Genomic DNA, 576,716 nt, shown 5'->3' with positions numbered 1-576,716 from the left:
ATCCGCCATGTGGGCCAATGTTCCAGTTGTCAAGTCACTGGTTGTGCTGGGTTGAGGAGCACTTTCGGGCAAATCAACATCACTTGTCTCCCTCAAAAACCCTGAACCTGGCCTTGCAATGCCACCAGTTTCTATTGCCCCCTGAGAAGCTTCCTCATCCAAAAAATACTCATCCCCATCATCCTCCTTGTCCTCCTCCTCTTCGCCCGCCACCTCGTCCAGTAGACTTCCCTGACCAGACAATGTCTGACTGTCATCAAGGATTACCTTGTCCTCGGCTGCAGACGCCTGCTCTTTTATGTGCGTCAAACTTTGCATCAGCAGACGCATTAGGGGGATGCTCATGCTTATTATGGCATTGTCTGCATTAACCAGCCGTGTGCATTCCTCAAAACACTGAAGGACTTGACACAGGTCTTGTAGCTTCGACCGCTACACACCTGACAACTCCATGTCTGCTATCCAACTGCTTGCCCGTGTATGTGTATCCTCCCACAAATACATAACAGCACACCTCTGTTCGCACAGTCTCTGAAGCATGTGCAGTGTGGAGTTCCACCTTGTTGCAACGTCGATGATTAGGTGATGCTGGGGAAGGTTCAAAGATCGCTGATGGTTCTGCATATGGCTGGAGTGTACAGGCGAATGGCGGATGTGCGTGCAAAGTCTGCGCAGCTTCAGGAGCAGGTCGGGTAACCCCGGATAACTTTTCAGGAAGCACTGCACCACCAGGTTTAAGGTGTGAGCCAGGCAAGGAATGTGTTTCAGTTGTGAAAGGGCTATGGCAGCCATAAAATTCCTTCCGTTATCACTCACTACCTTGCCTGCCTCAAGATGTACACTGCCCAGCCATGACTGAGTTTCTTGCTGTAAGAACTCGGACAGAACTTCAGCGGTGTGTCTGTTGTCGCCCAAACACTTCATTGCCAATACAGCCTGCTGACGCTTGCCACTAGCTGTTCCATAATGGGACACCTCGTGTGCAACAGTGGCAGCTGCGGATGGAGTGGTCGTGCGACTACAGTCTGTGGACGAGATCTTGCTTCTGCTGGAGGACGAGGAGGAGGAGGAGGTGGGTGAACGCCTACAGCCAACTGTTTCCTAGACCGTGGGTAGGCAGAATTGTCCCAATATTGCTGTCCCATATGGACCCTGCATCCACCACATTAACCCAGTGTACCGTGAAGGACACGTAAGGCCCCTGGCCATGCCTACTGGTCCATGCATCTGTTGTCAGGTGCACCTGTCTACTCACAGATTGCCTGAGTGCATGGACAATGCGGTCTTTTACATGCTGGTGGAGGGCTGGGATGTCTTTTCTTGAAAAGAAGTGTCGACTGGGTAGCTCGTAGCGTGGTACAGCGTAGTCCATCAGGGCTTTGAAAGCTTTGCTTTCAACTAACCTGTAGGGCATCATCTCTAACGAGATTAGTCTTGCAATTTGGGCATTAAAACCCTGTGTACGCGGATGAGAGGATGAGTACTTCCTTTTCCTAACGAGAGTCTCTTGTAGGGTGAGCTAGACTGGAGAGCTGCATATGGTGGGACTAGCGGGGGTGTCGGTGGACATGGCAGACTGAGAGAGGGTTGGTGATGGTATTCTTGCTGTTGGCCTACATACAGTTTTTCCTACCATGAAACAGGTGATTCCCTGACCCTGACTGCTTTGGCCTTGCGACAAAACCTCCACAGTTGCTGCAGGTGGTGTGGTAAACGGTGTTCTTACAGTGAGGGAAGGGATGTAGCGTTGCTGACTAGCTTCATTGTGAGAGGGTGCAACAACGTTAAGGGACGTTTGGTAGTTTGTCCAGGCTTGCAAGTGCATGGTGGTTAAATGTCTACGCATGCAACTTGTATTTAGATTTTTAACATTCTGACCTCTGCTGAAGGTCCTTGAGCATTTCTTACAGATGACTTTGCATTAATCATTTGGATCTTGTTTAAAAAAGTGCCAGACTGCACTCTTCCTACTATCGGATACCTTTTCAGGCATTGCACACTGAGCTACTTTAACCGGATGGCCACGCTGTCCTACAACAGTTTTAGGTTTTGACACACGTTTTTGGTCAGATACGGGCCTGCCAGATGGAAGCTGTTGCGATGTTGATGCCTGCTGCAGCTACTCCTCCTCCGCTTCAGAGTTACTGCCGGCTGCACCCTGTTCCCCCAATGGCTGCCAATCAGGGTCAACAACTGGGTCATCTATGACCTCCTCTTCTATGTCCTGTGCACCTTCCTCTGTGTCACCGTGTAAGCCAGTGCTATAGCGTTCGTGACGGGGCTCCATAGTCTCATCAGGGTCAGATTCTGGATCAGTACACTGCGAGGGTAATGTTGTGATCTGAGTAGTGTTGAGCGATACCTTCCGATATCGGAAAGTATCGGTATCGAATTGGATCGGCCGATAGTCAAAAAATATCGGATATCGCCGATACCCGATACCAATGCAAGTCAATGGGACGAAAATATCGGAATTAAAATAAACCCTTTCTTTCCTTGTAGGTTCATTCTACATGAAGGAAAACAACTAAGAATAATGTAGGATGTATTGGGGGAGGTGGCGGAGACATTAAAGGCATAGAGGTTTAGCCCAATCAAATAGAATAGCAGGAATGTTTTTTTTTTAAGACGTTCGGAGTTACAAAGATATTGACTATGTTAAGATTTTTTTTATTTTGTCAGATATTGATGTTTCACTACTTCCACACCCTTCACCTTCTTCTTCATCATCATCAGCATCTTTGACATCAACTTCTTTTTCACCTTATTCATATTCTTCATCTTCTACCTATTATTTTTTTGTTACATTCTTCATATTCTTTTTATTCAACTTTTATTCTTCTTCATGTTCTACTTCTTCATCATATTCTTTTTTGTGACAGGCATTCCTGTAGTTGTTATCTATAAAAGTTTGAAGATTACACCTTCCGTTCTGCCTGTCACAAAAGAGTTACATTTGTCCGTGTTCTGTTTGGCCTGCAGCATCAGGCTTTATCCAGGGGCACCACGAGGAGGAACAGACTCACCCCCATACACTGCTTAGTCTTCTTCTGCTTATAATTTAGATAATATCTTTTGCTCTGATACTTAGTGTTATGCTTAATGTTCTTCCGCTCTTTGTTCTGCAGCCTCTTGTTCTTCTGCTTCTCGGTCTTCCATGTCGTCGTCTCCAGGGTCGTCGTCTCCGGGGTCGTCGTCGTCGTCATCGGGGTGGTCTTCAGCGTCATCGTCTCCAGGGTAGTCGTCATCTCAGTGGTTGTCGTTTCTGGTGTCGTCGTCATCTTAGGGGTGGTCTTCCGGGTCGTCATGTTTAGGGTCTTGAACTTGGAAATGTAGGTACAAGAAGGCTGAGAAAATGCCGAGAACCAGCTGAACTGGAACTCGGATGGCTACCCGAAGGTCCAAGAGCCAATGGAACTACCGAGGACCAGCTGACGTTACTGGAACCCGGTTACTAAGCAGGAGGTACCCGTGCCAGAAAGCACTACCGAGGACCACCTGACGTTGGTGGAACTCGGATACCCAGAAGAAGGCACCTGATCCAAAGGCTCTGCCCGGAACCAGCTGACGGTACTGGAACCAGGATGGGGAGCAGAATGTACAAGAGCAAAAGACACTGCCGAGAACCAGCTGACGGTACTGGAACCCAGATGGGTAGCCGAAGGTCCAAGAGCCAATGGAACTACCGAGGACCAGCTGACGTTACTGGAACCTGGTTACTAAGCAGGAGGTACCCGTGCCTGAAAGAACTACCAAGGACCACCTGACGTTGGTGGAACTCGGATACCCAGAAGGAGGCACCTAAGCCAAAGGCTCTACCCGGAACCAGCTGACGGTACTGGAACCAGGATGGGGACCTATTCAAGATTGCCTTCCTAGAGCCCCAACTAGCGGTGTTGGAGCAAAGGGTCAGCAGGGGGAGCAGAGTGTAGGCTGAAGCCTGCACTGGAGGCAGTTTTAGGTCTATTGTGTCTGCATGGCGTTTGCAGGACACGATGCCACCTACACAGCAGGGGAATAGCTGGCGTTGCTGAACCCCACTGACACAATGGCGGGTGTTTTTCTCTGTGCAGCCAGCACTTCCGGGCACCAACTGGCGGTGTTAGAGCCCAGGGTCTGCAGGAGGAGCAGAGTGTAGGCCGAAGCCTAATTGAACTAATTTTAAAGGGAACCTTTAAACTACCCACTCAGGTGTTACAAACTAGAAGAGCCACCTTGTGCAGCAGTAATGCTGCACAAGTTAAAGGTTGCTCTTTTAATTTTGTTCCTTGCACATGCTGAATGAAACACGTATAAAAGTTAGCCCCTTATACAGTCAATCTGTCTTGGAGGCGGGAGTTTCCTTCTTAATGAGACGCAGCGCAGCTGTCAAAAATCCCACCTTGGTGCTGGGTGCGGCCTCCTGAGCATCGTTTTTTGTTGTACAGGAGTCTGCGCTGTTGTGTTATCCCTTGGCCATGCGCTGTTAGCGCTGCCCGTCTTCTGACATCATTTGATGTCGGCCGGTGCAGTTCGTGATGCCCATGAATCCCAGCCCCGCAGTGTCTTTTCATTTATTCACACTGCGGGGCTGGGATTCATGGCCTTGTGCAGTAAATATGTTCGCCGCTCACAAATGTCCTTACACCTGCTTCAGACTGTGCGGCGTCAGCTAATTCCTTATCGCATGCCACGGCCATGAAGCCGCACAGTCTGAAGAAGGCGGAAGGAGATGAGTGACAGTCGAAAATATGCACTGCTCATGCCCATCAATCACACCCTCACAGTCAAAATAAATAAAACACCGACAGGCGTTGTGTCGGGCAGGGCGGCCGCAGAGGCGCAGCCAGCCAACCAAAGATGTCAGAAGACGGGCAGCGCTACCAAGGGGGTTGTTGCGTGTCATTACAAAGGAAAGTCACACCTCAGGGACGGTTTAATGGTCTCAGGGGACACATTGTATACCTGTTGAGTTCGACGTGTGCAAGGAGCATAACTTAATGAGCCACCTTGTACAAATGCAGCATTACTGCTGTACAAGGTGGCTGTTATACATACAAACGCCTGGGGGGGACAGGTTCCTTTTAATTTCAGTTGTTGTGTCTGCGTGGCGTTTGCGGGACATGATGCCGGCTACACAGGAGGGGAACAGCTGACGTTGCTGAACCCCACTGACACATTGGCTGGTGTTTTTCTCTGTGCAGCTAGCACTTCCGGGCACCAACTGGCGGTGTTAATGCTCAGGGTCAGCAGGAGGAGCAGAGGAGCAGAGTGTAGGCCGAAGCCTGCACTGGCGACAGCTTTGTGTCTGCGTGGCGTTTGCAGGACACGTTGCCGGCTACACAGCAGGGGAACAGCTAGCGTTGCTGAACCCCACTGACACATTGGCTGGTGTTTTCCTCTGTGCAGCTAGCACTTCCGGGCACCAACTGGCGGTGTTAGAGCCCAGGGTCAGCAGGAGGAGCAGAGGAGCAGAGTGTGGGCCGAAGTCTGCACTGGCGGCAGCTTTGTGTCTGTGGGGCATTTACAGGACACGTTGCCGGCTACACAGCAGGGGAACAGCTGGCGTTGCTGAACCCCACTGACACATTGGATGGTGTTTTTCTCTGTGCAGCTAGCGCTTCCGGGCACCAACTGGCGGTGTTAGAGCCCTGGATCAGCAGGAGGAGCAGAGCAGCAAAGTTTAGGCCAAAGCCTGCACTGGCGGCAGCTTTGTGTCTGCGTGGCGTTTGCAGGACACGTTGCCGGGTACACAGCAGGGGAACAGCTGGCATTGCTGAACTCCACTGACACATTGGATGGTGTTTTTCTCTGTGCAGCTAGCACTTCCAGGCACCACCTGGCGGTGTTAATGCCCAGGGTCAGCAGGAGGAGCAGAGTGTAGGCCGAAGCCTGCACTGACGGCAGCTTTGTGTCTGCGTGGCATTTGCAGGACACGTTGCCGGCTACACAGCAGGGGAACAGCTGGCATTGCTGAACCCCACTGACACATTGGATGGTGTTTTTCTATGTGCAGCTAGCACTTCCGGGCACCAACTGGCGGTGTTAAAGCCCAGGGTCAGCAGGAGGAGCAGAGGAGCAGAGTGTAGGCCAAAGCCTGCACTGGCGGCAGCTTTGCGTCGGCGTGGCATTTGCAGGACATGTTGCCGGCTACACAGCAGGGGAACAGCTGGCGTTGCTGAACCCCACTGACACATTGGATGCTGTTTTTCTCTGTGCAGCTAGCACTTCCAGGCACCACCTGGCGGTGTTAATGCCCAGGGTCAACAGGAGGAGCAGAGTGTAGGCCGAAGCCTGCACTGACGGCAGCTTGGTGTCTGCGTGGCGTTTGCAGGACACGTTGCCGGCTACACAGCAGGAGAACAGCTGGCGTTGCTGAACCCCACTGACACATTGGCTGGTGTTTTTCTCTGTGCAGCTAGCACTTCCGGGCACCAACTGGCGGTGTTAGAGTCCAGGGTCAGCAGGAGGAGCAGAGGAGCAGAGTGTAGGCCAAAGCCTGCACTGGCGGCAGCTTTGTGTCTGCGTGGCATTTGCAGGACACGTTGCCGGCTACACAGCAGGGGAACAGCTGGCGTTGCTGATCCTCACTGACACATTGGATGGTGTTTTTCTCTGTGCAGCTAGCACTTCCGGGCACCAACTGGCGGTGTTAGAGCCCAGGGTCTGCAGGAGGAGCAGAGTGTAGGCAGAAGCCTGCACTGGAGGCAGTTTTAGGTCTGTTGTGTCTGCGTGGCATTAGCAGGACACGATGCCGGCTGCACAGCAGGGGAACAGCTGGTGTTGCTGAACCCCACTGACACATTGGCGGGTGTTTTTCTCTGTGCAGCTAGCACTTCCGGGCACCAACTGGCGGTGTTAGAGCCCAGGGTCTGCAGGAGGAGCAGAGTGTAGGCCGAAGCCTACTTTGAGAAAGTTGAAAGGGAACCTTTAACCCCCCCCCAGGCGTTTGTTGCTGAAAGGACCAAATTTTGCATCACAAATGCTGCAAAAGGAAAAGGTGGCTCTTTTAATTATGCTCCTTGCAAACGCGGAACTAAACACTTATAAAATGTGTCCCCTGATACCGTGAAATCGGCCCGGAGGTGGGACTTTCCTTCTTGGTGGGGCGCAGCACCGACGTTATTCCTACCCCCCTTGGCGGCGTGCGGTGCATCCTCAGCGTTGTTGGAATCTGTCACCGAGACGGCACTGTTATGCTCAACCTCGGTCATGCCCGTCTTTTGGGGAGTGTGAGGCGAGGATATGCACTGCGCATGGCCATGGATCCCAGGCCCGCAGTGGGATTACATTAGACTACACAGCGAGGTGGGATCACGGGCAGCACGACCGCACAGGCCCAGTCCACCTGACACCAAATGATGTCACAAGACGGGCAGCGCAAACAGCGCATGGTCAAGGTTGAACATAACAGCGCCGGCTCGGTGACAGATTCCAACAACGCTGAGGAAGTGGCGCACGCCATCAAGGGGGTTAGGAATAACGTCGGTGCTGCGCCCTACCACGAAGGAAAGTCCCACCTCGGGGATGGTTTTACGGTATCAGTGGACACATTTTATAAGTGTTAAGTTCTGCGTGTGCAAGCAGCTAAAATAAAAGAGCTACCTTTTCCTTGTTCAGCATTACTGCTGCACAAGGTGGCTCTTTCAGTAACAAATGCCTAGGGGGAAGGGGGACAGGTTCCCTTTAATTTCAGTTGTTGTGTCAGCGTGGCGGTCGCAGGACACATTGCCGGCTACACAGCTGGGGATCAGCTGACGTTACTGAAACCCAGTAACACTGGGTCGTATGTTTTGACTGTGCAGACGGCACTTCTGAGCCTCAACTGGCGGTGTTGGAGTCCAGGAATTCCAGTTCAGGTGGTAGAAAGATGAACACAACAGGAGACCTGGATACTGTAGACACCCAATTATTTAATCAGTAAGAGGAGTGGCAAATTCCTGTGAGATCCAGGCCTGGTTCATTTTCAGAAAAGTAAGCCGGTCAACATTATCGGAGGATAGTCGCATGCGACGGTCTGTTGGTACACCACCTGCGGCACTAAAGACGCATTCCGATAAAACACTAGCCGCAGGGCAAGCCAGCACCTCCAATGCATACTGGCTTAGCTCTGGCCATGTATCCAGCTTAGGCACCCAAAACTTGAAAGAGGAAGAGCCGTCTGGGAGTACAGTAAGAGGGCAAGACATGTAGTCTGTCACTATCTGACGGAAGCGTTGCCTCCTGCTGACTGGAGCCGTGTAGACATTTGGGGCGGGCACACAAAACTGTGCCACAGTTGGGCCATACTGGTCTTGCCTTGGGCAGTGCTTCTGCTCCCTCTTTGTGCAGAGCCTCCTCCACTGCTTCGACGCACTGAGCTGCTTTGTAAAGCACTAGCAGCACTGCTCTCAGTTGGACTGGAGAAGATGATGGAATTCACCAGTGTGTCTTGGTACTCCCACATTTTACGCTCCCGGGTCAACGGTGTGATGAGGTTTTGTACGTTGTCCCGGTAGCGAGGATCGAGGAGGGTGTACACCCAATAATCAGCCATGTTGAGAATATGGTGGATGCGGCGGTCGTTTCTCAGGCACTGCAGCATGAAATCAACCATGTGCTGCAGACTGCCAACTGGCCAAGAAACGCTGTCCCCTGCTTGAGACGTGAACTCTGCCCGCTCTTCATCACCCCACCCTCACTGTACACACTGACTACTGGACAATTGTGTAACTCCCTCTTCTGGACGGATGTTTTCCTCCTCCATTGACTCCTCCTCATCCTCCTCACAAAGTGTCACATGCCTACGCCTTTGTGAGGAACCACGTGGCGCTGACTGTCCAGAAGCTGATTGAAATGGTGACTCCTCATCATCCACCTCTTCCACAACATCATCCCTTAGCGCTTGCAGTATTTGTTGAAGCAGGCAGGTAAGGGGGACAGTCATGCTGACTAGTGCATCATCTGCACTCGCCATCCGCGTGGAATAATCGAAGGGATGAAAAACCTGGCAGACGTCCTTCATAGTGGCCCACTCTGTGGTTGTGAAGTCTGAACGGCGCGGATTGCGACTTCTTTGCGCCTGATGCAGCTGGTACTCCATTACTGCTTGCTGCTGCTCACACAACCGCTCCAACATATGTAACGTGGAATTCCGCCTGGTAGGTAGGTCACATATGATGCAATGTTCCGGAAGGCGGAATCGGCTCTGCAGAGCTGCAGTGCGCGATCTTGCCATGCTGGAACGCCGCAAGTGAGCACACTCTAGGCGGACCTTGTGCAGCAGTGCATCAAGATCCGGATAGTCCCTCAGAAAACTCTGCACAACCAAATTGAGCACATGTGCCAGACATGGGATGTGAGTGAGGTTGCCAAGGGCCAAAGCTGCCACCAGATTTCGGCCGTTGTCACACACTACCATGCCTGGCTGGAGATTCGCTGGCACAAACCACACATCGCTCTCCTGCTTGATGGCATTCCAGAGCTCCTGCGCTGTGTGGCTTCGATTCTCCAAAGAAACTAATTTCAAGACGGCCTGTTGACGTTTGGCCATGGCTGTGCTCATGTCGGTCGTAACAGGTAAACGTACACAGGTCCATGTGGAGGTGGACTGTGACGGCTCATTCAGAGATGATTCTGAGGAACTTGTGTATGAGGAGGAGTCAATGTGTACAGACTGGATTCCTGCAATCCTTGGAGTGGGCAGGACACGTCCTGCGCCACTCGCACGATCTGTACCCGGCTCAACAACATTAACCCAATGGGCAGTGAGGGAAAGGTATCGCCCCTGTCCATATTGACTGGTCCACGCATCGGTGGTGAGGTGGACCTTGCTACTGATGGCGTTCAGTAGCGCGTGTTTTATGTGTCCCTCCACATGCTTGTGCAGGGCAGGGACGGCTTGCCTGCTGAAATAAAAGCGGCTGGGCACATTGTGCTGTGGGACTGCCAATGCCATCAAGTCCCGAAAGCTGTCAGTCTCCACCAGCCTGAATGAGAGCATTTCCAGTGACAGAAGTTTGGCAATGCCTGCATTCAGAGCCTGTGCTCAGGGGGTGGTTTGCCGAGAATGGCCGCCTTTTCTCCCATGCCTGTACTACCGATGGCTGTAGACTGGGCTGGGAGTGTGAGGATGACTGGGAACGTGGTGCTGTGGGTGGAATTACAGTGGGTCTCAGTGCCAGAGGTTCTTCCATGGCGATCCTGGGAGGAAGCCGAACCAGCTGTGTGTGAGCTGGAGGAAGAGGCAACATGAGCTGAAGAGGTGGTAGCTGCTGCTGTTGGTTGGCCTAGGTCTTCAGTGTGTTTTTGTAACTCCACCGCTTGCCTGTTCCGCACATGTTTCCACATATTTGTGGTATTGAGGTTGCTGACACTTTTCCCTCTTTTGACTTTCTGATTACACAGCTTGCATTTGACAAAGCAAATGTCATCTGCAACTGTGTCAAAAAAGGACCAGGCACTGCAAGTCTTGGGAGCGCCCTTTTTGGCTTTTGGAAGAGACATGCTCCTAACGGGTGCCAAAGTGGAGGCTACAGGCTCCGCAGTCTTCCCCCTCCCTCTCCCTCTTTGGCCCGTTCAGGGAATCTCTTCCTCAGAGCTGCTCCCACAACCTTCCTGTACCTCACGCCACGATGGGTCAAGGACCTCATCATCTACACTACCCTCTGCCACCAACTGCTCCTCCTGGGTAGTCTTGGCAGCACAGTATGCACCAGAAAGTGGCACCTGAGTCTCATCATCAGATGCGTACTGCGGTGTGGTGACCGGAGGCTCTGGCCCACCCGCCTCTTCAGAGACAGAGAGACAAAGCTGTTGGGCATCACTGCACACTGCCTCTTCTTCCATTTCTCCAATGCTGCTTGGCTGGCCCCCTGTTTCCAAGCCAAGAGATTCAGAGAACAGAAGTAGAGACGGCTCCTGTCCTGTGCTCTCTGACTGCCTGGGCAATTTGGCAGGTGGTGAAGAGACAGATGGCTGCTCTCCAGTGCTCTGTGCCTGGGAGGATGTGGCACTAATTGAAGTCGATGCGTTAGCTGCCATCCATCCGACAACGGCTTCAATTTGATCTTCACGCAGCAGCGGTGTACGGCGCTCTCCTACAAAGCTGCGCATGAAGGACTGTTCCCTGCTGAAACTGGGTGATGATGAGTCACCGGTGCCCGCAGCAGGCACAGAATCACCACGTCCTCTCCCTGCTCCGCGCCCACGCCCACGTGCCTTACTCCCTGCCCTCTTCATCTCGGTTGACAGATAAATATAAGCAGAAAAGTACTAAGGCCTTAGTGTGCTTATTCCTGAACAGCTCCTCCTAACAGGTATAAGAAACACTAATTTTCTAAAGTGTGGACTAGACTTTAATATAAGCTAATGTGGCCTACACAACTGTAAAATGGTGTGTTTGGTGAACTTTATTTATTTATTTATTTTTTTGGTCAGATCTGACTACAGAGCGAGTTGCACTCACACAAAGACCGTGCAGACAGCCGCAAACGGTGCTGCAAGGCCCAAAAACCCTCCTCTATGTTATCCTATGTAGTGTTTTTCCACAATTTAGCTGGATACGGGTGGAAAGCCGCTAATAGGAAATTTTTGAAAAAAATGTGCAGCAGGCTGCACTATTAGCAAAAAAGGACAATGTATTTTACGGTATGAGTCAGTAACACACCCTGAGCTGAATACAGCCAGCTGTGGCTGCACACAGACTACAGGGTGAGCTGCACTCACACGGAGACCGTGCAGACAGCCGTAAACGGTGCTGCAAGGCCCAAAAACCCTCCTCTATCTTATCCTATGTAGTGTTTTTCCACTATTTAGCTGGATACGGGTGGAAAGCCACTAATAGGAAATATTTGAAAAAAATGTGCAGCAGGCTACACTATTAGCAAAAAAGGACAATGGACAGAACAGTATGAGGCACTGTGAACCCCCCTGAGCTGAATACAACCGGCTCTGGCTGCATACAGAATACAGAGTGAGCTGCGCACACACACACACAGAGAGACCTTGCAGAACGCTGTGAAAACAGCGCTGCAAGGCAAAAGCAAGGTGAACACACAGCGGTTGCTAAATTAGCCTGGGAAAAGCGCAATGAAGCAAATCACTATCTCAACTGGCCCTCAGTCAGAACACAGCATCCTGTCCCTACCTGAATTCACAGCACACAGCAGAGTGAGCCCAAAATGGCGGCAGCGTGTTTTATATTGCATCATGACATCATTTCAGCAGCCAATCACAGCCTTGCCAGTAGTTACATGCCCACCATGCTGAACAGGATGTGCCCACACTTGCAATCATTCCTCATTGGCTGAAATCGTGCAGTTTGAATTCTGGGTACTTCCGATTGCGGTATCCGATATGCGGTAAATATTGGAAATCGTTATCGGAATTCCGATACCGCAAATATCGGCCGATACCCGATACTTGCGGTATCGGAATGCTCAACACTAGATCTGAGTCAAAGGAACAGCATAATAATCTGGCTGTGGCTGTGCATCTGTGCACTCCATGTCTGATTCATTCTGTAATGGGCATGGCCTGTTAACAATTTCCCTTTCTAACCCAGGCACGGTATGTGTAAAGAGCTCCTTGGAATAACCCGTTGTGTCGCCTGTTGCATCCTTCTCTGTTGTTCTGGGTGAAGAACACAAGGAAGCGACTTGTCCCTGACCGGGAACATCCACTGATAACGCTCTGCTTTTACATTTTGCACTTTCCGAAGAGGAGGCGAAAGAGCTAGAGACTGAGTCAGCAAGGTAAGCCAAATCTTGTTCCTGCTGCTCCGGCTTTAAAAGCGGTTTTCCTACTCTCAGAAAAGGGAGGGTTCAAGGCCTTGTGTAGCCAGACAATGACGGTGGCTGAACAACTCGAAACTTAGGTGCTATATTGCTTTTCCCACGACCACCTGATGCTCCACCACCACTGCCATCATTACCAGCTGGCAATAACCCGCCCACGGCCACGACCTCTTCCACCAGTCTTCCTCATTCTTGGAAAAATGTAACCAAACTAACAAATGGTATTTGGTACTGTAAAACAAGTTAGAAGATGGACGCAAACTTGTTGTGAATTTAAATCTCCCTTTATAGGTGTGTGAGACTGCAGGGAAAATCAGGCCCACTGTATTACAGTACACAGCTTCAGTGGCAGACAGTGGCTGACAGATATACCACTAACAGGACTGACGCAGATGCACACACTGGAAATAAAAATCTCCCCTTTTTTATATGGAAGACTAGTGAATAAATCTGGCCCACTGTATTACAGTATATTTTCTGTGGCAGAAAATGAATGACAGAGCTTCAGCTTTGCTGAACAGAGGTGTCCACATTCACCCAGGCATACAGACATTGGCCTTCGGTAAGTGTTCACATTTGGACAGGGGGGTCAGGGACCCATCAGTTTTATGAGACCACTTTGACGACGGTTGATGGGCTCACACTATTTGATTATATCTTATTCTGTGCAAAGCGTCTCTTAAGTGTTTTCCTAATGTTCAAAAGCCATTTTGCTATTCATATTTCATATATTTCAGATTAGACATGCTTTTGCACAATAGAGTGCAACCTATCTACTATATAAAGCTGAATGTGTGTGTGTGTGTGTGTGTGTATGTGTGTGTGTATGTCCGGGATTGGCATCTGCACCGTCGCAGCTACAGCCACAAAATTTTGCACAGTCACAAGTCTGCACCCCGAGAGCGTCATAGGCTACGTTGTGAGGTGAAATTTTAACCCCGCGCGTTCCAATTCACCAAACAATTTTGCTCCTATCTACATAATGGGGAAAAAAGTGAAAGGAAAAGTGTTGGAGGTGTCGCAGCTACAGAAACAAAATTTTGCATAGTCACACGTCTGGACCCTGAGAGCGTCATAGGCTACGTTGTGAGGTGAAATTTTAACCCCGCGCTTTCCAATTCACCAAACAATTTTGCCCCTATCTACATAATGGGGAAAAAAGTGAAAGGAAAAGTGTTGGAGGCGTCACAGCTACAGAAACAAAATTTTGCACAGTCACACGTCTGGACCCTGAGAGCGTCATAGGCTATGTTGTGAGGTGAAATTTTAACTCCGCGCTTTCCAATTCACCAAACTATTTTTTCCCTATCTACATAATGGGGAAAAGTGAAAGGAAAAGTGTTGGAGGCAAATTGACAGCTGCCAGATGTGAACAAGTGGGACTTAAAGAATGAGAGCGATGGCGCCAAAGAATATATACCGTACAGTTGCTAAGGTAGGACCCCGACATGGGATACTCACCACACGGGGATATGAACACACACACAAAATGCGCCACACACTACCACGTGCTTGAACACATATACCACCCTCAGCACACATTTCACCACACATACGCCAACCTCGCCACATAAAGGTCGAAACACAAAAGTCGCCGCTCAAAACTCACCACGCGCAAAACTCGCCACATGCAAAAAATAGGCTCACGCAAAACTCGCCACAAGTGCAAAACTCACCTCATGGAAAACTCGCCACACGCAAAACTTGCACATGCGGAAAAATTGCCATATGCACAAAATTTGCAACACATGCAAAAGTTGCCTCACACAAAACTTGCACATACTCAAAAGGCACCAGACATAAAACTCACCACGCGCAAAACTCGCCATGCGCAAAACTTGCTGCACACAACTTCAGGGAATTAGGCTGCAAGCTGAAAGCAAGGACCTCCAACGTGGTATTTTCCGAAATACTGCCGGTACCACGTGCCACACCAGAGAGGCAACGGGAGATTAGGGAGGTTAATAAGTGGCTCAAGAATTGGTGTAGGAAAGAGGAGTTTGGGTTCCTGCAGAACTGGGCCGACTTCTCAGTTGGCTACAGGCTCTACGCTAGGGACGGGCTGCACCTCAATGGGGAGGGTGCAGCTGTGCTGGGGGAGAAAATGGCTAGAAGGTTGGAGGATTGTTTAAACTAGGAATTGGGGGGGAGGGTATTCATTTTATAGGAGGGGAAGATAGTGCAGACAGAGACCTGGGCACAAATAAGGAAGTTGGGGGTGGCGGTGGCATGGGGGGTGGGGTCAGAACAGTTAACAATTTAAGAAATAGAAGTACAGAGAGGAACATAAAGTGCATGTATACTAATGCCAGAAGCCTCACCAACAAAATGGACGAATTAGAACTAATGTTGTTGGAGCATAATTATGACATGGTGGGGATATCTGAAACGTGGCTGGATGAGAGCCATGACTGGGCTGTTAACTTGCAGGGCTATAGCCTGTTCAGAAATGACCGTACAGATAAGCGAGGGGGAGGGGTGTGTCTATATGTAAAATCATCCTTAAAACCCATCCTGCGCGATAATATAGGTGAATTTAATGAAAATGTAGAATCCCTGTGGGTGGAGATAAGGGGAGGGGGAAAAAATAATAAATTACTGATAGGGGTTTGTTATAAATCTCCAAAAATAATGGAAGCAATGGAGAATATCCTCGTAAAGCAAATAGATGAAGCTGCGACTCAAGGAGAAGTCATTATTATGGGGGACTTCAACTACCCTGAAATAGATTGGGGAACAGAAACCTGCAGTTCCAGCAAAGGTAATCGGTTTTTGACAACTATGAGAGACAATTACCTTTCACAACTGGTTCAGGACCCAACAAGAAAGGGGGCACTGCTAGACCTAATATTAACCAACAGGCCAGACCGCATATCAAATATAAGGGTTGGGGGTCACTTGGGAAATAGCGATCACAAAATAATAAGTTTTCATGTATCCTTTAAAAAGATGTGTAGTAGAGGGGTTACAAGGACACTAAACTTCAGGAGGGCAAATTTCCAACGGTTGAGAGAGGATCTTGGTGCAATTAACTGGGACGATATCCTGAGACACAAAAATACACAAAGAAAATGGGAGACGTTTATTAGCATCCTGGATAGGACCTGTGCACAGTATATACCGTATGGGAATAAACATACTAGAAATAGGAGGAAAACCAATATGGCTAAATAGAGCTGTAAGGGGCGCAATAAGTGACAAAAAGAAAGCATTTAGAGAATTAAAGGAAGTAGGTAGTGAGGAGGCATTAAATAAATACAGAAAATTAAATAAATTCTGTAAAAAGCAAATCAAGGCAGCAAAGATTGAGACAGAGAGACTCATTGCCAGAGAGAGTAAAAATAATCCTAAAATATTCTTTAACTACATAAATAGTAAGAAACTAAAAAATGATAGTGTTGGCCCCCTTAAAAATAGTCTGGGTGAGATGGTGGATGAGGATGAGGAAAAAGCCAATATGCTAAATGACTTTTTTTCATCAGTATTTACACAAGAAAATCCCATGGCAGACAAAATGTCTAGTGATAAAAATTCCCAATTAAATGTCACCTGCTTAACCCAGCAGGAAGTGCGGCGGCGTCTAAAAATCACTAAAATTGACAAATCTCCGGGCCCGGATGGGATACACCCTCGAGTACTGCAGGAATTAAGTACAGTCATTGATAGACCATTATTTTTAATCTTTAAAGACTCCATAATAACAGGGTCTGTGCCACAGGACTGGCGTATAACAAATGTGGTGCCAATATTCAAAAAGGGAACAAAAACTGAACTCGGAAATTATAGGCCAGTAAGCTTAACCTCTACTGTGGGTAAAATCCTGGAGGGCATTCTAAGGGACGCTATACTGGAGTATCTGAAGAGGAATAACCTCATGACCCAGTATCAGCACGGGTTTACTAGGGACCGTTCATGTCAGACTAATTTGATCAGTTTCTATGAAGATGTAAGTTCCGGATTGGACCAAGGGAACCCAGTGGATGTAGTGTATATGGACTTTTCAAAAGCTTTTGATACGGTGCCACACAAAAGGTTGATACATAAAATGAAAATAATGGGGATAGGGGAAAATATGTGCAAGTGGGTTGAGAGCTGGCTCAGGGATAGGAAACAAAGGGTGGTTATTAATGGAGCACACTCTGACTGGGTAGCGGTTAGCAGTGGGGTACCACAGGGGTCAGTATTGGGCCCTCTTCTTTTTAACATATTTATTAATGACCTTGTAGGGGGCATTCAGAGTAGAATTTCAATATTTGCAGATGACACTAAACTCTGCAGGGTAATCAATACAGAGGAGGACAATTTTATATTACAGGATGATTTATGTAAACTAGAAGCTTGGGCTGATAAATGGCAAATGAGCTTTAATGGGGATAAATGTAAGGTCATGCACTTGGGTAGAAGTAATAAGATGTATAATTATGTGCTTAATTCTAAAACTCTGGGCAAAACCGTCAATGAAAAAGACCTGGGTGTATGGGTGGATGACAAACTCATATTCAGGGGCCAGTGTCAGGCAGCTGCTACAAAGGCAAATAAAATAATGGGATGCATTAAAAGAGGCATAGATGCTCATGAGGAGAATATAATTTTACCTCTATACAAGTCACTAGTTCGACCACACTTAGAATACTGTGCACAGTTCTGGTCTCCGGTGTTTAAGAAAGACATAGCTGAACTGGAGCGGGTGCAGAGAAGAGCGACCAAGGTTATTAGAGGACTGGGGGGTCTGCAATACCAAGATAGGTTATTACACTTGGGGCTATTTAGTTTGGAAAAACGAAGACTAAGGGGTGATCTTATTTTAATGTATAAATATATGAGGGGACAGTACAAAGACCTTTCTGATGATCTTTTTAATCATAGACCTGAAACAGGGACAAGGGGGCATCCTCTGCGTTTGGAGGAAAAAAGGTTTAAGCATAATAACAGACGCGGATTCTTTACTGTAAGAGCAGTGAGACTATGGAACTCTCTGCCGTATGATGTTGTAATGAGTGATTCATTACTTAAATTTAAGAGGGGACCGGATACCTTTCTGGAAAAGTATAATGTTACAGGGTATATACACTAGATTCCTTGATAGGGCGTTGATCCAGGGAACTAGTCTGATTGCCGTATGTGGAGTCGGGAAGGAATTTTTTTCCCCAATGTGGAGCTTACTCTTTGCCACATGGGGTTTTTTTGCCTTCCTCTGGATCAACATGTTAGGGCATGTTAGGTTAGGCTATGGGTTGAACTAGATGGACATATAGTCTTCCTTCAACCTTAATAACTATGTAACTATGTCACTATATAACTTGCTACACTAACCTGTCACATGCAACTCGACACACAAAAAGTTGCTACACGCATGTTGCCACACAAAACTCATCTCACAAAAGTCGCTACATGCATGTCGCCACACACAACTCAACACACACAACTTGACAAACGAAACTCGCCCTAAAACACACACAAGTCTGGTATTAGCCTTCAAAAATAAAAATCTGTTTAATAAGCAGACAAACTACAAGAGCAACAAATGTACCATATAGGAAATACGGCAGCTGTCAGTCACATGACCTGTCTATTATGTGTATGTGTGAGCTAATATATACTGCCAGGGGGAGGGCTTTCTGTTGGCTAGGGATTTATCAGGCTGCCAATTTATCTTACAAATACTGAGGTAAAAATACTGAGCAAATAACGTGTTAACGAGGTCTAATACAGGAGATCACACAGGTATATACTATATACAGGGGAGATGACACACAGATTTATACTATATACAGGAGAGATGACACACAGGTATATACTATATAAAGGAGGAGATGACACACAGGTATATACTATATACAGGAGGAGATGACATACAGGTATATACTATATACAGGAGGAGATGACACACAGGTATATACTATATACAGGAGCAGATTACCTACAGGTATATACTATATACAGGAGGAGATGACATACAGGTATATGCTATATATAGAAGATGACATACAGGTATATACTATATACAGGAGGAGATGACACACAGATATATATTATATACAGGGGAGATGACACACAGGTATATACTATATACAGGAGGAGATGACATACAGGTATATACTATATATAGAAGTAGATGACATAAAGGTATATACTATATATAGGAGGAGATGACATACAGGTATATACTATATATAGGAGGAGATGACATACAGGTATATACTATATACAGGGGAGATGACACACAGCAGGTATATACTATATACTGGGGAGATGACATACAGGTATATACTATATACAGGAGATGACATACAGGTGTATACTATATATAAGGGAGATGACAAACATGTATATACTGAGGTGAAAATGAGGTGTGAGGTGAAAATGAAAAGGTGTGAGTGCAAAATGAGAGGAGTGAGGGAAAATAGTGTAGTGATCGGAAAATGACAGATGTGAGGTCGAAATGACAAGTGTTAGGCGGGAATGAGAGGAGTGAGGGAGAAAATGAGAGGTGTGAGGGAGAAAATGAGAGATGTGAGGGGGAAAATTAAAGATGTGATTGGGAAAATGAGAGGCGTGATGGGAAAATAAGAGAAGTGACGTGCTATAACTAACCACAGATATTTACTATGCCCAGGCAACGCCGGGCTCTTCAGCTAGTTTTGTATATTTATGTATGGAGGTAGCTGCTCCTGGTATGCACCTATTCACACTAGTTTGGATGTGCGAGTCTTTTTTTGTCATTTTTTTTGTCATTTCTATGGTAGCTGACTGACTCAGCACTCCTCCCATCACCATGTGGTTTTTAATTGCATCTCATCACACTTGGTCCCGGCTAACTCATATGTAGACTTTGCTGAACAGAGGTCTCCACATTCACCCAGGCATACAGACATTGGCCTTCGGTAAGTGTTCACATTTGGACAGGGGGGTCAGGGACCCATCAGTTTTATGAGACCACCTTGACAACGGTTGATGGGCTCACACTATTTGATTATATCAAATTCTGTGCAAAGCATCTTTTAAGTGTTTTCCTAATGTTCAAAAGCCATTTTGCTATTCATATTTCATATATGTCAGATTAGACATGCTTTTGCACAATAGAGTGCAACCTATTTTTTATATTTATGTATGGAGGTAGCTGCTCCTGGTATGCACCTATTCACACTAGTTTGGATGTGCGAGTCTTTTTTTTGTCAGAAAATGAATGACAGCTACCACAAACAGGACTGGCGCAGATGCACAGATTTGCCAATATTAATCTCCCCTTCTTTTTTTTTATGGGAGACAAGTGAATAAATCTGGCCCACTGTTTTACAATATAGTTTCTGTGGCAGAAAATGACTGACAGATACCACAGACAGGACTGGCACAGATTAGCCAATATTAATCTCCCCTTTTAATATGGGAGACTAGTGAATAAATCTTGCCCACTGTATACAGTATATTTTCTGTGGCAGAAAATGAATGACAGCTACCACAGACAGGAATGGCACAGATGCACAGATTTGCCAATATTAATGTCCCCTTCTTTTTTTTTAAGGGAGACTAGTGAATAAATCTGGCCCACTGTTTTACAGTATAGTTTCTGTGGCAGAAAATGACAGACAGATACCACAGACTGGACTGGCACAGATGCACAGGTTTGCCAATATTAATCTCCCCTTTTTTCATATGGGAGACTAGTGAATAAATCAGGCCCACTATTTTACAGTATATAGTCATGGACAAAAATTTTGAGAATGAGACAAATATTAATTTTTCCAAAGTCCACTGCTTCATTTTTTCTAATGGCAATTTGCATATACTCCTGAATGTCAGAGTGATCAGCTTAACAGCAATTACTGTACTTGCAAAGTCAATATTTGCCCAGAAAATGAACTTTAACCCCCAAAACACATTTCGACATCATTGCAGTACTGCCTTAAAAGGAGCAGCTAACATCGTTTTAGTGATTGATCCATTAACACAGGTGTGGGTGTTGATGAGAACAGGGCTGGCGATCAATTAGTCATGATTAAGTAAGAATGACATCACTGGACACTTTAAAAGGAGGCTAGTGCTTGGTATCATTGTTTCTCTTCAGTTAACCATGGTTATCGCTAAAGAAACACGTGCAGCCATCATTGCACTGCACAAAAATGGCCTAACAGGGAAGAGTATAGCAGCTACAAAGATTGCACCTCAGTCAACAATCTATCGCATCATCAAGAACTTAAAGGAGAGAGCTTCCATTGTTGTCAAAATGGCTCCAGGGCACCCAAGAAAGACCAGCAAGCGCCAGGACCGTATCTTAAAACTGTTTCAGCTGCGGGATCGGACTACCAGCAGTACCGAGCTTGCTCAGGAATGGCAGCAGGCTGGTGTGAGTGCTTCTGCACGCACTGTGAGGCGGAGACTCTTTGAGCAAGGTCTGGTTTCAAGGAGGGCAGCAAAGAAGCCACTTCTCTCCAGAAAAAACATCAGGGACCGACTGATATTCTGCAAAAGGTACAGGGAGTGGACTGCTGAGGACTGGGGCAAAGTTATTTTCTCTGATGAATCCCCTTTTCGATTGTTTGGGACATCTGGAAAACAGCTTATTCAGAGAAGAAGAGGTGAGCGCTAGGGTTGAGCGACCTTGACCTTTTTAGAGTCGAGTTGGGTTTCGCGAAACCCTACTATCTCAAAAGTCGAGTGGAGTGGAATCGGCCGATTATCGCGAAAAGTCGGGGATCGACCGAAACACGAAACCCAACGCAAGTCAATGGGGGAGCATAGTCGGCAGTGAGTAGAGGCCAGGAAAACATGTACAGAGCCCATTTTAATGGCAAAAACATCCATTCTTGTTACTGAAGCTTGTCAATCTTAATTTAGCTTATAATAATTGTAAGGCATTTGAAATTGGGGGTCATTTGGCTAAAGTTGTGGGGGGTAGGGCTGGTTCAAGTAATTAGTGGGCCCAGTAAATCTGGACCACGTCACGGCAGTGGAGCAGGGAGAGGTAAGTATTTCAACTTTGCAAGTGCTGTGATCCTGAGCAAGCAGGGGGGGCCCCACTCGTTGGCATTGGCACTGGCACAGGGCCCCTCAAAGTACAGCGGTGTGTTTGCACGGCGGGGGTGCCTCCCACCGGCAGCAACACTTTTGCGTACTATGAGGGGCCCTGTGCCAGTGACGTCGCCAACGAGTATTCCTCCCCCCACCTGATGAAGGAACCTGCACCTTCATCTGCACCTTCCTCTTTGTCCCCGTGTAAGGTGGTATGGTATGCGGGAAGGGGGACCTGACTTTCAGCAGGGTCACAGTCTTGCAGTGTAGCGTGCACGGGGAATGTTGCGTTATGGGTCAATGTACCAGCAGACTCATCTATCACTGGCTGGGCAATGGGCAGGATGAGGGGGAAACAGATATGGGCCCAAAGAATAAAGTGGGCTAAATGCAGTTCAAAATTGGTAACAGGACTAACCAGGGGGCATTGTTTTGTTCAGTGGAGGACAACTGGAATGAGAGGCTGACACAGAGAGTAGGCCCAAATTAGTAAGCATTCTAAATGCAGTTCAAAATTGGCAACAGTAGTAAACCGGCGGCACAGCTTTGTTCACTGTAGGAGAACAGCAAGGAGCGGCAGACACAGATAGAAGGCCCCAACCCAACTAGTAGGCCTAATGCAGTGTTGTTTTCAACAACTACTAAACGAGAGCTAGAAGATCGAAGCAATGGAGACGAAACCTGGGGAACACCTTGGAGTGGAACACACCGTCTCTACACCCCAGACCCAACTAGTAGGCCGAATGCAGTGTTGTTTTCAACAACTACTAAACAAGAGCTTTAAGATTGAAGCAATGGAGAGGCAACCTGGAGAACACCTTGGAGCGGAAGACACCGTCTCTACAACCCAGACCCAACTTGTAGGCCGAATGCAGTGTTGTTTTCAACAACTACTTAAGAAGAGCCAGAAGATCGAAGCAATGGAGAGGCAACCTGGGGAACACCTTGGAGTGGAACACACCGTCTCTACACCCCAGACCCAACTTGTAGACCTAATGCAGTGTTGTTTTCAACAACTACTAAACGAGAGCCAGAAGATCGAAGCAATGGAGACTGGAGAGGAAACCTGGGGAACACCTTGGAGTGGAACACACTGTCTCTACACACCATACCCAACTAGTAGGCCTAATGCACTGTTGTTTTCAACAACTACTAAACAAGAGCTTTAAGATTGAAGCAATGGAGAGGCAACCTGGAGAACACCTTGGAGCGGAAGACACCGTCTCTACAACCCAGACCCAACTTGTAGGCCGAATGCAGTGTTGTTTTCAACAACTACTAAACAAGAGCTTTAAGATTGAAGCAATGGAGAGGCAACCTGGGGAATAGGGTTGAGCGAAACCGAACGTTCATTTTCAAAAGTCGCCGACTTTTGGCATAGTCGGGTTTCACGAAACCCGACCCGATCCCTGTGTGGGGACTTTCTCGCCAAAGTCACGTTTCAATGATGCTAAAAGCGCCATTTCTCAGCCAATGAAGGTGGACGCAGAGTGTGGGCAGCGTGATGACATAGGTCCTGGTCCCCACCATCTTAGAGAAGGGCATTGCAGTGATTGGCTTGCTGTCTGCGGCGTCACAGTGGCTATAAAGAGGCGTTCCTGCTGACCGCCATCTTACTGCTGCTGATCTGAGCATAGGGAGAGGTTGCTGCCGCTTCTTCAGAAGCAGGGATAGCGTTAGGCAGGGTCCATTAACCACCAAACCGCTTGTGCTGTAGCGATTTCCACTGTCCAACACCACCTTTTGTTTGCAGGGACAGTGGAAGCTACATTTTTTTTTCCTCAGCGCTGTAGCTCATTGGGCTGCCCTAGAAGGCTCCCTGATAGCTGCATTGCTGTGTGTACGCCGCTGTGCAAACCAACTGCTTTTTTCAAAGCACAAATCTTGTTGTTCCTTCCTTTCTGCACAGCTATCTTTTTTGTTTGTCCACACTTTTGATGTAATTTGTGCAGCAGTCCACTCCTTCTTATTGCTGCCTGCCATACCTGGCTGAGATTACTGCAGGGAGATAGTAATTGTAGGACAGTCCCTTTTTTTTTTTAATTCTCCCTAAAAAAATAAGTTGTGCGAGATTAAGATTGGCATTTCTGCTAGAGTGCCAGTCCTGTGCGTGCCATCTCTCTTAAATAGTGGGCCATAGAAAGCCTTTTATTTATTTATTTTTTTTAATTTGGTATCTACATTCTCCCTGAAAAAATTTAAAAAAAAACGTGGGAGATTAATATTTGCCTTTCTGCTTGTCTGAAAAAACACCAAAAAACAGGCAAAGATGCTTACCTGTCTAAATAGGCCTCAATACAAATGCACAAGCAGGGTGCAGCGGACCCAAACAAAATAGCAAATGCACATGTGCAATACCTAATGAAACAGCCTTGTGTGAACACGCCACATACAGAGTATTTTATCTTAGTGCATTGGTGTACCACACGGCCAAACCCTTATTGAAGGCTGGCTGTTTCATTAGGTATTGCACCTGTGCATTTGCTATTTTGTTTGCGTCCGCTGCACCCTGCTTGTGCGTTTGTATTGAGGCCTATTTAGACAGGTAAGCATCTTTGCCTGTTTTTTGGTGTTTTTTCTTGAATGTGTCCTTTTTTGGTGTTTTTCCTGTTAGAGTAGGACTGGCAATACGTAAGGACCCTTGGCGTGGGTTGCCAGCTTCCATATTATGGCCCTAATATCAACTAATACCTTACATATATTTATATGGTTTTTTTTTGCACGTATATTTTTTGCAGGGTGCAGCTGGGCCCAAATTGTTCTGTACACTGTGGCCTCTGTTCACACGGGATGCATTTTAGCACTGGGCAGCCCGCCATAGGGCGTTATTAATAGGCTGTAGCCAGATGCTTTGTATTCCTTGTGTGAACACGCCACATACAGAGTATTTTATCTTAGTGCATTGGTGTACCACACGGCCAAACCCTTATTGAAGGCTGGCTGTTTCATTAGGTATTGCACCTGTGCATTTGCTATTTTGTTTGGGTCCGCTGCACCCTGCTTTTGCATTTGTATTGAGGCCTATTTAGACAAGTAAGCATCTTTGCCTGTTTTTTGGTGTTTTTTTCTTTCTGCTTGTCTGCCAGTCCTGAGTGTGCCATCTCTCTTAAATAGTGGGCCATAGAAAGCCTAGTTTTTTTAAAAAAAAATTTGGTATCTAAATTCTCTATGAAAAAATAAAAAAAAACCTGTGGGAGATTAATATTGGCCTTTCTGCTTGTCTGCCAGTCCTGATTGTGCCATCTCTCTTAAATAGTGGGCCATAGAAAGCCTAGTTTTTTTTTTTTAATTTGGTATCTAAATTCTCCCTGAAAAAATAAAAAAAAACCCTGTGGGAGATTAATATTGGCCTTTCTGCTTGTCTGCCAGTCCTGATTGTGCCATCTGTCTTAAATAGTGGGCCTAGTTTTTTTTTAAATTTGGTATCTAAATTCTCCCTGAAAAAAAAACCTGTGGGAGATTAATATTGGCGTTTCTGCTTGTCTGCCAGTCCTGAGTGTGCCATCTGTCTTAAATAGTGGGCCATAGAAAGCCTAGTGTTTTTTTTTTTAAATTTGGTATCTAAATTCTCCCTGAAAATAAAAAAAAACCTGTGGGAGATTAATATTGGCCTTTCTGCTTGTCTGCCAGTCCTGATTGTGCCATCTCTCTTAAATAGTGGGCCATAGAAAGCCTAGTTTTTTTTTTTTTAAATTTGGTATCTAAATTCTCCCTGAAAAAATAAAAAAAAACCTGTGGGAGATTAATATTGGCCTTTCTGCTTGTGTGCCATCTGTCTTAAATAGTGGGCCATAGAAAGCCAATTTTTTAAAAATAAAATTTGGTATCTAAATTCTCCCTGAAAAAATAAAAAAAAACCTGTGGGAGATTAATATTGGCCTTTCTGCATGTCTGCCAGTCCTGATTGTGCCATCTCTCTTAAATAGTGGGCCTAGAAAGCCAAGTTGTTTTGTTAAAAAAATTTAGTATCTAAATTCTCCCAGAAAAAATTAAAAAAAAACATGGGAGATTAATATTGGCCTTTCTGCTTGTCTGCCAGTCCTGATTGTGCCATCTCTCTTAAATAGTGGGCCATAGAAAGCCTAGTTTTTTTGTTAAAAAAATTTGGTATCTAAATTCTCCCAGAAAAAATAAAAAAAAAACATGGGAGATTAATATTGGCATTTCTGCTTGTCTGCCAGTCCTGATTGTGCCATCTCTCTTAAATAGTCGGCCATAGAAAGCCTAGTTTTTTTTTTTTTTTTAAATTTGGTATCTAAATTCTCCCTGAAAAAAAAAACAGTGGGAGATTAATATTGGCCTTTGTGCTTGAGTGACAGTCCTGCGTGTGTGGCATCTCTCTCATTTGGTGCCACAGAAAACAGTGTGTAACATCGTGCCTGATTTTCCTTGCGGTCTCACCCACCTATAAAGGGATATCTAAATCATACAGAAGTTAGAGTTCACCTTGTAAGTTGTTTGTCAGTAACAAATACCGTTAGTTTGGTGATGTTTTTAAAACAATGAGGAAGTCTGGTGGAAGAGGTCGTGGCCGTGGGCGTTCATTGCCAGCTGGTAATGATGGTAGTGGTAGTGGAGCATCGGGTGGTCGTGGGAAAAACAATATAGCACCTAAGTCTCGAGCTGTGGAGCCAGGTTCGTCGTCTGGCTACACCAGGCCTCGAACGCTCCCTTTTCTGGGAGTAGGAAAACCGCTTTTAAAGCCGGAGCAGCAAGAGCAAGTTTTGGCTTACCTTGCTGACTCAGCCTCTAGCTTTTTTGCCTCCTCTTCTGAAACTGGTAAATGTAAAAGCAGCGCGTCGTTAGTGGATGTTCACGGTCAGGGACAAGTCGCTTCCTTGTCCTCTTCAGCAAAAACAGCAACAGAGAAGGATGTAGCAGGCAACACAACGGGCTACTCCATGGAGCTCTTTACACATACCGTCCCTGGCTTAGAAAGTGAAACAGTTAACAGGCCATGCCCATTACAAGTTGAATCTGACATGGAGTGCACTGATGCACAGCCACAGCCAGACTACTATGCTGGTCCTTTGACTCAGACCACAACATTGCCCTCGCAGGGTACTGATCCAGAATCAGACCCTGATGAGACTATGTTGCCCCGTCACGAACGCTATACCACCGACTTACACGGTGACACAGACGAAGTTGCACACGAGCTAGAAGAGGAGGTTATAGATGACCCAGTTGTTGACCCCGATTGGCAGCCATTGGGGGAACAGGGTGCAGGCGGTAGTAGTTCTGAAGCGGAGTAGGAGGGGCCGCAGCAGGCATCAACATCACAACAGGTGCCATCTGCAGGGGCCGTAGATGGCACAAAACGCGTGGCAAAGCCTAAACCTGTTGGAGGACAGCGTGGCCATCCGGTTAAAGCTCAGTCTGCAATGCTTGAAAAGGGATCCGATGCTAGAAAGAGTGCAGTCTGGCATTTTTTTAAACAACATCCAATTGATCAGCGCAAAGTCATCTGTCAAAAATGTTCAACTATCTTAAGCAGAGGTCAGAATCTGAAAAGTCTAAATACAAGTTGCATGCATAGACATTTAACCACCATGCATTTGCAAGCCTGGACTAACTACCAAACGTCCCTTAAGGTTGTAGCACCCTCGGCCAATGAAGCTAGTCAGCAACGCTACATCCCTTCCGTCAGTGTAAGGCCACCATTTTCCGCACCACCTGCAGCATCTGTGCAGGTTTCTTTGCCAGGCCAAAGCAGTCAGGGTCATGGAATCACCAGTTTCATAGTAGGAAACACTGCATCTAGGGCACCGGCGGCAACAATACCGTCTCCAACCGTCTCTCAGTCTGCCATGTCCACCGGCACCCACGCTAGTTCCACGATCTCCAGCTCTCCAGTCCAGCTCACCCTACATGAGACTCTGGTTAGAAAAAGGAAGTACTTAGCCTCGCATCCGTGTACACAGGGATTGAACGCCCACATAGCTAGACTAATCTCGTTAGAGATGATGCCCTACCGGTTAGTTGAAAGCGAAGCTTTCAAAGCCCTGATGGACTACGCTGTACCACGCTACGAGCTACCCAGTCGACACTTCTTTTCGTGAAAAGCTATTCCAGCCCTCCACCAGCATGTTAAAGAGCGCATCGTCCATGCACTCAGGCAATCTGTGAGTACAAAGGTGCACCTGACAACAGATGCATGGACCAGTAGGCATGGCCAGGGACGTTATGTGTCCATCACGGCACATTGGGTGAATGTGGTGGATGCAGGGTCCACAGGGGACAGCAATTTTGGGACAGTTCTGCCTAGCCCACGGTCTAGGAAACAGTTGGCTGTAGCCGTTCGCACCCCCTCCTCCTCCTCCTCGTCCTCCTGCAGAAGCGAGAGCTTGTCCACAGACCGCAGTCGCCCAACCACTCCATCCGCAGCTGCCAAAGTTGCACACCAGTTGTCCCATTATGGGGCAGCTACTGGCAAGCGTCAGCAGGCTGTATTGGCTATGAAGTGTTTGGGCGACAACAGACACACCGCGGAAGTTCTGTCCGAGTTCTTGCAGAAAGAAACGCAGTCGTGGCTGGGCACTGTAGATCTTGAGGCAGGCAAGGTAGTGAGTGATAACGGAAGGAATTTCATGGCTGCCATCTCCCTTTCCCAACTGAAACACATTCCTTGCCTGGCTCACACCTTAAACCTGGTGGTGCAGTGCTTCCTGAAAAGTTATCCGGGGTTATCCGACCTGCTCCTCAAAGTGCGCGGACTTTGCTCGCATATCCGCCGTTCGCCCGTACACTCCAGCCGTATGCAGACCTATCAGAGGTCTTTGAACCTTCCCCAGCATCACCTAATCATAGACGTTGCAACAAGGTGGAACTCAACATTGCACATGCTTCAGAGACTGTGCGAACAGAGGCGTCCTGTTATGTATTTGTGGGAGGATACACATACACGGGCAGGCAGTAGGATGGCAGACTGTTATGACCTGGTGGTTAGGAGCACTCGGAATGACCTGATAGTTAAAACTCACACAGGACAAGCTCTGGGATGTGGGAGCTCTGCTGACCGCAATCCCTAATCCTATCACACACACTAAAAATAGCCATGGAGCGCTCCTGATGCTCCCTAGGCGCCTCTTCACAGCCTAAGAGCTAGCTAGCCCTAGAGAAAGAAAATAAAGCCTATCTTGCCTCAGAGAAATTCCCCAAAGGAACAGGCAGCCCCTCACACATATATTGACTGTGAGTAAAGATGAAAGTCACAAACGCAGAAATGAAAAAGGTTTCAGCAAAGGGAGGCCAGACTTACTAAATAGACAGAGGATAGGAAAGGTAACTTTGCGATCAGCACAAAAAACCACGCAGAGTGTGCAAAAAAGACCTCCGCACCGACTAACGGTGCGGAGATGCCACTCTGCATCCCAGAGCTTCCAGCTAGCAAGACAAAATCATGATAACCAGCTGGACAAGAAAACAATGAACGAATTAGATACTATCAGGAACTTAGCTTCTGCTGGAGTAGACAGGTCACCAGAAAGATCCAAGAGCGAACTGAACCAATGCAGAAACATTGACAGCTGGCATGGAGTAACGATCTAAGTGGAATTAAATAGAGCAGCCAACCAAAGGATAAACCACGTCACCTGTGTAAGGAACCTCAGAAGCAGCAGCTCCACTCACAGCCACCAGAGGGAGCCCACGGACAGAACTCACCGAAGAACCATTCACGACCACAGGAGGGAGCTCGACAACAGAATTCACAACAGCAGACATGGAGGTGTCAGGTGTGCAGTGGTCGAAGATACAAGACATGTGTCAAGTCCTTCAGTGTTTTGAGGAATGCACACGGCTGGTTAGTGCAGACAACGCCATAATAAGCATGAGCATCCCCCTAATGCGTCTGCTGATGCAAAGTTAGATGCACATAAAGGAGCAGGCATCTGCAGCAGAGGAAGAGGAAAGCCTTGATGACAGTCAGCCATTGTCTGGTCAGGGCAGTGTACAGGACGAGGTAGCGGGTGAACAGGAGGAGGAGGACGAGGAGGATGATGGGGATGAGTATTTTTTAATGAGGAAGCTTTTCCGGGGCCACGGGAAATTGGTGGCGTGGCAAGGCCGGGTTTTGGTTTTTTGAGGGACACAAGTGATGTAGATTTGCCAGAAAAAGCCCCTCAACCCAGCACAACCGCAGATTTGACAACTGGAACTTTGGCCCACATGGCGGATTATGCCTTACGTATCCTCAAAAGGGACACACGCATTACTAAAATGATGAACGATGACGATTACTGGTTGGCCTGCCTCCTTGATCCTCGCTATAAAGGCAAATTGCAAAATATTATGCCACATGAGAACTTGGAACTAATATTAGCAACCAAACAATCAACTCTTGTTGACCGTTTGCTTCAGTCATTCCCAGCACACAGCGCCCGTAATCGTTCTCACACGAGCTGCAGGGGCCAGCAGACCAGAAGTGTTAGAAGTGCAGAAAGCAGAAGTGGCGTTGGACAGAGGGGTTTTCTGACCAGGTTGTGGAGTGATTTTGCTATGACCGCAGACAGGACAGGTACTGCAGCATCAATTCAAAGTGACAGGAGACAACATTTGTCCAGTATGGTTACTAACTATTTTTCATCCCTTATCGATGTTCTCCCTCAACCGTCATTCCCATTTGATTACTGGGCATCCAAATTAGACACCTGGCCAGAATTGGCAGAATATGCATTGCAGGAGCTTGCTTGCCCGGCAGCTAGTGTCCTATCAGAAAGAGTATTCAGTGCTGCAGGTTCAATAATAACCGAAAAAAGGACTCGTCTGGCTACCCAAAATGTTGATGATCTAACATTCATTAAAATGAACCACAACTGGATTTAGAATTCTTTTGCCCCACCTTGCCCGGCTGACACCTAGCTTTCCTATGAAAAGGTCTTGATTGTGGACTACTCTGACTGACTTTTCCAATCGTGTAATTTGCAGCAGCTGATTGTCCAGCATACGACATGTTTATACCTCCCTAAATGGCCACAATCCCCCCACGGGGCCGTGGTCTCGCCACTTGGCGCAAGCACCCGTGAGAGTGCCGTTTGTCTGAAGAGGTGGGTGTGCCCGCATTTGGTCGACCGCACTGCCACTGGGTCCCTCATAGTACAATAAAGTGTCTCTGGCGGTGGTGGTGCGCACCCAACGTCAGACACACTGTTGTAACATGAGGGGCCCTGGGCCTGTACCGCCGGCCACAAGAGAGTTCCCCCCCCAGCTCAAACATTGCTCTACCACTTGCACAATTATCTCTCACAGTTCCACCAATGTTTAGTCTATGCGCTGACATCATTCAATGCCTGGCACTGACAATACCAATGTGTTGACATGTATGATGGTACTTAACATAGTCAGGGGCAGTGTCCTATATTTACACCAGTAAATAATTAGCGCCAAATTACTAGGTCTAAAACTCAGTAGAGGAGCCCACCCCTGTACTTAAGTATTCCACCCTTTTGTATTTTGGTTTTGTTGTAATGCGAGACATTAACATCTATTTATTTTTTTGGAGTACTAACTGGCAGACACTCATTACAATCGGCCTCCGCTGACAACACCAATGCTGCCTGCGTACCCCTGCAAGAGAATGCAAGTGCCTACAGCCAAATTTTGTTATGTTAGGCCTACTACGCCTGTCTGCGGTCCGTCCTGCCACTAGTCCTCGAGTGACCGTTCTACTGCTGCCCGTGTACCCCTGGAACCAATTTAAAAGTGCCTACAGCCAAATTTTGTTATGTTAGGCCTACTACGCCTGTCTGCGGTCCCTCCTGCCACTAGTCCTCAAGTGACCTGTCTACTACTGCCCGTGTACCCCTGGAACCAATTTAAAAGTGCCTACAGCCAAATTTTGTTATGTTAGGCCTACTACGCCTTTCTGCGGTCCCTCCTTCCACTAGTCCTCCACTGACCAGACCACTGATTCCCGTGTACCCCTGGAACCTATTTTAAATTGCATAGAGCATCCTTTTTTTAATAGTAGGCATACAAACTCTGTCTGTGGCCCATAATTGAAATTGTCCTCCACTGAACAGACCAATGCTGCCTGTGTACCCCTGTAACCTTTTTTAAACTGCATTGAGCCAAATGTTGTGTTTAAGGCCTACTACCTGTGTCTGTCTGCGCCACTCAATACAGCTGTCCTCCTTTTAAAAAAGCTGAGCGTCAATAGTCTGGTTTTCAGCCTATAGGAATTTGAAAACTGCATTGGGGCTACTACTACTACTTCGGTAGGGCCTACTAACGGTGTCTGCCGCTCCAAGGTGTTCCCCAGGTTTCCTCTCCATAGCTTAGAGCTTCTAGCTCTCGTTTAGTAGTTGTTGAAAACAACACTGCATTCGGCCTACAAGTTGGGTCTGGGGTGTAGAGACGGTGTGTTCCACTCCAAGGTGTTCCCCAGGTTGCCTCTCCATTGCTTCAATCTTAAAGCTCTTGTTTAGTAGTTGTTGAAAACAACACTGCATTCGGCCTAAAAGTTGGGTCTGGGGTGTAGAGACAGTGTGTTCCACTCCAAGGTGTTCCCCAGGTTGCCTCTCCATTGCTTCAATCTTAAAGCTCTTGTTTAGTAGTTGTTGGAACAACACTGCATTCGGCCTACAAGTTGGGTCTGGGGTGTAGAGACGGTGTGTTCCGCTCCAAGGTGTTCCCCAGGTTGCCTCTCCATTGCTTCGATCTTCTGGCTCTTCTTAAGTAGTTGTTGAAAACAACACTGCATTCGGCCTACCAGTTGGGTCTGGGGTGTAGAGACTGTGTCTTCCGCTCCAAGGTGTTCCCCAGGTTGCCTCTCCATTGCTTCAATCTTCTGGCTCTCGTTTAGTAGTTGTTGAAAACAACACTGCATTCGGCCTACAAGTTGGGTCTGGGGTGTAGAGACGGTGTCTTCCACTCCAAGGTGTTCCCCAGGTTTCCTCTCCATTGCTTCGATCTTCTGGCTCTTGTTTAGTAGTTGTTGAAAACAACACTGCATTAGGCCTACTAGTTGGGTTGGGGCCTTCTATCTGTCTGCCGCTCCTTGCTGTTCTCCTACAGTGAACAAAGCTGTGCCGCCGGTTTACTACTGTTGCCAATTTTGAACTGCATTTAGAATACTTACTGATTTGGGCCTACTCTCTGTGTCAGCCTCTCATTCCAGTTGTCCTCCACTGAACAAAACAGTGCCCCCTAGTTAGTCCTGTTACCAATTTTGAACTGCATTTAGCCCACTTTATTCTTTGGGCCCATATCTGTTTCCCCCTCATCCTGCCCATTGCCCAGCCAGTGATAGATGAGTCTGCTGGTACATTGACCCATAATGCAACATTCCCCGTGCACGCTACACTGAAAGATTGTGACCCTGCTGAAAGTCAGGTCCCCCTTCCCGCATACCATACCACCTTACACGGGGACAAAGAGGAAGGTGCAGATGAAGGTGCAGGTTCCTTCATCAGGTGGGGGGAGGAATACTCGTTGGCGACGTCACTGGCACAGGGCCCCTCATAGTATGCAAAAGTGTTGCTGCCGGTGGGAGGCGCCCCCGCCGTGCAAACACACCGCTGTACTTTGAGGGGCCCTGTGCCAGTGCCAGTGCCAACGAGTGGGCCTCCCCTGCTTGCTCAGGATCACAGCACTTGCAAAGTTGAAATACTTACCTCTCCCTGCTCCACTGCCGTGACGTGGTCCAGATTTACTGGGCACACTAATTACTTGAACCAGCCCTACCCCCCACAACTTTAGCCAAATGACCCCCAATTGCCTTACAATTATTATAAGCTAAATTAAGATTGACAAGCTTCAGTAACAAGAATGGATGTTTTTGCCATTAACATGGGTTCTGTACGTGTTTTCCTGGCCTCTACTCACTGCCGACTATGCTCCCCCATTGACTCCCCCATTGACTTGCATTGGGTTTCGTGTTTCGGTCGGTCCCCGACTTTTCGCGATAATCGGCCGATTCCACTTGACTCGACTTTTGAGTCGCGAAACCCGACTCTAAAAAGGTCAAGGTCGCTCAACCCTACTGGGGAACACCTTGGAGTGGAACACACCGTCTCTACACCCTAGACCCAACTTGTAGGCCTAATGCAGTGTTGTTTTCAACAACTACTAAACGAGAGCCAGAAGATCGAAGCAATGGAGACTGGAAAGGAAACCTGGGGAACACCTTGGAGTGAAACACACCAACTCTACACCCCATACCCAACTAGTAGGCCTAATGCAGTGTTGTTTTCAACAACTACTAAACAAGAGCTTTAAGATTGAAGCAATGGAGAGGCAACCTGGGGAACACCTTGGAGTGGAACACACCGTCTCTACACCCCAGACCCAACTTGTAGGCCGAATGCAGTGTTGTTTTCAACAACTACTAAACGAGAGCTAGAAGCTCTAAGCTATGGAGAGGAAACCTGGGGAACACCATGGAGCGGCAGACACCGTTAGTAGGCCCTACCGAAGTAGAAGTAGCAGCCCCAGTGCAGTTTTCAAATTCCTATAGGCTGAAAACCAGACTATTGACGCTCAGCTTTTTTAAAAGGAGGACAGCTGTATTGAGTGGCGCAGACAGACACAGGTAGTAGGCCTTAAACACAACATTTGGCTCAATGCAGTTTAAAAAAGGTTACAGGGGTACACAGGCAGCATTGGTCTGTTCAGTGGAGGACAATTTCAATTATGGACGACAGACAGAGTTTGTATGCCTACTATTAAAAAAAGGATGCTCTATGCAATTTAAAATAGGTTCCAGGGGTACATGGGCAGCAGTAGGCAGGACACTGGAGGACTAGTGGAAGGAGGGACCGCAGACAGGCGTAGTAGGCCTAACATAACAAAATTTGGCTGTGGGCACTTTTACATTGGTTCCAGGGGTACACGGGCAGCAGTGGACAGGTCACTTGAGGACTAGTGGAAGGAGGGACCGCAGACAGGCGTAGTAGGCCTAACATAACAAAATTTGGCTGTAGGCACTTGCAATTCTCTTGCAGGGGTACGCAGGCAGCATTGGTGTTGTCAGCGGAGGCCGATTGTAATGAGTGTCTGCCAGTTAGTACTCCAAAAAAATAAAGAGCTGTTAATGTCTCGCATTACAACAAAACCAAAACACAAAAGGGTGGAATACTTAGGTACAGGGGTGGGCTCCTCTACTGAGTTTTAGACCTAGTAATTTGGAGCTAATTATTTACTGGTGTAAATATAGGACACTGCCCCTGACTATGTTAAGTACCATCATACATGTCAACACAATGGTATTGTCAGTGCCAGGCATTGAATGATGTCAGCGCATAGACTAAACATTGGTGGAACTGTGAGAGATAATTGTGCAAGTGGTAGAGCAATGTTTGAGCTGGGGGGGAACTCTCTTGTGGCCGGCGGTACAGGCCCAGGGCCCCTCATGTTACAACAGTGTGTCTGACGTTGGGTGCGCACCACCACCGCCAGAGACACTCTATTGTACTATGAGGGACCCAGTGGCAGTGCCGTCGACCAAATGCGGGCACACCCACCTCTTCAGACAAACGGCACTCTCACGGGTGCTTGCGCCAAGTGGCGAGACCACGGCCCCGTGGGGGGAGTTTGGCCATTTTGGGAGGTGTAAACATGTCATATGCTGGACAATCAGCTGCTGCAAATTACACAATTGGAAAAGTCAGTCAGAGTAGTCCACAATCAAGACCTTTTCATAGGAAAGCTAGGTGTCAGCCGGGCAAGGTGGGCAAAAGAATTCGAAATCCAGTTGTGGTTCATTTTAATGAATGTTAGATCATCAACATTTTGGGTAGCCAGACGAGTCCTTTTTTCGGTTAATATTGAACCTGCAGCACTGAATACTCTTTCTGATAGGACACTAGCTGCCGGGCAAGCAAGCTCCTGCAATGCATATTCTGCCAATTCTGGCCAGGTGTCTAATTTGGATGCCCAGTAATCAAATGGGAATGACGGTTGAGGGAGAACATCGATAAGGGATGAAAAATAGTTAGTAACCATACTGGACAAATGTTGTCTCCTGTCACTTTGAATTGATGCTGCAGTACCTGTCCTGTCTGCGGTCATAGCAAAATCACTCCACAACCTGGTCAGAAAACCCCTCTGTCCAACGCCACTTCTGCTTTCTGCACCTCTAACACCTCTGGTCTGCTGCCCCCTGCAGCTCGTGTGAGAACGATCACGGGCGCTGTGTGCTGGGAATGCCTGAAGCAAACGGTCAACAAGAGTTGATTGTTTGGTTGCTAATATTAGTTCCAAGTTCTCATGTGGCATAATATTTTGCAATTTGCCTTTATAGCGAGGATCAAGGAGGCAGGCCAACCAGTAATCGTCATCGTTCATCATTTTAGTAATGCGTGTGTCCCTTTTGAGGATACGTAAGGCATAATCCGCCATGTGGGCCAAAGTTCCAGTTGTCAAATCTGCGGTTGTGCTGGGTTGAGGGGCTGTTTCAGGCAAATCTACGTCACTTGTGTCCCTCAAAAAACCAGAACCCGGCCTTGCCACGCCACCAATTTCCAGTGGCCCCGGAAAAGCTTCCTCATTAAAAAAATACTCATCCCCATCATCCTCCTCGTCCTCCTCCTCCTGTTCGCCCGCTACCTCGTCCTGTACACTGCCCTGACCAGACAATGGCTGACTGTCATCAAGGCTTTCCTCTTCCTCTGCTGCAGACGCCTGCTCCTTTATGTGCGTCAAACTTTGCATCAGCAGACGCATTAGGGGGATGCTCATGCTTATTATGGCATTGTCTGCACTAACCAACCGTGTGCATTCCTCAAAACACTGAAGGACTTGACACATGTCTTGTATCTTCGACCACTGCACACCTGACAACTCCATGTCTGCCATCCTACTGCCTGCCCGTGTATGTGTATCCTCCCACAAAAACATAACAGCCCGCCTCTGTTCGCACAGTCTCTGAAGCATGTGCAGTGTTGAGTTCCACCTTGTTGCAACGTCTATGATTAGGCGATGCTGGGGAAGGTTCAAAGACCGCTGATAGGTCTGCATACGGCTGGAGTGTACGGGCGAACGGCGGATATGCGAGCAAAGTCCGCGTACTTTGAGGAGCAGGTCGGATAACCCCGGATAACTTTTCAGGAAGCACTGCACCACCAGGTTTAAGGTGTGAGCCAGGCAAGGAATGTGATTCAGTTGGGAAAGGGAGATGGCAGCCATGAAATTCCTTCCATTATCACTCACTACCTTGCCTGCCTCAAGATCTACAGTGCCCAGCCACGACTGCGTTTCTTTCTGCAAGAACTCGGACAGAACTTCCGCGAGGTGTCTGTTGTCGCCCAAACACTTCATAGCCAATACAGCCTGCTGACGCTTGCCAGTAGCTGCCCCATAATGGGACAACTGGCGTGCAACAGTGGCAGCTGTGGATGGAGTGGTTGGGCGACTGCGGTCTGTGGACGAGCTCTCGCTTCTGCAGGAGGACGAGGAGGAGGAGGAGGGGGTGCGAACGGTTACAGCCAACTGTTTCCTAGACCGTGGGCTTGGCAGAACTGTCCCAAAATTGCTGTCCCCTGTGGACCCTGCATCCACCACATTCACCCAGTGTGCCGTGATGGACACGTAACGTCCCTGGCCATGCCTACTGGTCCATGCATCTGTTGTCAGGTGCACCTTTGTACTCACAGATTGCCTGAGTGCATGGACGATGCGCTCTTTAACATGCTGGTGGAGGGCTGGGATGGCTTTTCGCGAAAAGAAGTGTTGACTGGGTAGCTCGTAGCGTGGTACAGCGTAGTCCATCAGGGCTTTGAAAGCTTCGCTTTCAACTAACCGGTAGGGCATCATCTCTAACGAGATTAGTCTAGCTATGTGGGCGTTCAAAGCCTGTGTACGCGGATGCGAGGCTAAGTACTTCCTTTTTCTAACCAGAGCTTTAACCGGATGGCCACGCTGTCCTCCAACAGGTTTTGGCTTTGCCACGTGTTTTGGGCCAGATACGGGCCCGGCCGATGGAACCTGTTGCGATGTTGATGCCTGCTGCGGCCCCTCCTCCTTCGCTTCAGAGCTACTGCCGCCTGCACCCTGTCTCATCAGGGTCTGATTCTGGATCAGTACCCTGCGAGGGCAATGTTGTGGTCTGAGTCAAAGGACCAGCATAGTAGTCTGGCTGTGGCTGTGCATCAGTGCACTCCATGTCAGATTCAACTTGTAATGGGCATGGCCTGTTAACTGTTTCACCTTCTAAGCCAGGGACGGTATGTGTAAAGAGCTCCATGGAGTAACCCGTTGTGTCGCCTGCTGCATCCTTCTCTGTTGCTGTTTTAGCTGAAGAGGACAAGGAAGCGACTTGTCCGTGACCGTGAACATCCACTAACGACGCGCTGCTTTTACATTTACCAGTTTCAGAAGAGGAGGCACAAGAGCTAGAGGCTGAGTCAGCAAGGTAAGCCAAAACTTGCTCTTGCTGCTCCGGCTTTAAATGTGGTTTTCCTACTCCCAGAAAAGGGAGCGTTCGAGGCCTTGTGTAGCCAGACGACGAACCTGGCTCCACAGCTCGAGACTTAGGTGCTATATTGTTTTTCCCACGACCACCCGATGCTCCACTACCACTACCATCATTACCAGCTGGCAATGAACGCCCACGGCCACGACCTCTTCCACCAGACTTCCTCATTGTTTTAAAAACGTCACCAAACTAACAGTATTTGTTACTGTCAAACAACTTACAAGGTGAACTCTAACTTCTGTATGATTTAGATATCCCTTTATAGGTGGGTGAGACCGCAAGGAAAATCAGGCACGATGTTACACACTCTGTTTTCTGTGGCACCAAATGAGATGCCACACACGCAGGACTGTGGAGAATTTAGATACCAAATTTAAAAAAAAAAAAAACACTAGGGTTTCAATGGCCCACTATTTAAGAGAGATGGCACACTCAGGACTGGCAGAGAAGCAGAAAGGCCAATATTAATCTCCCACGTTTTTTTTTTTTTTTTTCAGGGAGAATTTAGATACCACATTTTTTTTTTAAAAACACTAGGCTTTCTATGGCCCACTATTTAAGAGAGATGGCACACTCAGGACTGGCACACAAGCAGAAAGGCCAATATTAATCTCCCACGTTTTTTTTTTTTTTTTTCAGGGAGAATTTAGATACCAAATTTAAAAAAAAAAACACTAGGCTTTCTATGGCCCACTATTTAAGAGAGTTGGCACACTCAGGACTGGCACACAAGCAGAAAGGCCAATATTAATCTCCCACTGTTTTTTATTTTTTCAGGGAGAATTTAGATACCAAATTTAAAAAAAAAAACACTAGGCTTTCTATGGCCCACTATTTAAGAGAGATGGCACACTCAGGACTGGCAGACAAGTAGAAAGGCCAATATTAATCTCCCACAACTTATTTTTTTAGGGAGAATTAAAAAAAAAAAAAAATGGACTGTCCTACAATTACTTACTATCTCCCTGCAGTAATCTCAGCCAGGTATGGCAGGCAGCGATAAGAAGGAGTGGACTGCTGCACAAATTAAATCAAATGTGTGGACAAACAAAAAAGATAGCTGTGTAGAAAGGAAGGAACAACAGGATTTGTGCTTTGAAAAAAGCAGTTGGTTTGCACAGCGGCGTACACACAGCAATGCAGCTATCAGGGAGCCTTCTAGGGCAGCCCAATGAGCTACAGCGCTGAGGGAAAAAAAATGTAGCTTCCACTGTCCCTGCAAACAAAAGGTGGTGTTGGACAGTGGAAATCACTACAGCACAAGCGGTTTGGTGGTTAATTGACCCTGCCTAACGCTATCACTGCTTCTGACGAAGCGGCAGCAACCTCTCCCTATGCTCAGATCAGCAGCAGTAAGATGGCGGTCGGCGGGAACGCATCTTTATAGCCCCTGTGATGCCGCAGACAGCAAGCCAATCACTGCAATGCCCTTCTCTAAGATGGTGGGGACCAGGACCTATGTCATCACGCTGCCCACACTCTGCGTCCACCTTCATTGGCTGAGAAATGGCGCTTTTAGCGTCATTGAAACGCGACTTTGGCGTGAAAGTCGCGTACCGCATGGCCGACCCCACACAGGGGTCGGGTCGGGTTTCGTGAAACCCGACTGTGCCAAAAGTCGGCGACTTTTGAAAATGAACGATCCGTTTCGCTCAACCCTAGTGAGCGCTACCACCAGTCTTGTCTCATGCCAACTGTAAAGCATCCTGAAACCATTCATGTGTGGGGTTGCTTCTCAGCCAAGGGAATCGGCTCACTCACAGTCTTGCCTAAAAACACAGCCATGAATAAAGAATGGTACCAGAATGTCCTCCAAGAGCAACTTCTCCCAACCGTCCAATAGCAGTTTGGCCCCAAACAATGCCTTTTCCAGCATGATGGAGCACCTTGCCATAAAGCAAAGGTGATAACTAAATGGCTCATGGAACAAAACATAGAGATTTTGGGTCCATGGCCTGGAATCTCCCCAGATCTTAATCCCATTGAGAACTTGTGGTCAATCATCAAGAGACGGGTGGACAAACAAAAACCAACAAATTCTGGCACAATGCAAGCATTGATTATGGAAGAATGGACTGCTATCAGTCAGGATTTGGTCCAGAAGTTGATTGAGAGCATGCCAGGGAGAATTGCAGAGGTCTTGAAGAAGAAGGGTCAACACTGCAAATATTGACTTGCTGCATTAACTCATTCTAACTGTCAATATAACCTATTGGTACTCATAATATGATTGCAATTATATTTCTGTATGTGATATAAACATCAGACAAACACTAATAAAAACCAGAGGACAGCAGATCATGTAAAAATATAATTTTGGTGTCATTCTCAAAATTTTTGGCCATGACTGTAGTTTCTGTGGCAGAAAATGACTGACAGATACCACAGACTGGACTGGCACAGATGCACAGATTTGCCAATATTAATCTCCCCTTTTTTTTTTTAAATGGGAGACTAGTGAATAAATCAGGCCCACTGTTTTACAGTATAGTTTCTGTGGCAGAAAATGACTGACAGATACAACAGACTGGACTGTCACAGATGCACTGATTGGCAATATAAATCTCCCTTTTTAGGTGTGGGACAGTGCAGAAAAATGCAGGCCCACTGTTTCACACTACACAGTTTCGGGGGCAGAAAGTGGCTTGAAGATATAAAAAAAAAAAAAAAGAAAAAGGGACTGTACTACAATTACAATCTCCCTACAGTAATCTCAGAAAAGTATGGCAGGCAACAATAAAAAGGACTGCTGCACACAAGTGTGGACAAACAAACAAGATAGCTGTGCAGAAAGGAAGGAGCAACAGGATTTGTGCTTTGAAAAAAGCAGTTGGTTTGCACAGCGGCGTACAAACAGCAATGCAGCTATCAGGGAGCCTTCTAGGGCAGCCCAATAAGCTACAGAGCTGATGAAGAAAAATCTAGCCTCCACTGTCCCTGCTAAGAAAAGGTGGTGTTGGACAGTGGAAATCGCTACAGCACAAGCGGTTTGGGGGTTTATATTCCCTGCCTCACGCTATGCCTGCTTCTGATGAAGCGGCAGCAACCTCTCCCTATGCTCAGATCAGCAGCAGTAAGATGGCGGTCGGCGTGCACGCCCCTTTATAGCCCCTGTGATGCCGCAGAAAGCAAGTCAATCACTGCCATGCCCTTCTCTAAGATGGTGGGGACCGAGAACTATGTCATCACGCTGCCCACACTCTGCGTCCTCCTTCATTGGCTGAGAAATGGTGCTGAACAGGTCATATGAAACGCGACTTTGGAGCGAAGGTCGCCGACCGCGTGGCCGACCCCACACAGGGATCGGGTCAGGTTTCATGAAACCTGACTTTGCTAAAAGTCGGCGACTTATGAAAATGACCGATCCGTTTCGCTCAACCCTAGTAATGATCAACGATCTCTATCTTTGGTGAACACAAATGTAGTCAATATGATTCTAAGGGTGCGTGTCCACAGTCTGGATTGTCGGTGCTTTGGATGGAGTGGAAAACCCGCTCCTCCCAAAGCACCGCCCCCTCCTGTATGCACGGTGATTCCGGATGTGTTCATTGCACACATCCAGAATCACCGCACGCTATACATAGGACGGAGCCTCACCGCAAGGTAAACAGACATGCTGCGTTCTAAAAAGACACGACTCATGTCCGTTAACGCAGAGCTGCCGGATACGTGTTCGCACGCATAGTGGAGACGGGATTTCATAAAAACCCCTCCACTATGCTGTAACATCTAGATGCTGCGGGTTGAGCGCTGCGGTTGTACGCAGCGTTCAATCCGCAGCTAATCCGGATGTAATCTGGCCCGTGGACACATAGGCTTATAGGCCTCATTTGGTGATATCCATGTCATACAATTGTTATATAAAGTTACCATTGAAACCAGAACTTTACTTAGACTATATAAAAAGATATGTTTTTCTGAATATCTGACATGAAATCAGAATAAACCTTTCTCATTTATGGTCAATTAGGATTACCATAATTATTAATATTTGCCAAATGCCAAAATAATGAAATAATGAGAGAGAATGTTTTTAAGGCATTTTTATTACTTACTGCAAAGTCAAAAGTTTACATACACTAAGATTACTATGAGAAAAAACAACAAAAGAAAGGGAATAGTGCCTCACCGTGTGGTATATGGTAGACAGTCTCTGATACTGCAGTTAGGATCCAGGTTCCGTTTGATCATCGGATGAATTAGAAAAAAAAAATTGGATCAGCAAACTGAATTTCAATAAAAAAAATTATTCTTTATTTCATTCTTTTAAAAAAAAGTGGTCCAGACAAATTGTAAAATCATGTAGCATTCTTACGCGTTTCTGGCCGTAGCCCTTAGAATGACGACTTTTAATGGCAGCAGTTAGGGCGCCTTAGTCCTCCTGCACCTCATGCTCCTTTTTACACAGCTTCCTCCTGCACCTCACGCTCCTCCTTTATACGCAGCATTTTTCTGCAGCACAGCTTTTCTCCTTTATAGTCGCCTCTTCCGGCAGCACCTCACACTCTTCTTCCATATACAATTGGAAACACTTGATCCCGAGAGAAATTGCATTAATTGCAATAAAGCGTATCGTATACACAGCCTACTTCTCGTGCAGTACCACACTTTTCTCCTTTAGACCTTGTTCACACGTTATTTGGTCAGTATTTTTACATCAGTATTTATAAGCCAAAACTATGAGTGGGAGAAAAATACAGAAGTGGTGACTTGTTTCTAAAATACTTTTCTCCTGATTGTTTTACTCCAAGTTTTAGCTTACAATCAGGAGAAAAGTATTTTAGAAACAAGTCACCACTTCTGTATTTTTCTCCCACTCATAGTTTTGGCTTATAAATACTGAAGTAAAATATTGACCAAATACTGAACGTGTGAATGTGGCTTTATACACAGCCTCCACCTGCACTCTTCTCTATACACAGCCTTGTACTGTAGCAGCAACTCACTTCTCTCATTCTCCCATCATGCCTCTCATTTTCCCCCTCACATCTCTCATTCTTCCCCTCATCTCTCATTTTCCCCCTCACTCATTTCATTTTCCCCCTCACACCTGTCATTTTGACCTCACACCTGTCATTATCCAATCACTCCACTATTTTCCCCTCACTCCTCTCATTTTCCACTCACACCTCTTCATTTTCACGTCACATCTCTTCATTTTCACCTCACACCTCTCATTTTCCCCTCACACCACTATTTCCCCCTCCCTCCACTATTTTCCCCTCACTTCTCTCATTTTCACCTCACTCCTCTCTTCCTCTCACACATGCACAGCAACTTCCTGTTATGAGCACAGTGGTGTAATCCATGAGGCTCCTCCCTTTCCCTTGACGTCATGCCTCACAGGAGCAACTCCATTTTAGACATGATGGAGCTAGATGTGGCCTGTGCCTGCTGTGCACTAATACTCTGAAAGCGGCGGCCTTGTTTGTAGCTTGCAGCAGCTGGGTGGGACATCGCAGCCGGTGAGTTTTACCAGGTGGCTATCAAGGTGAATGCATCTCCGCCCGTGTGACCTTTCCTGGCGCCTGCGCACTGCAGTACTTTGCTCTGCCCTCAACAGGGCAGACAAAGTACGCCTGCGCTGGAGCCGCAGCGTGAAGACCAGAATAGGACGTTATCTGATGAAGATGGGAGGTGCCAGACCCGGACCAACAGCGGGACCGCCCCAGGGTGAGTATAATCTAACGTCTTTTTCTCATCTTTTAGGATACCTCAGGGGCTTATCTACAGCATTCCAGAATGCTGTAGATGAGTCCCTGATGCCGGTGGGCTTACCTCACCCGCGATTTTGGGGGTGACAGGTTCCCTTTAAAGCCCATGGCACTCTGGCTAACCTCCCTAGATGTGGACGGAAAAGAAAAATTGACAAGAGATTTCAATGCAAGATTGTGTGGATGTTGGATAAAGAACCTCGACTAAGGTCCAAACAAGTTCAAGCTGCCCTGCAGTCCAAGGGTACAACAGTGTCAACACGTACTATCCGTCGGCGTCTGAATGAAAAGCGACTGTATGGTAGGAGACCCAGGAAAACCCCACTTCTTACCCCGAGACATAAAAAAAGCCAGGCTGGAGTTTGCCAAAACTTACCTGACAAAGCCTAAAACGTTTTGGAAGAATGTTCTCTAGTCAAATGAGACAAAAGTAGAGCTTTTTGGGCAAAGGCATCAACATAGCGTTTACAGGAGAAAAAAAGAGGCATTCAAAGAAAAGAACACGGTCCCTACAGTCAAACATGGCGGAGGCTCCCTGATGTTTTGGGGTTGCTTTGCTGCCTCTGGCACTGGACTGCTTGACCGTGTGCATGGCATTATGAAGTCTGAAGACTACCCACAAATTTTGCAGCATAATGTAGGGCCCAGTGTGAGAAAGCTGGGTCTCCCTCAGAGGTCATGGGTCTTCCAGCAAGACAATGACCCAAAACATACTTCAAAAAGCACTAGAAAATGTTTTGATAGAAAGCACTGGAGACTTCAAAGGTGACCAGCAATGAGTCCAGACCTGAATCCCATAGAACACCTGTGGAGAGATCTAAAAATGGCAGTTTGGAGAAGGCACCCTTCAAATATCAGGGACCTGGAGCAGTTTGCCAAAGAAGAATGGTCTAAAATTCCAGCAGAGCATTGTAAGAAACTCATTGATGGTTACTGAAAGCGGTTGGCCGCAGTTATTTTGGCTAAAGGTTGCGCAACCAAGTATTAGGCTGAGTGTGCCAATACTTTTGTCTGGCCCATTTTTGGAGTTTTGTGTGAAATGATCAATGTTTTGCTTTTTGCTTCATTCTCTTTTGTGTTTTATTTCATTTAAGACAAATTAAATGAAGATAATAATACCAAAGAATTTGTGATTGCAATCATTTTCAGGAAGAAACTTAGTATTATCTGACAGAATTGCAAGGGTGTCAATACTTTTGGCCACAACTGTACACACACACACTCATACACACACTCAGCTTTATATATAGATTACGATAATCCTAATTGACCTAAAATTGGAAAGGTTTATTCTGATTTCATGTCAGACATTGAGAAAAACAGGCATATGTGTTTTTTATATGTTGTATGTAAACTTCTAGTTTCAACTGTACATAAAAATGTGAATCGAGTTTTAGATTTGAATTAGTATTTGCATTATGTCATAAAGCAATTACATGGGACATCCAATAAATATATCATACAATGTTTGTGATGCAGGCAGAATGACAATAATGCTGAAGCATAAAAGATAACACTGAAAATTTCTATAAACTTCATTAGGAACTTTTAGGCTAAGATCCCAGCTGAAGATCACCTTGACTATCATATGCATCAGCTTAATACAGAATGTGTGTGATATTTATCACCTAAAGCCTTTATTACTATTCGAAGTGAGGCTTCCAAAAAATACTTTGATTAATACATGTAGTTGCATTTACAAATTACCATGCCCAATTATATTTGCCAGTTCAAAAGCTGTGGCTCATTTAGCGGGCAACTAAAAGGAATTTGATGCAATTATTTTCAGCTGCAAAATGTCAAGACAGCAAAAATAAAATAAATCTACTTTAAGGTTGGCAGTGGCACTTTAGAAATTTAAGGTACAAACATTAATTTAATGGAATTTTCCAACAAAGAAAACATTGAGGTTTTTCCCCAGACATTACCAAGATTTCTGCAGCAGTTTCTTGGGCTGTAACTTGAAAGACGTACAGTATATAGCTAGTACACATTTCTAGAATGTGGATATTTACTGTCTATTAAATGTCTCCTGTGCAGAGATATTTTTGCTGATTTGTCTTGTAAAATTTGCAATGTAGTAGTAGCCAGAAATGTTTAATCACTCATTATGAGCATGCAAATTTTCATCCCATATTAAATGCTATTTATAAAGGGAAACAATGGCTGAACTACAGTTCTTGCGGGAAGTCTTCACAAAAAATGAACCTGTATCAGCCAAAAAATATTGGTAAACATTTTTATTTCCAATTTACTGCAAATCTTTGCCTAGTCAACTGAATAGTATGAATCCAATAAACACCCAATTTATTCTGCAGAAGCACAATGAACCCAAGCATAAAGCCACGTTCATTAACCCTTTGCCACAAAGGAGGTTGTATTAAAGGGGTTGTCCACTACTATGACAACCCCTTCTTTATCTAAATTTTTGGCCCTGATAAAATAAAAAGGCTTATACTCACCTCCTGTGCTAGTGTTGCTCCAGCAGTGTTTGTGTAAGGAGGTGGCGGGGACCCTCATGTACCTTCTCTCTCCTATACACCGAGCACATGTGTCACCTGCGGCACCCTGATGGTTTCCTAATGTTTTTAGAATATAATGTGCAGTTTTTTCATGTTCTTGTAATGTGTAATGTGCTGTATGTGTTCTCTTAATGTTTTACACTGTAATGTGAATGTATTTTTAGCTTAGGGATAGAGAGTTAAGAGTTAACTAGTTGGGAGGAGTTAAAAGGGGGATGGTGCAAAGCCTCTGGACTAAGGAAGAGGACTTCCTGCTCTTACCGCAGTGCCTGAGCAGGCTTGCCCAGGGCAGGACATGTACCACAACCAGGACAGAGGATTCCCCGGTTGGGGGGATAAAAGCTGCCCTAGGTTGACGGGCAGCGTGGATGGACACTGGCTATGTGGATCAACCCCAGGAGAAATACAGGGTTTGGGACCAGGACAGGAACTGCTGTCGAGCAGTCTAGTGAAGTTGCAGGGAAATCACAGGAAGCATTGTTTTGTTTGCACCATGTTCAGTAAAGTTTTGCTGTTGGAACAGAACTTTGGATCATGGTGTTTCCTGAAACTTCATCCCCTGCAACCTGAGGGACTGTGTGCTGTACCAGTGCATATAAATATAGCGTGATTAAAATCCTTGCTCAAAGGTGGATGCAGTCATTAGGATAGACAACGCATTTCAATCTATGCGATCTTTATCATGTCTAACAGCATATGAACATTGCCAGTATTTATAGTACTAAGAAACCAATCACTGTGGATTTCACAATCACATGACTGAAAAGTCGCAGGTCCTACTACATAACCATCTAACAATAAAACTAAATATAGATAAATAAAAATCATTCAACAATATTGATATAATATTTTGTTTTTCTTATTTAAACCTAACGGTGATCTTGTTTGTAAAGTGTATACCCAATACGCCTCCCTGGTAAGGAGGTACAGGCACAACAAAAAATGTTTATTCTTGATCTTGAATTGGAGGGTGAGTGTGGTAAATCTATTCATAGTAAAATGCAAATTAAAAGGGAGGTGCCGTGATTTTAGTTTTTGTATTAATAATTATTGATTATATAATCAATTATTTTTAATACAAAAGTAAATGTACTACTACTTTCATACTTTTTTATTTATTCACTTTTACTTTTGCCACTGGAGGCTGCCATTTTCATTAGTGTGGATGTAAGTGTCTGGGCACGACACTTGCACACCTCACTTAGAACCAAAAAAAAAAAAAAAGAAAAAGACTATGCACACAGTGGGATCAACTGCATATAATAAATTTTATTGTACAAAACACCTCACTCCGCACAAAGGCACAGTAGGGAAAAACACACATTAAAAACAATTAAAACAGAGACAACCTATCCACATCCCCCTCAAAAATAATCCCAAGGATCCACATAGTCATATATAAATCATATAACAGACATTCAAAAGTTTAGGCAGAATAACATCAACATAGATGATTATTTAATTCCTAATACTGCCCACTAAATAAGTCTGAATAAAGGGAATATCTCAGTTAAATCCTGCATGCAACCAGTATGACCTAGTCACATCACTGGCCCGTGATAAGTGTATAATATTGTCCAAAAGGACGTCAGACACTGAACCAGAAAAACTCACTGACATAACCCATAGATACCATGCCCCTAATCTGGCACCTCATCCAATACGTTACCAAGTCTGGCAAAGCCTGTTACAGAAGAATAAATCCCTCATGAATATCCAGGGGGGAAAAGGAATAAATGTGCCTTAAAGGAAAATATGGGCACAACAGACTGGCACTGACCGGTACTATCCAATAAAGCTGGGTGATCCAGAAAACGGAGCTGGAATGAGAGGAGTCCAAAGCATATATATATGGGAGGAGGGGGGGAGCGGATAGGAACCCAACGCGTGTCGACGCTGCTAAGGCGTCTTCGTCAGGGGAAGATATTGAACCTGGCCTCCAAACAGGCCTTTTATGCGCGGTGTATATTATATGATCTACATCACCTGTGTGGCTGCTGGCGATTTCTCAGAGACCGGCAATTCCGTGACGCTGAGTAGACACTACCGGGCCTGCGCACTACAAGCGCAACCCATACCCTCCAGCGTGGCAGCCAATCAGCTCTAGCGTGCCATATCATGTTACCGGAGGGCTAAACACCAATAGGAGGTGTGCTCCCGTGGGATGAATGCGCACGCGCACTGATCCCACACATCGGGGATAGTGGCATCCATCTGCGCTCGCTCGGCTTCCCAAACGAGGGAGACCCTAACATGCGTAATGGTAGTGGCACGCAGATGCATTAACAGTGCGCGCGCACGCCGATGTACTGTATCACATAAGATCTGTGTCCTACAATTGCCATCCAATCACGGATAAATGTACCATGCCTAAATAAGTCCATACATGTCCGATAGTAAGAATATTAATACACACTCGCCTGAGGTAATATATAGCGAGCGCTAAGAGAAAAACAACAACAGAGATGTCAAGGAGATAAACATTTAATGCTCATCCAAGAGTGTCCATATAGGAATTAACCCTATGTGTGTACACATAACTTGGTTAGAAGGGTCCAGAAACGTATCAAAGGCCCATATACAGGAGCCAGTACCCATTTTGTATACGGTAATAGTGTTGCTTATGCACACACATACTTATTGTACTATTTTCCCTAAGAAATATATAAGCAAAAAACACAGAGATATGCCCATACTGGGTATACAGAGTATGGAATAGCAATTGTTACACAGGCAATCTGGTACCACAATCATGCCACACATACCCGTCATGCTTCAAATAAAACTCATACTTCGTACCTTGACATCCAGCTACCCCTATAAGAAGTAGCAGGACCCAGAGCATAGGCCAATATGACATGAAAGGGGTGCGTATAAAAAAAAAAAAAAAAAAAAAAAAGGATAATCCAAAGTGGGCACATATGATGAAATAGGTCCATATGGGGCAAGACGATCTATGTAAATGAAAGGATAATCCAAAGTGGGCACATGAGCTAAAAGGGGCCCATATGGGGCGAGGCGATCTATGTATGGAGTGTTGGTGATCAAACAAGACCGTCAACATGATGCACTATGGTGGGTAAATATATCACCACCTGAACTGGTAACATAAACTTCACCAGTCTCCACACTTCGGGGCTAGACCTGTTTGTAAAAGCCGGTAAATAACAGTTCCTCGTTGATCCCTACAGGAGCCCGACTATCCAGATTGTAAATCCACTTGGACTCTCTCCTAAGTAGGTCCAACACAATGTTACCACCCCGAATATCCATTTTAATTCCCTCCAGCCCCATAACCCTCAAGCTCGCCGCAGAACCACCATGAATCTGCAGGAAATGTCCTGCTACTGATGAGAGCTGTTTACCTTTCTCCCGATCTCTTTTAGCAGTATTAATGCTAGACAAATGCTGTTGCACCCGGCGCCTAAGCTCCTGTGTCGTATACCCCACATAAAGTTTTGGGCACCCACACACCAGGGCATACACCAGATTCCTGGTACGGCAGTTGAAATACGCCAAGGGTTCAATCTTTTTTGATAAGTGTGGAAGCGATATACCCGTATCTGATATCATGAAGCCGCATATATTGCATCCACCACATGGATAGGACCCAAAGATGCGACCACAGCTGCCACTTCTAGCCGATGCCCGTTTAAAGTGGCTAGATACCAGCTCGTCCTTAAGGTTCCGTGACCTTCTGGCCACCATTCTTGGTGCAGGAGCAAGCCAGGGGTGAAGTTTGGGTTCTGTGAGTAGGATATTCCAATTTTTCTTAAGAATCCCATACACATCCCCCCATTGATTATGGTACACAGTAATCAGATCTATTGTCCGTGCATCCTTCTTCTGTTTAGGTTTAAGTGTCTCCTCCCGTTCACACTGCTGGGAGTGCTGGAATGCTCGTGAGATCACTTTTCGCGGATACCCCCTGGTTTGGAACCTGTCAGTAAGTTTCTTAGATTCTGCCCGAAAGTTATATGCAGTTGATCCCACTGTGTGCATAGTCTTTTTCTTTTTTTTTTTTTTTGGTTCTATGGATCTTATATATGCACGTGGCTGATCCTCTCAAGTATATATTCTTTTGTGCGGTGCCCGCCTTTCTGCTCTTTAGAAATTGCTTGTGTTGTACCTGGTGTAAGTGTTTTGACCAGGGTTTCTTGGCGGTGGCACGCCTAGGATTAAATAGATATTTATATAGATTTGGAAACTCGTGAGGCTGCTTGGCGGGACCAGGCTTCGGATGTTTTTGGCGCTGGGGAGGATGTAGCAGGCAGTGCTGTGGCGTGTGATGAGGGTTTTTCTAAATTGTGTAATGAGATTACATACTTACATAAATCTTTAACTAAGGTCTGGTGGAATACAAAAAGCCTGGAGGAGTATAAAAGGCTGGGTCTTATTCCCAGGGGACTACGTGTCCAGATCTTCCCGGCCTGGGAAGTGGATTCCACATTCAAAAAGACCTGGGAGGATGGCCTATCCAAATGTTCTAGTATACTTATTAATATGCTGTTGGAACACGATTGTGCTTTATTAACCCGGCTGAGGGAGGAAATTAAGTCCAAAGAGGGGAAACTCCAGGCCTTTGACCTGCAGAATCAGGTCACTCCCTTCAAGCAACGTTTAAAAACATCCATTGATACCTTTGAGAAAGAGGTGATTAAGGGTAAAAAGCACAAGTTCCAACGGGACAAGCAGGACTTTGATAATTCGAGAGCTTATAGATGGTCACATCGTGGCAACAATAGAAGAGTGGCCCCGATCACACAGGGCGACAAAGTACAAGTTGAGCAGATCGAACCCGTCTCCAGTGATTTTTTATCTTCGGATATAAGCGACCAGGAAGGAGGGGCAGGAGGGGGAGACGTAGGCGTCCCCAATCTAAGATCGAGGAGGGGACCCCTCCAGGACTGGACAGTAGGCCGCAAGAGGACTACGAGGAGGAACAATCGGAGGTTCTAAGACAGGACGGAGCACGGGGCAATGGGCCGGGTAAGTTGCAAATTGTCAACTTGTCAACATACCCTCTGTCACCGGGAGAGATCTCTTTACTTTCTAAGGGACTGTCCTTCTCACCTACAAATTCACTTAATAAATTTGAACTTACTAAAGATCTGTACCTATTTTGTAGGCAACTCATGTTCAAATTACTCTATCACAAACCATCGGTGATCGACAGCATGCCGGATGAGGATAGACAAGTATTCCATGATTTGTTGGAGCTCCTTGATGAAAACGAAGGGGATGGTGGTAAGTCTCGCAGGTTTGCGGGGCGTATTCCGTCTCAGGCCTCACCCCCCTTCTCCCTTTTCCCTGTAATACAGATTTTCTTTGAAACGGTTAGCAGGGATATTTATGATCTTAAAGTAAGGGATTGGGGTACTAGGAATCTTACTCGGGAGGAGGCACAGTCTTTGAAAAATCTGAAAAGACAAGACTCATTCGTGATCAAGGAGGCCGACAAAGGGGGCAATATTGTCATCTGGCCTAAGGATATGTACATGACTGAGGCGAAAAGGCAGCTATTAAATACCTCTCATTATCAGGTTTTACCATCGGACCCCACGGAGACTTTTAAGAAACACCTCGATGGACTGATTTTGACCGCCTATGGTTTGGGAATTATCAGCAAGAGAGAGAAGGACTTCCTAACTTTGGAGACGCCTAGAGTACCTACATACTATATGCTCCCCAAGGTGCACAAAAGCTTGGACAACCCTCCAGGTAGGCCCATTATATCGGGGATCGGGGGATTGTTCGAGAAACCTTGTATATACCTGGACTATTTCCTGCAGCCTCTAGTCTTTGCCCTGGGGTCGTATATTCGGGACTCTATGCATTTAATAGAAAGTATTGGGAGGTTGGAGACTCCGAAGGACACCCTCATTGTTACGCTTGACGTAGAATCATTGTACACTAGTATTGACCATGGGCTGGGACTGGAGGCTGTTGCATATTTCTTGGATAAGAAGTCGAGTAGGGACAGGGACCATGACCGCTTTGTGTTGGATTTGCTTAAAATAGTTCTGGAGAAGAATTATTTTATTTTTGATCGTGTCTTTTATAGACAGGCGTCTGGCACCGCTATGGGTGCCAGGTGCGCGCCATCTTATGCAAACCTCTACATGGGGTGGTGGGAGGAGACATATGTGTATGGGCTCGAACAGTATCATGAACATGTGCTGGAATGGCACAGGTTCATCGATGATGTTCTCTTCTTTTGGGTTGGGACCCTGGAGACATGTAATGACTTTATTGATCTGCTCAACAGGAATCCATGGAACATTAGACTCACATCTAAGATAGCCCCTGATAGGGTGGACTTCCTGGATTTAAATGTCATCATGAAGGACAACCGGATCATCACGAATCTACATAGAAAAGAGACGGCCACTAACAGCTTACTCCACTACGACAGTGCACACCCGATTCACCTTCGTAACAGTATACCCAAGGGACAATTTTTGAGAGTCAAAAGGAACTGCTCAACTGAGGAGGACTTTCGGGCAGAATCTAAGAAACTTACTGACAGATTCCAAACCAGGGGGTATCCGCGAAAAGTGATCTCGCGAGCATTCCAGCACTCCCAGCAGTGTGAACGGGAGGAGACACTTAAACCTAAACAGAAGAAGGATGCCACAAGAATGGTGGCCAGAAGGTCACGGAACCTTAAGGACGAGCTGGTATCTAGCCACTTTAAACGGGCATCGGCTAGAAGTGGCAGCTGTGGTCGCATCTTTGGGTCCTATCCATGTGGTGGATGCAATATATGCGGCTTCATGATATCAGATACGGGTATATCGCTTCCACACTTATCAAAAAAGATTGAACCCTTGGCGTATTTCAACTGCCGTACCAGGAATCTGGTGTATGCCCTGGTGTGTGGGTGCCCAAAACTTTATGTGGGGTATACGACACAGGAGCTTAGGCGCCGGGTGCAACAGCATTTGTCTAGCATTAATACTGCTAAAAGAGATCGGGAGAAAGGTAAACAGCTCTCATCAGTAGCAGGACATTTCCTGCAGATTCATGGTGGTTCTGCGGCGAGCTTGAGGGTTATGGGGCTGGAGGGAATTAAAATGGATATTCGGGGTGGTAACATTGTGTTGGACCTACTTAGGAGAGAGTCCAAGTGGATTTACAATCTGGATAGTCGGGCTCCTGTAGGGATCAACGAGGAACTGTTATTTACCGGCTTTTACAAACAGGTCTAGCCCCGAAGTGTGGAGACTGGTGAAGTTTATGTTACCAGTTCAGGTGGTGATATATTTACCCACCATAGTGCATCATGTTGACGGTCTTGTTTGATCACCAACACTCCATACATAGATCGCCTCGCCCCATATGGGCCCCTTTTAGCTCATGTGCCCACTTTGGATTATCCTTTCATTTACATAGATCGTCTTGCCCCATATGGACCTATTTCATCATATGTGCCCACTTTGGATTATCCTTTTTTTTTTTTTTTATACGCACCCCTTTCATGTCATATTGGCCTATGCTCTGGGTCCTGCTACTTCTTATAGGGGTAGCTGGATGTCAAGGTACGAAGTATGAGTTTTATTTGAAGCATGACGGGTATGTGTGGCATGATTGTGGTACCAGATTGCCTGTGTAACAATTGCTATTCCATACTCTGTATACCCAGTATGGGCATATCTCTGTGTTTTTTGCTTATATATTTTTTAGGGAAAATAGTACAATAAGTATGTGTGTGCATAAGCAACACTATTACCGTATACAAAATGGGTACTGGCTCCTGTATATGGGCCTTTGATACGTTTCTGGACCCTTCTAACCAAGTTATGTGTACACACATAGGGTTAATTCCTATATGGACACTCTTGGATGAGCATTAAATGTTTATCTCCTTGACATCTCTGTTGTTGTTTTTCTCTTAGCGCTCGCTATATATTACCTCAGGCGAGTGTGTATTAATATTCTTACTATCGGACATGTATGGACTTATTTAGGCATGGTACATTTATCCGTGATTGGATGGCAATTGTAGGACACAGATCTTATGTGATACAGTACATCGGCGTGCGCGCGCACTGTTAATGCATCTGCGTGCCACTACCATTACGCATGTTAGGGTCTCCCTCGTTTGGGAAGCCGAGCGAGCGCAGATGGATGCCACTATCCCCGATGTGTGGGATCAGTGCGCGTGCGCATTCATCCCACGGGAGCACACCTCCTATTGGTGTTTAGCCCTCCGGTAACATGATATGGCACGCTAGAGCTGATTGGCTGCCACGCTGGAGGGTATGGGTTGCGCTTGTAGTGCGCAGGCCCGGTAGTGTCTACTCAGCGTCACGGAATTGCCGGTCTCTGAGAAATCGCCAGCAGCCACACAGGTGATGTAGATCATTTATATTATACACCGCGCATAAAAGGCCTGTTTGGAGGCCAGGTTCAATATCTTCCCCTGACGAAGACGCCTTAGCAGCGTCGACACGCGTTGGGTTCCTATCCGCTCCCCCCCTCCTCCCATATATATATGCTTTGGACTCCTCTCATTCCAGCTCCGTTTTCTGGATCACCCAGCTTTATTGGATAGTACCGGTCAGTGCCAGTCTGTTGTGCCCATATTTTCCTTTAAGGCACATTTATTCCTTTTCCCCCCTGGATATTCATGAGGGATTTATTCTTCCGTAACAGGCTTTGCCAGACTTGGTAACGTATTGGATGAGGTGCCAGATTAGGGGCATGGTATCTATGGGTTATGTCAGTGAGTTTTTCTGGTTCAGTGTCTGACGTCCTTTTGGACAATATTATACACTTATCACGGGCCAGTGATGTGACTAGGTCATACTGGTTGCATGCAGGATTTAACTGAGATATTCCCTTTATTCAGACTTATTTAGTGGGCAGTATTAGGAATTAAATAATCATCTATGTTGATGTTATTCTGCCTAAACTTTTGAATGTCTGTTATATGATTTATATATGACTATGTGGATCCTTGGGATTATTTTTGAGGGGGATGTGGATAGGTTGTCTCTGTTTTAATTGTTTTTAATGTGTGTTTTTCCCTACTGTGCCTTTGTGCGGAGTGAGGTGTTTTGTACAATAAAATTTATTATATGCAGTTGATCCCACTGTGTGCATAGTCTTTTTCTTTTTTTTTTTTGGTTCTATGGATCTTATATATGCACGTGGCTGATCCTCTCAAGTATATATTCTTTTGTGCGGTGCCCGCCTTTCTGCTCTTTAGAAATTGCACACCTCACTTACCGCAGCCATGGGCATAGGAGCTAACGGTCGGACTCCGACCGCATCTCTTTCATTGAGGCCGCTCCTACTGCTAGTAGTGTATCTTACATATTACTCATCAAACTCAATTTGACAGGTGGACCCGCCCCTATCAAAGTGTATCAAAGTGTGTAACCTCTCCCCTCCTTGTCAGGGCATCTGACTCCCTTCTCTTTTGATAATGTTTGATATTGTTATCACAGTATTTGATACAGTGATTATTATCACAGTATTTGGTTGTTTTTATATTAGATTTTTCATTTTATACGTAGTTGTTGTGAGCTTGCTTCTGTAAGATGTATTTTAGAACCAGTGTTTCTGTCCATAATGCGCAGCATATGGTTATCTCATTTACATAGAGTAGCTGTCTACTCCTTACTTAACTACTACCAGATGTAGTTCTGCATGACATACACCAAATGGTTAGGCAATCAACCCAGCAAAAGAGACGGCTCATAAACTACAGCCAGAGTTTCACATGTTATTCAACACCATACATAACAACAGACAAATGGGGACTAGACATTCAGAATTTCTGCAGGCATCAAACAGCTCCATACAAACAGAAAGGTCAATACACAACTGTGACCAAAGCAGCAAAAAAACAGATGTAGAAGCACACAGAGAGCGGCTTAAAATATTTATTGTCACATACCACAACTACAGGAAAAGCACATTATAAGGCAGTTTTAACTAATTGCTAGCATATGTTAGCTAGCAGTGTGAAGCGGACAGACAAGTACATTTTTGATTAAATTGGTAATTTCTAACAGAACAAAGGGTTAAACTTGAAAATTTTGATGACACAAAATCTGATACGATTCTATCATTACTCTGCAAGTCAGAAGTGAAACGCTGTAAAAGCTTCTTGAATGGTAACCCGCGCGCTAAATGGTGTAATACATATATGCAATAATGTCCGCATACACTACTATACAAATCCTGGATTTGCGCGTTTTGATAACAATAAGACTCACAATTCTTGTTCAGGAATGTCACAAATTCGCGTGGAAAGATAATATTGGCCGGACAAAAGCCGTAGCTATCAAAAAATATGCCCGTCTTTTCATCGCAGAGTACGATTAATACCCAGTGGTGTCCAGCTTGATTCGCCGGGTCTGTATTCACCACATATGCCGCGGGTCTCTGAGTCACTCTTTCTTCCGGATGCAAATCACACGGAAACACACCGGCGAATATACGTTCTGTATAATTATCGGCCTTCAGCATCGCTGTAAGCTGTAGACTGTCCATCGTTACTTAATTAAAATCATACAAGATCTCTCGCCTATTATTAATTTCCAGAATAGTGTGGTTGACTGCAAAAACAATCATATTTATCGTGTGGGGTGTCGCTAGCGCAAAGCTGACTTCAGCACGTAGGTTGCCTGTTTTAATGAGCGAGCAATGGCCTCCAGGCTCTTGATCAGGCGACAAATCAAAAGCAAATAGAGTGAATCCAGCCATAAATTCTTCACGATCTATCGCCATGGCACAATCAGCCTTCTGCTTGCCAGATATATGGGCAAGCGCCATATACACTCTGATGGCTAAATCAACATTAAAATTAGGATTATAAGGTCTCGCGGGTATCTGTTGGCCATCCAGATATAAAGCCACGTGGTTGACGTGGTAGTGGTGGAAGTGCAATGGGTTTTTCGTGTAAGAACCGCTAAAGCCCTCATTATCTACAAACCCCAATATAACAGTTTTTGTATCTGGCCTAAGAAGAGGTTCTCGTGGTTCGTGATCCGTGTCCCTGCGGCGATGCTGTACACTTTCATGCATGTTCGGTCAATAGCGTACTTGGCTGTTGCGGATAGGAGGGCCTGGCTGTGACCGATTCGGACAGTCGGAGATACCTGCACTCTTTTCACATAGAGAGCCGCTTGCGAGATTTTCACCTTCAGCGGCTCGGCTTCTGCGGACATGAGGCAGAAAGCATCCTTATTTCTTGTTAACTTAACCTTAAGGTCTAGTCCATTCAATATTAACTTTGGTTAATTAAATATATCCCCAAAAATGGGCCCCAAGAGGTCGACCGGCTTTGAGTGAGAAGTTGCATTGGCTCTTTTGATAAACCCTGCATTTGCGCCATCCAAGCTCCTGTCATTATGATGGCCCGCAGTGTCTTTATAGATCAAACCGTCTGTAAATTGTGATGACAGCGTCTGCAAGCTGTAATTTAAAAGGGTCTCTATGTACGCTCTATAGCTGTAGAGATTGTCCGATTGTGAGATAAGTCGGTCTCCCAGAGTAATATCGACCTGGTTAAAAAGCGTGGCTAGAAGGTAGTTTATGAGTGCCACACGCGCGCCATCGGCGATAGCCGTATTATCATGCTTCACGATGCGACAGCTTATGTACAGCAGCGTGTTGTTCAGATCATAATAATAATCGCCGCTCCCAGATATGAAAAATTCCAACGAGCCATTGTCTGACAGCGCCGCATTCGGTTGTACTTCTACAAATAGAGATTTCTCCATACTTGTTTGTGTCGGTGGTACATCAAAAATATCCAGTTCAGATTTTGCGAACTCTACAGAAGCGTCATGCAGGAAAGCCATGATAATTGATTAGAAGATGTCGTCCACAGAGCGTCCTACTCGTTTCTGACGGGGGCGTCTCTTGGTTGTAGTTTTATTCATGAGCATCGGAGGTAAAGGCGGGCAAGCGCGCCTCTTTATTTTTTGGGCTTTTTTAGCGACATAAATTATCCCAGATCCGTCTTGCTGAGTTTGTGTATTTATCCTATTCATAAGGGCCATTGAGGCGGTAGTTACCGCGTCTTTTGCGATGTTCCGGACAGCAGTCGTAACATGTGGTTTTACTAATTCTAAGCCTTTTCTGAAAAGCGATACGGCGCGGCGAAATAAGCCTTTAAATATCCCGGCCAGGCCAGAGCCATACATGTACTCACTCCCGCTGAACCCCTCTAGCCCGTGCCCTGACTGAGCAATATAGTAGCGGGCATAAACAGCGGGGTCTCCATACACCCTTTGAGACATCATTTTATCGTGGCAATACTGTCGCGGTCTAAAATGTAATCGCACAATACTTTTTCTGTACTTGAATTTAACCGGTGTGCCCTGGTCTGATAAGATAGAGATTGTCACAGAATCAAAATGCTGCTTGCATAAGGGCACGTAATCGGGTCTTGTGTACTGAAGGGTAATAATCTCACCACTCTTGCCGGTTACCTGAGCGGTTCTCAGAAGTTGGACATAGCTGTCCCCCACAAGCTGATGCTGTATTATATCTGAGTACACAAACAATGTATAAAATCCATCTTTTATATCTGCATAAATCTTCTTCCGTTCAACCGGGTTATGACCTACAGAAGCCTCAATGTATGGTTGGAGGCCTAAAATGTGCGCCAATTTGTGGCCGGGGGCAAAATGTATTGACGGCGAATCCGATAGGGTGACGCTCCTCTTCATATCATCATAACGCAACTTAAAACCGTCGCTGGATATCTTCAAAATTTCAATTCTCTCATTAATAGCGCATATGCTTAACCCAGCAGGAAGTGCGGCGGCGTCTAAAAATCACTAAAATTGACAAATCTCCAGGCCCGGATGGGATACACCCTCGAGTACTGCAGGAATTAAGTACAGTCATTGATAGACCATTATTTTTAATCTTTAAAGACTCCATAATAACAGGGTCTGTACCACAGGACTGGCGTATAGCAAATGTGGTGCCAATATTCAAAAAGGGGACAAAAACTGAACTCGGAAATTATAGGCCAGTAAGCTTAACCTCTACTGTGGGTAAAATCCTGGAGGGCATTCTAAGGGATGCTATACTGGAGTATCTGAAGAGGAATAACCTCATGACCCAGTATCAGCATGGGTTTACTAGGGACCGTTCATGCCAGACTAATTTGATTAGTGTCTATGAAGTGGTAAGTTCTGGATTGGACCAAGGGAACCCAGTGGATGTAGTGTATATGGACTTTTCAAAAGCTTTTGATATGGTGCCACACAAAAGGTTGATACATAAAATGAGAATAATGGGGATAGGGGAAAATATGTGTAAGTGGGTTGAGAGCTGGCTCAGGGATAGGAAACAAAGGGTGGTTATTAATGGAGCACACTCGGACTGGGTTGCGGTTAGTAGGGGGGTACCACAGGGGTCAGTATTGGGCCCTCTTCTTTTTAACATATTTATTAATGACCTTGTAGGGGCATTCAGAGTATAATTTCAATATTTGCAGATGACACTAAACTCTGCAGGGTAATCAATACAGAGGAGGAGAATTTTATATTACAGGATGATTTATGTAAACTAGAAGCTTGGGCTGATAAATGGCAAATGAGCTTTAATGGGGATAAATGTAAGGTCATGCACTTGGGTAGAAGTAATAAGATGTATAATTATGTGCTTAATTCTAAAACTCTGGGCAAAACCGTCAATGAAAAAGACCTGGGAGTATGGGTGGATGACAAACTCATATTCAGTGGCCAATGTCAGGCAGCTGCTACAAAGGCAAATAAAATAATGGGATGCATTAAAAGAGGCATAGATGCTCATGAGGAGAACATAATTTTACCTCTATACAAGTCACTTGTTCGACCACACTTAGAATACTGTGCACAGTTCTGGTCTCCGGTGTATAAGAAAGACATAGCTGAACTGGAGCGGGTGCAGAGAAGAGCGACCAAGGTTATTAGAGGACTGGGGGGTCTGCAATACCAAGATAGGTTATTACACTTGGGGCTATTTAGTTTGGAAAAACGAAGACTAAGGGGTGATCTTATTTTAATGTATAAATATATGAGGGGACAGTACAAAGACCTTTCTGATGATCTTTTTAATCATACACCTGAAACAGGGACAAGGTGGCATCCTCTGCGTTTGGAGGAAAAAAGGTTTAAGCATAATAACAGACGCGGATTATTTACTGTAAGAGCAGTGAGACTATGGAACTCTCTGCCGTATGATGTTGTAATGAGTGATTCATTACTTAAATTTAAGAGGGGACTGGATACTTTTCTGGAAAAGTATAATGTTACAGGGTATATGCACTAGATTCCTTGATAGGGCGTTGATCCAGGGAACTAGTCTGATTGCCATATGTGGAGTCAGGAAGGAATTGTTTTCCCCAATGTGGAGCTTACTCTTTGCCACATGGTTTTTTTTTGCCTTCCTCTGGATCAACATGTTAGGGCATGTTAGGTGTTGTGAATTCTGTTGTCGAGCTCCCTCCTGTGGTCGTGAATGGTACTTCGATGAGTTCTGTCCGTGGGCTCCCTCTGGTGGCTGTGACTGGAACTGCTGCTTCTGAGGTTCCTTACACAGGTGACGTGGTTTATCCTTTGGTTGGCTGCTCTATTTAACTCCACTTAGATCGTTACTCCATGCCAGCTGTCAATGTTTCTGCATTGGTTCAGTTCGCTCTTGGATCTTTCTGGTTACCTGTGTACTCCAGCAGAAGCTAAGTTCCTGATAGTATCTAATTCGTTCATTGTTTTCTTGTCCAGCTGGTTATCATGATTTTGTCTTGCTAGCTGGAAGCTCTGGGATGCAGAGTGGCATCTCCGCACCGTTAGTCGGTGCGGAGGTCTTTTTGCACACTCTGCGTGGTCTTTTGTAGTTTTTTGTGCTGATCGCAAAGCTACCTTTCCTATCCTCTGTCTATTTAGTAAGTCTGGCCTCCCTTTGCTGAAACCTGTTTCATTTCTGCGTTTGTGACTTTCATCTTTACTCACAGTCAATATATGTAGGGGGCTTCCTTTTCCTTTGGGGAATTTCTCTGAGGCAAGGTAGGCTTTATTTTCTATCTCTAGGGCTAGCTAGCTCTTAGGCTGTGACGAGGCGCCTAGGGAGTGTCAGGAGCACTCCACGGCTATTTCTAGTGTGTGTGATAGGATTAGGGATTGCGGTCAGCAGAGCTCCCACATCCCAGAGCTTGTCCTGTGTGAGTTTTAACTATCAGGTCATTCCGGGTGCTCCGAACCACCAGGTCATAACAGTACAGCTGGCCCAAAGTATTAATGCATCTCAATAGAGGGATAAGAGAAGTTCTGAGACCATTTTTTTTCTTTGCAGTGTGTTTTGTCTTTCTTTTCCCCTAAACCTTTGGGTGGTTCAGGACACAGGTGTAGATATGGACATTCAACGTCTGTCCTCTTGTGTGGATCATCTCACTGCAAGGGTACAAAACATTCAAGATTTTGTGGTTCAGAATCCGATGTTAGAGCCTAGAATTCCTACTCCTGATTTATTTTCTGGGAATAGATATAAGTTTCTGAATTTCAAAAATAATTGTAAACTGTTTCTAGCTTTGAAACCCCGCTCCTCTGGTGACCCCGCTCAACAAGTAAAAATCATTATTTCTTTGTTGCGTGGTGACCCTCAAGACTGGGCATTTTCCCTTGCGCCAGGAGATCCTGCATTGCGTGATGTTGATGCGTTTTTTCTGGCGCTTGGATTGCTTTATGATGAACCAAATTCAGTGGATCAGGCAGAGAAAATCTTGCTGGCATTGTGTCAGGGTCAGGATGAAGCGGAGGTGTACTGTCAGAAGTTTAGAAAGTGGTCTGTGCTTACTCAGTGGAATGAATGTGCCTTGGTGGCAATTTTCAGAAGGGGTCTTTCTGAAGCCCTTAAGGATGTCATGGTGGGATTTCCAACGCCTGCTGGTCTGAATGAGTCTATGTCCTTGGCCATTCAGATCGATCGGCGCTTGCGTGAGCGCAAAGCTGTGCACCATTTGGCAGTGTTCTCTGAGAATAGGCCTGAGCCTATGCAGTGTGATAGGACTTTGACCAGAGCTGAACGGCAAGAACACAGACGTCGGAATGGACTGTGTTTTTACTGTGGTGAATCCACTCATGCTATCTCCGATTGTCCTAAGCACACTAAGCGGTTCGCTAGGTCTGCCACCATTGGTACGGTACAGTCTAAATTTCTTTTGTCCGTTACTCTGATTTGCTCTCTGTCGTCCTATTCTGTAATGGCATTTGTGGAGTCAGGCGCTGCCCTGAATTTGATGGACTTGGAGTTTGCCAGGCGCTGTGGTTTTTCCTTGGAGCCCTTGCAGTATCCTATTCCATTGAGAGGAATTGATGCTACGCCTTTGGCCAAGAATAAACCTCAATACTGGACGCAATTGACCATGTGCATGGCTCCTGCACATCAGGAGGATATTCGCTTTTTGGTGTTGCATAATCTGCATGATGTGGTCGTTTTGGGGTTGCCATGGCTACAGGTCCATAATCCAGTGTTGGATTGGAAATCTATGTCTGTGTCCAGCTGGGGTTGTGAAGGGGTACATGGTGATGTTCCATTGTTGTCAATTTCGCCTTCCACTCCTTCTGAAGTCCCTGAGTTTTTATCAGATTACCGAGATGTATTTGAGGAGCCCAAATCCGGTGCCCTACCTCCTCATAGGGATTGCGACTGTGCTATTAATTTGATTCCCGGTAGTAAGTTTCCTAAGGGCCGACTGTTTAATTTATCTGTGCCAGAGCATGCTGCTATGCGGAGTTATATAAAGGAATCCTTGGAGAAGGGTCATATTCGCCCATCGTCGTCACCATTGGGAGTAGGGTTCTTTTTTGTGGCCAAGAAGGATAGCTCTTTAAGACCTTGTATTGATTACCGCCTTCTTAATAAGATTACAGTCAAATTTCAGTATCTTTTGCCGCTGATGTCTGATTTGTTTGCTCGGATTAAGGGGGCTAGTTGGTTCTCCAAGATAGATCTTCGAGGGGCGTATAATCTTGTGCGGATTAAACAGGGCGATGAATGGAAAACAGCATTTAATACGCCCGATGGCCATTTTGAGTACCTGGTTATGCCATTCGGGCTTTCTAATGCTCCATCTGTGTTTCAGTCCTTTATGCATGACATCTTCCGAGAGTACCTGGATAGATTCATGATTGTATATTTGGATGACATTTTGGTCTTTTCGGATGATTGGGAGTCTCATGTGAAGCAGGTCAGAATGGTGTTCCAGGTCCTTCGTGCTAATTCCTTGTTTGTGAAGGGGTCAAAGTGTCTCTTTGGAGTTCAGAAGGTTTCATTTTTGGGTTTCATTTTTTCCCCTTCTACTATCGAGATGGACCCTGTTAAAGTTCAGGCCATTTATGATTGGACTCAGCCGACATCTGTGAAGAGCCTACAGAAGTTCCTGGGCTTTGCTAATTTTTACCGTCGCTTCATCGCTAATTTTTCTAGTATTGCTAAACCGTTGACTGATTTGACCAAGAAAGGTGCTGATGTGGTCAATTGGTCCTCTGCGGCTGTAGAGGCTTTTCAGGAGTCGAAGCGTCGTATTTCTTCTGCCCCTGTGCTGTGCCAGCCAGATGTTTTGCTCCCGTTTCAGGTCGAGGTTGATGCTTCTGAGATTGGAGCAGGGGCTGTTTTGTCGCAAAGAAGTTCTGATGGCTCGGTGATGAAACCATGTGCCTTCTTTTCTAGAAAATTCTCGCCTGCTGAGCGCAATTATGATGTTGGCAATCGAGAGTTCTTGGCCATGAAGTGGGCATTCGAGGAGTGGGCATTGGCTTGAAGGAGCTAAACATCGCGTGGTGGTCTTGACGGATCACAAGAATTTGACTTATCTCGAGTCTGCCAAACGGTTGAATCCTAGACAGGCTCGATGGTCACTCTTTTTCTCCCGTTTTTATTTTGTGGTTTCGTACCTTCCGGGATCTAAGAATGTGAAGGCTGATGCCCTGTCAAGGAGTTTTGTGCCTGACTCTCCGGGTGTTCCGGAGCCGGCGGGTATTCTTAAAGAGGGGGTAATTTTGTCTGCCATCTCCCCTGATTTGCGGCGCGTGCTGCAGAAGTTTCAGGCTGATAGACCTGACCGTTGTCCAACGGAGAAACTGTTTGTCCCTGATAGATGGACTAGTAGAGTAATCTCTGAGATTCATTGTTCGGTGTTGGCTGGTCATCCTGGAATCTTTGGTACCAGAGATTTGGTGGCTAGATCCTTTTGGTGGCCTTCTTTGTCATGGGATGTGCGTTCTTTTGTGCAGTCCTGTGGGACTTGTGCTCAGGCTAAGCCCTGCTGTTCTCATGCCAGTGGGTTGCTTTTGCCCTTGCCGGTCCCGAAGAGGCCCTGGACGCATATTTCCATGGATTTTATTTCTGATCTCCCTGTTTCTCAAAGGATATCGGTCATTTGGGTGGCTTGTGATCGCTTCTGTAAGATGGTCCATTTGGTACCCTTGTCTAAATTGCCTTCCTCCTCTGATTTGGTGCCATTGTTTTTCCAGCATGTGGTTCGTTTGAATGGCATTCCGGAGAACATCGTCTCGGACAGAGGTTCCCAGTTTGTTTCAAGGTTTTGGCGGTCCTTTTATGCTAAGATGGGCATTGATTTGTCTTTTTCTTCGACTTTCCATCCTCAGACTAATGGCCAAACCGAACGAACTAATCAGACTTTGGAAACATATCTGAGATGCTTTGTTTCTGCTGATCAGGATGATTGGGTGTCCTTCTTGCCTTTGGCTGAGTTCGCCCTTAATAATCGGGCCAGCTCGGCTACTTTGGTTTCTCCTTTTTTCTGCAATTCTGGTTTCCATCCTCCTTTCTCTTCAGGGCAGGCTATACTGTCATGATCCCAATGGCAGGGGATCACAAAAGGACAAGCACAAAAACAAAACAAGCTCTAGGGTGATGGAACCTGAGCTGACCGCGATCCTGAACCTAAACACACAACTAGCAGTAGCCGGGGAACGTGCCTACGATGATTCCTAGACGTCTCGTGCCAGCCGAAGGATTAACTTCCCCTATTAGAAGAAACACAGACCTCACTTGCCTCCAGAGAAACACCCCACAGAAATAGCAGCCCCCCACATGTAATAACGGTGAAATGAGAGGAAAGCACATACGTAGTTATGAAAATAGAATCAGCGAAAATGAGGCCCGCTAAAGCTAGATAGCAGAGGATACAAAAGTAAACTGCGCGGTCAGCGAAAAACCCTTCAAAAAACCATCCTGAAATTACTTGAACTCATGTGCCAACTCATGGAACATGAGGAGTAATTTCAGCCCACTAGAGCAACCAGCAGCAAGGAATCACATATCTGCAAGCTGGACTAAGACAAAAATAAAGCAAAACGTGGAACAGGAAAATCAAAACTTAGCTTGTCCTGAAGATAACAGACGCAGGGAGCAGAGGTAAAAAGACAAGCTGATTTCATTGATAGCCGGCGAGGAAATGACAAAAAAGCCAGGTTAAATAGGAAACTCCCATAACCTGATGGAACAGGTGGACACCAGAGACCGCAGAGAACACAAGTCACCCAGTACCATCAGTAACCACCAGAGGGAGCCCAAAAACAGAACTCACAACAGTACCCCTTCCTTGAGGAGGGGTCACCGAACCCTCACGAGAACCACCGGGGCGACCAGGATGAGCCCTATGAAAAGCACGGACCAAATCGGCAGCATGAACATCAGAGGCAATCACCCAAGAATTATCCTCCTGACCATAACCCTTCCACTTGACCAAATACTGGAGTTTCCGTCTGGAAACACGAGAATCCAAGATCTTCTCCACAACATACTCCAATTCACCCTCCACCAGCACCGGAGCAGGAGGCTCAAGCGAAGGAACAACGGGTACCTCATACTTCCGCAACAACGAACGATGGAACACATTATGAATAGCAAACGATGCCGGGAGATCCAAATGAAACGACACAGGGTTAAGAATTTCCAAGATCCTATAGGGACCGATGAACCGAGGCTTGAACTTAGGAGAAGAGACCTTCATAGGAACAAAACGAGAAGACAACCACACCAAGTCCCCAACAAGAAGTCGAGGACCCACGCGGCGACGGCGATTAGCAAACTGCTGAGCCCTCTCCTGGGACAACTTCAAATTGTCCACCACATGACTCCAAATCTGATGCAACCTATCCACCACCATGTCCACTCCAGGACAATCAGAAGGCTCCACCTGACCAGAGGAAAAACGAGGATGAAACCCCGAATTAGAAAAGAAAGGAGAAACCAAGGTAGCAGAACTAGCCCGATTATTAAGGGCAAACTCGGCAAGCGGCAAAAAGGAAACCCAGTCATCTTGATCAGCAGAAACAAAACACCTTAAATAAGTTTCTAAAGTCTGATTAGTTCGTTCCGTCTGGCCATTCGTCTGAGGATGGAATGCAGACGAAAAGGACAAATCAATGCCCATCTTAGCACAGAACGTCCGCCAAAATCTAGACACAAACTGGGATCCCCTGTCAGAAACGATGTTCACCGGAATGCCATGCAAACGGACCACGTTTTGAAAAAACAGAGGGACCAACTCAGAGGAGGAAGGTAACTTAGGCAAGGGTACCAGATGAACCATCTTAGAAAAGCGGTCACACACAACCCATATGACGGACATTTTTTGAGAGACAGGGAGATCCGAAATAAAGTCCATGGAAATGTGCGTCCAAGGCCTCTTCGGGATAGGCAAAGGTGACAACAATCCACTGGCCCGAGAACAGCAAGGCTTAGCCCGAGCGCAAACTCCACAAGACTGCACGAAAGAACGCACATCCCTCGACAAGGAAGGCCACCAAAAAGACCTGCCCACCAAGTCTCTAGTACCAAATATTCCAGGATGACCTGCCAACACAGAAGAATGGACCTCGGAGATGACTCTACTGGTCCAATTATCCGGAACAGTCTTTCCTGTGGACAACGATCAGGTTTATCCGCCTGAAACTCCTGCAAAGCACGTCGCAAGTCTGGGGAGACAGCCGACAAAATCACCCCATCCCTAAGGATACCAGTGGGCTCAGAATTTCCAGGGGAGTCAGGCACAAAACTCCTAGAAAGAGCATCCGCCTTCACATTCTTTGAACCTGGCAGGTATGAAACCACAAAATTGAAACGGGAGAAAAACAGTGACCAATGAGCCTGTCTAGGATTCAGACGCTTGGCAGACTCAAGGTACATCAGATTTTTGTGATCAGTCAAGACCACCACACGATGTCTAGCACCCTCAAGCCAATGACGCCACTCCTCAAATGCCCACTTCATGGCCAACAGCTCCCGATTACCAACATCATAATTCCGTTCAGCGGGAGAAAATTTTCTAGAAAAGAACGCACATGGCTTCATCACTGAGCCATCGGAGCTTCTCTGTGACAAAACCGCCCCCGCTCCGATCTCGGAAGCATCAACCTCAACCTGAAAAGGAAGCGACGTATCTGGCTGACGCAACACAGGAGCAGAAGAAAACCGGCGCTTAAGTTCCTGAAAGGCCTCCACAGCCGCAGGAGACCAATCAGTAACATCAGCACCCTTCTTAGTCAAATCCGTCAAAGGCTTAACAACACTAGAAAAATTAGTTATGAAGCGACGATAAAAATTAGCAAAGCCCAAGAACTTCTGTAGACTCTTAAGAGATGTAGGCTGCGTCCAGTCACAAATAGCCTGAACCTTGACGGGATCCATCTCAATAGTAGAAGGGGAAAAAATATACCCCAAAAAATAAATCTTCTGGACTCCAAAGAGACATTTAGAACCCTTTACAAACAAAGAATTGGCCCGCAGGACCTGAAACACCTTCCTGACCTGCTGAACATGAGACTCCCAGTCATCAGAAAAAACCAAACCATCATCCAAATACACGATAATAAATTTATCCAGATATTCACGGAAAATATCGTGCATAAAAGACTGGAAGACAGAAGGAGCATTAGAAAGTCCAAAAGGCATCACCAAATACTCGAAATGGCCCTCAGGCGTATTAAATGCGGTTTTCCACTCATCACCCTGCCTTATCTGCACAAGATAATACGCACCCCGAAGATCAATCTTAGTGAACCATTTGGCCCCCTTAATGCGAGCGAACAAATCAGTCAACAATGGCAAAGGATACTGATATTTGACTGTAATCTTATTCAAAAGACGATAATCTATGCAAGGCCTCAAGGAACCATCTTTTTTGGCCACAAAAAAAAACCTGCTCCCAAAGGGGACGAAGATGGACGGATATGTCCCTTTTCCAAAGACTCCTTAACATAATTCCGCATAGCAGCATGCTCTGGCACTGACAGATTGAACAAACGACCTTTAGGGAATTTACTGCCAGGAATCAAATCTATAGCACAATCGCAATCCCTGTGAGGAGGAAGCGAACTGAGCTTAGGCTCCTCAAAAACCTCCCAATAATCAGACAAAAATACCGGAACCTCAGAAGGAGTAGATGAAGCGATAGAAATCGGAGATGCATCATCATGAACCCCCTGACATCCCCAGCTTAACACAGACATTGTTTTCCAGTCCAGGACTGGGTTATGAGTTTGTAACCATGGCAGACCAAGCACTAAGACATCATGTAAATTATACAGTACCAGGAAGCGAATCACCTCCTGATGAACGGGAGTCATACGCATGGTCACTTGTGTCCAGTACTGAGGTTTATTCATAGCCAAAGGTGTAGAGTCAATTCCTTTCAAAGGAATAGGAACTTCCAGAGGTTCCAGACTAAACCCACAGCGATTGGCAAATGACCAATCCATAAGACTCAGGGCAGCGCCTGAATCCACATAGGCATCGACGGAAATGGATGATAATGAACAAATCAGAGTCACAGACAGAATTAACTTAGACTGTAAAGTACCAATGGCAACAGACTTATCAACCTTTTTTGTGCGTTTAGAGCATGCTGATATAACATGAGCTGAATCACCACAATAAAAACACAATCCATTTTTCCGCCTATAATTTTGCCGTTCACTTCTGGACTGAATTCTATCACATTGCATTATCTCAGGTGCCTGTTCAGAAGACACCGCCAAATGGTGCACAGGTTTGCGCTCCCGTAAACGCCGATCAATCTGAATAGCCATAGTCATGGACTCATTCAGACCTGTAGGCGCCGGGAACCCCACCATAACATCTTTAATGGCCTCAGAAAGGCCATCTCTGAATTTTGCAGCCAGAGCGCACTCATTCCACTGAGTAAGCACCGACCATTTCCGAAATTTCTGACAATATATTTCTGCTTCATCCTGCCCCTGAGAGAGAGCCAATAAAGCTTTTTCAGCCTGAATCTCTAGGTTAGGTTCCTCATAGAGCAAACCCAATGCCAGAAAAAACGCATCCACATTGAGCAACGCAGGATCCCCTGGTGCCAATGCAAATGCCCAATTCTGAGGGTCACCCCGCAGGAAAGATATAACAATCTTGACCTGCTGAGCAGGGTCTCCAGAGGAGTGAGATTTCAAGGAAAGAAACAACTTGCAATTGTTCCTAAAATTCAGAAAACTAGATCTATCTCCAGAAAAAAACTCTGGGATAGGAATTCTAGGTTCAGACATAGGCGTATGTACAACAAAATCTTGTATATTTTGAACCTTAGCAGCAAGATTATTCAGGCTGGAAGCCAAACTCTGGACGTCCATGATAAAAAGCTGAGGTCAGAGCCATTCAAGGATTAAGAGGAGGAAAGAAGCAGCCAAGCTGCAATTAAGGCTAGGCAGCAAACACTGAGGAGGGGGAAAAAAAAAAAAAAAACTTCCTCAGACTACTTTTCCTCCTACTTCAGCCAAAACGATGACCAATTTTTTTTGGGCCGGCTATACTGTCATGATCCCAATGGCAGGGGATCACAAAAGGACAAGCACAAAAACAAAACAAGCTCTAGGGTGATGGAACCTGAGCTGACCGCGATCCTGAACCTAAACACACAACTAGCAGTAGCCGGGGAACGTGCCTACGATGATTCCTAGACGTCTCGTGCCAGCCGAAGGATTAACTTCCCCTATTAGAAGAAACACAGACCTCACTTGCCTCCAGAGAAACACCCCACAGAAATAGCAGCCCCCCACATGTAATAACGGTGAAATGAGAGGAAAGCACATACATAGTTATGAAAATAGAATCAGCAAAAATGAGGCCCGCTAAAGCTAGATAGCAGAGGATACAAAAGTGAACTGCGCGGTCAGCGAAAAACCCTTCAAAAAACCATCCTGAAATTACTTGAACTCATGTGCCAACTCATGGAACATGAGGAGTAATTTCAGCCCACTAGAGCAACCAGCAGCAAGGAATCACATATCTGCAAGCTGGACTAAGACAAAAATAAAGCAAAACGTGGAACAGGAAAATCAAAACTTAGCTTGTCCTGAAGATAACAGACGCAGGGAGCAGAGGTAAAAAGACACGCTGATTACATTGATAGCCGGCGAGGAAATGACAAAAAAGCCAGGTTAAATAGGAAACTCCCATAACCTGATGGAACAGGTGGACACCAGAGACCGCAGAGAACACAAGTCACCCAGTACCATCAGTAACCACCAGAGGGAGCCCAAAAACAGAACTCACAACAGTTGAGCCTTTGGACTGTCCTGGTGTGGATACTGTGGTGGACAGGTTGCAGCAGATTTGGACTCATGTGGTGGACAATTTGACATTGTCCCAGGAGAAGGCTCAACGTTTCGCTAACCGCCGGCGCTGTGTTGGTCCCCGACTTCGGGTTGGGGATTTGGTGTGGTTGTCATCTCGTCATGTTCCTATGAAGGTTTCCTCTCCTAAGTTTAAGCCTCGTTTCATTGGGCCATATAAGATTTCTGAAGTTCTTAATCCTGTCATTTCGTTTGGACCTTCCAGCTTCTTTTGCCATCCATAATGTGTTCCATAGGTCGTTGTTGCGGAGATACGTGGCGCCTATGGTTCCCTCCGTTGATCCTCCTGCCCCGGTGTTGGTTGAGGGGGAGTTGGAGTATGTGGTGGAGAAGATTTTGGATTCTCGTGTTTCAAGACGGAAACTCCAGTACCTGGTCAAGTGGAAGGTGTCACGATTCCCCTGACCGCTGTCACCAATTGGTCAGGATTCCTACAGTGACCGTCACCCCTACGTCACGGATTGAGGTGACTTTAGGCCAACAGACGGCTATCACATGTGCAGGGGGGCTTATCTTAGTTATCCCTCCACTCCACGATGTGATGAAAAAACACACACAAGGCTATTGACCTCTTAGTTTACAGCAGGGGCTTATTCTAGGTATCTCACTGCTTTTCTATATACCACGAACTGCAGGGATTTATGTATATCCCGCTTACAGTTCCACTTAACACTTGCAGCTCTCTGGCACCCCCTTAATCTCAGGTCAGATTAGGTACTGCACCCTGGGTAATTAGTCGCCAGAAAGGCTGCCTGCTATGTACTGGCTATTGGGCACGCTGCAGCGACGCGATAACTACTCCCACTCAGGCAGGAACAATAATTATTAACGCCGCAGCCGCTACAACCTAACCCAAAAATCTGCACACTTCTCGCTGCCACCAGCTTCGATTAAACGGGTCCGAAGCTAACCCAACACAGTAGCGTAATTCTCTTCAAGAGACAGGGTACGTTTAGAGCATGGATGAACGAACTAATATGAAATATTATATCCCATAAAAATAATTAGGCAGTGCTTTATCAAAAATAGTTTATAAAGATGTTACAAATGAGACAATTGCAAATATGTACAAGGGTAATTATAACATAAAGGGAATAAATGAGAAAAAGCAACACTTACATGTTCAAAGCATGACAGGCAAGCAGGCTAGTGGAGTTTTCCATATGTCCCAGCTCATTAGGACGGGCTGCTGGCTTCAGGAGAAGACAAGAAGTCCAGAAGAAGAAATCAAGCAGAGAGACTGAGCTGGGGATGTGTGCAGCCAGTTATAACTTCAAGGCTGTGACATCACAGAAAGGCTGGCTTATCCAGACCCTCCTCTCTCTACATTCTGCTTAAACTTTAAACTATTCTCTCTAATTTCTATAACTTCACTACAAAACATGTCAGAGTCCTAACATACTCCTCATTCATCTCGGATTAACGTGAGCATTCTAATGAGATCAAATATGTCCTATCTGGGATACATATTTACAGAGAAAACCCTACTTCTTTACCAGATGGAGTTAGAAGCCCGAGTTTCAAGGGATGGGTACATACACCGAGTGGGAATACGAATATATATTTTCGTGTTCTTAACGTAAACATGGTGCATAATATCGTACAAAAACCAAACAAAGAATCTTTCATGAATTTTGGAGCCATTTTTCCAGTTCTAACTGGTGAAGGTGGGAGGGTTGAGGGACTTTCCTCTGAGCCTGGAATTTATGACCCCAGGGCAATAAAACCCCCTTCTAGCATACAGTCTGTAGCCCAGAGAGAAACAAGTAGAGTCAGCTAGTGAAGGGGGGGTTTAACCCACCTCATGAGCTGAAGAGCAACTAAACTTATATGATATTTCATACCATATCGTGACACCTCCCCCTTTTGGTGTGCGCTAGGGAGGCAGTACCCCACGGTATGCCTCCATGGGCACCTCAGTAGGTTCACCCTGGCGGGAGAGTCCATCTGCATTCCCATGCTCTTTGCCCGTTTTATGTTCAATGGTGAAGTCAAACTGCTGAAGGGCAAGGCTCCAGCGTAGCAACCTGCCGTTGGTTCCACACATGGCGTTTAGCCAGCGCAGAGGGTTGTGGTCGGTCACCACAGTGAAGGGGCGACCGTACAAGTAGGGCTGCAAGCGCTGCAGGGCCCAGACTATGGCCAGACACTCCTTCTCGATGGTGGAGTAGGCCACTTCCCTCGGCAAAAGCTTCCGGCTCAGGTATAACATGGGGTGTTCTTGGTCCTCTGAGTCAACCTGGCTGAGCACAGCACCAAGGCCAAACTCGCTGGCGTCGGTCTGCACCAAGTACGGTCGACTGCTGTCGACTGCTTTCAACACCGGTGCGTTGCACAGTGCGGTTTTCAACGCCTTGAAAGCCCCCTCACAGCCATCTGTCCAGTTGACGATGTGGGGTAGCTTCTTCCTGGTGAGGTCCGTCAAAGGTTTTGCCAGGCTACTATAGTGCTGTAAGAAGCGCCTATAGTACCCTGCAGTGCCCAAGAAGGACATCACCTGTTTCTTGGTCACGGGAGTGGGCCAGTTCACGATCACTCCCACTTTGTCTGGCTCTGGCTTCAGGGTGTTCCCGCCTACCCGGTGCCCCAGGTAGTGAACCTCCCTCATGCCCATCTGACACTTTCCCAGCTTGATAGTCAGTCCTGCTTGGTGAATTCGCCTGAGCACTTCCTCGAGATGCTGCAGGTGTTCCTTCCAGGAGGGACTGAAGATGGCAATGTCATCCAAGTACGCCACGGCGTACGTCTCCAGTCCCTGAAGCAGGAGGTTGACCATCCGCTGGAAAGTGGCAGGGGCATTCTTCATGCCGAAGGGCATGACCGTGGACTCGTACAGTCCAAAGGGTGTGATAAAGGCAGACTTCTCCTGCACCTCGGGGCTCAGGGGAATCTGCCAGTATCCTCGACTCAGATCCATTATTGTTAGGTAATTTGCGCCAGCTAACTTCTCAAGCAGCTCCTCGATGCGCGGCATTGGGTGCGCATCCGAGGCTGTGATGGCGTTGAGCCCCCTGTAGTCCACGCAGAACCGGGTGGTCCGGTCCTTCTTTGGCACGAGAACTACAGGTGATGCCCACGCGCTCTTTGACCTTCGAATCACCCCCAGCTGTAACATCTCATCGATCTCTTGGCGCATAACCTGCTGCACGTGGTCAGAGATTCGATAGGGTGTTCGCCGTAGTGGGGCGTGATTCCCGGTGTCCACCTCGTGGACGGCTAACTCAGTCCTCCCAGGTCGGTTGGAGAAAACGACCCGGAAGGGTTCCAGTGTGGTTTGCAACTGCACCCGCTGGGGTTCAGTTAACGAGGCGCTTACCTCCACGTCCTCGATGGACCCATTGGCCTTGGCTTGGGCCAGCATGTCCAGAAGGGTGTCTTCCTCCCCGTCTTCGGGCAAGCTGCAGACCGGTAGGACGAAAGGTTCACGTTCGTGATGAGCCTTCATCATGTTGACGTGAAAGGCCTTTCGCCTACCCTGAGCGTGGTCAAGCGTGACCACGTACATGACCTAGTTGAGCTGTTGGTGGACGACGTACGGGCCCTCCCAGGCTGCCTGAAGCTTATCCGTTGGTACGGGGACCAGCACCCACACCTTTTGACCCACGTGGTAGGTCCGCTCCCGGGCGTTCTGGTCATACCAGTGCTTCTGATCAGCCTGAGCCTGCGTCATGTTGTCATGCACCAACTGCGTCAAGGTCTGCATCTTGTCACGGAAGCGCATGACATACTCCACTATGGACACTTCAGAAGGGTTCTGCTCCTCTTCCCAGGATTCTCTTACCAACCCCAGGGGTCCCCGGACTCGCCTGCCGTACAGGAGCTCGAAGGGGGAGAACCCCGTCGAGGCCTGCGGAACCTCTCGGTAAGCGAACAGCAGGTGTGGGAGGTACCGCTCCCAGTCGCGCCCTTGAGTCTCAACCAGCATCTGTTTGAGGGTACCATTGAAGCGTTCACACAGGCCATTGGTCTGTGGATGATACGCACTCGATACCAGGTGCTTCACCTGCATTCTCTTACAGAGAGCCTCCATTAGGCGAGACATAAATTGGGTCCCTTGATCAGTAAGCATTTCCCTGGGAAATCCTACACGTGAAAAGATGGCCAACAGGGCATCCGCCACCTTATCTGCCCTAGTTGACGACAGAGCTACTGCCTCTGGGTACCGGGTAGCGTAGTCTACCACAGTAAGGATATATTGCTTTCCAGAGCTGCTGGGGACGGCCAGCGGGCCCACAATGTCCACCGCGATCCTCTGGAAAGGCTCTTCTATCACTGGCAAAGGGATCAGGGGAGCCTTAAGAGCAGGCCCCGCCTTCCCCACTCTTTGACAAGTGATACAGGAGCGGCAGTAGTTTGACACATCTGTCCCCATCTTAGGCCAATAGAAGTGTTGAGACAGCCGGGCCTTAGTTTTGCTGATCCCCAAGTGTCCAGCTAGAGGGATCTCATGGGCAATCCGCAACAACTCACCCCGGAATTGCTGCGGGACGACCAGCTGTCTTTCCCTCAACCACTCCTTTTGTGATTCTCCGGGTACTGTCTCCCGGTACAACCTTCCTTGTTCCCAGAACACCTTCTCCTTATCAGTCTCGGAGAAGAGCGTCCCGGCAAGTTGTCTCAAACTCTCTAGGCTCGCATCTGTGTGCAGAGTGGCCTGAAACTCCTGGCTAGGGGAAGCCAGAAGTGACGTCAGGGTCCCTTCCCTACAGGAACCCTCTGGGACCTGCTCTGGGTCCACCTCTGGTTCAGTCACAGTGGTGACTGAGGAGGGTCCGGAAGGCTGACAGTTATCTGTGTTCCGGGCACTCTGACTGCGGGTGACAGCAGCTACGTAGGCTGTCTCCCCGGGGGTTTCTACAGGCCCATCAGCCGGCGCTGCTATGGGCTCTACCTCTCCATCCACCCCCAACACTCCAGGGGCAGTGCTACTTATGGGCCAGTTACCTTCCTCGGTGGCACTGGTCACTTTCATGGCATCACCTTCCTCACGGTTCCCATGCATCTCCCCATTTCCTGTAGCACCGACACTTGCCCCTGTTAGGGGTTCCTCAGCCGTCTCACTCCGCAGAGCGACGTGGCTGGGCACGCCTGTACCCATGGACACATTAACCTTCACAGAAAAATCATTATCAGGTTCAGCTGGCACACGTACAACATTTTCACCATCAATCCTAGGGAAAAAATGGTTATTAGATGCATCATTACAAGATAAAGCATGGTCAGGTAACACATGCGATCTCCCATCATCATCATCAGGGTTAACGTTACCCTTATTAGTAGATTGGGGAGGGGTATCAGTGACGTAGTATGCAACCATCCTCCCCAAATCAGTCCCCAACAAAACATCAGTGGGCAAATTATCCGACAGCCCCACTTCCTTCACCCCGCTCCCAGCACCCCAATCAATAAAAACCCGGGCCATCGGTAAGGGACAGCTGATGCCCCCAATCCCAGTGACAGTTAGGGTTTTCCCCGGAATGATTTCTTCAGGGGCCGCCAGTTCGGGTCGGATGAGGGTTCGTTCAGCCCCGGTGTCCTTGAGGCCTGTAGCAACATGGCCTCCCACAGTGACGTGCTGTACGTTGTCACACACCCTCCCAACCATACCACCCACCAAAAGAACTGCTGCATTAGGCCCTGGGGCCTTGGCTGGGGTGTTCTTCTGCTTGGCTGGGCAGTAGGTACTGATATGATCAGTCTGATTGCAGTGGTAACACTTGCGAGGTTCGGTGGTAGGTCTGGTGCTGTTGGCTACGGGGACAGGACCTCTGGTGTGCTGGCTGGCAGGGGTACTGGCGTTGGTTGCAGGCTTACCCCCTCTCCAGCTGGTGGTGACTGGCTTCCGCGCTTCCGATCTACGGTTGGCCTCATAGGCATCGACAATCTGCGCTGCTTTCGTCACGTCTTTGGGTTCTCTGTCCATCACGAACTATCGCACCTCAGCTGGGCAAAGATGAAAGAACTGTTCTTTGATCATCAGGTCTCGCAGCTGTGCAAAGGTGGTCACTGACAGTCCTTGGGTCCACTGGTCAAAGTGGGTCCCCAGTCAATGCACCACATCACTGTAACTGTCGTGTGGGCCACGTTGGAGGGTCCGGAACTTTCTACGGTACACCTCGGGTGTAAGCTGGTACTTTGCTATCAGGGCCTGCTTGATGGCCTCATAGTCACCATCTTGTTCTTGAGGGAGGGCAGCAAACGCCTCCAGAGCTTTACCTCTCAGCCCTGGTGTCAGGTATCGTGCCCATTCATCTGTAGGCAGTCGGTACTGTCTGCAGGCTTTCTCAAAGGCCTGCAGAAAAGTGTCCAAGTCTCCGTCCTTCTCCATAACAGGAAAGTGATCGGGCCGGGGCTTAGGTATCTGAGCGCTGCTGGGCTCACGGCTGGACTGGGACGACCCCTGCATTTGCAGTTGGGCTAACTGCAGCTGGTACTCCCGCTCCGCTTGCCGCTCGGCTCGCTGGGCCTCTCGCTCGGCTCGCTCATGGTATTGCTGAATCAGCTGCCGACGTCCCTCTAGGTCATCTGCGGCCCATTGTTGCAGAGCCAGCTGCAGGAGGAGGTCTGCGCCCCCCTGGTTGCCAGTAGGGCCCGTATTCAGTGGTTGGACCTCTGCTGCAGCACCAACCGCTTGTGCTGGCTTCTGCGGCCTCTGGGCTCTGTGGCCTGGCTTGGTCTGCTTCAAATTGCACCAGTTCAGCGACCATTTGAGTCTTGGTCTTACCCTGGGGGTTCAGGCCATGGCACGTGCATATCCCAGCAAGAAAGTCCTTCTTCTGCTGGTTGTACCAGGCTTCCCCTTTCGCAGCCATGGTTGCCAAGTAAAAGATAGGATATAAAAACGAAGAGAAAGGGAGGGGATAATTACCCGTACACAATTGTCTCAAGACTAATAAAACACTGAGTTCGTTCTCCAAACTTATTTGCGCAGAGTCCTCGCAAGAACTTTCTGCAAGTTTTTAGTGAGAGGAATGATTACTCAAACCAAATCACTAATGCTCTAAGATATCCCACCGCCTTGCCACCAATTGTCACGATTCCCCTGACCGCTGTCACCAATTGGTCAGGATTCCCACCGTGACCGTCACCCCTACGTCACGGATTGAGGTGACTTTAGGCCAACAGACGGCTATCACATGTGCAGGGGGGCTTATCTTAGTTATCCCTCCACTCCACGATGTGATGAAAAAACACACACAAGGCTATTGACCTCTTAGTTTACAGCATGGGCTTATTCTAGGTATCCCACTGCTTTTCTATATACCACGAACTGCAGGGATTTATGTATATCCCGCTTACAGTTCCACTTAACACTTGCAGCTCTCTGGCACCCCCTTACTTTCAGGTCAGATTAGGTACTGCACCCTGGGTAATTAGTCGCCAGAAAGGCTGCCTGCTATGTACTGGCTATTGGGCACGCTGCAGCGACGCGATAACTACTCCCACTCAGGCAGGAACAATAATTATTAACGCCGCAGCCGCTAGAACCTAACCCAAAAGTCTGCACACTTCTCGCTGCCACCAGCTTCGATTAAACGGGTCCGAAGCTAACCCAACACAGTAGCGTAATTCTCTTCAAGAGACAGGGTACGTTTAGAGCATGGATGAACGAACTAATATGAAATATTATATCCCATAAAAATAATTAGGCAGTGCTTTATCAAAAATAGTTTATAAAGATGTTACAAATGAGACAATTGCAAATATGTACAAGGGTAATTATAACATAAAGGGAATAAATGAGAAAAAGCAACACTTACATGTTCAAAGCATGACAGGCAAGCAGGCTAGTGGAGTTTTCCATATGTCCCAGCTCATTAGGACGGGCTGCTGGCTTCAGGAGAAGACAAGAAGTCCAGAAGAAGAAATCAAGCAGAGAGACTGAGCTGGGGATGTGTGCAGCCAGTTATAACTTCAAGGCTGTGACATCACAGAAAGGCTGGCTTATCCAGACCCTCCTCTCTCTACATTCTGCTTAAACTTTAAACTATTCTCTCTAATTTCTATAACTTCACTACAAAACATGTCAGAGTCCTAACATACTCCTCATTCATCTCGGATTAACGTGAGCATTCTAATGAGATCAAATATGTCCTATCTGGGATACATATTTACAGAGAAAACCCTACTTCTTTACCAGATGGAGTTAGAAGCCCGAGTTTCAAGGGATGGGTACATACACCGAGTGGGAATACGAATATATATTTTCGTGTTCTTAACGTAAACATGGTGCATAATATCGTACAAAAACCAAACAAAGAATCTTTCATGAATTTTGGAGCCATTTTTCCAGTTCTAACTGGTGAAGGTGGGAGGGGTGAGGGACTTTCCTCTGAGCCTGGAATTTACGACCCCAGGGCAATAAAACCCCCTTCTAGCATACAGTCTGTAGCCCAGAGAGAAACAAGTAGAGTCAGCTAGTGAAGGGGGGGTTTAGCCCACCTCATGAGCTGAAGAGCAACTAAACTTATATGATATTTCATACCATATCGTGACAGAAGGGTTATGGTCAGGAAGATAATTCCTGGGTTTTTGCCTCTGATGTTCATGCTGCCGATTTAGTTTGTGCCTTTCATTTGGCTCATCCTGATCGCCCTGGGGGCTCTGGTGAGGGTTCGGTGACCCCTCCTCTAGGGGGGGTACTGTTGTGAATTCTGTTGTCGAGCTCCCTCCTGTGGTCGTGAATGGTACTTCGATGAGTTCTGTCCGTGGGCTCCCTCTGGTGGCTGTGAGTGGAGCTGCTGCTTCTGAGGTTCCTTACACAGGTGACGTGGTTTATCCTTTGGTTGGCTGCTCTATTTAACTCCACTTAGATCGTTACTCCATGCCAGCTGTCAATGTTTCTGCATTGGTTCAGTTCGCTCTTGGATCTTTCTGGTTACCTGTCTACTCCAGCAGAAGCTAAGTTCCTGATAGTATCTAATTCGTTCATTGTTTTCTTGTCCAGCTGGATATCATGATTTTGTCTTGCTAGCTGGAAGCTCTGGGATGCAGAGTCTTTTGTAGTTTTTTGTGCTGATCGCAAAGCTACCTTTCCTATCCTCTGTCTATTTAGTAAGTCTGGCCTCCCTTTGCTGAAACCTGTTTCATTTCTGCGTTTGTGACTTTCATCTTTACTCACAGTCAATATATGTGGGGGGGCTGCCTTTTCCTTTGGGGAATTTCTCTGAGGCAAGGTAGGCTTTATTTTCTATCTCTAGGGCTAGCTAGCTCTTAGGCTGTGACGAGGCGCCTAGGGAGTGTCAGGAGCGCTCCATGGCTATTTCTAGTGTGTGTGATAGGATTAGGGATTGCGGTCAGCAGAGCTCCCACATCCCAGAGCTTGTCCTGTGTGAGTTTAACTATCAGGTCATTCCGGGTGCTCCTAACCACATAACAGTTAGGTTAGACTATGGGTTGAACTAGATGGACTTATAGTCTTCCTTCACCCTTAATAACTATGTAACTATGTATGAGGTCTGCGATTGTTGAATAAAACCCCGACTTTATGTAATATTCCTTTAGCACATCGCCACGTTTTCCTATATAGAAATTCCCGTCATTCTGTTCAAATGTGTACCATGTATGCGGATATTGAATTTTCGTTAGCGCAACTTCGTACGGGCATCCAAGATGAACCGGCTTAGATAATTTATTGGTATACTCTGCAATTGTATTGTCTGGAAAAATGGCGCTAGACGCGTTTGAAGCTACTGTGATAAAAAACGAACCAGCTTCCATGGTTATATATCTGTCAACTCCGAAGCCAGGATCCAACCATTAAATTTTTCGGGGTACCCCAGCCATTTGACAAAGCAGTGACTCACACCCCTGACACTTTTTTTCTCAAAATCTTTTCTACTCTGTAGAAACGATTCTCATCCATAGGTATTTTTTGCAGCTCTTCCTTACAAAATGACCCCTCTACAGCGTCACCGGCTAAATCACTAATTTTATAAAGAGGTTTATAAAATTTATTGGAGACGGCGGTAATTAAAAAAAATCTCTTCGCTGTACGATTTTTTATAGCCCTTACAGAAGGTCCCTTTATAGCGGGAAATTCTGACATGATCTCCAATCTTTAAAGTCGGTTTAATAGGCTTATTAGTAATAGTAGAACTGTAAATATTGCGCCAGATTTGCATCGCGTTTTTCTCTGTCACAGCAGCGAGACTACAGCGTATCGTTGAGTGGTACGTATGGTTGTAGCTATGCACCAAATCCGGTAAAATATTAATATACCTAAAGGTATTATGCTGTGTAAGATAGCGCCACATACGGGTTTTTAATGTGCAATTAAAGCGCTCTACCATAGCGGCCTTTACGTCATTGTTGGTAAAAAAAGTGGTGAATATTATGCATCTTACATAGTTGCTTGAGTGGTGAATTTATAAATTCTTTGCCGCGATCCGTCTGCAATTTCTTCGGTATGTGCTTATCATTTTGAAATATTAATTCGAATGATCTGGCTACACTCGCACCGGTCTTGTTTGATAAGGCCACGCACCATGCGTATCTCGATAGAGTATTAATCACTGTCAGGATGTATTTTACATTATCATTTTCCCTTGAATAGTCAATTAAACTTACGAGATCCGCCTGCCACTGCGCATCAATGTCCGAGACGTAAATTTTATTTGTCAAAAAGCGTTTTCTAGCAGGTTTGTGTAGCGTGTAGGTGTCTTGTTTATTCAACCAGTCAGTCACATCAGATTTCTTTCTTCCGCAGTCTCTTGTCTCTCTAAATAATTTGTCAATTCCGTTGAATGATCCGGGGGCCTCAGGCGTAAAATAATGCTTCTCTAATATGTGGTCATAGGAATTAGACGCCATGATTGAATAAAATGATTGTGTGTCGATAATCAACAACCGCCTGCTTCTTTCAGAAATTCAATTGTATAAAATATCATATTAAATGCTATATTTATTCCAAATATTCCAGACCTAGATAATATATTTCACTCCTAGATAAGTTATTTATTTTAATACAACAGCTGCAGCTCATTAGTGTAATCCGATACTGCCTGGCTGAAATCACTGAAGAGCTGAACACAGCCATGGTGGGTAGTGTTTTCTCTTTAACCCCTTAGTGACAGAGCCAATTTGGTACTTAATGACCAGGCCAATTTTTGCAATTCTGACCACTGTCAATTTATGAGGTTATAACTCTGGAACGCTTCAACGGATCCCGCTGATTCTGAGACTGTTTTTTCATGACATATTGTACTTCATGTTAGTGGTAACATTTCTTCGATATTACTTGCGATTATTTATGAAAAAAACGGAAATATGGCGAAAATTTTTAAAATTTTGCAATTTTCAAACTTTGTATTTTTATGCCCTTAAATCAGAGAGATATGTCACGAAAAATAGTTAATAAATAACATTTCCCACATGTCTACTTTACATCAGCACAATTTTGGAAACAAAATTTTTTTTTGTTAGGGAGTTATAAGGGTTAAAAGTTGACCAGCAATTTCTCATTTTTACAACACCATTTTTTTTTAGGGACCACATCACATTTGAAGTCATTTTGAGGGGTCTATATGATAGAAAATAATGAAGTGTGACACCATTCTAAAAACTACACCCCTCAAGGTTCTCAAAACCACATTCAAGAAGTTTATTAACCCTTTACATGCTTCACAGGAACTGAAACAACGTGGAAGGAAAAAATGAACATTTAACTATTTTTTGCAAACATCTTAATTCAGAACCATTTTTTTTATTTTCACAAGTGTAAAAACAGAAATGTAACCATAAATTTTGTTATGCAATTTCTCCTGAATACGCCAATACCCCATATGTGGGGGTAAACCACTTTTTGGGCGCACCGCAGAACTTAGAAGTGAAGGAGGCCCGTTTGACTTTTTCAATGCAGAATTGGCTGGAATTGAGATCGGACGCCATGACACGTTTAGAGAGCCCCTGATGTGCTTAAACAGTGGAAACTCCCCACAAATGACACCATTTTGGAAACTAGACCCCTTAAGGAACTTATCTAGATGTGTGGTGAGCACTTTGAACCCCCAAGTGCTTCACAGAAGTTTATAACGTGGAGCCGTGAAAATAAAAAATCGCTTTTGTTTACACAAAAATTATATTTTCGCCCACAAATTCTTATTTTCACAAGGGTAACAGGAGAAATTAGACCACAAAAGTTGTTGTGCGATTTCTCCTGAATACGTCGATACCCCATATGTGAGGGTAAACCACTGTTTGGGCGCACCGCAGAGCTTGGAAGTGAAGGAGCGCCGTTTTACTTTTTCAATGTAGAATTGGCTGGAATTGAGATTGGACACCATGTCGCGTTTGGAGAGCCTCTGATGTGCCTAAACAGTGGAAACCCCCCACAAGTGACCCCATTTTGGAAACTAGACCCCTTAAGGAACATATCTAGATGTGTGGTGAGCACTTTGAACCCCCATGTGCTTCACAGAAGTTTATAATGTAGAGCCGTGAAAAAAAAAAATCACATTTTTTCTACAAAAATGATCTTTTTGCCCACAAATTTTTATTTTCACAAGGGTAACAGGAGAAATTAGACCACTTAAGTTGTTGTGCAATTTCTCCTGAGTACGTCGATACCCAATATGTGGGGGTAAACCACTGTTTGGGCGCACCGCAGAGCTTAGAAGAGAAAGAGTACCGTTTTACTTTTTCAATGTAGAATTGGCTGGAATTGAGATCGGACGCCATGTCGCGTTTGGAGAGCCCCTGATGTGCCTAAACAGTAGAAATCCCCACAAGTGACCCCATTTTGGAAACTAGACTCCCCATGGAACTTATCTAGATGTGTGGTGAGAACCTTGAATGCCCAAGTGCTTCACAGCAGTTTATAATGCAGAGCCGTGAAAATAAAAAATATTTTTTTTTTCCACAAAAAAGATTTTTTAGCCCCCAAGTTTTTATTTTCACAAGGGTAAAAAGAGAAAATGGAGTATGCTGGTACCCCATATGTGGGGGTAAACCACTGTTTGGGCGCACGGCAGAGCTCGGAAGGAAGGAGCGCCGTTTTGGAATGCAGACTTTGATAGAATGGTCTGCGTGTATTATGTTGCGTTTGCAGAGCCCCTGATGTACCTAACCAGTAGAAACCCTCCACAAGTGACCCTATTTTGGAAACTAGACCCCCCAAGGAACTTATCTAGATGTGTGGTGAGAACTTTGAATGCCCAAGTGCTTCACAGAAGTTTAGAATGCAGAGTCGTGAATATAAAAAATATTTTTTTTTTCCACAAAAAAGATATTGTAGTCCCCAAGTTTTTATTTTCACAAGGGTAACAGGAGAAATTGGACTGCAATAGTTGTTGTCCAATTTATCCCGAGTACGCTAATGCACCATATGTGGGTGTAAACCACTGTTTGGGCGCACGGCAGAGCTCGGAAGGGAAGGAGCGCCTTTTTGGAATGTGTTATGTTTGCTAATGACAGGTGTTATGAAGGCAATCCAGAAACACAGTGTGCTTAGAGATCAGAGCGCACACAGTGATCTGACAAATACCCAAAAATACAAGAACGAGCTCTGAGACGTGGAAACTCTGTAGACTGCACACCTGATCCTATCCTAAACACAACTAAAAGCGGCTGTGGATTGCGCCTAACAACTACCTAGGCAACTCGGCACAGCCTAAGAAACTAGCTAGCCTGAAGATAGAAAAATAGGCCTGACTTGCCCCAGAGAAATTCCCCAAAGGAAAAGGCAGCCCCCCACATATAATGACTGTGAGTAAGATGAAAAGACAAAACGTAGGGATGAAATAGATTCAGCAAAGTGGGGCCCGATATTCTAGGACAGAGCGAGGACAGTAAAGCGAACTTTGCAGTCTACAAAAAACCCTAAAGCAAAACCACGCAAAGGGGGCAAAAAAAAACCACCGTGCCGAACTAACGGCACGGCGGTACACCCTTTGCGTCTCAGAGCTTCCAGCAAAACAAAAGACAAGCTGGACAGAAAAAAAGCAACAAAAAAGCAAAAAGCACTTAGCTATACAGAGCAGCAGGTCACAGGAACAATCAGGAGAAGCTCAGATCCAACACTGAAACATTGACAAGGAGCAAGGATAGCAGCATCAGGCGGAGTTAAGTAATGAAGCAGTTAACGAGCTCACCAGAACACCTGAGGTCGGAAGCTCAGAAGCTGCAGTACCACTTGTGACCACAGGAGTGAATTCAGCCACAGAATTCACAACAGGAATGCAAACTTTGATAGAATGGTCTGTGGGCATTATGTTGCGATTGCAGAGCCCCTGATGTACCTAAACTGTAGTAACCCCCCACAAGTGACCCCATTTTGGAAACTAGACCCCCCAAGGAACTTATCTAGATGTGTGGTGAGAACTTTGAATGCCCAAGTGCTTCACAGAAGTTTAGAATGCAGAGTCGTGAAAATAAAAAATATTTTTTTTTTCCACAAAAAAGATATTGTAGCCCCCAAGTTTTTATTTTCACAAGGGTAACAGGAGAAATTGGACTGCAATAGTTGTTGTCCAATTTATCCCGAGTACGCTGATGTGCCATATGTGGGGGTAAACCACTGTTTGGGTGCACGGCAGAGCTCGGAAGGGAAGGAGCGCCTTTTTGGAATGCAGACTTTGATAGAATGGTCTGTGGGCATTATGTTGCGATTGCAGAGCCCCTGATATACCTAAACTGTAGTAACCCCCCACAAGTGACCCCATTTTGGAAACTAGACCCCCCAAGGAACTTATCTAGATGTGTGGTGAGAACTTTGAATGCCCAAGTGCTTCACAGAAGTTTAGAATGCAGAGTCGTGAAAATAAAAAATATTTTTCTTTTCACAAAAAAGATATTGTAGCCCCCAAGTTTTTATTTTCACAAGGGTAACAAGAGAAATTGGACCCCAGAAGTTGTTGTCCAATTTATCCCGAGTACGCTGATGCCCCATATGTGGGGGTAACCCACTGTTTGGGCGCACGGCAGAGCTCAGAAGGGAAGGAGCACCATTTGACTTTTTGAGCGCAAAATTGGCTGTCGTGTTTGGAGACCCCCTGATGTACCTAAACAGTGGAAACCCCCCAATTCTAGCTCCAACCCTAACCCCAACACACCCCTAACCCTAATCCCAACCTGATCCATAATCCTAATCACTAACCCTAACCATAATCACAACCCTTACCCCAAAACAACCCTAATGTCAACCCTAACCATAACCCTAATCAAAACCCTAAATCCAACACACCCCTAATCCTAATCTCAACCCTAACCTCAAACCTAACCCTAATCCCAATACACCCCTAATCACAACCCTAACCTTAACCCTAATCCCAAACCTAACCCTAATCCCAAGCGTAACCCTAATGCCAACCCTAACCCTAATACCAACCCTAATCCAAACCATAACCCTAATCCCAGCTCTAACCCTAACTTTAGCCCCAACCCTAGCCCTAACTTTAGCCCCAACCCTAACCCTAGCCCTAAGGCTACTTTCACACTTGCGTCGTTTGGCATTCCGTCGCAATCCGTCGTTTTGGACAAGAAACGGATCCTGCAAATGTGCCCGCAGGATGCGTTTTTTGCCCATAGACTTGTATTGCCGACGGATCGTGACGGATGGCCACACGTTGCGTCCGTCGTGCACTGGATCAGTTGTGTTTTGGTGGAGCGTCGGCACAAAAAAACGTTCAATGAAACATTTTTTTGTACGTCGCATCCGCTATTTCTGACCGCGCATGCGTGGCCGTAACTCCGCCCCCTCCTCCCCAGGACATAGATTGGGCAGCAGATGCGTTGAAAAACTACAGCTGCTGCCCACGTTGTGCATAATTTTCACAACGTGCGTCGGTATGTCGGGCCGACGCATTGCGACGGCCCCGTACCGACGTAAGTGTGAAAGAAGCCTAACCCTAAATTTAGCCCCAACCCTAATCCTAAATTTAGCCCCAACCCTAGCCCTAACCCTAGCCCTAACCCTAGCCCTAACCCTAGCCCTAACCCTACCCCTACCCCTAACCTAACCCTACCCCTAACCCTAACCCTAACTCTAACCCTACCCCTTCCCCTAACCCTAACCCTAACCCTACCCCTAACCCTAACCCTACCCCAAACCCTACCCCTAACCCTACCCCTAACCCTACCCCTAACCGTACCCCTAACCCTAACCCTACCCCTAACCCTAATTTTAGCCCCAACTGCTGTTCTCCTGCCGGCCGGCAGATGGAGACAGATGGCGGGCGCACTGGGCATGCGCCCGCCATTTTCTTCTGCCGGCGGCCAGGAGGAGCAGCAAGAGGATCCAGGGACACAGGTGAGTATTGTAGGGTCCCCGAATCCCCCTATTTCTCTGTCCTCTGATGTGCGATCACATCAGAGGACAGAGAATTACACTTAACTTTTTTTTTTTTTGCGGTCGCCGGTAAACAGTTAATTACCGGCGATCGCAAAACAGGGGTCGGTAAAACCGACCCCGATCATGCTCTTTGGGGTCTCGGCTACCCCCGGCAGCCGAGACCCCAAAGATTCTCCCGATGCCGGCCGGGAGACACGAGGAGCATCAGGGGAGCTAGGTGAGTATTGGGGGGCCACCTGGGACCCCTTTTCTCTGTCCTCCGATGTGCGATCACATCGGAGGACAGAGAAATTAAAAAGAGATCGCTTTTTTTTTTTTTTTGCGATCGCCGGTAAACGGTTAATTACCGGCGATCGCAAATGCGGGGTGGGTTAAAAAAACCCCGAATCATGTTCTCTGGGGTCTCGGGCAGCCGAGACCCCGGAGAAAATCGGCCTCTGGGGGGCGCTATGTACTTTTTCCACAGCGCCGTTAATTAACGGCGCTGTGGTTTAAGTACCCTTAGCGGCCGCCGTTAAAAGGCGTATCGGCGGTCGCTAAGGGGTTAAATACAGGTCAAGCTCCTCCAGGTTTGACACACAGAATCTTAAAGACAGTTTTTCTGCACATCTGAACAGCTGCTCTACTCTTTGAAAAAGTAAGTGTTTACTGATTTATTTGCTCCCTGATATTATCATTGTCTGTAACGTATATATTTGTAACATAGTTTTAAACTGTATTTATCATCGGAATAGATATAGATAAAACTTTTCCCCTTTTTATTTAAGATGGAATCCCAATATGCTTGCGATCAATACAGCCCCCTTCTTACAAGCACACCGTTAGGTATTATACGAATATAATGTACAGAGTATTGGCTCATTCTGATTAAGTCATTATATTATAAGTAATATATATTAATTATATATTCTTGCATTCGTTCTTATTTAAGAGGAGTGTATGTCTCCCGATTATCGCGATAATTTCGTCACGCAGAATTATGAACTCTTTAAATCCGTAGCTGTGGAACCGTTAGAAGATAATGAGCCTGCTCTTCACCTTATCACAGGTAATTAGGTTCTCCTTTTTGCATTTAGATAGGGAAAAATGTCATTGTAACACGGTACCAAGATATTTATCTTTCCTATATCACATGTAAGAAAGCTATATATATATATATATATATATATATATATATATATTATCTATGTTAATTCCACACCACCACAGACAAACACGATTTATACACCGCAACAACTAAATTTACGCCTACTGCATAAATATGTTTATACTAAGCAATACATAGGTAATACGGAATAAGTCTTGCTATATTAATTTTACACCACAAATATGGTTTATACAGTAAAACTATTTTATACACCTCAACAACTAAATTTACGCCTACTGCATAAATATGTTTATACTAAGCAAAACATAGGTAATACGGAATAAGTATTGCTATATTAATTTTACACCACAAATACTGGCTATACCATAAAACTATAACAGCTATTAACTATTGTATTACACAAATTATGTCATAATAAATATATGGTTAAATTATTAAAACAAATAATGCCGCTAGCCACCAATATAATACTAAATTATTAAAACAGATACACCATAAACAGGGGTTATACCGTAAAACTATATTATACTATGTCAGCTGCTTTAATCCTTTGTATGTAAACACGAACTATGTGCAATTTCTCATACAGATTCTGACATGCATCCATCGGTCTATATGCCGGAAAACTGGTGTGTTCCCGAACCATGTGAAAATCTGGATTCAGACATCGAGATCATAGATGTCAAGAACAGTGTAATTTCACCGCTACCTGATGCTCCTAAAAGATGTGGAAATTCGTTAAGCAGGTGTCTCAAGAATAGAAAAGGTAACGGTTCACTTGAAATACATACGATTCTCACTTTTGTGTAATAGTCATATTTTATTTACATCTGCTAAACTAGACAGAAAATTCATTTTGAAAAAGAGAATATCACCGTCTCAACGAGACAGTTTTGTGTAGAAAATCAATTCTGTTAACCAATAGTCATATTTTATTTACATCTGCTAAACTAGACAGAAAATTATTTTTGAAAAAGAGAATATCTCCGTCTCAACGAGACAGTTTTGTGTAGAAAATCAATTCTGTGTTAACTAATAGTCATATTTTATTTACATCTGCTAAACTAGTTGCCAGAAAAATTCAATTTGATAAAGAGAATGTCCCCCTCTCAATGAGTTCGAAGAATGCGCTGTCCATTAAACCAGGAGCTGCGGAGGTGCAATTCCCGGTTCATACTTGTAAGTATATATCGGGTCTGCTCTATACTGGATTTATGCAAATATTGTTACAATGATTTCATGGATAACTCTCACAGTTAACTTTTCAAATATTACGCAGGATCATGGATAAGTGTTGGCGTGTAGCTTTTCCAATTTTACACCGGTTTCGCGGATAACAGACACTTGTATCTTTTCTTTTATATACGCCGGATCTTCAACCACAAGTTTTGCATCGGCATAATTACGGATCTGCACAGAATCAACCACAAGGAGCTAATGCGGCTATGAGAACAACTCCTCTTTCGCCCATCTGTGTTGTGGATCGTGAGGAAAAGTACGTGGCACCCAAACACACAGGGAATCCAAGCCCCAAGATTCCACATCAGAAATATAAGAATGTTTCAAGAGAGAGATTTGCATCGCAGAACGCTAGTCCCTGCATAACTCAGGAAGCCAATAGCACAATCAGCATTCCACAAGTTACTCCTGAAAACAGAGAAATTGCGCAGCTTGTCGCGGGTAAGAAGAGTAATAACCAGGGCAATAGACGTGTGTGCCAAACTGTACAATCTGCAGATACTGCTCTTGCAGGATCTTCTAGCGATTTTGGCAATGTATTACCTCTAAAGAAACGATCAGTATCACGATGCTGTGTGAGTAAAAAACAGAAAGTTGCTGAACATTCATCTTAAACAGGGAGCCCTGTGTGGGATGATGACCATGTCAAAATGTTTACTGCCTTGTCTGCTCAGTACGTCCATACCAAACTCACACAGATCAAACTAAAATCTTTCTGCGATAGGTATGAAAAACTGATAAATGCCTGTCCAACACCTGACATTATCGCCGAGCTGTATGATATTAAACTAAATCATGCATGTGTACATACACCCCCTGTGAATTTAAATAAATCTAAATCCACCTGACTAAGCTTGGTTGACTATGGTTTGAAAAAATCCAGAAGATCGCGAGCCGCTAGAAGGGGGCGAAAGACAGTTTACAGCGCTATAACTACACAATATCCCCAGAGGCTGTTACATGATCCAACTACAGTTTTACACACCCAAGACAACCCAGGAAGTGTCAACAGCAGTGGTGATCCAGATGCTCAGAGCAGTGGGCATCTTGAAACACATACTGAAAATGCGCATGATGCAGCCTCTGTGGGTAATGGTGTTTATGATAATGAAATGTCCATAGATCGTTCAGACGTTTTACAGCATTTTTATCATCATGAAAGGGCTCTCCGCAATTTCAACGGACATATACATACGGATCATTTTAGATTTGTAAATTTGGATCGTTTACAATCATTTGTAGAGGCCGTAAATATTGTTCATGATGGCGTTCAGTCATTACTGGATAGAATCATCAGGGACATTGAACCTGGTGACTTTGTACAGTTAAGGCTTGAATGTGGCGATACTTTAGACCCTATTTTCGCTTCAAAACAAACCCGGGAAGATTTTAATTCTGCATCTTTTTTAAATGCCGTTGCCCGCCCACTGCAAAGTAACGTTGAATGTCTAGCATCCAATTCATTAAAGCTAGTTGTCACCATCATTAAAAATAGCGGTGGTGTAAAAAAGGCGCTTGAAATCTATAGCGAACAGTCAGATCATTAAACAAAAGAGGCAGCGGCTGTATGATTTTTAACACAACAAAAACACAAACATTTTTATAGCGTGTTTTACAACAGCGTATGCCCGGCTAGAGCTCTATTCGCTGCTGGCCCGGCTGCAGGAGAGGTGCCTTTATCATGACACAGATTCAGTTATTTTTGTACAGAGAGATGGTGAGTGGCAGCCGCCTTCAGGCGATTACCTGTGGGGAACTGACCAGTGAAATACCCGGTGGTACACACATCACAGAATTTGTATCCATGGGCCCCAAAACTTACGGATATAAACTCAACACCGGTAAAACTGTCTTAAAAGTTAAGGGGATAACAGTAAATGTTGGTAACTCTCAATCTATTAATTTCAACAGTCTAAAAGATCTAGTTCTGGACTACCCGCGCAATTCTGACACAGATACACAGAAACGTATTGTCGTACAGCAGGTGTCCATTGTGAGAAATAAAAAGTACTGGTATATTGAAACAAGGCCATTATGCAAAACACAAAAGTGCGTTTATACAAAGCGGAGACTATTAGATGATTTCACCACATCACCTTTTGGGTATTAGTCGCGTATTGTGATGGATACACGTCTGCAACACCCTTTCTCATGCATTCTAGCTGGACCGTCTAATTCTGGAAAGAGCTATTTTGTAAAATAACTGCTATATAATATTGAAACTAATTTTTCTCAGAAACCTGATAATATTGTTTGGTTTTATTCGGGTTGGCAAAAACTATATGATGAAATCTCTCTCTCTTTTCCCCACGCCAGATTTGTGGAGGGTCTGCTGAATACATTCGTAGATGACGAATTATTCCCGCCGGAGAAGGTGAATTTGGCTATTGTTCATGATCTCATGGAGAGTGCTAGTGAAAATTGTGAGATAGAAAAAGCCTTTACCAAGTATGTGCACCACAGAAATTTCATCATTTTCTACCTGGTACAAACATATTTTGTCAGGGTAAGAAAAGTCGCACGATAAATTTAAACATAAAATACATGGTGCTTTTTAATAACCCCCGAGATAAATTGCAAATTTTAACTCTAGCTCGTCAGATATATCCCAGAAAAACACGTTTTTTCCTAGAAGCTTTTGAGGATGCCACGCGGGAGCCTTATGGGTATTTAGTATAAAACAAAATGTCACCGGTGCTCGGCACCTAAACCTACTACAAGAAATGGGGATAGCCTAGTACAATAACCCAGCTGTTGGTAGCCACAGAACATGTGCCACTCTCTGTAAAGACCAAATCAATATATAAACTAACGGCACCGCGCTTAGGTTGCTAGAATGACCTACCCTGACTGCAGGGGCGCAATTACCCCAAGTAGGCTGGTAAGTACGTGTGTCACACTGCAAACAAAGTACCGGAAGTTGCGCTACTACTCAGGCGCTGCACTGATACGTGCTAAAATGTGTACCCCCTAAAGAACAATACTAAGAGACTAAATAGAGAAAGTCGATTCCTTACCGGGGGTAATGTAAATGAGCACCCTCCGCTGGTGGTAGATGTAAGTGCGGCTGTAGTACGGGTCGTACAAGTGGCGATAACCGGAGGGTGAGCACACAGGAGCGTGTGAGGACGAGAGCGGTATAGAGCGCCGCTACCAAGTGCAGAGCCAGGGAACGTCCCGGCCGGAGGCGTCCCTGGTTACACTGGAAAACAAAGATGGCCGACGCTGACACGCAGTGTGTGACGTCACGGGCCTACGGAGGCACCCAAGGACCAAAAAGGTAAACCGACGCGTTTCGAAGGGTAGACGCCCTTCTTCATCAGGGTTATGGCCCTGCAGGAGAACTCCACTTAACTATATACCTTATCTCATCCTATATCCCCGCCCACTGAGATACATTGCCCGCCCCAGTCCCTGATGACCGGTGCCCTATTCTAACCCATTCACATCTAGTGCTCATCACTCTGTCCACTCGGCACATTGACCTAAATGATAAAGTGTTATTAGTCATTAGGACATATGACCCACATATATAAATGGCATATGCATGCTGCATATTAGGAGAAAATAATCGAAAAAATATATATAAAAAATATCTGAAAAAAAATGGAAAATGAGTGAAAAATGAGTGAAAAAAATCCAATTTCTTGAATAAAAATTGCTGCTAAAATTAAAGACTTTATTATTAAGACATCTATTGATGAAGCTTAAAACCTGTAGATATTTCACTGCAATAAAATAGTGTGAACACTAATTCAATAAAATAAAATCCATATAATTAAAAACATATAATTAAAAACATACATGGGCCTGTTCATATATTACAGATTATGCGCCATCCTATCTCTGCACCATACAAATGCATGAGAATGGTGTATTAGAGCTTGTAAGTGTACTCCACCTCATCACATCTAATGAGGCTACTTATATACATTATAAAAAATCTAAAATGCATTTAATGCTACATGACGTATCTAGCTACTACTCCCGCCATTAAAAATCATGTAATTCAAAATCATGATTCAGGCCCCTAGGGGTAAGGGAGGGTGCTCATTTACATTACCCACGGTAAGGAATCGACTTTCCTTATGGGTATTTGCTTGTAGATTTGAGAGCTACCCCTGAGGATCTTCGCTTAAGGACTGGATTGTTTCCACCAGCGTTGCCTGCTGTCTATGTTTAAAAGAAAAACACTTCTAAAAAGTGAATTTTATGTGGAATCAGACATTCTACGCTGTGTGCGTTGTGATGTAAAGATGTCTGAGAGGCTCCGGCGTAACTGGGCGCTCTTAAAAACTCTGGTGAAAGCAACCCCCGCTGTCAGAAAGTCTAGTTTGCGCAATGCAAGCAATGATTTAATTACAGCCATCGGCGAGATTGCTTTAAACATCTTAAAAGGCAGGATTCTGCTGAAAGAGCGTCAAAAGGGCATATTAAAGAAGTGGCGTAAAGATAAAAGAACCCTGAGCGACAGGTCTCAGCCCATAAAGAAAAAGAAGCGCCTACTAAAGCAGGCCGGCGGGTTTATCGGCCCTTTTAGCTTTTACAATTCCAATAATAACAATTCTGCTCGCAGGAAAATAATGGAGCATGCAGAGAAAATGTATTTAGTCCCCAAACAGGAGCTAGACAAACTAAGACCCAGTGCTACAGATAACATACGCGACAGTGCTATTCGACGGCTTGATGGTGAGATTAGCGCCATTTTACAATGTCATGACATTCCCGATTATGTGAAAATTAAAATGTATAGCTCCGTGCTACAGCGCTACTTGGTAAATACGCGACACAGCTCAAAAGAAGTAATGGCTTTAAATCTTGTTAGCACTCCTGATCCTGATCAGCAACAATTGTCAAATACCGACTCTGATAAAAATCAAGAGGTCGCTGAAATTGTCAGCCATATAAACAAAGATATAAAAAGAATGCTGAATTTTTACTAAACAGGTTACTGCAGAATAAAAATGTTACAGCCTGGAATAATAAAGCTGAATTTATTTTCAAAGGATCCGTAATATCAGGGTCTAACTTACTGGATTTGGTACGTAGTACAACGCAGAGTCATGCTCTGTCCAGCAGAAATTTACCTCCGGGTTGGTAATCATTTATGCAGGCTATGGCCGAGCTAAATATGCCGTCTACAGTTGTGGGTAACCCCACTACTAGGAAGCTTTTAGATGAATTAAAAATTTCCAGCAGTGAGACACACGCTGTATCTACACCACAGAAGCTAGCCCCAACGCCACGTACAATTCAATCTTTACATTCCCCGTCATTAGGAACCACACGCGGAACTCTGCTACCTAAAAAAAAGGTATCTACCGATACTATAAACAATGTGGCTCACGATGTAAAGAATGTACTGGATAAATGCTGTACTCGGCTTGTAACACTATATTATTTATTTTGTAAGAAGTGTAATGATGTATGTTAATTGTACTTGTGATACTATTTACTTATTTATTTTGTAAGAAGTGTGTTGGTGTATGTTCATTGTACTATTTAATGTTTTTGCTTTTATACTTTAAGAATTTTTATATTATTGAAATGTCTTTGAGATGTATTTATTTTACTACAATAAAATCTTTTAAACTTTTACAATATCGTGTCTTTGCTTTTTTTATGTAGTAATAGTAAGCACGGCACTCTCGGCTTCTTGGAGGTGCACAAGTTAGGTATCCAACCCGTCAGCTTTTTTTATAATCGTATAAAACACACCGCTTCATACTTGCGTGTGTTGTAACATGGCCATATACACAATATGCCCATATAATGAGCCTGGTGTTACAAACCACATGTAAAAAATGAGAATCCAGTATCAAATAAATACACTGCTAGGATATAAAATTATATAAACGGCCTGGTGTGTTATAAAACACAATTTTGCACTATATGTGAACAATGTGAATAAAATACATTGCTCTGATTACAGAATGCAATCTCACAGCAGCTATATATAAAATGAAAATCTAATAGGATCAAATAAATACACTGCTAGGATATAAAATTATATAAACGGCCTGGTGTGTTATAAAACACAATTTTGCACTATATGTGAACACTGTGAATAAAATACACTGCTCTGATTACAGAATGCAATCTCACAGCAGCTACGTATAAAATGAAAAATCTAATATAAAAACAACCAAATACTGTGACAATAATCACTGTATCAAATACTGTGATAACAATATCAAAAGAGGAGGGAGTCAGATGCCCTGACAAGGAAGGGAGGGGTTACACACTTTGATACACTTTGATAGGGGCGGGTCCACCTGTCAAATTGAGTTTGATGAGTAATATGTAAGATACACTACTACTGCTTCTTAGCTGTGACCTGGGCAAGCCCACTGGGCTGCTAGGTCACAGCTGGGGGAGGAGTTCGTGGCCATTTTGCTGCTTTATTTTCCTCTGTCTTCGCACGCACACACAGCTCAGACTCAGTGTGTACGACAGCATGAGCTGCCTGTTGTGAATTCTGTTGTCGGGCTCCCTCCTGTGGTCATGAATGGTACTTCGGCTGGTTCTGTCCATGGATTTCCTCTGGTGGGTGTTTCTGAGTTTCACAGGTGACGAGGTTAATTCGTTAGCTGCTGCTCTATTTAACTCCACTTAGATCTTTGCTCCATGCCACCTGTCAATGTTCCAGTATTGGTCTGTTCTCTCCTGGATCGTTCTTGTGACCAGTCTTCCCATCAGAAGCTAAGTTCCAGCTTGTATTTCTTTGGTTTGCTATTTTTCTGTCCAGCTTGCTATTTAATTTGTTGTCTTGCTTGCTGGAAGCTCTGGGACGCAGAGGGAGCGCCTCCGCACCGTGAGTCGGTGCGGAGGGTCTTTTTGCGCCCTCTGTGTGGTCTTTTTGTAGGTTTTTGTGCTGACCGCAAAGTAACCTTTTCCTATCCTTGGTCTGTTCAGTAAGTCGGGCCTCACTTTGCTTAATCTATTTCATCTCTGTGTTTGTATTTTCATCTTTACTCAGTCATTATATGTGGGGGGCTGCCTTTTCCTTTGGGGAATTTCTCTGAGGCAAGGTAGGCTTTATTTTTCTTTCTTCAGGGTTAGCTAGTTTCTTAGGCTGGGCCGAGTTGCATAGGGAGCGTTAGGCGCAATCCACGGCTATTTCTAGTGTGTTTGATAGGTTTAGGGATTGCGGTCAGCAGAGTTCCCACGTCCCAGAGCTCGTCCTTATTATCAGTAACTATCAGGTCATTCCGTGTGCTCTTAACCACCAGGTCCATTATTGTACTGACCACCAGGTCATAACAGCTGCCAGGGAGACGCTGCTGCTGGGAAGCGAGGGACCTGGGTAAGTATCTGCAGCGAGGAGCGGTGATTGCAGCCTGCCCTTAGTATTACAGTACAGGCTGCAATTACTGCTCACTGCTGACCTGTTCAGAGCACAGCAGGGAGAGCGTCACACTGCTCTACCCTGAACAGGATGCAGCAGTTCCTGGGAGAGGACGGAAGGTAAGTACAGGGTTTTTTTTTCTTATGCATCTACCACTGCTACCTGCCCCTATATACCACCTACCACTGCTACCTGCCCCTATATACCACTGCTACCTGCCTCTATATACCACCTACCACTGCTACCTGCCCCTATATACCACTGCTACCTGCCTCTATATACCACCTACCACTGCTACCTGTTTCTATATACCACCTACCACTGCTACCTGCCTCTATATACCACCTACCACTGCTACCTGCCCCTATATACAACTGCTACCTGCCTCTATATACCACCTACCACTGCTACCTGCCTCTATATACCACCTACCACTGCTACTTGCCTCTATATATCACCTACCACTGCCACCTGCCCCTATATACCACTGCTACCTACCTCTATATACCACCTAGCACTGCTATCTGCCCCTATATACCACTGCTACCTGCCTCTATATACCACCTAGCACTGCTGCCTGCCTCTATACAGCACCTACCACTGCTGCTTGCCTCTATATACTACCTAGCACTGCTGCCTGCCTCTATATAGCACCTACCACTGCTGCCTGCCTCTATATACCACCTACCACTGCTATCTGCCTCTATATACCACCTACCACTGCTACCTGCCCCTATATACCACTGCTACCTGCCTCTATATACCACCTAGCACTGCTACCTGCCCCTATATACCACTGCTACCTGCCTCTACATACCACCTAGCACTGCTGCCTGCCTCTATATACCACCTACCACTGCTACCTGCTTCTATATACCATTGCTACCTGCCTCTATATACCACCTACCACTGCTACCTGCCTCTATATACCACTGCTATCTGCCTCAATATACCACTGCTACCTGCCCCTCTATATTCCACCTACCACTGCTAGCTGCCTCTATATTCCACCTACCACTGCTACCTGCCTCTATATACCACTGCTATCTGCCTCAATATACCACTGCTACCTGCCCCTCTATATTCCACCTACCACTGCTAGCTGCCTCTATATTCGACCTACCACTGCTACCTCCCTCTATATACCACCTACCACTACCTGTCTCTATATACCACTGCTACCTGCCTTTATATACAACCTACCACTGCTACCTGCCTCTATATACCACCTACCACTGCTACCTGCCTGTATATACCACCTACCACTGCTACCTGCCCCTATATACAACTGCTACCTGCCTCTATATACCATCTACCACTGCTACCTGCCTCTATATACCACCTACCACTGCTAGCTGCCTCTATATACCACTGCTACCTGCCTCTATATACCACCTACCACTGCTACCTGCCCCTATATACCACTGCTGCCTGCCTCTATATAGCACCTACCACTGCTGCCTGCCTCTATATACCACCTAGCACTGCTGTCTGCCTCTATATTGCACCTACCACTGCTGCCTGCCTCTATATACCACCTACCATTGCTATCTGCCTCTATATACCACCTACCACTGCTACCTGCCCCTATATACCACTGCTACCTGCCTCTATATACCACCTACCACTGCTACCTGCTTCTATATACCATTGCTACCTGCCTCTATATACCACCTAGCACTGCTATCTGCCCCTATATACCACTGCTACCTGCCTCTATATACCACCTAGCACTGCTGCCTGCCTCTATACAGCACCTACCACTGCTGCTTGCCTCTATATACTACCTAGCACTGCTGCCTGCCTCTATATAGCACCTACCACTGCTGCCTGCCTCTATACAGCACCTACCACTGCTGCTTGCCTCTATATACTACCTAGCACTGCTGCCTGCCTCTATATAGCACCTACCACTGCTGCCTGCCTCTATATACCACCTACCACTGCTATCTGCCTCTATATACCACCTACCACTGCTACCTGCCCCTATATACCACTGCTACCTGCCTCTATATACCACCTAGCACTGCTACCTGCCCCTATATACCACTGCTACCTGCCTCTACATACCACCTAGCACTGCTGCCTGCCTCTATATACCACCTACCACTGCTACCTGCTTCTATATACCATTGCTACCTGCCTCTATATACCACCTACCACTGCTACCTGCCTCTATATACCACTGCTATCTGCCTCAATATACCACTGCTACCTGCCCCTCTATATTCCACCTACCACTGCTAGCTGCCTCTATATTCCACCTACCACTGCTACCTGCCTCTATATACCACTGCTATCTGCCTCAATATACCACTGCTACCTGCCCCTCTATATTCCACCTACCACTGCTAGCTGCCTCTATATTCGACCTACCACTGCTACCTCCCTCTATATACCACCTACCACTACCTGTCTCTATATACCACTGCTACCTGCCTTTATATACAACCTACCACTGCTACCTGCCTCTATATACCACCTACCACTGCTACCTGCCTGTATATACCACCTACCACTGCTACCTGCCCCTATATACAACTGCTACCTGCCTCTATATACCATCTACCACTGCTACCTGCCTCTATATACCACCTACCACTGCTAGCTGCCTCTATATACCACTGCTACCTGCCTCTATATACCACCTACCACTGCTACCTGCCCCTATATACCACTGCTGCCTGCCTCTATATAGCACCTACCACTGCTGCCTGCCTCTATATACCACCTAGCACTGCTGTCTGCCTCTATATTGCACCTACCACTGCTGCCTGCCTCTATATACCACCTACCATTGCTATCTGCCTCTATATACCACCTACCACTGCTACCTGCCCCTATATACCACTGCTACCTGCCTCTATATACCACCTACCACTGCTACCTGCTTCTATATACCATTGCTACCTGCCTCTATATGCCACCTACCACTGCTACCTTCCTCTATATACCACTGCTATCTGCCTCAATATACCACTGCTAGCTGCCCCTCTATATACCACCTACCACTGCTACCTGCCTCTATATTCCACCTACCACTGCTACCTGCCTCTATATACCACCTACCACTGCTACCTGCCTCTACATACCATTGCTACCTGCCTCTATATACCACCTACCACTGCTATTTGCCTCTATATACCACTGCTATCTGCCTCTATATACCACTGCTACCTGCCCCTCTATATACCACCTACCACTGCTAGCTGCCTCTATATACCACCTACCACTGCTGCCTGCCTCTATATACCACCTAGCACTGCTGCCTGCCTCTATATACCACATAACACTGCTGCCTGCCTCTATATACCACCTACCACTGCTGTCTGCCTCTATATACCACCTATCACTGCTGCCTGCCTCTATATACCACCTACCACTGCTGCCTGCCTCTATATACCACCTACCACTGCTGCCTGCCTCTATATACCATCTACCACTGCTACCTGCCTCTATATACCAATGCTACCTGCCCCTCTATATACCACCTACCACTGCTAGCTGCCTCTACATACCACCTACCACTGCTACCTGGCTCTATATACCATTGCTACCTGCCTCTATATACCACCTACTACTGCCATTTGCCTCTATATCACTGCTATCTGCCTCTATATACCACTGCTAGCTGCCTCTATATACCACCTACCACTGCTAGCTGCCTCTATATACCACCTACCACTGCTAGCTGCCTCTATATAACACCTACCACTGCTGCCTGCCTCTATATACCACCTAGCACTGCTGCCTTCCTCTATATACCATTGCTACCTGCCTCTATATACCACCTACCACTGCTAGCTGCCTCTACATACCACCTACCACTGCTACCTGGCTCTATATACCATTGCTACCTGCCTCTATATACCACCTACTACTGCCATTTGCCTCTATATACCACTGCTATCTGCCTCTATATACCACTGCTAGCTGCCTCTATATACCACCTACCACTGCTAGCTGCCTCTATATACCACCTACCACTGCTAGCTGCCTCTATATACCACCTACCACTGCTGCCTGCCTCTATATACCATCTACCACTGCTACCTGCCTCTATATACCAATGCTACCTGCCCCTCTATATACCACCTACCACTGCTAGCTGCCTCTACATACCACCTACCACTGCTACCTGGCTCTATATACCATTGCTACCTGCCTCTATATACCACCTACTACTGCCATTTGCCTCTATATACCACTGCTATCTGCCTCTATATACCACTGCTAGCTGCCTCTATATACCACCTACCACTGCTAGCTGCCTCTATATACCACCTACCACTGCTAGCTGCCTCTATATAACACCTACCACTGCTGCCTGCCTCTATATACCACCTACCACTGCTACCTGCCTCTATATACCATTGCTACCTGCCTCTATATACCGCCTGCCACTCCTACCTGCCTCTATATACCACTGCTATCTGCCTCTATATACCACCTACCACTGCTACCTGCTTCTGTATACCACTGCTATCTGCCTCTATATACCACTGCTACCTGCCTCTATATACCACCTACCACTGCTAGCTGCCTCTATATACCACCTACCACTGCTACCTGCCTCTATATACCACCTACCACTGCTACCTGCCTCTATATACCACCTACCACTGCTACCTCTGTCCTGTGTAGCTAATCCAGTCCGGTGTAGCTAATCCAGTCCTGTGTAGCTAATCCAGTCCTGTGACACTGACTGCTGAGTTCTGTATCTAATCTAGTCCTGTGTATCTAATCCTGTCCTGTGTACAGTATCACACAGGATAGGATTAGATACACGGCTCAGCACAGTATCACACAGGACAGGATTAGATACACGGCTCAGCACAGTATCACACAGGACAGGATTAGATACACGGCTCAGCACAGTATCAAACAGGACAGGATTAGATACACGGCTCAGCAGTCGGTATAACATAGGACAGGATTAGATACATGGCTCAGCAGTCGGTATCACACAGGACAGGATTAGATACACGGCTCAGCAGTCAATATCACACAGGACAGGATTAGATAAACGGCTCAGCAGTTGGTATCTAATCCTCTCCTATGCACTCCTCTCCCCCCTGCATGTCTTTCTCCATTGTGGTTTATTATTTTTGTTGTAGGAGACGAGGGAGTCAAGGATTATGCGTTCGGTAAGTATGGTTTAAAAAAGATAACTAAAGGACTTTATTCTGGCCGAATCTTTATTTACAATGCAACTATAGGATTAGTAATGGATGGGTGCCTTATAGACGCCTCTCCATTAATAAGCCGTGGGCTTGATGTCACCGGCCAATATGAAGGTGACATTAACCCCACAAATATGAACCCCACTTGCTACCGCTACAGGGCAAGTGGAAATTGCCAGGCAAAGCGCCAGAAAAGGCGCATGTAAAAGGCGGCTGAGAGCTGATCTTTTTAGCCTGGGGGGACAATATCCGTGGCCCCTTCCTAGGCTCTTAATGTCAGCCCGCAGCTAAGGGATGATTCCACGGATTTATTATCAAGAACGCTGGAACAACACATGCAGGTAGATCTACAGAGTCCACAATTAGTCCAACGGAACAGGTTCGGGGGCACCTCCCGATAATCCTTGTGCCAGCTAACAAAGCAATAGTCCACACGAGTCCAAGGGATCCCAAAACAATCTCACGAACGACGAGATATGTCCTCAGCTCAAGTCTCGCCCCGTTCGCTTCCGCAGTCCCAGATTGGCGTGGGGTCTTGCCTCAGCTAAGAATCCCCACTCCTTCTCCTTCAAGGATCAACTCACATCTGATCTCAAAATAAGAATGGATTGTCTGAGCTCCTGGGATCCGCCCATGAAGGGGGGTAGGGGTCACACCTTCTATTCAATGGTTGGGTCCACCAGAAAATTCTAGACTGGTGGGCTCTACTTAGTCTATGTAGTATGTAGATTTGACTAGCCACCTGCTGTGAGGAAGAATGGCTATTCTTTCACTAGTGGTGTTGACAAAGCTTAATTACATTATAGCTTAGGGCTGAAAGTATTGGGGGAAGGAGACATATTGTTACAGGTAAACTCCCAGCAAAAGAAAATACATAAATTATAGCTAATTGAAACCAGAGAACAGTTACATACATCAAATGGCATATTATTCAAATACAGGACAGGGCAAAAGTACATATCATGACACCCACATCTTTTTTTGGGGGGGTGTCCCCCATTGTAATAGCCAGTAAAGGCGAAGTATACAGTTGTTTGAGTGTGAGCACACTCCCCCCCATAGACCAGTACACTACTATCCTGAAATACTCTGTGCTCCTGTAACCCTGCTCCTTCCACCATACATCTCTGTGACATCCCTAGAGCAGCACAATACCATATGGATCACGTATAATGCCGCCATATATATTTATCATAATACTCCCATAAAGACTACACATTATGCCGATATATCTAATATATAAAGCTGAATGTGTGTGTGTATGTGTGTATGTATGTATGTTATTATTATTATTTATTGTTATAGCGCCATTTATTCCATGGCGCTTTACATGTGAGGAGGGGTATACATATGTATGTGTGTATGTCCGGGATTGGCATCTGCACCGTCGCAGCTACAGCCACAAAATTTTGCACAGTCACACGTCTGGACCCCGAGAGCGTCATAGGCTATGTTGTGAGGCGAAATTTTAACCCCGCGCGTTCCAATTCACCAAAAATTTTGCCCCTATCTACATAATGGGGAAAAAGTGAAAGGAAAAGTGTTGGAGGCGTCACAGCTACAGCCACAAAATTTTGCACAGTCACACGTCTGGACCCTGAGAGTGTGATAGGCTATGTTGTGAGGTGAAATTTTTACCACGCGCTTTCCAATTCACCAAACAATTTTGCCCCTATCTACATAATGGGGAAAAAGTGAAAGGAAAAGTGTTGGAGGCAAATTGACAGCTGCCAGATGTGAACAAGGGGGACTTAAAGAATGAGAGCGATGGCGCCAAAGAGTATATACCGTACAGTTGCTAAGGTGGGGCCCCGACATGGGATACTCACCACACACAGGGATATGAACACACACACACAAAATGCGCCACACACTACCACGTGCTTGAACACATATACCACCCTCAGCACACATTTCACCACACATACACCAACCTCGCCACATAAAAGTCGAAACACAAAAGTCGCCGCTCAAAACTCGCCACACGCAAAACTCGCCACATGCAAAACTAGGCTCACGCAAAACTCGCCACACGTGCAAAACTCACCTCATGGAAAACTCGCCACACGCAAAACTTGCACACGCGGAAAAATTGCCACATGCACAAAAGTTGCAACACATGCAAAAGTTGCCTCCCACAAAACTTGCACATACTCAAAACACACCACACATAAAACTCGCCACGCGCAAAACTCGCCATGCGCAAAACTTGCTGCACACAACTTGCTACACTAACCTGTCACATGCAACTCGACACACAAAAAGTTGCTACACGCACGTCGCCACATAAAACTCAACACACACAACTTGACACATGAAACTCGCCCTAAAACACACACAAGTCTGGTATTATCCTTCAAAAATAAAAATCTGATTAATAAGCAGACAAACTACAAGAGCAACAAATGCACCATATAGGAAATACGGCAGCTGTCAGTCACATGACCTGTCTATTATGTGTATGTGTGAGCTAATATATACTGCCAGGGGGAGGGCTTCCTGTTGGCTGGGGATTTATCAGGCTGCCAATTTAGCTTACAAATACTGAGGTAAAAATACTGACCAAATAACATGTGAACGCGGTCTAATACAGGAGGAGATGACATACAGATATATACTATATACAGGAGAGATGACACAAAGGTATATACTATATATAGGAGGAGATGACACACAGGTATATACTATATACAGGAGGAGATGACACAGGTATATACTATATACAGGTGGAGATGACACACAGGTATATACTATATACAGGAGGAGATGACACACAGGTATATACTATATACAGGAGGAGATGACTTACAGGTATACTATATACAGGAGGAGATGACACACGTATATACTATATACAGGAGGAGATGACACACAGGTATATACTATATACAGGAGGAGATGACACACAGGTATATACTATATACAGGAGGAGATGACACACACGTATATACTATATACAGGGGAGATGACACACAGGTATATACTATATACAGGAGGAGATGACATACAGGTATATACTATGTACAGGAGGACATGACACACAGGTATATACTATATACAGGAGGAGATGACACACAGGTATATACTATATACAGGAGGAGATGACACACAGGTATATACTATATTCAGGGGAGATGACACACAGGTACATACTATATACAGGGGCGATGACACACAGGTATATACTATATACAGTGGAGATGACACACAGGTACATACTATATACAAGAGGAGATGACATACAGGTATATACTATATACTGGAGGAGATGACACACAGGTATATACTATATACAGGAGCAGATGATACACAGGTATATACTGTATACAGGAGGAGATGACTTACAGGTACATACTATATACAGGAGGAGATGACACACGTATATACTATATACAGGAGGAGATGCCATACAGGTATATACTATATAAAAGAGGAGATGACACATAGGTATATAGAGTAGGAGATGACATACAGCAGGTACAGTATATACTATATACAGGGGAGATGACACAGGTATATACTATATACAGGAGATGACATACAGGTATATACTATATATAGGAAGAGATGACATAAAGGTATATAATATATACAGAAGGAGATGACACATGGGTATATACAATATACAGGAGGAGATGACATACAGCAGCCATATACTATTTACAGGGGAGATGACATACAGGTATATACTATATACAAAAGAAGACATACAGGTGTATACTATGTATAAGGGAGATGACAATCATGTATATACTGAGGTGAAAATGAGGGGTGTGAGGTTAAAATGAAAAAGTGTGAGTGCAAAAAGAGAGGAGTGAGGGAAAATAGTGGAGTGATCGGAAAATGACAGATGTGTGGTCGAAATGACAAGTGTTAGGGGGGAATGAGAGGAGTGAGGGGGAAAATAAGAGGAGTGAGGGGGAAAATGAGAGGTTTAAGGGAGAAAATGAGAGGTGTAAGGGAGAAAATGAGAGGCATGATGGGAAAATAAGAGACGTGAGGTGCTATAACTAACCACAGATATTTACTATGCCCAGGCAACGCCGGGCTCTTCAGCTAGTTATAATATATATGTATATATATATATATATATATATATATATACACTAGATGGTGGCCCAATTCTAACGCATTGAGTATTCTAGAATATGTATGTATGTACAGTTATATGAAAAAGTTTGGGCACCCCTATTAATCAGAGAAAAGAAAAAAAAAAAGTTGAATTCCAGCTCCTTAAAACATGACGTTTATTGTATCCAAATAAAAAATCCAAATGTCCATGGTGTGCAACCTCCCACCGGTAAGTGCCTGGGATGACAGAGATAAACGGCTACGCGTTTCGATCGGAGTGATCTTTATCAAAGCCATACCTGGATCAGGCAGCTTCTCCTACTTATAAGGAGGCTCACCCAACCAGATCATTCATTTGAGTCACATGGCAATTTGACAGGTCCTTTCATCTAAAATCATTGTTCTATATGTAACAACATAACAAAAATAAAGGATTAAAATCACATTCAGCAATAATGTAACATAACTTCATGTCTTTTATTCAATCCTGTTGGGACACAGGTGTTCAATTGGAAAATCCAATATGCTTCTCGTGTGAGAAGCCGGCGTCTAATGTCACCACCCCGACTAGGGGTATTAACCCGTTCTATGCCCTGAACCTGAAGAGTGACAGTGCTGCGTGCATGGTGCCTAACAAAATGTTTGGATGCTGCTGATATATTCCTGTCATTATTCTGAGTGTTACCTATGTCATATAAGTGTTCCCTAATGCGTGTTTTCAATTTTCTGGATGTACAGCCCACATACGACAGGTTACACTCTATACATTTGATTTTGTATACCACATTGCAAGAATTACAATTGATGTACTGCTTTATATCAAATTTGATAGTTTCATCCGCATTATAAAATGTCTTTTCAATACTGGCGAATTTACATGTGCTACAATTTCGTGTGCCACACCTGAAAAATCCTGGATAATTTAACCAGGTTCTGATGGATTTATTTTTGGAGCAGAACAAGCTAGGGGCTATTTTATTACCAATGGTCGGGGCTCTTCTCGACACCACATTAATGCCAGAATTTAGTATGTTATACAGCTGCGGATCTTCATATAAAATAGGTAAATATCTGTTGACAATATCTCTAATTCTAGCGAACTGCGGGCTATATTGAAAGCATATGTATGGCTTTTGTTCCATTTGTAAATTTCTATGCTTTTGTGCTGTAACTAGTTCTTTACGATCTTTTCCTGCTACTATTTTTTTGGCCCGATTAATTGTCCATTGAGGGTATTGTCGATGTGTTAATTTATTTGCTATTTGCTCGATTTCACCCTTGAGATCTTTTTCTGAACTGCAATTCCTTTTAATCCTGGTGAACTCACCCACCGGAATTGATTTAATTGTATGCCTGCTATGGCTGCTTTTGGCATGCAGTATTGTGTTACCCCTCACTGGCTTGTGATGTGTTCTGGTGACGATATTTGAATCTATTTGCCCCGTGAGCTCCAGATCTAGAAATGATATACTTTTGCTATCTGCCCTATGCGTGAATCTAATATTGTACTCATTCTGATTCAGGTACTCCATGAAGCGCGGTATGGCAGACACATCACCCTCCCATATCATGAGCGTATCATCAATGTATCTGCCATACCACGCCACATATTCCAAATACGGATTGTTCACGGAAAAAACGCACTCCATCTCCCAGACGGACATAACCAAATTAGCAAGGGAGGGAGAGTATTTCGCACCCATGGCCACTCCAGCTTGCTGCATATAAAATTGATTATCAAATGCAAAAAAATTACTAGTGAGCAAAAAATGTATTACCATCAGCAGATATTCAATCAAATCCTCAGAATACTGACTGAATTTGACAAGGTGATATTGGATCGCTCTGATTGCTAGATCGTGCGGGATGCATGTATATAAAGATATAACGTCGCAGCAGAGCCAGGAATAATTTTTTTGCCATATCTTACCATCAAAAATACGTAATACCTCCTTAGAGTCTTTTATATATCCAGGGGAACGTTTTACAAGTGGCTGGAGGAGAGAGTCTACCCATTGACAGAGTCTTTCATTGCAGGACCCGATTCCAGATACTATGGGTCGCATTGGGGGAATCCCCTCTTTTTTATGTATTTTAGGGACCCCATATATTATAGGAGTGACTGGACATTCAACTATTAGATATTCCATTTGTATTTTAGTTAATACCCCCAGATCGAATCCCTCCTTGATAATGACATCTCTCTTTTTGATAATTTCTTGTGAGGGATTATTTGTTAGTTTTTTATACGTGATTTGATCAGATAATAGTTCCAGCATTTTTTTCTGATAGTCCACTGTGTCCAATACCACTACCACCCCTCCCTTATCTGACATTTTAATTGTAAGATCTGGCATATTTTGTAGCTCTCTTATAGCGTTACGTTTTTTTATAGATATATTCTTAGGGTTGTATTTATTATTAGTTTTTATTTCCTTGTTTAATTGTCTGAGTTCCCTTTCTATGTTTTCTTGAAATTTGTCCATACACTCAGATCTGGCCTGGATTGGATAATAGTAGGGATTTTTTGTAGTAAAATTCTTGGAAACATGCACCCGGTCACTATCCAGCAATGTATCTGAGCTGAGATCTTGTAGCGCAATTAGTGCTACTTGTTCTTTAAAGTCCATCTGTGAGTACTCATTATCCACCATAGGTGGTGCTACAGATCCTTCCTGACTTAATTCCTCTTCAGTATTTTGCTCCTGATAAAAATGTTTTCTGATGGTCAGGTTGCGGATAAATTTATTAGTGTCCATAATTGTTGCAAATAGGTCAAAATCCTGGTCAGGAACAAAATTTAATCCCAAGGATAAAACTTGGACCTGTTCTGATGATAAACTTCTGGATGACAGGTTAAGTACATTCGTATATTCATTTATCTTTTGTGCAGTTTCTTGTTGCGTGTAGTCATTCCCCCGTCGTTTGTGTTTTCTCCCCCCCCGCCTGCTGCGTTTTTTGGCTGGCGGTAGTTATTTCTTGGGGTGTATACTCTGTTTTCATTCAGGGAAATGTCTGACGCACTGGCCTGATTGTCTGATGAGTCAGGGTCTGACGAAGTAAAATATACATGCGATTTTTCTTTGCTCTTAGCGTTTTTTCGTTTATGGCGAGATTGACTATACTTCAGTATCGATCTCGGGGTTTTATTTATATTAGTCCAGTTACCCCAATCATACACTTTATTAGTCGCATAATCGTCAGAGTCTCTAGTAAATTTTCTTTTTTTCCGATCCATGATTTGTTCCTCCAAACCCATTATTTTTTCTTTGGTTTGTATCATAAGTGCATCAAACTGTGCACCTGTTTTATAATCATTCAAAAGAAGATTTACTTCATCTATTTCCTGCTGTATATTTTTCAATTTGTCCTCCTCGTGTTTAATAATAAGATTCATCAAATCCTTCGAACATTTGCTTAGAATAGAATTCCACTCCTCCAAGAATTCTGCTGAGTATACGGTTGTGGGTATTTTTCTAATTCGCAGACCTCTTGGGATCATGTTCTTAGCCACATAATTATTCAATGTGGTTTGATCCCACCACACTTTTGTTTCCTGCATCATAAGTGTTTCCAATTTACTCATATTTTCATTCAGAGTGGATATACCCACATCTTCATTTTCATGAGTAGAGAACACCTGAGCAGCTTTACGCAATCTGTCTCTTGTTAAGTCCATAGCCATGCTGATATGTGAATAATGATAAAAGAAAAAAGGCTCTGTATCCCTTGGCAACTAAACCGGTAATAGACAGTACATGTGTCCGCAATAACTTTATCAGGGAGTAGTACCAGGAGCACGGCAATCCAGCATTATAAATAGTAACAAAGAGAAAAAGAGTTTGTAGCCAGCTCACCGGTAAATCACCGCAGGTGCACGGAACTCCGCTGCAGGAAGACGATCCAATCATCAGAGAAAAGAAAAAAAAAAAAGTTGAATTCCAGCTCCTTAAAACATGACGTTTATTGTATCCAAATAAAAAATCCAAATGTCCATGGTGTGCAACCTCCCACCGGTAAGTGCCTGGGATGACAGAGATAAACGGCTACGCGTTTCGATCGGAGTGATCTTTATCAAAGCCATACCTGGATCAGGCAGCTTCTCCTACTTATAAGGAGGCTCACCCAACCAGATTAACACATCGACAATACCCTCAATGGACAATTAATCGGGCCAAAAAAATAGTAGCAGGAAAAGATCGTAAAGAACTAGTTACAGCACAAAAGCATAGAAATTTACAAATGGAACAAAAGCCATACATATGCTTTCAATATAGCCCGCAGTTCGCTAGAATTAGAGATATTGTCAACAGATATTTACCTATTTTATATGAAGATCCGCAGCTGTATAACATACTAAATTCTGGCATTAATGTGGTGTCGAGAAGAGCCCCGACCATTGGTAATAAAATAGCCCCTAGCTTGTTCTGCTCCAAAAATAAATCCATCAGAACCTGGTTAAATTATCCAGGATTTTTCAGGTGTGGCACACGAAATTGTAGCACATGTAAATTCGCCAGTATTGAAAAGACATTTTATAATGCGGATGAAACTATCAAATTTGATATAAAGCAGTACATCAATTGTAATTCTTGCAATGTGGTATACAAAATCAAATGTATAGAGTGTAACCTGTCGTATGTGGGCTGTACATCCAGAAAATTGAAAACACGCATTAGGGAACACTTATATGACATAGGTAACACTCAGAATAATGACAGGAATATATCAGCAGCATCCAAACATTTTGTTAGGCACCATGCACGCAGCACTGTCACTCTTCAGGTTCAGGGCATAGAACGGGTTAATACCCCTAGTCGGGGTGGTGACATTAGACGCCGGCTTCTCACACGAGAAGCATATTGGATTTTCCAATTGAACACCTGTGTCCCAACAGGATTGAATAAAAGACATGAAGTTATGTTACATTATTGCTGAATGTGATTTTAATCCTTTATTTTTGTTATGTTGTTACATATAGAACAATGATTTTAGATGAAAGGACCTGTCAAATTGCCATGTGACTCAAATGTATGATCTGGTTGGGTGAGCCTCCTTATAAGTAGGAGAAGCTGCCTGATCCAGGTATGGCTTTGATAAAGATCACTCCGATCGAAACGCGTAGCCGTTTATCTCTGTCATCCCAGGCACTTACCGGTGGGAGGTTGCACACCATGGACATTTGGATTTTTTATTTGGATACAATAAACGTCATGTTTTAAGGAGCTGGAATTCAACTTTTTTTTTTTTTCTTTTCTCTGATGATTGGATCGTCTTCCTGCAGCGGAGTTCCGTGCACCTGCGGTGATTTACCGGTGAGCTGGCTACAAACTCTTTTTCTCTTTGTTACTATTTATAATGCTGGATTGCCGTGCTCCTGGTACTACTCCCTGATAAAGTTATTGCGGACACATGTACTGTCTATTACCGGTTTAGTTGCCAAGGGATACAGAGCCTTTTTTCTTTTATCATTATTCACATATCAGCATGGCTATGGACTTAACAAGAGACAGATTGCGTAAAGCTGCTCAGGTGTTCTCTACTCATGAAAATGAAGATGTGGGTATATCCACTCTGAATGAAAATATGAGTAAATTGGAAACACTTATGATGCAGGAAACAAAAGTGTGGTGGGATCAAACCACATTGAATAATTATGTGGCTAAGAACATGATCCCAAGAGGTCTGCGAATTAGAAAAATACCCACAACCGTATACTCAGCAGAATTCTTGGAGGAGTGGAATTCTATTCTAAGCAAATGTTCGAAGGATTTGATGAATCTTATTATTAAACACGAGGAGGACAAATTGAAAAATATACAGCAGGAAATAGATGAAGTAAATCTTCTTTTGAATGATTATAAAACAGGTGCACAGTTTGATGCACTTATGATACAAACCAAAGAAAAAATAATGGGTTTGGAGGAACAAATCATGGATCGGAAAAAAAGAAAATTTACTAGAGACTCTGACGATTATGCGACTAATAAAGTGTATGATTGGGGTAACTGGACTAATATAAATAAAACCCCGAGATCGATACTGAAGTATAGTCAATCTCGCCATAAACGAAAAAACGCTAAGAGCAAAGAAAAATCGCATGTATATTTTACTTCGTCAGACCCTGACTCATCAGACAATCAGGCCAGTGCGTCAGACATTTCCCTGAATGAAAACAGAGTATACACCCCAAGAAATAACTACCGCCAGCCAAAAAACGCAGCAGGCGGGGGGGGAGAAAACACAAACGACGGGGGAATGACTACACGCAACAAGAAACTGCACAAAAGATAAATGAATATACGAATGTACTTAACCTGTCATCCAGAAGTTTATCATCAGAACAGGTCCAAGTTTTATCCTTGGGATTAAATTTTGTTCCTGACCAGGATTTTGACCTATTTGCAACAATTATGGACACTAATAAATTTATCCGCAACCTGACCATCAGAAAACATTTTTATCAGGAGCAAAATACTGAAGAGGAATTAAGTCAGGAAGGATCTGTAGCACCACCTATGGTGGATAATGAGTACTCACAGATGGACTTTAAAGAACAAGTAGCACTAATTGCGCTACAAGATCTCAGCTCAGATACATTGCTGGATAGTGACCGGGTGCATGTTTCCAAGAATTTTACTACAAAAAATCCCTACTATTATCCAATCCAGGCCAGATCTGAGTGTATGGACAAATTTCAAGAAAACATAGAAAGGGAACTCAGACAATTAAACAAGGAAATAAAAACTAATAATAAATACAACCCTAAGAATATATCTATAAAAAAACGTAACGCTATAAGAGAGCTACAAAATATGCCAGATCTTACAATTAAAATGTCAGATAAGGGAGGGGTGGTAGTGGTATTGGACACAGTGGACTATCAGAAAAAAATGCTGGAACTATTATCTGATCAAATCACGTATAAAAAACTAACAAATAATCCCTCACAAGAAATTATCAAAAAGAGAGATGTCATTATCAAGGAGGGATTCGATCTGGGGGTATTAACTAAAATACAAATGGAATATCTAATAGTTGAATGTCCAGTCACTCCTATAATATATGGGGTCCCTAAAATACATAAAAAAGAGGGGATTCCCCCAATGCGACCCATAGTATCTGGAATCGGGTCCTGCAATGAAAGACTCTGTCAATGGGTAGACTCTCTCCTCCAGCCACTTGTAAAACGTTCCCCTGGATATATAAAAGACTCTAAGGAGGTATTACGTATTTTTGATGGTAAGATATGGCAAAAAAATTATTCCTGGCTCTGCTGCGACGTTATATCTTTATATACATGCATCCCGCACGATCTAGCAATCAGAGCGATCCAATATCACCTTGTCAAATTCAGTCAGTATTCTGAGGATTTGATTGAATATCTGCTGATGGTAATACATTTTTTGCTCACTAGTAATTTTTTTGCATTTGATAATCAATTTTATATGCAGCAAGCTGGAGTGGCCATGGGTGCGAAATACTCTCCCTCCCTTGCTAATTTGGTTATGTCCGTCTGGGAGATGGAGTGCGTTTTTTCCGTGAACAATCCGTATTTGGAATATGTGGCGTGGTATGGCAGATACATTGATGATACGCTCATGATATGGGAGGGTGATGTGTCTGCCATACCGCGCTTCATGGAGTACCTGAATCAGAATGAGTACAATATTAGATTCACGCATAGGGCAGATAGCAAAAGTATATCATTTCTAGATCTGGAGCTCACGGGGCAAATAGATTCAAATATCGTCACCAGAACACATCACAAGCCAGTGAGGGGTAACACAATACTGCATGCCAAAAGCAGCCATAGCAGGCATACAATTAAATCAATTCCGGTGGGTGAGTTCACCAGGATTAAAAGGAATTGCAGTTCAGAAAAAGATCTCAAGGGTGAAATCGAGCAAATAGCAAATAAATTAACACATCGACAATACCCTCAATGGACAATTAATCGGGCCAAAAAAATAGTAGCAGGAAAAGATCGTAAAGAACTAGTTACAGCACAAAAGCATAGAAATTTACAAATGGAACAAAAGCCATACATATGCTTTCAATATAGCCCGCAGTTCGCTAGAATTAGAGATATTGTCAACAGATATTTACCTATTTTATATGAAGATCCGCAGCTGTATAACATACTAAATTCTGGCATTAATGTGGTGTCGAGAAGAGCCCCGACCATTGGTAATAAAATAGCCCCTAGCTTGTTCTGCTCCAAAAATAAATCCATCAGAACCTGGTTAAATTATCCAGGATTTTTCAGGTGTGGCACACGAAATTGTAGCACATGTAAATTCGCCAGTATTGAAAAGACATTTTATAATGCGGATGAAACTATCAAATTTGATATAAAGCAGTACATCAATTGTAATTCTTGCAATGTGGTATACAAAATCAAATGTATAGAGTGTAACCTGTCGTATGTGGGCTGTACATCCAGAAAATTGAAAACACGCATTAGGGAACACTTATATGACATAGGTAACACTCAGAATAATGACAGGAATATATCAGCAGCATCCAAACATTTTGTTAGGCACCATGCACGCAGCACTGTCACTCTTCAGGTTCAGGGCATAGAACGGGTTAATACCCCTAGTCGGGGTGGTGACATTAGACGCCGGCTTCTCACACGAGAAGCATATTGGATTTTCCAATTGAACACCTGTGTCCCAACAGGATTGAATAAAAGACATGAAGTTATGTTACATTATTGCTGAATGTGATTTTAATCCTTTATTTTTGTTATGTTGTTACATATAGAACAATGATTTTAGATGAAAGGACCTGTCAAATTGCCATGTGACTCAAATGAATGATCTGGTTGGGTGAGCCTCCTTATAAGTAGGAGAAGCTGCCTGATCCAGGTATGGCTTTGATAAAGATCACTCCGATCGAAACGCGTAGCCGTTTATCTCTGTCATCCCAGGCACTTACCGGTGGGAGGTTGCACACCATGGACATTTGGATTTTTTATTTGGATACAATAAACGTCATGTTTTAAGGAGCTGGAATTCAACTTTTTTTTTTTCTTTTCTCTGATGATTGGATCGTCTTCCTGCAGCGGAGTTCCGTGCACCTGCGGTGATTTACCGGTGAGCTGGCTACAAACTCTTTTTCTCTTTGTTACCACCCCTATTAATCTTAAGCTTAATGTTTTATAAAAATTGTTTTTTTGCAACAGCTATTTCAGTTTCATATATCTAATAACTGTTGGACACAGTAATGTTTCTGCCTTGAAATGAGGTTTATTGTACTAACAGAAAATGTGCAATCTGCATTCAAACAAAATTTGTCAGGTGCATAAGTATGGGCACCCTTATCATTTTCTTGTTTTAAATACTCCTACCTACTTTTTACTGACTTATTATAGCACTTTTTATGGTTTTCTAACCTCATTGAGCTTTGAACTTCATAGCCAGGTATACGCAATCATGAGAAAAGCTACTTAAAGTGGCCACTTTCAAGTTGTTCTCCTGTTCGAATCTCCTCTGAAGAGTGGCATCATGGGCCCCTCAAAACAACTGTCTAATGATCTGAAAACAAAGATTATTCAACATAGTTGTTCAGGGGAAGGATACAAAAAGCTGTCTCAGAGATTTAACCTGTCAATTTCCACTGTGAGGAACATAGTAAGGAAATGGAAGAACACAGGTACAGTTCTTGTTAAGGCCAGAAGTGGCAGGCCAAGAAAACATCAGAAAGGCAGAGAAGAAGAATGGTGAGATCAGTCAAGGACAATCCTCAGACCACCTCCAGAGAGCTGCAGCATCAACTTGCTGCAGATGGTGTCACTGTGCATCCGTCAACTATGCAACGCACTTTGCACAAGGAGAAGCTGTATGGAAGAGTGATGCAAAAGAAGCCGTTTCTGCAAGCGCGCCACAAACCGAGTCAGCTGAGGTATGCAAAAGCACATTTGGAGAAGCCAATTTCTTTTTGGAAGAAGGTCCTGTGGACTAATGAAACCAAGATTGAGTTGTTTGGTCATACAAAAAGGCGTTATGCATGGCGGCCAAAAAACACAGCATTCCAAGAAAAACACTTGCTACCCACAGTAAAATTTTGTGGAGGTTCCATCATGCTTTGGAGCTGTGTGGCCAATGCCGGCACCGGGAATCTTGTTAAAGTTGAGGGACGCATGGATTCCTCTCAGTATCAGCAGATTCTTGACAATAATGTTCATGAATCAGTGACAAAGTTGAAGTTACGCAGGGGATGGATCTTTCAGCAAGACAATGATCCAAAACATCGCTCCAAATCTACTCAGGCATTCATGCAGAGGAACAATTACACTGTTCTGGAATGGCCATCCCAGTCCCCAGACCTGAATATCATTGAACATCTGTGGGATCATTTGAAGAGGGCTGTCCATGCTCGGCGACCATCAAACTTACCTGAACTGGAATTGTTTTGTAAAGAGGAATGGTCAAAAATACCTTCATCCAGGATCCAGGAACTCATTAAAAGCTATAGGAAGCGACTAGAGGCTGTTATTTTTGCAAAAGGAGGATCTACTAAATATTAATGTCACTTTTCTGGTCTGGTGCCCATACTTATGCACCTGTCAAATTTTGTTTAAATGCAGATTGCACATTTTCTGTTAGTACAATAAACCTCATTTCAAGGCAGAAGCATTACTGTGTCCAACAGTTATTAGATATATGAAACTGAAATAGCTGTTGCAAAAAAGAACAATTTTTTATAAAACATTAAGCTTAAGATTAATAGGGGTGCCCAAACTTTTTCATATAACTGTATATAGCAGCCACATAGTATATAGCAGAGACCACGTAGTATATAGTAAATACTACGTAGCCTGTGATATATACTTTGTGGCTGCTATATACATACATATTGTAGAATACCCGATGCATTAATACAGGCCATGCAGTATATAACACAGCCCATATACTATATAACACAACCCACGCAGTATATAGCAGCCACGCAGTATATAACACAGGCGACGTAGTATATAACACGGCCCACTGAGTATATTACACAGCCCACGGATTATAAAACACAGCCCAAGGAGTATATAACACAGCCCACGGAGTATATAACAGTGGCCACGTACTATATAACACAGCCCACGTACTATAAAACACAGCCAACGTACTATATAACACAGCCCATGCACTATATAACAGCCCACACAGTATATAGCAGCCACGCAGTATATAACACAGGTGACGCAGTATATAACACAGCCCACGTAACATATAACACAGGGCATGTAGTATATAGAACAGCCCACGGAGTATATCACACAGCCCACGGAGTATATAAAACTGCTCATGTAGTATATAGCAGCCACGCGGTATATAACACTGCCCACGCAGTATTTAGCAGTGTGGGCACCATATCCCTGTTAAAAATATAATTAAAATATAAAATAGCTATATACTCACTCCCTGGGATCCAGCGAAACTGGCAATGCACGCGCGGCTGCTGCCATCTTCCATTCCCAGGATGCATTGCGAAATTACCCAGATGACTTAGCGGTCTCGCGAGACCGCTATGTCTTCTGGGTAATTTTGCAATGCATCTCTGGGAACGGAAGATGGCGGCCGGGGCGAGCGCATCGTCGGACAACTGAAGGTGAGTATAGCAGGTTTTTTGTTTTTTCATTTTTAACATTACATCTTTTTACTATTTATGCTGCATAGGCAGCATCAATAGTAAAAAAGTTGGGGACACACAGGGTTAATAGCAGCGGTAACGGAGTGCGGTACCCACGGCCCGTTACCGCTGGCATTAACCCTGTGTGAGCGGTGACTGGAGGGGATTACAGAGCGGGCGCCGGGGACTGACTGCAGGGGAGTAGGGGACGGTGATTGGAGGGGATTACGGAGCAGGCGCCGGGCACTGACTGTAGGGAGTAGGGGAGGGACTAAATGGACTGTGCCAGTCGCTGATTAGTCGCGGCAGCCATGACAGGCAGCTGGCGAGACCAATCAGCGATGCTGGATTTCCGTTACGGCGGTTATGCCGCCAAGTATTGTGTGATTTATGTGACGGTATTATATGTGATCTATATGGCAGTATTATGTTTGATCAGTATTGTGGAATGATGTAAAAACTATATGACGGTGGTATATGAGAACTATATTGTGGGATTATGTGTGATCCATGTGGCAGTACTAGGTGAGAATTATACGTTGGCTTTATGTGTGATCCATATGGCGGTATGTGTGAAAAGTATATGGTGGTATTATGTGAGATCTATATGGCGGCATTATGGGTGATCTATATGGCGGTATTATGTGAGAAGCATATGGTGGTATGTGAGAACACTGGCGGCATTATGTGTGATCTATGTGGTGGTATGTGTGATCTATTTGACAGTATTATGTGTGATCTATTTGACAGTATTATGTGTGATCTATATGGCGGTATTATGTGTTATCTATGTGGTGGTATTATGTGTGATCTATTTGACAGTATTATGTGTGAGCTATATGGCGGTATTATGTGTGATCTATATGGCGGTATTATCTTCAGAAAGGGGACCCATTCTAGGGTGGTTCTGGCTGAGCACCTCCACACGGGTCTGGGGTAATAGAGGGGGCAGCATGACCTACAGTTAGGTGCAGTCAGGGAAGGGCTGAAGAGAGGGGTCTCATTTTTATTGTTACTATATGGCTACATTTCTCCCCAGCGTCACCCCGGACTACGCCTGTCGCCTCGCTTTCACACATCGCCAGGACAGGATGGAGAAGACAGGATCTGAGGAGGGAAATGGGGTCTTTGCATGCGATGTCTAGATCAGAACAGGCCATCAATCAGCAGAAATGTTTCCTGGATTTTTGTGGAGCAGACGGTCCATCCATGTGTATAAAAGACAGCGCTCTATGTACAATCCCTGGCTGCTCCACACACCGAACAGGGGGCCCCTATAGACCAGCACACTGCTCTCCTGAAATACTCTGTGCTGCGGTCACCCTGCTCCCTCCACCATATATCTCCCACAATTCTTGCTGCCTGCCATCCTCTGTGATTATTTACTTGTCAGTATAACTTTGCAGTCACCAACAAAATGGCTGCTCAATGTGTTCCTGAATCCTCTCTTATCCCTTAGCAAACACCCAGAAGGAGAGGAGTGACATCACACCCATGTCAGAAGACTCCGCCCATAATTACTGCAGTGCAGTAATGTGAGCTAGTTGTACACTAGGTTTTTGTCAAATTTCAGTAGCTGCTCCCCCTAGTGTTTAAAAGTGGAAATGCCAAACTTTTTTAAATGATTTTTCATATTTTACTAAATTATAAACAAATGATAATATTTTTTTAAGAAAATGTAAACATTAATTCTTTACATTTTTCAATTGTTGGAATTTTTTTTATGGCACCTTCCTTTTAAACCCATGAGTGGAAATACGGTTCTACACGCCAAGAGTAGTCTCCCCTCCCACACAATTAAATCCATACCGGTGGGAGAATTCACCAGACTCAAGAGGAACTGCAGCAAAGCAATAGATAGAGAACGAGAGTTTGACAATTTGGAAATACAACTTGATAAGCGCGGTTACCCTAAATGGTGTCTAAAAAGAGCCCGAAACATGGTAGATAAAAAAGATAGAGAGAATTTATTAAAATCTAATCTTAAATCTTAAAAAAATAGGGCAGTCAAGCAAAACAAACCATATGTTTGCCTTCAGTATAGTTCCCATTTTAATTAGATCAAATCTATTACACAGAAGCGGCTATCAATTTTAGAACATGATGACATTTTGCCAAATATACTAAATGACGGCATAAATATAGTAGCCAGAAGAGCTCCAACCATAGGGGACATAATTTCTCCAAGTCAATATACATCCAAATCCAGATCCAATACATGGTTGGAATGCAAAGGCTTCTATAAATGCGGCACTATCGCATGTAGCACATGTGCATCAAGCCAATCAGGCAATATATTTACTAATTATGACAACTCCAAAAGCTATAAAATTAGAGACTTCATAAATTGCCACTCTAAAAACGTGGTATATAAGATCAATTGTACACAGTGTAAAGTTTCATATGTGGGATGTACCAACAGAAAGCTCAAAACAAGAATCTCTGAACACATAAGAGACACAAGTAATTTTTATGGTGGTAATAGAAATGTATCTATGGTTGCCAGACATTTTGCTACTTGCCACGGAGGTAACATTGCAGCGATGGCTGTTCAGGTCATAGAATTGGTTAAATGCTCTAATTGTGGTGGGGATATCAAAAGACGCCTCCTTACCAGGGAGGCGTATTGGATATACACTTTACAAACAAGATCACCGTTAGGTTTAAATAAGAAAAACAAAATATTATATCATTATTGTTGAATGATTTTTATTTATCTATATTTAGTTTTATTGTTAGATGGTTATGTAGTAGGACCTGTGACTTTTCAGTCATGTGATTGTGAAATCCACAGTGATTGGTTTCTTAGTACTATGAATACTGGCAATGCTCATATGCTGTTAGACATGATTAAGATCGCATAGATCGAAACGCGTTGTCTATCCTCATGACTGCATCCACCTTTGAGCAAGGATTTTAATCACGCTATATTTATATGCACTAATAAAGATTTTATGGAGCTGGAGTGCACACTTTTTTCCTCATCTTCCATTGCTGCACGTCTTGGTCGGGACGAGATCTCCGTGCTCCTTCGGTCTGTCGGTGAGCTAGCTATGGCTTTTTGTCTTATTTTTCTATATATTTGTAAACTGACTGTACCGCAGGACTGGGACTTCACCTGTCATTTCATGTGCAAAGTGCTGAGGTGCTCACTGACTGTGACTTAGGGAACTTGCCCACGACTACCACCATGTGCCACCTTGTTACGTTGGCATTCCCGTTCCTGGCAACGTCCGGTTGTTATGACACGTGAGCCCTGCATCAAATTAACACTGGCATCACTGTCTCCACCGTCGTACGAATTGAACATGAAGAGGAAGTCAGTATTGCAACTCAAGACAGTGACGTCAGCGCGGATTGGGTGCCAGGCTCACGTGTCATAGCAACAGCATGTTAGCCCCGGGCGCAAGTATCGACATCGCTTAAACTGCACTGGCACGGGAGATTTGCAGCAAGTTGGTGAGGTGGGAGCTCAAGAGATGAGCTCCCTCCACTTACGGTAGGTCTTGGCTATATTATTAGCTGGCTCCTGTCTCTAACAGTCTAACAGCTGCAATTAGCAATGAGTACTGGCTGCAGATGTTAACCAATGAAATGCCACTATCAACCTCTAACAGCGACATTTAGATAGAATGTGCACTTGCTCCCTTGGGCCCCCCACACCTCAAGGGACTTATGGGTTACTATGACAGGCTATGACAGGCAAGGGTCTGCTGAAGACTCCCATCGCTGTCAACTCTGTCTTCCTGTGAAACTCAGGCTTCAGCATCACTCACATGTCTGTATTTTGCATCAGTATTTGTATACCAAAGCCAAGAGAGGAACTTATAGAAAAAACTATCATTGAAAGATTGGGAGACACTCCAGGTTGTGGCATTGAAATACTGATCAAAAATACTGATGTGTGAATGAGGCCTTAGACTGAGCTCCAATTCTCACTACATGCTGCAAGCTCTCACTTATGAACAAAAATATAAAAATGTTATGGCTCAGAAAATAACAGCACAAAACAAAAATGTACTCTTACAATACTCAGAATATTTTCTCATCACATAAATAGAAAAAAAATGTATGCATGTTTGGTATTGCCGTAATTGTACTGACCTGGACAATGAGTGAGATAAAAACAAAAAACCCAAAATATTTGGGGTGATGATGGAATTACATTTTTTCCATCATTTCATCATGTGCTTCACTACATTATATGATAAAATGAATGTTGTCATTCAAAACTACAACACACCCCGAAAAAATAAGTTCTCCCGTGTCTAATCAACAGAAAAGTAAAACAAAAACTGAGCTCCATAGGAGAATACACTGTGTGCAGAATTATTAGGCAAGTTGTATTTTAGAGGATTATTTTTATTATTGATCAACAACTATGTTCTCAATCAACCCAAAAGACTCATAAATATCAAAGCTTAACCTCTTAATCCCATATGACGTACTATCCCGTTGAGGTGACCTGGGATTTAATTCCCAGGGATGGGATAGTACGTCATAGGAGATCAGCCGTGCTCACGGGGAGATCGCTGCCAACTGATTTTTACAGCTGACATCCGGCACTATGTGCCAGGAGTGGTCATGGACCGCTCCCGGCATATTAAACCCCGGAACACTGCGATCAAACATGATCGCAGTGTTCTGGCGGCATAGAGAAGCATTGCGCAGGAGGGGGCTCCCTACGTGATTCTCTGAGACCCTCGGAACAAAGTGATGTGATCGCATTGTTCAGAGGGTCTCCTGCGTCCTCCTCCCTACAGGCCCCAGATCCAAAATGGCCAGAAAGCCTCCCTGCAGTGCCTGTCAGATCGCTGATCTGACACAGTGCTGTGCAAAGTGTCAGATGAGCGATCTGACACTATACTGTGATGTCCCCCCCGGGGCAATGTTATAAAGTAAAAAAAAAATACTTACATGTGTAAAAATAAGATAAAAAATTCCTAAATAAAGAAATATATATATATATATATATATATATATATATAATATATATATATATATATATATATATATATATTGTTCCAATAAATACATTTCTTTATCTAAATAAATAAAAATTTAAAATAAAATAATAATAATAATAATAATAATAATAATAATAATAATTCCTAAATAAAAAAAAATATATATATATATTATTCCAATAAATACATTTCTTTATCTAAATGAAAAAAAACTATAAAAGTACACATATTTAGTATTGCCACGTCCGTAGCGACTTGACCTATAAAACTGTGCCACTAGTTAACCCCTTCAGTGAACACCGTAAAAAAAGAAAAAAACGAGGCAAAAAACAACGCTTTATTATCATACTGCCAAACAAAAAGTGGAATAACACACGATCAAAAAGACAGATATAAATAACCATGGTACTGATGAAAACGTCATCTTGTCCCGCAAAAAACGAGCCACCATACAGCATGATCAATGAAAACATAAAAAAGTTATACTCCTCAGAATAATGCAATGCAAAAATAATTTTTTTTTATATACAATATTTTTATTGTATAAAAGCGCCAAAACATAAAAAAAGATAAAAATCAGGTATCGCTGTAATCATACTGACCGGAAGAATCAAACTGCTGTATCAATTTTACCAACTGCAGAACGGTATAAACGCCGCCCCCAAAAGAAATTCATGAATAGCTGGTTTTAGGTCATTGTGCCTCATAAAAATCAGAATAAAAGGCGATCAAAAAATGTTAAATGCCCGAAAATGGTACCAATAAAATGTCAACTCGTCCCACAAAATATAAGTCCTCACATGACTCTGTGGACCAAGATATGGAAAAATTATAGCTCTCAAAGTGTGAAGATGCAAAAACTATTTTTTGCAATAAAAAGCATCTTTTAGTGTGTGACAGCTGCCAATCATAAAAATCCGCTAGAAAACCCGCTATAAAAGTAAATCAAACTCCCCTTCATCACCCCCTTAGTTAGGGAAAAATAATAAAATTAAAAAAATGTATTTATTTCCATTTTCCCATTAGGGTTAGGGTTGGGGCTAAAGTTAGGGTTAGGGCTACAGTTAGAGTTGGGGCCAAAATTAGGGTTGGGGCTAAAGTTAGGGTTAGGGTTGGGCTAAAGTTAGGGTTAGGGTTGGGGCTAAAGTTAGGATTAGGATTGGGGTTAAAGTTAGGGTTAGGGTTGGGGCTAAATTTAGGGTTTGGACTACATTTATGGTTGGGATTAGGGTTAGAGTTATGGTTGGGATTAGGGATAGGGGTGTGTTGGAGATAGGGGTGTGGTTAGGGGTGTGTTGGAGATAGGGATGTGGTTAGGGTTTGGATTAGGGTTAGAGGTGTGTTAGGTTAGGGATGTGTTAGGGTTAGGGGTGTAGTTGGGATTAGGGTTAGGGGCATGTTCGGGTTAGGGTGTGATTAGGGTTATGGTTAGAGATGGGATTAGGGTTAGGGTGTGTTTGGGTTAGGGTGTGTTTGGGTTAGGGTTTCAGTTAGTATTGGGGGGTTTCCACTGTTTAGGCACGTCAGGGGCTCTCCAAACGTGACATGGCATCCGATCTCAATTCCAGCCAATTCCACTTTGAAAAAGTAAAACAGTGCTCCTTCCCTTCCGAGCCCTCCCATGCACCCAAACAGGGGTTTACTCCAACATATGGGGTATCAGCGTACTCAGGACAAATTGGACAACAACTTTTGTAGTCCAATTTCTCATGTTACCCTTGGGAAAATAAAAAACCAGAGGCTAAAAATAATTTTTGTGGAAACATTTTTATTTTCACAGCTCTGCGTTATAAACTGCAGTGAAACTCTTGGGGGTTCAAAGTTCTCACAACACATCTAGATGAGTTCCTAGGGGGGTCTAGTTTCCAATATGAAGTCACTTGTGGGTTGTTTTTTACTGTTTAGGTACATCATGGGCTCTGAAAATGCAATGTGACGCCTGCAGACCATTCCATCTATATCTGCACTCAAAACGGCGCTCCTTCCCTTCCGAGCTCTACCATGCGCCCAAACGGTGGTTCCCTCCCACATATGGGGAATTAGCGTACTCAGAACAAATTGTACAACAACGTTTAGGGTCCAATTTCCCCAGTTACACTTGGGAAAATACAAAACTGGGGGCTAAAATATATATTTTGTGAAAAAAAAGGTTTTTTATTTTCACGGCTCTGCGTTGTAAATAATGTGGAGCGATACCTTCCGATATTCGGAAATATCGGGATCGGATTGGATCGGTCGATATCCAAAAAATATCGGATATCACTGAGACCGATACTGGAAACCAATGCAAGTCAATGGGACGCAAATATCGGAATGAAAATAAGCCCTTTTTTTCCTTGTACATCCTGTTCCGGAAGGGGGAAGAGTGTAGGCGGTGCATGGGCGAAGTCTACATGTCTGTGTGGGACCGTGGGGGTCTGTGCGGGCCTGCCGGGGGTCTGTACGGGCCTCTTGGGGGTCTGTGCGGCCTGCCGGGGGTCTGTACGGGCCTCTTGGGGGTCTGTGCGGCCTGCCGGGGGTCTGTGCGGGTGTGCAGGCATTGTCCGATGGGACTACAAGTCCCATCGGGCTATTCCTGCTACAATGGCAATGATTGACACATTAGCCAATGATGGGACAGTAGTAGTCCCATCATCCGGCTAATGTGTTGAATGTAAAAAAAACAAAAAACAAACAAAAAACATACATATTACATACTACATACATACATACAACATACTATATACTACATACATACTACATACATACATACTATATACTACATACATAAATACATACATACAACATACATACATACTACATACATACAACATACATACTACATACATACTACATGCATACTACATACAATACATTCATACATTACATACAATACATACATATAGACATACAGTACATATAACATAGAGTACATACTCACCATCACTTGTCATTTTGATCCCCGAAGCCAGTATCATCTGTAAAAAATATGAAAATAACAAACACTATACTCCCTGATCCGCAGAAATCCATGAGTGTCCCACGACGATCTCCCATGGAGAACGGCAGCATCAGCTGATGCGACCGCTCTCTAGGGGCTCCAGGAACCCAATGACAAGAGGAAGGTATCCTTCCGCACTGCATTCCTCCGCCGCTGTAAAAAAAATAGTCCCTAGTCTCACTTTTGGCATTGCTGTGTGAGAAATTTTCCTTCGCAGCAATTGCCATAAAGTGAGACTCTGAACTCTAGTAACCTCTCAGTGATGCACTGCAGGAGCCATTGTCTCCTGTCAGTGTGCCACTGAAGGTGCTATAGAGCAGTGACATCACCCGATGTCACTGTTCTATAGGGTAGATCGTCGTGGGACACTCGTTATTAATTGGACTACGGCGGACAGGTAGTATACGGTTTGTTGTTTTATGTTTTTTACAGGCGCTGAAGTATGGTAAGTATGGTTAAATGAAGACTATTAAAATACTTTGTTCCTAATGTGTGTGTTTTATTAACCATTTACTAGTATTGGAATAATAAGGGATAGGCGTCTCATTGACGCCTCTCCATTATTAACCTGGCTTAATGTCACCTTACAATAGCAAGGTGACATTAACCCCTTATTACCCCATATCCCACTGCTACACGGGAGTGGGAAGAGAGGGGCTAAGTGCCGGAATTGGCGCATCTTACAGATGCGCCATTTCTGGGGCGGCTGCGGACTGGTATTTGTACCGGGGGGGCAATATCAATGGTCCCTCTCTAGGCTACGAACATCAGCCCGCAGCTGTCTGCGTAGCCTTTCTGACTATAAAATATAGGGGGACCACATGTCTTTTTTTGGGGGGTCCCCCTATTTTAATAGCCAGTAAAGTCTACGCAGACAGCTGCGGGCTGATATTCATAGCAGGCTACAAATATTGGCCCCCGGCCATCGGCTTTCCCCCTCTGGTTCAAAAAATTGCGCAGGAGCCTATGCCGTTTTTTTCCGTTTTTTTATTAACCCCTTTACCCCCAAGGGTGGTTTGCACGTTAATGACCGGGCCAATTTTTACAATTCTGACCACTGTCCCTTTATGAGGTTATAACTCTGGAACGCTTCAATGGATCCTGGTGATTCTGACATTGTTTTCTCGTGACATATTGTACTTCATGACAATGGTAAAAATTATTTGATAGTACCTGCGTTTATTTGTGAAAAAAACGGAAATTTGGCGAAAATTATGAAAATTTCGCAATTTTCCAACTTTGAATTTTTATGCAATTAAATCACAGAGATATGTCACACAAAATACTTAATAAGTAACATTTCCCACATGTCTACTTTACATCAGCACAATTTTGGAACCAAAATTTTTTTTTGTTAGGGAGTTATAAGGGTTAAAAGTTGACCAGCAATTTCTCATTTCTACAACACCATTTTATTTTAGGGACCACATCTCATTTGAAGTCATTTTGAGGGGTCTATATGATAGAAAATACCCAAGTGTGACACCATTCTAAAAACTACACCCCTCAAGGTGCTCAAAACCATATTCAAGAAGTTTATTAACCCTTCTGGTGCTTCACAGGAATTTTTTGAATGTTTAAATAAAAATGAACATTTAACTTTTTTTCACAAAAAATGTAATTCAGCTCCAATTTGTTTTATTTTACCAAGGGTAACAGGAGAAAATGGACCCCAAACATTGTTGTACAATTTGTCCTGAGTATGCCAATACCCCACATGTGGGGGTAAACCACTGTTTGGGCGCATGGCAGAGCTCGGAAGCGAAGGAGTGCCATTTGACTTTTCAATGCAAAATTGACTGGAATTGAGATGGGACGCCATGTTTCGTTTGGAGAGCCCCTGATGTGGCTAAACATTGAAACCCCCCACAAGTGACACCATTTTGGAAAGTAGACCCCCTAAGGAACTTATCTAGAGGTGTGGTGAGCACTTTGACACAACAAGTGCTTCACAGAAGTTTATAATGTAGAACCGTAAAAATAAAAAATCATATTTTTTCACAAAAATTATCTTTTCGCCCCCAATTTTTTATTTTCCCAAGGGTAAGAGAAGAAATTGGACCCCAAAAGTTGTTGTACAATTTGTCCTGAGTACGCTGATAGCCCATATGTGGGGGTAAACCACTGTTTGGGCGGATGGGAGAGCTCGGAAGGGAAGGAGCGCCGTTTGACTTTTCAATGCAAAATTGACAGGAATTGAGATGGGACGTCATGTTGCGTTTGAAGAGCCACTGATGTGCCTAAACATTGAAACCCCCCACAAGTGACACCATTTTGGAAAGTAGACCCCCTAAGGAACTTATCTAGAGGTGTGGTGAGCACTTTGACCCACCAAGTGCTTCACAGAAGTTTATAATGTAGAACCGTAAAAATAAAAAATCATATTTTTTCACAAAAATTATCTTTTTGCCCCCAATTTTTTATTTTCCCAAGGGTAAGAGAAGAAATTGGACCCCAAAAGTTGTTGTACAATTTGTCCTGAGTACGCGGATACCCCATATGTGGGGGTAAACCACTGTTTGGGTGGATGGGAGAGCTCGGAAGGGAAGGAGCGCCGTTTGACTTTTCAAAGCAAAATTGACAGGAATTGAGATGGGACGCCATGTTGCGTTTGAAGAGCCACTGATGTGCCTAAACATTGAAACCCCCCACAAATGACACCATTTTGGAAAGTAGACCCCCTAAGGAACTTATCTAGAGGTGTGGTGAGCACTTTGACCCACCAAGTGCTTCACAGAAGTTTATAATGCAGAGCCGTAAAAATAAAACAAAATTTTTTTCCCACAAAAATTATTTTTTTAGCCCCCAGTTTTGTATTTTCCTGAGGGTAACAGGAGAAATTGGACCCCAAAATTTGTTGCCCAATTTGTCCTGAGTGCGATGATACACCATATGTGGGGGGAACCACTGTTTGGGCACATGGGAGGGCTCAGAAGGGAAGGAGTGCCATTTGAATGCAGACTTAGATGGAATGGTCTGCAGGTGTCACATTGCGTTTGCAGAGCCCCTAATGTACCTAAACAGTAGAAACCCCCCACAAGTGACACCATTTTGGAAAGTAGACCCCCTTAGGAACTTATCTAGATGTGTGCTGAGCGCTTTGACCCACCAAGGGCTTCACAGAAGTTTATAATGGAGAGCCGTAAAAATAAAACAAAAATTTTTTCCCACAAAAATTATTTTTTAGCCCCCAGTTTTGTATTTTTCCGAGGGTAAAAGGAGAAATTCGACCCCACAATTTGTTGTCCAATTTGTCCTGAGTGCGCTGATACCCCATATGTGGGGGGGAACCACTGTTTGGGCGCATGGGAGGGCTCGGAAGGGAAGGAGCTCCATTTGGAATGAGGACTTAGATGGAATGGTCTGCAGGTGTCACATTGCATTTGCAGAGCCCCTAATGTACCTAAACAGTAGAAACCTCCCACAAGTGACACCATTTTGGAAACTAGACCCCCTAAGGAACTCATCTAGATGTGTTGTGATAGCTTTGAACCCCCAAGTGTTTCACTACAGTTTGTAACGCAGAGCCGTGAAAATTAAAAAAAAAAATCTTTCCCCCCAAAATTATTTTTTAGCCCCCAGTTTTGTATTTTCCCGAGGGTAAGAGGAGAAATTCGACCCCAAAAGTTGTTGTCCAATTTGTCCTGAGTACGCTGATACCCCGTATGTTGGGGGAAACCACCGTTTGAGCGCATGGCAGAGCTCGGAAGGGAAGGAGCGCCATTTGGAATGCAGACTTAGATGGAATGGTCTGCAGACGTCACATTGCGTTTGCAGAACCCCTAATGTACCTAAACAGTAGAAACCCCCCACAAGTGACCCCATATTGGAAACTAGACCCCCCAGGGAACTAATCTAGATGTGTTGTGAGAACTTTGAACCCCCAAGTGTTTCACTACAGTTTATAACGCAGAGCCGTGAAAATAAAAAATCTTTTTTTTTCCCACAAAAAATATGTTTTAGCCCCGAGTTTTGTATTTTCCCAAGGGTAGCAGGAGAAATTGGACCCCAAAAGTTGTTGTCCTATTTGTCCTGAGTACGCTGATACCCCATATGTTGGGGTAAACCCCTGCTTGGGCACACGGGAGAGCTCGGAAGGGAAGAAGCACTGTTTTACTTTTTCAACGCAGAATTGGCTGGAATTGAGATCGGACGCCATGTCGCGTTTGGAGAGCCCCTGATGTGCCTAAACAGTGGAAACCCCCCAATTATAACTGAAACCCTAATCCAAACACATCCCTAACCCTAATCCCAACAGTAACCCTAACCACACCTCTAACCCTGACACACCCCTAACCCTAATCCCAACCCTATTCCCAACCGTAAATGTAATCTAAACCCTAACTGTAACTTTAGCCCCAACCCAAACTGTAGCCCTAGCCCTAACCCTAGCCCTAACCCTAGCCCTAACCCTAACCCTAGCCCTAGCCCTAACCCTAAACCTAGCCCTAACCCTAGCCCTAACCCTAACCCTAGCCCTAGCCCTAACCTTAGCCCTAACCCTAGCCCTAACCCTAGCCCTAACCCTAACCCTAGCCCTAACCCTAGCCCTAGCCCTAACCCTAGCCCTAACCCTAGCCCTAACCCTAGCCCTAACTCTAACCCTAGCCCTAATGGGAAAATGGAAATAAATACATTTTTTTAATTTTTCCCTAACTAAGGGGGTGATGAAGGGGGGTTTGATTTACTTTTATAGCGGGTTTTTTAGCGGATTTTTATGATTGGCAGCCGTCACACACTGAAAGACGCTTTTTATTGCAAAAAATATTTTTTGCGTTACCACATTTTGAGAGCTATAATTTTTCTATATTCTGGTCCACAGAGTCATGTGAGGTCTTGGTTTTTGCGGGACGAGTTGATGTTTTTATTGGTAACATTTTCGGGCACGTGACATTTTTTGATCGCTTTTTATTCCGATTTTTGTGAGGCAGAATGACCAAAAACCAGCTATTCATGAATTTCTTTTGGGGGAGGCGTTTATACCGTTCCGCGTTTGGTAAAATTGATGAAGCAGTTTTATTCTTCGGGTCAGTACGATTACAGCGACACCTCATTTATATCATTTTTTTATGTTTTGGCGCTTTTATACGATAAAAACTATTTTATAGAAAAAATAATTATTTTTGCATCGCTTTATTCTCAGGACTATAACTTTTTTATTTTTTTGCTGATGATGCTGTATGGCGGCTCGTTTTTTGCGGGACAAGATGACGTTTTCAGCGGTACCATGGTTAGTTATATCTGTCTTTTTGATCGCGTGTTATTCCACTTTTTGTTCGGCGGTATGATTATCAAGCGTTGTTTTTTGCCTGGTTTTTTTTTTTTTTTTCTTACGGTGTTTACTGAAGGGGTTAACTAGTGGGCCAGTTTTATAGGTCGGGCCGTTACGGACGCGGCGATACTAAATATGTGTACTTTTATTGTTTTGTTTTTTTTATTTAGATAAAGAAATGTATTTATGGGAATAATATTTTTATTTTTTTTTTCATTATTTTGGAATATTTTTTTTTATTTTTTTTTACACATTTGAAATTTTTTTTTTTACTTTTTTACTTTGTCCCAGGGGGGGACATCACAGATCAGTGATCTGACAGTTTGCACAGCACTCTGTCAGATCACTGATCTGACATGCAGCGCTGCAGGCTTCACAGTGCCTGCTCTGAGCAGGCTCTGTGAAGCCACCTCCCTCCCTGCAGGACCCGGATCCGCGGCCATCTTGGATCCGGGGCTGGAGGGAGCAGGGAGGGAGGTGAGACCCTCGCAGCAACGCGATCACATCGCGTTGCTGCGGGGGGCTCAGGGAAGCCCGCAGGGAGCCCCCTCCCTGCGCGGTGCTTCCCTGTACCGCCGGCACATCGCGATCATCTTTGATCGCGGTGTGCCGGGGGTTAATGTGCCGGGGGCGGTCCGTGACCGCTCCTGGCACATAGTGCCGGATGTCAGCTGCGATAAACAGCTGACACCCGGCCGCGATCGGCGGCGCTCCCCCCGTGAGCGCTGCCGATCGCATATGACGTACTATTGCGTCCTTGGGAAGTAAAGCCCACCCCACATGGACGCAATAGTACGTCTAATGGCAGAAAGGGGTTAAACGCTTATTAAGGCCTCTTTCATGCTTGCCTCAGTACGGGTCTGCCACTATGCGTCGGGCTAACGTACCTACGCACGTTGTGAAATTTGTGCACAATGTGGGCAACGGATGCAGTTTTTCAACGCATCCACTGCTCATTCTGAAGTCCGGGGGCCAATATTTGTAGCCTGCTATGAATATCAGCCCAAAGCTGTCTGCGTAGCCTTTACTGGCTATTAACATAGGGGGAACCCCCCAAAAATGACAGCTGCGGGCTGATATTCCTAGCCTAGAGAGGGGCCATGGATATTGCCCCCCCCCCCCCCCCGGCTACAAATACCAGTCCGCAGCCGCCCCAGAAATGGCGCATCTGTAAGATGAGCCAATTCCGTCACTTAGCCCCTCTTTTACCACTCCCATGTAGCAGTGGGATATGGGGTAATAAGGGGTTAATGTCACCTTGCTATTGTAAGGTGAAATTAAGCCGGGTTAATAATGGAGAGGCGTCAATGAGACGCCTATCCATTATTAATCCAATACTAGTAAATGGTTAATAAAACACACACATTAGGAACAAAGTATTTTAATATTCTTCATTTAACCATACTTACCATACTTCAGCACCTGCAAAAAACGTAAAACAATAAACCGTATGCTACCTGTCCGCCGTAGTCCAATTAATAATGAGTGTCCCACGACGATCTACCCTATAGAAGTGACATCGGGTGATGTCACTGCTCTATAGGAACTTCAGTGACACACTGACAGGAGACAATGGCTCCTGCAGTGCATCACTGAGAGGTTACTAGAGTTCAGAGTCTCACTTTATGGCAATTGCTGTGTGGGAAAATTTCTCACATAGCAATGCCAAAAGTGAGACTAGGGACTATTTTTTTATAGCGGTGGAGGAATACAGTGCGGAAGGATACCTTCCTCCCATTATTGTGTTCCTGGAGCCCCTAGAGAGCGGTTGCATCAGCTGATGCTGCCGTTCTCCATGGGAGATCATCGTGGGACACTTGTGGATTTCTGCGGATCAGGGTGTATAGTGTTTGTTTGCTATTTTCATGTTTTTTACAGATGACACTGGCTTCGGGGATCAAAATGACAAGTGATGGTGGGTATGTACTCTATGTTATATGTACTGTATGTCTATATGTATGTAATGTATGAATGTATTGTATGTAGTATGTATGTGTGTAGTATGTGTGTAGTATGTATGTAGTATGTATGTATGTATGTAGTATGTATTGTAGGGGTTGTACTCGCTCAGGTGCGACGGCTGGCACTCAGGAGGCACGTTTCATTCAGGGTATGTGCACACGTTCAGGTTTTGTCATGTTTTTTTCACAATAAAAATGCTATAAAAACTCATTAAAAATGCATACATTATGCATCCTATCATTTAGAATGCATTCTGCATGTTCTGTGCACATGATGCTTTTTTTTCAGCGAAAAAAACGCATCGCGGTAAAAAAAGCAGCATGTTCAATAATTTTGCGGATTTTCTGCGTTTTTCCCAATATTCTATGCATTTGGAAAAAAATGCACAAAACGCACCAAAAACGCAAAAAAAACGCATGCGAACTTCTGGCAGAAATGTCCGTTTTTTGTCAGGAAAATTTCTGCAAGAAATCCTGGCATGTGCACATACCCTGAAAGTTCACAGGGTTTATTGCTCCATAAACCACATAGTAAATAACAGAAAACAAATAGCCTTTAGCTCAGGAAAGGAAAATACAAGTGTCCAGTCCTTCAGGCTCAGTCCTGGAGCCTTAACACACTCTGGAGGCTTTAACCTCCACACACACACACACCCCCTGTGTTAAGCATTAGCCTTTATTTTATAGATCTAACCACACCCAGGAACCTATCACATGATTAGACATGTGGTTATGACATCACCACAGGTCCTTAAAAACATATAGATAGGTATGGTTATGCCCCTTACCCAGGGGTGAGGTATATGGGTAGTCAGACCCTCCCATTATGCGCATCATAGAAAACACTCCGGGTTACATCACAGCGACAAGTGGTCTATGTGACACATACTTCCCGTCGACTATACAACCTTTAGCCACGCTACATACTTCCCCCTCTGCCTAAAGCCGTGGGGCTTGGCACTTTCCCCATTAGACAAAGGATTCTTGATAGGGCATCAGAGTTACCGTGCAGCTTCCCGGCCCTATGATCCACATGGAAACTGAAGTCCTGCAGGGCTAAGAACCAACGGGTGACCCTAGCATTTCTACCCTTCATTTCCCTCATCCATCTAAGTGGGGCATGGTCAGATATCATTCTAAACTTACGTCCCAGCAGATAGTACCGTAACATGTCCACCGCCCACTTTATGGCCAAACACTCCTTCTCTACGACTGAGTAATTCCTTTCACACGAGGACAGCTTCCTACTCAGATAGAGAACAGGATGCTCCTCCCCATGTATCTCTTGGGAAAGGACTGCTTCTACCCCAACATCTGAGGCATCTGTCTGAAGAATAAACTCTTTCTTAAAGTCTGGGGCCATCAGAATGGGTTGCTTACACAGAGCCCCTTTGATTTCTTGGAAGGCTGACTCTGTCTCTTCGGGCCATTTAACCATTACTGATTTTGTCCCTTTTAGAAGATGAGTCAGAGGGGCAGCCACCATGGCAAAGTTTGGGATGAACCTCCTGTAATATCCCACGATCCCCAGGAAGGCTTTAACTTGCTTTTTGGAGAGTGGTTTTGGCCATGTTTGAATTGCCTCTACTTTACTGATTTAGGGTTTTATTTCTACACGACCCACTACATATCCTAGGTACTTAGCTTCTTCCTTACCCAAGGCACACTTCTTCGGGTTTATTGTAAACCCCGCCTCCCTTAGAGCTTCAAACACTGCTTGGACTTTTTCCAGATGACTCTCCTAGTCCGGGCTAGAGATGATGATATCATCCAGGTATGCAGCAGCGTATGGCTTTTGGGGTGCAAGGATTCTATCCATAGCCCTCTGGAAGGTCGCCGGAGCTCCCTGTAGGCCAAACGGCATCCGGACATACTGGAAGCATCCATCTGGTGTAGAAAACGCCATCTTCTCCATGGCTTCCTGTGCCATGGGGATCTGCCAATACCCCTTCATCAAATCCAAGGTGGTTATATACCTGGCGGGCCCAAGTCTTTTGATGAGCTCATCAACGCGTGGCATGGGATATGCGTCGAACTTGGAGACCTCATTCAACTTCCGATAGTCGTTGCAAAACCTCCACTCCCCATCAGGTTTTGGGACCAGAACAATTGGGCTCGACCATCCGCTCTTGGATTCCTCAATGACTCCAAGCTTCAACATGTGCTCCACCTCCTTGGAGATTACTTCTCGACAGGCCTCAGGAATTCGATAGGGCTTCACGTTCACCCGCACATGTGGCTCTGTCAGGACCTCGTGCTCTACGAACTTCGTGCCTGGCAACTCTGAAAACAGGTCCCTGTTCTTCTGGAGTAACTCCCGTCACTGCTGTTTCTGGGCCTTCGATAGCATCTCCGCTATAGTAACCCCTCCAACCTCACCTTCTGGGTTGCCCAGCAAAGATGGAGTTACTGCTAGCTCTCTATGTTGCCATGACTTGATGAGGTTGACATGGTAAACTTGGATTGGTTTCTGTCTTCCTGGTTGGTGAATTTTATAGTTTACCTCACCAAGCTTCTCGGCCACCTCATATGGCCCTTGCCATTTGGCCAAGAACTTGCTCTCCACCATTGGAACTAACACAAGAACTCGGTCACCCGGATTGAACTCCCTAACTCTTGCAGACCAGTTGTAGACCCTGGCCTGAGCCTCTTGTGCCTGGCGGAGGTGTTCTTTCACGATAGGCATCACCTTTGCAATCCTCTGCTGCATCAGGGCCACATGCTCAATGACGCCTCTGTGGGGCGTGACTTCGGCTTCCCAGGTTTCCTTGGCTACATCCAGGAGACCTCATGGATGTCGGCCATACAGAAGCTTGAATGGTGAGAACCCTGTGGAGGCCTATGGAACTTCACGAAGGGAAAATAACAGATATGGTAAGAGACAGTCCCAGTCTCTATCGTCTTTCTCTATGGCTTTTCTCAGCATGCTCTTCAGTATCTTGTTAAATCTCTCAACAAGGCCATCTGACTGAGGATGGTACACCGAAGTCCTCAATTGGGAGATTTTCAGGACTTTGCATAACCAACTCATCACCTTGCTCTTGAAAGGTGTCCCCTGGTCAGTCAGGATCTCTTTCGACAAACCTGTCCGGGAAAACACATGGACCAACTCACGGGCTATACTCTTCAAGGAAGAATTTCTCAGGGGAATTGCCTCAGGATAGCTTGTGGCATAGTCCAGGATGACTAATATATACTGATGGCCCCGGGATGATTTAACAAAGGGACTGACCAAGTCCATGGCAATTCTCTCGAATGGCACCTCAATAATGGGCAATGGCACAAGGGGGCTCCGGAAATGAGGAGTGGGGGCAGTTAGCTGACATGTAGAGCAGGACCTGCAATAGTTCACTATTTCCCGGTGACACCCATGCTAATAGAACCTCTGCACAACCCGTTCCTGCGTTTTTTCCACCCCTAGGTGTCCACCCAAGATGTGTGAATTGGCAATGTCCAACACCTTCCGTCTATATTGACCCAGCACTACCAACTGCTCTACCAAGTCCTCCCTTATTTTCGTGACCCGGTACAACAACTCCCCACTCATCAGAAAATAGGGAAATCTTGTGTCTGGCTCCTGTACAACCCAATTAATAACTGTGACATTATTAAAGGCTTCCCTCAGAGTGGGGGTCCCTAATTTGGGCAGTCACAAAATTTTCACCGGTCACCCCTAACTCCAGAATGTCAGATGCAGGGGACACTTCCTCCTCATCCCCTACCAGGATACAAAATGGAAACTTGTCTGTGTCTGGGTGTAGCAATACCTTTTTAGGGTTCATTGGTTCCCTACTTTTGCTAGCGACCTCAGAACCCTTTCCCCACAAATCCCAAAACAAACAGAAATCCCGGCCAATAATTATAGGGTGCAATAAGTCCCGAACGACCCCGACTTCATGGGACTCAGTGCCACACGCCGTTTCAATATCCATCCTGGCCATAGGATAGTCCTTTGGATCACCATGTATGCATCGCATGCCGACCTTCTTTCCCGGGAGTAGGTGGAGAGGAAAAGTGTCCCTCACCAGGGTCACTAAGCTACCCGAGTCTAACAGCACCGTTACTGCTCGACCGTAGGGTTGAGCAACTTTTACTTTTTTAGGATCGAGTCGGGTTTCGCGAAACCTGACTTTGTCAAAAGTCAGGTCGGGTGAAATCGGACGATTATTTCGAAAAGTCGGGGGCCGACCAAAACACGAAACCCAATGCAATGCAAGTCAATGGGGAATCATAGTCGGCAGTGAGTGGAGGACAGGAAAACACCTAAAGTGCCCATTTTAATGCCAAAAACATCAATTCTTATTTCTTAAGCTTGTCAATATTAATTTACTTTATAATAATAGTTAGGCATTGAAAACAGGGGGTCATTTGGCTAAAGTTGTGGGGGGGGGGGGTAGGGTTGGCTCAAGATTTTCGTGGGCCCAGGAAACGCGGAATACGTCACGGCGGTGGAGCAGGGAGAGGTAAGTATTTCAACTTTGCAAGTGCTGTGATCCTGAGCAAGCAGGGGGGCCCACTAGTTGGCACTGGCACAGGGCCCCTCATAGTATGGCGGTGTGTTTGATGGCGGGTGGCGCCTCCCACTGCCAGAGACACTTTTGCATACTATGAGAGGCCCTGTGCCAGTGCCAACAAGTATGCCGCCCCACCTGATGAAGGAACCTGCACTTTCATCTGCACCTTCCTCTTTGTCTCCATGTAAGGTGGTATAGTATGCGGGAAGGGGAACCTGACTTTCAGCAGGGTCTGATTCTGGCTGGGTAGAGTGCAAGGGGAATGTAGTGGTCTGGGTCAATGTACCAGCAGACTCATCAAGCAGTGGCTTGGCAATGGGCAGGATGAGGAGGAAACACAGATATAGACCCAAATAATAAAATAGGCTAAATGCAGTTCAAAATTGGTATCAGGACTAAACAGGCGGCATAGCTTTGTGCAGTGGAGGACAATTGTAATGAGTGGCGCAGACACAGGTAGTAGGCCCAAATACAAAATTAGGCTAAAAGCAGTTAAAAATTGGTAACAGGACTAAACTGGTGGCATAGCTTTGTTCAGTGGAGGAGGACAACTGTAATGAGTGGTGCAGAGAGACTTAGTAGGCAAAAAAATAAAAAAGTAGGCTAAATGCAGTTCAAAATTGATAACAGGAGTACACAGGCGGCATTGCTTTGTTCTGTGGAGGAGGACAACTGTAATGAGTGGCTGACAGCCAGACACAGTTAGTAGGCCCAAAATAAAAAGTAAGCTAAATGCAGTTCAAAATTGGTAACAGGAGTACACAGGCGGCATTGCTTTGTTCAGTGGAAGAGGACAACTGTAATGAGAGGCTGACAGCCAGACACAGGTAGTAGGCCCAAATGATAAAATAGGCTAAATGTAGTTCAAAATTGGTAACAGGAGTAACAGGCGGCATAGCTTTGTTCAGTGGAGGACAACTGTAATGAGTGGCTGACAGCCAGACACAGGTAGTAGGCCCAAATAATAAAGTAGGCTAAATGCAGTTCAAAATTTATAACAGGTGTACACAGGCGGCATTGCTTTGTTCAGTGGAGGAGGACAACTGTAATCAGTGTCTGAAAGCCAGACACAGGTAGTAGGCCCAAATGATAAAGTAGGCTAAATGCAGTTCAAAATTGGTAACAGGAGAACACAGGCGGCATAGCTTCATTCAGTATAGGACAACTGTAATGAGTGGCGCAGACACAGGTAGTAGGCCCAAAATAAGAAAGTTGGCTAAATGCAGTTCAAAATTGGTAACAGGACTAAACAGGCAGCATAGCTTTGTTAAGTTGAGGACAATTGTAATGAGTGGCGCAGACATAGGTAGTAGGCCCAAAATAAAAAAGTAGGCTAAAAGCAGTTCTAAATTGGTAACAGGACTAAACAGGCGGCATAGCTAGGTACTGGGGTGGGCTTGTCTGCTTCTCAGCAGAGAGTGATAGTAGGCGCAAAGTATTAACTGGTCTAAATGGAGGCCAGGGCCCCTGTATATTTTAACTATCATCTATCATTTCAACAAATTTGTATTGGCAGTGCCAGTGAAGGATTTGTATTGGCAGTGCCAGTGAAGGATTTAACAGCACAGACTACACAGTGGTGGAGCAGGGAGATGTAAGTATTGCAAGTGGTAGAGCGCTGTTCGAGCTGGGGGGAACACTCTCTCGTGGGCAGCGGTACTGGCACAGAGCCCCTCATATTACGACGGTGTGTCTGACGTTGGTTGTGCACCACCACCATCAGAGACACTTCATTGAACTATGAGGGACCCTGTGCCTGTGCCGTCGCAAAAGAGTGGGCGCACCCACCTGTCCAGGCAAACGGCACTCGCACGGGTGCTTGCGCCAGGTGGTGACCACGGCCCTGTGGGGGGAGTCAGCCCATTTAGGGAGGTACAAAAATGGCCTAGGTTGGACATTCAGCAGCTGCAAGTGGCAGAATTGGAGAAGTCAGTAAGAGGAGGCCAAAAGCAAGACATTTTTCAGGCAAGCTACGTGTCAGCAGGAGAAGGTGGGGCAAATTAATTTGAAATCCATGATTGGTTCATTTTAACCCCTTCATGACCAGGGGATTTTTCGTTTTTCCGTGTTCGTTTTTCGCTCCCCTCCTTCCCAGAGCCATAACTTTTTTATTTTTCCGTCAATTTGGCCATGTGAGGACTTATTTTTTGCGGGATGAGTTGTACTTTTGAACGACATCATTGGTTTTAGCATGTCGTGTACTAGAAAACGGGAAAAAAATTCCAAGTGCGGTGAAATTGCAAAAAAAGTGCAATCCCACATTGGTTTTTTGTTTGGCTTTTTTGCTAGGTTCACTAAATGCTAAAAATGACCTGCCGTTATGATTCTCCAGGTCATTACGAGTTCATAGACACCAAACATGACTAGGTTATTTTTTATCTAAGTGGTGAAAAAAAATTCCAATTTTTGCTAAAAAAAAAAAAAAAAAATTGCGCCATTTTCCGATACTCGTAGCGTCTCCATTTTTCGTGATCTGGGGTCGGTTGAGGGCTTATTTTTTGCGTGCCGAGATGACGTTTTTAATGATAGCATTTCGGTGCAGATACGTTCTTTTGATCGCCCGTTATTGCATTTTAATGCAATGTCGCGGCGACCAAAAAAACGTAATTCTGGCGTTTCGAGTTTTTTTCCCGCTACGCTGTTTAGCGATCAGGTTAATACTTTTTTTTATTTGATAGATCGGGCAATTCTGAGCGCGGCGATACCAAATATGCGTAGATTTGATATTTTTTTTATTGATTTATTTTGATTGGGGCGAAAGGGGGGTGATTTAAACTTTTATGTTTTTTTTTATTTTTTTCACATTTTTTTAAACTTTTTTTTTTAACTTTTGCCATGCTTCAATAGCCTCCATGGGAGGCTAGAAGCAGGGACAGCACGATCGGCTCTGCTACATAGCAGCGATCTGCTGATCGCTGCTATGTAGCAGAATTGCACGTGTGCTGTGAGCGCCAACCACAGGGTGGCGCTCACAGCGACGGGCAATCAGTAACCATAGAGGTCTCAAGGACCTCTATGGCTACAATGGAGACGCATCGCCGACCCCCGGACATGTGACGGGGGTCGGCGATGACGTCATTTCCGGCCGCCCGGCCGGAAGCGGTAGTTAAATGCCGCTGTCTGCGTTTGACAGCGGCATTTAACTAGTTAATAGGTGCGGGCAGATCGCGATTCTGCCCGCGCCTATTACGGGCACATGTCAGCTGTTCAAAACAGCTGACATGTCCCGGCTTTGGTGCGGGCTCACCGCGGAGCCCTGCATCAAAGCAGGGGAGCCGGCATCGGATGGTATAGTACGTCCGATGCCGGTAAGGGGTTAATGAAGGTTAGATCATCAACATTCTGGGTAGCCAGATGTGTCCTTTTTTCGGTCAGTATTGAACCAGCAGCACTGAAGACTTTCTGATAGCACACTAGAAGCTGGGCAAGCGAGCTCCTGTAATGCATATTCTGCCAATTCAGGCTAGGTGTCTATTTTTGATGCCCAGTAATCAAAGGGGAATGACCTGCGAGGGAGAACATCGATAAGGGAGGAAAAGTAGTTCGTAACCATACTGGACAAATGCTGTCTCCTGTCACTTTGAATCGATGCTGCATTACCTGTCGTGTCAGCGGTCATTGCGAAATCACTCCACAACCTGGTCATAAAATCCCTCTGTCCAACGCCACTTCGGATTTGTGCACCTCTAACACCTCTGCCATGTTGGCCCCTACGGCTCGTGTGAGAACCATCACCGCCGCTGTGTGCTGGGAATGCCTGAACCAAACGGTCTACATGAGTTGCTTGTTTGGTAGCCAATATTTGCTCAAGGTTCTCATGTGGCATGATATTTTGTCCTCCTTTATATCATGGATCCAGGAGGCAGGCCAAGGGGGTTAATGTTTGACACAGTAGAGCCTATGTTTTGATTTTGGAGAAATAGGAGAATTCCAACCCTTTTTAATTAGGAAAGGCATCCGAATTGAGCCTCTATCCCTGTGAGCATGGAATTTAAAGGGATTATTCCTTTCCATAATATTTTGGGCTTTGGGTGCAGTTTGTTATAAAAAAAAAAAAGAGAAAACCCACATTGCTTTTTCCCCTGTGAGTCTCTCCTGCGGCTCTTGTTATCTGATATTGGTTCAGAGTTTTTAGATTTGGCATCCAGCAGAGCTATAGACAGTGAGCTGCTTATCTAAGAAGGGAGTGGAGTCGGACCAGGAAACATGGGCTTCTGTGGCCCAACAATGATAGTTACAAGGTAATAAAACTTTCAGTCTAAAGGTACCGTTACACTGAGCGACGCTGCAGCGACATAGACAACGAGCCGATCGCTGCAGCGTCGCTGTTTAAGTCGCTGTAGAGACGTCAAACACGGCAACAGCAGAACGATGCAGGAGCGATCCAGTGACGTACTTATCGTTCTCGCTGGTTGTTAGCTCCATGTAAAAACATTGCTGGCATCGTTGCTTTTGCTGTCAAACATGACGAATCACGCCGACCTGACGACCAAATAAAGTTCTGGACTTTCAGCTACGACCAGCGATGTCACAGCGGGATCCTGATCGCTGCTGCGTGTCAAACACAACGAGATCGCTATCCAGGACGCTGCAACATCACAGATCGTTGTTGTTCTCATTGTAAAGTTGCTCAGTGTGAAGGTACCTTAAAGGGAACCTGTCACCCCGTTTTTTCAGATTGAGATAAAAATACCGTTAAATAGGTCCTGAGCTGTGTGTTACAAAAGTGTATTTTGTGTACCCTGATTCCCCACCTATGCTGCCGAAATACCTTACCAAAGTCGCCGTTTTCGCCTGTCAATCAGGCTGGTCTGGTCAAATGGGCGTGGTCACAGCGCTGTTTCTCCCCCACATCTTGCTTATCTTCCCGTTGGTGGCGTAGTGCTTCTCGCATGCGCAAGTGCCGAATGCACTGTGCAGCTGTAGAAAAAGAGCGCGATCTGCGCTATTCAGCAGTTTATCGGTGGGCGCGGCCATCTTCCTGAGGCCGCGCGTGCGCAGATGGAGTGCTCTGCTGCCCGGGGCTTCAGGAAAATGGCCGCGGGATGCGGCGCGTGCGCAGATGGAGATTGTGGCGGCCATTTTTCTGAAGCCAAGTTTGCATCTCGGCTTCAGAAAAATGGCCGCCGCGATCTCCATCTGCGCACGCGCGGCATCCCGCGGCATCTTCACCTGTGCAGTAGATTCGGCAGTTGGGCATGCGCAAACCACTACACCACTAACGGAAAGATGAGCAAGATCTGGGGGAAGAAACAGCAATGTCACCACGCCCATTCGACCAGACCAGCCTGATTGACAGGCGAAAACGGCGACTTTGGTAAGGTATTTCGGCAGCATAGGTGGGGAATCAGGGTACACAAAATACACTATTGTAACACACAGCTCAGGCCCTATTTAACGGTATTTTTATCTCAATCTGAAAAAACGGGGTGACAGGTTCCCTTTAAGAAAACAACACACAGCCTGATGTGTGACACATAGTTGAGTTCAGTATGATTTTAGCATTATCTCCTGCTGTCCTCAGATTACATAGCAAAAACCTGTTGGCAAATTCCTTTTAAATAGCCATATTTTTTCAGTTTTTTTCTATATCTTCAACATAATTGCAATCTTCCTTAAAAAGACCAACCTAAAAAATGATAAGTTCACAGCCAAACAGTAACAGTTAAATGTTTTGTTAAGGTCCTGCTCTATATAAACATTTTGGTACTTTTCAGGAGGCATAAGTTAAATTTGACTTATAAAACAGGTGTGCAACAAATTACTAGTTTGAGATAGCAGTTTTCAATGGAGCAAAGTTTGAATAGCACAGTGTTTTTTCATATTTGGAGTCATTGGGTAAGTCAAACTGTTCTGTAGAGTGTCAGCTCTTATGGTCAGAAGGGTCCTCTCTCTCACTTTTGCCTGTAGAATTCAAGGTCTTTTAGTCACCAAGATTCTCTCTCTTACTTTTCACCCCTCTCTCCCTATCCGCTTTCCTCTTCTTCTTCACCTTTTTCTCCCTTTCCCTCTTTCTCTCTTGTAGGCCAGTCTCACACGTCCAGATAATTCCGGTACCAGAAAAATCGGTACCGGAATTATCCGTGTCCCGGTGCGTTTCTGTGGTACATCAGTGTGGCACACGGGCGGCACATGTGTGCCGCCGGTGTGCCCACTGGGTACCACACGCACCGTGCCGGAGACAGCGCTAAAGTTTAGCGCTGTCCCCTGCATCGTGCTGAAGCCCCATTCATATCTTCCCTGCAGCAGCGTTTGCTGCAAAGAAGATATGAATAATAGTGTTTAAAATAAAGATCTATCTGCCCCGCGCCCTCCCGCCCCCTGTGCGCCCCCCGCTGTTCTGAAAATACTCACCAAGCTCCCTCGTTGGCTGTCGCTGCTTCCTCTCCTGGCCGCAGCTTCTTCTGTATGCGGTCACGTGGGGCCACCGATTACAGTAATGAATATGCGGCTCTGCCCCTATGGGAGGTGGAGAAGCATATTCATTACTGTAATCGGCGGCCCCACGTGACCGCATACAGGAGAAGATGCGGCCAGGAGAGGAAGCAGCGCCAGCGAGGGAGCGAGCCGGGTGAGTATTTTCAGAACAGCACGGGGGGGGGGGGGGAGGCGCACAGGGGAGGGGAGGCGCACAGGGGGTGGGAGGGCGGGGGTCGGATAGATCTTTATTTTAAACACTATTATTCATATCTTCCCTGCAGCAAATGCTGCTGCAGGGAACATATGAATCGCGGCTTCAGCACCAGTGGGGGGGAGAGCACTTAATGTAGCGCTGTGTATTACACGGACCCATTGACTTTAATGGGTCCGTGTAATCTGTGCGCTCCCACGAACACTGACATGTCTCCGTGTTTGGCACACGGAGACACGGTCCGCAAAAAATCAATGACATCTGAACAGATGCATTGATTTTTATGTGTCTACGTGTGTCAGTGGCTCCGGTACGTGAGGAAACTGTCACCTCACGTACCGGAGCCACTGACGTGTGAAACCGGCCGTAGATTGTAACCTCCCATTGTGAGCAAGGTCCTCTCTCTCTCTCTCTCCTGTAAAAAAAAATAGACAAAGTCCAGTTTAAAAAAATGAAAAAAAAATACCAAAGGTTAGGAAAATTATATAAATTTCTGCTGCCATCTCTATAATATCATGTACCATAAATTGAATGCAAAGAAATATGAATATTGCCAGAGCTGTTGTTTTTTCTACTTTTCCGGCTTTTCAACTTAAGAAACTTGCTGTGAATTCAGCAACAAAAAACAAATGTTTGTGTAAGAAGTGTTTTTAACGTGCTGTAATTGGAAATTGATATAGCTGCTAAATCATGAAAAAAGTAGAAGAAAAATAAATTATTGGTACTGCTTTTTACTTTATGTACAGTGCAATCAGATCAAAAGATAACAAAAAATTAGTGAAGGTCAAAATTAGCTGCATCTTTGAACAGTTCATTTTCTTCCTATGTATATTGCCAAGGCTGATATTTTCAATCTAGATGACTTTCACAGTGAAGAAAACCTTACCAAATAACCCTGGTTTCAAGATCTGACATGAATTCTAAATAAGATAACACTACATTACTGACATAGTGCATGGCTTTCATACAGTTTTCTTGACATGACATCCCAGCAGAATGGTATAAATTCATTTTAAGCTATTTAACTGGAACATTTTTGTATCTAGAAGCAGTAGAGGCCAATTCGGCGTTCCCTATCATCAATGAATAATTTATGACCTGTTGCCGTAAAAACATTGACCCAAGACAGAACTTAAGCTTACTTACTCCCTGAAGCACTTGCTCTCAAACAAAATTTTGTCAGAAATCCTGACATTTTCTGTAGCAATACTGGCTTGCTCACCTTAGTGAGATTCCTTCAAAAAAAGACAGTGTTGTTTCAGTAGATGCCACGATTTTATATTTTCAACAGGGTGTTTTTCAACACAACTAGCGCTCACAACTAGATTATCTTATTATTTCTTCATTTTTTTATCTTGTTTGCAGATTCTTAACCCCTTTCTGACCTCGGACGGGATAGTACGTCCGAGGTCAGAAGCCCCGCTTTGATGTGGGCTCCGGCGGTGAGCCCGCACCAAAGCCGGGACATGTCAGCTGTTTTGAACAGCTGACATGTGCCCGTATTAGGCGCAAGCAGAATCGCCCGATCTATCAATTAAAAAAAAGCATTAACCTGATCGCTAAACAGCGTAGCGAGAAAAAAATTCGAAACGCCAGAATAACTTTTTTTGGTCGCCGCGACATTGCATTAAAATGCAATAACGGGCGATCAAAAGAACGTATCTGCACCAAAATGCTATCATTAAAAACATCATCTCGGCACGGAAAAAATAAGCCCTCAACCGACCCCAGATCATGAAAAATGGAGACGCTACGAGTATCAGAAAATGGCGCAATTTTTTTTTCACCACTTAGGTAAAAAATAACCTAGTCATGTTAGGTGTCTATGAACTCGTACTGACCTGTAGAATCATAATGTCAGGTCAGTTTTAGCATTTAGTGAACCTAGCAAAAAAGCCAAACAAAAAACAAGTGTGGGATTGCACTTTTTTTGCAATTTCACCGCACCGCGACGTCATCACATGTCTTGCGCTCATACCAACCCTGGGGACCGGAAGCTGCCGCGTGCACCACACACAGGCGCCAGGACTTCAAGATGCCTAGTCATGGTAGGTGTTTATGAACTCGTACTGACCTGTAGAATCATAATGTCAGGTCAGTTTTAGCATTTAGTGAACCTAGCAAAAAAGCCAAACAAAAAACAAGTGTGGGATTGCACTTTTTTTGCAATTTCACCGCACTTGGAATTTTTTTCCCGTTTTCTAGTACACAACATGTTAAAACCAATGATGTCGTTCAAAAGTACAACTCGTCCCGCAAAAAATAAGCCCTCACATGGCTAAATTGACGGAAAAATAAAAAAGTTATGGCTCTGGGAAGGAGGGGAGTGAAAAATGAACACGGAAAAATGAAAAATCCCAAGGTCATGATGGGGTTAAAAAGTTATAGAAATATTAGCTGTATGACTTGGACTGAACACATGCATGAGTTACTCCTAACAATAATTATTGTAAGATTTTGCACAAATAGTATTCATACAGAGATACAATCAGCATTACAAACCCCTTTGGGACCCCACCTATCAATAGAAAAAAAGCCCATTACACAAGCCAATAACTGAGATCGCAACTCACCACGCGACTATTGTCGCCCTCCATGTGCGCGGACACACTCAGGATTCCTCTTCGCATCCAGGCTTTTTTGAAAACTCTGTTGGAACCAGTTTTGACAGGATATATGTATTTCCCAGTATACCAGTATAATTGTTCTGATGAAGGTCTGGATGTTGACCAAAATGTTCAGCTTTTGTCACTATGGATGCACATCTACTATATAATTGTCTAAGGGTCACTTCCGTCTGTCTGTCTTTCTGTCTGTCTGTCTGTCACGGATATTTATTGGTCGCGGCCTCTGTCTGTCATGGAAATCCAAGTCGCTGATTGGTCGTGGCAAAATGCCCACGACCATTGCCACAACCAATCAGCGACGGCCATAGTCTGGTAGCGAAATGGCCGCTGCTTTACTGCCCTGCAGTCAGCGCTGAGCGCTCACACAGGGTTAATGCCAGTGTTAACGGACCACGGTGTAACGCACTCCGTTCACGCAGCTATTAACGCTGTGTGACCAACTTTTTATTATTGATGCTGCGCATGCAGCATCAATAGTAAAAATATCTAATGTAACAAATAATAATAATTAAAAAAAAGGTTATTCTCACCTTCCGACGTCGCAAGCTGTCCTCGGCAGTGCAAGGGGCAGGTTCCGGTGCCATGGATGCTATGCAAGAAGGATCTGCCATGACGTCACGGTCATGTGACCGCGACGTCATCACATGTCCTGCGCTCATACCAACCCTGGGACCGGAAGCTGCCGCGTGCACCGCACACAGGCGCCAGGACTTCAAGATGCCTTCGGAAGGTGAGTATATGTTTATTTTTTATTTTAAGTCTTTTTTAACCACGCATATAGTGCCCACATTGCTATATACTACGGGGCTGTGTTACATACTGCATGGGCTCTGTTATACACTACATCTCTGTGCTATATACTATGTAGCTGGGCAATATACAACATGACTGTGCAATATACAACGTGACTGTCCAATATACTACGTGGCTGTGCAATATACTACGTGCTCTGTGTTATACACTACGTAGCTGTGCAATATACTATGTGGTTGTGTCGGTTTTGTTATATACTACGTCGACTGTGCAATATACTACGTGGCTTTGTAATATATACTACATGGCTGTGCAATATACTACGTAGCTATGCAATATACTACGTGCCTCTACAATATACTACGTGGCTATATTATATACTACGTGGCTCTGCTATATACTACGTCGCTGACCAATATACTACATGGCTGTGCAATACACTACGTAGCTGTGCAATACACTACGTGACAGTGTTATATACTACGTGGCTGTGCAATATACTACGTGCCTGTGCAATATACTACGTGGCTCTACAATATACTACGTGGCTATGTTATATACTACGTGGCTCTGCTATATACTACGTGGCTGACCAATATACTACATACCTGTGCAATACACTACGTGGCTATGTTATATACTACGTGGCTGTTATATACTACATAGCTCTGTTATATACTACATAGCTATGTTATATACTACGTTGGTTGTGTTGTATACTACATCACTGTGCAATATAGTACGTAGTCTGTGCTATATACTACCTACATATTCTAGAATACCCTATATGTTAGAATCGGGCCACCATCTAGTTGAATAAATAACTATCCACGCTAAAGTACTTTTTGAGTGCCAAGTTTCTCTATTGTCTGGTCTGCATAGCCATGCTGCCAATCAGCCAATGAACAAGCTAAATGCTTGTAAGTGAGATGATCAGATTGTACATGCCAGCACAAAAATCATAGATGTTGGCACAACATCACTATGTAAATCAGAGAAGTGTGGGTAAAACCATGGATGCTATGAGGAGACAGAGCAATATTATTAACCGTACTTTAACTCCCATAAATTTGTATAGGTCCTTTTAGAACAAGCCATTAACCCCTTTCTGACCTCGGATGGGATAGTACGCCCGAGGTCAGAAGCCCCTCATTGATGCGGGCTCCGCGGTGAGCCCGCATCAAAGCCGGGACATGTCAGCTGTTTTGAACAGCTCACATGTGCCCGTAATAGGCGCAGGCAGAATCGCGATCTGCACGCGCCTATTAACTAGTTAAATGCCGCTGTCAAATGCAGACTACCGCTTCCGGCCGGGCGGCCAGAAATGATCGCATCGCCGACCCCGTCACATGATCAGGGGTCGGCGATGCTTCTGAATAGTAACCATAGAGGTCCTTGAGACCTCTATGGTTACTGATCGCCGGTAGCTGTGAGCGCCACCCTGTGGTCGGCGCTCACAGCACACCTGCATTTCTGATACATAGCAGCGAACATCAGATCGCTGCTATGTAGCAGAGGCGATCGTGTTGTGCCTGCTTCTAGCCTCCCATGGAGGCTATTGAAGCATGGCAAAAGTTAAAAACAAAGTAAAAAAAAATGTGAAAAAAAATATAAAAAAATATAAAAGTTTAAATCACCCCCCTTTTGCCCCATTCAAAATAAATGTCACGGGGCTACCGCAACAGAGAGGTTCGAGAGAATCGCAGCGCTCTGGGCCTCGTTCACACACAGTGAACAGAAGCTCTTCACCTGTTTTCTGACCTGGCTGCTTTGTGCCAGCAGTGCAGGAGTTAACCCTTATTTCTAGTTGCTGAGAGCTGGGTCTCTCTCAGCTGAACTGGATCTTGTAATCTGATCGTCTATATAGACCCAGTCCTGACTTCAGCTAGTGTCAGTGTTCAGTTCTGCTGCCTGGCTGGAGGTTGATGGAGAGAGGTGTTGGTGTTGGAGGTTTACATACAGAGGTTGGTGTCTGCAGTTTTGGTTGCGTGTTAAACCTGTTTTCCTTCCTAAGTTTATTCCTTCTCTTCCCTTCTCTGTTCCCTCTGTGGTTGTGTGAGTATTTGGTGAGTTTGAATCTTTTAGTTACCTTGTCTGTTTACCCTGTTATTTGTTGTATTATTATACGGGTGCACTCCACCTCCTTTGGGGGGAGAGGGGGCCACTCTTAGGGCCTGCACAGGAGACGGGGATACGCTGGCGGCTTGGGCCTCCTAACCTTCATAGGTACCCCCGAGATAAGGGAAAGCCAGGGCCCCATTTAGTGGTAGGGTCAGGTGCGGGTTCCAGTACGCCGTCCTGCCGCTTTGACGTCGTTTATGGCGTGACAATAAATCAATAAAAAAAAAAATCGAACCTACACATATTTGGTATCGCCGCGTTCAGAATCGCCCGATCTATCAATAAGAAAAAGCATTAACCTGATCGCTATACGGTGTAGCGAGAAAAAATTTGAAACGCCAGAATTACGTTTTTTTGGTCACCGCGACATTGAATTAAAATGCAATAACGGGCGATCAAAAGAACGTATCTGCACCAAAATGCTATCATTAAAAATGCTAGCTCGGCACGCAAAAAATAAACCCTCACCCGACCCCAGATCATGAAAAATGGAGACGCTACAAGTATCGGAAAATGGCGCAATCTTTTTTATTTCGTTTTTTTAGCAAAGTTTGGAATTTTTTTTCACCACTTAGATAAAAAACAAACCTAGTCATGTTAGGTGTCTATGAACTCGTAATGACCTGGAGAATCATAATGGCAGATCAGTTTTAGCATTTAGTGAACCTAGCAAAAAAGTCAAGCAAAAAACAAGCGTGGGATTGCACTTTTTTTGCAATTTCACCACATTTTTTTCCCGTTTTCTAGTACACGACATGCTAAAACCAATGATGTATTTCAAAAGTGCAACTCGTCCCGCAAAAAATAAGCCCTCACATGGCCAAATTGACAGAAAAATAAAAAAGTTATGGCTCTGGGAAGGAGGGGAGCAAAAAATGAACACGGAAAAACGGAAAATCCCAAGGTCATGAAGGGGTTAAACAAATGCTGGTCAGGTACAAAGTCAATCAGAGCTTGTAACAGGCCTAAATTGACCAGTGTAAACAGGTCTTAAGTGACCCCAATTGCCCTGTTAAATTTAACTGATATGGAAAGATAGAGAATAATAAAATCAATGTGACAATGAATGTTAAAAGTAAAATTATTTTTTATAGATTGCACATTTAGGCAATGTTTGACAGCCTTTCCTCAGGGAGTTATCGGTTCTTGATGAGGAAAGAAGCTTATAGGGAATGCTCCATAGCAGAAAGTATTTAAACTAGCTTTCCTCTACAAGGATGAAAACTCTAAGGTCACCCAAGGCAACTACCCTGCAAATTTATGTATGGCAACTAACACTGACAAGGGGCAAGTGCAACAGGGGAATACATAGATGTCTAGATGGTTAATATATCTAATATGTGTAATGGTTTGATAAAGGGTCAGGCATTACAGGGTAGCTCACTTTAATAGCTGACTAGACGGACAATTTTCTATCTTATGGTGAATAACTAATTTGCACACTAAGGGCAGTCCCACATGTCCAGATAATTCCGGTACCGGAAAAATCGGTACCGGAATTATCCGTATGCCTGTGCATTTCTGTGGCACATCAGTGTGGCACACGTGTTCCGCCCGTGTGCCCACTGGGTACCACACGCACCATGCAGGAGACAGAGCTAAAGTTTAGCGCTGTCCCCTGCATCTGGTGCTGAAGCCACCATTCATTTCTTCTCTACAGCAGCGTTTGCTGTAGAGAAGATATAAATAATCGTGTGTAAAATCAAGATCCATGTCCCCACCCCCTGTGCGCCCGCCCGCTCTTATTAAAATACTCACCCGGCTCCCTCGCTGGCTGGCGCTGCTTCCTGTCCTGGCCGCACCTTCTACTGTATGAGCGGTCACGTGGTGCCGCTCATTTACAGTAATGAATATGCGGCTCCACCCCTATGGGAGGTGTGTGTCTGCTGCATTATACTGCGTGTGTGCATTATAGTGTGTGTATGAGTGTCTGCTGCACTATACTGTGTGTAGGTGGACTGCAATATACGGTGTGTCTGCTGCATTATACTGTGTGTGCATTATAGTGTGTGTCTGCTGCATTATATTTGTCTGTGGGAGGACTGCACTATAATGTGTGTGTGTGTGCTGCACTATACTGTGTGTCTGCTGCACTATACTGTGTGGGAGGACTGTACTATGTGTGTGTGTTTGCTGCATTATACTGTGTGTGCATTATAGTGTGTGTGTGTCTGCTGCATTTTACTGTGTGTCTGCTGCACTATACTGTGTGTGTGCCTGCTGCACTATACTGTGTGGGGGGGACTGCACTATACTGTTTGTGTGGGGGGGCTGCATTATACTGTGTTGGGGGCTGCATTATACTGTGAGGGGACTGCATTATACTCTATCAAGAACCATGGAGACTGCATTCTACTATATCTACTATATGGGACCTGCATCATACTGTATCGAGGACTATCTGCACCCATCATTCTTCCTCAGCCGAAGTAAGGGTATGTTCCCAAGATCAGTAAAACCTCCGGTTTCGACGCTGTGTAGTTGTTCAGCGTCTAATCCGCAACGTCTTGATGTTACAGCACAGTGGAAATCCCATGCCCACTATGCGTGCACAGATGCCCGTGGATCACCCGCCGAGACAGACATGTACTGCGTCTCTCAAGACTGCAGCATGTCTATTTATCTTGAGGAGATGCGAGGATCTGAAAGATACATATCACCAGTGCAATGTATTGGCCGTGGTGATTCTGCACGGTTCAATGAACACATGAGGATTCCCCTGCATTCAATAGTGAGGAGCGCTTTGGACGGAGCGGACATGTTCTGTGTCCAAAGTGCAGCCAGCTACAGGGTGCACATACCCTAAGGAGGCTGGGAAACAAGTGTCAAATGACTTCAATATTGTCGATCACACTCGTTTAGCAGCCTGAACTGAGCGCAAGTAAATACATCTGAAATGTTTCTATCTGATGGTGCAAGATGTTAGCATTTGGGGACCCACTTTAACCCCTTTACCCCCAAGGGTGGTTTGCACGTTAATGACCAGGCCAATTTTTACAATTCTGACCACTGTCCCTTTATGAGGTTATAACTCTGGAACGCTTCAATGGATTCCAGTGATTCTGACATTGTTTTCTCGTGACATATTGTACTTCATGACAATGGTAAAAATTCTTTGATAGTACTTGCGTTTATTTGTGAAAAAAACGGAAATTTGGCGAAAATTATGAAAATTTCGCAATTTTCCAACTTTGAATTTTTATGCAATTAAATCACAGATATATGTCCCACAAAATAGTTAATAAGTAACATTTCCCACATGTTTACTTTACATCAGCACAATTTTGGAACCAAATTTTTTTTTTGTTAGGGAGTTATAAGGGTTAAAAGTTGACCAGCAATTTCTCATTTTTACAACACCATTTTTTTTTTTTAGGGACCACATCTCATTTGAAGTCATTTTGAGGGGTCTATATGATAGAAAATACCCAAGTGTGACACCATTTTAAAAACTGCACCCCTCATGGTGCTCAAAACCATATTCAAGAAGTTTATTAACCCTTCTGGTGCTTCACAGCAATTTTTGGAATGTTTAAATAAAAATGAACATTTAACTTTTTTTCACAAAAAATTTAATTCAGCTCCAATTTGTTTTATTTTACCAAGGGTAACAGGAGAAAATGGACCGCAAAAGTTGTTGTACAATTTGTCCTGAGTACACCGATACCCCATATGTGGGGGTAAACCACTGTTTGGGCACATGGGAGAGCTCGGAAGGGAAGGAGCGCCGTTTGACTTTTCAATGCAAAATTGACAGGAATTGAGATGGGACGCCATGTTGCGTTTGGAGAGCCACTGATGTGCCTAAACATTGAAACCCCCCACAAGTGACAACATTTTGGAAAGTAGACCCCCTAAGGAACTTATCTAGATGTGTGGTGAGCGCTTTGACCCACCAAGGGCTTCACAGAAGTTTATAATGCAGAGCCGTAAAAATAAAACAAAAATTTTTTTCCCACAAAAATTATTTTTTAGCCCCCAGTTTTGTATTTTCCCGAGGGTAAGAGGAGAAATTCGACCCCAAAAGTTGTTGTCCAATTTGTCCTGAGTACGCTGATACCCCATATGTGGAGGGAACCACCGTTTGGGTGCATGGGAGGGCTCGGAAGGGAAGGAGTGCCATTTGGAATGCAGACTTAGATGGAATAGTCTGCAGGCGTCACATTGCGTTTGCAGAGCCCCTAATGTACCTAAACAGTAGAAACCCCCCACAAGTGACCCCATATTGGAAACTAGACCCCCCAGGGAACTCATCTAGATGTGTTGGGAGAACTTTGAACCCCCAAGTGTTTCACTACAGTTTATAACGCAGAGCCGTGAAAATAAAAAATCTTTTTTTTTTTCCCACAAAAATTATTTTTTAGCCCCTAGTTTGTTTTTTTTCCCAAGGGTAACAGGAGAAATTGGACCCCAAAAGTTGTTGTCCTATTTGTCCTGAGTACGCTGATACCCCATATGTTGGGGCAAACCCCTGTTTGGGCACATGGGAGAGCTCGGAAGGGAAGGAGCACTGTTTTACTTTTTCAACGCAGAATTGGTTGGAATTGAGATCGGACGCCATGTCGTGTTTGGAGAGCCCCTGATGTGCCTAAACAGTGGAAACCCCCCAATTATAACTGAAACCCTAATCCAAACACACCCCTAACCCTAATTCCAACGGTAACCCTAACCACACCCCTAACCCTGACACACCCCTAATCCCAACCCTATTCCCAACTGTAAATGTAATCTAAACCCTAACCCTAACTGTAGCCCCAACCCTAACCCTAATCCTAGCCCTAGCCCCAACCCTAGCCCCAACCCTAGCCCTAACCCTAGCCCTAACCCTAGCCCTAACCCTAGCCCTAACCCTAGCCCTAACCCTAGCCCTAACCCTAGCCCTAACCCTAGCCCTAACCCTAGCCCTAACGGGAAAATGGATATAAATACATTTTTTTAATTTTTCCCTAACTAAGGGGGTGATGAAGGGGGGTTTGATTTACTTTTATAGCGGGTTTTTTAGCGGATTTTTATGATTGGCAGCCGTCACACACTGAAAGACGCTTTTTATTGCAAAAAATATTTTTTGCGTTACCACGTTTTGAGAGCTATAATTTTTCCATATTTTGGTCCACAGAGTCATGTGAGGTCTTGTTTTTTGCGGGACGAGTTGACGATTTTATTGGTAACATTTTCAGGCACGTGACATTTTTTGATCGCTTTTTATTCCGATTTTTGTGAGGAAGAATGACCAAAAAACAGCTATTCATGAATTTCTTTTGGGGGAGGCGTTTATACCGTTCCGCATTTGGTAAAATTGATAAAGCAGTTTTATTCTTCGGGTCAGTACGATTACAGCGACACCTCATTTATATCATTTTTTTATGTTTTGGCGCTTTTATACGATAAAAACTATTTTACGGAAAAAATAATTATTTTTGCATCGCTTTATTCTCAGGACTATAACTTTTTTATGTTTTTGCTGATGATGCTGTATGGCGGCTCGTTTTTTGCGGGACAAGATGACGCTTTCAGCGGTACCATGGTTATTTATATCCATCTTTTTGATCGCGTGTTATTCCACTTTTTGTTTGGCGGTATGATAATAAAGCGTTGTTTTTTGCCTCGTTTTTTTTTTTTTTTTTTTTCTTACGGTGTTTACTGAAGGGGTTAACCAGTGGGCCAGTTTTATAGGTCGGGCCGTTACGGACGCGGCGATACTAAATATGTGTACTTTTATTGTTTTGTTTTTTTTATTTAGATAAAGAAATGTATTTATGGGAATAATATTTTTATTTTTTTTTTCATTATTTTGGAATATTTTTTAAAATTTTTTTTTACACATTTGAAAAATTTTTTTTTTACTTTGTCCCAGGGGGGGACATCACAGATCGGTGATCTGACAGTTTGCACAGCACTCTGTCAGATCACCGATCTGATAGGAGTGCAGGCTGCTTCACAGTGCCTGCTCTGAGCAGGCTCTGTGAAGCCACCTCCCTCCCTGCAGGACCCGGATCCGCGGCCATCTTGGATCCGGGCCTGGAGCAGGGAGGGAGGGAGGTAAGACCCTCGCAGCAACGCGATCATATCACGTTGCTGCGGGGGGCTCAGGGAAGCCCGCAGGGAGCCCCCTCCCTGCGCGGTGCTTCCCTGCACCGCCGGCACATCGCGATCATCTTTGATCGCGGTGTGTCGGGGGTTAATGTGCCGGGGGCCGTCTTTGACCGCTCCTGGCACATAGTGCCGGATGTCAGCTGCGATAGGCAGCTGACACCCGGCCGCGATCGGCGGCGCTCCCCCCGTGAGCGCTGCCGATCGCATATGACGTACTATTGCGTCCTTGGGAAGTAAAGCCCACCCCACATGGACGCAATAGTACGTCTAATGGCAGAAAGGGGTTAAACTATTGCCCAGGGCCCTGCTTTGTCTAAAACTGGTCCTGGTTGGCACGTGACTATAACTATGCAAACTCATACTTGCAATCACTACGCTGGGAACACAGAGGAATCGTGACAGTGTGTGCACAGCGCTCTATCACGATTCAGTAACCTGCCGTAACACACAGACTGACTGCAGAAATTTGTCTTGAGTCCAGAAATCAGTGTTGGAAAAAAAAGTGTGAGGCTTGGCAATTTCTTATTGTCCTTATAGAACTAATTCAAATATACTCACCTCCATTGTGAAACAGACAAAACAGTCCAGCTAAAGAAGCCGCCATTAACTTGTTTTCTCCAAACCTGTGTACAGTTTAGTTTAGTGTAGTTTCAGTGTGGTAATATACTCACTGATAGCAGCGTGTCGGTGTGGTAATATACTCACGGATTGCAGCGTGTCAGTGTGGTAATATACTCACGGATTGCAGCGTGGTCGGTGTGGTAATATTCTCACTGATAGCAGCGTGTGAGTGTGGTAATATACTCAAGGATTGCAGCGTGTCGGTGTGGTAATATACTCACTGATAGCAGCGTGTCAGTGTGGTAATATACTCGCGGATTGCAGCGTGTCGGTGTGGTAATATACTCGCGGATTGCAGCGTGTCGGTGTGGTAATATACTCGCGGATTGCAGCGTGTCGGTGTGGTAATATACTCGCGGATTGCAGCGTGTCGGTGTGGTAATATACTCGCGGATTGCAGCGTGTCAGTGTGGTAATATACTCACGGATTGCAGCGTGTCGGTGTGGTAATATTCTCACTGATAGCAGCGTGTGAGTGTGGTAATATACTCAAGGATTGCAGCGTGTCGGTGTGGTAATATTCTCACTGATAGCAGCGTGTGAGTGTGGTAATATACTCAAGGATTGCAGCGTGTCGGTGTGGTAATATACTCACTGATAGCAGCGTGTCAGTGTGGTAATATACTCGCGGATTGCAGCGTGTCGGTGTGGTAATATACTCGCGGATTGCAGCGTGTCGGAGTGGTAATATACTCGCGGATTGCAGCGTGTCGGTGTGGTAATATACTCGCGGATTGCAGCGTGTCGGTGTGGTAATATACTCGCGGATCGCAGCGTGTCGGTGTGGTAATATACTCGCGGATCGCAGCGTGTCGGTGTGGTAATATACTCGCGGATCGCAGCCTGTCGGTGTGGTAATATACTCGCGGATCGCAGCCTGTCGGTGTGGTAATATACTCGCGGATCGCAGCCTGTCGGTGTGGTAATATACTCGCGGATTGCAGCGTGTCGGTGTGGTAATATACTCGCGGATTGCAGCGTGTCGGTGTGGTAATATACTCGCGGATTGCAGCGTGTCGGTGTGGTAATATACTCGCGGATTGCAGCGTGTCGGTGTGGTAATATACTCGCGGATTGCAGCGTGTCGGTGTGGTAATATACTCGCGGATTGCAGCGTGTCGGTGTGGTAATATACTCGCGGATTGCAGCGTGTCGGTGTGGTAATATACTCGCGGATTGCAGCGTGTCGGTGTGGTAATATACTCGCGGATTGCAGCCTTCTCCTGTGTCTAGAGTTGCTCCACTCCTATTCCAAGTCGCCTGACGGCTGTTCAGAATCTCCAGGTCACGCTGGGCTCTATGTGACACATAGGTGGCTTTTACAATATATGTCTACAGAGCGTGAGATTGAGGCTCACAATGAGGATCCATAGGCTTACATTGTAAAGAGACGTCCAGGTCACATAAAGCATGACGGGAGCCGGGGTCTGAAGAGTGAAGACGTCACTCAGAGGAGAAGCCGAGCGGTGCTGGATACCGGAGAACATGGCGCTAGGTGAGTACATTAACACACTGACACTGCTCTAACATGTACACAGGAACCAGGGGAAAAAACGTTAATAGGAGGATTACAGGCAACAGATGGTATGTGCTGGATAATGTTACTTGTATATTGTACTATGAGTACAGACATGATATGATATATTATACTATTCGCACTTTATCCAGCATATAACATCAGATGTTTATGCACACAGTATATTACATAAAATATACTGTACAGGACAATATATGACTGCTATGTTATATACAGACATCACACATTACATTAGTTACGTATTATCCTGTACATACCATCATATGTCTCTGCACATAGTATGGGCGAATCATTTTTCAGAGGGGCCACATGACACACCACGAGTGTCATGGAGGCCAAACCAAAAGACTGAAGTGAATTCTGCTCAATATTATTATTAACATATTAATTAGAATTATTATACTTTAATATGAATTGTATCATATAATATTAAAGGTTATGTGGTGGCTCTGCTTCATGTGGATGACACGTCCTACATCATCCACACAGTGTTCCCCATCGTGCTCCTGTGCAGACGGCAGGGGCACTTCTATCTACCCTGCCGAGGGAAGAGCCAAGTGCTGTTCTGCACATGTGCAGGGAAAGGCCAAAGAGCGTCGGCGCATGCGCATTGCAGTACTGTGCTTTGCCCTCGATAAAGCACATAAAAGTGTGCCTGCTGCCTGTGCAGAAGTACGATGGTGAGAACTGAATGGATGACGTAGGACACGTCATCCAAATGAAGCAGGGAAGGAGAATGTCATCGGAAGAAGACAGGAGGCACTGGAACAAGGCCAGCGACATCTATCGGTCTGGACCGCACCATATGTAAGTATAATAAAACCTATTTTTTTACCTTACAGGTCATCATATATACAGCATTCCATAACACTGTCACATGGGGTTGAAAGGTGGTGGCCATACGTTATATGGGAAAAACCTGGTGACGGGATCTCTTTAAGTATTCTGACATCTCCCCTATATACAATATGAGTCCACACACAGCCCCCCATATGCAATATGAGCCTCCATATAACCTATCTACACTATGAGTTGTCACACAGCCTCGTGTGTGAGCCCCACCAGTCCCCCTATATTCAGCATGAGCCCTCACATAGCCTCTCTATATACAGTATGAGCCCCATATAGCCCCAATATACAGTATGAGTCCTGAAATGGCCTCCTAGACACAGTATGAGCCTTCACGTAACCTCTCTATGTACAGTACGAACAGCCACATAGCCCCTTATTTACAGTGTGATTCCCCACATGTTCCTCTATATACAATATGAGCCCTCACTTAGTCTCCTATATTCAGTATGGGTCCTCATATAGCCTCCTATATATAGGCGTACATCCTATACACATAAATAAATGAACACACTCATCTTGCTCCCATTCCCCTGGAGTCTGTGCATAGCAGACACTTTGAAGTGACATCATCACGTCTGCGCTCTCAGTCCCACACATTAATTGGTGGAAGAAGAGTTGGCGGCTCTGTGATCCACCAATGTATTGTGTAGAAACGATATACGGCACTCCTTGCTGTGAGATGAGGTGCCAAAGTAGGGTTTCAACCCATAGATAATGTAATAGAAATACTTGGCACTGAGGAAGATGCAGTGAAAGAAAGCAAATTTCATTTGGCAATCCTTATTATTCTTGACATTTTGGTGCTAATAATGGGCTTTCATCAGAACTGGCTGCCTCTTGAGATAAGAATGTTTATACCGTGTGTAGCAGCATGTGGTATTGCGCCATTAGCTAGTGACGAGCGTTGCATTACAATGCACTGTTACATGCGGTCTAAACATCCTTGCCTCAAGAGGCAGTCAGTTCTGATGAAAGCCCGTATGTAGGACCAAAACGTCAAGAATAATAATTGCCAAATATAATTAGCTTTCTTTCACTGCAACTTCCTGAGTGCCAAGTATTTCTATTGCATGCTCCACCAATGTATTCACCGCTGTCTGAATCCTGAGGGATGCAGGCCTGGGAGGGCATAGTGCAGCCCGTGGACCTCCGTTTTCAGCCCTAAGGCCGGGGTCATATTTGTGAGTGTGATGTGAGAAACTTGCGCGAGTCTCTTGCATCACCACCCGATGCTGCCACCGGCACTCAGGACCGGAGCGTGCAGGTGTATGTATTTCTATGCAGTCGCACATTCCGGTCCCGAGTGCCGGCAGCAGATGTGCTTGCAAATGGGACCCCAGTCTTAGGCTATGTGCACACATTGCGGATTGTATGCGTTTTTGCCGCGTTTTTTCGCAGCGAAAACGCATACACAACACAACCCATTGAATTAAATGGGATTCCGCAACGTTGTGCTAATGCTGCATATTGTTCCGCAGCGGAATTGCATCACGAAAAAATACGCAGCATGCTCATTCTTTGTGCGGAATCACGGCTATTCCGCAGACATAGGCATGCATTGATCCGCTTACTTCCCGCATGGGGCTATGCCCACCATGCGCAAAGTAAGCGAATCATGTGCGGATGGTACCTGAGTGTGGAGGAGAGGAAACTCTCCTCCAGGCCCTGGGAATAAAAAATAGTTATATACTCGCCTTCTGGTGGCCCACAGATCCAGCCCAGGCCTTAGCGATGCTCCCGCCAGCTCCCGTTCCCAGCGATGCCTTGCGACAATAACCTGTGATGATGTAGCAGTCTCGCGTGATGCTACATCATCTGGGGTCATTGTCGTGAGGCATTACTGGGAACGGGAGCTGCCGGGAGCATCGCGGGGGCCCACGGAAGGTGAAAATATCACAATTTATTTTTTTTTATTATTATTTTTAACATTCTATCTTTTTACTGCACAGGCAGCATCAATAGTAAAAAGTTGGTCACACTTGTCAAGCACTATGTCTGACAAGTGTGACCAACCTGTCAATCAGTTTTCCAAGCAGTTTTCCAGATTGCTTGTAAAACGCTAGCATTCTGCAAGCTAATTACGCTTGCAAAACGCTAGCATTTAGCGGGAATACGCATGCCAATTCCGCATGCATTTTACCCGCGGCAGGGAGTTGCGGAATTGCCACAGAAATTTCCATGGCAATTCCGAATGTGTGCACATAGCCTTAGACTGCACATTGCCAAGTCTAGTGTATGATATACTGTGACTACATTCATGAGACACCTGGTGTCTGTATCACAATTTATTACATCCCAGTCATACACTAATCTGTGTACTTATGTACTACTAGATGGTGGCCCGATTCTAACGCATCGGGTTTTCTAGAATATGTATGTTCACGTAGTATATTGCCCAGCCACGTAGTATATTGCCCAGCCATGTAGTATATTGCCCAGCCACGTAGTATATTGCCCAGCCACGTAGTTCACGTAGTATTTTGCCCAGCTACGTAGTATATTGCCCAACCAAGTAGTTCACGTATTATATTGCCCAGTCACATAGTATATTGCCCAGCTTGCCCAGTCACATAGTATATTGGCCAGCCACATAGTATATTGCCTAGCCACGTAGTATACAGCACAGAGTCACGTAGTATACAGCACAGAGCCACGTAGTATACTGACCAGTCACGTAGTATGCACCATATCCCTGTTAAAAAAAAAAAAAAAAGAATTAAAATAAAAAATAGTTACATACTCACCTCCTGGAGTCTCCGGATCGAAGCGGCCGGTTCCCGATGCTTGTCGCGCTCCGGTCTGAAGATTGCATTGCGGTCTCGCGAGACCGTACGTCATCATCTCACGAGACCGCAATGCATGCAGCATTCACCGGTGCATCACGCGGAGCGGGAAAGGCCGGTTCCTGATCCGGGGGGCCACCGGAGGGTGAGTATGAAATTATTTTTTATTTTTTTTAATTATTTTTAACATTGGATATTTTTACTATTCATGCTGCATAGGCAGCATGAATAGTAAAAAGTTGGTCACACAGGGTTAATAGCAGCGTTAACTGAGTGCATTACACTGCGGTCAACGCTGCCATTAACCCTGTGAACCCAATCGAGATGGTTTGGGGTGAGCTGGACCACATAGGGAAGGTAAAAGGGCCAACAAGTGCTAAGCATCTCTGGGAACTCCTTCAAGATTGTTGGAAGACTATTTCCGGTGACTACCTCTTGAAGCTCATCAAGAGAATGCCAAGAGTGTGCAAAGCAGTCATCAAAGCAAAAGGTGGCTACTTTGAAGAACCTAGAATATAAGACTTAATTTCAGTTGTTTCACACTTTTTTGTTAAGTATATAATTCCACATGTGTTAATTCATAGTTTTGATGCCTTCAGTGTGAATATACAATTTTCATAGTCATGAAAATACAGAAAAATCTTTAAATGAGAAGGTGTGTCCAAACTTTTGGTCTGTATTGTATAGGAATTAACATTTTATATAACAACAAAATGTGCCCAAGAAAATGTAATACCAGATGTTTGAACAATATAATACCAGTAAATTTTTGACTGAGTCTTTTGAGGCTTATATATAAACAAAATGCACTCCAGACCATGGAATAGTCCAAGTGAGCATTATAATACTGTTCAAATTTTAACAAGTTTTTTGAGCCACTTAAAGCAACAAAATGTACCCAAGAAGATGTAATAACCTGTGGGTGAATAATATGGGAAATCAATCTAACAATAAAATTTATAAAAATATTTTGGAGAGTTAAATACCAATGTAACCAAGAACACATAACACTGCATGGCTTAGAAATGTTACCCAGTGAAATTTTGAAACATTTTTTTTCAGTCTTATATGTTACAAAAATGTACATAAGTACACGGAATAGTGTATGGTTAAGAAATGTGAAGAAACAAGCAAAATTTTCAAGTACTTTTTTCTACTGTTATATACTACAAAAATGTGACATAAAGCACTTAATACTATGTGGATGAGTAATCTAATCCTGGACTATTTTTCCATGTTTCATGTACATTTTACATACCACTGTAATGCAACAATAACTTTGTTAAACTGCATGGATGAATCATTGAATCCATACCAACATTTTTATGACAGTGAGTCTGTATGCATTCTCTGTAGACAGTTGAAAATGCCTGTCTGTTATCACTCCCCTGGCAGCACTAAAAACCCACTCAGACAAGGTGCTAATGGCAGGGAAGCACAAGAACTCCAAAGAATATAGTAATAGCTTATGCCAGGTGTCCAGCTTCAAGACCCAATAGTTACAAGTAGCAGAGGAATTAGGGAGTATGCTGGTTTGGTAGGCCAGGTATTGCTTGACCATCTTTAAAAACTTTCCCTTCCTTGTCAAAAATACCCTGTCATCAGGCCCATGATTCTTGGCTGATGTCAAGAAATTTGTCCATGCCTTTGACAGTGTATCCCTGCCTCTGCTGTGTGTCTCCCTAGCCTCTCCTCCTGGATTGGGCTAGGAAGATTGTCTCCTGCCCCTAGCGTTGTCTGATGGGAATTTTTTCAACATATTTTCCACAATGGCCTCCCCACCTCAGGAAGAAAAGATGCAAAGTTTTGCTTGTAGAGTGGGTCCAGCAGGATGAACAACCAATACTCTTTTTTTGCCAAGATGAATGTAACACGAGTGTCATATGAAAAGCAGCGGTACATAAAGTTGGCCCTTTGGGCCAAGCTCACTACAGCAAACACTTTCCTGTCTCCACCATTATAACAATTCTCCATCTCCTCCTCCTCCTCTCTCTATCTCCTCATTCCCACCTTCAGCCCATCCATGTCAGAGAGACAGGACGAAGGTTGTGTGACTACTAGCCTCTGCTGCGCTAGCCTCCAGCGCCTGTTCTTCCTCTTCCTCCTCCTACTCAGCGTCCACCTCCTCCTTACTCAATTCACACTGAACAGATGAGATGAGGCTGGACAAACTGTAATCTCTCTGTGTTATGACTTCCTCCATCCCCACCTGGTCGGAATGCAATACGTACTGTTCAATTGTGAGCAGTGACTGTTTAAGTAGGCACAGAAGTGGGCTAGTTGCACTGACTATGGTGTAATCGCAGCTCACCATCTTTGTGGAGTCCTCAAAGTCTTGGAAAACCAAACATATGTTAGACATCCATGCCCACTCTTCAGATGCTATGAATAACGAAGTGCGTGTTGGAGCTGGTACAAAACCACTGGCCTCTTCTGCTCACAAAGCATTGCCAGCAGTGTGGCGTTTCAGCATGTGGTGACATTGTATACCAGTTGGAGAGCCATGCACTCCTGCAGTACTAAGAGAGCAGTGGCAGTTAAAGCCGACTTGCAGAAATGGATGCTGATGGGGCGTGCCTTGACCAGAAGCTCTGGCAAATCAGGATATGTTTTCAGAAACTGATGAACTACCAGATTCAGTACATGTGCCAAGCATGTTACATGTGTGAGCTTGCCATGGTTTTCAGCTGCCAGCAGGTTACGCCCTTTTTCACACTCAACCATGCCTGGTTGATGGTTCAGCGACAAAAAACACACATCTGTCTGGCCTATTTTCCTTTAAGTAACTCTGCCGTGGTGTGTGGTTTGTCTCCAAGACAAATTAGTCTCAGCAGAGCAGATTGCAGCTTTGCTGAGAGTCAGTGCTGCAGAGCTTCCAGCTTCTGGCTGATGTGGACGATGTGCTCTGAGATACCACATCGGAGATGGAGGATGAGAAGGGGCAGGAGAGGGTGCAGTAAGAGGTGGAGAAAACCCTAATAGAGGTAGGGCCAGCAATCCTTGGTGTTGCGAGCATATGCGCTGTAACAGGGTGTAACTCAGCCCCAGCCTCCACCATGTTCACCCAGTGTGCTGTCAGGGAATGGTAGCATCACTGGCCACAAATGATCGTCCACGTATCGGTCCTTAAGTGGACAATGTCGGTAAATGTGTTGGTAAGAGCATGTGTGATGTTCTTGGACACATGCTGGTACAAGACGGGGATGTCACACCTGGAGAAAAAGTGGCAGCTGGAGACTGAGTAGCGAGGGACAGCTGCCGCCATGAGTATGCAGAAAACCTCCATGCCTTCCAGCCTAAATGGCAACATTTCCATGGCAAGAAGCCTAGAAATGTGCAATTTAGCATTTGGGCCTGTGGATGAGTGACTAGAAACTTTCTTTTTTGTTCCAGGACCAAGGGTAGGGGCAGCTGATTGCTGGGCTGGAACAAGCATTTGGAAGTCCCTGATGATGGTAAGTCAAAGCATGCAAGGATAGGTACAGGGCAGGAGGCATCTGTGTCAGTGTTTTTGACAGGGGATTGGAAACCACCTAGAACAGGGGAAGAGGCAGTAGTGTCACCTGATGGCACCAATCATGTACCCAGGCATTCTGCCCACTGAGTCAAGTGCTTAGATGACATGTGTCTGATCATACTGATGGTGATTAGGTTCTTAGTGGTCAAACCCCTGTTGATCTTTGAATGCCATAGGTTGCAAATGGCCATTTTGTTTGTCTCAGAACTCTCATTAAAAATGTTTCAGACAGGGGAACACTTAACTTTTTGATGGAGAATTTCAGGACAGTTGTCCGCCTTCTCCCTCTGGTCACCACACTGCCTCTTCCTGTCTGTTTCAGTTTTTCCAGTCTCTCCCCCTCAGCGCTGCTGGCCTTGCTCTGCATGACAGCTTTCCAGGTTGGGTCAGTGACTTTGTCATCCATCACCTCATTTTCCACCATTGCACCCTGGTCCTCCTGACTGTGACTTAAAAACAACAAGAATTAGCAGCAACTGTGTTTCATCATCTTCCTCCTCTTTATCCCAAATTTGTCATTCCCCACCATTATGTTCTTGTGTCTATGGCAGCTCTAAGTTTTGTGCATCACAAAACGGCATGTTGTCCTGTCCCTCTTGGAGCATGGAAGTTGAGAGACGCAATCAAAAAAGTTGTGGTAAACAGCTCTTTGGAGTGTTCTAGTGTTGGATAACTTGTCTACTGGGACTCAACATGGTGGGAGGAAAGAGCATCAGGGTGAGGATTACGTGATCCAGACTTTAGGCTGGTGAGACTGGACCGTGTGGAAAACTGTGTGGATGGGTGTGTTTCTTTTGCTCCAGCAACAGGCCCAGTCACTCCTGCCCCATGTTATCGGCATCTGCGAGCACCATCATCAGCACTTCCACTTCCTTGACCCTTAATCCACACCTTATGCATTTTGCAATTGATAAGTCTCTTAGAACCAAGTTTATTTTAATGAAATAAAAAAAATGATCACCTGCAGCAATCAAAGTAGTTTTTGTGAGTTTAATCCACTGTAATTTAAAAGAGAGAATGCAAAAGTGCATGGATGACAATCAAATTCAATCCAGAAAAATGTTTCAATGCTCAGTTTCGAGATCACAGGAATGTTCTAAGACCATGTAACACTGTATGTCTAAGAAATGGAGGTCTACTAAAATTTAGATAAAGATTTTTAGCAGGTTTACATATCACAGAAATGTTCACAGACCATGTAACACTATGTCTGAGATGTCTGAGAAATGGAGGCCTATAAAATTTTTTAAAGCTTTTGTTCACTTTTAGACCTTACAGAAATATTCACAGACAAAGTAACGCTGTATATTAACAAAAATCCCAATCTCATAGCGCTAGTCTGAACCGGCACACAAAAGAAATTTTTCTGTGCCCCCAGACAGATCAAAGAAACTCCATAGAATACATGTATAAATCGGAGAACAAAAGGAGCATGAAGTAAGAATATTTTGTAATAAACAAATGTCTTTATTGGTACAAAAAATAGCTAAAAATGTTGTGAATTCTGTGGCTGAATTCACTCCTGTGGTCACAAGTGGTACTGCAGCTTCTGAGCTTCCTCCCTCAGGTGTTCTGGTGAGCTCGTTAACTGCTTCATTACTTAACTCCGCCTGATGCTGCTATCCTTGCTCCTTGTCAATGTTTCAGTGTTGGATCTGAGCTTCTCCTGATTGTTCCTGTGACCTGCTGCTCTGTATAGCTAAGTGCCTTTTGCTTTTTTGTTGCTTTTTTTCTGTCCAGCTTGTCTTTTGTGTTGCTGGAAGCTCTGAGACGCAAAGGGTGTACCGCCGTGCCGTTAGTTCGGCACGGTGGTTTTTTTTTGCCCCCTTTGCGTGGTTTTGCTTTAGGGTTTTTTGTAGACTGCAAAGTTCGCTTTACTGTCCTCGCTCTGTCCTAGAATATCGGGCCCCACTTTGCTGAATCTATTTCATCCCTACGTTTTGTCTTTTCATCTTACTCACAGTCATTATATGTGGGGGGCTGCCTTTTCCTTTGGGGAATTTCTCTGGGGCAAGTCAGGCCTATTTTTCTATCTTCAGGCTAGCTAGTTTCTTAGGCTGTGCCGAGTTGCCTAGGTAGTTGTTAGGCGCAATCCACAGCCGCTTTTAGTTGTGTTTAGGATAGGATCAGGTGTGCAGTCTACAGAGTTTCCACGTCTCGGAGCTCGTTCTTGTATTTTTGGGTATTTGTCAGATCACTGTGTGCGCTCTGATCGCTAAGCACACTGTGTTTCTGGATTGCCTTCATAACACCTGTCATTAGCAAACATAACAGTACAAGGAGCCAAACTAATGATTCTCAATAGAGGGAAAGAAAAAGTTCTGACATCATTTTTTTTTTTTCCTGCTCTGTGTTCACTTTTTTTTTTCCCCCTAGACATTTGGGTGATTCTGGACACAGGTGTGGACATGGATATTCAGGGTCTGTGCTCTTCAATGGATAATCTCGTTATAAATGTACAAAAAATTCAAGATACTATTGATCAGAAATCTATGTTAGAACCAAGAATTCCTATTCCTGATTTGTTTTTTGGAGATAGAACTAAGTTTCTAAGTTTCAAAAATAATTGTAAGCTATTTCTGGCCTTGAAACCTCATTCTTCTGGTAATCCTATTCCACAGGTTTTGATTATTATTTCTTTTTTGCGCGGCGACCCTCAAGACTGGGCATTTTCTCTTGCGCCAGGAGACCCTGCATTGAGTAGTGTCGATGCGTTTTTCCTGGCGCTCGGATTGCTGTACGATGAGCCTAATTCAGTGGATCAGGCTGAGAAAAATTTGCTGGCTTTGTGCCAGGGTCAGGATGATATAGAAGTATATTGTCAGAAATTTAGGAAATGGTCAGTACTCACTCAGTGGAATGAATCTGCGCTGGCAGCTTTGTTCAGAAAGGGTCTCTCGGAGGCTCTTAAGGATGTCATGGTGGGATTTCCTATGCCTGCTGGTTTGAATGAGTCTTTGTCTTTGGCCATTCAGATCGGTCGACGCTTGCGCGAGCGTAAATCTGTGCACCATTTGGCGGTACTGCCTGAGGTTAAACCTGAGCCTATGCAGTGCGATAGGACTATGACTAGAGTTGAACGGCAGGAATACAGACGTCTGAATGGTCTGTGTTTCTACTGTGGTGATTCCACTTATGCTATTTCTGATTGTCCTAAGCGCACTAAGCGGTCCGCTAGGTCTGCCGTCATTGGTACTGTACAGTCCAAATTCCTTCTGTCCATTACCTTGATATGCTCTTTGTCGTCGTTTTCTGTCATGGCGTTTGTGGATTCGGGCGCTGCCCTGAATCTGATGGATTTGGATTATGCTAAACGTTGTGGGTTTTTCTTGGAGCCTTTGCGGTGTCCTATTCCATTGAGAGGAATTGATGCTACACCTTTGGCCAAGAATAAACCTCAGTACTGGGCCCAGCTGACCATGTGCATGGCTCCTGCACATCAGGAAGTTATTCGCTTTCTGGTGTTGCATAATCTGCATGATGTGGTCGTGTTGGGGTTGCCATGGCTACAAACCCATAATCCAGTATTGGATTGGAATTCCATGTCGGTATCCAGCTGGGGTTGTCAGGGGGTACATGGTGATGTTCCATTTTTGTCGATTTCGTCATCCACCCCTTCTGAGGTCCCAGAGTTCTTGTCTGATTATCAGGATGTATTTGAAGAGCCCAAGTCCGATGCTCTACCTCCGCATAGGGATTGTGATTGTGCTATCAATTTGATTCCTGGTAGTAAATTCCCTAAAGGTCGATTATTTAATTTATCCATGCCCGAACACGCCGCTATGCGCAGTTATGTGAAGGAATCCCTGGAGAAGGGACATATTCGCCCATCGTCATCACCACTGGGAGCAGGGTTCTTCTTTGTAGCCAAGAAGGATGGTTCGCTGAGACCGTGTATTGATTACCGCCTTCTTAATAAGATCACTGTTAAATTTCAGTATCCCTTGCCATTGTTATCTGACTTGTTTGCTCGGATTAAGGGGGCTAGTTGGTTCACTAAGATAGATCTTCGTGGTGCGTATAATCTGGTGAGAATCAGGCAAGGAGATGAATGGAAAACTGCATTCAATACGCCCGAGGGTCATTTTGAGTATCTAGTGATGCCGTTCGGACTTGCCAATGCTCCATCTGTGTTTCAGTCTTTTATGCATGACATCTTCCGTGAGTATCTGGATAAATTCCTGATTGTTTACTTGGATGACATTTTGATCTTCTCAGATGATTGGGAGTCTCATGTGAAGCAGGTCAGAATGGTTTTTCAGGTCCTGCGTGCTAATTCTTTGTTTGTGAAGGGATCAAAGTGTCTCTTCGGTGTGCAGAAAGTTTCATTTTTAGGGTTCATCTTTACCCCTTCTACTATCGAGATGGATCCAGTTAAGGTCCAAGCCATCCAGGATTGGATTCAGCCGACATCTCTGAAAAGTCTGCAAAAGTTCCTGGGCTTTGCTAATTTTTATCGTCGCTTCATCTGTAATTTTTCTAGCATTGCCAAACCATTGACCGATTTGACCAAGAAGGGTGCTGATTTGGTTAATTGGTCTTCTGCTGCTGTGGAAGCTTTTCAGGAGTTGAAGCGTCGTTTTTGTTCTGCCCCTGTGTTGTGTCAGCCAGATGTTTCTCTTCCGTTCCAGGTCGAGGTTGATGCTTCTGAGATTGGAGCAGGGGCGGTTTTGTCCCAGAGAGGTTCTGATTGCTCAGTGATGAAACCATGTGCTTTCTTTTCCAGGAAGTTTTCGCCCGCTGAGCGTAATTATGATGTGGGCAATCGAGAGTTGCTGGCCATGAAGTGGGCATTCGAGGAGTGGCGTCATTGGCTTGAAGGAGCTAAGCATCGCGTGGTGGTATTGACTGATCATAAGAACTTGACTTATCTCGAGTCTGCCAAGCGCTTGAATCCTAGACAGGCCCGTTGGTCGTTATTTTTTGCCCGCTTCGACTTTGTGATTTCGTACCTTCCGGGCTCTAAAAATGTGAAGGCGGATGCTCTGTCTAGGAGTTTTGTGCCCGACTCTCCGGGTTTATCTGAGCCAGCGGGTATCCTCAAGGAAGGAGTCATTGTGTCTGCCATCTCCCCTGATTTGCGGCGGGTGCTGCAAAAATTTCAGGTGAATAAACCTGATCGTTGTCCAGCAGAGAAACTGTTCGTCCCTGATAGGTGGACTAATAAACTTATCTCTGAACTTCATTGTTCGGTGTTGGCTGGTCATCCTGGAATCTTTGGTACCAGAGAGTTAGTGGCTAGATCCTTCTGGTGGCCATCTCTGTCACGGGATGTACGTACTTTTGTGCAGTCCTGTGGGATTTGTGCTAGGGCTAAGCCCTGCTGTTCTCGTGCCAGTGGGTTGCTTTTGCCCTTGCCGGTCCCGAAGAGGCCTTGGACACATATTTCGATGGATTTCATTTCTGACCTTCCCGTTTCTCAAAAGATGTCAGTCATTTGGGTGGTCTGTGATCGCTTTTCTAAAATGGTCCATCTGGTGCCCTTGGCTAAATTGCCTTCCTCCTCTGATTTGGTACCTTTGTTCTTTCAGCATGTGGTTCGGTTGCATGGCATTCCTGAGAATATTGTTTCTGACAGAGGTTCCCAGTTTGTTTCAAGGTTTTGGCGAGCCTTTTGTGGTAGGATGGGCATTGACCTATCCTTTTCCTCGGCTTTCCATCCTCAGACTAATGGCCAGACCGAACGAACCAATCAGACCTTGGAAACATATCTGAGATGTTTTGTTTCTGCAGACCAGGATGATTGGGTGTCCTTTTTGCCGTTGGCTGAGTTAGCCCTTAATAATCGGGCCAGCTCGGCTACCTTGGTTTCTCCATTTTTTTGCAATTCTGGGTTCCATCCTCGTTTCTCTTCAGGACAGGTTGAGTCTTCGGACTGTCCTGGTGTGGATTCTGTGGTGGATAGGTTGCAGCAGATCTGGACTCAGGTAGTGGACAATTTGATCTTGTCCCAGGAGAAAGCTCAACTTTTCGCTAATCGCAGACGCCGTGTGGGTCCCCGACTTCGTGTTGGGGATCTGGTTTGGTTATCTTCTCGTCATATTCCTATGAAGGTTTCCTCTCCTAAATTTAAACCTCGTTTTATTGGTCCGTATAGGATTTCTGAGGTTCTCAATCCTGTGTCTTTTCGTTTGACCCTCCCAGACTCCTTTTCCATACATAATGTATTACATAGGTCGTTGTTGCGGAGATACGTGGCACCTATGGTTCCATCTGTTGAGCCTCCTGCCCCGGTTTTGGTGGAGGGGGAATTGGCGTATATTGTGGAGAAGATTTTGGATTCTCGTGTTTCTAGACGGAAACTCCAGTATCTGGTTAAATGGAAGGGTTATGCTCAGGAAGATAATTCCTGGGTTTTTGCCTCTGATGTTCATGCTTCCGATCTTGTTCGTGCCTTTCATGCGGCTCATCCTGGTCGGCCTGGGGGCTCTGGTGAGGGTTCGGTGACCCCTCCTCAAGGGGGGGGTACTGTTGTGAATTCTGTGGCTGAATTCACTCCTGTGGTCACAAGTGGTACTGCAGCTTCTGAGCTTCCTCGCTCAGGTGTTCTGGTGAGCTCGTTAACTGCTTCATTACTTAACTCCGCCTGATGCTGCTATCCTTGCTCCTTGTCAATGTTTCAGTGTTGGATCTGAGCTTCTCCTGATTGTTCCTGAGACCTGCTGCTCTGTATAGCTAAGTGCCTTTTGCTTTTTTGTTGCTTTTTTTCTGTCCAGCTTGTCTTTTGTGTTGCTGGAAGCTCTGAGACGCAAAGGGTGTACCGCCGTGCCGTTAGTTCGGCACGGTGGGTTTTTTTTGCCCCCTTTGCGTGGTTTTGCTTTAGGGTTTTTTGTAGACTGCAAAGTTCGCTTTACTGTCCTCGCTCTGTCCTAGAATATCGGGCCCCACTTTGCTGAATCTATTTCATCCCTACGTTTTGTCTTTTCATCTTACTCAGTCATTATATGTGGGGGGCTGCCTTTTCCTTTGGGGAATTTCTCTGGGGCAAGTCAGGCCTATTTTTCTATCTTCAGGCTAGCTAGTTTCTTAGGCTGTGCCGAGTTGCCAAGGTAGTTGTTAGGCGCAATCCACAGCCGCTTTTAGTTGTGTTTAGGATAGGATCAGGTGTGCAGTCTACAGAGTTTCCACGTCTCAGAGCTCGTTCTTGTATTTTTGGGTATTTGTCAGATCACTGTGTGCGCTCTGATCGCTAAGCACACTGTGTTTCTGGATTGCCTTCATAACACCTGTCATTAGCAAACATAACATAAAAAACAGTAATACAGTCCAATAGGAGGTGTGCCCAAACAAGCACAGGAAAGGGGACCACCCCCCCGTAACCCCCATACAGATACTCAATGAATACCAGAGGGAAAACAAGAGAAAAACCCCCACATCTCATCACATGATGAGTAAACCCAAATATCCCTCAGCTAATATAACAGGGTGACCAAGTAACAAGCTATATAGATAATAATGGCAAGACAGAGCTGAAGGGTAGGCTTACCAATGGAGGGCACAGGAGGGGGGTCCCACCGGACAAGAGAAAACGCCCCGACGCGCGTTTCGCGGCTAGAAAGCGCCGCTTCCTCAAGGGGATAGACATCCGGTGGTGCAGGACCTTGTAATAACCCCCCTGACCCCGGTCACATGGGAATAGGCGGCCAATCCGAGCGGCGCCAGCGGCGCATGCGCACTGCGGCGGACAGGCCAGGAGTGAGGACCCGGCGTCAGGCCGAGTGCGCAGGCGCCGGGAAAGACCCGGAGACCACGCACAAGGCACATAGACGCCCGTCCACACACCAAAGCCGCCCGTGCACAGCGCGATGCGCACAGCCGCACGGGTGAGCAAATGGGAGGAGCAATCTGGCCGATATATACATATATGGAGACAATAGAGGAGGGTGTCATTATGTGGTAGGGACAGTATGATGGTATCCAATTATCCACAAATAAGTGCCTAAACTATACAATAGGTCGCCAACCTGCCCACCCACCAGAGTAGCGTCCACAAGTAATAGGCGGGTACATATGTCGGCAACATATAAAGCAGGGCAATGCCAACGCATAGCGCAACCATACCATATATAAACCCACCTGACCCCCTGACACATCCTAAATAAAGTATCCCACCAGTATATAATATACAAATGGAGGTGAGGGGGAGGGGGAGAAACGAGAGCAGCAGTACATAATACACGAATATCAACAAAGACACCCGCACAGCCATAAGATGAGCAAAATGAACATATGATATGATAGATGGTACAATATGTACATACAATAATCGTATATTGAGAGAAAACAAAATGGCCGATATATAAAGCTGTAAAAACAATACAGAAGGGTGTCATTATGTGGAAAGTATGAAAAGCCGCCAAACCCACCAACAAGTCCACAATAAAATAATCCACTAGTGTGTAGTACACACGTGGAGATGGGGGGAGGGGACAAAAACAGAAACAATAGTGCATAATACATAAATGCCACCAATGACACCCGCACGGCCATAAATAAACAAACTGAACACATGATATTATAAATACCACGATATGTACATACAATGGTCATATATGAAAAAGATATAGTCCATATAAAATAAATAACTTGCTCCAGGCTGTCACGACTCCATGTATGCGAGCAGCAGGATGTAAAACAGTATCTATTCCATGTGAGAACAGGATCAGGAGGGCCCATAAATGGAAAGTGTTACTGGAGATAAAAGAACAAAAAATTAAAATCATGACAAAAAACACACAAATAAAAATCATTAAAAACAAAAAGTCCGGAGGGACAATGATGGGACACAACAAGAGCTAAACTCAAAGTGCGCTAAAGATAAGGGGCGAAGCTCAAGGATTCGTTTAGACCCTTAGGGGCCAAAGTATCAAGTAGAACAATCCACTTAGATTCGATCCTAGCCAGACATTTTTTATAGTCCCCACCTCTTATACCAAGGTGGAGTGCATCAATCCCCCTGATGACAAGTAATTTGTCATTACAGTTATGATGCTGTCTGAAATGGCGTGGAATTGTTTTGAGATCAGCTACTGTGGGCGCCGTCTTGGCCGCGCCAATGTCCCGCACGTGCTCACGAACACGGACCCTAAGCTCACGGGTCGTGAGCCCGACATATATCTTTGGGCACGGACAGGTCGCATAATAGATTATATTAGTAGAATTACAGGTTATGCGCTGTCTAATCTGAAATGTTTTTAGGCCATCACTTGAGGCGAAGTCAAAGCAGCGAAGGACATTGGCGCAGGCAAGACAGCGCCCACACGGAAAGCAACCCGGACGGGGACCCCCAGTGCCTAAGAAATTTGTAGGAGCTGGAACATAGTGGCTCCTAACCAACATATCATTAAGACTCCTACACCTTTTGGGAGTCATCAAGGGAGAGCTACCCAGAACAGCACGCAGGGAAGGCTCAGTGTGAAGCACGGGCCAATGTTTGGCAAAAATGGAGCGCATGTTCTCCCACTCGTGGTTATAGGTGGAAATAAATCTTATTAATCCACCTTTGTCCCCATTTCGACGTCGAGAGGTACCGTGCAAAAGATCACTCCGTGGGGTAGTCCTTGCACGGTCATAGCCGGCTTTGATAGACCTGTGGCTGTAGCCGCGTGCCCTAAATCTCTGTCTGAGATCCCCTGCCTGTTGTTCAAATTTAGTCTCAGAAGAGCAAATTCGCCGCATCCTGAGAAACTGTCCGACCGGGACAGCCCTCACAGTGGCAGGATGGTGAGCAGAGGTGGCATGCAGTAAAGCATTAACGGAGGTCGGCTTCCTAAAGACGTCGGTCTGGATGCGCCGATCAGAATCAATTTCCAGACGGACGTCCAGGAAGTCGACCCTAACTGTGCTGAAAGTATGTGTCAGACGAATATTCAATGTATTGTCATTCAAGCACCTCATGAAATCCTCAAGCTGGTGGACAGACCCCCCCAAAAAAACAGAATGTCATCGATATAGCGATGCCAGCACAGCACATGGGCAACGGACGGTGGGCCCCCGTCACCAAATATCTCCCTCTCCCAGGCGCCAAGGAAGAGGTTAGCGTACGAGGGCACACACGCCGCGCCCATGGCTGTGCCACGTTTCTGTAGATAGAAATGATCCTTAAAAATAAAGAAATTATGGGTCAGGATGTACTCCACCAGCTCGAGGATTAGCTCACATAGAGGGCCATCCAGGTCGGAGGCACTCAGGAAGCGGCGAACAGCGTCTATCCCATGGGAGTGATCCATGCACGTGTACAAACTCTCGATGTCGGCCGTCACGAGGATCGTATCACTGTCCACAAGGATGCCGTCAACCCTCGACAGGACGTCCGAAGTGTCCTTGACATATGATGGTAGAGTTTCAACCAAAGGTTTTAGATAGTAGTCAATAAATTGACATATAGGATTACATATCCCATCAATACCAGACACTATGGGACGTCCCGGAGGGTCGAGGGCATCCTTGTGGACCTTAGGCAGTAGATAAAAAGTAGGAACTCTAGGTGACCTGACCATCAGCCCATCAAACACTTGTTTGGTGATAATATTACCCTCCAGAGCCTCAATGAGGATATTTTGTAAATCCTGCAAAAAAGGTATCGTAGGGTTGGAGGAGAGCCTGAGGTACGTTTGCGAATCCTTAAGTTGCCGAAAGGCTTCCCATTCGTATTTCACGCACGGCCAGATCACCACATCCCCCCCCTTGTCCGCCGGTTTAAATATAACATCTTTCCATGACTGTAGTTGTTTAATGGCTGAGCGTTGCTTGGCTGTCAGATTGTCATACATCCGGCGAGATGACAACTTTTTGAGATCCTCACTAACCAATTTAGTGAAGATCTCTACTGCCGGAGATAAGGACAAGGGGGGGAACCTGGCCGATCTGGGACGGGCGGAAGGGGGAAAATTACTTGGATCAGACGTATGTTGTTCCTCAAGCAAATCCTCCAAATCACGGAGAGTATCCCTCTCAATATCACTCAGTTCTTCATTTGAAGTCCTGCTAGTATGGAGCTTCTTGAGGATATGTTTACGGGAAAATAAGTGAAGGTCCTTAACTGCTGAGAAATAGTCAAAGGAGTTGGTAGGGGAGAAGGTCAGGCCCCTACTGAGAACATCGACCTGATCCCTAGAGAGAACATGTGCAGACAAATTAAGTATCTGTATGCCCCCCTGTGTGCTTACCTGGGCAGGTCCCCCAGTGGTTTTAGTTTTGGTGAGTTGTCTGGTAATCATTCTTTTATTAGAATATCCAGAAGTGGTAGAACCGCCACTTTGGGAGGTTATAACAATATCATCATCCCGGATAGATATGTTGGAACGTGTAGAGGCCGACCTTGATCTAGATTGGTAGCCATTTCTGGATCTAGCATGGGACCGACCGGGTGGATTTTGCCATCTGTAGACCCTCGATAGCTGTTTGTCTTGAGCATCACGTTGGAACTTTTTCGCTTTGGTGGTTTGGATATCGCTGGCCCATTTCTGGAGCTCAGCGTCCACCTCATCGTTTAATTTTTTGAGGGCATCTCCAGTCATTTCTTTTTGTAACGTGGCCTGCAGGCCATCAATTTCCACCTCAATGGACTCTAACGATTTCTGATTCATTTGTTTAAGGAGGGTCATGAATCCCCTTGAACAGGTGTTAGTCAGGTCTTCCCATTTACTTTTAAATTCAACGTCATCAATAGGGAACGACGGAAAGACCTGTACTCGGAGTCCTCTCGGAATGAGGTCCTTTTGGAGGTATTTATCCAAGAATTCGTAATTCCACCAAATGCGTGTTCTTTTGCGCAATAGATCTTTGAAACGTGAAACGGTCTCCTGTAACTCTTTATTGGGCCCCTCATCGCCCCCTTCCGTGCTAAAATGGAACACCTCATTAAGCTGTGCACGCCAGGTGCGATCGCGTGCACGAAAATCCATGCTAGTAATGGGAGAAGCTGTGAAACACACAGAAATGATCAATATTAACAAAAATCCCAATCTCATAGCGCTAGTCTGAACCGGCACACAAAAGAAATTTTTCTGTGCCCCCAGACAGATCAAAGAAACTCCATAGAATACATGTATAAATCGGAGAACAAAAGGAGCATGAAGTAAGAATATTTTGTAATAAACAAATGTCTTTATTGGTACAAAAAATAGCTAAAAAACAGTAATACAGTCCAATAGGAGGTGTGCCCAAACAAGCACAGGAAAGGGGACCACCCCCCCGTAACCCCCATACAGATACTCAATGAATACCAGAGGGAAAACAAGAGAAAAACCCCCACATCTCATCACATGATGAGTAAACCCAAATATCCCTCAGCTAATATAACAGGGTGACCAAGTAACAAGCTATATAGATAATAATGGCAAGACAGAGCTGAAGGGTAGGCTTACCAATGGAGGGCACAGGAGGGGGTCCCACCGGACAAGAGAAAACGCCCCGACGCGCGTTTCGCGGCTAGAAAGCGCCGCTTCCTCAAGGGGATAGACATCCGGTGGTGCAGGACCTTGTAATCAGGGGGGGTTATTACAAGGTCCTGCACCACCGGATGTGGGACCCCCTCCTGTGCCCTCCATTGGTAAGCCTACCCTTCAGCTCTGTCTTGCCATTATTATCTATATAGCTTGTTACTTGGTCACCCTGTTATATTAGCTGAGGGATATTTGGGTTTACTCATCATGTGATGAGATGTGGGGGTTTTTCTCTTGTTTTCCCTCTGGTATTCATTGAGTATCTGTATGGGGGTTACGGGGGGGGGTGGTCCCCTTTCCTGTGCTTGTTTGGGCACACCTCCAATTGGACTGTATTACTGTTTTTTAGCTATTTTTTGTACCAATAAAGACATTTGTTTATTACAAAATATTCTTACTTCATGCTCCTTTTGTTCTCCGATTTATAAAAGTAACGCTGTATGTCTGAGAAATTGAGGCTTATCAATTTTTTCAACTCTTTTTAGCGGTTTGACAGATCACAGAAATTTTCACAGACCACTTAACACAGTATGTCTGAGAAATGGAGCCGCCTACAAAATTTTTAAATTTTTTTAGGAGGTTTGCAGATCAGAGAAATGTTTACAGACCACGTAACATTGTATATCTGAGAAATGAAAGCATAAAATTTTTTGAAAAATGTTGTTCACTTATACACCTCACAGAAATATTCACAAAGTAACACTGTATGTCTGAGAAATGGAGGCCTACAATTTTTTTAATCTCTTTTTTACAGTTTGACAGGTCAAAGAAATGTTTACAGACCAGGAAACACTGTATGGAGGGCTACAACTATTTTAAAAATATTTTTAGCAGTTTTAGAGATCATAGATATTTACTGCACTCTTTGGAATAGTGCATGGCTGAGAAATGTAGCCAAGCAAAATGCTTCAATTATTTTTGGGTGTGTTATATAATGCAAAAAAAACTCAAAGCACATAATACTTGATGGATCAAAATATATTACATTTTTTGAGGCCCCTCAAAAAAAATGTAGCTATATGTTTGACTACACAGGCCTAATCCATCTCTACAGACTGGATTCTATCACTCTCCCTGCTCCCGTGACTTTGTCTCTCTCCCTAGGCTAAATGCAGACTGTGTGTGCTGCAAGTGATTAGCCCTTAGATGGGCTGTTAGTATGATAGCAAAGCTTCAGCACCAATATCAACACTACAGGCTTCTGATTTGTTATACTTTGCACACAGGGCTTCACAAGCACTCTCTCTCTCCAATATGAAATGTCACAGAGCTATGCAAAGGCATCAGTGTGCCGAATTGGTCAGTGCCTGCCCTTTTATAATCTCTGATGATGTCATACGTCCAGCCAATCACAGTAGTACCACAACCAAGATGGCTATAGCATTACAGTGACAAACTGCTTATTGACTGCATAACAGGACCCACAGATGTGGGGCGGGGATTCAAGTTTTCACAAGAGCATTGGCATTGCTGGCCGAGTAACGAGTACATCCAAGCATCGTGATACTCGAATGATAACCAAGTAACACTGAGCGTGTTTGTTCATCCCTACTAAATATTTATCCATTGATTTCAGAGTCAATGTTAAGGGTGGAAGCAGGGAATTGATTGCCCTCATTTTGAGCTGCAAGGATTGCCATGGTCAAATTTTGGCAACAGTGTCAAACATTTCAAATTATTTTGTTAATTCTCCAGTCTGATAGGCAAAGAAAAAGATTTTGAATGTTTTGGAATCAATAACAAATTTCTTCATTTAATAGGGCAAGAATGTCTACAATATTACATTTTAACCAGATCTTTGAAAGAGGTTGGTTTTGCTCTGCCAAAGTTGCATTTATATGTTATTTCTACATAAATGTAACAGTCAATAGGATTTAGTCACACAATAATAATAATAATAAATATGGCAAATTCAGGTATACAATACAGAAACAATTTATGAGAAATAATAGGATATAGTTCATTTTTAAAGTAAGGAAATTGTCAGCTTACCAAACAGCTGTTATCTATTGGAATCCAAAGGGAACAGGAGTGGAAGACTGAAGTGCATTCAGTTGCAAATTACAGAAGGTGGAACTCTTGGATAAAAACACATTTTTATTGCATATAGTTAACATCATGAGTACACACTGTTAGGGTTGGCGGAACGCACCGAATATATTTATTAGATGTGATTGGTGCGTTTGCAACCCGGGATCCACCTTGTAGGAAAGAACCTGCTGCTAAGCAAGGCGGCGAAGCAAATTAGTACAAACGAACTTTGTTACTTCACAGAGCCCGTAGTAAAGAGAACGCTGTGCCCTGTTTAGCTCACAGGGGACACAGCTACTGTGTAGCACAGACAGTTGTCATGCAGTGCATCCAACAAGCAGCTCCTCTCCGGTGGAGCCAGAATTCTAATGGCTATTAGCCAGCCCTGAATTCAAACATAAACTCCTTACCAGAGGTGCCAGCATACTAGGGGCTTATTTCAGCTGGGTCCCTGACTGCATAAACAAAACTCCTTGCCGGAGGTGCCAGCATTCTAGGGGCTTATTTCAGCCGGGTCCCTGACCACACTGGCGCAGAGCTTGTACATATTTGATACTAGCGCATGGCCGTGCGGTCATGAGAACCTTTTATAGCTGTAGCACCTACAGGACCTTCCAAGAAGGACCAATGGAAGGCTGCCACAGAATTTGATCAGGTACAGGACCTTCCTGGAGGACCAAAGGAAGTTGCTGCAGTACCTGAGCATGTGACCTTTGATCTCCACTGAGAGATTTTATCCTGGGCATGCTCAGTGTGTGCAAAGCAGGACTTAGTCCCAGAAAAGCCTGCTTGCCGCAGACCAGTGCAGGGTACAATAGTAGAGCCTGGAGAGGCAGCAGTATCCCTTTGCACAGTATCAGATTCAGTGAGACGCTGGGACCGGCGTCTCCGCTGAGCAGGCTCCACTGCGGCCGATGCAGAATGGGAGACCGCAGCAGACATGGCTCGAGATTCACAGTATCCACAGTTAGTTATCAAGAGACCGGTGCCGACGCGGTATCCACCGCTGGTCTGCAGACTAACTGTGGACACTATAACCCGGACTTCATTACCTTGAGCAGCTCATACTGCACTAGTGCCGTACATCCCACATCACGTCCAAGGGACGCTTCTATATCTTCCTTATGGAAATTATTACTGAAGAAGGCCAAGCATTGAGGCTGAAACGTTTATCTTGATGACTACAATAAATTTCAAAAAACTCCATTTAAGTTGAGTGCCTAAGTTTATCTTTCAACATAAGCAGACCCATCTTGTTTCATGTACGAAGAAGGGACTCTTAAAATCACAGAGCTTATTTTTACTGGTGCATCAGGCGGCATTATTCTTCTTAAAGGGCCATTATGAAACAGTGGGTCTCCTAAGCTATTGTAACCTATGCTGTGAGTGGATGGGCTGCCAAGAATTACGATGCACCACAATATCCCTGTCATAAGATGTCCAGGGGGGACTCCTGAAAAAGTGTTGCATTGAAGGCAAGGGCTGCCCTGCTACCAATACATATGCACCCCAATAAGCCTTGGAACCCACATAGTGGATGGGCCCACTTCACAATTCACTTCACAATATGCATGTTGTACTCCGTACTCCTTTGTTTTACACATTGGCAGTAAGGCCAGCCCTGCTGCATAATCAGTCATATGCACCCATTAGGCCTTGGAACCCACATACTGGATGTGCCCATGAAAATCCACTTCACAATATGCATTTTGTACTCCCATACTCCTTTGTTTTACAAATTTGGGGGCAAGGCCAGCCCTGCTGCATAGTCATATGCACCCCATTAGGCCTTGGAAGCCACATACTAGATGGGCCCATGAAAATCCACTTCCCAATATGCATTTTGTACTCCCGTACTCCTTTGTTTTACACATTGGCAGTGCAGCGCCCCAGAGATCTGGTCGTTGCAGTAACGTCGCTCTGCCACTATGGGGAGTGATGGTACGTCTGATGGCACTAAAGGAGTTCTTCTGACCAGGTATCACAGCACACATTACACTTCACACTCCGGCCACTAGGGGGAGCAAAGGCCTATTTATTAAGTCACTCCTCACACTGGTAAAACTAGGGGTTGGACAGGAAGTCAGGGAGAACGCAGCCTGGGAGAGCTCCAGGGAGGACCTGTCAGAACTGGAGAATCTGGCAGGTACCTAGCCGAAAGGACAGATTGTTATGGAACCGCGCCTGCACTACCTTGCGGCGGTATCTAAAGAAAGGACACGAAGTGAAGGATATTGTGGACAGTGAAAAAAGAGATCAAGTACAAAGGAGAACCAGTAGGAGTCGTGCCCCGAGAACGGCAACATCCTACTGAGGCCCATAGCCGGTGGCCGGAGCACCGAGGAAGTGACAGTCTCCACGCATTACTTCAAACAGCGGCAGGACAGTTAATTACAGGTTGGCTGTCTACCATACATCACCTAAGAAGGACATAGGGGACAATCGTGGGAGAGGGGCGACACTAGGGTCCCAGAATAACTCCAGGCCTACCTGTCATAAAGGTGCGTCCTAGCCATAACAAACCTGGGGGATGGCGAGAGAAAGATCTAGAAAGAACGAGAACAGAAGTTGTGAGAACTATCCCGAATGCCCAGCAGGGAAGAACTACAACACAAAGGCGCTAGTTGGTAGGCACTGATTTCCACCTGCAAAGGGAACTCTGGATGTGCCTTCAGACCGGCCGGTCTCAGACAGCCCTGTTGACAGTGCCATGGATTGAGGATCCTGAAACCTTCAGTAAAAGGTAAAGAGACTGCAATTCTGTGTCCTTGTTATTCATCGCACCTTGCACCACGCACCATTACCTTTCATTGGACGCCCCTTAGCAGGGTCACGGACCGGGTCTAGCCATCGTGACAACCCGGACCGAGTACCCGCAGCCCTGCGTTTGGGGGTGCTTTAGCAGCAAGGCTAGCCCTGCTGCATAGTCAGTCATATGCACCCCATTAGGTCATGGAACCCACATACTGGATGGGCCCATTAAAATCCACTTCACAATATGCATTCTGTACTCCCGTACTCCTTTGTTTTACACATTGGCAGCAAGGCAAGCCCTGCTGCATAGTCATATGCACCCCATTAGGCCTTGAAACCCAGATACTGGATGGGCCCATGAAAATCTACTTGACAATATGCATTTTGTGCTCCATACTCCTTTGTTTTATACATTGGCAGGGAGGTGAGCCCTGCTGCATTGTCAGTCACTTGCACCCCATTAGGTCCTGGAACCCACATTCTGGATGGGCCCATTAAAATCCACTTCTCAATATGAATTTTGTACTCCCGTACTCCTTTGTTTTACACGTTGGCAGCAAGGCAAGAACTGCTGCATAGTCAGTCATATGCACCCCATTAGGCCTTGGAACCCACATAGTGGATGTGCCCATGAAAATCCACTTCACAATATGCATTGTGTGCTTCATACTCCTTTGTTTTATACATTGGTAGGAAGGCGAGCCCTGCTGCATTGTCAGTTATTTGCACCCCATTAGGTCTTTGAACCCACATTCTGGATGGGCCCATTAAAATCCACTTCACAATATGAATTTTGTACTCCCGTACTCCATTGTTTTACACATTGGCAGCAATGCCAGAACTGCTGCATAGTCAGTCATATGCACCCCATTAGGCCTTGGAACCCACATACTGGATGGGCCCATTAAAATTCAGAATGTGGGTTCCAATGCCAGTATGCATTTTGTACTCCCATACTCCTTTGTTTTAGGCTGCTGTCACACTAGCAGTATTTGGTCAATATTTTACATCAGTATTTGTAAGCCAAAACCAGGAGTGGAACAAATAGAGGAAAAGTATAATAGAAACATATGCACCACTTCTGCATTTATCACCCACTCCTGGTTTTGGCTTACTAATACTGGTGTAAAATACTGACCAAATACTGCTAGTGTGAAGGCAGCCTTACACATTGGCAGCAAGGCGAGCCCTGCTGCATAGTCATATGCACCCCATTAGGCCTTGGAACCCACGTACTGGATGGGCCCACCCAGGCAAATTCACTCGTATATTTCTTAATGGTATGATGGTTTCCTCTTTGCACAATTATTTACAGGAGAATTTGGCAATTTTATTTGACATGTTTTTAACACTAAGGTTCAGGTGCGGCTTTAAAAAAGGCTAATACTTGCAATACAAGGCAATTTTATTGCAAACTACAAAATTCAAGGAATAGTATGATTGAATAGTGTGAGTGCGTACACTTTTGTATGTGTTAACATACACAGGTTAATAAGTACATATAAGGATTAAATAAATATAGTGATTACGTATGTATGAAGATTAACTACATACAGTATAGTTAGATCATCACCGAGAGGCTTTTAAACATCATCCATCTGGAATATCAGAGAACAACACCAAGACAGAGAACCCCTGTGAGATTACCTACACTGCATGGTCGTCCCCAATTATGTAGGTACACGTACAGATACCCCTGTTTAGGCATGTGTCTTAGACATGTTTCTCTGGTCTTATATAGTGAATAACACTATGCAGTAACTCTAGTTTCACCCACACCTTCAAGTGGCCAATTTTCAAGGTTTGATGAAACTGAGATATCATGGAGTCATCAGACGAGGGGCCATAAACCCCTAGAAAATAAAAGCCACAAGGAATTAGATCAAACCACCACCGGCATAGTTTCAGTAAACCTTAATGTTTTACAATGACAAACGGCAAACATATAGAGGCTTAGAACTGTTTGTGAAGTGAATAAACAAACATTTCTCAAGATTGTGTCACTATGAGCATTGTCTGTCACATCTCTAAATGTTTTACAAGAAATGAAGCTATGTGATTGTCTGAATGCATTTGGTATACAGTATTTCAATCTTGTTTACAAATTGCCATTTGTATATTCTCCATTTGTACATTTGAGGCAAAGTTAAGGCCTCACAAGGAGAGAAACTAATATAGCGGACAAAGCTATATTTTTAATGAACTACTGAGGCAAAGTAACAGTATTGCTTTATCAAATTTATATGAAGTGTATTGTGTCCAATGTTAGCAACCAGGCAACAGAAAAAGGAGCTTTTCAAGTGAGCTCTTTAAGGTACACAAATTTTATGAAGTGTTTGCCAACAAGGATGTGGTTTCACCAATGGGGGGTACCTTTTGTAAAAGTAGACTAGTGCTGTCACAGCCCCCTTGACCAAACTTCACCGGCCTATACCAGTACAAAGCATGTTCACCCTATTGATCTAGTGGCAGTTAAACAAGAGACATTACAGGAGACAGAGTTAAGAAGTAGGACCAATGGAATGCCATGCCCAATTCCCCAATGTGGGGTACTTTTTGGACTGATTAAAATAGTGCCATCACAGCCCCCTAGCCCTAAATGCACCGTACAGACCATGTTCACCCTGGTGATCTACTGGCAGGAACTGGACAGATTGCAGGAGACTGAGTTAAGAAGTAGGCCCAAATAAATGTAATGCCCAATTCCCCAATATAAAATCCTTTTTTAAAAAATAAAAGACTGGCATGACAGCCCCTTTGGCCAAAATGCACTGTACAGAGCACGTTCACCCTGGTGATCTAGTGGCAGGTACAGGACAGATTGCAGGAGACCGAGTTAAGAAATAGGCCCAATGGAATGCCATGCCCAATTCCCCAATGTGGTGTCCTTTTTGGACTGATTAAAATAGTGCCATTACAGTCCCCTTGGCCAAAATGCACCGTACAGAGCAATTCGACCCTGGTGATCTAGTGGCAGGTACAAGACAGATTGCAGGAGACCGTGTTAAGAAGTAGGCCCAATGTAATGTCATGCCCAATTCGCCAATGTGTTGTCATTTTAAAAAAAAAATAAGAGTGCCATCACAGCCTCCTTGGCCAACATGCACTGTACAGACCACGCTCACCCTGGTGATATAGTGGTTCTGGATGAGGAGGATGGGGATAAGGAGGAGGATAAGAACAAACAGACCAAATCTGGAAGCATATACCCATGTGTGGTTGTGAAGAGGTGCATGAGAATACACCTCCCCAAAAGAAAGAATGTATTTGAGGTTATGTTTAGCTGTTTTCACTTGGGGGTGTACAGAAGTCTTTCCCAATCCAGGCCTTGTTCATTTTTATTAGTCAGCCTGTCAGCATATTCAGTTGACAGGCGGATGTGCTTATCTGTTATAATTCCACCAGCAGCACTAAAACCCTCTGACAGAACGCTAGCAGCTGTGCCACGTGTCCAGATTGGATACCCAATAATTAAAAGGCACAAGAGGAATCACGGAGGACGTTTGTACGATCTGCAAGGTACTCCCTCACCATCTTCCCAAACATTGCACATCTTGTGACAGCACCCCTTGCCTCTGTCGCCACGATGGGAGGGTCTGAGAAAACTGTCCGAGAACTTGGCCATTGTTCCCCTGCCTGAGCTGGATTGTACTTCTGTCGCTCTCGCTTGGAGTCCTTGGTTGTACAACAAACTGACGTCTGCTGCCAGCATTCTCACATGGGAATTTTCAAACTAATTCCGCTACAAGAGCCCTGTGGTACTGCAACATTTTAGTACACCTCTCTGCCTCGAGCAGAAGAGATTGAAAGTTCTCCTTGTAGCGTGGGTCTAGAAGTGTCATCAACCAGTAATGAGTGTCACCCAAAATTTTGATAATCCGAGGGTCACGTGAAATGCAGCACAACATAAAGTCAGCCATGCGTGCCAGGCTGCTAACAGGCAAGACTTTCGTGTCCTCACCAACAGGATGACTGACCATACTGTCCTCCTCCTCCTCCCTGTCCTCAGGCCATCCTCGCTGAACAGAAGCTAATACAGAAGTGTTTGTAGTACCGTCTATTGCGCATGAAAGTAGCTCCTGTTCTTCCTCCTCCTCATTTCCTACCAATCCACGTTGAGAAGACATGAGGCTGGGCCTGTATGGTTCCTTGCTCAATGTCCTCGTGCTCCGCCTGCAATGAATCCTCTTTGATTGTGAGCAGAGAGTTTTCAGAATGCTGAGAAGCGGGATCGTGATGCTAATTATGGCATCATCGCCGCTCACCACTTGGTGCAGTCCTCAAACTTTTGGAGATTGTTTCATATGTCTGACATCCATGTCCACTCCTGAGGTCTTATGTGTGGATTCTGACCTGAAATTTGACGGCCTTGATGTTGGTGTAACAACTCTGCTGGCATCACGGCATGGCCTCTCATCTCTCACACTATCTTACCCACTGCTCCAGGTCATGTTGTGGTTTCTGTTTCTTGCCAGCTCCATATTCTGTGCCTCTGCTCTCTGCATGCTTCCTGGCTGTGTGCATAGGGGTGCGGCACCTGAACTCTCTGGTTCTTATAGGAATCAGATGCACCTATCTAATCTATTTATGACCAATTACCAAGAGGCCTCCAGTATTTAGGACAGCTCCACCCTGTGGACTGGGCCTGTGCAATGTGTTAACTCAGTTAGTGTTTTGCTGCTGAGCTGCCAGGCCTTGCTCTATGTTTCTCCTTCTCTGGAGGTTCTACTCCTAGCTTTGCCTTGATCTTGTCTGTCTGCCCTCCAGGAAGCTGTATATCCTGGTCTCAGTGTTTCTGTTCTATCCTTGCTTTGATCTTGTTGTCCACCCTTCAGGAGGCAGAATATCCTGGTCCCTGTGTCTTTGCTCTTGTACCTTGTCTTGTTCCATTACCTTGTCTGAACTTTGTCCTACCTCTGTCTCCTTGTCTGTGACTTCTTTCTCTGCTGTGTCTTTCCTTGCGTCCTTTCTGTTTGCTTATGCTCTGCACTCTTGCGGCTCTTGTGACTTGCCTGTGCTCTGCTCTTTTGCAGCTTTACCTCTGCTCCGCACTCCTGCGGTTCTGCTCCGTTCTACTCTGCTCCGCTCCTGTTGCTGTATAAATCTCTTGCTGCAGCTCCTCTTTGCATTCCTTGCGGTTCCGCTCTGCTTAGCTTCTGCAGAAATCTCTTGCTGCAGCTCCTCTCCACATTCCTTGTGATTCCGCTCTGCTTAGCTTCTGCTGCTGCAGTAATCTCTGGCTGCAGCTCCTCTCTGCATATCTTGCGGTTCCACTCTGCTTAGCTTCTGCAGTGATCGCTCGCTGCAGCTCCTCTCTGCATTCTTGCGGTTCTGCTCTGCTTAGCTTCAGCAGAAATCTCTTGCTGCAGCTCCTCTCTGCATTCCTTGCAGTTCCGCTCTTCCTAGCTTTTGATGATAGCCTGAAATTCCGAATACATATCAAGAAAATCTGGGAGAGAATATTAGTGTATATAGTAATAACCCAAATTATATTTATAATCGCTCCAAAAACTAGATACAGAAAAAGAGGAGGACCAGGAGCATATTAGTAAAGGTATAAGATCTTTATTTGTCCAAAACATTAAAATCTGGACATCAGTAATCGTAACATGTATTCCACAACATCAAATAAAAAAGGGGGAAACACAAACCCTGAACCTCGCCACCCCTACACTATAGGAAGTGATCATATAGACAGCTAGGAGCGATAGGCTCCATATAGATGAAAGTAATTGCATGGGAAGAGAAGAAGGAAATAGCTGCTGTGCCAGGACACAGCGAAAAGTCAAAGGCAAGTGCACCATAACGGCTACAATGAATAACCCATGTCACAGCAGCAGAAACACAATTGTGCGCTTATCCATGCAGAGGGGGGAGAGGTGAGAAAATCCCGCTGGTGGGTAGACCCCGACGCACGTTTCGCAGCGCTAACACGCCGCTTTCTCAAGGGGATATGACGTATGGTAGAGCAGGACCTGCCTATAACCCCCCTGACCTCGATCACATGTCCAACGGCCACCAATCGCAGTGGCGCTATCGGCGCATGCGCACTGGCGGCAGGAAAGCCCGACCTGAGGACCTGGCGTTCAGCCGAGCACGGAGGTCAGGACAAAAGGTTCCCGACCTGCACACAGGGCACAAAGGACGCCCGCCCACATGTCAGAGCCGCCCGCACGCAGGGCGATGCGCACGGCCACAGGAGGGCGCGCTGTGATAGAACAAAGTGGATTAAGGGTAAATATTGAAACAAAGTTGCAATCGATAAATCGGCGCTGGAAGCCCACATACGGACATAGCTATACAGACAAAATATACAAACATATGTGTCAAATATCCCAATACAAATAATAGGGATAACAAATCATAGTGTAGTCCATCTCTGCACAAGTGTATAATATCGCAGATATATAGTCACGTGACGTAATTGACGCAGAGATTGTGCGGATAACTTTATGTGCATTGGGAAGGCGCTTGATGATCACCCTTCAGAAAACATGCAGCACATGCAGCGGGCTCAAGTGATGATGGCGGCACTCAAAAAATGGGTAGCGTGACAAGGGAGGAGGAGGACCAAAACAGGGCCCACATAGAGGTAATTACTGGTAATAAAAGAAAAAGGGATAAAAACACAAGTTAAAAACAGAATAAAAACAAAACGGAGACCCACCGGAGGGATCCTGATGGAGACTAAAGATGGGGGATACCACTGAGAGAAAGAAGTACAGTAGACTAGAGGTAGGGCGCGAAACTAAGGGATTGGTTAAGACCTTTCGGGGTCACGGTATCGAGCATAACGATCCACTTAGTTTCAATCTGTGCTAACCGTTTTTTATTGTCCCCACCTCTAATGCCCAGATGGAGCACATCAATCCCCCTCACCTTAAGCAATTTTTCGTTGCAATTATGATGTGACCTAAAGTGACGGGGGATTGTTTTGAGATCCACTGCCGTGGACACTGTCCTGGCCGCGCCAATGTCCCGCACATGCTCCCGTACGCGAACTCTCAGTTCGCGAGTAATAAGACCAACGTATATCCTGGGGCACGGGCAAGTAGCGTAATATATAACGTTAGTAGTGCCGCAGGATATACGCTGTCTGATTTGGAATACTTTGGAGCCATCACTAGAGGCAAAGTCGGAACAGCGCAGGACATTGGCGCAGGCAAGACAGTGCCCACATGGAGTACATCCCAAACGAGGGCCCTCCGGTGGGTCTCTGTTTTGTTTTTATTCTGTTTTTAACTTGTTTTATTTTCTCTTTTTCTTTTGTTACCAGTAATTACCTCTATGTGGGCCCTGTTTTGGTCCTCCTCCTCCCTTGTCACGCTACCCATTTTTTGAGTGCCACCATCATCACTTGAGCCCGCTGCATGTGTGGATGTTTTCTGAAGGGTGATCATCAAGCGCCTTCCCAATGCACATGAAGTTACAGTTAGGGCCAGAAATATTTGGACAGTGACACAATTTTCGCGAGTTGGGCTCTGCATGCCACCACATTGGATTTGAAATGAAACCTCTACAACAGAATTCAAGTGCAGATTGTAACGTTTAATTTGAAGGGTTGAACAAAAATATCTGATAGAAAATGTAGGAATTGTACACATTTCTTTACAAACACTCCACATTTTAGGAGGTCAAAAGTAATTGGACAAATAAACATAACCCAAACAAAATATTTTTATTTTTAATATTTTGTTGCAAATCCTTTGGAGGCAATCACTGCCTTAAGTCTGGAACCCATGGACATCACCAAACGCTGGGTTTCCTCCTTCTTAATGCTTTGCCAGGCCTTTACAGCCGCAGCCTTCAGGTCTTGCTTGTTTGTGGGTCTTTCCATCTTAAGTCTGGATTTGAGCAAGTGAAATGCATGCTCAATTGGGTTTAGATCTGGAGATTGACTTGGCCATTGCAGAATGTTCCACTTTTTGGCACTCATGAACTCCTGGGTAGCTTTGGCTGTATGCTTGGGGTCATTGTCCATCTGTACTATGAAGCGCCGTCCAATCAACTTTGCAGCATTTGGCTGAATCTGGGCTGAAAGTATATCCCGGTACACTTCAGAATTCATCCGGCTACTCTTGTCTGCTCTTATGTCATCAATAAACACAAGTGACCCAGTGCCATTGAAAGCCATGCATGCCCATGCCATCACGTTGCCTCCACCATGTTTTACAGAGGATGTGGTGTGCCTTGGATCATGTGCCGTTCCCTTTCTTCTCCAAACTTTTTTCTTCCCATCATTCTGGTACAGGTTGATCTTTGTCTCATCTGTCCATAGAATACTTTTCCAGAACTGAGCTGGCTTCTTGAGGTGTTTTTCTGCAAATGTAACTCTGGCCTGTCTATTTTTGGTATTGATGAATGGTTTGCATCTAGATGTGAACCCTTTGTATTTACTGTCATGGAGTCTTCTCTTTACTGTTGACTTAGAGACAGATACACCTACTTCACTGAGAGTGTTCTGGACTTCAGTTGATGTTGTGAACGGGTTCTTCTTCACCAAATTAAGTATGCGGCGATCATCCACCACTGTTGTCATCCGTGGACGCCCAGGCCTTTTTGAGTTCCCAAGCTCACCAGTCAATTCCTTTTTTCTCAGAATGTACCCAACTGTTGATTTTGCTACTCCAAGCATGTCTGCTATCTCTCTGATGGATTTTTTCTTTTTTTTCAGCCTCAGGATGTTCTGCTTCACCTCAATTGAAAGTTCCTTTGACCGCATGTTGTCTGCTCACAGCAACAGCTTCCAAATGCAAAACCACACACCTGGAATCCACCCCTGACCTTTTAACTACTTCATTGATTACAGGTTAACGAGGGAGACGCCTTCAGAGTTAATTGCAGCCCTTAGAGTCCATTGTCCAATTACTTTTGGTCCCTTGAAAAAGAGGACGCTATGCATTACAGAGCTATGATTCCTAAACCCTTTCTCCGATTTGGATGTGGAAACTATCATATTGCAGCTGGGAGTGTGCACTTTCAGCCCATATATTTTATATATATATATATATATATATATATATATATATATATATATATATATAATTGTATTTCTGAACATGTTTTTGTAAACAGCTAAAATAACAAAACTTGTGTCACTGTCCAAATATTTCTGGCCCTAACTGTATCTGCACAATCTCTGTGTCAATTACGTCACGTGACTATATATCTGCGATATTATACCCTTGTGCAGAGATGGACTACACTATGATTTGTTATCCCTATTATTTGTATTGGGATATTTGACACATATGTTTGTATATTTTGTCTGTATAGCTATGTCCGTATGTGGGCTTCCAGCGCCGATTTATCGATTGCAACTTTGTTTCAATATTTACCCTTAATCCACTTTGTTCTATCACAGCGCGCCCTCCTGTGGCCGTGCGCATCGCCCTGCGTGCGCGCGGCTCTGACATGTGGGCGGACGTCCTTTGTGCCCTGTGCGCAGGTCTGGAACCTTTTTTCCTGACCTCCATGCTCGGCTGGACATCAAGTCCTCAGGTCGGGCTTTCCTGCCGCAGTGCGCATGCGCCGATAGCGCCACGGCGATTGGCGGCCGTTGGACATGTGATCGAGGTCAGGGGGGTTATAGGCAGGTCCTGCTCTACCATACGTCATATCCCCTTGAGGAAGCGGCGTGTTAGCGCTGCGAAACGCGCGTCGGGGTCTACCCACCGGCGGGATTCCCTCACCTCTCCCCCCTCTGCATGGATAAGCGCAAAATTGTGTTTCTGCTGCTGTGACATGGGTTATTCATTGTAGCTGTTACGGTGCACTTGCCTTAAACTTTTCGCTGTGTCCTGGCACAGCAGCTATTTCCTTCTTCTCTTCCCATGCAATTACCTTCAGCTATATGGAGCCTATCGCTCCTAGCTGTCTATATGATCACTTCCTATAGTTAATTAACATAGCCCGACATGTTAGATATCCATACAACTTTTAAACTTGCGTAAAGCAAGTAGAGTCAGTCCCAAAGACGACATAAATCCTACATGAGAAAAGGGAACACCAGACCCATACAAAATCTGAGATCTAATAACCACATATAGAGAGTAAAGTCCAATCAAAAAATCATTTTATTAAGTATATTACAAAACTCAGAGACACTTAATATACACATAAAAACAGTTGGACGAGTATACAGATAGGAAAGAGCAAAAAAGACCGAATCCACGGTGACACAAAGCGAATCATCCCGATAGAAACAGGCCTGCGGGCTTCTTCGGGTGGCCATGTGGATACACCAGACATGTCACAGCCTTTTATGTGTGCCCTGAGAGTTGGCCCGTATGAACGCATGCAGGGCGGGACCCAGGTTGCCATGCGACGCGTCCGTACATCCGGTCTGCGGTGCGGGTCAAAGGAAAAGCTTCCTGTGACGTCACTGGCCCGGACCGCAGCCATAAGGATTACTTTGGAGACGCAGGCAAGTCCGGGATCACACGGCGCATGCGTATCTGGGAGCGCTCAGTGGCACAGTATAACAAAGGGAAAATATTTCCATGGCTGAGGATGGACATCAGGTCATGGTGCAATAGCTTAACACAGTATGTATACATAACAAAGGTCCAAAGACTAAAGACACAAACAATACACAAGCCTGATTAACATGCATATACACTAGGAATCTATATGTTCTAGGAGTGCCGAATATCAATTGTTGAAACGAAGCTTGATTGTCAACAGTTCTTTGTTGTAAGAGAAGGACTTAGTAGCGTGATTATTCCCACATCCTCCAAATATAATTACAGCCTCATTTTTCCGGAATCAACTCCAAGGCGAATCCAAGTGTATCCATAGGGCAGTTGCCAACTATCGTAGTGGGTTTATACAGGCAAGGACAAGGACAACCAAATATACAGGACACTGTGAGTGAAAAGAATAAAAGAATAAAACACATGATCTGAAAACATACTATATTAAAACCAAAAAGGAAGCAGGAAGGAGGGAGGGCATCATTGGAAGGAAATTAAAGAAATGGGGCAAAAGAAAGCTTTTCATTCAGACCGTGGGGAGACATGGTGCCTAAAGAGACTATCCATCAACACTCAAGCTGCGCCAGAACCCGTTTAGGGCCACACGGCCCCCCGAAGAAGCCCGCAACGCGAAACGCGCGTCGGGGCAGTGCGGATCCACGGTGGATAGCGTTATCATCTCCCCACATGGGTAAGCTATAATTAGAACCGATTGCTGCTATTTTTTGCACTTCTTGCACTTTTTTTGCACTGGCACCTTTCTATATATAACAGATGGTATGCAACAAGCAGCTTTGGCTTGTGGTCAGCAGGTATCCGGAGTGATTTTCTTCGGCCTGGTACACTAGTGTGACCCCTGCCTTTTGGTTAAGTGTGACAGGTTTTTGAGCCTATGCACTCTAGTGGCTAGTTACTTTTCTCAGGCCTGTTTCTATAGGGATGATTCGCTTTGTGTCACCGTGGATTCGGTCTTTTTTGCTCTTTCCTATCTGTATACTCGTCCAACTGTTTTTATGTGTATATTAAGTGTCTCTGAGTTTTGTAATATACTTAATAAAATGATTTTTTGATTGGACTTTACTCTCTATATGTGGTTATTAGATCTCAGATTTTGTATGGGTCTGGTTTTCACTTCCTATAGTGTAAGGGTGGCGAGGTTCAGGGTTTGTGTTTCCCCCTTTTTTATGTGATGTTGTGGAATACATGTTTGTTGTGAATTCTGCTCTTGGGTTCCCTCCAGTGATTGTAGATGGAAATGCAGTTATCTCTGAGTCGCAGTCCTGGCCAGGTGTATCTGCTGATTACAATTCTGACTGGAATATTTAGGTGTGCAGGATTCATTAGCCCTTGCCAGTTGTCAATGTTCCTTGTGAAGTGTTGGATCACTTTCTAGCTTCTCCTGCTTAGCTGCCAAATTCAGCAAAGATAAGTGTTTGGTTTTGGTTTCTGTGGCACACTGCTGTGTGCTTGTTTTTGTTTGTATTCCTGCTCTGTTTGTGGCATTCGCTGGAGTTGCAGATATACGCCACTACATCTTTAGTTAGATGTAGGACGTTTTTGTATGTTCTGCTGTGGATATTTTTGAAGGGTTTTAATACTGACCGCACAGAACTCTGTCCTATCCTGTCCTATCTAGCTAGAGTGGCCTCCTGTGCTAAATCCTGTTTTTCTGCCTGTGTATGTTTTTTCCTCTCCGACTCACCGCCAATATTTGTGGGGGCTGTCTATCCTTTGGGGATCTGCTCTGAGGCAAGATAGTATTCCTATTTCCATCTTTAGGGGTATTTAGTCCTCCGGCTGTGATGAGGTGTCTAGGATTGTAAGGTACACTCCACGGCTACTTCTAGTTGTGGTGTTAAGTTCAGGATTGCGGTCAGTATAGTGACCACCTTCTCCAGTGAAAGTTCTCATGCTGCTCCAAGGTACAACTGGCCAACAATGAGTTAAATGCATCTCAGAAGAAGGGAAGAAAGCTCTTGAGCCATTTTTTTTCTCCAGTCTGTTTTGTGTTCTCTTCCCTCTTAATATCTGGGTGGCTGAAGAGCCTGGTGCAAGCATGAATGTTCAGGAATTAGCTTCTCGTGTAGACCAGCTTGCTGCTAGGGTGCAGGGTATTTCTGATTATATTGTTCAGACTCCTGCTTTAGAACCGAAGATTCCTACTCCTGATTTGTTTTCTGGTGACAGGTCCAAATTTTTGAGTTTTAAAAACAACTGTAAACTGTTTTTTGATCTGAGACCTCGATCCTCTGGTGACTCCATTCAGCAGGTAAAAATCGTAATCTCTCTGCTGCGTGGCGACCCGCAGGATTGGGCGTTTTCCCTGGAATCTGGGAATCTGGCTTTGCTTAATATTGACTCCTTTTTTCAGGCTTTGGGGTTATTATATGATGAGCCTAATTCTGTGGATCGAGCTGAGAAGGCCTTGTTGGCCCTGTCTCAGGGTCAAGAGGCGGCAGAATTGTATTGTCAGAAATTCAGAAAATGGTCTGTGTTGACTAAATGGAATAATGATGCTTTGGCAGCAATTTTCAGAAGGGGGCTTTCTGAATCTGTTAAAGATGTTATGGTGGGGTTTCCCACGCCTTCCGGTCTGAGTGATTCTATGTCTCTGGCCATTCAGATTGACCGACGCTTGCGGGAGCGCAGAACTGCGCGCGCTGTGGCATTATCCTCAGAGCAAATTCCTGAGCCTATGCAGTGTGATAGAATTCTGTCTAGAATGGAACGACAAGGTTTCAGACGTCAAAATAGGTTGTGTTATTATTGTGGCGACGCTTCTCATGTCATTTCTGTCTGCCCTAAGCGGACAAAGAGGATCGCCAGTTCAATTACCATCAGTACTGTACAACCTAAATTTTTGTTATCTGTGTCCTTGATCTGCTCATTGTCATCATTTTCTGTCATGATGTTTGTGGATTCAGGCGCCGCCTTGAATTTAATGGACTTTGAGTTTGCCAAGCGTTGTGGTTTTCCCTTGCAGCCTTTGCAGAAGCTTATTCCTTTAAGGGGCATTGATGCTACACCATTGGCTAAAAATAAGCCCCAGTTTTGGACACAGGTGACCATGCGAATGGCGCCAGCCCATCAGGAAGATTGTTGATTTCTGGTGTTGCATAACTTGCATGATGTTATCATGCAGGGTTTTCCGTGGTTGCAGGTACATGTGTTGGATTGGAAGTCCACGTCTGTGACTAGTTGGGGTTGTCAGGGGGTTCATAATGATGTTCCTTTGATGTCAATCTCCTCTTCTTCCTCTTCTGAAATTCCAGAGTTTTTGTCTGAGTCCAAGTCCAGTTTCCTTCCACCGCACAGGGACTGCGATTGTGCTATTGACTTGATTCCAGGCTGTAAGTTTCCTAAGGGTCGACTTTTCAATCTGTCCGTGCCTGAACATACCGCCATGCGGAGCTATATTAAGGAGTCTTTGTAGAAAGGGCATATTCGACCATCTTCTTCACCGTTGGAAGCGGGGTTCTTTTTTGTTGCTAAAAAAGATGGTTCCTTGAGACCCTGTAGAGATTATCGCCTCTTGAATAAAATCACGGTCAAGTTTCAATACTCTTTACCTTTGCTTTCCGATTTGTTTGCTAGGATTAAGGGAGCTAGTTGGTTTACGAAGATTGACCTTCGAGGGGCATATAATCTTGTTCGTATTAAGCAGGGTGATGAATGGAAAACTGAGTTTAACACGCCCGAAGGCCATTTTGAATACCTTGTGATGCCATTCGGACTCTCTAATGCTCCATCTGTTTTTCAGTCCTTCATGCATGATATCTTCCGGACTTATCTTGATAAATTCTTGATTGTATATTTGGACGATATTTTGATTTTTTCCGATGATTGGGAGTCTCATGTGCAACAGGTCAGGATGGTATTACAGATCCTCCGTGACAATGCTTTATTTGTGAAAGGGTCTAAGTGTCTCTTCGGGGTGCAGAAGGTTTCTTTTTTGGGCTTTATTTTTTCTCCCTCGTCTATAGAGATGGATCCGGTTAAGGTTCAGGCCATTCATGATTGGATTCAGCCCACATCCGTGAAGAGCCTTCAGAAATTTTTGGGTTTTCCAAATTTTGATCGTCGTTTCATTGCTAATTTTTCCAGCGTGGTTAAACCCTTGACCGATTTGACGAAGAAAGGCACTGATGTGGCGAATTGGTCCTCTGCGGCTGTCTCTGCCTTTCAGGAGCTTAAATGTCGATTTACTTCTGCTCCGGTGTTGCGCCAACCGGATGTTTCTCTTCTGTTTCAGGTTGAGGTTGACGCTTCTGAGATTGGGGCAGGGGCCGTTTTGTCTTAGAGGGATCCTGTTGGTTCCTTAATGAAACCGTGTGCCTTCTTTTCCCGTATGTTTTCGCCTGCTGAACGCAATTATGATGTCGGCAATCGGGAGTTGTTGGCTATGAAGTGGGTGTTTGAGGAGTGGCGACATTGGCTTCAGGGAGCTAAGCACCGTATTGTGGTCTTGACCGATCATAAGAATTTGATTTACCTCGAGTCTGCTAAACGGCTGAATCCTAGACAGGCTCGATGGTCCTTTTTTTTTTTTTCCCGTTTTGATTTTGTGGTCTCATCCCTTCCGGGTTCTAAGAATATTAAGGCTGATGCCCTCTCTAGGAGTTTTTTTGCCTGATTCTCCTGAGGTCTTGGAGCCGGTCGGTATTCTGAAAGAGGGGTGGTCCTTTCTGCCATTTCCCCTGATTTACGACGGGTTCTTCAGGAATTTCAGGCTGACAAACCTGACCGTTGTCCTGTGGGGAAACTGTTTGTTCCTGACAGATGGACTAGTAGAGTGATTTCCGAGGTTCACTGTTCCGTGTCGGCTTGTCATCCTGGCATTTTTGGCACCAGAGATTTGGTTGGTAGGTCCTTTTGGTGGCCTTCATTGTCGCGTGATGTGCGTTATTTTGTGCAGTCCTGTGGGACTTGTGCGCGGGCCAAGCCTTGTTGTTCCCGTGCTAGTGGGTTGCTTTTGCCATTGCCAGTCCCTGAGAGGCCCTGGACGCATATTTCGATGGATTTTATTTCTGATCTTCCGGTCTCCCAGAAGATGTCTGTTATCTGGGTTGTTTGTGACCGATTCTCTAAGATGGTTCATTTGATGCCTTTGCCTAAATTGCCTTCCTCTTCAGATTTGGTTCTGTTGTTTTTTCAGCATGTGGTTTGTTTGCATGGTATTGCGGAGAATATTGTGTCCAACAGAGTTTCCCAGTTTGTTTCTAGGTTTTGGCGGGCCTTTTGTGCTAGGCTGGGCATTGATTTGTCTTTTTATTCTGCATTTCATCCTCAGACAAATGGCCAGACCGAGCGAACTAATCAGACTTTGGAGACTTATTTGAGATGCTTTGTGTCTGCTGATCAGGATGATTGGGTGGCTTTCTTACCATTGGCCGAGTTTGCCCTTAATAATCGGGCTAGTTCGGCTACCTTGGTTTCGCCTTTCTTTTGTAATTTTGGTTTTCATCCTCGTTTTTCTTCTGGGCAGGTTGAGCCTTCTGACTGTCCTGGTGTGGATTCTGTGGTGGACAGGTTGCAGCAGATTTGGGCTCATGTGTTGGACAATTTGGTGTTGTCTCAAGAGCAGGCTCAACGTTTTGCTAATCGTCGTCGGTGTGTTGGTTCCCGGCTTCGGGTTGGGGATCTGGTCTGGTTGTCTTCCCATCATGTTCCTATGAAGGTTTCTTCTCCTAAGTTTAAGCCTCGGTTTATTGGTCCTTATAGGATTTCTGAGATTATTAATCCGGTGTCTTTTCGACTGGCGCTTCCGGCCTCTTTTGCTATCCATAATGTCTTCCATAGATCTTTGTTGCGGAAATATGTGGAGCCCGTTGTTCCCTTTGTTGATCCTCCGGTCCCTGTGTTGGTTAATGGGGAGCTGGAATATGTTGTTGAGAAGATTTTGGACTCCCGTTTTTCGAGGCGGAAGCTTCAGTACCTGGTCAAATGGAAGGGTTATGGCCAGGAGGATAATTCTTGGGTTTTTGCCTCTGATGTCCATGCTGTTGATTTGGTCCGTGCCTTTCATCTGGCTCATCCTGATCATCCTGGGGGCCCTGGTGAGGGTTCGGTGACCCCTCCTCAAGGGGGGCTACTGTTGTGAATTCTGCTCTTGGGTTCCCTCCAGTGGTTGTAGGTGGGAATGCAGTTGTCTCTGAGTCGCAGTCCTGGCCAGGTGTATCTGCTGATTACAATTCTGACTGGGATATTTAGGTGTGCAGGATTCATTAGCTCTTGCCAGTTGTCAATGTTCCTTGTGAAGTTTTGGATCACTTTCTGGCTTCTCCTGCTTAGCTGCCAAATTCAGCAAAGATAAGTGTTTGGTTTTGGTTTCTGTGGCACACTGCTGTGTGCTTGTTTTTGTTTGTATTCCTGCTGTTTGTAGGATTCGCTGGAGTTGCAGATATACGCTCCTACATCTTTAGTTAGATGTAGGAAGTTTTTGTATGTTCTGCTGTGGATATTTTTGAAGGGTTTTAATACTGACCGCACAGAACTCCTATCCTGTCCTATCTAGCTAGAGTGGCCTCCTGTGCTAAATCCTGTTTTTCTGCCTGTGTATGTTTTTTCCTCTCCGACTCACCGCCAATATTTGTGGGGGGCTGTCTATCCTTTGGGGATCTGCTCTGAGGCAAGATAGTATTCCTATTTCCATCTTTAGGGGTATTTAGTCCTCCGGCTGTGACGAGGTGTCTAGGATTGTTAGGTACACTCCACGGCTACTTCTAGTTGTGGTGTTAAGTTCAGGATTGCGGTCAGTATAGTGACCACCTTCTCCAGTGAAAGTTCTCATGCTGCTCCAAGGTCACCAGATCATAACACATGTTACGATTACTGATGTCCAGATTTTAATGTTTTGTACAAATAAAGATCTTCTTATATATACCTTTACTAATATGCTCCTGGTCCTCCTATTTTTCTCTTAGCTTTTGTTGCTGCACTATCTCTTTCTGCTCTTCCGCTCCTATACGCAGCCTTGCGGTTCTCTTCCTGTGTGAACAGGTCCCAACCTGTTCCTTCATACTTTATTCCTTCCTGCTTGTTTCCTTACCTGCACCTCCTGTCTGAACAGGTCCCAACCTGTTCCTTCATACTTCATATCCATACCTGCACCTCCTGTGTGAACAGGTCCCTACCTGTTCCTTCATGCACCACACCAACCAGCCCTGTGTTCTCTGCCTCTCCTGCCAGCCCTGTGTTCTCTGCCAATCCTGCCAGCCCTGTGTTCTTTGCCGTTCCTGCCAGCCATGTGTTCTCTGCTGTGCCTGCCAGCCCTGTGTTCTCTGCCATGCCTGTCAGTCCTGTGTTCTCTGCTGTGCCTGCCAGCCCTGTGTTCACTGCCGTGCCTGCCAGCCCTGTGTTCACTGCCGTGCCTGCCAGCCCTGTGTTCTCTGCCATGCCTGCCAGCCCTGGGTTCTCTGCCATGCCTGCCAGCCCTGGGTTCTCTGCTGTGCCTGCCAGCCATGTGTTCTCTGCCGTGCCTGCCAGCTCTGTGTCTCTGCCATACCTACTTGCCTACTCGTCCAAGTTTCAGCAGTGCTCATCTGCCAGTCACCCACACCTGTCCTAGTGTTCCTGTTTCCCAAGTGGGATCAGCAGCCACAGCCTGACACCACCCTGGATTAGCACCCGACAGCTGCCTGCCGCACATGCCTGACCTCACCATCAGAGGCACCAGTGAAAACCCAGGCAGCTGTCAAAGTCACGCCCCTTCCAGGGTGGTCTGGTTCATGGCACAGTGGGGCCACAAACACCCTGAGCAAACGCCCACCAGTCAGGGCGTGAGCTTGACAGTAGGTAGCCAACAACGGCCTTCTTCTGCTCACAAATCCTTTCCAACATATGCAGCATAGAGTTCCAGCGTGTGGGGACATCATACAACAGTCTGTGAGCTGGAAGCTGAAAACACTGCTAAAGCACGGCAAGGGCGGCTGAAGCTGTAGCTGACTTTCTAAAATGGGCAGACAGCCTGCGTACTTTCCCTAGCTGATCCGACAGCTCCATGTAGCTTTTCAGAAAACGTTGAACCACGAGGTTAAGCACATGGGCCAAGCAAGGTACGTGTGTGAGCTCACCTTGCCTCAGAGCTGCCACCAGGTTACAGCCATTGTCACACACGACCATGCCTGGTGTCATCCAAACATCTGACTGCTCTTTCAGCGCTGTCCACAACTCTTCTGCATTGTGCGGTTTGTCACCTAGGCAGATTAGCTTCAGCACAGCCTGTTACCGCTTGACTGAGGCAGTGCTTCCAGCTTCTGACTGATGTGTTGATTTCAGTGATGGGGGATGAAGAGGAGGAGGTGCAGGAGCTGTAGACTGTGGGGGCAACCCTGATTGACGTAGGGCCAGCAATCCTCGGCGTGGGGAGGATGTGTTCCATGCCAAGGTCCGACTGAGTCCCGGCTTCCACTATGTTAACCCAGTGTGCCGTCATTGAGATGTACCATCCCTGCCCACAAGCACTTGTCCACGTTTCCGTGATTAGGTGGACTTCCCTGGTAACAGCATTGTTGAGGGCACGGGTAATGTTGTGGGACACATGCTGGTGTAATGCTGGTACGGCACACCGGGAGAAATAGTGGCGACTGGGGACTGAGTACCTTGGGATGGCCGCCGCCATCAGGTTACGGAAAGCTTCCGTCTCAACAAGCCTAAAAGGCAGCATTTCTAGCGCAAGCAGAAGAGAAATATTAAAATTGAGGACTGTGGCCTGTGGGGCGTTGGCTGGGTATTTCCGTTTGCGCTCCAAAGACTGGGGTATAGACAACTGAACGCTGTGCTGGGAGAAGGATGTGGATGCACTTGCTGATAGTGCTGCTTGACTGTGGGCCACAACAGGTGCAGGGCTAGAGGCATCTTCACATGCACAGTGTACTGGGGATTGGCTTCTACGCAAAACAGTGGAAGAAGCAGTGGTGTGACCAGCATGCAGTAGTCCTGGAGCCTGGGGTTCCGCCCACAAAGTCAGGTGCTTTGCTTGCATGTGCCTGATCATGCTGGTGGTGGTCAGGCTGGTTGTTTTGCTACGTCTGCTGATGTGGGCAGGGCAGGTGCTGCAAATGGCCTGTTTGGGGTTATCGGCAGAGTCTTTAAAAAATAGCCAGTCTCGGGAAGATTTCACAGGTGGAATGGCAACTTCTCTCATGTTGGGGTTACTGGGAACGGATGCATGCCTTCTGTTGCTTCTTCCAACCTGCTGTGGGGATATGCCTCCTTCCCCATCTGTGCTGCTGTCCTCGCTATGCATGTCCTCCTGCCAGGCTGGGTCAGTCACTATGTCATCCACCACCTCGTCTTCCAGATCTGCACCCAGCTCCTCCTCCTGATTTTCTGGCAATTGTGTCTAATGCGACACTTTCCCACCAACTCCTTCGTGTGACCAGGGCTGATCAAAGCTTTGGACAGCTCTACATGTGATCTCATCTTTCCCTACTTCAAGTTGACTGGCAGAGATTTCTGAATCTTGAAATGGAAAACTGAACAGCTCTTCAGAGTGTCCAAGTGTGGGATCAGTTGTCTCAGGGCACTCTGCATGGTGGGAGGAAGGAGGATCAGGGTGAGGAATATTCTGGCCACACTCACGGCTACTCAGACTTGAACGTGTGAAGACAAGGTGGTGGTGGTGGCTAATTGACTGGAAGCATTATCCGCTATTCAACCAACAACCGCTACACACTGCTCTGGCTTCAATAGTGGTGTTCTGCGGTCCCCTAGAAACTGGAACAGGAAGGTCGAGCGAGAAGATGTGGGTCTTTGTTGTTGCCCACTTTCACCTTGACCACGGCCTCGTCCTCTGGATGCACCATCAGCATCACGTCCACTTCCCCATCCCTTGCCCCTTGCCTTTAAATGTACTACTGCGCTATTTCAAATGCTCAACACAAATGTCACTCTTTATTAGTAGCAAAATAATATGTGATTAGTATGCCTGCAAATCTACGATTTTTCAAACCCAAACACCAGGCAGGCCTCAGCCTGACCTAACAGACTGTATTCAAACTTTTTTTTTAAAGTTAATTTATGCAAAATAGCGCTGTATAGAATTAGAGTATCACACAGCCAAAAAATAAGTACACCAGCCTCCAATGCCCAAACTTAGAGCACAGAGATATATGACAGCTGTAACGGAAATACCACACTGGCAAATTTGTGGCCTTTCAAATTTTTTTTTATGCTAAATAGCGCTGTATAAAATTTGAGTATCACACAGCCAAAAAATAAGTACACCGGCCTCCAATGACCAAACTTGGAGCACGCAGATATATGAGGCCTTTTTCGGTGAATTTAAAACACCAAAAAAAATGGGGGCACAAGGGTAGCACACACAACTATGGTACGTATGCCTGACAAACTATCACTTTTCCACAGGCCTCAGTCTGACAGAACAGACTGTATATATGCGGTATATATTTTTTTTAGGGGGGGAATTTGTGGAAAAAAATTATAAAAAAAAATAGGTATATAGACAGTAAATAAGCTGCAGCAACAGCAGCAGGCAGTTATGGAGCTTTGGGAAGGATGCAGTGGGACAAATGGAGGCACATACAGTGACTGCAGGCCTTGCACTGATGTGGATATGCTGTGCCCTGCCTACCTAGCTCTGCAATATCGGGACCCACAAACTAACCCTAAAAAGGACTGTTGGTTTATCAGGAGTTGTGGATGTAAGAGTTGCAGACCTACACTAACTCTAAAACCACAATTGTGACCCTATCTCGGCAGCAGCTCTCCCTGCTCTCGCTGAAACAGGAACAGAATGCGGCGAGCAGGGCGGCACCATGTCTCTTATACTCTGGATGATGCTGTACAGCCCAGCCAATCACTGCACAACCACAGCAAAGATGGCTGCGGCATTTCATGGCCTGGCAGACAATCCCTGCACCGTGATTGGGTCTCTAAAGTCCGCCAAAAACAAGAGGTGGAGACTGCAGTTACCACTGACTAATCCCGGAAATGCTCGCTGCTCGCCGAGTACCCCGATACTCGGGCAAGTAACGAGTAGTGGCGAGCACATTCGCTCATCACTAGTTGCAACCAATCATGTGATAATGCCACAGCTTCTCCCATTTGCATTATCTGTCTATAAACAACAGTAATGCATGCATATCTCCCTCCAAAGGGGATAATTTTTAGACCATTTATACAATTTAAAAGCCTAAAAATATTTTAAAGCAGTGTGTTGCTTAATATGCTGTTAGTTACCCAATTATATGGTCTGACCATCACGCTATCTATCTTTCTTTTAACACTTCAGCTATCAAGCGCCAAAATAAAACATGGGGTTCTGAAAGGAATATCGCCCCAAAATATTAAGTACAGCCTCAGTTTCAAACGACAAATGCATACTTTTCCAGCCCCTTTCTATAGCAGTAGTACAACAAGTTTGTGTATTCTTCTTTTGATGTCATTGATGCAAGGTACACAAAAAAATTGAACACAAAACACCATCCTCCCTGGTTTGACTGTCCCATCTCAAAGATTAAAAAAAGGGGAAAGAAGCTTGAATGCAAATAGCCTAAACACCAGTCATCCGAGGTCAAGTATAAATTAACTCTCCACCAAAGGAACAACTAATCAACTATAAATAAGAAAAAAACCTGGCTGTCTGTCAAAAGAGATAAAAAATGCAAGCAACAGCCCAACACTGCTGTTTTGCACTCTACAACCCTCGATGTCTAAGTCCTAAGTCATCATCACAACTCTGTGATAGATTTGCCCTTTACTTCATAGACCAATTTTATTCCATCTCCAGCCCATTCTAGCATGCAAAATACATTTAAAATGACATCAATAGCAGCACAGTAGTTCAGTAGTTAGCACTGCAACCTTGCAGCACTGAGGTCCTTGATTCAAATCCCACCACGGACAACATTTGCAAGGAGTTTCTATGCTCTTCTCATGTGTGGGTTTTACTCCGATTTCCTCCCACACTCCAAAGACAAACTGAAAGGGAATCTAAATTGTGAACCCCAATAGGGACAGTGCTGATAATGTCTGTAAAGCGCTGTGGTACTAATGGTGTAGTATAACATTTGACTGATGACTTTTAAAGTCCTTTGCAACTTAGGCCCCCGCTATTGGGGGTATCCTGAAGTAGTATTCTCCTTGCCAACCACTCAGATCAACAGACAGTTATAACCTGTTCATACCCAGAATTCTATTGCAAAAAAATAGGGAGACAGAAAAGCGCAATAGGGTCTTATCCACGTTACAAGGAGAGACTATATCATGAAGTTTGCTCACCTGGTTAGGATGAGATAAAGGCATATTAGTTGGTGGCTGCTGCAGATCCACAGGTCATCCACGCCCAAAAGAAACCATGAATTCAAAGGGAATTTATAGTTATACTCCGCGCTGCCACAAGGATAAATTCAGGAAAAGTATCAAGGACTCACAGTGGTTTATTCTACGCGTTTCGGGGGTCTCATGCCCCCTTCATCAGGAAATACCCCCAAAGGGGACATGAGACCCCCGAAACATGTAGAATAAACCACTGTGAATCCTTGATACTTTTCCTGAATTTATCCTTGTGGCAGCACGGAGTATACAGTAACTACAAATTCCCTTTGAATACATGGCATACCCAGAATTCAACATGCAACATTTGGAAGCATAGTCTTTTTTAACACAGCCCCCACAGTCTGGAATTCATCAACTGGATCCCTCAACACATTTAAGATAGTTGATCTCCAAAAATCCTAAAATAACAATAAAATAGGCACTGGGTTACCTACTTATTATTACTAGAAGGAAAAGAAAAAATCATAGGGAGCTACAATGCGCAGCAATGAAGATAAAAGGATGTATTAAACATTTGAGAACAATAAGGTGCTAAAGTTAGCATGCTCACCTAAAAAAGATGAGCTACTACCAAGTACCACTCTGTTTTGAAACCTTGAGATATAGAAGAATCAGTAGTAGCTTTACCTATCTGAACCAGTCATATAGAGGATGCAGCTGTTGGATCCTAAGATAATTAAATAAGACTATGGTAGACTATGTAATTTCAAAGCTGATGGACATTATGAGGAATGCTATGAAAAAATCACTAGCCCACTCTGTGATGCTTCAGCAGTGTGTGAAATGGCAACTAGCTATTATAGACAGGGCCGTATTTGCCACTAGGCACTTAAGGGCCCGTGCCTAGGGTGGGATGATGCGCTTGGGTGGCACCTGAGCAAGTTTTATGTTCTGTTTGTTTATTTTAATTAAAGTCCGGGGTCACCTCCCGCACGCCCGCCCACTTGAAGACGTCATGCTAACCTTACTCCAGCGATGCCTGGTCTCAGCGCCAGCAGCTCGTCCTGTGTGAGCTTTCACGTGGTACTGCTCATTAAGGTGATGAATATGGATGCATATTCATCACCTTAATGAGCGGTACCACGTGACCACTCATGCAGGAAGAAGCTGCAGCGCCGGGACAGAGATGGAGGGATGTTCGGCGCGGTGTGGGAAAGGTGAGTATGACAGCCAGGGAGTAGGATGAAGAGGGAGGATGGGAGGAGGATGGGGGAGCCATGCATGCAAGATGGGAGCGGGGAGGGGAGGAAGCTGAGCCATACATACAAGATGGGAGGAAGCTGCGCCATACATAAAAGATGGGGGGAAGCTGAGCCATACATACAAGATGGGAGGGGGGTAAGCTGAGCCATTCATACAAGATGGGAGGGGGGAGCCATGTATACAACAGGGGGAGCCACACAGAGCAGGACAGGACGGGAGGAACCACACATACCAGGATAGGAGTGAGGGGACAATACATACCCGGCTTATACTCGAGTTACATAGTTACATAGTTACATAGTTATTAAGGTTGAAGGAAGACTATAAGTCCATCTAGTTCAACCCATAGCCTAACCTAACATGCCCTAACATGTTGATCCAGAGGAAGGCAAAAATAACCCATGTAGCAAAGAGTAAGCTCCACATTGGGGAAAAAATTCCTTCCTGACTCCACATACGGCAATCAGACTAGTTCCCTGGATCAACGCCCTATCAAGTAATCTAGTGTATATACCCTGTAACATTATACTTTTCCAGAAAGGTATCCAGTCCCCTCTTAAATTTAAGTAATGAATCACTCATTACAACATCATACGGCAGAGAGTTCCATAGTCTCACTGCTCTTACAGTAAAGAATCCATGTCTGTTATTATGCTTAAACCTTTTTTCCTCCAAACGCAGAGGATGCCCCCTTGTCCCTGTTTCAGGTCTATGATTGAAAAGATCATCAGAAAGGTCTTTGTACTGTCCCCTCATATATTTATACATTAAAATAAGATCACCCCTTAGTCTTCGTTTTTCCAAACTAAATAGCCCCAAGTGTAATAACCTATCTTGGTATTGCAGACCCCCCAGTCCTCTAATAACCTTGGTCGCTCTCCTCTGCACCCGCTCTAGTTCAGCTATGTCTTTCTTAAACACCGGAGACCAGAACTGTGCACAGTATTCTAAGTGTGGTCGAACTAGTGACTTGTATAGAGGTAAAATTATGTTCTCCTCATGAGCATCTATACCTCTTTTAATGCATCCCATTATTTTATTTGCCTTTGTAGCAGCTGCCTGACACTGGCCACTGAATATGAGTTTGTCATCCACCCATACACCCAGGTCTTTTTCATTGACGGTTTTGCCCAGAGTTTTAGAATTAAGCACATAATTATACATCTTATTACTTCTACCCAAGTGCATGACCTTACATTTATCCCCATTAAAGCTCATTTGCCATTTATCAGCCCAAGCTTATAGTTTACATAAATCATCCTGTAATATAAAATTGTCCTCCTCTGTATTAATTACCCTGCAGAGTTTAGTGTCATCTGCAAATATTGAAATTCTTCTCTGAATGCCCCCTACAAGGTCATTAATAAATATGTTAAAAAGAAGAGGGCCCAATACTGACCCCTATGGTACCCCACTGCTAACCGCGACCCAGTCGAGTGTGCTCCATTAATAACCACCCTTTGTTTCCTATCCCTGAGCCAGCTCTCAACCCACTTACACATATTTTCCCCTATCCCCATTATTCTCATTTTATGTATCAACCTTTTGTGTGGCACCGTATCAAAAGCTTTTGAAAAGTCCATATACACTACATCCACTGGGTTCCCTTGGTCCAATCCGGAACTTACCTCTTAATAGAAACTGATCAAATTAGTCTGACATGAACAGTCCCTAGTAAACCCGTGCTGATACTGGATCATGAGGTTATTCCTCTTCAGATACTCCAGTATAGCATCTCTTAGAATTCCCTCCAGGATTTTACCCACAGTAGAGGGTTAAGCTTACTGGCCGATAATTTCCCAGTTCAGTTTTTGTCCCCTTTTTGAATATTGGCACCACATTTGCTATACGCCAGTCCTGTGGTACAGACCCTGTTATTATGGAGTCTCTAAAGATTAAAAATAATGGTCTATCAATGACTGTACTTAATTCCTGCAGTACTCGAGGGTGTATCCCATCCGGGCCCGGAGATTTGTCAATTTTAGTGATTTTTAGACGCCGCCGCAGCATATTGGCTTTTTCCTCATCCTCATCCACCATTTCACCCAGACTAATTTTAAGGGGGCCAACACTATCATTTTTTAGTTTCTTACTATTTATGTAGTTAAAGAATATTTTAGGATTATTTTTACTTCTCTCTGGCAATGAGTCTCTCTGTCTCAATCTTTGCTGCCTTGATTTGCTTTTTACAGAATTTATTTAATTTTTTGTATTTATTTAATGCCTCCTCACTACCTACTTCCTTTAATTCTCTAAATGCTTTCTTTTTGTCACTTATTGCGCCCCTTACAGCTCTATTTAGCCATATTGGTTTCCTCCTAATTCTAGTATGTTTATTCCCATACGGTATATACTGTGCACAGGTCCTATCCAGGATGCTAATAAATGTCTCCCATTTTCTTTGTGTATTTTTATGTCTCAGTATATCGTCCCAGTTAATTGCACCAAGATCATCTCTCATCCGTTGGAAATTTGCCCTCCTAAAATTTAGTGTCCTTGTAAGCCCTCTACCACAAATTTTATTAAAGGATACATGAAAACTTATTATTTTGTGATCACTATTTCCCAAGTGACCCCCAACCCTTACATTTGCTATGCGGTCTGGCCTGTTGGTTAATATGAGGTCTAGCAGTGCCCCCCTTCTTGTTGGGTCCTGAACCAGTTGTGAAAGGTAATTGTCTCTCATAGTTGTCAAAAACCGATTACCTTTGCTGGAACTGCAGGTTTCTGTTCCCCAATCTATTTCAGGGTAGTTGAAGTCCCCCATAATAATGACTTCTCCTTGAGTCGCAGCTTCATCTATTTGCTTTACGAGGATATTCTCCATTGCTTCCATTATTTTTGGAGATTTATAACAAACCCCTATCAGTAATTTATTATTTTTTCCCCCTATCCCTTATCTCCACCCACAGGGATTCTACATTTTCATTAAATTCACGTATATTATCACGCAGGATGGGTTTTAAGGATGATTTTACATACAGACACACCCCTCCCCCTCACTTATCTGTATGGTCATTTCTGAACAGGCTATAGCCCTGCAAGTTAACAACCCAGTCATGGCTCTCATCCAGCCACGTTTCGGATATCCCCACCATGTCATAATTATGCTCCAACAACATTAATTCTAATTCGTCCATTTTGTTGGCGAGGCTTCTGGCATTAGTATACATGCACTTGATGTTCCTCTCTGTACCTCTATTCATTCTTAAATTATTAACTGTTCTAACCCCACCCCCATGCCACCGCCACCCCCAACTTCCTTATTTGTGCCCAGGTCTCTGTCTGCACTATCTTCCCCTCCTATAAATTGAATACCCTCCCCCCCAATTCCTAGTTTAAACACTCCTCCAACCTTCTAGCCATTTTCTCCCCCAACACAGCTGCACCTTCCCCATTGAGGTGCAGCCCATCCCTAGCGTAGAGCCTGTAGCCCACTGAGAAGTTGGCCCAGTTCTGCAGGAACCCAAACCCCTCCTTCCTACACCAATTCTTGAGCCACTTATTAACCTCCCTAATCTCCCGTTGCCTCTCTGGCGTGGCACGTGGTACAGGCAGTATTTCGGAAAATACCACGTTGGAGGTCCTTGCTTTCAGCTTGCGGCCTAATTCCCTGAAATCATCTTTAAGGACCTTCCACCTACCTCTAACTTTGTCATTTGTGCCAATGTGCACCATGACCGCTGGGTCCTCACCAGCCCCTCCCAGTAATATGTCCACCCGATCAGCGATGTGTCGGACTCGAGCGCCAGGTAGGCAACACACCGTTCGACGATCCCTGTCTTTGTGACAGATTGCCCTATCTGTTCCCCTAATAATTGAGTCTCCCACTACCAGCACCTGTCTGGCCTGCCCTGCTCTCCTATTTCCCTCCTTACTGGAGCAGTCACTCCGGCTTTCAGAGGACATGCCTGGCTGCAGCAGTGCTACCCCTGTACTGGCACCCCCCTCATCTGCCAACTTAGCAAACTTATTGGGGTGTGCCAGATCAGGACTAGCCTCCCTGGCACTCTTCCCTCTACCCCGCTTCCTAACTGTCACCCAGCTTGCTACTTCACCATCCTGCAGCTGCATCCTACCATTCCCCCCTCATCTATCCCATTGAGCGTCTGATCCGTGAGCAGAAGACTCCTCTCCATATTGTCTATGGATCTCAGTGTTGCCAGCTGCACATTTAGATTCAGAATCTGGTTTTCCAAATGCACTACGTGCTCACATCTCGCACAGCAGTATGCACCCTCGATCGGCTGCTCAAGGATTGCATACATGTGGCAAGATGTGCACTGGATGGCATTAACAAGAGTGGAGCACATTTCCTAATGGGGATTGTACCAGACAGAAAAGTTAAATAAAAAAAATAAAAAATAAATACAAAGTATTAATAAGAAAGACAGCAATTCAGTAATTCCTCCCCTGGAAACTCCCTGACTCCAAAGTCACTGAATCACAAGTCACACTTACCGCCGTCCACACTTACACTCAGGCCACACTCAGCTCGCTCACACTCGCTATGCTGAAGAATTATAGATTTTTTTTTTCTTTTTTTTTTCCCTAGTTCCCTTAAGAGCAATCCACCTTGCTGTTCAATTTTAGGCAAAATTAGGTGCCTTGGCTTTTACTCTGGTCGGCTTATACTCGAGTATATACGGTATGTAATATATACACATGCTTGTGTGTGTGGCTATATATATATAGCTTTGTTGCCATAAAAGGAGGGGGACCCAGACACAGTTCTTGCACAGGGGCCCCAAGCTGTCAGCGTCCGCCCCTGCCCAGGCATCAATTGTACTCACATCTTACAGAAGTGAGTACAATTGAGGCTCTGACTGCCGGGTTAAAGCGACGGACATGAGCAGCGTGATCAGATCATGTGATCACGCTGCTGACGTCGCTCACTCGCGCTGCAGAGGCGAACACTGGTGGTAAGTGCTACAATGGAGCAGAAGACACTGAAGATTAAGTGCACGGAGGGGGGGACAATTTGGGGATGGGGGATTTATTATGTGTGTGGAGAATTTGAGTGGGGATGAGGGGATTTATTATGTGTGGGGACAATTGGAGTGGGGATGGATGGATTTATTGTGTGTGGGGACAATTTGAGTGAGGATAGGGGGATTAATTATGTGTGTGGACAATTGGAGTGGGGATGGAGGGATTTATTGTGTGTGGGGAGAATTGGAATGGGGATGGGGGAGTTAATGTGTGGGGGGATATTTGAGAACACAAAATGAAGAGCAAATGGGGAAACAGTACAGGGGAATGAGGGGCATGTATGAGGAAACAATACTGGGGAATGGGGGGCATGTATGATGAAACAGTACTGGGGAATGGGGGCATGTATGAGGGAACAGTATGGGGGATGGGTGCAGACAGTATGGGGAGCGAACAGGGAATGTGTGCGCACACAGTACAAGTAGCGATGTGAAAAATGGATGTGGACAGAGTACGGTGAGTGAGGGTGTTGAGAATGACTCCAGAGGCAACGTCATCTATGGTACCTGGAGGTAAATGTTATTTGTGATACTGATTAACTCTCAAGTTTTTATTTATGTTAGGAGCATTAAAGGGGATGTCCAGGTTTGTAATGACTCTGCAGTCATTCTATGTGACTGCAGACTTCTAAATTCTCATAGTGTGCACTGCACGCTGTCAGGATTCTCTCGTGACGGCGATTTACATACATGCGGTCACGTGCTGACTAGACATGTGTGGCCTCACTTAATGAAAATGAACTGAGCGAGGCCGGGCACGTCTAGTCGGAATGTGGTCAGAAGTATACAAATCGCATGCTTGTGCTGACATGACTGTCCACCGGCAAAGGAGAATCCTAAAAGTGTGCAGTGCATTAGCTGTGAGAAATCAGAAGCCTGCGATGTCAGGATTCAGCTATGCAGGTTCCAGTAGTCATCACATGGACACTTCACTCACATGCGACTTTCATACTTATGGTCCTGTGACAACGAGCTTCTCTTCCTGCTTCTCTCTGTTTTTCACTGAACATTGAGAGCATTAGGGAGAGGAGCTTGTGGGTACATGACTAAGTGTGGAAATCGCGCATGTCCCGGGTGCCAGAAAACCTAGATACACCTCTGCCGGCATGCTACTGCAAGCAGCGATTACCGGGTCCAGTGGAGGGATGTCTGTGCACAGTGCAGCACAGGCAGTGAGGCAGGGACTGGGGGTGTGCACAGAGAGACAATGGAGACCCGCAGACTGCCCATCCCAGTCTACGCCGTAGCCTGGAGCCCTCATTATCATAGGAATATGTCAGTTAATACATTGTTTTTCTAAAGCTTTATAGTGTATGGAGCGCCCCCAAGGGCTAAGGGTACTCAGTACCTGGTCCTTCGGTTCTCAAGGTGGATATCACGGTGGCTGACCCGGTCTGTGGCCCTTGGGACGTCTGTGTAAAAGGGGAAAGGTCTTTAAAGGGGAAATGTTCATGACGCCACCTGTGGTATTCGGTCAGGGTGACCGACGCTGCTTTAAGGGGTCCGTTGAGGTGATGTTATGGCAGCTAGATGGTATACCTTCCCACAGGTGAAGTATGTCCCCAGGGCTTCCCAGTGTGTAGATGGTGGATGGTGAGAGGCGCAGTGAAGAACGAGGACACAAGGTTGCAGTCTCTTTACCTTTTACTGAAGGCTTCAGCATTCACAGTCCAGAGCACCAGACCACAGGGCAGGCAGAGTCCGGCCGGTTTGGAGGCAAATCCAGAGTCCCCTTATCCAGGTAGAAATCAGTAGCCTTCCTCTAGCGCCATGTGTTGTAGTACCTTACTGCTAAGCTTCTCATAAGGTCCTCACAGATGTTATAGATGTTATGTCTCTCTCTGTCCTCCAGATGGATAGGACAGACCCATATGACTGGTGGCTTGAGGCTGCTTGGAGGGACTCTAGCATGCCCCGGCCTCTGAGGGGTGCCACCGTGCCTCTTGGGTGTAGATGCGGACAGGTAACTTGCAATTAGCTGTCCTGCCAGTCTCTGAAGTAAAGCGTAGAGATCCTTACTCCCTCGGTATTCTGGCTACCGGATTTCTACGCCTCAGAAGGAGGCAGCCTGCTCCTGGCTGATCTCCCTCTGATATCCTCTCCTTTGCTTTGCTTTCCTTCACACTTGCTGCAATATGTTCTGCTTTCTATGTGTCTCTTCCCAGGAGCTGCAGCACTTAAGGCTCCACGGCTCCTATGCTTCCTCTCCCTCTGTCTTCCTGACAGGAAATGAACCTTTCGCTGCAGATCAGGATGATCTATATGGGGGAGTTCACCTTAAACACGCTTAGAGCTCCCCCTTCTGGTCTGGAGAGTGATCATTGTTATGACCTGGTGGTTAGGACAATAATGGACCTGATGGTTAAGAGCACACGGAATGACCTGATAGTTACAAATAATACAGGACAAGCTCTGAGACGTGGGAACTCTGCTGACCGCAATCCCTAATCCTATCACACACACTAGAAATAGACGTGGATTGCTCCTAACGCTCCCTATGCAACTCGTCACAGCCTAAGGAACTAGCTAGCCCTAAAGATAGAAAAATAAAGCCTACCTTGCCTCAGAGAAATTCCCCAAAAGAAAAGGCAGCCCCCCACATATAATGACTGTGAGTAAAGATGAAATTACAAACACTGGCACGAGAACAGCAGGGCTTAGCCCGAGCACAAGTCCCACAGGACTGCACAAAAGAACGCACATCCCGCGACAAAGACGGCCACCAAAAGGATCTAGCCACCAAATCTCTGGTACCAAAGATTCCAGGATGACCAGCCAACACCGAACAATGAACCTCAGAGATAACTCTACTAGTCCATTTATCAGGGACAAACAGTTTCTCCGCTGAGCAACGGTCAGGTCTATCAGCCTGAAATTTTTGCAGCACCCGCCGCAAATCAGGGGAGATGGCAGACAAAATTACCCCCTCTTTGAGAATACCCGCCGGCTCAGGAACACCCGGAGAGTCGGGCACAAAACTCCTTGACAGGGCATCAGCCTTCACATTCTTAGAGCCCGGAAGGTACGAAACCACAAAATCAAAACGGGAGAAAAATAGCGACCAACGAGCCTGTCTAGGATTCAACCGTTTGGCAGACTCGAGATAAGTCAAATTCTTGTGATCCGTCAAGACCACCACGCGATGTTTAGCTCCTTCAAGCCAATGACGCCACTCCTCGAATGCCCACTTCATGGCCAACAACTCTCGATTGCCAACATCATAATTGCGCTCAGCAGGCGAAAACTTCCTAGAAAAGAAGGCACATGGTTTCATCACCGAGCCATTAGAACTTCTTTGTGACAAAACAGCCCCTGCTCCAATCTCGGAAGCATCAACCTCGACCTGAAACGGGAGCGAAACATCTGGCTGGCACAACACAGGGGCAGAAGAAAAACGACGCTTCAACTCCTGAAAAGCTTCCACAGCCGCAGAAGACCAATTGACCACATCAGCACCCTTCTTGGTTAAATCAGTCAACGGTTTAGCAACACTAGAAAAATTACTGATGAAGCGACGATAAAAATTAGCAAAGCCCAGGAACTTCTGCAGACTCTTCACAGATGTCGGCTGAGTCCAATCATAAATGGCCTGGACTTTAACAGGGTCCATCTCGGTAGTAGAAGTGGAAAAAATGAAACCCAAAAATGAAACCTTCTGAACTCCAAAGAGACACTTTGACCCCTTCACAAACAAAGAATTCGCACGAAGGACCTGGAACACCATTCTGACCTGCTTCACGTGAGACTCCCAATCATCCGAGAAGACCAAAATATCATCCAAATATACAATCAGGAATTTATCCAGGTGCTCTCGGAAGATGTCATGCATAAAGGACTGAAATACTGATGGAGCATTGGAAAGCCCGAATGGCGTAACCAGGTACTCAAAATGACCCTCGGGCGTATTAAATGCTGTTTTCCATTCATCGCCCTGTTTAATACGCACAAGATTATACGCACCACGAAGATCTATCTTGGTGAAACAACAAGCCCCCCTAATCCGAGCAAATAAATCAGACAGCAGCGGCAAAGGGTACTGAAATTTGACCGTGATCTTATTAAGAAGGCGGTAATCAATACAAGGTCTCAAAGAACCATCCTTCTTGGCCACAAAAAAGAACCCTACTCCCAATGGTGACGACAACGGGCGAATATGACCCTTCTCCAAGGATTCCTTTATATAACTCCGCATAGCGGCGTGTTCTGGCACAGATAAATTGAACAGTCGGCCCTTAGGAAACTTACTACCAGGAATCAAATCAATAGCACAATCGCAATCCCTATGAGGAGGTAGGGCACTGGATTTGGGCTCATCAAATACATCCCGGTAATCCGACAAAAACTCCAGGACTTCAGAAGGGGTGGATGACGAAATAGACAAAAATGGAACATCACCATGTACCCCCTGACAACCCCAGCTGGACACAGACATAGATTTCCAATCTAATTCTGGATTATGGACCTGTAGCCATGGCAACCCCAAAACGACCACATCATGCAGATTATGCAACACCAAAAAGCGAATATCCTCCTGATGTGACCATGCACATGGTCAATTGGGTCCAGTACTGAGGCTTATTCTTGGCCAAAGGCGTAGCATCAATTCCTCTCAATGGAATAGGATACTGCAAGGGCTCCAAGAAAAAACCACAGCGCCTAGCAAACTCCAAGTCCATCAAATTCAGGGCAGCGCCTGAATCCACAAATGCCATAACAGAATAGGATGACAAAGAGCAAATCAGAGTAACGGACAAAAGAAATTTCGACTGTACCATACCAATAGTGGCAGACTTAGCGAAACGCTTAGTGCACTTAGGACAATCGGAGATAGCATGATTGGATTCACCACAGTAAAAACACAGTCCATTCCGACGTCTGTGTTCTTGCCGTTCAGCTCTAGTCAAAGTCCTATCACATTGCATAGGCTCAGGCCTATGCTCAGAGAATACCGCCAGATGGTGCACAGCTTTACGCTCACGCAAGCGTCGATCGATCTGAATGGCCAAAGAGATAGACTCATTCAGACCAGCAGGCATGGGAAATCCCACCATGACATCCTTAAGGGCTTCAGGGAGACCCTTTCTGAAAATTGCTGCCAGGACACATTCATTCCACTGAGTGAGTACAGACCACTTCCTAAACTTCTGACAATATATCTCTACCTCATCCTGACCCTGTCACAAAGCCAGCAAGATTTTCTCTGCCTGATCCACTGAATTTGGTTCATCATAAAGCAATCCAAGCACCAGAAAAAACGCATCAACATCACGCAATGCAGGATCTCCTGGCACAAGGGAAAATGCCCAGTCTTGAGGGTCGCCACGTAACAAAGAAATAATGATTTGCCTCAGAGAAATTCCCCAAAGGAAAAGGCAGCTCCCCACATATAATGACTGTGAGTAAAGATGAAATTACAAACACAGAGATGAAATAGATTTAGCAAAGTGAGGCCCGACTAACTGAACAGATCGAGGATAGGAAAGGTAACTTTGCGGTCAGCACAAAAACTACAAAAAGACCACGCAGAGGGCGCAAAAAGACCCTCCGCACCGACTCATGGTGCGGAGGCGCTCCCTCTGCGTCCCAGAGCTTCCAGCAAGCAAGACAAAAATCAAAATAGCAAGCTGGACAGAAAAATAGCAAACAAGAGAAAAACAAGCAGGAACTTAGCTTCTGCTGGGAAGACAGGTCACAAGAACGATCCAGGAGCGAACTAGACCAATACTGGAATATTGACAGGTGGCATGGAGCAATGATCTAAGTGGAGTTAAATAGAGCAGCCAGCTAATGAATTAACCTCGTCACCTGTGGAAGGAACCTCAGAAGCCACAGCCCCACTCACAACCACCAGAGGAAGCCCATGGACAGAACCAGCCGAAGTACCATTCATGACCACATGAGGGAGCTTGACAACAGAATTCACAACAGAACATATTGCATGCATTTTGTTACCTGACAAAGAGTTTTCCTTCATTGCCTCCAAACGTAACATCACTCCCCCTAGAGGAAAATGACATTACTGCAACGACCAGGACCCTGGGGCGCTGCACTCCCCCCCGTTAAATCCAGTACTCTGGGACTGGGAAAAGAAAACAACAATACATTAGCAAAAAGACATGCAATTTTTAAAATGTTTTAAAACAAGTTAATTTTACTGTTGCTTTGCTTTATGGAAGGTGAGGATGCTGGAACGTTACAAACAAAAACATATTTATATTTTGGGATAGAACAATTTAGCAAAAACAATATTCTAACTAACTATGAAATACCATTACCCTTACAGGTATACTTTCTCTTAAGTTCAAGTACCCTCTAAGGGTATACTAACGTAGAACCTCAAAGTGCAAATCAATACTTTATTACAGTTAACTCAATGAAGTAGTACAATATTAATCACATCAAGATCAGCAGCAGTCTGTTGGAGGCAGTCTCTGTAAAAGCCTCATGTTGTAAAACCAGTTGGAAGCATCTTTAAGAAGGTGCAAACATGAATCATTCACCGTCCATGATTCTGCAGTCCTTAAGGCAACAAAGAACTTGTGCAAACTAAGGATTCCTTTAACAGGGGACCCCTTTTAGGAATAACCCTGGCGGGTTCAGAACTTGGAAAGCAGCAGCAAAAAGGAAGTTTAATAATAACTATTTAAAGTCTTTTCAGATTCCTTCTAGACAGACGTCTTCCAGGGGTTCACTTGGCACTGAATCCTTCCTGGCCAGGGAAGGGTAGGATCCAAGGTCTCACCTGGCGCCAGGTAAACGCCATTAGTTTGTCTTTCATGTATTGTCAAGTCATGTGCAGTGATAAAACTTTGGGTAGATTGAGCATGGGCCTTCACGATAGCAGGGCCCACGGCTGCTGTCTCAGTGGTAGTAGCTACCGGCAGTTCAGCTGCAGTAGTAGTGAGGACGATCTCTTGGGCCCCTGTGATGCTAAGAGTGGTTCACACCTCCTGACATCTTCAGCCCACCAACCGTTTCCATTCCGGTGCCGGGTGTAGGCTACAACATCCCCTGGGGATAGGTCCTGGTCCGAGTATCCCTCTCGAGGACTAGGTTCCACCTCATCCCTGGTGACATGGATCCTCACCGGTAATCCAATCTCCTGGATAAAGCCCTTCCATTTTTGGAGATGGAAGAACACTACAACACCCAATCTCAGCACAAGGCTGTCCTACATTTCACCTCGGGCCTTTAGTTCTTCTTCCCTCTTCCACTGCGAGATCAGGCACTGCCGGTATGCCTCCCAGGTGAGGATTCTAATGTGGTGCCTGTTCAGTCTATCGCTCAGGGCGTAATTGGAGGGAGGTACCACCAAGGTTTTAGCAGCAGTAGCGGGCGCTGGGGCGAAATGAGTGGCGGGGAAGAAAGCGGTTGCGGGAGCGGGGCTGGTCGCCAGGATGGAGCCGTTTCCGATACCTGCGCTGGATGGGATTCCTCCGACGTTGGTCTGCTCCACTGAGGAGGATGCTGAAATCAGCGGCGGTACAGACCGCGGACCCCTCCAGCGTGATCCTCCTTTAGAAGCCCGTCCTCCGGGTCTCCGCTGTCGCTACCCCGTTGCCCAGGAACTGGCAGTTTGACTCCTCCACTGACGGCTCTGAGAAGTCCACATCCTCCAGCGGTGGTAGGTCTGGGTACTCCTCTAGTGGTGGGGAATGGCATTGGATCGGGCCGTTGTCTCTCAGGTACCCGTTGGTCGCCATCTCTGCTCCTTCTTTGTCTTTTTCCCGCTCTCTTCTCCAGGGGCGGTTTCTTTTTCTTTTTCTCCGCCCACCATTGAGGATCAGGAGGCGGATCTCGGCTGCTGACGGACACGTCCTCAAGGTACAGAGATATTTAGACAGGGCGGCTATTTTTTTCACGCTTCTCAGTTCGTTCATGCCCATGATGGCATGTCCTTCTCCTGCTCTCCTCGTGGTGCTGTAATGGAGGCGGTTTTGGTGGGAATTTTGGCGGTCTTTTGCAATACACAGTCTTTAGTAAATCACAGATCAAGCACAATTCTGGCACAGTTCTTAGGCACATCTCTTTTGGTGTGTTTTCTTGAATTTTTCCTTTATTTGGTGTTTTACAGTTCTTAGGCGCACATGACCCGATTTTCAGGCTTAAGTAGATCCTGTTCGTGACTCCAAAAGATTGGAGATGCCCCGGCCTCTCGTGGGTGCCACCGTGCCTCCTGGGTGTATATGCGGACAGGTAACTTGCAATTAGCTGTCCTGCCAGTCTCTGAAGTAAAGCATAGAGATCCTTACTCCGTTGGTATTCTGGCTACCGGATTTCTGCGCCTCAGAAGGAGGTAGCCTGCTCCTGGCTGATCTCCCTCTGATATCCTCTCCTTTGCTTTGCTTTCCTTCATGCTTGCTGCAATATGTTCTGCTTTCTATGTGTCTCTTCCCAGGAGCTGCAGCACTTCAGGCTCCACGGCTCCTTTGCTTCCTCTCCCTCTGTCTTCCTGACAGGAACTGAACCTTTCCCTCCAGATCTGGATGTTCTTATAGGGGAGTTCACCTTAAACAGGCTTAGAGCTCCCCCTTCTGGTCTGGAGTGTGAACATGTTGCATGCATTGTGTTACCTGACAAAGAGTTCGCCTTCATTGCCTCCAAACGTAACATCACTCCTCCTAGAGGAAAATGATATTACTGCAACGACCAGGACCCTGGGGCGCTGCATGTAGTTTTAGGTCAGTGAGAGATGGTTGGGATGAGCTCACTTGCGCTCAGACAAAAAAAAACACTGCTAGCAGTGTTTTTTCCCATTGCTGCAAGTACCGCATTTACTTGATCGCAGCAAAACCGCAAGTGCCGCACATGTCCGCAAGTCCCATAGGGAATGAATGAGGCCGAAAGCAGTGTTGCCGTAAGTGATCCGTTACACGGCAGATGCGGAAAAACTGCCAGATCAGCTGAAAAAGGCTACTTTCACATGAGCGATTTTTGCCAAAGTCACTGCCAATAGTGTCATACTCACCAAAGGGGGAGGCAGCACTTAAGGTGCTTAGGGCAGCATAAACTCTAAATACACCCCTGATTATAGGTATTGAACCCCTTCTTTCAACTCCAATTTTTATTCCACTTCATTCCCAAACCATTTAGATCACTAACCAAACACAGACTGAGCAAGCATTGACTGGGTACTTTGGTTTAATGTAAGCACTTAAGAACAAATAACTGCTCCTTCTAATTAAACACACAACACTCAAGAAAAAAGGTATCACTTATGTAATATATGCATAATATATAATATATACACAAATTGCACTAAACAAAATCTTATTAAATGGTACTGTAAAATATGCTTCTGCACTGTTATGGTTCCTGTCCTCTTTATCTCTGCTTTGACCATGAGATTGTGTCGTGCCTTTGTTTTCGGGAAGTGATAGTCCTCATTTATTCCTGGGAACTTTGGTGCTGCTAGATTACAAAGCAGTGGGATTAATTGATTTTGATTACTGCTTTCTGAGAGCCCTGCACTGTGCTGTCTACAATTTAAAATCCTGGGTATCTGAATTCCACTGCTAGTCAATGAATGCTACTTACCTGGCTTGTAGCTCTAGTTCTTGCACTTTAGTTGTCCACCTATTTTCTCCCATTTCTGACCTTAAGGTTTTATTGGGTTTGAAGGGCATTTACTGAGAATGCCAAGTTAGAATTAGATGCAGCTGCTATTAAAGAAAGATTGAGAGAAAAAAGTTACTCAGATTCTTCACTAAATCACAAGTCCAACACTCAGACGTACAGTACAAGAAAAGGTGTTTAGTACACTGGAGGAAAATCACAGCCAAAATGTTGTGGTGTATTAAAGACCTTAGGTATGTTTCCTTAATTCTCTTTAAGGAAAATTATAATAATAATTTTTCATAAATATTTATTGATCTAATTCACATCAATTCAATGAATAAGGATTAAAATCCGAAATGTTTATGCTAGATTTGCACATTTTTTCTGCCCATGTACACTGGTGTGACTTTTAATTCTTCAATAAAAACGTCTGAATTTTATTCAACATGCTAGATATTTTTCTTTTTTTACAAATGGTTCCCCATTTTTAATAACCAGCAAAGCAGACAGCTGGGGCTGATATTAATAAGCTGGGAAAGTCCATGGATACTGGCTCCTTCTCAGCATCACAGCATGTATGCTTTCCCTTGGCTGGTTGTTAAAAATAGTGGGGCTCCTTGTAGTTTTTTCATTTAATTATTAACAAGTGCAGCAAAATACACATGCAAGGCGCTGCTTTACTCTTTTTTTTATTCTGTTATTTTAAGTAATTTTCTTATCCACATTTTTTGCAGTGCAATTGTCATGCTCTTACCCCCATTTTGCTTCCTTTTGCAGCCCACTAACCCTTACTACAACAATTTTACAGCCATTTTACAACATCAAAGTTCAGGTCCATAGTGACTTATTTGGATTTCATCCAGTGTCAAGTTCTGGTTAAGTTCGGGTACCCAAACCAAACTTTGAACTCAAGTATGACCGAACTCACCAAACTCGAACTTCCATGGGTGCACTCATCCCTACTTAATAATTCTACCCACAGTATAATAGCCAGAAATAGTGTTATTATTTTATGCATACATGAAAAGTTACCTGAAATGACAAATAAATGTGAAAGTCAATTTTGTTTGTTGTGTACTCACAAAAATAAAAAGTCAAGTGTAGTGAAGAGTGGATCTTTTAAAATTTGAAATAGCTAGTTTTGATAAATTTTCCCCCCATATTTGACTTGCGGCGAATAAATTCACTTAATTTTCAATATAGAAAAGCTTATAATTGCTCAGAAAACACACATTGGGGAGAGGAAAGAGAGAACCTGACAGACCAAAAGAGCTTACAATCAATAGAAAAGCGCGAGAGAGAGAAAAGGAAAACACAGCTGACTATAAGAGATAGTGATGGACTAATATACACTAAAGAAGAGAGAGGACCCTGCTACAAGAGAAAGAGAGAGGATCTTACTGACCTTAGGAACTTACATATTACAGGAGAGAGAATAACCCAGTGACTCTGGAGATGGAGAATGACTGTCGTATAAACTGTGCTCCACTAGGAACCTCTCATTAATGGTTCAGCAGTACTGGAAGGTTTGTTTTTTTAAAACTATCAATTGAATCTCAAAGTGTTTGAATTCACGTAAAGCCCAAATTTCAGGAAGGTCAACTCAAACTTGATTCTCACAGATTAATCCAATAACACTGTTCTACAGCCAAATTGATTCAGAGAGAAAATCAGGTGAACTTAACTAGTTTTGTGGTGCTGAAAATGAATATGCTTAAATTTGCTAATAGACTCTAATTTTAAAGATCCAAAGGAGGTTGTAAATACTTATGAAACCTTTCATGCCGGCTTAAAGAAAAATTGCATCTGTATTATGTCATAATCATTATTGCATTGTTAGTAGCTAGACATTATCCATGTAGTCTATTGGACCTTCAGAATGCTATCATCTAAGGGTGATCAATCAAAAAATACCAACTGAGCAATGATGACATAAAGCTAATTACAGATGCATGACTTATTTTTATAAATGCTCTCTGTGGAAGATATACAGTTTTATAATTTCTTAGCTTAGATTCTCAGCATATTGACATGTTTCTATATGTGTTTTAAGACATGCCTCATTCTTTCATTAACAAAGTGGATACGTTTTGCTACATATGCGGAAAAGTCACTTCTGCGTCACAAAGGTGAAACTTGACTACCATGATAAGGAAATCCAACAGCCTCTATTTTGGCTGCAGAATAGGAGATCAGGACAAGGCTTGAGCTCCACACATGGAGTCATGGCTAAAAGTGTTGGCATTGCCATTAAAATTGTTCCATAAAATGAAGTATTTCTCCCAGAACATTATCACTTTATTGCAATTACACATGTTTTGTTATGCACATGTTTATTTCCTTTATATGCAAACTTGACATAATTTCACACAAGATGTCCAGGAAAGAAGGAGTCTTTATTGGACCTTAGATTCGTAAGCATCTTCAAGACGAGGAGTTTCCTTGCTTTTTTCAGGGCAAAAGCCTGCATGGGTAGCTCAAGAGCAGATAGCTATGAAAAATTGGTGGAAAATCTCCTCAGGACATATAAGAATTTTGGCTGTAACTTGTTCTTAAAGATTCATGTCTTACATTTGCATCAAGTCTTTTATCTCCAAACTGCAGAGCAGCGAGAGAGCACGGTGAGAGATTTCACCAAGAAATTACTGCTATGGAGAAAAGATATAAATGAAAATGTAATCCATTAATGCTTTCAGATTACTGTTGGACAATTCTAAGAGATGATCTGATGCAGGAGTACAAGAGACAAGCAAAAATGAGTTGTCATTGAATGAGGATCAAACTTTGTAGTGCAATTTCTGTAATTGGTTGTAATTCGCAATAGTGTTTAGACAAGTTTTAGTTATTTGAATTGTTTCTAAGTTTCCTGTAACTGAATATTAGAAAATTGGCATAACAAAATATTCTGCATTTTTATGTTTGCAAAAATAATGTTTCAAAATGTTGAAACTTTTATGCATTAATTATGTAGCAGTAAAAGTAAAACTCTTTATATCATACAAACAAAAGCCAGTTAAAAAAAATTGCCAGATTTTAATTAAGGAGGTCAAAATCATTAAGAAATTGCTCATTTCATAAATGAACTTGTCAACTTTTAAACATATGTAGAACAGTGAAATCTCTAAGCAAATATTGTTAGTGAGAAATATCAGGAAATTTACAGGGAATATTATTGAAAATGACGTCATATTCCTCCACTTTATTGTCACTTATGGCATATAGATTAAAATTTGTCTGCAACAGTAGTACTGATCCGGTCTATTAATATTCAGACATTCGTAATCTAACCTATCTTTTTAGTAATGCCTTCTCTTGTCATTGCAAGTGAGTTTTTGTGAAATAGATGGCCATCTGTTAACAATGCAGGAGCTGACATTTTAATAAAATGCTTTTTTTGAAATTCAATCCATTTTATAATGTATGGGAACATATAACTATACTTTTGGATCTGACTTCAATTTCCTTCTATTATTTAATATTTCTTTTTATGATCTTGGATTTTTACAAGGCTGCATAAAATGATAGGATAATGAAAAAAATAGAATCCTACCCAATCGCTGTATTCAGTGATGTCTCCATGAGTGAGTTGTAGAAATCGCAGGAGCGCGGGATGTCGTCTCGGACAGCAGGCAGATCAAGAGTTAAAAGTTTTATTTAACAATAAGTGTACTCCACGCAGGGAGTAATAGGTTGCAGGGTAGTGATAGGGAATGGGACAGAACTGGGAGAGTGGCAGGCTAGAACAAGGACGAACGATAGGTCAGTAATTAAAGAGGTGAAACTTATCAGACTGTAATCTTCTTGTGTGTAGCGTCTCAGGGTTCCAACCGACAACAGCGGCACATGATGTATCGATGAAGTCTGTGACTGACGGGGATCCAACAGTGGCACCGACAACTGTATCGCATGATGTCTTGACATAGTCTTTAAGGAGATTGTAACTTTCCTGTGCCCACATATGTCTGGCACGGTACTGAGTCCAATGTGTGAAACCGCTGAAACAAGACTTCGCTCTGCGGTGTACACAAGTCCAGGGTAGCAGAGCATTGGCCTAGCCGCCTGTCTCTCACAGTCTGAGTCACCTCCAGGCTCGGAGGATCGTGGGGGATTGACGGTTAGTCATCCAGCAGCGTTGTACCTGTATGCAGAAGTACTGTCGAGTCGGCCTGCGCAAATGGATCACTCTTCCCTCAGCTTTCCCGCCCAGGCTCTGGCTCTTTTCCCACATGCAGCGCTATTTATCTCGGCCCTGCCTACTACAGTCACATGCAAGGGTTTGTCCTGGAATGAAAGTCTTCCCCCTGCAACATGGGTGACAGCCCTGGAAGTTCTGGACCCGGCGTGAGAAAGGTACCCTCGTTCTGTTTCTTGCTCTTGCATTCACCCTCTATTTCAGGCTACTTTCACACTTCTGTCTCTATAAAGACGTTGCAATGCGTCGTTCTGTGCAAAAAATGCATCCTGCAAGTTGCCCGCAGGATGTGTTTTTTACACATAGACTTGAATTACCGACGCATCGCGACGTATGGACACACGTTCCATACGTCGTGCACTGGATGCGTCGGTAATTGGCGGACCGTCGTCACAAAAAAAGTTCAATGTTCAAAACTCCGCCCCCTCCTCCCCGGAACTCATAATGGTGTTATGGACATGGTGGTTAGGAGCACCCGGAACGACCTGATGGTTAAACTCACACAGGACAAGCTCTGGGAAGTGGGAGCTCTGCCGACCGCAACCCCTAATCCTATCACACAACTAGAAATAGCCGCGGAGCGTACCTAACACGACCTAGACGCCTCTTCACAGCCTAAGAGCTAACTAGCCCTAAAGATAGAAAATAAAGCCTACCTTTCCTCAGAGAAATTCCCCAAAGGAAAAGGCAGCCCCCCACATATATTGACTGTGAGATAAGATGAAAGTCACAAACACAGAAATGAAACAGGTTTCAGCAAAGGGAGGCCAGACTTACTAAACAGACTGAGGATAGGAAAGGAATCTTTGCGGTCAGCACAAAAAACTACAAAAGACCACGCAGAGTGTGCAAAAAGACCTCTGCACCGACTCACGGTGCGGAGGTGCCACTCTGCATCCCAGAGCTTCCAGCTAGCAAGACAAAATCATGATAGCCAACTGGACAAGGAAACAATGAACAAATAATAACTAGCAGGGACTTAGCTTCTGCTGGAGTAGACAGGTCACCAGAAAGATCCAAGAGCGAACTGAACCAGTACAAGAAACTTGACAGCTGGCATGGAGTAACGATCTGAGTGGAGTTAAATAGAACAGCCAGCCACAGAATAAACTACGTCACCTGTGGAAGGAACCTCAGAAGCAGCAGCTCCACTCACAGCCACCAGAGGGAGTCCATAGACAGAACTCGCCGAAGTACCATTCATGACCACAGGAGGGAGTTCGAAAACAGAATTCACAACAGTACCCCCCCCCCTTGAGGAGGGCTCACCGAACCCTCACCAGAGCCCCCAGGCCGATCAGGATGAGCCAAATGAAAGGCACAAACTAGATCGGCAGCATGAACATCAGAGGCAGAAACCCAGGAATTATCTTCCTGACCATAACCCTTCCACTTGACCAGGTACTGGAGTTTCCAAAATCTTCTCCACCACATACTCCAACTCCCCCTCGACCAACACCGGGGCAGGAGGATCAACGGAGGGAACCATAGGCGCCACGTATCTCCGCAATAACGACCTATGGAACACATTATGGATGGCAAAAGAAGCTGGAAGGACCAAACGAAATGACACAGGATTGAGAACCTCAGAAATCTTATACGGACCAATGAAACGAGGCTTAAACTTAGGAGAGGAAACCTTCATAGGAACATGACGAGATGACAACCAAACCAAATCCCCAACACGAAGTCGGGGACCAACACAGCGCCGGCGGTTAGCAAAACATTGAGCCTTCTCCTGGGACAATGTCAAATTGTCCATCACATGAGTCCAAATCTGCTGCAACCTGTCCACCACTGTATCCACATCAGGACAGTCCGAAGGCTCAACCTGCCCTGAAGAGAAACGAGGATGGAAACCAGAATTACAGAAAAAAGGCGAAACCAAAGTAGCCGAGCTGGCCCAATTATTAAGGGCGAACTCAGCCAAAGGCAAGAAGGACACCCAATCATCCTGATCAGCAGAAACAAAGCATCTCAGATATGTCTCCAAAGTCTGATTAGTTCGTTCGGTTTGGCCATTTGTCTGAGGATGGAAAGCCGAAGAAAAAGACAAATCAATGCCCATCTTAGCACAAAAGGACCGCCAAAACCTCGAAACAAACTGGGAACCTCTGTCCGAGACAATGTTCTCCGGAATGCCATGCAAACGAACCACATGCTGGAAAACCAATGGCACCAAATCAGAGGAGGAAGGAAATTTAGACAAGGGTACCAAATGAACCATCTTAGAGAAGCGATCACAAACCACCCAAATGATCGACATCCTTTGAGAGACAGGGAGATCTGAAATAAAATCCATGGAAATATGCATCCAGGGCCTCTTCGGGACCGGCAAGGGCAAAAGCAACCCACTGGCATGAGAACAGCAGGGCTTAGCCCGAGCACAAGTCCCACAGGACTGCACAAAAGAACGCACATCCCATGACAAAGAAGGCCACCAAAAGGATCTAGCCACCAAATCTCTGGTACCAAAGATTCCAGGATGACCCGCCAACACCGAACAATGAACCTCAGAGATAACTCTACTAGTCCATCTATCAGGGACAAACAGTTTTTCCGCTGGACAACGGTCAGGTCTATCAGCCTGAAACTTCTGCAGCACACGTCGCAAATCAGGGGAGATGGCAGACAAAATTTCCCCCTCTTTGAGAATACCCGCCGGCTCAGAAACACCCAGAGAGTCAGGCACAAAACTCCTTGACAGGGCATTAGCCTTCACATTCTTAGAGCCCGGAAGGTACGAAACCACAAAATCAAAGCGGGAGAAAAACAGCGACCATCGAGCCTGTCTAGGATTCAACCATTTGGCAGACTCAAGATAAGTCAAATTCTTGTGATCCGTCAAGACCACCACACGATGCTTGGCTCCTTCAAGCCAATGTCGCCACTCCTCGAATGCCCACTTCATGGCCAACAACTCTCGATTGCCAACATCATAATTGCGCTCAGCAGGCGAGAATTTTCTAGAAAAGAAGGCACATGGTTTCATCACCGAGCCATCAGAACTTCTTTGCGACAAAACAGCCCCTGCTCCAATCTCAGAAGCATCAACCTCAACCTGAAACGGGAGCGAAACATCTGGCTGGCACAACACAGGGGCAGAAGAAAAATGACGCTTCAACTCCTGAAAAGCGTCTACAGCCGCCGAGGACCAATTGACCACATCAGCACCTTTCTTGGTCAAATCAGTCAACGGTTTAGCAACACTAGAAAAATTAGCAATGAAGCGACGGTAAAAATTAGCAAAGCCCAGGAACTTCTGCAGGCTCTTCACAGATGTCGGCTGAGTCCAATCATAAATGGCCTGAACTTTAACAGGGTCCATCTCAATAGTAGAAGGGGAAAAAATGAAACCCAAAAATGAAACCTTCTGAACCCCAAAGAGACATTTCGACCCCTTCACAAACAAGGAATTCGCACGAAGGACCTGGAACACCATTCTGACCTGCTTCACATGAGACTCCCAATCATCCGAAAAGACCAAAATATCATCCAAATATACAATCATGAATCTATCCAGGTACTCTCGGAAGATGTCATGCATAAAGGACTGAAACACAGATGGAGCATTAGAAAGCCCGAATGGCATAACCAGGTACTCAAAATGGCCCTCGGGCGTATTAAATGCTGTTTTCCATTCATCGCCCTGTTTAATTCGCACAAGATTATACGCCCCTCGAAGATCTATCTTGGTGAACCAACTAGCCCCCTTAATCCGAGCAAACAAATCAGACAGCAGCGGCAAAGGGTACTAAAATTTGACTGTGATCTTATTAAGAAGAATAAAATTATTCTTATTAAATACAAGGAGCCATCCTTCTTGGCCACAAAAAAGAACCCTGCTCCCAACGGTGATGACGACGGGCGAATATGACCTTTCTCCAAGGATTCCTTTATATAACTCCGCATAGCGGCATGCTCTGGCACAGATAAATTAAACAGTCGGCCCTTAGGAAACTTACTACCAGGAATCAAATTAATAGCACAATCGCAATCCCTATGAGGAGGTAAGGCACCGGATTTGGGCTCTTCAAATACATCCCGGTAATCTGACAAAAACTCAGGGACTTCAGAAGGGGTAGAAGGCGAAATTGACAGCAATGGAACATCACCATGTACCCCCTGACAACCCCAGCCGTACACAGACATAGATTTCCAATCCAATACTGGATTATGGACCTGTAGCCATGGCAACCCCAAAACGACCACATCATGCAGATTATGCAACACCAAAAAGCGAATATCCTTCTGATGTGCAGGAGCGATGCACATGGTCAATTGAGTCCAGTACTGAGGCTTATTCTTGGCCAAAGGCGTAGCATCAATTCCTCTCAATGGAATAGGATACTGCAAGGGCTCCAAGAAAAAACCACAGCGCCTGGCAAACTCCAAGTCCATCAAATTCAGGGCAGCGCCTGAATCCACAAATGCCATAACAGAATAGGATGACAGAGCGCAAATCAGAGTAACGGACAAAAGAAATTTAGACTGTACCGTACCAATGGTGGCAGACCTAGCGAACCGCTTAGTGCGCTTAGGACAATCGGAGATAGCATGAGTGGAATCACCACAGTAAAAACACAGCCCATTCCGACGTCTGTGTTCTTGCCGTTCAGCTCTGGTCAAAGTCCTATCGCATTGCATAGGCTCAGTCCTATGCTCAGAGAATACCGCCAAATGGTGCACAGCTTTGCGCTCACGCAAGCGCCGATCGATCTGAATGTCCAAGGACATAGACTCATTCAGACCAGCAGACGTGGGAAATCCCACTATGACATCCTTAAGGGCTTCAGAAAGACCCTTTCTGAAAATTGCCGCCAGGGCACACTCATTCCACTGAGTAAGCACAGACCACTTTCTAAACTTCTGACAGTACACCTCCGCTTCATCCTGACCCTGACACAAAGCCAGCAAGATTTTCTCTGCCTGATCCACTGAATTTGGTTCATCATAAAGCAATCCAAGCGCCAGAAAAAACGCATCTACATCACGCAATGCAGGATCTCCTGGCGCAAGGGAAAATGCCCAGTCTTGAGGGTCACCACGCAACAAAGAAATAATGATTTTTACTTGTTGAACGGGGTCACCAGAGGAGCGGGGTTTCAAAGCTAGAAACAGTTTACAATTATTTTTGAACTTCAGGAATTTAGATCTATCCCCAGAAAACAAATCAGGAATAGGAATTCTAGGCTCTAATATCGGATTCTGAACCACAAAATCTTGAATGTTTTGTACCCTTGCAGTGAGATGATCCACACAAGAGGACAGACCTTGAATGTCCATATCTACACCTGTGTCCTGAACCTCCCAGAAGTTAAGGGGAAAAGAAAGACAAAAAACACTGCAAAGAAAAAAAAAATGGTCTCAGAACTTCTCTTATCCCTCTATTGAGATGCATTAATACTTTGGGCCAGCTGTACTGTTATGGACCTGGTGGTTAGGAGCACCCGGAACGACCTGATGGTTAAACTCACACAGGACAAGCTCTGGGAAGTGGGAGCTCTGCCGACCGCAACCCCTAATCCTATCACACAACTAGAAATAGCCGTGGAGCGTACCTAACACGACCTAGACGCCTCTTCACAGCCTAAGAGGTAACTAGCCCTAAAGATAAAAAATAAAGTCTCACGAGGACTGTTGGAACTTTGTTTGGAGCATCCAGTATCTCTTGCTCGGGGTTGGAATCTCTTAATAAGCTGTGACATAACATGTTCTGGTGAACTATGCGAGTAAGAGCACCTTCCTTCCCCTCAGGCTGAATCTCATATACAGGTCCCCTAGCATTGACTCTTTGTTTCACCCCTCATTGGTTCTTCTCCCACTGGGAATCTAGCTTGTCATGAGGATGCCTCTCTTGTACCAGGACACGATCCCCAGCTTGCAGAGCTATCCCACATACAGGAGTGGTTCTGGGATGTTCCAGTCCTTGGAGCTTGGTCTGCACCAGACAATGTAAGGTCTGCAACTGATGTCGATGCTCACAAACCCAGGTAGACACCCCTGTCCAAGGGTAGTCTTACTCAGGCTCTAGCTCCAGTTCTGTAATCTCCCTCCCTGGATGACCGAACAGAAGAGTGTATGAAAGGCATGTAACCGGTGGTACTGTGTGTTTCAGTTGTTATATACCCACACCAGCTCGGCCACATATTCAGGCTATCGGGCCTTCCTATCCTCTACCAAAGTTTTCAAGATCTGGATTAGAGTGTGGTTGAACAGCTCGCAGGCCCCATTTCCTTGGGGATGGTAAGGTGTCATCTGAGACTTCTCAATCTGATACAAACGGTGTAGTTCTTCCATCACTTTTCCAAGGAAGCAGGCACCCTGATCTGAGAGTATGCATTTTGGACACCCATATGCCTGAATGAATTTCTTACAGATGGCATAGGCAGCCGATTCGGCCTTTTGGTCTCGCGTCAGGGTCACAACAGCAAACTTCGTGAAGTGATCTGTCTTCACCAGCCAATGTTCGTATCCTTGATGTGCTGGGCCAATGGTCAGATAATCTTTCATTAGCAACTCCAGCGGAGCAGACGTCACTATGGCTTGTATGGGGGCCCTCTGTTCAGGTGGCTAGGCCAACTCGCAGCTCCGACAACTTTGACAGGTTTCTTCAACTGCTGATTTCAAATGAAGATGATATACCAATCGTTGTAGCCACTGAAAGGTTTTCTCCAGTCCGAAATGAGCTCCTCTTTCATGCACCTCTGTGGCCACTTGGGACAGCAGCGTCTCAGAAATCACTGTTTGCCAGGTGACGCTCAGTTCTTGTGGCAGTAGCACTTTTCGGTACAGAATCCCATCACTCAATTGTTGACTTTCCCAGTGCTGCAGCATCCGGAGGACATCAAGGGACAGAGTATCTCTCTCTTGCTGACTAGGTAACTGTCTGGAAGACAACCATGTCTAAGTTGAGCCAGTTCTTCGTCCTCCTGTTGTATTCGGACCCATTCATCACAGGACTGTCCCAGTAGACATATGTAACAAAACCTGACACTCAACTTCTATGTCTGAAGAAATATTTTATTATCAGCAACGAAACGTTTCGGTCCCAAACAAACTGGACCTTCATCAGTCACGTGCTTTGTAGCATTTTTTTATCACGTTTTTTATAAGAAATGTGCCCGTATGGGCAGGCGATAGGAAGTTTCAGTATAGCTGTAGGGCCCCACGATGGGGCAGCCCAGGGGCTCTGGCTTTATTAATTCACCCCCTTCTGGAGCATCTGGGACAGCATACCTTTCACCTCTTGGTACATTTGGGGAGGGATCTGACGATAACGTTCTCTTATGGGCACAGTATTTCCAGTAGGAATCTCATGGGTGATTGCCATGGTGCACCCAAAATCGTCCTCGTGTTTCGCAAACACATCCTGGTATTTTCCTAACAGGGCCTCCACCTGCTGTACTTGCTGGGGCGTGAGTTCAGTCAGTTCTGCTCTCATCTGTTCTAGAATCTGACGTCCCTCTTTCAGATGCCGTGGGTCAGGTGACAATGCCATGTCCACAGTCACCATCCAGGGATCTCCGTGTTTGATGTTTAGCTGTACAGCCTGTGGTGGTACCAACCCATGCCCATGACGTGGGCCACTTCACTCCTGGGGGTAAGGTTATGTATTTCTCTCCCAAATTCACACAGCACGCAAGTACTGCTCCATCTCACACTGTAGTTAACCTTCGTGCTACAAGAATTCCTGGCAGTAGCTGGTCAGGATTGCTAGGCTCAATCTGAACTTCCACGCCTTCCAGGGGGGTACACGCCCGACCGGGCAGAATCAGCACGGTTTGACCTGGCAGTATGACTCAATTGAATGAAGTAGGGACAATTACCTTCCCCAATGTCTTTCCACCACTGGTGTTTTCTTGGGCTTGGGACACTCTAATCAACTGCTGAAAGATTTTTCTCTGGGACGTTTGAGTATTCCATTGTTTAAGGAATCTGTCTGGGGACTCATGGATAAGGAGACTTCCAAACTCTTTCAGCACATTCATGCCCAACGTGACAGTATGTTCCTTACTGGCCTCTCCAAATGTTAGCACCACCCCTTTACCTCCCAAGTCTCTCCCACAGATGAATACATTCATCCAGACTACCCCTATGACCGGGATGTGCAATTGATTGGCCACTGTGAGCTTGACCCCATTCAGGCCGCATTGATTCAGTAAAGTGCCGACGGAAGTATATTTCGGGCATTGTGGTCACCAGAGAGCTTGTATCGACCAGACAGCATACAGCTCTTCCGTTCATCTCAGCCCAGAATAGGGGGCACAAACACCAGATTTGTGGGACTTCTAGTACTCCTTCTTAACGAAACAGGCTCCAGGCGGCATCCCCCAGGCTTGGAGCCTCTTAGTTTAATGGACAGCGCTGGAGAGACCTTCCCATTTTGGTGCATCATCGGGGGTCATGTCTTCACTCTCCACAGTTATAACACGCTGGAGGTCCTCCTCCGTGACCCATTCTCATCTCTCGCAGGGGGGCAGGCTCTCGATGATTTTCAGGCGGGCTAACAGCTACGGCCGGGGTTTTTTTTGTTTCAGCCAATTCTTTGCATATCTGCTGAATTTCCTTATGCAAATCTTCTACCCATTGGGGCGCAATAACTGTGTTGTGGACACCTCCCCACTCCGGACTTTCCCCACCGGAACTGCCACCCCATGTTCCTGCTCGCGCGTGCGAGGTTCACTTCCTATTTCAGAGAAGGTCATACTAGGTTTGACTCTCAGGCGTTCCCACAAAGCCTGCTTCAGCATCACGTCACATAGGCCCATCACTAGCTGGTCTCGCAGCACTCAGTCAATGGACCCTACGCCTATTTCATCTTTGCGAGCAATGGCAGCATGGAGTTTCTGCAGCGCATTCATAAATGAGGTCACCGTCTCCCCCTCTCTTTGAACCCAGCCGAACAGAGGCATGCGCAACCCTCCTATGTCCATAGGGTCCCCATGCATCTCCTCAAGTATTAGTAGAACTTTATCCAATGTGTCTCTTGCTTGTGGGGGCCGGAGCATGACAGAGTCACTGGCCTCCCCATCTAAAGCCATTATAGCCACCTCTGCTTCTAGGGCTGGAGTCATGTGATGCATCCTCATCATCCCCCTTATACGCTCAGTCCAACTCCAAAGCATGGTATTACTCCCAGTGAACTTTGGGAGGTTATTTAACATGGCCCCCAGGGAGATGCTGAATCTATGGCCCCCTCCAACTGCTTGATCTGCCAACTCCGCGCCAATGCACCTGCCGGTTACGCCAAGTATAGAAATCGCAGGAACGCGGGATGTTGTCACGGACAGGAGGCAGATCAAGAGTTAAAAGTTTTATTTAACAATAAGTGTACTCCACGAAGGGACTAATAGGTTGCAGGGTAGTGATAGGGAATGAGACAGAACTGGGAGAGTGGCAGGTTAGAACAGGGATGAACGACAGTTCAGTAATGAAAGAGGTGAAACTTATCAGATTGTAGTCTTCTTATGTGCGGCATCTCAGGGTTCCAACGGTGGCACTGACAACAGTGGCATATGACGCCTCGATGAAGTTTGTGACGGACGGGGATCCAACAGTGGCACCGACAACAGCGGCGCATGACGTCTTTGAGGAGAGAGTATCTTTCCCGTGCCCACGTGTGTCTGGAAGGGTGCTTAGTCCAGTGTGTGAAACCGCCAGAACAAGACTTCACTCTGCGGTGTACATACCCGATGCAGTCTCTGGCGTCAAGTCTGAGTCGCCTCCAGGCTTGGAGGATAGCGGGAGATTGCTGGTTAGTCATCCACCAGTGGTGCACCTGTATGCAAGGGTACTGTTGAGTTAGACTGCGCAAACGGATCACTCTGTCCTCACGGCGGACACAGCACCTGACTCACCACTCAGCTTTCCCGCCTGAGCTCTGGCTCTTTTCCAGCGTGCAGCACTATTTATCTTGGCCTCGCCTACTACAGTTACATGCAAGGGTTTGCCCTGGAATGAAAGTCTTCCCCCCTGCAACAGGGGTGACAGCCCCGGCAGTTCCGGAGCCGGGGTGAGAAATGTACCCCCATTCTTACAGAGTCACTGAGTGTAATTATCCCTGGCTAAGAAACAAGTTTAATTTAAAATACATCAGCCTGGTCCTGGTGTATATACAGGTGTTGGGCTGGGGCTGGTTATTGGTGATGTATACAGTATATAGGTGCTGTGCTGGGGCTTGTCGTGGTGATTTATATACAGGACAGGTGCTGCTGAGCTGGAGCTGGTGTGGTGATGTATATACAGGTGCTGCTGGGCTGGGGCTGGTGTGATGATGTATACTGGTGCTGCTGGGCAGGGGCTGATGTGGTGATGTATATACAGGTGCTGCTTGGCTGTGGCTGGTGTGGTGATGTATATACAGGTGCTGCTGGGCTGGGGCTGGTGTGTTGTATTCAGGTGCTACTGGGCTGGGGCTGGCGTGGTGATGTATATACAGGTGTTGCTAGGCTGGTGTGGTGATGTATATACAGGTGCTGCTGGGCTGGGGCTGGTGTGGTGATGTAAATACAGGTGGTACTGGGCTGGGGCTGGTGTGATGTACATACAGGTGCTGCTGTGCTGGGGCTGGTGATGTATATACAGGTGCTGCTCGGCTGGGGCTGGTGATGTATATACAGGTGCTGCTGGGCTGGGGCTGGTGTGGTCATGTATACAGGTGCTACTGGGCTGGGGCTGGTGTGGTGATGTATATACAGGTGCTGCTGGGCTAGGGCTGGTGTGGTGATGTAAATACAGGTGCTACTGGGCTGGGGCTGGTGTGGTGATTTATATATAGGTGCTGCTGGGCTGGTGATGTATATACAGGTGCTGCTGGGCTGGGGCTGGTGATGTATATACAGGTGCTGCTGGGCTCGGGCTGGTGATGTTTATACAGGTGCTGCTGGGCTGGGGCTGGTGTGGTGATGTATACTGGTGCTGCTGGGCGGGGGCTGATGTGGTGATGTATATACAGGTGCTGCTGGGCTGTGGCTGGTGTGGTGATAAATATACAGGTGCTGCTGGGCTGGTATGGTGATGTATATACAGGTGTTGCTGGGCTGGGGCTGGTGTGGTGATGTACAGCACAGACCAAATGTTTGGACACACCTTCTCATTTAAATAATTTTCTGTATTTTCATGACTATGAAAACTGTACATTCACACTGAAGGCATCAACACTATGAATTAACACATGTGGAATTATATACTGAACAAAAAAGTGTGAAACAACTGAAATTATGTCTTATATTCTAGGTTCTTCAAAGTAGCCACCTTTAGCTTTGATGACTGCTTTTCACAGTCTTGGCTTTACCTTGATGAGCTTCTAGAGGTAGTCACCAGGACTGGTTTTCACTTCACAGGTGAGCCCTGTCAGGTTTAATAGGTGGGATTTCTTGCCTTTTATAAATGGGGTTGGGGCCATCAGTTGTGTTGTTCAGAAGTCTGGTGGATACACAGCTGATAGTCCTACTGAATAGACTGTTAGAATTTGCATTATGGCAAGAAAAAAGCAGCTAAGTAAAGAAAAACGAGTGGCCATCATTACTTTAAGAAATGAATGTCAGTCAGTCCGAAAAATTGGGAAAACTTTGAAAGTGTCCCCAAGTACAGTGGCAAAAACCATCAAGCGCTACAAAGAAACTGGCTCACATGAGGACCGTCCCAGGAAAGGAAGACCAAGAGTCACCTCTGCTTCTGAAAATAAGTTTATCCGAGTCACTAGCCTCAGAAATCACAGGTTAACAGCAGCTCAGATTAGAGACCAGGTCAATGCCACACAGAGTTGTAGCAGCAGACACATCTCTACAACAACTGTTAAGAGGAGACTTTGTGCAGCAGGCCTTCATGGTAAAATAGCTGATAGGAAACCACTGCTAAGGACAGGTAACAAGCAGAAGAGACTTGTTTGGGCTAAAGAACACAAGGAATGGACATTAGACCAGTGGAAATCGGTGCTTTGGTCTGATGAGTCCATATTTGAGATCTTTGGTTCCAACCACCATGTCTTCCTGTGTGACCTGTGCGACGCAGAAAAGGTGAACGGATGGACTCTACATGCCTGGTTCCCACCGTGAAGCATGGAGAAGGAGGTGTGATGGTGTGGGGGTGCTGGGCTGGTGACACAGTTGGGGATTTATTCAAAATTGGAGGCATACTGAACCAGCATGGCTACCACAGCATCTTGCAGCGGCATGCTATTCCATCCGGTTTGTGTTTAGTTGGACCATCATTTATTTTTCAACTGGACAATGACCCCAAACATACCTCCAGGCTGTGTAAGGGCTATTTGACCAAGAAGGAGAGTGATGGGGTGCTACGCCAGGTGAACTGGCCTCCACAGTCACGAGACCTGAACCCAATCAAGATGGTTTGGAGTGAGTTGGTCTGCAGAGTGAAGGCAAAAGGGCCAACAAGTGCTAAGCATCTCTGGGAACTCCTTCAAGATTGTTGGAAGACCATTCCCGGTGACTACCTCTTTTGAAGCACATCAAGAGAATGCCAAGAGTGTGCAAAGCAGTCATCAAAGCAAAAGATGGCTACTTTGAAGAACCTAGAATATAAGACATAATTTCAGCTGTTTCACACTTTTTTGTTAAGTATATAATTCCACATGTGTTAATTCATAGTTTTGATGCCTTCAGTGTGAATGTACAATTTTCATAGTCATGAAAATACAGAAAAATCTTTAAATGACAAGGTTTGTCCAAACTTTTGGTCTGCACTGTATATACAGGTGCTGCTGGGCTGGGGCTGGTAATGTATATAATAATAATCTTTATAATAATCTTTATTTTTATTTAGCGCTAACATATTCCGCAGCTCTTTACAGTTTGCACACATTATCATCACTGTCCCCGATGGGGCTCACAATCTAAATTCCCTGTCAGTTAGTCTTTGGAATGTGGGAGGAAATGGGAGTGCCCGGAGGAAACCCACACAAAAACGGGGAGAACATATAAACTCCTTGCAGGTGTTGTCCATGGTGGGATTAGAACCCAGGACCCCAGCGCTGCAAGGCTGCAGTGCTATCCACTGAGCCACCATGCTACCCCCGTATACACAGGTGCTGGGCTGGGGCTGGTGTGGTGATGTATAGAGGTGCTACTGGGCTGGGGCTGGTGTGGTGCTGTATATACAGGTGCTGCTGGGCTGGTGATATATATACAGGTGCTGCTGGGCTGGGGCTGGTGATGTATATACAGGTGCTGCTGGGATGGAGCTGGTGATGTATATACAGGTGCTGCTGGGCTGGTGTGGTGATGTATACAGGGGCTTCTGGGATGGGGCTGATGTGGTGATGTATATACAGGTGCTGCTGGGCTGGGGCTGGTGATGTATATACAGGTGCTGCTGGGCTGGTGATGTATATACAGGTGCTGCTGCGCTGGGACTGGTGATGTATATACAGGTGCTGCTGGGCTGGGGCTAGTGATGTATATACAGGTGTTGCTGGGCTGGAGCTGGTGATGTATATACAGGTGCTGCTGGGCTGGGGCTGGTGGTGTATATACAGGTGCTCCTGGGCTGGGACTGGTGATGTGTATACAGGTGCTGCTGGGCTGAGGCTGGTGAATTATATGCAGGTGCTGCTGGGCTGGGGCTGGTGATATATACACAGGTGCTGCTGGGTTGGGGCCCATTCTGTTTGGAGGAACATACTGTATGTGGCCCATCATATTCTGTATGGAGCATTATATGGGACCCATTCTGTATGGAGCAAGGTATGTGGCTCATCATACTGTATGGGGTATTATATGGGGTACATTATACTGTTTTGAGAATTATATGGGACTCTTTATACTGCATGGAGAAATATATGGGAATCATTATTCTGTGTGGAGCAATTATATGCGGCTCATTATATTGCATGGAGCAATATATGGGGCTCATTATTCAGTATAGAGCAATACATGGAGCTCATTGTACTGTATGGAGCACTATGTGGTACCCATAATACTGTATGGAGCATTTTATGGGGGTCATTATACTGTATGGAGCACTATATGGTACCCATAATACTGTATGGAGCAATAAATGGGGCATGTTATTCTGTACAGAATAATATCAAAAGAATCAGGCACTCAAAAAAGTAAACAGCAAATATTAATTTATTCATGGGTATACAATTCCAAAAAGATAAGCCTAACGTTTTGATCTTTTCTTAGACCTTCTTCAGACTAAGATAAACAGAAAAACAAAAAAGGGATATAATACAATAAATTTGATCCATATGTGACAAAATGTATATAAAACATGATCAATCAACATGATACACAAACAGTCAAGACTACATGACTTAGTGGTAACTCATTAATAAGCCGGTATTGGTCATCAATAATATTAAAAATAAAATTAAATAAAGTCATTTCAACAAGCCATATCATCAATTGCAATGCACTGTCAGCAATTATGTCTAAATGCCATCAATTAACTGTAACATAATTCATATGATAGATTCCTAAGGTAAAATGGGTATATTGGCATCAATAAGGAATTCATGTTGGTGACGTTGTTTAGAAATGCAAAACTGGACCGCTGTGAAGCCACATAGGTAAAAGAAAGTGGGCTGCTTACCGCATTATGTTAATGCTATGGGACCGACCAGGGTGTGCAAGGTAACCTTTAGAAGTTCTAGGAGCAAAGGAGCGTTCTTATAGTTATGATATAATATTAAAAAAACCTTTTGTTCAAAGTTAAAAAATGCCCAGAAAAATGTAATCCATTGCTAAAAGAAGATTGTTTACCATGTGCGTGTCATAGATAGTGGGTCCCTATAATCAGCATTGCAGAGTAACAGGTGAGATATAGTGGTATAAGCGCTAAGGGACTGTGTGTGCTCATTATAAATAGAGATGGTAGGTCCGGAAGTGTGTATTCAGAAATAGCACGTGACCTGCCGGTGGAACACATGTGGAACGCAAGAAGACCGGCGTACAGGAAGTGCGTCACTAAAGCTTCTTGGACCCGGAAGTGCTCGGTGGAATGCAGCCGTGAGCTGCAAACCAGAAGTGTGCAGTGCAGGAGGCGGATCTCACTATGCTCTGAAAGCAGAGACTCATCGAGGGAACGTGCAAATTAGGTAAGTATAATGGGGAATATCAAAAAAGAAGATATTAGCATATTCAAAGAGGAACATAAATAAACAGTACAGATCAGTAGAAGACAGCTTGATATCCCTCAGGTATACTTATAATACAACGAAGCAAATATAGAACAAAATAAAAACTCGATGCATACAGTATGAACCTCTAACTACAAAAAATGATAAATTAGAACAGGCCTGTTAGGTCGTACTCTCTATTTAATCCTTTAGCTTCCAGACTCTGCATGTAGTGTATCCAATAGGCCTCCCTGTGCTGGAGTTTCTTAAACAGATTACCTCCTCTTCTATTCATGTGTACCTGTTCCAACTCAAAAAACCGTAACTGTGCATTAGAGTGACCCGCTGTATGAAATTGATGAGGAATCGGAAGATGATGTCTCCCACAATGTATATCAGATTTGTGATGTGATATGCGGTCTTTTATTGCCTGTGTGGTTTCTCCCACATAAATCTTGCCACAAAGACATTTAATGGCATATACAACAAATTTAGAATCATGGGTGTAGAATTCCTGTATTGTGCATACTGGAGGCATGGGAATGTGCCTTTTCATTGAGTTTGAAGGGACGTCTGTCTAGGTACACTCACTGTAGAGCTAATGTCAGCTCTAACAATTTTGTTTTTTAGATAACTAGGTCTCCTAAAACATGGAAGGAAAGGTTCTTGAAACTCCGGAACATCCGGAAAACTATCTTGAAGTAAATGCCAATGTTTACAAATTTTTTCTGGAGTTTGAACATGAAAGGGTGAAAGGTATGAACAAAGGAATTCTGGAAGAAGATGTAGATTTTTTTTGATGAGCTAATTTTGTTACTACATTGTTGTAGTAGCTGACCTCTTTGTAGGAATTTCTCCTCCATCTCATCCAGTCATTGGGAGCATTGATGAGGGTCACTGACTATTATTTGAACTCTTTCAAACTGAGAAAGTGGGATGGATTTTTTGACAGCCTTTAGGTGGCAGCTCTGATAGAATAATAGATTATTGTGGTCAGTGTCCTTGACGTAAAGATCTATCATCAAATTGCCATTTGTGTCCTGTATTATCTTAGCATCTAAGAAATTAATTTCAGTTGTGTGACAATTCAATGTAAAAGTAAGTTCAGGCCAGATCTGATTAATTTGGTCAAAGAACAAGTTTAGACTGTCATGCATGCCTCTCCATAGGCAAAATATGTCATCTATATATCTGCGCTACAATAGGCAGTGACATAATAATAATAATAATAATAATAATAATTTTTATTTATATAGCGCCAACAAATTCCGCAGCACTTTACAATAAGCGGGGACATGTACAGACAATAAATTCAGTACAAGTTAAGACAATTTTAACAGTGACATTAGGGGTGAGGTCCCTGCTCACAAGCTTACAATCTACAAGGAAATGGGGGACACAATAGGTGAAAAGTGCTTGTTATTTCAGGTCTGGCAATTATAATAAATAGGGATTTTCATATAAAGCTGCGTGATCCGGTCATCAGCCCGTGTGTTTAAGTGCAATAGTCAAGTATCAAGTGCAGTTATCATGTGCATGGAGGGTGTGGAGACAGATGAGTAGTAGGGTGCAGATTCACATGCAGATAATATTTGGAAGGAGGAAACAGGACAAAGTAAGTTTACTGAGTAGTTGATTTGGTAGGCTTGTTTGAAGAGATGGGTTTTTAAAGCGCGCTTGAAAAGGTCGGGGCTTGGTATCAGTCTGATCGTCTGGGGAAGTGCATTACAGAGAGCTGGCGCAGCACGAGAGAAGTCTTGTAGATGGAGGTGCGAGGTTCGGATTACGGGGGATGTCAGTCTTAGGTCATTTGTAGAACGGAGGGCACGTGTAGGGCGATAGACGGAGATGAGAGAGGAGATATAAGGCGGTGCAGAACTGTGGAGTGCTTGTGGGTGAGAGCGATGAGTTTATACTTGATATAACACTGATATAATACATTGATATAATACAATAGAATAAACATATTCTGATTCAAATGAAGACATGAAACAATTTGCATACGGTGGGCCACATTGGACCCATCGCTGTACCTTGAATTTGGCGATAAAAAGTATCTTCAAAAATAAAGAAGTTCTCAGTTAGAACAAGTTTTAATAGCTTTATTAGAAAAGATGCTACTGTGGAACCCAGAGAGGATCTCTCCAATAATTGGTTTGTGGCTTCAATACCTTTACGATGTTGAATAGCTGTTATAAATTATTAACTTCAAAAGTCACCAATAAAGTTCCCTCCAGTAGTTGACCCATATTCTGAATAATTTGTAAAAAAGCCCCCGTGTCCAAAAGAAAGGATGGTGCATCTTTGATGAGAGGTGTAAGGGTTTTCTCCAGTAATATTGATAAAGGTAATAGAATGGAATCAGATGACGCAACAATTGGTCTACTGGGAGGTTTTTCCAATCTCTTATGTATCTTGGGTAATATGTAAAAAATGGGAATTAGCGGGTCCACTTTGGTCAAAAATTCTTTGTTTTTTTGTCTATAGTATGAAGGGCCTAAGCCCTTTCTAAGGTTTCTGCTATCTTATCTCTAACAGAAAATGTTGGATTGCTCGATAAGGGTAAATACACCTCTCGATTGGATAGTTGTGACAGGACCTCATTCCGGTAGAAGGAACGGTCCATGACCACCATGGCACCCCCTTTGCCTGCAGGTTTTATGATTATGTCCTTATTGTCAATTAACGTTTTTAGGGCAATTCGTTCAGCAAGTTGAAATGTTAGACCATCTCTAGTGATGAGTTTAGAGTATTCGGACACTTCTCTGTCAATTAAGGCAATAAACATCTCAATAGGACGACTGTTTTTGGGAGGAATCAAAGTACTGTGTAATCGTAAAGCTAAGTCAGTCAGGTTAATTGGTGTGGTCTGTGTCACTGATGATTGTTGGTTTGTGAATGTTTGAGTACTGAAATGGGCCTTGAGTCTTACATTTCTATAAAATCTCTGTAAGTCAATATCTCGTTGGAAAATATTAAACTTATATGTCGGGCAAAATGATAAGTCTTTTTGCAGTAAGCGTATTTGTGATGAATTCAGAGATTTAGATGTAATATTAACAACTAGGTTCGAGTCACTACCTGGGACCTGGTGTTCATTACATGGTGATTTGTTTCTGTAGCTTTGCCCCCCTCCTCTTCCTTTTCTTTGGTTGACTCTTCTGCCGGAGCCTATAGTATACCATAGTATATAGTTTTTCTGTAGCACGTATGGTTTCCATGGAACAGTATCGTTATTATAAGGTATATTAAATATACTGGCGACATTAAGAAAACAGTAATCTACATATAGTATCAGAAAAAAATGCTTCACCTTACAAAACACTTTTCATTGAACCAAAATAATTTCACATGCAAAATAGAAACCAAAATATGAGCAGAAATTAAAAGTGCTTGACATTAGACTGTCATTGATACGATTTTTCAGGGTTGTCCCTATATAACATCCAACAGTAATCTGTCATCATTGAGTCATTCCAAAAACCCTGGTAGCCGTGTTCCATTACTTTAATGTCCTGGTGAAACTGCCTTGTTCACTGTTTACATCCCCAAGATTTTGAGTGAAGAAATCTAAATGTGAATGCAAAAAGTGCATTTTCAGAGACATGCGACATCCAAGACACTGGTATGCATTTAGCAGCTCCTCAACAACTTCAACATATTCTGGAGATTTTTTTCCAAAGAAGTTTTCACAGATCCACTTTGATACAGGAAAGATAAATATCTTGGTCCTGAGTAGTCTCGAAAGCTTGCAATTTGTTACCATCTTTTCAGTTAGCCATTAAAAGGTATCCACCACTAAGGACTCTCAATTCTAAATATTTTTCACAGATCCACTTGAAGCTTTTCCAAGATCTCAATTTCTTATCATTTAGAGTTCCTTCAAACACATCATCTCTCATAAGCTCTCTGATCTGAGGACCAACAAATACCTCTTCCTTCAGTTTGTTGGTGAAATGCTGTAAAATTTCAGTGAAATGTACTTGTGAATTTGTCTTTCCTATGGCTTTCACAAAGTTTTTAATCAATCCCAACTTTATGTGAAGTGGAGGAAGAAAGATTTTTGTTGGAGCAACTAAAGGATTATGCTGAACATTGTCTTTACATGGAGCATAGATGATTCTCTGTGCCCAATCACGACAAACATAATGCTCTACTGTATTTCTACTGTCCCATAAACACAAGAAGCAACAATATTTTGTGAAACCTCCTTGTATTCCCATTAGCAGACCAATCACTTTCAAATCTCCACAGATATTGCATTGATGGTGCTTGATGGTTATGCTGCTTACAACTGACAGATTTTCATAACTTTCCTTTTGATGACATGGATGAGCAATAGGGATTGATGGTTTCATATTTCCATTGTGAAGCAAGACTGCTTTGAAATTTCTCTGGGATAAGTCAATAAGCAATCGCCAATCTGCTACAAAATACTCTTGGTTCAGTTCTTCAAAAGAGGCCATTCACATTGTTACAGTACACCATTGGTCCATCAACTGTGAAAAATTGTGTTAAAGTGTTACTTCTGTTTTGGTAATAACACACTTTGACATCATCATGAAGAAGATTCTTCTGTGTCAACCTAGATTCAAGAAGTTCAGCTTTATCTTTTGACAATTAAAGGTCTCTGATGAGATCATTTAATTCATGTCGAGTAAAGCATTCTGGCTGCTCAGTGGCTTCATCACGTACATACTCATCTTGATTGAGGCCTACATGTATTTGCCAGTAGCTTCAGCTCCATAGTCTTCATATTCTACTTCATTTTCATCCAATCCAGACTGAACTGGCAAGGTACCATCATGTGGAACTGGCCTAATCGCAGATTCAAGTTCAGGGTAATTAACCTTATGTTTGTCATTTGTAGAAAAGTCCTTCAGTTTGACAAAACAAAAGTAGCAGTCATCTCTATGATTTTTGGATTCTCTCCAAATCATGGGAACAGCAAATGGCATAACCACTTTCCTCATATTTAACCAGTCACGAAGACCATTAGAACAACTTGAGCATATCACATCAGGGGCCCAGCTTTTGTCTTGATCACCAAGTGGACACTTAAAGTACATCTGGTACATCTTTTTAATATCTTGAGTGACTGAATGTACTTAGCCTTTTGGTGCAAAAGAACCACACACATAGCAGAATCTGTTTGGATGATTGATACATTGTCAGGGCATTTTTCAACTTTAAATCAGATCAAATAGTAGAGTAAGTTCAGTTCGATGGTGGTGACAAACTCAAAATAAAATGCGATGAGCTGTCCGACTGTAGATATTTCCCAAGAGATGACAGAGGCAGCTTGTATTTAAAACTGATTTTACTGGAAGTAATCTGGTAGATAACTATATACAGTTGTGAGGTAATCGGGTCAGCCTATTCCTTACAGATAAACATTTGCAGACATGCAGTGTCTATTGGCTGCTTTCAGGTTCTCTCTCTGTGGAGACCCTCACTCAGTTACACCTCAATGGCTGAGCTGTTTTCATCCCTCTGAGGCGATTTGCCCTCCCAGAAATGCAGGGAAAATCCTTTCACAAAGGCGGCTGTCCGCTGCCTTCCCTTCTATCTCCCAGTGGCAGGGCTCAGATCCATGTAGAGGTCTGTCTACTGTCAAAGTCTCACATGCCAAGCCTTGCTGCCATCACCTTCCTTTTGTGACTGACTCATATCTTACCACCTCATAACAGTTAGCTCCTCCCTATAACATATGACTTTCCAAGAAGCAGTCATTGGTTGACTGCACTGTCAATGCTCCTTCCCATAAAACTCACTAAAACCTTTACTGATGTTGTCCCTGTAAGAAAATTCACAATTAAGTAAGACAAGCAAAGAAATGAGAATAACATAGGAAAAACAACATACCGTATATACTCGAGTATAAGCCGACCCGAGTATAAGCCGACCCCCCTAATTTTGCCACAAAAAACTGGGAAAACTTATTGACTCGAGTATAAGCCTAGGGTGGAAATGCAGCATTTACCGGTGAATTTCAAAAATAAAAATAGATCATTATTTCCCCATAGCTGTGCCCCATATAGTGCTCTACACCGTTCATTGTGCCCCATAGCTGTGCCATATACGGTGCTCTGCACCGTTCATTGTGCCCCATTGCTGTGCCATATACAGTGCTCTGCAACGTTCATTGTGCCCCATATATGTGCCCATATACGGTGCTCTGCTCCGTTCATTGTGCCCCATTGCTGTGCCATATACGGTGCTCTGCACCGTTCATTGTGCCCCATATCTGTGCCCATATACGGTGCTCTGCACCGTTCATTGTGCCCCATTGCTGTGCCATATACGGTGCTCTGCACCGTTCATTGTGCCCCATTGCTGTGCCATATACGGTGCTTTGCACCGTTCATTGTGCCCCATTGCTGTGCCATATACAGTGCTCTGCACCGTTCATTGTGCCCCATTGCTGTGCCATATACGGTGCTCTGCACCGTTCATTGTGCCCCATTGCTGTGCCATATATAGTGCTCTGCACCGTTCATTGTGCCCCATATATGTGCCCATATACGGTGCTCTGCTCCGTTCATTGTGCCCCATTGCTGTGCCATATACGGTGCTCTGCACCGTTCATTGTGCCCCATATCTGTGCCCATATACGGTGCTCTGCACCGTTCATTGTGCCCCATTGCTGTGCCATATACGGTGCTCTGCACCGTTCATTGTGCCCCATTGCTGTGCCATATACGGTGCTTTGCACCGTTCATTGTGCCCCATTGCTGTGCCATATACGGTGCTCTGCACCGTTCATTGTGCCCCATAGAAATCTCTGCTGCTGCAATAAAAAAAAAAACCACATACTCACCTCCCTTGATTGCAGCTCCCGGCGTCTCGTTCCGGTGCCTCCATCTTCCCGGCGCCCGGCGGCTGGAACGAGGACAGGTGAATATGCTATACTTACCTAGTCCTGGCGATCCTCGCGCTGTCCCTCTGTCTGGTCTTCGGTGCCGCAGCTCTTCCTGTCAGCGGTCACCGGCACCGCTGATTAGAGGAATGAATAGGCGGCTCCGCCCCTATGGGAGGTGGAGCCGCTTATTCATATCTCTAATGAGCGGTCCCACGTGACCGCTGAAGAGGGGAAGAAGCTGCAGCACAGAAGCCCGTGGGACGGCAGGGACAGCGCGAGGATCGCTGGGACTAGGTAAGTATACCTCAGCGCCCTCACCCCCTCACCCGCCGACCCTGCCACCCACATTGACTCGAGTATAAGCCGAGAGGGGCACTTTCAGCCCAAAAATTTGGGCTGAAAATCTCGGCTTATACTCGAGTATATACGGTACATTGAAAATGCAGAAATAGCAAAAATACTTTCATCTCAGAAACTTTATGTGATAGAGCAAAAGTAAGCATATTTTTGGAATCAGCACATCAAACTCTATAAAAACAGACAGATTACCTTTGCTGGTGATTTTTTTGTGTTGACCAGTGGTGAACCCTTTGTGCTCTGACTGACATAGTCACTCCTGCACATGCCAAAATTTCAGTTTTTAACTTGGCATACTCCTGTGCATCCTGTAATGCCAAATCGTAATAGGCCTTCTGGGGCTCTGTAAAAGGGCAGGGTTTTCCTCCCCAAATTACTAAACTTATAGTTACGAAAAGAGGGAAACCTCCTTACACCTCTAATGAGGTCCAATATCAACTATTAACGCCAAAATTGACTACTAATAATTAATATCCACTTAATACCACAACGTTATCTTTACCTTGTAATATATACTAACTGAGACAAAACAGTGTAACAATAAAGGGTATTTATTACACACACAAGTCTGCAGTCTATAACGTACATATATATTTATACCCAAGCTGGCGACTATAAATATATATACTGTATATATACACAATATACGGATATTAGAACTCTACTACAGTAATATCACTACAGTATGCAGTGATATCCCAACAATATCACACAGTAACAACCCACAATAACCAGTAATATCACAACAATCAATTAACTGCCCGATTACCAAATCACACATACAATATCAGCCCTCCCACCTATGGCTAGCTAACCCTAATGAATAGTACTGGGCCTATTAAGAAAAGGGGATACAGAGTATACTTAAGCCATGTGGGTCAATCATCATTCCAGCATGCAGGCACAGCAAAAAAGGCAGAGCACATGTGTCTTGTGCCTTTTATGTCCAGCTAGAAGAGGTGTGTCCCGCCCCAGGTGTGTGGGGATGAGGTCACAAATCTATTGTCCACTGGCCTAAGTCCTAAATGAAACCTGATATACCAGCTTGAGGAGGGGGCTACTGAGCACATGTGGGGGAATTATATATCACTAAACACATCTCTACATAAAGATATACATTTTGGAGCACTTCCCTTCTACAGGCTCATCAGTCAAATAGTGGGCCAGCACCTCCGACCTCTGCTCCTCTTCCTGCACATGACAACCCGCTCGAGTAGAGGTTTCTGGCTGCAGCCATTTTTGCACCAGATGCAGTAGGTCCAACATTTGGGACTGAGGCGGTTTATCCCCATAATATGCCCGGTAGTGAACCCTGTGTTCTCTCACTTTGTTCACTCCCGCACATGCCAAAGGTTCAGTTTTTAACTTGGCATACTCCTGTGCATCCTGTAATCCAAATCATAATAGGCCTTCTGGGGCTCACCAGTCAAATAGAGGGCTAGCACCTCCACCCACAGCTCTTGTGGTAGCTTCTCACGCTCCGCAACCCATTCAAACAAAGTCAAAAAGGGCTTCACATCATCATCCGGGGTCTTTTTTTGCATTGCTCGTCTTACCATCTTCCAGACGTATGTGTCGTCACCTGGACTTGGGGAAGGGGCTGCCTTCAAAGAACTGCCTCTGCCAGTAGTCCAATCTGGTGTTGCTGATGCTGCTGCTGCTGCATTTGCTGTATAAGCAACTTACTGGTATCCTGTGGCGCCATCTGTTGCTGCTGTAATTGCTGCTGATGTTGAAGCTGCTGTAGCTGCTGTGCTTGTAGCAGATGCTTGAGCAGGTCCTCCATCTTGCCTGACATCTCTGCTGGCATGTGGCCACCACATGTGCTTGCTGGGAAACTGCCCAAAATTCTAACACCACCTGAGGTAAAGATGCTCACTTGGCTGGACACAGAGGTAGAACCACAACACCGTCTCTTTAGGAAAATGCTTGGTTCATTGAAAACAGCATAAACCAAGCTTGGGTAAATAAACACGGCCCTCTGGGCAAAACAGCAAAACAAATAAACAAAAAATTATAAAAAACAGTGCTTTTCCTAGCGGGGGTCAGACCGCTCAAAGGCATCAATGTCCACTGTTCAGGTTTAGCGCACACTTCTCTGGAGTGTTCTCTCTCCAGGCACACACTGAAAGCTTTGGCAGTCAGCCATTTAAGCCCAGACCATGTGACTCCTCCATCGTGTGATTGATCACATGATCTCGACATCACACATGTCCTGTCAGGACACTGCACGTGGAGATATGTGGACAATCTCCTTCCGGCTCTATGAATGTCCGCTAAAACCAGCCCATAATAAAACTTTCAATAAACCATCCCAACACGAAGTGTGCTGCAGGAGGAAACTTTTCTAGTTTCACATCATGGACGCCATCATGTGCTGTGAGACGTATCTCACCTCCATCACATCACCAGTGACTCTGTCACAATATGGACAGGATCATGTGACTTAGGCAGTCAATCACAGAAGACCTTGTGTCATAACGTTGTAGATGGTTTCTGCATCCTGATTGGTTGCCAGAATGTACAATGTAAAACAAATTACATTCTGCAGCTCCTCTGATATAGACACACCCCCTCACCTCATAAAACACATCTCCCAGATCATCATACAGCACCACTATCCTAGACAAAGTCAAAACAAAAGCATTAGTGGAAATACGATCATTTACCGATCTGTAACCAAATTTTGCCAATTTTCAGGGAAAATGCTTGGGAATCCGTAGACAAAACCAAAGGACCTACATTCGTGCCGAAATTGAGACTGGCGAAGGTTTTCCAAAATAGTTCGCTCAGCTCTACTAATATTATTATTCAAGTACTAGAGTCTTGTCACTGTACCATTCACAAAGTGTAGGGAAGTTCTGTATTGATTAAACACACCTGCCCACACTGTAACGCCATCACCACCAAAGGCTCATCTGGTGACAACAGAAGCTGATGCATAGCGCTTTCCTTGACATCTCCAACATTGTTGTTGGCAATAATTTCTGCTCAGCATGATTTCACTTTCATCAGTGAACAGCATTGTGGCCTACCTCATCCAGCGTAGATGGTACCCGTGCAGGTTGTCTAGCATTGAAACCCCCTTGATGTAAACAGTTTTGAATGGTCTGACATGACATTTGGGTATCTCTCACCTCCTTTAAATGTGCCTGGAGTTGTGTGGCATTCATCATCTGGTCCCGAAGGACATTGTTTACAATTAAGGGATGTGGCCAAAGGACATCTACTTCCAGTCTCTGTATCTCTGTTGCAACCTGCTGATGAGACTCTGTGATACTATAAGCTTAGTGGCCACTGTTGACTGAGAACATCCTACTTGAAGCCTCACAATATCGATGTACTGTTGATCAAATGTAAGGTGCCGTCTTGGTCTCATGATGTTAAAATTTGAACAGCATGATGAGAAGGACTGTTTAAATACCAATTCTAATTGAATACCAAAATGTACTAGCCAATTCATGGATCAAGAACTGTTATTAATCTTTCCATTTAGCTACTTGTTATAGAAAAGTAAGTTGCGCAAAAACTACTGAAAAGAATAGAGGGCATTTTTAGGTTCATCCTGAAGTTTTACCCAAATGAGAACTATCCCTAACTTTTGTGAGTATTGAGTAGTGAATATACACTGCTAAAAAAATTAATACTTTAATCCCTTAAGCCCCAAGGGTGGTTTGCACGTTAATGACCAGGCCATTTTTTTACAATTCTGACCACTGTCCCTTTATGAGGTTATAACTCTGGAACGCTTCAACGGATCTTGGCAATTCTGACAGTGTTTTCTCGTGACATATTGTACTTCATGATAGTGGTAAAAATTCTTCGATATAACTTGCGTTTATTTGTAAAAAAAAAATGGAAATTTGGCGAAAATTTTGAAAATTTTGCAATTTTCCAACTTTGAATTTTTATGCCCTTAAATCACAGAGATATGTCATGTAAAATAATTAATAAGTAAACTAGAACATGCTTTGCAAAAAGGAAAAAAAAGAGCATGAACCGCACATCCCAAAATCATACGTTGATCTAAAGCCGCTAGGCAAAAATTAATATAACTGAATATGAGGTTTTCAGTTTAACATTCTGATCAGACTGTATGAAGCCCACTGCCACTTCACGGCAAACCTCGTAGTGGGTCCTATCGCCCTAACGGAGCGGAGCCGTGCGGCGCCCACCGCCACAGCGGCCATGCACCGGCAGGGCGGACGGCCTGTTGCCCCACAGCACCCATGCTGCGAGGCTGAGCCCCCATGACTCCAGACCGCGCCGCCCCACCAGCACAAAGCCACAGCAACAATGGCCGCCACACAGCACCAACACCAAAATGAAGGGAGCACTTAAACTCACCTTCCTCCAGCTCTTCAGTGAGAGCCAAACTGAAGAGCTGGAGGAAGGTGAGTTTAAGTGCTCCTTTCATTTTGGTGTTGGTGCTGTGTGGCGGCCATTGTTGCTGTGGCTTTGTGCTGGTGGGGCGGCGCGGTCTGGAGTCTTGGGGACTCAGTCTCGCAGCATGGGTGCTGTGGGGCAACAGGCCGTCCGCCCTGCCGGTGCATGGCCGCTGTGGCGGTGGGCGCCGCACGGCTCCGCTCCGTTAGGGCGATAGGACCCACTACGAGGTTTGCCGTGAAGTGGCAGTGGGCTTCATACAGTCTGATCAGAATGTAAAACTGAAAACCTCATATTCAGTTATATTAATTTTTGCCTAGCGGCTTTAGATCAACGTATGATTTTGGGATGTGCGGTTCATGCTCTTTTTTTTTCTTTTTTGCAAAGCATGTTCTAGTCTTCTTCTTGGACCAGCACTCCTCCCATTTGGCACAGGTGATTTTAATTAGCAGGAGACTGCAAAGTATGGGGTCTAGCCCATTTTGGCTCTCACTGAAGAGCTGGAGGAAGGTGAGTTTAAGTGCTCCTTTCATTTTGGTGTTGGTGCTGTGTGGCGGCCATTGTTGCTGTGGCTTTGTGCTGGTGGGGCGGCGCGGTCTGGAGTCTTGGGGACTCAGTCTTGCAGCATGGGTGCTGTGGGGCAACAGGCCGTCCGCCCTGCCGGTGCATGGCCGCTGTGGCGGTGGGCGCCGCACGGCTCCACTCCGTTAGGGCGATAGGACCCACTACGAGGTTTGCCGTGAAGTGGCAGTGGGCTTCATACAGTCTGATCAGAATGTTAAACTGAAAACCTCATATTCAGTTATATTAATTTTTGCCTAGCGGCTTTAGATCAACGTATGATTTTGGGATGTGCGGTTCATGCTCTTTTTTTTTTTCTTTTTTGCAAAGCATGTTCTAGTCTTCTTCTTGGACCAGCACTCCTCCCATTTGGCACAGGTGATTTTAATTAGCAGGAGACTGCAAAGTAAGGGGTCTAGCCCATTTTGGCTCTCACTGAAGAGCTGGAGGAAGGTGAGTTTAAGTGCTCCTTTCATTTTGGTGTTGGTGCTGTGTGGCGGCCATTGTTGCTGTGGCTTTGTGCTGGTGGGGCGGCGCGGTCTGGAGTCTTGGGGACTCAGTCTTGCAGCATGGGTGCTGTGGGGCAACAGGCCGTCCGCCCTGCCGGTGCATGGCCGCTGTGGCGGTGGGCGCCGCACGGCTCCGCTCCGTTAGGGCGATAGGACCCACTACGAGGTTTGCCGTGAAGTGGCAGTGGGCTTCATACAGTCTGATCAGAATGTTAAACTGAAAACCTCATATTCAGTTATATTAATTTTTGCCTTGCGGCTTTAGATCAACGTATGATTTTGGGATGTGCGGTTCATGCTCTTTTTTTTTCTTTTTTGCAAAGCATGTTCTAGTCTTCTTCTTGGACCAGCACTCCTCCCATTTGGCACAGGTGATTTTAATTAGCAGGAGACTGCAAAGTAAGGGGTCTAGCCCATTTTGGCTCTCACTGAAGAGCTGGAGGAAGGTGAGTTTAAGTGCTCCTTTCATTTTGGTGTTGGTGCTGTGTGGCGGCCATTGTTGCTGTGGCTTTGTGCTGGTGGGGCGGCGCGGTCTGGAGTCTTGGGGACTCAGTCTTGCAGCATGGGTGCTGTGGGGCAACAGGCCGTCCGCCCTGCCGGTGCATGGCCGCTGTGGCGGTGGGCGCCGCACGGCTCCGCTCCGTTAGGGCGATAGGACCCACTACGAGGTTTGCCGTGAAGTGGCAGTGGGCTTCATACAGTCTGATCAGAATGTTAAACTGAAAACCTCATATTCAGTTATATTAATTTTTGCCTAGCGGCTTTAGATCAACGTATGATTTTGGGATGTGCGGTTCATGCTCTTTTTTTTTTTTTTTTTTTTTTTTCTTTTTTAATTAATAAGTAACATTTCCCACATGCCTAATTTACATAAGCACAATATTGGAACCAAAATTTTTTTTTGTTAGGGAGTTATAAGGGTTAAAAGTTGACCAGCAATTTCTCATTTTTACAACACCAATATGTTTGAGGGACCACATCACATTTGAAGTCATTTTGAGGGGTCGATATGATAGAAAATAACCAAGTGTGACACCATTCTAAAAACTGCACCCATCAAGGTGCACAAAACTACATTTAAGAAGTTTATTAACCCTTCAGGTGTTTTACAGGAATTTTTGGAATGTTTTTTAAAAAATTAACATTTAACTTTTTTTCGCAAAATATTTACTTCAGCTCCAATTTGTTTTATTTTCCCAAGAGTAAGAGAAGAAATTGGATCCCAAAAGTTGTTGTGCAATTTGTTCTGAGTACGCCGATACCCCACATGTGGGGGTAAACCACTGTTTGCATGGCAGAGCTCAGAAGGGAAGGAGCGCCGTTTGACTTTTCAATGCAAAATTGACTGGAATTGAGATGGAACGCCATGTTGCGTTTGGAGAGCCTCTGATGTGCCTAAACATGGAAACCCCCCACAAGTGACACCATTTTGGAAAGTAGATTCCCCTAAGGAACTTATCTAGATGTGTGGTGAGCACTTTAACCCACGAAGTGCTTCACAGAAGTTTATAATGCAGAGCCGTAAAAATAAAAAATCAGATTTTTTCACAAATATCTTATCGCCCCCAATTTTTTATTTTCCCAAGGGTAAGAGAAGAAATTGGACCCCAAAAGTTGTGCCATCCATTTGTTCTGAGTATGCCGATACCCCATATGTGGGGATAAACCACTGTTTGGGCACATGGCAGAGCTCGGAAGGGAAAGAGCGCCATTAGGAATGCAGACTTAGATGGATTGGTCGGCAGGCGTCACGATGCATTTGCAGAGCCCCTGATGCACCTAAACAGTAGAAACCCCCCACAAGTGACATCATTTTGGAAACTAGACCCCCTAAGGAACTTATGTAGATGTGTTTTGACAGCTTTGAACCCCCAAGTGTTTCACTACAGTTTATAACGCAGAGTCGTGAAAATAAAAATTAATTTTTTTCCCACAAAAAATGATTTTTTAGCCCCCCAATTTTTATTTTCCCAAGGGTAACAAGAGAAATTGGACCCCAAAAGTTGTTACCAATTTGTGCTGAGTACGCTGATAGCCCATATGTAGGGAAGAACCACCGTTTGGGCACATGGCAGAGCTCGGAATGGAAGGAGCGCCATTTGGAATGCAGACTTAGATGGATTGGTCTGCAGGCGTCACATTGCAGTTGCAGAGTCCCTGATGCACCTAAACAGTAGGAACCCCCCACAAGTGACACCATTTTGGAAACTAGACCCCCTAAGGAACTTATCTAGATGTGTTTTGACAGCTTTGAACCCCCAAGTGTGTCACTACAGTTTATAACGCAGAGTCTTGAAAATAAAAAAAAATTTTTTTCCACAAAAATGTTTTTTTAGACCCCCAAATTTTTATTTTCCCAAGGCTAACAAGAGAAATTGGACCCCAATAGTTGTTGTCCAATTTGTCCTGAGTATGCTGATACCCCATATGTTGGGGTAAACCCCTGTTTGGGCGCACGGGAGAGCTCGGAAGGGAAGGACCATTGTTTAACTTTTTCAACGCAGAATTGGCTGGAATTGAGATCGGACGCCATGTCGCGTTTGGAGAGCCCTGATGTGCCTTATCAGTGGAAACCCCCAATTCTAACTGAAACCCTAACCCCAACACACCCTATCCCTAATCCCAACCATAACCCTAACCACACCCCTAACCCTGACACACCCCTAACCCTAATCCCAACCGTAAATGTAACCCCAACCCTAACTTTAGCCCCAACCCTAACTTTAGCCCCAACCCTAACTTTAGCCCCAACCCTAACTAGCCTCAACCCTAACTCTAACTTTAGCCCCAACCCTAACTTTAGCCCCAACCCTAACCCCAGCCCCAACCCTAACCCTAGTCCCAACTCTAGCGCTAACCCTAGCGCCAACCCTAGCCCCAACCCTAACCCTAACCCCAACCCTAGCCCTAACCCTAATGGGAAAATGGAAAGAAATACATTTTTTAATTTTTTTATGTTTCCCTAACTAAGGGGGTGAAGAAGGGGGGTTTGATTTACTTTTATAGCGGGTTTTCTAGCGGATTTTTATGATTGGCAGTCGTCACATACTAAAAGACGCTTTTTATTGCAAAAAATGTTTTTTTGCGCTACCACATTTTGAGACCTATAACTTTTCCATAGTTTGGTCCACAGAGTCATGTGGGGTCTTGTTTTTTGTGAGACGAGTTGACGTTTTTATTGGTAACACTTTCGGGCACGTGACTTTTTTTATCGCTTATTTTTGCATCGCTTTATTCTGAGGACTGTAACTTTTTTATTTTTTTGCTGATGATGCTGTATGGTGGCTGGTTTTTTGCAGGACAAGATGACGTTTTCAGCGGTACCAGGTTATTTATATCCGTCTTTTTGATCGTGTGTTATTCCACTTTTTGTTTGGCAGTATGATAATAAAGCGCTGTTTTTTGCCTCGTTTTTTGTTTTTTTTTCCGGTGTTCACTGAAGGGGTTAACTAATGGGACAGTTTTATGGGTCGGGTCGTTACAGATGCGGTGATACTAAATATGTGTACTTTTATTGTTTTTTTTATTTAGATAAAGAAATGTATTTATGGGAACAATATTTTTTTCTTCTTTTTTTAGGATTTTTTTTTTTTACACATCTAAAAAAAATTTTTTTTAACTTTTTTACTTTGTCCCAGGGGGGACATCACTGTATAGTGACAGATCGCTGATCTGACACTTTGCAGAGCACTGTGTCAGATCAGCGATATGGCGTGCCCTGCTGCTTGGTTACCAGCGCCTGCTCTGGACCCGGTAGTAGTCCCTGCAGGACCCGGAAGTATCCCCATGGCCATTTTGGATCCTGCAGGGAGGAGATGCTCGGTACAAGGTGAGCACATCACCTTGTACCGATCGTCTCAGGGAAGCATGCAGGGAGCCCCCTCAATGCTCGATGCTTCCCTAAGCCCCCAGAGCACTGCGATCATGTTTGATCGCGGTGTGCTGGGGATTAATGTGCCGGGAGCGGTCCGTGACCGCTCCTGGCACAAAGTGCTGGATGTCAGCTGCGATAGTCAGCTGACACCTGGCCGCGATCAGCCGTGCTCTCCTCGTGAGCGCGGCCGATCGCGTATGACGTACTATACCATCACTGGGAATTAAGTCCCCGGTCACCTTGACGGGATAGTACGTCATATGGGATTAAGGGGTTAAGGGAATCTCTCACCTAATTTTGGCCCTATAAACTGTGGCCACTGCCACTGTAATGCTGTAGATAAGCCCCAGATGTAACCTGAAAGATAAGAAAAACAAGTTAGATTATACTCACCCAGGGGCGGTCCTCGTGCGGTCCGGTCCTAAGGGTGCTGCAGGTTCGGGTCCGGTGCCTTCCATCTTCATACAATGTCGTCATCCTCTTGCTTCGTGTCACGGCTCCTGTGCAGGTGTACTTTATCTGCCATGTTGAGGGCAGAGCAAAGTACTGCAGTGCGCAGGCGCCGGGCCTCTCTGACCTTTCCTAGCGACAGAAGCCACAACAGGAAGCAAAGAAGAGGACGACATCGTAGGAAGATGGGAGGCGGTGGACCCGGACCTGCAACGTTCATCGTACTGAACCCCAGCGGGACCGCCCCTGGGTGAGTACAATCTAAAGGTACCTTCACACTCAGCGACGCTGCAGCGATACCGACAACGATGTCGATCGCTGCAGCGTCGCTGTTTGGTCGCTGGAGAGCTGTCACACAGACAGCTCTCCAGCGACCAACGATGCCGGTAACCAGGGTAAACATCGGATTACTAAGCGCAGGGCCGTGCTTAGTAACCTGATGTTTACCCTGGTTACCATCGTAAAAGTAAAAACAACAAACACTACATACTTACCTTCCGCTGTCTGTCCCCGGCGCTGTGCTTTCCTGCACTGACTGTGAGCACAGCGGCCGGAAAGCAGAGCGGTGACGTCACCGCTGTGCTTTCCGGCTGGCCGGCGCTCACAGTCAGTGCAGGAAAGCACAGCGCCGGGGACAGACACGGAAGGTAAGTATGTAGTGTTTGTTGTTTTTACTTTTACGATGGTAACCAGGGTAAACATCGGGTTACTAAGCCTGGCCCTGCGCTTAGTAACCCGATGTTTACCCTGGTTACCAGTGAAGACATCGCTGAATCGGCGTCACACACGCCGATTCAGCGATGTCTGCAGGGAGTCCAGCGACGAAATAAAGTTCTGGACTTTCTGCAACGACCAACACAGCAGGATCCTGATCGCTGCTGCGTGACAAACTGAACGATATCGCTAGCCAGGACGCTGCAACGTCACAGATCGCTAGCGATATCGTTCAGTGTGAAGGTACCTTTACTTGCTTTTCTTATCTTTCAGTTTACATTGGGGGCTTATCTACAGCATTACAGAATGCTGTAGATAAGCCTCTGATGGTGGTCGTCGCAGTTTATAGGGCCAAAACTAGGTGACAGATTCCCTTTAAGCAAAACAACATAACTCCAAGTCAATCACACTTCTGTGAAATCAACCTGTCAAGTTATGAAACAACGCTGAATGTGAATCAGCAAATGGCATAAGATATAATGACAGCAAGGAAGAAATTCCATTAGGTACTAGAATGAGATCCTCAGACACATTATGAGACCATATGCAGGTGGGCCCTGGGTTTGTTCTGATGCATGATAATGCTAGGCCGCATGTGGCTGAAGTGTGTCAGCAGTTCCTGCGCATGATGAAGGCATTGATGCTGCAAACTGGCCTGCCCCTTCCCAAGATCTGAATCCAAATGAGTACATCTGGGACATCATGTCTGGTTGCACCACAGACTGTCCAAGAGTTGAATGATGCTTTAACCCCTTCATGACCCAGCCTATTTTGACCTTAAAGACCTTGCCGTTTTTTGCAATTCTGACCAGTGTCCCTTTATGAGGTAATAACTCAGGAACGCTTCAACGGATCCTAGCAGTTCTGAGATTGTTTTTTCGTGACATATTGGGCTTCATGTTAGTGGTAAATTTAGGTCAATAAATTCTGCGTTTATTTGTGATAAAAATGGAAATTTGGCGAAAATTTTGAAAATTTCGCAATTTTCACATTTTGAATTTTTATTCTGTTAAACCAGAGAGATATGTGACACAAAATAGTTAATAAATAACATTTCCCACATGTTTACTTTACATCAGCACAATTTTGGAAACAAAATTTTTTTTTGTTAGGAAGTTATAAGGGTTAAAATTTGACCAGCGATTTGTCATTTTTACAACGAAATTTACAAAACCATTTTTTTTAGGGACCACCTCACATTTGAAGTCAGTTTGAGGGGTCTATATGGCTGAAAATACCCAAAGGTGACACCATTCTAAAAACTGCACCCCTCAAGGTACTCAAAACCACATTCAAGAAGTTTATTAACCCTTCAGGTGCTTCACAGCAGCAGAAGCAACATGGAAGGAAAAAATGAACATTTAACTTTTTAGTCACAAAAATTATCTTTTAGCAACAATTTTTTTATTTTCCCAATGGTAAAAGGAGAAACTGAACCATGAAAGTTGTTGTCCAATGTGTCCTGAGTACGCTGATACCTCATATGTGGGGGTAAACCACTGTTTGGGCGCACGGCAGGGCTTGGAAGGGAAGGAGCGCCATTTGACTTTTTGAATCAAAAATTGGCTCCACTCTTTAGCGGACACCATGTCACGTTTGGAGAGCCCCCGTGTGCCTAAAAATTGGAGCTCCCCCACAAGTGACCCCATTTTGGAAACTAGATGCCCCAAGGAACTTATCTAGATGCATAGTGAGCACTTTGAACCCCCAGGTGCTTCACAAATTAATCCGTAAAAATGAAAAAGTACTTTTTTTTCACAAAAAAATTCTTTTAGCCTCAATTTTTTCATTTTCACATGGGCAACAGGATAAAATGGATCCTAAAATGTGTTGGGCAATTTCTCCTGAGTACACCAATACCTCACATGTGGGGGTAAACCACTGTTTGGGCACATGGTAAGGCTCGGAAGGGAAGGAGCGCCATTTGACTTTTTGAATGAAAAATTATTTCCATCGTTAGCGGACACCATGTCGCGTTTGGAGAGCTCCTGTGTGCCTAAACATTGGCGTTCCCCCACAAGTGACCCCATTTTGGAAACTAGACCCCCCAAGGAACTTATTTAGATGCATAGTGAGCACTTTAAACCCTCAGGTGCTTCACAAATTGATCTGTAAAAATGAAAAAGTACTTTTTTTTCACAAAAAAATTCTTTTCGCCTCAATTTTTTTCATTTTCACATGGGCAGTAGGGTAAAATGGATCATAAAATTTGTTGGGCAATTTCTCCCGAGTACGTCGATACCTCATATGTGGGGGTAAACCACTGTTTGGGCACTCGGCAGGGCTCGGAAGGGAAGGCGCGCCATTTGACTTTTTGAATGGAAAATTAGCTCCAATTGTTAGCGGACACCATGTCGCGTTTGGAGAGCCCCTGTGTGCCTAAACATTGAAGCTCCCCCACAAGTGACCCCATTTTGGAAACTAGACCCCCCAAGGAACTTATCTAGATGCATATTGAGCACTTTAAACCCCCAGGTGCTTCACAGAAGTTTATAACGCAGAGCCATGAAAATAAAAAATAATTTTTCTTTCCTCAAAAATGATTTTTTAGCCTGGAATTTCCTATTTTGCCAAGGATAATAGGAGAAATTGGACCCCAAATATTGTTGTCCTGTTTGTCCTGAGTACGCAGATACCCAATATGTGGGGGTAAACCACTGTTTGGGCGCACGGCAGGGCTCGGAAGGGATGGCACGCCATTTGGCTTTTTAAATGGAAAATTAGCTCCAATCATTAGCGGACACCATGTCACGTTTGGAGAGCCCCTGTGTGCCTAAACATTGGAGATCCCCCAGAATTGACACCATTTTGGAAACTAGACCCCCAAAGGAACTAATCTAGATGTGTGGTGAGGACTTTGAACCCCCAAGTGCTTCACAGAAGTTTATAACGCAGAGCCATGAAAAAAAAAAAAAAATTATTTTCTCAAAAATGATCTTTCAGCCTGCAATTTTTTATTTTCCCAAGGGTAACAGGAGAAATTTGACCCCAAAAGTTGTTGTCCAGTTTCTGCTGAGTACGATGATACCCCATATGTGGGGGTAAACCACTGTTTGGGCACATGCCGAGGCTCGGAAGTGAAGTAGTGACTTTTGAAATGCAGACTTTGATGGAATGCTCTGTGGGCGTCACGTTGCGTTTGCAGAGCCCCTGATGTGGCTTAACAGTAGAAACCCCCCACAAGTGACCCCATTTTGGAAACTAGACCCCCAAAGGAACTTATCTAGATGTGTGGTGAGCACTTTGAACCCCCAAGTGCTTCATAGAAGTTTATAATGCAGAGCCGTGAAAATAATAAATACGTTTTCTTTCCTCAAAAATAATTATTTAGCCCAGAATTTTTTATTTTCCCAAGGGTTACAGAAGAAACTGGACCCCAAAAGTTGTTGTCCAGTTTCTCCTGAGTACGCTGATACCCCATATGTGGGGGTAAACCACTGTTTGGGCACATGCCGAGGCTCGGAAGTGAAGTAGTGACGTTTTGAAATGCAGACTTTGATGGAATGCTCTGTGGGCGTCACGTTGCGTTTGCAGAGCCCCTGATGTGGCTTAACAGTAGAAACCCCCCACAAGTGACCGCATTTTGGAAACTAGACCCCGAAAGGAACTTATCTAGATGTGTGGTGAGCACTTTGAACCCCCAAGCGCTTCATAGAAGTTTATAATGCAGAGCCGTGAAAATAATAAATACGTTTTCTTTCCTCAAAAATAATTATTTAGCCCAGAATTTTTTAATTTTCCCAAGGGTAACAGGAGAAATTTGACCCCAATATTTGTTGTCCAGTTTCTCCTGAGTACGCTGATACCCCATGAGTGGGGGTAAACCACTGTTTGGGCACACGTCGGGGCTCAGAAGGGAAGTAGTGACTTTTGAAATGCAGACTTTGATGGAATGGTCTGCGGGTGTCACGTTGCGTTTGCAGAGCCCCTGGTGTGCCTAAACAGTAGAAACCCCCACAAGTGACCCCATTTTAGAAATTAGACCCCCCAAGGAACTTATCTAGATATGTGGTGAGCACTTTGAACCCCCAAGTGCTTCACAGACGTTTACAACGCAGAGCCGTGAAAATAAAAAATCATTTTTCTTTCCTCAAAAATTATGTTTTAGCAAGCATTTTTTTTGATTCACAAGGGTAACAGGAGAAATTGGACCCCAGTAATTGTTGCGCAGTTTGTCCTGAGTATGCTGGTACCCCATATGTGGGGGTAAACCACTGTTTGGGCACACGTCAGGGCTCGGAAGTGAGGGAGCACCATTTGACTTTTTGAATACGAGATTGGCTGGAATCAATGGTGGCGCCATGTTGCGTTTGGAGACCCCTGATGTGCCTAAACAGTGGTAACCCCTCAATTCTACCTCCAACACTAACCCCAACACACCCCTAACCCTAATCCCAACTGTAGCCATAACCCTAAACACAACCCTAACCGCAACACACCCCTAACCACAACCCTAACCCCAACACACCCCTAACCATAACCACAACCCTAATTCCAACCCTAACCCTAAGGCTATGTGCCCACGTTGCGGATTCGTGTGAGATATTTTCGCACCATTTTTGAAAAATCCGCGGGTAAAAGGCACTGCGTTTTACCTGCGGATTTTCCGCGGATTTCCAGTGTTTTTTGTGCGGATTTCACCTGCGGATTCCTATTGAGGAACAGGTGTAAAACGCTGCGGAATCCGCACAAAGAATTGACATGCTGCGGAAAATACAACGCAGCGTTTCCGCGCGGTATTTTCCGCACCATGGGCACAGTGGATTTGGTTTTTCATATGTTTACATGGTACTGTAAACCTGATTGAACACTGCTGCGGATCCGCAGCCAAATCCGCACCGTGTGCACATAGCCTAATTCTAAAGGTATGTGCACACGCTGCGGAAAACGCTGCGGATCCGCAGCAGTTTCCCATGAGTTTACAGTTCAATGTAAACCTACGGGAAACAAAAATCGCTGTGCCCATGCTGCGGAAAAACTGCATGGAAACGCAGCGGTTTACATTCCGCAGCATGTCACTTCTTTGTGCGGATTCCGCAGCGGTTTTACAACTGCTCAAATAGAAAATCGCAGTTGTAAAACCGCAGTGAAATGCGCAGAAAAACCGCGGTAAATCCGCCATAAATCCGCAGCAGTTTAGCACTGCGGATTTATCAAATCCGCAGCGGAAAAATCCGCAGAGGACCAGAATACGTGTGCACATACCGAAACCCTAACCCTAGCCCTAACCCTAACCCTACCCCTAGCCCTACCCCTAGCCCTAACCCTAACCCTAACCCTACCCCTACCCCTAGCCCTAACCCTAACCCTATTCTAACATTAGTGGAAAAAAAAAAATTTCTTTATTTTTTTTATTGTCCCTACCTATGGGGGTGACAAAGGGGGGGGGGTCATTTATTATTTTTTTTATTTTGATCACTGAGATATAATCTATCTCAGTGAACAAAATGCACATTTTGGAAGATGGCGGCGCCCAGGGAGAAGACGGACGGGACCCCGGCTGGATCGGTAAGTATGATGGGGGGGGGGGGGGGGGACCACGGGGGGGGGGATCGGAGCACGGGGGGGGAATCGGAGTGCGGGAGGGGTGGAACGGAGCACGGGGGGCGTGGAACGGAGCACGGGGGAGCTGGAATGGAGCACGGGGGGGTGGAACGGAGCACCAGGGGGGGTGGATCGGAGTGCAGGGGGGGTGATTGGAGCACGGGGGGGTGATTGGAGCACGGGGGGAGCGGACAAGAGCACGGGGGGAGCGGAGCACTGGACGGAGGGGAGCCGGAGCAGTGTACCGGCCAGATCGGAGGGCTGGGGGGGCGATCGGTGGGGTGGGGTGGGGGCACACTGTTGTTTCCAGCCATGGCCGATGATATTTCAGCATCGGTCATGGCTGGATTGTAATATTTCACCCGTTATAATAGGTGAAATATTACAAATCGCTCTGATTGGCAGTTTCACTTTCAACAGCCAATCAGAGCGATCGTAGCCACGAGGGGGTGAAGCCACCCCCCCTGGGCTAAACTACCACTCCCCCTGTCCCTGCAGATCGGGTGAAATGGGAGTTAACCCTTTCACCCGATCTGCAGGGACGCGATCTTTCCATGACGCCGCATAGGCGTCATGGGTCGGAATGGCACCGACTTTCATGACGCCTACGTGGCGTCATGGGTCGGGAAGGGGTTAATCCAGGTCTGAGAGGAGATCCCTCTGGAGAACATCCACAGCCTCATCAGGAGCATGCCCAGACATTGTAGGGAGGTCATACTGGTGCGTGGAGGCCACACACACTACTGAGCATCATTTCCTTGTGTTGAGGCATTTCCATTTAAGTTGGATCAGCCTGTAATTTGCTTTTCCATTTTGAGCATCATTCCAAATCTAGACCTCCATGGGTTTTCATTTACAATGATCATGCTTATGTTTTATTGTTCTCACAACTCATTACACGATGTAATGAATAAAGATTTTGCAACTGGAATATTTCATTCAGTGTTATCAAGGATGTGGTATTTTAGTGTTCCCTTTATTTCTTTGAGCAGTGTTGATGTATTTGCACTGTAAGAGAAATTATGTAAATTACACTGTAATTTATGTGTAAAACAAAGCATAAAAAAATATAATTTGTTTTGCATAAAACAAATCCTAATACAGCAACGTCAGTAAAAAGCTAAAAATGTTATGGCTCCTGAAATGCTGAAAGACAAAAACAGGAAAAATGGCCAGTAATTAAGGTTATTTTAGGCCTGTTAATTAAGGAATTAAAGGGAACCTGTCACCTGAATTTGGCGGGACCGGTTTTCGGTCATATGGGCGGAGTTTTCAGGTGTTTGATTCACCCTTTCCTTACCCGCTGGCTGCATGCTGGCTGCAATATTGGATTGAAGTTCATTCTCTGTCCTCCATAGTACACGCCTGCGCAGGGCAAGATTGCAGTTTTTATAATGGTATCACTTTTGGGTATTTTCTATCCTATAGACCCCTCAAAGTGACTTCAAATGTGATGTGGTCCCTAAAAAAAAAATGGTGTTGTAAAAATTAGAAATTGCTGGTCATCTTTTAACCCTTATAAGTTCCTAATAAAAATAAATTTGGTTCCAAAATTGTGCTGATGTAAAGTAAACATGTGGGAAATGTTACTTATTAAGTATTTTGTGTGACATACTGTATCTCTGTGCTTTAAGGGCATGAAACGTCAAAGTTGGAAAATTGCGAAATTATCAACATTATCGCCAAATTTCCACTTTTTCACAAATAAACGTCATATCGAAGAAATTTTACTACTAATAGGAAGTACAATATGTAACGAGAAAACAGTGTCAGAATCACCGGGATCCATGGAAGTGTTCCAGAGTTAGTAATTACCTCATAAATTATTTGAAGCAGTGATTTGAAGCAGTTACAGAAGAAGAAGTAAGCAGGCTCCTTGCATCTTCTCGCCCGACCACTTGCACCAGTGACCCCATTCCGTCACATCTCCTCCAGTCCCTTTCCCCGGCTGTCACCTCTCACCTAACAAAAATATTCAACCTTTCCCTCACTTCCGGTATTTTTCCCTCCTCATTTAAGCATGCCATCATACATCCATTACTTAAAAAACCATCCCTCGATCAAAACTGTGCCGCAAATTATAGACCTGTCTCTAATCGTCCCTTCATCTCTAAACTCCTCGAACGCCTGGTCCACTCCCGTCTTACCCGCTATCTCTCAGATAACTCTCTTCTCGACCCTCTTCAATCTGGCTTCCGCTCTTTACACTCTACTGAAACTGCCCTCACTAAAGTCTCTAATGACCTACTAACAGCTAAATCTAATGGTCACTACTCCATGCTAATTCTCTTGGAGCTCTCTGCAGCATTCGATACTGTGGATCATCAGCTCCTCCTCACTATGCTCCGCTCCATCGGCCTCAAGGACACCGTTCTCTCCTGCTTCTCCTCCTATCTCTCTGACCGATCCTTCACTGTATGTTTTGCTGGTTCCTCCTCCTCTCACCTTCCCCTTACTGTTGGGGTTCCTCAAGGATCAGTCCTAGGCCCCCTTCTCTTCTCGTTGTATACTGCCCCTATTGGACAAACAATCAGTAGATTTGGTTTCCAGTACCATCTCTATGCTGACGACACCCAATTATACACTTCTTCTCCTGATATCACACCGACCTTTTTAGAAAACACCAGTGATTGTCTTACCGCTGTCTCTAACATCATGTCCTCCCTCTATCTGAAACTAAACCTGTCAAAAACTGAACTCCTCGTGTTCTCTCCCTCTACTAACCTACCTTTGCCTGACATTGCCATCTCCGTGTGCGAACCGTGTTACTCCAAAGCAACATGCCCGCTGCCTTGGGGTCATCCTTGATTCTGACCTTTCATTCACCCCCTACATCCGATCATTGGCTTGCTCTTCTTACCTGCATCTCAAAAACATTTCTAGAATTCGCCCTTTTCTTACTTTCGACTCTGCAAAAACTCTTACTGTTTCACTTATTCATTCTCGTCTGGACTATTGTAACTCTCTACTAATCGGCCTCCCTCTTGCAAAACTCTCCCCGCTCCAATCTGTCCTGAATGCTGCAGCCAGGATCATATTCCTCACCAACCGTTACACCGATGCCTCTACCCTGTGCCAGTCATTACACTGGCTACCCATCCACTCCAGAATCCAGTACAAAACTACTACCCTTATCCACAAAGCACTCCATGGCTCAGCACCACCCTACATCTCCTCCCTGGTATCAGTCTACCACCCTACCCGTGCCCTCCGCTCCGCTAATGACCTCAGGTTAGCATCCTCAATAATCAGAACCTCCCACTCCCGTCTCCAAGACTTTACACGTGCTGCGCCGATTCTTTGGAATTCACTACCTAGGTTAATACGATTAATCCCCAATCCCCACAGTTTTAAGCGTACCCTAAAAACTCATTTGTTCAGACTGGCCTACCGCCTCAATGCATTAACCTAACGATCCCTGTGTGGCCTATTTATAAAAAAAAAAAAAAAGGTTCCTCGCATCATGTTCTCATACACTTTATGCAGTATTAGCCCTCTGTGCCTGTACTGCTACATACTTAGGCAGATAACTGGTTCATGCAGCTTTACATGAACACCTGAGCCTTACACTATGGCTGGTCCGAATAACTTAAAGCAATTGTTATCATCCACCTCTCGTGTCTCCCCTTTTCCTCATAGTTTGTAAGCTTGCGAGCAGGGCCCTCACTCCTCCTGGTATCTGTATTGAACTATATTTCTGTTATGCTGTAATGTCTATTGTCTGTACAATTCCCGTCTATAATTTGTAAAGCGCTGCGGAATATGTTGGCGCTATATAAATAAAAATTATTATTATTATAAAGGGACAGTGGTCAGAATTGTAAAAATTGGCCTGGTCATTAACATGCAAACCACCATTAGGGGTAAAGGGGTTAATAATAAAGATCTTCATTTAAAAACTACATTTTGTGTTTACTTGTGCTATTTTGTCTACTAAATAATTTGATGATCTGAAATATTTAAGTGTGACAAACATGCAAAAAGATAGGAAATAAGGAAGGGGGTTAACACTTTTTCACACAACTGTATATTCTTTTCTATTGAACGATACTATGCAGTTTACTAATCGCAGCCTCTAATCATGAAAACTTATGTCTCTATGCACTATTGTGATATATGAATTAAATTAAGGAGTATACTTATTTTAGAAAAGTTTTTATTTAACATATTTTGATGTACTTTTTAATAGTATTTATACTTTTTTGCGCAGTGCAGCTTACTGATAATAGATAATGAGTCATGGATATAGTTAATGGAACCTGTCACCAAGATGGCCAACATCTTTCAGCCCTGTTACAGCATTCTAGGAAGCTGTATATATGTCCCTAATTCACTATTAGTGTTGAGTAGTGTTGAGCGATACCTTCCGATATTCGGAATTATCGGTATCGGATTGGATCTGCCGATATCGAACAAAATATCGGATATCGCCGATACCGATACCCGATACCAATGCAAGTCAATGGGACAAAAATATCGGAATTAAAATAAACCCTTTCTTTGTGGTTAGTTCCACATGAAGAAAAACAGCAAAGAATAACGTAGAATGTATCGGGGGAGGTGGAAGAGACATTAAAGGCATAGAGGTTTAGCCCAATCAAATGGAAGAGCAGGAATTAATTTTTTTTTAAGACGTTCGGAGTTACAAAGATATTGACTATGTTTACATTTTTTATATTTTGTCAGATATTTATGTTTCACTACTTCCATGCTCTGCACTTTTTTTTTACTTCTCCCACACTTTTCTCTTCATCATCCTCAGCAGCATCTTAGTCATCAGCATCTTCTTTACCTTATTCATCTTCTTCTTCACCTTCTTCCTATTATTCTTTTTGTAAAAATTCTCCATATTCTTCTTATTCAACTTTTATTATTCTTCATATTCTACTTTTTCATCTTCTTCATATTCTTCTTCTTCATCATATTCTTATTTGTGACAGGCATTCCTGTAGTTGTTATCTATAAAAGTTTGAAGATTACACCTTCTGTTCTGCCTGTCACAAAAGATTTACAACAGTATTTGTCCGCGTTCAGTTTTGCCTGCAGCAGCAGGTATTTTCCAGGGGCACCACGAGGAGGAACGGACTCACCCCCATACACTGCTTAGTCTTCTTCTGCTTATAATTTAGATAATATCTTTTGCTCTGATTTTTAGTCTTATGCTTAATGTTCTTCTGCTTTTTGTTCTGCAGCTTCTTGTCCTTTTGCTTCTCAGTCTTCATGGTCCTCATCTTTAGGGTGTTGAACTTGGAACTGTAGCAGGAGGTACAAGAAGGCTGAGGAACTGCCGAGAACCAGCTGACGGTACTGGAACCCAGATGGTGACCCGAAGGTAGAAGAGCCAATGGCACGACCGAGGACGAGCTGATGGTACTGGAACCCGGTTACTAAGCAGGATGTACCAGGCCTGAAAGCACTACCGAGGACCACCTGACTTTGGTGGAACTTGGATACCCAGAAGGAGGCACCTAAGCCAAAGGCTCTGCCCGGAACCAGCTGACCGTGCTGGAACCAGCTGACCGTGCTGGAACCAGGATGGGGAGCAGAAGGCAGAAGAGCAAAAGACACTGCCGAGAACCAGCTGACGGTACTGGAATTTGGATGGCAGCCCAAAGGTAAAAGAGCCAATGGCACGACCGAGGACCAGCTGACGGTACTGGAACCCGGTTACTAAGCAGCAGGTACCCGTGCCTGAAAGCACTACCAAGGACCACCTGACGTTGGTGGAACTCGGATACCCAGAAGGAGGCACCTAAGCCAAAGGCTCTGCCTGGAACCAGCTGACGGTGCTGAACCAGGGGGACCTAGTCAAGATTGTCTTCCCAAGAACCAGCTAACAGTTCTGGAACTCAGATAGGCAGAAGGTCCACAGGAAAAGAAACAAAACTGGCGGTGATGGAGCCCAGGGTCATAGCTAGAAACTGACTAATAATTGTCGCACACACAGCTGGGGATCAGTTGACGCTACTGAGCCCCAATAACAGAGGAGCAGCTGTTAACTGTGCAGACAGCACTTCCGAGCACGAACTGGCGGTGTAAGTGCCAAGGGACAGCAGGAGGAACAGAGTGTAGGCCGAAGCCTGCACTGGAGGCAGTTTAATATCTGATGTTGTGCCAGCGTGGCGGTCGCATGACACATTGCCGCACACACAGCTGGGGATCAGCTGACGTTACTGAACCCCAATAACAGAGGAGCAGCTGTTAACTGTGCAGACAGTACTTCCGAGCACGAACTGGCGGTGTAAGTGCCCAGGGACAGCAGGAGGAGCAGAGTGTAGGCCGAAGCCTGCACTGGAGGCAGTTTAATATCTGATGTTGTGCCAGCGTGGCGGTCGCATGACACATTGCCGCACACACAGCTGGGGATCAGCTGACGTTACTGAACCCCAATAACATGGCAGCAAGTGTTGACTGTGCAGACAGCACTTCTGAGCACGAACTGGTGGTGTAAGTGCCCAGGGACAGCAGGAGGAGCAGAGTGTAGGCCGAAGCCTGCACTGGAGGCAGTTTAATATCTGATGTTGTGCCAGCGTGGCGGTCGCATGACACATTGCCGCACACACAGCTGGGGATCAGCTGACGTTACTGAGCCCCAATAACATGGCAGCAAGTGTTGACTGTGCAGACAACACTTCTGAGCACGAACTGGCGGTGTAAGTGCCCAGGGACAGCAGGAGGAGCAGAGTGTAGGCAGAAGCCTGCACTGGAGGCAGTTTAATATCTGATGTGCCAGCGTGGCGGTCGCATGACACATTGCCGCACACACAGCTGGGGATCAGCTGATGTTACTGAACCCCAATAACAGAAGAGCAGCTGTTAACTGTGCAGACAACACTTCGAAGCATGAAGTGGTGGTGTAAGTGCCCAGGGACAGTAGGAGGAACAGAGCGTAGGCCAAAGCCTGCACTGGAGGCAGTTTAATATCTGATGTTGTGCCACAAAGTGTTCCCTGCCTAGGCCTTTGTGAGGAACCACGTGGCGCAGACTGTCCAGAAGCAGATGGCATTTCTAACTCTTCATCCTCCACCTCTTCCACAACCTCCTCCCTTAGCGCTTGCAGTATTCCTTCAAGCAGGCAGATAAGGGGGATAGTCATGCTGACTAGTGCATCATCTGCACTCACCATCCGCGTGGAATCATCGAAGACAGGCAAAACCTGGCAGACGTCCTTCATAGTGGCCCACTCAGTGGTTGTGAAGTCTGAACAGCGCGCAGTGCAAATTTTTTTGCGCCTGATGCAGCTGGTACTCCATTACTGCTGGCTGCACAACCGCTCCAACATATGTAACGTTGAATTCCACCTGGTGGGTAGGTAACATATGATGCGATGTTCCAGAAGGCGGAATCGGCGCTGCAGAGTTGCAATGTGTGATCTTGCCATGCTGGAAGGCCGCAAGTGAGCACACTCTAGGCGGACCTTGTGCAGCAGTGCATCAAGATCCGGATAGTCCCTCAAGAAACTCTTAACGACCAAGTTGAGCACATGTGCCAGACATGGGATATGAGTGAGGTTGCCTAGGCCCAGAGCTGCCACCAGATTTCGACCATTGTCACACACTACCATGCCTGGCTGGAGATTCGCTGGCACAAACCACACGTCGCTCTCCTGCTTGATGGCATTCCAGAGCTCCTGCGCTGTGTGGCTTCGATTCCCCAAAGAAATTAATTTCAATTCGGCCTGTTGACGTTTGGCCACGGCTGTGCTCATATCGGTCAGATCAGGTAAGCGTTCACGGGTCCATGTGGTGGTGGACCGTGACGGCTCCTGCAGCGATGATTCTGAGGAACTGGAGAAGGAGGAGTCAATGTACACAGACTGGATTCCTGCAATCCTAGGAGTTAGCAGAACACGTAGAGTGCAACTCTCATAAAATGTACCCGGCTCCACAACATTAACTCACTGGGCGGTGAGGGAAAGGTGTCATCCCTGTCCATGGTGACTGGTCCACGCATCAGTGGTGAGGTGGACCTTGCTACTGACGGCGTTTAGTAGCGCATGTTTAATGTTTCCCTCCACATGCTTTTGCACGGCAGAGACGGCTTGCCTGCTGAAATAAAAGCGACTGGGCACATTGTATTGTAGGACTGCCAATGCCATCAAGTTACAATGCCTGCATTCAGAGCCTGTGCTCGTGGGTGGTTTGCCGAGAATGGCCGCCTTTTCTCCCATGCCTGTGCTACCGATGGCTGTAGAGTGTGAAGATGATTGGGAATGTGGTGCTGTGGGTGGAATTACACTGGGTCTCTGGACAACGGTGCCAGAGGTTCTTCCATGGCGATCCTGTGAGGAAGCCGAACCAGCTGTGGGTGAGCTGGAGGCAGAAGCTACAACACAAGCTGAAGAGGTGGTAGGTGCCGCTGTAGGTTGGCCTAGGTCTTCAGTGTGTTAGGAGCAGAGTTTAGGCCGAGGCCTGCACTGGAGGCAGGTTAATGTCTGTTATTGTGCCAGCGTGGCAGTCGCTGGACACGTTGCTGGCTACACAGCAGGGGAACAGCTTGCATTACTGAACCCCACTGACACATGAGCGACTGTTTTTCTCTGTGCAGCCAGCACTTTCGGGCACCAACTGGCAGTATTGGAGCTCGGGGAATCCAGGAGGAGCAGAGTGTAGGCCGAGGCCTGCAATGGAGGCAGGTTAATGTCTGTTGTTGTGCCTGCATGGCATTCATTGGACACGTTGCCGGATACACAGCAGGGGAGCAGCTTGCGTTACTGAACCCCACTGACACATGAGTGTTTTTCTCTGTGCAGCCAGCACTTCCGGGCACCAACTGGCGGTATTGGAGCCCGGGGAATCCAGGAAGAGCAGAGTGTAGGCTGAGGCCTGCAATGGAAGCAGGTTAATATCTGTTGTGCCAGCGTGGCCAGCTGTGAGGAGTGAGCTGGAGGAAGAAGCTACAACATGACCTGAAGAGGTGGTAGGTGCCGATGTAGGTTGGCCTAGGTCTTCAGTGTGTTAGGAGCAGAGTTTAGGCCGAGGCCTGCACTGGAGGCAGGTTAATGTCTGTTGTGTCTGTGTGGCGGTCGCAGGACACGTTGCTGGCTACACAGCAGGGGAACAGCTTGCGTTATTGAACCCCACTGACACATGAGCGACTGTTTTTCTCTGTGCAGCCAGCACTTCCGAGCACCAACTTGCAGTATTGGAGCCCAGGGAATCTAGGAGGAGTAGAGTGTAGGCCGAGGCCGGCACTGGAGGCAGTTAAATGTCTGTTGTGTCTGCGTGGCGGTCGCAGGACACGTTGCTGGCTACACAGCAGGGGAACAGCTTGTTACTGAACCCCACTGACACATGAGCGACTGTTTTTCTCTATGCAGCCAGCACTTCCGGGCACCAACTGGCGGTATTGGAGCTCGGGGAATCCAGGAGGAGCAGAGTGTAGGCCGAGGCCTGCAATGGAGGCAGGTTAATGTCTGTTGTTGTGCCAGCGTGGTGGTCGCTGGACACGTTGCTGGATACACAGCAGGGGAGCAGCTGGCGTTACTGAACCCCACTGACACATGAGCGAGTGTTTTTCTCTGTGCAGCCAGCACTTCCGGACACCAACTGGCGGTATTGGAGCCCGGGGAATCCAGGAGGAGCAGAGTGTAGGCCGAGGCCTGCAATGGAAGCAGGTTAATGTCTGTTGTTGTGCCAGCGTGGCCACCTGTGAGGAAGCCGAACCAGCTGTGTGAGCTGGAGGAAGAAGCTACAACACGAGCTGAAGAGGTGGTAGGTGGCGCTGTAGGTTGGCCTAGGTCTTCAGTGTGTTAGGAGCAGAGTTTAGGCTGAGGCCTGCACTGGAGGCAGGTTAATGTCTATTGTGTCTGTGTGGCAGTCGCAGGACACGTTGCTGGCTACACAGCAGGGGAAAAGCTGGCGTTACTGAACCCCACTGACACATGAGTGAGTGTTTTTCTCGAACGTTTTTTTACCAGCATTGAGCATTCCGATACCACAAGTATCGGCCGATATTCGCGGTATCGGAATTCTGATACCGAGTTCCGATACTTTTATTATATCGGATACCGGAAGTTCCCATAATGCAAAGTCCAGGTTTTATTTAATTCAGCCAATGAGGAATGATTACAAGTGTGGGCACATCCTGTTCTGCATGGTGGGCATATAACTAGTGGCATGGCTGTGATTGGCTGCTGAAATTATGTCACGTTAGGGACAGGACGCTGTGTTCTGACTGAGGGCCAGTTTTGAGATAGCGATTTGCTTCATTGTGCTTTACCCAGGCTAATTTAGCAACCGCTGTGAGAACCTTGCAGCGCTGTTCAAAGCTGTCTGCAAGGTCTCTGTGTGTGAGTGCAGCTCACTCTGTAGTCTGTCCACAGCCACAGCAGTCGTGGTCAGCTCAGGGTGTGTCACTGCCTCATACTGCTGAATCCATTGTCCTTTATTGCAATTAGTGCAGCCTACTGCACATTTTTTCAAATTTATCCTATTAGTGGCTTTCCTTCCGTATCCTGCTAGATTGTGGAAAAACACTATATAGGATTAGATAGAGGAGCTTTTCTTGGCCTTACAGCGCCGTTCTCGTCTGTCTGCACGGTCTGTGTGAGTGCAGCTCGTTCTGTAGTCTATTCTGCTCCCACAGCCAGTGGTACTCAGCTCAGGGTGCGTCACTGCCTTATACTGCTGAATCCATTGTCCTTTATTGCAATTAGTGCAGTCTGCTGCACATTTTTTCAAATTTATCCTATTAGTGGCTTTTCATCCGTATTCTGCTAGATTGTGGAAAACTACTATATAGGATTAGTTAGAGAAGCTTTTCTTGGCCTTGCAGCGCCATTCTCGGCTGTCTGCACGGTCTCTGTGTGAGTGGAGCTCACTCTGTAGTGTTCTGTGAAACAAACCAAAAGTTTATAAAGTTCACCAAACACTCAACTTTACAGTTGTGTAGGCCACATTAGCTCATATTAAAGTGTAGTCCACTTTATAAAATTAGTGTTTCTTATACCTTTTAGTGTGCTTATTCCTGAACAGCTGCTAAGCCCTTAGTACTTTTCTGCCTATCTTTATCAGTCTACCAAGATGAAGGCAGGGAGTAAGGCACGTGGTCGTGGAGCAGGGAGAGGACGTGGGGATTCTGTGCCTGCTGCAGGCACTTGTGACTCATCATCCCCCAGTTTTAGCAGGGAACAGACCATCATGCGCAGCTTTGTAGGAGCTTGCCGTACCCCGCTGCTGCGAGACAAACAAATTGAAGCCGTTGTCGGATGGATGGCAGCTAACGCATCGACTTCAATTAGTGCCAAATCCTCTTAGGCACAGAGCACTGAAGAGCAACCATCTGTCTCTTCACCCCCTGCCAAATTGCCCAGGCAGTCAGAAAGCCCAGGACAGGAGCCATCATTACTTCTGTTCTCTGAATCTCTTGGCTTAGAAATAGGGGGCCAGCCAAGCAACATTCTAGAATGTGAAGAAGAGGCAGTATGCAGTGATGCCCAACAGCTTTGTCTCTCTGAATCTGAAGAGGCGGGTGGGACAGTGCCTCCGGTCAGCACACCTCAGTACGCATCTGATGAGACTCAGGTGCCACTTTCTGGGGCGTACTCTGCTGCCGAGACTACCCAGGAGAAGCAGTTGGTGGAAGAGGTTAGCATAGATGATGAGGTCCTTGACCCATCATGGCGTGAGGTACAGGAAGGTGGTGGGAGCAGCTCTGAGGAAGAGATTCCCGAACGGCACAAAGAGGGAGAGGGGAAGACTGCGGTGCCTGTAGCCTCCACTTCGACACTCATTAGGAGCATGCCTCTTCCGAAAGCCAAAGCGGGCGCTTCCAAGACTTGCAGTGCCTGGTCCTTTTTTACACAGTTGCAGCTGACATTTGCTTTGTCAAATGTAAGCTGTGTCATCAGAAAATCAAACGAGGGAAAAGTGTCAGCAACCTCAATACCACAAATATGTGGAAACATGTGCGGACCAAGCACGCAGTGGAGTTACAAAAACACACTGAAGACCTAGGCCAACCTACAGCGGTACCTACCACCTCTTCAGCTCGTGTTGTAGCTTCTTCCTCCAGCTCACACACAGCTGGTTCGGCTTCCTCACAGGATCGCTATGGAAGAACCTCTGGCACCGTTGTCCAGAGACCCAGTGTAATTCCACCCACAACACCACGTTCCCAGTCATCTTCACACCCCCAGCCCACTCTATAGCCATCGGTAGCATAGGCATGGGAGAAAAGGCGGCCATTCTCGGCGAACCACCCACGAGCACAGGCTCTGAATGCAGGCATTGCAAAACTACTGTCCCTTGAAATGCTCTCATTCAGGCTGGTGGAGACTGACAGCTTCCGCAACTTAATGGCATTGGCAGTCCCACAATACAATGTGCCCAGACACTTTTATTTTAGCAGGCAAGCCGTCCCTGCCCTGCAAAAGCATGTGGAGGGAAACATTAAACTAAACTCCATCAGTAGAAAAGTCCACCTCACCACCGATGCGTGGACCAGTCACCATGGACAGGGACGATACCTTTTCCTCACCACCCATTGGGTTAATGTTGTGGAGCTGGGTACAGATCGTGAGAGTTGCGCTCTACATGTTCTGCCAACTCCTAGGATTGCAGGAATCCAGTCTGTGCACATTGACTCTTCCTCATACTCGTTCCTCAGAATCATCGCTGCAGGAGCGTCACAGTCCACCTCCACATGGACCCATGAACGCTTACCTGATCTGACCGATATGAGCACAGCCGTGGCCAAACGTCAACAGGCTGTATTGAAATTAATTTCTTTGGGGAATCGAAGCCACACAGCGCAGGAGCTCTGGAATGCCATCAAGCAGGAGAGTGACGTGTGGTTTGTGCCAGCGAATCTCCAGCCAGGCATGGTAGTGTGTGACAATGGCTGAAATCTGGTGGCAGCTCTGGGCCTAGGCAACTTCACTCACATCCCATGTCTGGCACATGTGCTCAACTTGGTCGTTCAGAGTTTCTTGAGGGACTATCCGGATCTTGATGCACTGCTTCACAAGATCCGCCTAGAGTGTGCTCATTTGCGGTGTTCCAGCATGGCAAGATCGCGCATTGCAACTCTGCAGCGCCGATTCCGCCTTCCGGAACATCGCATCATATGTGACCTACCAGGTGGAATTCAACGTTACATATGTTGGAGCGGTTGTGTGAGCAGCAGCCAGCAGTAATGGAGTACCAGCTGCATCAGGCGCAAAAAGTCGCACTGCACGCCGTTCAGACTTCACAACCACTGAGTGGGCCACTATGAAGGACGTCTGCCAGGTTTTGCGTGCCTTCGATGATTCCACGCGGATGGCGAGTGCAGATGATGCTCTAGTCAGCATGACTGTCCCCCATATCTGCCTGCTTGAAAGAACGTTGCAAGCGCTAAGGGCTGAAGTGTTGGAAGAGGTGGAGGATGAGGAGTTAAAATGCCATCTGCTTCTGGACAGTCTGCGCCACGTGGTTCCTCACAAAGGCCTAGGCAGGGAACACTTTGTGAGGAGGATGAAGAGGAGTCAATGGAGGAGGAAGACTTCTTTCCAGAGGAGGGAGTTACACAAATCTCCAGTAGTCAGTTTGTAGAGCAAGGGTGGGGTGATGCAGAGCAAGCAGAGATCACGCCTCAAGCAGGGTACAGCGTTTCTTGGCCAGTTGGCAGTCTGCAGCACATGGTTGGTTTCATACTGCAGTGCCTGAGAAAAGACCGCCGCATCGCCCACAGTCTTACCACAGCTGATTATTAGGTGTACACCCTCCTAGATCCGCGCTACCGGGATAACTTACAAACCCTCATAACACCGTTGCAGCGGGAGCGTAAAATGCGGGAGTACCAAGACACACTAGTGCAGTCCATCATCTTCGCCAGTCCAATCTAGAGAAGTGCTGCAAGTGCTTTACAAAGCAGCTCAGTGCGTCGAGGCAGTGGAGGAAGCTCTGTACAAAGTGGGAGCAGAAGCAGTGCCTCAGCACAAGGCAAGACCAGTCTGGCCCAACAGTGGCAAAGTTTTGTGTGCCCGCCACAAATGTCTACACCATCACAGATGTGTCCACTCAGCAGGAGGCCACGTTTCCATCAGATGGTGAAAGACTGCATGTCTTGCACTCTCAGAGTACTCCCAGACAGCTCTTCCCCCTTCAAGTTTTGGGTCTCTAAGCTGGATACATGGCCAGAGCTTACCCAGTATGCATTGGAGGTGCTGGCTTGCCCTGCTGCTAGTGTATTATTTGAACGTGTCTTTAGTGCCGCAGGTGGTGTACTAACAGACCGTCGCATGCGACTATCCTCCAATAACGTCGACCGGCTTATTTTTCTGAAACAGGTCTCCTGTTTTGTTCATGTTTCTACCACCTGAACTTTAATCCCTGGGCTCCAACAGCGCCAGTTGCTGCTCAGAAGTGCCGGCTGCACAGTCAACACATGACCCAGTGTAATTGAGGCTCAGTAACGCCAGCTGCTCCCCTGCTGTGTATCCGGCAATGTGTCCAGCAACCGCCACGCTGAAACAACAGACATTAACCTGCCTCCATTGCAGGCCTTAGCCTACACTCTGCTCCTTCTGGATTCCCCGGGCTCCAATACCGCCATTTGATGCCCGGAAGTGCTGGCTGCACAGAGAAAAACACTCGCTCATGTGTCTGTGGGGTTCAGTAACCCCAGCTACTCCCCTTCTGTGTATCCAGCAACGTGTCCAGCGACCGCCACGCTGGCACAACAACAGACATTAACCTGCCTTCATTGCAGGCCTTGGCCTACACTCTGCTCCTCCTGGATTCCCCGGGCTCCAATACTGCCAGTTGATGCTCGGAAGTGCAGGCTGCACAGAGAAAAACACTTGCTCATGTGTCAGTGGGGTTCAGTAGCGCAAGCTGTTCCCCTGCTGTGTAGCCAGCAACGTGTCCTGCGACCGCCACGCAGGCATAACAGACATTAAACTGCCTCCAGTGCAGGCTTGAGCCTACACTCTGCTCTTCCTGCTGTCCCTGGGCACTTACACCGCCAGTTCGTGCTCGGAAGTGCTGTCTGCACAGTTAACAGCTGCTCCTCTGTTATTGGGGTTCAGTAGCGTCAGCTGATCCCCAGCTGTGTGTGCGGCTATTATTACAGTCAGTTTCTAGCTATGACCCTGGGCTCCAACACCGCCAGTTGCTGCTCAGAAGTGTCTTTGGCACGGTTACTCCCTCCTGCCCAGCCTGGTTCCAGCACGCCTGCTGTTTCCGGATAGTGTCAAGGTCACTTAGACTCCAAAACGTTGTCCTGTCATGTTGCGGTCGGGTTAGCCGACTCCATGGTGCCTGCAGTTTAGGTGCTTCTTATGTGGGCTGCGGGAAGTGGCAATCAATGCTGGTTCAGTAGTGCCAACAGGACAAAATCCCCCTGTAGGACTGTGGTTTTTCCATAAATGCGGCCGGCTCACGGCCTAGCTATTGTTTCTTTTCCTGTGGATCCTCTGCTGCCTATCTGAGTTCCAGCACCGTTAGCTGGTTTTTGGGAAGACAATCTTGACTAGGTCCCCCTGGTTCCAGCACCGTCAGCTGGTTCCAGGTAGAGCCTTTGGCTTAGGTGCCTCCTTCTGGTTATCAGAGTTCTACCAACGTCGGGTGGTCCTTGGTAGTGCTTTCAGGCACTGGTACCTCTTGCTTAGTAACCGGGTTCCAGTACCGTCAGCTGTTCCTCGGCCGTGCCATTGGCTCTTCTACCTTCGGGTCGCAATCCGCGTTCCAGTACCGTCAGCTGGTTCTCGGCAGTGTCTTTTGCTCTTCTGCTCCCCATCCTGGTTCCAGCACCGTCAGCTGGTTCCGGGCAGAGCCTTTGGCTTAGGTGCCTCCTTCTGGGTATCCAGTTCCACCAACGTCAGGTGGTCCTTGGTAGTGCTTTCAGGCATGGGTACCTCCTGCTTAGTAACCGGGTTCCAGTACCGTCAGCTGGTCCTCTGTCGTGCCATTGGCTCTTCTACCTTCAGGTAGCCATCCAGGTTCCAGTACCGTCAGCTGGTTCTCGGCAGTTCCTCAGCCTTCTTGTACCTCCTGCTACAGTTCCAAGTTCAACACCCTAAAGATGACGACCCTGAAAACTGAGAAGCAAAAGAACAAGAAGCTGCAGAACAAAAAGCAGATGAACATTAAGCCTAAGGGTACCGTCACACAGTGGCATTTTGATCGCTACGACGGCACGATTCGTGACATTCCAGCGATATATCCGTGACGTTCCAGCGATCTCGCTGCGTCTGACACGCTACTGCGTTCAGGGACCCCGCTGAGAATCGTACGTCGTAGCAGATCGTTTGAAACTTTCTTTCGTCGTCTAGTGTCCCGCTGTGGCGGCATGATCGCATGGTGTAACAAAGGTGTGCACGATATTGTATACAATGTGCGCATAATAACCAACGGCTGCTACATCGCACATACGTCATGAAATTATCGCTCCAGCGTCGTACATTGCAAAGTGTGACAGCAGTCTACGACGCTGGAGCAATATTGTTACGATGCTGGAGCGTCACGGATCGTGCCGTTGTAGCGATCAAAATGCCACTGTGTGACGGTACCCTAAGACTAAAAATCAGAGCAAAAGATATTATCTAAATTATAAGCAGAAGAACACTAAGCAGTGTATGTCCGTTCCTCCTCGTGGTGCCCCTGGAAAATACCTGCTGCTGCAGGCAAATCTGAACGTGGAAAAATACTGTTGTAAATCTTTTGTGACAGGCAGAACGGAAGGTGTAATCTTGAAACTTTTATAGATAACAACTATAGGAATGCCTATCACAAATAAGAATATTATGAAGAAGAAAAATATGATGAAGAAGTAGAATATGAAGAAGAATAAGAGTTGAATAAGAAGAATATGGAGAATTTTTACAAAAAGAATAATAGGAAGAAGGTGAAGAAAAAGATGAATAAGGTGAATAAGATGTTGATGAAAAAGATGCTGCTGCTGAGGATGATGAAGAGGAAAGTGTGGGAGAAGTAAAAAAAAGGTGCAGAGCATGGAAGTAGTGAAACATAAATGTCTGACAAAATATAAAAAATATAAACATAGTCAATATCTTTGTAACTCCGAAAGTCTTAAAAAAAATTAATTCCTGCTCTTCCATTTGATTGGGCTAAAACTCTATGCCTTTAACCCCTTCACCCCCGGAGCTTTTTCCGCTTTTTCATTTTCGTTTTTTGCTCCCCTCCATCCCAGAGCCATAACTTTTTTGTTTTTCCGTCAATATGGCCATGTGAGGGCTTATTTTTTGCGGGACGAGATGTACTTTTGAAAGATACCATTGATTTTACCATGCCTTGTAACAGAAAACGGGAAAAAAATTCCAAGTGTGATGAAATTGCAAAAAAAGTGCAATCTCACACTTGTTTTTTGTTTGGCTTTTTTGCTAGGTTCACTAAATGCTAAAACTAACCTGCCATTATGATTCTCCAGGTCATTACGAGTTCATAGACACCAAACATGTCTAGGTTATTTTTTATCTAAGTGGTGAAAAAAAAATCCAAATTTTGCTAAAAAAAAAAAAAAAAAAAAAAAATCGCGATTTTCCGATACCCGTAGCGTCTCCAATTTTCGTGATCTGGCGTCAGGTGAGGGCTTATTTTTTGCGTGCCGAGCTGGCGTTTTTAATGATACCATTTTGGTGTAGATACGTTCTTTTGATCGCCCGTTATTGCATTTTAATGCAATGTCGCGGCGACCAAAAAAACGTTATTTTGGCGTTTTGATTTTTTTTCTCGCTACGTCATTTAGCGGTCAGGTTAATCCTTTGTTTTTATTGAAAGATCAGGCGATTCTGAATGCGGTGATACCAAATATGTGTATGTTTGATTTTTTTTTAATTGTTTTATTTTGATTGGGGCGAAAGGGGGGTGATTTGAACTTTTATATATTTTTTATTTTTTTTATATTTTTAATCACTTTTTTTTTTTAATTTTGGCATGCTTCAATAGCCTCCACAGGAGGCTAGAAGCATGCATAATTCGATCGGCTCTGCTACATAGAGGTGAAGTACAGATCACCTCTATGTAGCAGAAATGCAGGGTTGCTTTAAACGCCGACCACAGGGTGGCGCTCAAAGCAATCGGCCATCAACAACCATAGAGGTCTCAAGGAGACCTCTGGTTGTTATGGCGATGCACTGCTGACCCCCGATCATGTGACGGGGGTCCGCAGTGCGAGCACTTCCGGCCGCGCGGCAGGGAGCGCTAGTTAAATGCCGCTGTCAGCGCTTGACGGCGGCATTTAACTAGTTAATGGGCGCGGGCGGATCGCGATTCCGCTCGCGCTCATTGCGTGCACATGTCAGCTGTACAAAACAGCTGACATGTCGCGGCTTTGAGGTGGGCTCACCGCCGGAGCCCGCCTCAAAGCAGGGGATCTGCCAGCTGACGTACTATTCCGTCAGCTGGCAGAAAGGGGTTAATGTCTCCTCCACCTCCCCCGAAACATTCTACGTTATTCTTTGTTGTTTTCCTTCATGTGAAATTAACCACAAGGAAAGAAAGGGTTTATTGTATGCCTCTGCAGGAACGCGATGGGAGACACTGTGTCGATGACATCGGACGTGTTATCCACATGAAGCCAGGAAGAAAGACATCTATCGTAGGAAGAGAGGAGGCGATGGATCAAGAACAGAGGCGCCCATCACACTGGGCCGCTCCGTTTCTGACTACAATATAAGCTTTTTTGCAGAGCAAATTGGGGATATACCGTATATACTGCATACTAGAATGCTGTAAAAGAGGGCTGAGAGATGCATACTTTACCTGGTGAACTAATAAGTGCAATATGTCTATGGGCGTGACCAACTCGTTCTAGACCCTCCCTTTTATCATATTTACAATAAATTATAATTTAAATTATTTATATACAACATTTTGTGTAGTCATCACTTAGGTTTTGTAAAATCAATGGCTCAAAACTGGTTAAATGACTTAACATTTGTATAGTAATAGTTGCTGTAGTTACAAACACAGTCAATGAGTGCAATGGATTTATGAAGAAAGTGTTTTCCCTCCCCTCTCTGGACAGACTCAGAGGCATAAATGCATACACATCAGCCTATGAAGTATATCCTTGGTGCACAAGGGAGGGAGAAGCAGGGGAGACTGATGAATACATCAGACTCAAACTAACTGGCAAGAATTATACAACCCATAGTTGTAATATGATACCACTAAAGAGGGTCTAATCTCACTATCGGAGCAATCATTATTCACTACTGATTTATGGAAACAAAACTAAGAACACTACAGCTACATCTTTTTAACATTGTTACTGTGCTTGATTTCAATTTGACAGTAACAAATATGTTTGTTATACACCATTTTATGGACAGTTTATATAATATATATTTACAAAAATGAAAGAACTGACATCTGTACAGAAACATGTGAGACTGAAAACGGATAAACTTGGATTAGAAATTACTGCACCATGAAAAAGCTTTTTATTTTCATACTAATCCCAAATTTTCTTAGCATTTTAAACTGTCACAAAAGTTGATAAATATTAAGTGTTCATCTAATAGTTAGCATGGAGTAATAATAAACAAGAGGCGATTAGCATTAACATTTTGGCCTATTGCACTAGTTTATCCAAACATTTGCCATGCGGATACAATATCTTCCACAAGGAATAACTTCTCTCACTGTACATTACTGTGGTGAAGGTGAATAAGTAATGAGACTAGAAGTATAGGCTTTAATAAATTCTTTTTCAACCTGTCTAAAAATATACATCTGTTATCCTGCCCAAGTACAGCCGGTTCACTGCATAAATTTTTGGATCATGCATGAAATGTTTTAAAGACACTAACAGCAGAATGATTTGCGCTTACGTAGTGTTCTACATAAATTTATTTTAACCTTCAATCTCTGATTCTGATTAAAGAGGTGCTTAGCAAAGTTGATTTTGCTCGATTTGCTCATCTGGAGGTTAAGCACTCGTCATGATGTATGCATGGGCTGATTGTGGACGCTGAAGTTCCCAGGCTGCACCTGCCTCCTGGATACTTTTATCTTTCTTGCTGCAGTTCTTTTCTCTGTAGCTGATGGATCCGATTCTCTGCAGTCCTTTGAACTATCTCCAAGCCTTCAGAGTCCAGGTCCTTCAGAAGAAGCAATACTGCATTCAGCACATTGTTCTGAAACAAAATAAAATCATTTTTAAATAGGAATTTGGCACAAATATTGTAACAATTTGGTGCTGCAGCCATTTTTGAGGATTTTGTTTTTAATGCCCGCCTTCCAAGAGCCATAACATTATATATTTCAACATAAACCATATAAAAGGCTTGTTCTTTTTTTGTAGAAGTTGTATTCTTTATGGCACCATTTAACCCCTCCCCAAAATGTGTCGTACAGTTAGGGCCAGAAATATTTGGACAGTGACACAAGTTTTGTTATTTTAGCTGTTTACAAAAACATGTTCAGAAATACAATTATATATATATAATATGGGCTGAAAGTGCACACTCCCAGCTGCAATATGATAGTTTCCACATCCAAATCGGAGAAAGGGTTTAGGAATCATAGCTCTGTAATGCATAGCGTCCTCTTTTTCAAGGGACCAAAAGTAATTGGACAATGGACTCTAAGGGCTGCAATTAACTCTGAAGGCGTCTCCCTCGTTAACCTGTAATCAATGAAGTAGTTAAAAGGTCAGGGGTGGATTCCAGGTGTGTGGTTTTGCATTTGGAAGCTGTTGCTTTGAGCAGACAACATGCGGTCAAAGGAACTCTCAATTGAGGTGAAGCAGAACATCCTGAGGCTGAAAAAAAAGAAAAAATCCATCAGAGAGATAGCAGACATGCTTGGAGTAGCAAAATCAACAGTTGGGTACATTCTGAGAAAAAAGGAATTGACTGGTGAGCTTGGGAACTCAAAAAGGCCTGGGCGTCCACGGATGACAACAGTGGTGGATGATCGCCGCATACTTAATTTGGTGAAGAAGAACCCGTTCACAACATCAACTGAAGTCCAGAACACTCTCAGTGAAGTAGGTGTATTTGTCTCTAAGTCAACAGTAAAGAGAAGACTCCATGACAGTAAATACAAAGGGTTCACATCTAGATGCAAACCATTCATCAATACCAAAAATAGACAGGCCAGAGTTAAATTTGCAGAAAAACACCTCAAGAAGCCAGCTCAGTTCTGGAAAAGTGTTCTATGGACAGATGAGACAAAGATCAACCTGTACCAGAATGATGGGAAGAAAAAAGTTTGGAGAAGAAAGGGAACGGCACATGATCCAAGGCACACCACATCCTCTGTAAAACATGGTGGAGGCAACGTGATGGCATGGGCATGCATGGCTTTCAATGGCACTGGGTCACTTGTGTTTATTGATGACATAAGAGCAGACAAGAGTAGCCGGATGAATTCTGAAGTGTACCGGGATATACTTTCAGCCCAGATTCAGCCAAATTCTGCAAAGTTGATTGGACGGCGCTTCATAGTACAGATGGACAATGACCCCAAGCATACAGCCAAAGCTACCCAGGAGTTCATGAGTGCCAAAAAGTGGAACATTCTGCAATGGCCAAGTCAATCTCCAGATCAAAACCCAATTGAGCATGCATTTCACTTGCTCAAATCCAGACTTAAGACGGAAAGACCCACAAACAAGCAAGACCTGAAGGCTGCGGCTGTAAAGGCCTGGCAAAGCATTAAGGAGGAGGAAACCCAGCGTTTGGTGATGTCCATGGGTTCCAGACTTAAGGCAGTGATTGCCTCCAAAGGATTTGCAACAAAATATTGAAAATAAAAATATTTTGTTTGGGTTATGTTTATTTGTCCAATTACTTTTGACCTCCTAAAATGTGGAGTGTTTGTAAAGAAATGTGTACAATTCCTACATTTTCTATCAGATATTTTTGTTCAACCCTTCAAATTAAACGTTACAATCTGCACTTGAATTCTGTTGTAGAGGTTTCATTTCAAATCCAATGTGGTGGCATGCAGAGCCCAACTTGCGAAAATTGTGTCACTGTCCAAATATTTCTGGCCCTAACTGTATATATACAGTTAGGTCTATATATATTTGGACAGAGACAGCATTTTTCTAATTTTAGTTATAGACATTACCACAATGAATTTTAAACAAAACAATTCAGATGCAGTTGAAGTTCAGACTTTCAGCTTTCATTTGAGGGTATCCACATTAAAATTGGATGAAGGGTTTAGGAGTTTCAGCTCCTTAACATGTGCCACCCTGTTTTTAAAGGGACCAAAAGTAATTGGACAGATTCAATTATTTTAAATAAAATGTTCAAAGCTGAAAGTCTGAACTTCAACTGCATCTGAATTGTTTTGTTTAAAAAGTCATTGTGGTAATGTCTATATCCAAAATTAGAAAAATGCTCTCTGTCCAAATACATATGGACCTAACTGTACGGAGCCGCATTTTCACAAAGTGATATATATATATATATATATATATATATATATATATATATCTCGCTGCTAATTTTGGTCACCGCGCGCTGCCTTGCACGGTGACCGGGTTAAGATGGCTGCTGTCTCTCAGAAAAAAAATTCACATTTTTCCTACAAAAAAAATGTATTTTAGTTCCAAATTTTGCATTTTCACATGGGTAACAGGATAAAATACACGATACGATTTGTAGTGCAATTTCTCCTGAGTATGCTGATGCCCAATATGTGTATGTGGAGGAAAACTACTGTTTGGGCACACGGCAAGGCTTAGAAAGGATGGAGTGACGTTTTGCAAAGCAGATTTTGTTGTAATGTTCTGCGGCTGTCATGATGCGTTTGGAGAGCCCCTGAGGAGCCTAAACAGTGGAAACTCCCCACAAGTGACCACATTTTGGAAGCTAAACCCCTCAAGGAAGATATTTAGATGTGTGGTGAGTAGAGTTAAGCGAATTTGTTCAGATTCGTTTCTGAATAAGATCGGCATTGAATATTGTTTTTGCAATATTCATCGAACACAGCCGACGTCATTTGTGTCAATGGGAGTAGAATTTAATGAATAAGTTCGGAACCGATCATCAAACATACACTCGGCGTGAATAGGGTACCAATATGGCAAATTCAGATTCAGCGACCAAATCCAAACAAATTCACTCAACTCTAGAGGAGAGCACCTTGAACCCACAGGTGCTGCACAGAATTTTACAACGTTGATCAGTGAAAATGAAAAATGTTTTTTTTCGCACAAATAATTTTTATTTTCACAAGGATACCAGGTGAAAGTGGAACCCAAAAGTTGTTGTGCAGTTCCTTTTGAATATACAGATACCCCATTTGTGGTTGAAAACTACTTTTGAGGTAAAGTAAAAGCTCAGAAGGGAAGAAGCGCCATATTGGAGTTCAGTTTTTGCTGAACTGGTTGGAGGGTGCCATTTCACATTGCTAGAGCCCGAGGTACCTTCTGGAGCACAGCTTTTCCTAGAATAGTTTGTGGACTCCATAAACATAGTTACATAGTTATTAAGGTTGAAGGAAGACTATAAGTCCATCTAGTTCAACCCATAGCCTAACATGCCCTAACACAGCCCCTAAGTGCTAGAAGAGCAGAATCCCCCTCAAGTGACCCCATTTTGGAAATGATACCCTTAGGGATTTTATCTACAGGTGAGGGGATGATTTTAACTTAATGAGTGTTATCTAGAAACAAGCAGCAGTGGATGTTGCAGAGGGAAAATTGGAACTGGCATTGTAGTGCCCTGTAAGTTGTAGTGGCCATTATATTGTGGTGCCAAGCTCATGCATCCATAAATTAGGTGAGCTGTCATCGCAACAGAGATGCTTAACATGTGGATGCTAAATATGGTTTAGGCACACTGTTTGGCTCAGAAGGGAGAGGAGCATTTGAAAGCACAAAATTTGCCGAATTTCTTTTAGGGGTGAGAGCAGCTATAGAGCTTTTCCAGGGCCTTTGTAACAGTAATGTGGAAGCCCCCTATATTTCTGTTAACAGATGATGGACCTGAGGGGGACTTGCTGCTTTTGCAGGTTGATTTGAAGTTTTTGTTGGGAACATTTTACATAACGCTTGATATCACATTTATCAGGTGTAATAGGCTAAGCACTTATATTGGGGTTTGCATCTTAATCTCCGACTGAAATTATTCAGATGAAACCCACGAGGGATCTACTCACTATAAGGGCTCTTTCAGCAGTCAGAGTTGTATTAAACTGTTAATAGCGAGAGCAGGCGGCGGATTATGGGAGTATATACTGTAACAAACTTTTCACTCGGTATATGAAAAATAGACTAGATCGGGCGGTCCCATCTCTACTTGAACTACATGGACTGGGTCTTCGGACATCAAGCTCTTATATGCCTCCAAAGGACAACCCGCCTGTAGAAACTTTTGTCTTCCTTGTCGAAAGGGACAATGAGACCTTCAATCATGATGTACATCACAGAAAGTTTGATTTTCAGACCAATCTCACGTTATCAGAGAAATTATCACTAGATCAATTGTCTTCTGATAAAACGCTTATAATAAAACCGACAAAGGAAGGGCCACAGTGGTAATGGATAAGACTATTTGGAGGAGGTTTATAAGCAACTCATTGACACCGACGTCTATAGAGTTATACCACATAACCCTATGAATAAAATAGCTCGAAGAGCGGTCTTGGACTTCCATGAGCAGGAGGGTGTTAGGAGTCGAGTTCCCGCCGCTGCACAGGGGGAATCTCGAACAATGTCTGCTACAACCTGGGAACCTGTGGAGCACATTCGGGCTCCGCTGCTCATTGCAGCTTTTGAGCGTAGCGAAGCTCAAGGAGGGGGGCCCTAGGAGGGGGTAATGATAGGAGTCGAGTTCCCACCGCTGCACAGGGGGGGATCTCGAACCATGTCTGCTGCGGTCTCCCATTCTGCATCGGCCGCAGTGGAGCCTGCTCAGCGGAGACGTCGGTCCCAGCGTCTCACTGAATCTGATACTGTGCAAAGGGTTACTGCTGCCTCTCCAGGCTTTACTATTGTACCCTGCACTGGTCTGTGGCGAGCAGGCTTTTCTGGGACTAAGTCCTGCTTTGCACACACTGAGCATGCCCAGGGCAAGATCTCTCCGTGGAGATCAAGGGTCACATGCTCAGGTACTGCAGCAACTTCCATTGGTCCTCCAGGAAGGCCCTGTACCTGATCAAGTTCTGTGGCAGCCTTCCATTGGTCCTTCTTGGAAGGTCCTGTAGGTGCTACAACTATAAAGGGTTCTCATGACCGCACGGCCATGCGCTACTGTCAATTTATGTATGAGCTCAGCGCCAGTGTGGTCATGTTTTGTATGCAGTCAGGGACCCGGCTGAAATAAGCCCCTAGAATGCTGGCACCTCCGGCGAGGAGTTTCATGTTTGCATTTGACTGCATGACCACCATCTGCTCTACTAAGTAGCTGTGTGCTCTGTGAGCCAAACAGGGCACAGCGTTATCTTTGCTAACAGACTCTGTGAAGTAACAGTCTGTTCATACCACTATATAGTACCGCCATATCTAGCTGCAGGTGCTTTCCTGCACGGTGGATCCGAGGTTGCGAACTCACCGATTTCCTCTAATAAATATATATTCAGTGCGTTCCACCAACCCTAACAGTGGGTACCATAGATAACAAACTCAGACATTTCCTCATTAAAACAGATCCCATCACTCCCATTTTTTACATCCTGCCCAAAATACATAAATGATTGTTCAAACCACAAGGACGTCCAATAGTATCTCTAACTGATTCCATTCTAGCACCTCTAGCTATAGCATGAGAAAAGATACTGACACCACTGGTCAAACAAGCTAAATCGTTTCTTCTTGATACGAATGAATTCCTAAGACTTATCAAGTCTTTGGGCCCTCTCCATTCTTCCTCATTACTCGTAACATGGGATGTTAATAGTTTATATACATCCATTAAGCATGAGAAAGGGATGCAAGCAACAGACAGACTCCTCAGTGAAGTAGGCACTGACATCAAATTAAGACACTTGTGTGCTGATTTACTAGACCTGGTCCTTAAAGAAAATTACTTCATGTTTGAGAATACTTTCTACATAGCATCGTTTGAAGAGGACTTTGTATACACCCATTCTCCCTTCCAAAACCACTCGAGGATTTGACAACATATTTTGCATCTGGGATGGTCCTATTGAGACACTTTTACATTTCGATAGGCATATCAACAGTGTTTGGCCTGAATTGAAGTTTTCGCTACAGCACAGTATAGACCGTATCAACTTCTTAGACACATTGATTTACAAAAAGGGAAATGGAGTACTCTCCATTGACCTATTCACAAAACCTACTGACAGGAATAGCCCACTGCATTACAGTAGCTGTCACCCCCTTCCATAAAGAATGCCATTCCCAAATCGCAGTTCCAACAGGTTAAGAGGATAGCTTCTGATGAGAAGGTTAAAGAATTAAGATTGGTGGAGATGGGGAACAAATTCTCCTACAGGGGGTACCCATCTGAGATACTTTCTAAGGCTAAACAACATACTGTACCCACCAGGACAAACGCATTCCATTTGTAAGTACCTTCCACCCCTTCTCCAATCTAATACAATCCACCATCAGGCGACACTGGAACCTATTAATTAAAAGTTATCCTGATATCCCTGAATTCAAATTACCCTTTCTCCCCTGCTTTCCGGGCCAGGAATTTAAGGGACAGACTGGTCAAGGCAGATGTGGAGTCAAAAACAGTTTTACCTAAACAGACGTTTTTACAGACACAGAGGCAGGGTACCTTTCCCTGCCTTAACTGCTTGCAATGCAATAACGTGCAGAAGGGCCCCAAGGTTTTCCACCCCCACACAGGACAAGGGATCCCAATAAAGGGATACTACACATGTGAATCCACATATGTAATTTACTTAACCCCTTAATGACCGCCAATACGCCTTTTAACTGACCTTACATATAAGAGAATATCATCCCCATACAGGTATCAATCCGGCATCTGTTGGTTGTGCACTATAGCTGACAACTTTCTGCATCAGCCACGATCAGTGTTTGCACCGTCCAAATCTGTTTAACCCCTTAGATGCTGCTGTAAATAGTGACTACATCATTATATATGGTTAACAGAGTGTGGGGGCTCCCTCTTTATCCCAATTGGTGCCCTCAGATCATGATTTTGTGGTCCTGATGTTTGCCATGGCAATTCATGACCAAATAGCGGCCTTCGAGTCTGCCGGGTGTAGTAATCTGTTCAGAAGTTAGAGGCATTTAGGTGGTAAAAATGCACATTTTCATTTTTGTCATACCACTTTGCATTAATTCCTGTAAAGCACCTGAAGGGTTAATAAATTACCTGACAGCAGTTTTTTTTATATGTCAGGGGGTGCTGTTTTTAAAATGGTATCACGTTTGGGGGTTTCCCAATATATGAGACCCCTAAAGTCACTTCAAACATGGATGAGTCCCTAAAAAATAAATTTAGTAAATTTCCTTGAAAAAATGAAAAATTGCTGCTACAATTTTAAACCTCCTAAAATGCTAAAAAAATAAAATATCATTTTACAAATGGTGCTGATATAAAGCCGACATGTGGGAAATATTATTTATTAATGTTTTGCTGTGGTATGACTATCTGGATTAAAGGGATAATCATTCAAATTTTGAAAATTGCAAATTTTTTAACATTTTTCTAAAATTTTTGATATTTTTTATAAATAAACACAAAACATATTGACCTAAATTTACCATTTTCATAAAGTATAATGTGTCACGAAAAAACAGTCTCAAAATCACTGGGATTTGTTGAAGCGTTGCAGAGTTATTACCACATAAAGTGACAATGGTCAGATTTAAAAAATTTGGCTCTGTCACTAAGGGGTTAATCAAGTGTCCATGTGGTCTAGCTTATGTGGGGGAAACTACCCAGCTGGTCAGGGGCAGGGTATCACAACACAAATCCACAATAAAAAGCAAGAAAGTTCACCTCCCCCTACCACACCATTTTCAAGAAAAAAAATCACAATATATCCCAGCTCAAGTTCCAGGTTCTGGAGCAAATAGATCCCACCAGGAGAGGCCAAAATAGGATAAAAATCCTTAAAAAAGGGAAGCATACTGGATATTCACCCTGCAGACCATTGATCCGAAAGGGCTTAATAGAGAATATGATGTATCAGCTTTTCTGTGATTATGTCTGTTACTATCGTGGTACAGCAGACTAGTTGACTATTTGTATATATTTGAAATACATTAATTTGTTTTGTATGCCTAACTTCTTTTCTCTTTATTTTCTTTATAGAATCGATAAGCTCTTCACTCTATTATTCACTGGGCACTGCTGACATCACATATGGTACAGTATACATGCCTTCTTTTTCTGTGGAATTCTTTATTTAAAGTTTCAAATAACAAGAAACAGAAAAACAAAAGCCCACATATAAATCTCGGCTGCATTTAAAATACAAAAGATAAAGTCTTAAATATGCAAGTGAACTAGCAATTTCGGTATTGACTATGCTGGGAGAAAGAACAAATGAGCATAAAAACCATTTAACATTTTCAGGTCTAAATTTCAGCTATACGATGAAAGGAAAAAAAAGAAAGCTAGGAGATGTGACAAACGGGACCACGAGCAGGCAACTTTATGTCTTTAAAAGTTGAGGTTTGAGGAAGGGTATTTGGCTCGTATATGAGGCCAATCGGGCCAGCACGGTGGACGGCGGAGGAAAGGTCCCCATCCTATATAATTCTTCAAAAGATTTGGTGGTGAGAGAGCTCGTAATAAGACAGGTATAAAGATATAGCTCAATAGGGAGATCCCCAACTTGAACCGGGAGAGGGGAATGAAAATTTAATCCAGGGAAGCCAAGAGGTTTGAAACTTCCCATGAGTGCGAGTTTCCCAACTGGACAGTTCTTCTAGACGGTACAAATCATGAACCTTTAGAATCCATTCTTTTAGCGTTGGGAGTGTTAATTGCCTCCAATGCATAGAGATCAAGTGTTTAGCGGCTGCCAATAAAATAGGAAGCAAGTCGTGTTTCCTTGGATTAAAAGAAGATGAGGGGAGAGAAAGTAAGACAACTTGTAGAGTAAGGTCTCGATCCATCAGGCCCATACTGTGGAGAGATTTGTTAATATCGGTCCAGAATTGTAATAATCTCGGACAAGACCAGAAGATACGTGATATGGTACCCACGGAACGAGAGCATCTCCAACACAGTGGGGAGTCAGCTAATCCAAAGTGGAATAGCCTATCCGGGGTTCTGTACCACTTAGAGAATTTTGAATGCGTTTTCTTGCAATAGGATGCATCTGGAGAATCCATGAGAGTTGGCAAGTATTTGTTGGGTTTCTTGGAGGCACAATGAGATCTTCAGCTCTGTCTCCCAAGAAGAGAGGTAGAGAGGTTTAAATTGGATTGGGGTTTTGAGGAGATTTGCATAAAGCTTAGAAATTAGTCCAGTAACTGGTGGTTTTAACTTGACTAAAAGTTCAAGCCAAAGCCAGTCATAGGGGTGTCTCCTACCAAATCTGAATTTTGTCATGATATGATGTATATGGGTCTTCTGTAGAAAGTTTGTTGGATGTTTTGTAGCATTTTTCGGCCAGTTATCGGTGCAGGGTATCTGGTTGGATAGAAGGTGGGAAATTGGGGTCTTTGGCAGAGATGTCCATAGTCCAAAGACGTCATCATATTTAGGATCCGTTAACCACGGAATAACTTTAATTGGGGTATTATCAAGGAAAAGGCAGTGCTGGAGCTGATTTGGAATAAGGGTTACGTCTAATAGCTAATGTATTTTGAATTATCTCATCTAGCTTATCTGGTGGAGGGGTGAAGGACGACCAAAGATATAGGTCAGTCTCCTTCCCCATTAAGGAGAGTTCCAATTTTGTGCTAAGGTTGTCTGGATTAGGTTTTGATAAACTTATCTATCTGGCAAGGTGGATAGCGTTGTAGTAAGTTTTGAAGTCAGGCAAACCGAGACCCCCTCTTCCCTTAGGCAGGGACAGGATTTTTAGAGGAAGTCTAGCATTTTGGTATTTCCATACAAATTGAGAGATAACTTGGTTGACCAAGATAAAGAATGAGTTAGGAAGAGGTATAGGGACCATGTTCATGGTATAGAAAATCTTTGGGAAGATATAAGATTTTATGACATTGATCCGTCCCATCCAGGATAAGTACGGAAGGTCATATTTTTTAAGTAAGTTTGCAGGTTTGCTAGAATGGGGGTGTAGTTGTATTTATATAGGGAAGAGGGGTCTGCCGTTAAGTAGATTCCAAGATATTTCAGTTTGTCTGTAGGCCAATTAAAAGGGGTGTCTTTTTTCAAAACCAAAATATCTGAGGCTCTTGTCGAGATGTTTAGAGCCATAAGTCTAGGGAAGGACTGTTAGGGTTGGCGGAACGCACCAAATATATTGTTTATAAAAAGGAATTAGTGCGTTCACAACCCGGGATCCACCGTGCAGGAAAGTACCTGCTGCTAAATAATGGCGGCTCTATATGGCGGTATATACCAACTCTGTTAGCTTCACAGAGTAACCGCGAGAGGTGAGCTCTGTGCCCTGTTAGACTTTCACAGAGGCACAGGCCAACTACCCAGATGTGAGCAGTGAGTGGTTATGCATGCATACACAATCTCCTCGCCGGAGGAGCCAGCATTCTAGGGGCTTATTTCAGCCGGGTCCCTGAACACTCTTATACACAATCTCCTCTCCGGAGGTGCCAGCATTCTAGGGGCTTATTTCAGCCGGGTCCCTGAACACATACAAACACATGACCACATTGGCGCAAAGCATATAGCAAAAGACGATACTAGCGCATGGCCGTGCGGTCATGCACAGTTTATATAGTTGCAGCACAGGAAGCTGCTACTGAAGTTTTGCCCTTTCAGGAGCTTCCTGGAGGACCAATGGGATGCGCTGCAGTACCTGAACATGTGACCGAACATGTGACCCTCGACCTCCAATGGGAGACCTTGCCCTGGGCATGCTCAGTGTGTGTAAATAAGGACTTAGTCCCAGAGAGGCCTGTTCGCCGCAGATCAGTGCAGGGTACCATAGGAAAGCCAGAAAAGGCAGTAGTGACCCTATGCACCGAATCAGCCTCAGCGACGTCCCCGCTGAGCAGACCCCACTGCGGCCGATGCCGAATGGGAGACCGCAGCAGACACGGATCGAGATTCCCCCTGTGCAGCAGAGGAAACTCGACTCCTAACAAGGACAAGTTTGGGTTAGTGGTCGAGATTAAAAGGTCATCCGCAAAAGCAGCCGCTTTGACTTCTATTGTACCCACTGAAAGGCCTCTAATATCAGTATCTTTTCTTATTTTTTCTATCAGAGTCTCCATAACCATGATAAAGAGGGCGGGTGAAAGAGTACAGCCCTGCCTAGTGCCATTACGTATTTCGAAGGGATCCGAGAAGATACCATTCACCCCGACTCTAGCAGTTGGGTCCACATAAAGGGACATGATAGCGTCTATAAAAGGGGGGGGGGGGGGGGAGGCAAATTTTTGAAGCGTGCAGACCATATAGCTGCCACTTTTTATAACACCACAATAACAGCAACACTCAATTCAGCCACCCCGCTCATGCATAGTAAAACTCGTACAATTAACAGGCAGCCCTGGCTGACCAGCCTGATCAAAGAATTGAGACGGGCTTCCAGGATTGCTGAGCGGAGATGGAAGCGATCCCACTCTGCCGACCACTTCACTGCATACAAGCAGTCCCTCGCCAGCTTCAAGTCTGCGCTCACTGCCGCAAAACAAACTTACTTCTCATCTCTCATATCCTCCCTGTCCCACAACCCTAAACAGCTTTTCAACACTTTCAATTCTCTACTCCGTCCCCCCGCACCTCCTCCCTCCCCCCTCATTTCTGATGATGACTTCACCTCTTTCTTTAAACAGAAGATCGATACGATCAGAGAAAGCTTTGGCCCACAGCGCCCACTACCCCTCTTAGCTGCTCAACCCTGCTCCTCAAAAACCAGCTTCTCCACCATGACAGAAGATCAGCTCTCCACCCTCCTGTCAAGATCACACCTCACCACCTGCACGCTTGACCCGCTCCCATCCCACCTCATCCCTAACCTTTCCACGGTCTTCATCCCAACCCTAACGCACCTCTTCAACCTCTCACTCACAACAGGTGTCTTTCCCTCATCCTCCAAGCATGCCAAGATCACACCCATCCTCAAAAAGTCCTCCCTCGACCCATCCTCTGTGTCTAGCTATCGCCCAATATCTCTTCTCCCTTATGCCTCCAAATTGCTGGAGCAACATGTCCATCTTGAACTGTCCTCCCACTTCTCCTCCTGCTCCCTCTTTGATCGGTTACAATCAGGCTTCCGTTCCCATCACTCAACTGAAACTGCCCTAACTAAAGTCACCAATGACCTACTAACTGCCGGGAGCAAGCGACACTACTCTGTCCTCCTTCTCCTGGACCTGTCTTCTGCCTTTGACACTGTAGACCACTCCCTTTTGCTACAAATCCTCTCATCTCTTGGCATCACAGACTTGGCCCTTTCCTGGATCTCGTCATATCTGACAGACCGAACATTCAGTGTCTCCCTCCCCCACACCAGCTCCTCACTTCGCCACTTGTCAGTCGGTGTTCCTCAAGGCTCTGTTCTAGGACCCCTACTCTTCTCCATCTACACTTTCGGCCTGGGACAGCTCATAGAATCCCACGGTTTGCAGTACCATCTCTACGCTGATGACACGCAGATCTACCTCTCCGGACCTGACCTCTCCTCCTTACTTACCAAAATCCCGCACTGTCTGTCTGCCATTTCAGCCTTCTTTTCTGCTCGCTTTCTACAACTGAACATGGACAAAGCAGAATTCATCATCGTTCCCCCATCTCACTCTACCTCTCCACCAGACCTATCCATCAATGTCAATGGCTGCTCACTATCCCCAGTCCCACACGCCCGGTGCCTCGGGGTGATCCTCGACTCTGCCCTCTCTTTCAAGCCACATATCCAAGCCCTTGCCTCCTCCTGTCGTCTCAAACTCAAAAATATTTCCCGGATCCGTGCTTTCCTTGACCGCAACACTGCAAAAACGCTAGTGCATGCCCTTATCATCTCCCGCCTCGACTACTGCAACCTCCTACTCTCTGGACTCCCCTCTAGCACCACTCCAATCCATCCTACACTCTGCTGCCCGACTAATCCACCTGTCCCCCCGCTATTCCCCAGCCTCTCCCCTGTGTCAAGCCCTTCACTGGCTTCCTATCGCCCAGAGACTCCAGTTCAAAACCCTCACACTGACATACAAAGCCATCCACAACCTGTCTCCTCCATACATCTGTGACATGGTCTCCCGGTACCTACCTACACGCAACCTCCGATCCTCTCAAGACCTCCTTCTCTTCTTCCCATAACCGCATCCAAGACTTCTCCAGTGCTTCCCCCATACTCTGGAACTCTCTACCCCAACACATCAGACTCGCGCCTACCATAGAAACCTTCAAAAAGAAACTGAAGACTCATCTCTTCCGACAAGCCTACAGCCTGCAGTGATCCTCAACCTACTGAACAGCCGCACAGCCAGCTCTTCCCTCTCTTAGTGTATTCCTCACCCATCCCCTGCAGACTGTGAGCCCTCGCGGGCAGGGTCCTCCCTCCTTATGTACTCGTGTGCCTTGTTATCTGCTCATGTTTAATGTATTTGTCTGTATTTGCCCCGTATTCACATGTAAAGCGCCATGGAATAAATGGTGCTATAAAAATGTATAATGATAATAATAATAATAATAGTGCCAGCTGATTCTGTCAAACGCATTTTCAGCATCCGTTGACAAAATGGCTAATGGCGTTTTTGTTCTCCTTGCGTAAGAAATGGAGTTGTCTTTGCCCTCACGGCCTCTCATGAAACCTACTTGGTCAGGGTGAATAATCCTGTCCAAGACTCCGTTAACTCTTGAGGCCAGTAACTTGGCCCACAGTTTTAAATCAGTGTTGAGTAATGAGATAGGGCGGTAATTGCTACATAGGCTGTCATCTTTCCCCTCCTTAGGTATAACAAAAATGTAAGCGAGGTGGGGTCTTCCCGTTAAGAAAGGAATTAAAGAGATATATTAGAAGAAGAGTTTCAGAAAATTTTTTATAATAACCCTCCGGAAAGCCATCTGGGCCAGGTGCTTTACCACTGGGGGTGGATTTTAAAATATCTTCTAGTTCTTTTAGTGTGATTTTAGTAGTAAGTGTTTTACAGTCCTCAGGGGAGATTGTCGGGAGGGAGAGAGAAGCCAGGAAATTTTGAATTTTGATTGTAGCTAATGAAGGATCTTTCATGTCTTCTGAGGGGGGCAGGTTGTAAAGGGATTCATAGTATCGGCGGAAAGTTTCAGCTATCTCATTAGATTCTACAACTCTTTTATTTGACTTAGTAAGGATGTTTTTTATGTATCTCCTCTCTTTTTACTGCTTTAGCATTTGTCTAGTGAGTTTACCACTTCTATTACCATGCATGTAGAAGCGGTGCCTGCAGTACATAAACAGTTTGGCTGATTTCACATTTAACAGATCTTTGAGCTTATTGCGGAGGGAAGTGAGTTCGTGTAGGGATTCAGGTAATCTAGTAGTTTTATGGGTGCCTTCCGAAATATTTATTTGTTGAAGAAGGGATTGAATTTCTTTATCTCTCTGTTTTTTGATGTATGAACTAAGTGAGATAAGTTCCCCTCTAAAGGTACCTTCACACATAACGATTTAGTTAACGATATCGTTGCCACGTCACGCTTTTTGTGACGTAGCAACGATCCTGCTAACGATCTCGTTATGTGTGACAGCGACCAACGATCAGGCCCCTGCTGGGAGATCATTGGTCGTTGGGGAATGATCAGGACCTTTTTTTGGTCGCTGATCACCCGCTGTCATCGCTGGATCGGCGTGTGTGACGCCGATCCAGCGATGTGTTCACTTGTAACCAGGGTAAATATTGGGTTACTAAGCGCAGGGCTGCGCTTAGTAACCCGATATTTACCCTGGTTACCATTGTAAAAGTAAAAAAAAAAAAAAACAGTACATACTCACATTCCGATGTCTGTCACGTCCCCCGCCGTCAGCTTCCCTGCACTGACTGTCAGCGCCGGCCGTAAAGCAGAGCACAGCGGTGACGTCACCGCTGTGCTCAGCTTTACGGCCGGCGCTGACACAGTCAGTGCGGGAAGCTGACGGCGGGGGACGTGACAGACATCGGAATGTGAGTATGTACTGTTTTTTTTTTTTTTACTTTTACAATGGTAACCAGGGTAAATATCGGGTTACTAAGCGCGGCCCTGCACTTAGTAACCCGATGTTTACCCTGGTTATCCGGGGACTTCGGCATCGTTGAAGACAGTTTCAACGATGTCGAAGTCGTTCCCCTGATCGTTGGTCGCTGGAGAGAGCTGTCTGTGTGACAGCTCCCCAGCGACCACACAACGACTTACCATCAATCACGGCCAGGTCGTATCGCTGGTCGTGATCGTTGGTAAGTCGTTTAGTGTAACGGTACCTTAAGGACGGCCTTATGTGTTTCCCATATTATAGGTGTGACATGGCCAGTATTAATGTTTTCGTTGAAAAATTGAGAAATGGTAGTTTTTAATTTATCCACATGTTTTGGATTATCGAGCAGTGATTCGTTCAGCCTCCAGGTCATAGTTGTTCTAGGTAGGGTAGTGATAAGGATTTCAATAAAAACAGGGGCGTGATCCGAAATTGTAATTGCACCTATACAAGAAGATTTGATTAAATGCAAAGCTCGAGATTGCACAAATAAATACGGTGGTATGAGTTATGTGGGGGTGAGAAGAAAGTGTAGTCTCTTGTAGTAGGGAAAACGCTACGCCAGGGATCTATCAAATGTAAGGAGTTTAGTTTACTTAGTAGCTTTTGTCTCAATTTCTGAGAAATGGGAGAAGAACCACTAGAAGCATCCATACTGGGCTGCAATGTTAGATTTAAGTCTCCTCCCACAATCAGCAGCCCCTCCTTAAAAAGTTGGAGAGTATCAAGTGTTTTTAGAAGCCATTGTGTTTGGTTGGAGTTAGGAGCATACAAATTAGCCAGTTATCTTTGTGTTGGCCAGTAGTCCTTTTACAAAAATATATCTGCCCTCCGAGTCTGTCAAACAATTTCCAATCGTAAAGGAGAGTCCCTTTTTTAGCGCTATACTTACACCTTTAGATGCAGAGGAGCAGCTATTATACCAGGTGGGGAAAGGAGAAAATGACATACCGCATATACTCGAGTATAAGCCGAGATTTTCAGCCCAAAATTTTGGGCTGAAAGTGCCCCTCTCGGCTTATACTCGAGTCACGGTGGGTGGCAGGGTCGGCGGGTGAGGGGGAGAGGGCGCTGAGGCATACTTACCTACTCCCATAGGGGTGGAGCCGCATATTCATTTCTCTAATCAGCGGTGTCGGTGACCGCTGATAGAGAAAGAGGCTGCGGCACCGAAGACCAGCTGTACGGGGGAAGGAGCCGGACGCCGGGACCAGGTAAGTATTTTATATTCACCTGTCCGCGTTCCACCCGCCAGGCGCAGCTCCGTCTTCGCGTCCTCTTGCTCTGACTGTTCAGGTCAGAGGGCGCGATGACGCATATAGTGTGCGCGGCGCCCTCTGCCTAATCAGTCAGCGCGGAGAGACGCCGGGACCAGACGCTGGAAGCTGCGGCAGCGAGAGGTGAGTATGGCTTTTTTTTTTTAATTGCAGCAGCAGCAGCAATGGCAGAGCTTTCTATGGCACAGCTATGGGGCAATAATGAACGGCGCAGAGCACTATATGGCACAGCTATGGGGCAATAATGAACGGCGCAGAGCACTATATGGCACAGCTATGGGACAATAATGAACGGTGCAGAGCACTATATGGCACAGCTATGGGGCAATAATGAACGGCGCAGAGCACTATATGGCAGCTATGGGACAATAATGAACGGCGCAGAGCACTATATGGCACAGCTATGGGGCAATAATGAACGGCGCAGAGCACTATATGGTACAGCTATGGGACAATAATGAACGGCGCAGAGCACTATATGGCACAGCTATGGGACAATAATGAACGGCGCAGGGCACTATATGGCACAGCTATGGGGAAATAATGAACGGTGCAGAGCACTATATGGCACAGCTATGGGGCAATAATGAACGGTGCAGAGCACTATATGGCACAGCTATGGGGAAATAATGAATGGTGCAGAGCACTATATGGCACAGCTATGGGGCAATAATGAACGGCGCAGAGCACTGTATGGCACAGCTATGGGGCAATAATGAACAGTGCAGAGTACTATATGGCAGCTATGGGACAATAATGAACGGTGCAGAGCACTATATGGCATCTATGGGGCAATAATGAACGGTGCAGAGCACTATATGGCACAGCTATGGGGCAATAATGAACGGTGCAGAGCACTATATGGCACAGCTATGGGGCAATAATGAACGGCGCAGAGCACTATATGGCACAGCTATGGGGCAATAATGAACGGTGCAGAGCACTATACGGCACAGCTATGAGGCAATAATGAACGGCGCAGGGCACTATATGGCACAGCTATGGGGCAATAATGAACAGTGCAGAGCACTATATGGCACAGCTATGGGGCAAGAATGAACGGTGCAGAGCACTATATGGCAGCTATGGGACAATAATGAACGGTGCAAAGCACTATATGGCACAGCTATGGGGCAATAATCAACGGTGCCGAGCACTATATGGCACAGCTATGGGGCCATAATGAACGGTATGGAGCATCTATTTTTATTTTTGAAATTCACCGGTAGCTGCTGCGTTTTCCACCCTAGGCTTATACTCGAGTCAATAAGTTTTCCCAGTTTTTTGTGGCAAAATTAGGGGGGTCGGCTTATACTCGGGTCGGCTTATACTCGAGTATATACGGTATTTGGAGTTCTCCCTATTTTAAAATGAGTTTCCTGGAGGAAATCAATTTGCGCTGTTTGTTTCTTTAGCAGTGAGAGAATCTAGCTGCGTTTTGCAGGGGAATTCAAACCTTTTACATTAAAAGACGCCACCGTGATCGAGCCCGCATCTACCCGATTAGTCACCATCAATCCCCTCCTCAAGGTCCCACGTCATCATGAGGCCTGAAGAAACAACAAAACAGGGTAAATAACCAACTTTGTACAGTACAATGCTCGCCTATCACAGGAAGGGGGGTTCAGGCACCCAACCATAGGCGAGAGAGTTCAAGTGGTGATCTCTTAAGTATAAATTAACTGAAAAAGGAAAAGGAAACGTAAAAATAGGGAGTAATTCCCGGGAAGATCCATGGGGTAAAGAAAGAAAGGTCTTTCTAGGAGGTCTTCCTAACTTCAAAGAAGTCAAATTCTGTTACCATCAGTGTGTGAACTAGAGAGAATGGAATGAAAAAAAAAAAAAAAAAAAGGATTACGGCAAAGCATAAAGTCAAAAAGTTACAACACCCAGGAGACAGATAGTAAGTACAGATAGTCCCTGGCTAAATATAATCCATCGCAAAACTTTAAAAAAGTTCAGGTTGGGTAAATCTTGGCGGCGGTTTTCTTCAGCTTAGGGGAGGAGTGTTTTTTCTTGACGGACCATTCCTGTGGTTTTGTCATCTGAGGAAGGCTCCAACCCGTGTCGACTGGCATCCAGGAAGGGATATCTATTGGTGTAATGTCGAGGTCTTTCCAGGTCTGCCGGAGAACGTATTGCAATCTGGTGGTTGCCCACTGTGAAGGCCAGACCAAAAGGGTAGAGCCATTTGTATAGCAGGCCTCGCAATCTCAATTCCGTTAGGAGGTTTGAGGATCCTCCTCTTAGCGAGGGTAGACGGGGCGATGTCTTGAAAAAGTTGGAGCTGGGACCCTTCATAGGAAAGATTGTCCTGTTCCTTTGCACTAGCTAAGATAGCTGCTGTGTCGACGAAACTCAAAAGGCCACATATAACATCTCTTGGTGGGTCGTTCTGCTTCGGCTTAGGTTTGAGGGCACGGTGTACTCTTTCAATGACGATGGAGTCCGCTCTCTCTTTGCTGAGGAGGATGGAGAAAATTTCCCTGGAGACCTTGTCGAGGGATTCGCGAGCAAAGGATTCAGGAATACCTCTCATCCTGATATTCTTTCGCCTGCTAGGGTTCTCCTGGTCTTCCGCAGCTAGGAGAGCTGTATTTAATTGGTGTTGTTGTTGCAGAAGTTGGTCCCGCAAGCAAGTAATTGCCTCCGTCGCCTCCGCGTTGGCGGATTCCAGGGTCTCCACCCTCTGGCCCAATGGTTTGTTGTAAGTTTGCACGTAAGCCAGATATTTCTTCTAAAAGCGGCTGCATACTTTGCGCTAATAACTTCTTCATAAAGGCTCTGGAGATTGGTGCAGAGTCCTTCAAGGTAGACTCGCACTCCGAGCCGTCTCCGCTGGAGTCAGAGTCTTCTAAGATGTCAGGGGAGGTAGGTCTCTTGGATGATTTTTTGGAAGGGGTCTGTGTCATGTCGGGTCTCTTCTTGAGGTATTTGTCGAGATCGCCGTGGGTTTTACGTTTCTGGTTTTCAACTAGAGTATTGGTCGAATGTTTTTCACGCTCTTTGTTTGCTTTGCCCATATTGAAGCTTCTGATAGCGTGATGTGCAATGATCACCACTTGGACATTCAGAAAAAGAAAGAGTTAGTAGGTCATCTTTGTATGTAGAGCGACTTGGTGTTGTTTAAGCATTAAGTAACGGTTAGAGTTGAGCTAGTTTTGATTGTGATAGAGATCTAAAAAAAAAAAAAAAATATATATATATATATATATATATATATATATAGATATATATATACATATATATATCTATATATATATCTATCTATATCTATATCTCTCTCTCTCTCTATATATATATATATATATATATATATATATATATATATATATATATATATATATATATATATATATAGAAAAAAGAAAAAAAACAAACAAAATAAAATGGAATTGAAGAATCCTGGGCTCAGAAAGAGTAAAGCCGCAATTCTTTTATGTCACCATTAGATGTTAGATGTCAGTGAGTGGAGTACTGCAGAGTAATTTCTTTAAGGTTCTTGGGTTTTGTGGGACCCTGTTATGGATATGACTGCAGGAGAATCCAGAAAAAGGGAGAAACCGGGCCAAACTCTGGTACAGCAGTCACAGAAGGTCAAAATGTCTTTTTCTCCTCCTTCTTCCCCCTCCCTTCCTTTTCTTCTCCCTCTCCTCCCTTCTTTCCCCCAGGTGGCGTCTAATGGCTCAGTTTAACCCTTCATCAGGGGTTGCCCGGTATGTTACTGTAGGTTTCCACGGGGAGGGGAAGCGCGACTTCAGGGGTCCAAACCGACGTACAAGTCCCAGGGTTGTTAACACAGGAGCGCGGCTGCTCTCTTTTGCCTCAGGCGGCAGGAAGGCGATTTTGCCCGGTGACCAGCCCCTCTATGGTGTGATTCAGGAGGCTGGAGCTCGGCTGGAGGTGGAGCGCGGCAGCTCCGATGCACCTCGCAAGCAGGGAAGTGAGCGTTCAGTGGAATGCGGCAGATCGCGGCCTCAGTGATGAATGCGACAGGACCGCAGTGGTCTCGGCGGGTGGAGGGGTTGGCGGGGAGCGCTGCCGGCAAGACGGCAGGATGCGCGTCTCCCTCTTCTTACCACCTCCTGGCGCCGCAGCACAGTCCTCCAGGCACCGCAGAACGCTCTAGACGATCAGTCAGGACCTCAGGTGTAAAGGGTGGTGGGGGATTCCCACTGCAGGTTAGTCTGACAAGGTCTCCACACTGGGCGCAGCACACAGCCCACAACTGGCGAGAAGGGTACTCCTCCAGCAGGCTCCAGGCCCACATGTAGGCATCGGGTTCGAAGTGAAAATAAACGCCAATTTGTGGATCAGATGAGGCGAAAAAGTCTTCTGGGCCAGCAGGGAGATGAATAAAGTCCTCCAATCTGATGGATGGGTTATCAAGGCTGTAGATTTAATTGGATAATTGCAGCTAGCAGAGGAGCTCCATGGAGACACGTCCTGCTCCTGGCCATAACCCTTCCATTTGACCAGATACTGAAGCTTCCGCCTCGAAAAACGAGAATCCAAAATCTTCTCAACCACATACTCCAACTCCCCATCAATCAACACCGGAGCCGGAGGATCAACAGAGGGAACAACGGGCACCACATACTTCCGCAACAAAGATCTATGGAAAACATTATGGATGGAACAAGAGGCTGGAAGGGCCAAATGAAAAGACACTGGATTGATAATCTCAGAAATCTTATAAGGACCAATAAACCGAGGCTTGAACTTAGGGGAAGAAATCTTCATAGGAACATGACAGGAAGACAACCAGACCAAATCCCCAACCCGAAGCCGGGAACCAACACACCGACGACGGCTAGCAAAACGCTGAGCCTCTTCCTGAGACAACACCAAATTGTCCACCACATGAGCCCAAATCTGCTGCAGCCTGTCAACCACAGAATCCACACCAGGACAATCAGAAGGCTCAACCTGCCCTGAAGAAAAACGAGGATGAAAACCAAAATTACAAAAAAAAGGCGAAACCAAGGTAGCAGAACTAGCCCGATTATTAAGGGCAAACTCGGCCAATGGTAAGAAAGCCACCCAATCATCCTGATCAGCAGACACAAAGCATCTCAAATAGGTTTCCAAAGTCTGATGAGTTCGCTCGGTTTGGCCATTTGTCTGAGGATGAAATGCGGAAGAAAAAGACAAATCAATGCCCAGCCTAGCACAAAAGGCCCGCCAAAACCTAGAAACAAACTGGGAACCTCTATCAGACACAATATTCTCCGGAATGCCATGCAAACGAACCACATGCTGAAAAAACAACAGAACCAAATCAGAAGAGGAAGGCAATTTAGGCAAAAGGTACCAAATGAACCATCTTAAAAAAACGGTCACAAACCACCCAGATAACAGACATCTTCTGGGAAACCGGAAGCTCTGAAATAAAATCCATAGAAATATGCGTCCAAGGTCTCTCAGGGACCGGCAAAGGCAGAAGCAACCCACTAGCGCGGGAACAGCAATGCTTAGCCCGCGCACAAATCCTACAAGACTGCACAAAAGAACGCACATCCCGCGACAAAGAAGGCCACCAAAAGGACCTACAAACCAAATCTCTGGTACCGAAAATCCCAGGATGGCCAGCCAACACAGAACAATGAACCTCAGAAATCACTTTACTAGTCCATCTATCAGGAACAAACAGTTTCCCCACTGGACAGCGGTCAGGTTTATTAGCCTGAAATTCCTGAAGAACCCGTCGTAAATCAGGGGAGATGGCAGAAAGAATAACCCCTTCCTTCAAAATGCCGACCGGCTCATAAACCCCAGGGGAATCAGGAAAAAAACTCCTAGAGAGGGCATCCGCCTTGACATTCTTAGTATCAGGAATGTATGAGACCACAAAATCAAAACGGGAGAATAACAGGGACCATCGAGCCTGTCTAGGATTCAGCCGTTTGGCAGACTCGAGGTAAATCAGATTCTTATGATCGGTCAGGACCACAATACGGTGCTTGGCCCCCTCAAGCCAATGTCGCCACTCCTCAAATGCCCACTTCATAGCCAACAACTCCCGATTGCCGACATCATAATTGCGTTCCGCAGGCGAAAACTTCCGAGAAAAGAAGGCACACGGTTTCATCAAGGAACCATCAGAATTCCTCTGAGACAAAACGGCCCCTGCCCCAATCTCAGATGCGTCAACCTCAACCTGAAATGGAAGAGAAACATCCGGCTGATGCAACACAGGGGCAGAAGTAAATCGGCGTTTAAGCTCCTGAAAGGCAGAAACAGCCGCGGAGGACCAATTCGTCACATCAGCGCCTTTCTTCGTCAAATCGGTCAGAGGCTTAACCACACTGGAGAAGTTGTCAATGAAACGACGATAAAAATTAGCAAAGCTCAAGAATTTCTGAAGGCTCTTCACAGATGTGGGTTGAATCCAATCATGAATGGCCTGAACCTTAACCGGATCCATTTCTACAGATGAGGGAGAAAAAATGAAGCCCAAAAAAGAAACCTTCTGCACTCCAAAGAGGCACTTCGACCCCTTCACAAATAAAGCATTATCACGGAGGATCTGAAATACCATCCTGACCTGCTTCACATGAGACTCCCAATCATCGGAAAAAATCAAAATATCATCCAAATATACAACCATGAATTTATCAAGATAACTCCGAAAGATATCATGCATGAAGGACTGGAACACAGATGGGGCATTAGAGAGTCCAAATGGCATCACAAGGTATTCAAAATGGCCTTCGGGCGTATTAAATGCAGTTTTCCATTCGTCACCCTGTTTAATACGAACAAGATTATATGCCCTTTGAAGGTCAATCTTAGTAAACCAGCTAGCCCCCTTAATCCTAGCAAAGAAATCAGTAAGCAAAGTCAAAGGGTATTGAAATTTGACTGTGATCTTATTCAAGAGGCGATAATCAATACAGGGTCTCAAGGAGCCATCCTTCTTGGCAACAAAAAAAAAACCCTGCTCACAAAGGTGAAGAAGATGGCCGAATATGCCCCTTCTCCAAAGACTCCTTAATATAGCTTCGCATAGCGGTATGTTCTAGCACAGACAGGTTGAAAAGTCAGCCCTTAGGGAACTTACAACCTGGAATCAAGTCAATAGCACAATCACAGTCCCTATGCGGTGGAAGGGAACTGGATTTGGGCTCATCGAATACATCCTGGAAATCTGACAAAAACTCAGGAATTTCAGAAGAGGGGGAAGAGGAAATTGACATCAAAGGAACGTGACCATGAACCCCCTGACAACCCCAACTAGTCACAGACATGGACTTCCAATTCAACACCGGATTATGTAGCTGTAACCATGGAAAACCCAGCACAATATCATCATGCAAATTATGCAACACCAGAAAATGACAATCTTCCCGATGGGCTGGCGCCATTCGCATTGTCAGCTGTGTCCAAAACTGAGGTTTATTTATAGCCAACGGTGTAGCATCAATGCCCCTTAAAGGAATAGGGTTCTGCAAAGGTTGCAAGGGGAAACCACAACGTCTGGCAAATTCTAAGTCCATTAAGTTCAGAGCGGCGCCTGAATCCACAAATGCCATGACAGAAAATGATGATAATGAGCAGATCAAGGTCACAGATAACAGAAATTTAGGTTGTATAGTACTGATGGTAACAGAACTAGTGATTCTCTTGGTACGCTTAGGGCAATCAGAAATAACATGAGCAGAATCGCCGCAGTAAAAACACAACCTATTCTGACGCCTAAATCCTTGTCGTTCAGCTCTAGACAAAATCCTATCACACTGCATAGGCTCAAGGCTCCTCTAGGAGGACAACGCCACAGTGTGCACAACTCTGCGCTCGCGCAAGCGCCGATCAATCTGAATGGCCAGAGACATAGAATCACTCAGACCAGCAGGCGTGGGGAATCCCACCATAACATCTTTAACAGATTCAGAAAGACCCTATCTGAAAATTGCCGCCAAGGCATCCTCATTCCATTTAGTCAGTACAGACCATTTTCTAAATTTCTGGCAATACGATTCTGCCGCTTCTTGACTCTGACACAGGGCCAACAAGATCTTCTCAGCTTGATCCACAGAATTAGGCTCATCATACAATAACCCCAATGCTTGAAAGAAAAAGTCAACATTAAGCAAAGCAGGATTGCCAGTTTCCAGGGAAAATGCCCAATCCTGTGGGTCACCACGCAGCAGGGATATGATGATCTTAACCTGCTGAATGGGATCACCAGAGGACCGGGGTCTCAATGCAAAAAACAGTTTACAGTTATTTTTGAAACTCAAAAATTTGGATCTGTCACCAAAGAATAAATCAGGAGTGGGAATCTTAGGTTCTAAGGCAGGAGTCTGACCAATATAATCTGAAATACCCTGTACCCTAGCAGCAAGCTGATCCACATGAGAAACTAACTCCTGAACATTCATGTTATTACTAGGTTCCGCAGCCACCCAGAGATTAAGAGGGAGGAAAAGAAAAAACAGGCTAAGGATAAAAAAATGGCTCAAAACCTGTCCTCCCTTCTTCTGAGATGCAATTAACTCATTGTTGGCCAGTTGTACTGTTATGATCTGGTGGCCTAGGAGCAGCATGAGACGTACTCTGGAGAAGGTGGTACCTGTACTGAACGCAGACCCTGAACTCAACAACACAACTAGATGTAGCCGTGGGATGTACCTAACGCTCCCTAGACATCTCGACACAGCCTAAGGACTAAATACCCCTAAAGATAGAAACGGAAAACTATCTTGCCTCAGAGAAAATCCCCAAAGCAAAGACAACCCCCACAAATATTGACTGTGAGAGGAGAGGGAAATGACATACGCAGACTGAAATCAGAATTTAGCAGAGGAGGCCATTCTAGCTAAATAGAAAGTATAGTACAGAGAACTATGCGTTCAGTATTAAAACACTAGAAAATATCCACCACAGAAAATACAAAACTCCACATCTGACTAAAGACATGGAGGGTATATCTGCATCTCCAGAGATACCGCTTAGCTGCAAAAAATCCTTTCACAGACAAGCTGGACAAGACAATACATGAAAATGCACAGAACTATAAGGCCCACAGCATGTGGACAGCAGAAACAAAGCCAGGATTTATCTTTGAAGAAAAGCACAGCAAACAGGAGAGACCAGAAAGGGATGTGAATCCTCCAAAAACAATGGACAACTGGCACTGACTAAAGGATCAAGCAGGACTAAATAGCCGAGTTCAAATTGCAAAAAGTGAACACACCTGAGAGATGCTGCGACTGAACCCCAATAACACTGGGTCATGTGTTGACTGTGAGGCCGGCACTTCTGAGCAGCAACTGGCGGTGTTAGAGCCCAGGGATTAAGGTTCAGGTGGTAGAAACATGAACACAACAGCAGACCTGGATACTGTTGCCAACCAAGTATTTAATCTGGAGGAGGAGTGGCAAATTCCAGCGAGATCCAGGCCTTGTTCATTTTCAGAAAAGTAAGCCGGTCGACGTTATCGGAGGATAGTCGCATGCGACGGTCTGTTGGTACACCACCTGCGGCACTAAAGACACGTTCCGATAATACACTAGGAGCAGGGCAAGTTAGCACCTCCAATGCATACTGGCTAAGCTCTGGCCATGTATCCAGCTTAGAGACTCAAAACTTGAAGGGGGAAGAGCCGTCTGGGAGTACACTGAGAGGGCAAGACATGTAGTCTGTCACCATCTGATGGAAACGTGACCTCCTGCTGAGTGGACACATCTGTGATGGTGTAGACATATGTGGCAGGCACACAAAACTTTGCCACTGTTGGGCCAGACTGGTCTTGCCTTGTGCTTTGGCATTGCTTCTGCTCCCTCTTTGTGCAGAGCTTCCTCCACTGCCTCGACGCACTGAGCTGTTTTGTAAAGCAGTACCAGCACTTCTTTCGATTGGACTGGCGAAGATGATGGACTGCACCAGATTGTCTTGGTACTCCCGCAGCTTACGCTCCCGCTGCAACAGTGTTATGAGAGTTTCTAAGTTGTCATGGTAGCACGGATCTAGGAGGGTGTACACCTAATAATCAGCCGTGGTAAGAATGTGGGCGATGCGGCGGTCGTTTCTCAGGCACTGCAGCATGAAATCAACCATGTGCTGCAGACTGCCAACTGGCCAAGAAACGCTGTCCCCTGCTTGAGGTGTGATCTCTGCCTGTTCTGCATCACCCCACCCTCGCTCTACATACTGACTACTGGAGATTTGTGTAACTCCCTTCTCTGGACTGATCTCTTCCTCCTCTATTGACTCCTCCTCATCATCCTCACAAAGTGTCCCCTGTCTAGGTCTTTGTGAGGAACCACGTGGCGCAGACTGTCCAGAAGCAGATGGAATTTCTACCTCCTCATCCTCCACCTCTTCCACCACCTCATTCCTTAGCGCTTGCAGTGTTCTTTCAAGCAGGCAGATAAGGAGGACAGTCATGCTGACTAGAGCATCATCTGCACTCGCCATCCGCGTGGAATCATCGAAGGCACGCAAAACCCGGCAGACGTCTTTCATAGTGGCCCACTCAGTGGTTGTGAAGTCTGAACGGCGCGCACTGCGACTTCTTTGCGCCTGATGCAGCTGGTACTCCATTACTGCTGGCTGCTGCTCACACAACCGCTCCAACATATGTAACATTGAATTCCACCTGGTGGGTAGGTCACATGTGATGCGATGTTCCGGAAGGCAGAATCGGCGCTGTAGAGTTGCAATGCGCGATCTTGCCATGATGGAACGCCACAAGTGAGCACACTCTAGGCGGACCTTGTGCAGCAGTGCATCAAGATCCGGATAGTCCCTCAAAAAACTCTGAACGACCAAGTTGAGCACATGTGTCAGACATGAGATGTGAGTGAGTTTGCCTAGGCCCAGAGCTGCCACCAGATTTCGGCTATTGTCACACTACCATGCCGGGCTGGAGATTCGCTGGCACAAACCACACGTCGCTCTCCTGCTTGATGGCATTCCAGAGCTCCTGCGCTGTGTGGCTTCGATTCCTCAAAGAAATTAATTTCAATATGGCCTGTTGACGATTGGCCACGGCTGTGCTTATATCGGTCAGATCAGGTAAGCGTTCACGGGTCCATGTGGAGGTGGACCGTGACGCTCCTGCAGCGATGATTCTGAGGAACTGGAGTATGAGGAGGAGTCAATGTGCACAGACTGGATTCCTTCAATCCTTGGAGTTGGCAGAACACGTAGAGCGCCACTCTCACGATCTGTACCCGGCTCCACAACATTAATCCAATGGGCAGTGAGGGAAAGGTATCGTCCCTATCCATGGTGACTGGTCCACGCATCGGTGGTGAGGTGGACCTTGCTACTGACGGCATTTAGTAGCGCATGTTTAATGTTTCCCTCCACATGCTTTTGCAGGGCAGGGACGGCTTGCCAGCTGAAATAAAAGCGGCTGGGCACATTGTATTGTGGGACTGCCAATGCCATCAAGTTACGGAAGCTGTCAGTCTCCACCAGCCTGAATGACAGCATTTCAAGGGAAAGTAGTTTTGCAATGCCAGCATTCAGAGCATGTGCTCGTGGGTGGTTTGCGGAGAATGGACGCCTTTTCTCCCATGCCTGTGCTACCGATGGCTGTGGACTGGGCTGGGAGTGTGAGGATGACTGGGAACGTGGTGTTGTGGGTGGAATTACAGTGGGTCTCTGGACAACAGTGCCAGAGGTTCTTCCATGGCGATCCTGTGAGGAACCCGAACCAGCAGTGTGTGAGCTGGAGGAAGAGGCTCCAACATGAGCTGAAGAGGTAGTAGGTTCCGCTGTAGGATGGCCTAGGTCTTCAGTGTGCTTTTGTAACTCCACCGCGTGCTTGGTCCACATATTTGAGGTATTGAGGTTGCTGACACTTTTCCCTCATTTGATTTTCTGATGACATTTGCTTTGTCAAATGCAAGCTGTATCATCTGCAACTGTGTCAAAAAAGGACCAGGCACTGCAAGTCTTGGGAGCGCCCGCTTTGGCTTTTGGAAGAGGCATGCTCCTAAAGGGTGCCGAAGTGGAGGCTACAGGCACCGCAGTCTTCCCCCTCCTTCTCCCGGCCGTTTGGGGAATCTCTTCCTCAGAGCTGCTCCCACCACCTTCCTGTACCTCACACCATGATGGGTCAAGGACCTCATCATCCACGCTACCCTCTTCCACCAACTGCTTCTCCTGGGTTGTCTCGGCAGCACAGTACGCACCAAAAAGTGGCACCTGAGTGTCATCATCAGATGCGTACTGAGGTGTGCTGACCGAAGGCACTGTCCCACCCACCTCTTCAGATTCAGAGAGAACAAGCTGTTGAGGAATCACTGCATACTGCCTCCTCTTCTGATTCTAGAATGCTGCTTGGCTGGCCCCCTCTTTCCAAGCCAAGAGATTCAGAGAACAGAAGTAGAGATGGCTCCTGTCAAGGGCTCTCTGACTGCCTGGGCAATTTGGCAGGTGGTGAAGAGACAGATGGTTGCTCTTCAGTGCTCTGTGCCTGAGAGGATGTGGCACTAATTGAAGTCGATGCGTTAGCTGCCATCCATCTGACAACGGCTTTAATTTGTTCGTCCCGCAGCAGCGGGGTACAGTGAGGTCCTACAAAGCTGCGCATGAAGGTCTGTTCCCTGCTAAAACTGGGGGATGATGAGTCACCGATGCCCGCAGCAGGCACAGAATCCCCACGTCCTCTCCCTGCTCCACGCCCACGGCCATGTGCCTTACTCTCTGCCTTCTTCATCTTGGTAGACTGATAAAGATAGGCAGAAAAGTACTAAGGGCTTAGTGTGCTTATTCCTGAACAGCTGCTAACAGGTATAAGAAACACTAATTTTATAAAGTGTGGACTACACTTTCATATGAGCTAATGTGGCCTACACAACTGAAAAGTGGTGTGTTTGGTGAACTTTATTTCTTTATTTTTTTGCAGAACAGACACTACAGAGCGAGCTGCACTCACAGACAGACCGTGCAGACAGCCGTGAACGGCGCTGCAAGGCCAAAACAAGCTCCTCTATGTAATCCTATATAGTGTTGTTCCACAATCTAGCAGGATACAGAGGGAAACCACTAATAGGATAAATTTAAAAAAATATCCAGCAGGCTGCACTAATTGCAAAAAAGGACAATGGATTGAGCAGTATGAGGCAGTGACGCACCCTGAGCTGACCACGACCGGCTGTGGCTGTGGACAGACTACAGAGTGAGCTGCACTCACACACACAGAGACCTTGAGACAGCTGTGAACAGCGCTGCAAGGCAAAAGCAAGGTTCTCACACAGGGGTTGCTAAATTAGCCTGGGTAAAGCACAATGAAGCAAATCGCTATCTCTAAACTGGCCCTCAGTCAGAACACAGCGTCCTGTCCCTAACTGAATTCACAGCAGAGTGAACCCAAAATGGCGGCGACGACTTTTATAGGGCATTGTGGCATCATTTCAGCAGCCAATCACAGCCATGCCAGTAGTTACATGTCCACCATGCAGAACAGGATGTGCCCACACTTGTAGTCATTCCTTATTGGCTGAATTAAATAAAACCGGGACTTAGCCTTATGGGAACTTCCAATTCCGGTATCCAATATACTGAAAGTATCGGAACTCGGTATCAGAATTGGATACTTGCGGTATCGGAATGCTCAACACTACTTAGTAGACTAATTTGTGTACACCCTTATGTCTCTATCACTGCATTAATTTTCCCTTAATTATTTAAACAGCACAGATGGAACCTCCACTGGCTTACAGAGCACGTTTGGATAAAAATTTCTGTTATCACCAACTCACCTCTACCTCTTATCTCATGGACATATCATCACCTATGCTATATGCCATTGTATAACTGTTTAATTTTTGCATTATGTGACATTATCTTCTTTCTAATTTTCTATATTTCATGTAAATTACAGCTCATGTTAAAGGGAACCTGTCACCCCCCCAGGCGTTTGTAACTAAAAGAGCCACCTTGCACAGCAGTAGTGCTGCATTCTGGCAAGGTGGCTCTTTTAGTTCGGGTCCCTGGCACTGCTGAAATAATCGTTTTTGCAATGTGTTCCTCATACCGTGAAATCACCAGGGAGGCAGGGACGCTACTGAAGGAAGAGGAGGCAGCGCCCGGCACGCAGAGGCCATGAATGACGGCTGTGAGGCATCTGTATTCAGGGGGAAAGACCTGCCTCCCTGGCGATTTCACTGTATGAGCAACAAATTGCAAAAACGATTATTCCAGCAGTGCCAGGGACCCGAACTAAAAGAGCTGCCTTGTCAGAATGCAGCATCAGTGCTGCACAATGTGGCTCTTTTAGTTACAAATGCCCGGGGGGGTGACCGGTTCCCTTTAAAAAAATGTTCTGATGAAGGTCCTGTGACGGACCGAAAACGTTCATAGCAATTTTTGTCTGGATGCATAATAAAAGGAACTTCTATTTTTCATATACTGAGTGCCAAGTTTGTTACAGTATATATTGACGTGTTAGACACCTGACAACAGCACTACAGACTAAGAGTGCCATGTTCTTCTAAATCATTGGATTATGGGAGTATTCAGCCGCCGCCTGCTGTGTAAGCAAATAAATAAATGAAAAAAAAAAATGATGTGGGCTCCCCTGTATTTTTGATAACTAGTCATGTAAAACTTACAGCTGCAGGCTGCAACCCTCAGCTGTCAGCGTTAACTAGGCGGGTTATCAAAAATAGAGGGGTCCACATGCTGTTTTATAAATAATTAAAAAAGCGGTGTGGGGTTGACAACCAGCCAAGCTAAAGCTAGGGGCTGGTATTCTCAGGCTGGGAAGGGGCTACGAATATTGCCCCCCCCCCCTTCCCGCCAAAAAAAAGCAGTCGCCCAAGAAAAGGCACATGTATCAGAATAGCCAATTTTGGCGCTCTGCTCGGCTCTTCCCATTTACCTTGATACGGTGGCAAGTGGGGTTCATATTTGTGGGGCTGTTGTCACTTTTGTAATGTCTGGGGACATTAAGTCCATGAGTTAGTAATGGAGAAGCGTCTATAAGACGCCCATCCATTACTAATCCTATAGTTGCATTGTAAATAAACACACAGCAAGTATAAAGTCCTTTATTTGAAATAAAATAAAAACACACTTTTACTTTTTTATTTAAAAATATAAAACACAGTTATACTCACCTAAAGCCTATTCTATTGAAGCCCTCATCTCCTGTAATAAAACAAACAAAAACAACAACCATATGCCTTACCTGTCTGTTGCTCTGTCATAAGTCGTAATCCATGTCTGGAGATAAACAGTTTTCAACCTGGACGGTGCAAAGATGCATGGGTGCCCAGGGCCACAGACCGGGTCCCTGCCGCTGTGACAAATCCCTTTAAGTACCGGACCTGGTACCGAGTACCGCACGGCCCTGGCAGGCGTTTCATTTTGGAGTCACAAACAGGATGGACCGACCCATTGAAATGGGTCTTGTGCGCCTCAGAGACTACTTTATTGAAAAACTGTTGAATTGCTAATTGCCACCAAAACTGCCGCCATTACAGCGCTACCTTTCGAGAAATGCACCCATGCACTAGAGGAGTGTTATCAATCGCCACTACAGGAAAAGGGCACAATAAAGGTACAGAATCAATCTTATACTTGTCTAGAAATTGTTGCTCAATCAAATTAAGTGCAGAACCACAGTCCATCATTACTTGAAAATCAATCGAATGGTCACGACACGTAGAAGTACCAGAAAAAGAACCCCCTGCCGACCGTAAAAATGCAATGCGAACGGGAGGATTATTCTGATTGACCTTTTTTTTTTCCTCTTTTCCTTGTTTATGCGTCCTTCACATTGCTTAATAAAATGGTCAGCCTTACCACAATAAAGGCATAGCCCCTCAGAGAATCTTCTCTGCCTTTCCTAGGAACGAGAGGACATCGCCCCAAGTTGCATTGACTCCCCACAGTCAACGGGGCTCTCCAGCAAAATTGAAACCTTCTCCTCATTCTGTCTACCTCTCAATCTTCTATCCACCCGGATAGCTAATTGCATAGCAGCCTCAATCTATAGCAGGGGCAGGATATGCAATGAGCAAATCTTTAACCCTTTCATTCAAACCTGCTAAAACTGACTTACATTCAGGCAAACTCACCTTCGGTTCTTCAGAGCGGATTCCAGGGCAATTACTCATGTGCTGTTGTAAGCTGGCAAGATCTTGAACGCTGTTCATATTGCAGAAATCCAGGAGGTTTTTTTTTTTAATGCTTCTTTCTGGCTGGACAAACTGTTACGGATCTGCAACACAGGACTAAGGTAGAAGGGGGAAAACTGACCCTGCGCTATGACTAGGCTGAAGCCCTACAATGGAGTGGGCGACCCATTCCTTGCGAATAGACCCACCAACGATCCTAGGTTAATCTCAAGTGAAGACCTATAGATAAGCACTAAAAAATACTCAGAGGACCCCCGAGCATGCTCGAGAACTCTCGAGTAATGAGTATATTCCCTCATCACTAATCTTTATATTTTTAGATTCTTTTTACCCACAGTTAGTGACACCCCTATGGACCTCACCTAGACCTTCAGATTCCTGATGTTGTGGCCCAATCAGTAATCTTCTTTGACACAAAAATTTATTTTTTCAAGGTGTTTTTCTCTGAGCATTTTGTAAATCTCATAGTGGCAGAGCCAAATTTAAATGCCTAACAAGTTTTTGCCCAAACTGGCACACTGGCAGAGTTTGTAGCCCGGTCAGGCCCGTCCTCCTTTGTTTCTCCTCACTTGGCCCCCAAAGCAGTATCAGTCATCTCTATTTGCTAACACAACCACGTACACAAGCAGGATGTATAAACACTGCCCTGCATGGTGCGTGTCTGTGATTGGCTGTGAAGCTTCTCCTCACCACTTCCTGGACCTCCTCTTTGGCTCCAGGGACAAGAGAGGTTTCCCTGTGTGTGCAGAGCGGTGCACAGAGCCCATGGGAACGAGCTAGAAAGGGAAGAGATGGGCGGAGACACGTATGTAGGGGAATGAGACAGTTCTGAGGAGAGTGGTGATGGGAGAAGCTACTGAGGAGAGGGGTGATGATGGGAAAGCTACTGAGGGGAGGTTGATACACAGTACTGGGGAGAGTAGAGTAACATTCCTGAGGAGAGGGGATAAACCTGACAGCACTTTTCCCTGTACAGCTGCTATTCTCACACAGGAGCTCCCTGCCTACTGTAATGCTTCCGTAGCTCAGCAGTCGGGATGGTGAAGGTGTGCAGGACTGACAAGAGGGCTCCCTGCGCTGCTGATTCCTGACTACATGACCCCCCATTTCATATCCTTTATGAAGGAAAGAGTATATATGTTTGTATACAGTGTGTATAGTGTGAGTATACATGTGCAGGGCAGCCATCAGGGCAATACTGATTTATGGGGCACTCTCTTCTGCTCACCGGGCCCCAGTGGCAGCATTCTGCTGCTGCAGTAACAGAACCTGCGTCTGAGCCGCAGGTTCAGTTAAAACCTATTGCTGTGTGGGCCTGCATAGCAATAGTTAAAAGCCAGCAAGCAATCACCAGAGCATGACATAATTGTCATTTGCCGGCGAGTCCACACTTGAAATGACCGGAGGGGACGTCGCTGCTGGACTGCGGCCAGGTAAGGAGAAAGTGTTATTTGTTTTTTATTAATTGAAAGCGGCAAACCCCAATATGTTTTGACGGCAAGATGGAGACACATGGGACACGATGGAGACAGATGGGACAGGATGGAGACAGATGGGGCAGGATCATAGGGCACGATGGAGACAGATGGAGCAGGAACATGGGGCAGGATGGAGACACATGGGGAAGGATGAAGACAGATGGGACAGAATGGAGACAGATGGGGCAGGATCATGGGGCACGATGGAGACAGATGGTGCAGGATCATGGGGCACGATGGAGACAGATGGAGCAGGAACATGGGGCAGGATGGAGACACATGGTGCAGGATTATGGTGCAGGATGGAGACAGATGGGGAAGGATGAAAACACATGGGACAGGATAGAGACAGATGGGGCAGGATGGAGACAGATGGGGAAGGATCATGGGGCACAATGGAGACCGATGAAACAAGATGGAGACAGATGCTGCAGGATCATGGATCAGGATGGAGGCATATGGGGCAGGATCATGGCGCACAATGGAGACAGATGGGGCAGGAACATGGGGCAGGATCATTGTGCAGGACAGAGACAGATGGGGAAGAATGAAGACAGATGGGACACAATGGAGATAGATGGGGCAGGAAAATGATGCAAGATGGAGACAGATGGGGAAGGATGAAGACAGATGGGACAGGATGAAGACGGATGGAACAGGATGAAGACAGATGGGGCATGATGGAAATAGATGGAGCAGGAATGAGATACATGGTGCAGGATCATGGGGCACGATGGAGATAGATGGGACAGGATGCAGATAGATGGGACAGAATCATGAGACAGATGGGCCAGGATTGAGACAGATGGGGCAGCATGGAGACAGATGGGGCAGCATGGAGACAGATGGGGCAGCATGGAGACAGATGGGGCAGCATGGAGACAGATGGGGCAGCATGGAGACAGATGGGGCAGCATGGAGACAGATGGGGCAGCATGGAGACAGATGGGGCAGCATGGAGATACATGGTTCAGGATCATGGGGCACAATGGAGGCAGATGGGAAAGAATGGAGACAGATGGGGCAGGATAGGGAGATTATATGGGGCAGGATGGGACATCACATTGGGGCAGAATGGATATTCATGAGGGCAGGATGGGAGAACATATGGCAGGAGCCAGGAATGAGACACAAGGGGGCTAGGATGGAGGATATTATTACTGTAGGGGCTAATTAAGGGACATTATTACTGCAGTGATGTATTTTTTAAGGATTCCTTTTTCAATGGGGAGCCCTGTTACTGTGCAGAGCAACATTTTCTTCATTGGGAAAAGATCAAGTAATGTGCTCTGCAAGCGGTGCTCTAGATAACTGTGTTACTTCCTGCAGAGACGAGTCCTGGCTGGAAGAAATTATGGTGGTCTGTGCTGGATGAAGATTAAAAGTGAAGATTAATTACTTCACCTAGAGACGTCACTGTATACATACTGTATATTACATACAGAGCTCCTGTGTATGTCACTGGTGATCACTGTATTACCTGTTCACTGACACTATATACAGAGCTCCTGTGCACAATATCACCAGTGATCACTGCATTACCTGTACACTATACGCTATATACAGAGCTCCTGCGTATAATGTCACTGGTGATCACTGTATTACCTGTACACTATATACAGAGATACTGTGTATAGTGTCACTGGTGATCACTGTATTACCTGTGCACTTTATACAGTGCTCATGTGTATAAGGTCACTGGTGATCACTGTATTACCTGTACACTGACACTATATACAGAGCTCCTGTGTATATTGTTACTGGTAATCACTGCATTACCTGTACACTGACACTATACATTATATACTATATACAAAGCTCCTATAAATAATGTCAACGGTGATCGCTGTATTACCTGTACACTGTGTACAGTGCTCCTGTGTATAATGTTACTGGTGGTCACTGTATTACCTGTACACTATATACTATATACATAGCTCCTGTGTTTAATGTCAGTGGTGATCACTGTATTACCTGTACACTATATAGAGCTCCTGTGTATAAAGTCACTGGTGATCATTGTATTACCTGTACAATGACACTGTATACTAAGTGCAGATCTCCTGCAGATGGGGCACTTACGGTGATATTATTATTGTGTTATATTATTAATGATCAGTATTGTAGTATTCGGTCACTATGGTGGTAATATGTGGTCTGGCCATGGCATGGCGGAATTTGTTCCCTGTATGTGGTATTATTTGGTGGCTATGTGGTGGTAATATGTGATCTGGTCATGATGTGGCAGTATTTGTTACTTGTATGTGGTATTATTCGGTCACTGGGGTGGTAATATATGGTCTGGCCATGGTGTGGCGGTATCTGTCCCTGTATGTGGTATTATTTGGTCGCTATGTTGCGGTAATATGTGGTCCGGCCATGGTATGGTGGTATTTGTTCCCTGTATGTGAGATTATTCGGTTGCTATGTGGTGGTAATATTTGGTCCGGTCATGGTGTGGTGGTATTTGTCCCCTGTATGTGAAATTATTTGGTCACTATGTGTTGGTAATATGTGGTCCGGCCAACATGTGGTGGTATTTGTCCCCTATATGTGAGATTATTCAGTTGCTATGTTGTGGTAATATGTGGTCTGGTCTTGATCCTTGTAGGTGTTATTAATTGTTCACTGTGGTGGTAATATGTGATCCGGTCATGGTGTGGCAGTAGTTGTTCCTTGTATGTGCTCTTATTGGTCATTTTAAACATTGAAAAATAAATAAATATATACCTAAAGAGTATTCAATATCTTAGCAAATGTTTAAGGAGTTACAGTAGAGTAGAGCCCAGCCAGAGGAATCTACCTTGTCATGGTGGTGGATTAATATATATATATATATATATATATATACTAGATGGCAGCCCGATTCTAAAGAATCGGGAGTCTAGAATCCATATATACTTTATTTATTCAAATGTGAGAATAATACAATTAATAAATAATAGTAAGAAAGAACAAAAATAATAGGCAGTATATGGAGAAAACACCAAACAAAAGTTCAAAATTGGTGGGAAAATGTCACTGAACCACTTCACAACTAAATATATGCTGCGCGCGGTCCCTGGGCGGTTCCTCATACTGGTGGCACGGGTTCGGGCCCTTGGCCTCTCCCTTTTGGGACAGGTCACGGGTCGGGCCATCGCCGCTGGTGTGTGGATCCTTCAGCCTGGGACTCCGTGTGACATGCGCCATTTTTCACTCATCTGTCCAAATTAACAAAGTGCACCAGTTATATAGAACTATGACATTTATGTTGAGCCTGTTGTTAGGGCAATGATATGTCACATGAACAAAGTGCACTAGTTTACACAGATTATGACATTTATGTTGAAGCCTGTTGTTAGGGCAATGATATGTCACATATTACAAGTCACCATAACACCAAGAATAAACACGGGCCAGGTATCACTAAGGTGACTCTGACCCTATATTTATCTGGTCTTTATATGTCACATAACAATTGACTATAAAATAATACAGAGGCTGGTAATCCTGTGAAATAAATCTCCAAAGCCAGGATATAATTATATATAATATATACATATAACAACCAGGTAAATTATTATGGAACTGACACCAGTTTTGGAGCAGCCTGTCATAGATAGTATGGACGCTGCTTATGTTACTTGGGTAACGCAATAGTAAAACCAGTGTGATTGATGGTTTAAGATCTCCCTATTCCGGAACTGCGCAGTCGTATATACTAGGTAGCCAGGCAACGCCTTGTGTTGTTTAGTGTGAGCCGTGCAGGTGCACGTGACTAGTTGCTTGGCAACAGAGATTTTTTCGTTTCGGGCATCAATAGTTATATGGTCTACTGACCTGTGGGACGCCTTGCAGGTATTTAATTATATGATAACAGAAGTCCCCCCTCTCTCTTTTCTTAACATGTAGTTACTGTCTGGCTAGCGTTTTCATTATCGGAGTGTTTACTTCCGGAACTGCGCAGCTCTTTACATTATGTTGCTTGGCAACGTTTTTGTTGTTGCGATCTAGATTGGTTATTATGGTGTACGCATTTAAATATAGGCGAGCTGGTGGTCCTGGCGGTTATTATGTTAAAAAGTAAAAATAGTCCCGGCGAGATAAATACAATACACCGGAAATGGAGTGTGGCTTGAAATATAAGAACAGCCATTGGTTGATAGCGGTATAGCAATGATTGGGTGGTGGTGGATTTAAATAGACCAAGCCTCCTCTCCATGATACACGCCCCCGGATGAAGATACGATCGAAACGCGCGTAGGGGTTTCCTTGAGTGTGCTTCAGTGAGGTGAATATGCTTTTCTGTGCTCTATACTTACCATCTTCTTAAGTTTAGTACGTGCGCATTATATGGGGATATTTTATTGGGGCATGTGCCACAGAAGTTGCGTTATGTACATGCTCTTGTATATCTATGCATGGTACTATGATAGTTCTTTTGCAGCTTAATTTTAGCACGTAAACTACTATTCAGCACATTTGCACTTTAGAGAGTTCACATTCAAGCAGTCACCTTACAATACGATACCTAAAACCTATATAGCATTTTTATGCAATAATCTGACCTATGACATAGTCTTACATCAAGGTCAGCATGTTGGTTGGATATAATTACTAAGCACACATCAAGGTTGTTTTTGGAATAGAGGTTCTTGCATAAGTTTTTGTATTATATGTTTTTTTTAAAAAAAGTTGTTTCTATATATTAATAAAGTTTATATATTTTGAACTAAACATTCTGTGCCCTGAATAAGATTCTTGTGGGCCTGTGGGTAAGAACAACTAAATATATATAGTTTTGGTAAATGGTATTATCATTTTTTTTACGAAATTCGGCAGGAGCTTGAAGAGCAACGTCACTGGGCCCGCCTCCACGCAGTAGAAACTTGCTGTGAGGTAAAAATTCAAAAATCACACCAAAATGGCGGGCGGAGTATGTCACAGTACGGCACGTTTCTGATTGGTCGCTCGCAGCAGGCGGCAACCAATCAGACACTGGACACTGTTGACATCACTTATCTCCGGACATTAGCTCCGGACATTATCTCCGGACATTAGCTCCGGACATTATCTCCGCACATTAGCTCCGGACAAAGCCACGGAAGTTGGCACAAATTGCAGGAAGTAGTATTCTAGGCAATTAATCTCCGGACATTAGCTCCGGACATTAGCTCCGGACAAAGCCACGGAAGTTGGCACAAATTGCAGGAAGTAGTATTCTAGGCAATTATATATTAGATATATATATATATATATATATATATATATATATATATATATATATATATATGAAAAGATGGAGGCAGCACACCGTTTGTAGTGAAAAAAAGCTTATTTAATCAGCCCAGAGAGTGACGTTTTGGTCCAAACAGGAATCTTTCTCAAGCTTCAAAGATTCCTGTTGGGACCGAAACGTCGCTTTCGGACTGATTAAATAAGCTCTTTTTCACTACAAACGGTGTGCTGCCTCCATCTTTTCTTTTTCATAATTGAGGTTTGGTATTTGCCTGGGGGGCTCTGCACCCTTTTTCTTTGTGCTGCTCTAATTTTCTTATATATATATATATATATATATATGTCTAAAGTGTTGGCTTGATTTTGACGGCACATATACAGTACGATACTTATTTTTCTAATTTTGTGAGCTATGGTAACACTCAGTGGGCAATCGTGATATTACTTGCTTTAATGGTCAAACAAAGAAGAACTGCTTCAATTTTTGTACCAGGATTGGCATAAGGTCACCCAAAAGCAGTGTGAGAGACTGGTGGAAAGCATGCCAAGACTCATGAAAACTGTGATTAAAAATCATGGTTATTCCACAAAATATTGATTTCTGAACTCTTTCGGAGTTAAAACATTAGCATTGTTGTTTCTAAATAATTGTGAACTTGTTTTTTTTTTTTTTGCATTATTTGAGGTCTGCAAGCAATGCATATTTTGTTATTTTGACCATTTCTCATTTTCAGAAAATAAATACAAAATTAATTGCTTGGAACTTTGGAGAAATGTTGTCAGTAGTTTATAGAATAAAAGAACAATTTACATTTTACTCAAAAATGTACCCATAAAAAGAAAAATCGGACAAACTGAAAATTTTGCAGTGGTCTCTTAATTCATGATGAACGTACCAGCTCACGATGAGCGCCGCCGCAATCAAATGCGGGCGTCAGCTTTATATGAGAGCTGACACCCTGAAGCAACACCCACGATTGGGGCTAGCACCGATCGCAAGCATTTAACCCCTTTACCCCCAAGGGTGGTTTGCACGTTAATGACCGGGCCAATTTTTACAATTCTGACCACTGTCCCTTTATGAGGTTATAACTCTGGAACGCTTCAATGGATCCTGGTGATTCTGACATTGTTTTCTCGTGACATATTGTACTTCATGACAATGGTAAAAATTCTTTGATAGTACCTGCGTTTATTTGTGAAAAAAACAGAAATTTGGCGAAAATTATGAAAATTTCGCAATTTTCCAACTTTGAATTTTGATGCAATTAAATCACAGAGATATGTCACACAAAATACTTAATAAGTAACATTTCCCACATGTCTACTTTACATCAGCACAATTTTGGAACCAAAATTTTTTTTTGTTAGGGAGTTATAAGGGTTAAAAGTTGACCAGCAATTTCTCATTTCTACAACACCATTTTATTTTAGGGACCACATCTCATTTGAAGTCATTTTGAGGGGTCTATATGATAGAAAATACCCAAGTGTGACACCATTCTAAAAACTACACCCCTCAAGGTGCTCAAAACCATATTCAAGAAGTTTATTAACCCTTCTGGTGCTTCACAGGAATTTTTTGAATGTTTAAATAAAAATGAACATTTAACTTTTTTTCACAAAAAATTTACTTCAGCTCCAATTTGTTTTATTTTACCAAGGGTAACAGGAGAAAATGGACCCCAAACATTGTTGTACAATTTGTCCTGAGTATGCCAATACCCCACATGTGGGGGTAAACCACTGTTTGGGCGCATGGCAGAGCTCGGAAGCGAAGGAGTGCCATTTGACTTTTCAATGCAAAATTGACTGGAATTGAGATGGAACGCCATGTTTCGTTTGTAGAGCCCCTGATGTGGCTAAACATTGAAACCCCCCACAAGTGACACCATTTTGGAAAGTAGACCCCCTAAGGAACTTATCTAGAGGTGTGGTGAGCACTTTGACCCACCAAGTGCTTCACAGAAGTTTATAATGTAGAACCGTAGAAATAAAAAATCATATTTTTTCACAAAAATTATCTTTTCGCCCCCAATTTTTTATTTTCCCAAGGGTAAGAAAAGAAATTGGACCACAAAAGTTGTTGTACAATTTGTCCTGAGTACGCTGATAGCCCATATGTGGGGGTAAACCACTGTTTGGGCGGATGGGAGAGCTCGGAAGGGAAGGAGCGCCGTTTGACTTTTCAATGCAAAATTGACAGGAATTGAGATGGGACGCCATGTTGCGTTTGAAGAGCCACTGATGTGCCTAAACATTGAAACCCCCCACAAGTGACACCATTTTGGAAAGTAGACCCCCTAAGGAACTTATCTAGAGGTGTGGTGAGCACTTTGACCCACCAAGTGCTTCACAGAAGTTTATAATGCAGAGCCTTAAAAATAAAACAAAAATTTTTTCCCACAAAAATTATTTTTTAGCCCCCAGTTTTGTATTTTCCCGAGGGTAACAGGAGAAATTCGACCCCACAATTTGTTGTCCAATTTGTCCTGAGTGCGCTGATACCCCATATGTGGGGGGGAACCACTGTTTGGGCGCATGGGAGGGCTCGGAAGGGAAGGAGCTCCATTTGGAATGAGGACTTAGATGGAATGGTCTGCAGGTGTCACATTGCATTTGCAGAACCCCTAATGTACCTAAACAGTAGAAACCTCCCACAAATGACACCATTTTGGAAACTAGACCCCCTAAGGAACTCATCTAGATGTGTTGTGATAGCTTTGAACCCCCAAGTGTTTCACTACAGTTTATAACGCAGAGCTGTGAAAATAAAAAATCTTTTTTTCCCACAAAAAATATGTTTTAGCCCCGAGTTTTGTATTTTCCCAAGGGTAACAAGAGAAATTGGACCCCAAAAGTTGTTGTCCTATTTGTCCTGAGTACGCTGATACCCCATATGTTGGGGTAAACCCCTGTTTGGGCACACGGGAGAGCTCGGAAGGGAAGAAGCACTGTTTTACTTTTTCAACGCAGAATTGGCTGGAATTGAGATCGGACGCCATGTCGCGTTTGGAGAGCCCCTGATGTGCCTAAACAGTGGAAACCCCACAATTATAACTGAAACCCTAATCCAAACACATCCCTAACCCTAATCCCAACAGTAACCCTAACCACACCTCTAACCCAGACACACCCCTAACCCTAATCCCAACCGTAAATGTAATCTAAACCCTAACTGTAACTTTAGCCCCAACCCAAACTGTAGCCCTAGCCCTAATCCTAACCCTAGCCCTAACCCTGGCCCTAACCCTAGCCCTAACCCTAGCCCTAACCCTAGCCCTAACCCTAACCCTAGCCCTAACCCTAACCCTAACCCTAGCCCTAACCCTAACCCTAGCCCTAGCCCTAACCCTAATGGGAAAATGGAAATAAATACATTTTTTTAATTTTTCCCTAACTAAGGGGGTGATGAAGGGGGGTTTGATTTACTTTTATAGCGGTTTTTTTAGCGGATTTTTATGATTGGCAGCCGTCACACACTGAAAGACGCTTTTTATTGCAAAAAATATTTTTTGCGTTACCACATTTTGAGAGCTATAATTTTTCTATATTTTGGTCCACAGAGTCATGTGAGGTCTTGTTTTTTGCGGGACGAGTTGATGTTTTTATTGGTAACATTTTCGGGCACGTGACATTTTTTGATCGCTTTTTATTCCGATTTTTGTGAGGCAGAATGACCAAAAACCAGCTATTCATGAATTTCTTTTGGGGGAGGCGTTTATACCGTTCCGCGTTTGGTAAAATTGATAAAGCAGTTTTATTCTTCGGGTCAGTATGATTACAGCGACACCTCATTTATATCATTTTTTTATGTTTTGGCGCTTTTATACGATAAAAACTATTTTATAGAAAAAATAATTATTTTGGCATCGCTTTATTCTCAGGACTATAACTTTTTTATTTTTTTGCTGATGATGCTGTATGGCGGCTTGTTTTTTGCGGGACAAGATGACGTTTTCAGCGGTACCATGGTTATTTATATCTGTCTTTTTGATCGCGTGTTATTCCACTTTTTGTTCGGCGGTATGATAATAAAGCGTTGTTTTTTGCCTCGTTTTTTCTTTTTTTTTCTTACGGTGTTGTTTACTGAAGTGGTTAACTAGTGGGCCAGTTTTATAGGTCGGGCCGTTACGGACGCGGCGATACTAAATATGTGTACTTTTATTGTTTTGTTTTTTTTATTTAGATAAAGAAATGTATTTATGGGAATAATATTTTTTTTTTTTTTTCATTATTTTGGAATATTTTTTTTATTTTTTTTTACACATTTGAAATTTTTTTTTTAACTTTTTTACTTTGTCCCAGTGGGGGGACATCACAGATCGGTGATCTGACAGTTTGCACAGCACTCTGTCAGATCACCGATCTGATATCAGTGCAGGCTGCTTCACAGTGCCTGCTCTGAGCAGGCTTCTGTGAAGCCACCTCCCTCCCTGCAGGACCTGGATCCGCGGCCATCTTGGATCCGGGGCTCGAGCAGGGAGGGAGGGAGGTAAGACCCTCGCAGCAACGCGATCACATCGCGTTGCTGCGGGGGGCTCAGGGAAGCCCGCAGGGAGCCCCCTCCCTGCGCGGTGCTTCCCTGCACCGCCGGCACATCGCGATCATCTTTGATCGCGGTGTGCCAGGGGTTAATGTGCCAGGGGCGGTCCGTGACCGCTCCTGGCACATAGTGCCGGATGTCAGCTGCGATAGGCAGCTGACACCCGGCCGCGATCGGCGGCGCTCCCCCCGTGAGCGCCGCCGATCGCGCTGGACGTACTATCCCGTCCATGGTCATAGGGGCCCACCCCACATGGACGGGATAGTACGTCCGATGTCAGAAAGGGGTTAAACTCTCATATGTTGCTGTCAATAGTTACAGCGACATCGAAAGGCATCGCAGAGACAGGAAGCTCCCTCTCTGCTCCCATCGGCACAACAAGATTATGATCGCATTCTGCCAATGGTCTCAATGGTGACCCCAGGCTGAAAGATGGCTACGGGGTCTTTAAGATCCTACCGGAAAGAGTAGTTGTCCTAGTTCTCCATGAACCCAAACCCTTCCATCCTGCATTAATTTCTAAGCTATTTATCTCCCTAAGCTTATGCTATCTTTCTAGCGATGCTCCTGGCACCTGCAGTATTTCTGTAAACACCACCTTGGAGGTCCTGGCCTTCAGCTTCTCACATAGTTTCCAGCAATCGCTTTTAAGAACCTTCCATCTCCTTTTAACGTTGTCATTGGAACCAATGTGTACCAAGACCACTGGGTTTTCCCCAGGCCCACCCAACAATGTCTATCCGATCTGCAATATGCCGGACCTGAGAACCCAGCAGACAACACACTGTTTAGCATTCAGTCACGGCGGCAGATGACCTTGCCTAATATTATAGAGTCCCCTACCACCAACATCTGCCTGACCTTTGCTGCACTCCTATCTTCCTCCTTTCTACAGCAGATGTTTTCCTGTTGCTATAACCAACATCCTGCTGTAGTGATCCCAGTCCTGGGCTTGAATTTCATAATAGGGAAAATGAATAGTGTAATTCAAAACTAGAACTCCTCCTGTAAAAAGCAAGTCCTCATATAAAGTATGTGGATGGTAAAATAAAAAAAGATATGGCTCTTGGAAGAAGGGAAAAAGAAAACAATAAAAAAAATTGAAAATTGGATGCGAAGGGAAGGGTTAAAGGGGTGTTTAGGATATATCTTTTGTATAGGACACAAGTCTTTGCAGGTATTTTTTTCTTATACATATTCTCCAAACATACCAATGATAAATTAAGTGTGCCTTCCTTTCAGCTCCAGGTAATACACATTGCTGATACTAGGCTGCTATTGGTGATCTCTGCATATTAGGAAGCCTCAGAGTTCCTTCTCCGCATTTCTAATGATGCAGATTGTGATGCTGTCTTGTTAGCAACCATCTTACTGTGGAAGCAATACTTCAGCTCAAATTGATTGGTGCATTCAGGAATTGACAGAGCCTTGATTATTTAGTTCCCAGCCACAGATCAAGAATCTGACTATTTCTGTGACCGCACAATCCAATGCTGTACACCTCAATCTGTCATGAAACTTGTGATGCACATTTCCATCCCACGTAAGAAGGGGAAGACATCTGGATGGCGATACCTAGCTGTTATATGCAGAAGGAATTTAACTGCTATTGGCATGGAAGAATAGTAATTGAAAGCTCGGGTTTGCTGCCCGTTGTGTGAGGATTCTTCATTCAGTGTATGTAACGTAATACCTTCCTTTTTCGGCTTCCATAGGGCTCCATTGGTGATGAGAATGGGGAAAACTTGTCTCTTGGAAGTGGTTTCATGCCTAGTTGTTCCCGTATTTTGCTACAAAAAGAAGCATGGAGAATTAACACTACTTGATAATTAGAAAGGTTAAAATACAAAATTGCAGAATGTAACATATTCAAAACTATTACTAAAATCCAGTCACAATACATTGAAGGTGACCTGAATTCCAGTTTTACCTCTTCAAACACATCCAGTAATGCTGAACAGCAAGTAAGAAGAAAGCAGTACAGCAGGATTCATTTTTTATAAGCATCCTGCACTGCTGAGAAACATAATGGATGCAGTTAGTTTATGGATAGGAAGTTGTAGTGACAGTCCTCATTAGACTCCCACCTCGCCTACAGATTCCATCCTACCACAGATTCCTCAAGTCACTGCAGAAAAATATTTAGAATTGAGAGTCCTCAGTGGTTGATACCTTTTAATGGCTAACTGAAAAGATGGTAACAAATTGCAAGCTTTGGAGACTACATACGTCTCTTCATCAGGCAAAGACTAAAACAAATTCTGAAGAATCACATATTTATGCACAACATAGTATAGAAAAAAAAAAAGGGAAAAAAAAACCATGGATAAGCCAGGTGACATGAAGCAGAATTACCATGAGTGATAAACAGTTATGTCCATAAATATTGGGCCAATTCTTAGATAAGGATTGTTTTATTGTCCTCTGATTAGGGTCTCTGTTGTGGCGACCCCACATGGTCTGATGGGCAAGTTCCTTAGTTGATGTAAAAAGACATAAATCCATGTGACACATTCATTCCTGCAGTTAGAGTGTCAAAGGTCGTCATCAGTTTATATTCCCAGACTCTCCTATCTTTCTGCGATTTGAAGCTACCTTTTAACACAAGTAATTTCATGTCCATAATGTTATGATTTGGGAGACAGAAATGTATTGCTACAGGTAGATCCATTCTTTTTTCTCTTATTGTACGGCGGTGAGAGTTCATCCTTGTTCTCAGTTTCTGCCGTGTCTCCCCCACATACAGACCGCCAGTTGGACATTTAGCACAAATAATTAGGTACACCACATTAGAAGTGACGCAGCTGAATGTACCTGGTATCTTGTAGTCTTGATGTGAGTTGGGAATCTTTATCTTGTCCGTGGTCATTATAAATGGACAGGTTTTACATTTTTTCTGGTTGCAAGGAAAGGTTCCTGCAGCTGTTGGAGAGGACAGGGAGCTCTCGACAATGATGCTTCTTAGATTTGGAGGCTGCCTAAAACACAGTAGTGGGGGGTCTGGAAAAATGGATTGTAAGCGGGCATCTTTTTGTAGTAAAGGTTGTAATTTCCGTGCAGCTCCCCTTAGCACCTCCAGATTTGGATTGTAGGTAACCACTAGAGGTACCCGGTTATTTTCTTCTTTAGCCTTGTAATGTAGCAGGTGATTCCTTGATATTCTGGTGGCTCTTGTGATCTGATTTTCAATTGTTCTTGGATGGTAGCCCTGATTCAAAAAGGTCTTTCTGAGGCGACCCAGGTGTTCATCCCTATCCATTTGGTTGGAACATATACGATTGCATCTGATGGCTTGGCTGTAGACAATAGAGTTTTTTATGTGTTTTGGATGGAAACGGTCTCATTTAAGGTATGTTGGACGGTCGATTGGCTTCTTATACAGGGATGTCTCTATTTTATTGTTCTGCAGCTTAATGATGGTGTCCAAAAAGTTAATTTCAGTGCAGGAGTAGTTGAGTGTTGAAAGCTTGCAATTTGTTACCATCTTTTCAGTTAAGGTACCGTGACATTTAGCGACGCTGCAGCGATCTAGACAATGATGCCGATCGCTGTAGCGTCGCTGTGTGGTCGCTGGAGAGCTTTCACACAGACAGCTCTCCAGCGACCAACTATGCGAAGTCCCCAGGTAACCAGGGTAAACATCGGGTTACTAAGCGCAGGGCCGCACTTAGTAACCCAATGTTTACCCTGGTTACCAGTAGGGTTGAGCGAAACGGGTCGAACATTTTCAAAAGTCGCCGACTTTTGGCTAAGTCGGGGTTTCATGAAACCCGATCCGACCCCTGTGCGGGGTCGGCCATGCGGTACGCGACTTTCGCGCCAAAGTCGCGTTTCAATGACGCGAAAAGCGCCATTTCTCAGCCAATGAAGGTAAACGCAGAGTGTGGGCAGCGTGATGACATAGGTCCTGGTCCCCACCATCTTAGAGAAGGGCATTGCAGTGATTGGCTTGCTGTCTGCAACGTCACAGGGGCTATAAAGAGGCGTTCCCGCCGACCGCCATCTTACTGCTGCTGATCTGAGCTTAGGGAGAGGTTGCTGCCGCTTTGTCAGAAGCAGGGATAGCGTTAGGCAGGGTCCATTAACCACAAAACCGCTTGTGCTGCAGCGATTTGCACTGTCCAACACCACCCTCGGTGTGCAGGGACAGTGGAAGTTTTTTTTTTTTTTTTTTCCCCTCAGCGCTGTAGCTCATTGGGCTGCCCTAGAAGGCTCCCTGATAGCTGCATTGCTGTGTGTACGCCGCTGTGCAAACCAACTGCTTTTTTCAAAGCACAAATCCTCTTGTTCCTTCCTTTCTGCACAGCTATCTTTTTTGTTTGTCCACACTTTTTATTTCATTTGTGCATCAGTCCACTCCTTATTGCTGCCTGCCATACCTGGCTGAGATTACTGCAGGCAGGGAGATAGTAGCTGCCTGCCATACCTGGCTGAGATTACTGCAGGCAGGGAGATAGTAATTGTAGGACATTCCCTGTTTTTTTTTTTTTTTTTTTTTTGGTGGGAGATTAAGATTGGCAATTTGGCATTTCTGCTAGAGTGCCATCCCTGTGTGTGCCATCTCTCTCACATAGTGGGCCATAGAAAGCCTTTTCATTTTTCTGTATTTTTTTTTGTGGGGTGTATAAATTCTCCCTGATAAAAATACAGTGGGAGATTAATATTGGCCTTTGGGCTTGTGTGCCAGTCCTGAGTGTGCCATCTCTCTCACAAATAGTGGGCCATAGAAAGCCTATTTAATTTTTTTTTTGGTTTTATAAATTTTCCCTGAAAAAAGGGAGATTAATATTGGCCTCTGGGCTTGTGTGCCAGTTGTGAGCGTGCCATCTGTGCCAGTCCTGAGCGTGCCATCTCTCTCACAAATAGTGGGCCATAGAAAGCCTATTTAAATATTTTTTTGGTTTTATAAATTCTCCCAGAAAAAAAGGGAGATTAATATTGGCCTCTGGGCTTCTGTGCCAGTCCTGAGCGTGCCATCTGTGCCAGTCCTGAGCGTCCCATCTCTCTCACAAATAGTGGGCCATAGAAAGCCTATTTAATTTTTTTTTTGGTTTTATAAATTTTCCCTGAAAAAAGGGAGATTAATATTGGCCTCTGGGCTTGTGTGCCAGTTGTGAGCGTGCCATCTGTGCCAGTCCTGAGCGTGCCATCTCTCTCACAAATAGTGGGCCATAGAAAGCCTATTTAAATATTTTTTTGGTTTTATAAATTCTCCCAGAAAAAAAGGGAGATTAATATTGGCCTCTGGGCTTCTGTGCCAGTCCTGAGCGTGCCATCTGTGCCAGTCCTGAGCGTCCCATCTCTCTCACAAATAGTGGGCCATAGAAAGCCTATTTAATTTTTTTTTTGGTTTTATAAATTTTCCCTGAAAAAAGGGAGATTAATATTGGCCTCTGGGCTTGTGTGCCAGTTGTGAGCGTGCCATCTGTGCCAGTCCTGAGCGTGCCATCTCTCTCACAAATAGTGGGCCATAGAAAGCCTATTTAATTTTTTTTTTGGTTTTATAAATTTTCCCTGAAAAAAGGGAGATTAATATTGGCCTCTGGGCTTGTGTGCCAGTTGTGAGCGTGCCATCTGTGCCAGTCCTGAGCGTGCCATCTCTCTCACAAATAGTGGGCCATAGAAAGCCTATTTAAATATTTTTTTGGTTTTATAAATTCTCCCAGAAAAAAAGGGAGATTAATATTGGCCTCTGGGCTTCTGTGCCAGTCCTGAGCGTGCCATCTGTGCCAGTCCTGAGCGTCCCATCTCTCTCACAAATAGTGGGCCATAGAAAGCCTATTTAATTTTTTTTTTGGTTTTATAAATTTTCCCTGAAAAAAGGGAGATTAATATTGGCCTCTGGGCTTGTGTGCCAGTTGTGAGCGTGCCATCTGTGCCAGTCCTGAGCGTGCCATCTCTCTCACAAATAGTGGGCCATAGAAAGCCTATTTAAATATTTTTTTGGTTTTATAAATTCTCCCAGAAAAAAAGGGAGATTAATATTGGCCTCTGGGCTTCTGTGCCAGTCCTGAGCGTGCCATCTGTGCCAGTCCTGAGCGTCCCATCTCTCTCACAAATAGTGGGCCATAGAAAGCCTATTTAATTTTTTTTTTGGTTTTATAAATTTTCCCTGAAAAAAAGGGAGATTAATATTGGCCTCTGGGCTTGTGTGCCAGTTGTGAGCGTGCCATCTGTGCCAGTCCTGAGCGTGCCATCTCTCTCACAAATAGTGGGCCATAGAAAGCCTATTTAATTTTTTTTTTGGTTTTATAAATTTTCCCTGAAAAAAGGGAGATTAATATTGGCCTCTGGGCTTGTGTGCCAGTTGTGAGCGTGCCATCTGTGCCAGTCCTGAGCGTGCCATCTCTCTCACAAATAGTGGGCCATAGAAAGCCTATTTAAATATTTTTTTGGTTTTATAAATTCTCCCAGAAAAAAAGGGAGATTAATATTGGCCTCTGGGCTTCTGTGCCAGTCCTGAGCGTGCCATCTGTGCCAGTCCTGAGCGTCCCATCTCTCTCACAAATAGTGGGCCATAGAAAGCCTATTTTTTTTTTGGGGGGGTTTTAGAAATTCTCCCTGGAAAAAAAAAGGGAGATTAATATTGCCCTTTGGGCTTGTGTGCCAGTACTAAGCGTTCCATCTCTCTCTCTCTCTCAGTCAGTGGGCCATAGAACGCCTATTTTTGGTTTTATTTGTTTTCTAAATTCTCCCTGAAAAAATCATTTTATTTTATTTGGTTTCTAAATTCTTCCTGATAAAATCATATTTTTTTTATTATTTTTTTTTCTAAAGTCTCCCTGAAAAAAAAAAAAAAAAAACAGTGGGAGATTAATATTGGCCTTTCTGCTTGTGTGCCAGTCTTGACTCCTGGGTGTGCCATCTCTCTCTCTCTCTCTCTCTCTCTCTCTCTCTCTCCAATTGTGGTCCATAGAAAGCCTATATTTTTTTTCCTTGATTTGGGTTCCAAAATCTACCAGAGAAAATAACTCCATCAATCATTGGTAGAAAAATATTGGCCTCTGGGCTTGTGTGCCACTCCTGATTCCTGTGTGCGTCATCTCTCAGTCAGTGGGCCATAGAACGCCTATTTTTGGTTTTATTTGTTTTCTAAATTCTCCCTGAAAAAATCATTTTATTTTATTTGGTTTCTAAATTCTTCCTGATAAAATCATATTTTTTTTATTTTTTTTTTTTCTAAAGTCTCCCTGAAAAAAAAAAAAAAAACAGTGGGAGATTAATATTGGCCTTTCTGCTTGTGTGCCAGTCTTGACTCCTGGGTGTGCCATCTCTCTCTCTCTCTCTCTCTCTCTCTCTCTCTCCAATTGTGGTCCATAGAAAGCCTATATTTTTTTTCCTTGATTTGGGTTCCAAAATCTACCAGAGAAAATAACTCCATCAATCATTGGTAGAAAAATATTGGCCTCTGGGCTTGTGTGCCACTCCTGATTCCTGTGTGCGTCATCTCTCAGTCAGTGGGCCATAGAACGCCTATTTTTGGTTTTATTTGTTTTCTAAATTCTCCCTGAAAAAATCATTTTATTTTATTTGGTTTCTAAATTCTTCCTGATAAAATCATATTTTTTTTATTTTTTTTTTTTCTAAAGTCTCCCTGAAAAAAAAAAAAAAAAAAAAAAAACAGTGGGAGATTAATATTGGCCTTTCTGCTTGTGTGCCAGTCTTGACTCCTGGGTGTGCCATCTCTCTCTCTCTCTCTCTCTCTCTCTCTCTCTCTCCAATTGTGGTCCATAGAAAGCCTATATTTTTTTTCCTTGATTTGGGTTCCAAAATCTACCAGAGAAAATAACTCCATCAATCATTGGTAGAAAAATATTGGCCTCTGGGCTTGTGTGCCACTCCTGATTCCTGTGTGCGTCATCTCTCACTCAGTGGCCCATAGAAAGCATATAGTTTGTTACATTTGTTTTCTAAATTCTCCCTGCAAAAATCTATTTTTTTTTTTTTGGGGGGGTTTCTAAAGTGTTCCTGAAAAAAATAAAAATAAAAAACAAATAATAGTGTGACATTAATATTAACATTTGTGCTTCAGTGACAGTCCTGCGTGTGGGGCATCTCTCTAATTTGCAGCCACCAAAAAAAGAGTGTGTAACATTGTGCCTGATTTTCGCGGTGGTCTCACCAACCTGTAAAGGGGTAGCTAAATCATACTGAAGTTATAGCTCACCATGTAAGTTGTGTGACTGCAACAAATAACGTTAGTTTGGTTACGTTTTTAAAACAATGAGGAAGTCTAGTGGAAGAGGTCGTGGCCGGGGGCGTTCATTGTCAGCTGGTAATGAGGGTAGTGGTAGTGGTGGAGCATCAGGTGGTCGTGGGGAAAAAAATATTGCACCTAAGTCTGGAGCTGTGGAGCCAGGTTCGTCGTCCGGCTACACAAGGCCTCGAACGCTCCCTTTTCTGGGATTAGGAAAACCGCTTTTAAAGCCGGAGCAGCAAGAGCAAGTTTTGGCTTATCTTGCTGACTCAGCCTCTAGCTCTTTTGCCTCCTCTCGTGAAACTGGTAAAAGTAAAAGCAGCGCGTCGTTAGTGGATGTTCACGGTCAGGGACAAGTCACTTCCTTGTCCTCTTCAGCAAAAACAACAACAGAGAAGAATGCAGCAGGCGACACAACGGGTTACTCCATGGAGCTCTTTACACATACCGTCCCTGGCTTAGAAAGTGAAGCAGTTAACAGTCCATGCCCATTACAAATTGAATCTGACATGGAGTGCACTGACGCACAGCCACAGCCAGACTACTATGCTGGTCCTTTGACTCAGACCACAACATTGCCCTCGCAGGGTGCTGATCAAGAATCAGACCCTGATGAGACTATGTTGCCCCATCACGAACGCTATACCACCGAACGACACGGTGACACAGACGAAGTTGCGCAGGAGGTACAAGAAGAGTTATTAGATGACCCAGTTCTTGACCCCGATTGGCAGCCATTGGGGGAACAGGGTGCAGGCGGCAGCAGTTCTGAAGCAGAGGAGGAGGAGGGGCCGCAGCAGGCATCAACATCGCCACAGGTTCCATCTGCCGGGCCCGTATCTTGCCCAAAACGCGTGGCAAAGCCAAAACCTGGTGGAGGACAGCGTGGCCATCCGGTTAAAGCTCAGTCTGCAATGCCTGAAAAGGTATCCGATGCTAGAAAGAGTGCAGTCTGGCATTTTTTTAAACAACATCCAATTGATCAGCGCAAAGTCATCTGTCAAAAATGTTCTACTTCCTTAAGCAGAGGTCAGAATCTGAAAAGTCTCAATACTAGTTGCATGCATAGACATTTAACCACCATGCATTTGAAAGCTTGGACTAACTACCAAACGTCCCTTAAGGTTGTTGCACCCTCGGCCAATGAAGCTAGTCATCAACGCAACATCCCTTCCGGCAGTGTAGGACCACCATTTAGCGCACCACCTGCTGTATCTGTGCAGGTATCTTTGCCAGGCCAAAGCAGTCAGGGTCAGGGAATCACCAGTTTCGTAGTAGGAAACACTGCATCTAGGGCACCGGCGGCAACAATACCATCTCCCACCGTCTCTCAGTCTGCCATGTCCACCGGCACCCCCGCTAGTTCCACGATCTCCATCTCTCCAGTCCAGCTCACCCTACATGAGACTATGGTTAGAAAAAGGAAGTACTTAGCCTCGCATCCGCGTACACAGGGTTTGAACGCCCACATAGCTAGACTAATCTCGTTAGAGATGATGCCCTACCGGTTAGTTGAAAGCGAAGCTTTCAAAGACCTGATGGACTACGCTGTACCACGCTACGAGCTACCCAGTCGACACTTTTTTTCCAGAAAAGCCATCCCAGCCCTCCACCAGCATGTTAAAGAGCGCATCGTCCATGCACTCAGGCAATCTGTGAGCACAAAGGTGCACCTGACAACAGATGCATGGACCAGTAGGCATGGCCAGGGACGTTACGTGTCCATCACGGCACACTGGGTAAATGTGGTGGATTCAGGGTCCACAGGGGACAGCAAGTTTGGGACAGTTCTGCCTAGCCCACGGTCTAGTAAACAGTTGTCTGTAGCCGTTCGCACCCCCTCCTCCTCCTCCTCCTCCTCGTCCTCCTGCAGAAGCAAGAGCTCGTCCACAGACCGCAGTCGCACAAACACTCCATCCGCACCTGCCACTGTTGCACACCAGGTCTCCCATTATGGGGCAGCTACTGGCATACGTCAGCAGGCTGTATTGGCTATGAAGTGTTTGGGCGACAATAGACACACCGCGGAAGTTCTGTCCGAGTTCTTGCAGCAAGAAACGCAGTCGTGGCTGGGCACTGTAGATCTTGAGGCAGGCAAGGTAGTGAGTGATAACGGAAGGAATTTCATGGCTGCCATCTCCCTTTCCCAACTGAAACACATTCCTTGCCTGGCTCACACCTTAAACCTGGTGGTGCAGTGCTTCCTGAAAAGTTATCCGGGGTTATCCGACCTGCTCCTCAAAGTGCGTGGACTTTGCGCACATATCCGCCGTTCGCCTGTACACTCCAGCCGTATGCAGACCTATCAGCGTTCTTTGAACCTTCCCCAGCATCGCCTAATCATAGACGTTGCAACAAGGTGGAACTCAACACTGCACATGCTTCAGAGATTGTGCGAACAGAGGCGGGCTGTTATGTTTTTGTGGGAGGATACACATACACGGGCAGGCAGTAGGATGGCAGACATGGAGTTGTCAGGTGTGCAGTGGTCGAAGATTCAAGACATGTGTCAAGTCCTTCAGTGTTTTGAGGAATGCACACGGCTGGTTAGTGCAGACAACGCCATAATAAGCATGAGCATCCCCCTAATGCGTCTGCTGATGCAAAGTTTGACGCACATAAAGGATCAGGCGTCTGCACCAGAGGAAGAGGAAAGCCTTGATGACAGTCAGCGATTGTCTGGTCAGGGCAGTGTACATGACGAGGTACCGGGCGAAGAGGAGGTGGAGGATGAGGAGGATGATGGGGATGAGTATATTTTTAATGAGGAAGCTTTCCCGGGGGCACGGGAAATTGGTGGCGTGGCAAGGCCGGGTTCTGGTTTTTTGAGGGACACAAGTGACGTAGATTTGCCTGCAACTGCCCCTCAACCAAGCACAACCGCAGATTTGACAACGGGAACTTTGGCCCACATGGCGGATTATGCCTTGCGTATCCTCAAAAGGGACACACGCATTACAAAAATGATGAACGATGACGATTACTGGTTGGCCTGCCTCCTTGATCCTCGCTATAAAGGCAAATTGCAAAATATTATGCCACATGAGAACTTGGAACTAATATTAGCAACAAAACAATCAACTCTTGTTGACCGTTTGCTTCTGGCATTCCCTGCACACAGCGCCCGTGATCGTTCTCACACGAGCTCCAGGGGCCAGCAGACCAGAGGTGTTAGAGGGGCAGAAATCAGAAGTGGCGTTGGCCAGAGGGGTTTTCTGACCAGGTTGTGGAGTGATTTTTCTATGACCGCAGACAGGACAGGTACTGCAGCATCAATTCAAAGTGACAGGAGACAACATTTGTCCAGTATGGTTACAAACTATTTTTCATCCCTTATCGACGTTCTCCCTCAACCGTCATTCCCATTTGATTACTGGGCATCCAAATTAGACACCTGGCCAGAATTGGCAGAATATGCATTGCAGGAGCTTGCTTGCCCGGCAGCTAGTGTCCTATCAGAAAGAGTATTCAGTGCTGCAGGTTCAATACTAACAGAAAAAAGGACTCGTCTGGCTACCCAAAATGTAGATGATCTAACCTTCATTAAAATGAACCACAACTGGATTTCAAAATCTTTTGCCCCACCCTGCCCGGCTGACACCTAGCTTTCCTATGAAAAGGTCTTGCCTGTGGACTATTCTGAATGACTTTTCCAATCTCGTAATTTTCTTCACCTGATTGTCCAGCATACGACATGTTTCCACCTCACGAAATGGCCAAACTCCCCACACGGGGTCGTGCTATCGCCACTTTGCGCTTGGACCCTTGAGAGTGCTGTTTGTCTGAAGAGGTGGGTGAGCCCGCTTTTGGTCGACGGCACTGCCACTGGGTCCCTCATAGTACAATAAAGTGTCTCTGGCGGTGGTGGTGCGCACCCAACGTCAGACTCACCGTTGTAATATGAGGGGCCCTGTGCCTGTACCGCCGGCCACAAGCCAGTTCCCCCCCCCCCCAGCTCAAACAGTGCTCTACCACTAGCAAAATTATCTCTCACAGCTTCACCAATGTGTAGTCTAGGCGCTGACATCCTTCAATGCCTGGCACTGACAATACCATTGTTTTGACATTTTTGTTATGTTAGGCCTTCGAAGCCTGTCTGCGGTCACTCCTTCCACTAGACTTCCACTGACCAGACCACTGCTGCCCGTGTACCCCTGGAACCAATTTAAAATTGCCTACAGCCATGTGTTAATATTTTAGGCCTTCGATGCCTGTCTGTGGTCACTCCTTCCACTAGGCCTCCACTGACCACACCACTGCTGCCCGTGTACCCCTGGAACCAATTTAAAATTGCCTACAGCCATGTGTGATTATTTTAGGCCTTCGATGCCTGTCTGCGGTCACTCCTTCCACTAGGCCTCCACTGACCACACCACTGCTGCCCGTGTACCCCTGGAACCAATTTAAAATTGCCTACAGCCAGCCCAATTTTTTTATTTTAGGCCTTCGATGCCTGTCTGCGGTCCATTCTTTCAACTACTACTACACTGACCAGGGCACTGCTGCCCAAGTACCCCTGGAACCAATTTAAAATTGCCTACAGCCATGTGTGATTATTTTAGGCCTTCGATGCCTGTCTGCGGTCACTCCTTCCACTAGGCCTCCACTGACCACACCACTGCTGCCCGTGTAACCCTGGAACCAATTTAAAATTGCCTACAGCCATGTGTTATTATTTTAGGCCTTCGATGCCTGTCTGCGGTCACTCCTTCCACTAGGCCTCCACTGACCACACCACTGCTGCCCGTGTACCCCTGGAACCAATTTAAAATTGCCTACAGCCATGTGTGATTATTTTAGGCCTTCGATGCCTGTCTGCGGTCACTCCTTCCACTAGGCCTCCACTGACCACACCACTGCTGCCCGTGTAACCCTGGAACCAATTTAAAATTGCCTACAGCCATGTGTTATTATTTTAGGCCTTCGATGCCTGTCTGCGGTCACTCCTTCCACTAGGCCTCCACTGACCACACCACTGCTGCCCGTGTAACCCTGGAACCAATTTAAAATTGCCTACAGCCATGTGTTATTATTTTAGGCCTTCGATGCCTGTCTGCGGTCACTCCTTCCACTAGGCCTCCACTGACCACACCACTGCTGCCCGTGTACCCCTGGAACCAATTTAAAATTGCATACAGCCAGCCCAATTTTTTTATTTTAGGCCTTCGATGCCTGTCTGCGGTCCATTCTTTCAACTACTACTACACTGACCAGGGCACTGCTGCCCAAGTACCCCTGGAACCAATTTAATATTGCCTACAGCCATGTGTGATTATTTTAGGCCTTCGATGCCTGTCTGTGGTCACTCCTTCCACTAGGCCTCCACTGACCACACCACTGCTGCCCGTGTACCCCTGGAACCAATTTAAAATTGCCTACAGCCAGCCCAATTTTTTTATTTTAGGCCTTCGATGCCTGTCTGCGGTCCATTCTTTCAACTACTACTACACTGACCAGGGCACTGCTGCCCAAGTACCCCTGGAACCAATTTAAAATTGCCTACAGCCATGTGTTAATATTTTAGGCCTTCGATGCCTGTCTGTGGTCACTCCTTCCACTAGGCCTCCACTGACCTGTCTACTGCGGCCCGTGTACCCCTTGAACCAACCTAATAAAATATTTAAAAAATTAATTTGATTATAAAAAATAAGATCGTGTTGAGATCTCAAATGCAGACATTTTAACAATCAAAACAAACACACAACAAATATCTGGAACTGTACTACAAAGGTCCAACAGCTACAATTTCTTTCTCCTGCAAGAAGTTAACTGAAAGTTTTTTGGAGTTGTTAACACAGATATGGCATCCACCGAGTGTTGTCCTGTCGCGTCTCCTTTAAATTATTTCCAATAAGATGTTAAACTATTAATTTAATAAAATCAATAATTAAAAAAATAATTGAGTAAGTCAAAAGCACATTGCAAATAAACATTAATTACAAATCAAGAAGCATGGCGCGTCCGAGGGTGAGTAGATACCGAATAAGAATATAATCACCCTCGGGCGCGCAATGCTTATTTACAACAGCCTTCCTTCCTAAGAATCAGCCCTTCCGTGGTGTAGAGAGAGGTTGTTGTTACACTCCAAGGTGTTCCCCAGGTTGCCTTTCCTGAGCTTCGATCTTCATGCTCTCGTTTAGTAGGTGTCGGAAAGTAGGCTGCATTAGGCCTAAAAAATGGGGAATGGGGTGGAGAGAGATGGTGTGTTACACTCCAAGGTGTTCTCCAGGTTTCCTCGCCATTGCTTCGATCTTCCGACTCTCGTTTAGTAGTTGTAGAAAACTACACTGCATTAGGCCTACAAAATGGGTATCGGGTGGAGAGAGATGGTGTGTTACACTCCAAGGTGTTCCCCAGGTTTCCTTGCCATTGCTTCGGTCTTCCGACTCTCGTTTAGTAGTTGTAGAAAAGTACACAGCATTAGGCCTACAAAATGGGTATGGGGTGGAGAGAGATGGTGTGTTACACTCCAAGGTGTTCCCCAGGTTGCCTTTCCTGAGCTTCTATCTTCAGGCTCTCATTAAATTGTGGTTAAATGGAACAACTGCATTTGGCGTACTAGTTGGTTTGGGGCCTACTATCGGTGTCTGCCACTCCTTGCTGTTCTCCTGGTTTCCTGTCCTGAAATTCCATTTTCAGCCTCTCGTTAAGTAGTTGTTAATGTTAGACTGCATTTGGCCTACTAGTTGGGTTGGGGCCTACTATCGGTGTCTGCCACTCCTTGCTGTTCTCCTCCACTGAACAAAGCTGTGCCGCCTGTTTACTACGGTTGCCAATTTTGAACTGCATTTCGACTACTTACTGATTTGGCCCTACTCTCTGTGTCAGCCTCTCATTCCAGTTGTCCTCCACTGCAATGCCCCCTGGTTATTCCTGTGTTACCAATTTTGAACTGCATTTAGCCCACTTTATTCTTTGGGCCTATATCTGTGTTTCCACTTCATCGTGCCCATTGCCCAGCCAGTGATAGATGAGTCTGCTGGTACATTGACCCATAACGCAACATTCCCCGTGCACGCTACACAACAACATTGTGACCCTGCTGAAAGTCAGGTTGCTCTTCCCGCATACCATACCACCTTACACGGGGACAAAGAGGAAGGTGCAGATGAAAGTGCAGGTTCCTTCATCAGGTGGGGGGAGGAATACTAGTTGGCGACGTCACTGGCACAGGGCCTCTCATAGTACGCAAAAGTGTTGCTGCCGGTGGGAGGCGCCCCCGCCGTGCAAACACACCGCTGTACTTTGAGGGGCCCTGTGCCAGTGCCAATGCCAACGAGTGGGCCCCCCCTGCTTGCTCAGGATCACAGCACTTGCAAAGTTGAAATACTTACCTCTCCCTGCTCCACTGCCGTGACGTGGTCCAGATTTACTGGGCCCACTAATTACTTGAACCAGCCCTACCCCCCACAACTTTAGCCAAATGACCCCCAATTTCAAATGCCTTCCAATTATTTTAAGGTAAATTACGCTTGACAAGCTTCATTAAGAAGAATGGATGGTTTTGACATTAAAATGGGCACTCTAGGTGTTTTCCTGGCCCCCACTCACTGCCGACTATGCTGCCCCATTGACTTGCATTGGGTTTCGTGTTTCGGTCGATCCCGACTTTACGTCATAATCGGCCGATTTCACTCGACCCGACTTTGGACATAGTCGGGTTTCGCAAAACCCGGCTCGACTCTAAAAAGGTCAAGGTCGCTCAACTCTAGTTACCAGTGCTAATGTAAAAAAAAACCCAAACACTACATACTTACATTCCGGTGTCTGTCCCCCGGCGCTGTGCTTTCCTGCACTGACTGTGAGCGCCGGCTGGCCGTAAAGCACAGCGGTGTCGTCACCGCTGTAATCTGCTTTACGGCTGGCCGGCGCTGACAGTGCAGGGAAGCAGAACGCCAAGGGACGCGACAGACACCAGAATGTAAGTATGTAGTGTTTGTTTGTTTTTACATTTACACTGGTAACCAGGGTAAACATCGGGTTACTAAGCGTGGCCCTGCGCTAAGTAACCCGATGTTTACCCTGGTTACCAGTGAAGACATCACTGAATCGGCGTCACACACGCCGATTCAGCGATGTGTGCGGGAGGTCCAGCGACGAAATAAAGTTATGGACTTTCTGCTCCGACCAACGATGTCACAGCAGGATCCAGATCGCTGCTGCGTGTCTAACACAACGATATCGCTATCCAGGATGCTGCAACGTCACGGATCGCTAGCGATATCGTTGTGAAGTTGGTCAGTGTGACGGTACCTTTAGCCATTTAAAGGTATCAACCACTGAGGACTCTCAATTCTAAATATTTTTCTATCTACTGGCTAACATGGTACCAAGATACATTTCTTTCCTGCATCACGTCACTGCAATCACTCATGGGTGAAAGAAGTAGTCCTCTTATTCTCCTCGTAAACTGCTGTGAATTATAATGCTGTGCAAAAGTATTCCCCCCATCCCATTTTTTATATTTGTGCATCTGTGTTCAGATCATCGAACTAATGCAAGACGTTTTGAGTGACAATGTAACATTTGAAGAGAAAGTAGGCATCAGTCCTACCGGTAATAGGTTTTCCAGGAGTCCATCATGACAGCACCATCAAGAGGTTATCCTTCATATCCTTGATAGGGCAGGAACAAACCAGAGGTTAAAAGGCCTCTCCCTCCACCAAACCTCAGTGATTTTTTCAAGTACCACACCAGGATGGATGCATCTCTATTTTTTTTTTAGTTTCCTTCTACATACGTTACTTTCTCATATCAGATAGGAACTTAAGGGAGGGTACTGCCATGATGTACTCCAAGAAAATCTATTACCGGTAGGATCAAAGGTACCTTCACACATAACGATATTGTTAACGATATCGTTGCTTTTTGTATGTGTGACAGCGACCAACGATCAGGCCCCTGCTGGGAGATCGTTGGTCGCTGAATAAAGTCCAGAACTTTATTTTGTCGCTGGACTCCCTGGAGACATCGCTGGATCGGCGTGTGTGACACCGATCCAGCGATGTCTTCACTGGTAACCAGGGTAAACATCGGGTAACTAAGCGCAGGGCCGCGCTTAGTAACCCGATGTTTACCCTGGTTACCATCCTAAAAGTAAAAAAAACCAAACACTACATACTTACCTACAGCAGTCTGTCCTCCAGCGCTGTGCTCTGCACTCCTCCTGTACTGTCTGTGAGCGTCGGTCAGCCGGAAAGCAGAGCGGTGACGTCACCGCTCTGCTTTCCGGCCGCTGTGCTCACAGACAGTACAGGAGGAGTGCAGAGCACAGCGCTGGAGGACAGATGGCTGTAGGTAAGTATGTACTGTTTGTTTTTTTTACTTTTAGGATGGTAACCAGGGTAAACATCGGGTTACTAAGCGCGGCCCTGCGCTTAGTTACCCAATGTTTACCCTGGTTACCGGCATCGTTGGTCGCTGGAGAGCGGTCTGTGTGACAGCTCTCCAGCGACCAAACAGCGACGCTGCAGCGATCCGGATCGTTGTCGGTATCGCTGCAGCGTCGCTTAATGTGAAGGGGCCTTAATGCCTACTTTCCAGGATGTCCCTCCAGATAGCACAATCAGGAGAATACCAGTGGTTACATTCAGGGTGGGGCTACTGCTTTGAGGACCTTTCTTCCGAAGGCCAGTTTTTTGGCCAGATAAAACTTCCAGTTTTTAGTGTCTGCAAAAGGCGTTACGGTTTGTCCATGTTGCAGCACTGCAGATCTGGTCCACCGAGACCCCTGCTTGCTCTATCCAAGATGTGGTTACTGCTCTACCAGAATGTGCTGTGATGTTGACTGGAGGAGACTTCTTCTGAGGACTAGGTCAAGCTGATCACTGAATCACTGACCTAACCCATCTCCCCAAAGTTGATTTCAACGTCTCCCCCCCCCCCCCTGTTTTTTCACCCAAACTGTAAGAACAGATTGGGATCTATTCAACATTCTTTTGTGGATTCTAAATACTGGAGGACTTCTCTCCTGACGCCTAGGGAATTAAATGTCCGTACTTGACTATTTTTATGGTCCTAGAGGAAGGAAGGCAAGACAACCTCTTGGATCATATGAAAGTACGTCACTACTTTTGGTAGGAACGCAGGATCTAGCCTGAAAGTAATGCAGTCATCTAAGATTCTTAAGTATGTTTTTTTTTCATGGAAAACACCTGTATTTCCCCAATCCGTTTGGCTGTCGTTATGGCGACCAGGAATGCAGTCTTAAGGGAGATAGATTTTATATCTGAATCTTGAAGTGGTTCATATGGCGGTCTGCATAAACCATTAAGGGCCATATTAAATCCCATGGTAGGACGTAGGCTCTAACGGTGGGACTTATTTTGCCTATGGCTTTAATGAATTTTTCAATCCATGGATAGTCCAGGAAAACACTCACAGCAGAGATCTGCACTTTCAAAGTGCTAGGTCTTAGTTTCTCCAAGCAGGATTTGATAAAGTCCTAACATTTTGGGGATATTAGGCCTAGTGAATTCTAGCGTCGCCTCAGGATATTGCGCACAGAATTTTCTCCATATTTTTGTGTATATTGCTGACGTTACTGGCTTCCTACTTTTTTGCATAGTTGTGTTGACCGAGTCACAGAGGACTTTGGACCTCAAGATCTGCGCCTCGGGATCCAGACAGACAATTGTAGGAGCTTCACATTGGGATGGTGTATTGGCCCCTGAACCAGTAGATCGTGCCTCTCTGGAGGGATGATGGGATATTCTATGGACATCCTTCTTAGCAAGGGGAACCAGATTCTCCTGGGCCAAAATGGTAACATTATGATCACCTGTCTTCCTGATTGAGGGAAAAAAATTATTTTACTGGTAGCGAACCGGTCCACCTGGAGGCACCCCATGAGAGTAGTATATGATGAGATTCTTCCCAGTTCAGCTCCCATTCCGACTATTGAACCGTTATCCAGCTGAGAAAGTCTGATACCAAATTATGAGACAGATGGCCCTGAAAGCACCGTCTCCTCTGCCCATAAGATCTCTCTCCATGCTACCGCCTGTCTGGTGTCTTGGCTCCCCTTGATGTCTGAGGAAGGCCACTGTCATCATATTGACAGACAGAAATCAGATGTGTTGGTTCCATACTTGACCCACATCTTTTTACCAATTCCTAGACTGCCTGAAGCCTCCTGAGGATGGATGACCTGAGAGGATCTGCTTTTTGCCAGGTAACCTGTATGTACTAATTTTCTCCATGAGCAGCCCAGTCACTGCTGCTTGCTTCTGTTGTGACCAATAAACGCAGACAGCTTCTACATAATCACCTTTGTCAGGTTGGTCATGGAAGTCCAACAGGCTAATGACTTCTTTGTTATTGCTGAAAATATTACTTTCTTGTCTAGCCCATCTCTTCTCCAGTTGCAGGCTGTCAGGACCTGATATTGTAATTGCTTGAGTGGAATGGACTCCACAGAACCCCTGGTATAGAAGCAGTCATCAGTCTCAGAATCCTTATAACTTGCCTGATGGAAACCTGTGAGTTCCCTCCGAAGGCCATAAAATTGTTTTGGAGTTCTTTCTGTCTCTTTTCTGGCAAGAAGGATATCTGCTGTTCAGAGGCCAAGAGGATTCCTAGGAAGATATTATGTCTTCCTGGAACAAGATCTGATTTTTCCCAGTATATGATCCATCCTAAATTCTTTAACACTAAGATGAATGATGTTAAACTGGCCTTTAGTTGCTGGAGGTACTCTGCAATAGACAGGAAATCGTCCAGATATTGGATAATCAATATTTATTGCTCCCTGAGGAAAGCTATAACCTCTGCCACCAGTTTGGTGAAGATGCATGGCGCTGAGGAAAGACTAAATGGCAGGCATTTTAACAAGTAGTGCTGAATCTTCCCTATCTCTTCCAACGTGAATCTTAGATACTGCTGGCTACAAGGATGAATGGGCAAGTGATAATACTTCTTTGAGATCTAACATACACATTACCATGTTTCCCTTGATCAATGGAATTGTAGGACTTATCAACTCCATCTTGAACTTCTTGTAGGACACCCATCTGTTTACAGACTTCAGATTTATTATTGTGCGATAATTTCTTTGAGAATAGTCTTGAATAGTATCCCAGAAACCAACCTGACTGACACTGGTACTACTGCCCCTGAATCCACCAATTTCTTTACATCTGCCAGTAGCCTTCTCTTGACCTTGAAGGACTAAATAGTTGTTAGATGGAATCTTCCCTGAGGGATCTGCACAAATTGTCTCTTGCATCCTCTTGCTATTGTCTGAAGTATCCATGTGTTGTTGGATACTTCTGTCCAGGCTCTGAGAAAGAATTGGAGTCTTCCCCCCACTTTCATGGTGTCATTGCCTATCCGATCTATTTGCCGAAGTGGGAATGGTATTCCTTTCTCCGTTTCCCTTCCAGTAACTCCATCTACCGATCTTCCCTTTACCAGTATATTTCGGTTTCCGATGGGTATGAGGCCTCCAAAAGAACAAAACCATTTTAGGTCTTTCTTCTGGAAAACCTTTCTTCTCATCTGAGGCCCTTTCTTGCATGTTGCCTAGTACAAGACCAAACACTCAAAGGCCAGAAAAGGGGATGGAGCACAATTTGCTTTTCTAGTGACTATCCTCTGACCAGGTTTTAAGCTAGATTACCCGCCTAGCAGTGTGGGGTAGTGCCCCATTTTTTGCGGCAAATCTAAATGATTCTGCTGAGGCGCAGAGGTCTCCCATATTTTTGGAGAAGACCATCTGACTTTCTGTCCATAGGATCCTTCAAACATGACGATTCCTCAAAAGGGATAGCGGTTTTCTTTGCTACCCTTACTATAGGGATATCAACTTTATTAATTTCTTCCCATCCTCAGGCTCAAAGGGTAGATGTGACCTGAAACTCCTTGGGATTATGATCTTCTTCTTTTCTATATCTTCCCACTCCTCCAGGGTCATACCCTTTATATGTCTATTAACAGGGAATAGTCTGTTCATAAGGCTCCTCAAACCTCCAAATATTTCATCCGATATTGAAGAGAGCTGGCACCTTCATGGTATTTCTGACGGCCGATAAAACGGTGTCAGTGTCTTCCTAAGAGAAAAGGTATTTCTTTTTCTCTTCTGGGGGAATTGTAATAAATTCTTCTCTTTCCTCCTGTTCAGGGTCAGTATAACCTGATAATTATTCCTCCTCTTAACTGGATTCTACCTCCCACCAAGGTCTTTTTTGCCTGGGAGCCATCTGTAGGATTGCGGGGTGACTAACTCCATGACAGAATTCTGAACCTCCTCTCTTATTATGGTCCTCATGACGGTCATAAAGGAGGTATGTTCATCTTTAACCACCTTGGCGATAACTCTGGGCATAACTGTTTCCCATATGTGCCAGGCAGTTTAGTATTACACATGGCAGATCTCTTCCCTTTCCTCTTAGGTGCAGAAGGTGTCATAGACATTTTAGGGACTTCTTTGTCCTATAACGGAAAAAAGGATCATACCATGTACTATACCACAGATGGCAAACAGTGTGACAGTGTGAGAAAAAAAAACACCAAGATAACTCACTTGTACAGGGGATTTATCAGGGCTATCATATTGGCCAATGGTTTGTCCTTCCATGGCTGGCAGTCTAAATGCACTGGAATCTCAGCTCCCCTCTACAAATAGTATTATCTCACCTGTCTTCCATCTGAATCATCAAAAAGGCTGTTCCCCTTTAATTTAAGATTCAGCGTCTTTTATTGAAATCCCGGAAGTGCATTCCATGCTGGAACACACGTCGGACACTAGAGGCCTGCATGTCATCCCCCTGTAACCGGAAGTGCCGTTCAGTCTTTGACGTGCACAGGAGCCATGCACAGGGATGGACAGCGTGAGCCGAGGAAACCCAAAGGGGAAGAGGTTCACCCCAGGAGCCACCGCTCGACTGGACAGGCAGGGGGATTCTTTAACAGCGGGGTGTCGGCCTCTGGACCTCCCACAGGAGGAAGGGGAGAGATGCGAGGACCTCATCTTGACCTCCTTGCGCCTGTCAATAGGAGCTCCTGCTCGACTGGAATATGTGAGTACATCTCTTCTGTGTCCATCCCTGATAGGGACAGGAAAAACACTGAGGGGTGGAGGAGGGAGGGGCCTTATAACCTCTCATGTTTTCCTGTCCCTATCAAGGTTAAGAAGGACAACCTCCTGATAGTGCTACCAGGACAAACGTCCTGGAAAAATGCTTTTATAGCACTATAAAAAAAAATTTGCCCTTGGCTACTAAACTGACCAGTTTAACTACAAATAAGTAGTTTAGTTCAGGCTGCATCCACATACAGCGGTCATGCTGCAGCTTTTAACTGCTGCGGTCTTTTCACCGTTTCCTTGCACAACCACTTTATCTTGCGGGAATACACCTGTTCACCTGCAAAAACACCTTTACATCGTGCAAGTGAAACAGCTATTCTCCATCAAGATTAAGGCCCCGATTCAGCAAGACCATTGCTGTACACGCCAATCCTTATGAGGAGGTCTGGTGGATTCATTAAGAGGTGCATGCCTGTTAATGAATCAAACAAGCCAAAAAAGTAAGATTTGTAGAGTAAAGTAATGAATTCAACATTGTGAGCTTATCCTTCTGCAGCTGCACAGATGTTGGCGGAGCTGGTGAAAACTCCAAAAATTTCAAAACGATTTCACTGGTAATAGCCAGATTTCTAGTGTAAACACTTTGATGAGTTGGGACCTAACTAATTGTGCAAAGAAAGAGTGGAAAGACCTCAGAGGCACAGGTCTGCTGTGGTTTTCAGGCCTGCTGATACCACACGCAGCCGCAAATCTGCCAATTCTGGTGAATCTAAACGATCAATTAAAGTGAACCTGGCTGACAATAGTTAGTGGGATCTAAAATCTCAAAAAACAATACACAAAGTCACGTTGTAAAAAATAGACATATAGATAGGAAATAGCGTTATTGAAATCTACAAGTCTAAAATGGTTATAAATACATACTGTATATGAGAGCAATTTCCCAAAAATGGAGAAAATGCAGAATAGTAGTGAACATTTCCAGGAGCGCGCATCAATGACTCATTCAGGAGGTAACTAAAGAACAGAGACGAACATCTAAAGAACTGTATGCCTCACAGGTCTTAGTCAAGAACACTTGTCAAAAGTGGCATCGGTGAAAAACTGCAAAGCACAAACCACTGCTGAACAAAAAGAACAAAGGCCCCGAGCCAAAGTATTTTCTCTAGAAAAGTGAAACACTTAGAAAATTCGCAAAATTTTTACACCTTTTAATGCTATCATGCCTGTTTTGGCCAGCTAAAAAAAATGTCTGAATCTCGGGACAGGACAGTGAAGGCAAAGGTGACGACCCCAGTGCATACAATATATGATGAGTTGTAATGTATTTTAGGTCACAAATCTTACTCCAAGTCTCTGAATAGAGTAAGATTTGTGGCGAGATGCACGGAGGCACACACCACTTTTAAGATGTGCCCGAATCATTATGTGGAACTTGACAAGACCACAGGAGCTGCACATGATGGCAGTCCTGTCTGCTTTTGGGGTCATGACTGGCTTGATTTTCAATAAGGCAGCTGAATTGAGTAATTGTTATAATTTTTTCTCACCTCTTGCAAATTTTCACTAGCGTAAAGTCAGGACAGGTACATGTGTCTTTAGCAGACCCCTTGTTGTAATGGCAGCCCACAATCGTGTCGAGGTTATAACAGCGTGAACCTAGGCTAGACGCTGTAAATGCTACTGTTACAGATTGACCATGGCATGTAATAGGTTAAAAGCTGAAGACTCTGCTTGTGGCTGATGGGGCAGATGATGGCTGCACAACGTTATCTATACATGCTACGATCAGGTATTGCTTTGTGCAGATATTAGCCCCATTTCTGCCTTAAAGGGGTTTTTGGTTTCAACGTGCTGTGCAAAGTCATGTTTGCCACGATAAAAATAATGGTACATGGTGAGTTAATAGTAAAATCACAGCATGCTCTACTTTGGTCCATTTCACAGACCAAAATAATGCATACAAAAGGTTACTTACCGGGAGCCGGTTTTTCCGGAACCCATGACAGCACACCTGAGAGAGAGATCCGCCCCGCCAGGGCAGGAAACCTACTGAAAATAAAAGGTCGGTACCTCTCCCTCGCTTCACTTGGTTTAAAGAGCATGAGAGGTCCCCCTGGTTAGTTCACATGGCAAACTATCACCACATCATATTAACAAAATAAAAAGCACCCAACTAAAGTGCACACCAAAGAGTGAAAAGGGGGGAATATACAGATGCTGTCATGGGCTCTGGAAAAAACGGCTACCGGTAAGTAACCTTGCCGTTTTCCCTTCACCCATGACAGTACACCAGAGAGATTTTTGGAGAATGAAACACCTTAGGGAGGGATCACTGCTTGCAGCACCCTTCTACCAAAGGTAAGATCAATTGAGGAGGGTAGGTTCAGCCTGTAGTGCTTAAAGAAGGTAGATGGTGAGGACCAGGTAGCGGCCTTACAAATCTGATCAATCAATACCTCTGCTTTTTCTGCCCAAGAAGTAGCCACAGCTCTGAAGGAGTGAGCCTTGATGCCTTCAGGAAACGGAGAGCCACACACAGCATAGGACCTGTCGGCTGCCTTTGACACAGTGGACCATTCCCTATTATTACAGACCCTGTCATCCCTTGGCATTACAGACTTGGCCCTATCCTGGATCTCATCATACCTAACAGACCGGACATTCAGCGTCTTCCACTCACACACCACCTCCTCACCTCGCCCCCTACCTGTCGAAGTCCCACAAGGTTCAGTCCTAGGGCCCCTGCTCTTCTCCATTTACACCTTTGGCCTGGGACAACTCATAGAATCTCATGGCTTTCAGTATCATCTCTATGCTGATGACATACAGATCTACATCTCTGGACCAGATATCACCTCCCTACTAACCAGAATCCCTCAATGTCTGTCCACTATTTCATCCTTCTTCTCTGCTAGATTTCTGAAACTTAACATGGACAAAACAGAATTCATCATCTTTCCCCATCTCACGTGACCCCCAAATGAACCTATCCATTACAGTTAATGGCTGCCCACTCTCCCCAGTCCCACAAGCTCGCTGCCTCGGGGTAATCCTTGACGCTGATCTCTCCTTCAAACCACATATCCAAGCCCTTTTCACTTCCTGCCGCCTTCAAACCAAAAATATTTCACGGATCCGTACATTCCTAAACCAAGAATCTGCAAAAACCCTAGTCCATGCCCTCATCATTTCTCGCCTTGACTACTGCAACCTCCAGCTCTGTGGCCTCCCCTCGAACACTCTCGCACCCCTCCAATCTATTCTAAACTCTGCTTCCCGACTAATCCACCTGTCCCCCCGCTATTCCCCAGCTTCTCCCCTCTGTCAATCCCTTCCCTGGCTCCCTATTGCCCAGAGACTCCACTACAAAACCCTAACCATAACATACAAAGCCATCCACAACCTGTCTCCTCCATACATCTCTGACCTTGTCTCCTGGTACTTACCTACACGCAACCTCCGATCCTCACAAGATCTCCTTCTCTACTCCCCTCTTATCTCCTCTTCCGACAATCGTATACAAGATTTCTCTCGCGTATCACCCCTACTCTGGAACCCTCTACCACAACACATCAGACTCTCGCCTACCATCGAAACCTTCAAAAAGAACCTGAAGACCCACCTCTTCTGACAAGCCTCCAACCTGCAGTAACCACCGATCGACCAAACCGCAAATGGTTCCTCTCTTGGATCTAACAAGCAGAAGCTCTCCATTTTCCTGTTGTGAAGAGTGGAAAATAGGTCTATTACTGGACTGCCCCAAGCCTGCACGATCTGTTGGAATACCTGGGGATTCAAAGACCATTCTCCCTACCTTAGCCTTTTGCGACTTAGGTAGTCCGCTTATGTGTTTACGATACCCTTTATGTGAAGAGCTGTGAGGTGTTGTTCTGCTAATTGAAAAAGAACAGATGTTGCCCTCATAAGGGAAGGGGACCTTATTCCCCCTTGGTGGTTGATATAAGCTACCACTGCATAATTGTCAGACATGACTTGGGTATGGCGACCCTGAAGGAAAGAACGGAAATGTCTTAAGGCTTTTTCTAAGGCCCACAACTCCTTCAAATTCGACATCTGATCTCTTTCTAGCGGGGACCAGGACCCCTAGATGAGCACACCATCCCTTACCGCTTGCATCTGTCATGATCACTTACTCTATCAGCTTTAACCACTGGACCCCTGACGCCAAATGATCCTTTAGAGTCCACCAGATTAGGGAATCTCTCACGCCCACTGAAAGGTGTAATTTTCCCTCTAAATGCCCTTTCAAAAATTTTTGTGCTGACAGGACCTCCCACTGTAGTTGTCTCAGGTGAAATTGCACCCAACCCACAGAAGGTACACAGGATGTTAGCAAACCCAGAAGGGACATCGCCTTTCTTAGTGTCATTACAGGCTGCTGTATTGCCGACAGTACAAGACTGTGTATTTTTATTATTTTGTTTTCTGGTAGGAGACAGAGCTGGCGCCTGGAGTCTAGAACCAACCCGAGGAAGGACTGAACTTTCTCTGGTTCTAACCTCGACTTGAGGGTATTTATCTTCCAGCCCAGTACTGCTAGGGTCGCAGTCACTTCTTCTATTTGGCTTAACCCCTTTACCCCCAAGGGTGGTTTGCACGTTATGGACCGGGCCAATTTTTACAATTCTGACCACTGTCCCTTTATGAGGTTATAACTCTGGAACGCTTCAACGGATCCCGGTGATTCTGACACTGTTTTCTCGTGACATATTGTACTTCATGATAGTGGTTAAATTTCTTTGATATTACCTGCGTTTATTTGTGGAAAAAAAACGGAAATTTGGCGAAAAATTTGAAAATTTTGCAATCTTCCAACTTTTAATTTTTATGCAAATAAATCACAGAGATATGTCACACAAAATACTTAATAAGTAACATTTCCCACATGTCTACTTTACATCAGCACAATTTTGGAACCAAAATTTTTTTTTTATTAGGGAGTTATAAGGGTTAAAAGTTGACCAGCAATTTCTCATTTTTACAACACCATTTTATTATAGGGACCACATCTCATTTGAAGTCATTTTGAGGGGTCTATATGACAGAAAATACCCAAGTGTGACACCATTCTAAAAACTGCACCCCTCAAGGTGCACAAAACCACATTCAAGAAGTTTATTAACCCTTCAGGTGTTTCACAGGAATTTTTGGAATGTTTAAATAAAAATTAACAGTTAACTTTTTTTCACAAAAAATTTACTTCAGCTCCAATTTGTTTTATTTTACCAAGGGTTACAGGAGAAAATGGATCCCAAATGTTGTTGTACAATTTGTCCTGAGTACGCCGATACCCCATAAGTGGAGGTAAACCACTGTTTGGGCGCATGACAGAGCTCGGAAGCGAAGGAGCGACGTTTGACTTTTCAATGCAAAATTGACAGGAATTGAGATGGGACGCCATATTGCGTTTGGAGAGCCACTGACGTGCCTAAACATTGAAACCCCCCACAAGTGACACCATTTTGGAAAGTAGACCCCCTAAGGAACTTATCTAGATGTGTGGTGAGCACTTTGACCCACCAAGAGCTTCACAGAAGTTTATAATGCAGAGCCGTAAAAATAAAACAAAAATTTTTTCCCACTTTCCCACAAAAATTATTTTTTCGCCCCAGTTTTGTATTTTCCCGAGGGTAACAGGAAAAATTGGACCCCAAAAGTTGTTGTGCAATTTGTCCTGAGTGCGCTGATACCCTATATGTGGGGGGGGGGAGGGACCACCGTTTGGGCGCATGGGAGGGCTCGGAAGGAAAGGAGCGCCATTTGGAATACAGACTTAGATGGAATGGTCTGCAGTCGCCACATTGCGTTTGCAGAGCCCCTAATGTACCTAAACAGTAGAAACCCCCCACAAGTGACCCTATATTGGAAACTAGACCCGCCACACGAACTTATCTAGATGTGTTGAGAACTTTGAGCCCCCAAGTGTTTCACTACAGTTTATAACGCAGAGCCGTGAAAATAAAAAAAAATCTTTTTTTTTTTTCCCACAAAAATTATTTTTTAGCCCCCAGTTTTGTATTTTCCCAAGGTTAACAGGAGAAATTGGACCCCAAAAGTTGTTGTCCAATTTGTCCTGAGTACGCTGATACCCCATATGTTGGGGTAAACTCCTGTTTGGGCACACGGGAGAGCTCGGAAGGGAAGGAGCACTGTTTTACTTTTTCAACGCAGAATTGGCTGGAATTGAGATCGGACGCCATGTCACGTTTGGAGAGCCCCTGATGTGCCTAAACAGTGGAAACCCCCCCAATTATAACTGAAACCCTAATCAAAACACACCCCTAACCCTAATCCCAACCGTAAATGTAATCCAAACCCTAACCCTAACTTTAGCCCCAACCCTAACTGCGTTACCACATTTTGAGAGCTATAATTTTTCCATATTTGAGTCCACAGAGTCATGTGAGGTCTTGTTTTTTGCCGGACGAGTTGACGCTTTTATTGGTAACATTTTCGGGCACGTGACATTTTTTGATCGCTTTTTATTCCGATTTTTGTGATGCAGAATGACCAAAAACCAGCTATTCATGAATTTCTTTTGGGGGAGGCGTTTATACCGTTCTGCGTTTGGTAAAATTGATAAAGCAGTTTTATTCTTCAGGTCAGTACGATTACAGCGATACCTCATTTATATCATTTTTTTTTGTTTTGGCGCTTTTATACGATAAAAACTATTTTATAGAAAAAATAATTATTTTTGCATCTCTTTATTCTGAGGACTATAACTTTTTTATTTTTTCGCTGATGATGCTGTATGGCGGCTCGTTTTTTGCGGGACAAGATGACACTTTCAGCGGTACTATGGTTATTTATATCCGTCTTTTTGATTGCGTGTTATTCCACTTTTTGTTCAGCGGTATGTTAATAAAGCGTTGTTTTTTGCCCTTTTATTTTTCTTACGGTGTTTACTGAAGGGGTTAACTAGTGGGCCAGTTTTATAGGTCGGGTCGTTACAGACGCGGCGATACTATGTGTACTTTTATTGTTTTTGTTTTTTTATTTAGATAAAGAAATGTATTTATGGGAATAATATATATATTTTTTTAATTATTTAGGATTTTTTTTTTTTTTTTTTTTTACACATTTGGAATTTTTTTATTTACTTTTTTACTTTGTCCCAGGGGGGATATCACAGATCGGTGATCTGACAGTTTGCACAGCACTCTGTCAGATCACCGATCTGTCTCAGAGTGATGCAGACTTACCAAGCGCCTGCTCTGAGCAGGCACTTGGTAAGACACCTCCCTCCCTGCAGGACCCGGATGCCGCGGCCATATTGGATCCGGGACTGGAGCAGGGAGGGAGGTAGGAGACCCTCGCAGCAACGCGATCACATCGCATTGCTGCGGGGGTCTCAGGGAAGCACGCAGGGAGCCCCCTCCCTGCGCGATGCTTCTCTGCACCGCCGGCACACAGCGATCATGTTTGATCGCGGTGTGCCGGGGGTTAATGTGCCGGGGGCGGTCCGTGACCTCTTCTGGCACATAGTGCCGGATGTCAGCTGCGATAAACAGCTGACACCCGGCCGCGATCGGCCGCGCTCCCCCCGTGAGCGCGGCCGATCGCGCTGGACGTACTATTCCGTCCTTGGGAAGAAGGGCCCACCCCACATGGACGGAATAGTATGTCCATTGTCAGAAAGGGGTTAAACAGTGATCCACCGACCTCCCTATTATACTGTAAGGAAGTCGTCCAGGTATGGGATGATAACTACGTCTCGAGAACGGAGGAAGGACATGACTTCTGACATTAACTTGGTAAATATTCTTGGAGCTATAGACAGACCGAATGGGAGGGCTGCATACTGTTAGTGCCTGACCTGTCCTTGGACCTACAGTGCTGCCCTCAGGAATTTTTGGTAGTCCCGATGGATTGGGACATGATAATAGGCACCTTTTAAGTCTATAACTGAAGCAGTCCTGGAACAACATTTTTATCGCCGTATTTACCGACTCCATTTTGAAGGAGTAATTCACCACTGACCGATTGAGTTTCCTCAAGTTGACAATAGTCCTTAGTGAACCGTCCGGTTTTTGCATCAAAAAGAGGGGGTGATAAAACCCTCTTTCTTCCTCCTCCCTCGGGACTTCTATTAGAACCTGCTTTAGCATCAGTCCCGACACCTCGGCCTTCAAGGCTAGTTGTTCTCCTGGGGATTTCCTGCGGGGTGTCAAAACAAAAGTCTGCCGGGTGGACGAATAAAGTCTATTTTTAGGCCATATTTGATGACACTCAAAACCCAATGACTGGGGGAGATATTTACCCAAGCAGGGATAAAGAAAAAAGAGTCTTCTCCCTACCTCTGACACAACGTCATTGGGAGGGCTTTTTTGATGACGTAGAGGGTCCTTTAAACATGTACCCAGATCCTTTTCTGTCTCTGAAGTCCCAGCTCCTTCTGTCCCCAGGGGGGCGGCCTCTATTAAACTTTCTTCTCCAAAAAGGTTTCCTAATATCCACCGGAAAGTGAGGGAAACCCTTCTTTTAATTCCCTGCTTTCTCCAAAATGTCCTCCAGCTTTTGACCAAAGAGGAATAGACCGTCACACGGGATGGAACAAAGTCTGTTCTTTGAAGGCAGGTCATCAGGCCACCCCTTTAGCCATAAGGCGTGCCTAGCTGCATTAGACAAGCCTGCTGCTCTAGCTGCCAGTCTTACGGAATCTGCTGCTCCTTGTACAAGCACCATAGGACCTCTTCTCTTGGCACCTTAGTCTTTAGTTATTCCTCTATCTGTTGCAGGCAGACCATAAGGGAGCGGGCAGTACATGTCCCGGCTATTGCCGGTTTAAGACCCCCTGCGGCCGCCTCCCAGGTGTGTCAAGAACCCATCCGCCTTCTTGTCCAATGGGTCTCTAAACATTCCCGAGTCCTCTAAGGGCAGGGATGGCTTTTTAGATGACCTGGCTACAGCTCCATCAATTTTAGAGATTTTATCCCACCCTTCTGAATCTTTCTCCTCGAAAGGACTATCTTCTTTTAGAAGACAAGGGGAGGCTACCAGATTTTTCAGGCTTCTTCCACTCTTTGTCTAAGTGCTTTTACTCTAGCATTAACGTGGAATGTGTGCTTCCTTTTTTCCTCCAGACCCCCGAACATAACATCTTCTAAGGACCTAGTCGCTTTTTCATCCTTTAGGCCCATTGTAGCTCTGACTGCTTTCACCAGTCTATAATAATAATAATAATAATCTTTATTTATATAGTGCCAAAATATTACGCAGCGCTTTACAGTTTAACAGTCATAAGTAACAACGTTAACAATACAATAATTAAAGCACAATAAGACGACCCTGCTCGTGAGAGCTTACAATCTGCAATGAGGTGGGGGAGATACAAAGCACAAGTGTGTATTTACAATGATGTATTTACAATGATGGTCCAGCCATCTTCAGGGGGTGGGGGATAGATGGAGATAGTGAATGGGCTACACACACACACACAAACATAAAATGACTTTGATTAGTGAATGTGGTAGGCTGCTCTGAACAAATGGGTTTTTAGAGAGCGCCTAAAACTATGCAAATTGTGGATGGTCCTAATATCTTGGGGTAGAGCAGTCCAGAGGATTGGCGCAGCACGGGAGAAGTCTTGGAGTCCGGAGTGGGAGGTACGGATTAGTGCAGAGGTTAGTTGAAAGTCATTTGCAGAGCGCAGTGGTCTGTTAGGCCGATAGACAGAAATGAGGGAGGAGATGTAAGGGGGTGCCGCACTGTATCCGTGTTTTCAGTTAGAAGCAAGGTCGGCCCACTATGTCACTACCCGAAGAGGAGTCAGGGGATATGGAAGAGGAGGGGAAGGGAGAAAGAGGTTCACCATGATATTCCTCACCAGATTGTGAGGCTTCAGAATCTGTAACAAGCCCAATGCCTTTCTTGCTCTCCTTTTTAAGGACTGATTTTAAAGAATCTTTAACTTCTGCCCTAATCATGGCCTTAAGGCTAGAGGCGAAGTCAGGGTTTCTTCCTGAATGGTCTTTTGAATACAGCCAGCGCAGAGATTTTTCTGACACTGAACTGCTAGCGGGACTTTACAGAGGGCATATTCCTTGTTCTTTAACTTGGCACTATCCTCCCTCGGACCCCTGGCAAGCAAGCAGAAAATGTAGCCCATTACCACCAAAGTGACATTCATGAAGATCACTCACCACCCGCTGGCAATCAAGGGTACCAGATTTTGAGGCTGATCAGGAATACGGACAACGTCTCTCCTAGATGCTGAGGAGTCCTGCGACCTCTGTTCAGGGCGATTGCCGCTCCTTCCATTTGAGCGGCTACTCCTCTGTGTGCTGGTGACCAGGCATAGCACCTGGTAAAGGCTCCTGCTGCTATTTTAAGGGCTGCTGCTCCACATGTTCGTCCATAGTGGGGAGCTTTAGACACGAGCGTTTCTTCTGTGGTCATCCCTCCATTTAAAAAGGGATACACTGCACTCTCTATGCCCACTCGATGCCCCTGCCACCTCCGCACCCTACACTACAGCTGCTGCGCCGCTCTCCCTCCTCTGCTGGCTGCCTGCGGCTCAATGGGGCTGAATTCTGGGCGTGCGGCTGGCGTTGCACGCAAGGCACGCTGGGAATGGGCGTGCCCGCGTGACGTCAGTACTGTGCGCCGGATCCAAGATGGTGGCGCCCATAGTAAGAAAGCAAGCCGGGGTGCATAGCCTTTTAGCGTGTCCCTGAGGGGTGCGGAGGAGGGAGGGGCATGGAATGGGCATGGAGAGTGCAGTGTATCCCTTCTTAAATGGAGGGATGACCCCAGAAGAAACGCTCGTGTCCAAAGCTCCCCACTATGGACGATCATATGGAGCAGCAGCAGCCACAGGACCCCCAACTGCGCTGCACCGATGCCCGCATGTGCGCTAAAGCCCCACAGGACCTGCGGACGGCGCTTCCACAGCTTGAAGGCTGGCACACGACCGCTCTGCCTGCTCTTCCAGTTCCGGGACAGGCGTGGGTAAGTGGAACATCCGTCTTCACACCGCCGTGATTTCAGCACTAGGGTCCCCGTCAGGACAGGAAACCCAACTGAAGCGAGGGAGAGGTACTGTCCTTTTATTTTCAGTAGGTTTCCTGTCCTGGCGGGGCAGATTCCTCTCTCAGGTGTGCTGTCATGGGTGAAGGGAAAAAGAGGCCACTGCAATACCCAATGTGGATGTGCACACAGAGCTGAAAATGGCACCAATCACGTCTGCGTATGTCGTTACAACTATCCTGATTTTCAATACGGCAGTCTGAACAGGGCCTGAGTCTTGCTGAATTTACAACTGGACAATTGAAGGTGAGTTTCAGCTACGACATGTGGTATTAAGCAGGGGTGTCAAACTGCATTCCTCGAGGGCCGCAAACCATGTGTGTTTTCAAGATTTCCTTAGCTTTGCACAAGGTACTGGAATCATTATGTGTGTAGGTGATTAAATTATCACCTGTGCAGTACAGGGAAATCCTGAAAACATGACCTGTTTGTGGCCCTTGAGGAATGCAGTTTGACACCTCTGGTATTAAGTATACGGTCTGTAGGCAAGATTGTGATAGTACAGGAATACTTCGCAAAATCACTTCTAACATTTAAAGTCTTCAAAATCTAATTTCAGAATGGTGCATATAATTTGGGGAGTCGCAGTAACAAAAGGTTAAATGTGGCCATTTATATACTGTATTTTTCGTACTATAAGATGCACTTTTTTCCTCCAAAAATGTGGAGGAAAATGGGAAGTGCGTCATAGTCCGGATGTCCCTGCTCTGGCTGTGGTAATTATGTGGGGAACGGCAGCGACACAGCAGCGGGTCACAGGAAGCAGGAGCTGGCTGCTGCGCTTACTCCTGTGCCAGTTGCTAAAGAGAAGTGAATATTGACTCCATTCCAAGTCCATGGAAATGCAAAGCAGTGCTATCCGCAGCAGCCGGATTCTTGCAGCTGCCGGGCTTTCTAGTGTGTGGGCTACTTAACGCAATGAATATTCACTGCATTCTACTCCCATAGGCGTGGAATGCAATGAATATTCCATCCCTTTAATAGCGGCACACATGAGAGCCCGGCAGCTGCAGAAACCCGGCGATTGCTGCTAACACTGTGCTCGCTAAAGAGCAATGAATACTCACTGCGCTCCACACACACAGTCCCGGCGTGGAGAACGGTGAGTATTCTGGCAGCTGTCCTTGGCGGCTTGTAAGCAGCGCATGATGTCACTGCCATGCTCTGCTTACAAGCATAAACCAGTTGCTAGCACCGGAGAAGGATACTATGAGGGCAAGTAGGGAAGGTTATCCAGGAAAAGGATGGGGCCATTCATACCAGGACAGAGATGGGGTTCCTGCATACCAGGAAAGGGATTGGGGCCATGCGTACCAGGACGGAGATGGGGGCCATGCATACCAGGATGGGGATAGGGGCCATACATACCATGACGGAGATGGAGCCATGCATACCAGGATATGGATTGGGGCCTATCATACCAGGATAAGGATGGGGACATGCATACCAGGATGGGGATAAAGGAACCATGCATACCAGGATTGGGGATATTAAGTAAAGAATTAACATTTTTTGCTTCTATTTTTTTTTTCATTTCCTCCTCTAAAACCTAGCTGAGTCTTATGGCCTGATGAGTCTTATAGTCCGAAAAATATGGTAGATACCAAAAAGACTAGCCCTGACTCATAACTATGATTATTGATTTCACATTCTTCTAATGTATCATCATTTATTGACAATTCTCTTTAACGACTCACTTTGTTTCTTCCATGCTGAAGTTTAGTAAGTCGCTCTCAGATTCGGTGGATACCTCTTCGGTGTGTTCTGTTATGGGCCCAGGAGAGCCATTTTCTGCATTGGAGAGGTCAGATGGGGCAGCTGTAATCTCTTCACCTTCTGTCATTGCATGAGAGACCTCTTCTGCGGTCACAGCTAGCAAGTAAGAAACGTGAAAAAGATCACAAATTAGGTACAATTCTGCAACAGTGCACAAGGGAAGAGTTTAGTTAACTGTGGTTGATACAGATAACTAAATAAATTACAAAGCTTCTCCTATCTTTTGCAGTGTTAAATACGTACAGCACACAGATGATACATGGATTCCATCCGTGTGCTGGACGCGCTTTTCATGGACCCATAAACTTGCATTGCCACTTCTCATCTGTGATACCTGAGAAAAATGCACAGACACATTGTGTGTGGAAAAACATGGACATTTGAATAGCATCATAGATTATAATGGGAACGTATTGTATCCAAGAAAAAAAAAAAGACAGAATATGTATGTGTAACTCAGGGGACTTCTACTGAAGATCATTTGATCACTTCTGCTATATACAGCAACATACAGCCTTGCTGCATATAGTAAAAATGACACTGACACCCAGGCGAGATCACACGGAGGCCTTCAGCTGGACCCCGGCAGTCATAAAAAACTGTTAATAAGATGTTAATAGTATGATCAGTGGTAGTGTGGTTTGCTGCTGTTGAAGGCAGATGACAGCTACGTAATGGGGAAGACGCAATTTGTGTAACGCGCAGGTGATAGCTGTGTAATAGGGCAGACGCCAGATATGTAATAGGGAAGAGGGCAAATATTTAATAGGGAAGACGGCAGATACGTAATAAGGCAGGCGTCAGATACATAATAGGGCAGACGCCAGCTTTGTATTAAGGTAGATGCAAGATACAGTGGGGCAAAAAAGTATTTAGTCAGTCAGCAATAGTGCAAGTTCCACCACTTAAAAAGATGAGAGGCGCCTGTAATTTACATCATAGGTAGACCTCAACTATGGGAGACAAACTGAGAAAAAAAAATCCAGAAAATCACATTGTCTGTTTTTTTAACATTTTATTTGCATATTATGGTGGAAAATAAGTATTTGGTTAGAAACAAAATTTCATCTCAATACTTTGTAATATATCCTTTGTTGGCAATGACAGAGGTCAAACGTTTTCTGTAAGTCTTCACAAGGTTGCCACACACTGTTGTTGGTATGTTGGCCCATTCCTCCATGCAGATCTCCTCTAGAGCAGTGATGTTTTTGGCTTTTCGGTTGGCAACACGGACTTTCAACTCCCTCCAAAGGTTTTCTATAGGGTTGAGATCTGGAGACTGGCTAGGCCACTCCAGGACCTTGAAATGCTTCTTACGAAGCCACTCCTTCGTTGCCCTGGCGGTGTGCTTTGGATCATTGTCATGTTGAAAGACCCAGCCACGTTTCATCTTCAATGCCCTTGCTGATGGAAGGAGGTTTGCACTCAAAATCTCACGATACATGGCCCCATTCATTCTTTCATGTACCCGGATCAGTCGTCCTGGCCCCTTTGCAGAGAAACAACCCCAAAGCATGATGTTTCCACCACCATGCTTTACAGTAGGTATGGTGTTTGATGGATGCAACTCAGTATTCTTTTTCCTCCAAACACGACAAGTTGTGTTTCTACCAAACAGTTCCAGTTTGGTTTCATCAGACCATAGGACATTCTCCCAAAACTCCTCTGGATCATCCAAATGCTCTCTAGCAAACTTCAGATGGACCCGGACATGTACTGGCATAAGCAGTGGGATACGTCTGGCACTGCAGGATCTGAATCCATGGTGGCGTAGTGTGTTACTTATGGTAGGCCTTGTTACATTGGTCCCAGCTCTCTGCAGTTCATTTACTAGGTCCCCCCGCGTGGTTCTGGGATTTTTGCTCACCGTTCTTGTGATCATTCTGACCCCACGGGGTGAGATTTTGCGTGGAGCCCCAGATCGAGGGAGATTATCAGTGGTCTTGTATGTCTTCCATTTTCTAATTATTTCTCCCACTGTTGACTTCTTCACTCCAAGCTGGTTGGCTATTGCAGATTCAGTCTTCCCAGCCTGGTGCAGCGCTACAATTTTGTTTCTGGTGTCCTTTGACAGCTCTTTGGTCTTCACCATAGTGGAGTTTGGAGTCAGACTGTTTGAGGGTGTGCACAGGTGTCTTTTTATACTGATAACAAGTTTAAACAGGTGCCATTACTACAGGTAATAAGTGGAGGAAAGAGGAGACTCTTAAAGAAGAAGTTACAGGTCTGTGAGAGCCAGAAATCTTGATTGTTTGTTTCTGACCAAATACTTATTTTCCACCATAATATGCAAATAAAATGTTAAAAAAACAGACAATGTGATTTTCTGGATTTTTTTTTCTCAGTTTGTCTCCCATAGTTGAGGTCTACCTATGATGTAAATTACAGACGCCTCTCATCTTTTTAAGTGGTGGAACTTGCACTATTGCTGACTGACTAAATACTTTTTTGCCCCACTGTACGTAATAGAACAGACACCAGCTATGTAGTAAGGCAGATGCCAGCTATGTAGTAGGGCAGATGCCAGATATGTAAAAGGACGCCAGCTATGTAATAAGGCAGATGCCAGCTATGTAGTAAGGCAGACGCCAGCTATGTAGTAAGGCAGACGCCAGCTATGTAGTAAGGCAGACGCCAGCTATGTAGTAAGGCAGACGCCAGCTATGTAGTAAGGCAGACGCCAGCTATGTAGTAAGGCAGACGACAGCTATGTAGTAAGGCAGACGACAGCTATGTAGTAAGGCAGACGACAGCCATGTGATAAGGCAGATGCCAGTGGAGCGCCCCCACGTTAGGGCAATGGGGTACTCGGTAACGGGTCCTTCAGTTCTCGATGTGGATGTCACGGTGGCCGGACCCGTCCCGTGGCCCTTTCAGGGGCGTCAAATGAAATGAGAGTTTCTGAGAATAGTGTTCGTGACGCCACCTGTAGTATTCAGTCAGGGTGACTGACCCTGCTTAAGGGTCTGCTGGGGTGATGTTATGGCAGCTAGATGGTATACCTTCCCACAGGTGAAGTATGTCCCCAGGGCTTTCCAGTGTATAGATGGTGGATGGTGAAAGGCGCAGTAAAGAACGAGGACACAAGGTTGCACTCTCTTTACCTTTACTGAAGGCTTCAGTGTCCACAGTCCAGACCACCGGATCACAGGGCAGGCAGAGTCCGGCCAGTCTGAAGGCAAATTCAGAGTCCCCTTATCCAGGTGGAAATCAGTAGCCTTCCTCTAGCGCCTGAGTGTTGTTGTCCCTCCCTGCTGAGCTTCTCGGTGAGGTCCTCACAACTATTATAGATGTAACATCTCTTTCTCGCTGTCCCCCTGATGGATAGGATAGGACAAACCCGTATGACTGATGGCCTGAGGCTTTTTACAGGGACTCTATCACGCCCCGGCCCCCACAAGTTGCAACCGTGCCTCCTGGGTATAAGGTCGGGCAGCCAACATGGAATTAACTGTCCTTCCAGTCTCTGAAGTAAAGCATAGAGATCCTTACTCCCTCGGTGTTCTGGCTACCGGCTTCTGCGCCTCAGAAAGGAGGCAGCCTTTTACAGGGCAGAACTCCTTCTGGTTTCCTCTCCTTTGCTATGACTTCGTTTCTCACTCACTACAAGACAATTCCCTTCTGATATCTCTTCCTTAGGATGCTGCCGCACGTGGGGCAGGCGCAGCTCTGTGGACCCTCGTCCTCCGCAGACCTCAGTCTACGTCTGGCCCCCTCTCACTCCAGCCAGCTTCTGTCTCTCTTCCTATCCAGACTACCAGTTTTGCCTAGTTGTGAGGAGTGCCCTAATAGATAGAAGCATGGCTCCCCCTGGCGGCCTGGAGTGTGAAGTGTGTTGTGTGGTTTGTGGTACCAGGTAAGGTGACCTCCTTTATTGCCATCAGACGTAACATCACTCCCCCTTGTGGAAGAATGACATTACTGCAACGACCAGGACCCTGGGGCGCTGCACCAGCTGTGTAATAGGGCTGATGCCAGATATGCAAGAGGACGCAAGCTATGTAGTAAGGCAGACTCCAGCAATGTAATAAGCAGACGCCAGCTATGTATTAAGGCAGACACCAGATATGTAATAGGACAGACGCCAGCTATATAAGAGGCAGATACCGCCTGTGTAATAAGGCAGACGCCAGCTATGTATTAAGGCAGTTACCAGATATGTGATAGGAAAGACAACAGCTATATAATAAGGCAGACGCCAGCTATGAATTAAGGCAGATGCCAGATATGTAATAGGACAGAAGCCAGCTATATATTAAAGCAGATGCCAGGTATGTAATAGGACAGACGCCAGCGATGTAATAAGGAAGAAGCCAGCTATGTAATAAGACACACGCCAGCTATGTGATAGGGTAGATGCTAGCTACATGATAGGGCAAACGGCAGCTATGTAAGAGGGCAGACCCAGCTATGTATTAAGGCAGAAGCCAGATATGTAATAGGACAGACGCCAGCTATGTAATGAGGAAGACACCAGCTATGTATTAAGGCAGATGCCAGATATGTAATAGGACAGACGCCAGCAAGGCAATAGGGAAGATGCCAGATATGTAATAGGACAGACATCAGCTATGAAATAATGGAGATGCCAGCCATCTAGTAAGGCAGACGCAAGCTATGTAATAGGGCAAATGCCAGATATGTAATAGGGCAGATGCCAGATATGTAGTAAGGCACACGCCAGCTATGTGATAAGGCAGATGCCAGCTATGTAATAGGGCAGACGCAAGATATGCAATAAGGCAGACACCAGCTATGTAATAAAGCAGACGCCAGCTGTGTATTAAGGCAGATGCCAGATATGTAATAGGAAAGACACCAGCTATGTTATAAAGCAGATGCCAGATTTGTAATAGGAAAGATGCCAGCTATGTAATAAGGAAGACACCAGCTATGTAGTAAGGCAGACGCCAGCTATGTGATAGGGTAGATTCCAGCTATGTAATAGGGCAGACACCAGCTATTTACGAGGGCAGACGCCAGCTTTGTATTAAGGCAGAAGCAATATATGTAGTAGGACAGACACCAGCTATGTAGTAAGGAAGACACCAGCTATGTATTAAGGCAGATGCCACATATGTAATAGGACAGACGCCAGCTAGGCAATAGGGAAGATGCCAGACATGCAATAGGGCAGGCGCCAGCTATGAAATAAAGCAGACGCCAGCCATCTAGTAAGGTAGACGCCAACTATGTAGTACGGCAGACACCAGGTATGTAATAAGGCAGATGCCAGATATGTAGTAAGGCAGACACCAGCTATGTAATAGGGCAGATGCCAGATATGTAATAGGGAAGATGCCAGATATGTAATAAGGCAGATGCCAGCTATGTAGTAAGGCAGACGTCAGCTATGTGATAGGGAAGACATCAGTCATGTAATAGGGCAGACGTCAGCTATGTAATAGGGCAGACGTCAGCTATGTAGTAAAGCAGATGCCAGCTATGTAAGAGGTCAGACGCCAGCTATGTAATAAGGCAGACACCAGCTATGTATTAAGCCAGATGCCAGATATGTAATAGGACAGACGCCAGCTATGTATTAAGGCAGATGACAGATCTGTAATAGGACAGACCCCAGAGATGTAATAGGGTAGATGCCAGCTATGCAATAAGGCAGACGCCAGCTATACAGTAAGGCAGATGACCGATATGTAATAGGACAGACGCCAGCTATGTATTAAGGCAGATGACAGATTTGTAATAGGACAGTCCCGGGAGATGTAATAGGGCAGATGCCAGCTATGCAATAAGGCAGACGCCAGCTATGTAGTAAAGCAGACGCCAGCTATGTAATAGGGCAGATGCCAGCTATGTAGTAAGGCAGACGTCAGCTATGTAGTAAGGCAGACGGCAGCTATGTGATAAGGCAGACGCCAGATATGTAATAAGGAGGACGCCAGCTTTATAATAGGGCAGACACTAGATATGTAAAAGGGCAGACGCCAGATATGTATTAAGATAGACGCCAGCTATGTATTAAGGCAGACACCAGCTTTGTAATAAAGCAGACGCCAGCTATGCAATAGGGCAGACACCAGATATGTAATAGGGCAGACACCAGATATGCAATAAGGCAGACGCCAGCTATATATTAGGACTGACGCCATCTATGTAATAAGGCAGAAGCCAGCTATACAATAAAAAAGACGCTAGCTATGTAATAGGGCAGACGCCAGCTATGTAAGAGAGCAGACGCCAGCTATGTAATAAGGAAGACGCCAGCTATGTATTAAGGCAGATGCCAGATTTGTAATACGACAGACGCCAGCTATGTAATAATGCAGATACCAGCTATGTATCAAGGAAGATGACATATGTAATAGGACAGACGCCAGCTATGTAATAAGGCAGACGCCAGTTATGTATTAAGGCAGATGACAGATCTGTAGTAAGGCAGACGCCAGAGATGTAATAGGGCAGACGCCAGCTATGTAGGAAAGCAGATGCCAGCTATGTGATAAGGCCAGATATGTAAAAGGGCAGACGCCAGATATGTATTAGGAAAGGAGCCAGCTATGTAATAAGGCAGACGCCAGCTATGTAATAGGGCAGACACCAGATATGCAATAAGGCAGACGCCAGCTATGTAGCAAGGCAGACGTCAGCTACAGTATGTGATAGGGCAGACACCAGATATGTAAGATGGCAGACACCAGCTATGTAGTAAGGCAGACGCCAGCTATGTAATAGGGCAGACACCAGATATGTAATAGGGCAGACACCAGATATGTAATAGGGCAGACGCCAGCTATGTAGTAAAGCAGACACCAACTATGTAATAGGGCAGATGCCAGCTATGTAGTAAAGCAGACGCCAACTATGTAATAAGGCAAACGCCAGCTATGTAGTAAAGCAGACGCCAACTATGTAATAGGGCAGATGCCAGATATGTAATAGGGCAGACGTCAAATATGTAATAGGGCAGACGCCAGCTATGTAGTAAGGCAGACGCCAGCTATGTAATAGGGCAGACACCAGATATGTAATAGGGTAGACGCCAGCTATGTAGTAAAGCAAATGCCAGATATGTAATAGGGCAGACGTCAAATATGTAATAGGGCAGATGCCAGCTATGTGATAAGGCAGACACCAGCTATGTAATGAGGCAGACGCCAGCTATGCAATAAAGCAGACGCCAGCTATGTAAGAGGGCAGACGCCAGCTATGTATTAAGGCAGATTCCAGATATGTAATAGGACAGACGCCAGCTATGCAATAATGCAGGTGACAGATATGTAGAAGGACAGAGGCCAGTTACATAATAAGGCAGACGCCAGCTATGTATTAAGGCAGATGACAGATCTGTAATAGGGCAGACACCAGAGATGTAATAGGGCAGACGCCAGTTATGCAATAAGGCAGACACTAGCTATGTAGTAAAGCAGATGCCAGCTATGTAGTAAGGCAGACACCAGCTATGTGATAAGGCTGACACCAGATATGTAAAAGGGCAGACGTCAGATAAGTTTTAGGACAGACACCAGCTATGTAATAAGGCAGGCGCCAGCTATGTAATAAGGCAGACGCCAGCTATGTAATAGGGCAGACGCCAGATTTGTAAGATGGCAGAAGCCAGATATGTAAAATGGCTGACACCATGTGTGTGGTTCCATGGAGTAATGGTTAGCATTCTGGACTCTGAATCCAGCGATCTGAGTTCAAATCTCAGTGGAACCTGGGCAGCTCTTTGTAGGTATGTTTCAATTTTTCCGCTTACACCAAGTTCTCCTATGCCAAAGGTTTAACATAAAAAAAAGAGAAAGTTAAAATCAACATGCCAAAAAAAGATTTGAATGTTCCAAGCATCCATGGAGTGATCACTTTGAGTTCTATGGCCAAATCCACCTATTAACTATGTAACTATTTAGGTTCTGTAGAAGGACGTAGCTCTGGGGATTTATTATGATGGAATATAGGCTGAACTGGATGGACAAATGTCTTTTTTCGGCCTTACTAACTATGTAACTAGCTATGTAGTAAGGCAGACGCCAGCTATGTAATAGGGCAGACACCAGATATGTAATAGGGCAGACGCCAGCTATGTAGTAAAGCAGACAGCAACTATGTAGTAGGGCAGATGCCACATCTGTAATAGGGCAGACGTCAAATATGTAATAGGGCAGAAGCTAGCTATGTAGTAAGGCATATGCCAGCTATGTAATAGGGCAGACACCAGATATGTAATAGGGCAGACGCCAGCTATGTAGTAAAGCAGACGCCAACTATGTAGTAGGGCAGATGCCAGATATGTAATAGAGCAGACGTCAAATATGTAAGAGGGCAGATGCCAGCTATGTATTAAGGCAGATTCCAGATATGTAATAGGACAGACACCAGCTTACAATAATGCAGATGACAGATATGTAGAAGGACAGAGGCCAGCTACATAATAAGGCAGACGCCAGCTATGTATTAAGGCAGTTGACAGATCTGTAATAGGGCAGACGCCAGAGATGTAATAGGGCAGACGCCAGCTATGTAGTAAAGCAGACGCCAACTATGTAATAGGGCAGATGCCAGATATGTAATAGGGCAGACGTCAAATATGTAATAGGGCAGACCCCAGCTATGCAATAAGGCAGACGCCAGCTATGTAAGAGGGCAGACGCCAGCTATGTATTAAGACCGATTCCAGATATGAAGTAGCAGCGGATATCAATTTATTATTAAAACGTAGCTTTTACTAGATACAATTAAAAATATCCAATCTAAGGTGCATGTAACCGTGCCCAAAAAAAAAGGTGCTAGGTGCAGAAAAAATAAAAATAAAAAAGGCAGTATAAAAAGAAATACCACTAGTATATTGCTAGGAAATTATCCTTATTAATAGGGTGCCCTTTAGGGTTAATCAAAATAGTTGGGGCACTCTAATAAGGTTTTAACGTCACAGAGTACTTTAATAGGCGTCAGGGTATTTTTGGGCATATAACTATTATCGTATATTACCATAATCTGGTTGTTATAACCAGCCCGTTATATTATTCCACTCAAGTTTGTGCTTCACTTGTGGAAATATTCCCCTTTGCCTTTACTGACCTCGTATCGGGAATTATTCACCACCTTTGATCTCATACAATGTACTCATAGCATGTAGCATTTAGTGGAATATATATATCTGCATGCTCATCTGTCTATCTTTTTGAGATGTCCCATCAACCACATCTCAGACATGCAGCCATTGTCCACTGTGTATATGTGAATACATCAATGCCAATAAAAACAGCAAGGGTTCAGGCAGTGGATCAAATATACTATGCGCTATCCTTAAACTCATCTGGGTCCGCAGGATCAGTTGCTGAGAGACCCTTGAGTACATGCAAGAGTATCACCGGCAGTATTCATTACGGTGTTGCTGCACTGATCCCTTATCTCCTAATGTCTTCCTATATAAATATAAAAAATATAAAAAAAACAGATTCCAGATATGTAATAGAACCGACGCCAGCTATGCAATAATGCAGATGACATATGTAGAAGGACAGAGGTCAGCTACATAATAAGGCAGACGCCACCTATGTATTAAAGGCAGATGACAGATCTGTAATAGGGCAGACGCCAGAGATGTAATAGGGCAGACGCCAGCTATGCAATAAGGCAGACACTAGCTATGTAGTAAAGTAGACGCCAGCTATGTAATAGGGCAGATGCCAGCTATGTAGTAAGGCAGACGCCAGCTATGTAGTAAAGCAGACAGCAGCTATGTAATACGGCAGACACCAGAGATGTAATAGGGCAGACGCCAGCTATGCAATAAGGCAGACACTAGCTATGTAGTAAAGTAGACGCCAGCTATGTAATAGGGCAGATGCCAGCTATGTAGTAAGGCAGACGCCAGCTATGTAGTAAGGCAGACACCAGCTATGTGATAAGGCTGACGCCAGATATGTAAAAGGGCAGACGTCATATGTATTAGGACAGACACCAGCTATGTAATAAGGCAGGCGCCAGCTATGTAGTAAAACAGACAGCAGCTATGTAAAACGGCAGACACCAGAGCAGACGGCAGACGCCAGCTACGTAAGAGGGCAGACGCCAGCTATGTAGTAAGGCAGATTCCAGATATGTAATAGGACTGACGCCAGCTATGTAATAAGGCAGACGCCAGCTGTGTATTAAGGCAGATGACATATCTGTAATAGGGCAGACGCCAGCTATGCAATAAGGCAGACGCCAGCTATGTAGTAAAGCAGATGCCAGCTATGTAATAGGGCAGACGCCAGCTATGTAGTAAGGCAGACGGCAGCTATGTGATAAGGCAGACGCCAGATATGCAATAAGGAGGACGCCAGCTATGTAATAGGGCAGACGCCAGATATGTAAAAGGGCAGACGCCAGATATGTATTAGGACAGACACCAGCTATGTAATAAGGCAGAGGCCAGCTTTGTAATAAGGCAGACGCCAGCTAAGTGATAGGGTAGACACCAGATATGTAATAGGGCAGACGTCAGCTATGTAGTAAAGCAGATGCCAACTATGTAATAGGGCAGATGCCAGAGATGTAATAGGGCAGACGCCAGCTATGTAGTAAGGCATACGCCAGCTATGTAATAGGGCAGACGCCAGATATGTAAAAGGGCAGACGCCAGATATGTATTAGGACAGACACCAGCTATGTAATAAGGCAGAGGCCAGCTATGTAATAAGGCAGACACCAGCTAAGTGATAGGGTAGACACCAGATATGTAATAGGGCAGACGTCAGCTATGTAGTAAAGCAGATGCCAACTATGTAATAGGGCAGATGCCAGAGATGTAATAGGGCAGACGCCAGCTATGTAGTAAGGCATACGCCAGCTATGTAATAGGGCAGACACCAGATATGTAATAGGGCAGACGTCAGCTATGTAGTAAAGCTGACGCCAACTATGTAATAGGGCAGAAGCCAGATAAGTAATAGTGCAGACGTCAAATATGTAATAGGGCAGACGCCAGCTATGTGATAGGGTGTCACTTGTGGGTGGTTTCAATGTTTAGGCACATCAGTGGCTCTCCAAACGCAACATGGCGTCCCATCTCAATTCCTGTCAATTTTGCATTGAAAAGTCAAACGGCGCTCCTTCCCTTCCGAGCTCTCCCATGCGCCCAAACAGTGGTTTACCCCCACATATGGGATATCAGCGTACTCAGGATAAATTGTACAACAACTTTTGGGGTCCAATTTCTTCTCTTACCCTTGGGAAAATAAAAAAATTGGGGGCGAAAAGATAATTTTTGTGAAAAAATATGATTTTTTATTTTTACGGTTCTGCATTCTAAACTGCTGTGAAGCACTTTGACCCACCAAGTGCTCACTACACCTCCAGATAAGTTCTTTAGGGGGTCTACTTTCCAAATTTGTGTCACTTGTGGGGGGTTTCAATGTTTAGGCACATCAGGGGCTCTCCAAAAGCAACATGGTGTCCCATCTCGATTCCAGTCAATTTTGCATTGAAAAGTCAAATGGCGCTCCTTCGCTTCCGAGCTCTGTCATGCACTTAAACAGTGGTTTACCCCCACATATGGGGTATCGGTGTACTCAGGACAAATTGTACAACAACTTTTGGGGTCCATTTTTTCCTGTTACCCTTGGTAAAATAAAACAAATTGGAGCTGAAGTAATTTTTTTCTGAAAAAAATTTAAATGTTCACTTTTATTTAGACATTCCAAAAATTCCTGTGAAGCACCAGAAGGGTTAATAAACTTCTTGAATATGGTTTTGAGCACCTTGAGGGGTGCAGTTTTTAGAATGGTGTCACACTTGGGTATTTTCTGTCATATAGACCCCTCAGAATGACTTCAAATGAGATGTGGTCCCTAAAAAAAAATGGAGTTGTAAAAATGAGAAATTGCTGGTCAACTTTAAACCCTTATATTTCCCTACCAAAAAAAAAATTTTGGTTCCAAAATTGTGCTGATGTAAAGTAGACATGTGGGAAATGTTACTTATTAAGTATTTTGTGTGACATATCTCTGTGATTTAATTGCATAAAAATTCAAAGTTTGAACATTGCGAAATTTTCAAAATGTTCGCCAAATTTCCGTTTTTTTCACAAATAAACGCAGGTAATATCAAAGAAATGTTACCACTATCACGAAGTACAATATGTCACAAGAAAAAAAATGTCAGAATCACTGGGATCCGTTGAAGCGTTCCAGAATTATAACCTCATAAAGGGACAGTGGTCAGAATTGTAAAAATTGGCCCCGGTCATTAACGTGCAAACCACCCTTGGGGGTAAAGGGGTTAAAGTGGCCACTTGCAAGTTGTTCTCCTGTTTTAATCTCCTCTGAAGAGTGGCATCATGGGCTCCTCAAAACAACTGTCTAATGATCTAAAACAAAGATTATTCAACATAGTTGTTCAGGGGAAGGATACAAAAAGCTGTCTCGGAGATTTAACCTGTCAATTTCCACTGTGAGGAACATAGTAAGGAAATGGAAGAACACCGGTACTGTTCTTGCTAAGGCCAGAAGTGGCAGGCCACGAAAAACATCAGAGAGGCAGAGAAGAAGAATAGTGAGATCAGTCATGGACAATCCTCAGACCACCTCCAGAGAGCTGCAGCATCAACTCGCTGCAGATGGTGTCACTGTGCATCAGTCAACTATACAACACACTTTGCACAAGGAGAAGCTTTATGGGAGAGTGATGCGAAAGAAGCCGTTTCTGCAAGCACGCCACAAACAGAGTCGGCTGAGGTATGCAAAAGCACATTTGGAGACGCCAATTTCTTTTTGGAAGAAGGTCCTGTGGACTGATGAAACCAAGATTGAGTTGTTTGGTCATACAAAAAGGCGTTATGCATGGCGACCAAAAAAATACAGCATTCCAAGAAAAACACTTGCTACCCACAATAAAATTGGTGTAGGTTCCATCATGCTTTGGGGCTGTGTGGCCAATGCCAGCACCGTGACTCTTGTAAAGTTAAGGGACGCATGGATTCCTCTCTGTATCAGCAGATTCTTGACAATAATGTTCATGAATCAGTGACAAAGTTGAAGTTACGCAGGGGATGGATCTTTCAGCAAGACAATGATCCAAAACATCTCTCCAAATCTACTCAGGCATTCATGCAGAGGAACAATTACACTGTTCTGGAATGGCCATCCCAGTCCCCAGACCTGAATATCATTGAACATCTGTGGAATCATTTGAAGAGGGCTGTCCATGCTCGGCGACCATCAAACTTGACTGAACTGGAATTGTTTTGTAAAGAGGAATGGTCAAAAACGGTAATTAGTTCTTACTGGTAATTGTATTCCCAGGAATCCACCTGACAGCACCATTGGAGGACGTCCTTCTTACTCTCAGTGGGACAGGAACAACAAGCGGTTAAAAGGACCCTCCCCACTCCACCCACCAGTGATTTTCTAAGTACCACATCTGGATGGATGCAAAAAGAGAGTTTATTAACAGTTATAGACCAATATTACATCTCATTACTCAAAAGTATAAACTTGCAGTGGGAGGGAACTAGTAGTGCTGTCAGGTGGATTCCTGTTGTGAATTCTGTGGCAGAGCTCCCTCCTGTGGTCACAAGTGGTACTTCGGCTGGTTCTCTCTGTGAGCTTCCGTTGGTGGAGGAAGGTGGTACTGCGGCTTCTGAGTTTCCTTCCTCAGGTGATGTGGTGAAGTCGTAAGGTGCTGCTCTATTTAACTCCACCTAGTGCTTTGATCCTGGCCTCCAGTCAATGTTCTAGTATTGCATGAAATGAAGCTGCGGAGACACCATCACGTGTTTCTCGACGCAAGCAGTGAATAGCCAGGCCTTTCCCCGCCAAGGAACAACCACGGGAAGGGCAGCATCCTATGAAGGAAAGCCACCTATGCCAAGCATGGTATCCATCCACAGACAGCTGTTTTGGGGTTTTTGCCCCTCATCAGTGTGGAGTAGGAATCTGGCTATTAGGAGCAGTGCCTAGTAAAAAGGCTATAAAGGCACAGATGATTGGCCTCGGGGAGACCAAAACATCCAACACCGCGGAGACACCATCACGTGTTTCTCAAGGCAGTGATTCCAGAACACTGCCCCCATCCCTTATGGGAAATATGCAGATGCATGAAATGAAGCTGCGGAGACACCATCACGTGTTTCTCGACGCAAGCAGTGAATAGCCAGGCCTTTCCCCGGGAAGGAACAACCACGGGAAGGGCAGCATCCTATGAAGGAAAGCCACCTATGCCAAGCATGGTATCCATCCACAGACAGCTGTTTTGGGGTTTTTGCCCCTCATCAGTGTGGAGTAGGAATCTGGCTATTAGGAGCAGTGCCTAGTAAAAAGGCTATAAAGGCACAGATGATTGGCCTCGGGGAGACCAAAACATCCAACACCGCGGAGACACCATCACGTGTTTCTCAACGCAGTGATTCCAGAACACTGCCCCCATCCCTTATGGGAAATATGCAGATGCATGAAATGAAGCTGCGGAGACACCATCACGTGTTTCTCGACGCAAGCAGTGAATAGCCAGGCCTTTCCCCGGGAAGGAACAACCACGGGAAGGGCAGCATCCTATGAAGGAAAGCCACCTATGCCAAGCATGGTATCCATCCACAGACAGCTGTTTCGGGGTTTTTGCCCCTCATCAGTGTGGAGTAGGAATCTGGCTATTAGGAGCAGTGCCTAGTAAAAAGGCTATAAAGGCACAGATGATTGGCCTCGGGGAGACCAAAACATCCAACACCGCGGAGACACCATCACGTGTTTCTCAACGCAGTGATTCCAGAACACTGCCCCCATCCCTTATGGGAAATATGCAGATGCATGACATGAAGCTGAGGAGACACCATCACGTGTTTCTCGACGCAAGCAGTGAATAGCCAGGCCTTTCCCCGGGAAGGAACAACCACGGGAAGGGCAGCATCCTATGAAGGAAAGCCACCTATGCCAAGCATGGTATCCATCCACAGACAGCTGTTTCGGGGTTTTTGCCCCTCATCAGTGTGGAGTAGGAATCTGGCTATTAGGAGCAGTGCCTAGTAAAAAGGCTATAAAGGCACAGATGATTGGCCTCGGGGAGACCAAAACATCCAACACCGCGGAGACACCATCACGTGTTTCTCAACGCAGTGATTCCAGAACACTGCCCCCATCCCTTATGGGAAATATGCAGATGCATGAAATGAAGCTGCGGAGACACCATCACGTGTTTCTCGACGCAAGCAGTGAACAGCCAGGCCTTTCCCCGGGAAGGAACAACCACGGGAAGGGCAGCATCCTATGAAGGAAAGCCACCTATGCCAAGCATGGTATCCATCCACAGACAGCTGTTTCGGGGTTTTTGCCCCTCATCAGTGTGGAGTAGGAATCTGGCTATTAGGAGCAGTGCCTAGTAAAAAGGCTATAAAGGCACAGATGATTGGCCATCTGTGGATGGATACCATGCTTGGCATAGGTGGCTTTCCTTCATAGGATGCTGCCCTTCCCGTGGTTGTTCCTTCCCGGGGAAAGGCCTGGCTATTCACTGCTTGCGTCGAGAAACACGTGATGGTGTCTCCGCAGCTTCATTTCATGCATCTGCATATTTCCCATAAGGGATGGGGGCAGTGTTCTGGAATCACTGCGTTGAGAAACACGTGATGGTGTCTCCGCGGTGTTGGATGTTTTGGTCTCCCCGAGGCCAATCATCTGTGCCTTTATAGCCTTTTTACTAGGCACTGCTCCTAATAGCCAGATTCCTACTCCACACTGATGAGGGGCAAAAACCCCGAAACAGCTGTCTGTGGATGGATACCATGCTTGGCATAGGTGGCTTTCCTTCATAGGATGCTGCCCTTCCCGTGGTTGTTCCTTCCCGGGGAAAGGCCTGGCTATTCACTGCTTGCGTCGAGAAACACGTGATGGTGTCTCCTCAGCTTCATTTCATGCATCTGCATATTTCCCATAAGGGATGGGGGCAGTGTTCTGGAATCACTGCGTTGAGAAACACGTGATGGTGTCTCCGCGGTGTTGGATGTTTTGGTCTCCCCGAGGCCAATCATCTGTGCCTTTATAATGTTCTAGTATTGGACCTGTTTCCTCCTGGATCGTTCCTGTGGCCTGCTGCTCTGCATAGCTAAGTTCCTCTTTGCTATTTGTTTGCTTTTTTTTTCTGTCCAGCTTGTCAATTTGTTTTTTACTGTTTGCTGGAAGCTCTGGGACGCAGAGGGTGTACCTCCGTGCCGTTAGTTCGGTACGGAGGGTCTTTTTGCCCCCTTTGCGTGGTTTTTGTAGGGTTTTGTGTTGACCGCAAAGTTACCTTTCCTATCCTCGCTCTGTTCAGAAAGTTGGGCCTCACTTTGCTAAATCTATTTCATCTCTACGTTTGTCTTTTCATCTTTACTCACAGTCATTATATGTGGGGGCTGCCTTTTCCTTTGGGGTATTTCTCTGAGGCAAGGTAGGCTTATTTTCTATCTTCAGGCTAGCTAGTTTCTCAGGCCGTGCCGAGTTGCATAGGGAGCGTTAGGCGCAATCCACGGCTGCCTTTAGTGTAGTTGGAGAGGATTAGGGATTGCGGTCAACAGAGTTCCCACGTCTCAGAGCTCGTTCTTGTTTTTTGGGTTATTGCCAGGTCACTGTATGTGCGCCGACCTCTATGTCCATTGTGGTACTGAATTACCTTTCATAACAGATGCCTGAAAATACAATTACCGGTAAGTACTAATTACCGTTTTCCAGTTCACCACCTGATAGCACCATTGGAGAAATACCGAAGGATGTTTAATTAGGGTGGGACTACTGCATGTAATACTCTTTTCTACCAAAAGCTAACTGATCTGATAAGACATCTAATTTATAGTGTCTAGCAAAGGTAGAAAGACTGGTCCAAGTCGCTGCCCTACAGATTTGCTCAGCTGAGGCTCCCCCCTTCTCCGCCCATGATGTAGAGATAGCTCGGGTTGAATTGGCTCTAAGAGTATCCGGGGGATCTTTCCCTTGGTTTGTATACGCTAGGTTTATCATGGTTTTGATCCACCTAGCAATGGTTGATTTTGCTGCCTTACAACCTCTATTTGGGCCACCGTACTGTATTAACAAGTTCGTGTCCCGTCTCCAACGTTCCATTTCCCCCAGGTATTTTAGAACAGTCTCCCTAAAGTCAAGGTTATGCTAGACCCCTTCCTTTGTGTTTCTAGGGTGTTGGCAGAATGAAGGAAGGATTATCTCCTGATTTATATTCGTTGAGGACACTACCTTGGGGAGGAAGGCTAGGTTAAGTCTTAAGACTATCCTGTCATCAAAGATCTGAAGATATGGGTTCTGAGTGGAAAGAGCCTGCATCTTCCCCAGCCTTTTAGCTGATGTGATGGCAATCAAGAAGGCAGTTTTAAAGGAGAGATTGGCTATGCTCATATCTTCTGATAACAAGTACGGGGTTTTACACAGGGTATTAAGGACCAGGTTTAGGTCCCAAGGAGGAGTTGATTTTCTCACAAGTGGTCTCATTCTCTGTGTGGCCCTGGAAAATCTTGCTATCCAAGGATGTGAGGCTAGTGACGTATCAAAAATGACACTAAGCGCTGCAATCTGTACTTTTAAAGTACTAGGCCGGAGGCCCTTCTCAAATCCGAGTTGCAGGAAGTCGAGGATTCTGGAAATGTCTGGTTTTGAAGTATCCACAGAAACCTCTTCCAGAAAGGAACAATACCGCTTCCAGATTTTGTTGTAAATCGCAGAAGTCACCGGCTTTCTGCTTGCCTGGAGTGTGGTAATGATATCTTCTGACGGGCCTCTGGATCTTAAGGTTTGCCGTTCAGGATCCAAGCAGATAGGTGAAGAGAGTCTGGGTTCTTGTGGAACACCGGCCCCTGTAGTAGAAGGTCCTGCCTGTTCGGTAATAAGATTGGTCTCTCTGTTGACATTCTGGATAGTAGAGAGAACCAGCTCCTTTTTGGCCAAAAAGGAACCACCAGGATTACGGTTGCTCTCTCGTCTCGTATTTTCCTGAGTGTCTTCGGTATCAGAGGAAGAGGCGGAAATGCGTACAGGAGACCTTCCCCCCAATACTGAGACAATGCGTCTACTGCAGTGGCTCCGTCTAAAGGATTGAGCGAGAAAAATGCTCTGGTCTTTGTATTTGACCTGGTGGCGAAAAGATCCACCTGAGGTGTTCCCCATTTCTGGCACAGACTGCTGAATACTTCTGGGTTCAGTTCCCATTCTCAGGGATGTACAGACGTTCTGCTCAAGAAATCTGCTACTTGATTCTTGGCGCCTTCCAGGTGAACTGCCGAGATGGATTTGACAGATTTCTCTGCCCATCTGAAAATCTGGTCTGCTAGGTGTTGCAGCGGTGGATGCTTCGGACCTCCTTTGAGTCTTAGAAATGCCACTGCTGTGACATTGTCGGACAGTATCCTTACGTGTCTGCCCCTGACCTGTGACTGGGCCTGGTATAACACCTTCCAGATCGCATACAGCTCCCTGAAATATGACGACCTTGCGGCAATCTGAGGAGTCCATTCTCCCTGGTAGTATGTTCTTTCTATATGACCGCCCCATCCGAATTGAGTGGCGTATGTGGTAACCGTAACACAGGGATCGAGGATCCATGGAGCTCCCTCTTTTAGGTTTTCCGGTGTGGTCCACCAGGTTAGGGATCTCTTTACTGATGGAGACACAATCATCTTCTTGTCTAGGGAACATGGTTTCCTGTTCCAAGATCTCTCTCTGTAATCCCCACGAGTGGAATTGGCTCCATTTCACACAGGGTATGCATGCTGTCATAAAGCCCAGAATCCTCATTGCCTCTCTTATGGAGCGGGTACTTCTCCTGAATTGATGTATGTGCCTGATCAAGGCCTCCTGTCTGTCTTCTGGTAAGAAAGATGTTCTGACATTGGAGTCTAATATGACCCCCAAAAATTTCATTCTGGACTCTGGGACCAGGTAAGATTTCTTCCAATTCACAATCCACCCCGGATCCTGTAGGATGGAAAGTGTGAAGCTGCAGTTTATTCTGAGAAGTTTCACTGATATCGCCATTATCAGGAAGTCATCCAGATATGGTAATATGGTCACATTCTGGTTTCTTAGATAGGCCACAACTTCTGACATCAGTTTGGTGAATATCCTGGGCGCCGAAGAAAGCCCGAAGGGGAGACATCTGAACTGAAAGTGATACAATATTCCCTTGTTCATTAGGACAAATCTCAGAAATTTTTGGTAGGAAGCATGTATTGGGACATGAAAGTATGCATTGCTTAGATCTAAGGTGCACATCACCATGTCCTTGTCTATGAGAGGCGTTGTGGACTTTATAGATTCCATCCTGAATCTATTGTACCGGACCCATCTGTTTAGGGGTTTTAAATTTATGATCGTTCGGGAGTCCCCGACGTTTTTTTTTAATTGAAAATAAATGGAAGTAATGACCCTTGCCTCTTTCTGAGATGGGTACTGGAATTATCGCATCTAACTATCAACTCCTGGATGTTTGTCCACATAGAGGAGTCTGAGAGCGGACAGGGTCGGGTTACAACAAATCTTTCTGGGGGACTGCTGGAGAACTCTAGCTTGTACCCCTGAGCAATTACCTGCAGTATCCAAGGATTTTGGGATACTTTCTGCCAACCCCCTAGAAATTTTTGTAACCAACCACCCACCTTGATGTCATTTCTTTGGCTTTCCTGTACCTGCACTTGCGAAGATGGAGTCTCTACCCTTTCCACCCTTGGGATAAGACCACCTCCCAGTCTTCCCTTTCCCCCTGTAGTCTGTCTTCTGACTAGGTCGGGATCTACGAAAGGGCTGGTACTTTTTTGTATTTTCCTCAGGGAAGCCTTTCTTTTTATCTGAGGCCTTTTCTAGAATGTCATCCAGAATAGGCCCAAATACTTTATTCCCTGAGAATGGGAATCCGCACAATTTATTTTTTGACTGGATATCCCCGACCAGGTCTTTAGCCGGATGGCTCTTCTGGCCACGTTGGATAAGGACTCGCTTCTGGCAGCGAATCGTACAGATTCAGCAGAAGCGTCTGCCATAAAGCCTGTTGCAAGCTTAAGTAACAGCAGGGATTTGAGAAAAACATCTCTGGAAGTCTTAGCTTTGAGATGTTCCTCCAAATCGTCTATCCATAGATGCATTGACCGGGCTACCGATGTTGCAGCTATATTGGCCCGTATTATTGCTGCGGAGGACTCCCAAGTTCTCCTGAGCAGTCCATCTTCTTTGCGATCCATAGGATCCTTCAATGCGGTGGAGTCCTCAAATGGGATTGAGGTCTTCTTCGCCACTTTTGCCAACGGAACATCAGTCTTGGGAACTTCATCCCACACTTTAATGTCCTCTGGATTATAAGGCAAACGGAGTCTGAAATCTCTGGGTACCACTAGTCTCTTCTCCGCTTCCTCTCATTCTTCCAGAATCATGGAACGGATGTGGTTGTTGACTGGAAAAACCTTTGTGACCTGGGCATGTAATCCGCCAAACATCTCATCCTGGATCGAGGTCTCCTCTGGCGTGTCCTGTAACTGCATGGTATTACGAACAGCATGAAGAAGCTCATCTGTGTCTGCCGCCGAGAAAAGATATCTCTTCCCTCTGCCCAATGATCCGTCTCTTTCTTCCTGGTCTGAATCTTCTGAAACCTCTCCTTCGGAAGAGGAACTAGACTCTCTTAGCCTTTTCTGTTGTGTCTGCGGTTCTGACTGGCTTGTCTGGGGAAGATTCAAGCTTGAGATGGTTGCCTGAACCTCTTGACGAATCATTGTCCTCATACTGGTTAATAATGCAGTCTGCTCATCACCCACAATTTTAGCTGTGCACGACTTGCATAGGGCTTCCGCCAATTTTCCGGAAATTTAGCAGAACATATTGGGCATTTATTATTCCCTGATTTCTTCCTTTCGGATGTGGAGATAGGAGGCTCTGCCTAGGATAGAAATACACAGTACATTTTGTAGAAAGGGACGTAGGGGGAGGGGTGAGCATTGTGGTATGGCTTAGTATAGCCTACTCACGTGCCCCTGAACGTGGTCAGTCCCCTCAGGTCTGGCAGTTTCCTCCATAGTAAGGATAAATTACCATACAGCCGTGTGCTCCTTATGTCAGGATGGCCGGCGGCATAAAGACCCCTATAAGGGTTTTACCTGGTTGATCCTGCCCTCCTTTCCGCTGCTGTGGTTTACCGTGCTGCTTTGCCTTTAGGCCGGCGCTGCTGCTGGCGCCATTCTCCCATGCTGTCCTCGCTGCCGCGACCGGAAGTGACGCGGCCGGAAGTGACGCAGCCGCTGGACCCGGAAGCTGCCTGGAGCACATTTTTTTCTGCTTTAATGGGCTATCTGGAATGACTTTATGGACACATGATTTATATAATAGGGCCACCAGCTAACTACAGGCACTTGTGTATACATACACATATATATATATATATATATATATATATATATATATATATATATATATATATATATATATATATATATATATATATATATATATATATATTACTCTTTAATATTATTTGATCACATTCTCTGTTGTGATTGTTTTATGGGATTTTTCTATGTGGTGAGCATGATTCTTTTTTTTCTTCTCCATATCACTCCTCAGACTCTCTGTTTTTTAGTTGCTGTGCTGAGGGTGATGTACTCCTGGAGACAGACAGATCAGACCAGCATCACAATCGCTCCACTGCTACCAGAGGAAGCTTTCACTCTGCAGCATGGAAGAAGCATAAGGGGACAGAAGCAGTACGGAGCCAGCCAGCTTCAGAAAGTCACAAGCAATCTGTAAAGCAGGGGTACACAACCCAAGGGCCACATTGTGATACTGAACCAATTAAGGGTCCGCACTAAAAACTAAAGAGGCACTCTATTCTATGACATTTAAGACATACTAGATGGTGGCCCGATTCTAACGCATCGGGTATTCTAGAATATGTATGTATGTACGTCGCACTGTCAGTGGGGGTTAAATCCCCGGCAGTATCGCTGATGGTCGCAGCAGGCCGCGTAGTATATAGCACTGCCACGTAATATATAGCAGCTACGCAGTATATAGCACAACCACGTAGTACCGTATATAGCACAGGGATGTAGTATATAGCAGCCCATGCAGTATATAACACAGCCACGTAGTATATTGCACAGCCACGTAGTACATAGCACAGGCACGTAGTATATAGCACAGCGATGTAGTATATAACACTGTCCACGCAGTATATAGCACAGCCACACAGTAAATTGCACAGCCACGTAGTTTATAGCACAGCCACGTAGTATATAGCAGCCACGTAGTATATAACACAGCCCACGTAGTATATAGCACAGCGAAGTAATCAGGGCCGGCTCCAGGTTTTCGAGGGCCCCGGGCGAAAGAGTCTCAGTGGGCCCCCCTTTAACACATACCCCGATTTATGATGCACAGATACGGCAGAGAAATGTATAGTACAATGCCAGATTTCACTTCTTACATGAGTGACAGCTATTGTAAATTCTGCAGTGTATATATACAGGACAGGAGGAGCGGTACTGTGCAGTGTATATATAAAGGACAGGAGGAGTGGTACTGTGCAGTGTATATATAGGACAGGAGAAAAGGTGCAGTGTATATATACAGGAGGAAAGGTGCTGTGCAGTGTATATATACAGGAGGAAAGGTGCTGTGCAGTGTATATATACAGGATGAAATGTGCTGTGCAGTGTATATATACAGGAGCAGTACTGTGCAGTGTATATATACAGGGGGAGAGGTGCTGTGCAGTGTATATATACAGGAGAGGTGCTGTGCAGTGTACATATACAGGAGAGGTGCTGTGCAGTGTCTTGAGCAGGGCGTTGTTGTATCAGAAAATCTTTTCTGTTTTGAGTTTTTCTATGAAACAAAGACTTTTCCACATAAACAACGTTGTTTGGTTTTGCGGCCCCAACAGATCTGTGCTACAAAGTAACAGGCGGCTCGGGCATTAATGAGGGACCTGATGCTGAATCATTTCCACAAACCCTAATGACCCAATTAGTGCCCTGTCATTAGAAGCTCATTAAACGCCTCCCTGTCCCGAGCAGTCATGCACAGTATGGGGGGATCCTGCAGCCCACCCGTGACTGCTCCATACCATACACCGCCCTCTGTCGCTCTATTATCCTGTGCATTTCTCCGTCATCATTACCCCATGTTACACTTGTCACCCCCCACTACAGAGTAGCAGGGCAGCCAATGTCACCCCCTCCCGGACCCTAATGGCAGCAGGAAATGTCTGCTCCTCTATTGGGTTGGAACCTGATTTAATCAAGGAATAATGTGGATTTGTTGCCGGTGGCTGCAGGGGAAGGGTTAAGTGATGCCATGTCCTTGGTGGGAGCAGTGGCAGCTGCTGGGACCTGGACAGAGACAACCAATGTTGCTGTGACTGCACAGTGTGATGTGGAGGAGAGAAGCTGAGACTCCGGAGCAGAAATCACCCACATGCCAGCACTGGGCAGAGTCCCTCCAGTCTCCAGCCTGGGGCCACAGGGCCCCAACGTACAGCCCACAGCTCCGTTTTATCCATGGCAGCAGCTCCCCTTCCTCCTGGCATCTGGTTAACCCCATTTATGCGGGTCGGATTGTTATCTTTAAGGTTCAGCAATAACCTTCATACAGATGGGAAGGGGTTAAGCTTCTTCCTACCCCACTGGTGCAGGTTCGGGTGGGGCATGCATGTATTCTGGGGTTCTGGGTGAGCTGGGCGGCTGCAGGTTGCAGGCTGCACCCCACCAGCTTCTCCTCCAGACATCACCCACATTTTTAGGCAGCGGAGACAGACAGCAGCAGACTGAGCCACAAGTCCAACTGCAACCACTGCTGGATACCTTTGCACTCACTCAGGCACTGGTAGGAGCTCCTCCGGAATCTGCCTGATAAACTTCAGCACTGCAGCCAGCCAGGGGCGGAGACCAGAACAGGAGAACCTGCTCTCTCCGCCCACAAACAATGTCACACTGGCTGCCTTCTCTTAACCCCTATGTGCCTGCCTGGCTGCACTGACTGAGAAGATGCTTGTGTCAGAGCTGGCACATAGGGGTTAAGAGAACGCAGCCAGCAGTGACTTTGTGGGCGGAGAGAGCATGTTCTCCTGCTCTGCTCTCCCAGCTGTATCTATGACAGCGTGAGTGGGCCCCCCTGTCTCGCTAGGGCCCCGGCATTTGCCCGGGTGCGCCGGGTGCTGACGCCGGCCCTGGAAGTAATATATAGAAGCCACATATATATAGTATATAGCAGCCATGTAGTATATAGCACAGCTATGTAGTATATAGCAGCCACATAGTATATAACACAGACAGCCACGTAGTATATAGCACGCAGTATATAACACAGCCCACGAAGTATATAGAACAGCCACGTAGTATATAGCAGTCACGTAATACAGTATATAGCAGTCACGTAGTATATAACACAGCCCACATAGTATTTAGCACAGCCCACGTAGTATATAGCACAGCCCACGTAGTATATAGCACAGCCCACGTTGTATATAGCACAGCCCACGTTGTATATAGCACAGCCCACGTTGTATATAGCACAGCCCACGTTGTATATAACACAGGCCACATAGTATGTAACACAGCCCACATAGTATACAGCAGTGTGGGCACCATATCCCTGTGAAAAAAAGAATTAAAATAAAAGAGTCATATACTCACCTTCCATCGTCCACCGAAGCTGTCCCGCTCCTCGTGATGCGGCCGGCAGCTTCTGTTCCCAGCGATGCATTGCGAAATTACCCAGATGACATAGCGGTCTTGCGAGACCGCTAAGTCATCTGGGTAATTTCGCAATGCATCTCTGGGAACGGAAGCTGCCGAGAGCATTGGGAGGAGCAGGAAAGCTGCGGAGGCGAAGGAAGGCGAGAATAGCCTGATTTTTTATTTTTTTAATTATTTTTAACATTATATCTTTTTACTATTGATGCTGCATAGGCAGCATCAATAGTATAAAGTTGGTCCGGGATGGGGTGACACACTGGAACTGACTGGAGGGGAGTAGGGGGGGGGGCACTGACTAGACAGAAGTAGGGAGGGGCCAATTCGCGGCCGGACTGTGCCCGTCGCTGATTGGTCGTGGCCTGCCGGCCGGGACCAATCAGCGACGCGGGATTTCTGTTACAGACAGACAAACAGACGGAAGTACCCCCCTTAGACGATTATATATATAGATTAAAAGTATATACCAAAAATATCCGATAGGTACTAATTCTACTTACAGGACTCTTACCTCCACCAATCAGCACTCTAAGGCTATGTGCACATGATGCGGATTTGTAGCATTTCCGCAGTGGTTTCCCACGTAGAAATGATCCAAAAATGCAATGGATTACTTAAGCAATGTTAATCAATGACATTCCTGAAGTGTTGTGCACATGATTCGGAAATTTCCCTCCTTATTTGCAGCATTTTATTTTCCGCAGCATGTCAATTCCTTTTGTGGATCTGCAGCGCTTCTGCACCCACTGACTTCCATTAAGTCAGTTAAATCCGCAGCAAAAAAACAGGCGTAAAAAGGTTTGCGTAATTGCCGCAGATTTGCTGCCAAAAACACTGCAGAATTGTCAATGGGAAATGATGTCAGAAGGAGGAAGAGTGTGTGGGCAGAGAATGTGTGCGTGTATGTCTGCGGGTGTCTCTGTTTGTGTCCATCTGTGGGTGTCTGTGTGTCTGTCTGCAGGTGCCTGTGCGAGTGTCTGTGTGCGTGTGTGCATGCGCGTGTCTGTCTGCAGGTATCTGTGCGTGTATCTGTGTGCGTGTCTGTGTCTGTGTACCCAGGCGTCGTCTGATGGGACTAACATTCCCATCTGGCTATGTCTGCTGTCACATATAACAGACATCATGAGCCGATGAAGAGAGAATAGTCTCATCATTTGGCGCCTGTGTTCAATTTAAAAAAAAAATAAAAATTTACATAATTACATACACAATACATACTCACCGAACACTTAATCTGTGACACCCTCATCTCCAGCAAACAATCAAAAATAATAGACCAACATATACTCCCTGTCCGCCGTAGTCAATTTAATACTGAGTGTCCCACGTCGATCTCACCCGGATGCCTACGATACAACAACAGGAGGTGGTCGCTCCCTCAGTGTATTACTGAGCCGCAGTGAGAGTTCACCGGAGTTTATCAGGTGAACAGCTGATTACAGCATCGCTGCATGGGAAAGTTCTCACACAGCGGTGCAGTAAGCGAGAGCACCGAAGCTGATGAAATCTGGTGAACTCTCATGGCAGCTCAGTACACTGCAGGATCGATTACCTCCCGTCAGTGTATCGCCGGAGGCCGGGTAGAGCGGTCACATCTCCCGATGGGACTGTTCTACACGTGAGATCGCCATGGGACACTTGGCATTAAATGGACTACGTTGGACAGGATAGTATCATTATATGTTGGTTTATTAATTTTTGATTCTTTGCAGGTGACGAGGGTGTCGGTGATTAGGTGTTCAGTAAGTATGGTAAATTTAGATTCAATAAAGGAGTCTGCGTGATTAATTGAAATAAAGGACTTTATAAATACAGGACTTTATTCTGGCCATGTCTTTTATTTACCATGTAACTATAGGATTCGTGATGGATAGGCGTCTTATAGATGACTCTCCAGTACTAACCTGTGGGCTTGATGTCATCTGACAATACAAATGTGACATCAACCCCACTTGCCACCGCTAAAGGGCAAGTGGGAAGAGCGAGGCTAAGTGCCAGAATTTGTGCATCTATAAGATGCGCCATTTCTGGGGCGGCTGAGAGCTGATGTTTTTAGCCTGGGGGATGCCAATATCCGTGGCCCCTTTCCAGGCTATTAATATCAGCCCGCAGCTGTCTGCCTAGCCTTTGCTGGTTCGATTTTATAGGCAGACCCCATGTCAATAGTTTTCTGGGGTTCCCCTGTAAACTAGCCAGTAAAGGCTAAGCAAACAGCTGGGAACCCTTGGCTATTGGCTCCTTCCCAGAATATTAATATCTGCCATCAGCTGTCGACTTTCCCTCTGCTGGTTATTAAAATCATGCATGAGCCCACACAATTTTTTTCTTTTAGTTTTTTAAAAAAATAAACAGATAATGCATTTCACGCAGATTTCTGAAAGTTGCTTTTTTGTTACAGCATACTGTATGTAGGTTAATTATGTTAATGCTCCTACATGGGCTGGTGTGTGTGACTTTAAGGGGTCGCAAGGGGTCACACTTGCGATTGAAATCTGAGAAACTCGCACGAGTCTCTCGCATCAATATCCGACACTGCCGCCGGCACTCGGGACTGGAGGGTGCGGCTGCAAAGAAATTCTTTTTTTTAATAATATATCTTTATTTAGCTCTGTGAATTTACAAAATCGAATTAAAAATAAAACGCATTAAAAAAGCAAGTATTTCCAGCTCCATTTTCTGCCAAGAAATGCAGAAAGCTTGCAGAAATTTCTGCAAGCAAATCCGCAACATGTGCACATAGCCTTAATGTGTGCATAACACTTTCTCATTCACTTTGCTGGCATTAGGTTTTGTTTCAGGTGTCACAAATCAATGCAAAAAAAAAAAAAAACGACAAAAATGCACCAAATCTGCAACATGTGCACACAGTGTAAGGCTGTGTGCCCACTGCCCACGAAGAGTTTTTGGTGAATATTTTACACTGTGTACTTTCACTGCATGAAAAACACTGAAACTTAAAGTTCCAGCAAATGGGATGGGATTTATATAAATGTCATGAGCACTCTGCTTTTTTGTTTAACTGACCTACAATGCGTGTTTCAAATTCGCAACATGTCAATTTCTCTTTCAATTACACTGAGTTTTATGCGCAGAATTTCCCCATAGATTGCATTAGATGCGTAAAATCTGCAGGTAAAAAAACAAAAAATCATACCATATTTTTCAGACTATAAGACGCACTTTACCATATGACTCCAATTTTAGACACCAGAAAGGAGAAAAAACATTTTTTCTTTCAATTAAAACTTTCCCGGCAGTGTAAAGTGCAGGGGTCATTATCACTTATTTTGAAGGGGTTGTCAAGTCTACAAAGTATGCAGTCACCCTAGAAGAAACAAAGGGTAATTTCCGGCACAACCATCCTTGTATAAAATAGATTTAGGCTGAGTCCACACATTCTGGATTTCTCAAATTTTTTTTGCGTTTTTTCGCTATAAAAGCGCGAAAAAACGCATACATTAAGCATCCTATTATTAGAATGCAAGTCGCAATTTTTGTGCACATGTTCCGTTTTTTTCCCGAGTGGAAACGCATTCCGGAAAAAAACGCAGCCTGTTCATTAATTTTGCGGAATCGCGGGGATTCCGCATGCACAGGAATGCATTGATGAAGTAAGCGGATCATGTGCGGATGGTACCCAGGGTGGAGGAGAGGAGACGCAGCGACTTTCATTCCCAGGGTTGCTTTGCACAAAGGACCTGGGATGACGTCGCGGTCACGTGACCGTCACAAAGGTCCTTTGCGCAAAGCATCCATGGGAACGGAAGAAGCCGCGTGCACCGCTGAGAAGATCGGGGGCCATCGGAAGGTGAGAATAACCATTTTTTAATTTTTTTAATTATTTTTTAACATTATATCTTTTTATTATTAATGCTGCATAGGCAGCATCAATAGTAAAAAGTTGGTCACACTTGTCAAGCACTATGTTTGGCAAGTGTGACCAACCTGTCAATCAGTTTTCCAAGCGATGCTACAGATCGCTTGGAAAACGCTAGCATTCTGCAAGCTAATTACGCTTGCAAAACGCTAGTGTTTAGTGGGAAAACGCATGCCAATTCCGCATGTGTATTTCCCGCGGCAGGGAGTTCCGGAATTGCCGCAGAAATTTCCGTGACAATTCCAGACGTGTGCACATAGCCTTAAACAGAAGATTGATATCAGTAAAAGCTTTGGCCTACCAACTCCACAACCCCTCTTCCTAACTACTCAGCCTCCTCCCTCCTCCAAAACCAGCTTCTCCACTATTACGGAAGACCAACTTCCCGTCCTACTCTCGAGATCATATCTGACCACCTGATCCCATCCCACTTCATCCCAAACCTCACCAGTCTCCATCCCAACTGTAACCCATCTCTTCAACTTAACAACTGGTGCTTTCCCCTCATGCTTCAAACATGCCTCAATCAAACCCATCCTCAAAAAGCCCTATCTTGACTCATCCTCTGTATTTAGCTATTGCTGCATATCACTTCTCCCATTTGCCTCAAAACTACTGGAACAACATGTTCATTTCGAACGGTCCTCCCACCTCTCCTCCTGCTCCCTCTTCGACAGCTTACAATCTGGCTTCTGGCCTCATTACTCCACTGAAACTGCCCTAACTAAAGTCATCAACGACCTGCTGACTGCCAAAGCCAAGCGACACTACTCTTTCCTACTTCTCCTAGACCTGTCCTCTGCCTTTGACACAGTGGACCACTCCCTATTACTACAGACCCTCTCATCTCTGGGCATCACAGACTTAGCCCCATCTTGGATCGCGTCATACCAGAGATATACTGATAAGGAATTTAGATTGTGGGCCCTAGTGGGGACAGTAATGATAATGATACACAGAAGAAAATGCGGCAGCACTCACCAAGGGTAGCGTGGTCCAAATCCTTTATTGAAGAAAATTACGGTGACAGTAGCATTCTCACGGCACGGGGGAGCAGAAGTAACAAGGAGGTGAGCAGGGAAAGACAACGGCCGTTTCGCGCCTACGGCAGCGCTTCAACGGGTCTCAGGTGTCGGGAAGTGACGCAAACAAGAAATAGGTGAGTGAACTAAAAAACACACCCACCTTACGCCCACATTCTTAGACACCCGATATAGTACAACAGCCATGAAAATAACATGTGCAAAACACTCTAAAGTCAAAAGAAGCCGGCTAGCAAACCAGAATACATATTAAAAACATGATCTTAGCTGAAAAATCTATACAAAAACAATCCTACAGATCCGGTAGTATAACCTGAGGAAAGGAAGGAGATGCACCATAAAAATGACAGCATGCTAACGATGTATCAAATCTAAAGGGCGGTATAGAATGTAATTACGGAAAGAGGGAAAAAGAACATACCAATCGAAGGGACAAAAAGCTTATACAGGGATCATAGAAACACGGACATATCAATCCTATCATTTAATCTCGCAGACCCTGTGGCCTGAGTACGTATGATCCACCTAGCTTCCTGTCTCAACAGCAGCAACATTAGCAAGTGTACACTCGGGTGACCTCCGAGTATTTATGACTGCTCGGAGATTTAGTTTTCATTGCGGCAGCTGAATGATTTACAGCTACTAGCCAGTTTGATTACATGTGGGGATTCTCTAGCAACCAGGCAACCCCCACATGTACTTAGGCTGGCTACTAGCTGTAAACCATTCAGCTGAAAACTAAATCTCCGAGCAGTCATAAGTACACTCGCTCATCACTAAGTATCACCTCTATGCTGATGACAGATCTACCTCTCTGGACCATAATGAGGTCCTGGTCATGGGGGACTTTAACTACCCGGATATTAACTGGGAAACAGAAACCTGTGAAACCCATAAAGGCAACAGGTTTCTGCTAATAACCAAGAAAAATTATCTTTCACAATTGGTGCAGAATCCAACCAGAGGAGCAGCACTTTTAGATACTATCTAATAGACCTGACAGAATAACAAATCTGCAGGTGGTCGGGCATCTAGGAAATAGCGACCACAATATTGTGCAGTTTCACCTGTCTTTCACTAGGGGGACTTGTCAGGGAGTCACAAAAACATTGAACTTTAGGAAGGCAAAGTTTGAACAGCTTAGAGATGCCCTTAATCTGGTAGACTGGGACAATATCCTCAGAAATGAGAATACAGATAATAAATGGGAAATGTTTAAGAACATCCTAAATAGGCAGTGTAAGCGGTTTATACCTTGTGGGAATAAAAGGACTAGAAATAGGAAAAACCCAATGTGGCTAAACAAAGAAGTAAGACAGGCAATTAACAGTAAAAAGAAAGCATTTGCACTACTAAAGCAGGATGGCACCATTGAAGCTCTAAAAAACTATAGGGAGAAAAATACTTTATCTAAAAAACTAATTAAAGCTGCCAAAAAGGAAACAGAGAAGCACATTGCTAAGGAGAGTAAAACTAATCCCAAACTGTTCTTCAACTATATCAATAGTAAAAGAATAAAAACTGAAAATGTAGGCCCCTTAAAAAATAGTGAGGAAAGAATGGTTGTAGATGACGAGGAAAAAGCTAACATATTAAACACCTTCTTCTCCACGGTATTCACGGTGGAAAATGAAATGCTAGGTGAAATCCCAAGAAACAATGAAAACCCTATATTAAGGGTCACCAATCTAACCCAAGAAGAGGTGCAAAACCGGCTAAATAAGATTAAAATAGATAAATCTCCGGGTCCGGATGGCATACACCCACGAGTACTAAGAGAACTAAGTAATGTAATAGATAAACCATTATTTCTTATTTTTAGTGACTCTATAGCGACAGGGTCTGTTCCGCAGGACTGGCGCATAGCAAATGTGGTGCCAATATTCAAAAAGGGCTCTAAAAGTGAACCTGGAAATTATAGGCCAGTAAGTCTAACCTCTATTGTTGGTAAAATATTTGAAGGGTTTCTGAGGGATGTTATTCTGGATTATCTCAATGAGAATAACTGTTTAACTCCATATCAGCATGGGTTTATGAGAAATCGCTCCTGTCAAACCAATCTAATCAGTTTTTATGAAGAGGTAAGCTATAGGCTGGACCACGGTGAGTCATTGGACGTGGTATATCTCGATTTTTCCAAAGCGTTTGATACCGTGCCGCACAAGAGGTTGGTACACAAAATGAGAATGCTTGGTCTGGGGGAAAATGTGTGTAAATGGGTTAGTAACTGGCTTAGTGATAGAAAGCAGAGGGTGGTTATAAATGGTATAGTCTCTAACTGGGTCGCTGTGACCAGTGGGGTACCGCAGGGGTCAGTATTGGGACCTGTTCTCTTCAACATATTCATTAATGATCTGGTAGAAGGTTTACACAGTAAAATATCGATATTTGCAGATGATACAAAACTATGTAAAGCAGTTAATACAAGAGAAGATAGTATTCTGCTACAGATGGATCTGGATAAGTTGGAAACTTGGGCTGAAAGGTGGCAGATGAGGTTTAACAATGATAAATGTAAGGTTATACACATGGGAAGAGGGAATCAATATCACCATTACACACTGAACGGGAAACCACTGGGTAAATCTGACAGGGAGAAGGACTTGGGGATTCTAGTTAATGATAAACTTACCTGGAGCAGCCAGTGCCAGGCAGCAGCTGCCAAGGCAAACAGGATCATGGGGTGCATTAAAAGAGGTCTGGATACACATGATGAGAGCATTATACTGCCTCTGTACAAATCCCTAGTTAGACCGCACATGGAGTACTGTGTCCAGTTTTGGGCACCGGTGCTCAGGAAGGATATAATGGAACTAGAGAGAGTACAAAGGAGGGCAACAAAATTAATAAAGGGGATGGGAGAACTACAATACCCAGATAGATTAGCGAAATTAGGATTATTTAGTCTAGAAAAAAGACGACTGAGGGGCGATCTAATAACCATGTATAAGTATATAAGGGGACAATACAAATATCTCGCTGAGGATCTGTTTATACCAAGGAAGGTGACGGGCACAAGGGGGCATTCTTTGCGTCTGGAGGAGAGAAGGTTTTTCCACCAACATAGAAGAGGATTCTTTACTGTTAGGGCAGTGAGAATCTGGAATTGCTTGCCTGAGGAGGTGGTGATGGCGAACTCAGTCGAGGGGTTCAAGAGAGGCCTGGATGTCTTCCTGGAGCAGAACAATATTGTATCATACAATTATTAGGTTCTGTAGAAGGACGTAGATCTGGGTATTTATTTATTATGATGGAATATAGGCTGAACTGGATGGACAAATGTCTTTTTTCGGCCTTACTAACTATGTTACTATGTTACTATGTTACTAAAGCAGGATGGCACCATTGAAGCCCTAAAAAACTATAGGGAGAAAAATACTTTATCTAAAAAACTAATTAAAGCTGCCAAAGAGGAAACAGAGAAGCACATTGCTAAGGAGAGTAAAACTAATCCCAAACTGTTCTTCAACTATATCAATAGTAAAAGAATAAAAACTGAAAATGTAGGCCCCTTAAAAAATAGTGAGGAAAGAATGGTTGTAGATGACTAGGAAAAAGCTAACATATTAAACACCTTCTTCTCCATGGTATTCACGGTGGAAAATGAAATGCTAGGTGAAATCCCAAGAAACAATGAAAAAATTAAGGGTCACCAATCTAACCCAAGAAGAGGTGCGAAACCGGCTAAATAAGATTAAAATAGATAAATCTCCGGGTCCGGATGGCATACACCCACGAGTGCTAAGAGAACTAAGTAATGTAATAGATAAACCATTATTTCTTATTTTTAGGGACTCTATAGCGACGGGGTCTGTTCCGCAGGAGTGGCGCATAGCAAATGTGGTGCCAATATTCAAAAAGGGCTCTAAAAGTGAACCTGGAAATTATAGGCCAGTAAGTCTAACCTCTATTGTTGGTAAAATATTTGAAGGGTTTCTGAGGGATGTTATTCTGGATTATCTCAATGAGAATAACTGTTTAACTCCATATCAGCATGGGTTTATGAGAAATCGCTCCTGTCAAACCAATCTAATCAGTTTTTATGAAGAGGTAAGCTATAGGCTGGACCACGGTGAGTCATTGGACGTGGTATATCTCGATTTTTCCAAAGCGTTTGATACCGTGCCGCACAAGAGGTTGGTACACAAAATGAGAATGTTGGTCTGGGGGAAAATGTGTGTAAATGGGTTAGTAACTGGCTTAGTGATAGAAAGCAGAGGGTGGTTATAAATGGTATAGTCTCTAACTGGGTCGCTGTGACCAGTGGGGTACCGCAGGGTCGGTATTGGGACCTGTTCTCTTCAACATATTCATTAATGATCTGGTAGAAGGTTTACACAGTAAAATATCGATATTTGCAGATGATACAAAACTATGTAAAGCAGTTAATACAAGAGAAGATAGTATTCTGCTACAGATGGATCTGGATTAGTTGGAAACTTGGGCTGAAAGGTGGCAGATGAGGTTTAACAATGATAAATGTAAGGTTATACACTTGGGAAGAAGGAATCAATATCACCATTACACACTGAACGGGAAACCACTGGGTAAATCTGACAGGGAGAAGGACTTGGGGATCCTAGTTAAAGGGAACCTGTCACCCCGAAAATCGCGGGTGAGGTAAGCCCACCGGCATCAGGGGCTTATCTGCAGCATTCTGTAATGCTGTAGATAAGCCCCCGATGTTACCTGAAAAAGGAGAAAAAGATGTTATATTATACTCACCCAGGGGCGGTCCCGCTGCTGGTCAGGTCGGATGGGCGTCTCTGGTCCGCTGCGGCGCCTCCCATCTTCATTACAAGACGTCCTCTTCTGATCTTCAGCCACGGCTCCGGCGCAGGCGTACTTTGCTCTGCCCTCTTGAGGGCAGAGGATAGTACTGCAGTGGGCAGGCGCCGGAAAGGTCAGAGGCCCGGCGCCTGCGCACTGCAGTACTTTGTCTGCCCTCAGCAGGGCAGAGCAAAGTACGCCTGCGCCGGAGCCGTGGCTGAAGATCAGAAGAGGACGTCTTGTAATGAAGATGGGAGGCGCCGCAGCGGACCAGAGACGCCCATCTGACCTGACCAGCAGCAGGATCGCCCCTGGGTGAGTATAATCTAACGTCTTTTTCTCCTTTTTCAGGTAACATCGGGGGCTTATCTACAGCATTACAGAATGCTGCAGATAAGCCTCTGATGCCGGTGGGCTTACCTCACCTGCGATTTTCGGGGTGACAGGTTCCCTTTAATGTTAAACTTAGCAGCAGCTGCCAAGGCAAACAGGATCATGGGGTGCATTAAAAGAGGTCTGGATACACATGATGAGAGCATTATACTGCCTCTGTACAAATCCCTAGTTAGACCGCACATGGAGTACTGTGTCCAGTTTTGGGCACCGGTGCTCAGGAAGGATATAATGGAACTAGAGAGTACAAAGGAGGGCAACAAAATTAATAAAGGGGATGGGAGAACTACAATACACAGATAGATTAGCGAAATTAGGATTATTTAGTCTAGAAAAAAGACGACTGAGGGGCGATCTAATAACCATGTATAAGTATATAAGGGGACAATACAAATATCTCGCTGAGGATCTGTTTATACCAAGGAAGGTGACGGGCACAAGGGGGCATTCTTTGCGTCTGGAAGAGATAAGGTTTTTCCACCAACATAGAAGAGGATTCTTTACTGTTAGGGCAGTGAGAATCTGGAATTGCTTGCCTGAGGAGGTGGTGATGGCGAACACAGTCGAGGGGTTCAAGAGAGGCCTGGATGTCTTGCTGGAGCAGAACAATATTGTATCATACAATTATTAGGTTCTGTAGAAGGACGAAGATCTGGGGATTTATTATGATGGAATATAGGCTGAACTGGATGGACAAATGTCTTTTTTCGGCCTTACTAACTATGTTACTATGTTACTATGCATATCACCTCCCTACTAACCAAAATCCCATAATGTCTGTCCGCTATTTCATCCTTCTTCTCCGCTTGATTTCTAAAACTTAACATGGACAAATCAGAATTTACCATCTTTCCCCCATCTCACTGGACTCTCCCAACAAACTTATCCATTAAAGGAAATGGCTGCTCACTCTCCCCAGTACCACAAGCTTGCTGCCTCAGGGTAATCCTTGACTCTGATCTCTCCTTCAAACCACATATCCAAGCACTTTCCACTTCCTGCTGACTCCAACTCAAAAACATCTCTCGGATCGGTACTTTCCTCAACCTAGAATCTGCAAAAATTCTAGTGCATGCCCTCATCATCTCCCGCCTTGACTACTGCAACCTCCTGCTCTGTGTCCTCCCCTTTAACACTCATTCTCCCCTCCAATCTAGCCTAAACTTTGCTGCCCAACTAATCCACCTATCCCCCGGCCTCTCCTTTCTGTCAATCCCTTCACTAGCTCCCCATTACCCAGAGACACCAGTTCAAAACCCTAACCATGGCAAACAATACTATCCATAACCTGTCTCCTCCAACCATCTGTGATCTCGTCTTGCAATACCTAACACAACCTCTGATCCTCACAGGTTCTCCTTCTATACTCTCCGCTAATCTCCTCTTCCTGCAATCGCATACAAGCTTTCTCCCGCGCATCCCCCCCTCCTCTGAAACTCTTTGCCTCAACATGTCAGACTCTCGCCTACCATGGAAATCGTCAAAAGGAACCTAAAGATCTACCACTTACGACAAGCCTACAACCTGCAGTAACCACAGATCCCCCAAACTGCTGCACGACCAGCTCTACCCTCACCTATTGTATCCTCACCCAGCCCCTGTAGATTGTGAGCCCTAGCGGGAAGGGTCCTCTCTCCTCCAGTACCAGTCATGATTTGTATTGATTAAGATTATTTTCCTTTTTTTTGTTATGTATACTCCTTTTCACATGTAAAGCGTCAAGGAATAACTCGCGCTATACACTATGTGCAGAATTATTAGGCAAGTTATATTTTAGAGGATTATTTTTATTATTGATCAACAACTATGTTCTCAATCAACCCAAAAGACTCAAATATCAAAGCCTAATATTTTTGGAAGTTGGAGTGGTTTTTTTTTAGATTTTGCTATCGTAGTAGGATCTATGTTTGTGCAGGTAACTATTACTGTGCAGAATTATTAAGCAACTTAATAAAACCAAGTATATTCCCATCTCACTTGTTTATTTTCACCAGGTAAACCATTATAACTGCACAAAATTTAGAAATAAACATTTCATACATGCAAAAACAAAACCCCAAAAAATGAGTGACCAATATAGCCACCTTTCTTTATGATGACACTCAACAGTCTTCCATCCATAGATTCTGTCAGTTGCTTGATCTGACCAACATTGCGTTCAGCAGCCATCACAGTATCCCAGACACTGTTCCGAGAGGTGTACGGTTTTCCCTCCCTGTAGATCTCACATTTTATGAGGGACCACAGGTTCTCTATGAGGTTCAGATCAGGTGAAAAGGGGGGCCATGTCATTATTTTTTCTTCTTTGAGACCTTTACTGGCCAGCCACACTGTGGAGTAGTTGGAGGCATGTGATGGAGCATTGTCCTGCGTGAAAATCATGTTTTTCTTGAACGATACCGATTTCTTCCTGTACCACTGCTTGAAGAAGTTGTCTTCCAGAAACTGGGAGTAGGTCTGGGAGTTGAGCTTCACTCCATCCTCAACCCGAAAAGGTCCCACAAGTTCATCTTTGATGATACCAGCCCATACCAGTACCCCACCTCCACCTTCCTGGCGTCTGAGTCAGAGTGGAGTTCTCTGCCCTTTACTGATCCAGCCTCTGGCCCATCCATCTGGCCCATCAAGAGTCGCTCATTTCATCCGTCCATAAAACCTTTGAAAAGTCAGTCTTAAGATATTTCTTGGCCCAGTCTTGACGTTTTATCTTATGTTTCTTGTTGAAAGGTGGTCGTTTTTCAGCCTTCCTTACCTTGGCCATGTCATTAGCTCCATACCCAACCGCCTCCAAGACTTCTCCCGAATATCCCCCATCCTCTGGAATTCTTTGTCCCAACACGTCTGACTATCAACCACATTTGGATCCTTTAGACGGAACCTGAAAACCCACCTCTTCAGGAAAGCCTACAGCCTTGAACTGGCCCCGCTGCCTCCTCACCACTAGCGGAGCTACCGCCTCACCAAAACCGGAGCTCCTGCAACCCTCAACCTATTGGCTCCTTCTCCATCATCTTTTAGAATGTAAGCTCGCAAGGGCAAGATCCTCACCTTTCTGTATCAGTCTGTAATTGTTAGTTTGCTTACTGCAAGTGATATCTGTAATTTGTATGTAACCCCTTCTTATGTACAGCACCATGGAATCAATGGTGCTATATAAATAAACTAGCTGAAGAGCCCGGCGTTGCCGGGGCATAGGAAATATCTGTTAGTTATAGCACCTCACATCTCTTATTTTCCCATCATGCCTCTCATTTTCCCCCTCACTCCCCCCTAACACTTGTCATTTCGAACTTACATCTGTCATTTCCGATCACTCCACTATTTTCCCTCACTCCTCATTTTGCACTCACACCTTTTCATTTTCACCTCACAACCCTCATTTTCACCTCAGTATATACATGTTTGTCATCTCCCTTATGTATAGTATACACCTGTATGTCATCTCCCCTGTAAATAGTATATACTGTACCTGCTGTATGTCATCTCCTCCTGTATATTGTATATACCCATGTGTCATCTCCTCCTGTATATATTATATACCTGTATGTCATCTCTTCTGTATATACTATATACTTGTATGTCATCTTCTCCTATATATAGTATATACCTGTATGTCATCTCCTGTATATAGTATATACCTGTATGTCATCTCCCCTGTATATATTATATAACTGCTGTATGTCATCTCCTCTATATACCTATGTGTCATCTCTTTTATATAGTATATACCTGTATGTCATCTCCTCCTGTATATAGTATATACGTGTGTCATCTCCTCCTGTATATAGTATATACCTGTTTCATCTCCTCCAGTATATAGTATATACCTGTATGTCATCTCCTCCTGTATATAGTATATACCTGTGTGTCATCTCCACTGTATATAGTATATACCTGTGTGTAATTGCCCCTGTATACCTGTATATCGTAAGTACCTGTAGGTCATCTCCCCTGTATATAGTATATACCAGGTTGTCATCTACTCCTGTATATAGTATATACCTGTGTGTCATGTCCTCCTGTGTATATAGTATATACCTGTATGTCATCTCCTCCTGTATATAGTATATACCTGTGTGTCATCTCCACTGTATATAGTATATACCTGTGTGTCATCGCCCCTGTATACCTGTATATAGTATGTACCTGTAGGTCATCTCCCCTGTATATAGTATATACCAGGTTGTCATCTACTCCTGTATATAGTATATACCTGTGTGTCATGTCCTCATGTGTATATAGTATATAACTGTATGTCATCTCCTCCTGTATATAGTATATACCTGTGTGTCATCTCCCCTGTATATAGTATATATGTTACATAGTTACATAGTTATTAAGGTTGAAGGAAGACTATAAATCCATCTAGTTCAACCCATAGCCTAACCTAACATGCCCTAACATGTTCATCCAGAGGAAGGCAAAAAAAAAAAACATGTGGCAAAGAGTAAGCTCCACATTGGGGAAAAAAATTCCTTCCCGACTCAACATACAGCAATCAGACTAGTTCCCTGGATCAACGCCCTATCAAGGAATCTAGTATATATAATTGTCTAAGGGTTTTTCCGTCTGTCTGTCTGTCTGTCCTGGAAATCCCGCTTCTCTGATTGGTCAAGGTCGCCAATCAGGACGTCATAAAGGACGTAGAAATCCCACGTTTCTGATTCAGCGACGGGCACAGTATCGACGTAGATGTCATAATGGTTGCCATGACGACGATGATGTCATAAAGGTTGCCTCGACCAATCAGCGACGGGCACAGTCTGCCGCGAATTCTGGAATCATCATTGTCCATATACTACGGGGACATGCATATTCTGGAATACCCGATGCGTTAGAATCGGGCCACAATCTATCTATATATATATATATATATATAATTGTCTAAGGGTTTTTCCGTCTGTCTGTCTGTCCTGGAAATCCCGCGTCTCTGATTGGTTGAGGTCGCCAATCAGGACGTCATAAAGGACGTAGAAATCCCACGTTTCTGATTCAGCGACGGGCACAGTATCGAAGTAGATGTCATAATGGTTGCCATGGCGACGATGTCGTAAAGGTTGCCTCGACCAATCAGCGACGGGCACAATCTGCCGCGAATTCTGGAATCATCATTGTCCATATACTACGGGGACATGCATATTCTACAATACCCGATGCGTTCAAATGGGGCCACAGCATGGCGACGATGATGTCATAAAGGTTGCCTCGAACCAATCAGCGACGGGCACAGTCTGCCGCGAATTCGCCTCGACCAATCAGCGATGGGCACAGTATCGACGTAGATGTCATAATGGTTGCCATGGCGATGATGATGTCATAAAGGTTGCCTCGACCAATCAGCGACGGGCGCAGTCTGCCGCGAATTCTGGAATCATCATTGTTCATATACTACGGGGACATGCATATTCTAGAATACCCGATGCGTTAGAATCGGGCCACAATCTAGTCTAGTATATATACAGTGTAACATTATACTTTTCCAGAAAGGTATCCAGTCCCCTCTTAAATTTAAGTAATGAATCACTCATTACAACATCATACGGCAGAGAGTTCCATACTCTCACTGCTCTTACAGTAAAGAATCCGCGTCTGTTATTATGCTTAAACCTTTTGTCCTCCAGACGTAGAGGATGCCCCCTTGTCCCCGTTTCAGGTCTATGATTAAAAAGATCATCAGAAAGGTCTTTGTACTGTCCCCTCATATATTTATACATTAACATAAGATCACCCCTTAGTCTTCGTTTTTCCAAACTAAATAGCCCCAAGTGTAATAACCTATCTTGGTATTGCAGACCCCCCAGTCCTCTAATAACCTTGGTCGCTCTTCTCTGCACCCGCTCTAGTTCAGCTATGTCTTTCTTATACACCGGAGACCAGAACTGTGCACAGTATTCTAAGTGTGGTCGAACTAGTGACTTGTATAGAGGTAAAATTATGTTCTCCTCATCAGCATCTATGCCTCTTTTAATGCATCCCATTATTTTATTTGCCTTTGTAGCAGCTGCCTGACACTGGCCACTGAATAGGAGTTTGTCATCCACCCATACACCCAGGTCTTTTTCATTGACGGTTTTGCCCAGAGTTTTAGAATTAAGCACATAATTATACATCTTATTACTTCTACCCAAGTGCATGACCTTACATTCATCCCCATTAAAGCTCATTTGCCATTTATCAGCCCAAGCTTCTAGTTTACATAAATCATCCTGTAATATAAAATTGTCCTCCTCTGTATTGATTACCTTGCAGAGTTTAGTGTCATCTGCAAATATTGAAATTCTACTCTGAATGCCCCCTACAAGGTCATTAATAAATATGTTAAAAAGAAGAGGGCCCAATACTGACCCCTGTGGTACCCCACTGCTAACCGCTACCCAATCCGAGTGTGCTCCATTAATAACCACCCTTTGTTTCCCATCCCTGAGCCAGCTCTCAACCCACTTGCACATATTTTCCCCTATCCCCATTATTATCATTTTATGTATCAACCTTTTGTGTGGCACCGTATCAAAAGCTTTTGAAAAGTCCATATACACTACATCCACTGGGTTCCCTTGGTCCAATTCGGAACTTACCTCTTCATAGAAACTGATCAAATTAGTCTGACATGAACGGTCCCTAGTAAACCCGTGCTGATACTGGGTCATGAGGTTATTCCTCTTCAGATACTCCAGTATAGCATCCCTTAGAATGCCCTCCAGGATTTTACCCACAGTAGAGGTTAAGCTTACTGGCCTATAATTTCCGAGTTCAGTTTTTGTCCCCTTTTTGAATATGGGCACCACATTTGCTATACGCCAGTCCTGTGGTACAGACCCTGTTATTATGGAGTCTTTAAAGATTAAAAATAATGGTCTATCAATGACTGTACTTAATTCCTGCAGTACTCGGGGGTGTAACCCATCCGGGCCCTGAGATTTGTCAATTTTAGTGATTTTTAGACGCCGCCGCACTTCCTGCTGGGTTAAGCAGGTGACATTTAATTGGGAATTTTTATCACTAGTCATTTTGTCTGCCATGGGATTTTCTTGTGTAAATACTGATGAAAAAAAGTCATTTAGCATATTGGCTCTTTCCTCATCCTCATCCACCATTTCACCCAGACTATTTTTAAAGGGGGCCAACACTATCATTTTTTAGTTTCTTACTATTTATGTAGTTAAAGAATATTTTGGGATTATTTTTACTCTCTCTGGCAATGAGTCTCTCTGTCTCAATCTTTGCTGCTGTGATTTGCTTTTTACAGAATTTATTTAATTTTTTGTATTTATTTAATGCCTCATCACTACCTACTTCCTTTAATACTCTAAATGCTTTCTTTTTGTCCCTTATTGGACCCCTTACAGCTCTATTTAGCCATATTGGTTTCCTCCTATTTCTAGCATGTTTATTCCCATACGGTATATACTGTGCACAGGTCCTTTCCAGGATGCTAATAAATGTCTCCCATTTTCTTTGTGTATTTTTGTGTCTCAGGATATCGTCCCAGTTAATTGCACCAAGATCCTTTCTCATCTGTTGGAAATTTGCCCTCCTGAAGTTTAGTGTCCTTGTAACCCCTCTATTACACATCTTTTTAAAGGATACATGAAAACTTATTATTTTGTGATCGCTATTTCCCAAGTGACCCCCAACCCTTACATTTGCTATGTGGTCTGGCCTGTTGGTTAATATTTGGTCTAGCAGTGCCCCCCTTCTTGTTGGGTCCTGAACCAGTTGTGAAAAGTAATTGTCTCTCATAGTTGTCAAAAAACGATTACCTTTGCTGGAACTGCAGGTTTCTGTTCCCCAATCTATTTCAGGGTAGTTGAAGTCCCCCATAATAAGGACTTCTCCTTGAGTCGCAGCTTCATCTATTTGCTTTACGAGGATATTCTCCATTGCTTCCATTATTTTTGGAGATTTATAACAAACCCCTATCAGTAATTTATTATTTTTTCCCCCCGCCCCTTATCTCCACCCACAGGGATTCTACATTTTCATTAAATTCACCTATATCATCACGCAGGATGGGTTTTAAGGATGATTTTACATATAGACACACCCCTCCCCCTCGCGTATCTGTACAGTCATTTCTGAACAGGCTATAACCCTGCAAGTTAACAGCCCAGTCATGGCTCTCATCCAGCCATGTCTCAGATATCCCCACCATGTCATAATTATGCTCCAGTGAGTCATCTCCTCCTGTACATAGTATATAACTGTGTGCCATCTCGTCCTGTATATAGTATATACCTGTGTGTCATCTCCTCCTGTATATAGTATATACCTGTATGTCATCTCCTCCTGTATATAGTATATACGTGTGTTATCTCTTCCTGTATATAGTATATACCTGTAAGTCATCTCCTCCTGTATATAGTATATACCTGTGTGTCATCTGCTCCTGTATCTATATATATAATTGTTTAAGGGTTTTTCCGTCTGTCTGTCTTTCTGTCTGTCTGTCTTTCTCTGTCCTGGAAATCCCGCCTCTCTGATTGGTCGAGGCCGCCATCAGTGACGGGCACAGCGACGATGATGTCATAAAGGACGTAGACATCCCGCATCTGATTGATCGAGGCCGCCAGGCCTCGACCAATCAGCGACGGGCACAGTATTGACGTAGATGTCATAATGGTTGCCATGGCGACGATGATGTCATAAAGGTTGCCTCGACCAATCAGCGACGGGCACATATACTACGGGGACATGCATATTCTGTGCGACGGGCACAGTCTGCCGCGAATTCTGGAATCATCATTGTCCATATACTACGGGGACATGCATATTCTAGAATACCCGATGCGTTAGAATCGGGCCACAATCTAGTATAGTATATACCTGTGTGTCATCTCCTCCTGTATATAGTATATACCTGTGTGTCATCTCCTCCTGTATATAGTATATACCTGTGTGTCATCTCTCCTGTATATAGTATATACCTGTGTGTCATCTCCTCCTGTATATAGTATATATCTGTGTGTCATCTCCTCCTGTATTAGACCGCGTTCACACGTTATTTGGTCAGTGTTTTTACCTCAGTATTTCTAAGCTAAATTGGTAGCCTGATAAATCCCCAGCCAACAGGAAGCCCTCGCTCCTGGCAGTATATATTAGCTCACACACACACATAATAGACAGGTCATGTGACTGACAGCTGCCGTATTTCCTATATGGTACATTTGTTGCTCTTGTAGTTTGTCTGCTTATTAATCAGATTTTTATTTTTGAAGAATAATACCAGACTTGTGTGTGTTTTAGGCTGGTTTCACACTTGCGTTTTTGTCTGCAGCGTTTTTACAGCAAAAAAACGCATGCGTTTTTTTTCCCATATTTAACATTAAAAAAGCATGCTTTTTTTTTGTACGCGTTTGGCCGCGTTTTGCAATGCATGCTTTTTTTGCTGCATGCGTTTATTTGCAGAAATGCAACATGTAGTAATTTTAAGAGGCTTTTTTTGACGCATAAAAACGCATGCGTTTTTTTGCGGCAAAAAAACCTATTGAAGTCTATGTAAACGCATGCGTTTTTAAGCACATGCGTTTGTTTGCGTTAAAAACGCATGCGTTTTTATATTAAAAAAACCAGAAAACACACTGATATGCCACCCCCAACAATAAAGGTGATAAAGGGATCCTAACCCTAACCCTACACCCTAACGGGATCCTAACCCTAACCCTAACGGGATCCTAACCCTAACCTTACCCCTAAAGGGATCCTAACCCTAATCCCTTTAGGGTTAGGATCCCTTTAGGGTTAGGGTTAGGATCCCTTTAGGGTTAGGGTTAGGTTTAGGATCCCTATTTCTGTTTATAGAGGGTTTTTTACTTTATTTTGATGATTGGCAGCTGTCACACATTTCTCAGCATGCATTTAAAAAACGCAAACGCATGTAAAAACGCATGTAAACGCGTGCAAACGCTGCGTTTTTTTCACCACATGCAAAAACGCATGCGTCTAAAAAACGCAGCGTTTGCACGCGTTTACATGCGTTTTTTCACCATGCGTTTTTTTTTTTTAAAACGCATGCGTTTTAAAACGCAAGTGTGAAACCAGCCTTAGGGCAAGTTTCATGTGTCAAGTTGTGTGTGTTGAGTTGCATGTGGCGACATGCATGTAGCAACTTTTTGTGTGTCGAGTTGCATGTGACAGGTTAGTGTAGCAAGTTGTGTGCAGCAAGTTTTGCGCATGGCGAGTTTTGCGCGTGGCGAGTTTTATGTGTGGTGCGTTTTGAGTATGTGCAAGTTTTGTGTGAGGCAACTTTCGTGCATGTGGCAATTTTTCTGCGTGTGCAAGTTTTGCGTGTGGCGAGTTTTCCATGTGGTGAGTTTTGCACGTGTGGTGAGTTTTGCGTGTGGTGAGTTTTGCGTGTGGTGAGTTTTGCGTGAGCCTAGTTTTGCATGTGGCGAGTTTTGCGCGTGGCGAGTTTTGAGCGGCGACTTGTGTGTTTCGACTTTTATGTGGCGAGGTTGGTGTATGTGTGGTGAAATGTGTGCTGAGGGTGGTATATGTGTTCAAGCACGTGGTAGTGTGTGGCGCCTTTTGTGTGTGTGTTCATATCCCCGTGTGTGGTGAGTATCCCATGTCGGGGCCCCACCTTAGCGACTGTACGGTATATACTCTTTGGCGCCATCGCTCTCACTCTTTAAGTCCCCCTTGTTCACATCTGGCAGCTGTCAATTCGCCTCCAACACTTTTCCTTTCACTTTTTTCCCCATTATGTAGATAGGGGCAAAATTGTTTGGTGAATTGGAAAGCGCGGGGTTAAAATTTCACCTCATAACATAGCCTATGACGCTCTCAGGGTCCAGACGTGTGATTGTGCAAACTTTTGTGGCTGTAGCTGCGACGGTGCAGATGCCAATCCCGGACATACACACATACATACATACACACACACATTCAGCTTTATATATTAGATAAATAATAATATGTGTGCACTGGGAAGATTTACAAGTCTGCACTCAGAGTGACTGCAGACTTATCATTCTAGACCTCACAATCCATTAGATGAAGTAAGGTAGAAAAGAGAAGTAATACATCTATTATTATTGTCTCTTTGCAGTGTGTATTATACAATGAGCTGATCACTGTGTATAATCATGATATGAAGTGCTAACTAATATTGAAGTTCCTTGCAGCAACTACTGCCTTGCTTTTTATTATAGCTAACAATTAACAATAAGATCCCCAACCTCTGGAAAATTGTATGGTATAAGAGATTTTGTCTACAGTTTACTTAAAAAGGAACCAGATTTGACAAAGATTAGACACGGCCACCACCTTTCAGGCCTGATATACATCAGTCTATAATGCTGTATTTCTGCCCCCAACATGACCTGAAAGACAAGAAACATGGGTATTACTTACCTGGTAATGAGTTTTTTCGGAACCCATGAAGGCAACACGAGAGAGGGGATCCGCCCTTCAAGGACAGGAAGCCTTCAAGATAAAAAGGGCGGCTCCTCTCTCCGCATCAGTTGTTTTCCAGAGCATGAGAGGAACTCCGACAATTAGTGTACACTCAAAAAACTTATCCAACTATATACTCAAATCAGTACTATCCACACCAAGGGGAGTGTCTGATGACTAAAAATTTGCCGAACAAAAAAAGGAGTGATTAAGAACGTAGTATATAAGGGTGCCATCATGGGTTAAGAAAAAAATACATCACCAGGTAAGTAATATTTTTTTTTTTTTTTTCAGTCACCCATGACGGCACCAAGAGAGAACTTCAGAAATCTATATTCTTTGGGAGGGGTCACCACTTGCAACAAACCTTCTCCTGAAAGTGAGTTCAGAGGAGACAGACAGGTCTAACCTATAGTGCTTGAAGAACGTAGAAGGAGATGGCCATAAGGCCGTCTTACAAATCTGGTCGATAGAAGCATCAGCTCTTTCCACCCAGGACGTCGCCATGGCTCTCGTAGAATGGGCCTTCAAACCTTCAGGAATAGACCTGCTTGCACTAACATAAGCTAGCTTTATGGCATCTCTCACCCACCTAGCTATAGTCTGCTTGGACACTTTAAGGCCTTTCCTCAACCCCTGAAAGGACACAAATAGGGCTCTGTTTCCTCCAAGGTTCTGTCATCTCTAAATAATGTAGAAGACACCTCCAAACCTCTAGGGTATGCAGTTTCCTTTACTTCTGGTTGTTTGGGTTAGGGCAGAAGGATGGTAGAATTATCTCCTGAGCGCTGTGAAATTTTGTTACCACCTTAGGGAGGTAAGCCGGGTCTAATTTTTAACACTACCTTATCCTCCATGATCTGAGTATAGGGAGGGTCTGCTGATAAAGCATGCAAATCACTTATTCTTTGGGCCAAAGTAAGTGAACCAACAAAGCTGTCTTCAGTGATATCACCTTTTCAAAGGCCGAGTCTAGCAGCTCAAAATGATTTTTAGTGTGCGCTCTATACTTCCACACACGTGCACTAAAAGTCTTCCAGAGCCAAGGCGATGCTGCTGGGTATTGGGGAACAGTGGTCATACTCCCGCTCTTCTGGTGCGCGCGCCGGCATGCTGCAGACCCAAGAAGCATCAGGGAACAGGAGGGGAACGTGAGTGAAACCCGCGCATCTTCTCACTGGCTCCAGTAACAGGGAGGGCAGGAGCATCCAGCCTCCGTGACGCTGTCGTTGCCCCGCAGTGGCCGCTCCAGGCCCGACTCCGCACCGATGTGCTTTAGGGCTATGCGATCTGGAACAGAGCCATCCCCCACACACGCTCAGGGAGGGCATGAAAACATGACCCTCGAGGCGCTATCAGTACCTGGTAGCGGGTGTAGAAGCTCAGCTGCCAACCCCCAACCGCCCCAAACATCCTCTTCCTACTTCACCAGGGTACCGATGTGCCGCAGGGCCCGCGTGGACTGACATAAGTCTCCCTATGCTCGCTCAGGGAGGGCACGAAACCTGACCTTCAAGTCGCTACCGGTACCTAGTGGCAAATGCAGCAGACCTCTTCCCTCCAAACTCATCTGCCCCAAGCCAGGCATCATCTTCCATCTTCCTTGAAATCATCTTGAGGATTCCACATCAAGGACAGGAAACCACCTGATGCGGAGAGAGGAGCTGCCCTTTTTATCTTTAAGGTTTCCTGCCCTTGAAGGGTGGATCCCCTCTCTTGTGGTGCCTTCATGAGTAACTTAAAAAAACAGCTTTTATTATACTCACTTGTGGGGCGGTCTGGTTCGAGGGTTGTCAGTGGTTTTGGTCTGACGCCTCCCTTCTTTCAATGGCTTCCTCCTTGCTTTGTGTGTATGATGCATCCCTATGCCAGCAACACTCTCCCTCGCATCGCGTTCCTGCGCAGGTGCCGGGGCTCTTTGGACGTTTCCCAGCTCCACCTAACACAGCAATCAGATTTACAGGGAACGGTAAATAGCGTAAAAAAAAATATTGCGAGATTGATAAAGAAAAAAATAATAAACTCAGAAAGAATGTAATAAAAATCTAACGCCGAAGCCGTGTTCACATGTAGTGTAATAGTGTAAACGCTACGTTTTTTCTACTGCTTTTTAAGAAGAATTAGCACTGTTTAAGAACAATAGAAAAGCTTTGATTCTGCACTTAAAAATGAAATTAAGATATTTTTTTTTCCTTGCGGTTTTTTTTCCCCCCAGAAGAAGCCTATAGAGAAAATATGCACCAAATCCAGAGTGTTCACCTGCATCTTCAGACCACAGGGGGCTGAGATTTCATGCAATCACATTCACTTTGCGTGGAAACTTAGACCATGTTCCCATGTAGCGTAACTGTTCCGTACTTCCTGATGCTGCTCTTGCACAAAGATTCTGATGTGTTTAACTGTCCAAGCAAAGTGGATGTGATTTCATCACAACTGCGCCCCTGTTGTCTAAAGACGCTACTGAACTGTGCAGTTTTCGTGCTTTTTTCCCCTCTAGTCTTCTATGCGGAGCCTAAAAACACATGTAAAAAACTGCAGTTACGTTTTTAAATGCAGAATCAATGCTTTTCTGTACTATAAAAAAACTAATTAAAAAGCACCTTCACATCTGCACCAGGAACGCATGAAATAAGGGGGAAAAGGACTAAAAAAATGCAGCAATAACAAGATAAGATTGCTATTGCGTATTTTGGTCCGGACATCTGCAGAAAACAAAAATACACAGTATTTAACAAGGCCTTACAGACACCAAAAATTCAGATGCCATTTAATAAAGCTACATAAAGATGAGAAAGTTATTGGGGCTCCAACTGCAAAAGAAGGAACAAAAAATAATCCAGAGGTCCCAACTAGAGAGGAGGACACACAGATGATGTTGCACCAACTCTGGGTGATCAAAAGCCGTGCCAGGGATGCCATAAGGTTACAGATTCGCAAACTCCTGTTCAGCCACCAGGTACCACTGACCTGGACGCTGGACTGGAGTCCTGTGAATCGATCCCATCATCTCTAGTCCTTAATGTCCTGGATACAGCGGACAGTCCTGGATTTGGGTTTACACCCTGCAGTCTTATGCGTCTGCCCCACTTCCAGAGTCCCTCTGACAACTCCTCCTGCTAGGGGAGACAACAATAGTAAATGGGCGTGACTTGGGTGTAAGCGAAATTTGCAGCACTGCATTATTTCTCCCTGCTCTTCAAAAGTTGGGAACTTTGCAATATACTTTCAGTCTAAATCCTGAGTATATGATACCTTAGCATTAATTGTAATAATTCTAAGCACCAAAAAAATTTACTTTTCATATAAAATAAAAGCTATATTTTAATCATATCTATTCCCCCCTTTACTTTCCCTACAATATACACATATAGATATATACACTATACTTTACCACACACACACACACAATATATATTATCTGTAATTACACCAAGTCTGAATTTTCCTCCATCACAGGAAGCTGCCTCGGAACTATAAGACGCACACACTTTTAGCAAAAGTTTTTCTGGTTTAAAAGTGCATTTTATAGTCCGAAAAATATACTAATTCACACACGATTATCAAAAATGTTTTTTGCCAAATAGCACAATATATATAAAAAAACGAAGCAGCTTTAATTAATGCATGACACACTTAAAATAGACAAAAATCCCAGTGCCAAAAATGTGATGAAGCCACATGAAAAGCGTAGTTACTTACCGATAACGGTATTTCTCAGAGCCCATGACAGCTCTACCAGAGAGAGGGGATCCGCCCTTCAGGGACAGGAAACCTATAGGATAAAAGGACGGTACCTCTCCCCTGCATCAGTTTGGTTTACAGAGCATCGGAGGTCCTCCAGGTTAATGACAACAAGAAAAATATACACTTAACATATTTCTTAACAGGTATACATCGTGTCTATATTCGGAAAACACACTTTGTTTAAATAAAAGTGCTCACCGCACACGTGATGAGGGGGGGAATAAGCGGGTGCTGTCATGGGCTCTGAGAAATACTGTTATCGGTAAGTAACTATGCTTTTCTCAGTCCCCCATGACAGCACCACAGAGAGATTGTTGCTTAGAGAGGGACCACAGCCTGCAGAACCCTTCTTCCGGAGGTTAAGTCAGATGAAGAGGCTAGGTCTAAACGGTAGTGTCTAAAAAAGGTTGAAGGTGATGACCAGGTGGCCGCCTTACAGATTTGGTCTATTGATACCTCCAACCTTTCGGCCCAGGAGGTCGCCATAGCTCTTGAGGAGTGCACTTTCAGCCCCTTGGGAACTGTGTTTCCTGTGGACAAGTATGCCAAGGCTATCGCATCTGTTATCCAGTGTGCTATAGTGCCTTTGGAGGCTTTGAGTCCTTTTCTGGGTCCCTGGAAACAGACAAAGAGAGACCCTTTCTATGCCACTGGGTGGATTCTAAATATTGAGCTAGACACCTCACATCTAATGTGTGGAATTTTTCCTCTTTTTTATTTTTAGGGTGTGGGCAGAAGGAAGGACGGATTATCTCCTGGGACCTGTGGAATTTGGACGCAACCTTGGGTAGATAAACAGGGTCTGTTCTCAGGATAATCCTATCATCCAGGATTTGTGTAAAGGGAGGCCTTGCAGATAGGGCCTGGAGATCACTTATTCTACGGGCAGATGTTAAGGCTGTTAGAAGGGCCGTTTTAAGTGATAAAGTTTTAAGGGGTATTGAATCTAAAGGCTCAATTGGGGGTTCTGTTAGAGCTGACAAGACTAGGTTAAAGTCCCAAGTTGGTAGTCGTTTTATGTTTATGGGTTTCGATCTTATAGCAGCTTTGATAAAACGTGTTACCCATGGATTATCAGCTATGTTTTTACTGTATAATGCCCCCAAGGCCGCTATTTGCACTTTCAGGGTGCTTACGGAGAGGCCCAGATCTAAACCTTTTTCTAGAAATTCTAACACCTTAGGAATTTGGACCCCATCTTGTAACTTCACCCCAGCAGAGGACAGAAACTTTTTCCAAGTTTTGCCGTATAGATTAGTGGTTACGGTTTTCCTACTTTTTAACAGTGTGGAAACTAATTTATCCGAAAAGCCCCTTCCTTTTAGTAGTGACATCTCAAGTTTCACGCTGTTAAGTGGAGACTCTCTGACTGAGGGTGGAGCACCTGTCTCTGTGATAAGAGGTCCGGAAGATCCGGAAGAACCCAGGGATCGGTGACCGATAGCATCCTCAGCCAGGAAAACCAGGTTCTTTTGGGCCAGAAGGGGGCTATTAGAATGAGTTTCGCCCTGTCCTGTCTGATTTTCCGCAGAACTGCCGGAATAAGTATAGGAGGGGGAAAAGCATATGCGAGACCCTGAGTCCAGGGAATCGTGAATGCATCCAGCGCCTGAGGGCCCCCCTGGGGTCTAGAGAACAAAATTCTTTTACTTTTCTGTTTTTTTACATCGGCACAAAGGTCTATTATAGGGACCCCCCAAAGCTTTGTGATCTGATCGAAGATGCTTTGATTTAGAGTCCATTCCCCCTGTTTTAAATGGGTACGTCTTAAGAAGTCTGCTTTCTGATTCTCTACTCCTCTTATATGTATCGCAGTAAGGGATAGGAAGCTGTTCTCCACTAAACTGAAGATTTCAGAAGTGGCCTTCATAAGGGCGTGAGATCTGGTCCCCCCTGGTGATTCAGGTAGGCTACCACTACCTGATTGTCCGAAAACACCCGGACATGATGCCCCTGTAGGTTATGAAGGAATGATAATAGAGCACGGCCCACCGCCCAGAGTTCTTTTTGGTTTGAGGAAGCTTTGTATTCCTGACCCCTCCAGATTCCCTGAGTGACACTGTTGCCCAGGTGAGCTCCCCACCCCGTGGGACTCGCATCTGTGGTAACTATTCGAGATACCTCTATTACCCAATGGACCCCTTTTGACAGATTGTTGGGATCCAACCACCAAACTAGGGAATGAATAAATAGTGGTTGAATTTAGAGTGATGTGGTCTTCTAGATGTCCCCTTAGTGTATTCTGATTCCTCAGAATGTCCCACTGGAGGTTTCTGGCGTGGAGTTGTGCCCACTGGACTGCTGGGAGGCAGGCAGAAAGGGACCCCAGCAATGACATTGCCCTTCTTAGGGTCATACGAGGGTTTGAGCGAGCTTTTGAGACAAGTTTAAATATTTTTTGTTTTTTCTGGTCTGGAAGACGACATTCCTGTGTTACCGAGTCCAAGGTTAGGCCCAAAAACTCTTGAACTCTGGTCGATTCTAGTTTTGATTTATGAAGATTTATAAGCCACCCTAACTCTGTTAGAGTTTATATCACTCTGTTGCACTGTTGACGGCAGTGTTGGGTTGAATTGCTTACAATCAGAAAGTCGTCCAAGTATGGAATTATCAAAATGTCTTTTTCTATTAGGTGGGCCATCATTTCCGCTATCAATTTGGTAATTATGCGGGGTGCCACTGATATGCCAAAGGGAAGAGCTTTGTATTGATATTCCCTTACTTCCCCTCCCATGACTACTGCTAGTCTGAGGTATTTTTGGTAGTTCTTCTTATATGCTTGCTTAAGAAGTCTGCGACAAGATTGTTTGTTCCTTTCAAATGAGTACTTGTCAATGATAAGTGATTTTCTGCCCAAGAAAACAGTCTTTTGGTTTCTTCTAACAGAGATCTTGACCTTGTTCCCCCTTGACAATTTATGTAAGAGACTGTTGTGCTGTTTTCGGACAAGACCACTAGGTGTTTCCCGTTGACAATTTCTTCTGTTTGTAGAATTGCTAGCCTTATTGCTGTTAGCTCCTTTAGGTTGGAGGATGCTGACTCCATCTGAGGATCCCATCTGCCTTGCAGAATCTGATGTTCTAAATGTGCCCCCCAGCCGAGAGGGCTTGCATCCGTGGTTAGCACCACCGGATCTTGGACTGACCATGGTACCCCGTTTTTTAAATTTTCTATTTTTAGCCACCAAACTAAAGAGTCCTGCACTTGTGGCCATAGAACGATTTTTTGGTTTAGATTGTGGGGATCTTTTGCCTGTTCGGTCAGTATTTGCCATTGTAACTCCCTTGAATGCATTTGTGCCCACCGAACCGCTGGGATTGTGGCTGTCAACATCTCCAGAAGGGACATGGCTTCTCTTAACAAGATTGGCTGGCCTGATTGCGTCTGATTTATTTTTTGTTTTATGGTGTTGATTTTTCTGTCCGGAAGGATACAAATTTGCCTGATTGAGTCCAGTTGAATTCCTAGGAATTCCTGTATCTGGACTGGATGCATCTTTGATTTTTTTAAATTGATCAACCACCCCAATTTGGACAATAGGTCCCGTACTTTCGAAACTGCCACTACGCATTCTTCCTGGCTGTCTGCTACAAGGAGAAAGTCGTCTAGATATGGTATTAGTAAGATATTTTCCTTTCTTACCAACGACGCTATCTCTGAAATTATCTTTGTAAATAGATTCTGGGAGCCACAGACATTGGTACTGTAGATGAGTGGGGATTTGATTTATTTCTACTACTAGTCTTAGGAATTGTTGATGTTCTACACAAATGGGAACATGATAATAGGCATCTGTGAGGTCTATTACTGCCATGTAACAGCCTGGATATAGCAGTTTTGTTGTAGTTTTTAACGTCTCCATTTTGAATTTGTCTACTTTGATGTATTGGTTTAGGGATTTCAGATTGAAGATCGTTCTTAGCGAACCGTGTGAGGAATAGGGTACTGTAAAACCCTTTCCCAATTTCTTGTGTTGGTACTTCTACGAGAACTTGTTTCTCCCTGAGGAGATGAACTTCCCTTTCCAATGTTGCCTGATTCCTTTTTGCGACATGGGTGACTTTTACTCGATGAGGAGGGAGGTGAAATTCAGACGCAGGCCTTCGGTCAGAAGGGATACTACCCATTGTGATGTTTCTAATTTTTCCCATTGGTGGACAAAAAAATCGAAGTCTTCCTCCCACCTGGATATCGGCGTCATTATTGTTGTTTGGGGTCTGATTTCTGAGGAGGCTTATTAAAGAGATATCCTCTTTCTCTTCTCTCACCCCAGGGTTTCCCATGGGTGGATCTATCCCCCGGCCAACCCCAGCCTGCTTTTCATGAACCCCCGAAAGGAACGCCGGTTATCACTCCACTGCCGTCTTGAGAAGGGGGGAGGTGGGAAGTGTTTCTTCTTATCTGCAGCCTTCTCTAGAATGTCATCGAGTGCCTTCCCAAATAAATACTGGCCCTCACAAGGGACTGCACATAATTTGACTTTAGATTGAAAGTCAGCTGACCAATTTTTAAGCTATAATTCCCTACTATTAGAGTTGGAGAGGGCACATGCGCGGGTAGAAAATCGCAATCAATCGAGTCAACGGCGGCATCTGCGAGGAAGCCTGCCGCATTTTGAAGTGAGGGTATTACCTCTAAGAGTCTCTCCCTAGGGCATTTGTCTCCCCTGCACAATATAAAACAGAAACACAGTGTTACTGACATGTCATTTTTGCCTTACAAAGGCACTCACCCACCGAACCTTTACCACGGGGGTCTGTGGAACATTCACCGGTACTGGCGATTCTGCAGTCGGGTCCGCCATGTTTAAGAGGCTATTGGCACTGCTGCTCATGCCTTGCCTCTTAATATATCATAGGGGAGAGAGTGGTGTGAGCGCCCCCGACTTCCTCCCTCCCGGGAGTGTCATCACAGCGCTCTCCTCGGCGTGTGATGCTACTTCCGGTTGAACCCAGAAGTACTTCCATTCACCCCAGCGCCAGCCTAGTGATGGGACACGCTTCTGTCCCGGCCAAGCCTCCAGCCAGGAGCGGACACCGGGGAGCCCCCCCGCGGGACGGCCGCCACCGCCGCAGCTCCAGATCACCGTGAGTGATGCGGCCGTATACGCTGGCAGCTGCTCCCGCTGTGGGCCTCGGTCTCTAGACCGGCACCTCCAGAGAGAGATCCTCCTGGGACGATGTCGCAGGTTCCCCGCAGGAACAGGAAACCAAACTGAGGAGAGGGGTGCCGCCCCATCTTTTATCTCCAATGCAGGTTTCCTGTTCCTGGGGGGGCTGGGACCATCTCTCATGTTAGATGCCGTCATGGGGAAGAGAAAAGCAGTGGCAACCTCCACTCTCGTTATCCGAGGAAGAGGAGGAGGAATCCCATCTATCTGAGTCTCCAATGTCCGAACTAGAGAAATCGGAGTGGGAATCGGGTATGGGTGTTTTCTCCTTAACCCTTTCTCCTTTAAGGGATTTAAACACTGTCTCTACCTCTGATTTTATAACGGATCGTAATTCAGAGGCGAAGTTTGGGGTTTCCTCACAGAGGACTCGTCTTATACAGGAATTACACAACTTCTTATCCCAGGACTGCGGTAAGGGTTTCTCACACAGTGGGCAGGTTCTGTGTTTAGTTTTCCCCGTTCTTTTCCTTGCCTAAAATAGACGGAGAAGTGGGGACCCCATTACACTAGTGAACTTTCACGAAGATCACTCACCCATCTTGCGCAGCCACCGGTACCGGTTCTGGAGGAGGTGTAGGATCATGTATAAGATCTGTAGGTGGTGGTACCCAAGCAAAGTGAAGGACAGCATCCAATCCAGGTGAAAAAAGTTCCTTTATTGTGCCAAATGCGACGTTTCAACCATCAAAGGTCTTGAAAAATACACACTTCCACTTTGGTCCGTGGAACTAGGACGGGCATCCCTCTACTGGTTGTGCTGTCAGCTACCTTCTAGTTTATGAACCGTAGGTAGTGGTGTCGACTGGTTCACAACACTGGAGCCTTTGCTATGCTGTGTGGAATGGCTGCTGGACCGGGTATTGCAAGTGTCGGCAGAGGACCTCTTCCTTTGGACAACCGGTTTGCGCTGGTGGTGGTGGCGCTGCTGCTGCAGCTGTATTGGCTGCGGCGGCTGGAGCTGCTGGTCGCTGTCCTCCATGGCTTGGACGGCATGCAGCAATGAGCTGCGCTTCCCACCTTGTTTAAAACCTGGCGCCAATACCAGCCGCCTCCTCCATGGCTGCGTCACTGGGAAAGCGCTGATTCTCCATTTTTATTTTTTCTTTCTTCTGCGCATGCGCGCACTGCCCGGGACCCGGAAATGGATAGGCACTAGATCCGGGGCGGCGGCCATCTTGGTGCACCTACACACACCGCGCACATGCGCCCGCCCCGAATCCGGAAGTGCCCATTCTGGCGTGGAATTTGTAGCGTCCGGGTCCCTGAAGCCCCTACCTCCTATCTGCAGTGGCGGCATCGGACACTGCACCAGCCGTGCAGGGGCCTTCCCGCTGCCATAACCCGACTGGCCGGCTCCGGTCCTTCAAGTCTTCAGTTACCGATCCTAGAAGGTTCCCAGTCAGGGACAGGAACCCAAACTGATGCAGGAGAGAGGTACCGCCCTTTTATCCTATAGCTTTCCTGTCCCTGAAGGGCGGATGCCCTCTCACTGGTAGTGCTGTCATGGGAGACTGGGAAACAGGCATTTTTGTGTTACTCACCGTAAAATCCTTTTCTCCGAGTCGTTCATTGGGGGACACAGGACTGTGGGTGTATGCTACTGCCGCCAGGAGGCTGACACTAAGTAGGTATAAAAAAAAAAATTAGCTCCTCCTCCATAGTATACACCTTGCCACTGGCCCTGACAGCTCCAGTTTGGTGCACAAGCAGTAGGAGACAGAGAAAACAAAACAGCATTAGAGCAAAGACAACATGTCTAGAATAATACTACAGTCTGAACAACCCCATAGACAAATAAAAAGAATAGGGAGGGAGCTGTGTCCCCCAATGAACGACTCGGAGAAAAGGATTTTACGGTGAGTAACACAAAAATCCCTGTTTCTCCATCGTCTCATTGGGGGACACAGGACTGTGGGATGTCCCAAAGCAGTCCCAGGGTGGGAAGAAGACTCACTGGAAGAAAACCCCTAGGCACTTACCGCCTATAGGTGTGATACCGCAGCCTGAAGAATTTTCCTTCCCAAACTTGCATCAGCAGAGGCCTGAGTGTGGATATTATAATGCTTAGAGAAAGTGTGCAGGCTGGACCAAGTGGCCGCTTTGCAAACCTGCTCTGCTGAAGCTTGGTGCCGAAGCGCCCAGGAAGCCCCTACCGCCCGAGTAGAGTGTGCCCTGATCCCAGCCGGGATGGCTGCACCCTTGATACGGTAGGCCTCCTGAATAGTGGTTCTTATCCATCTGGCTAAGGTCGATCTAGAGGCTGCGAGTCCCTTTTTATGACCCGCAGGAAGAACGAACAGAACATCCGTCTTTCGAAAAGAAGCGGTCCGAGAAACGTATCTTCTCAGAGCTCTCACCAAATCTAGAGTATGGAGAGCTTTTTCCACCCGGTGTGTAGGCGCAGGACAAAAAGAAGGCAAGACAATGTCCTCATTAATGTGGAATGAGGAGACTACTTTTGGCAAAAATGAAGGTGCTGGTCTCAGCACCACCTTATCCTGATGAAGTTGTAGAAACGGCGCCTGACAAGACAAGGCCGCTAATTCCGATACCCGCCTAATGGATGTTATAGCTACCAGAAACAAAACCTTCCAAGAAAGGTACCTTAAAGGAATATCTTGGAGGGGCTCAAATGGAGGTTCCTGAAGAGCACTCAAGACCAAATTAAGGTCCCAAGCTTCTATCGGAGCTTTGTAAGGAGGGACTATATGAGAGACTCCCTGCAAAAAAGATTTTACTTGCAGATTGGTAGCGATCCTGCGCTGGAAAAGAACCGATAAGGCGGATATTTGCCTCCTAAGGGTACTTGGAGCGAGACCTGAGTCTAGACCAGATTGGAGAAAAGCTAGGACATTAGGAATGGAAAACCGAAGAGGAGGAAGACCCTTCTTCCTGCACCATGAGAGAAAGACTTTCCAGGTGTGGTGGTAAATGCGTGCTGAAGCTGTCTTTCGAGCATTAACCATAGTTGAGGCTACTTTCTGAGAAAAACCGGCCTGGGTCAGAATCCAAGATTCAACGGCCAAGCCGTCAAACGCAGGGCCTCTAAGTTCTGGTGGAATATCGGCCCCTGCGACAGAAGATCTGGCTGCATTGGTAGCTGCCAAGGAACCCCAGCGATCAGCTGAACTAGGTCTGCGTACCATGACCTCCAAGGCCAATCTGGGGCGACTAGAATTGTCGGAACTCCCTCTAACTTGATCTTCCTGACGACCTTTGGAAGCAGCGCCAGAGGGGGAAACAGATATGGAAGACGAAATTGGTTCCAAGATAGGACTAGTGCGTCTACGGCAATTGCTCCTGGATCTCGAAACCGTGAAACGAACCTGGGTACTTTGGTATTCGACCCGGTGGCCATTAGATCCACGTCCGGGATTCCCCAGCGTAGACATATCTGCCGAAAAACATCGGGGTGAAGAGACCATTCCCCGGGCGCAAGACCCTGTCGGCTCAGAAAGTCCGCTGCCCAGTTCTCCTTGCCCGGGATGTAAACTGCCGAGATCACAGAGTGATTGTTCTCGGCCCAGCGGAGAACTTGTCCTACCTCGCGCATGGCTGATCTGCTGCGAGTGCCCCCCTGATGATTTACGTAGGCCACGGCCGTGGCATTGTCCGATTGGATCCGCACCGGGCGACCCACCAGAAGATGGTGAAAGTGCTGCAAAGCCAGCCAAATTGCCCTTATTTCCAACAGATTGATTGGAAGGGTTGATTCCCTTGGGGACCAACGACCCTGAGCCGTGTGCTGGAGAAACAGTGCTCCCCAACCGAGAAGGCTGGCGTCCGTAGTGACTACCAGCCAATGAACTGGAGGAAAGGCTTTCCCCTAAAGTAGGGAGGAACTCCTCATCCACCATATCAGGGATTGCCTGACCCCAGGAGCCAGAAGACACCTGAAGTTGAGAGACAAAGGACTCCTGTCCCAGGCTGACAGAAGTGCCTGTTGGAGTGGACGAAATGGAACCGCTTCTATAGCTGCTACCATTTTGCCCAAGACCTTCATGCAGAACCGGATTGAATGGAAACTCGGCTGCCGAAGAATTTTTACCTCCTGCCGGAGACAAAGCACCTTGTCCTGGGGTAAAATAGTTAGCCCCCGAGAGGTGTCGAAGATCATCCCTAAAAAAGAGATCTTTCGAGATGGTACTAGAGATGACTTCTTTAAATTGACCAGCCACCCTAGACGAGCTAGGGTGTCCAAAGAGATGTTGACGTTGTCTCTGCATGCCTGAAAAGTTGGTCCTTTGACTAAGAGATCGTCTAAGTAAGGCAGAATGACTATGCCTCGAGAGTGCAGGATTGACACCACTGTTGCCATCACCTTCGTGAACACCCTGGGAGCAGTGGCGAGCCCGAAAGGTAATGCAGTGAATTGGAAGTGTCGCTCGCCTATGGAAAACCGTAGAAATTTTTGATGAGGAGGAAATATAGGAACGTGCAGATAGGCGTCTTGAATATCTATGGAAGCCAGGAATTCTCCCCTTTCCATAGCCGCAATGACCGAGCGGAGAGATTCCATACGGAAGCGACGAGTGCTGATGAATTTGTTTAGACACTTTAGGTCCAGAATGGGTCTCACGGTCCCATTCTTTTTGGGAACCGTAAACAGATTTGAATAAAACCCCTTGAACCTTTCTTCCTTTGGAACAGGGACAATGACCCCGTTGGACTGAAGAGACTCGACTGCTCTGAATAAAGCTCTTAGACGGGTTTTTGAACTGGGAAGACTGGACGGAAAAAACCGGCCTGGAGGGAGACAGGAAAACTCTATTTTGTACCCTGAAACCACCAGGTCTCTTACCCATCTGTCGTGAACAACTGACAGCCAGGACTGATGGAACAGTAGTAGGCGACCGCCTACTCTGTTGGAAGCGACGAGAGGCTGCCTCCAGTCATTTAGCCGAAGATCGAGGATATCTAGATCCCCTAGATCTTGACGGTTGATACCGCATTCCTGCAAATGGATTGGCCCTATAGGAGACCTGGTGCTCCCGGTCTTGGACAGGCCGACTTGGGGGACCTGCGCTTGGTGCCGCAGACCACCGGGAGTTACGAAAGAATTTAAATCTTGCTTGAAATTGGCGACGAAAAGGTTGCTTAACCTTTTGTTGAGGAAGGAAATTACTTTTACCTCCCGTGGTATCAGATATAAGCTGATCCAATTTTTCGCCAAAAAGACGGACACCTTGATAAGGAAGGGATGTAAGGGACTTTTTTGAAGTAGAGTCCGCCCGCCAATTTCTTAGCCATAGGGCCCTTCTGATAGCAATAGCATTTGCCGCAGCCAATGCTGAACAATTTGCCGCATCCAAGGATGCATTAATCAGATAATTTCCTGCTAAAGATATCTGATTTGACATCTCTATCACCTCTACAGGAAACCCGTTATCCTGAAGAGCCTTAGTTACAGACTCTGACCAAGCTATCGTAGCTTTGGCAACCCATGTGGCCGCAAAAGACGGTGCGAGGGCTGACCCTGAAGCCTCAAACATAGACCGAGCTAGACTCTCTAGGAGCCGATCAGTCGGATCCTTAATAGACGACCCATTAGGAAGAGACAGCAACGTACTAGAGGCCAAACGGGACACGGGAGGATCCACTGAAGGGGATTCTGCCCACTTTTTACAAAGCTCTGGAGCGAACGGATACCTTGCACCTAGGGCCTTCTGGCCTAAGAAACGTTTATCCGGTCGCTCCATGTGACGTTGGACTAAATCCTCAAACTCAGGATGAGTAGAAAACACCTTATGAGGTTGCTTGAATTTCTTAAAGGACACCTTATGACCAGAAGGTAAGGTGGCCACATCCTCTACTCCCAAAGTCTGGTTAACGGCCTCAATGAGACTGTCAACAGATTCCTGATAACCAGGAGCTTCTAAATCAAAAGACACCTCTGAGTCATAGTCCGAACCGTGCTCACTCAATTCCGCAGGAGAGGGAGATCGAGAGACAGGATTCAAAGATGCTGATGCACCTGACGGACCGGGAGACGCTGTGTGGGATCGTTTCCCCTGTGTCTGCCTAGAGGGAGTACGGCCCCTGCAGGCCGGAGGATCCTGAAAATCGGAGGATCTTTCCAAAACAGGCGGATGAATGTCCCTGACAGGGGCTTGAAGGGACTCAACCGCCTTTGTTAGAGACGCCATAGACTGCGTTAATGATATGACCCACTCAGGGGGAGACACTGCCGACCCAGGTACAGGCACACCCGGCAGGATAGCCGGCGGGGAAGCAGACAGGGTAGCAGACGGGGGCTCCTGCACGCGCTCGGAATCACAAGCCTCACAGAGATGGTTACTTTGCGCATGCGGAAAAGCAGACCGACAGGTAATGCATGAGGAATACAGAACTGAGTGAGTCTTAAGGTACCGTCACACTAGACGATATCGCTAGCGATCCGTGACGTTGCAGCGTCCTGGCTAGCGATATCGTCCAGTGTGACAGGCAGCAGCGATCCGGCCCCTGCTGTGCTGTCGCTGGTCGGGGAAGAAAGTCCAGAACTTTGTTTCGTCGCTGGACTCCCCGCAGACATCGCTGAATCGGCGTGTGTGACACCGATTCAGCGATGTCTTCGCTGGTAACCAGGGTAAACATCGGGTAACTAAGCGCAGGGCCACGCTTAGTAACCCGATGTTTACCCTGGTTACCATCCTAAAAGTAAAAAAACAAATGCTACATACTTACCTACCGCTGTCTGTCCTCGGCGCTCTGCTTCTCTGCTCTGGCTGTGAGCACAGCGGCCGGAAAGCAGAGCGGTGACGTCACCGCTCTGCTTTCCGGCTGCCCGGCGCTCACAGCCAGACCAGAGAAGCAGAGCGCCGAGGACAGACAGCGGTAGGTAAGTATGTAGCGTTTGTTTTTTAACTTTTAGGATGGTAACCAGGGTAAACATCGGGTTACTAAGCGCGGCCCTGCACTTAGTAACCCGATGTTTACCCTGGTTACCGGGGACCTCGGATCGTTGGTCGCTGGAGAGCTGTCTGTGTGACAGCTCTCCAGCGACCAAACAGCGACGCTGCAGCGATCCGGATCGTTGTCGGTATCGCTGCAGCGTCGCTTAGTGTTACGGTACCTTTAGGGTTTCTAGACATGATGACTCTAAAGCCGTTATGCTCCGTATCTCCTTATGAGCTACTAGGTCTAGAACAAATACTGTTGTCAGGCTGAGGGAAGTAGCACTTACCCCAGTCCTGTGTCCCCGTATGCTCTCAAACACTGAACCATGTCTCCTGTGCAAACCACACATATAAACTAATTCACAGGGCGGATGCCTGAAAAAGTGGGAGGAGTTACCGCACATGGACCCGGTTTAGGCCGAAGCAGGGATCTAGATTTTACTATTTCCCCTGCTCTCCGGGAAAGCTGGGTGCTCGAAACCGGAAGTAAACCGTCGCCATGGAGGTGGGACTTCCCCCAGACTACAAGACCCATAATGCCACAGGCTGTACAGAGAAAACCGGAAGCCGCCAAAAAAGGGGCGGGACTTCCGCCCATGCTCAGACTACAAGATCCATAATGCCTCAGGCGAACAGGAAACCGCCTAAAAAAGGGGCGGGACATCCGCCCATGCCTCTGCTGAAGTTTGCTTGTGGGGAAAAACGCTGGAAACCAGCACAGCGCCGGACATAGTCGCCAGCAGAACGCGCGATGAAGCAGGAGCCCCCCCCTGTGCAGCCCTCCGACAGCGCATAAGGTTAGACATAAAAAATCCACATATAAATATATATATACATATATAAATATTAAAAGACGGTGCAGGCACCCTAACTCCTTACACCCTTCAGAAGGTGAGGAGAGGGACCGTCTGCCTCCTTTAAACACCGTAGCCGTGCATTGGTGATGAAGTGGAGGGTGCACGGACAAGGAATGAATGCCTGTACAACCTAGGGTTCCGTTACCTCAGGGTGGTCAGGTTCTTAGTCCGGCAAAAAAATCCCACGTCGCGGGAGAGGATACGTGGAGGCGACACTCCACGTGCTCGCCCGTTGTTGGTTTGGGGAGATCGGACCCCTTCAAAAGGGTCCGTCGCCCCTGTCTTATCTTCAGAGAAAAAAGCATCTGGGAAAACCCAGAGATGTGCCTCCTACGGACACTAAGCATAAACTGGAGCTGTCAGGGCCAGTGGCAAGGTGTATACTATGGAGGAGGAGCTAATTTTTTTTTTATACCTACTTAGTGTCAGCCTCCTGGCGGCAGTAGCATACACCCACAGTCCTGTGTCCCCCAATGAGACGATGAAGAAAAAAATTAAATAAAATAAAAATACACAAAAAAATGCAATGAAAAAAATACAAGTAATCTAATAGACACTGAAGAAAATCTGCAACATCAAAAACTCACCAAATACTCATTGTGGGAATGTACGTATATATATATATATATTTTTTTACGGGGCGTAGTGCAGCGGTGTCCACGCTGTGCAGTGATGAGGCAGTGACCCAGGAAAGTTCAAAGTAAACGTAGGTTTAATGTCCAAATACTCACAAACAAAAGAAACAGTATCCTACGGATCGCAACTGGGAAGCAAAACAGTCTATAAATGCGTCCGGTTACTGAGTGCGACCGCACCACCATATTACGCTGTGGGGTGCCAGGAGTTCGCCCCGCTGGGCTCTGTGTTCCCTCACACAGGCAGAGGTGTCTGCTCTACACCATGCAAACCCCAAACTGACACACTCAAACCTTCCTGCAGGGTTTTTTCTCTCAAACTGGAGACTGTGGCCATAGGCCACTTGCAAGACCCAGCCTGGAGTAAACGGACCGGCCCCACTTCCTTCCTGCAGTCCGTTTCAAAATAAAAGCCAATACCGGCTTTTCCTGAACAATGCCTAGGCCAAATAGCTTGCACAGGTCCACGCTTACTTTTATTTATTTTGCCCTATAAATCACAGGTGTCCTGTTGTGACTACAAGGCACTTCAGCGGGTCTAATAGGACTCCGTCCGCATCCTGGGGAATACATATCGACCCTCGCATATAACACCGGTCACTGCCTCACAGGGGATTTAGAAATAGATTCTGCTCCTAAATCCACATAAACATATTCTTCTAATAAGTTTCTGACTCAATTGAACTGATTAGCTCCTTTGCAGAACAGAGTAAAACTTAATAGGAAAATAGTCAAATCCTCTTCTAATCCTCATAAAAAGTGTGAATAGACCGTAAAGAGGTTGTGTGCACATCTACAACAGATCACACAATAGGCTTACCGCCTATGCTTCAGAACTCCCAGAAACTACAGTGGATCAAGCCGCAGACACGGAAGGCTCCCAGTCTCATTCACATACTCTTTTCTGGAGTGTCAAATGGGCTAAAGGGAACCGGTCAGGTCCCCCGTACCCTGGAGCCACCACCAGTTGTGTCTTCCACACTTCGATCATGCAGGGCGCCTCTCTGAAGCCAGCATGTGTGTGCGCCTGGCTTTAGAGGATCAATGATGAGCGGGGAAGAAGCCGCGTGAATGTGCTACTAATGACGCTGGCGCTTGTAAGTTATGTTGTCATGCCCACAGGGGTGTGATAACATCTAAGTGTGCCGACTAGTATGGGAACACTAACGCCCCATCGACTAGTCAAAGGCCTCATTTACATAAACCCCCTTTAGAAATACTTTTGTGTGTGTAATGTAATACAGGGACTGTTAGGCAGGGGATTTCAGTACGGTTGGGGGCACAGGGGACCTGACAGTTTCCCTTTAAGTGACCCCAGTCCCTGCTCCTCAGATGCCACTACTCTCCTGTGTGTGGCTGCTCACATATTGTTAACCTGTCAATCAAGCCTTTTTCTGTCCATAAGGTAGGGGGCAGAACAGAATGGCATCACGGGCCGCAGGCTGTGCACCCCTGCTTCAAGGCATAGAGCCTAGTGGCGGAGAATCCCCTTTTCCTAGGTAACCTACAAGTACACTCTAAAATTAAAAATCCCTCCGATCTTCAGAATGATAAAGGTCCCAAGTTGTTAGTTTTTGCCAGAATGTTGCAATTTTACCGGAGACCACCACACTGAGTAAAAACATGTTAAAGCATATCTAGCATTTTACATGTCACTAATACTGCATGTTGAATTCTGTAAAAAAAGAACTTCAAGTAGGAAAATTTGCAGAATTGCTCTTTTTTAATGTAGAACTCTCCCCTTACCCCATAATAAATATAGAACAAATTATAACATTAACAGATACAACTCTCCAACCAAATAATCTTACAAAATCACAGCAGCACCCATCTGTCTCCTGGTTTATGAAATAAGGAGAAGTATTTATGGTATACGACCTTGTGTTAGCATTTTTACACAAATTCCTGAAGTAAGACTGATTATTCCTCCGTGCAGAAATGCCTGACCCACAAAGGAACAAACAGTTAATGCTCCAGATTTATGAAGACATTGCACACAGCATTAATGGGAGTGAAAGGGAAAAATAGAGGAAAATATGAGACACTGCTGCCATCTACAGTCTCACAGCAAAACATCACTGACCTTTAAGAAAACCATCACACTTTCCTCACCATTCCCCCGCTTGGGTAAGGAACTAACGGACAATACTGTGTATGTGATGTGAAAATTATTAATAGTGAAAAATAATAAAGAAAATTCTTATATACCATCGCGGCCAAAAGATTTGACACTGACACATTTTGGTTTTCATAGTTTGCTTCTTCAGTGCTTTTAGATTTTTTTTTAATCAAATATTTCTATAGTTACTGAAGCAAAATTACAAAATTGAGTTGTACAATTTGTCCTGGCAGCTGGGTATCTGGTTCTGAGCCAAATCCTGACAAAAGACAACCAATCTTGCCTAAACAGTGCTTTGGAGTTAGAATATCTGGGTTCTTATTTGTCCACCTGCTTTTTTGAACATGCACCACAGGTTCTCAAAAGGGAATTTTCCTTGCAATGGACCCAAAATTCCAATATTATGCTTATTAAGCCACTAACTTCTGTGTAGTCCAGTAATCATCCATTAGAACAGATCCAACAGCAATCCATTGACAAAATGGTTGTGCAGACCCAACTTTTTTGTCCGTTTTTAAAAAACTGATGTCCGCTGGATCTTTATTTATTAATTTATTTTTTTAAACATTGAAGTCTATGGGAAATGGATCCATTAATTAGCCTTCGCTGGTTCTCCCATTTTAAACAAATCCCTTTTCTGCTTACTGGAGGTGGAACATATGCCTCTGGACATGTGAACTTTCAAGGAATCTTCTATTTGAAATGGATCCAGTAAGCAAAATACAGATCCGTTTCAAATGGCAGAGCAACGGATGACTAATAACGAGTCAGCAAGCTACTGACACACTACATTTTTAAAGGGGTTGCCCACTTACTTTATATCGCTGACCAATCACAAGGATAGCTCATCAATACAAAATCAGCGGGGTCCAACAACCTGCACTCTCAGCAATCCGCAGTTACCACCTGTGACGGAGTCTGGACGTGTACGGTGTACGGATTAGAACATCACAGCTTAGTGCCTTCTGCCGGAACACAAATCAGCTCCAAATCTCTCCATTATTTGGGGAGTTACGACTGCTTACAGTGTAGCCAATATTTCGGTCATTCTTGTGTCATTTCCAATAACACAAGAGCATGTCAGACACAGAAGAAGGCTTCTTACCTTGATTGTCCAGCTTCTGAAGAGTCGGGAGATTTCTTAGCACGGTCATTCTATAGTTGTGTGGATCTGGGTTGCAGCAGGGATTTTCTGACAGCCATAATACTTTCAGTCTCGGAAGAGTTTTCAGGTAGTATAGTTCGCTCAGGTTGGAAATGTTATTTTTCCTCAGATATAATTCAGTCAGGTTTTGACAGTGGCGTATTGCTTCCAAAGTAGAAATGCTATTTGCACTGAAAAGAGTTATAAATCACTGATTAAAATCGGTATGTATGCAAAATCCCCCCTTATGCATGACACTGGTTATAAGTGGCAAAATGAGAAATCTATTAGAACCTCTATTACAAAGCTGTAGCGAGAGAATACATACAGTTGGGTCCAGAAATATTTGGGCATTGGAGGAATCTCCGTGATTTTAGCTCTGCAGGCCAATATTTTTTACTGAAAATTCAACAACTGAGATACAATGGAAATGAAGATTTTCAGGTTTAAATAAAGGGGTTGAAGAAAAATTTCCTTGGGAAACGTTTAAGAACTACAACCATTTTTCTATAAAGCTTCCTCATTTCAGGGGCTCAAGTGTAATTGGACAAAATAACATGTTCATTTTTAACCCCTTCATGTCATGCGTCGCACATGTATTGCACATGTCGTCTCCCTCCCTTTGATGTGGGCTTCGGCGCGGAGCCCAAATCTCTCCCAGCACATGTCAGCTCTTTTGAACAGCTGACATGTGCCCCTGAGGCCTCTTTCAAACTTCCATGTTTTTGCTCCCGTCAAAATCAGTTGTATTGGAAAAAAATGGATCCAGCAAATCTTTCTGCTGGATCTGTTTTTTTTCCTCATGGACTCGTATTAGCGACAGATTGTGATGGATGTCCTTCCATTTCATCCGTTGTGCACAGGATCCGTGGTAAAACTTCTGCCCGTCTGGCGACGTTTTTTCTGTATGTCGGAAAATCACCCAGCGACGTATCCTGCATTGTCCGTCGTTGGCTATAATGGAAGCCTATGGACGCAGGATCAGTCGCTGACCGTCAAAAACAGGAATCCAGCGAAATATCTCTCAGCGAATGTTAACCCGTTAAATGCCGCTGTCAGTCTCTGACATTTAATATGATCACGCCGAAGAGCGTCCCTAATCCCGCCCATCGGCACGTGTCACATGACCGCGGGTTAGCATTAGTGATGAGCGAGTGTACCAGCAGTTGGCGCTCATAGCAAGGGAGTATTTCTGCTACACACAGGCAATCTAATCATTGCCTGTATGTAGAAGAGCCAATCAGACAACTGCAGCTTCTAGTCTCCCGTTGAAACTATTGAAGCATGCAAAAAGTGAAAAAGAAAAAATGTTTAAAAAAAAAAAAAAAATTTATTTATATATATATATATATATATATATATATATATATATATATATATATATATATATATATATATATATATATATATATATATATATATATATATATATATATATATATATATATATATATATATATCTCAAATTACCCCCATTAAAAAAAAATATACACATGCTTGGTATTGCTGGGTTAAGAAGTGCCAGATCTATCAAGCTATAAAAAAAATTAATCTGATAGGTAAACGGCGTAGTGAGAAAAAAAAAGTCAGAACGCCAGTATTAAGTTTTTTGGTTGCCGCAACATTGCATTAAAATTCAATAACAGACAATCAAAAGATAATTTCCACACCAAATGGTATAATTATAAATGTCAGCTCGGCAAGCAAGAAATAAGCCCTCACCCAACCCGAGATCACGAAAAATGGATGTCGGAAAATGAAGGCAATTTTTTTTTTTTAAACAAACTTTTTTTTTTGTTTTTTCATCATTTAAAGGGAGGGTGCCGTGATTTTAGTTTTTGTATTAATAATTATTGATTATATAATCAATTATTTTTAATACAAAAAAAATACAAAAGTAAATGTAGTACTTTAATACTTTTTTATTTATTCATTTTTACTTTTGCCACTGGAGGCCGCCATTTTCATTAGTGTGGGTGTAAGTGTCTGGACACGACACTTGCACACCTCACTTACGGCAGCCATGGGCATAGGAGCCAACAGTCGGGCTCCGACCGCTTCTTCTGCCTCTCAGCTGTGACTTGGGCACGCCCCCTGGGCTGCTACGTCACAGCTGTGAGAGGAGATCGCGGCCATTTTGTTTTTTATTTTCCTCTGTCATCGCACACAGAGCTCAGTGTGTGCGATCATAGCAGGAGCTGCCAGAGAGAAGCTGCTGCTGGGAGCGAGGTCCAGGGTGAGTATCTGCAGCCAGGAGCTGTGATTGCAGCCTGTACTTAGTATTACAGCACAGGCTGCAATCACTGCCGACCTGTTCAGAGCAGAGAAGGGAGATCGTCACACTGCTCTGCCCTGAACATGACTCAGCACTTCCTGGAAGAGGACTGAAGGTAAGTACAGAGTTTTTATTTTCTTATGCATCTGCCACTGCTACCTGTCCCTATATACCACTGCTACCAGCCCTTATATACCACTGCTACCTGCCCCTATATACCACTGCTACCTGTCCCTATATACCACTGCTACCTGCTCCTATATACCACTGCTACAAGCCCTTATATACCACTGCTACCTGTCCCTATATACCACTGCTACTAGCCCCTATATACCACCGCTACCTGCCCCTATATACCACCGCTACCTGCCCCTATATACCACCGCTACCAGCCCCTATATACCACCGCTACTAGCCCCTATATACCACCGCTACTAGCCCCTATATACCACCGCTACTAGCCCCTATATACCACCGCTACCAGCCCCTATATACCACTGCTACCAGCCCCTATATACCACTGCTTCCAGCCCCTATATACCACTGCTACCAGCCCCTATATACCACTGCTACCAGCCCCTATATACCACTGCTACCAGCCCCTATATACCACCGCTACCTGCCCCTATATACCACCGCTACCTGCCCCTATATACCACCGCTACCAGCCACTATATACCACCGCTACCAGCTACTACATACCACTGCTACCTGCCCCTATATACCACCGCTACCTGCCCCTATATACCACCACTACCTGCCTCTGTATACCACCGCTACCTGCCTCTGTATACCACCGCTACCTGCCTCTGTATACCACCGCTACCTGCCTCTGTATACCACCTACCACTGCTGCCTGCCTCTATATACCATCTACCACTGCTGCCTGTCTCTATATACCATCTACCACTGCTGCCTGCCTCTATATACCATCTACGACTGCTGCCTGCCTCTATATACCATCTACGACTGCTGCCTGTCTCTATATACCATCTACCACTGCTGCCTGCCTCTATATACCATCTACCACTGCTGCCTGCCTCTATATACCACCTACCACTGCTGCCTGCCTCTATATACCATCTACCACTGCTGCCTGCCTCTATATACCATCTACCACTGCTACCTGCCTCTATATACCATCTACCACTGCTGCCTGCCTCTATATACCATCTACCACTGCTGCCTGCCTCTATATACCATCTACCACTGCTACCTCTGTCCTGTGTAGCTAATCTAGTCTTGTGTAGCTAATCTTGTCCTGTGTACAGTATCACACAAGATAGGATTAGATACACGGCGCAGCACAGTATCACACAGGACAGGATTAGATACATGGCTCAGCAGTCAGTATCTAATCCTCTCCTATGCACTCCTCTCCCCCCCTGCGTGTCTTTCCCCATTGTGGTTTATTATTTTTGTTGTGGGAGATGAGGGAGTCGAGGATTATGTGTTCGGTATGGTATAAAAAAGATTAATAAAGGACTTTATTCTGGCCGAGTCTTTATTTACAATACATGTGAGATCTATGTGGCGGCATTATGGGTGATCTATATGGCGGTATTATGTGAGAAGCATATGGTGGTATGTGAGAACACTGGCGGTATTATGTGTGATCTATATGGTGGTATGTGAGAACACTGGCGGTATTATGTGTGATCTATATGGCGGTATGTGAGAACACTGGCGGTATTATGTGTGATCTATATGGCGGTATGTGAGAACACTGGCGGTATTATGTGTGATCTATATGGTGGTATTATGTGAGAACTGTATGACAGTATTGTGTGATCTATTTGATAGTATTGTGTGTGATCTATATGGCGGTATTATGCGAGAACACTATGGCAGTATTATCTTCAGAAAGCGGACCCATTCTATGGTGGTTCTGGCTGAGCACCTGCACGCGGGTCTGGGGTAATAGAGGGTAAAGCATGACCTCCAGTTAGGTGCAGTCAGGGCTGGTGAGGCAGCTGAAGAGAGGGGTCTCATTTTTATCGTTACTATATGGCTACATTTCCTTCCCGGCGTCACCCCGGCCTGCGCCTGTCGCCTCGCTTTCACACATTGCCAGGACAGGATGGAGAAAACAGGATCTGAGGAGGGGAATGGGGTCTGCATGCAAAGTCTGGATCAGACCAGGCCATCAATCCGCAGAAATGTTTCCTGGATTTCTGTGGAGCAGACGGTCCATCCATGTGTATAAAAGACAGCGCTCTATGTACAATCCCTGGCTGCTCCGCGCACCAAACAGGGGGCCCCTATAGACCAGCACACTGCTCTCCTGAAATACTCTGTGCTGCTGTCACCCTGCTCCCTCCACCACATATCTCCCAGAATCCTTTTGCTGCCTGCCATCCTTGGTGACCGTCTACTTGTCAGTATAAGGCTGCCTTCACACTATCAGTATTTGGTCAGTATTTTACCTCAGTATTTGTAGCCAAAACCAGGAGTGGGTGATAAATGCAGAAGTGGTGCATATGTTTCTATTATACTTTTCCTCTATTTGTTCCACTCCTGGTTTTGGCTTACAAATACTGAGGTAAAATACTGACCAAATACTGATAGTGTGACGGCAGCCATACTCTGCAGTCACCAACAAAATGGCTGCTCACTGGGTTCCTGAAAATCATCCTCTCTAATCCCTTAGCAAACACCCATAAGGAGAGGAGAGGAGACATCACACACGTCAGCAGACTCCGCCCATAATTACTGCAGTGCAGTAATGTGAGCTATTTGTACACTAGGTTTTTCTGAAATTTCAGCAGCTGCTCCCCCTAGTGTTGAAAAGTGGAAATTCCAAAACTTTTCAAATTATTTTTCATATTTTACTAAATTATAAACAAATGATAATATTTTTTAAGAAAATGTAATCATTAATTCTTTACATTTTTACAATTTCTGAAAAAAAAAATTTTTGATGGCACCTTCCCTTTAAATAAAAAACAACCTATACATATTTGGTGTCTATGAACTCATGGTTAAAAGAAAAAAACAAAACACAGTTGTGCAATTGCACTTTTATTGCTATGTCACTGCACTAGGAGTTTTTTTCCAGTTTTCGAGTACACGATATGGTAAAACCAATGGTGGCGTTCAAAAGTACTATTCGTCCCGCAAAAAACAAGACCTCACATGGCCATATTGATGGAAAAAAAAAAAAGTTATGGCTCTGGGAAGAAGGGGAGCGAAAAACAAAAATGAAAAAGGGCTGCAGTGTGAAGGGGTTAACTCTTTGTAGAGAATCCTTTGCAGACAATACTGATGTTTGCCATGGCAATACAGGGCCAAATAACGGCCTGAGAGTCTGCCAACTATAGCGGCCTGTTCAAAAGTTAGCAGCATTTAGGTGGTAAAAATAAAATTTTTCCATCCTGTTATGCCATATTGCATTAATTCCTGAAAAGCACCCGAATGGTTAAAAAACTACCTGACGGGGAGTGGCCTAGGCAGCGATGGCGTAAGGTGTGTGGTGCCTAAGCTCCTGAGTGACATCGTCTGAAATCAACTCAAACCGTGAAAAAACGACATCTTTCGGTAAAAATAATTGAGGGTACGTTCCCAGTATCTCACAAGGGTAACAGAGAGCCTAAATTTATGACTAATTTGACTCTTTTGGGAGAAATCTCTGTCAGCATTTTGAGGCCTGTCAATCTCTGTGATAGAAACCCTCAGCCATTTTCCTGCCGGTTTCTTCCCTGATAAACGACTGTGACTCCCCAGCTTACCTACCCAGTACTGTGTTAATCCAACTGACAACAGAAGAGCCCCAGAATTATCGAGTTACAGCGTCTATTACCCACACCCCGACACCAGCCCGGCTAATTAGTGTTGCACCGACTCTCTGGGCGCCATCTTGGATAGCCGTCATCTGACACAATAGGGGAATATACCACCCAGCCCATTTCCATACGGCACAAAGCCTCCCCGGACTGAAAGGCGGAGGCAGAGAGAACGAATAAGGATCGGTCGGGAAGATTCAGGGAGGATCCGGTGAAGTGACAGACAGCGCCTCACGCCACCTCCGACACTCCCCCTGACCTAGCATCACAGAAGAAAACAGAAGAAGCCGCCATTTTATTGGTGGCCGACGGCGGACCAGGCGACGTGTGCGACCGGCTCCTGTCAACGACCAGAAGCAGATGTTCTGCGCCAGTCAACACAGGAAAACAGACTCCGGACCCGAACAGTTTCAGCTTCAATTGGTGGTAAGTTCCAGCTCCTGGCTGGGAACGTTCCTGCACCAGAAGACGACAGCGCGGCAGCACAAGAAGAAGACACAGATCGCCGGCCGGACTGCATTGACGCCATCTTCTGGAGGTGGGGAGTTCCAGCCCCCTGGTGGAAGCTGCATCACACCGACGGACAGGGGGTGTAGAGAACAACGGAGACCGACGGTCCAGAACGTCGGTGGCTTTGAAGACCCAGACATATCTACAAGAAAAGAGGAGACTGCAGCATAGTTCACACTGCCGGCGACTAGTTAGGAGCCCAGAGGGCTTTTAACGCAAAAGAGCTATAAACTAACTCAGGGGTCCCCAACTCCAGGCCTCGAGGGCCGCCAACAGTGCAGGTTTTCAGGATTTCTTTAGTATTGCATCGGTGGTAATGTGATCATCTGCACAGGTGATGATTCCAACCCCTGTGCAATACTAAGGAAATCCTGAAAACCTGCACTGTTGGCAGCCCTCGAGGCCTGGAGTTGGGGACCACTGACCTAACTTATCCTCAGACAAAATATAAACAAAAAGACCTGATAATCAAAACAAGTCCCAATAGGTCCAGGTCCCCACTAAAAGATAATGAGGAATCGGACTATGACAAACTCGCCAATCACAATGGAGTTAAAAAGACCCCCCCACTACTATTGAAGAGATGGATTCATCTACTTCTTTAAAGAGGAAAATTCCAGGGGCAACAGCAGAAGAATGTACTACTCTACATGACTCATCCGACGAGGTCTCAGAGACCTCTCCTAACTTAAGCCCAGCTAAATCGAAACAAAAAATAACCCAAACCTAGACGATACCCAAGGATTTGAAATGGATTCTGTGAGGAATCTTCTGTCTAAACTGACAGAAAAAATGGATAAATTTGAAAATAGTATGAACGGAAAATTTGATAAACAAAATAAATTGCTAGAAGACTCACTATCCCTCCTCAACAAAAGGATGGACAAATTTGAGGATAGAATCAAAAAGATAGAGGAGAGGCCAGATTCTACCTCTAAAATAAACAAAGACATCATAAAAGAGATGCACAAATTGAAGCTCAAGGTAGCGGGCTTGGAAGATCGAAATCGCAGAAACAATAGTAAAATTAGGGGGATTCCCGAGACTATAGGCCCAAATAAATTGGAAGAATTTACCAAAAAATTATTCAGGAAAATTATCCCTACCCTAATGGAGCAAGAGTTAGAAATTGACAGAATCCATAGGTTGCGAAAACCGCCCACTATCCCTAAAGATCTACCCAGAGACACACTCATGAGAGTACACTTCTTCAAAACAAAAGAAAAAATCCAAAATTACCTTGGATGTTTCTGTTACTGTTAAAATTAATCTTAAGGATTTATTACAAACATTATATGTTCATCAACTAAGAAGGTGTTGCTTGGGAGCATGTAACACAAACTTTTTCCCCCCAACAGGTGAAGCCAGGTTCACTGCAGTGGACCACTTCAAGTGGACATTTATTGTTGTTATTGTTTATTGTTCTTACTCTTATTTAAAGTTTATAGGTTTATTAATCCTCACAGGTTTGCTTGTACACAATGAGTCTAAAATTATTATCTTACAATGTAAGAGGTTTAAATAGTCCATACAAAAGACACACCCTTTGGAGAGAATTAATTAAAAGCCATGCCGAAATAATTTGTATACAGGAATCCAAATTTAAACACATAGACAACCCAAAATTTTCGCATAAAAACTTCCCATATATCTACAAGTCTGACAGCACAAAAAAGAAAGCCGGCGTGGTCACCATCAAAGGAACTATCTCATTTGAATTTCTAGAGGAGATCAAAGATGCTAAAGGGAGATTTCATATTCTTGTTTGTTCTCTGAATAACCAGATTTGCACAATTGTTAATATCTACGCCCCCAACGCGGGTCAAATAGGTTTCCTGAACAAAGTAAATAAAAAAGTCATGTCAGTCAAGAGAGGTGCCATGATTTGGTTAGGAGACTTTAATATGGTTCTGAACGCAAATATGGATTCCTCCAACCCAAATAGATACAGACCACACACTTTAGACAATTGGATACATCAAAATGAATTATTTGACATCTTTCGGTGCCTAAACACCACTTCAGTTGAATTCTCCCATTTCTCTGACCCTCATCAATCAGCATCACGAATTGACTTAATCTTATCAGATATCTTTACGCTCCCCAAAATCCATAGAAGTACTATAGAAAGGAAAACCTTCTCACACCACTCCCCAGTTTCAGCGGAAATTCAAATTGGCCACGTGATTAATAAAAATCCACTATGGAAATGTGACGCTAACTTATTACACCACCCTGATCACAAATCAATAATAGAAAAATCATTAACAAATTATTTCACAGAAAATTCACCCACTGAAACAACCCCATTCACCCATTGGTGCGCCCATAAAGCGGTCATACGGGGCATCATGATCCAAATCTCTGCAAAAAGGAAAAGAATGTTCAGGATCCAGATTGAGGATATTCAAAATAAAATAAAAGATAAGGAAAGCGAACAACTAAATTCAAACCCCCCCATCTACTCAAATTAAAACAGAGCTACTAAAACTCAGACAGGAGCTCAAGAAAATCTTATTTCCATCATATCACACCATGGTTAAAATTTCCAAAAGGAAACAGTATTCCTCAATTAATAAGCCAACACGATACATGACTAATAGAATGAAAAAAATAAGACAGGTAAATAGGATCACCAAAATACAAACTCAAAATGGTACAATGGTATCTCATGCCCAAGATATAGCCAACTCCTTCGCAGATTATTACAACAAATTGTATAATTTACATTCCCAACCTTCCACCCCACATCCCAATATTTGTGACATCGAAAAATTTCTGACCTCAATTTACCTTCCAAAATTGACCCACGACGATTTAGAAAATCTAACTTCCCCATTCTCCCAAGAAGAAATCGAAAAAACCATCCTCCATCTCAAAGACTTTAAATCGCCAGGCCCAGATGGCTTCGGAAACGAATATTATAAAACGCTCACCAACTTACTTTCCCCACATCTACAAAATCTTTTTAATATAGCTAGTTCCTCAGGTAATTTCAAGCAGAAATGTTAGAATCGACAATTATTTTGATCCCCAAACACAATTCCGACTTAACCCTTGTTAAAAATTACAGGCCAATTTCCCTAATTAATACAGACCTGAAGATTTACTCCAAGCTTATAGCAAATAGGCTCAAATCCTATTTGCCGTCATTGATTCATGGGGACGAGATGGGTTTTATTACGGGTCTAATATGAAAAAGAGGGTGTATAGCCAGCTCACCAGTGATCACCGCAGGTCTCTGCTATCTTAGCACCAACCGCTGGGAGTTTTCTCACTTTGGATATTTGGATTTTATATTTTGGATTCAATAAACTAATCGTTTTAAGGAGCTGGAACTATGATTTCTTTTTCTACTTTTATTACGGGTCGTCAAGCACCAAGATGGCACTAGAAGACTTATTAACTCAATCAAATTGATTCATTCCTCTAAAGTGACAAGAGAAGCAATAGTGTGCAATAGTCACACCATACAAGTACCCTCTGGCTCAAGACAGAATCAGCTGTGGAGGATATCCACTAACTAAAACATAACTTTTAATGATAAAATGTTAAAAAATCCGCACCCAACAGGACACAAACAACGAATAAAGTGCTCAGGTGAACCAGTGCTCAATATAAAAACGTAATGGTTTGATCTCACCCAAGCTGCCGGACACCGTATACTTCCAAACGACACAAAAGAGATCCAGGGTTGTAAGGCAGAGGCAGGGCTGAGGTTCAAATATCTACCCTGTAGCCCCTGTGTAACTCCTGTCCTGACAAGGACAGGCCCCAAATGGACATCACTATAGGGGACCAACACACCCAATGTATATGAAGACAGAGTCCTTAATCCTTTAAAGTCCAATTTCTTCCTCCCTACGCGTTTCAACTCCGGTCATGGAGCATCATCAGGGGAGTCACATAGAAGGAAGTGCCAACAGGCACATAAGTTGTCAGGATAAGCCCGTGCAAAGTAAGGGGCCTGCAGTGGCTAGGCCTCCCAAACTGGAAGCGACCGTCTGTGTCCACAGTCTCTGGTAGACTACAGCCCATTACCAAAGAGTCTCCCTATATATCCAAAAAAACCCTCCCCCTAATCAGCAATGTCTGGAGTTTGAGAAAACTCGGAGCGGACCATGGCCACATAGTGCACAATATGTTATAAGTACAAGAATTCACATCGTGGTCAAAGGTGTCACATGACGATTATGCCCGAGAGATATTAGCAATGCCTATATCTTAATAAGAAGTATGCAAAATCAAAATGCATGCCCTCATATATACAAAAACACATAGTGCTGCTACAGGCATTAGTGCAAGATAAGCACTCAGGGAGATATATGAGACATGCCGGCATCTTTATATGTAAAATGAGGTGCACGCCCCCATGTACAAACGTATATGGCGCGGTCAGAAGCGTCATGCAGTGGTACGCTCAAAAACCATACATCATGCCAAAACATAAATACGGGGTATGCTAAACACAGGTGCACACCCCCAAATGCGATTGGGGCAGTAGATTGTTAAAAGTGGCCGTAAGATGGAGTACCATCATACTACTCACCATGTGTATGTGCATGGTTACCGGACTGTAAACACTGACACATGGGGGACGCGAACACCGGAAGTTGCAGCGCCCTCTTGTACACGTCACATCCTGGTCGGCGCTTGCATATTACCTAGGTGAGTGCGTTCCAGCATTGAAACGCAAGCCGACTACCTCATCCATAGCAGCGAGGCGCCGGCTAGCGCAAATTTAGGGGGGCGTCCAGAATGTAACGGAGCCCTAGACAAGACCTAAATCTAAGCCTACGGGGTGCACATATATGATAAATAGACAAGTAGGTGGATATGACTTGTGAGTCCAGACAGGGGGAGGGCTAGAGACTCTCGTGGAAAACGCCAACGGGTAAAATAACTCTCCTGCTATAGTAAGGGCTGACACAATATACCATATGAAGACTATGTGAAGTGTATATAAAAATGGATCTCTTTTGCGTCGTTTGGAAGTATACGGTGTCCGGCAGCTTGGGTGAGATCAAACCATTACGTTTTTATATTGAGCACTGGTTCACCTGAGCACTTTATTCGTTGTTTGTGTCCTGTTGGGTGCGCATTTTTTAGCATTTTATCATTAAAAGTTATGTTTTAGTTAGTGGATATCCTCCACAGCTGATTCTATTCCTCTAAAGTGCCAACGGTAATTATAACTCTAGACGCCGAAAAGGCTTTTGACAGACTAAACTGACTTTATTTAACATCAGTTTTACGGAAATTTGGGTGTAACGAAAAACATATCAACAGCGTCATGGCACTCTATTCAAGGCCAAAAGCTAAAATTTATGCAAACAATTATTCCTCTACACCATTTGATATTTCAAATGGTACAAGACAAGGTTGCCCCTTATCTCCGCTTCTTTTCATTTTATCAATGGAACCACTGGCGCAATCAATTAGGCAAAATAATATCATAAAAGGTTTACAAACGCGAACACGTCATTACAAGATTGGGCTTTTTGCCGACGACCTGGTGTTTACCTTGACGGACCCCTATGAATCAATTTCTGAGCTACAAAAAACCCTTCAAATTTTTTCAAATATTACCTTCTTCAATATAAATGAAAATAAATCAAAAATATTGCCATTTTACCTGACGGAATCAGAAACAAAGAACATAGAGGACATAGCTTCATTAAGTTGGTCAGAAGGAGACTTAGACTATCTAGGTACAATCATCTAAAAAAAACTTAGACACAATAATGAAGAAAAATCTGGACAAACTCTTGGAGACTATAAACAAGGACCTAAATTTCCTCGGCACCAAAGATCTCTCATGGTGGGGCAAAGTATTGGCAATAAAAAATTTTATCGTCCCAAAAATTTCTTATATATTGAGAACACTCCCCTAAAAGTCAACACTTCCTACCTGACTAATATTCAATCCACAATTAATCTGTTTATTTGGAATAAAAAAAGGCCTGTGAGGATAATATATGTTAATCTGTTAAGAATTGTTAATAACTATCAAATTCTGTTATGACTGGACAGCGTGTCCACAAAGTTGCACTTCCCTTTCCCAGTCCCATTTCCCTTACCTCCCTCCCTCCCTCTCCTGACCCTTATTCTCCTGAGAGCTGATTACATGACTATCTCCGCATGTTAATACTAAATTCCAAAAGAAATAATAAAAATTATTTGAAAGAAAAAACTACCTGACAGCAGTTTTGAATATGTTCAGAGGTGTTGTTTTTAGAATAGTATTTTCCAACATACAGCTCTGGCAAAAATTAAGAGACCACTGCAAAATGTTCAGTTTGTCTGATTTTTCTCTTTATAGGTATATTTTTGAGTAACATGTAAAATAGTTAATTTATTCTATAAACTACTGACAACAGGTCTCTGAAGTTCCAAGCAATACATTTTGTATTTTTTTTTCTGAAAATGAGAAATGGTCAAAATTAAAAAGAAAAAGAAAACAGTGCTTTCAGAGCTCAAATAATGGAAAGAAAACAAGTTCATAATAATTTAGAAACAACAATACTAATGCTTTAACTCAGGAAGAGTTAAGAAATCAATATTTTGTGGAATAACCATGATTTTTAGTCACAGCTTTCATGCGTCATGGCATGCTTTCCACCAATCTTTCACATTGCTTCTAGCGCAAAAATGTAAGCAGTTCTTCTTTGTTTGATAGCTTGTGACTATCCATCTTCCTCTTGATTACATTCCAGAGGTTTTTAACCCCTTCATGACCAGGGGATTTTTCGTTTTTCCGTGTTCGTTTTTCGCTCCCCTCCTTCCCAGAGCCATAACTTTTTTATTTTTCCGTCAATTTGGCCATGTGAGGGCTTATTTTTTGCGGGACGAGTTGTACTTTTGAACGACATCATTGGTTTTAGCATGTCGTGTACTAGAAAACGTGAAAAAAATTCCAAGTGCGGTGAAATTGCAAAAAAAAGTGCAATCCCACATTGGTTTTTTGTTTGGCTTTTTTGCTAGGTTCACTAAATGCTAAAAATGACCTGCCATTATGATTCTCCAGGTCATTACGAGTTCATAGACACCAAACATGACTAGGTTATTTTTTATCTAAGTGGTGAAAAAAAATTCCAAACTTTGCTAAAAAAAAAAAAAAAAAAAAAAAATTGCGCCATTTTCCGATACTCGTAGCGTCTCCATTTTTCGTGATCTGGGGTCGGTTGAGGGCTTATTTTTTGCGTGCCGAGATGACGTTTTTAATGATAGCATTTCGGTGCAGATACGTTCTTTTGATCGCCCGTTATTGCATTTTAATGCAATGTCGCGGCGACCAAAAAACGTAATTCTGGCGTTTCGAGTTTTTTTCCCGCTACGCTGTTTAGCGATCAGGTTAATACTTTTTTTTATTTGATAGATCGGGCAATTCTGAGCGCGGCGATACCAAATATGCGTAGATTTGATATTTTTTTTATTGATTTATTTTGATTGGGGCGAAAGGGGGGTGATTTAAACTTTTATGTTTTTTTTATTTTTTTCACATTTTTTTAAACTTTTTTTTTAACTTTTGCCATGCTTCAATAGCCTCCATGGGAGGCTAGAAGCAGGCACAGCACGATCGGCTCTGCTACATAGCAGCGATCTGCTGATCGCTGCTATGTAGCAGAATTGCACGTGTGCTGTGAGCGCCGACCACAGGGTGGCGCTCACAGCGACGGGCAATCAGTAACCATAGAGGTCTCAAGGACCTCTATGGCTACAATGGAGACGCATCGCCGACCCCCGGACATGTGACGGGGGTCGGCGATGACGTCATTTCCGGCCGCCCGGCCGGAAGCGGTAGTTAAATGCCGCTGTCTGCGTTTGACAGCGGCATTTAACTAGTTAATAGGTGCGGGCAGATCGCGATTCTGCCCGCGCCTATTACGGGCACATGTCAGCTGTTCAAAACAGCTGACATGTCCCGGCTTTGGTGCGGGCTCACCGCGGAGCCCTGCATCAAAGCAGGGGAGCCGGCATCGGACGGTATAGTACGTCCGATGCCGGTAAGGGGTTAATGGGGTACAGGTCTGGAGAATGGGCTGCCCATGACAGGGTTTTGATGTGGTGATCTCTTAATTCTTGCCAGAGCTGTATAAGTCCCAAAGTCACTTCAAAACTGCATAGGTCGCTAAAAAAAGTAACTTTTGCAAATCTTGAAAAAAATGAAAAATTGCTGCTACAATTTTAAACCCTTTTACATCCTAACAAAATTAAAGGATATTTTAAAAATGGTCCGTATGTAAAGCAGACATGAGGTAAATGTTATTGAATGACTATTTTATGTGGTGTGACTATTTGGATTAAAGGGACAATCAAAGTTCGAAAATTGCTAATTGCTAGAATTTTTCAAAAAATTTCTGACATTTTTATAAATAAACACAGAAAATATCAACATAAATTTACCATTAACATAAAATACAATGTTTCGTGAACAAAAAACAAACAATCTCAAAATCAATGAGATTTGTTGAGGCATTCTAGAGTTTTATCACAAAGTGACAGTGGTCCGATTTTGAAAAATTTGGTCCGTCATTAAAGGGAACCTGTCACACCCAAAATCGAGCTAAGCCCACCGGCATCAGGGGCTTATCTACAGCACTCTGTAATGCTGTAGATAAGCCCCCGATGTATCCTGAAAGATGAGAAACAGAGCTTATATTATACTAACCCAGGGGCGGTCCTGCTGCAGTCCAGTCTGATGGGCGTCGCGGTCCGGTCCTCCCATCTTCTTACGAGGACGTCCTCTTCCTGTCTTCGTGCTGCGGCTCCGGCACAGGCGTACTTTGTCTGCCCTGTTGAGGGCAGAGCAAAGTACTGCAGTGCACAGGTGCCGGGAAAGGTCAGAGAGGCCCAACACCTGCGCACTGCAGTACTTTGCTCTGCCCTCAACAGGGCAGACAAAGTACGCCTGCGCCGAAGCCACAGCGTGAAGACAAGAAGAGGACGTCATCCTATGAAGATGGGAGGCCCCGGACCGCGACACCCATCGGATCGGACCGCTCCCCCAGGTGAGTATAATCTAACCTCTCTTTCTCATCTTTCAGGATACATCGGGGGCTTATCGATTTTGGGGGTGACAGGTTCCCTTTAAGTGGTTAAGCATGTGAAATGAATGCTCGAAAGGGATGAGATCTGGTTATTAACAGAATATCCCACTTCTATGCCTTAAAACAAACTCCTGGGTTGCTTTCAAGGTAGTTTTTGGGTCATTGTCCATTTGCTATCTGAAGTACCATCAAATCAACAATGCTGCAACTGGGTGAGTCTACTCAGAAGGTATCGCCCTGTACATTTCAGAATTCATCTGGCTGCTTCTATCTTAAGTCACATCATCAATAAACACCAGTGACCCCGAGCACGCCCATGCCATCACATTGCCTCCACCATGTTTTACAAAGAATGTGGTGTACTTTGGATTATCAGTAGTGATGAGCGAACATGCTCAGATAAGGTGTTATCTGAGCATGGCTCAAGTGCTAACCAAGTTTCTTCAGCGAGCTAAAAAATAAGTTTGAGGGATTGTCTGCTTATTGGGCAATTGGGTGGATGTTGTGAAGTGGTTTTTCTTCAGAGCACCACATGAAGACCCCCCACAGGCACAAGCATATCATTAAATCAAAACTGAAAATAAAGATTAAATAACAGCCAGAAGATGGATTTCATCATCCAAGGTGTAACAAATGGAAACTGAGGCACAGATGCTGAAGTGTACATTTGTTTATTGAAATTTTTGTGGAACCACGGGACCACTGTCCAGGGGGCTCGGAAGGGGGCGTGACTATGCGAACCTCAGACATCCGTAGTAAGACCCGTCAAACAGTGCCAGATTGGATTGCCCGGGGAATGCAAGGTGCTACCTCCAGTTGGACCCCGGACATGAGGAAGCTGACCCGCTAGACAGGCAGCCTGGCAGGAACTGCAGATAGCTGAAAGCTTGGCAGCAGGCGAGCGGCACAATCGGGTAGCAGCTGGCACGAAGAGGCGCAGGAGGGACTGACACCGTCCTAGGAGGTGTGGAAAGGCACGGAGGTCACACTGAGGAGACAAACCAGTATTAGGAAGATACAGGCAGAACACAAGCATGCTGGTGCGGGGAACCTGGGAAATAGCAACAGGAAACACTTGTTGCTCAGGCACCACCCATACAACAGAGGTGCCTGAAATAGTAGAAGACACTCAGCCATAGATTGAGAGCCTCTAGGAAATAGCGCACTGTGTCTAAGAATTCAGGAGTGTGCGCGCGCCTGGAGACCTGAAGGTCATGCGCAGCATCCAGGACGCAGCAGCAGAGGAAGGAAGAGTGGGACCTGGAATGAAGGCTACAGAGGATCGGCGTCCCTGCTGGGGATCGTGTAGAGGTGCCGGTCCCGAGGTAACAGAAGGGTACCGGTGAACCGGCCGGGAACAGAAGGTACAGCGGTGTCCCTGCAGGGGAAGGGGACTGGAACTATGCAAGACTGCTGGCGCTACACAAGGTATCATTTTAATCAGTATAATGGCACCAAACTGACACTCTCTGAAGGTTACTGTGCACAATTCTGCTGACAGGTTCGCTTTAAAAAGAAGCAGATCCATATTAAAGAGATGTAATTTCTTAACCCTTTATTAAGATGTGACTACCCTGTAGGATTTCAACTCTCTGGTAGAAGTTTTATATGCACTGGCATATGGTTTTTATATCAAAATAGCATAAAGTTTGTTGTCCATCATAAGCTTTAAAGATCCAAAACAAAAACAAAACTTTCTCCAATACAAGTGAATAACAAGCAGTTCTTCCTTCAGGCAACATGTGAAACAAGATAAATATAGCAGCCTCACCAATCTCAGTATTTCAGGATGTAGCAGGTTCAGCAGTCTATACCCATTCACCAGACAAACAACACCTCTATGCAGTTCTAGCCCAAACTACATACTGCTGAGCTTAACCGTCCCCTGTAAACTGGATTACGGGAATAGCCTTTCCCACCCAGACTCTTGTGGTTGCTCCTATATCCTTGACACAAATTCCAGTCAAATTAAAACACCCAGTAACCTAGTGTTTTGTCTGTGGTGGACGAAATGATTTTCGCCTGATGACTTTTGGTTCAGGTAGTGATTTTGTTTTTAATCGGATATCTTTTGTAATAGCTTGTCTAGAGCAGGCTTGAACACATTCATCCTGAAATGGAATGGTGCAAAGTTTGGTTTTAGATACATCACCGTTCCACATTTTCAGTCAAAGTGCCCGAATTGTCGTGTTTGATAACATCAAAGACGTAGCAGCTATCCTGACTGGCTCTGATAGGTCACACTGTGATAGGAGATAGACTTCTGAAAAAGATCTAAAGAAGATAGTAAATTTTCTCTGGGAGTCCCCATGCTTAAGAGACCCTCCATGCTTAAGAGACCCTCAAGTGAATTCAACCATCTGAACATGGACCTTGCTTACACAAGTGGATGGTACATTTGTTGTTAACGAGGCCGCTGATGCTTCCCAAGTTTTCTTTAAAAGGCTCTCCATCTTCTGATCCACTGGATCTTTAAGTTGTGAAAATCATCAAATAAAGAGTTGCTTTTCTAGCCACCTAGAGACCCAGAAACTCCCATTCATCGAGAATGAAACTATGGATATTGTCATGAACCAGGAACACCATCTTCTTTTTTATTTCAATACCATAAACATTTCCTTTTTGGCCTCTTTTCAAAGCTTTTAGTCGGGTTTAATTTCTCTTCCACCAGCCAATCTTCAGAGATGGATGCATGGGCTTCTTCTGAGTACAAACTCTCTTCTAAACTAATCTTCCACTTTTTGATCACCTTATGTGCTAGAAAACCCGATTGAGAGAAGGTGGCTAGGCAAGTCTGAATTTCCTGACGCACCACCCCCCTTAACGTTTCTATTAGAGACAGTTTTTTAACCCTCACAACCTTTTCTGTGCAATGCTGGCATAACCGCTTTCTATAAGTTAGGACTGCAGCTTCTTATTACAAACGGCACATCTATGACCCCAAGCTTTAGCTCTCGTTTTTAGTGTAGAATCCTTGTCCCCCTGAGTAGAATCCTTGTCCCCCTGAAAGGGAAGAAGGCGGAACTACTCATATCCTAATGCCAAAATGAGGAACGCTCCCCATGATTACTTACTGGGTTTTGCGCTGGTCTCAGCAGATGCAGAGCGAAGACAAGACGTACCCTCTATGGAAGTAAGTAACCAGTTTTACCTTAGGGCATGTTCATGTTATGGGTCACTTATGGTGAAGTGACTGTGACTCAGCGCAGTTGGCATCACTCGAATGCGACTCCTCACCGTCCTGAAAAATTCTCCTGTGATTTCAATCTGGAGGAGGACTTTCTGAAGGCCATTTGTGTCCTCTTCTCGTCGATTCATTGCTAGGTTTTCACCCAGGAGGACCGAAAAACGCAGTGCGTTTTGTGATGGAACACAACCGAAAGTGATGCCAATTGAAGGGGAACGGCAATTTGCATCACTTACGGCGCAAGCCCAGCATGGAAAAAAAAAAAAAAAGAGAGAGAGAGGATGGGGAGTTATTGGAGGACCCCAGTCCACCTCTGATCAGCATTGCCTGGAGGCTCAAGAGATCGGAGGGGTCCTGATTTTCCAGACACAGGAGCAGATAGAGAGGAGGAAGGCAGAACGATCGACATCACTGCTCGGCAGGTATTCTTTGAGTCCCAGTGTCTCCTAATCCCAGAACACCATGATGGCCTCTTCATGCCCCTAGGGACAGGAAAAACACTGAGGATATTGTTTCCTTTGTGTTCCTGTACCCATTAGTGCGGTCGTGGAGGGTGAAGGGAGAAAATACCATATATACTCGAGTATAAGCCGACCCGAGTATAAGCCGACGCCCCCTATTTTTGCCACAAAAAACTGGGAAAACTTAATGACTCGAGTATAAGCCTAGGGTGGAAAATGCAGCAGCTACCGGTAAATGTCAATTAATTGAGACATCAGTAGGTTAAGTCTTTTTGAATATCCATATTGAATCAGCAGCCCCATATAATGCTCCATAAAGTTTGATTTGATGGGCCCCATTAGATGCTCCATATTAAAATAGGCCCCATATAAAGTTGCATAAAGGGTAATAAGGGCCTCATAAGATGCTCCATAGAGATATTTGCCCTATATAGTGCTGCACAAGCGTTATGGCCCCATAAGATGATCCGTGCAGTCACTTGCCCCATATAGAGCTGCACAAGTGTTATGGCCCCATACAGATGCTCCGCACAGCCACTTGCCCCATATAGTGCTGCACAAGTGTTATGGCCCCATACAAATGCTCTGCACAGCCACTTGCCCCATATAATGCTGCACAAGTGTTATGGCCCCATACAGATGCTCCGCACAGCCACTTGCCCCATATAATGCTGCACAAGTGTTATGGCCCCATTATAGTGCTTCGTACAGCCACTTGCCCCATATAGTGCTGCACAAGCGTTATGGCCACATACAGAAGCTCTGCACAGTCACTTGCCCCATATAGTGCTGCACAAGTATGGCTCCATAAGATGCTCCGCACAGTCACTTGCCCCATATAGTGCTGCCCAAGTATGGCCCCATAAGATGCTCTGCACAGTCACTTGCCCCTTATAATGCTGCACAAGTATGGCCCCATAAGATGCTCCGCACAGCCACTTGCCCCATATAGTGCTGCACAAGTGTTATGGCCCCATACAGATGCTCCGCACAGCTACTTGCCCCATATAGTGCTGCACAAGTGTTATGGCCCCATACAGATGCTCCGCACAGCTACTTGCCCCTTATAGTGCTGCACAAGTGTTATGGCCCCATACAGATGATCCGCACAGCCACTTGCCCCATATAGTGCTGCACAAGTGTTATGGCCCCATACAGATGCTCCGCACAGCCACTTGCCCCATATAGTGCTGCACAAGTGTTATGGCCCCATTATAGTGCTCCGCACAGCCACTTGCCCCATATTGTGCTGCACAAGCGTTATGGCCCCATACAGATGCTCTGCACAGTCACTTGCCCCATATAGTGCTGCACAAGTACGCCCCCATAAGATTCTCCGCACAGTCACTTGCCCCATATAGTGCTGCATAAGTATGGCCCCATAAGATGCTCTGCACAGTCACTTGCCCCTTATAATGCTGCACAAGTATGGCCCCATAAGATGCTCCGCACAGCCACTTGCCCCATATAGTGCTGCACAAGTATGGCCCCATAAGATGCTCCGCACAGCCACTTGCCCGATATAGTGCTGCACAAGTATGGCCCCATAAGATGCTTCGCACAGCCACTTGCCCCATATAGTGCTGCACAGGTATGGCCCCATAAGATGCTCCGCACAGCCACTTGCCCCATATAGTGCTGCACAAGTATGGCCCCATAAGATGCTCCGCACAGCCACTTGCCCCATTTGCTTTTGCTGCCATAAAAAAAAAAAAAATCACATACTCGCCTCTCCGTCGCTCAGGACCCCGGCACTTTTACCTGCTCCTCGTGCGTCTCCGTCTTCGGCACTGATGTTCAGCAGAGGGCGCGCACTGACTACGTCACCGCGCCCTCTCACCTGAGCGTCACTGCTGAAGACAGAGCGACACCCGGACCGAGGAGCAGGTGACTATCACGCCGCGCAGCGCTCCCCCTCCCCGTATACTTACCTGGTCCTGGCGCTGCGTCCCTGCTTCTTCCCCGGCGCTGCATATTCTTCCTGTATTGAGCGGGCAGCGTTACCGCTCATATACAGTAATGAATATGCGGCTCCACCTCTATGGGTGGTGGAGCCGCATATTCATTTCTGTAATGAGCGGTGCCATGTGACCGCTCAGTACTGAAAGAATATGCAGCGCTGGAAGAAGCAGGGACTTCCAGGGACCACGCCGGGAGCAGGTAAGTATAATTACACAGCCCCCCGCTCCCCCTCACCTGCCGACCCCCGGGTATGACTCGAGTATAAGCCGAGAGGGGGACTTTCAGCCCAAAAAAATGGGCTGAAAATCTCGGCTTATACTCGAGTATATACGATACAATTAATCCAAGACAACAATAATAAAAGTTGATGATGGAGGATAACGATGCTGGAGGATACTGGTACAAAACAATAGATATCAACAATGAAATGTATCAAAGACTTGACCTGAAAGGTCACTCAGCAAGAAAGAAGGCACTGCTGCAAAGCCACCATGAAAAAAAAAAAATGTTATGTTATGGTATATGTTAGGAGTGGAGTTCCCGCTGCTGCACAGGGGGAATCTCTAACCATGTTCGCTGCGGTCTCCCATTCTCCTCCAGCTGCAGTGGAGCCTGCTCAGCAGAGACGTCGGTCCCAGCGTCTGGCTCAAGCTGATACTGTGCGCTTGGTTACTGCTGCCTTTCCAGGCTCTGCCTTTGTAGCCAGTAATGATCAGCAGCGAGCAGGCATTTCAGGGACTAAGTCCTGCTTTTCCCATACTGAGCATGCCCACAGGACGACCTCTCATTGGAGGTCGGGGGTCACACGCTTAGATCCTGTAGCAGCTCCTACTGGACCATTAGGAAGGTCTTTGAGAGCTACAGCTATAAAAGGTTTGCATGGCCGAAAGGCCATGCGCTAGTATAAACTTGATAACGTGTGTGTAGATGAATGTCTGTCGACGGATGAAAGCTCCTTAATGATTCCCATTCCTTGTGTTGATGACTGCTCGCGAATGGTGGAAGCTACCTAGCGCCTGACAGTGCTACCTGCACACTTAGCACACGATTCTGCGTCTATTCGCAGTGCCCGCCTGTACGGCACCGTGCACAATCAGTGCGCTTTCCTGACAGCCAGTCAGTGTAGGGTGGGGATTCCCGCTTGGACTCCGCATCTGACTCAGGGCGTCCTCAGGCGCGGGTTCAAAAGCCACCGAGGGTCAGAGCGAGTCCAATCACCAGTTTAGTGGGGGTGATTCATAGGGATCCCACTAGTGTCTTCAGCTGCACCCTGCGACTGCTAACAGGGTGCAGCGTATTTACGGTGACTCTGTGAAGCAACAGAGTTCGCTTCCATTCACACTGGGTGAGGTCTAACCCGCGTGTGAGCAAGCGTCCATCTGCCATTACTCAGCAGCAGGTGTCATGTCTGCACGGTGGACCCCGGACTGCGAACACACCACATATTCTCTAATATTATTATTTAATGCGTTCCGCCAGTCCTAAAAGTATGCACCCATACATGGGGACAAAGATTCAATTTTTTAGAAAAACATCCTCTGGTCTGATCAAAACAAAAATGGAACTGTTTGACCTTTGTTATGTATGGGAAACCAATTGGGACACTTACAAGCCACAGAATTATCCCAACAGTTAAGCACATGGGTGGCAGTCATGTTGTGGGGGTGTGCATTGCGGCATGAATGACTGGTGCACTTTACAAGATCAATAGCAATATTAGAGAGGGCAATTATGTAAAGATATTGAAGCAAATCTAAAAGTCCTCAGCCAATAAGATAAACCTTTGATGCAAACCACAAGCTCGCTGCCTCGGGGTAATCCTTGACGCTGATCTCTCCTTCAAACCACATATCCAAGGCCTTTCCACTTCCTGCCGACTTCAACTCAAAAATATTTCACGAATCCGTTCATTCCTCAACCATGAATCTGCAAAAACCCTAGTACATGCCCTCATCATCTCTCGCCTTGACTACTGCAACCTCCTGCTCTGTGGCCTCCCCTCTAACACTCTCGCACCCCTCCAATCTATTCTAAACTCTGCTGCCCGACTAATCCACCTGTCCCCCCGCTATTCCCCGGCCTCTCCCCTCTGTCAATCCCTTCACTGGCTCCCCATTGCCCAGAGACTCCACTACAAAACCCTAACCATGAAGTACAAAGCCATCCACAACCTGTCTCCTCCATACATCTGTGACCTCGTCTCCAGGTACTTACCTACCTGCAACCTCCGATCCTCACAAGATCTCCTACTCTACTCCCCTCTTATCTCCTCTTCCCACAATCGTATACAAGATTTCTCTCGCGTATCACCCCTACTCTGGAACCCTCTACCACAACACATCAGACTCTCGCCTACCATCGAAACCTTCAAAAAGAACCTGAAGACCCACCTCTTCAGACAAGCCTACAACCTGCAGTTACCACCGATCGACCAAACCGCTGCATGACCATCTCTACCCTCACCTACTGTATTCTCACCCATCCCTTGTAGATTGTGAGCCTTCGCGGGCAGGGTCCTCATTCCTCCTGTACCAGTTATGACTTGTATTGTTTAAGATTATTGTACTTGTTTTCATTATGTATACCCCTCGTCACATGTAAAGCGCCATGGAACAAATGGCGCTATAACAATAAATAATAATAATAATAATAATAATAATAAGGGTTGTTCAAATGGACACATACAAGCATGCATGCAGAGTTGTGTAAAAATGGCCGAAGGACAAAAAAATTTAAAATAATGTAGCCATCACAATATTGCTTGCGTTGAGAAACACGTGATGGTGTCTCCGCGGCTTTTCTACATGTATTTGCATATTTCCCATAAAAGATGGGAGCAGTGTTCTGGATCACTGCGTTGAGAAACACGTGATGGTGTCTCCGCGGTGTTGGATGTTTTGATCTCCCCGAGGTCATTCATCCTTATGTTTATAGTTCTTTTACTAGGCACTGCTCCTAATAGCCAGTTTCCTACTCCACACTGATGAGGGGCAAATACCCTGAAACAACTGTCTGTGGATGGATACCATGTTTTGGCATAGGTGGTTTTCCTTTTTGGATGCTGCCATTCCCGTGGTTGTTCCTTCCCGGTGAAAGACCTGGCTATTTATTGCTTGCGTTGAGAAACACGTGATGGTGTCTCTGCGGCTTTTCTAAATACCGACCTCAGTCTGCGAGCAAGGAGGTCTATAAATCTGCCTCAGTTACATCATTTCAGTAGAAAGTATAAAATTCCGTCAACATATTACAAGAAGCATGTGGAAAACTAGCAGGAACGATATACAATTTAAAGGCAATGCTACCCAATACTAAACATGTGTATTTTAACTTCTTAGCCACTGGGAATGTAATGAAAGAAATAGCAGCTGAAATTTTCTCGTAATGAAAGAAATAGCAGCTGAAATTTTCTCATTACCATGTAATAATATTAACAGTTCCTATTTACCATATAATGATATGGAAAGCTCCTAATTACCATTTACCATAATAATATGGAAAGTTTCTAATTAACATGCAATTATATGGAAAGATCCTAATTGCCATGTAAAAATATGGAAAGCTCCTAATTATCAAGTAATAATATGGAAAGCTCTATAATTGAATTTGTTGCCACTAATGGATCTGAATTAGAAGGCAAACTGTTGGTTAGCATCAAATAGAGTAAGACCAGTCATCTAAACTTTCATAGCATCATATGTTAAATTAGCATTACAGATTGTTACTTCTGTTTGGGACTTGAGTGTGACGATACGGAATAGAACTTGCTGTAACTTTCATGACTTGCCCTGATTTGCACATTACAAGTATGTCGTATGCTTTGAATAAGAGGTGGAATATTTGGTACAGGAGCTTTATTTGCTATTAAGAGTTATAGTCTGCATGTCCCTCAACAAAATCTGGGAAGTGCATAAATGTGTGGTCAGGAAGATCTTTATCAAACATGGGTCACATACAGTATATAAAAAAAAAAGAAAAGCGAACTTTAGCGATCAATGATTTGCTGACAAACATTCATACACTTGAAACTTGAAATAAGGACCTCCCTGGCCACAACACAAAAATTCTTCTCATTCAGAAAAGAGAGGAGTTGAGATCCCTTTTGTCCCACAATTCTAAGTGTTCCCTAGCTAAATGTAGAAGATATTTTTATGAATTTGGGAATAAATGTTACAGAACGCTGGCTAGAGCACTGAGGATCCAGCGATCGAAGGGTTATATCCCAATGATTCAGACCCCCTCAGGTGGTAAGGCAACTCTGCCAAAAGAAATAGTTTCTCCCTTTAAAGGGCCACTGTCACAACCTCCAGCCGTTATAAACTAAAAGAGCCACCTTGTGCAGCAGTAATGCTGCATTCTAACAAGGTGGCTCTTTTAATTTTGTGTTCATGTATTACTAAAATAAAGCGCTTTGAAACTTTTCAAAAATACCTAGCTTTGTCCACGAAGGCGGGTTTGAAGCCTCCTCTGTGAAGCGCCCAACTGCCATCACTCATCTCTTCTGGGGCGATGGTCGCCGCCCCCTGCGCGCTGTTCTTCTTAAATCCGGCACCTGCGCTGTGCGTGCCTGCCTGGGGCACGCGCATTGAGAATTGGCAGTCATAGCTCAGATGCCGGGTTCCTGACTGCGCCTGTGCGGGCAGTGCGGCCACCCTGTTACTGAATACCCGCCCCGCACTGTTTTATGCATTATGCACAGTGCGGCCGGCAGATTCGTTCCAAATTGCATTTTGATCACTGAGATATAATCTATCTCAGTGATCAAAATAAAAAAATAATAAATGACCCCCCCCCCCCCCTTTGTCACCCCCATAGGTAGGGACAATAAAAAAATAAAGAATTTTTTTTTTCCACTAATGTTAGAATAGGGTTAGGGTTAGGGCTAGGGTTAGGGGTAGGGTTAGGGGTAGAGTTAGGGGTAGAGTTAGGGGTAGGGGTAGGGTATGTGCACACGTATTCTGGTCCTCTGCGGATTTTTCCGCTGCGGATTTAATAAATCCGCAGTGCTAAACCGCTGCGGATTTATGGCGGATTTACCGCGTTTTTTCTGCGCATTTCACTGCGGTTTTACAACTGCGATTTTCTATTGGAGCAGTTGTAAAACCGCTGCGGAATCCGCACAAAGAAGTGACATGCTGCGGAATGTAAACCGCTGCGTTTCCGTGCAGTTTTTCCGCAGCATGTGTACAGCGATTTTTGTTTCCCATGGGTTTGCATTGAACTGTAAACTCATGGGAAACTGCTGCGGATCCGCAGCGTGTGCACATACCTTTAGAATTAGGCTATGTGCACACGGTGCGGATTTGGCTGCGGATCCGAAGCGGATTGGCCGCTGCGGATCCGCAGCAGTGTTCCATCAGGTTTACAGTACCATGTAAACCTATGGAAAACCAAATCCGCTGTGCCCATGGTGCGGAAAATACCGCGCTGAAACGCTGCGTTATTTTCCGCAGCATGTCAATTCTTTGTGCGGATTCCGCAGCGTTTTACACCTGTTCCTCAATAGGAATCCGCAGGTGAAATCCGCACAAAAAACACTGGAAATCCGCGGAAAATCCGCAGGTAAAACGCAGTGCCTTTTACCCGCGGATTTTTCAAAAATGATGCTGAAAAATCTCACACGAATCCGCAACGTGGGCACATAGCCTTAGGGTTAGGGTTGGAATTAGGGTTGTGGTTAGGGTTGTGATTAGGGTTATGGCTACAGTTGGGATTAGAGTTAGGGGTGTGTTGGGGTTAGTGCTGGAGGTAGAATTGAGGGGTTACCACTGTTTAGGCACATCAGGGGTCTCCAAACGCAACATGGCGCCACCATTGATTCCAGCCAATCTCGTATTCAAAAAGTCAAATGGTGCTCCCTCAATTCCGAGCCCCGACGTGTGCCCAAACGGTGGTTTACCCCCACATATGGGGTACCAGCATACTCAGGACAAACTGCGCAACAATTACTGGGGTCCAGTTTCTCCTGTTACCCTTGAGAAAATAAAAAAATTGCTTGCTAAAACATCATTTTTGAGGAAAGAAAAATGATTTTTTATTTTCACGGCTCTGCGTTGTAAACGTCTGTGAAGCACTTTGGGGTTCAAAGTGCTCACCACATATCTAGATAAGTTCCTTGAGGGGTCTAGTTTCTAAAATGGGGTCACTTGTGGGGGGTTTCTACTGTTTAGGAACACCAGGGGCTCTGCAAACGCAACGTGACGCCCTCAGACCATTCCATCAAATTCTGCATTTCAAAAGTCACTACTTCCCTTCTGAGCCCCGACGTGTGCCCAAACAGTGGTTTACCTCCACACATGGGGCATCTGCGTTCTCAGGAGAAACTGGACAACAACTTTTGGGGTCCAATTTCTCCTGTAACCCTTGGAAAAATAAAAAATTCTGGGCTAAATAATTATTTTTGAGGAAAGAAAACGTATTTATTATTTTCACGGCTCTGCATTATAAACTTCTGTGAAGCACTTGGGGGTTCAAAGTCCTCACCACACATCTAGATAAGTTCCTTTCGGGGTCTAGTTTCCAAAATGGGGTCACTCGTGGGGGGTTTCTTCTGTTTAGCCACATCAGCGGCTCTGCAAACGCAACGTGACGCCCGCAGAGCATTCCATCAAAGTCTGCATTTCAAAACGTCACTACTTCAATTCCGAGCCCCGGCATGTGCCCAAACAGTAGTTTACCCCCACATATGGGGTATCACCGTACTCAGGAGAAACTGGAAAACAAATATTGGGGTCAAATTTCTCCTGTTACCCTTGGGAAAATTAAAAAATTCTGGGCTAAATAATTATTTTTGAGGAAAGAAAACGTATTTATTATTTTCACGGCTCTGCATTATAAACTTCTGTGAAGCACTTGGGGGTTCAAAGTGCTCACCACACATCTAGATAAGTTCCTTTCGGGGTCTAGGTTCCAAAATGGGGTCACTTGTGGGGGGTTTCTACTGTTAAGCCACATCAGGGGCTCTGCAAACGCAACGTGACGCCCACAGAGCATTCCATCAAAGTCTGCATTTCAAAACGTCACTACTTCAATTCCGAGCCCCGGCATGTGCCCAAACAGTAGTTTACCCCCACATATGGGGTATCACCGTACTCAGGAGAAACTGGAAAACAAATATTGGGGTCAAATTTCTCCTGTTACCCTTGGGAAAATTAAAAAATTCTGGGCTAAATAATTATTTTTGAGGAAAGAAAACGTATTTATTATTTTCACGGCTCTGCATTATAAACTTCTGTGAAGCACTTGGGGGTTCAAAGTCCTCACCACACATCTAGATTAGTTCCTTTGGGGGTCTAGTTTCCAAAATGGGGTCATTTCTGGGAGATCCCCAATGTTTAGGCACACAGGGGCTCTCCAAACGTGACATGGTGTCCGCTAATGATTGGAGCTAATTTTCCATTTAAAAAGCCAAATGGCGTGCCTTCCCTTCCGAGCCCTGCCGTGCGCCTAAACAGTGGTTTACCCCCACATATGGGGTATCAGCGTACTCAGGACAAACTGGACAACAACATTTGGGGTCCAATTTCTCCTATTACCCTTGGCAAAATAGGAAATTCCAGGCTAAAAAATCATTTTTGAGGAAAGAAAAATTATTTTTTTATTTTCATGGCTCTGCGTTATAAACTTCTGTGAAGCACCTGGGGGTTTAAAGTGCTCAATATGCATCTAGATAAGTTCCTTGGGGGGTCTAGTTTCCAAAATGGGGTCACTTGTGGGGGATCTCCAATGTTTAGGCACACAGGGGCTCTCCAAACGCGACATGGTGTCCGCTAACAATTGGAGCTAATTTTCCATTCAAAAAGTCAAATGGCACGCCTTCCCTTCCGAGCCCTGCCATGTGCCCAAACAGTGGTTTACCCCCACATATGAGGTATCGGCGTACTCGGGAGAAATTGCCCAACAAATTCTATGATCCATTTTATCCTATTGCCCATGTGAAAATGAAAAAATTGAGGCAAAAATAATTTTTTGTGTGAAAAAAAAGTACTTTTTCATTTTTACAGATCAATTTGTGAAGCACCTGAGGGTTTAAAGTGCTCACTAGGCATCTAGATAAGTTCCTTGGGGGGTCTAGTTTCCAAAATGGGGTCACTTGTGGGGGAGCGCCAATGTTTAGGCACACAGGGTCTCTCCAAACGCGACATGGTGTCCGCTAACGATGGAGATAATTTTTCATTCAAAAAGTCAAATGGCGCTCCTTCCCTTCCGAGCCTTACCATGTGCCCAAACAGTGGTTTACCCCCACATGTGAGGTATTGGTGTACTCAGGAGAAATTGCCCAACAAATCTTAGGATCCATTTTATTTTGTTTCCCATGTGAAAATGAAAAAATTGAGGCTAAAAGAATTTTTTTGTGAAAAAAAAGTACTTTTTCATTTTTACGGATCAATTTGTGAAGCACCTGGGGGTTCAAAGTGCTCACTATGCATCTCGATAAGTTCCTTGGGGCGTCTAGTTTCCAAAATGGGGTCACTTGTGGGGGAGCTCCAATTTTTAGGCACACGGGGGCTCTCCAAACGTGACATGGTGTCCGCTAAAGAGTGGAGCCAATTTTTTATTCAAAAAGTCAAATGGCGCTCCTTCCCTTCCAAGCCCTGCCGTGCGCCCAAACAGTGGTTTACCCCCACATATGAAGTATCAGCGTACTCAGGACAAATTGGACAACAACTTTCGTGGTTCAGTTTATCCTTTTACCATTGGGAAAATAAAAAAATTGTTGCTAAAAGATCATTTTTGTGACTAAAAAGTTAAATGTTCATTTTTTCCTTTCATGTTGCTTCTGCTGCTGTGAAGCACCTGAAGGGTTAATAAACTTCTTGAATGTGGTTTTGAGTACCTTGAGGGGTGCAGTTTTTAGAATGGTGTCACTTTTGGGTATTTTCAGCCATATAGACCCCTCAAACTGACTTCAAATGTGAGGTGGTCCCTAAAAAAAATGGTTTTGTAAATTTCGTTGTAAAAATGAGAAATCACTGGTCAATTTTAACCCTTATAACTTCCTAGCAAAAAAAAATTTTGTTTCCAAAATTGTGCTGATGTAAATTATACATGTGGGAAATGTTATTTATTAACTATTTTGTGTCACATAACTCTCTGGTTTAACAGAATAAAAATTCAAAATGTGAAAATTGCGAAATTTTCAAAATTTTCGCCAAATTTCCATTTTTATCACAAATAAACGCAGAATTTATTGACCTAAATTTACCACTAACATGAAGCCCAATATGTCACGAAAAAACAATCTCAGAACCGCTAGGATCCATTGAAGCGTTCCTGAGTTATTACCTCATAAAGGGACACTTGTCAGAATTGCAAAAAACGGCAAGGTCTTTAAGGTCAAAATAGGCTGGGTCATGAAGGGGTTAAACAAAATGTTCCCCTGAGTGACGCTAAGTGTTGGGAGATGTGGATCAGGTGAGGGAAATTTCCTTCATACCTTTTTGTCCTGTCTGGTTTTACAACTGTTCTGGACTAAAGTGAAAATCATTATCAGATCAATTACAGGCATTTCATGTGAAATGGGTCCTAAACTATTCCTTGTACAGCTCTGTGAGACTTATGTTTCCTCCTACAAACAGTCCCTACTAAGCTTTTTGGTGATGTCTGCCAGTGCTTGTATTCCGCTGTTATAGAAGAACAACAAGGGCTGATAGAAGCATTAGGCATAGTTTACAGAAAATAATTTAAACTGAATATAAAAACTAATAGTTCTGCCAAATAATGGACTCATAGAAGACCAATTGTCATGTATGAAATAAACAAAAAGAAAAAAGGAAGACGATCATCTAGTCTAAGAAAAATTTATAGATTTTATTAAGTATCAAAAATGATAACATTTACATACAGATACAGGGAAGGGGAGGGATGGGTGGATTTATAGCAGTGGTCACATTTTAAAACTAAATCATAAGCTACAGTACCTGTAATGAGGACACACTGCACAAATAATCTGTGTATCACTCAATAGCCATAGCATCTAGACCATTTAGTCAATTGTGCATAAAACAAGGTACAAACACCTATTGCTGGTGCAGCAAAGGAAAATTGGCACATGTATACAAAGATCACACAGTATTGGCAATAATAGCCCAAATTGCACCATTAATAATAATCACATGATAAACATGTATACCTTGGAGATGTCCACAGCGCCCACGTGTCCGCCCCTAAGCGCATTTCGGAAGCCTTGTCAGGGGGGCATGTTATAGAAGAAAGCTATTTCACCTAGTCCATCCCTCTGGATTTCTAATCTCAATGATTTAATGTATATCGAGGACTTGACAGGTTCTCTCTACAGTAGATATATCTTCTATAAAACATGGTTCCATTGGATGGAATTCAAGCACTATGGTATCCTTGTGCAACTTGACCCTCAGACTTGGATGTCATTTGGCTTTTTGTTCGAATGGATGCCTGGATTGGGGTGGTTCTCTCCCCCCTCCCCCTCCCCTTACGCCCCCTCCCCCTCCTCCCCCTACGGCCCATCCCCTTATGCCCCCTCCCCCTCCCCTTACACCCCTTCCCCTCCCCTTACGCCCCCTCCCCCTCCCTCTCCCCTTACACCCCTCCCTCTCCCCCTCCCCTTACGCCCCCTCCCCCTCCCCTTACGCCCCCTCCCCTTACGCCCCCTCCCCACCCCTTACTTCACACTTTCATTTCTCCCTCTGTCTACTCTTCTCTTTTTGTCTTTTTCTTCATGCCTGAAGTTCTACTCTTTTCTCTTTGCTCTCCTTCTCCTTCCTATGTTAATATGAAAACTGGATGAAAAGAGGTCACAAGGTGGATTCTTGTTCATGTTACAGATGATTTGGAAAATATGTCTAATCTATGGATTTATCTATATATTTGCTGTGTTTTTCTTTCATTCCTAAATAAAACATTACAAAAGTGTTATAGTTTTCGTGAATACTTTTGTTACCTAAAAGTTAAGTTTTAAGGGCTACCATGTTTCCTCTGTCATTGGTCTAAGAATATTTTGGTGTTTATCAAGGCCAGTTCTTTTCTTATAGACATTTATTTTAGTCAGTGCATTGAAAAGAAAAAACTTCTTACCTTAATGTCATAACTTCAATGTTTGGAAGCTCGTGACATATTGAGATCTGAAACAAAAATGGTTATAGACAGTGTTAATATAAAGAATAAAGTGTCATATAAACAGCGCTGAACAATATGAACAACAGAGGATTCAGTGATGATGGAGTGTTGAACATTAGGTTATGTTCACATGTCCCGAAGTCCACTGCAAAGAAAACCATGAAACTGTGGGGGGCTCTAGCTTTTCATATTAATTAAGCCTATGGCCTATCCGAGATTAAGTAGTCAAGGCACAGAAATAGCACTCACCACATGTAGCTTAAGACAATGATTGAAGAGATTCACTGGCTGAACTGGATGGACAAATGTCTTTTTTCGGCCTTACTAACTATGTTACTATGTTACTATGTTACTGCCGCAGATCCACGAGGTACCGGCCGTAGAGAATACAATATAGGAGAACGTGGTCAATTTCTGGGCTGCTGAATCATTGTAGTCCAAAGGTATTAAAAGTGGTTTTTATTCAACGCGTTTCTGAGTTTCAAAGAACTCCTTCATCAGGAAATACCACAAAAGAATCTTATGTGGTATTTCCTGATGAAGGAGTTCTTTGAAACTCAGAAACGCATTGAATAAAAACTACTTTTAACCATACCTTTGGACTACAATGATTCAGCAGTGCAGAATTTGACCACTTTCTCCTATATTGTATTCTCAATCCAAAAAATAAGGTATATATATTCTTTATTAGTATTATTATAGTTGTATTTTTATTAGTTTATCTCAGCAGTGCCTTCTCTCATCTTTAAAGTTGTTACTTATGACTTGTATATGAAACGCTGCAGAATATGTTGGCACTATATAAATAAAGATTATAAAGACCTACTACACCAACCTGATCTCCTCACTATCCAACAACCCCAAGAAACTTTTTGACACCTTTCACTCCCTCCTTAGGCCCAAAGCACGAGCCCCTATCACAGACATTTGTGCTGATGACCTGGCTTCCCACTTTATAGAGAAAATAGACTATATCCGTCAGGAAATCTGCTCCCAACCACCAAGTGAAGTGACTCCCATCCCTCCCTCCCTACATATCCCCTGGATCACTCTCCACATTCGATCCCATCACAGAAGATGAAGACTCCAAGCTCCTCTCTTCTTCTCGTCCGACTACATGCACTACTGACCCCATGACCCTCTCTCCAGTCGTCACAACTCACCTAACTACAATCTTTAACCCTTTTCTGACATATGACGTACTATCCCGTCGAGGTGGGGTGGGCCCATATGACCACCGATGGGATAGTACGTCATGTGCGATCGGCCGCGCTGACTATCGCAGCTGACATCCGGCACTATGTGCCAGGAGCGGTCACGGACCGCTCCCGGCACAATAACCCCTGGCACACCGCGATCAAACATTATCGCAGTGTGTCGGCGGTACTGGGAAGCATCGCGCAGAGAGGGGGCTCCCTGTGGGCTTCCGTCAGACGATCGGTACAAGGCATTGTGCTCACCTTGTACCGAGCATCTCCTCCCTGCAGGCCCCAGATCCAAAATGGCCGTGGGGCCACTTCCGGGTCCTGCAGGGAGTACTTCCGAGTCCAAAGCAGGCGCCTGTAAGCCTGCATCAGGGCACGCCAGATCGCTGATCTGACACAGTGCTCTTCAAAGTGTCAGATCAGCGATCTGTCACTATACAGTGATGTTCCCCCTGGGACAAAGTAAAAAAAAAAATTTAGATGTGTAAAAAAAAAAAAAAAATTTCCTAAATAAAGAAATAAATATATATTGTTCCCATAAATACATTTCATCTAAATTTAAAAAAAAAAACAATAAAAGTACACATATTTAGTATCGCCGCGTCTGTAACAACCCGACCTATAAAACTGTCCCACCAGTTAACCCCTTCACTGAACACCGTAAAAAAAAAAAAAAAAAATTGAGGCAAAAAACAACACTTTATTATCATACCGCTGAACAAAAATTGGAATAATACGCGATCAAAAATACGGATATAAATAACCATGGTACCGCTGAAAACGTCATGTCGTCCTGCAAAAAACGAGCCACCATAAAGCATCATCAGCGAAAAAATAAAAAAGTTACAGTCCTCAGAATAAAGCGATGCAAAAATAATTATTTTTTCTATAAAATAGTTTTTATCGTATAAAAAGCACCAAAACATAAAAAAATTATGTATATGAGGTATCGATGTAATCGTACTGACCCGAAGAATAAAACTGCTTTATCCATTTTACCAAACGTGGAACAGTATAAAAGAAATTCATGAATAGCTGGTTTTTGGTCATTCTGCCTCACAAAAATCGGAATAAAAAGCGATCAAAAAATGTCACGTGCCCGAAAATGTTACCAAAAAAAACGTAAACTCGTCCCGCAAAAAACAAGACCACACATGACTCTGTGGACCAAAATATGGAAAAATTATAGCTCTCAAAATGTGGTAACGCAAAAAATATTTTTTGCAATAAAAAGCGTCTTTAAGTGTGACGGCTGCCAATCATAAAAATCCGCTAGAAAACCCGCTACAAAAGTAAATCAAACCCCCCTTCATCAACCCCTTAGTTAGGGAAGCATAACAAAATTTAAAGAATGTATTTATTTCCATTTTCCTATTAGGGTTAGGGCTAGGGCTAGGGTTGGGGCTAGGGTTACAGTTAGGGTTGGGGCTAAAGTTAGGGTTATTGGTGGGGCTAAAGTTAGGGTTATGGCTGGGGCTAAAGTTAGGGCTGGGGCTAAAGTTAGGGTTGGGGCTAAAGTTAGGGTTGGGGCTAAAGTTAGGGTTAAGGTTGGGGCTAAAGTTAGGGTTAAGGTTGGGGCTAATGTTAGGGTTGGGGCTAAAGTTAGGGTTGGGGCTAAAGTTAGGGTTGGGGCTAAGGTTAGGGTTGGGGCTAAGGTTAGGGTTTCGATCACATTTACGGTTGGGATTAGGGTTAGGGGTGTGTCAGGGTTAGGGGTGTGGTTAGGGCTATGGTTGAGATCAGGTTTAGTGGTGTGTTTGGGATAGGATTTCAGTTAGAATTGGGGGTTTCCACTGTTTAGGCACATCAGGGCTCTCTAAACGCGACATGGCGTCCGATCTCAATTCCAGTCAATTCTGCGTTGAAAAAGTAAAACAGTGGTCCTTCTCTTCCGAGCTCTCCTGTGCGCCCAAACAGGGGTTTACCCCAACATATGAAGTATCAGCATACTCAGGACAAATTGGACAACAACTATTGGGGTCCAATTTCTCTTGTTACCCTTGGCAAAATAAAAATTTGGGGGGCTAAAAAACATTTTTGTGGGGGAAAATATATTTGTTATTTTCACGACTGCGTTATAAACTGTAGTGAAACACTTGGAAGTTCAAAGCTGTCAAAACACATCTAGATAAGTTCCTTAGGGGGGTCTACTTTCCAAAATGGTGTCACTTGTGAGGGGTTTCTACTGTTTAGATGAATCAGGGGCTCTGCAAATGCATCGTGACGCCTGCAGTCCAATCCATCTAAGTCTGCATTCCAAATGGCGCTCCTTCCCTTCTGAGCTCTGTCATGCGCCCAAACAGTGGTTCCCCCCCACATATGGGGTATAAGCGTACTCAGGACAAATTGGACAACTTTTGGGGTCCAATTTCTCTTGTTACCCTTGGGAAAATAAAAATTTGGGGGGCTAAAAAACATTTTTGTGGGAAAAAAATATTTTTTATTTACACGACTCTACGTTATAAACTGTAGTGAAACACTTGGGGGTTCAAAGCTGTCAAAACACAGCTAGATGAGTTCCTTAGGGGGTCTACTTTCCAAAATGGTGTCACTTGTGGGGGGTTTCAATGTTTAGGCCCATCAGGGGCTCTCCAAACGGGACATGGTGTCCCATCTCAATTCTAGTCAATTTTGCATTGAAAAGTCAAACAGCGCTCCTTCCCTTCCGAGCTCTGTCGTGCACCCAAACAGTGGTTTATCCCAACATGTGGGGTATCGGCATACTCAGAACAAATGGCACAACAACTTTTGGGGTCCAATTTCTTCTCTTACCCTAGGGAAAATAAAACAAATTGGAGCTGAAGTAAATTTTTTGTGAAACAAAGTTAAATGTTCACTTTTTTTAAACATTCCAAAAATTCCTGGGAAACACCTGAAGGGTTAATAAACTTCTTGAATGTGGTTTTGAGCAGCTTGAGGGGTGCATTTTTTAGAATGGTGTCACACTTGGTTATTTTCTATCATATAGACCCCTCAAAATGACTTCAAATGTGATGTGGTCCCTAAAAAATATTGGTGTTGTAAAAATGAGAAATTGCTGGTCAACTTTTAACCCTTATAACTCCCTAAAAAAAAAAAATGTGGTTCCAAAATTGTGCTGATGTAAAGTAGAGATGTGGAAAATGTTAATTATTAATTATTTTACATGACATATCTCTGTGATTTAAAGGCAGAAAAATTCAAGGGTAACAGGAGAAATTGGACCACAAAAGTTGTTGTCCACTTTGTCCTGAGTACGCTGATACCCCATATGTGGGGGGGAACCACCGTTTGGGCGCATGGGAGGGCTCGGAAGGGAAGGAGCGCCATCATCTAGATGTGTTGTGAGATCTTTGAACCCCCAAGTGTTTCACTACAGTTTATAACGCAGAGCCGTGCAAATAAATATTTTTTTTCCACAAAAATTATTTATTTAGCCCCCAGTTTTGTATTTTTCCAAGGGTAGCAGTTGTAATTGGACCACAAAAGTTGTTGTCCAATTTGTCCTGAGTACGCTGATACCCCATATGTGGGGGGGAACCACCGTTTGGGCGCATGGCAGAGCTCGGAAAGGAAGGAGCATCATTTGGAATGCAGACTTAGATGGAATGGTCTGCAGGCGTCACATTGCGTTTGCAGAGCCCCTAATGTACCTAAACAGTAGAAACACCCCACAAGTGACCCCATATTGGAAACTAGACCCCCCAGGGAACTTATCTAGATGTGTTGTGAGAACTTTGAACCCCCAAGTGTTTCACTACAGTTTATAACACAGAGCACTGAGAATAAAAAAAAAAAAAATTCCCACAAAAATGATTTTTAGCACCCAGTTTTGTAGTTTCCCAAGGGTAACAGGAGAAATTGGACCACAAAAGTTGTTGTCCAATTTGTCCCGAGTACGCTGATACCCCATATGTTGGGGTAAACCCCTGTTTGGGCACACGGGAGAGCTCAGAATGGAAGGAGCACTGTTTTACTTTTTCAACGCAGAATTGGCTGGAATAGAGATCAGACGCCATGTCGTGTTTTGAGAGCCCCTGATGTGCCTAAACAGTGGAAACCCCCCAATTATAACTGAAACCCTAATCCAAACACACCCCTAACCCTAATCCCAACTGTAACCCTAACCACACCTCTAATCCTGACACACCCCTAACCCTAATCCCAACCGCAAATGTAGCCCCAACCCTAACTTTAGCCCCAACCCTAACGGGAAAATGGAAATAAATACATATTTTTAATTTTTCTATTTTTTTCCCTAACTAAGGGGGTGATGAAGGGGGGTTTGATTTACTTTAATAGCGGGTTTTTTAGCGGATTTTTATGAATGGCAGCCGTCACACACTGAAAGTCGCTTTATATTGCAAAAAATATTTTTTGTGTTACCACATTTTGAGAGCTATAATTTTTCCATATTTGGGTACACAGAGTCATGTGAGGTCTTGTTTTTTGCGGGACGAGTTGACGTTTTCATTGGTAACATTTTCGGGCACATGACATTTTTTGATCGCTTTTTATTCCGATTTTAATGAGGCAGAATGACCAAAAACCAGCTATTCATGAATTTCTTTTGGGGAGGCGTTTATACCGTTCCGCGTTTGGTAAAATTGATAAAGCAGTTTTATTCTTCGGGACAGTACGATTACAGCGATACCTCATTTATATCATTTTTTATGTTTTGGTGCTTTTATACGATAAAAACTATTTTATAGAAAAAAATAATTATTTTTGCATCGCTTTATTCTGAGGACTATAACTTTTTTATTTTTTTGCTGATGATGCTGTATGGCGGCTCGTTTTTTTGCGGGACAAGATGAGGTTTTCAGCGGTACCATGGTTATTTACATCAGTCTTTTTGATCGCGTGTTATTACACTTTTTGTTTGGCGGTATGAGAATAAAGCGTTTTTTGCCTCTTTTTTTTCTTACGGTGTTCACTGAAGGGGTTAACTAGTGATATAGTTTTATAGGTGGGGTCGTTACAGACGTGGCGATACTAAATATGTGTACTTTTATGTATTTTTTTTTTATTTAGATAAAGAAATGTATAGAAAGAATTTTTTTGTGGGGGGGGGGGTTCATTTTTTTTTTTACACATGTGAATGTTTTTTTTTTTTTTTTACACTATAACATTGCCCCGGGGGAGGGGGAGGGGGCATCATGTTATAGTGTAAGATCGCTGATCTGACACTTTGCTGTGCACTGTGTCAGATCAGCGGTCTGATGTACACTTCTCCTGGCTTCCCGATGCCTGCTCTAAGCAGGCGCAGTGAAGCCACCTCCCTGCAGAACACGGATGTCGCGGCCATCTTGGATCTGGGCCTGCTGCAGGGAGGAGGAGGTAAGAGACCCTCGCAGAAACGCGGTCACATCGAGTTGCTCTGGGGGTCTCAGGGAAGCCCGCAGGGAGCACCCTCCCTGCGCGAAGCTTCCCTATACCGCCGACACACCACGATCATGTTTGATCGTGGTGTGCCGGGGGCTAATGTGCCGGGGGTGGTCTGTGACCGCTCCTGGCACATAGTGCCGGATGTCAGCTGCGATAGTCAGCTGACACCCGACCGCGATCGGCCGTGCTCCCCCCGTGAGCGCGGCCGATCGCGTATGACGTACTATCCCATTGGTGGTCATACGGGCCCACCCCGCCTCGACGGGATAGTATGTCATATGTCAGAAACGGGTTAAAAAAACACGCCCTCGACCCATCCTCCACAAATAACTACAGACCGTTCTCCAACCTCCTCTTCATCTCTAAACTCGTGGAGCGCCTAATCTACTCCCGCCTTACCCGTTACCTCTCCACTCACTCCCTCTTAGACCCTTCACAGTCCAGCTTCCGCCCACTACATTTGGCAGAAACTGAACTCAAAGTGACCAATGACCTCCTGACAGCAAAATGTAACGGTGACCACTCTCTGCTCATTCTTCTCGACCTTTTTGCAGCTTTCGACACTGTTGACCACCCTCTCCTACTCTCTAGGTTCCAGTCGCAAGGCATTAAGGACACTGCTCTCTCCTGGTTCTCTTCCTATCTCTCTGACCGCTCCTTTAGTGTTCAGTTCGCTGGCTCCACTTCGTCTCCTCTTTCTCTCACTGCCGGGGTACCTCAGGGCTCAGTCCTTGGCCCCCTTCTCTTCTTTCTCTACACGGCCCCAATTGGACAGTCAAGCAGATTAGGCTTTTCAGCCCATGACACACAACTATACGCGTCATCCCCTGACATTACCCCCGCTGTACTACAGAACGCCAGTGACTACTGTCCGCAGTCTCCAAAATCATGTCCATTCTCTATCTGAAACTCAATCTCTCCAAAACTGAATTTCTTCTGCTCCCGCCATCTACCATTCTCTCTAAATCTGACATCTCCCTTTCCGAGGGTGGCACTATAATAACACCCCAGCAGCAGGCGCGCTGTCTGGGTGTTACGCTTCCACCAATCTCTCCTTCACTTCTCATATACAATCTCTTGCCCGCTCTTGCCGCTTACACCTAAGGAACATCTCTACAATCCGCCATTTTCTCACTATGGTAACAACAAAAACCCTCACTGTCGCCCTGATCCACTCCCGTCTGGACTACTGTAATGCTCTATTAATTGGCCTCCCCCTTACTCGACTTTCCCCTCTCCAGTCTATCCTTAATGAAGCAGCCAGGGTTGTCCACCTAGTCAATCGGTACTCGGATGCGTCCGCTCTTCCCAAGTCATTACACTGGCTTCCCATTCATTACAGGATACAATTCAAAGTACTTGTTCTCACCCACAAAGCTCTCCACAGTGCAGCACCTCCTTACATCTACTCCCTCATTTCGGTCTATCGGCCTAACCGACCACTGCGCTCTGCAAACGACTTTCGACTAACCTCAGCACTGATCCGTACCTCTGGCTATTGACTCCAAGACTTCTCCCGTGCTGCGCCAATCCTCTGGAATGCTCTACCCCAAGATATTAGGACCATCCACAATTTGCATAGTTTTCGGCGCTCCCTCAAAACACATTTGTTCAGAGCGGTCTTTCACATTCCCTAATCAAAGTCATTTTATGTTTGTGTGTGTAGTGCATTCACTACTTCCATCTATCCCCCACCCCCTGAAGATGGCTGGACCACCATTGTAAATACATCATTGTAAATAGACACCTGTACTCTGTATTTCCCCACCGCATTGTAGATTGTAAGCTCTCACGAGCAGGGTCGTCTTATCTTGCTTTAATTATTGTATCGTTCACATTGTCACTTTTGACTATTGTGTTTGAAACTGTTAAACTGTAAAGCACTGCGGAATATGTTGGCGCTATATAAAGATTATTATTATTATTATTTCTGTGTTGCATGACTTTACGTTTCTCCTCATACCTCAGGCCAGAACCAAGTTAGAGAAACACCATTGCACTCAGAACTGTACAGGTTTTCAATCGATATGTCACAAGAATATCTTTGTTAATATTTTACCTATGCAGACTCAAACGCCAAATTTTGAAAAGCATTTCCAAAAAAACGATATAGATACAATTTTTAGAATAGTGATGACGTGAGCAGAAGTATGCCTGGCAAGAAAGATCGTCTATGAAAGTGAACGGTGAGAAAACTCATGTCCATAAGAGGCCGGTTCTTGCAAACTTGAAAGACACCTAGGAATTTTTTTTAATTCAACTTCTGCCCTATGACCTAAGAATGGTGTCCTGTATGGTGGTCATGGTACACACTTAGTATACGCATGTACAGCACACAAGAACACTAAGTTTAGGATTGAAGGAGGTAAGCTGCAAGATACTCAGATTGGCGAGTCCAAACTTTGGGGGGGGGGGGGGGGGGGGTTACAAAATATGTCTGTCTCAAACTGTGACTTAAATATCTGCAAAACATGTTCTCCAGTAATGGCTCTCCTAGGAAAAATATTACATCATTTTGAAGAGGCCATGTTAGATAGAAAAACTTATAAACAGTGGATATTTGGTGACAGATGTACTTTGAAACTGTTTCTAAAAGTGCAGAAGACTTTCTAGAAAATGTGATAGTCCTTAAAGGGATGGTCCGAAACCCAAAAGTAAAAATTTCAATTTATAAATCTTCAAATCTAGTAACTTTTGTAATTCAAGTCGTGGTAAGATTTCCCATCATTCACCCTGTACTGCAACTTAGAGTTATGTTTACATTACCCACTTCCTATGACGATGGAACACTCAAACAAATATTCATCTGGTGGCTAAAACCACTGTCACTCCCCTTTCCACCCGGAAACGAAAAGTCATCGAAGGGGAGGGGGCAGGGACAGCCCGACACTCCACTTTGTTTGCCGCCCTGAAACAAAGCGCCATTAGGGCTGCTAGTTTCATTGACTGGTCCCTGCAATGTCTGTCATGTGCAATGTCTCCCCAAGCGCCCTATGCAATGAGCACAGCGTCCGGTCTGTTGTCTGCATAGCTGAATAGCAATAAGCCGGCTCCGATTAAAGTCAGAAATACAATGGAAAAGTGTAGTTATGATATCTGAGTGCTTATTAATAATAATAATTGTATTTATATAGCACCAACATATTCCTCAGCACTTTACAATTTATAGAGGGGACTTGTACAGACAATAGACATTACAGCGTAACAAAAACACAGTTCAAAATAGACACCAAGAGGAATGAGGGCCCTGCTCGCAAGCTTACAAACTATGAGGAAAAGGGGAGACACGAGAGGTGGATGGTAACAATTGCTTTTGTTGTCCAGACCATTCATTACATGTTTCATTATGGACCATTTCATTACATGTAGCGAAACAAAGAAAAAAAAGAAGGATTTTTTCATTCAGGAACGACGTGAAGTCCATGAAGTGATTGAAGATGGAAGAGGATTGGCAATGGATGACATAACTGGTTATGTGGCCTGTGAATATGATCGGCACTGGTCGCTGGCTAATGCACTCTCCAAAGATTATGATAATGAAGACATAAAATTGACATTTCTGGACCTTCTGGTCCATCCCCATTCTTTGTATAGCCAAGAAAACCAGACATATCAAAAGTTAAAACAAAAATCAGATACTCAAGCGGACCCAAACCCCATAACAGCCGTACAGACTCTGACCCAAAAAGAAACTGCCATTGTTACAGTGACAGTGACACTGTAACAGTGGTCAAAATTGTAAAAATTGGCTTGGTCATTAAGCACCAAATTGGCTCTGTCACTAAGGGGTTAAAGCTTTTACAATTCTCAACAAAGGGTTGCCTCTCCGATCGCTTTGTCTTAATTCTAGCCAGAGATATGATAGCCTGAATTATGGGCTTGTATGACTTTTCATTTATTTTTTTCAAAACTTTAGAAAGCTATAAAAAAATTAATTAAGATAAAAATTAAAAAAGTATTATTTTTAACCCCTTCATGACCCAGCCTATTTTGACCTTAATGACCTAGTCATTTTTTGCAATTCTGACCAGTGTCCCTTTATGAGGTAATAACTCAGGAACGCTTCAAAGGATTGTAGCGATTCTGAGATTGTTTTTTCGAGACATATTGGGCTTCATGTTAGTGGTAAACTTAGGTCGATAATTGTTGCGTTTATTTGTGATAAAAACGGAAATTTGGCAAAATGTTGAAAATTATGCAATTTTCAAATTTTGAACTTTTATTCTGTTAAACCAGAGAGGTATGTGACACAAAATAGTTAATAAATAACATTACCCATATGTCTACTTTACATCAGCACAATTTTGGAAACAAAATTTTTTTGCTAGGAAGTTATAAGGGTTAAAATTTGACCAGTGATTTCCCATTTTTACAGCAAAATTTACAGAACCATTTTTGTTTTAGGGACCACCTCACATCTGAAGTCAGTTTGAGGGGTCTACATGGCTGAAAATACCCAAAAGTGACACCATTCTAAAAACTGCACCCCTCAAGGTGCCCAAAATCACATTCAAGAAGTTTATTAACCCTTCAGGTGTTTCACAGCAGCAGAAGCAACATGGAAGGAAAAAATGATCATTTAACTTTTTAGTCGCAAAAATGATCTGTTAGCAACAATTTTTTTTATTTTACCAAGGGTAAAAGGAGAAACTGGACCCCGAAAGTTGTTGTCCAACTTGTCCTGAGTACGCCAATACCCCATATGTGGGGGGGAACCACTGTTTGGACGCACGACAGGGCTCGGAAGGGAAGGAGCGCCATTTGACTTTTTGAATGAAAAATTAGCTCCAATCTTTAGCGGACACCATGTCGTGTTTGGAGAGCCCGTGTGCCTAAACATTGGAGCTCCCCCACCAATGACCCCATTTTGGAAACTAGACCCCCCAAGGAACTTATCTAGATGTGTGGTGAGCACTTTGAACCCCCATGTGCTTCACAGAAGTTTATAACGCAGAGCCATGAAAATAAAAAATAAATTTTTCTTTCCTCAAAAATTATTTTTTAGCCCGCAATTTTTTGTTTTCACAAGGATAACAGGAGAAATTAAACCCCGAAAGTTGTTGTCCAGTTTGTCCGGAGTACGCTGATATCCCATAGGTGGGGGTAAACCACTATTTGGGCACATGTCGGAGCTCGGAAGGGAAGTAGTGACGTTTTGAAATGCAGACTTTGATGGAATGGTCTGCGGGCGTCACGTTGCATTTGCAGAGCCCCTGATGTGCCTAAACAGTAGAAACCCCCACAAGTGACCACATTTTGGAAACTAGACCCCCCACACCCCTAACCTTAATCTTAACCCTAATTCCAACCCTAACAGTAATTCCAACCCTAAGGCTATGTGCCCATGTTGCGGATTTGTGTGCTGATTTTTCGCACCGTTTTTGAAAAATCCGCAGGTCAAACGCACTGCGTTTAACCTGCGGATTTACCGCAGATTTCCAGTGTTTTTTGTGCGGATTTCACCAGCGGATTTGTATACAAGAACAGGTGTAAAATGCTGCGGAATCCGCACAAAGAACTGACATGCTGCAGAAAATGCCAAGCGGTATTTTCCGCACCATGGGCACCGCGGATTTGGTTTTCCATAGGTTTACATGGTACTGTAAACGTGATGGAAAACTGCTACGAATCCGCAGCAGCCAATCCGCTGCGGATCCACAGCCAAATCCGCACAGTGTGCACATAGCCTAATTCTAACCCTAACTCTAACCCTAAATGCAACTCTAACCCTAACACTAGTGGAAAAATAAAAATAAATATGTTTTCTTTATTTTATTATGTTCCCTACCTATGGGGGTGATAATGGGGGGGGGGGGGGGTTATTTACGATTTTTTAATTTTGATCACTGTGATACAATCTATCACAGTGATCAAAATGAATGAACGAATCTGCCGGCCGGCAGATTCGGCGGGCGCACTGCGCATCCGCCTGCAATTTTGGAAGATGGCAGCGCCCATCCTAGAAGCCGGACGGACACCAGGAGGGACCCCGGGATTCTGGAGGACGGGGAGTGGGATAGAACAGCGGGGGGGGCGCCGGACAGGAGTGAGGGGAGAAGAGGGGAGAGTAGGGCGGCAGATGACAATGGAGGGTAGGAAACAATGGTGGCGGCTAGCAGATCGCCTCCGTCAGTCAGTGGTGGGGTCAGATCGGAGTCTCCAGCCGTGGACGATGATATTGCAACATCAGCCATGGCTGGATTGTAATATTTCACCAATTTTTATTGGTGAAATATTACTATTGCTCTGATTGGCTGTTGAAAGTGAAACAGTCAATCAGAGCGATCGTAGCCACGGGGGGGAGCGAAGCAACCCCCCTGGGCTGAAGTACCACTCCCCCCCTGCAGGTTGGGTGAAATTTCAGTTAACCCTTTCACCCGATCTGCAGGAACGCGATCCTGCCATGACGTCACATAGGCGTCACAGGTCGGATTGGCACCGACTTTCATGACGCCTACGTGGCGTCACAGGTCAGGAAGGGGTTAGTTCACTAAAGTAGCACTTCAAAAAACACCAAAAAAATATATATCCTAAGACATCAGGTTAAAAAAAAAAAGTAGATACTTACCGATAACGGTATTTCTGTGGGCCCATGACCACGGAGAGAGGGGATCCGCTCATTAGGGACAGGAAACCTACAGATTAAAAGGGCGGTACCTCTCTCCTATCAATTGTTTACAGAGCACTAGAGGAACTTCAGATTAATAACTAACAGCAAAAAATATTTATCATTACCATGAAGCTTAATGGAGACACTGGGTGGCAACCTCAAATATAATATCAAGTAAGTGTGCACATCCACACGTCAAGGGAGGGAATGTACGGGTGCCGTCATGGGCTCAGAGAAATACCGTTATTGGTAAGTAAGTACATTTTTCTCCTTCACCCATGACAGCACCACGGAGAGAATTGCAGAGATTTGTACATAGGGGGTGGTGGCAAACGCTTCCAGGACCCTTCTCCCAAAGGTAAGATCTGAAGAGGAGGCTAGGTCCAGCCGATAATGGATAAAGAATGTAGATGGGGAAGACCTAGTAGCGGTTCTACATATCTGTTCCATTGAGGCGCCGGCTCTTTCTGACCAGGAAGCCGCAATCACTTGTTGAGTGGGCCTTTATTTTCTCTGGGATGGCAGCTCCACTCGAGGAGTATGACCACTTGATGGTGTCCTCATTGATTTTGCCAGCGTGCCCCTAGAAGCTTTTAGCCTCCTTCAAGGACCCCAAAACCACAGAAAGAGAGACCTATCCTTCCTACACTCTCGTATGGCCGCTAGGTATTGGATTAGGCACCTTCTGACATCTAGTGTCTGTAATACTTTTCCTTCCCTATTTTTGGGATTAGGACAGAAAGGAGGGAGGGAGATCTCCTGAGATCTATGGGAACGTGACACCACTTTCGGTAGGTAGGTCAGGTCAGTCTTAAGAATAACTCGCTCCGCCGAGGCTTGTGTGAAAGGAGGGCTGGACGACCATGCCTGAATATCACTAGCCCTACCCATACGAGAGCTACTAGAAGTGATGTTTTAAAGGACAGGATTCTCATCGAAGCCTCTGTCAGGGGTTCGAAAGGAGGTTTGGTTAGGGCTTTGTAAGAACCAAGATTAAATCCTCAGGAGCAGCACTCCGAGAAAGGGATGGGTCTAGACCTGGCCGATGTTTTGATGAACCTGGATATCCACAGATGCCTAGCCGTCATGATTGTACGGGGCCTCTAAAGCCGCGACTTGAACTTTTGAACTTTTAAAGAACTTGTAGCTAGCCCCTGTTCCAACCCCTCTGCAGAAAGTCCAAGCTGTTAGTGGAACCCCCCTTCTAATTTTGGAACCTGAAAGGAACTTCCTCCAGATTTTCCTATAAAGTTTGGTGGTTACAGGTTTTCTTCTTTGTAGCATTGTAGAGATTAAATTTGGTGAAAGCCTCCTATTACTCAGGAGAGCCCTCACAAATTCCAGGCTCAGAAGGGGCTATTAAGATCACTTTTTGCCCTGTCTTCCCGAATTTCCCTCAGAACAGCCGGAATCAGGGCAATCAGAGGAAAAGCATACACTAGAAGGTGGTCCCCTGGAATCATAAAGGCATACAAAGGAATGGGGTTCCCTTTGGGGTCTGTTGAGCAAAAAGCATCTACCTTCTTGTTCTGACTGTTGGCGAATAGATCTATGGGAGAACGAACCCAACCTTCTGTAATTTGAACGAACACCACCTGATTCAGTTCCTCTAGCCCTGTCTCAGCTTGGTCCCAGGTGATTTAAGTAAGCTACCACAACTCAGACGTCTGAGAATACTCTTACATGGTGACTCTGAAGAGTATCCAAGAAAACTAGGAGGGCGAACTTCACTGCCAATAGTTCCTTCATGTTTGAGGATACTGATCTTAAGTCCTCTGTCCAGACCCTTTGCGCTATCTGGTCATTCAGGTGAGCCTTCCCAACCCCTGGGGCTTGCGTGTGTGGTCAGGACCTGAGTTTGGAGTAACCCACGGAAAGTGTTGAGTACGCTTTTTGATGACACAGTTAACTGCCCTTATAAATTCCCTTTTAGAGAGCTTTCGGCTGACAAAAATTTCCCACTGCAACTCTCTGGTGTGTACCTGAGCCCATTGAACGACCAGAATACAGGATGTCCTGGAGCCTAGGAGGGACATCGCTTCCCGCAAAGCCATAGCCATATCTCTTGTTTGAGATACCAGGCTTACAATTTTCTGAACTTTTTCCGACAGGCGGCGACACTCCTGTTTGTTTGAATCTAAAATGATACCCAGGTATTCCTATACTTGGCTCGTCACAGTTTTGGTTTTCTCTAGTTTGAAAAGCTAGCATAAGCTGGTCAAGGAATCCATGACTTTTTCTAATTGGTTCTTGCCACGCCGGGGTCTATTGTCAGAAAGTCATCTAGGTACGGGACAATTATGGTATGTTGTTCCCTCAAATGTGCCATCACCTCCACCACTACCTTGGTGCACATCCTTGGAGCTATGGCTAGACCGAATGGGACAGCCATGATCCGATAGTGTTTTATCATCCCATTTATTGGGACTATCATCCTGAAGTATATCCAATGGTCTTTGTGGATGGGGACATGATAGTATGCGCCCTTTAAGTCCAGAACAGTAATGAAATAGAATGGAAACAGCATTTTTACTGATGCTTTTATTGTTTCCATCCTGAAGATTTGAACTTTCAGTAGCTTCAGTTTTATTAAATCTGGATGGGGAAAACTCTCATTGGGATAACCGGAATATCATCAAGCGTGGGGCCAACCAAGAACTCTCCCTCACAGGGGATCGAGCAAAGTCTTGATTTTGTCTGGAGATCTCCTGGCCAACACTTAAGCCATAGGGCTCACCGAGCTGCGTTGGAGAAGACTGCAAATATGGCAGCTAGCCTGACCGAGTCTGCTGATGTGTCTGCCAAAAAGGCAGCAGCTCCTTTCATGACAGGGATGGAGTCTAATATAGTGTCCCTAGTGGTTTTTCCTTTAGCTGTGAATCCAGCAGGTCTAGCTTGACCATCAGAGACATGGCTGTGCAGGTGGCAGCAACTGCCAGTTTTAGTCCTCCCCCGGTGGCCTCCCATGAACCCTTCAGGAACATATCTGCTTTTTTGTCCATGGGGGTCCTTTAAACACCCCCATGTCCTTGAAGGGAAAGGAAACCCAAACTGATATTTCTTTTTTTGGGGGGGGTAGAAGGCTCTTTCTCTCTGGTTTCTTCCACCGTTTAAATAAGGGATTGAAATTTCTCATTTAGGGGGGGAAAAAATCCCCTTTTTTTTCCTCTGACGAGGGTCTACCAGCCCCCCGATGGCCCTGACAAGGCTATCGGTCTCCTCTAAAAGAAAAGAGCTGCGACCACTCCTACTCCCGAATGATGATGAACTGGATATATCCGAGTCCCTTTTTCACTCTCTGCGCTACTAGACCCAGCCTCAGGGGCATTTCCTACCTGCGATTTTATTAGAGATCTATGAACTAAGGCAAATCTCGGGGTCTCTTCACAGATCGTCTGCTCTATGCAGGAGTTGCAGAATCTTTTTTCCCACGTAGTGGGTAACACTTCCGTGCAGAGCGCACAAAAAGAACATGGGGCCCTAATTATTATTATTATTTATTATTATAGCGCCATTTATTCCATGGCACTTTACATGTGAGGAGGGGTAAACATAATAAAACAAGTACAATAATCTTGAACAATACAAGTCACAACTGGCACAGGAGGAGAGAGGACCCTGCCCGCGAGGGCTCACAATCTACAAGGGATGGGTGAGGATACAGTAGGTGAGGGTAGAGCTGGCCGTGCAGCGGTTTGGTCAATCGGTGGTTACTGCAGGTTGTAGGCTTGTCGGAAGAGGTGGGTCTTCAGGTTCTTTTTGAAGGTTTCGATGGTAGGCGAGAGTCTGATATGTTGTGGTAGAGAATTCCAGAGTAGGGGGGATGCACGAGAGAAATCTTGTATGCGATTGTGGGAAGAGGAGATAATAGGGGAGTAGAGAAGGAGATCTTGTGAGGATCGGAGGTTGCGTGCAGGAAAGTACCGGGAGACGAGGTCACAGATGTATGGAGGAGACAGGTTGTGGATGGCTTTGTATGTCATGGTTAGGCTTTTGTACTGGAGTCTCTGGGTGATGGGGAGCCAGTGCAGGGTTTGACAGAGGGGAGAGGCCGGGGAATAGCGGGGGGACAGGTGGATTAGTCGGGCAGCAGAGTTTAGAATAGATTGGAGGGGTGCGAGAGTGTTAGAGGGGAGGCCACAGAGCAGGAGGTTACAGTAGTCAAGGCGGGAGATGATGAGGGCATGGACTAGGGTCTTTGCAGATTCTTGGTTTAGGAATGTGCGGATCCGTGAAATATTTTTGAGTTGGAGGCGGCAGGAAGTGGAAAGGGTTTGAATATGTGGTTTAAAGGAGAGATCAGTGTCAAGGATTACCCCAAGACAGCGGGCTTGTGGGACTGGGGAGAGCGGGCAGCCGTTTACTGTAATGGATAGGTTCGTTGGGGAGGTCGTGTGAGATGGGGGAAAGATGATGAATTCTGTTTTGTCCATGTTAAGTTTTAGAAATCTAGTGGAGAAGAAGGATAAAATAGCAGACAGACATTGAGGGATTCTGGTTAGTAGGGAAGTGATATCTGGTCCAGAGATGTAGATCTGTGTGTCGTCAGCGTAGAGATGATACTGAAAGCCGTGAGATTCTATGAGCTGTCCCAGGCCAAAGGTGTAAATGGAGAAGAGCAGGGGTCCTAGAACTGAACCTTGCGGGACTCCGACAGATAGGGGGCGAGGTGAGGAGGTGGTGTGTGAGTGGGAGACGCTGAATGTACGGTCAGTTAGGTATGATGAGATCCAGGATAGGGCCAATTCTGTGATTCCAAGGGATGAGAGGGTCTGCAGCAGCAGGGAATGGTCCACTGTGTCAAAGGCAGAGGACAGGTCCAGGAGGAGGAGGATAGAGTAGTGTCGTTTGCTCTTGGCGGTTAATAGGTCATTGGTGACCTTAGTTAGGGCAGTTTCAGTGGAGTGGTGTGACCGGAAGCCTGATTGAAAGCGGTCGAAGAAGGAGCAGGAAGATAGATGGGAGGACAGTTCAAGATGGACATGTTGTTCCAGTAGTTTTGAGGCAAAGGGGAGAAGTGATATAGGGCGATAGCTAGATACAGAGGATGGGTCAAGAGAGGGCTTTTTGAGGATAGGTGTGATTGAGGCATGTTTAAAGCTTGAGGGGAAAATGCCAGTTGTTAGTGATAGGTTGAAGAGATGGGTTAGGGTTGGGATGAAGACTGTGGTGAGGTTTGGGATGAAGTGGGATGGGAGTGGGTCAAGTGCACAGGTGGTGAGATGCGATCTTGAGAGTAGAGTGGAGAGTCCGTCTGCATATGTCACGTGCCCATGTCACGATTGGAGAGCCCCTGATGTGCCTAAACAGTGGAAACCCCCACAAGTGACACCATTTTGGAAAGTAGACCCCCTAAGGAACTAATCTAGATGTGTGGTGAGCACTTTGAACCTCCAAGTGCTTCACAGAAGTTTATAATGTAGAGCCGTAAAAAAAAAATTATATTAATTTTCACAAAAAATGATCTTTTTGCCCCAAATTTTTTATTTTCCCAAGGGTAACAGGATAAATTGGACCCCAAAAGTTGTTGTGCAATTTGTCCTGAGTACGTCGATACTTCATATATATGGGGATAAACCACTGTTTGAGCGCATGGCAGAGCTCGGAAGGGAAGGAGTGCCATTTGACTTTTTAATGCAAAATTGGCTGGAATTGAGATCGGACGCCATTTCGCATTTGGAGAGCCCCTGACGTGCCTTAACAGTGGAAACCCCCCACAAGTGACCCCATTTTGGAAAGAAGACCCCCTAAGGAACTTATCTAGATGTGTGGTGAGCACTTTTAACCCCCAATTGTTTCACTAAAGTTTAGAATGTAGCATTGTGAAAATTAAAAAATCATTTTTTCTTTCCACAAAATGATGTTTTAGCCCGCAATTTTTTTTCCCAAGGGTAACAGGAGAAATTGGACCACAAATGTTATTGTCCAATTTGTCCTGAGTACGCTGATACCCCATATGTTGGGGGGAACCACTGTTTGGGTGCACGGCAGAGCTCGGAAGGGAAGGAGCGCCATTTGAAATGCAGACGTAGACGGATTGGTCTGCAGGCGTCATGTTGCATTTGCAGAGCCCCTGATGTACCTAAACAGTAGAAACCCCCCACAAGTGACCCCATATTGGAAACTAGACCCCCCAAGGAACTTATCTAGATGTGTTGTGAGAGCTTTGAACCAACAAGTGTTTCACTACAGTTTATAACGCAGAGCCGTGAAAATAAAAAATATTTTTTTTCCACGAAAATGATATTTTATCCCCTATGTTTTTATTTTCCCAAGGGTAACAGGACAAATTGGACCCCACAAGTTGTTGTCCAACTTGTCCTGAGAACGCTGATACCCCATATGTTGGGGGGAACCACTGTTTGGGCACACAGGAGAACTCGGAAGGGAAGGAGCCCTGTTTTACTTTTTCAAAGCAGAATTGGCTGGAATTGAGATCGGACGCCATGTCGCGTTTGGAGAGCCCCTGATGTGCCTAAACAGTGGAAACCCCCAATTATAACTGAAACCCTAACCCCAACCCTAAACCCAACCCTAGCCCTAACGGGAAAATGGAAATAAAGACATTTTTTTACATTTTATTATTTTTCCCTAACTAAGGGGGTGATGAAGGGGAGTTTGATTTACTATTTATAGCGGATTTTTGTGATTGGCAGCTGTCACACACTAAAAGACGCTTTTTATTGCAAAAAATAGTTTTTGCATCACCACATTTTGAGAGCTATAATTTATCCATATTTTGGCCCACAGAGTCATATGAGGTCTTGCTTTTTGCGGGACGAGTTGACGTTTTTATTGGTAACATTTTCGGGCAGATGACATTTTTTGATCGCTTTTTATTCCGATTTTTGGGAGGTGGAATGAACAAAAACCAGCAATTCCTGAATTTCTTTTAGGGGGGGCGTTTATACCGTTCCACGTGTGGTAAAATGGATAAAGCAGTTTTATTCTTCAGGTCAGTACGATTACAGCGATACCTCATTTATGTAATTTTTTTATGTTTTGGCGCTTTTACACAATAAAAACTATTTTATATAAAAAAATAATTGTTTTTGCATTGCATTATTCTGAGAGCTATAACTTTTTTATTTTTCTGCTGATGATGCTGTATGGCGGCTTTTTTTTTGCGGGACAAGATGACGTTTTCAGCGGTACCATGGTTATTTATATCCGTCGTTTTGATCGCGTGTTATTCCACTTTTTGTTCGCCTGTACGATAATAAAGCAATGTTTTTTGCCTTGTTTTTTATTTTTTATTTTTTGCGGTCTTCACTGAAGGGGTTAACTAGTGGGATAGTTTTATAGAGCGGGTCGTTACGGACGCGGCGATACCAAATATGTGTACATTTATTGTTTTTTTTTTTTTTTTACATAAATAAATGGATTTATTGGGAAATGTTTTTTTTTTTTTTTAATTTGGGGATTTTTTTTTTTTTTACACATTCTATTTTTTTTTTTTTAACTTTCTAACTTTGTCCCAGGGTGGGACATCTCTGTATTAGATCAGATCGTTGATCTGACACTGTGCATAGCACACTGTCAGATCAACGATCTGACAGGCAGTTTACGTGGCTTTCTGGCGCCTGCTCTCAGCAGGCGCCGGCTAGCCAGGTCATTTCATGACCCGGAAGGAGTCCGGCGGCCATCTTGGATCTGGGGACTCCTTCCGGGTCACCGGAGCAACGCGATCTCATCGCGTTGCTCCGGTGGGAGAGAGCAGGGAGCCCCCGTCCCTGCGCGATCCCCCTCTATGCCGCTGTCACTACTGACAGCGGCATCAGAGGGGTTAAATGCCCGCGATCGGCGATAGCGCCGATCGTGGGCATTGCTGCGGGGTGTCAGCTGTCATATACAGCTGACACCCGCACCCGATCACCGCGGCGCTCAGCGCGAGACCGCGGTGATCGGTGCGCCGTACTAGTACTGCTGCTGGCACAAATGCAGTGCCGGCAGCGCAGTACTAGTACGGCGCATGGCGCGAAGGGGTTAAAGAACAGATTTACAAACATGTATAAAATACAAATAAGAAAACAGTTAATAGAACGACAGTAGATAAACTTCGAGTAAAAGCTCTTAGGACAAACGTAGAGCTTTGAAGTTACTCAGATTATATGTAGGTAAGACAATCTACTATATAAAGCTGAATGTGTGTGTGTGTGTGTATGTGTGTGTGTGTATGTCCGGGATTGGCATCTGCACCGTCGCAGCTACAGCCACAAAATTTTGCACAGTCACACGTCTGGACCCTGAGAGCGTCATAGGCTACGTTGTGAGGTGAAATTTTAACCCCGCGCTTTCCAATTCACCAAACAATTTTGCCCCTATCTAAATAATGGGGAAAAAAGTGAAATGAAAAGTGTTGGAGGCGTCGCAGCTACAGCCACAAAATTTTGCACAGTCACACGTCTGGACCCTGAGAGCGTCATAGGCTATGTTGTGAGGTGAAATTTTAACTCCGCGCTTTCCAATTCACCAAACTATTTTTCCCCTATCTACATAATGGGGAAAAAGTGAAAGGAAAAGTGTTGGAGGCAAATTGACAGCTGCCAGATGTGAACAAGGGGGACTTAAAGAATGAGAGCGATGGCGCCAAAGAGTATATACCGATCAGTTGCTAAGGTGGGGCCCCGACATGAGATACTCACCACACATGGGGATATGAGCACACACACAAAATGCGCCACACACTACCACGTGCTTGAACACATATACCACCCTCAGCACACATTTCACCACAAATACACCAACCTCGCCACATAAAAGTCGAAACACAAAAGTCGCCGCTCAAAACTCACCACGCGCAAAACTCGCCACATGCAAAAACTAGGCTCACGCAAAACTCGCCACAAGTGCAAAACTCACCTCATGGAAAACTCGCCACATGCAAAACTTGCACATGCGGAAAAATTGCCACATGCACAAAATTTGCAACACATGCAAAAGTTGCCTCACACAAAACTTGCACATACTCAAAAGGCACCAGACATAAAACTCACCACGCGCAAAACTCACCATGCGCAAAACTTGCTGCACACAACTTGCTACACTAACCTGTCACATGCAACTCGACACGCATGTTGCCACACAAAACTCATCTCATCTCATCTCACAAAAGTCGCTACATGCATGTCGCCACACACAAATCAACACACACAACTTGACAAACGAAACTCGCCCTAAAACACACACAAGTCTGGTATTAGCCTTCAAAAATAAAAATCTGATTAATAAGCAGACAAACTACAAGAGCAACAAATGTACCATATAGGAAATACGGCAGCTGTCAGTCACATGACCTGTCTATTATGTGTATGTGTGAGCTAATATATACTGCCAGGGGGAGGGCTTCCTGTTGGCTGGGGATTTATCAGGCTGCCAATTTATCTTACAAATACTGAGGTAAAAATACTGAGCAAATAACGTGTTAACGAGGTCTAATACAGGAGATCACACAGGTATATACTATATACAGGGGAGATGACACACAGATATATACTATATACAGGAGAGATGACACACAGGTATATACTATATAAAGGAGGAGATGACATACAGGTATATGCTATATATAGAAGATGACATACAGGTATATACTATATACAGGAGGAGATGACATACAGGTATATACTATATATAGGAGGAGATGACATACAGGTATATACTATATACAGGGGAGATGACACACAGATATATACTATATACAGGGGAGATGACACACAGGTATATACTATATACAGGAGGAGATGACATACAGGTATATACTATATATAGGAGGAGATGACATACAGGTATATACTATATATAGGAGGAGATGACATACAGGTATATACTATATATAGGAGGAGATGACATACAGGTATATACTATATACAGAGGAGATGACACACAGCAGGTATATACTATATACAGGGGAGATGACATACAGGTATATACTATATACAGGAGATGACATACAGGTGTATACTATATATAAGGGAGATGACAAACATGTATATACTGAGGTGAAAATGAGAGGTGTGAGGTGAAAATGAAAAGGTGTGAGTGCAAAATGAGAGGCGTGAGGGAAAATAGTGTAGTGATCGGAAAATGACAGATGTGAGGTCGAAATGACAAGTGTTAGGCGGGAATGAGAGGAGTGAGGGAGAAAATGAGAGGTGTGAGGGAGAAAATGAGAGATGTGAGGGGGAAAATGAAAGATGTGATTGGGAAAATGAGAGGCGTGATGGGAAAATAAGAGAAGTGACGTGCTATAACTAACCACAGATATTTACTATGCCCAGGCAACGCCGGGCTCTTCAGCTAGTTGTAATATATAAATGATGAGTAGTTGTCAATTGGAGGATACATAAATCTTGTTTTAAACTAAGAGGTAGGAAGGTATTCCTGCAATCAAACATTAATTATGATCAGTCTAATAATGCTGGTCGGCGAGATATAAGAACAACACAATTAAAGGAGAAAGAATTTAGAGAAGAAAGGGAGGTAGAAAAGAAGGGATCAGAATTCAGGGATAAAGATGGGGATGGGGGATAGCACCTTGTTCTGCAGTCGGTTTTATTTAAGGTATGTCTTCAGATATCAGATGTTTGTTAGACCTATAGAGGACCCAAGGGTGCCATGTTTCTTTGAATGATGGGATCGTATGATTCACAGAGGCTGCTAATTCAGCTATTCTGTAAAGTTGGTCAATTTTGGATAATAGTTGTGGGAGTGTGGGTATTTTTGTTGATTTCCAGAGTGTCGGCACCAGTAGCTTAGCAGCCGCTATGATGTTGTAGGCTAAGGAAGAGGAGCGGCGAGGTAGATTGGGGCAAATGGGTAGGTTTAAAAGAACAGACTCTGGTGTCAGCTTCAATTTTTTACCTACGATATCCAGGATAGTCGTCTCCACAAGAGACCAAAATTGTTGTAGGATGGGGCAAGACCACCATAAGTGAAAATAGTCACCTGCTCCTTTTTTGCATCTCCAACATGAGGTAGAGGTGTCAGGTTTCCAGATTCGAATTTGGGTTTGTGAAGTGTACCACCTGGATACTATTTTAAAGGAATTTTCCTGTGTTTTCATGCAGCACGTGGGGCCATGTGAATTTTTGTAGATATGTTGGACCTGGTATTTATTAAAAGTAAATCCCAAGTCTTTTTCCCAGCTTGCTATATATGCTCTTTTTAAGCAATGGTTTTCAGTCAGGAGAGTTTGGTATAGGGTGGATAGCGTTTTCGGTGGTTTGGATACTCTGGCGCATTGGGTTTCGAAGATTGTGAGATTTCGGGTGGTGTCGGAGTTCTATTGCATTATTCTCAGGAGATTCTTTGAGGGCGGTGTACTGTATAAAATTAAAATTCGGTAGGCCCATTAGTTTTTTAATTTGAGAGAGGGGCAGACGCACTCCCTCCCCAAATAGCTGGTCTATGGGTGTGTTTGGGCTTTTCTGGCTGCTATGTACTTTATTGTCAGTTTTGATTGTGTGGGTTAGGACGTCTGAAAGTTTGAGTAGTGGTGATGAAGGGGGTATTAGTATGTTATGTACTTTCGTCCAGATCCTGATGAGTGCTTGTGTGAGTGGGTTGGATTGTGAGGGGGGAGGTCGCTTCTTGACATAAGTCATCAGGAGCGATCTGATAGAGAATAAGCTCTCACCTCAGCCTATCGTAAGCCACTGCTTACTTTGTGTGCCGCGTATTAGATCCACTGAGATCGCCAATATTGCAGCGTGGTAGTATTTCCTGGCATCTGGTGCGCCCATTCCGCCGTTAGATTTAGCCAATACTAGCGTGCGGTAAGTTATTCGTGGTTTGATATTTTACCAAATATACTTGAGGAACAATGAGTTCACCCCAGCCAGGTAAGAGTCTGGGACGTGGATAGGTAGCATTTGAAACAGGTAGATAAACTTGGGGAGTATTAAATTTTTTAGTATATTTTTCCTCCCTGACCATGATAGGAATTGGTCTCTCCAGGATTGCATGGTAGTCTTAGCTTTGTCAATTAGCGGGTCATAATTAAGTTTAAATAGGTCTTTGTGGTTTCTGGGTATTCTAATTCCAAGGTACGTGATGTATTGTTTGGGCCAAGTGTAGGGATATAGTTTTTTCAATTTAGCAAGGGTGTGAGTAGGTATATTGAGATCTAGGGCTTCTGATTTAGAAAGGTTAACTTTAAAGTTTGCTAGGGTACTATATTCCTCCAGTAAAGACATACTTCAATAATGAGTATGTATCGAGAACCCAAGGCACGCATTAGAATAAATGGCTTCTCTGGGAAGCTTTTGAGTGGTCTAGTCATCAGAACAAGAAGGTCGTCCGCAAAGGCCGCCGTTTTGTACTGTGTTTTTCCTATCTTGATGCCCTCAATTTCAGGGCTCTGCTGAATAGCATTTAGTAGGGGTTCCATCACTAACACGAAGAGTATCGGCGACAGGGGGCAGCCCTGGCGAGTGCCATTTGAGATAGTAAATGTGTCTGTCAGGGAGCCATTTATTCTAATGCGTGCCTTGGGTTCTCGATACATACTCATTATTGAAGAAGTTAGTTGGTGAGGAAATCCAAAGCAGGCCAAGGTCTCTCCCAGGTAAGTCCAGGCCACCCTGTCGAAGGCTTTCTCCGCATCAGTCCCTAGGAGAACTAAAGGTAGTTTTCTTTCTCTAGCATAGTGCATAAGGTGCAATATTTTATAAGCATTATCTTTCCCTTCTCTTCCGATGACAAAGCCTGTTTAGTTTAAAGAAATCAATGAAGGCAAAAATCCTGCTATTCTGCGTGCTATCATGCTTGCAAATAGCTTCAGGTCCACATTTAATAACGAGATTGGCCTATAGCTACTGCATTATTCTGGGTCCTTGCCTTCCTTGTATATTAGTGAAATCTTAGCTTCCAAGGCCTGCGTAGGGAATTGTTCGCCGTTCAATACTGAGTTACACATGTTTAAATAGGCGTGGGAGTAATACTTGGGGAAAGGACTTATAGTATATTATGGGCAAACCGTCGGAACCGGGGGCTTTCCCAGAAGGGCTCCCCGACAGGGCGGACCGGAGTTCGTCTAGTTGGAATAGTTTGGTTAGGAAGTGTTGCTGAGAGGTTGTCAACTGAGGGAGATTCAGACGTGTCAGAAAGGTTTTAATAGTTAGTAACCTTTTGGATTTGTCATTATCATTCTCTTTTGGGCGTAGGTTGTAAAGCTTTTTATAATAATTTAGGAATTCAGATTCAATTTGTTTATAGTTTTGGGTGCTCTGACCATTTGAAGATTTGATGGTATGGATATATGTGCGTGTTTGGCGTCGCTTTAGTCTGGTTATCATTAACTTAAGGCCCCTTCACATTAAGCGACGCTGCAGCGATACCGACAACGATCCGGATCGCTGCAGCGTCGCTGTTTGGTCGCTGGAGAGCTGTCACACAGACCGCTCTCCAGCGACCAACGATGCCGGTAACCAGGGTAAACATTGGGTAACTAAGCGCAGGGCCGCGCTTAGTAACCCGATGTTTACCCTGGTTACCATGCTAAAAGTAAAAAAAAACAAACACTAGATACTTACCTACCGCTGTCTGTCCTCCAGCGCTGCGCTCTGCTTCTCTGCACTCCTCCTGTACTGGCTGGGAGCCGGAAAGCAGAGCGGTGACGTCCGCTCTGCTTTCCGGCTCACAGCCAGTACAGGAGGAGTGCAGAGCACAGCGCCGGGGACAGACAGCGGTAGGTAAGTATGTAGCGTTTGTTTTTTTAACTTTTAGGATGGTAACCAGGGTAAACATCGGGTTACTAAGCGCGGCCCTGCGCTTAGTTACCCGATGTTTACCCTGGTTACCAGTGAAGACATCGCTGGATCGGTGTCACACACGCTGATCCAGCGATGTCAGCAGGAGTCCAGCGACGAAATAAAGTTCTGGACTTTATTCAGCGACCAACGATCTCCCAGCAGGGGCCTGATTGTTGGTCGCTGTCACACATAACGATTTCATTAACGATATCGTTGCTACGTCACAAATAGCAACGATATCGTTAACAATATCGTTATGTGTGAAGGTACCTTTAGAAGCTCTTTCGCCGTGTACGAACATTTTGTTTCGCCAAGAGGCGTACCATTTAGCAGAGTTTAATTTCTTTCAAACGTTGTCTTTTTTTGTAAGTTCATCTAGGGTTTGTTGCTCCTGTTGTTTTTTGTGTTGTGTTTCTAGTTCAAATATCTCGGCATATAAGTCTCTTAACTCTTGTTGTCTTTGTTTGTTGAGGTACGAGGAGATAGAGATCAGTTCTCCTCTAATTACCGACTTATGTGCTTCCCAAAGAGTTGGGTTCGAGACCTCATCAGTATCGTTTTGTTCAAAATATTGGTTAAGTTTTTTTGTAACACGTCTAACAACTTCTGGGGAGTTTAAAATGGATTCGTTCAGTTGACAAGATCTATTAATTGACAGGGGTCTGAGAAGCTTCGTTTGAAGTAATACTATGGAGTGATCTGAGTGAACATTAGGGAGGATTGTTGAGCTTATTACATTTGGCAGTAATTGCCCGTGTACGAATATATAATCGAGTCTGTGGTAAAATCTGTGGGGATGGGAGTAATAGGTAAAGTCAAGTTCGGTAGGATGTAATTGCCTCCATATGTCTAATATTTGCATTGACCCGAGTTTTGTTTTAATCCTAACTAGATCTCTTGTAGAGATAGTACTTTTTTTGGTGGATGTGTCTATCAAGGGTTCTAGGGCAATATTTAAATCCCCCCCTAGTATGAGGGAACCTTCTCTGAAATCTTATATTTTCATGAGCAACGATAGTAGCCATTTTAAGTGTTTTTAATTAGGAGCATAAGCGATGCATAGGGTAACCAAGTTCCCCGCTAATAAGCCCTTGATCATTATGAATCTGCCGTTAGGATCCGTAAGGATAGCGTGGGGTTGGAAAGGGATTCCTTTTGCTATCGCAATTGGTGTCCCCCTAGATCCTACTTGTGGAGTGGTGGCGTGGAACCATGTGTCATAATGATTGCGTTCGAAGTTGGGCAGGACAAGAGTTTTCAACGCAAGATTGCGCGGATGTTGGATAAAGAACCTCGACTAACATCCAAACAAGTTCAAGCTGCCCTGCAGTCCGAGGGTACAACAGTGTCAACCCGTACTATCCGTTGGCGTCTGAATGAAAAGGGACTGTATGGTAGACCCAGGAAGACCCCACTTCTTACCCCGAGACATAAAAAAGCCAGGCTGGAGTTTGCCAAAACTTACCTGAAAAAGCCTAAAACGTTTTGGAAGAATGTTCTCTGGTCAGATGAGACAAAAGTAGAGCTTTTTGGGCAAAGGCATCAACATAGAGTTTACAGGAGAAAAAAGAGGCATTCAAAGAAAAGAACACGGTCCCTACAGTCAAACATGGTGGAGGTTCCCTGATGTTTGGGGTTGCTTTGCTGCCACTGGCACTGGACTGCTTCACCGTGTGCATGGCATTATGAAGTCTGAAGACTACCAACAAATTTTGCATCATAATGTAGGGCCCAGTGTGAGAAAGCTGGGTCTCCCTCAGATGTCATGGGTCTTCCAGCAGGACAATGACCCAAAACACACTTCAAAAAGCACTAGAAAATGGTTTGAGAGAAAGCACTGGAGACTTCTAAGGTGGCCAGCAATGAGTCCAGACCTGAATCCCATAGAACACCTGTGGAGAGATCTAAAAATGGCAGTTTGGAGAAGGCACCCATCAAATATCAGGGACCTGGAGCAGTTTGCCAAAGAAGAATGGTCTAAAATTCCAGCAGAGCATTGTAAGAAACTTATTGATGGTTACTGGAAGCGGTTGGTCGCAGTTATTTTGGCTAAAGGTTGTGCAACCAAGTATTAGGCTGAGGGTGCCAATACTTTTGTCTGGCCCATTTTTGGAGTTTTGTGTGAAATGATCAATGTTTTGCTTTTTGCTTCATTCACTTGTGTTTTTTCATTTAAGACAAATTAAATGAAGATAACAATACCAAATAATTTGTGCTTGCAATCATTTTCAGGAAGAAAATGAGTATTATCTGACAGAATTGCAGGGGTGTCAATACTTTTGGCCATGACTGTATATCAGCTGTCATGTGCCCGGAAATGTGTGGGCTCAGGGCCGGAGCTCGCACCTAACAGGGGGAGTCCGACTTCCGCGTACTATTACACCCAATAAAAGGGTTAATCCTGAATATTTAAAAAGTAAAATTTTGTTTTTCTTAGGAGAAACATTTCTGACATATCAAAACAAATACCAGTAACCAATGTAGCTCCCCTTTTTTCCAATAACAGTAAGGAGGGCTCATTGTGTCGCTACTGTGAGGAAGGCGGGAGCTGGATGTGACTCGCGACTCTCTCTCTCACAAAGCAGAATGTGGCCCTCAAGGTCAGAAAGTTTGGGACCACTGTCCTAGAGATACACTAACAATGCTTTAGGGAGCCAACCCCTCTAAACCAAAAGCAGAGTAAAATAGATTCTAAAGAGTGGAGAGCTCTAATAGCTTTAAAATTGTCTTCTGCATCAGCCTTGTATAAATACAACTATAATAAAACACCACCATGTAATAGTTGCTAATTGTACCTGCATGCCATTTGTCTTCAGTGATATCTGGCTTTTATGACGCTGAACTGAATGCTCCTAAATAAACTTTAATTTCGACAATATCAACCAAAAAAAAAAAAACAATGTGAAAATAAGGAGATGCAATCCATAAAACTTTTCTAACAAGCATCATTAATAACACAAACTATTTTGTGCCTGGTACGATGGATTTAATTAGGAAAGATGCCTTCCTAACTTCTACTACAATCGACCATGAGAGAGCTCTCATGGTAATGGCTCAACTTGGATTTAAAAAAAACGGCTACCTGGGGAGTAGTATGCCTCAGTTTTCCAACATATCACATACTAGATGGCAGCCCGATTCTAAAGAATCGGGAGTCTAGAATCCATATATACTTTATTTATTCAAATGTAAGAATAATACAATTAATAAATAATAGTAAGAAAGAACAAAAATAATAGGCAGTATATGGAGAAAACACCAAACAAAAGTTCAAAATTGGTGTGAAAATGTCACTGAACCACTTCACAACTAAATATATATAGTTTTGGTAAATGGTATTATCATTTTTTTGACGAAATTCGGCAGGAGCTTGAAGAGCAACGTCACTGGGCCCGCCTCCACGCAGTAGAAACTTGCTGTGAGGTAAAAATTCAAAAATCACACCAAAATGGCGGGCGGAGTGTGTCACAGTACGGCACGTTTCTGATTGGTCGCTCGCAGCAGGCGGCAACCAATCAGACACTGGACACTGTTGACGTCACTTATCTCCGGACATTAGCTCCGGACATTAGCTCCGGACATTAGCTCCGGACAAAGCCACGGAAGTTGGCACAAATTGCAGGAAGTAGTATTCTAGGCAATTATATATTAGACTATACGCTGCCTCTTACTTTTATTTCTTTGACCTTGTATGAACAGAGAATAAGTAGAACTGATCAGAATAGCTCTAGCACAACCAGAGGTACAATGCCTGAGATATGAAGGGAATACTTACATCGGTAAGACGGCTTCCCCTGAAATAAAGAAAAAATGTGTATAAATGGACAATTCTGAAACAGGAAACATTTATCAGATTATATTACAGAACTAAACAAAAACAGGAGTCTACATAAATCTCATTTTAGTCCTTGAAACCAGGGGCAAAGGCCTATAAACCTTAGAAGCCACTGTGTCCACTGTAACTTTTTGTCAGGCTACATACAGTCATAAGGTAACATGGAAGGAAAAAAAATCTTTTGCGGACTCATTGTGGGAATTGCAGCAAAATCTGCACGTACTGGGACCCCAAGGATGGACCAGAACACAATAGTAGAAGCACTCAAAGCATATACAAGCTTAAAAGAGTCCGTGGGTATATACACCCTTGTGTGCACACTCATGGATGCACAGAACACAGTGATCGGTGTGGCACCACTGACCAACAGTGCATCGAAGAGGCTTTTCCCAAAGTTTAGTAAAGTGACTGAGATCATGTACTAGGAGCTGCTGAATTCATTGCAGATTAGCTACACGGATGCTAAACTATTCCCCAGCAAAATGTGCTTAATTAGGAACTGAAGGGCGATTCATGCTGCCGACTCCAGTCAGCATGATCCAGTCACTGGCTGCATTATTGTAATTGTGTTGGTTTTAGGCAGAGTTCTCACACGGCCGCATGGAAAAGCGAGGCAGTAATGTCCACAAATTGTGGCTGTAACTTGTTCTGCGTACTCGTATGCTGTATGGACGGATGCAGAAGCTGCGTTTACATTGCATGCATTATTCTGGGCAAAGTAGCACATGTTGCAATTTTTTCCATGCAGACCATCAGTCCGTGTAGAAAATCGTCCAAGTGCACTGGAATAGGTCCGTGTACTCTGTGTGTGGTTGATTACAATAAAAGCAGGCTGAGGACTATGTGTCTTGGATGACTTGTCCAAGATGTGGCTTCCCGGTAGCTTCTCTTAGCTCTGCTCCCCATGATTGATGGGCGTCTCCCCTGTGTGTATAGGGATAGACCGGTCTGTCATATGGAGCGGGCAGGTAAAAACCCCTAGAGGTCTGCCCTGGGCTAGTCATCCAAGACTCCAGTTCTCCAGCCGCCTTCTCAGTTTGTTGTCTCAGAAGCGTCGCAGTGTTTCAGGGTAAGGCCAGGATCAGACACACCAAAATACGGCCGAGTCTCGCAGGTTAAAACCAAGCTCTGGCACCGGCACTCCAGAGTGGAGCGTGCGGCTGCATAGCAATACATGGAGTTGCACGCTCCGCTCTGGAGTGCTGGTGCCAGAGCTTGGTTTTAACCTTTGAGACTCGGCCGTATCTCGCTGTAGTGTGACTCCGGCCTTACACATACATGGTTTCCAAAGCAAAGCATCTCATGTGAATGTTTGAAAAGCCTCTGACTGGAATCTAAGAGGTAACGTTTCCACTTGTGGTGAGTGATGTGCTCGACATGACAGTGCAAGGAGACTTAGGCAATGTTCACACGCTGAGGATTTTGCTGCGGATCCGCAGCTGTTTCACAAGCGTTTAGAGTACAATGTAAACCTATGGGAAACGCAATCCACAGTGCACATGCTGCGGAAAAGAACGCGCGGAAACGCAGCGGTTTACATTCCGCAGCATGTCAATTCTTTGTGCGGAATCCGCAGCGGTTTTACACCTGCTCCATAATAGAAAACCGCAGATGCAAAACCGCAGTGGAATCCGCACAAAAACTGCGGTAAATCCGCAATAAATCCGCAAGAAAAACGCGCAGTTTTTGCCCTGCGGTTTTATCAAATCCACTGTGGAAAAATCTGCAGGAATATCACTCTACGTGTGCACATACCGTTAGGCTGTGTGCACATGATGAGATTTTGATGCTGCATATTTTCAATGTGTCAAAAACGCAGCATCTTAAAGGGAACCTGTCATCCCGTTTTTTGAGATTGAGATATAAATACTGTTAAATAGGGCCTGCGCTGTGCGTTACTATAGTGTATGTAGTGTACCCTGATTCCCCACCTACGCTGCGCAATACATTACCAAAGTCGCCGTTTTCGCCTGTCAATCAGGCTGGTCAGGTCGGGTGGGCGTGTTCACAGCGCTGTTTCTTCCTCAGCTTTACGTTGGTGGCGTAGTGGTGTCCGCACGTTGAGGTGACTAATCCACTGTGGGCACGTGACCAAGGAGCGCGCGATCTGCGCTATCACCCCCTGTCATCGGTGGGGGCGGCCATCTTCCTGGGGCCCCGCGTGCGCAGATGTAGTGCTCTGCTGCACGGGGCTTCAGGAAAATGGCCGCGGGATGCCGCGCGTGCGCAAAAGAGATCGCGGCGGCCATTTTCCCAAAGCCGAGTTTGCATCTCGGCTTTGGGAAAATGGCCGCCGCGATCTCTTGTGCGCACGCGCGGCATCCCGCGGCCATTTTCCTGAAGCCCCGTGCAGCAGAGCACTACATCTGCGCACGCGCGGCCCCAGGAAGATGGCCGCCCCCACCGATGACAGGGGGTGATAGCGCAGATCGCGCGCTCCTTGGTCACGTGCCCACAGTGGATTAGTCACCTCAACGTGCGGACACCACTACGCCACCAACGTAAAGCTGAGGAAGAAACAGCGCTGTGAACACGCCCACCCGACCTGACCAGCCTGATTGACAGGCGAAAACGGCGACTTTGGTAATGTATTGTGCAGCGTAGGTGGGGAATCAGGATACACTACATACACTATAGTAACGCACAGCGCAGGCCCTATTTAACAGTATTTATATCTCAATCTCAAAAAACGGGGGTGACAGGTTCCCTTTAAGGAATGTTCACACGATGCGGAAAACGCTGCGGATGCGCAGCGTTTCCGCAGCTGCGGGTCCGCAGCAATTTCCCATGAGTTTACATTACAAAGTAAACCTATGGGAAACAAAAAAACGCTGTACACATGCTGCGGAAAAAAACGCGCGGAAGCGCAGCGGTTTACATTCCGCAGCATCGCACTTCTTTCTGCGGATTCCACAGCGGTTTTACAGCTGCTCCTATGGAAAACCGCAGTTGTAAAACCGCAGTGAAAACCGCAGAAAAACCGCAATAAACCTGCAGCAAAAACGCAGCGTTTTTGCCCTGAAGATTGATCAAATCCGCTGCGGAAAAATCCGCAGGGGGCAAGAATACGTGTGCACATAGCCTAACTGTACCAGCAAAGTGAACGGGTTTTATTGAAATCTCAGGCCCACTGACTTCTTTTTTTTAGCGTAAATGTTGCATGCATCAAATTTGCAATATGTCAGTTTTTGCTACGTATATGCTATGTATTAGGTGAAGAGTTTTTCCAAAGAGTCGCATTAGATGTGAAAAGTCAGGATGTAAGCAAAAAAAAGAAAGAGCACATGCTCCTTTAGTGCGTTTCTTCAGCAGAAATACACCAAAACACGAATGTAATCCACACATGACTGTATCAACAAAGTTTTTGTCAAAGAAAAACACCACTATCAAAAACAAAAACAGAATTTTTGGTTACTCACCGTAAAATCTGTTTCTCAGAGCCTTCTTTGGGGGGACACAGGAAACCATGAGTGCATGCTGCTGCCAGTAGGAGGCTGACACAATGCACAAAAAGTCAGCAATGTAAACCCCACATACTGGCACTAGGTTAATCAGTTAGTGAGAAAGCAGTAGGAGAAGCAACATGTGAAAGAGAAAGACAACACACAAACTTAGACTGTAACAATTTAACACAGTAAACAGAGCTGTTAAACTTGGGAGGGTGTTGTGTCCCCAATGAAGGCTCTGAGAAACAGATTTTATGGTGAGTAACCAAAAATCCTGTTTTCTCCATCACTTCATTGGGGGACACAGGAAACCATGGGACAGGTAGTAATGGTGTAGGATGTGTGGCCTGTGAGCTCCTGGTCTGCTTCCTCCAAAATCTGCAAACATCAGCTCAAAATCACCCTTTCTCGCCCAGCTGACAACAGAAATCATCTCTACGCGGCATCAGGCCTCCTGTGAGACCAAGATTACTTAATTTGGCCTCCCCCTTCATCTTTATCTGGTCAGGCCGCATGGTCTGGGCCTAGTTGCAGGCTCCAAGCCACAGCCGCCCTTATACCTGGGCACATCAACTCCCTGCCTTCGCCTGAGATACCAGCAGCTGACTGACGCAGCCTGCGGGACTCCTGCGGCCCACATCACCCCAGCTGACACCGAGACCCAGAAGCCGGAGCATTGCGACGAGCGCCCGCTCCTCCTCCACAGCAATCAGACCGGTGGCAGGTAAAGAGCCCCTCCCCCCCCCCCCCCCGTCTGCGCCTGACGCGGTGCAGGGGCTGAAGAGGACATCTGCGAGGGCCGGGTGACGCGACCCGAGACGCTCTAGTGCCGGGTCTCACACCTTCTGTCACCGGGTCTCGGCGGCGGCCAGCGTTGTAGCGGCGCCCTCTCCTCCTCCCAGACGACAACCAGAGGAGGCGATCGGCGACAGAGGGGGCGGTAGTCTCCGAGGTCCTGCCGGAGGGCGCGAACGTGGGAGCGGCACCTGAAGTCGTGGAAGATCGACTGAAGCAGGACACTGTTCCGGAGCTCCCCCACGCCGGAGGTAAGAGGTCCCGGGACCAGCACTCGGAAAGCTGACACCCTGTTATAGCGCAGCTGCAGCGACGTGCCTGTAGCTGTTGATCCCGGCGCCTCCACGCTCCAACTCCTCTCTCCCGCACCGCTGCTCTGATTAACCAGACGACCTCCCCCCCCCCCTTCCCCTGCAGGGGTAACCGAGACCCCATAGAAGGGCCTAGACCACACTAAGCCACACTGTGCCATATTGTTGCTGGGGTAAATAGCGGCAGTAACGACTCCTACATAGGAAGATCCGGAGACTATTACACCTATCTCCGTGGGCTTGGAACTAGGAGAGCCCCATTAACCCCTAAGAACGCGACTCCCCTCTGGAATCAGAGGCAACAAGCCTGCGGCACTTTAATAGGAGCTGATACCACAGAGACAGTAGCTTCCATACGCAGCTCCCAGACCCTGCAAGTATTTCACCCCACAACCAGCAGTAAAATCAGGCAGGGGATTAAAGTAGACTTTGCTACAAGCAGGGAAGAATCGTTGACCTACGGACTGAACCTCATAGTGCTCTCATATGACACCCACAGTGAAGAAAACTCATCCTCCCCTCTTCAACAAATACTCAGAAATCTAGAAGTTCTAACCTTGGGAGAATTGGGTCTATCCCCAGTGCATCAGTGGTCCTATACTGACACCTAGTGGCCACATAAAAGAACTGCCTGCCCAGTTTAAATTTCAACTCATAGACCTAAAACACTCCCAATACTCTCCAAACCCCCACTTAGCTACTTTCAAATTTAAACAGACACCTTTGATGTCTTAAAGTTAACAAAATGCTCGCTTAAAAACCCACCCCTGCAAGTCGGAGGAGGAAACAGCAGCTTATTTTACTCTTGTCAGCATATCACACAATGGTGAAATCCAACACAAAAACACCTAAACAGATCAAAGCAAGTGTTTTAAACACCCAGTCAGACCTAGACAAATACTTGAAGAAGCGGCTCATTACCCCAGGTGCTACCAAAACAAACTACCCACCAAATTCGGCTCAAGAGAGAGAAACTGACACAGAAATGAAGAGTGACTCGGACATTGGCTCTAGCGGCAAGGACCAAGCGGTGACACGTTCCTTTATCAAACGCATCCTATCGAGGGCCTTAGGCCCCATAGGTAAAGAACTATCGGACATTAAACAGGAAATAACCCAGCAAGGGCATAAATTAGAGACTTTGGAAAACACACAGACCAATTATACCGATCACTCCAACGCTATTCTAGCCTGCATGAAAGCCCAAGAAGAACAAATGCATATCATGCACTCCACCCTTGAAGACCACGAAAATAGAGAACGCAGGAATAACATTAGAATAAAAGGACTGCCCGAGTCGGTAGCTTTTGAAGCTTTAAACAAGGCTGCTACTGAAACTTTCCGCTCCCTCCTCCTAGACCAAGACCCTCAAGACATCGAAATTGTTAGAATACATAGGGCATTACGCCCTAAACCCAAACAAGGAGACCCGCCTCGTGACGTTTTGTGTAGATTCCTTGATTTCCGCACTAAGGACTTGATATTAAAACGTGCAAGAGAAGCGCAAGAGATCACCTTCGAAGGCTCGCACCTGAAATTATTTCAAGACCTATCATCAATCACTCTGAGGAAACGTCAACTCCTCAAACCACTCACTGAAGCTCTCCTTCAGAAAAAACTTCAATACCGATTGCTCTTTCCATTCGGAATACAGGTTATCACAGAAGGGAAAAGGTTCCAGGCTAGGACCTCAGCCGAGATACGGTCATTATGCAAAGACCTAAACATATCCCTGAGCCAGTTCCCAGATATTGAGACTTTCCACGCAGCCTCTTCTATACAACCTCTCCCTCCCCCTCCCCCATGGCAACAGGTTTCCACCCCAAGGTCACAAAAGTCAAGACGTAAAGGCTCAAGATTGACCCCTACTAAAGACCCAGACTCATGAAGAAGGCTCTGGCCGTTCAGTGAGAATTTCTTCATGGGTCTAACCACCCATATTCCCCCTGGTTGACATGTTTAACACTTCCAGGAAAGCCTGAGTTAATACTAGAAATTCCTCTAGTATTTATCTTGTTGGATGTCCACTTGTGTGATTTTTCTATGATGTTTAACTGTTTTTTTTTTTTTTTTTTTATAAGAGTAATGTAATAACTAATGAAAGTTAACTTGCCTCCTCCACTGCAGGTAATACCTGACCTCTCCCAGGTATATGATTCACTACAAAATGTACTCAGTTAAAAGAATGTTATGGATTTTTTTCTACATGTTAATTCATCTTTACAACATTTCTATACCCCCTCCTCTTCCCCCTTCCACCCTTGCCTGCTCTCCCTCCTCTCTCCCCCTCCAGGCACCTTGGCGGGACTGTCGCAAATGGACCAAACCTCCAGATGACTAATACACAAAAGGTATTTAAATTACTCACCTACAACACAAATGGGTTCAATTCCCCGATCCCCAGAGGCCAAACCCTTTCAAGATTTAAAAAAAATAAATATGACCTACTACTCCTTCAAGAGACCCACTTCACTAAGGATAAACTACCCTCCTTTGAAAAGGCTCACTATAACAGATGGTACCACGCTACGTCACCCCAAGTAAAATCGAGGGGAGTGTCTATAGCAATAGCTAAGGATATTCCATTCCTCTTGCACGACCAATTGATAGATAAGAATGGCCGATATATCCTAATTAAGGGTATTCTGGCAGGTGAAGCGGTAACCATATGTAACATTTATACGCCAAATAAAAACATCTAAACTGGCTTAGATCTATATTTAAAAAAATAAGAGAATTCAGGGAGGGTATACTCGTCATGGGAGGAGATTTTAATTTGGCTCTCGAACCCTCAATAGATACGACCAAAGGGACAAGTGCCATTTCCATGAGAGATTTGACAAGAATAAAGTCTGCTCTACACTCTCTTAACCTCATAGATCTCTGGTGCTATTTTAACCCGTCCAAACGTGATTACACGTTCTTCTCACACCCACACAACTCATATCACCGAATTGACTACTTCCTTGCCCCTAGATCATTACTATCAAATGTCCAACAAGTAGACATAATTCCCTCAATATTCTCAGACCACTCATATGTATCAATTGAATTAATCCTCTCTAAACAATTCACCCCATGTAGATCGTGGCAACTGAATGATACACTGTTGGACAACCCCACATCCAAAGCTCGCATCAACAAGGCCATTCGAACATATTTTGACCTCAACGATAATTCGGAAACCTCACCTTTAATATTATGGGAGGCCCATAAATCAGTGCTACGAGGTGAACTCATTTCAATAGCTTCCTACCTTAATAAAGCAAAAAATAAAGAAATTGAATTCCTTCATAAGAAAATAATCAGTCTAGAAAAACAACATAAGTCAACACTACTCCCACAAACACTTATTGAGCTCACGACTGAAAGACAAAAATTAAAAGATCTACTCAGAGAGCAGTCAACCAAATTTTACACGTCTTGGAAAAACCGTATATTTGTCCACGGCGACAAAGCCTCAAAATTAACGATGTCATTATTAAAGAAAAGACAGGCCCGCACTTTTATACATGCTATTAAAACTAGGGAAGGTACTAGAACCCAAAACTATTCTCAGATAGAGAAAGAATTTTTACATTACTACAAATCTCTATATCAATTGCGTCCAGGAGAAGAAGAGAGTGAGGTATGCAAAAGGAGACAAGATATTCAAACCTTCCTGAGAGATTTAAACCTACCATCCCTAAGTGATGCCCAACAACGCCTACTGTCCAAACCATTCACGCTCCCGGAGCTCCGGTCCGCCCTGTCGAATTGCCCGAAAGGGAAAGCACCAGACGGTTTTTCAACGTACTACTATAAGTCTAACTCTGAAGTATTACTTCCCCATCTCCTTAACATGTGCAATTCTCTCCAAAAAGGTGGAAATGTCCCCTGCCAATTTCTAGAAGCCAGAATCTCTTTGATTCATAAAGAAGGGAAAGATCCAGAACAATGTGGTAGTTATCGACCCATTTCCTTGCTAAATACGGATCTAAAATTGTATGCAAGAATGCTGGCTAATAGAGTGGCGGATGTACTACCATCCTTAATCTCACCAAATCAAACTGGATTTGTAAAAGGACGAGAGGGGAAAGATAATACATATAAAATACTACATCTCATGCAATACGCGAAAATGAGAGATACGCCGCTGGCACTAATGAGTATGGATGCAGAGAAGGCATTCGACAAGGTGGACTGGCTTTTTCTATGAGAAACTCTAGTAAAATTTTGCTTCCCTCCCCTAACAATTACTGCAATCATGAGCATGTACACCTCCCCCACGGCACGAATTAGACTAAACGGTTCACTTACAGATTCGTTCCGAATACTTAATGGAACGAGGCAGGGCTGCCCCCTCTCCCCGTTACTTTTCGTCATGACTATTGAACCCTGTATTAACAAGCCATTCAACAAAACCCAGAAATTGTGGGCATACAAATCCGAGACACTCACTACAAAACTGCTGCGTTTGCAGATGACCTTTTGTTAGTGAACTCTAAACCCCTAAGAAGTATCCCAGCAATAATGGAAACCTTAGAGATATACAGTAAACTAACTAACTTCAAAATAAACGATACTAAATCGGAAATGCTAAACCTAGGCATACCAAACGATATAATGAGAAAACTCAAATCTACATTCCCCTTTCCGTGGCAATCCAAAAGTTTAACATACCTAGGAATTCAAATAAGTGCGTATCATAGAGATTTATTTGAGCTCAATCTTAATAAACTCTACCAAACTACGGCCCCCTTTCCTGGATAGGAAGGAAAAATATATTAAAAAGCCTAATACTCCCCAAATTTATATATGTTTTCAATATGCTCCCGATCCAAATACCCATCTCCTTTCTAACTAAAGTCCACTCATTATTCTTTAAATACATATGGCAAAAATGTAAACCCCGCATTAATTTCCAAACCCTTACCCTACCAAAAGACAGGGGTGGCATGGGTGCCCCAGACATTGTCAAATATTATCAGGCTGCTCACCTAGCTAGAACGATCCACTGGATCAGAAATGAAGGAAAACAACAATGGCTTCAAGTGGAGGAGGCAATGTCCCCCGTGCCACTGCGCTCCATCTTATTAAACCACAATAAAATACCAAATCTTAAGGACCATAAAAACATTTTTACGTTAGCTACCTTAAAAATCTGGAAGAAGTGGGGCGATGTCTTGGCTCCATCCTTTTCCCCCATTAACCAGAGTCTCCGATTTGATAGATTCTCTCCCCCTATCCGCTGCACGTATACCGATCAAGCAACTACTTGAGGACAGGTCACTTCTTCCACTACATGACCTACGCAAAATCCCAGGCCTATCGGGCCTCACCTTTCTTCAACATGGGAAATTAGCCCATTTTTTCTCTCCACCAAACCGGCCAATTGATTTGAACAGACTACTAACCCCCTTCGAGGTCCTCTGTGCCAGATCAAAACCCCCTCGAAAAATACTTTCAACGATTTACCAATCCTTACTCACCATCGATACACCTTTGAAACGAGCATACTTAGCCCACTGGGAGAACGACATAGGCACCCCTCTAACTGAGCAACACATCAAGTATATATACAAAAACTCTCATGGTCCCTTAAACTGCGTCCGCATACAAGAAAATTCTTATAAAATTATTACCAGATGGTATTTTACACCCAAACAGATCCATAGATGGCACAAGGCCTCAACTAATAATTGCTGGAGATGTGGAGCCAACGAAGGGAATTATATTCATATATGGTGGACATGCCCACAGATATGTCCTTTCTGGAAGGAAGTGTCCCAAATTATATATACACTTTTAGGTAAACACGTAACTCTGACGCCAGAGAACCTTTTTCTAAATCTTCCGATTTGGCCTCAAGACAGTAAAGCTTCTAAACTAGCTCAATATATTCTAGCGGCGGGGAAAGCGCTGATCCCCTCTAAATGGAACTCAACTATTATACCCACCACCCAACAACTTTACCTTAAAATAGATCAGTTATACTACGTGGAGGAATTAGCGGCAAGTCAATAATACCTACCTGTTTCTTATTGTCTGGTCACCATGGACTCAATTCAGATCTCAATCAACCTTCTTAAACTCAGTTTCGGCAAAATGAGTCACATCCTCGGTGCTCACCCTTCTGTTCCCCTCCTTCCACCCCTCCTTGTCCTTTAACCTGCCCCTCCCCCCCCCTAACTCCCTCTATTCCTAACCTTTTTTCTCTTTTTCTCCCTTCTTTAGTCTACATCATTTTCTTATCACTTACTAGTTAAAGTTCTTATGCAAAAACGGATGCAGACATTAGCTTCTAAAGTACAGCAATTCAGTTCTTGTATGACGTTCTTAAAGTTTTCTTAACGTAATAATCCTCTACATGTCAGTAATCCTTTATGACTGTTACATAGAATTGTTTGTAATACTGTAAATCATTTAATAAAAAGATCATTGAAAAGAAAGAAGGAAACCATGGGACGTCCCAAAGTAGTCCGAGGGGAGGGAACTGCAGAAATCTCTGATCGGAGAATTAACCACTGCTGCCTGCAAGATTCTTCTACCTAGGTTGGCGCCTGCCAAAGTGTAGGTATGGACCCTGTAAAATTCTGCGAACGTGTGGATGGAAGACCAGGTTGCTGCTTTGCAGAGTTGTAGGGAGGAAGCCCTATGGTGTACCGCCCAGGAGGTGCCCACTGCCTGGGTACAGGCCAGAGTGTGCTTTAAACCCAGGAGAAGGCACTCTACTCTGACCCAGTGTGCCTACAAAATTGCCATCCAGATCCAACAAGCAATTGTTGTCCTGGAAGGCGGAAGGCCTCTACGCACACCCTCAGGAATGACAGAGTCCATCTTCTTAAAGGGGGCTGTTGTAGCCAGATAGACATGCATCGCCCTAACCAAGTCTAACCTGATCAGAGAACGCTACAGAGGATGAGTCAGAGATGGACAAAAAGGAAGGGAGGATAATATCCTCATTTAGGTGAAAGGTGAACACCAACCTGGTAAGGAAAGAAGGTATAGGTCGCAAAGCTACCTTATCCTGGTGGAGAACCAGAAAAAGGGAGGCGACAGGAAAGAGCGGCCAACTCTCAGACGGGCCTAATGGAGGTGATGGCCACAAGAAACACCACTGTCCAAAACAGATGGCCTTCTCGATGTGGATCAAAGTGAAAACTCCTAAGGGCCTCCAGGTCTAAACTGAGGTCCCAGGGGTCCACAGGAGTCCGATACAGAGGCACGGCGTCCACCACCCAATGGAGAAAAATTCAGACCTGAGAAAGGGAGAAAAAAAAGTTTTGAAAAGGATGGAAATCGAGCGAGAATTCGGGTGGCAGATCGACCCTTGGGAAAGAAGATCCGGTCTGTCTGGGAGCCTCCAGGGGACAACCACATGAGAAGATTGACGACTTCTGTGAAACAAGACCTCCTGGGCCAATCCGATGCTAATAGAGACCGGCACCCCTTGAGACAGGAATTCGAGAATGATGGACAGGTCTTCCTGGACCTAGTAAAATGAAGGAGCTATGACGAGAATGTCATCAAGGTAAAGGGAGAACACTGGCCCTCTGATCCACAGAATGGGCAATACCACTGCCACAATCTTTTTGAGTACCCTGGGAGCGGTTGTGAGCCCGAAAGATAAGGTGACAAATAAAAATGGTCCTGCCCACCGCAAAACGCAGGAGTCTCTGATGTCCTGAGAAAATAAGGACATGGAGAAAGGAGTCCATGGATAACCATAATTCCTGCGGCTCAAAGGAAGCAATTCATGAACAAAGAGACTCCATCCTGTAATGACACAGATGGGATCCTCTTGTTCCGTAATCTTAGATCCAGGATGGGGGATGCAGAGGAAAATATGCCAGGACTGATCCTGGGGAATCTACCTGGAGCGTTACTGGAATGCCAGGAGGAGGAGGATTTAAAATAAACTCTTTTCTTATCCTGGCGAGCCTGTGGCCTCTCTTGGCAGGAGAAATCCACAGTATATTAGAAACGGTGAAGGGGCCGAAAAGTACTGAAACTCACGCTTCAATAGAGTACGGCGAGGTTTGGCCTGAAGACGGAGAGAGGACGTCTCTCTGGTGGCCTCTATAATAATGTGGTCCATCTTGGAGCCAAATAGACGGGAACCCTGGAAAGACAAGTTGGTAAGGGACTTCTTTGAGGATAAGTCCGCCTGCCACGTCTAAAGCCAAATGGTCCTTCGGATGGCCACTATAATACTGGATGCCCGAGCAGCACATGCAGCAGCGTCCAGGGAGGAAAATACTATGTACTTCCCAGCATGAGAAATTTGGTCTGTGAGGCTGGCCAATTCCTCCCGTCAAGCTCCAGAAAAATGCCCTCACGGAGCCTCTTAGCCCATGTGGCTATAGCGTTTGCCACCCTGGTTGAGGCAAAGGCAGGGCAATATGTAGAAGCAGCCGCTTCAAAGACTGACCTTGCAAAGGACTCTGTGAGCCGTCATTGGTGTCCTTGAGAGATGCTTCATCTGTAAAAGGAAGTACGATGTTGGTGGACGGTCTGGAAACCGGAGGGTCCAGTTTTCAGTAAGCTCAGGGGAGAAGGGATATAGGATGCCGAGGCGCTTCCCTCTTTGGAAGCGGCTGGTCGGGCTGTCCAGTTCCCTGGAAAGTACCTCCTCAAATTCCCTATGAGGGGCAAAGACCTTAGGAGCTCATCTCAACAGTCTAAACGAAACCGCCTGTTCTGCAGGTTCCGTAGCAGTATCCTTAATGTGAAAGGTCTGGTTGACAGCCACAGTGAGGCTCTGGACCATGTCTCTCATATTAGAAGCCAGGTCAGAATCCGGGTCCGAGTACTCCTCGGACAGTACATCCGAAATCACTAAGGCTGACTCCGGAGAGAAGAATAGGGAAAAAGTTGTCAGCCGGGAGAAGTTAGGAGCATAGAGGGAACAGGAGGAAGATCTATGGCCAATGCTCCTGCCTAGATCTCTTACGGCACATGTTAGTAGACACAGATGGAGAGTCCTGTGGTCCGCTGGCAAAGGTGTAGGGGATGACAGGCAATCCAGGGTCTGCAACGTCTTAGTGAGGTACGTCACATATTTGCGACAGAGAGGTAGCCAACACTGGGATAGGAGCGCCACTCTCTCCTGGGGCAGACGGGGACTCCTGGATATCAGGCGCTGCAGTCCTGAGAGGGGACAGGACTGACCTGAAGGGAGTATGCATTTACATGAAGAGCAAACAAAATGCCTGACAAGAGCAGAGGAAGAAGATCAAGAAGAAGGAGGGCAAGAGCGCTTTCCCTTAGGATTAGGCATGCTAGAGCGCAGAACCACTAACTAATGCCAAAAGGTTAGGGGAGATGCAGGGCAGGAAGCACCATCCATTCTGAAGGGATCAGTCTTACCTGGAGGTGTCTTCAGGCAGGTTTATAAAGAAATAAACCCTGCCCCCAGCGCAAATGAAGAAATTCCCCTCCTCCCCGGGTCCGAGAGAAGGCCTCCACGTTGATCGGTGTGCTCTATGCAACGTTTGGAGGTCTGGAGGCCGCAGAAGGCTGAAAATCTGGAAGTGTATGCGTTCCAGCAGGTGGAATGCAAGGACCGGAAGTGACACGAGCGCTGCCGACGGGACGGGATGCCGAACCCCGCTCTGAGGAGGAGAAAAAGCCGGTGAGCTCATGGAGGCCACCAGCTGGGAATCACTGGCCCGCTTTACCCCCCACAGAGGCGCAGGTGTGCCAGGAAGGTTCCGAATCCTCAGGGAGATGGGAGCAGAAAAGGAGGAGGATGGCAGAGCCCACGACCACCACTGCCCAGCAGGAAAAACCAGGTACACTGCAGACGCCGGCCATGCAACATACGAAAACCTCTCCATGACCCATGGGGGACAGGAAAGACACTGGCGAATAGGAGGTATTGTCCCTAATTAGGGAATGGAGACATCCTTCCATGCTGTCGTGGAAGGTGACTAGAGAAATACTTAATAAGTAACATTTCCCACATGTCTACTTTACATCAGCACAATTTTGGAACCAAAATTGTTAGGAAGTTATAAGGGTTAAAAGTTGTCCAGCGATTTCTCATTTTTACACCACCATTTTTTTTTTTTGGGGGACCACATCACATTTGAAGTCGCTTTAAGGGGTCTTTATGATAGACAATACCCAAAAGGGACACCATTATAAAAACTACACCCCTCAAGGTGCTCAAAACCACTTTCCAGAAGTTTATTAACCCTTCAGGTGCTTCACAGGAATTTTTGGAATGTGAAAGGAAAAAAAAATGAACGTTTAACGTTTTTTCACAAAAAATTAACTTCCGATTCAATTTTTTTTTTCCCCAAGGGTAACAGAAATTGGACCTCAAAAGCTGTTGTGCAATATGTCCTGAGTATGCTGATACCAACCATGGCAAGGATAAGGACCCCGCATCATGCTATGGGGTCTTGGATCCAAAGGCAGAGGGTCTGTCAGCCCTCTGTCGGCTACAGGAATGCTGAGATCGTGTTCGATCGCAGTATTTTGGGGGTTAAAGTGCTGCTCCTGGCACCTAGTGCTGGGCGTCAGCTGTCAGAATCAGCTGACACTCGGTGTCGATCGCCCGCACACCCCCTGTGAGAACGGGTGATCGCAATGATGTAATATTTCATCCATAGTCAAATAAGCCCAGATCACATGGACAGAATATTACGTCCAATGTAAGAGGGGTTAACCTAGCGCCAGTTGGTAGGGTGTACACTGCAGAGAAGGAGCTATCTTATTTGTGTTGTGTCAGCCTCCTAGTGGCAGCAGCATACACCCATGGTTTCCTGTGTCACCCAATCAAGTGTTAGAGAAAGCAGCTTTATTTAATCCCACAAGGACCAACCGAGTCTCATTTTTAAAATCTGACATGATTCACTTTAAGAGGGCATTCCTCTGGAACTCTTCAACCAGTAGCGTAGCTACCGGGAGGGCAGAGGGAGCAGTGGCCACGGGCCCAGCACTCTGTGGGGGCCCACCCAGAGCTACGCTATGTAACTGTATTGGCGTGCACAGCGCGCCAACACAGATACATTTTGCAGAAGAGCAGGGAGACATGATCTCCCTGCTCTGCCGCCCAGCCGCTATGGGCCCCTGAGACGGTGGGGGGCCCTGTGCCAGCAGTGGGCACCCCACCTCTCATCGCAGGGTCAGCTGTATCGGCCAGATGCCGATACAGCTGACCGCATTGATGAGAGAGGGAGGATTACGCTCCCTCTTCCATCATCCCCCTGCCAGCGTCTGACGTCACCGATGCCGACACTGACAGGGGGTCGCGATAATGTTAGTACTCAGTGCCCGCTGTCTAGAGATGAGCGGGCGCTCAGAGCACAGCGGGAACAAGGAGGAAGAAAGGTGAGTATTGGATTTTTTTTTTTTTTTTATCTGATACATTATACTATACAGACTGCCTAATGGGGGTGCATTATATTGTACTGGCTGCCCAATGGGGGTGCATTATATTATACTGGCTACCTAATGGGGGTGCATTATACACTGCTCAAAAACATAAAGGGAACACAAACAACATAACTCCAAGTAAATCAAACTTCTCTGAAATCAAACTGTCCATTTAGGAAGCAACACTGTTTGACAATCAATTTCACATGCTGTTGTGCAAATGGTTAGACAACAGATGGAAATTATTGGCAATTATCAAGACACACAATAAAGGAGTGGATATGCACGTGGAGACCACAGACCACAACTCTCTGCCAATGAATTCTGGCTGATGTTTTGGTCACTTTTGAATGTTGGTTGTGCTTTCACACTCGTGATAGCATGAGACGGACTCTACAACCCACACAAGTGGCTCAGGTAGTGCAGCTCATCCAGGATGGCACATCAATGTGAGCTGTGGCAAGAAGGTTTGCTGTGTCTGTCAGCGTAGTGTCCAGAAGCTGGAGCTGGAGGCACTACCAGGAGACAGGCCAGTACACCAGGAAATGTGGAGAGGGCCGTAGGAGGGCAACAACCCAGCAGCAGGACCGCTACCTCAGCCTTTGTGCAAGGAGGAACAGGAAGAGCACTGCCAGAGCCCTGCAAAATTACCTCCAGCAGGCCACATATGTGAATGTGTCTGCACAAACAGTTAGAAACAGACTCCAAGAGGATGGTCCGAGTGCCTGACGTCCACAGATGGGGTTGTGCTCACAGCCCAACAACGTGCAGGACGCTTGGCATTTGCCACAGAACACCAGGATTGGAAAATTCGCCACTGGCGCCCTGTGCTCTTCACAGATGAAAGTAGGTTCACACCACTGAACACGTGGGACGACGTGACAGAGTATGGAGACGCCGTGGAGAGCGATCTGCTGCCTGCAACATCCTTCAGCATGACCGGTTTGGCAGTGGGTCAGTAATGGTGTGGGGTGGCATTTCTTTGGAGGACCGCACAGCCCTCCATGTGCTCGCCAGATGTAGCCTGACTGTCATTAGGTACCAAGATGAGATCCTCAGATCCCTTGTGAGACCATATCCCGGTGCGGTTGGCCCTATGGACTGGCCCGCTTGTTCCCCAAACCTGAATCCGATTGAACACATCTGGGATATCATATCTCGCACCATCCACCAACGTCACGTTGCACCACAGAATGTCAAGGAGTTGGCAGATGCTTTAGTCCAGGTCTGGGAGGAGATCCCTCAGGAAACCATCTGCCACCTCATCAGGAGCATGCCCATGCGTTGTAGGGAGGTCATACAGGCACGTGGAGGCCGCACACATTACTGAGCACCATTTCCTTGTCTTGAGGCATTTCCACTCAAGTTGGATCAGCCTGTAACTTAATTTTCCACTTTGAATTTGAGCATCAATTTAACTCCAGACCTCCATGGGATATTAGTTGTGATTTATGTTGATCATTTTTAGGTTTTACTGTTCTCAACACATTCCACTATGTAATGAATAAAGATTTACAACTGGAATATTTCATTCAGTGACATCCAGGATGTGGAATTTTAGTGTTCCATTATTTGTTTGAGAAGTGTACTATACAGACTGCCTAATGGGGGTGCATTATATTGTACTTGATGCCTAATGGGGATGCATTATGCTATATAGACTGCCTAATGGGGGTGCATTATACAGTACTGACTGCCTAATGAGGGTGCATTATACTGTACTGGCTGCCAATGGCTGTGCATTATACTATGCAGGCTGCCTAATGGGAGTGCATTATACCATACTGGCTGCCTATGGGGGTGCATTATACTGTACTGGCTGCCTATGGGGGTGCATTATACTGTACTGGCTGCCAATGGGGGTGCATTATACTATTCAGGCTGCGTTATATTGTACTAGCTGCCCATGGGGGTGCACTATACTGTACTGGCTGCCTAATGGCGGTGCATTATACTGTACTGGCAGCCTAATGGAGGTGCATTATACTATACTGGCTGCCTATGCGGGTGCATTATACTGTACAGTCCTATGGGGAGTCAATATGCTATACAGGCCTATGGGGAATACATTATACTATACAGGCCTATGGGGAGTGCATTATACTATACAGGCCTATGGGGAGAGCATTATACTACACAGGCCTATGGGGAGTGCATTATACTATATTGAGGACTATCTGGTACATTATACTATATGGAGGCTATCTATGGGGTCATCATACAGTGTGGGGATTACAGTGAAGAAGCCATCACACAGTGTTGGGGCCATCAAGCAGTTTGGGGGCTACTAAGGGAGCAGTATACTGTGTGGGGGTACATTATAGTGAGGAGGCATCATATTATGTATAAGAGAGCATCATACCGTGTATAGAGGAGCTGTACAGGGGGAGACTGAGGACAGTATTCAATGTTAAGTGGGCACTTATTTTTATAAGGGAACTCCGGTTACTGTGACTAACAAAGGGGCACACAGGGCACTATTACTTTCTAGGGGACAAAATGTGGGCAGTTTTCTAGAGCACTTGCACCCGGCATTACTATATTCTAGAGGGTTGCTTTAGAATTTAGAAGGCACAGAGAACCACACAGCAGGTGAAGTAATAGGGACACATACGGCAGCAGCATTAGGGTATCAGCAGGATGAGGAGTTTGTGCAGATTGGGGGTGATGGCTGAAAATATGAGAAGTGAAATGTGTCTGTTGTATTCTCTGCAGACGAGTTCTGGGTGGAAGAAGTTGTCAAGTCGGCCTGGGCCAGATGGAAAAGACATGAAAAGTGAACGACTCCATCAGAAAGAACGTCAGCAGTAAGTCATTATCTGTAACTGTGCTGTGATCTCTTATATGTTCTGTAGGACTGGTATCAACCACTGACCATATGGCGGTAATATCCATGTTGATCTTTATATAGAGATTATCTTCAGAAACAGCACGGTCATCTGCTGAGGTTCTCCTCCACTATTAGGTTGCATCACCCAGTTGTAATCAAGGTTACCTGGTTAGGGGCCCGCCCCACTCAGAAGCTTCGCCCCCCTGAACCAAAACCCTAGCTACGCCTCTGGCTTCAACATATCCCAGTGATTCTGAGACTGTTTTTTCGTGACTTATTGTCCTTCATGTTACTGATACATTTTGGTCAATAGGATTAGTGTTTATTTATGAAGATATTGAACATTTCACAAAAGATTTGAAAATGTTGCCATTTTCAAAATTTGAATTTTTATGCTCTTAACCCCTTCAAACCTGGTCTAGTTTCAGTCTTTGCATTTGTTTTTTTTATCACCTTGTTCCCACTGCTATAACTTTTTATTTTTCCATCAAGCTGTATGAAGGTTTGTTTTTATGCGGAACGAGTTGCACTTTTAAAAGACACCATTGATTTTACCATATAATGTACTGGTAAACAAGAAAAAAATATTGTAGCGAATCTACAAAAAAAAGTGCAACTCCACAATTGTTTTTGCTTTGTTTTTTTTCTTTTTTCTGCCAACAACATTCTCCGGGTTATTACAAGTTTGTAGATACCAAACATGTATAGGTTCTTTTTTTTATTTAAGTGGTGAAAAAAAAAAAAACTACAATCCGACAATCTGCAAGGACTTTGAAGAGTTGGGGAAGAAAGTAAAGGAACTGGATGCACAGGTAGTTTTTTCTTCTATCCTTCCAGTAGACGGGCATGGCACCAGGAGATGGAACAGGATCCTTGATGCAAACAACTGGCTAGGACGATGGTGCAGACAACAAGGATTCGGATTCCTGGACCACGGTGTGAATTACTTGTACGATGGACTCCTCGCCAGAGACGGACTACACCTCAACAAACCTGGGAAACACACATTCGCCAGAAGACTCGCTACACTCATCAGGAGGGCGTTAAACTAGAAGAAGAGGGGACGGGAAGAAAAACATTAGACTTGAACAAAGAAGACCCAGGAAAACATGCTCAGAAGGAAGGTAAGAACATTTCTAAAACAATCCACAGCGTGGAGATTGGAACAAAACAAAATCCTCTAAACTGCATGCTCGCAAATGCCAGAAGCCTGACAAACAAGATGGAAGAACTAGAAGCAGAAATATCTACAGGTAACTTTGACATAGTGGGAATAACCGAGACATGGTTAGATGAAAGCTATGACTGGGCAGTTAACTTACAGGGTTACAGTCGGTTTAGAAAGGATCGTAAAAATCGGAGAGGAGGAGGGGTTTGTCTCTATGTAAAGTCTTGTCTAAAGTCCACTTTAAGGGAGGATATTAGCGAAGGAAATGAGGATGTCGAGTCCATATGGGTCGAAATTCATGGAGGGAAAAATGGTAACAAAATTCTCATTGGGGTCTGTTACAAGCCCCCAAATATAACCGAAACCCATGGAAAGTCTACTTCTAAAGCAGATAGATGAAGCTGCAACCCATAATGAGGTCCTGGTTATGGGGGACTTTAACTACCCGGATATTAACTGGGAAACAGAAACCTGTGAAACCCATAAAGGCAACAGGTTTCTGCTAATAACCAAGAAAAATTATCTTTCACAATTGGTGCAGAATCCAACCAGAGGAGCAGCACTTTTAGACCTAATACTATCTAATAGACCTGACAGAATAACAAATCTGCAGGTGGTTGGGCATCTAGGAAATAGCGACCACAATATTGTACAGTTTCACCTGTCTTTCACTAGGGGGACTTGTCAGGGAGTCACAAAAACACTGAACTTTAGGAAGGCAAAGTTTGACCAGCTTAGAGATGCCCTTAATCTGGTAGACTGGGACAATATCCTCAGAAATAAGAATACAGATAATAAATGGGAAATGTTTAAGAACATCCTAAATAGGCAGTGTAAGCGGTTTATACCTTGTGGGAATAAAAGACTAGAAATAGGAAAAACCCAATGTGGCTAAACAAAGAAGTAAGACAGGCAATTAACAGTAAAAAGAAAGCATTTGCACTACTAAAGCAGGATGGCACCATTGAAGCTCTAAAAAACTATAGGGAGAAAAAACGGTAATTAATCTTACCGATAATTGTATTTCCAGGAATCCATCCTGACAGCACCATGGAGGACGTCCTTCTTATTCGCAGTGGGACAGGAAACACGAGAGTTTAAAAGGACCCTCCCCCTTCCACCCTTCAGTGATATTCCAAAGTAACACATCTGGATGGATGCAAACAGAAAATTTATTTTGAACATAACAAGATTAACACCAATGTTACTTCACATAAGTATAACACGTATTTGTATTAGGGAGGGAACTATCCGTGCTGTCAGGATGGATTCCTGGAAATACAATTATCGGTAAGATTAATTACCGTTTTCCAGGTCACCACCTGACAGCACCATGGAGAAGTACCAAAGGAGACTTCCTGGTTCTAGGGTGGGACTACCGCTTGAAGCACCTTCCTGCCAAAAGCTAACTGAGAAGAGACTACATCTAATTTGTAGTGTTTTGAAAAGGTGCTAATGTTAGACCAAGATGCCGCTTTACAAATCTGATCTATTGAGGCCCCCCCTTTTTCAGCCCAAGACGCGGCCATAGCCCTGGATGAATGAGCTTTAAGGCTATCAGGAGGAACTTTTCCCCGCGCCTGATAGGCCATGGTAATAGTGGATCTAATCCACCTGGCAATAGTGGATTTTGATGCCTTTTTACCCCTATTAGGACCCCCGTACAGGATGAAGAGATTACTATCCTGTCTCCAGGCCCTAGTCATATCCAAGTATTTCAACACCGTCTCCCTAACATCTAAGTTATGGAAGAAAGCTTCTTTTTGATTTTTAGGAAACTGGCAAAAAGACGGAAGAACGACCTCTTGGTTAATATTTGACACTGAGGCTACCTTGGGAAGAAACCCTGGGTCAAGCCTCAAAACCAACCTATCATCAAATATCTGCAGATAAGGGTTCTGGATGGATAGGGCCTGAAGTTCCCCCAATCTTTTGGCTGATGTAATGGCCACTAAAAATACTGCTTTTAGGGAAAGATTAGCGATATTTATATCCTTCTCTATATCAAAGGGCTCTTCGCATAATACATTAAGGACTAAATTAAGGTCCCAGGGAGGGACAGACTTCCTGATTAGAGGTTTGAGCCTCGAGACCGCTCTAGAGAACCAAGCGATCCAAGGGTGGGCGGCAAGGGAAGAGTCATAAAATACACTGAGGGCTGCAATTTGAACCCTCAAAGTACTCGGTTTGAGCCCCTTCTTGAATCCCTGTTGTAAGAAATCAAGAATCCTGGGTATGTTAGGATGATCAACATCGACTGTTGTGTCTCCACAAAAACTGCAGAATTTCTTCCAGGTTCTAAGGTATATTGCTGAGGTCACTGGTTTCCTACTTGCTTGTAGAATAGAAATCACTCCTTCTGAAAGGCCTCTTGCCCTCAGGATCTGCCGTTCAGGATCCAAGCTGTTAACCGCAGCTTCTCTGGGTTCTGATGGAAGATCGGACCCTGAGAAAGTAAGTCCCCCCTGACTGGAAGATGGTAAGGACTGTCCACTGCCAGCTTCTTTAGAAGGGGGAACCAGCTCCTTCCGGCCCAGAAAGGGACCACCAGGATCACCTGAGCTCTGTCCTCGCAAATTTTTCTGAGTACCCTTGGTACTAATGCCAGAGGGGGAAAGGCGTATAGCAGACCCGAGCTCCATGACTGAGAAAGGGCATCTACCCCTGTGATTTTCCTGAGGATTTAGTGAGAAGAAGGTTCTTATTTTTGCGTTCTTTCTGGTTGCGAAAAGATCCACGGTCGGGGTTCCCCAGCGCTGACATAGGGTATCGAAAATTCTGCTGTTCAGTTCCCACTCTATGGGTGATAGCTTTTCTCTGCTCAGGAAATCCGCAACCTGGTTCCTTGAGCCTTCTAAGTGGACTGCTGAAATTGAAAGTACCGATCTTTCTGCCCATTTGAAGATCTGATCCGCCAGATGTTGTAGCTTTGGATGTCTCGGGCCCCCTTGATGGCGAAGGAAAGCTACCGCCGTCGTGTTGTCCGATAGGATCTTTAAATGTCTGTTCCTTAATAGGGTCCGGGCTGAACACAGAACCTTCCAAACCGCCTGTAGCTCTCTGTGGTTTGAGGAATTGTTGCTCTCTTCCGAATTCCATTGTCCCTGGTAGTATCTTCCGAGAACCTGGCCGCCCCAACCTTGTTGACTCGCGTCCGTTGTTACCATGACGGCCGGGGTCTGGATCCATGGGACCCCCACCTGAAGGTTCTCTGACACCGTCCACCATCGCAGGGATTTCTTGACTCGATAGGATAGGACAAACTGTCTGTCCAACAAAGACTGTCTTCTGTCCCATGTTGTTAGAACCGCTCTTTGTAGTTGACGGGAATGGAATTGGCTCCAGCTGACGCATGGGATACAGGCTGTCATTAGGCCTAGGATCTTCATTGCATCTCTTATCGTCACCCGAGTTCTTGCAAACTGTCGAACCTTCTCTATCAGGTCTGACCGTCTTCTGTCTGGAAGAAAAGACTTCCTGATGTTCGAGTCTAGTATTACACCCAGAAACTGTCTCCTTGATCTTGGGGTTAAGTGTGCTTTCTTCCAGTTCAACACCCAACCTAGATTCTGCAGTGTGGAGATCACCAATCGAGAGTCGATCCTGAGTTGGGATTCTGAGTCTGCCACTAACAGGAAATCGTCTAGATATGGTACTATAATGATGTCTCGCTTCCTTAGGTAAGACACGATCTCTATGATGAGTTTTGTGAAAACTCTCGGAGCCGATGCCAGTCCAAATGGAAGGCAACGGAATTGATAGTGGAGGACTGAACCCTCTTTCTCTATCGCGAATCTTAGGTACTTTTGATGTTGTGAAGAAATTGGAACGTGGTAATACGCACTTTTTAGATCCTAAGTGCACATTACCACGTCCTTCCCTAATAGGGGAATTGTGGAGCGAATGGACTCCATCTTGAATTTCTTGTACGACAACCATCTGTTTAGCGGCCTGAGATTTATGATGGTTCGGGATTCTCCTGACGGTTTATTATAGAGAAAAGACCCGAGTAGTGACCTGTTCCCATTTGGTGAGGAGGTACGGGAGTTATTGCCTCCATCCGGAGGAGATCCTGAATGTCTGACCACATTGGTGAGACTGAAGAGAGACGGGCGTTGGAAATGAAAAATCTCTCTGGGGGACGAGATACAAACTCTATCCTGTACCCCTGAGATATAACCTGAAGGACCCAAGGATTTGAGGTAATTTTTTTCCACTCCTCCAGGTAATTCAACAACCGACCCCCTATCCTGGTGGCGTCATTTCCTTCGGAACTCAGACCTGGGGTTTGAGGGACCTGGATCTCTATTTCGGTTCCTATTTTCTCCCCCTTTCTGATAACTCCATCTCCCCTGTTTACCTTTACCCCTATAGTCTGATCTCTGACTGTAATAGGGTCTACGAAAGGGCTGGAATTTTTTCTTTTTCTCTTCTGGAAACCCCTTCTTTTCATCAGAAGCTTTCTCCAGAATGTCATCTAATACAGGCCCAAAAACACGGCCACCTGAAAAGGGAATGGAACATAGTTTGTTCATAGAAGGAACATCCCCCGACCAGCTTTTTAACCAAATGGCCCTACGGGCTGCATTAGATAGTGATTGCCCCCTGGCTGTGAACCTGACAGATTCTGCCGTAGCATCTGCAAGGAAACCTGTGGCTAGTTTAAGTAAAGGGACAGCATTGATGATAGTTTCCCTAGAAGTCTTGGCTGACAATTGATCCTTTAAATCGTCAACCCACAGATGCATGGCTCTCGCCACAGAAGTCGCCGCAATATTTGTGCGGATCACAGCGGCCGAACTTTCCCAAGCTTTCTTAAGGAGGCCATCTGCCTTTCTGTCCATGGGCTCCTTTAAATTCGAGGAGTCCTCGAACGGAATGGCAGTTCTCTTGGACACTTTCGCTAGTGGGATGTCAATTTTTGGTATATCTTCCCAGTCTTTGACCTCCTCATGGTCAAAGGGAAGACGGAGTCTAAAGTCTCTCGGGATCGATATCCTCTTCTCTGCCTCCTCCCACTCTTCCAAAATCATTGAGCTGCGGGAAGAGGTTAAGAAGGGGTCAGTAGCTGCAATCTCTGAGCAAAAGCCGAGACTGAACTCGGACTCACCGAATGTGGGCATTAACTGGAAAGACTTTTGAAGTCTGCGAACGCAGCCCCCCGAACATCTCATCTTGTACGGAGAGAGAGGTAGAAGGTTCTTCAACCTGCATAGTTTGCCTGACCGCACCCAGCAGTTCATCAATATCGTTGGAAGAGAATAGATACTTTTTCCCCTTCTGAGGAGGGTCTCTACATACTTCCTCCTCTTCCTCTATATCAGATTCTGATGGACTGTCCTCAGACGATGAATCTGACTCTCTCTGCCTCTTCCTAGACCTGGGAGGATCCTGGAACTCAGGCTGGATCGGCTGGGAGGCGGATATGTTAGATATAGAAGCCTGCACTTCTTCTCTAACCATAGCTCTCATGCTTGTTAATAGAGAGGCCTGTTCCTCTCCTACAATACGAGCGGTGCAGGACTCGCACAGAGGCTTCTGCCATGAGGCAACAAGTTTTGTAGCACATATTGGACATCTCTTAGTTCTGCCCGTCTTCTTATCCCCAGATGAAGGACGCCCCTGGAACAGACAAAGGGACCACTACTAGTACCTTTAATGGGCCTATAAGGAGCGCACCTCTAAGCGGGACTCACATGCGTCAGGGAATCCTGTTTCCCCGGGGCTTCTACGCTGACAGCCGGTATAGCACCTGGGTCCATTACAGCTGCGGTGCCTAGCGCTATCTTGCCACTTACCTTAAATCATTTTGCTTGTGTCCCAGTCCTCCTACAGGAGCGAAGAGGAACACCGCCCCCTTGCTGCCGCCCTGACCCGGAAGTGATGCGGCAGCGGTGAACCGGAAGTTCAAAGCCCATTTACCGCCGAGGAACACATGGAGTCCAGCGTTCTCTCCAGCATTCTGCCGAACCTGCCTCTCCTTGCCGGACTATCTGCGAAGGGATCACCCTGCAGAGACCATGCGCAGGTATGCTTGGGGTAGTCATCCGAGGTCGAGAGCCCCCCCCAGGGGGAAGCGACCTTCTCGCCAGGAGCAGCGCTGCACTGGCGTCGCTGAGGGACCCGCTTAATTGGGTGTCGGCGATACAGAGATTCGGCCCGTGGGAAGGAAGAGGCTGAGCCCCCCCGATCCGCACGCTCTGTAGGGACAGCGATCTCTCGTCGTTCCTATCCACAGTGGGACAGGAAAAACACCGAAGGGTGGAAGGGAGAGGGTCCTTTTAAACTCTCGTGTTTCCTGTCCCACTGCGAATAAGAAGGACGTCCTCCATGGTGCTGTCAGGTGGTGACCTGGAAATACTTTATCTAAAAAACTAATTAAAGCTGCCAAAAAGGAAACAGAGAAGCACATTGCTAAGGAGAGTAAAACTAATCCCAAACTGTTCTTCAACTATATCAATAGTAAAAGAATAAAAACTGAAAATGTAGGCCCCTTAAAAAATAGTGAGGAAAGAATTGTTGTAGATGACGAGGAAAAAGCTAACATATTAAACACCTTCTTCTCCACGGTATTCACGGTGGAAAATGAAATGCTAGGTGAAATCCCAAGAAACAATGAAAACCCTATATTAAGGGTCACCAATCTAACCCAAGAAGAGGTGCGAAACCGGCTAAATAAGATTAAAATAGATAAATCTCCGGGTCCGGATGGCATACACCCACGAGTACTAAGAGAACTAAGTAATGTAATAGATAAACCATTATTTCTTATTTTTAGGGACTCTATAGCGACAGGGTCTGTTCCGCAGGACTGGCGCATAGCAAATGTGGTGCCAATATTCAAAAAGGGCTCTAAAAGTGAACCTGGAAATTATAGGCCAGTAAGTCTAACCTCTATTGTTGGTAAAATATTTGAAGGGTTTCTGAGGGATGTTATTCTGGATTATCTCAATGAGAATAACTCTTTAACTCCATATCAGCATGGGTTTATGAGAAATCGCTCCTGTCAAACCAATCTAATCAGTTTTTATGAAGAGGTAAGCTATAGGCTAGACCACGGTGAGTCATTGGACGTGGTATATCTCGATTTTTCCAAAGCGTTTGATACCGTGCCGCACAAGAGGTTGGTACACAAAATGAGAATGCTTGGTCTGGGGGAAAATGTGTGTAAATGGGTTAGTAACTGGCTTAGTGATAGAAAGCAGAGGGTGGTTATAAATGGTATAGTCTCTAACTGGGTCGCTGTGACCAGTGGGGTACCGCAGGGGTCAGTATTGGGACCTGTTCTCTTCAACATATTCATTAATGATCTGGTAGAAGGTTTACACAGTAAAATATCGATATTTGCAGATGATACAAAACTATGTAAAGCAGTTAATACAAGAGAAGATAGTATTCTGCTACAGATGGATCTGGAAAAGTTGGAAACTTGAGCTGAAAGGTGGCAGATGAGGTTTAACAATGATAAATGTAAGGTTATACACATGGGAAGAAGGAATCAATATCACCATTACACACTGAATGGGAAACCACTGGGTAAATCTGACAGGGAGAAGGACTTGGGGATCCTAGTTAATGATAAACTTACCTGGAGCAGCCAGTGCCAGGCAGCAGTTGCCAAGGCAAACAGGATCATGGGGTGCATTAAAAGAGGTCTGGATACACATGATGAGAGCATTATATTGCCTCTGTACAAATCCCTAGTTAGACCGCACATGGAGTACTGTGTCCAGTTTTGGGCACCGGTGCTCAGGAAGGATATAATGGAACTAGAGAGAGTACAAAGGAGGGCAACAAAATTAATAAAGGGGATGGGAGAACTACAATACCCAGATAGATTAGCGAAATTAGGATTATTTAGTCTAGAAAAAAGACGACTGAGGGGCGATCTAATAACCATGTATAAGTATATAAGGGGACAATACAAATATCTCGCTGAGGATCTGTTTATACCAAGGAAGGTGACGGGCACAAGGGGGCATTCTTTGCGTCTGGAGGAGAGAAGGTTTTTCCACCAACATAGAAGAGGATTCTTTACTGTTAGGGCAGTGAGAATCTGGAATTGCTTGCCTGAGGAGGTGGTGATGGCGAACTCAGTCGAGGGGTTCAAGAGAGGCCTGGATGTCTTCCTGGAGCAGAACAATATTGTATCATACAATTATTAGGTTCTGTAGAACGACGTAGATCTGGGGATTTATTATGATGGAATATAGGCTGAACTGGATGGACAAATGTCTTTTTTCGGCCTTACTAACTATGTTACTATGTTACAATATTTTTTCGGATTATAAGAAGCACATTTTTCCCCAAAAATTTTGGGGGAAATAGGGGTTGCGTCTTATAATGCGAATATACCTTACCGGCCACGGTGGAGCAGGGTCACAGGGTCGCTGCTTCAGGAGGCAGGAGTGGAGTGCTGCTGCAGGTCGCAGGCTGGGATGACGGGGTGTTTGGATGTGCACCGCTGCCGCTGTTCGGTGGTGCGGGGTCTCTGCTGACATTTTGTGAAAGCCCAGAGCCCCTGCACTTACATGGTTTACTATGTGGTGGATTCCGGGAAAATGGCTGCAGAGTGCTGCGCATGCGCAGATGGAGATCTCGGGATATGGGATCTCAGCAGTCAGATCTCATCTCTCGAGATCTTGGTGCTGAAATCTCCATCTGCGAGGGCGTGTTTTTCCAATAAAAGTTGAGAACACGTTATTGGTACCATTTTTGGGCACATTTTTTGATCGCTTTCTATTCTGATTTTCAGGAGGCAGAATGAACAAAAATCAATTCAAAGAATATTTTGGGGTTTTTGTTTATGCTGTTCCTCATGTGGTAAAAATGATAAAACAACTTTATTCTTCGGGTCAGTACAGTTAGGGCTCATTTCCATTTGCGATCCAATCAGACGAGTGTAATCCGATAAAAATTCGTATTGCACTCGCTCCAATATTTCTCTGTGGTGCAGCTCACATCTGAATATATTTTCTTATGCTGATTCGCATGTGAAATGAATGGCAGCATGCTGCGATTACACCTGAGAATCGGATCACTCATCCATGTAAGGCCGGCGTCACACACAGCGTATGAAAACAGTAATTAGACCTACTGGTAATTGTATTTCCAGGAATCCATCCTGACAGCACACTGGAGGACGTCCTTCTTATCCTTGATGGGACAGGAACACGAGAGGTTAAAAGGACCCTCCCCCTACCACCCTTCAGTGCTTTTCCAAAGTAACACATCTGGATGGATGCAAAAACACAGGTTTATTCAACAAAATAATCAATCATACAAATGTTACATCACATGAGTATAAAGAGCATACATTAGGGAGGGAACTAATAGTGCTGTCAGGATGGATTCCTGGAAATACAATTACCAGTAGGTCTAATTACTGTTTTCCAGTTCACCACCTGACAGCACACTGGAGAAATACCAAAGGAGAATGGTATTTAGGGTGGGACTACTGCTTGAAGTACCTTCCTACCAAAAGCCAACTGAGGCGATACTACATCTAACTTGTAGTGCTTCGAAAAGGTACTAAGGCTAGACCATGATGCAGCTCTGCAGATCTGATCTGCCGTCGCGTCGCCCCCCCTTTCTCTGCCCATGACGTGGCCATGGCTCTAGATGAATGGGCTTTGATGTTGACCGGGGAATTTTGCCCGCTAGCTCTATAGGCTAAGTTGATCGTGGATTTTATCCACCGTGCGATAGTCGCTTTAGACGCTTTCCTACCTCTATTTGGACCCCTGAACTGGACAAACAAATTGTTGTCCTGTCTCCAGGGTCTGGATATTTCAAGGTACCTGAGCACCGAGACCCTTACGTCTAAGTTATGATAAAATCTTTCTTTCTGATTTTTAGGGGACTGGCAAAATGATGGTAAGACAATTTCCTGATTCATATTGGAATCTGACACAACTTTAAGGAGAAACGCCGGATCGAGTCTGAATACTAGTTTATCCTCGAATACATGCAAGTATGGATTCTGCACCGACAGGGCCTGTAGTTCCCCCAATCTTTTTGCCGACATGATTGCAACTAAAAATGCAGTTTTGAGAGAGAGTTTATCTACTTCTATATCCCCCGATACATCCACGCCGGTTTACATAGGAAATTCAGAACCAAGTTCAGATCCCACGGCGGGACAGAACGTCTAATCAGTGGTTTTAGTCTCTGGACGGCTTTACAGAAACGGCTAATCCAGGGATGAGCAGAAAGGGAAGAGTCAAAGAATACACTTAGGGCCGCTATCTGGACACTCAATGTGCTTGGTCTAAGACCTTTTTGAAACCCTGACTGCAAAAAATCAAGAATTTTGGGGATATTTGGGTGGTCAGTATCAACTGTCGTCTCTCTGCAAAACCCATAGAACCTCTTCCATATTTTCAAATAAATAGCCGATGTTACCAGCTTCCTGCTCGCTTGAAGGGTAGAAATGACATCATCCGAGAGTCCTTTTGCTCTCAAGACCTTCCGTTCAGGATCCAGGCCGCCAGCTGAAGTGCTCCTGGATTCTGGTGTAGAACTGGTCCTTGTAGAAGAAGATCCTCTCTCTCCAGCAACAGGAGGGGTTCTTCTACTGATAGTTTTCTCAACAATGGGAACCAACTGCGTTTCGGCCAGTGAGGAGCTATGAGAATGACCTTGGCCTCGTCCTCGCAGATTTTCCTGAGTGTCCTCGGAATCATCGCTAGAGGAGGAAATGCATACAGGAGACCGTGATTCCAGGGTTGTGAGAAAGCATCGATCGCGGCTGGAGTCTCCCAAGGGTTTAGGGAGTAGAAGGTCCTGAGCTTTGCGTTTCCCTTTGAAGCGAATAGGTCCACCGTCGGCATTCCCCAATGATGACACAGGTCTTTGAACACCTCGTTGTTCAGTTCCCACTCCGTGGGGGATAGGCTTTTCCTGCTGAGGAAATCTGCCAACTGGTTCTTGGAGCCCTCCAGGTGAATTGCCGTGATTGACAGAACCGACCTTTCTGCCCACTTGAATATCCATTCCGCCAGGTCTTGTAATGCCGGATGTCTTGGACCCCCTTGATGCCGCAGGAATGCTACCGTTGTCGTGTTGTCTGAGAAGACCTTCACGTGTTTGTTCTGTAGCAGATGTTGTGCTGCCGTCAGGACCTCCCAAACTGCTTGTAGTTCCCTGTGGTTTGATGACTGGCTGCTGTCTGCCTCTTTCCAGCGACCTTGAAAATATCTTCCCAGTACATGACCTCCCCAACCGAGCTGACTGGCGTCTGTTGCAACTGAAACGCTTGGTGTTTGAAGCCATGGTACCCCCAGTCGGAGGTTCCTGGGAAGAGTCCACCAACCCAGAGATCTTTTGATCTGCGGAGTAAGGTTCAGAGTTCGGTTCAGCGAGTTTTGTCTTCTGTTCCAGCTTCTCAGGACTCCCCTCTGAAGCTGTCGAGAATGAAACTGGCTCCATCTTACACAGGGAATACACGCCGTCATCAGACCTAGTATCTTCATCCCGTCTCTGATCGTATTCCGACCTCGGGAAAAGTGACGGATCTTCTGTATTATGCCCTTCAGCCTGTCCTCCGGAAGGAAGGACATTCTTGTTTGTGAATCGAGCATGACTCCCAAGAATTTTATTTTGGGTTTTGGGATTAGGTCTGATTTTTGCCAATTTACAATCCATCCTAGATTTTCTAGAGTTGAGATGAGGGACCGACAGTTGATCCTGAGTTGGACTTCTGAGTCTGCTGCTATTAGGAAGTCGTCCAAATAGGGGACCACCATTATATCCTGATTCCTTAGGAAAGCAACTACTTCTACCATAAGTTTTGTAAAAACTCTGGGAGCGGAGGCCAGGCCGAAGGGGAGACAGCGGAAATGGAAATGGAAGATCTTTCCTTCCAAGACTACCGCGACCCGCAGGAACCTCTGATGGTTTAGATAGATGGGAACCTGGTAATATGCACTCTTTAAGTCTAGAGTGCACATGACCATGCCTTTTCCCAACAGGGGAATGGTGGACCGAATCGACTCCATCTTGAACCTTTTGTAAATGACCCAATTGTTCAGATGTTTTAAATTTATAATGGTTCTCGATTCTCCCGATGGTTTTGTTACCGAGAAGAGATTGGAGTAATGACCCCTGCCCTCTTCCTGAGGGGGTACTGGGACAATGGCCGCCATTTTTAGAAGGTCCTGAATGTCTGACCACATGGGGGGATGACAGTTTTAGATGGGAGCTGGATACCAGGAATCTTTCGGGAGGAAGAGATGTGAATTCTATTTTGTATCCCTGGGATACTATCTGTAAGACCCATGGACTTGATGTGATCTCCCTCCAACCTTCCAGAAAACCTGTCAGACGACCCCCCACTCTGATGGCGTCATTTTCTGCGGTAACTGGAACCCTGTCCAGAGTAGCTTGATTCTTTATTTTTAGGCCTGTTATCCCCCCCTTTTTGGTAGCTCCATCTACCCTGCTTTCCCTTACCCCTATAATCGGGTTTTTGATTATAGCGGGGCCTCCGAAAGGGCTGGAATTTTTTAGGTTTCTCTTCCGGAAAACCTTTCTTAACATCTGCAGCTTTCTCTAAAATATCGTCGAGGACTGGTCCGAAAACCTTGCCCCCGGAAAAGGGTATAGCACACAATTTATTCTTAGAATGCATGTCCCCTGACCAGCTCTTAAGCCAGATGGCTCTACAGGCTGCATTCGATAGCGACTGGCCCCTAGGTGCGAACCTAACCGATTCTGCAGATGCGTCTGCCAAGAAGGTAGTTGCTAGTTTTAGCAAGGGTAGGGATTTTAGAATATTATCTCTGGATGTTTTAGCTATCAACTGATCTTTAAGATCATCTAGCCAAAGGTCCATGGAGCGGGCTACAGATGTCGCTGCAATATTAGCCCCAATAATTGCCGAGGAACTTTCCCAGGCCCTTTTTAGAAGGCCATCTGCTTTTCTGTCCATGGGTTCTTTCAAGTTGGACGAATCTTCAAACGGAATCGCCGTCCTTTTGGAGACTTTAGCCGAGGGTATGTCAATTTTTGGTACATCAACCCACTCCTTGACTTCCTCTGGGTTAAACGGCAAGCGAAGTCTGAAGTCCTTAGGGATAGTCAGTCTCTTCTCGGCTTCCTCCCATTCCTCCAGAATCATAGATCTGATATGGGAGTTAACAGGGAACACCTTGGATGTCTGTGAGCGCAAGCCTCCAAACATTTCGTCCTGAACGGAGCAAAATGGCTGCGGCTCCTCCACCTGCATGGTGTGCCACACTGCTTCCAACAGTTCTCCAGTGTCCGCAGCAGAGAACAGATATCTTCTCCCTTTCTCCGGGGGATCTCTACTCTCATCTTCCTCCTCTACCTCCGACCCACAGGATGATGAGTCTATGGAAGAGTACTCGAGCCTTGGTCTTTTCCTCGGCCTCTCCGAAGGTGAAGGTGAGGGTGAGACTTGAGGGAATACCAGACTTGAGACTGAAGCCTGAACTTCCTCCCTTATCATGGCTCTCATATTAGACATAAGAGACGCCTGCTCCTCTCCTATGACTTTGCAGGTGCACGCTTCACATAGCGGTTTCTGCCAGGAATCCTTTAGCTTAACAGCACAGATAGGACACTTCTTATTCCTACTGGGTTTCTTTACCGATTTCTCAGATAGGGAGGCTGCCTATGGAGAAATATATATATATAGCAAACACTAGCGTTTTTTTTTTTTTTTAGGGCCTCTACTTACTAGTGCTGCTGACTCCTGACCCTCTGCTCTAGCTGCATCCTCCATGATGCTCTAGAGATCACTACCGCCCCTGCACATACCTTTTTATTCTGTTCCTCACTTCAAAAAAACAAAAAAATGACGCTCCAGCGTTCTCCACCGCTCTTTTCTCTGCACTTCCTGTAGCAGAGACGCCGTCCGTCCAACTCAGCCGCAAACCGGAAGTGACATGCGGCCGGAAAGAGAGGAAGGTGCGGCGTTGAACTGGTTCCCCCAGCGGCCGCATGGAGACGCCGACGCCAGCAGATGCCGCCGCTGAGCCTGCACACACCAGGGGACGGACGGAGGGATCGAGAGCCCCCGCCAGGAGGAAGCGATCCCCAACCCAGGAGCAGCGCTACACTGGTAGGCTGAGGGACCCTTCGGGCGGGTGTCAGCCAACGGGTGTCTCAGGAGGGAAGGGTGAGGCTGAGCCCCCCCGATCCACATCCCCCCCCCGCACAGAACGGCAGATCCTCTCGTCCGTTCCTATCCCTGATGGGACAGGAAAAACACTGAAGGGTGGTAGGGGGAGGGTCCTTTTAACCTCTCGTGTTCCTGTCCCATCAAGGATAAGAAGGACGTCCTCCAGTGTGCTGTCAGGTGGTGAACTGGAAAATACGGTCCGTATATTACGGCCGTAATACGCTGAAAAGTCCCGAAAATAGTGGTCCGTAGCTCCTCCGTAGGCAGGGTGTGTCACCGTTTTTTGCGCATGGCATCCTCCGTATTTAATCCGTATGGCATCTGTACTGCGTGTTTTTATCGCAGGCTTGCAAAACCGACATACGGATATACAAGGGATCCATGTGTTAAAAAAAACAAAAAAATATATATACTCTCTCTCTCTCTATATATATATGTCAGGGAGACACATATGTATATATATTATTACTTAATACAGCGCGAGATAGCAGAAAGCCGGTAATTCAATTACCGGCTTTTGCTTTCTCCTTCCTAAAACCCGACATGATATGAGACATGGTTTACATACAGTAAACCATCTCATATTCCCATTTTTTTTGCATATTCCACACTACTGTTAGTAGTGTGTATATGCAAAATTTGGCCGTTCTAGCTAGTAAATTAAAGGGTTAAATGGCGGAAAAAATTGGCGTGGGCTCCCGCACAATTTTCTCCGCCAGAGTAGTAAAGCCAGTGACTGAGGGTAGATATTAATAGCCTGGAGAGGGTCCATGGTTATTGCCCCCCCCGGCTAAAACCATCTGCCCCCAGCCACCCCATCTGGAAGATGCGCCTATTCTGGCACTTGGCCACTCTCTTTCCATTCCCGTGTAGCGGTGGGATATGGGGTAATGAAGGGTTAATGCCACCTTGCTATTGTAAGGTGACATTAAGCCAAATTAATAATGGAGAGGCGTCAATTATTACACCTATCCATTATTAATCCAATACTAGTAAAGGGTTAAAAAAAACACACACACACATTATTAAAAAATAATTTATTGAAAAAAATCACAAAGGCTGTTGTATTAATTTATTCTACTCTCAATCCACTCACTGAAGACCCTCGATCTGTAAATTAAAAAAAAATAATAAACCAACAATATACATATCTTCCGAGGATCTGTAAGGTCCAACGATGTAGATCCATCTGAAGGGGTTAAAATATTTTGCAGACACGAGCTCCGCTAATGCAGGCTGCTCATGTCTGCAATACCCCGGCGAATGAAGCTAAATATAGGTCAATGACCTATATTTAGCTTCATTTGCGGTGAGGCGCCCTCTGCTGGCTGTTCCTAGATCGTGGGAACTTTCCTAGAAAGCTCCCAGGCTCGAGATCATAAGAGGGCGCCATCTGCTGGTTGTCCTCATATGAACTCGAGCCAGGGAGCTTTCTAGGTAAGTTCCCACGATCTAGGAACAACCAGCAGAGGGCGCCTCACCGCAAATGAAGCTAAATATAGGTCATTGACCTACTTTACCTTCATTCGCCGGGGTATTGCAGACATGAGCAGCCTGCATTAGCGGAGCTCGTGTCTGCAAAATATTTTAACCCCTTCAGATGGATCTACATCGTTGGACCTTACAGATCCTCGGAAGGTATGTATATTGTTGGTTTATTTTTTTTTTTAATTTACAGATCGAGGGTCTTCAGTGAGTGGATTGAGAGTAGAATAAATTAATACAACAGCCTTTGTGATTTTTTTCAATAAATTATTTTTTAATAATGTGTGTGTGTGTGTTTTTTTTAACCCTTTACTAGTATTGGATTAATAATGGATAGGTGTCATAATTGACGCCTCTCCATTATTAACCCCTTTCTGCCAGCTGACGGAATAGTACGTCAGCTGGCAGATCCCCTGCTTTGAGGTGGGCTCCGGCGGTGAGCCCACCTCAAAGCCGCGACATGTCAGCTGTTTTGTACAGCTGACATGTGCGCGCAATGAGCGCGAGCGGAATCGCGATCCGCCCGCGCCCATTAACTAGTTAAATGCCGCCGTCAAGCGCTGACAGCGGCATTTAACTAGCACTCCCGGCCGCGCGGCCGGAAGTGCTCGCACTGCGGACCCCCGTCACATGATCGGGGGTCAGCAGTGCATCGCCATAACAACCAGAGGTCTCCTTGAGACCTCTATGGTTGTTGATGGCCGATTGCTTTGAGCGCCACCCTGTGGTCGGCGTTCAAAGCAACCCTGCATTTCTGCTACATAGAGGTGATCTGTACTTCACCTCTATGTAGCAGAGCCGATCGAGTTATGCATGCTTCTAGCCTCCTGTGGAGGCTATTGAAGCATGCCAAAATTAAAAAAAAAAAGTGATTAAAAATATAAAAAAAATAAAAAATATATAAAAGTTCAAATCACCCCCCTTTCGCCCCAATCAAAATAAAACAATTAAAAAAAAATCAAAACATACACATATTTGGTATCGTCGCGTTCAGAATCGCCTGATCTATCAATAAAAACAGAGGATTAACCTGACCGCTAAATGACGTAGCGAGAAAAAAAATCAAAACGCCAAAATAACGTTTTTTTGGTCGCCGCGACATTGCATTAAAATGCAATAACGGGCGATCAAAAGAACGTATCTACACCAAAATGGTATCATTAAAAACGCCAGCTCGGCACGCAAAAAATAAGCCCTCACCTGACCCCAGATCACGAAAATTGGAGACGCTACGGGTATCGGAAAATCGCACATTTTTTTTTTTTTTTTTTTTAGCAAAATTTGGAATTTTTTTTCACCACTTAGATAAAAAATAACCTAGACATGTTTGGTGTCTATGAACTCGTAATGACCTGGAGAATCATAATGGCAGGTTAGTTTTAGCATTTAGTGAACCTAGCAAAAAAGCCAAACAAAAAACAAGTGTGAGATTGCACTTTTTTTGCAATTTCATCACACTTGGAATTTTTTTCCCGTTTTCTGTTACATGGCATGGTAAAATCAATGGTATCTTTCAAAAGTACATCTCGTCCCGCAAAAAATAAGCCCTCACATGGCCAAATTGACGGAAAAACAAAAAAGTTATGGCTCTGGGAAGGAGGGGAGCAAAAAACGAAAATGAAAAAGCGGAAAAAGCTCCGGGGGTGAAGGGGTTAATTAGGCTTAATGTCACCTTACAATAGCAAGGTGGCATTAACCCTTCATTACCCCATATCCCACCGCTACACGGGAATGGAAAGAGAGTGGCCAAGTGCCAGAATAGGCGCATCTTCCAGATGTGCCTTTTCTGGGGTGGCTGGGGGCAGATGTTTTTAGCCGGGGGGGGGCCCAATAACCATGGACCCTCTCCAGGCTATTAATATCTGCCCTCAGTCACTGGCTTTACCACTCTGGCAGAGAAAATTGTGCGGGAGCCCACGCCAATTTTTTCCGCCATTTAACCCCTTATTTTACTAGCTAGAACAGCCAAATTTTGCATATACACACTACTGACAGTAGTAGTGTGGAATATGCAAAAAAAATGGTGATATGAGATGGTTTACTGTATGTAAACCATGTCTCATATCATGTCGGGTTTAGGAAGGAGAAAGCAAAAGCCGGCAATTGAATTACCGGCTTTTCTCTCTAACAGCGCTGCGTATTCCTCGCTGGTCCGTGTGTAACCCGTAATTTTGGGGCTTCCATTGACTTTCATTGACGTTTTATTTGCGCAATACGGTGACAAACGCAGCATGCTGCGATTTTCTACAGCCGTAGAAAGCCGTATAATACGGATCAGTTTAATACGGCAGATAGGAGCAGGGGCATAGAGAAGAATTGTGCTGTATTTTTTGAGAGTTTTACGGACGTAGTTTCTGCGCTCTTACGTCCGTAAAACTCGCAAGTGTGACGCCGGCCTAAGTCTGCGGTGCATGTGAAACATCGGATACCACCCGAGTGCAGGGCGACTCCCACCGGCAATGGAGGAGATGGAGAAATGAGTTTCTTCGTCTCCTCCGCAGCTGTGCTGCTATTACTGGAGTGAGAAGATCAGAGCACTGACCCTCGGATCACACTCACAGCAGAGCAGGAGCCGAGTATCAGTAAGTCTAAGTTCACATTAGCGTTGCGCCGCTGTTGCGTCGGCGACGCAGCGGCGACGCGCCCCTATGTTTAACATAGGGGACGCGTGCGTCTTTTTGGTTGCGTTTTTCGCCACGTGCGTCGTTTCCGACGCTGGCGTCGGACGCACGAAAACGCTACAAGTTGCATTTTCTGTGCGTCCGATTTTGGTCAAAAACGACGCACGCGTCGCAAAACGCGCGCGTTTTTGCGCGCGTTTGCGCGCGTTTTTCGATGCGTCGCGCGTTGCGTCGCCGACGCAGGGCGGCGCAACGCTAGTGTGAACGTACCCTAACAGATCGCATCCTATGCTCTCGCAGGAGAGAATCAGCGGATGCCACACACTATGGGACCCGGCCTTGTGGTGACAGCACATTTATTTCATTTTTATCTTATAATGTGTTGATGCTTATACACAGCAGAGCCGAACTCCTGGTGGGGCTTGTGCAGAGAAGCGCGGATATTTCGACACTTCCCAGAGATCACACGCTGGGATCAGATAGTCACATTACCTGACCAATCACAGCAAGCCAGAGAGTGGGGACAGCTGGAATGGGTCCCCGCATCTTTCGCACAGATGTGTATAGCACGTGGTGACTAATTGCATCATACTCCAGTGAGCCGTTCACTGAGACTGACGCACTTACTGTGCGTGCGGGGAGCACCCGGGGGTAGTAATGCTGGGAGGGGGAACACCCGGGGGTAGTAATGCTGGGAGGGGGAACACCCGGGGGTAGTAATGCTGGGAGGGGGAACACCCGGGGGTAGTAATGCTGGGAGGGGGAACACCCGGGGGTAGTAATGCTGGGAGGGGGAACACCCGGGGGTAGTAATGCTGGGAGGGGGAACACCCGGGGGTAGTAATGCTGGGAGGGGGAACACCCGGGGGTAGTAATGCTGGGAGGGGGAACACCCGGGGGTAGTAATGCTGGGAGGGGGAACACCCGGGGGTAGTAATGCTGGGAGGGGGAACACCCGGGGGTAGTAATGCTGGGAGGGGGAACACCCGGGGGTAGTAATGCTGGGAGGGGGAACACCCGGGGGTCACACTGCAGGGATGGGGGGTAGCACCAGGGTCACGCTGCAGTGGGGGGGGGGGAAAGCACCCAGGGGTCACGTTGTGGGGATGGGGTGTACCTAGGGTCACGCTGTGGGGATGGGGGGGCACCCAGGGTCACGCTGCGGGGGGGGAGGGGGAAGCACCCAGGGTCATGCTGTGGGGATGGGGGGGTACCCAGGGTCACGCTGCGGTGGGGGGGGCACCCAGGGTCACGCTGCAGTGGGGGGAAGCACCTGGGGCTCACGCTGAGGGGAGGGGGGGAGCACCTGGGGCTCACGCTGAGGGGAGGGGGGGAGCACCTGGGGGTCATGCTGCAGGGATGGGGGGGTAACCAGGGTCACATTGCGGGGGGGGGGGGAGGAAGCACCTGGGGTCGCTGGGAGGGGGGGGACACCTGGGGCTCACGCTGAGGGGAGGGGGGGTTACCCAGGGTCACAATGCGGGGGGGGGGTAGCACCCGGGGATCATGCAGAGCAGGAGGTACAAGGACAATCTTTAGAATGACTTCATACTGTACATTATGGATGCGGTACCGGCTGCCGTTCCCTCAGCACTGCGGGCACCGAGAAGAACTCCGCCGCTCCACCGTGCAGGACCACTCACCAGCAGTTCAGCTTCCTCACACTGTCCAGCTCTGACGCCTTCGCCCGGGACAGCACCTGTTTGCGAGTCAATTTCATGCCGGCAGGTAAGTGACCGCAGGACGGGGCCGCTCAGCCGGTATCTAAGGCCAGTGAAGCGCAGGTACAACTCGGCCGGTCGCTATGGGGCGTGGTGAGAACTGTGATTCAAATGTGTCCGGAAAACTTTGCGTTGCAAGCCTCGTTCCTAATCCCAGCACTGACAAGTTAGAGGCTGAACCCTGTAAATGTGACACGTGACAGGTTGAAGTCACGTGACGTGCCAAGACAAGTGATGGGCAGTCCGGCTCTTTTTGATGATCCAGCTCTCATGGCTCCGCGGCGCTCACCAAAGAGCCGGCTCATTTTGGATCCTAAGTGGATCACTATTGAATATTTGTTCAGGCGTCCGTAACCCCGCCCACCGACCACTTGAACTCCGCCCACTTGCGAGGAACCAATTAATTTGATGAGTGGGTGGTGTTTTGCTCAGGGGGCGGGGTTACGCCTGCCGAAGTCCGGGATTTTACTGGCGTGCCGGCTCCCATGGTTCACAGCAGGGAGCCGGCTCTTTGTGTCGGATCGTTCGCGAAGGACACATTAGCAGATGAGTACACGGGTGCGTGTAGAGTGGAGCGGCTCCTGTGAGGCCTCCTCAGCTGCACTCCAGACTGCTCTCTGGTGAGGCTTGTGCGGATCTCTGGACAGGTCAGTGCTGAGGTGGCCGGAGCTGTGGAGCGAGGCCCTCACATGAACCACTCCGAGTAGACGGCTCCGCACTGGCGGGACAGAGTGGAGGTGATAATAGGAGCTCGTCATAGACTCCATTCTAGTGTCCACACTACAGGACCGGCTGCAGTGAGGAGACAATAAGGACATTACGTTATATATACATTACCTAGTGAACCCGTACTACGCCCGAGCGACAAGCATTTATATTGGTATATGGTATCCATCATGTCATGTGCTGCTACCGTCTCGCGCCCCCTTCCTGTCATGTGCTGCTACTGTCTTGCGCCCCCTTCCCGTCATGTGCTGCTACCGTCTTGCGCCCCCTTCCTGTCATGTGCTGCTACCGTCTTGCGCCCCCTTCCCGTCATGTGCTGCTACCGTCTCGCGCCCCCTTCCTGTCATGTGCTGCTACTGTCTTGCGCCCCCTTCCTGTCATGTGCTGCTACCGTCATGCGCCCCCTTCCTGTCATGTGCTGCTACTGTCTTGCGCCCCCTTCCTGTCATGTGCTGCTACCGTCTTGCGCCCCCTTCCTGTCATGTGCTGCTACTGTCTTGCGCCCCCTTCCTGTCCTGTGCTGCTACTGTCTTGCGCCCCCTTCCTGTCCTGTGCTGTTACTGTCTTGCGCCCCCTTCCTGTCCTGTGCTGCTACTGTCTTGCGCCCCCTTCCTGTCCTGTGCTGCTACTGTCTTGCGCCCCCTTCCTGTCATGTGCTGCTACCGTCATGCGCCCCCTTCCTGTCATGTGCTGCTACTGTCTTGCGCCCCCTTCCTGTCATGTGCTGCTACCGTCTTGCGCCCCCTTCCTGTCATGTGCTGCTACCGTCTCGCGCCCCCTTCCTGTCCTGTGCTGCTACTGTCTTGCGCCCCCTTCCTGTCCTGTGCTGTTACTGTCTTGCGCCCCCTTCCTGTCCTGTGCTGCTACTGTCTTGCGCCCCCTTCCTGTCCTGTGCTGCTACTGTCTTGCGCCCCCTTCCTGTCATGTGCTGCTACCGTCATGCGCCCCCTTCCTGTCATGTGCTGCTACTGTCTTGCGCCCCCTTCCTGTCATGTGCTGCTACCGTCTTGCGCCCCCTTCCTGTCATGTGCTGCTACTGTCTTGCGCCCCCTTCCTGTCCTGTGCTGCTACCGTCTCGCGCCCCCTTCCTGTCCTGTGCTGCTACTGTCTTGCGCCCCCTTCCTGTCCTGTGCTGCTACTGTCTTGCGCCCCCTTCCTGTCATGTGCTGCTACCGTCATGCGCCCCCTTCCTGTCATGTGCTGCTACTGTCTTGCGCCCCCTTCCTGTCATGTGCTGCTACCGTCTTGCGCCCCCTTCCTGTCATGTGCTGCTACTGTCTTGCGCCCCCTTCCTGTCCTGTGCTGCTACTGTCTTGCGCCCCCTTCCTGTCATGTGCTGCTACCGTCATGCGCCCCCTTCCTGTCATGTGCTGCTACTGTCTTGCGCCCCCTTCCTGTCATGTGCTGCTACCGTCTTGCGCCCCCTTCCTGTCATGTGCTGCTACCGTCTTGCGCCCCCTTCCTGTCATGTGCTGCTAACGTCTTGCGCCCCCTTCCTGTCATGTGCTGCTACCGTCTTGTGCCCCCTTCCTGTCATGTGCTGCTACCGTCTTGCGCCCCCTTCCTGTCATGTGCTGCTACCGTCATGCGCCCCCTTCCTGTCCTGTGCTGCTACTGTCTTGCGCCCCCTTCCTGTCCTGTGCTGCTACTGTCTTGCGCCCCCTTCCTGTCCTGTGCTGCTACTGTCTTGCGCCCCCTTCCTGTCCTGTGCTGCTACTGTCTTGCGCCCCCTTCCTGTCCTGTGCTGCTACTGTCTTGCGCCCCCTTCCTGTCATGTGCTGCTACTGTCTTGCGCCCCCTTCCTGTCATGTGCTGCTACCGTCTTGCGCCCCCTTCCTGTCATGTGCTGCTACCGTCATGCGCCCCCTTCCTGTCATGTTCTGCTACCGTCTTGCGCCCCCTTCCTGTCCTGTGCTGCTACCGTCTTGCGCCCCTTTCCTGTCATGTGCTGCTACCGTCTTGCGCCCCCTTCCTGTCATGTGCTGCTACCGTCTTGCGCCCCCTTCCTGTCATGTGCTGCTACCGTCTTGCACCCACTTCCTGTCATGTGCTCAGGGGCGGATTATGAGAGGGTCAATCTGGACGGTAGCCCAGGGCCCAGTGGTGTGGGGGGGCCCTGGGCTACCGCACAGATTGCCCGCCGCCATCAGGGCATTACTGCCCGTGCCCTGACTGGCGTATCATTTATGGACCCGGTGGGCAGAGGGGGGGCCGCATCGGGCCCCGTCTTATCTGCTCACCTGGCCCCTACCGGCGCTGTGGCGGTTTCACCTATTGAAGTGCGGGCGCGCGCCTGCACGTCCGTTAACAACAGCCGCCAGCCAATTGGAAGCTGGCAGCTGAAGTCGGCCACAGGCACAGCGCACACGTCGCCGGCATCTGACATCATTGTCAGTCGCTGGCGAGTGCGCGCTGCTGAAGGGAGCTCGCCACCTGGAGCACCGGTCAGGTGAGGAGAACTCGTGTTTTATTTTTAATTTTTTCTTGTTTTTTGCTAACGGCAATCCGGGCGGGCCAGAATGCTGGACAGTGACACTGTCTGACTCGGGGCAATATGCTGGAGGACACACTGGGGCAGATGATTGCTGGACACACTGGGGCAGATTGCTGGACATACTGGGGGCAATGCTGAAGGACACACTGGGGCAGATGATTGCTGGACACACTGGGGCAGAAATGCTGGACGCACTGGGGCAGATTGCTGGACACACTGGGGCAGATTGCTGGACACACTGGGGCAGATTGCTGGACACACTGGGGCAATGCTGGACACACTGGGGCAGATTGCTGGATACACTGGGGGCAATGCTGGACAATTGGACATACTGGGGCAGATTGCTGGACACACTGGGGGCAATGCTGTACATACTGGGGCAGATTGCTGGACACACCGGTGGTAATATGCTGCACACACTGGGGCAGATTGCTGGACACACTGTCTGGGGGCAATGCTGGACACACTGGGGCAATATGCTAGACATACTGGGGCAGATTATTACACCAATAGATTGCCTCATAATATAAAGGGATCCCTTCAACTCTATATAAACAACAAACAATAAGAGAACAAAGAAGGACTACCGATCCAATGTATAAAGATATATAAACAACAAATTTTATTAATACATATAATACATATAGAAAATACAAAAGAATATGGATACTTGGCAGATGGGACAGTACATAGACCAATATGTGCACGAAACACCGATGCCACAATGTATATATAAAAGGAAGACAGCAGTGTATACTAGTCGTAATAATAACTCCCTATAGAGCATAGGAGATATATGTATATTATGATAAAATATCCAAAGAACATCTACCTATAGCTCAAATAAATATACCTAGCCTGCTATCCACCAAAAGGTGTAATACCATAGGTATAGCTAGCTGCATGTATGGCTGCTGCTATATAATAACCATACAACACTAAATAGACTGAAAAAGCGATCAGCCAAAATACAGGAAATAACCTCAGTACATGTAGCTACAAAAAACTATACCTGTAGACATGGCGGCAAGGGTGCACGTACACAAAGAACCTCGACGTGCGTTTCGCTGTATCCTACAGCTTCGTCGGGAGGTGAAGTAGCCAGAAATGGACCCCCATATATAGCACCTATCTAATATGGTAATTGGCATCACGTTTGGTGGCGCATAACCCCCATGATGCAGCGCCACGGAGAGCGCGTCGCTCAATGCGCCCGGTATCCGGTGACGTAGCCGGGTCACATGACCCGCCCGTCTCCCAGACAACGAGCAACATAAACAGAGCGCCGTCCCACCATGGCGCTACAGCGCATGCGCAGGTATGCGCGCGTATTGCCAACAGAATAACTGCATACAACCCCTAATCTCCACTCACGCTACGCTATAGCTAAGTTGTATATCAACGGGTCGTATATCTGTGGCTACATTACGTCTATATTGACAAACTGTTACATAACCTATGGCTCAACCTGATGCTATTAGATTAGATACCGTATATACTCGAGTATAAGCCGAGATTTTCAGCCCAAATTTTTGGGCTGAAAGTGCCCCCCTCGGCTTATACTCGAGTCACGGTAGTGGTGGGGTCGGCGGGTGAGGGGGAGAGGGCGCTGAGGTATACTTACCTAGTCCCAGCGATCCTCGCGCTGTCCCTGCCTTCCTCCCCGTCTTCTGTGCTGCAGCGTCTTCCCCTCTTCAGCGGTCACGTGGGACCGCTCATTAGAGATATGAATAAGCGGCTCCACCTCCCATAGGGGCGGAGCCGCCTATTCATTTCTCTAATCAGCGGTGCCGGTGACCGCTGACAGGAAGATGCTGCAGCACAGAAGACGGGGAGGAAGGCAGGGACAGCGCGAGGATCGCTGGGACTAGGTAAGTATGTTATATTCACCTGTCCGCGTTCCAGCCGCCGGGCGTCGCTCCATCTTCCCGGCGCCTCCATCTTCCCGGCGTCTGCGCTCTGACTGTTCAGGCAGAGGGCGTGATGACGCATATAGTGTGCGCGGCGCCCTCTGCCTGATCAGTCAGTGCAGAGACGCCGGGAAGATGGAGGCGCCAGGACCGGACGCTGGGAGCTGCAATCAAGGGAGGTGAGTATGTGGTTTTTTTTTTTTATTGCAGCAGCAGCAGCAGCGGCGGCACAGATTTATGTGCAGCATCTATGGGGGCAGTATGAACGGCACACAGCACTATATGGGGGCAGTATGAACGGCACACAGCACTATATGGGGGCAGTATGAACGGCACACAGCCCTATATGGGGGCAGTATGAACGGCACACAGCACTATATGAGGCATCTGTGCAGCATCTATGGGGGCAGTATGAACGGCACACAGCACTATATGGGGGCAGTATGAACGGCACACAGCACTATATGGGGCATCTGTGCAGCATCTATGGGGGCAGTATGAACGGCACACAGCACTATATGGGGGCAGTATGAACGGCACACAGCACTATATGGGGGCAGTATGAACGGCACACAGCACTATATGGGGGCAGTATGAACGGCACACAGCACTATATGGGGGCAGTATGAACGGCACACAGCACTATATGGGGGCAGTATGAACGGCACACAGCACTATATGGGGGCAGTATGAATGGCACACAGCACTATATGGGGCATCTGTGCAGCATCTATGGGGGCAGTATGAACGGCACACAGCACTATATGGGGGCAGTATGAACGGCACACAGCACTATATGGGGCATCTGTGCAGCATCTATGGGGGCAGTATGAACGGCACACAGCACTATATGGGGCATCTGTGCAGCATCTATGGGGCAGTATGAACGGCACACAGCACTATATGGGGCATCTGTGCAGCATCTATGGGGCAATATGAACGGTGCAGAGCACTATATGGCACAGCTATGGGGAAATAATGATCTATTTTTATTTTTGAAATTCACCGGTAAATGCTACATTTCCACCCTAGGCTTATACTCGAGTCAATAAGTTTTCCCAGTTTTTTGTGGCAAAATTAGGGGGGTCGGCTTATACTCGGGTCGGCTTATACTCGAGTATATACGGTACATATACAAAATCTAAATATAACGGACACAAAACAATGATAACACTGTTAGTGCAAATAAGCATCTCTAAAACGGTGATCAATATCATGTCCGACATAGATCATAATCATTACAACATAATCATACAATAAGTATATATGTATACTAAGCAACAACATAATATAGCACACATGCACATAATGTATATTGCATAATTACCTAGTAGCCAAGCACAGACCTATAGACATATATAAAGCAATATGTAAAATACCCTATGTACTAGGCGGTGCAATACTATAATTTAATGAATCCTACATCATATATAAATAAATAGAAACATGCACATATACAGTGAGGTTAAATAAGGTGACATGTGCTAAATATTGCTACCTATAGAGGATACCACAATCATAATCAACACTATAAACAATAATATTTTCAAAATCCTCATATGTTAGTAGATAAGGTGCTTGTGAAGACGTAGTGGATATCCAGGATCCTCCAACGATATCAAGGGGTTAATCCACCACTACAGGTAAGTAGAGCTAGTATCTTCAAAGCCAGTAGACGCTGGTAGATAAAGTGCTTATGAGAATACAGGTTAATAACCAGGGCCACCCGGATGATACCGATACGTTCGACCATACCACAGATAACTATCGCTCTAGAAATAAGAAGAGCCCCTGCAGAAATTAGAGAAGACCATACATGAGGGTACATAGAATAAAAATAAATAATAAAAACACAACAAATACAAGACTAAAATAAAATAAAATTAGCGCTACTATAAGAAGGGTTTGAAGCTTACATATTCATTTAACCCCCTAGGGGCAATTGTGTCCAAGACAACCATCCATTTGCTTTCCTTTTTTAGTAATTCCTTTTTGTAATCACCACCTCTAATACCAAGCTGTACCCGATCAATTCCTTTAACTCTCAATACGTTTGGATTACTATGGTGGCATTGTCTAAAATGTTTAGGAATGGTCTTTAATAAATCAATCTCCTCAACTGATGCCCCGTTTTTGATGTCTCTCACATGTTCTAGGATACGCACTCGCAATTGGCGGTTGGTCATACCGATATAAATCAACCCACATGGACAGTATGCAAAGTAGATGACATTATCAGTTTTGCAGTTGATGTTATGTGTGATAGTGAAACTGCGACTATTATCGCTATTGCTGAACGAAAATGCTCTGTCCATAAATCTGCAGGCTGAACAATCACCACATTGAAATGATCCCCATTTGGGACCTGCCCGATTAGAAAAATGCTGGATTTGTGGTGCGACATAATGGCTTTTTGTTAAAATATCCTTTAAATTTTTGGATCTGCGCCATGTAACAGAGGGGTGTTTAGGAATACAACTGGCCAAGTCATCATCAGCCCTCAATACAGCCCAATGTCTACCCAGAACCTGCATGATCTCCCGCCATTGCGAGTTGAATCCTGTTATAAGCCTCACGGCTTGTGTATCCTGAGCTGTCTGTCTCTTGGAACAGGATAGTAGCTGTTCTCTGGATGAAAACTTGGCTCTACGATAACCTGCTCTAATAACTTTATGATTGTACCCTCTATTTTTTAAATTGGCTGTTAGAATTTCTGCTTGTTTTTCAAATCCGCTTTCATCAGAGCATATACGTTTCATATGCAGGAATTGACTAGTAGGTATGGACTTAAATCTGAATAAATCTAGGAATGAGTTTACAACGGATATAGAACAACAGGCCTTGGTTGATCTAGAAGCCTTACTTGATGAACAAATAGCTTCGGATGACTCCCGTTTTCCTACGTATCTGCATGGCCGTTCGCAACATTTCCCCCCTACGGGGTTATGTACCAATGTTGATATCTTTTTGAAACTGGTTAAAAGAGATATGTCTTTATTTCCAGAAAAGATATCTAAGTTTAACCTTACCAGGGCACAAAATCAAGCCATTAAAGAACTTAAAAATATGAAAGATATTGTTATCAAGCCAGCTGATAAGGGGGGAAATGTTGTATTATGGCCTGCATATACAGTTAGGTCCATATATATTTGGACAGAGACAACATTGTTCTAATTTTGGTTATAGACATTACCACAATGAATTTTAAGCAAAACAATTCAGATCCAGTTGAAGTTCAGACTTTCAGCTTTCATTTGAGGGTATCCACATTAAAATTGGATGAAGGGTTTAGGAGTTTCAGCTCCTTAACATTTGCCACCCTGTTTTTAAAGGGACCAAAAGTAATTGGACAATTGACTCCAAGGCTATTTCATGGACAGGTGTGGGTAACCCCTTGTTATGTCATTCTCATTTAAGCAGATAAAAGCCCTGGAGTTGATTTGAGGTGTGGTGCTTGCATTTGGAAGGTTTTGCTGTGAAGTAAACATGCAGTCAAAGGAGCTCTCCATGCAGTTGAAACAAGCCATCCTTAAGCTGCGAAAAAAGAAAAAACCCATCCGAGAAATTGCTACAATATTAGGAGTGGCAAAATGTACCGCTTGGTACATCCTGAGAAAGAAAGAAAGAAAGCACTGGTGAACTCATCAATGCAAAAAGACCTGGGCGCCCACAGAAGACAACATTGGTCGATGATCACAGAATAATCTCCATGGTGAAGAGAAACCCCTTCACAACAGCCAACCAAGTGAACAACACTCTCCAGGAAGTCGGCATATCATATCCAAATCTACCATAAAGAGAAAACTGCATGAAAGTACATACAGAGGGTTCACTGCACGGTGCAAGTCACTCATAAGCATCAAGAATAAAAAGGCTAGACTGGACTTTGCTAAAAAAACATCTAAAAAAGCCAGCACAGTTCTGGAAGAACATTCTTTGGACAGATGAAACCAAGACCAACCTGTACCAGAATGATGGAAAGAGAAAAGTATGGCGGAGGCGTGGTACAGCTCATGATCCAATGCATACCACATCATCTGTAAAACACGGCGGAGTCAGTGTGATGGCTTGGGCATGCATGGCTGCCAGTGGCACTGGGTCACTAGTGTTTATTGATGATGTGACACAGGACAGAAGCAGCCGAATGAATTCTGAGGTATTCAGAGACATACTGTGTGCTCAGATCCAGCCAAATGCAGCCAAACTGATTGGTCATCATTTCATACTACAGATGGACAATGGCCCAAAACATAAAGCCAAAGCAACCCAGGAGTTTATTAAAGCAAAGAAGTGGAATATTCTTGAATGGCCAAGTCAGTCACCTGATCTCAACCCAATTGAGCTTGCATTTCACTTGTTAAAGACTAAACTTCAGACAGAGAGGCCCACAAACAAACAGCAACTGAAAACCACCGCAGTGAAGGCCTGGCAGAACATCAAAAAGGAGGAAACACAGCGTCTGGTGACGTCCGTGAGTTTAAGACTTCAGGCAGTCATTGCCAACAAAGGGTTTTTAACCAAGTACAAAAAATGAACATTTTATTTAAAATTATTTAATCTGTCCAATTACTTTTGGTCCCTTTGAAAACAGGGTGGCACATGTTAAGGAGCTGAAACTCCTAAACCCTTCATCCAATTTTAATGTGGATACCCTCAAAAGAAAGCTGAAAGTCTGAACTTCAACTGCATCTGACTTGTTATGTTTAAAATTAATTGTGGTAATGTCTATAACCAAAATTAGAAAAATGTTGTCTTTGTCCAAATATATATGGACCTAACTGTATGTACGAGCGGGAGGCATTCCGACAGCTTAATATGACACACTGCTATAATAAACTAGCCAATAATCCGTTGAATACTTTTAAGTCTGAGCTTGATGCGCTATTACAACAGGGTGTGGATTCAGGGGTTATATCTGTTAAAATGATAAAGGGACTTCAAACTACCTTTCCAAAAATTCCCACACTTTATCTGACCCCGAAGGTCCACAAAAATTTAAACAATCCACCGGGTCGACCGATAGTGGCGAGTATAGGTAGTCTGACAGAGAATATCAGCAGATTCATTGACTTTTACCTACAACAATGTGTGGAAACTTTGCCTTCGTTTGTCAAAGACACCACCGATGTTTTGAAAAGACTTTCTCAAGTGCAACTGGAGCATGACATGTTCCTTGTTGTATGCGACGTGGAGGCTTTGTATACTTCAATGTGTCACGACCACGGGATCGCGGCGTCAAGGTTTTTTCTTAAAATGACTAATTTAGGTTTTGATTTAATTGAGTTTATTCTTGATTTAATGCATTTTTCCCTCACTCATAATTTTTTTGTATTCAAGGACCGCTATTTCCTACAGCTCCAGGGAACTGCGATGGGGACGACTTGTGCGCCCTCATACGCTAATCTTTTCCTGGGGCTGTGGGAGAGAGAAGTGGTCCATAACATTGAGGGCATTGACGCCGTGATCTCGTGGTCTAGATATATCGATGACATTTTATTCATTTGGCAGGGTTCAGAAATCTCACTGAATTCTGTTCTCAATAGACTTAATGCCAATACCCATAACATTCATTTGACGTGGCAATACAGCAGAGAAAGGGTGGATTTTTTGGACATCAGTATAAACAAAGGCTTGGATGGATATCTTTTCACTGATGTTTATCGAAAGGTAACTGCAACCAATACCCTCCTACACGCGACTTCCTCCCACCACCCGCAGGTCTTTAAGTCCATACCTACTAGTCAATTCCTGCGTATGAAACGTATATGCTCTGATGAAAGCGGATTTGAAAAACAAGCAGAAATTCTAACAGCCAATTTAAAAAATAGAGGGTACAATCATAAAGTTATTAGAGCAGGTTATCGTAGAGCCAAGTTTTCATCCAGAGAACAGCTACTATCCTGTTCCAAGAGACAGACAGCTCAGGATACACAAGCCGTGAGGCTTATAACAGGATTCAACTCGCAATGGCGGGAGATCATGCAGGTTCTGGGTAGACATTGGGCTGTATTGAGGGCTGATGATGACTTGGTCAGTTGTATTCCTAAACACCCCTCTGTTACATGGCGCAGATCCAAAAATTTAAAGGATATTTTAACAAAAAGCCATTATGTCGCACCACAAATCCAGCATTTTTCTAATCGGGCAGGTCCCAAATGGGGATCATTTCAATGTGGTGATTGTTCAGCCTGCAGATTTATGGACAGAGCATTTTCGTTCAGCAATAGCGATAATAGTCGCAGTTTCACTATCACACATAACATCAATTGCAAAACTGATAATTTCATCTACTTTGCATACTGTCCATGTGGGTTGATTTATATCGGTATGACCAACCGCCAATTGCGAGTGCGTATCCTAGAACATGTGAGAGACATCAAAAACGGGGCATCAGTTGAGGAGATTGATTTATTAAAGACCATTCCTAAACATTTTAGACAATGCCACCATAGTAATCCAAACGTATTGAGAGTTAAAGGAATTGATCGGGTACAGCTTGGTATTAGAGGTGGTGATTACAAAAAGGAATTACTAAAAAAGGAAAGCAAATGGATGGTTGTCTTGGACACAATTGCCCCTAGGGGGTTAAATGAATATGTAAGCTTCAAACCCTTCTTATAGTAGCGCTAATTTTATTTTATTTTAGTCTTGTATTTGTTGTGTTTTTATTATTTATTTTTATTCTATGTACCCTCATGTATGGTCTTCTCTAATTTCTGCAGGGGCTCTTCTTATTTCTAGAGCGATAGTTATCTGTGGTATGGTCGAACGTATCGGTATCATCCGGGTGGCCCTGGTTATTAACCTGTATTCTCATAAGCACTTTATCTACCAGCGTCTACTGGCTTTGAAGATACTAGCTCTACTTACCTGTAGTGGTGGATTAACCCCTTGATATCGTTGGAGGATCCTGGATATCCACTACGTCTTCACAAGCACCTTATCTACTAACATATGAGGATTTTGAAAATATTATTGTTTATAGTGTTGATTATGATTGTGGTATCCTCTATAGGTAGCAATATTTAGCACATGTCACCTTATTTAACCTCACTGTATATGTGCATGTTTCTATTTATTTATATATGATGTAGGATTCATTAAATTATAGTATTGCACCGCCTAGTACATAGGGTATTTTACATATTGCTTTATATATGTCTATAGGTCTGTGCTTGGCTACTAGGTAATTATGCAATATACATTATGTGCATGTGTGCTATATTATGTTGTTGCTTAGTATACATATATACTTATTGTATGATTATGTTGTAATGATTATGATCTATGTCGGACATGATATTGATCACCGTTTTAGAGATGCTTATTTGCACTAACAGTGTTATCATTGTTTTGTGTCCGTTATATTTAGATTTTGTATATGTATCTAATCTAATAGCATCAGGTTGAGCCATAGGTTATGTAACAGTTTGTCAATATAGACGTAATGTAGCCACAGATATACGACCCGTTGATATACAACTTAGCTATAGCGTAGCGTGAGTGGAGATTAGGGGTTGTATGCAGTTATTCTGTTGGCAATACGCGCGCATACCTGCGCATGCGCTGTAGCGCCATGGTGGGACGGCGCTCTGTTTATGTTGCTCGTTGTCTGGGAGACGGGCGGGTCATGTGACCCGGCTACGTCACCGGATACCGGGCGCATTGAGCGACGCGCTCTCCGTGGCGCTGCATCATGGGGGTTATGCGCCACCAAACGTGATGCCAATTACCATATTAGATAGGTGCTATATATGGGGGTCCATTTCTGGCTACTTCACCTCCCGACGAAGCTGTAGGATACAGCGAAACGCACGTCGAGGTTCTTTGTGTACGTGCACCCTTGCCGCCATGTCTACAGGTATAGTTTTTTGTAGCTACATGTACTGAGGTTATTTCCTGTATTTTGGCTGATCGCTTTTTCAGTCTATTTAGTGTTGTATGGTTATTATATAGCAGCAGCCATACATGCAGCTAGCTATACCTATGGTATTACACCTTTTGGTGGATAGCAGGCTAGGTATATTTATTTGAGCTATAGGTAGATGTTCTTTGGATATTTTATCATAATATACATATATCTCCTATGCTCTATAGGGAGTTATTATTACGACTAGTATACACTGCTGTCTTCCTTTTATATATACATTGTGGCATCGGTGTTTCGTGCACATATTGGTCTATGTACTGTCCCATCTGCCAAGTATCCATATTCTTTTGTATTTTCTATATGTATTATATGTATTAATAAAATTTGTTGTTTATATATCTTTATACATTGGATCGGTAGTCCTTTGTTCTCTTATTGTTTGTTGTTTATACTGGGGCAGATTGCTGGACACACTGGGGGCAATGCTGGACACACTGGGGCAAAGCTGGAGACACTGGGGGCAATGCTGGAGGACACACAGGGGCAGATGATTGCTGGACATACTGGGGCAAAGCTGGAGACGCTGTGGCAGATTGCTTGACACACTGGGGGCAATGCTCGACAATTTGACATACTGGGGCAGATTGCTGGACATACTGGTGCAGATTGTTGGACACACTGGTGGTAATATGCTGGACACACTGGGGCAGATTGCTGGACACACTGGGGGCAATATGCTGGACACAATGGGGCAGATTGCTGGACACACTGGGGCAATGCTGGACATACTGGGGCAGATTGCTAGACACATTGGGGGCAATGCTGGACACACTAAGGCAGATGATTGCTGGACACACTGGGGCAGATTGCTGGACACACTGGGGGCAATGCTGGACATACTGGGGCAGATTGCTGGACACACTGTCTGGGGGCAATGCTGGACACCCTGGGGCAGATTGCTGGACATTGGGGGCAATGCTGGGCAATGCTGGACACACTAAGGCAGATGATTGCTGGACACACTGGGGCAGATTGCTGGACACACTGGGGGCAATGCTGGACATACTGGGGCAGATTGCTGGACACACTGTCTGGGGGCAATGCTGGACACCCTGGGGCAGATTGCTGGACGTTGGGGGCAATGCTGGACACACGGGCAGATTGCTGGACACACTGTCGGGGCAATGCTGGATACACTGGGGCAATATGCTGGACACACTGGTGATAATATGCTGGACACACTGGGGCAGATTGCTGGACACACTGGGGGCAGGACTGGAGGCATGGGCAGAATATAGATACGGGGCATGATTGGAGACACGGGGCAGAATGAAAGACATGGGGCAGGATTGGTTCATGGGGCAGGATGGAGACAGATGGGGCAGGTGGGGAGATCATATGGGGTAGAATGGATGCTCATGAGGGCAGGATGCGAGAACATATGGCTGGAGCCAGGAATGAGATACTGTCACGGGGCTACCGCGACAGAGAGGTTCCAGAGAACCGCAGCGCTCTGGGCCTCGTTCACACACTGTGAACAGAAGCTCTTCACCTATATTCTGACCTGGCTGCTTTGTGCCAGTGGTGCAGGAGTTAAACTTATTGCTGAGAGCTGGGTCTCTCTCAGCTGAACTGGATTTTGTAATCTGATCCTCTATATCAGGGGTCCCCAACTCCAGTCCTCAAGGCCCACCAACATGTCATGTTTTCAGGATTTCCTTTGCATTGCACAGGTGATGCAATTATTACCTGGGCAAGACTAAGGAAATCCTGAAAACATGACATGTTGGTGGGCCTTGAGGACTGGAGTTGGGGACCCCTGCTCTATATAGACCCAGTCCTGACTTCAGCTATTGTCAGTGATCAGTTCTACTGCCTGGCTGGAGGTTTATGGAGAGAGGTGTTGGTGTTGGAGGTTTATTTACAGATGGTGTCTGCAGTTTTGGTTGCGTGTTAAACCTGTTTTCCTTCCTAAGTTTATTCCTTCTCTTCCCTTCTCTGTTCCCTCTGTGGTTGTGTGAGCATTTGGTGAGTTTGAATCTTTTAGTTACCTTGTCTGTTTACCCTGTTATTTGTTGTATTATTATACGGGTGCACTCCACCTCCTTTGGGGGGAGAGGGGGCCACTCATAGGGCCTGCACAGGAGACAGGGATACGCTGGCGGCTCAGGCCTCCTAACCTTCATAGGTACCCCCGAGATAAGGGAAAGCCAGGGCCCCATTAAAGTGGTAGGGTCAGGTGCGGGTCCCAGTACGCCGTCCTGCCCCTTTAACGCCGCTTACGGCGTGACAGATACACTGGGCCAGGATGGGGGATATTATTATTACCATAGGAGCTAATTAAGGGATATTATTACTGCAGTGATGTGGTAGGGCACTGCACAGGGCTGTCACAGCTGGTAGATGGGCATCCAGTGCTCGTTCATCTTCTCCTCATCCAGCAGGTACCAAAGGAACTCGGAGAAGGTGACGTCGTCCCCCTTGGATGCGACTGCTGGTGGTACCGGCGCATGATCTCCAGGCCATACCGCTGCTGATGCTCCTTGATCTCCCCGAACTTGTTCCTGTAGGCGGACAGCAGCTGCTCCAGGGGCTCCCACATGAACAGGAACTTGTAGGGTGTGTGCACACGTTGCGGATTTGCCTGCAGATTTTTCCGCACTGATTCTGCATCTCTTGGCAGAAAATGCAGGAAAAAATCCACGAGTCTTTGGTGCGTTTTGATGCATTTTTTGTGCGGATTTCATCCGGTTATGTGTTTTTGATACGTTTTTATATGCGTTTTTGAAAGCTAAATAAAGATCTATTATTGAACAAAAAAAAGGATTTGTGGTGTAATTTCTTGTCCAACCTCCAGTCCATTACAGATGGATAGATAGATAAATAGATATGGGATAGATATGAGATAGATAGATCTGTATATAGAAGGAATGAGATAGATCTATTTTTCTAATTTTGGTTATAGACATTACCACAATTAATTATAAACAAAACAATTCAGATGCTGTTGAAGATCAGACTTTCAGCTTTCATTTGAGGGTATCCACATTAAAATTGGATGAAGGGTTTAGGAGTTTCAGCTCCTTAACATGTGCCACCCTGTTTTCAAAGGGACCAAAAGTAAAAACTGTTTTTAAAGTGTTTTGTTAAGGTTAAATGCTCACACGAAAATTGAATAAGACAAAAATGAATTTACTTAATAAAAGATAATAAATATAAACAGTCACTCAAAATAACACATAATCATAAGTCATACATTACATTGGAAATGGTAGGAGTCAAATCCGCCTTTTCTCTGTGTCCTCCCTCATCCCAATCTGTCTCCCTCTGTCCCCCTGTGTCCCAAGAATACCTTATTGATATGTAAAGTTACTGTCCATTCAATCTTATCTGAAAGCTTTTGATCTATATCATGGTATGTGTACTGAAGCCTTCAGGTCAAATGGATAAGAACACCACCTGGCATACCTCTGGGCTTAACAAGTATCTGTCTAATTAACATTTACATGATATCATCTCATGGGAACAAGTCAATTCCATTGGTTCTCATCTTTGAAGCTAAATGTCCTTTGTTTAGACTAGCCATTTGGACAATTAAGGCTGGTTTCACACTTGCGTTTTGATCTGCAGCGTTTGTACCGCAAAAAAGCATGCGTTTTTTTTCCTATGTTTAACATTAAAAACGCATGCGTTTTTTTTTATACGCGTTTGGTTGCGTTTTTGAACGCATGCATTTTTTTGCTGCATGCGTTCATTTGCAGAAATGCAACATGTAGTAATTTTCAGAGGCTTTTTTTTTACGCATAAAAACGCACGCGTTCATATGCGTTTTTGCGGCAAAAATGCATTGGAGTCAATGGAAACGCATGCGTTTTTTACGTACATGCGTTTGCATGTGTTTTTAAACCCATGCGTTTCAATTAAGATAAGGATGTCTAGACACTGATAAGCCACCTCCTAGCTTCAAGGTGATAAAAGGGAGCTTGGGGGAAGTTTCAGGACATTTCTCATCAGACGCTGAAGAAGACAAGACACTGTCAGGCCGCATTTTGGAGGACAAGACCGAAATCAATGTGAGTATATCCTAGCCAATGCCTTTATTTTCTATTTTTTGGCTCTACATGTCCTAATTTCTTCCATTTATTTCTTTCTACATGCATCAGAATGTCTTCTGCGGAGTCTTCATCTGAGGAGGAGTACCAGCCACGTGAGTCGGAAGTGGAGCACTGTTGTGAATTCTGTTTTCGAACTCCCTCCTGTGGTCATGAATGGTACTTCGGCGAGTTCTGTCCATGGACTCCCTCTGGTGGCTGTGAGTGGAGCTGCTGCTTCTGAGGTTCCTTCCACAGGTGACGTAGTTTATTCTTTGGCTGGCTGTTCTATTTAACTCCACTCAGATCGTTACTCCATGCCAGCTGTCAATGTTCTTGTACTGGTTCAGTTCGCTCCTGGATCTTTCTGGTGACCTGTCTACTCCAGCAGAAGCTAAGTCCCTGCTAGTTATTATTTGTTCATTGTTTCCTTGTCCAGTTGGCTATCATAATTTTGTCTTGCTAGCTGGAAGCTCTGGGATGCAGAGTGGCACCTCCGCACCGTGAGTCGGTGCAGAGGTCTTTTTGCACACTCTGCGTGGTCTTTGGTAGTTTTTTGTGCTGACCGCAAAGATACCTTTTCTATCCTCAGTCTGTTTAGTAAGTCTGGCCTCCCTTTGCTGAAACCTGTTTCATCTCTGTGTTTGTGACTTTCATCTTAACTCACAGTCAATATATGTGGGGGGCTGCCTTTTCCTTTGGGGAATTTCTCTGAGGCAAGGTAGGCTTTATTTTCTTTCTTTAGGGCTAGTTAGCTCTTAGGCTGTGAAGAGGTGTCTAGGTCGTGTTAGGTACGCTCCACGGCTATTTCTAGTTGTGTGATAGGATTAGGGGTTGTGGTCAGCAGAGCTCCCACTTCCCAGAGCTTGTCCTGTGTGAGTTTAACCATCAGGTCGTTCCGGGTGCTCCTAACCACCAGGTCCATAACAGAGCACGTCAGTGAGGTGAGTGTTTGCCTCGTCAGATTGGTAAGTATTCACTGTCACATCGACACGTGTGACAATTTGATTTTTCCTTTTTTTTAGAGCAATTCTACTGAGGCACAGACCGGCAGGAGCAGCGGAGTGAAGGTCCGGTGGGAAGACGGCAGCGGGTATGTATACAAGGCTGACTGTCCTCATTGTAATATTCTTGACTCTTCCTTTCTTTACTCTCGTATTTCTTTAAGTTTTTCTTCTGGAATCCTTTAGTATGTTGACTTTCGTATTCATGCCATTTCTCAGCATCTGTTCTCTTTCTTTTCCTTATATGATTGAGCAAACTTTAATTAATTTCTTTTAATTTTAGGTTTCACGATGGGACGATGACCGTATTGACAACGACCTCCTGATAACCCTGGTCCAGGAGCGAGTTCCGTTGTGGGACAGCCGGGATCCACAGCATGCAATGAACAGCACGCTCCGCCGTTTATGGAGTGAGGTGGCACAAGCATTGTGGGATGGCTGGGACAATGCCCCGCCATGGGCCCGTAGTGCATTTGGTAAGTATTGCACTGCAGTGTGAAGCAGCAGAGACCTTGGCCGTGCTCTCTTGACTGTGTGTGATGAAAGAAACTCTTCGGAGTTTCTTTCATTACACATAGTTGTCTTTGCACGGCCAAAAGTCCATTTACTGATCATTATATTTTATTTTTATTTAACAGTGGACAAACTAAGAACACGTTGGCGTTCCATGAACGACCGCTTCAACAAGGACCTTCGCAAAGAGAGTCGTGTTGCCAGTGGTTCAGCAGCAAGGATCAGACCGTACAAGTACCATCGTGTGCTGTCCTTTTTAAGACCGGTCCTTCTCATGAGAACATAAGTATTTCTCACATGCTTTCAGTTGTATTGCATTGACATAATATGTATCTTCAAATTCCACAGGATTAAGCGTCTGTTTATTTTTTGGTATTAATTTTCTGTTTCCTTTTATCACAGCACACACAGCACGACTGTCGCCCCAGGTTCTGGAGCGGTCCTTCAGCCGGGAGCCACGGACCCGTCCCAGCCATCGAGCAGCACAGCAGCAGGTGGGCCTTCCACACTTACTGGAGACCAGGGAGCTGACCCATCAGGTCTTCCCCTTTCGCAGTCCTCTTCCACTGCACCATTTTTTGCGGGCACATCCCGGCAGCGACAGAGGGATTCGGACAGGTCACTCATGCCCGAGTTTTTGCACTTGAGCTCGGTTTTACACGAAGCAATCAAGGCTTTAGGTTACCGAATGGATGTGTCTCCTAACCTCTTAAATTGCCGTATCCAGGAGGTCACCAAAAGCCTTGATCAAGTTAAAGCCGACCTCCAGAGGCCAGCTCATCATTTTTTCAATCAAATTGAGCAGGGCATGTCGGAACACCTTAGCCCTGATCTCCAGCTCAGTGTGATGCAGGCCTGCAATGCTGCTTTTGTGCAGGCTATGCAGCAGAGTCGCAATTTACAGCAGACAGTGGCGGCATATCCAACTGTGCCGTCACTGTCACGATTAACCTCCATTCCTACCTCTGCTGCATACCACTGCACGGCCACCTCAATTCCTTCCACAGGTGGACTCCACTACAGCGCCAACACCATGATGAGTGCAGTTGGACATCCCACCGCCACCAACGTGACAACCGCTGCTCCGGCTTGGACCATCTCCACTGACACCACGATGCCGCAGGACCCTGGCGTGGCTTTTCGGACCACACCGCCCCCCCCCCCCCCCCCCCGATGCAGCAGGACCCAGGCATGGCTTTCCGGGCAGGACCTCCCCCCGATGCAGCAGGACCCAGGCATGGCTTTCCGGGCAGGACCACCCCCGATGCAGCAGGACCCAGGCATGGCTTTCCGGGCAGGACCACCCCCGATGCAGCAGGACCCAGGCATGGCTTTCCGGGCAAGCCCCCCCCCCCCCCGATGCAGCAAGACCCAGGCATGGCTTTCCGGGCACGACCCCCCCGATGCAGCAGGACCCTGGCAGGGCCTATCGGGCCAGCCCCACCACGATGCAGCAGGACCCTGGCAGGGCTTTATGTTCCCCCCCCCAATGATGCAGCAGGACCCTGGCAGGGCTTTATGTTCCCCCCCCCCCCCAATGATGCAGCAGGACCCTGGCAGGGCTTTATGTCCCCCCCCCCACTACGACGCAGCAGGACTCTGGTGCGGCCGAGCGATCGTCAAGCGCAATCGACTATGACACAGTGCAGCCGGACCCTGACGTGTCTCCCGCCACCATGCTACAGCATATGAGCCCACCAAGACGTCCCCCTACCAGGCAAACCCAAACAAAAACTCAGAAAAAAAAAAAAACTCTTAGTATTCCTCCCCCATCACCTACCGATGTGTCTGTATTGTCAGTTTTGTCTCACCCTTCCAGTGCGTCTCAAGCCTCTCATGTGTCAAGCCCCATCCCCGAACTTCCAGACCTTTCCAGTTTCATTGCCCCTTCTCCTGCCACCTCTGCGTCGTCCACGGTTAGCCAGGCATCAGTTCTTCACACCACCCGTTTACATCACTCTACCCCAAGCCGTCGCGGTACAAGCCGTCGCGGTACCAAAAAATAAGTTTTACAATTTGTTAACTAAATAAAAAAAATGTAATTTGCCACAATTATGTTTGGTTTATTGTGTCTATCGCCGCCGGCAATACACACCGTGCGCCAAGAAACTTCGACATACACGTATTCTTTGGGCCACAACATATCTCCATTAGTTAAAAATACAAGACTGCAGCTATATGTGTGTCTTTAGTAGTGAGATATGAAGTGGCCCAAAAAATATAACATTTATTTCCATACTCTTTTTTTTGTATATGCCTAGTGTGACAGTACGAAGAGAATATGGTGAATATACAAGGCAGTTATCAACTCAATAGGTCAGGTGTCCAAAAACTCATAAGTTAGGACACCTGACCTATTGAGTTGATAACTGCCTTGTATATTCACCATATTCTCTTCTTTATACCTAATCTAAATTGTGAATTCATGACCCTGTATATGTTTATCATGAATTCATTATTTCTGACACCTGACTTGATGAGTATAGATAGCGTGACAGTGATTGTCTCAGTCTTGACGCAATGATGTCAACAAGCTTACCAATAAATCAACATGGTTGCCATTATTAGAAGTATGTGGGCAGTGTTTTATATCATTATTTGTAAACCAAAATAGGGAGTGAAACAATAAGAGGTCACTTATGATATTAAAATAATAACTATTACCTCTGCCTCTATCACCCACTCCTGGTTTTGGATTACAAAAAATATTACAAACATATATACTGGCCGTTTTTGGGCAACCTTTGTTTGGAGAGGAAAAAGATAGGAGACACGGTAAACACAACCAACACTAAAGTTTATTAATTTGAAATATTTTTTATTATTGTAGAAAATTACTGGTAAAGATAAAGATACAACAGGACATTTATACAACATTGTCCTGCCGTGAAACACGTCCAATATCTGAAACAAAATAGGCCGCAAATTGGTCCCGCATGAGACCAACGGCTGCAGTTGACCGCAGCGGGTGATGCTGAAAATCAGGCAGTGGGGGTGGGCAACTGGTTCATCCAGTTCAATGTGGGGTCGCTCCTTAGTAATTATGTAATTGTGGAGAACCATACAGGCTTTGACCACCTCGTCAACTGTTTCCACTTTTAGATTTATGGCTGTTGCAAGAATGCCAAAGGTACACTCTACTGTTCTCCGGGCCCTGGTCAGTCTGTAGTTGAAGATCCTTCTAGTGCGGTCCAAGTCCCGACTGGAATATGGCTTCAGCAGATTTTCACACATCTGGAAGGCCTCATCCGCAACCATAACAAATGGCAGCGGTGGTTCTTGATTGTTGGGGAGAGGCTGTGGAGGAGGAAAATTAAAATTGTTGCCATACACACGACGGCCCATATCCGAGCTCTTGAAAGTCTGGGAATCATTGCCACGGCCAAAAGCTCCAATGTCCACGGCGATGAAGCGACAGTCCGCATCAGCTATTGCTATGAGCACTACAGAAAAATATTTTTTGTAGTTGAAAAACTCCGATCCGATTCTGGCAGGTTTGATAATGCGGATGTGCTTTCCATCCACCGCCCCTAAACAGTTGGGGAAATCACACACATTCAAAAATTTATCTGCAATTTCGCGCCACATGTCCACGGTGGGTAGTGGTATAAACTCCTCACGGAGTACATTCCATAAAGCCCGACAGGTGTCCACAACTATTCCGTACAGGGTGGATATTCCAAGCCGGTATTGGAAGTGGAGGGAAGATAAACTCTCCCCTGTGGCAAGAAATCTAGAAGAAAAACACAAACAAAAAACAACATTACAATCTACTCTTTTTATGGTATGGTTAAAAAGAAAAAAAAAAGGAAAACACAAAAAAAACTTGTCAGAATAAACAAAATAGGGACTGTCATTGGTTTAGATTTTGAACGTACCTTAATGTCACCAGCAGACGTTCCTCGGGTGGAATCGCTCTACGTAGTTGGGTGTCCTGGCGCCGTATGACTCCTTGTACACGAGACAGCAAATCCCGGAACGATTCTTGCGACATTCTCGTGTACTCCTGGAATTTCTCCGGGTTGGCATTCAGCTCGGCATAGAGCGTGTGATAGGCTCCACGGCTCTCACGCACTTCTATTATGGGGTGCCTCCAAAAACGCCTACGTTGTCTCCTCCATCTTTCGCGGTTTCGGTCTTGCTCCCAAGCAAAAGCACAGGCCAGAAAAATCTTGAAGCTGAAATCCAGGTTGAAATAAAAGCTCTCCATGCTAAGATCCATCATGACACAGGAGCAGTAGCAAGCTGTTAACATTTCAGTAGCCCTAGGGTCTATATATAAAGAGCCCATCATATATGCCCTCTCTATTCCCATTGGTGGTGTCAGGTTATCTTTGTTTGGCTCCTGTGATATTTTTGGAATTGTGCAAAAAAAACGCAAACGCATGCAAAAACACGTGTAAACGCTGCGTTTTTTAAGACGCATGCGTTAACGCATGCGGCAAAAAAACGCAGCGTTGACACGTCTTTACATGCGTTTTTGCATGCGTTTGAAACGCGTTAAAAACGCATGCAGATCAAAACGTAAGTGTGAAACCAGCCTATCCCCTTTACCCCCAAGGGTGGTTTGCAGGTCAATGACCAGGCCAATTTTTACAATTCTGACCACTGTCCCTTTATGAGGTTAGAACTCTGGAATGCTTCAAAGGATCCTGGTGATTCTGACATTGTTTTCTCGTGACATATTGTACTTCATAATACTGGTAAAATTTATTTGATATTACCTGCGTTTATTTGTGAAAAAAACGGAAATTTGGCGAAAATTTGGAAAATTTTTCAATTTTCCAACTTTCAATTTTTATGCAATTAAATCACAGAGATATGTCACACAAAATACTTAATAAGTAACATATCCCACATGTCTACTTTACATCAGCACAAAAAAAAAATTTTTGTTAGGGAGTTATAAGGGTTAAAAGTTGACCAGCAATTTCTCATTTTTACAGCACCATTTTTTTTAGGGACCACATCTCATTTGAAGTCATTTTGAGTGGTCTATATGATAGAAAATACCCAAGTGTGACACCATTCTAAAAACTGCACCCCTCAAGGTGCTCAAACCACATTCAAGAAGTTTATTAACCCTTCAAGTGTTTCACAGGAATTTTTGGAATGTTTAAATAAAAATGAACATTTAACTTTTTTTCACAAAAAATTTACTTCAGCTCCAATTTGTTTTATTTTCCCAAGGGTAAGAGAAGAAATTGGACACCAAAAGTTGTTGTACAATTTGTCAAGAGTACGCTGATACCCTATATATGGGGGTAAACCACTGTTTGGGCGCATGGGAGAGCTCGGAAGGGAAGGAGCGCCGTTTGACTTTTCAATGCAAAATTGACAGGAATTGAGATGGGACGCCATGTTGCATTTGGAGAGCCACTGATGTGCCTAAACATTAAACCCCCCCCCCCATAAGTGACACCATTTTGGAAAGTAGACCCCCTAAGGAACTTATCTAGATGTGTGGTGAGCACTTTGACCCACCAAGGGCTTCACAGAAGTTTATAATGCAGAGCCGCAAAAATAAAACAAAAATTATTTCCCACAAAAATTATTTTTTAGCACCCAGTTTTGTATTTTTCCGAGGGTAACAGGTGAAATTGGACCCCAAAAGTTGTTGTCCAATTTGTTCTGAGTACGCTGATACCCCATATGTGGGGGGGAACCACCGTTTGAGTGCATGGCAGAGCTCGGAAGGGAAGGTGCATCATTTGGAATGCAGACTTAGATGGATTGGTCTGCAGGCGTCACATTGCGTTTGCAGAGCCCCTAATGTACCTAAACAGTAGAAACCCCACACAAGTGACCCCATATTGGAAACTAGACCCCCCAAGGAACTTATCTAGATGTGTTGTGAGAACTTTGAACCCCCAAGTGTTTCACTACAGTTTATAACACAGAGCCGAGAAAATAAAAAATCTTTTTTTTCACACAAAAATTATTTTTTAGCCCCCAGTTTTGTATTTTCCCAAGGATAACAGGAGAAATTGTTGTCCAATTTGTCCTGAGTACGCTGATACCCCATATGTTGGGGTAAACCCCTGTTTGGGCACACGGGAGAGCTCGGAAGGGAAGGAGCACTGTTTTACTTTTTCAACGCAGAATTGGCTGGAATTGAGATCGGACGCCATGTCGCGTTTGGAGAGCCCCTGATGTGCCTAAACAGTGGAAACCCCCCAATTATAACTGAAACCCTAATCCAAACACACGCCTAACCCTAATCTCAATGGTAACCCTAACCACACCCCTAACCCAGACACACCCCTAACCCTAATCCCAACCCTATTCCCAACCGTAAATGTAATCCAAACCCTAACTTTAGCCCCAACCCTAACTGTAGCCTTAACTTTAACGCTAGCCCTAATCCTAGCCCTAACCCTAATTGGAAAATGGAAATAAATACTTTTTTTTTTTTAATTTTCCCTAACTAAGGGGTGATGAAGGGGGGTTTGATTTACTTTTATAGTTGTTTTTTTTAGCGGATTTTTATGATTGGCAGCTGTCACACACTGAAAGACGCTTTTTATTGCAAAAAATATTTTTTGCATTACCACATTTTGAGAGCTATAATTTTTCCATATTTTGGTCCACAGAGTCATGTGAGGTCTTGTTTTTTGCGGGACGAGTTGACGTTTTTATTGGTAACATTTTCGGGCACATGACGTTTTTTGATCGCTTTTTATTCCGATTTTTGTGAGGCAGAATGACCGAAAACCAGCTATTCATGAACTTCTTTTGGGGGAGACGTTTATACCGTTCTGCGTTTGGTAAAATGGATAAAGCAGTTTGATTCTTCGGGTCAGTACGATTACAGCGATACCTCATTTATATCATTTTTTTATGTTTTGGCGCTTTTATACGATAAAAACTATTTTACAGAAAAAATAATTATTTTTGCATCACTTTATTCTGAGAACTATAACTTTATTTTTTCGCTGATGATGCTGTGTGGCGGATCGTTTTTTGCGGGACAAGATGACGTTTTCAGCGGTAGCATGGTTATTTATATCCGTCTTTTTGATCGCGTGTTATTCCACTTTTTGTTTGGTGGTATGAGAATGAAGCGTTGTTTTTTGCCTTTTTTTTTTTTTACGTTGTTCACTGAAGGGGTTAACTAGTGATATAGTTTTATAGGTGGGGTCGTTACGGATGCGGCGATACTAAATGTGTACTTTTATTGTTTTTTTTATTTAGATAAAGAAATGTATTTATGGGAATAATATTTAGTTTTTTTTCCATTATTTAGGAATTTTTTTGTTTTTTGCACATTGGGAAAACATTTTTTTTACTTTGTCCCATGGGGGGACATCACAGATCGTTGATCTGACAGATTGCACAGCACTCTGTCAGATCAACGATCTGACTTGCAGTGCTGCAGGCTTACCAAGCACCTGCTCTGAGCAGGCACTTGGTAAGCCAGCTCCCTCCCTGCAGGACCCGGATGCCGCGGCCATCTTGGATCCAGGTCTGGAGCAGGGAGGGAGGTAAGGAGACCCTCGCAGCAACGCGATCACATCGCGTTGCTACGGGGGGGCTCAGGGAGGCCCGCAGGGAGCCCCCTCCCTACGCGATGCTTCCCTATACCGCCGGCACACCGCGATCATGTTTCATCGCGGTGTGCCGGGGGCGGTCCAAGACCGCTCCTGGCACATTGTGCCGGATGTCAGCTGCGATAGGCAGCTGACACTCGGCCGCGCTCCCCCCGTGAGCGCGACCGATCGCTATGATGTACTATCCCGTCGAGGGACAGATAGGCCCAGGGCACCTCAACGGGATAGTACGTCTAAGGTCAGAGAGGGGTTAACATGTGGATGGACAAGTTTTCAGTTAGCTTTTTGCATTAATTCGTATTAATTAATTGGAGTGTTGAAATCATATAAAAAAAATCTAATACAACACATAAAGGGACCAAAAGTAATTGGACAATTGACTCCAAGGCTATTTCATGGACAGGTGTGGGCAATCCCTTCGTTATGTCATTCGCAATTAAGCAGATAAAAGGCCTGGAGTTGATTTGAGGTGTGGTGCTTGCATTTGGAAGGTTTTGCTGTGAAGTAAACATACGGTCAAAGGAGCTCTCCATGCAGGTGAAACAAGCCATCCTTAAGCAGCGAAAACAGAAAAAACCCATCCGAGAAATTTCTACAATATTGGGAGTGGCAAAATCTACAGTTTGGTACATCCTGAAAAAGAAAGCACTGGTGAACTCATCAATGCAAAAAGACCTGGGCGCCCACAGAAGACAACAGTGGTGGATGATCGCAGAATAATCTCCATGGTGAAGAGAAACCCCTTCACAACAGCCAACCAAGTGAACAACACTCTCCAGGAGGTAGGCATATCAATATCCAAATCTACCATAAATAGAAGACTGCATGAAAGTAAATACAGAGGGTTCACTGCACGGTGCAAGCCACTCATAAGCATCAAGAATAAAAAGGCTAGACTGGACTTTGCTAAAAAAACATCTAAAAAAGCCAGCACAGTTCTGGAAGAACATTCTTTGGACAGATGAAACCAAGATCAACCTCTACGAGAATGATGGAAAGAGAAAAGTATGGCGAAGGCGTGGTACAGCTCATGATCCAAAGCATACCATATCATCTGTAAAACACGGCGGAGGCAGTGTGATGGCTTGGGCATGCATGGCTGCCAGTGGCACTGGGTCACTAGTGTTTATTGATGATGTGACACAAGACTAAAGCAGCCGAATGAATTCTGAGGTATTCAGAGACATACTGTGTGCTCAGATCCAGCCAAATGCAGCAAAACTGATTGGTCGTCGTTTCATACTTCAGATGGACAATGACCTAAAGCCAAAGCAACCCCGGAGTTTATTAAAGCAAAGAAGTGGAATATTCTTGAATGGCCAAGTCAGTCACCTGATCTCAACCCAATTGAGCATGCATTTCACTTGTTATAGACTAAACTTCAGACAGAAAGGCCCACAAACAAACAGCAACTGAAAACCACTGCAGTGAAGGCCTGGCAGAGCATCAAAAAGGAGGAAACAGCGTCTGGTGATGTCCATGAGTTCAAGACTTCGGGCAGTCATTGCCAACAAAGGGTTTTCAACCAAGTACTAAAAATGAACATTTTATTTAAAATTATTGAATCTATCCAATTACTTTTGGTCCCTTTAAAAACAGGTTGCACATGTTAAGGAGCTCCTAAACCCTTCATCCAATTTTAATGTGGATACCCTCAAATGAAAGCTGAAAGTCTGAACTTCAACTGCATCTCAATTATTTTGTTTAAAATTCATTGTGGCAAATGTCTATAACCAAAATTAGAAAAATGTTGTCTCTGTCCAAATATATATGGACCTAACTGTAGATAGATCTATAGATAAATAGAAGGAATGTGATAGAAGGAATGAGATAGATAGATCTATACATAGAAGGAATGAGATATATCTATGCATCTATACAGTAGATCTATCTATTTATATATATATATATATATATATATATATATATATATATATATATATATATATATATATACTAGCTGAAGAGCCCGGCGTTGCCTGGGCATAGTAAATATTTGTGGTTAGTTATAGCACCTCACTTCTCTTATTTTCCCATCACGCCTCTCATTTTCCCAATCACATCTTTCATTTTCCCCCTCACATCTCTCATTTTCTCCCTCACATCTCTCATTTTCTCCCTCACTCCTCTCATTCCCCCCTAACACTTGTCATTTCAACTTCACATCTGTCATTTTCTGATCACTTCATTATTTTTCCTCACTCTCATTTTGCACTCACACCTTTTCATTTTCACCTCACACCTCATTTTCACCTCATCACCTCAGTATATACATGTTTGTCATCTCCCTTATATATAGTATACATCTGTATGTCATCTCCTGTATATAGTATATACCTGAATGTCATCTTCTATATATAGTATATACCTGTATGTCATCTCCTCCTGTATATAGTATATACCTGTGTGTCATCTCCCCTGTATATAGTATATATCTGTGTGTCATCTCCTCCTGTATATAGTATATACCTGCATGTCATCTTCTATATATAGCATATACCTGAATGTCATCTCCTCCTGTATATAGTATATACCTGTAGGTCATCTGCTCCTGTATATAGTATATACCTGTATGTCATCTCCTCCTCTATATATTATATACCTGTGTGTCATCTGCTCCTGTATATAGTATATACCTGTATGTCATCTCCTCCTCTATATATAGCATATACCTGTATGTCATCTCCTCCTGTATATAGTATATACCTGTATGCCATCTCCTCCTGTATATAGTATATACCTGTATGTCATCTCCTCCTCTATATAGTATATACCTGTGTGTCATCTCTCCTGTATATAGTATATATCTGTGTGTCATCTCCCCTGTATATATTATATACCTGTGTGTCATCTCCTCCTGTATTAGACCTCGTTCACACGTTATTTGCTCAGTATTTTTACCTCAGTATTTGTAAGCTAAATTGGCAGCCTGATAAATCCCCAGCCAACAGGAAGCCCTCCCCCTGGCAGTATATATTAGCTCACACATACACATAATAGACAGGTCATGTGACTGACAGCTGCCGTATTTCCTATATGGTGCAATTGTTGTAGTTTGTCTGCTTATTAATCAGATTTTTATTTTTGAAGGATAATACCATACTTGTGTGTGTTTTAGGGCGAGTTTCGTTTGTCAAGTTGTGTGTGTTGAGTTGCGTGTGGCGACATGCATGTAGCGACTTTTGTGAGATGAGTTTTGTGTAGCAACATGCGTGTAGCAACTTTTTGTGTGTCGAGTTACATGTGACAGGTTAGTGTAGCAAGTTGTGTGCAGCAAGTTTTGCGCATGGCGAGTTTTGCGCGTTGCGAGTATTATGTGTGGTGCCTTTTGAGTATGTGCAAGTTTTGTGTGAGGCAACTTTTGCATGTGTTGCAACTTTTGTGCATGTGGCAATTTTTCCGCGTGTGCAAGTTTTGCGTGTGGCGAGTTTTTCATGAGGAGAATTTTGCACTTGTGGTGAGTTTTGCAAGAGCCTAGTTTTTGCATGTGGCAAGTTCTGCGCGTGGCGAGTTTTGAGTGGCGACTTTTGTGTTTTGAGTTTTATGTGGCGAGGTTGGTGTATTTGTGGTGAAATGTGTGCTGAGGGTAATATGTGTTCAAGCACGTGGTAGTGTGTGGCGCATTTTGTGTGTGTTCATATCCCCGTGTGTGGTGAGTATCCCATGTCGAGGCCCCACCTTAGCAACTGTACGGTATATACTCTTTGGCGCCATCGCTCTCATTCTTTAAGTCCCCTTTGTTCACATCTGGCAGCTGTCAATTTGCCTCCTACACTTTTCCTTTCATTTTTTCCCATTATGTAGATAGGGGCAAAATTTTTTGGTGAATTGGAAAGCGCAGGATTAAAATTTCACCTCACAACATAGCCTATGACGCTCTCGGGGTCCAGACGTGTGACTGTGCAAAATTTTGTTGCTGTAGCTGCGACGCTTCCAACACTTTTCCTTTCACTTTTTCCCCATTATGTAGATAGGGGCAAAATTGTTTGGTGAATTGGAACACGCGGGGTTAAAATTTCACCTCACAACGAAGCCTATGACGCTCTCAGGGTCCCGACGTGTGACTGCAAAATTTTGTTTCTGTAGCTGCGACGCCTCCAACACTTTTCCTTTCACTTTTTTCCCCATTATGTAGATAGAGGCAAAATTGTTTGGTGAATTGGAAAGCGCGGGGTTAATATTTCACCTCACAACGTAGCCTATGACGCTCTCAGGGTCCAGACGTGTGACTGTGCAAAATTTTGTTGCTGTAACTGCGACGGTGCAGATGCCAATCCCGGACATACACACATACACACACACACACACACATTCAGCTTTATATAGTAGATATATGTATATACTAGATGGTGGCCCTATTCTAACGTATAGGGTATTCTAGAATATGTAGGTAGCATATAGCACAGGCTATGTACTATATTGCACAGTGATGTAGTATATAAGTCCAATGAAAAAAGAGAAAAATGAAGTGCACTTACCCGTATTGATAATTCACAAAACTTTATTCGGACATAGTACAGGAAAAATGCAGGGAGGGAAGTGAAACAAACGGACAACGGCCGTTTCGTGCCTTAGCACTTCAACGGGTCCTCACACATATAACACAACTGATGTAGTATATAACAGAGCTACGTAGTATGTAACAGCGTACGTAGTATATAGCAGAGCTACATAGTATATAACACAGCCATGTAGTATATAACATAGCCATGTAGTGTATTGCACATCTACGTAGTGTATTGCACAGGCGTGTAGTATATTGGTCAGCCACGTAGTATATAGCAGAGCCACGTAGTATATAACATAGCCACGTCATATATCGTAGTATATTGCACTGCCACGTAGTATATTGCACAGCCACGTAGTATGTTGGACAGTCACATTGTATATTGCACAGTCACGTTGTATATTGCCCAGCTACATCGTATATAGTACAGAGATGTAGTATATAACCGAGCCCACGCAGTATGTAACAGCCCACGTAGTATATAGCAATGTGGGCACTATATGCATGGTTAAAAAAGACTTAAAATAAAAAATAAACATATATTCATCTTCCGAAGACCACTTGAAGTCCTGGCGCCTGTGTGCGGTGCACGTGGCAGCTTCCGGTCCCAAGGTTGGTATGAGCACAGGACCTGTGATGATGTCGCGGTCACATGACTGTGATGTCATGGCAGGTCCTTCTCGCATAGCATCCTTGGCATAGGAACCTACCCCTTGCACTGCCGATGACAACAGGCAACGTCAGATGGTGAGAATAACCTTTCTTTTTTATTATTATTATTTGTAACAGATCGTTTTACTATTGATGCTGTATATGCAGCATCAATAGTCGTTAATAGAATGCATTACACCGCGGTCCGTTAACTCTGGCATTAACCCTGTGTGAGCGCTCAGCGCTGACTGCAGGGCAGTAAAGCAGCGGCCATTTCGCTGCCAGACTATGGCCATCGCTGATTGGTCGTGGCAATGGTCGTGGGCGTTTTGCCACGACCAATCAGTGACTTGGATTTCCATGACAGACAGAGGCCGCGACCAATGAATATCCGTGACAGACAAAAAGACAGACAGACAGAAATGACCCTTAGACAATTATATAGTAGATCTATAGTTATATCTATGGATAGATATATCTATAGATAGATGTGGATAGATATATCTATGTATCGATATATCTAGGAAAAAAAATACCTTAAAGTTCACGCATCCCCAGCCAGCAGTCTCAGAAGACTCCTTACAATAGTAGAAAAAAGGGGAAAACAGCACAGCAAACATCCAGAAAAAAAGTGATGTTTATTGCCCAAATGGCGTGGTGACGTTTCAGATACAATCCTTTCTCATAGATATATCTATAGATACAGTGCCTTGCGAAAGTATTTGCCCCCTTGATCTTTTCCCACATATCATGCTTCAAACATAAAGATGCCAAATGTAAATTTTTGGTGGTGAATCAACAACAAGTGGAACACAGTTGTGAAGTTGAACAAAATTTATTGATTATTTTAAATTTTTGTGGAAATTCAAAAACTGAAAAGTGGGGCGTGCAATATTATATGGCCCCTATAACTTAATACTTTGTTGCGCCACCTTTTGCTGCGATTACAGCTGCAAGTCACTTGGGGTATGTCTCTATCAGTTTTGTACATCGAGAGACTGAAATTCTTGCCCATTCTTACTTTGCAAACAGCTCAAGCTCAGTGAGGTTTGTTGGAGATCGTTCGTGAACAGTAGTTGTCAGCTCTTTCCACAGATTCTCGATTAGATTGAGGTCTGGACGTTGACTTGGCCATTCTAACACCTGGATACGTTTATTTGTGAACCATTCCATTGTAGATTTTGTTTTATATTTGCGATCATTGTCTTGTTGGAAGACAAATCTCCGTCCCATTCTCAGGTCTTTTGCAGACTCTTTACAGTTTTTCTTCAAGAATGGTCCTGTATTTGGTTCCATCCATCTTCCCATCAATTTCAACTATCTTCCCTGTCCCTGCTGAAGAAAAGCAGGCCCAAACCATGATGCTGCCACCACCATGTTTGACAGTGAGGATGGTGTGTTTAGGGTGATGAGCTGTGTTGCCTTTACGCCAAACATATCGCTTGGCATTGTTGCCATAAAGTTCGATTTTGGTTTCATCTGACCAGAGCACCTTCTTCCACGTTTGGTGTGTCTCCCAGGTGGCTTGTTGCAAACCTTAAACTACACTTTTTATGGATATCTTTGAGAAATGGCTTTCTTCTTGCCACTCTTCCATAATGGCCAGATTTGTACAGTGTATGACTGATTGTTGTCCTATGGACAGACTGTCCCACCTCAGCTGTAGATCTCTGCAGTTCATCCAGAGTGATCATGGGCCTTTTGGCTGCACCTCTGATCAGTCTTCTTGTTTGAGATGAAAGTTTAGAGGGACGGCCGGGTCTTGGTAGATTTGCAGTGGTATGATACTCCTTCCATTTCAATATGATCGCTTGCACAGTGCTTCTTGGGGTGTTTAACCCCTTTCTGCCAGCTGACGGAATAGTATTTGGTGAACCTAGCAAAAAGCCAAACAAAAAACAAGTGTGAGATTGCACTTTTTTTGCAATTTCATCACACTTGGAATTTTTTTCCCGTTTTCTGTTACATGGCATGGTAAAACCAATGGTATCTCAAAAGTACATCTCGTCCCGCAAAAAAAAAGCCCTCACATGGACATATTGATGGAAAAATAAAAAAGGTATGGCTCTGGGAAGGAGGGGAGCGAAAAAAAACGAAAATGAAAAAACGGAAAAAGCTCCGGGGGTGAAGGGGTTAAAGTTTTGGAAATCATCTTGAATCCAAATCCGGCTTTAAACTTCTCCACAACAGTATCACGGACCTGCCTGTTGTGTTCCTTGGTCTTCATGATGCTCTCTGTGCTTCAAACAGAACCCTGAGACTATCACAGAGCAGGTGCATTTATATGGAGACTTGATTACACTCAAGTGGATTACCGTATATACTCGAGTATAAGCCGACCCGAGTATAAGCCGACCCCCCTAATTTTGCCACAAAAAACTGGGAAAACTTATTGACTCGAGTATAAGCCTAGGGTAGAAAATGCAGCATTTACCGGTGAATTTCAAAAATAAAAATAGATGCTCCATACCGTTCATTATTGCCCCATAGATGCTCCATATACAACTGTGCTATATAGAATGCTCTGCACCGTTGATTATGGCCCCATAGGTGCTCCTTATAATGCTGTGCCCCATATATGCTCTGCACCTTTGATTATGGCCCCATAAATGCTCCTTATAATGCTGTGCCCCATATATGCTCTGCACCTTTATGGCCCCATAGGTGCTCCTTATAATGCTGTGCCCCATATATGCTCTGCACCTTTATGGCCCCATAGGTGCTCCTTATAATGCTGTGCCCCATATATGCTCTGCACCTTTATGGCCCCATAGGTGCTCCTTATAATGCTGTGCCCCCTATATGCTCTGCACCTTTATGGCCCCATAGGTGCTCCTTAGAATGCTGTTGGTGCTGCCATAAAAAAAAAAAAAAATCACATACTCACCTCTCTTCTCAGGACGCCGGCGCTTTCAATAATTACCTGCTCCTCTGCGGCTCCGTCTCCAGCACTGACGCTCAGCAGAGGGCGCGCACTGACTACGTCACAGCGCCCTCTAACCTGAGCGTCATTGCTAGAGGACGCTGCAGACGGAGCCGGAGCGAGGAGCAGGTAATTATAGCGCTGCGCTCCCCTTACCTGCTGCGGCGCGGTCCCTGCAGTCCCTGGCTTCCCGGCGCTGCAGCTTCTTCCTGTAATTGAGCGGTCACATGGCACCGATCATTTACAGCAATGAATATGCGGCTCCTCCCCTATGGGAGTGGAGCTGCCTATTCATTTCTGTAATGAGCGGTGCCATGTGACCGCTCAGTGCAGGAAGAATCTGCAGCGCCGGAGAAGCCAGGGACTGCAGGGACCGCGCTGGGAGCAGGTAAGTATGATTACACAGCCCCCGCTCCACCTCCCCTGCTGACACCCGGGTATATGACTCGAGTATAAGCCGAGAGGGGGACTTTCAGCCCAAAAAAATGGGCTGAAAATCTCGGCTTATACTCGAGTATATACGGTATATTTATCATCATTAGGCATTTAGGACAACATTGGATCATTCAGAGATCCACAATGAACTTCTGGAGTGAGTTTGCTGCACTGAAAAGTAAAGGGGCCGAATAATATTGCACGCCCCACTTTTCAGTTTTTGAATTTCCACAAAAAGTTAAACCAATAAATTTCGTTCAACTTCACAATTGTGTTCTACTTGTTGATGATTCTTCACCAAAAATTTACATTTGGTATCTTTATGTTTGAAGCATGATGTGTGGGAAAAGGGAACTGTGATAGTTCAAGGGGGCTAAATATATCTATAGATAGATATAAATATCTATAGATAGATATATCTATAGATAGATATATCGCTAGAGAGGTTTATCTATAGATATATCTGTAGTTATATCCATAGATAGAACAGCAAGGCCAATGTTAATTAACCCCTTTACCCCCAAGGGTGGTTTGCACGTTAATGACCGGGCCAATTTTTACAATTCTGACCACTGTCCCTTTATGAGGTTATAACTCTGGAACGCTTCAACGAATCCCAGTGATTCTGACATTGTTTTCTCGTGACATATTGTACTTCATGACAATGGTAAAATTTCTTTGATATTACCTGCGTTTATTTGTGAAAAAACGGAAATTTGGCAAACATTTTGAAAATTTTGCAATTTTCCAACTTTGAATTTTTATGCAATTAAATCACAGAGATATGTCACACAAAATACTAAAATACGTAACATTTCCCACATGTCTACTTTACATCAGCACAATTTTGGAACCAAAATTTTTTTTTGTTAGGGAGTTATAAGGGTTAAAAGTTGACCAGCAATTTCTCATTTTTACAACACCATTTTTTTTTAGGGACCACATCTCCTTTGAAGTCATTTTGAGGGGTCTATATGATAGAAAATACCCAAGTGTGACACCATTCTAAATACTGCACCCCTCAAGGTGCTCAAAACCACATTCAAGAAGTTTATTAACCCTTCAGGTGTTTCACGGGAATTTTTGGAATGTTTAAATAAAAATTAACATTTAACTTTTTTTCACAAAAAATTTATTACAGCTCCAATTTGTTTTATTTTACCAAGGGTAACAGGAGAAAATGGACCCCAAAAGTTGTTGTACAATTTGTCCTGAGTACGTCGATACCCCATATGTGGGGGTAAACCACTGTTTGGACGCATGACAGAGCTCGGAAGCGAAGGAGCGCCATTTGACTTTTCAATGCAAAATTGACTGGAATCGAGAGGGGACGCCATGTTGGGTTTGGAGAGCCCCTGATGTGCCTAAACATTGAAACCCCCCAACAAGTGGCACCATTTTGGAAAGTAGACCCCCTAAGGAACTTACTTAGAGGTGTGGTGAGCACTTTCACCCACCAAGTGCTTTACAGAAGTTTATAATGCAGAACCGTAAAAATAAATCATATTTTTTCACAAAAATTATTTTTTCGCCCCCAATTTTTTATTTTCCCAAGGGTAAGAGAAGAAATTGGACCGCAAAAGTTGTTGTACAATTTGTCCTGAGTACGCTGATACCCCATATGTGGGGGTAAACCACTATTTGGGCGCATGGGAGAACTCGGAAGGGAAGGAGCGCCGTTTGACTTTTCAATGCAAAATTGACAGGATTTGAGATGGGGCGCCATGTTGCATTTGGAGAGCCACTGATGTGCCTAAACATTGAAACCCCCCACAAGTGACACCATTTTGGAAAGTAGACCGCCTAAGGAACTTATCTAGATGTGTGGTGAGCACTTTGACCCACCAAGGACTTCACAGAAGTTTATAATTTAAGAGCTGTAAAAATAAAACAAAAATTTTTGCCCACAAAAATTATTTTTTAGCCCCCAGTTTTGTATTTTCCCGAGGGTAACAGGAGAAATTGGACCCCAAAAGTTGCTGTCCAATTTGTCGTGAGTGCGCTGATACCCCATATGTGGGGGGACCACCATTTGGGCGCATGGAAGGGCTCGGAAGGGAAGAAGCGCCATTTAGAATGCAGACTTAGATGGAATGGTCTGCAGGCATCGCATTGCGTTTGCAGAGCCCCTAATGTACCTAAACAGTAGAAACCCCCCACAATTGACACCATTTTGGAAAGTAGACCCCCTAAGGAACTTATCTAGATGTGTTGTGAGAGCTTTGAACCCACAAGTGTTTCACTACAGTTTATAATGCAGAGCCGTGCAAATAAAAAATATTTTTTTTCCACAAAAATTATTTTTTAGCCCCCAGTTTTGTATCTTTCCAAGAGTAACAGGAGAAATTGGACCCTAAATATTGTTGTCCAAGTTGTCCTGAGTACGCTGATACCTGATATGTGGGGGGGAACCACCGTTTGAGCGCATGGCGAAGCTCGGAAGGGAAGGAGCATCATTTGGAATGCAGACTTAGATGGATTGGTCTGCAGGCGTCACATTGCGTTTGCAGAGCCCCTAATGTACCTAAACAGTAGAAACCCCCCACAAATGACCCCATATTGGAAACTATGCCCCCCAAGGAACTTATCTACATGTGTTGTGAGAACTTTGAACCCCCAAGTGTTTCACTACAGTTTATAACGCAGAGCCGTGAAAATAAAATAAAAAAAATTTCCCCAAAAAATTATCTTTTAGCCCCCAGTTTTGTATTTTCCCGAGTGTAAGAGGAGAAATTGGACCCCAAGAGTTGTTGTCTAATTTGTCCTGAGTGCGCTGATACCCCATATGTGGGGGGAACCACCGATTGGGCGCATGGGAGGGCTCGGAAGGGAAGGAGCGCCATTTGGAATGCAGACTTAGATGGAATGGTCTGCAGGCATCACATTGCGTTTGCAGAGACCCTAATGTACCTAAACAGTAGAAACCCCTCACAAGTGACCCCATATTGGAAACTAGACCTCCCAAGGAACCTATCTAGATGTGTTGTGAGAACTTTGAGCCCCCAAGTGTTTCACTACAGTTTATAACGCAGAGCCATGAAAATAAAAAATCCTTTTTTCCCCACAAAAATTATTTTTTAGCCCCCAGTTTTGTATTTTCCCAAGGGTAACAGTAGAAATTGGAACGCAAAAGTTGTTGTCCTATTTGTCCTGAGTACGTTGATACCCCATATGTTGGGGTAAACCCCTGTTTGTGCACACAGGAGAGCTCGGAAGGGAAGGAGCACTGTTTTTCTTTTTCAACGCAGAATTGGCTGGAATTGAGATCGGACGCCATGTCTCGTTTGGAGAGCCCCTGATGTGCCTAAACAGTGGAAACCCCCCAATTATAACTGAAACCCTAATCCAAACACACCCCTAACCCTAATCCCAACAGTAACCCTAACCACACCTCTAACCCTGACACTCCCCTAACCCTAATCCCAACCCTATTCCCAACCGTAAATGTAATCTAAACCGTAACCGTAACTTTAGCCCCTACCCTAACCCTAACTTTAGCCTCAACCCTAACTGTAGCCTTAACCCTAGCCCTAACCCTAACCTTATTGGTAACATTTTCGGGCACGTAACATTTTTTGATCGCTTTTTATTCCGATTTTTGTGAGGCAGAATGACCAAAAACCAGCTATTCATGAATTTCTTTTGGGGAAGACGTTTATACCATTCCACGTTTGGTAAAATTGATAAAGCAGTTTTATTCTTCGGGTCAGTACGATTACAGCGATACCTCATTTATATAATTTTTCTATGTTTTGACGCTTTTATACGATAAAAACTATTTTATAGAAAAAATAATTATTTTTGCATCGCTTTATTCTGAGGACTATAACTTTTTAATTTTTTTGCTGATGATGCTGTATTGCGGCTCGTTTTTTGCGGGACAAGATGTCGTTTTCAGCGGTAGCATGGTTATTTATATCTGTCTTTTTGATTGCGTGTTATTCCACTTTTTGTTCGGCGGTATGATAATAAAGCGTTGTTTTGCCTCTTTTTTTTTTTTTTTCTTACGGTGTTTACTGAAGGGGTTAACTAGTGGGACAGTTTTATAGGTTGGGTCGTTACAGACGCGGCAATACTAAATATGTGTACTTTTATTGTTTTTTTTATTTAGCTAAAGAAATGTATTTATGGGAATAATATTTTTTTTTCCATTATTTAGGAATTTATTTTTTTATTTTTTTTACACATGTGGAAATTTTTTTTTAACTTTTTTACTTTGTCCCAGGGGGGGACATTACAGATCACTGATCTGACAAGTTTGCACAGCTGTCCTTATGGTACATGCTCTTCACACTGACCTCTCCTTTCCATAACGGCCCCCTCTTCACACTGTCCTCTCACACTGTGTCCCCCTATAGGGCCCATAATTTATACTGTACTCTCTCATCACACTCCCCCTCCTTGGTATACTGTCCCCTCCTGGCTGTGCCCTTACACTGTTTCCCCATGCTACGCCCCCACTACTCAGTTTCCATTCTGTGCTTACTCACTTTTCTCCCCCATACTGTCTCCTCACACTATTCCCCTCCCTCCTCATACTGTTTCCTCTCACATCCCTCCTGTTCACCATACTGTCTCATATATTTACCCCCTCACTTTCTATACAGCCTGCTCACCTGACTCTCCATTGTGTCTGCACACATCCCATCACCCTCACTCTGTACACATACATTTTTCACATCGCTACTCATACTGTGTCCACATACATGCCCCCGTTCGCTCTTCATACTGTCTGCACCCATCCTCCATACTGTTTCCTCAGATATGCCCCCCATTCCCCCATACTGTTTCCTCATATATGCCCATTATTTTCCTCTCCCCCACCCCATCATTGCTCTCTTCACCACCTCCATCTTTGCCTTCCCCACCACCACTATCATTGCTTTCTCCCCCACCACCCCATAATTTCCCATTCCACCACCTCCATCATTTCCTCCTTTGCCTTTTCCACTATATCCATCATTTTCTCTTCCCCCACCATCCCCATCATTGCCCTTTCCACCAGCATAACCATACTTGCCCAATCCACCACCTCCATCATTTTCTCCCCCTCCAATATCATCAGAGTGCTTTTCACCACCACCATCCTTGTCCATAGTTCCACCTCCATCATTTCTTCCCCCCACCTCCATGCTTTCCTCCTCCCCACCATCATTGCATTCTCCCCCCACCACCATCATTGCCCATTCCAATTTCCACCTCCATCATTGCCTTCCCCCACCCCCATCATTGCCCTTTCCACCACCTCCATCATTTCTTCCCCCCCACCCCCATCATTGCCCATTCCACCACATCCATCATTTCCTCCTCCCCCTCCATCCCAATTATTGCCCTCTCACCGTCAGCCCCATCATTGCCCTTGCCTCTCCTCCCCGTACACACACACAAAACCAGTTACGTCTCTGCACATTCACCCTCAGCGCTACGCATGCATGGCCACACCTAGTTACTCCTACACATGCGGCTGAGCTCCGTACACCTTGCACACATGGCTCTGCTCCGTACACCTCGTACACACGTGGCCCCACTCCATACACCTTGTACACACGCGGCTCTGCTCCGTACAGCTTGTACACACTTGGCTCTGCTCTGTACACCTCGTACACACGCGGCTCTGCTCCGTACACCTCGTACACACGCGGTGTACGTACCTGTACAGAAGATTTAAAGGGCTGGGGGCCCATTTTGCAGCTCAGAGTGCTTACGGGTCCGCCCAGTCTCTGCTGGACTGGGCGGGCCCCTAAGCACTCCGGGCCCCATTGCAGCTGCGACTCCTGTGGTTACGCCGCTGAACTTGGGATTCGACGCGCAGCACTTTCTCTGAGCCGGCTGTCAATTTGACAGCCGGCTCAGAGAACGGGACTATCTCAGTGTGGGGGCAGCAGAATGCCGCCGCCAAGGAGCCTCCTTGGACCGCCGCATCATCAGGCGGCCCGCTGGCGCCCCCCTGTCGGCTGTGCCCGGGGCAGATGCCCCAGGTGCCCCCCCTGGATACGCCACTGCGACCAGGACCCTGGGGTGTCACGTGTATGCGTTCCAAGGCTGTTTAGGCAAGCAGTTCCAGGCGTCTCTGGAATGTCAGTGACCACTAGAGCCACATAGTATACTAATACTGAGAACTTTTACCATTTGTCTCCAATGGTTAGAATTCAGTGTGACTATTTACCCTCATAAGTTGGCACTTTATCAGTTAAGCTTGTTTGATATCCAAGGAAGATCAGTGCTTCACATCCTGGTTCCTTGGTTGTTGACACACAAAAAAAATAGTAAGAGTGAATACTAAGTAACGTATCAGGGATATACTGTTGGCAAAAGTCCAAGAACTGGTATGAAAATGAGTGAAGCTTCCTCTGCACCTCCACCTCTTGAGGTAGTACCACAGTTGTTCTACTCGCAGGATGTGAGGTGTCTGTAGACTGTAACAGGTACTATAGAAGATGTATACTAAAATATTATATTATGGTACCATGTAAGCCAGAAAAATCAATGTAAATCCTTTTATACCCAAATATGATGTATTCTAGGAGTGATACCATGATTGGCTAACCAGAAAAAACATATTTGCAAACTTTCAAAGCACAGAGGTTCATTCTTCAGGTAGGTTCACAAATGAATTCCTGAGACAAGAGCACAACATTTAAGAGATGTTATTACAGGACATTTGTTCACGTGGCTGAAGGGCTGGTGCCTCCTAAAGATGAGACAAGGTAGTAAAGATTTTTGTTACAAACTGGAGAGGATCTAATGATGGCTTAGTAGTTTGATCTAGAGTCAATCTGGTAGAAGTTTGAATTTTGTCTGTAATGAGTCACAAATCCAGCTTTTAAATAGTCATATTGTCAAAGACTTGAATATCCTTATCAGCTTAATATTACCTTTCAGCATTAATGCTATGTGCACATGTTCAGGAATTTTTGCATTTTTTTTCACTTTTTTTGCTATAAAAACGCGATAAAACCGCAAAAAAAACACATACATTAAGCATCCTATTATTAGAATGCCTTCCTCATTTTTTGTGCACATGCTGCATTTTTTTTCCGCGGCGGAATCGCATTCCAGAAAAAAGCGCAGCATTTTCATTTTTTATGCGGAATTGTGGGGATTCCACACACTCAGGAATGCAGTGATCCGCTTATTTTCCGCATGTGGCTATGCCCAACATGCGGGAAGTAAGCGGATCATGTGTGGTTGGTACCCAGGGTGGAGGAGAGGAGACTCTCCTCCAGGCCCTGGGAACCATATAATTGTAAAAAAAAAAAAATTAGAATAAAAAATCATCATATTCTCTCCTTCCGGTGTCCCCGGCAGTCTTCCTGCTCCTCGCGATGCTCCCATTCCCAATAATACTTTGCGAAAATGACCTGTGATGACCGCTACGTTATCTGGGGTCATTGCCGCTAGGCATTATTGGGAACGTGAGCATTGCGAGGAGCGGGAAGACTGCCGGGGACGCCGGAAGGTGAGAATTTCATGATTTTTAATTTTTTTTTTCATTATTTTTAACATTAGATCTTTTTAATATTGATAACAGAAATCCCAACTGCATAATGTGAGAAAACGAGGTCTGGCGAAAATACCGCCAACCACCCCCGAACTCACTAAATCTGCTCAAAACATATCATAATGCAAGGAGAAAGATACAGAGCATTGATGAATATTTCATTAAACAAACTTTATTCCAAAAAATGGTACAAAGACATATAATTTAATATTAGACATCATAAATTAGTAATAAGAAAAAAGATGAATGCTTGAAACATGCTGTGAAAAAGGCCCCCTACTGCCCACCCCCCAAAAAAAGTGTTACTGCCAAGACAGGAGCTCACAGGAGACCCCTGCACCAAAACATAGTCCTATGAAATGTTTCCATGATAAGACATACCCTGATGATAAGCCCGCACGGCCCAACGCGCGTTTCGCTTCAGCTTTGACGAGGGACTATGTTTTGGTGCACTTTGTAACTATTTGGTTTTACCTATATCTTTGCTTCCCACTTTTATATTTATTGTGCACGGCACTTTACCATATTTATTTTGAGGGTATACCATCTATTTATTTATAAACCCTACCTATGCACAGTGATCACTTTAAAATGGGTACTTACCCAACATATGCACTTTATATCGAACTATGAACACGTAGTGCAATACGATTTACTTGATGCACTTTAGAGGTAGTTTACTATTAATTATTTTTTCATTTATTTTGACTTTTCTGGGTTAATTTTGATGTTTTGTCACTGTATCTATTTTATTTTGGGTACTTACCTGTAATATTAACTTTGTTACATGCACTATATTCACTTTATCCCTTATTTTGTCATATGGAATATACTATGAAATGTGATAAGTGCAATATAAGAAAAATTACCTCAACTTTTATTAATTTATGGTGAGATTTCCATGTTCATGATATTATCTGTTTTCCTTAGAATTTAATTATTTAAAATTAATTGATATGCTCCTGTATGATAACCTGCACTCTATTGCTACCTGGTGGTCCTTTTCTTAATTTTAAAATTGTGATCAATTTGTTTATAATAAAATTTACATTTTAATCATAAATTATTGGTTGTTGTTTCATATCTATAGGCGTTATATATTCATACAGATACACGACCACATATATATTTGTTTACTTGGTTGATTAACTTTTTAATATTGATGCTGCATAGGCAGCATCAATAGTAAAAAGTTGCTCACACTTGTCAAACACTGTGTTTGACGAGTGACCAACTTGTCAATCTGTTTTCCAAGCGATGGTACAGATCGCTTGGAAAACGCTAGCATTCTGCAAGCTAATTACGCTTGTAAAATGCTAGTGTTTAGCAGGAACACGCATGCCAATTCCGCATGCTTTTTTCCTGCGGCAGGGAATTCGGAGGTGTGCACATAGCCTTAGGCTGTGTGCAAACGATGTGGATTTACTGCGGATCCGCAGCGGATTTTATCACGCAAAAACGCTGCAGTTACGCACTGTGATTTACAGTACAATGTAAATCAATTGGAAAAAAAGGCTGTGCTAATGGTGCAGAAAAATCCACTGCAGATCAAAAGAAGTAGCATGCTACTTCTTTTGTGCGGAACTGCAGCGTTTCTGACCCCTTCCATAATAGAAATCTGCAGGGGTAAAAACCGCAGAAAATCCGCATAAATTCCGCATCAAAAGCGCACAAAATCCGCATAAAATCCGCACGTGTGTTTTCTGCCAGTAGATGCGGATTTTGTGCGGAAAATTCTGCACCCCAATCCGCAATGTGTGCACATAGCCTTAGACTGTTAAATCTGTCATATTGTGTCCAAGTCCAGAGAAATTTTTTCCTACAGGTGTGTCCAGGTTATTCCTTATAGCATACATTTGGCTATTCATCCTCCTTTGTAGTTTTTGCTTAGTTTCACCAATATAGGTACCTCCAGGGGGAACCTCTTACATGGTATCATATACACCACATTGGAGGAGGTATGTGAGCAGGGCCGCCATCAGGGCATTGCTGCCCTTACTACTGAATGGGGCCCAGTGAGCAGTAGCAGAAAGGGGGGCCCAACGCGCTGGCAGCCCAAGCCCTCCTCTCTTGCTTTTGCTCGTCTGGCCCCAGGCACAATAGTTCAGGGCCGCTGCAAGCCAGATACATAACAACACTGCGTTGATTTAAAGATACACCTACAGTGTTGTTAATGCATCCGGTAGGCAGAAATCAGTGCTGTACCTTTAAGCCGCAGCAGCAACAGCAGGCCCGAGTGCAGCATGGTCCTGATGCCGGTCAAGTGACACGCTGCGTGCTCTTCTTCATTCCAGAGCATAGCGGCATGTCACATTTGTGGGAGATAGGAGACATTGAAGTCTGCGATGGGCAGGCAGTGTGTGTCACGCTCCCGCCCTGACTGGTGGGTGTGAGCTCGGGGGGTTTGTGGCCCCACTGTGCCACAAACCAGACTACCCTGGAAGGGGCGTGACTATGACAGCTGCCTGGGTTTTCACTGGAGCCTCTGATGGTGAGGACAGGCTTGTGCAGCAGGCAGCTGCCAGGTGCTACTCCAGGGTGGTGTCTGGCTGTGGCTGCTGATCCCACTTGGGAGACAGGAACACCA

At 45.1% G+C, this 576,716-nt stretch overlaps 1 protein-coding gene across 2 annotated transcripts; it reads right to left on the bottom strand.

Moving 5' to 3' along the window:
• Positions 1 to 282,796: 282,796 nt before the first annotated feature.
• CFAP410 (cilia and flagella associated protein 410) lies at positions 282,797 to 532,170 on the bottom strand. 2 transcript variants are annotated; one of them, XM_069733765.1, is made up of 7 exons: positions 531,877 to 532,170; positions 492,005 to 492,023; positions 461,252 to 461,298; positions 428,937 to 429,166; positions 362,197 to 362,371; positions 328,915 to 329,011; positions 282,797 to 283,515 (listed from the first exon to the last, which is right to left on the bottom strand). In XM_069733765.1, exons 1-7 carry the CDS (start codon positions 531,951 to 531,953, stop codon positions 283,387 to 283,389), a joined length of 774 nt encoding a protein of 257 aa, XP_069589866.1. In that variant the 5' UTR covers positions 531,954 to 532,170; the 3' UTR covers positions 282,797 to 283,386. The 2 variants fall into 2 exon arrangements, with proteins under 2 accessions (XP_069589866.1, XP_069589867.1); XM_069733766.1 differs by lacking the exon at positions 492,005 to 492,023 and having other exon boundaries at positions 531,877 to 532,166.
• Between the last annotated feature and the right edge of the window lie 44,546 nt (positions 532,171 to 576,716).

Source organism: Ranitomeya imitator, chromosome 7 (genome assembly GCF_032444005.1).
Source record: "Ranitomeya imitator isolate aRanImi1 chromosome 7, aRanImi1.pri, whole genome shotgun sequence".
Lineage (NCBI taxonomy): Eukaryota > Metazoa > Chordata > Amphibia > Anura > Dendrobatidae > Ranitomeya > Ranitomeya imitator.
Note: the sequence above shows the minus strand (reverse complement) of the source record. Positions and strands in the feature narration are given on the sequence as shown.

Coding starts and splice junctions, on each gene's coding strand:
- CFAP410 (XM_069733765.1), bottom strand. CDS start 531,953: ATGAAATTGACTCGCAAACAGGTGCTGTCCCGGGCGAAGGCGTCAGAG. Junction 429,167..461,251: donor ATTGAAGTTATGACATTAAG/GTAAGAAGTTTT, acceptor AACTCTTTTCAG/TGCAAATAGCATTTCTACTT. Junction 329,012..362,196: donor TTCAGCATGGAAGAAACAAA/GTGAGTCGTTAA, acceptor TTCTTTTTGTAG/CAAAATACGGGAACAACTAG.